General features: G+C 41.7%; 6 protein-coding genes, 1 long non-coding RNA gene and 1 other non-coding gene across 18 annotated transcripts in view; 4 read left to right on the top strand and 4 right to left on the bottom strand.

The window, feature by feature from the left end:
• cwc25 (CWC25 spliceosome associated protein homolog) overlaps positions 1 to 20,941 on the top strand; it is a 68,945-nt gene extending 48,004 nt beyond the window's left edge. Inside the window, exons 2-10 of one of the 2 annotated variants that reach the window (XM_072561354.1) lie at positions 1,577 to 1,749; positions 4,116 to 4,352; positions 6,264 to 6,333; positions 8,170 to 8,273; positions 8,868 to 8,937; positions 11,308 to 11,522; positions 12,518 to 12,607; positions 15,392 to 15,553; positions 19,160 to 20,941. In XM_072561354.1, coding sequence (XP_072417455.1) covers positions 1,577 to 1,749; positions 4,116 to 4,352; positions 6,264 to 6,333; positions 8,170 to 8,273; positions 8,868 to 8,937; positions 11,308 to 11,522; positions 12,518 to 12,607; positions 15,392 to 15,553; positions 19,160 to 19,274 — 1,236 coding nt within the window. In that variant the 3' untranslated portion in view covers positions 19,275 to 20,941. The remainder of the gene's footprint in view (positions 1 to 1,576; positions 1,750 to 4,115; positions 4,353 to 6,263; positions 6,334 to 8,169; positions 8,274 to 8,867; positions 8,938 to 11,307; positions 11,523 to 12,517; positions 12,608 to 15,391; positions 15,554 to 19,159) is intronic. The other variant, XM_072561352.1, reaches the window with a different exon arrangement.
• Positions 20,942 to 44,024: 23,083 nt separating this feature from the next.
• LOC140465701 (phosphatidylinositol 5-phosphate 4-kinase type-2 beta) lies at positions 44,025 to 155,597 on the top strand. Of its 4 annotated transcripts, none has more exons than XM_072561348.1 (11): positions 44,025 to 44,415; positions 66,266 to 66,363; positions 69,686 to 69,782; positions 98,784 to 98,852; positions 118,621 to 118,773; positions 120,881 to 121,027; positions 129,388 to 129,426; positions 138,495 to 138,608; positions 139,690 to 139,945; positions 148,113 to 148,216; positions 154,378 to 155,597. In XM_072561348.1, exons 1-11 carry the CDS (start codon positions 44,284 to 44,286, stop codon positions 154,456 to 154,458), a joined length of 1,290 nt encoding a protein of 429 aa, XP_072417449.1. In that variant the 5' UTR covers positions 44,025 to 44,283; the 3' UTR covers positions 154,459 to 155,597. The 4 variants fall into 4 exon arrangements, with proteins under 4 accessions (XP_072417449.1, XP_072417448.1, XP_072417451.1 ...); XM_072561347.1 differs by having other exon boundaries at positions 148,092 to 148,216; XM_072561350.1 differs by lacking the exon at positions 98,784 to 98,852 and having other exon boundaries at positions 44,026 to 44,415.
• A 2,567-nt stretch (positions 155,598 to 158,164) lies between these two features.
• On the bottom strand, positions 158,165 to 172,879 carry psmb3 (proteasome 20S subunit beta 3). The gene is made up of 6 exons (XM_072561351.1): positions 172,735 to 172,879; positions 170,279 to 170,463; positions 166,334 to 166,441; positions 165,662 to 165,839; positions 163,884 to 163,978; positions 158,165 to 158,416 (listed from the first exon to the last, which is right to left on the bottom strand). The coding sequence occupies exons 1-6, from the start codon at positions 172,735 to 172,737 to the stop codon at positions 158,368 to 158,370; spliced, it is 618 nt and encodes a 205-aa protein (XP_072417452.1). The 5' UTR covers positions 172,738 to 172,879; the 3' UTR covers positions 158,165 to 158,367.
• Positions 172,880 to 173,056: 177 nt separating this feature from the next.
• LOC140465539 (uncharacterized) lies at positions 173,057 to 177,015 on the top strand. The gene is made up of 3 exons (XR_011955120.1): positions 173,057 to 173,102; positions 173,351 to 173,487; positions 175,627 to 177,015. It is a non-coding gene; the product is annotated as an uncharacterized lncRNA (long non-coding RNA).
• Positions 177,016 to 188,431: 11,416 nt separating this feature from the next.
• Positions 188,432 to 188,505, bottom strand: trnan-guu (transfer RNA asparagine (anticodon GUU)). The gene has a single exon. It is a non-coding gene; the product is annotated as a tRNA-Asn (tRNA).
• A 27,292-nt stretch (positions 188,506 to 215,797) lies between these two features.
• LOC140465700 (polycomb complex protein BMI-1-like) lies at positions 215,798 to 241,829 on the top strand. Its single transcript, XM_072561346.1, has 10 exons — positions 215,798 to 215,906; positions 225,847 to 225,975; positions 231,275 to 231,371; positions 231,889 to 231,944; positions 232,052 to 232,102; positions 232,706 to 232,814; positions 234,432 to 234,474; positions 238,112 to 238,210; positions 238,307 to 238,387; positions 241,386 to 241,829. Exons 2-10 carry the CDS (start codon positions 225,864 to 225,866, stop codon positions 241,704 to 241,706), a joined length of 969 nt encoding a protein of 322 aa, XP_072417447.1. The 5' UTR covers positions 215,798 to 215,906; positions 225,847 to 225,863; the 3' UTR covers positions 241,707 to 241,829.
• Positions 241,830 to 249,476: 7,647 nt separating this feature from the next.
• Positions 249,477 to 374,075, bottom strand: LOC140465699 (CDGSH iron-sulfur domain-containing protein 3, mitochondrial-like). 3 transcript variants are annotated; one of them, XM_072561345.1, is made up of 4 exons: positions 373,927 to 374,075; positions 323,039 to 323,080; positions 322,095 to 322,226; positions 249,477 to 251,315 (listed from the first exon to the last, which is right to left on the bottom strand). In XM_072561345.1, exons 1-4 carry the CDS (start codon positions 373,975 to 373,977, stop codon positions 251,307 to 251,309), a joined length of 234 nt encoding a protein of 77 aa, XP_072417446.1. In that variant the 5' UTR covers positions 373,978 to 374,075; the 3' UTR covers positions 249,477 to 251,306. The 3 variants fall into 3 exon arrangements, with proteins under 3 accessions (XP_072417446.1, XP_072417443.1, XP_072417444.1); XM_072561342.1 differs by lacking the exon at positions 249,477 to 251,315 and adding an exon at positions 290,531 to 294,289; XM_072561343.1 differs by lacking the exons at positions 249,477 to 251,315; positions 323,039 to 323,080 and adding an exon at positions 290,531 to 294,289.
• A 10,402-nt stretch (positions 374,076 to 384,477) lies between these two features.
• LOC140465698 (protein AF-10-like) lies at positions 384,478 to 570,934 on the bottom strand. Of its 5 annotated transcripts, none has more exons than XM_072561337.1 (20): positions 570,662 to 570,934; positions 569,126 to 569,205; positions 558,978 to 559,032; positions 555,752 to 555,861; positions 552,330 to 552,433; positions 546,937 to 547,030; positions 539,490 to 539,594; positions 475,702 to 475,797; positions 473,110 to 473,392; positions 456,606 to 457,181; positions 434,663 to 434,841; positions 421,341 to 421,458; positions 414,740 to 414,812; positions 413,171 to 413,301; positions 412,201 to 412,389; positions 409,615 to 409,703; positions 407,242 to 407,630; positions 395,319 to 395,427; positions 392,404 to 392,607; positions 384,478 to 391,615 (listed from the first exon to the last, which is right to left on the bottom strand). In XM_072561337.1, the coding sequence occupies exons 1-20, from the start codon at positions 570,768 to 570,770 to the stop codon at positions 391,580 to 391,582; spliced, it is 3,129 nt and encodes a 1,042-aa protein (XP_072417438.1). In that variant the 5' UTR covers positions 570,771 to 570,934; the 3' UTR covers positions 384,478 to 391,579. The 5 variants fall into 5 exon arrangements, with proteins under 5 accessions (XP_072417438.1, XP_072417439.1, XP_072417441.1 ...); XM_072561338.1 differs by having other exon boundaries at positions 395,319 to 395,424; XM_072561340.1 differs by having other exon boundaries at positions 473,110 to 473,281.
• Between the last annotated feature and the right edge of the window lie 5,782 nt (positions 570,935 to 576,716).

The following is a 576,716-nucleotide window of genomic DNA, read 5'->3' as shown; positions in this document are numbered from 1 at the left end:
GAGGGGGGAGGGGAGTGAGTCGGGGTTGGGAGGGAGCGTGTGTGAGGGGTCAGAGGGGAGTGGGTTGGGGGGAGGGAGTGAATGTAGGGGGGAGGGGAGTGTGTGTTGGGTAGGGGTGTGAGTGGGGGTTAGGGGGTAGTGTGGGTGAGAGTGGGGGAAGGGATTTGAGCGTTGGCGAATGGGTGAGGCAATGGGGAGGAGAGAGGGTGAAAGGGAGAGTGAGAGAGGGGTGGGGGAGTGAGCAGCTGGGGAAGAGAGAGCGGAAGTGGGGTGGGTGAGGGTGAGGGGTTTGGGGGGTCAGACGGGGTGGGGGAATGAGGATATTGGGGACAGCACTGGGGGTGGTGAAGGTGGGGAGTGCGGTGGTGGAGGGAGAGAGATGGTGTTGGGGTAAGGGGAGAGAGGGGGAGGGGGTGGATGAGGGTGAGAGGCAGTACAGATGTGGGGGCGTGGGTGAGAAGGTGAAGAACAGTGAGTTTGGGGAAAGAAAGCGTAGGCTTTGGGAATGAGAGGGGTTTAATTTGATTTTTATTACTGTCACATGTACTGAAGTACAGTGAAATGTATAGTTTTGCACGTCAACCAGGCAAATCATACTTTATATAACTAAGAGAATAGAAAGCAGATTATAGTGTTACAGGTGCAGAGAAAGACCAACTCTAACGTATGAGTTGTCTGTTCATAAGTCTGATAATAGCAGGGGAGAGCTGGTCTTCTATCTACTGGTACATGTTTTCAAACTTTTATGTCTTCACCCTGACAGAAGAGAGTATAACTGGGGTGGGAGGTGACCTTGATTATATTGGCTGCTTTGCCGAGGCAGCAGGAAGGATACATGGAGTCAGTGTGGGAAAGAGGGTGAGGGGGTGGGGAAGAGAGTCGGGGAATGAAGCGGGTGGGGTGGAAAGAGAGAGCAAGTGAGGAAAGTTTGAGATAGGTAGGAAGGAGTGAGAGTGGAGAGGGAGAAAATGAAAGAGTAAACAAGGGGATGTAGCTAATGGGAAGAGGGTAATGATGATGGAAAGTGAGGAGGGGAGAGATATTGTTATGGGTAATCATCTAAGCACATAATCTGCATTTCAGAGCTATACTCAGGGGGTTTTCCATTGCCCACAGAACTGTTTTCCGTCTGAGGTCCCTCAAGCTTGTCTGGATGGACATTAATAGGGTCTACAGAACACAGTAACTGGCGTATGGGATTCAACCCTTCGTGTCTTTTTCATCTTTGGATTACTGGTGGTCACTGATGTTGTTTACTGCTGTGGCACTTTGGCATTTTACTGATAAAGCAAGTTTATTCAATCTCAGAGCAGTTTGGAAGAATAAAATATTCTTGGTATTGATCCCTTTCTTTGGGGAATAATCATTCAATATGAATGAAGAAAGTAATATTGGAGCAATACCTGGGAAGTGTTCAAGTGAGAACAAACCTCATATCTCTGAAAGAATATTTAAAGTTCTGTGAAACAAATTGAGCTCTCTCAGTTTAAACATTGGTCTTTTGCTTTTTGTTTGTATTGCATCTTTGTTGCATGAAAGGAAACAAAGTTAAATTTCTTCTGCTTGCCACTTTCAGAATCTAAAGAAAAGTTGGCACCCGCAGACTTTGAAAAATGTTGAACGTGTGTGGAAAGCAGAACAGAAACATGAAGCAGAAAAGAAAAAGATCGAGGAGCTCCAGAGGGAGCTTCGCGAGGAGCGAGCTCGAGAGGAGATGCAGCGCTATGCGGAGGATAGCGGTGCTCTTAAGTAAGTTGATGACGTGTTTATGAAGTTTGAGAGGTCTGCAAAATAGGAAACAGGAGGAGTTCAAAACAAAAGAGCAATATTGGGCAAGATGTTAAACTCAAGCCCCATCTGCCTCTCTGGATGGATGCAGAGGATCCCTTGGGATTCCTTTGGATTGCAAAGAAGATCAATGAAATGCACTTTATAAATGCAAGTCTGTCTTTCAAATTTGCATAAAACATAGTATCTTAAAATAATTACCTACCTTGCAACTATAACATCTGTTGAATCATAAACTCTTACAGCACAAGATGTCATTCTGCCTGTTGTACATGCACTGGAATTTTGACAGTAACAATGCTTGGTCTCACCTTTTTGTCTGTACTCTATATATTTGTTAGCCTCATCTCTCATACAATTCCTTTTTAAAACTATTTACGGAATTATCTTCCATGACCTATTCATGCAGAGGGTTCCAGATCCTAAGTGAAAGATATTCACCTTGGCTCCCCTCTAGTGCTTGTTGTTAATACCTTTTAAATCCATGACTTCTGATTGTCAATCTAATGGTCAGATAGAATTGTATTTCTCTGTTAAAAACATGTTGACATTTTGAAACCAATTGAGACCAATTCTGGTCTCCTCATTATTGGAAAGATGTTGTAAAATTGAAAAGGTTCAGAAAAGATTTACAAGGACGTTGCCATGGTTGGAGGGTTTGAGCTATAGAGAGAGGCTGAACAGGCTGTGCTGTTTTCCCTGGAGCGCCGGAGACTAAGGGGTGACCTGATAGAGGTTCACAAAGTCATGAGGGGCAAGGATAGGATAAATAGACAAAGTTTCTTCTCTGGTGTGGTGGAGTCCAGAACTAGAGGGCATAGATTTAGGGTGAGAGGGGAAAGATATAAAAGAGACCTAAGGGGCAACCTTTTCACGCAGAGGATGGTACATGTATGGAATGAGCTGCCAGAGGAACTGATGGAGGCTAGTACGATTGCAACATTTAAAAGACATTTGGATGGGTATAAGAATAGGACAGGTTTGGAGGGATATGGGCCGGGTGCTGCCAGGTGGCACTAGGTTAGGTTTGGATATCTAGTCAGCATGGACGAATTGGACCAAAGAGTCTGTTTCCATGCCATACATCTCTATGACCCTGTGATCTGCAGTTAAGTCCAAAAGAGATATGCCAAAGCTTTATAAATCACTACTTAAACATCTGAAGGGTCCCATTAATCTGGAGTATTGTTTGCGATGCTCGACAGTCTTGAGGAGAATATTAGGAGGTGAGGTTGCAGATTAGATTCGTTTTAATTGGACCAAATGCCATTGAAAAGGTAGGGATTCTCCTTTGAGCAGAGAATGTTAAGAGGAGATTTGATCTAGATATCAAATATCACGAAATGTTTTGATAGATTAAGTAAGGCTAAGCTCTTTCCGCTATCATAATGATTGATATCCAGAGTACAGATTTTTAAATTACATTCCAAGAGGAATCGTAGGATGAGGCGAAAGAACTGAGGAGGGGATGATTAATTGGACACCTCTTTCTTACGGGTATGATGGGCGGAATGGGGGGAAAAGTGAAGATGGTGATCTCATGTTCATGTCATTGGACTAATATTTCAGAGGCCCAGGATAATGGTCTAAGGAAGCCAAGAGAACTGCAAATGCTATAATTCAGAAAAGAAAACAAAAATTGCCAGAAAAACTCAATAGATCTGGCAGCATCTATGGAGAAAAATCAGACAGCATTTTGGGTTGAGTGATCCTTCCTCGGAATTGCTGGACCTGAAATGTTAACTCTGATTTCTCTCCAAAGATGCTGCCAGAACTGCTAAGCTTTTCCAGTAATTTATGTTTTTGTTGTTAATGGTCTAGGGAAATGGATTCACATTCCACCATAGCAGCTGGTGTATTTTAAATTCAAATTAATAAATTTGTAGTATAAAGCTAGTCTCAGAAATGACCATGAAACTATCATCAGTTATTGTAAAACCCATCTGGTTCACTGATGTCCTTTAAGGAAGGAAATTTAACATCCTGATGTGGTTTCTGATCAACATCAATATGGTTGGCTCTTAATTACCCCCTGAAATGGCCCAGCAAAACACTCAGTTTAAGGGCATTTAGGGATGGGCTACAGATGCCGGGCTTGTAAGTGATGTCTCTGTCCCATGAAAGCATAATAACCTCCTTTACAAATTCTGTGATCTTACCATTTTCGAACATTTCAAGGTTGAATTTATTTATGTTTTCTGCATGGTACTGTGGAACAGTCCCTTGACATAAAGAAAGCTTCAAAAGCTCCCAGGAAACATACGGCTGTCTTTTCAATTTTCTTTGTGTTGCAAAATTGACATGATGTTGACTTTTGTTATCTGCAGGAAAAAGTCAGACAGGCTTGATTGGATGTATCAAGGGCCTGGCAGTATGGTGAACAAGGAGGAATACTTACTGGGTAGACCCATTGACAAATATGCTACAGACAAGATGGTCGATGAAGAGTCTGGACCTTCTTCTGACACTGGGCTGCTGCCTGGCTCCATCTTTTCAGCAACGGGAGCTAACTCTGCATTGGATATGGCATCTAAAATACGGGAAGATCCACTCTTTATGATCAGGTAGGAGAAGTTGTTCAATACTCAACACGTCAACTCAGAGATAAAAGCTAAGATGTCAAGTGGTGGAATTGAAATATACAGATTGAGATGGTCTTGTCCCAAACTTACTGGGCATGTTCATTCTGTGCTGTATTATCTAATCTCAGCTGACCGTTGCAGAACTGCAGTGGATAATATCAACTTCTGTTTTTGTGGGGTGAGGTTAGAAAATTAAATCCTGAAGTTCACTGTGATGCTAGGAGATTTTTCTCTCTTGACAAGTCCCTATGTATGGTACTGGGAATCAGTTGGAATGGACTTCATAACAACAACTTGCATTTAAAACGTGCTTTAACCTACAAAATATCCAAATGAACTGAGCAGGAGCCTTGCAAACAAAATTTGACATCAAACTACATTGAGATGCAGAGGCAGGTGACCAAAAGTGTAACCAAACAGAAAGAGTTTAAGAAGCATCTTTGAAGAGGAGAGAGTTAGAGAAGTGGAGAGAATTGGGGATGGAATTCTAGAGCTTTGGGTGGCAAGAACAGGAAGTTAGATTACTACCTAAATGGAATCAATTTAGGTAAAGGGGCAGTACAAAGAGATCTGGGTGTTCTTGTACACCAGTCAATGAAGGCAAGCATGCAGGTACAGCAGGTAGTGAAGAAAGCTAATAGCATGCTGGCCTTCATAATAAGAGGGATTGAGTATAGAAGCAAAGAGGGTCTTCTGCGGCTGTACAGGGCCCTGGTGAGACCGCACCTGGAATATTGTGTGCAGTTCTGGTCTCCAAATTTGAGGAAAGACATTCTGGCTATTGAGGGAGTGCAGCGTAGGTTCACAAGGTAAATTCCTGGAATGGCAGGACTATCTTATGTTGAAAGATTGGAGGGACTGGGCTTGTATACCCTTGAGTTTAGAAGACTGAGAGGGGATCTGATTGAGACGTATAAGATTATTAAAGGATTGGATACTCTGGAGGCAGGAAACATGTTTCCGCTGATTGGTGAGTCCCGAACCAGAGGACACAGCTTAAAAATAAGTGGTAGGCCATTTAGGACAGAGATAAGGAGAAACTTCTTCACCTCGAGAGTGGTGGCTGTGTGGAATGCTCTGCCCCAGAAGACAGTGGAGGCCCAGTCTCTGGATTCGTTTTAGAAAGAGTTGGATAGAGCTCTCAAGAATAGTGGAATCAAGGATTATGGAGTTAAGGCAGGAACAGGATACTGATTGAGGATGATCAGCCATGATCATATTGAATGGTGGTGCAGGCTCGAAGGGCAGAATGGCCTACTCCTGCACCTATTGTCTATTGTCTGGGCAGTAGAAAGGCGCAGTCACGAACAATGGATCAGTTCTTATTACGGATACACAGGAATCCAGAATTTGAGAATGTCAGAGATGTTGCTCGGCATTTAGACTGGAGAAGATTCCAAAGGTAGGTGTGTAGTTGAAAACAAAAATGAAATGCTTGAAATTGACAATGAAGTAAACTCCTTATATCTACTGTTCCTGGCTGGTTATTTCAGTCGGTAAGCTGCACATGAATTGAAGTTTCTCTTTTAGAGAGTATTGAGAGAAATGGTGGTAGAAAAGCTATTAGCTTTTAGCATGCTGCAAGATATGAGCAGGACGCATTTTCATGCCTGTTTTGGATTCTCGGTCTCACCTAATGAAGACTTCCTTCATAGAAGGGAAGGGAACATCTGCAGATGTCATGTCATCTACAGCATACATTTGTAGACTCTTGCGCGCGGAAGAGGATATCCTGTTCTTTCATAAGAATGTGTGGAGTTAGAGAGGGACTGGGGAATAGAGGTAAAAACTGGGGAATCCTGTAACTTCCAGATTAATCGCTTTAGTCAGTTTATTTTGACTTAATTAATAGAAACTACTTGTATTGATTTCTTTATAAACTGACTCTTTCAGAAAACGTGAAGAAGAGAAAAAGAGAGAAGTTTTAACTAATCCCATGAAAATGAAAATGATCAGAGAGATAGTAAGTGTAACATATTCAGTCTAAACTTTTTTTCATCCTGTGTCCCTTCAGACTTACAACTGACCATTGCATGTATTTGATTTGATCACTTATGTGATTCTTTACACAGGTAAATCATGAGCAATTATGTAGGATTTATTCATTTTGCCTCAAGCTGATTGTAACAGCAACACAAACATAAATAAATACATACACCCTTAAATGATTAATGTGACTGAGCTGTGACAGTGAATTATATTTTGATCAAAAGGTGGAACTTTATTTACCAATGCATCTTTTCTTCAGGATCCCGGATCCTGGGTTGACTGTCTTCTCCCCTTTTCTGTTACATCCCTGTTCTTCTTGTCACTGTAACTTTAGCTTTCACAACTTTATGGGAATTGCTTTTTTCCAACCTGCAGAAGACTGTTTGACTAAAGCACAGGATCTGCAGCTGCCTCCCATTGAGACCCCATTTATACAATGCTTTAGTTTAGAGTTATCGTATTTCATTCTGTTTTGTCATTCTCAACAATGTATTTTATGTACCGCTGAGGAGAGGCCAACAGGTCTACTGAACAAATCCAAATTTATTGTTCTGCTGGTCTCAACTTCAATTCTTGGTTCCTTCATCTATTCAATTCAAAACAGGTACTGTACAGGAGAACACGGAGTCTCCTCAAGTAAACTGAACTGCTTTTCCATTTTTGAGAGGCAGGAAAAGGAAGGAACAACCAAAAATATTGTAAGTCAGAATTTCTCAAAAAATGTGTTGTTTCTGAATACCTAAAAAGAAGAAAAACTAATCTCTTCAAATCATGTTTTGTCTTTCTGGTGCTAGTGAACCACCTGCATACTTTGAGTTTTAATTTTAATATTGCAGCTGAGTCTTTAGATTGAATGCAAACCTGCAGAAATTGGGCAAACTATTTCCCAAAAAAAAACCAAATTTACATTTGCATTTTATGCCACAAAGAGTGAAAAATTAGTTTTTGTTTGGTGTTGAGAACAGGTCTATAATTTGTTGAAAGTTATGACATTCTTCTGCATCTTTCTTTCACATTTACTAGTTCCTATGCTGATATTTTTACCCTTTGTGCCTTGAAAGTGTTGTAGTGCGATGGGTTTCCACTGCTGCTGCTTCCTTGCATTTTCCACAATGCCATTCTTTGGATGTGGATTTAGATATTGAAAGTGGGCATTCAGAGAGTGTATCTCAGATGGAGCTGAATCTTTGTTTATCTGATTCTCATCCTGTCAACTCAGCCATGTGGTGATCTTGAGGGGGATCGATGCATAGAACTGAGGTTGATTCTGGGATATTTCTGGTCACTGTGCTTGAATCTATGCAAGGTTGTGTTGAATGGCCGAGCAATTGGGAGTTATTGTGTTAAATAAAATCTAGTGCTTTTTATTCTTTTATTTAGTAAATCTGTAGCATGGGAGAAGCCGTTACAGTCTGTATCTACAATCCGGCAAAGACTTGTTTTTAGGCAAACCCTAACCAGGATTTGTTACAAACATCTAATGCTCAAACAAATTCACAAGCCTGAACATGAACTGTTGAGATTATGGAGCACAAAAGATAGCTCTTTGTAAAAGATCTCCAGTTAATCCACCTCCTTTGACACATTTCCGTCAGTCTTACAAATTTTTTTTAAAAAAAGCTTCGTTTCTCATCAACCCGTTCAGAGATGTCATTGCACACTGCTGGAGCAGGTGGGACTTCAACCTGGGTCCCCTGCCACAAAATCTCCGACAAATATTCTGTCTTTTTTAAAAAAGAATTTTAACCATTATCAAAGAAGTTAAAATGTTTATTATAATAAAAATGTTTATGACTGATCTTCTTTAAAGCTGCAAAAGAACTTGGATAAAACAGATAAAAAGAAAAAGGACAAGAAGAAGAAGCACAAAAAGCATCGGCGATCCAGCTCAAGTGACAATGAACATCACAAAAAGTAAGGGATCAATGAATAAGGACTGTCCCAGCCATGCAATAATGGTCTTATTCTAAGCACCATACTTTAGGTAGGCCATGCAAGCTTTGTAGAGGTTATGAAAGTTGCTATAGTTGTTCCAGGGATGATGAATGATAGTTACATGGAGAAGTTTAAGTATATTCTTCTATGAGCAGAGATTATTGAATCGTAAACTACTCCGTTCGAGTGTACATGACAGAAGTAGTTTCTATTGGCTAAAGGGTTGATTAACTAGACTTGAGGTGAATGGCAGAAGAACCAGAGGCAGCAAGAGAGAATCTTTCCCAGAATGAGCAGTGAGGGTTTGAAATGCAGAACTTAACCAGAGTGGTGAATACTGGTCCAAGGTTGTTAATTAGCTGAATTAATGAAGGTGAAAAAATTTGCAGAGTTATAGTTAAGTGCACAATAATCTGAGGTTGAGGCCACATGAAATTAAAGAAGTGCAAGGACCCTGTTTTATTAGAAAATGTGTTCCGAGCAACTTTGCACTGAAGTACAGGTATTGAAAAAAAGCTTTTCCTTCCTATAAGAAAAGTGAATGCTTGCTTTGCTTTGTTAAATGTTTTGCAGAAAGCATGAAAAGCGTATCAATTCTTCATCCACGTCTGTTCCAAAGAAACTGCCTGGATATGGCTTAAAGGTTTGTCTTCGTGGCGATTTCCGACTCTCTAATTTTTTTTGAGTGGATTGAGAGCACAAGTATTTAATGATGGAACGGTTCTCTTAATGTAGCACTTGATTGTATTTTGTATTATAGCTTCTAGCAGAGGTTACTGATCACAACCACTTCAAATTTTAAGAATTTTGATCATCATTCTTTCATGATTGCAGCAAATTAAATTTACTGATTTTTTTTTCCCTCTGAGTCATGGCCAACATTTGTTGCTTGTCTTTAATTTCACTTGAAGTGAAGACCTGCTAGACACTCTGGCACTTAAGTCATTGCAGAGGATCTGAAGTCACACACAGGCTAGTTGAGATAAGAATGGCAGATTTCCTCCCCCAAAGAGCATTCATGAACCAGATAAATTTTACAACAATTGACAATAGTATCATGGTCCCTGTTACTGAGACATGCTGTATAATCCAAATTTATCAATTGAAATTAAATTCCACTAGCTGTCATAGAATGATTTGAATTCGTGTCCTCAGAGTGTCAGACTGGACCTCTTGATGACTAATCTAGTGATGTTGGAACTGTGCAACAATCTTTGCAAACCTCCTATTGAAAACAAGTGTCACAATCATTTCATTCCCTGACTTTTCTAATGAGGTTCCATCCACCACACTTTACTTTCTGCCTGGCTGACGCAACTCTGATTTAGGCTGACTAGGTCCCTAGTGATTCTGAAATTGTAGCTCTGTTTTATCTCTTAGTCATAGAGTCATAGAGATGTACAGCATGGAAACAGACCCTTTGGTCCAACCTGTCCATGCCAATCAGATATCCCAACCCAATCTAGTCCCACCTGCCAGCAGCCGACCCATATCCCTCCAAACCCTTCCGATCCATATACCCATTCAAATGCCTTTTAAATGTTGCAATTGTACTAGCCTCCACCATTTCCTCTGGCAGCTCATTCCATACACGTACCACCCTCTGCGTGAAAAAGTTGCCCCTTAGGTCTGTTTTATATCTTTCCCCTCTCACCCTAAACCTATGCCCTCTAGTTCTGGACTCCCCAACCCCAGGGAAAAGACTTTGCCTATTTCTCCTATCCATGTCCCTCATAATTTTGTAAACCTCTATAAGGTCACCTTTCAGCCTCCGACGCTCCAGGAAAAACAGCCCCAGCCTGTTCAGCCGCTCCCTGTAGCTCAGATCCTCCAACCCTGGCAACATCCTTGTAAATCTTTTCTGAACCCTTTCAAGTTTCACTAACATCTTTCCGATAGGGAGGAGACCAGAATTGCATGCAATATTCCAACAGTGGCCTAACCAATGTCCTGTACAGCCGCAACATGACATCCCAACTCCTGTACTCAATACTCTGACCAATAAAGGAAAGCATAGCAAACGCTGCCTTCACTATCCTATCTACCTGCGACTCCACTTTCAAGGAGCTATGAACCTGTACTCCAAGGTCTCCTTGTTCAGCAACATTCCCTCGGACCTTACCATTAAGTGTATAAGTCCTGCTAAGATTTGCTTTCCCAAAATGCTGCACCTCACATTTATCTGAATTAAACTCCATCTGCCATTTCTCAGCCCATTGGCCCATCTGGTCAAGATCCTGTTGTAATCTGAGGTAACCCTCTTCGCTGTCCACTACACCTCCAATTTTGGTGTCATCTGCAAACTTACTAACTGTACCTCTTATGCTCGCATCCAAATCATTTATGTCAATGACAAAAAGTAGAGGGCCTCTTGCTGAACAATCCCAGATAACTAAACTGCTGTCGGGGTAACGATATATAAAAAAAAGGCTCTGCAAACTTCACTCTTGAATCAAGATCTGGTGCACCACTTGAGGACATGCGATTATTGATTTTATCAACCAATCAAAAGGAAGCCATTCAGCCCATCAAGTCAATGACAGCTCTCTTGAAGAGCTAATAAAAGCAGAAGTCGCTGGGAAAGCTCAGCAGGTCTGGCAGTATCTGTGAAGAGAAATCAAAGTTAACTTTACGGGTTTGGTGATCCAAGGAGCATGGGTGTGCTAAATAGACAAAGTCTTTTCTCTGACATGGGGGAGTCCAAAACTAGAGAACATAGGTTTAAGGTGAGAGAAGAAAGATTTAAAAGGGGCCTAAGGGACAACTGTTTCAAGCAGAGGGTGGTGTGTGTATGGAATTAGCTGCCAGAGGAAGCGATGGCTGGTACAATTATAACATTTTAAAGGGATTTGGATAGGAAATGGGAAGCACTAATCTTTCCCTTACTAGATAGCATCTTCAATCTTGTCGTAACTTAGTGAACACATTCAGGAGTCTGCTATATTTCATATTACTAATTTTTGGTGCTGAGATTATTTTTTCACCCCCTTCAGTCATCCTTTTTGCCATGCAGGTGAAAGATTCTCCCAGCATTATCCAGCAACAACATTCCTCATCTTCTGACCCAGCTAAAAGATCTCACAAGGCCAGACACAGGTCAAGGTCTGGGAGCCACCCCAGGACAGTCATACATCAGTCTCTTAAGGATGTCAGACGTGAAGATTCACGCCATAGAAGATCCAGATCGACATCTCAGTCACCACCTAAACGCTCGAAAATGCATCCACGGTGAGTAGGTTATTTTATCCAATTAATTTTGTTTTCAATTATGTTACTTTTGTCTCTTCCTGTCCAGGATTCATTCTGCAGTTTGTGGCTAGCTTGCCTTGAAGTCTCATTCTGCCAATTTAAAATCCGAGCAGTGAGTGCATGGTAGGCTATTAAATTGTAAAAGACAGAGTGCAGCCTGAAGCTGTCATCTTCTGTTAAGCATCTACGCGTACAGTTTCTAAAACCTCGCTGATAATCAAGATGCAGTTTCCTATCCAGCCAGGCTGTTGATGACTTGTAATACTCTTTGTAATTACCTATACCAAAACAACACAGATCAGAAATTCACACTGGTATTTTCTCCCATTACGAAAGAAAGCAAATATGGTTTCACTTTTACATAGCATCTTGCACAAGCTCAGGATGTCATGAGATACTTTGCAGCAAATCTAGTCATTATTTTAATGTAGGGAAAGCAGCAGCCATTTACATGCAGCGAGATTCCATGGATATAAATGTGAATAATGACCACATAATCATATTTGATGCATGTGATCTCTTGCATTCAGTTAGGTGTAGTGTATATAGGTGAATGTGTAAAAAGATGGCATGGGAAGTAATGCAACATCATATGACTACAAACAGCAACAAGCAGCATCACATGGTTAGTACTTGCCATGTTTAACTAAAATGTAAAATTGCTGACTGTCCTACAATCTTTATCAACCTTACTCTTTGATGCAACCAAATTAGAATTGCAGACCTGGGTTTGGGGGAATTTGATTTAAAATCTTGTCTGATAAAAGGCACCTTTAACTGCATTACTATCTCGGGCTTGCATTGGAGCATTTGTGTTTAAGTCTCTGGAATGTAACAAACCCAAAGTCTTCTGCTTGAGTGGTGAGAGTGCATTACCTGCTCAATCACTGCGAACACTGTACACCATACTCTGCAAGAGGGAGTTATTGGAGGACAAATAGAGGCCACTTCTAATAAGGTTTTGTTTTTTGAAGGTATGATGACAAAGTTGGAAATGTTGAAGCTCAAAAGTCATACCTACCAAGAGGACAATACCACAGAAGGCCTTATTCCAATCAGTCAAGGTATTGAAATGAGAGTTTCATAAAGTTGGGCAGGGAGGTTTAATTTAAAATAACTTCTCATGATTCATAAATTAGAGGATTGTTGATCACTAGTAAACTGAGCATTTGAAATGGTGACAAAGTAGTAAATAGTATAAATTAACATTTAATTGATCTCACAAATGTGTCTCAAAGTAATAGGAAAACTCTGAAGTTGGTTGAGCTAAGCTATTTACTAACAGCAGAAAATACAAGACTATAAGGCAGCAACAGTTATAGTGGATACAGATTAAGACAAGCCCTCAGCGGTGTAAAGGGTACATGGGAGCAGCATTCAGATTCGCCCTGAACTCTTCCCAGAATGTCCTAAAAAATGGATGAAAGAATCGACCAGTGATGCAATGTTATCCCTGGATTGCAAAGAATCTCTGAGGAGCTGCTACTCCAAACATAGGCTAATTTTCTTCTGTGCTTTCATTATGAACTTAGTTAGAGACAAATAAAACTGCAGATGCTGGAATTCAAAGTAGACAATCAGGAGGCTGAAAGAACACAGCAAGCCAGGCAGCATCAGGAGTTACAGAAGTCCACCTGAAGCTGTCTGGCTTGCTGTGTTCTTCCAGCGTCCTGCTTGTTTACCTTTGTATTGAACGTATCAGCATTAAACTCAGGGGAGAAACAACCTGTGATTGGAGAAGCAGCTACTGGGGTAAGAAAGAAAACTAAGTGAGCAAGTAGGTCACTGAGTTGCTGAGGCAGGGACATACTGACTGCTGAAAGCTGGGCTACCTTTGTATGTGAAATGTTTTGCTGGAGAAACCAAGGTGGGAAGCTATCTGTGGGGATCATTGTCTTCTCTGGTAGGGTTGGAGAGAGCAAGAGGCTACAAGGGGACTGAGGGAAAGAAAGAGGCTGTAATGGGGATTGAGAAAGCAAGACTGCAAAGGGCTAGGGAGGAAAGTTGAGGCTTCAATGGGATGAGGGGAGTAGGGGAGCTGCAAGGGTGAGATGGGAGAATGAAGGAAGCCACAAGAGTCGGAGAGATATAGGCTACAAAAGAGAGAGAACAGTTTTAAACCTATCAACAAAGCAATATTCAGCTAACTCGGAACCAGCAACATTTCATATTATTGAGATAATGAATTCCTAGCTTACAGCTGCCTCAGTCAGGAACTACTATATGAGAAAAAAATGTCGTAGGTTCTATTATAATTAATGCTGTATCAGTTGCTAAATTTAAATTTGTAATCGAAATTTTATAATTCAGATTTGAGATTTAGTAAATGGATATTAAAATCTGATTTAAAATCTTCCAGCTTCACATATATGTAATGAAGATGCATTAGTTGTTACTAGTCTGGAAGCTGTGTTTACAGTGATGGCTTTTTGTGTTTAGCAGTGAGAATCAGTTGTTTTGGGAAAAAAGTTTGTGTTGCTAATTATGCTTGGTTTATGCCAATTTGTGCCCTACAAAGTACAAATGAAAGCAAGTTAGTTTTCTATTTGTTTCTATTCTTAGTTCATTTTTCACAATTTTCAAATGTTTTGTACACAAGTGTGTATTTTTCTTCTTAATATCTCTCTTGGGCAGTAACCCTCTGAGAAACCTTTAAAGTAATTTGGAATTTTACTGAAAAATTCATGAGAGGAAAATGGCACACAAAATCTGCAAGCATTTGTTCCTTTGAGAAAGAGAGGTCAATATATTAACATAAGATTGTAACAAGGAATGTTTTAAATGATTAATAATAGGAAGAGATAAAATTATCCTACTTCAAGCTAGTTACTTTTACTAAAATGTTTTCAAGCAGTTGTTGTCAAAATACTTGTATAATAAATAGTGAGGGAGGAATTTGTTACTTTCATTGGACTCTAACTGGTAGCAAGTATCCTATTCTCACTCGTCTAGTTAAATCCCAATGTACCCAACCCCATTTACCTGAAACTGTAAGACTGAAACTCATTTGGTAAGTTAAAACCTGCATCTGCTCCTAAAGCAAGTGCTGCTTGACATCCATAAGCTGCTGTGATCTATTTCGTATCACACCTGAAAACTGGCACTTTTGTTAATGCAGCAGTGTTTCAAATCTGCATCGAGGTGTCAGGCAAGGTCACGTGCCCAACACAAAAACATCTTGAAAGCCTTGAGAAATTGTGCAGAACTGATGTAGGTCAAGTGGAAGAGAAAATACTGGGGATGTGTCAGGTTAACCCCATTTGAAGCCATGTGATCTTCCATTAAAACTTTCAGAAAGTCAATCCATTGTTTCCAACTAGCTGGTGTGCTGAGCATCTGCAGAAATTTAAGTTTTCATTTCAGATTCCCACCTTTGCTTTTTTTGTTTCCACCTACATCTCATCCACTTGTGATGTTAGCCTTGTAGTGGCTGAAAAATGTCATTCTGTAATCTGTTTGCCTTGGTCTGGATCAGTACTCTCTTTGCAATAGGACAGTAACTGAATTTAGTCTCATGGTTTGTTTCTGGCTCAGCACTTTTATTTGTCAAAACATATAAACAGGTGCCTTTCTCTTAAAGCTATCTTTTTCATGTTCACCTAATTATTGTTGCTAGCATTAGAAAAATTAACTCAATATCTGTTGACAAGTCACCATCAGCTGATGGAAATCTGTAGTTCAGTACTAAGACCTGGGATTCTGGCTGATTTGGGCTGGCTTGCTTTAGACCAGAGGGGTAAATACCACTCCTATCCTTTGTGTAGCAACTTGTATTTGTTTATAACACCCCACCCAGTCTGCAGTATGGTACCCCAGTGCTATGATTTGATCATACTTTGATTTTACAGGAAACTTTCAGCGGAGGAACTGGAACGCAGGCGTCAGGAAATGATGGAGGATGCAAAATGGAATGATAAAGCGCGCCAATGTAACATCAAACGGTACAAAGAGGACGATGAAATGGAGCAGGAACTGGAGAGAAAGGATACTAAGGACGGAAAGTTTCTCCAGTAAGTATTAAGAGGATTTGCAATTTGTTGGTTAAGTTGTACTAGTAAGTGACGTTAGCTTTCAAAATGCATGTCCCTTTAAGAGAAGAATTTCAGAGTTGAGTGAGAGTGGAAGACCCACTGCTCCAGACATGTGTAATGACATCATTGAACAAATTGATCAGGAAATAAAGAGCTGCATTCTTGGGGCTTTTGTGGTGCAGTGATAGTATCCAGGAACTCTGAGCCTGAAAGCCTAGTTTAGTCCCTGGAGTGGTTCTAGTCCAGATGTGTGTTATAACATGTCTGAACAGGCTGATACAAAATAAATAAAGAACAGGAGCTAAGTTGTTAAACAGGTGATTTGGTGGTGGATGTGGTTCATACTTCTGAAAAAACAACTGGGTTCTTGGTGTCTTGTGGCACAGTGGTAGTATCCCTGCCTGTAGACCAGAATATCTCTGTTCACTTCTCACCTGCTTCAGATGTGTCATAACATGTCTGAACAGGTTTATTTGACAAAAACAAATGCTGTATTGTACTCCAATGCGTATTTAGCTGTGAATACAATCCAGAAGGAAAAGGTGGATACTTGTACTTGGGAACAGGAGTTGGCCATTCAGCCCATCAAGCCTGCCCCATCATTCTGTGCAGTCATGGCTATTGAACGCATTGATATTTGTTCTAAGGTATACAATAATAAAAATCTTGCTGTCTGAAAATCTTTTGTTGCCTAATTCAACATGTGGATGTTGATTAATAAATGGTTAATGAGTGATTTTTGTCAAATTTTTTTAAATATTAGAATTGATTTGTACTTTTTATTTTCTTTATCCTTTCAAGGGATATAGGCATTGCTGGCAAGCCAGCACTTGTTGCAGTCCCTAACTAAATGATTTGTTATCCTATTTTAGAGGGCAGATAAAAGTCTTTTACACTGCTGTTGGTGTGGAGTCACATGTAGACTAGACTAGCGAAGGATGGCAGATTTCCTTAAAGAGCATTAGAGAACTGGATAGATCTTTTTGACAATCCATGATGCTTGCATGGTACCGCTACTGACACTAGATTTATATTCCAGATTTATTAAATAAATTTAAATTCCAGCAGCTACTGTGGTGGGATTTGAACCCGTGCCTACAGCACATTGGCCTGAGACTCTGAATTACTAGTGCAGTTAGATTACACCACCATCTCCCTTGAGGCTATGAGATGACATTTTTGTGTGTTTTGTTTGGCCACCTATTCTGATGTCATGTTTAGATATGGCTGTGAATGCCAGCTGGCCATCTTCCATGAGACACAGGGAATGTTGGCATCTTCCTTGATGTGAGCTTTATTTCAGCTTTGCCCAGTTCCTGTCTACACACACTCCAGCAGAGGTCAGTAATAAACAATCAGGAAGGCACAGCAGGGAAAAAGGAACATGCTCAAAGCACTCAGCAGATCAGGCAGCATCTGTGGAAAAAGAAACTGAGCTCATGTTTCAGCTTGAAGACATCACATCAAAAATACTAGTTGTAGCAAGATTTAAATTTTTTAAGCAAGTGCAGAGCCAGGGACTGAAGAGCGGTTGAAGGAGGAGTGGAAGGGAAGGTCTTACAGGGTGGGGGTTAAATGATATCAGAATGAGGGCGCTAATCAAAACATAATAAACAGTTGAGAGAAGATGTAAATGGGAACAGCAGAAACATTACCAGTGGTTTGACCTAAAATTAGTGAAGGTAACATCGCTCAGCCTCAAAATGCCTCAGGGAGAGAAGCTTCCTAGATTCTCCAAGTTATCGATTTCCTTTCCTGTCTCTTTCTTCCTTTTAATCTGCTCTTATGTGACTCATTGTCAAATTTAGCCCTAACACACCTGTGATGTTTTTGATTGTTTAAATGTTTTATTATTTTATATTACCAAATGTTATCTGAAAAGCAGTATATAAGTTTAATTGATGTTATCCGTGCCTCAGGCAATGAGGCTACTTGCAGTTCTGCATTCTGAACATAAACTAAAATAAAAATGAAACTCTTGCGTGGATCCATTCCATGTGGGTAGTCATTTATGAGCTGAGACATGAGAACATTTCTTGGGAACAGTGAAATTTCACAGTGATAGGAAATGGCTTGTGTTAAAAGGTAGCCAATGGTTCTCAGACTGAGGATTTCCATACATGCCCATCAGTGGTTTATAGAGATTCAAAGTTGTAAGTATAACTTTGTATAGGATGCATGCTTATCAATTTTTAAATGGGAATTTGACTTCTTTTTCTACGAATTCACAAGCAGTTTCTGTTTAATGTGGAATCTCTCCTTTACTCATTGGTCGAATCCTTTGAATGCAAAGAAACAGATTGTTTTGTGTTTTTTTGCTGTTTGTCTCCAATGCAGTTTCAGTTTTTACTTCTATAACATATTACTCTCTGATGTTTTTATCACTTTTATGTCAACTTTTTCTCATTCTAATTTCTTCTGTGCATATTCATAATAGAACCCATTTGATGTGAATTTGTCATACTGTCATTGCACACATCTGTCTACACTGTTGTCGAATCAGTTTTGCATTTCCCAGCTCCTTGCTGGTCACAGAGTTATATAGTACAGAAACAGGCCCTCGATGCAACTCATCCATGCCGACAGACATCCCAATATCTGACCTAGTCCCATTGCCACCATTTGGCGCATATCCCCCTCAACCCTTCCTATTCATATACCCATCCAGATGCCTTTTAAATGGACCTGCCTTCACCATTTCCTCTGGCAGCCTGTTTCATGCGTACATCACTGTCTGTGTGAAAATGTTATCCCTTGTATCCTTTTTAAATCTTTTCCCTCTCACCTTCAACCTATCCCCTCTAGATTTGGACACACGCACACCAAAAAAAAAGAAAAAGGCCTATCCTATCCAAGCCCCTCATAATTTTATAAACCTCTACACGGTCACCCCTACCGAACAGAATTTCCAATGCTCAAACTATTGCTGGTTTTCTTCCCAAATTTGTCTAAATTTTTCATTCATTAACTATGAAAATGCAACTGTATGAAAAGAAAACCAATCTACATTTTTAAAATGATGATTTACTATATCTACTTATTTAATCTAGCTGTTCGCTTTCCTCAAACCCTGCTTGCTTTACCCCAAAACTACACATGGTCTTTACTTCTAACATTCCACTTCTGGAGAATTGGACTATTGCTTACTACTAATATATTAATAGATAATATGGAGTACACTGCTGCAGAATAGCAATATATTCTACACTGAGGTCTGGGTTTTGTGGATCTGACGGATCAACGTTACAGGTATTTCCAGAGACCAATTAAAGAACCAGAATTACCCTGGGAAAAGGTTTGGTATGGTGTGATTAGAGTAAACTTTTCAACTTAGCAAAGACTGGGATTCTTTGGTCAAATCTTAAAGAATGTCTTCACATAATCTCAGTCCACAAACATGATTTTATTCCAATATGTGCACATTTGTACTATGGTTTATTCCTTTGTAATTATCCTTTCTCAAAATTGTAGTGACTTCATAGATTTGCTTGGACTTCTTTAAAACCATGTTTTAAACATTTCATTCTGCAAAGATAATTGTGGCTTTAGGCTTCCTTTTAAAAAATTTTTTCTCCCCTTCTGCAGCAAAATTAAACTACAAAGCACTGCAACGTCATCATTAGAAGATCGTGTGAAACGCAATATTCATTCCATTCAACGAACACCTGCTGCCCTGGAGAAGAACTTCATGAGGAAGTGAACTGGGCCTTAAAATACAAAAGGAGCTGAGATCCGTTAGAAGAGAACAGTGTTTGAACTATGACAGTGGCCAATTTTGCCTTCCCTTGTACAAATACTTAACAAAACAGAAAAACTTATAAATCATCAATACTCAGGGAAATCGATTTGAATGCACAGAAAACACCTAGTTAAGATTGGTTTGTCCTCTCCCAAATTCCCTATGTGCAGTCAGTCAGAACTAAAAACATTTGGTCCCACTGTTTTAAAAAGAACTGCACAAAGGGCTAAGGTTAGTGGAATCACCCTACTTGTGCCGAAGAAATTGTCAGAGCCAAACTTCCAAGACTGACTGTAAATCTCCTGTAGTTTGAGCAGGACCAGAGACAGTTGTTGATGTTTAGACATTAAGTTCCTTCCATTAAGGTCACCACTCTGTTAAACTGCTGGGAAATCCAAGGGAATTGTGACTGCTTGTAATTTTTTAGTCTGAAATTTACACCCATAAGAAGACGTGACACTTGAGGTATCACAGACACATGCTAAGATAAAAGGAAAATACTGCAGATATTGGAAATCTGCGATTAAAACAGAGCCGTGGCAGCATCTGTGGATAGAAAAAGAGTTAACTTGAACATGACTTTGTTTTTCTGTCTCCACAGAAGCTACCAGACCTGCTGAGTTTTTCCAGCACTTTGCTTTTATGACATTTTTGATCTGAAATGTTTACATAAAGATCAGCGAGTTCCTGTTACGTTACCCATTTTTATATGTATATTAAAAGATGATGGAATTTGGGGAGAGATTCCCAAAATACTCTGGTTCCAGTCAGCTTCTTTGGGTAGAGACATTGTGACAGTCAGCATTTAAAAAAAAAATTATTATATCTGACATCTTGGCAGCAAACTTGATTTAGTAAATGCTGATAAAGTCATGAAAACATGATAACAGGAAGTAATATTTAGGGCTAGGACTTGTGTTCTTTGCAGAATGAATAATAGGTAGGTTTAGATGTACATTATGATTTTTCTTTCAGATATTATTTTCCTTTATTCCTCAATTGTGCACCAATTTTCAGTAGATTAACTTTATGTTGATCTTTCTTTCTTTGTATTTGCTTCTTGGGATTCCTCACCCCCAGTAGGGACAGGTGAGCTTGAGGAGGTGCAAGTCAAACCGCCATCATCCCAATTCCTTTGAGAGTTTACCATCTTAACTTGCTGTGTGCATTCAGATTGGTGAAGATATGAATAGGAGCTGGGGCAGAACTTGCCTAGGATTATAAGTATTGAACTATCATAGAACACACCCAATGCTCTCTGCACATAGGTTCAAGTACATTGACCAGTGACCAGTGCACTGAGTGGTGTACCTATCCACTCAACCAATCGGCCAGTGAAAAAGACTGCATTTTACTTAATATAGACACAGGATTCTGCTGCATCCATGTGTATCTAGTGTAAATAGTTATAATCAGTATTTGATTATCTGGAGCATATATTGTCATTATGACACCTTTCATCTGCACAAAGTAAATCTGTAAATAACCCAACATGGCTGATGATTTTAGATATTTTTTATTAAGGTTTGTGTATAAGAGTAAAAACTGAAATTTTATTGGCAAAGAAGCTTCCAATTTCATGGTTATTTTGTACATTTCAAAATCTAGTAAAGCCATTTTCAAACTTGTTAATGTTTTTAGTATTATTTGATCATTTACAAAATGTAATGTTCATCATGTACAAAAATCCAGAATGACAGTTTGATTATATTATCGTTTAGGTGTCTTCTGTTGGTACTATTCGTCACTTTATGGATTGAAAATGGCTACGGGAGGTTACATTTGTAATTGCCAAGTAGTTGCATATCCCCTTTACCTGTTTTTTCCATCCTGTAAAATCTATCCAACCTACAAAAGGCTCCACAACACCATTTGCCTATGTCAGGGGATAGACTTCTGAGCTCGCTTTGTGACCTGAAGTGATTCAGAATTATACAGTTGAGAAGGACACCATTCAAGCATGGAAGAGTGAACCAGTCAGTCCCACTCCTTTGCTCTCTCCCCATAACCCTCCTAAATATTTTCCCTTCAACTAGCTATCCAACATCTTTTTGAAGTTACTATTAATCTACTTTCACTTTCATAGTCCATTCCAAATAAAATTTGCTGTGTTTTTAAAACGAAATTCTCATCTTGCCCACTTTGTTTTGCTGGATACTTTAAATTTATGATCTCTGGTTACTGCCTATCCTGCCAGTGCAGAGTTCTCATTTACTCTGGTCATCCGGAGGCTCACTGACGTTTCCTAGTATGTGGCGAAATGTCTGAAAAACAAACCTTCCAGCTCAGTGAGCAAACCTACATCTAGAACTCTGTTCAAAATCTCTTAATTTTGAACCTTCATTAAATGTCTCACAACATGCCTTTCCAGCTATTTTTGTGACTCCTGCAAATTTGACTATATTACGCTCACTTCCTTACTCCTAGTCATCAATATATAGTGTAAACAGTTGTGGTCCCAACACTGATCTCTCTGAAACTCCACTAGTCACAAATACTAACCTGAAAAATAACTCCTTATCCCCACTTGCTGTTTCCTGATCATATGCCAGTTCTCTACCAGAGCAATATACACCTCCAATACCATTGGTTCTTATGATTTAACCTTTTGTGAGGTACCTTATCGAACACCTAGAAGTCCAAATGCAATACTATCTTCTGGTTCCCCTTCATCTGTTCTGGTTGACACTTCCTTGAAAATTCTATTAAATTAGTCAAACAAGATTTCCCTTTCATGAAACCACGCTGATGTTTGATTAGGTTATAACTTGCCAAATGTTCTGCTCTTACTATCTTCATAATTGATTCAAATACTTCAATGATAGATATTAAGCTAATTGGCCCATAGTTGCCCACATTTGGCTCCCTCTCTTTGAACACATTATCACATTAGTGGATTTCCAATTCTGTGTCACTTGTCCAGAATCCAACAATTTTTGGAAATTTACAACTAATGTATCCACTTTCTCTGCAGCTATCTCTTTCAGATACCTAGCATGCATGCCATCAGGGCCAGGATAATTATCTGCCGTTAGCCCTATTAGTTTGTCTAATACTACTTAGTTTAATAATGATGATGGTACTTAATTCTTCCCCTTTTCTTTTGTATTAATGGGACATTTGAAGTATCTTCTACCTGTAGAATACAGGTGCAAAATATTTGTTTAATTCCTCTGCCACTTCCTTGCTCTCCAAAGCCACCATCTCAGATTCATTTCCTAAAGGGTGAATGTTCGCTTTAACCTCTTATTCCGTTTTATATATTTAAACGAGCTTTTTCTGTCAGTTTTTATATTCCTTGCTAGTTTGACCCCGTAAATTACTTTCTCTGACGTTCCTATCTTTTTTATTCTCCTTTGCTAGATCCTGAATTTATATTACTCTTTGGAGCTATTACTGACTTTGGCCTCCTTATGTGCTTTTACTTACAACGTAATATTCTCCTTAAGTTCCTTGGTTAGCCATGGTTGGTTTATCCCTCTCTTAGAATCTTTTGTCCTTACTGGGATTTTGCTGAATGTCATGAATGACCTCCTCAAATACCTGCCACTGTCATTTTTAAAATATCTTTCTGATCAACCTTTTTGGAGATTATTACATGACTCTGGAGGAGGTGAGACTTGAACCCAGGCGCCTCTGATCTAGGGACAGGGACACTCGCTGCACCAGAGGTGGGCTCCCTACAGCCACTGCTTGTTAACTGTCATTCCTGCTAATCAATCTGCCCAGTTCACATAAGCTATCTTTATCCTCATTGCATTGTAATTCCCTTTATTTAAATTAAACACAGTTGTTTCTGACCCAAGTTCCTCATTCTCAAATTGAATGTTACATTCTATCATGTTGTGACCACCACTTCCTTGGGTATCTGTTACTTATTAAACCTGCCTCATTACACATTATTAGATCCAAGATAGCCTGCTCCCTAATTGGCTCCTTGACCTATTACTCTTGGAAACTCCCTGATGCACTATATTAATTCATTGTTGTAGCTATCCTTTTCAACTTGATTAACCTTATCAATGTGAAGATATGATTATTGCTTTATTCTTTTTATATGCTCCCATTATTTGCTGATTTATAGTGTTTCCTACAGACTGGCTACTGTTTGGGGCTCCGTACACTCTTACCAATATCTTATTTCCCTGGCTGTAATTTCTTAATCTTTGCCCAAATGGACTCTACATCATCTGAGCTTAGATCATCTCTCACAACTGTCCTCATTTCAACTTATTAACAGTGCTACCCCACAACCTTTTACATCCCTCTTGTCACTCTGAAAGGTAAAATATCCCTGAATATTAAGTTTCCAGTATTTTTCCTTGTAACCATATTTTCTTGATGATTATGAAATCATATTCATTTACCTAGATTTACACCATCATTTCATTTTAACTTATTCTGAATTCTTCATGTATTAAGATAAAGTCTTAATTGTTCTATTATCCATTTTTCTTACACTTTTATGGTTTAGGGTGTAGGTTTGCTCGCTGAGCTGTAGGTTTGATATCCTGATGTTTCATTACCTGGTTAAATAACATCATCAGTGGCAACCTCCAAGTGAAGCGAAGCTGTTGTCTCCTGCTTTCTATTTATATCTTTCTCCTGGATGGGGTTCCTGGGTTTGTGGTGATGTTATTTCCTGTTCGTTTTTTGAGGGGGTTTTATGGTTCCTTGGTACACAATGTTCCTTCGACATTCACATTGTTATCTTCTATTAAATACCCTTCATTTTACTATCATCCATGTGCCTAACCAAGGCTCGCTTAAATGTCCCTAATGTATCTGACTCCATCACTGCTGACAGTGCATTCCAAGCACCGACCACTCTCTGTAAAGAACCTACTTCTGACGTCTCCCCTAACCTTCCTCCACAATCACCTTAAAATTATGGCCCCACATGATAGCCGGTTCCGCCCTGGGAAAAAAGTCTCTGGCTATCCACTCTATCTATGCCTCTATACACCTAGTCACCTCTCACCCTTCTTCGCTCCAATGAGAAAAGCCCTCGCTCCATCAAACTGCTAATGAAAGCCAACACACGATATGCTTGCTTCACAACTCTATCAACTTGGGTGGAAACTTTGAGGGGTCTATGGTCATGGACTCCAAGATCCTGCTGTTCCTCCACTCTGCATTCAAATTAGACTTTCCAAAGTGAATCATTTCACACTTTTCCAAATTGAACTCCATCTGCCACTCCTCAGCTCAGCTCTGCATCCTGTCATTGTCCCATTGTAAGCTACAACAGCATTCCATACTACTCATAACTCCACCAACTTTCATGCCATTGGCAAACTTACTAACCAACCCTTCTGATTCCTCATCCAAGTCATTTCTAAAAGTTGCAAAGAGCAAAGGTCCCAGAAGAGATCCACGCAGAGCATCGCTGATCACTAAACTCCAGGCTGAATACTTTCCATCTACTAACACCCTCTGTCTTCTATGGGCCAGCCAATTGCATATCCAGACAGTCAGATTTCCCTGTATCCCATGCCTCCTTATGTGGGTAACCTTATCAAATGCCTTGCTAGAATCCGTATACACCACATCCACTGCTCTACCTTTATCAATGTATTTTGTTACACCCTCAAAGAATTCAATAAGGTTTGTCAGGCATGACCTGCTTTTCACAAAGCCATGCTGACTATCTCTCATTCAAGCTATGCTTTTCCAAATAATCATCAATCCTGTCTCTCAGAATCCTCTCCAGTAATTTGCCCACCACAGATGTAAGACTGTTTGGTCTCCAATTCCCAGAATTATCCCTATTCCCATTCTTGAACAAAGGAATAACATTTTCCACCTTGGTACTACTCCAGTGGACAGTGAGGCACAGCAATCTTATCCCTCGCTTCCCATAGTAACCTTGGGTATATCCCCTCAGCCCCAGGGGACTTATCTATCATCATGTTTTTTAAAATTTCCAGCACATCCTTCTTCTTAACATCAACGACTTGCAATACCTTGGAAGACCTCGATCAGATTACCCTTTAATTGTCTTAAGTTTTAGAGAAAACTGGCTAATTTTTGTAATCTCTCCTCATACCCCTGAAATCTGGTATCATTCTGATAAATCCATGTTGAACTCCCTCCAAGGCCAATATATCCTTCTGAAGGTGTGTACCCAGATCTGCTGACAGTATTCCTTGTGGGGTTTAACCAGGATTTTGTACAATGGCAGTGTAACTTTGGCATCCTTGTCCTCCAGTTTTCCAAAAATAAAGGCCAGCACTCCATTAGCTTTCTTGTTTATTTTCTGCACTTGTGTGTGACATTTTAAAGATCCATGCATCTGACACTCCAAGTCTCTTTGGTTCATCCACTTTATTTAACTTCATACTATCTGGAAAGTACTCTGATCTATCACTTCTTTGGTCCAAAGTGAATAGCCTCAGACTCACTTACATTGAATTGCATCTGCTACAATTTTGCCCATTCACCTTGTCTATCTAATATCCCTTTGTAATTTTATGCCATCATCTACAATGTACACAATGCCACTCTACTTTGTGTCATTAGCAAATTTGAATTTATGACTTTCTATGCTGTTATCCAAGTCATTAATAAGTAATGTGAATAACTGAAGCCCTAACACACATCCTTGTGGGACACCATTGGTCATATGCTGCCAATTTGAGTACCTTCCTATTATCCTTACATTCTGTCACCTGCCATTCAACCAATTTCCCAGCCTATCAGTAAGTAGCCCTCAATTCTATGGGCTTCTACCTTAGTTAACAGCCTTTTACATGGAGCATTATTAAATGCCTTCCGTCAGTCCATACACACAACGTCCATAGACACGCTATTGTCCACTACTTTAGTCACCTTTTCAAGTGAGGTTTGTAAGGTATGACCTACTGGTTGGGAATTCATGCTGACTCTTTTCTATTATCAGGAAGTTTTCAGGGTGTTCAGTTACTCCATCCTTGATTATAGAATCCAACAATTTCCCCACCACTGATCTGACAGTATCTGTAAGGAGAGAAAAGAGCTGACGTTTCGAGTCGTAAGACTCAAAACGTCAGCTCTTTTCTATCCTTACAGATGCTGCCAGACTTGCTGAGATTTTCCAGCATTTTCTCTTTTGGTTTCAGATTCCAGCATCCGCAGTAATTTGCTTTTATCCCCACCACTGATGTTAAGTTATTGATCTGTAATTCACGAGTTTTTCTCTTTTGTCTTGTCAAAAAATAAAGTGATATGCAATTTTACACTGCTGTGTCTAGGGAACTCTGAAAGTTTATAGTTAGGATGTCTACAATGTGTTCTCTACTTCATTTAACACCGTTGGCTAGAAATCATCATGTTCTGGGGATTTGTCACACTTTCGTTCCATTAATTTCCTCATTGCCAATTACTTTCACTAATTTTATTCAGTTCCTACCCCCAATCCACCATTAATTTCCTCTGGACTTCTGGCAGGCTGTCCTCCTTTCCTACAGCAAATACTGAGGCAAAATAGTTATTCAACATAAATGCCATTTTCCCATACTCATTGGTAATATCCTCACTTTCAGTCTTTGGTAGACCAACTTGGCTCCTAACCACTGTTTTTCCTTTCTATAACTAAAACTACTTCTTATTGAGTCTTATGGCTATAGCAAGTTTCCTTCCATAGTGCCTTTTAATAACTCTCAAGGCTTCCATAATTTAATATATAACATGAGATCAAAACAAATTTCTTAGACCATAACTTAGAATAAACTTAGATTGCCGTTTCTGGTGATTTGACTCTACCTCAAGTACCTTGCACAGTGAATGATTTTTTTAAAATGTGGATAAATGGTTTTCTGACAGATGGAGATCCGGAGAAATGAAATATTTTTTTTTTTCCGAAGCTAAAACAACAAGTCTCCAATCAATTTCCACCATATTAAGAATTGATATAGTGAGAGATGATTTATTAAACACAACACATTTCACATGGCAAAATGCTTTTAAATGAACAAATCATTTATAATTGGGGTGAGGAGGATGAGTTTCAGGACCTTGCATAATTTTGACATTATCAGGTGTGCAAGAAGTAATTATTGACCCCCTCAATGCGTTTAATGAACTGAGATTGTCTCCTGTGTACTTAAGCTGGCCCTGATTATATTTGGCTCTGGAATTCTTGTCACTATTGATTACCTTCTCTTGATCTTTGCCCTCAGCGTCTCCACCTGCGTTTTCTCTGTCCTTGATCTCTGACCTTCAGTCTCTCCCTCTGGTATTTGTTTTCCCTATTTGCACTATCTTCCATTATCTGTCTCTGACCTCATTTGTTCTTTCTGAATACAGGGCCAACTCTCATCGATGTTGCAGCGCCAGACCAGCAACCTGCAGTATCTGCAGTACACAGAATTACCGGTTTAAACATCAAACAGTGTCACTCACCTGAAACTACAAGTCTCAAAAATTGTTTTCTTTAAAATGACCACAGGGTGGTGATGGCTAATTCCTCTTTCTCTGTTCATTCCAAACTTTACCTATGGCACAGAAATTGTAGACAATGGGTCGGTGACTCATCCAATAACATTTTGTACTTTTGTGTTTCGCATGTAAAATAGGTTCATGAACCAGAAGTGGACCATGCACCAATCAAGAAATCCATTGTAGGTTTACAAAAAATGGTAAAGTTATCATAGTCCCAGTATCTTATTAGAGAGAGAAACACACACACCTAGTGGTGGTTTAAATCAAGTAGGAGACAGTGAGGTCTGCAGATGCCAGAGATCATAGTTGAGAGTGTGTTGCTGGAAAAGCACAGCTGGTCAGGCAGCATCTGAGGAACAGGAGAATGAGTCTCATTCCTGATGAAGGGCTCTGGCCGGAAACATCAATTTTCCTGCTCCTCAGATGCTGCCTGACCTGCTGTGCTTTTCCAGCAACACACTCAACTAATGGTGGTTTAACCTGGGGGTCAACAGACCTCAGGCTAGGGATGAGGTTGAGAAGGAGAGTCCTTCATGATAACCTGAGCCATTGTGAGAACTGAATTCACACTGTTGGTATCACTCTGCATCACAAACCAGCCATCCAGCCAACTGAGCTAACTGATCTCAGTTAAGATGCAGTAGCAACAATTCAATTGTTTACTGTGTCCTGCTGTGCAAGCTCCTCCAATTCTGGGGTTTTGAATGTCCCTGGTTTTAGCATCTCCAATATTGGTTGTCATGCCCTCCATTGTCCCAGCTTGAAGCCTCAGAATTCGCTCCATTAGCCTCCTCATGCGTCTCCCTTAAGATACTCCTTATAATGTACCTCACTGTTTCCCAACCCTTTTCCTGGTGTGACCCCATTTTAATGCCTCAGACTTAGTGTTAACCCAGAATGAAAACTGTTGGGGTTGGATATAAGAACTGTTGAATGGGAGTGTCAAGACTTCCTTTGACTGGGGATGCATGGGTAAACTTCAGTTGTGAAGGCTAGGAGACTTCACTTGTTGCAATATGGGTGCAGAGACTTTAATTCTTGACTGGGAGCAGAGAAGCAAGAGATAAGAATGGGAAAAGCGCTGATGAAAATGCTGGGTTTCTCCAAAACAAATTCATACCTTTTCAGAATTTTGTTTTGCAGCAAGCAGTCTTCAGTGATCAGTCAATTAGGTTGTGCCCGCCAATAGATAGAGACCTGAGCATTTAAAGGGAAAACAATGGAAATCAGTCTGAGCAGCCATTACTACCTTGGAGATAATGCCCCCAAAATCTTGTTTTGCAAATCTGTTTGGCATTGCAACGCATACATTGGGCATCCCTGTTCTACCTCTTTGACCAGACTTTGGTTTGCCTGCCCACAATCTCCTAACAGGAACTGAAGCGGTTCAAGAAGGCAGCTCACTACCACCTTCTCGAGGAAAACTAGGCCTAGGCAATAAATGCCAACCCAGCCAGCAACACCCACATCCCACAAACAAATTTTAAAAACACCTGCAAATCAATAATGCAGCTTGCATGTATCATAAATCACAGTATATAAGTAACCTGGCATATAACAAGAGTCCATTTTTAGGCCCCAGATATCATTTTTTTTTATTGCTCGCTGTATAAATTGAACCCACCCCTGGTCAACAATTCAGATATTCTGTACTTGCTTTAGTAGACAGCCTCAGATTTTTACCTCACAAATACATGCTTAACTTAGTTTATATCTGGATTTATTTCTTAGCTGTAAAGGGACTGTGTAAGTTGTTGGACGCAATGGTGTAATGGCCTTATCATCAGACTATTAATCCCGAGGGTCAAGTAATGAGGACCCAGGTTCAAATCCCACTGTAACAGACATTAGAATTTGAATTCAATAGAAATTTTGGATTAAGAGTCTAAGGATGGCCATGAATCCATTATCAATTGATACCAAAACCCTTTGGTTCATTAATGTCCTTAAGGGAAGGAAGCTGCTGTACTTAACTGGTCTGGTCTATATGTGACTCCAGACCCACAACAACGTGGTTCACTCTTAACTTTCCTCTGAGCAATTATGGATGGGTAGTAAGTGTTGGCCTAGTCAGCATGCCTACATTCCTATGAATGAATAAAGAAAAGGGGGCGCGGGCTACGTTGTGAAGCTGCATGGGAGTTCAAGGTGCATTCATCCTTTGCATCACTTGCCAATGATATTTCAAAATGATAATTGCTGATGCCCACACTACGGTTCAGTTTTATACTCAAATGTAAGTTGACTCCGAGTTTTGGAAGAACGTTGCAAAGCTGCAGAGTTTGACTTATACATCAAAATGTATAGTGTACCACAGCTGTAATATTAGTTTTGAAGTCATTCAACTTGGCAGCGACATTAACAAATGTGTGCTTAGATCCTGAATTGACAAAATGGTGTGCAGTGAGATCCCTGGAGTTAATCATCAGGTTGTAGGACTCAGTACAGTTGCTCTTTGGTGACCTATAGCTGATCCCTGATCCTGAACACTATCTAAGAAATAGAAATTATGGATGTCAGACTGAACTTAATCATGTGATCAGACCTTAGCAATTTGCCAAGTGTGTCATGTTTAAGCCTGGGCTGTGTGATGACAAGCTCTTTGACCATGATGGCATCACAGTTTGACCTGATCTTCATTCCCTCCAATATTTAAAACAACTGCTTTTCCATCAGAGTGCAGGGCTAGTAAGGAAGACCAGGAACTTCACAGAACATAGAAACACAGAAGATAGGAACAGCTTTGACAAAGGATCAGTTAGACTTGAAACGTCAGCTCTTTTCTCACCATAAAGATGCTGCCAGACCTGCTGAGATTTTCCAGCATTTTCTCTTTTGGTTTCAGATTTCAGCATCTGCAGGAATTTGCTTTTATTTAGATAGGAACGGGAGTAGGCCATTCAGCTTTGTGAGTCTGCTTTACCATTCAATGGCTGATCATTCAACTCAGTCCCCTGTTCCTGCTTCCTCCCATAACCTTTGATCCCTTTAGCCATAAGAACTATCTCTAATTCCTTTTTGACACTTAGTGTCTTACCATCTACAACAGTGATTTCAAACTGTGGGTTGTGATGCTGATTGAAGTATCAGAAAGAATGGGGTTTAGATAAAAAAATCTCCTGATCCCTCACACCATCCTGGCAGTGAGTAGTAACCAATCAAAAGATTGACTCTCAGCTTTGGATGCTTTGAATGGCTGAGGCAGATTTGATCAGGAGTGCCCTGGCATAAGTATGTATCACAATAGTTACTGCAGCAATTTTCTGGGACAGCAGCAATAGAGGTCGATGTGTACTTAGGGACCAGTAGCAGCCCTGACACCAAGGGACCAGATTTTCATCAAGATCTTCGTATTTATATGTTTTTCCAAAATGGGAACACAGGAGCAAATGTAATCCCTTCAGCCTCTCAAGCTTGCTCTGTCATTCTAGATCACTGATTACTTCAATGTTATTTGCCCGCTCTATCACTGTAACTGTTGATTTCATTAGTGTCGACCAGACTCTATCCTGAACATACTGAATGTCTGAACCTCAACAGCCCCCTCAGCTAGAGAATTCCACAGAGTCACCATCCTTGGAGTAAAGAGATCACAGATATGAACATATCAGTTAGGAGCAGGACAAAGCCACTCAGCTCCTTGAGCTTGCTCTGCCTTCCAATGATATCACGACTGACTTAATTACTACCTACATTCCTGCCTACCCCAATACCTTTCAAGCCTACACTTATCAAGAATTTACCTGAATCGAGTAAATTATCAAGAAAAACCCGGCTTTGAAATCAGTCAAAGACTGCTTCCATCGTGATTTAAAGATGAGCATTCCAAAGGTATACAACTCTCTGAGAGAAGATAAAACCTTCTCATCTCTGATATAAATGGGCAATTCCTTATTTTTAAATAGTAACCCTCAACTCTAGGTTTTAACAAGAGGAAACAGCCTTTCAATATCAACTTGTTAAGATCTGTCAGAATCTTATGTTTTTAGATTTCTAAGCTCCGGCAGGTACAAGTCTAGTCTGTCCAACCTATCCTCATAAGACAATCATTCATTCCAGGTATTATTCAAGTAAATTTTCTCTGAACTGCTTCCAATTTACATCCATTCTTAAATAGGAGACCAACAGTGCATACAATCTCCAGATATGAGCTCAATAATGTTCTGTATTACTGAACCATAACATCCCTACTTATATATTCAGCTCCTTCACAAAAATCCATATAATTAGATTAGTTTTTCTCACTAGAGTCATAGAATCCCTACAATGCAGAAACAAGCCATTCAGCCCATCAGGTCTGCACAGACCTTCCAAACAGCATCCCAGCCCACTACCCTATTCATGTAACCATGCGTTTCCCATTGCTAACCTACATGGCCTACACATGTTGGAACGAACAATTTAGCATGGCCAATCCACTTAACTTACACACTACAGAATCATAAAGTACATTTGTATGGAAGCAAGCCATTTGGCCCATCAAGTCTCCACCAATCCTCTAAAGAGCATCCCACGCAGAACCAGATCCCTACAACCTTGTATTTCCTGTGGCTAATCCACCTAACCTACATAGCCCAGGACATTATGGGGCAACTAAGCATGGCAAATCCACCTAACCTGACATCTTTGGACTGTGAAGGAAAACTGGAGCACCTGGATGACACAAATGCAGACATGTGAAAAATGTGCAAACTCCATAATTATAGATTTTGTTATATAGAATCCCTATAGCATGGAAATATGCCCTTCAAGTCCACACCGACCCTCCAAAGAGTAACCCACCCTTACCCATTTCTCTATATTTACCCCTGATATTTACCTACACAATTTAGCATGTTCAAATCACTTAACCTGCACATCTTTGGATTATGGGAGGAAACCAGAGCACCCAGAAGAAACCCATGCAAACTCAGGGAGAATGTACAAACTCCACACAGACAGTCACCTGAGATTAGAATTGAACCCAGGTTCCTGGCGCTGTGAGGCAACAGTATTAACCACTGAGCCACCATGCTGCCCATGACTCATGTTGGAATTGAAGAAGTTCTAAGTTCTGTTTCTCTCTCTCCACAGATGCTGCCAGACCTGCTGTGATTTTTTCAGCACTTCCTGTTTTTATTTCTAGCATCAGCATCTGAAGTACTTTGCTTTTGTTTGAATGTTTAATAATCATATTGTGAGTGTTACTGTGCTGCTTTTGTTTGTGTTGGCATTTGGAATTACATCAACTTTTAAATCTTAAAATAAGATTGTGTTAGAAAATTGTTTGGGAAGCTCTCATCAAAAGTGTGCACAGAAATATGGCCCAATGTGGTCAGCAAATGCAGAAGCGATGAACAAAGTAATCAGTAATACTGCTAAAGCATGCAATTCTTTCAAATGGGTATTTAATCATCAAAAACCGGTGCAAGTCACACACCTGCTTCACTGTCAGATCATTCCACAGTAATCAACAATGAAAGACTGGAGAACAGTGAATGCACAAGAATTAAATTTAAATTTGAATAAATATTTTGGGCTTCCTTTGTATCTTTTCATCTTAATCTATGCAAAAAAAATGTGTTTGCAAATGTGAATTTTGACTATCTTTGTTTTATAAGTTTTTTGTTTTAAATGGAGGGTAGTTTATAAGATGTAACTATGGATAAAGGCAGTCAATTGTTCACTGGGAAAGCCTTTCTTACAACCAATAAGTAAATAAATCTCAATCTCTGTTTCTTAATCTCAATCAGAGCAACAGCAGGACCTGAGACAGTTGGCCTTAAGAGAACATAAGAACTAAGAACAGGTAGATTAGAGTGATGCTGGAAAAGCACAGCAGGTCAGGCAGCATCCGAGGAGCAGGAAAATTGACATTTCGGCAAAAAGCCCTTCATCAGGAATCAGATTCTGTGCTTTTTCAGCACCACTCTAACCTTGACTCTGATCTCCAGCATCTGCAGTCCTCACAGTCCTCCTAGGCTATTCCCTCAAGCCTGCTCCTCCTTTTAATACAATCATGGCTAATCACAGCTCAACCTCAACACTACTTTCCCACCTACTCTTCATAACTCTTTCAACCTGTTACTAGTTAAAAATCTGTTTATCCCCTCCTTAAATTTACTCAATGTGCCAGCATCCACCACACTCTGGGACAGTGAATTTCACAGAGTCACAACCCCTTGAAAGAATTAATTTCTCCTCAATTCAGTTTTTGGATTTGGATAAGCCAATTTAAAACAACGACCTCTCGTCTGTATTGCCCCGCGTAAGGAAATATCTATTTTGTCAATCCCCTTTAGCATCTTATATACCTAATAGATTTTTATTCTTCTAAACTGGTTGAGAGAGGAGAAGAAAGTGCTTTGAGGTTGCTGACCCTCTTAACTTTCGTGCACACTGATAGAACCTGAATAATTATAGGAGGAAATGTGGTCAGTTTTGATGGTCTTACAGCTTATCAACACACAACACTGGCTTCATCATTACAGTTGCAATTTGGTGACGTCTGATCATAAATCCACATGATTGAGCCCATTTAATCCATTTAACATACTGTTGGACTCATTGCTTTCATTTCAAAATTGTATGGCAGGGTCTCTCCTCATTGCTCCCAGCATGCAGAGTCAACCCACCATCCCCGTACCACACTTTCCCCATAACAATGAGACCATGTCCATGGTATTACTACTTGACATAATAACCCTGTTTCTTATAAAATCTCATAAGGAATAAACATTCTGTATGTTTTCCATTCACAATAATTTCATTTTGTACCAAAAGTTCATTCAATGCATGAGCTTGACTATTTTGACTATGGTGTCAGTAGTGGAAACACACTTCCTCAACCCATGGTGAGGGACCATGCCAAGTTAGCCTTTGACAGACAGCATGTAATTAGCTAGCTCAGACAGTATATAATCAGATGCTCACTATAGAGACCAGGTTTTGAAATAGCTACACAAGTAGAATGATGTGCAATCTATAACTTTAATGGATTTTTGCATTGTATTGTCCTGGTGAACACTTGTTCCTTAGCCAACATCACTAAAATATGTTATCTTGCCATTTATCTCATTGCTGATTGTAAGACCTTGTTGTACACAAATTGATGGTCACATTTCCAACATAGTCTACACTCAAAAAGAATCAATGGTTGCAAAACACTTTGGAAAATCCACATTAAACTCCATTTGTATATGGACATCCATTTGTATAAAAAAATCAATTATTCCAGAATGTCTCTAAATATTAATAAGTGTTGCAGACCAGCCCATGCTTCATGAGAGTTTCCCACTGAGGATTAAAATTCTTTCCTCTTTTTCTCTCTTCACTTCATTTCATACATAACAAATAGCAGACTGAGGAGGCCTAGGACGTGCATATCATCGACGGAGTGGGAGGGGGAGTTGAATTGTTCAACCACAGAGCAGTGAGGTTGGTGGGTGCCGGTATCCCAGAGATCCCCACCATCCCCACCAACCCCACCGCCCCATGGCTGAACACTTCAACTCCCCCTCCCACTCCCACTCCCACTCCATTAAAGACATGCAGGTCCTGAGCCTCATCCATCACCAAATCATTACCCCCTGATGCCGAGAGAAAGAATGCCTCATATTCCGCCTTGGGACCCTGCAACCACACGGGACAAATGTGGATTTCAACTGCTTCCTCATTTCCCCTCCCCCCCCCCACATTATCCCAGTCCCAAGCCTCTAACTCAGCACCGCCCTCCGGACCTGTCAATCACTGCCCCCTCTGACCTATCACCTTCTCCCTCACCTTCATCCACCTATCACTTTCTCAGCTACCATCCCCCTAACACCACCCACCTCCCATTTATCTCTCAACCCAGGCCCACAAGCCTCATTCCTGATGAAGGGCCCATGCCTGAAATGTCGATTCTCCTGCTCCTCAGACGCTGCCTGACCTGCTGTACTTTCCCAGCAACTCACTCTGATCTCTAGCATCTGCAGTCCTCACTTTCTCCTCACAGACAGAGGAGCCCAGTTGGCAATATTTCAAATTGTATTTGTATTCAAATTTGTATTTCAAATTCAAATATTTCAGGTTAGGATATCTGGTTGTCATGGGTGAGTTGGATCGAAGGGTCAATATTCAGGCAAAAGCCCTTCAACTCTTTCCTGATGCAGGACATTTGCCTGAAACATCAACTCTCCTGCTCCTCAGGTGCTGTCTGTGCTTTTCCAGCACCACACTCTCGACTGATCTCCAGCATCTGCAGTCCTCACTTTCAATGAGTTGGACCGAAAGGTCTGTTTCCATGCTGTACATCTCTATGACTCTATGGTCTATGACTCTAAATGTAAGTTGTTGTTGTGCTATACTGAGTGAAGCTGAGTGAGAATACCTTAAAAAATAGGAAAGTAGTAGGCCGTTTGGCCCACCAGTCCATTCCTCCATTCAATCGGATCATGGCTGATTTGATATTCCTTATGTCCACTTTCCTGTGCTTTCCCCTTTAACCTGTGATTCCCGTACTGATTAAGAATCTATCTATCTCAACCTTAAATTTACACAAGAACTCTGCCCCACAGCTTTCTGTGGCAAGGAGTTGGAAAGATTCACAACCCTCTAAGAGAAGGAATTCTTCCTCATCTATCTTAACATAGCACCCCTTTATTCTGAGACTATGTCCTCTGGCCCTAGACTCTCCCCTGAGGGGAAACATGTTCTCAGCCCTTATCCTGTCAATCCCCTTAAGAATCCTATGTTTCAATGTGATCATCTCTCATTCCTCTAAACCCCAGTGAATCGAGTCACAACCTGTTTAGCCTTTGCCTATAAAACAATCCCTCCATACCAAGGATCATCCTCGTGATCATTCTCTAAATTCCCTCCACTAAATAATATCTTTCCTTAAACAAAGGAGACTAAAACTGCTCACAGTACACGAGATGTGGTCTCACCAGCACCTTGTACTTTGCAATAAGGTTTCCTTACTCTTATACTCCTTGAAATAAGGGCCAATATTCCAGAAGGAAAAGGAGACTGCCCAAGATCACAAACCAAACAGAGATGTGGAGGCACCTCATCCATCCAAAAAGAACCTTTAATACCCCTGATAGTCCAATAGCATCCTGAGTGGTGCCCAAGTTTTGCATAAATATTGACAAAGCATTTTGTCTCCATTGCCCTGTCTGGAAACACGTGCAATGTGTTAATAATTCCTTACAGAAACATATCAACTGTGTTAGAATGCATTTCCATTATTATGTTTATTGAGGTTTCATGTTTAAACGATTGTGAAAATTACTTAAATGAAATATCAAGGAGCTACCTGGACATTTTTTTAAGTAACAGGAAAAGACAGAGTGGGACACTTTTTAAAAAGCACTTATTGAAACGCTCATGAATTACCTGTCACATGTCTGAGTTTTTGGCTGCCAGGAATTATGGCTGTTTCCTAGGGACAACTGCATGTGTCTGATGATGTCTGTCTATGTATATAAAGATGCCAGATTGAAAGCCCTCTAGAACATTTCATACTTCATTCCTTTATTCTCTAAGAGTAACCTTTTTTTCCCTAAAGTGTACCTCCTCAGAAAAAAAATCTGCATATTTTTCCTTTAACTAGTGTGCGTACGTTGGGTTATTTAGAAATGTTTACATTATACTGTCATATTGTAAACAGTGTGATAATATGTTTTGCATTATTATAAAATATATCATACAGTATCATGAATCAATTGTTTTGCTTTGATTAAAGAAATCTACTGGATGGATCTTTTATTCTGAACCAAACATAAAAGTATGCGCTTGGGCATATCAGTAATTGCAAGAATCATTTAAAAGATGTTGTGGCCAGTAGAACAGTGGAATTCGAGAGAGACAGTGCACTCCTAAAATGGTCAATAAATATTGTCATTGTACCAGCCCTCCACCACTTCCTCTGGCAGCTCATTCAATATACGCATCACCCTCTGTGTGAAAAAGTTGCAGCTTAGGTCCCTTTTAAATCTTCCCCCTCTCACCTTAAAACTATGCCCTCTCGTTTTAGAATCCCCTACCCTGGGGAAAAGACCCTGTCTATTCACCGCATCCATGCCCCTCATAATTTTATAAATCATGGGGCAACACAGTAGCTCAGTGGTTAGCACGGCTACCTCACAGCACCAGGGACCCAAGTTCAATTCCACCCTCAGGTGACTGTCTGTGAGGGGTTTACATGTTCTTCTTGTGTCTGTGTGGGTTTCCTCCGGATGCTCTGGTTTCCTCCCACAGTCCAAAGATGTGCAGGTTAGGTAGATTGGCCATGCTAAAATTTCCCATAGAGTTCAGGGATGTGTAAGCTTTGTGGATTAACCATGGGATTTTAGGATGGGGTGGCTCTGGTTGTATGGACTTCAGAGGGTTGGTGTGGATTTGATGGGCCAAATGGCTTGTTTCCACACTGTAGGCATGGACGAATTAGACTGAAGTATCTGGTCTGTGCTGTACATCTCCAAGACTCTAAGTGATCTACTTGATCTAAGACTGAGGTTGATTTTTTAAATGTTTTTAAATTTTGTTTATGATTTTCACTAAGAGAATAAAACAATAGAGCAGGAAAGTGGAGTTGACATAAAAGTTCAACCATGATCATATCAAATAGCACAGCTAGCTCAAGGGGCTGAATTGCCTACTGCTAATTTTGAATTCATTCACAGGATGTGGGTATCGCTGGCTAGGTCAGCATTTATTGCCCAGAAGCAGTTAAGAGTCAACCACATTGCTGTGGGTATGGAGTCACCAGATGAGATAAAAATAGAAGTTTCCCCAAAGGACATTAGTGAATCAGATGGGCTTTTCTGACAATTGATTCATGGTCATCATCGGACTCTCAATTCCAGATTTTCTTTTTTTTAATTAAATTCAAACTCTACCATCTGCTGTGGCAGGATTCAACCCCAGGGCCACAGAACATTACCTGGGACTCTGGAGTTTCAGTCCAGCAATAATACCATGAGACCATCACCTCCTGTAATTCTACTCCTAGTTCTGATGTTCTTACAACGTTATTGAATTGTCAAGCAAGCCTGAGGAACAGCTTGGCCTACTTCTGCTTTGGCTTTTCACACTCTTGCCTATCACTGTGGCTCAATTGGTTGCTCTCTTGTTTCTGAGTTACAGTGTAATAGGTTCAAGTTCCACTCTCAGATGTTGAGCAGAGATATCCAAGCTAACACTCCAGTGCAACATTGAAAGAATGCTTCACTGTTGGGGATATGTACATAGTAAATCATGTGGTTTAAAAGTGATTCATCATATATGAAGCCCTCTGTACTGTTTTTCAGAGGCATCACAATGAGCTCAAGAAATTTGAAGCTTTCTGATGAGTCATACATTTTTGCTTTATTCCACAGAATGTTTTGACTAATGATTTCAAACAATTCCAAATGCATATCTCATTGAGAGTTTTATTTTGGATATGGTTCACAAAGCAGACCAGAAGAATGTCATGCGGAAATCATATGGTGATCTGACTGGAATGCATTTTGAGTATACTGTCAAACTTTTGCCACTGAGTCACAGAGGAAAGGCTGTTTCCTCCTGACAGAGGACTGAATTATAAGAAAGAAAATGAGACTTGCATTGCTGTAGAGTAATGGCAAAGTGGTCTCCAACCAATTAAGTATTTTCGAAGTGTATACCTTGGGATAATGGCCACCTTGATTAGATCATTTCATATCAAAAAAGCAGAGCTGCAAATGCTGGAAATCTGAGACAAAAACAGAAATAGCTGGAGAAACTCATTAGGTCTGGCAACATCTGTGTTCAGTGACCCTTCTGTTGACTTGGTTTTTCTCTCCACTGATGTTGCCAGATCTGCTGAGTCTCTCCAGCAATTTTTGTTTTTGTTTTAGATCATTTTTTGCTGTGTATCACACCAACTTATGAAAGGCCCTAATGTAGTCACTCTTGAAAAGTGTCCAGTCTACCTCAGATTACTCCGTGCAAAGATAAAATGTTAAAATGTTTGAGCAATAGGTAAGGCTGGCTCTTTCGTTTGCTGTCATCAAACCAAAATGACATTCCGCCTATTATATAAACAGGAAATTTGGTATTTGATTTCAGTGCCATGATGATGCCAGTATGTAGATGATACACCCATGGCAGATCATATCATACAGGATATCCCTTCAGCTGTTCCCAACAAGTAAGATACTGACCGCACCTAACCAGCACATAATTACACAAGTCACAGCATAGTGTTTAATATTAGGTGAGATTCTACAAGTGGACATAGAGGAATAATCCTTAATATGTCACAAATAATGCTGACAAGCAATTTAGATTTGTCAGTCAGGCTCACTATATGGTGCACTTGCATTGTATTAGCAACTGCACATATGATTTGGACATATTAATCCACAGGCCCTGTTCTTTGCAGATAGGAAATAACATGTACATGTACTGTGCCTGATTCAACTCCACAAAGTAGCTGTTAGCCATTTGCTGCTTCATTTCTCAGGACAAGGCTCTGGCCAGTCAGAGGCAACCTGCTTTGTTTAAAATATAAACAAAGGCTGCTGTTAACTGTCAAACATCATCAGGGTGCATTCCACATGGCAACACTCTACCAGTCTGAGTTCACTTGCCTACCAATCAGCACTCTCCTCTCATGCAGTACAAATGATGGTTTTCACCTTGAATTAGTATTCTTGCAAAATGTCCTGATGAATACATGATGAAAAGCTTTGACAAGATGTGACCTTTTTCAGTTCCACTCAAGAAATATTGAAGAAGACAAGGTGGATATGCCTGCTTTTCTTAGAATAGCACTACAGCATCTTTTACGACCATCTAAGCATGTGGATAGGGACTGCACTTAATCTGAAGCAGACGACAGCACCTCCAGCAGTCCAGCACATTCTCGGGATTGCATTGAAGTACCCTGCAAGATTATGTGCCCAAGTCTGTGTAGCTGGCTGGATGATTGAAGTAGGGGGAGGGTGCCTTGAACACAAAACTTTCTGAATGATTGCAAATCTGTTTAGAAATGTTGAGAAGTCTAGGAAGACAAATGCATCTTGTCTTTGTCATCGACAAACAACATATGTAAAGTGGAAGACTGAGGGGTTACCTTACAGAGATTTATAAAATCATGAGAGGCGTAGATAAGGTAGATAGCCAACAGCTTTTCCCCATGGTAGGGGAGTCTGAAACCAGAGGGAATAGGTTTAAGGTGAGAGGGGAGTGTTACGGCAAAGATCCAGAGGGACAAGATTTTTTTTGCATAGAGTGAGTGTCTGGTATGGGCTGCCAGAGGTAGTGGTGGAGCTAAGCACAATTTTGACATTTAAGAAACATTTGGACAGGTACACGGATGGGATAGGTATGCAGGGATTTGGATCAAACACTAGCAAATGGGATGAGAGTAATTGTGAAAACTGGGCAGCATGGACAAATTGGGCCAAAGGGTCTGTTTGCATGTTGTGGATATATATGACTCTATAGTTATTGTATTGATATTAGTAGTAATTGTTGACAAGAATGATCCCAGGGATGAAATGCTTTTCATTTGAGGAGCAGTTGAGGACTGTACTTGTTGGTGTTTAGAAGGCTGAGGGGTGATTTGGTTGAAACATACATAGTACTGGATAGAGTTGACATGGAGAAGATGTTTCCAGTAGTAGGAGAGACAAGGACAGGGGGACACAGCCTCAGGGTAAAGGGACAACCCTTTAGAACTCAGATAAGGAGGAATTTCTTCAGCCAGAGGGCAGTAACTGAAATAACTCCCAGAGGCTGATATCCCATTACCAAGTCACCCTTTATTTATACATGAACAGTCTTTGACTATCGTATTGCCTTATCCAGAGTCAGGCACAAGTGTTTGTATCCCTGACACTCAACCTTTTTATATCAGCCAGGGCTCCCTGAGTAAGAGCCTCAATCACGCAACTCATATTCTATGAGGTTCAGCTAACCTAGCTCATTGTTATTACAACAGTGACTCTGTGGAACTCATTACCAGATAATGCTCTTATAATAGGTTAAAATCAACTACGAGAAAGTGAGGACTGCAGATGCTGGAGATCAGAGCTGAAAAATGTGTTGCTGGAAAAGCGCAGTAGGTCAGGCAGCATCCAAGGAGAATCAACATTTCGGGCATAAGCCCTTCTTCAGGAATGAAGAGGGCGTGCCAAGCAGGTTAAGATAAAAGGGAGGGAGGAAGGACTTGGGGGAGGGGCATTGGGAATGCGATAGGTGGAAGGAGGTTAAGGTGAGTGTGATAGGCCGGAGAGGGGGTGGGGGGGCGGAGAGGTCGGGAAGAAGATTGCAGGTCAAGAAGGCAGTGCTGAGTCCGAGGGTTGGGACTGAGATAAGATAGGGGGAGGGGAAATGAGGAAGCTGGAGAAATCTGCATTCATCCCTTGTGGTTGGAGGGTTCCTAGGCGGAAGATGAGACGCTCTTCCTCCAAGCGTTGTGTTGCCATGGTCTGGCGATGGAGGAGGCCAAGGACCTGCATGTCCTTGGCGGAGTGGGAGGGAGAGTTAAAGTGTTCAGCCATGGGGCGGTTGGGTTGGTTGTTGCGGAACACTTTCCAACCCAACCTCAAATTTACCTGGACCGTCTCAGACTCCTCCCTCCCCTCCCTAGACCTCTCCATTTCTATCTCGGGCGACCGACTCAACATGGACATTTACTATAAACTGACCAACTCCCACAGCTACCTAGATTACACCTCCTCCCACCCTTCCCCCAGTAAAAACACCATCCCATATTCCCAATTCCTTCACTTCCGCTGCATCTGCTCCCAGGTGGACCAATTCCAATACAGAACAACCCAGATGGCCTCCTTCTTCAAAGCCAACAATTTCCCCTCAGATGTGGTTGATGATGCTCTCTACCACAAGTCCTCCACTTCCTGCTCCTCTGCCCTTGAACCCCGCCCCTCCAATCGCCACCAGGACAGAACCCCACCGGTCCTCACCTGCCACCCCACCAACCTCCAGATACATCGTACCATCCTTCGTCATTTCCGCCAGCTCCAAACAGACCCCACCACCAAGGATATATTTCCCTCCCCTCCTCTATCAGAGTTCCGGAAAGACCACTCCTTCCGCGACTCCCTCGTCAGGTCCACACCCAACTTCCACTCCCGGCACCTTCCCCTGCAACCGCAAGAAATGCAAAATCTGCACCCACACCTCCCCCCTCACTTCCCTCCAAGATCCCAAAGGATCCTTCCATATCCATCACAAATTCACCTGCACCTCCACACACATCATTTACTGCATCCGCTGCATCCAATGTGGTCTCCTCTATATTGGGGAGACAGGCCGCCTACTCGCAGAACGTTTCAGAGAACACCTCTGGGACACCCGCACCAACCAACCCAACTGCACCGTGGCTGAACACTTTAACTCCCCCTCCCACTCCGCCAAGGACATGCAGGTCTTTAGCCTCCTCCATCGCCAGACCATGGCAACACGACGCCTGGAGGAAGAGCGTCTCATCTTCCGCCTAGGAACCCTCCAACCACAAGGGATGAATGCAGATTTCTCCAGCTTCCTCATTTCCCCTCCCCCCACCTTATCTCAGTGTCAATCCTCAGACTCAGCACTGCCTTCTTGACCTGCAAACTCCTTCCCGACCTCTCTGCCCCCACCCCCTCTCCGGCCTACACACTCACCTTAACCTCCTTCCACCTATCGCATTCCCAATGCCCCTCCCCCAAGTCCCTCCTCCCTACCTTTGAATCTTAGCCTGCTTGGCCCACCCTCCTCATTCCTGAAGAAGGGCTTATGCCCGAAACATCAATCCTCCTGCTCCTTGGATGCTGCGCTTTTCCAGCAACACATTTTTCAGCTGTGCTCTTGTAATGATTGGAATGAGGGTGAGGTGGATCTCACTGACCATAAGATCCTTGATTGGGCTTGTTAACCTGGGGCAATCAGGGAGTCCTGACTGACAGATATCAACAGAACATTGAGAAGGTCTCCTCAGTCTAGGTACTGGCTTTAGCTCGCTAGTCAGAGCCCATGTACTTAGTGATGGGATACCAGTCTCTGTGCAGTTATTTCTGCTATGGAGACCAAGTCATTGAATGTATTTAAGCCACAGATAGGTTCTTGACTACAAAGGAGATCAAGGTTTACAGGCAGAAGGCAGAAGAATGGGGTCGAGGAACATATCAGCCATGATTGAATGGCCTAATTCTCCTCCCATACCTTGCTGTCTTCTGGTACTGGTAGGTGGCAGTGTTTTCTACAGTGTGGAAGAGGGTTGTGTTCATTGGGTTGTGGACACATCTTAGCAGCAGGGGGAGCAGCCTTATAGCTTGGAGAAAGAAGGCGAGAGAGAGAGAGAGACACCGAGACAGACAAACAAGAGACATTCATAGGGGTTTTTTTTAGTTCTCATTCGTCCACTCATAAGGAGGTACCATGACATTTTGGTCTCACGTTTGCAATGTGCCGACAAGCCCAGAAATTTAAAGGCTAAGAATTAACAAATACCAGAAGCAAGGGGAGGTTGCAAAAGGAAAATACTAAGATCCTTCTTCATCTTACATTTGGTTTCTCTTTTTTGAGGGGGGGTAATTTTTGTTTTACAAAAATGGCAGCCAACTGTACTGCCAGTGCCAGCAAGACAAAAACCAAGAAGAAACATTTTGTGGCTCAAAAAGTGAAGCTCTTCAGGGCCAGTGAGCCCCTACTCAGTGTCCTGATGTGGGGAGTCAACCACACCGTGAGTAAGATCAGATCCGTCTTAATTATTGGAATTATTATAATTTATTTATTCATGCATCTTAAAGAGGATAATGTACTTTGATATGAGAAGCTGGAACTTGAGAGAGTGATGATTTAAGATGCTCAAAGGTTTTATATTTTTTCTGTTTTAGACCCTCATTTAAGATTGTGCATATTGCAAGAGAAAACATGTTTTTAAGAATGATTTTCAGTTTAATTTTTAAGGATGAACCTAACCTGTTTGGAGCTGGAGGCCTACTACATTTTATGGAGATCTTTTAGGAGGGAAACTCATCTAATAATGAATGACAAGTAAATATGTTGTTGCTGAACAATGTTTTAATGACTTGCATTGTTTTTATTAATAAAAATGGAAAGCAGAAATGCATTATTTTCGTCTTGTTAAAGATCCAGTTTAGGGCGGAGGGAGGAGTTGGGTTTCAATCAAAAAGCAAAATTAATAATTTAATTCCGATTAGTTTTTTAAAGCAGGGTTTATTAATTGGAATATTTAGCGCGACTTTATGTTTAATTATTTCGGGTTCGTGTATTTTTTTTTCTCGTGTCCAAAGAGGGAAGGTTTTATTTTATTTTGTTTTCATTTCAAATTATGAACATTTGAATTCCCTCATATTCTTAGTGGTGGGCTTTGTATTGCTTTCTCTCCGGATTTTTTGGCCCCTTTATGTTTTTCCTGTTAGTGACTTGATTTCTGTCAAAGTTTATTATAAACCAGTTCACGTTTTAGGGAAAGAGAAATCGTAGCCTATTATTAATAAAACTGACCTTATCAGAATCGTGTCATTTTAAAAAAAATTGTCCTCCCCTCTTTTGATGCGATTTCGGGATTCCAGTAACCGTGCCTTCAGGTCGAACTCTCTACTCAGGCAAGTCCGAGGCTTCTGCGGCCTAGCTCTACCCACCTTGAGGTTTTATCTTTCACAAATACTAGTTAAGAATACTCTCAGGCATCAAAATCCCCCTTCCAAACAAACCCACGAGATTAAGGAGGTAGAGCAATGATTTAAGTGAATGTTTAGTTATTTTGGGGCCAGCATGTGTTAGTTTTGCACAATTGTGGGTTATGGTTTATAATTTGTCTTGTGTTTTGGGTCCAGTAATTCCTGTAATTTCATGATTTCACTCTGGGATTACAGGATTTAGTATAATGTTACGTTTCCAAACAAGTTTGTGATTGACTGACTGTGTGTATAGTATCTCATTTTCAGTATCCTGCTGCCAAATTGCTTTACAAAGAGGCAATAAAAGTTCCTGAAGCAACAATGTACATCTTGATGCCTATGTGGTGAACCTTTTTTTTAAAGTAAAACATCAATGGATTTTTACTAGGTAAGGGTGTTGAGGTTATGGAGCCAATACAAGTAGATGGAGACAAGATCAACCATAATCTCAGTAAATAATGTTACTGTTTTGAGGGACAGAATGGCCTTCTCCAATTCCATTGGTGCTGATGCAATGCATCTGAGGATCCTTCATATTAGGGCTGAGGAGCATTGCAGTAATACATTTGGAGTTAGGAAGCAGAATTTATGGTGTCCTTTCAGGTAAGTCAGGAGCTGCATTATAAATACTAGCCATTTTTTAAGTGGATCCACACCAGTGATATGAGGTGGATTTGAGGAATTGACTTTTGTTTAAAACAAAAATCTGACTGGTGCAGTGTTTCAAGTAGTGATTTGACAACTTGGCCATTCCTTTATGAACGTTCCCGGTTCACCTGTTCCCCATGTTGGTTGGGAAATGCAGTGGAACATTACAGTTACATACTCTTGTAATCCTTCCTCCTCCCCAGCTAGGTGTTCTCACACCCAATGCAGTGACATGACTGAGACTGCAATCAACCCCAGCACAAGCAGAGAATTGAACCTTGGTTTTTCTTGATCTGTTTCATTTTGCCCATTGAACACCGGAGGAACCTGTGTTTATTTTGTGACTTTATTTTAATATTGTTTCCAAATCAGTTCTGCATCTGTATCCTTTCATTTTTCTAACCAGATGAAATTTGATAGGGTGGTAGTAATGAAAATGTTTCCACTTCTGAGGGGTTGCAAAACCAGGAGGCATGTTGCTACCAAGTTTCTTCTAAGTTACTAATTACAGTTTTTTAATGCAGAAAATTGTTAGACTGTGAATCTTGCTACCTCCCAGTGAAGATGAGACAAACAGCATTGATTTCATGTTAAGGATAAGTATGTGATGGCAAACAGAATAGAAGAATAGGGTTGGATAAAGTAGAAAGTGTGGATACACGTCATGTGGCAAAATGTCCTATCTCTGTGCTATAAATTCCATATATTTTATAAGAGAAGAAATATGAATGCTTTAATGCTACCTTTGTAAATTAAGTTCATATCCCAAAGTCTGCTTCTTTTAATACGAATTTCTGGGGCGTGAGTACGTTATAAATGCATAGTAATCAAGTTGAAGGATCATTGTCTTTGTGAAGTATCCTCAGCAATGAATTAGACAATACTTGAGCATTTCGGGCAAAGGAGAGAATGGAAATTGCCTGTTATGTTGCTTGCAGAATTTCACTTACTTTTTAAAAATTGTCATTGCTTCAAAACTCTGTGAAATAATTTAATAAGATTTCACCCTGTAGTTGTGGTTGCCTATGCCATGTGGACTGCAGTGGTTCAAGAATGTTGAGGAGATCAAGGGATGGACAATCAATTTTGACCATAGGCATGATGCTCACATCAATCAATGAATAGCAAGAAAACTGGCCTTTTTAAGTGAGTGAAAAAAATGCTTAGTCAACTCAGCTAAATGGGCAGTGCTTTCTGGCTCAGCTGATTCGTGCTGTGGAGTTTGATCTGTTGTTTTTAACTCATCCTGTTTCATAACTTTTTTACAAACAACTCAGCACAATAATTAAAAAATGTAGCTAACTTAGCTGGAGAATAAGCGCAAGACTCATGTTGAAGTTCTTCAGCTTTTTTACTATCATGGGCTATAACTCCAAAAATGTATTTTTGTCTGACACCCCAGCCAAGTGGCCATTTCATGTTTGTGTGTTTTAATTGTGGAGTACCATGATAGCTGAGTTTGATCGTGAACGCACTTTATAGCAGTATAATGATTCAGAATGGGAATGTTGGACATGTCATTCTGAGGCCAGTTGTATTAATGATCCTTCCTCTTTCTCATACTGACCAACTTGCCATATTCTGCAATTAAACATGTGCATGGCTCAGCCAAACATCAGATTGTTCTGTTGCCAAGTGAGTAATTAGGATGAGGGATGCATATTGAATTGGCCTCTTTGCCCTTTTGAATTTAGAAAATGTGCAAGAGTTTTGAAGTTTATCTGGGATCTCCATGTTGAAATAACATAACAACTCCATAGAGTTAATTGTCCTACTAGTGTTTAATCAGATTCTAGTTGGAATTGCTAGATTTTGTGCTATTGTTGTTGGAACAGTTTAAATATTGTCAAAGTTAAATGCCAAAATGTGGGTAGATTACTTTGGAGAATGAGAAGGTGGTGAGTTGTCTTCTTGAACTGCTGCAGTTCATGTGGTTTGGTACACCTGCGATGCTTTTAGGGAAAGTGTTCCAGAATTTTGACCCAGTGACTGTAGAAATATTTGATATAGTTCCAAGTCAGAATGGTGCATGCCTTGGATGGGACTTGCAGATGGCAATATTCCATGTGTCTACTGTCCTTTCTTGCCACGGAGCTTTCATGAGTTATTGTTGTCATCTTCCTCTGTGTTAAGCTCCATGGGCCTGAAGATTTGGGAAAGGTTGCGAGCACTTTTACCCAGGTGGTGGATTAGAACACACAGGTTTTCAATTTGAGAAATGTGATTTATGAGAATATTGCTTTAAACACCATGTGGCATGAGAAATCATATGGGATGCATCAAAGTAACCTAAAGATAAAAATCTTGCTACACTCCTTATCATAAATCTCAAGTGGGAATCATAACTTTTCTGAATCTTGGGGTACTACTTTGAAATTGGTCCTTTGTGGCTATTCTTCTGTTTTTATAAAATGTATTCCTGGAAATATAATTGGAAAGTTCTATCAAGTCTTTTCCCTCTTGTGAATGTGACAGTCCTTGCATTTGGTGCCTGATTACAAGATCAGTAGGCTCTGTAGCCGGAGAAGCTCTTAAGGCTACTTTGATCTCACTGTTACAGATTACTGACTGTAACAATTCCTACAGTATCTAGTTACCTTTTGTATGAACGCACATCCATTTTTTAACCCAGTTGATTGTTGCTATGATGTTTACACATTAGGTTTATTGATTATGACATAACATACAAACCTGACATACCCCAGCGTAACTGATTTGTTGAGTGATAATGTAAAGAGTCGTTTTTTTTACATACTTGTATGTTCAATGAATGTTGCCTCTCAAACTCTGCTTAGAACTCAGATCTTTTATAAAAAAACAAACCTTTTCAGGATTGTGTAGCATTATTTACACCATCCAAGGGACTGCCAAAAAAGAAATAAATGAAAATAAGTGAGCAAAGGAAGCTGAACATCTATTATCAAGCAAACTTAAATAACAGTTGTAATGCACCTGATGCATGAAAATTATGTGCATAATTATCAGGACTCCCAAATATTAATAAGCAGTGAAAATTCAGTAGCTAAAACAGCTATGGCTAGGATTAAAATCAAAGGAAATTGGTCATGAATTGACATGATAGCAGAAGATGCATGCAGCTGGAACAGTATATTGGGGGCTGATTTACTGCCTATAGTAAAATTAAAGAGAGAAAGAAAGATCTTGAATATGCCTCTGTTAATGATCATTCAAAATGCTGTGAAATCAAAGAACTTTTGAAATGGCGTCATTGTGGGCAAATGTGGCAGCCCCTTTATAAATAACAAAGTTGTACAAATATCAGTGATACAATCATTTTTATTTTAATTAATTTAATTTTGTTTTATTTAATGCTGACTGATTGATAAATATTGGAAGAACCTTCCTGCCGTTAAGGTATTGCTGGGATCTTTTGATGACAACAAGATCAAAAGCTTTGGAAACATGTCTATCTTTGCAGCAGTTTTCAGTTTTCATATCTCATGTATAAGACGGCACCGATGTTCTTTCCATCAGTATTACATTGAAGTGTCAGCCTGGATTATGTGCTCAAACTTTGTGTTGAGCCCACAGCCTTCTGACTCCACAGTGAGAGTATCATTGAATCAAAGCTGTGACCTAAAATACAATGCTCTCCAATAGCCATGTAGCAGAATGCAGTTTATCAGATGTGGCAAAGAAGGCAAGTGTGAAATATGAAACTCCTAGGTAGTGAATTTTCAATCACAGCCTTGCTGTAGAATGCTTTTGTGATACTTGTGTTAACTAAAGCTGATTTGGGAAGCAAACAGAATTTCTGTGAACTTCTCTTTTAAGCATTTCTCAAGGCCTAGACCTTAACCAAGGTTCTTCTGAGTGTCAGATTTTATGTACCAGCAGTATTTATTGAACAAATAAGTATGTAAAATATAACTAACTTTTTACATTACTGTTCAACAAACCAGTTATGCTAGGGTATGTCAGGTGGGTATGTTATGTCATAATCAATAAACCTAATGTGGAAGCATTATAGAAATAATCATATTCCTGTAAACAATCTTAAGACATTTTACTCTGTTAAATGCAAGTTGTTGTTGATGAGGTAAAAATAGAGACGATGGCCCCAGTTGTGTGGTAGATTAAAACCTGTGATCATACGTGTACAAATAGTCGCTAATAAATCCAATTGGGAATACAGGAGAAATGTTTTTACCTAGAGTTTGACTATAATGTTGAACTCATTAACACAAGAACTAATTGAGGCCGATAACAAAGAGACATTTAAAAAGGCAATAAATAAATAAATTTCAAACAAGAAAAAGGAATAGAACAATATCTTGTCATAATTATGAAGTAGGATGGAAGACATTTGTGTGTAGCAAAAATGCTGACATAGACCACTTAGGCTGAATTTGATGTAAATTCTATTTAATTCATGTTATACTGCTCTGGTCGCCACCTTACCAAAGGAATGTGGATGCTTTGGAGAAGGTGCAGAGGAGATTCACCAGGGTGTTGCCAGGTATGATGGGTGCTAGCTATGAGGAGGGATTGAGTAGATTAGAATTATTTTCATTAGAATGAAGCAAGTTGAGGGGAGATGTGATTGAGGTCTAAAAAATCATGAGATATATAGACAGGGTGGATAGCAAGAAACTTTTTCCCAGAGTGGGTGACTCAATTACTAGGGGGTCACAACTCAAGATGAGAGGGGAAAAGTTTAAGGGAAATATGCATGGAAAGCTCTTTACTAAGAGGGTGGTGGGTGCCTGGAACATGATGCCAGCGGTGGTGGTAGAGGTTGGCATGATAGCGTCATCTAAGATGTACCTAGACAGATAGATGAATGCTGGATTAGTGGTGTTGGAAGAGCACAGCAGTTCAGGCAGCATCCAACGAGCAGCGAAATCGACGTTTCGGGCAAAAAAACGTTGATTTCGCTGCTCGTTGGATGCTGCCTGAACTGCTGTGCTCTTCCAACACCACTAATCCAGTATTTGCTCTCCAGCATCTGCAGTCATTGTTTTTACCAGATAGATGAATGGGCAGGGAACAGAGGGATACACATTCTTAGAACATAGGTTTAGATAGAGGATCTGGATCGGCGCAGGCTTGGAGGGCTGAAGGGCCTGTTCCTGTGCTGTAATATTCTTGGTTGAATTGGGATTTCTCACTTTCTAAATTTGAATTCAGGTGTGTATCAACTGTGCAAAGTTTTGTTCAATTTTAATTAAAGGCTCAGTGAAAGTGAGAAATTGACTTTACAATGACAATGTATGCCCTGTGCTTCAGCCATGTGAACAGAATGATTCTGGTGTTGCAAGTGAGGACTGAAGTCAATCAAAATTGCCTTAAGAATAAGTGCTAACGTTGCCATATGAAATGACAATTGACTTGACATAACCTACCCTCTCTTGATCTACTTCCCTTGTCTGCAGTATACCTATCATTGTCAGTTTTGTCACAGTAACTGTTTCATTTGTTGCGTTGACTGAATCTGAACGCTGTTTAGAAATGTTGTATATTTGCAAAGTCTTAGATGTGAATAAATGTATACTGTGTCAGGATATCCTGTTTATATTTCCATTTGAGGCTTCAAAGAAGCAAATGTAAATGCTGATCTGCAGCATCCACTAGATGGTCCAAACAGATTTGATTGTTGAACTCCTTTACGATATGCAAATTAATGTAACTTCATTCATATAGCAACTTCAGTGTAATTTAATATCCATGAGAGCATTCTAATATAACATTTTGCATTGCGACACATAAGGAATTGTTAAGGCAGATGACAAAAAGCTTGGGAAAAGTCATAGGAATTTAAAAACGGAGGAAAAAAAAGACTTGGGGCAGATGAAGGCATGATGAAGTAATTGAAATTCGGGATGTTTAAAAGACCAGCATTAGAGTGGTACAGATATCTTGAGAGTTGTAGGTTTTGAACACCTTATAGAGATGAGAGATTGTGGGGCCATAGAATGATTTGAAATTAAGAATTCAAATTATAAATTTGAGGCATTTCCTAACCGGGAGCCAGCATAAGCCAACATTAATCAGGGTGATGGATAAATGGGTATGGCTTTAAGAACCATTCTGCCTATTAAATCTTGATGAGTGTTTCATAAGGATTCAGTCACAACACAGCAGTCCCAATCTGCTTCACTTCAAAATCAAGATATGATTCTGAATCACATTGTATTTATATTATGATTCTGGACAAGACTGCCATATTTATGTTACGAGCTCTCTAGGAAACAGTGATTTTGTTCAAAGTGAACAAAGTATGAAATCCCAGATATTTACAAAGAAGAAGAAAAAGTCATAAGATTCCAGGGTTTTAAATGAACAACTGGAACCCAATTGTGAAGACCTAGTATGGGTATATGATCTACTAAAGGAAACTTTTATATTTTGAAAGTTAAAGTAAAATGAGACAAAAATTCATACAAACTGAGACTGAACACCCCACAACGTATCAATTTGCAAATATGACCAAGTCAGATCTCAGATTTATCAGCAATCCTTCTTCACCCACTCCCAAGATAATAGTGACAAAGTGGGTAATTAAATTGTTAAAACTTCTCAAGGATTGACAATTCACATTTTTGATCTGGTCTCAACTCCCTCAAGACATGTCCCATGATTGAAACATGACTGTTTCATTGACTGCTTATGTTCTGGTTGATGACCCTTCTTTCCAGAGCCTATGCACCCTGGCTTCTCAAAACTACACTTTGACACTTAGATGCCAGCTTTTCACTGACAAGCTAGTACTTTTCTTTTCCCCACTAAGTTCTAATCTTGCTCAGTTGCATGAAGCAGTGCCTCAAACTCTTTACTGAGGTCTCACAGCACAGATCTATCCAACTATTCTCAGAACATCTTCCCGAGCCCTAATTCACAGAACCACTGTAGTTCCATTGCTTTCTGAGCAGTTCAGGCAGCTCTGCTTCCATTCACCTGTGTTTCATGCAATGCCATTCTGGAAACAATGATAGGTATACTTTTGAGTATTTATAAGACAGTGGTGAGTAGATTCTTGATAAGTAAGGGCTAATGCTTATTGGGAATAGGCAAGAATGTGGAATAATCCAGTCAGCTATGATCTTATTGAATAGTGGACCAGGCTCAATGGACTGAGTAGCCTACTCATAATCTGTATGTTCATTTTAATTAATACTTGCTCTGGTCAGACCACATTTTGGAGTACTATGCACAGTTTTGGGCCCCATATCTCAGGAAGGATGTACTGGCCCTGGAGCATGTTCAGAAGAAATTCATGAGACCGTCCCAGGAATGAAAAGCTTATAATATGAGAAACGTTTGAGGACTCTGAGTCTATACTTGATGGCGTTTAGAAGGTTGAGGGGGAATCTCATAGAAACTTACAGAATACTGAATGGCCTGGACAGAATGGTTGATGGGAAGATATTTCCATAAGCAGGAAAGACTAGGGCCTGAGAGTACAGCCTTAGAGTAAAGGGAAGACCTTCTTAGAATGGAGGTAAAGAGAAACTTCTTCAGCCAGAGAATGGTCAGTCTATGGAATTCACTGCCACAGAAGGCTGTAGAGGCCACTTGATCCAGTACATTTAAGATGGAGATAGACAGGTTCTTGATTGCCAAGGGAATCAAGAAACTGTGGAGAGAATGGGATTGTGAAACTTATCAACCACGATTAAAAGACGGAGTAGATTTGATGGGCTGAATGGCCTGATTTCTGCTCTTATGTCTTATGGTCTATACCTTTTGAGTGATGGTGTCAATCAAATCCACTTTATGACAGGATTACCATTGTAAATACATAATCTAAAATTGTCCTCAGACAGATCCATGAATAGATTATGAAAATTTCTTTTAAACTTGATCAGCCCTTGGGAATTAGAGTTCTGTTCATGTCTCAAGCATTTGGCCAGATTTAGATCTTTTTGACCAGGCAAGATTCTCCAGGTGTGTCAATTCTGTCAGTGGCGAGTCTTACATTGGTTTACTGGCAATACCTTGCTCTGAGCGAGAACTTGCATCCATATATTAATAAATAATGCAATCGCATGTTTTTAAAATATCACAATTCAGTCTGAAGATTAACATTTGTTAATGAATTAGGGGTGCCACCTACTGCGCACATGTGAGACTGGTGAGTTCGGTAAACTTGATGCAATTCTGAAATCATTTAACATCAACACCTTGTGTTGTCAATCCATTAATCAATACTATATTTGAGTTAAACAACAAAACAGTTTGGCTCCATATGAAGTTTTGCTTCTTCATGTATTCCGTTTCTGTTTTCCAACTCATTGCCAATTCCAAAAAACTGATTTTTTTTTTCTTTCCTACCCAAGTGTCAGTTCTTTGTCCACCCTTTCTCATGTTTTTGTAGGTAGTGATTCTTGCTAGTGTGCAACTCGATGGGCTCCTGCATCTTTCCAACATTATCTTTAATGTGTTATAAGGGGTGTCATGTTGGGTCTTTATGGCTGAGTGTGACAGGAAACTAGATCAAGTCCTTCAATTCCTGTTCATGCATTAGCAAAGTATCATATTAATAAAAGTGCAAATGATTTTATTAAAAATAACTGCTAATCGTTTACCAAAATCTATTGTTATAGTTTTATATATTAATTTAAATAACCACCACAATTATTGAATCTTCTGAAGTGAGAAAGCCCATTCAGTTTTGCCAGATTAAGTTGCAGCAATGTATATGTTATGTATAGATTTCACTTCAAGTAGTTTTTATTTCATTGAAAATACTAAAACAATTTGTGTTGTTTTCTTTTACCATGATATTACTTACTGGGTGCAGGCAACTAAACATGTAGAATCCTGCACCATGTAACAAAATCAGTGGAATACAAGGAAAAGATGGTGGTAGCATAATGGCTCAATGTTTAGCATTGTTGCTTCACAGCACCAGGGACCTGGGTGCAGTTCTATCCTTAGGCGACTGTCTATGTGGAGTTTGTGCATTCTCCCCATCTCTATGTGAGTTTCCCCCCCACAGTTCAAAGATGTGCAGCTTCGGTGAATTGGCCATGCTAAATTGCCCACTAAATCGTGTTCAGGAATGTGCAGGCTAGGTGGATTAACCATGGGAAATGTGAGGTTATAGGGCTAGAGTAGGGGGAAGTGGGTCTGGGTGGGATGCTCTTCGGAAGGTTGATGTGGACTCAGTGGGCTGAATGGCCAGCTTCCACACTGTGGGACTCTATATGATTGTAGGCATTAACATAGGCCACACTTTGTCAATGCTGTTACCAGTGCACAAAGGGCATATGATAAAATTCTAAGCAAAAAATGATTTGACGTGGAATTTGAGATAATCTTTTTGATGTAGGTTAGTATTTGGTTGGGAAAGGTGCCTGAGCAAAGACTTTGTTCCCTGCTGATATGTGACAACGGATGTTTCATTTATATTGTTTTAGTATGTTACAATGTATGGTATTATTGTACGTGTGTGTATAAAATATATGTTAAGGTATTTATGTAGATGTGTGAATATATAAATGCCATGGTGTGGTATGTATGTACATGGAGTGTCTGTATAAATGATATGGTATGATGTTTCTGTACATGGGTGACTGTATAAATCACTTGGTGTGTTTTTTTTTCTGTGGATGAGTGTCTGCATAAATGATATTTTTTTTTGCTGTATGTGGGTGTCTGTATAAATGATGCAGAATGATTTTTCCAGTACATGGGTGTCTGTGTGTATGTACGTGGTAAGATTTTTCTCTGTACATTGGTGTGTATAAAAATTATATGATATTTTTCTCTGTACATGGGTGTCTCTATAAATGGTATGATATGATTTTACTGAACATGGGTGTTTGTATAAATGAGTTGGTATGATTTTATTCTGTACATGCGTGTCTGTGTAAAGGATATGGTATACTTTTTATCTGTGCGTGAGTGTCTGTGTCAATGATATGATCTGTTTTTTTCTGTACATGTGTCTCTATATGTGGTATGGATTTTAGTGAACATGGGTGTCTGTATAAATGATATGCCAGGATTTTTTGCTACGTGGTGTATGTACATGGTATGATGTTTTCTCTACATGGATGTCTTATTAATGGTATGGTATGTTGTTTTTACTGTACGTGGATGTCTGAATAGATGATATGGTATGATTTTTCTTGAGATGGGTGTATGTACGTGGTCTGAGTTTTCTCTGTACATGGGTGTCAGTATATAATGGGTGTCAGTATATATGATATAGTATGATGTTTCTCTACATGGGTGTCTGCATAAATGATATGGTGTGATTTTGTTTTCCTCTTGTACATGGCTGTCTGTCCAAGTTTGTAGATGAAATTAAATCAACAAGAAAAGCAAATCAATGAATTAAGTTCAGTGTGGGGAAGTGTGAATACCTCAACTTTGAATCTAAAAGATATAAATTAAACTGTAAAGGAGCAAAGAAATTCAGAAGGCCATGTGTTCAGATCAGTAAAGCAAGTGTGACTTCAAGAAGAATCATTAAAGGCTCATGGAATTCAAAAGAAAAGTGATGCTTCAATTATCCAGAGCTTTGACCCAGTTCAGTCTGCAGTAATGTGTTCAGTTTTGGTCAACAAGCTCAGTTAAGATATATTACAGGGAGTATGGAAGAGAATAATCAGAATCATACCAAGGCTTAAAGGCATAAGAAACTCAGTATGTCTGACAGTGTCTATGGAGAGAAAGCAGAGGCAGTGTTTTGGGTTCAGTGGCTCTTCTTCAGAATAAGTAGTAGCTAGGAAATGGTGGTATATATGCTGAAGGAGGTGAGGGGTTGTGAGGAGGACGTTGCATGTGTGTGGGGTGAAAGTGGAGGAGTCAATGAGAATTGGCGACAGCATCTCATTTTTCACTTGGGGACCCTGCAGCCTTCAGACTCCATATTGAATCCAATGATTTTAGGGCCTGAATACCTTCCTCCACGTGCTTGATGCAACCTCACACCCCAGGCTTTGTGATCCCATTGGCTGCTTTCAGCACAGCCAACCCATTTTCACTTATGGTCTCCGTCATCAGCTTTTCTTTCTCCATGGTTTGAGCTTCAAGTTAGGAGGCTGAAATATTTAATCAGTTAAGAAACTGGGATGCTGTGAGTATGAAGAAGAAAGGGAAGGATATAGGCTTACTCTGTAGGGAAAAGCTCAGATGAGCTGAATGACCTTGCACCCTTTAACAAAGTGATCTTATGATCTTGCAAATTATATGTTAAAAGAACAATTTCATTTTTTTGCCATTTGATTGATACAACTGTTATCATGCTACCTTGAAATTTGGTCTGTGTTCCATCAAAGTCCCAATGTGTCATTTTGCGTATACTCCTCCTATTCTCTGCAGCTTCACAGTTTTGGGAAAGAGGATCATTGTACTGCCTCTGAATTTTCCCTCCCTTTTCCTATTATTAGAAAAACAAGTTTAATGTCATGTAATCATGGCTATTTGATTGATCTCTTATCCCACTTTACTGAACTTGGTAGCATTCTGCACTTTTGAACATTTAGTTCTTCAGTTAGGTTCCTCAATAACAATTACAATGGTCTGTGTTTTATGGCTGTTGAAATAGAAATTAAAGTCTGACTCATCTGTCCTTTTGAGATGAAGCATCAATTACTCAGTTTCCAAGACATGGAATCAGCCAAGTGGGAGTAATGTCTGAACAGGTAGGGGGCTGGAACTGAGCACATGCTGCAAGACCTGTTCAGTGCTGAGCCTGATTTTTATAGGTCTTTTTTTACTTCTTCCAATTTATGGCCCTTGCAAGACTGGAAATACTTGGCAATCCAACGTTCTGAGTGTGATACACACCAGTAACATGGGCTCACACCCTGTGCAATCAGAAAATACTGCAACGTTCTTTTAATGAAACACGTGTGGTTGCAGTACAGAATTGGGGCAGAGGCAACAATTTCAAGACCCCTTCTTCAGCTTTCGTTCCCTCCTCTGAGTTATTATTGTAGCCATGTGAACACATGCATAGTAAATTTTACATTACCAGCGTAAAGCTTTTGTTTTGTCATGCCTGTTTCTACATCCTCCATTATTGCCTAGATCTTGAGTGTGGCCAAACTGCATTACTCTCAGCATATATATTTAGGCATCGATCTTATGAGCTCAGTGGCAGCTCTCTCATCTTTAAGCTGGTATCATGGATTCAACCCTACTTTAAAGGGGTGGCATGGTGGCTCAGTGGTTAGCACGGCTGTCTTATAGCACCAGGGACCCGGGTTCGAGTCTTACCTCCGGCGACTGTCTGTGTGGAGTTTGCACATTCTCCCTGTGTCTGCATGGGTTTCCTCTGGGTGCTCCAGTTTCCTCCCACAATCCAAAGATGTGCAGGTCACGTGAATTGGCCATGCTAAATTGTCTATAGTGTTAGGTGCATTAGTCAAGGGTAAATGTAGGGGATTGGGACTGGGTGGGTTACTCTTAAGAGGGTCGGTGTGGACTTGTTGGGCCAAAGGGCCTGTTTCCATACTGTAGGGAATCTAATCTAATCTAAAGACTTGAGTGTATAAATAAAGCTGGCATTTCAGTTGAAATAATGATAAGGTAATGCAGGAAACGTGGCAATCAATTTGCACACAGGAATGTAATCGTGACCAGAGTATCTGTCGTCTTGCCCAGGCAAGAAATGCTCTGCTGTTATTTGAAATAGTGTAATGTGATCTGTTAGGTTCACTTCGAAGGATGGGTAAGACTTCAGGTTAATATTCAACTGAAGACTGTAGCTTTGAAAGTGCCATACTCTCTCAGAACAACCTGTAACCCAGATGTGAGAGTGCACTGAGCCATAGCTGATACTGGGACACTTCTCATTTTACACAGCATAGACTCACCATGGCCCAGTGTATATAAGCAAGGTATAAGTATGGATCCACACACAACAGTTGCTCCTATTTTGTTAAAATACCACTAACGCAGATATACCGACTGTTGCTAGAACAGTACATCGGTTCCAAACTGATGACAGTTGTAGTGATTGTAACGATGTTGGCTAGATGGACCTCATACAATACGACTTCTGATTGGGTCAGATTAACAGCCCCAATCAGGAAGCCCTACCTGACCTATAAAAAGGGTGAGAGTTGGAGATACAGGCACTTTGGTCCTTGACTCTGAATGAGGCAGTACTAAAGTCAATGACTGTTCATATGTGTAAATAAAGGGTGACTTGGTGATGGGATACCAGTCTCTGTTGAGTTATTTCATCAGTTTTGTCAACAGAGGAAAGAAAAAGCCATTCAACCATTTCAGGGAAAAATTGAGATGGAGAGCATTGTCAGCAGTGTACTTATTCTTTAAAGAAAAGAATGGCATATTAGTTCTGAGAACATCAAATGTTTCAACATCAAGCACTTTCATGTCATGACCATAACATATAAGAGCAGAATTAGGCCACTCACCCTTGCAGCTCCAGCTTTCAATCCAAGGTAGACAGACAGGAGGCTGGAAGAACACAGCAAGCCAGGCAGCATCAGGAGGTGGAGTAGACAGCATTTTGGGTTTGGTCTTTCTTCAGGGTTATACCCAAAATGTCGACTTCTCCACCTTCTGATGCTGCCTGGCTTGCTGTATTCTTCCAGCCTCCTGCTTGTCCACCATCCAGCATCTGCAGATTTTTGTCTCTAACCAGCATTCAATCATGGCTGATATGGCTCCCAACCCCATTCTCCTGCCTTCTCCCATAACTTTGATCCCCTTACTAATCAAGAACCTAACTATCTTTGTCTTAAATACACTCGATGTCTTGGCCTCCACTACCTTCTACGGCAGTGAGTTCCCTAGATTCGCCATCTACTGGCTGAAGAATTTTCTCAACTTGGTTCTAAAGAGTTGTCCCTTCACTCTGAGGCTCTGCCCTAAGGTCCTGGACTCTCCTACTAGTGGAAACCTTTTCTACACATCTATTCTAACCAGGCCACTCAGTGTTCTGTAAGTTTCAATAAGATACCCTCATCATCCTTCTAAACTCCATTAAGTTGAGACCCAGAGTCCTCAACTGCTCCTTATATGACAAGCCCTTCATCCCCAGGATTATTCTTATAATCTTCTTCTGGACCCCATCCAACACCAACACATCTGTCCCTAGATACAAGGTCCAAAACTGCTCACTATACTCCAAATGAGGTCTGACCAGAGTCTGATGCAGCCTCAGCAGTACATTTTTGCTCTTCTATTATAGCCCTCTCAAAATGAATGTAAACATTGCATTTGCCTTCCTAACTGCCAACTGAACCTGCATGTTAAGCTTAAGTAAATCCTGAACTCGGACTTCTAAATCCCTTTGTCCTTCAGATTTCTGAAGCCTTTCCCCATTTAGGAACACAGTCAAATCAGAGTCAGGTAAGTATACACTTCAGAAAGCAAGCAACTAGAGTTGAGCTAAAGATTGTCATGAGTTGATATTACGGTAGAACAGGCTCAGGGGTCTGGATGCCCATTTCCTGTTCCTATCAATTGTTGCCTGCAAATGAAAATCCTACTTTTTGCTTTTTATAGTTTTATTTTGTAATTCCCTGTCTACAGGGAGCTGTAGTGAGACCATTTTGTACATGACCTTTCCAAGCAGTGGTCAGTTGACATGTTTGCCTTCAAGGCTGGGCTGAATTTGACACTGTTTCAGAGGTGAAAGCCAGTGCCTAGATCATTGCCCCAACTGTCTGTGGAGAGTATGTTCCATAGATTTTCTTTTAATTGGTAGACAAAAACTAATATGAAAATCCCAAATTGAAAGTAATGGACAAAGTCTGAAAGTCTTCATGGTAGAAGTCTGATTAGCTCTCGATTATCTAACAGAATTTCCATGGGAGTTTGAGGTTGATTTTGTATAAACCAGGTCAAATCAAATTGAGTGTTTTTAATTGATTATTTTCCCCCGACTCAGCTCTTAATCCACTAGTTGTCTAAATATCCATTGCTCAGTTGGATGCATTATCTATACAGCTTCAGTGTTTAGTTTTGTTTCTGGCAGTCCACTGGCAGGCCGGTTTGCTGGCATTTTCACATGCAAAAGCAAATGACTCATCTTAACTGTTTGAAGCTTGATTAGAATAATTGAATTTTAGTTGTAACTCTAAAGCATCTTGCACTTGGAGGTTATTACATCATCCACCTGTCTAATTTCCTGCCTGGTCTTGCTTCTCTCTAATGCTGTAACTTTCTCCAGCCCTACTACACTCTGAGAATTCAATGTTTCTTCTAACTGTGGCATTCTGTGCATCTTCAGCTTGAGTCACTCCACTGCTTGTGACTGTACCTTAAACCCTAAGGTCTGGAAATGCCCCGTCCCAAATCTTCACCTCTGCCTTTCTTTTACGTGCTCTTACAGAACGTTGTGAACACAGCCCACACCATCATGCAAACCAATCACCCATCCATTGACTCCATCTATCTTCTCATTGCTACGGAAATGCAGCCAACATCATCAAACACTCCTTCCACCCTGGTTATAATCTCTTCCAACCTCTTCCCAACAGCTTCTTCCCTGCTCTTGTTAGACGACTGAATGGACATCTCCAATTTCAAACTAATGCTGGGCTTGCTTTTGTATATTTCCTGTGCAACCGTAACTTTGTAAGCATCGCTCTGTTCACACTATGGCCTGTATGTTATGTTATGTGTGTTATGATCTGCCGACTGCATGCAAAACAGAACTTTTCACCGTGCTGAGGTACATGTGACAGCAATAAATCAAATCAAATCCTTAAAACATACCTCTTTAACCAGTCACCTCTCCTAAAGTTGTCTCCTTCGACATTGTATTTTTAAAATCTCGTTACATTGCTGCAAAATCCCTCAGGGCAACAAGTTATTCAAAAGGTGCTGAATAGAACACAAGAACAAATTGTATTTTCATCAATGAGAAAGTGTGACAGTCAACTTTTAATAATTGAATTTCACCACTCCCTTCTCAAGGGTAACTATGGATGGGCAATAAATGTTGACCCAGTAAAAGACACCCATGTCCCACAAGTGAATTTAAAAAGAAATACGTAGTAATGGAAGTTTAAAAAGCTTTCTTTAAAAAGCTTACCAAGACCAATTTGTTACTCTGTTTATCTGTAAAGATATTTAGGTTAACAAAACACTTGTGTATTTATATATATATATATTAAGAGAATTAATATGCAGTATCGAAATAAATTTTAGTTAATTCCTGTTACTAATGTTGTACTGCTTGCTATATGCTAATGATTATTGGTTTCTGCAATTTATGATTTGCTACTGTGCTTGGGTAAGGCATGTGTTGTATTCAGCACTACTTCCATTATCAGATATATTTTTAAAAAATTGCTGGCAACTCTGTTTTTGATTTATTGGTTCAGTAATTTAGATTACTATCTGGGTTGCTAATTGAAGAATATCTTGAAGTGATGGGAGAATATAGGAGCTATTGGTTTGTTTTCTGCAGCATCATAATGTGTTGGGATTTAATAATTGTGTACTTGACATAAGTTGCAGGCTCAGGAGCTCCAACTGAATTTAGGTTTGCAAGTGAAAGTGTCTGTAGTGGATGTACTTGTGGCAAATTTAATGCTTTGCTAACTATAAAAGTTTTTAAGAAATCAAATTATATTGTATTCTGATTCAAGCAATGCTCTTAACTGATTTACTCAAATCATTACCATCCTACAGTGGCCTTTAGATGAATTGTTAAGCGAAGGCCCTATCAACCTTTTAACTAGACATAAAATATGCCAGAACGGGACGTACCCTCTGGTGTCTTGGCCAATACCTATCCCTCAGCCAACATCAATGGAACACGTACACCTTTTTATTATCACATTACAGTACGTAACTTGACCCCTGCATTGCCCATGTTCCAATAATGACCAAAATATTTTAAAATATTTCATAGACTATAAAGTGTTCACAATATCCTGAGGTTATGAAAGAGGCAACAAATTGCTGGAGAAACTCAGCACCTGTGGAGAGAAAGCCAAGTTAACCCTGTTAACTGAGTTTTTAAAGTACTGTGCTCCAAAGTCAGCGCATTTGAAACATGGACTCAGCAAGCAGCATCAGTGGAGAAAAAACAGAGTATCTCCAGCAATTCTTGTTTTTGTTTCAAATTTCCAGCATCCACAGTTCTTTGTTTTATATTGTTGCAGTATTTGCGTGCCTGGTCCAGTTGGGTTTACGGTCAATGGTAGTAACAATGATGTTGATGGCAGGGAATTCAGCCAAGTTAATGCCATTCTACACTGAGGGGATATGGTTAGATCTAAATACAATTGCCATAGTCCTGTTGGAGCATACAGCTAATCTCTCTTGAGAGAGAGAGTGAGAGAGAGACAACTGATGATGATTTAACCCGAGAGTCCCCACACCTTAGGAGATGGCAGAGGTTGAGAAGGAGAATACTCCATAGTAACCTCAGTCACTTGAACCTAAACTGTTGACATCACTCTGCATCACAATCCAGCCAGCTGACGGTTGCAAGAACGTACGCTGAATTCAAATCCAGTTCATGCCATTCACGAACAATACTGTTCACATGGAGCGATGCACTGCACTATTGCAGAATCATGCCCTCCATTTGACTGAACCTAACACAAAAATAACTTGGAATAAATGTTGCATCTGTTACATCAATACTGCAGCTACTAGAGGAGCTGGGAATTCTGTAGCAAGTAGATAATCTTAGATTTCCAAGTGCCTGACCACTATGAACGAGGCACAAATCATGAGGGAATACTGCTCGCTTACCTGGCTGAGGGGAGGTCCAACCACACTTGAGAAGCTGCATCCCACTTGATTTGCACACCATCCTGTAACTACAACATTCATTTCCTCCATCACTAATGCAATGGGAGCAGTGTCGATCATCTGCAAAATGCACTGTACATGAGCTATTCAAAAGCAGCTTCCAAACTTATGATTTCAACAACATGGAGAAGTAAAAGCAGCAAGCATATTGGAACACCACAACTTGAAATTTTCTCTCCAACTTTGTACATATCTTGACTTGGAGCAATATCACTCACTATTCCTTCATGCTGGTTGTATGACCAGAAAATCCCATCCATTCACTATATAGGCTTTACCCGTCAAGAATGTAATTCATGCCCACCTTCGTGCGGCTGTGCAGGACATTGGTTAGGCCACTTTGGAATATTGTGTGCAATTCTGGTCTCCTTCCTATCGGAAAGATGTTGTGAAACTTGAAAGGGTTCAGAAAAGATTTCCAAGGATGTTTTGCCAGGGCTGGAGGATGTGAGCTGTAGGGAGAGGTTGACTAGGCTAGGGCTGTTTCCCCGGAAGCATCAGAGGCTGAGGGGTGACCTTTTAGAGATTTGTAAAATCCTGAGGGGCATGGATAGGATAAATAGACCAAGTCTTTTCACTGAGGTCGGGGAGTCCAGAACTAGAGGGCATAGCTTTAGGGTGATAGGGGAAAGATTATTAAAGAGACCTAAGGGGCAACTTTCTCACGCAGAGGGTGTATGGAATGAGCATGTATGGAATGAGCTGCCAGAGGAAGTGGTGGTGGCTGGTACAATTGCAACATTTAAAAGGCATCTGGATGGGTATACGAATAGGAAGGGTTTGGAGGGATATGGGCCGGCTGCTGGCAGGTGGTACTAGATTGGGTTGGGATATCTGGTCGGCATGGACAGGTTGGACTGAAGGGTCTATTTCCGTACTGTACGTTTCTATGACTCTATGATTTTTGAGGATAATCTGGTCTTGTCAGAGGTGATCACCTTCCACGAATGAATTCTAACATATCGAAGCAAAATTGCATAATATTTATAGGATATTGGCAAACCTGCTGTGGCCTTACTGATGGAAACATAAATGGAGTAATTTCTCATTTTCTACCAAAAGACCTATGTCAGGGAGTAAAAATTGCTATGGCACATCTCTTCAAGGGCAAAGATGTGTAAGACAGTTGAGAAATAATTGAGCAAATTTAGTAGTTCATGAGATTGCAAGCCAGAATTCTGTTACTTTTCTCTCCTTTTGAGTGCAGTTTGAATGAATTTGTGATCTGGGATGTAGTGATTTTGTTTCATTCAAAAATAGAACTCTGATTATAATGGCTGATTTCAGAAATCTCGCTTAATGCTCACTATTTCTTCTCCGAATAGGAATGCAGAGTAAATTGACTAAAGTCGATTTATAATTAATGAAAATTAAAATTTTCACCATTCCAACCAGAAATCTGTTCTGATAATTGAGGCGGTCTTGTGAAATCTTTTTTTTTTTGTTTCGTGAAAACGCTTCTTTTATCCTTTCTGCCAATGTGGAGGCATTCAACATCAATTTATCTTGGTCAATTTACCGGGGATAGAAGGGTTAGATTATGAGAATGAATACGTAGATTCATTTCAGAATGAATTTGTTTGGAACCCACGCAGATACATGTGCTCAAGCAACACCTTTGGCAACATTTGACACCTCCTTTTTCCTCAGTTTTGTTTGCATTAGGAATAGAAGATTAATGGCTGATCTGGTTGTTTGAGATTATTTGCAGGGTTGACAGAGAACCTATTTTCTCTGGTAGTCAAGAGCAAGGGGTCTGAATTAGAAGTAGTCTTTCTTTATAAGAAAGATATTGAGAAGGACTTTTTCGTGCATCATGCTGGAAACTTGGAACTTGCTCCTCCAAGAACTGTTGACTGGGATTCAATAGAATTTAATCAGAGAAAAGTGTTGGAACATGTGTGGTTAGAAAAGCACAGGTCATACATGTATATGCGCAACACACAGTCCAATTCCTATGCACACCAATGCACATGCCCTCACGCATCCATCCAACCACCACCCCTCTTCCCCCAGCTTGCTCTCAAACACACAAATGCAGAAACATACACTCTGTCTGTAGAAGTAATGGATAGCAATCAAGAGCAGACATCGCCTTATTGTTTTTCCATTCTGCAGCTCTGGGGCGCTTAAGTGAATTGCTGTGTTGTTGCATCCACTTTAGTGATACATGCAGAGAGCGGGAATCAAACCAAGTGACCTTTTGATGGTCTGTATGGATCAGTTTCATACGCCCCGTGCATTTGGCAACTAATCTGTCAAATTATATTTGACTCTCAAAAATACTTTGGAGTATTAAAAAAAACAGCAAAAGTGGACATAATGGTAATAAGATGGTGCTGAAATTGACTAGCTTCCACTCATTTCCTTGATTTTGTTTCACATCAGCATGTTTCCTGTGAATCATCTTCAGCCTTCTTTAGATTTACAGTACCTTGCCAGGAAATCCACTGGAACTAATACAGTCTGCCATAAAAGTGAGGTTAACAGTATTAACTGTTTCCTTTTCAGATCAATGAGCTGAGCCACGTTCAGATCCCAGTAATGTTGATGCCAGATGACTTCAAAGCATACAGCAAGATTAAAGTGGACAATCACCTTTTTAACAAGTAGGTGGATGTTGTTTTCTCTGGTTTTATTGTGTGGACAAAAAAGAGAGATGCCTTCAAGTGTAATCATTTGAACTGACCATATTGAGTTGTCCAACATTCATATATAAGATATTGTGCCTCTAATCCTTGTTTTTTTTAGATTAGATTAGATTACTTACAGTGTGGAAACGGGCCCTTCAGCCCAACAAGTCCACACCGCCCTGCTGAAGCGCAACCCACCCATACCCCTACATTTACCCCTTACCTAACACTACGGGCAATTTAGCATGGCCAATTCACCTGACCTGCACATCTTTGGACTGTGGGAGGAAACCGGAGCACCCGGAGGAAACCCACGCAGACACGGGGAGAACATGCAAACTCCACACAGTCAGTCGCCTGAGGTGGGAATTGAACCCGGGTCTCTGGCGCTGTGAGGCAGCAGTGCTAACCACTGTGCCACCGTGCCGAATCTTTGAACATGAAACCATATGCAGTGACTTAAGGTTGTATCAATATAATAGATTAATTTAAATAGAATCCCTGCAATTAATGAGTCATTTTCAGTTCATTGACGTGTTGGCTTTCGGATTCCGATTTAAATTATGAACATTTGAATTTTTTTCCAATATCCTCAGATAATATAGTAATCTAATCCAACTGTGAGGTTAGCCCACATTCCTGATCCCTTGCCTTTTTCCCAGAAAAGGGCTTGGTTGCTAGATGAAAAAGACAGAGCCAAGCACTTCCATAAAGTGTTAGAAAGAATCAGTGAGCTAGACTTGTTTTATTGCCCATATCTGCAGTGGCCTGTGGGAGTAGCATTGACACTGAACATGCTGTGCATTCTTTAGCATGACATTTTTTTTTGATTTGGTTTATGATTGTCACACATACCTAGTTTTGTTTTGCATGCACTACAGGCAAAATCATATCATACAAAGTGCTTTAGGGTAATACAATATTACAGCTGCAGAGAAGATGCACAGAGAATGAGATCAGCATTAATTTAAAATTTGAGAGGTACATTGAGAAGTCTGAAAACAGTGGGGAAGAAGCTGTTCTTGAATCTGTTGGTACATAGCTTTAAGCTTTTGTATCTTCTGCCTGACAAAGATTATAGTGGGGGGGGGGGGGGGGGTGGTCTTTGATATTGGCTGCCTTCCTGAGGTAGCAGGAATTGTGGGTGGAATCCATGGATGGAAGGTTGGCTTGTGTGATGGGCTGTGCTGTGTTCACAACTCTGTAATTCCTTATGCTCCTGGGCAGAGCAGTTGTCATACCAAACCGTGAGGCATCCGGATAGATTGCTTTCTATGGTAGATCTGTGAAAATTGGTAACAGGCTTTGTGGACATGCTGAACTTCCTCAGCCTCCTGGGAAAGTAGAGACATTGTTGTGCTTTTTTGACCATATCATCAACATGGATGAACCAGGAGAGTGATTATTAGTGATTATTGCTCCTAGAAACTTGATGCTCTCGGCCTGCTCCACCTCAGCACCGTTGATGTAGAGGGGGGCATGGCCTCCACCTCGCAATGTTTACGACACGAGGATAAGGAGATATACATTTGGAAAATGATAGAGAAGAAATGTTAATCTGGTGAAGTATTTCATTGTGCACACTGGCCAATCTACTTGAATTTCCCAGTGTAAACAAATTAGAGGTTTGACAATGTCCAGTGATTTGAGGTTGATTAACTCAAGAAATAAATTTCTTTTTTTCTAAAAGGTTAAACTGAGGGCTAATTGTAACAGGGTTTTTATTAAATTGTGAAAGGGTTTAATAGGGTGAATGTAGAGAAGATGTTTCTATTTCCAAGTGAGACCAAAGCTAAGAACCATAAACATACGGTAGTCAACAATGAATCCATCACAAACTCTGAACAAACTCATTTACCCAGAGATTGTTTAGGGAGTGCAACTTACAGACACACATGGAAGGTAAGATGAATTGCACAGATTCAGTTAAAAGCTAGAAAGCAAGAGTGAGGAAGGAACAAGGATATGCTGAAAGTAAGAGCTGGAATAATGAAGGAGAAGGTTTATTTGGAGGGCAGACATGGCAAGGTTGGTCTGATTAGTCAGTTTCTGTACTGCAAGTGCAATGTAATTCTGGATTTTTTTTTAATCAACCTGTTTCAAAATGTTATTGCACACATCTGAAATAGATAGGACATGAACCTGGTCTCCTGGGATACTACCACAAGATCACCATGGTTGAATATTGTCTTGGCGTTCTAGATGTTTACTCTAGTGACATTATCACTATATCATTACAAACACTGGGCAGCAGTATAATTCTATTAATACTGTATCTGATTCACTACTTTGCAAAGTTAAAACGTAATCTTCAATTGATGGTGATTTTGGATCAGCCTCGGTAGGAACTGTTGATCATTATAATCCGTCATTGTCATTGTGCTTCTGATAGAAACGAGGAGCAGATGCACTTATTAAAAGAAATAATGGCTGAATGAAAAATCAAAGTTCTGTCATTGAATCCTTTATGTCCCTGTGATCCCCTGTTGTCGAAAATTATAATTAAATCAAAGGACAGGATCCCGATTTCCGAACCTGATCAGCATTGGTTTTCGCAAGTGACCAAATGGGCCAAGAGTCCTCCAAGCTGAGCAGTGCAGTGTGGTCCAGGTATACAGACAGTTGATAGTGACGTGGATTGGTGCTTAAATCACATCTTTCTTCTGACACTAGCTGCCATAATGCAAGTTTCCTGAAGATACTTTAATACCTCCCAAGAGAAGCTAAGTTGATGGGTAGGATGACAGGTTGGGGATAGGGTAGCAGTTAGTTGAGGGATTGGGGTGCCAGATCAGTGGGGGGAGTGGGGTAGTTGGGGGATTGGGGCTGTTACCCCCCAGGTCAGGGTGGGTGGGGAGCAGATATTACACTTCAGGGCCTGATGTCTGATTGGAGGATACTCTTTGGGATCAGGGAAGAAGATGAGTGACTCAGAACTATTTTGGTGGAAGTGTGGGGATGGTTGAGTTAGAGGTATTGACTCTGAGGGGTCTGATATTTGGAGGAGGGAAGACTTGAGCGTGGGGGCAGGGGGAGTGTTTGTCTGCAGTGATGTTAGGGTCTTCCCATTAGAATATCTGGGGCATAGTCTCTTGGTTGGGAGATGGGAATAAATTTGGGCCATACAGCAAATAGGTTCAACCAAGTCTTTGCAATTGACTGTTTGTACATGACTAGACTCCTACAGGAGGGTGGGAGGGAGGAAGAGACATTGATTCACAGGCATTTACTGCTTTATCAAATAAAAACAGGACTACAATTCCCACTTTGATGAAACTGTTCATTATTAATTTTACAGAGAGAATCTCCCAAGCCGTTTCAAATTTAAGGAATATTGTCCAATGGTTTTCAGAAACCTGCGAGAGAGATTTTCCATTGATGATCAGGATTATCAGGTTGGTTTCTTTGCTCGTTGGTCAGTTGCTGCAGCACCCCTGAACTCTGTCAATGGATCATGTTAATTTTAACAATGTATTTTAATAAGTAGAGTCAGAAAATAAACCATTCCAAGACTGACTGGTACTGCAGAGTTGCAGGGAGGGTTGTACGTTGCATTGCAGTAGGTTTTACCTTCTATTGGGGCATTTTTTGTAATATATGCTAGCTTCTGTTACAGTAAACACAAAGCATTATATTCTGTGGTTTCAATCCACCCTGTTCGGATTTAATATTTGGTCAGCTTTACTCTGACTCATCATTGTTTTCTCTTTAGTGTTGGCCTTGCTGTGTACTAAAATATAATGAGAGGTTGTGAGTATGAAGATAAGGGCTCCCTGCTTTTGTGGAAGTCTGCTTGATTAGCACTGTGTTTATATTCAGCTAAATTTCTTCCCTGTGAAAGGAAATACCCCAAAGAGAGAACAACATTTTGTGGTGTCAGCGAAACCAGCAACCAAATTACTCATCAGGAACTGGTGTTTTTCTGACTAATATAGATCCAAAATGCAGGAACAACATTATGTTCCTTATACGTTGTGTATTAATATCAGCTCAGTTGAAATTTACGCACCTTGCAAGTAATATTTTCGTGGTAAGGAAGTTTTAAGGGTTTTACAAAGTTTTGAGTTTCAGTGGCTTTAAAGAATGGAATAGCTCCAGCACTCTGAAGCTTGCTTGATTAAGTGTTCCGTCTCAGATGGATCTGAGTCATAAGACCGGGCATTCATCTGTTACCTTCTTGCTGATCTCAGCTGCATGGGTGGATAGGCAAGGCAGAATTGGAACAGCTCTCCAGTGACCCCACCTATTTAATAAATGTGAACACTAGCTGCTCATGGACAGGCTCTCACATATGGGAGAGGTGCAGGCATATTGATAGCTTCATACTCCAGTGTGAGACAACATCTTTTGGAATTGAAAGAATTGGGGAGGCAGAGTTCCTGAGTATGCCTGAGAGTAATGACAAAACAAAAGTAGTCTACTCTCTAATACTTCCATGGCAAGAAGTAGAATTGTACACTGGTACATTACAGAAGAAGTTCATTTGGCCCCTGTAGTCTGCACTGGTTCTTCCGAAGAGCAATTTAGTTAACGTCACACCCCATTCTTTCCCCATATCCCTGCAATGTTTTGACCTTGAACTGTTCACCTAATGTTCTCTTGAAATTGTTTCCTCCCCCTACCAGACAGTGTATCTAAATATGCCCAGAAATATAACTATGCTGAATTTTACTAATTTAATGGTGATTTTGGTGTTTTTAAAGCATCATTGTTATGCACAGTGCAAATTAAACCAATTGAATTTGCACCAGAACAGGAGAAAATATGTCAGTTCAAACAGTGAGGTCAGTGGTAACAGAAGATGGAAGTGTGGAAAAGGAAATGAAACCATGAGTTTAGTTCTACTTGAAGTAGCTTCATAGGATAGAAAAGTTTCATTGAATCTGGTAGGAAACTCCTACAAGTCAGTTGTGAGAGACCAATCTTGTTTCTATTATGCAAAAACGTGAGTGACAGCAAGAAGAGCGGACCAGTGACTGGGGACTATTGAGCTGTATGCGTGAAGTCGTAAGAAATGACAGGATCAGGGACCAGTACATCAAAGGGTCAGTGAAGTTTGTGCAAACTTTGAAGAAAACAGCTGAGATGACATTGAAATGGTGTGTTGTGAAGAGGGAGACAACATACGAGGGGAAGAGTGTCTGGGTTGCCAGAAGTGAACTGGGGAGGTCTAACACTAGACAGAAGGAGGTGGTGGTGAGACACTTGGCAGCAGTGGCATTAATGATGGAGTAGCTGATGGGGAGGTGAAGAATAATCGAATGGCATTTCAGGGACTGCAGCAAAAATTAGAAAAGCCAGAAGAAGAATTTGCAGCAGGGTTACATTGAACTGAATTATTTTGGATCCATGCTGAGGCATTGGTGTCACATGATGCGTTGGTGTTTGGCACGAATACAGGAAGAGGATGTGTGCCCTACCTGGATCTTTTGATGATTAACTGAGAGTGCCACCTTATGGTTACAAAACGTATGGATTGAAGAACACTGTATGAAACGTGAAACCTGTATTGGTTACATTGCTTTTTTATTTTTGATGGGTGACTCAGTTGCTTATTTTTCTCCTGCTTTTTGATGACGGCCATGTGTAAACGCTCCTCCTAAATAACTACTGTAAGATCCCTGAACGTTATCTTCTGAAGGGCATTCATTCTCTGCTCCAATGTAATGCGACCATTTCTATCATTCTCATTGACAAATAACGTTCAGTTAGACTGACTTGAAGACCAGGTAATCATGACAAAGAGCAAACTAACAATCTTCTTTTGAGATGCATTTCATCAGCATTTTAACCCCGTGTTGAAATCCTGAAAATACTTATCAGGTCTGGAAGCATCTCTGGAGAGAGAATCAGTATAATTGGGCTAGATTTCCAGTGGTATTTTGGGAACCTGATGTTGGGATCTAATGCAGGTGTCCATGCCCTTAGTTGGCAGCAGTAAGACTGGTTCAGTGATCTTCTGAGAGCTCGCTTCCAAAATGTTACCCTGATCTCAACATCTGTTGAAGGATGGTAGGCAGGTTCTCGATTGGCACAGTAGGAGGCTGTTTGGTCCCATTAGTTTTGTGCAGGCTATCTGAATAAGCTTAATGACTTAGTGCCAGTTTCCTGCCTTTTCTCCACATGCGTGCACACTGTTTCTTGTCAAATAATGATCTAATATCCTCTTGTATCAGGACTGGCAGCTATGGAGTCTTGAAAGCCCCAGCAGGAGAATTGAATGTGGCTTGGACAGGTTAGAAGACCACAAAGGTGCCTCAGCTCAGTGTCATCTGAAGAGTTGAAAATGCCACCAGAAAACTCTGGTCCACAGCTACCAGGCCATCACTGAGGAGGGGTCAGTGAGTTTCAAACCCATGTCCCCAGAACATTAACCTGGGTTCTGTATTAACAGTCCAGCGATATTACCACCATATCATCATCTCTCCCCATTTTAGCTCAAATTAAGGCAAATCTTTTTTCACACAGATGGTCTTGAATCTTTGGAACTTTACTTCCATCGCTTTTTTGAGGAATAAAGTCTTTGAAATTTAAGGCAGAGGTAGGTGGATAATTTTTCAATCAGCAAGGGGGTGAAAGGTTATCGGGGGCATAGGTGGGAATGTGGAGTAATCAGATCAGCTGTGATCTTATTGAATGGCAAAGCAGGTACAAAGGGTAAGTGGCCTATTCCTACTCCTAATGTGGCCAACAAAAGACTTTCATCTGTGGGTTGTGTTGGAGGTGGACATTGGCTTGTTCTTTTGAGCATGGCTTCCTTAATGCAAAAATCTCATGATGCTTGTTATCAAACAATTAAATCAATTTCTCTTCACTTTTATAGTGTTATTTTGGTTTTTTCTTGGAATCTTGGCAGTGCTGGGAAGGCCAGAATTGATTGTCTATCTTGGTTTCTCTGAGAACCACCACCGTGACCTGTTACAGACTGTGTGGTGATCTCTTACAACTGAGTGGTTTTGCTGAACTGTTACAGAGGACAACTCAGAGTCACAGTCTGGTCAGCTCTAAGGTTTTGTTCAAAAAGGATACCCATGAAAGAGTTGAGTTTCATCAGCCATCTGATTTTGTTTTTTGTGTAATTTGATGCAATTTTTTTTTGTAGTCTCCAGTTTTTTTACATCACTGGGAAAGGTATAAAATGTAGACATAGAAGATGTTTCCACTTGCTGGGAACCCCAAAGCTACACGATCATGAAAGTATAATTTTGACCAACAAATTCAGGAGAAATGTTGTTACTCGAAACTTAGAATATGGAACTCTCAACCACACCAGTTCATGCAAATAGCACAGATCAATTTAAAGGGAAGTTTGATGAGCACGAGAGAGAGAAGATATCCTGATAGGTTTGGTGGGACTACAGTGGCAAATAGTACTTGATTAGTTAAATCAAATGGACTGTAAAACTAGGGTAAATTCTAAGCAAGATCTTAATGTTTTTATTTAGGTTGCATCAATCAGTGCACAACTGAAAGCAGTCCTTTTGAACCCTGTCAGCCCAATAAAATTCAAGAGTTGGCAAATTAACAAAAAATCAATTAGAAATCTCTGTGGCCTAATGCCCAAAATTGTGATTTGGACACTTCCCAACTGAGGGATCAAGCTGTTGTATTGTGTTAAATTCAAACTTACAGACCAGAAGTTGTCTGCTTTGATTTTAAACCAGAACCTGGTTTGTTGATCCTGTTCCATTGTTGGCTTGCTGCAGCTTTCCCCTCTCAGAGGACCTGGCGTATGACACATCAGCTTGCATTCTTGTTTCTGGGGGACATCAAATGGTTTATGGTATACAGTGGAGTCTTGCTCTGCAGATGCCAAGTGATGGCAGGATTAGGATTTGTTGGAGTACTCTGTGTGAACCTTCCCTTTCACCACTGACTACTCTGTTGATGCCTGGGTCCACGGTGACTTAGATGAGTTGCCAAGGGTGGCTGCTGTTGCTGCAGGGAGATCTGTATCCCAGCATCAGTAATTGTGGAGGAAAGGATATGTGGTTGAGATGGGAGTGGCAGCCACTTGGATGGAAATTCTGTGGGCTGTTTGATTTTGAATTCTTGACTCAGCACCAAACATGGCAGCTGCTGAATTACAGTGTGAGAACAGAATGGAGGAAAAGAAGATGTGTGAAGTAAATGGACTTGGCGATCAGTCTTTCTGGTCCAAGTCTGGTAGAGCTTGAATCCAGATAAATGGCAATGTCATCCATGTTGGCCAGAGCTTCATGCGAGGAATTCTGTAAAAATTTTCCTGAATCCCTGCGTCCTCAATGTTTAGAATCTCACAGCACGTATAACTTGTTGTGAATGTACTGTTTCAGTGCAGTGTATAACATCTCCCTGCAGTCACCATTCTTGTCCTATTGGTCGCAATCACCCCATCTCCCACATCCTTTGCTCCAGGCTGATATATTTGTATATTTGGGGGAGGTGAAAGAAAGATAGAGAAGCAGACAGACAGACAGTGTCAAGTGTTGGGGGAAGTAGGACAGATTGGCTCCAGTAGATCCAAGTTTTCACCTCCAGGGATCCATCTAATTACCATGTCTCCCAGTAAATTCAAAACTATTGATCTCAATGCACTGATGAACCCTACTTCCCTCTTTAATCTGTCTTTCCTATTGATAGCTGGTGGCTATTCTCAGGTATTGCTACCGGTATTGGCTTTGTAGAGCAATAATATTTAAACTCCAATTGTAAACCAATTTGTATACAAGGCAAAGGCTTTGCTTATGCAATTATGACAGCTTCTTCTGCTTTAGAAGTTCCTAACATTAATAATTGAGATGCAGGTCACCAGAGACTCAGCTCTGGTGGATACTTAGACAACAATGGCAAGTGTTCTTATCTGAGTTCAGTGAATTAGGTTTTGAAATTTATTGCAGCTGTGACTGAAGCTGAGGTGAACCCTGACAACAATGAGCTGAAGGAGGCAGAAAAAATATCCCCCACAAATTGAAGACTTAATATTTAGTGTACGAAATGGTATGGTTACATAAAAGGGAGATCACATTTTTTTCTGATTTTTGTAAGTGTTCATAAAATCTTTCATGCATCTTTTCATTCCACAGTATCACTGTACATTGCAGCTTTCATCTTTATGTCCCAGTTAAAACAAAATTTCACAATGATCTGTGATTATTAACTATTAAAATCTCAGGTGAAGTACACACATATGCGAAACAGAAAAACCATCTGCATCAATGAAAAATATTCTGGTACTTGGGCACATGTGGGTGCAGAAATGGTGAGATTGGATGTAATATTACATGATAAATGTTTTTATTTCCGCCCATCCAAATTTTTGGAGCGCTGTTTTATTTATGCAGATTGCTTTCCGTCCCTCATGATTACACCTTATCTTTTTCCTTCATTCAGTCCTCTGTGAGTCATTCTGCCTGCATTGATTGGACTGAAACACGCAAGCTCCTATGGGTGCTGAAGGGATGTTTCTCCCAAGTGGAAGAGACCTAAACTAGGAGCTACCATTTAAAAAAATAAGCGGTTGTCCCATTTAATGAGGAAGCAGGTTTTCTGTGAGGGGTTGGGAGTTAGTGGAGCGCAGATAGCATTTGTAGCAATGTCATTGATTACTTTTTATTCAGAGTAGATTGATCCTTGACGAACGAAAGGGTCAGAGGTTGATACAACATTCAGATTTATGGCAGAGCAGGCTCAAGGAGCCAAATGGTCTGTTCCTGCTCCTAATTAGTGTGTTCATATTAAAATGAATGTCTGAATCAGCTGCAAAGGAAATGTGGTAAAGGAATTACATCATGACTATCTTGATTTCTTTTTGTATCTCTTGTGTGGGACGTGATTTCCTCATTCGATTCCTTACCTTCAAAAGAAGGAAGTGAGAATTGAAAAGATTGGTTTGCTTTCCTTAGAATAAATAAGGTTAAGAAGTGATTTGATTGAGGTGCTTACAATCATATACAGACAGAAATTATTTCCAAAGCTCAGGGTTTGTTAAGTAGGACAAAGGTTTAAGGTTGAAAAGTGTGGCACTGGAAATACATAGCAGGTCAGGAGAGTCGATGTTTCGGGCATAAGTCTATCATCAGGAAGGGCTGATGAAGGGCTTTTGCCCGAAACATAGATTTTCCTGCTCCTCAGATGCTGGCTGACTTGCTGTGCTTTTCCAGCGCCACACTTTTCGACTCTGATCTCCAGTATTTGCAGTCCTCACTTTTGCAAATATTTAAGGTAACTGGCAAAGAAAATACAAAGATGACCCAAGGGAAAACATTTTTACTGAAGGAGTGTTTAGACTTTTGGATGCCACTGCCTGAAAGAGAGTTGGAGATTGATTTCAGCGGTAGCTTTCCAGAGGAAATTGTAGAGATACCTTTTTGTTGTTCATTCAGGGGGTTTAGGCATCATTGCTCGAAGTAGCATTTATTAGCTATCCCATGTTGTACTTGAGAAAGTGATAGGCAGTTCACTATTTGAACCGCTGCAGTCCATTAGCTGTAAGAGGCCCACAATACTGTTTGGAAGAGAGTTTTGGGATTTTGATTCGAAAAGGGAAAGCTGCAGGGTCATGCAGAAAAATTAGGAAAATGGGATAAATCCGGGCGTTCTACAGAAGGGCTGGGGCAAACTTGATGGGACAAATGGCTTTGTTCTGCAACGTTTTAATCTCTGGTTTTATTCTCTGGAGAATTGTACTTTGCAGCTGCATCTTCATGCTGAATGTATGATGTCATCTTTCCAGAGGGTGAGGCAAACCAGGAAAATTCTCCCCTGTAACACCATCGCTGCAACATCTTGCCTTTATATAGCATCTTTAAACTCGCAAAACATCCCAAGGCACTTCACAGGAGCTTTATCAGACAAAATTTGGCACGAACTTACAGAAAGGAATATTATCCCAGCTGACCAAAAACTTGGTGAAGGAAGAAGGTTTTAATGAATATCTTAAAAGGAAAGACAAGCAGAGAAGATGAAGGAGGGAATTTCCAGATTCCCAGCTGAGACATGGTTGTCAATCCTAGGGTGATTAAAGCAAAGGGTGTCGACCAAGCCAGAGTCGGGGGAGTGTGTTGGAGCAATTGCAGTGATGGAGGGCCATGACCATTGAGGGATTTGAAAAAAGCGATAAACAGTTTAAGTTGAAGTAATTGGAGTGAGAGCTAGTATAGGTCAAGAAGCACAGGCGTAAAGAGTAAACAGAATAGTGTGAGTTTGAGTACAGGGGACAAGACATTTTGCACTAATTCGACTTGATGGATGGTATGAATTGGGAGAGTGCTGTAACACAACCTTACAAATGGAGCTCAGCCTCGATGCTGACATTTATGGTTCTGTTTATAAACAGTTAAAATCACTGCATTTTATAATGAGCTGGATTTTATTTCTGTTTTCTGAAAAATTGACCCCAAGACACTGTTATGTGAAAGTGATTTTGTTTTCAATTCTCTTAAAGTCTAAACTGCAGCATCACTTCATGACTAATGACTGCACAATCTTTGAAGTCACAACTGTAGAATCTATGGAAAGATTATAGGGTGATTTACAGCGTATTGGGGAGGATCTTTGATTTTAGACTCACCTACTCCAATCCAACTTAGACTGCCTGAACCTTTTGGCTTAAACGTGTTTGTGTGTAACTGATTGAGAAGTAACTGTTGAGCTGACCACAGGTCACTTTTACAGAGTGGACTATTAAAAATTAATTTCTTTTTTTCCTCACCCTTTCCTGCTTTAAGTGTTAAACATATTGGTGTGATTATGGAATAGAGTCATGTTAAGCTTCAACTGTTTCAACTTTCACCTGGCTTTGAACTTACTTGAAGTGTGGCATTTTGGAGCTGTGATTAAGCCTGTTGTAACCTTTTTTATTAATATTAAAAAGAGCAGTGAATGTTTGAAATGCTGAACAGGTCAGGCTGCATCTGTGCAAAGAGCAGACAGATTGGCATTTTGACGGTGAAGTGTTGTCAAATGTACTTTTTAAATTGCTAGCTCATCCGGGTTAGGTTATTGGAATCTGAATGAAAATGGGGAAAAGAATCAAACACAGATTAAAGGTTAGCTTATTTAAGATAAATCAGGTACAGAATGGTCTTATAGGTGAGAAATAAAGTAATTAAAGTTTAAAAAATGGAACAATGACGGGCAAACAGGCCTGATAATACTCTGGGTGAATGCTATGAAAAATACTTTGAGCTAACATTGTGATCATGAATCAGCTGCTGCCACTTCAGATTTATTGCTGTAATAAAAACAAATGCTGGAAACACTCAACAGGTGAGGTAGCGTTCGTGCAGAGAGAAACACAATTGCTGTAGTTTTGTAGCGCCTCTGTGATTTACAGCCTCTTAAGTATGTTTGAAGTCTAGTCACTGGTTATGATGTAGGAATCACACCAACCAATATAGTGTTCAGTAAGTTCCCATAAACAGCAATGTAATAGCAAGCAGATAATCTGATATTGTGATGCTGACTGAGAAACAAATATTAGCTGGGATTACCAGAGATAATTCCCCCCACCCCATTCTTTGAAATAGTGTTATTGGATCTTTTACATCAGTCCGAGAGGAATCATCGAATCTCACTTTAATGGTTCACTGGAGATATAGCACGGCAATCCATTTATTTAAACGGCACCTATGAGACCAGGAATGTATTGGTTGATCAAATATTCTGGATAATCAACAGATACGCATAACCACAGTAAACCCTGACCATGTAAAACTTTGAGATATCCACATTCCTCAAAAAATCTATGATTTTAGGAGGTGTTCATTTTTGTTTTGCAATGTAAAAACACAGTAAGTAACAGGAACACAATGCAGGGCTATACATATCACTGTTAAACTTTATTTACAGCGTAAATACTCACATCGCAGTAGATTCCGGTTTTAATACATTTTTTATTCATTCATGGGAGGTAATGCACATTGAAAGGTGGCCGGTGAGGGAGCTCAGAAGTAGAGGGAAGAAACAAGAATTATGGAAATCAGTACACCTTTATAATATTGTCATTTATGATGCACCTCAATGGCAGGTGGCTTGAACCCAGATCTTCTAGCTCAGAGGTAAGGACACTACCACTGCACCACAAAACATCCACTTTGTTGTATTCATATTGATTCTGGGAAGCTTTTAGCTTTAACTATAGTCTGTGGGCAGACTTCTAGTTTGACAAACAGTTGGTATACCTTTTTTATTGTTGGAATATAGCACTCATTAATAATTATAAGGATTGCCCATTTAAGACTGAGATGAGAGAATTCTTTTTCTCATAGAGGGATTTGAGTTTTTGGAATATGCTTCCTCAAAACCTGGTAAAAGTAAAGTGTTTTAAGTAGGAAGGTTTTGACATACTTTATTGAAAACTAGCCAGTGATTGGGGCTTTTAATTATTAACACTTAAACTACGTAATCACACAATGTTAATGAATGGATTTAACAGCAGAGCAGAGACCAAGTCTGATCACTGCTAGCTCAGCTCATCTGGTGCCAGTTTTGGGTACAGTGGTGAAATGGCATCGAGACTACAGAAACAGTAGATTGTACATATATCGAGCTTCTAATGTAACAGGTCCTAAGGCACATTACAAGAAAATTATCAAACAAAATTTTGACATCAAACCACAAGGTATTACAAGTGACCAAAATCGTTGTCAAAGTGGTAGATTGTAAGGACTGTTAAGAGGAGAGGGGAGAAAGAGGTTTAAGGAGACAATTCCAGAGCTTCTCTTAGTCAGTCACATGAAAGCATAGCCACCAAGATCGATGGGATTAAAAGTAGGAATGCGCAGGATGCCAGAGTTGGAGGAGCATAAATATCTCAAAAGGTTAGGCTAGTATTTGCTGGAGTTTAGAAGCGTAAGAGGGAACTTGATTGAAATATGTAAGATTCTGTGGGGTCATGACAGGGCAGAGGTGGAAAGGATACTTGTTGGGGGGGGGATATAGAACTCGTTCATAATTATAAGGATTGCTCATTTAAGACAGAGAATTCTTTTTCTCATAGAGGGATTTGAGTTTTTGGACTATGCTTCCTCAAAACCTGGTAAAAGCAAAGTCTTTTAGTATTTTTAAGGCAGAGGTAGATCGATAGCCAGGGGGAGAAATATTTCCACAGAAGCTGGTATCTCACCACCAAGTCGCCCTTTATTTACACATGCATAGTACTTGACACTGGTCTAGCCCCCTCAGAGCCAGCTCTCAAAGTGAACAGAATCTCTAACACACTTATTTATTTATTTATTTATTCTTTTTTTTTTCTTCTTTTTTTTTCTTTTTAGGGATTAAATCAAATGCCCTGTTTATTTTTAAAAAAATTTAACCCCCACACAACCGTCTAAGTGCGGTAGTGCTTATTTTTTTCCCCAGCACCCATGGTGTGTGTGTGTGTGTATACAGCTGTAAGACACAGTGAAAGACACAAAGTGCACGAATCTTTATTCAATTGCCACCACCAGGAAGATATGAAAAACACCCGAGTGGCCAGTGACAAGCACTGCCCTTCACATCAAAGGGCAATGCTGTGTGATCAAAACAGTGAAGGGGAGAGTAGGGACTAAATCAAAATAGAGTTGGAGGGAGAAATGATGCACTCCACTCCCTGCGGCGCCCACCTCTACCTGAACAACTCTAGGGTGTTGGTGGACACCGCGTGCTCCTTCTCCAAGGACACCCGGGCTCTAACGTAACCCCAGAAGAGGGGCAGGCAGTCGGCCCTAACGACCCCCTCCACGGCCCGCTGCCTGGACCTGTTGATGGCCAGTTTGGCCAGACCCACGAGGAGATCTTCGGACCTGCCCTCCCTCCTCCATACCGGGTGCCCGAAGATCAGGAGCGTGGGACTGAAGTGCAGCCAAAAGCAGAGGAGAAGGTTTTTAAGAAAATCAAAAAGGGAGTGCAAACGCCCACACCCAACATATACATGGTCCACGGACTCCACAGCGCCACAGAACAAGCAGTTAGGCTGGGAGTCCGTGAACCACCGCAATCTGCGGTTGCAGGGAACTGCTGCGTGCAGCACCCTCCACCCCAGATCCCCAAGAGAAAGGGGGAGGACTCCCGCGTAGAGAGCCCTCCACTGGGGATCCCCACCGCCCGGTGGCAAATGGGCACGCCAAGGCGTGTCCGGACGGTGGATGAGGGAGAAGAGGTGGACGGTGTGCAGCAGCAGTCGATACAGGGCCTTCCTTTATTTATCCTTTAAGGGGACAAAACTAAAATTCCGGAGGTGGCTCAGGTTGTGGGGCACAGGCTCCCGCGGGAAGTACGGGACCTTGGGGCCAATGTGAAATTCCGTCCGGGCCGGGGTGAGCGCGGACGGGATCCCACCGCACACCTGAGCGTCCTCCAACTGGTGCACTACGTCGGGTCCGAGCACCGCCGTTTTAAGGCGTCGGATGGCGGTGGCCACGTACCGGACGTCTACCGCTGCCCTGCTCGCTATGTCCTGCGGCAGCGTCCAGCCCAGGCCCCCGGCACGCAGCACGTCCCCGACTCTGGTCGCCCTCACCGCCACGGCCCTCCCCTCCGACAGCCACTCGAACCCGCGAGTACGGAGGTGCGGATTCCTGAGCAACGGCTCCCTGACGACAGCCGCTACTCCAGCCGGAGGGTAGGCGCGACGCGATTCGACCATGTTCCAAACAGTGATCAGGTCCTGGTAAAAGACAGGCAGCACCTTGAGGGCGACCTCCAAACCGTCACTGTCGACGAACAAGAGCTGCGTGTCGTAGTTGAGGTTACGCACCTGGCGGAAAAAATACATCGCCACGGCGCACCACCTAGGAGGAGGCTCGACGTAAAGGTATCGCCGCAAGGTCTGAAGGCGGAACGTTGCGACCTGGGTGCGGACGCACACCAGTGACTGACCGCCCTCCTCAATAGGAACACGCTTATTTATATCTGTCAGCCAGGGCTCCCTGATTGGACCAATGTAACAGCCCCAGTCAGGGAACTCCTATGAGGTTCACCTGGCTGACCTTGCAACAATCGCTACATGCAGTGAAGGGTTTTTGGCAATAGGCTGGATTGTGGATTAATTTGGTTGGCTATGATCTTATTAAATAGGGGAACAGGCTCAAGGAGTCTACTCATCATTTGTATATTGTAAGGCTGGGGAAGATTTAGAGAAAGAGTAGATGAGGCTATGGAAAATGCTGAAAGCAAGTTTTGGTTTTCTAAAAATTATTCACTATTGAGGCTGTTAATCCTTGTTCACTGGGCACTGCCATGCCTTTGTGGGCATTGGTGAGGAGAGGTTAGCCTGCTTTGTGGTATCCACCACTGGAGCTAGCCTGCCAATAACACATGCTGCTGAAGTAGCAACAGATGTTTAAGGTGAAGAATATGGTTTGGTATGCTTTCCTTTTTTGGTCAGAGCATTGTATATAGGAGTTGGGAGGTCATGCTGGGGCTGTACAGGACATTGGTTAAGCCACTTTTGGAATATTGCATGCAATTCTGGTCTCCTTCCTATCGGAAGTGAAACTTTAAAGCATTTAGAAAAGATTTTTAAGCATGTTGCCATGGTGGAGGATTTGAGCTGGGGAGAGGCTGGATAGGTTGGGGCTGTTTTCCCTGGAGCATCAGAGGCTGAGGGATGACATTAGAGAGGTTTGTAAAATCATGAGGGGCATGGATAGGATAAATAGACAAAGTCTTTTACCTGGGGTGGGGGGCATAGGTTTGAGGTGAGAGGGTAAAGTATAAAAGGGACCTCGGGGTCAACCTTTTCACACAGAGGGTGGTGCATGTATGGAATGGGCTGCCAGGAATTGGTGCCGGCTGGTACAATTGCAGCATTTCAAAGGCATCTGGATGGATATATGAATAGGAAGGGTTTGGAGGGATACGGGCCAGGTGCTGGCAAGTGGGACTAGATTAGGTTGGGATATCTGTTCGGCATGGATGAGTTGGACCAAAGGGTCTGTTTCTGTGCTGTATATTTCCATGACTCTTAAGTACAGGAAGAGAAGTATAGCTGGAACTGGTTCATTAATACCTTTTCAATGTGCATTAGCACCATTGGAAAAGGTGTGTGTTCAATTAAATTATACTCTGATTGAAAACTGCACCAGTAACTCTGTCCTAGGTCCTCTTGTCACTGTGAGAATCATAGTTATAAGCTGCTTGTGGTTGTAATGCTTGTGAAACCCTAAATTGAGGCATGTGATAGCCTGGATCATTTAGATAATTGTTTCATCAACCTTTTGTTTAATCAGTTCCCCTGAATTGGAGTTTGTGTTTGTACAAGAGTGGATGTACAAACCATGTTGTTTATTTTAAGATGTTCAACAGTATTATGCTAAATCACCTTTATTGACATTCTGAAGTCCACCTGTTTTATGCATTCGTAGATATTTTGAGTGTCTATATACAGGCATATGTCTTTAGAAAATGTCCCTTTGGGAATGACATACACAGTTGTTAAATCAATACAGTTCGGCTTGCTGACATGCTGCATCAGAGAAATAAAGAAATTATCAATTTAAATTGAATGTTTTATTCTCTTAAATACTACACAGTTCATACTGCTCTATATTACTTGTGCTTTTCTCAATGCTCTTTCCATCTTTTAGACTGCTTCAGAATATAAAAGATTTGAACTTATAAAGTGCCTTTCATGGCATTGACATCTCAAAGCTCTCTGGAATCAATTAAATATTTTCTGAAGTGTAGTCACTGTTAGAATAGAATATTCTTTATTGTCACATGTAGTCCAGTACAGACGAAAGTTTTACAGTGGCTGCCTTTAATGATGCCATCTTAGGTACAAGTACTTAGGTACAAATCTGACAGAGTAAGAGAAATAGTGTTGTTGCAGAATATAAATTGGCAAGAAACAGTGAAAAAGTCCAGAATAATAATGTGACCATTGGTACTTAAGTTCCAGTCCGTCCCTGCTGGCCCCAGAGCATAAGGCCATGTTACCTCCATGTGCTGACCACCATCCAGGGCTTGTTCCACAGCCGCTGCAGGAATTGTCCATTTTGCTTTGCATTGCCGTGGGCTTTGATCCGTGTTCGTTCTGCTCCTCGACTCCATTCTCCAGGTATGGCGAGGGGAAAGGAAAACTATGAAGAGGAGGAAAAAAGAAAGGAAAGGGACTGGCGAGCAGAGGAACTCTAACTGGAGCATCCTACTCTACCGCCATCTTAGAATCTAGAACAGTATAGGCCCTTCTGCCCTCGTTGTGCTGACCTCTTATCCTCGTCTGAGATCAAAGAAGTGAAGACCTTGTTGTAATGTAGCATAAGAGTCATCTCTACTTTGTATGTTCGACATATCTTTCAGACTGATCCTTCAGCCTTGAGAGAGTAATCGTCACCCTTTAAGTTTTTCTTTCCACAAACAACTGGAATCGTAAACCACTTGATACAACATAAACTTATGGTGAGCCAACCAGTGGCTTGGACAGGTCAACGTTGTGAATTTTCACATCAAATCATTGCAGGAATATTGCTTCTTCTTGGTATATACAGCAAATGATTTTTAGGGTTCATGGTAATGCCACTGAATTCATAATCCAGAGATCCAGGATGATGCTCTGAGGACCTAGTTTCAAATTCTGCCATGTACAGATGGAATTTAAGATTCATGACTATATCTGGGAATAGTGATCATGAAACCATCATCAAAAAAACCATCTGATTCATTGTTGTCCTTTAGGTAAGGAAATGTGTCATCCTTACCTTGTCTGACCTATATGTGACTCCAGGACCCATGCCAATGTGGTTGTCACCTAACCATCTTCCAAAATGGTAATACGTGCCACTCTGTTCAAGAACAATTAGGGATGGTCAACAACTTGCCAGCAATGCCTACATCCTGAGAAAGAATAAAGATGAGTTAATTCACCAAAAGCTTCACATGGCACACGTTAATTTTCTCTTGATCAACACTTCATTTTTGGTATTAACAGACATTTTATCCCCCTTCCCCACCTCTGTTGGCCCAAGTTTCTAATAATGCTGTATTCTAAGACAGCTACTTTGTGGATTCTGATGTTCTGTTTTGTAGTCAATATAATTGATGGTTTCAGTATTTACTTAAGAAGGCAAAGGACATTTCTTATTTGACATTTTTCCACACATTACCTCGTTTCTTATTTATGTTCCCTTATTTCAGTTTGTGTGGTGGCTCCTTTATTGTACAACAAATGCATATATCTTAAAGGATTCACACTTCAGCAGTAGGTTAACCTTTGGATCAATTTAAGCTGGATTTCCAGTATTATATCCAGGTCATTCATCTGTTAATGTTCTTTGCAGTAGGGTTGATTTCCATTAGAAAAAGCACACATTGCATTGGGATTTTTAAACAGTATATTCTTATTTGTTATTGTGAACCATAAACTTATCTCAGTGTTGCTTTGCTTATGGGATCATAGAGTTATACAGCACAGAAACAGACCCTTCAGTCCAACTCGTCCATACATACCAATCTGACCTTGTCCCATTTGCCAATACTTGGCCCATATCCCTCTAAACCCTTCCTATTCACATACCCGTCTTAGATGTTTTTTAAATGTTGTAATTGTACCCATCTCCTTCACCACTGCTGGCAGGTAGCTCCATACACATGCCACCCTCTGTGAGAAAAGGTTGCCCTCCAGGTCCTTTTTAAATCTTGCCCCCCTCACCTTAAACCTATGCCCTCTAGTTTTGGACTCTTTCCCCCCCCCCCCCCCCCCCCCCCGCCCCCCCATCCTGGGGAAAAAAAACCTTAGGTCTTCATGCTATCCATTGCCCCTCATGACTTTATAAATCTCTTTAAGGTCACCCTTCAGCTCCTGATGCCCAGGGAAAAAAAGCCGCAACCTATTCAACCTCGCCCTGTAGCTGAAACACTCCAATTCCAGCAACATCGTTGTAAATAGCAAAAAGCTTCATGTAATGTACAGTTTTGAACCTCCAAATAGTTTGTGCTGGTGGTGGTCATTCTGGATGAAGGTGTAAGTATATGAATTAGGAGCAGAAGTCAGCCACTTTGCCCATCGAGCCTGCTTTTCATTCAGTAAGATCGGGGCTGATCTGATTTACTTTCTGCTTCTCTGTAATGCCCTTTTACCTTCTTGCTTATCATAAATCTGTCTAAGTCTAAGCCTTGAAAAGACAATAATTCTCCTTTCACAAATTTTTGAGGAACAGTGTTGCAAAGACAGAGTATCCCTCAGAAAACAAAACATCACTTGCCTCTGTTTTAAATGGCTGCCTCCTTATTTTTAAAAATGTCCCATTAAATCTAGATTCTTCTACAAAAGGAAAGATGCTTTCCACATGTACCCCATCAAGATCCCTGAGGACTTTGTTTCAATCAAGTTAGCTCTTGTACTCAGCAGATATGAACCTCTCCTGTCCAGCCTTTCCTCATAAGACAATTCCTAGTCTGCCTCCGCCCCCCCCCCCCCCCCCCCCCCCCCCCCCCCCCCATGACATGTATTATTGGTCCTGCAAATTTCTGAACTTCCACTGCATTTATATCCTTCCATCAATTAAAGAGTGAAATTTGGTCTGAGATTCTGTTTGCATTCACTCGTGGTTTTACTCATTTAAAATCAAACCAAGTAAACAAGGACATTTTTGTTTGGTGTGGAATGGATTTGTTTTCTTGTTTTTCATCGACTCTTACCAAGTAGCACCTTCGATAAATCAAGGGTTGCCCCATTGTGGCAAATTTATTTATTTTATTCTGAGGCAGGACAAAGCAACAGGCTATATCAGCTGGAATGGTGATCGAACCCTTCACTGTTGTTGCTGTTCTAAACCACATGCTAGCCTTTCAGTGAACAAAGCAGGCTTGTCTCCCATCTCTTATCTCCACCACCACCACTACCTCCTGGACTATGTACTCCCTCGCTATACAGCGGTACAGCTGCATAAAGGTGAATGACAGATTGTTATTTCAAACATTCTAAGTGACACTTGATAATCAAATACTTGGTGCAACTAAAGTGAATGAATGGTTTAGTTAATCCACCAATGTCATCTGTGAGTGGAATATCTGTAAAAGAATGCAATATGAGACATCTGAACAAACAGCCAAGAGCATATTATAGAGATAATTGTTATGAAAGCAATAAAATCAACCTACACACCATAACTTTATGGTTCTTGTGTTTACACAGTTAAAGTTGATTATAGTAAAACGCTTATATTGTTTATTTCTTACCTTGCTATTTTTCTACTCTCTGTTTCTAAAGGCAGGTCACTCCGTTCTGCATTGCAGATCACCGGGTGCTCAGTACCTACTTTCCAAAACAATCATTAATTCTGTTTGGGTCTGAGCAGGAAGGGATAACTGCTCTTGCAAGTGCCACAGTTGATCCCAATCCTGACCTCCCCCTATTGCTCACAGAAGCCCAATATCGATACAGTGGCTGGATTAAAAAGGCTGCAATGATTTTTATATGTGTTACAGAAATTCACCAAGGCTCCTTAAGCAGCACCGGCCAAACCCACAACCATGTGGAAAGTTAAGGAAGCAGAGATGGGAGCACCACTGCCTGCAATTTCCTCGCCGAGTCATTCACCATCCTGACTTGGAAATATATTGCCATTCCTTCAGTGTCAAAATCCATGAACTCCCTTCTTAACAGCTTTGTGGGTCTACCGACAGCACATGGGCTTCAGCAATTGAAGAAACAACTCCCCCCCCCACCTTCTCAAGGGCACCTGGGGATAGGCCATATATGCTGCCTCACACAGCAATGCTTACATTCCATGAAAGAATGGTAATTAAATAAAACTTCTCTATATCTCCCTAAATCACAATCTGATTATATAGTGAACTTGCTAAAACTGATCAAACATTTAGCAGTCAATTCAGCAGTTACCATTGTTCCCGTGGTTTTAGGTAAGACCATAAGAACTAGGAGTAGGAGTCAGCCATCTTGCCCTTCAAGCCCGCTCTGCCATTCAATATGATCACAAGACTGATTTTTTAATGGCCTCTGCTCCATTTACCTGTCCTCTCTCCATAACCCTTAATTTCTTTACTGTTCAAAACATAGCTTTAAAAGCAATAGACAATAGGTGCAGGAGTAGGCCATTCTGCCCTTCGAGCCTGCACCACCATTCAATATGATCATAGCTGATCATCCTTAATCAGTATCCTGTTCCTGCCTTATCTCCATAACCCTTGATTCCACTATCCTTGAGAGCTCTATCCAACTCTTTCTTAAACGAATCCAGAGACTGGGCCTCCACTGCCTTCTGGGGCAGAGCATTCCACACAGCCACCACTCTCTGGGTGAAGAAGTTTCTCCTCATCTCTGTCCTAAATGGTCTACCCCGCATTTTTAAGCTGTGTCCTCTGGTTCAGCACTTACCCATTAACGGAAACATGTTTCCTGCCTCCAGAGTAAAATTTAATAATCTTATGCGTCTCAATCAGATCCCCTCTCAGTCTTCTAAACTCAAGGGTATACAAGCCCAGTCGCTCCAGTCTATTAGCATAAGGTAGTCCCGCCACTCCAGGAATTGACCTCATGAACCTACGCTGCACTCCCTCAATAGCCAGAATGTTTTTCCTCAAATTTGGAGACCAGAATTGCACACAATACTCCAGGTATGGTCTCACCAGGGCCCTGTACAGCTGCAGAAGAACCTCTTTGCTTCTATACTCAATCCCTCTTGTTATGAAGGCTAGCATGCTATTAGCCATCTTCATTACCTGCTGTACCTGCATGCTTACTTTCATTGACTGGTGTACAAGAACACCCAGATCTCTTCTTTGTACTGCCCCTTTACCTAAATTGCTTCCATTTAGGTTGTAATCTGCCTTCCTGTTCTTGCCACCAAAGTGGATAACCATACATTTATCCACGTTAAACTGCATCTGACCACTCACCTAACCTGTCCAGGTCACCCTGTAATCTCCTAACATCCTCCTCACATTTTACCCTGCCACCCAGCTTAGTATCATCAGCAAATTTGCTAATGCTATTACTAATACCATTGATATATATTGTAAAAAGCTGCGGTCCCAGCACTGATCACTGCCTGCCATTCCGAAATAGAGCCGTTTATCACTACTCTTTGTTTCCTGTCAGCCAACTAACTCTCAATCCAAGTTAGTACTTTGTCCCCAATACCATGCGCCCTAATTGTGCTCACTAACCTCCTATGTGGGACTTTATCAAAAGCTTTCTGAAAAACATAAACTGTAGTAGCGTCAACCACTTCACTATGCAGGGAATTCCATAGATTCACAACCCTCTGGGGGAAGAGGTTCCTTCTCAATTCAGTCCTAAATCTGCCGACCCTAATCTTGAGGCAGTGCCTTCTTGTCCTAGTTTCACCCACTAGTGAAAACATCCTCTCTGCTTCTACCTTATCTACTCCCTTCATAGTTTTAAATGTTTCTATAAGATTGCCTCTCATTCTTCTAAGTTCCACTGAATATAATCCCAGCCTATTCGGTCTCTCCTTGTAAGCCAACCCTCTCAACTCCGGAATCAACCTAGTGAACCTCCTCTGCACCCCCTCTACTGCCTATTCATCCTTTCTCAAATAAGTAGGTCAAAACTGCACGCAGTACTCCAGGTGTGACACCTTACAACTGCAACATAACCTCCCTGTGGCAACCCCTTTAACAATGAAGGACAAAATTCCATTTGCCTTTTTAATTCCCTGTTGCATCTCTAGACCAAACCTCTGTGATTCATGCTGAAGGACACCCAGGTGCCTCTGCACAGCAGCACGGTGTAATTTTTTTACCATTCAAATAATAGTCCTTTCTATTGTTATTCTTTCCAAAATGGATGATTTCACATTTATTAATATTGCACTCTATCTGGCAGACCTTTGCCCAATCGCTTTAAGTATCTATGTGCCCTGGCAAAGTTTCACAGTCCTCCGCACACTTTGCCTTACCACTCCTCTTAGCATCATCTGCAAACATTGACACATTACACATGGTGCATCACTTCAAATCATCTATGTAAATTGTGAATAATTGCGGTCCCAATCCTGATCCCTGAGGCACACCACTATTCACCGATCGCCAAGAAAACACTCACTTATTCTCATTCTTTGCTTCCTGTTAGTTAATCAATCCTCTATCTATGCTAATACATTACCCATAAAACCTTGCATCTTTATCTTATGCAGCACTTTGTTATATCTTTTGAAATCTAGATACAACACACTTACTGGGTTCCCATTGTCCACCGTGTTTGTAACATCTTCAAAGAACTTCAGTAGATTAAATAAGCATGATCTGCCTTTTATGAACTCATGTTCCTTCTGCCTAATGGGCCAATTTCTATCTAGATGTCTGGTTATTTCTTCCATGATAGTAGATTCAAGCATTTTCCCACTACAGAAGTTAAGCTGACCGGCCTATAATTCCGCATCTTTTGTCTACCTCCTTTTGATTTTAACAGTGGCATCACATTTGCTGTCATGATTTGGAGGTGCCGGTGTTGGATTGGGGTGTACAAAATTAAAAATCACACAACGCCAGGTTATAGTCCAACAGGTTTAATTGGAAGCACGCTAGCTTTTGGAGCGTCGCTCCTTCATCAGGTGATAGTGGAGGACTCAAACCTAAAACAGAATTTATAGCAAAAACTTACAATGTGATGTAACTGAAATTATACATTCAAAAATACTTTGATTGTCTGTTGAGTCTTTCATCTGTTTGAATACCATGATAGTTTCACTTCTTTCATGTGTAAATCACAAAACCGTTTTTTTAAAAGTTGTGTTCTCAGGTTAGCTGTAACAATGGGTGATAGCTCGACAATATGTTGAAGGTGTTAGCCCTCTGTGTTCTCTGTCTATGCCATAATGTTTAGATTGATTCTAATCTAAAAAGTGAGATAAGAGTTTTACATGAACGCATGCAGTTTTTGAGCAGAGTACAATGTAACTCTGCAAGTACAAATTCACCCCACAAAATATGTGTGCATGTGGGTCTTTGTCTGTGTGTGTGTGTCTGTCTGGGTTTGGGTTTATGAATGTGTGCGTGTAGTGAGTGTAGAGTGTCTTAAGTCTGTGAGGGGGGTGCGTGTGGGAGTGTGCGCGCGTGTCTGGGTTTGGGGGTTGTGACTGTTGAGAAAGAGTGCATGTGTGTAGAGTGGTCTAAGTCTCTGAGAGGATGCCTGTGGGAGTGTGTGTGGGTGTCCGTGTGTCACATTTGCTGATCTGTTGGAACTGCCCCAGAGTCCAGCAAATTTTGGAAAATTTCCACAAGTGCATTTGCTATTTTCCCCCGTCATCTCTTGTGAAACTGTTATCTCCGTGATTGCGTGAGGCTGATCTGCTAGTGCATGATTTTGTTTACAGCCTTTGCAGTAAATATCTTCTTCCAGAGTCTCCAATGTGGTCCAGCTGGGTGGGACAATACTCATGGTTCTATTCTTACATACCTAATTGTGACCAGAGAGTGACTTACAACAGCTGCTTTTGCTGCTCATTTTACTCTTGGTTTTCTAAGGTTTCACCCTGGCCCCTTGCGGTTTCCCAGCTCCATACAGTCTGTGAACACACTGCTTGTTTACGTTGTAGATATTTTCTAATCAACCTGGTCGGAGATGTTACTGCACAGCTCGGGAGTTGGTGGGACTTGAATCCAGGCCACCTGACTCAAAGATAGGGACACTATCACTTAATAAAAGAGCTCCAAAACATACCCTTATTTAAACACAGCCAATCACAGAGATCAGTGATAACACCAAGCTCTGTCTCACCGGAATCTGTCTCGATATTGTTAGACTGTGTCCTACATCCAAAACTGGATGAGCAGAAATTTCTTCAAATGAAATATTGAGAAGACTGAAACCATTCAGTTTGGTTAGCCAAAATTAAACAAGTTATTAACCCTGTTCTCTAGCAACTGATTGTTTGTCTCCTTGACTGAGTCCTATCCCCAGATTATTTGGAACCTTAATTTCATACTTGACACCAGTATGAACTTTTGACCATACTTCACTGCAACTCAGTTGATCTGCTTGCACTGCTATTATATGGCCGGACTCTGCTTCATCTACTCCTGAAACTATCATGCATTCCTTTGTTTTCCCAGACTTGACAAGCCTAACACACTCTGGCTAGCCTGCAGTATTCTTCCTTCAGTAAACTTTGAGGTCACCCAAAATCTTGCTGCCTATCACTTTGCTTGCAACAAATCCTGTTCATTGATCACCCTTTCCTGTTTCTCCAACCTCCTCTATCTCCACCAACTTTTCTCTAATTATGACTGTTGTGCACCCCCAGTTTTAATTATTTTGCTATGTCTTTAGTTGCATAGACCCTAAGCTCTAGAATTGTCACTGTAAATCTCTCTGTCTCACTTTCCTCCTTTAACACACTCCCGAGAACTACCTTCTTTGACAAAGATTGGGCAAATGATCCAAAATTTTCTCCTCCTCAGGCAATCCCTCAAGACTGAGGACATGGTGCTGAAGTGACTAAACAGTCCAGTACTGTCTTTGCACATCCTTCCATGGGTCGAGCAAGTGAAATTTAATGAGGTGGGTGAGAGGGATGCTTGGGGTTTTTTTGCACACTGCTTCTGCTGTTTCCCTTGGCATCCACCAGAGAGGCTTGGAAAGATCGACACCCTTCCGGATACTGCCTCTCCAGTTTTGGATGGTCTTGGGCAAGAGGTTCCCATGAGTTGGTGGGGATATTGCATTTTTCTCAAGGAGGCTTTGAGGATGTCTTGGAAGATGTCTTGGAATTAGTTCCTCTGCCATCCTGTGAACTATTTACCATAACACCTCGGAAATAGTGAGCTTGTTTTAGAAGTCTTGTGTCAGGCAGATGATGAGGACTGAGTCAAATGTGTGGTGCTGGAAAAGCACAGCCGATCAGGCAACATCTGAGGAGCAGAAGATTCGACGTTTCGAGCACAAGCGATTCAGGGGACGATGAGGACTATCACCTGCAACTGATTGAAGAAATAGTCACGCTCAATTTCCTCTGAGAGAGGTTCCTGCTATTAGAACCTGTTATGCCATTGAATTTTCATCGACCCCAATGTCTCATTCTGTATCTCCGTGTCAAATGTTGTTTTGTAACAGCCCCCTGTAAAGTCCTTTGGAATGATTTATGACAAAGGCACTATATAAACACTTGTAGTTATAATAACCCTACACCTTGCAGGGATATTGGGATGAATAGAAAGATCAGTATATGGATCATGTTTTTCCTTTTTGGATTATAAACTGCAATGTTAATTTGTACTGCTCAAATACCAAAGAGTTTTGCAATTTGGAAAAAATCAAGTGGATCAATGTTTAACTATGCAAGACAATGTTATTTTTCAAAGCAGCAAAGGGGATATTTGAAGACTGAAAGGCACAAAGAGTCTTTGAGTTAAGGAAAGATTCCTTGGATTGGTTGGCTGCAGTTTGCTACAAATCTGTAGGTGCAGAGCAGCCAGAGACATCCAGAGCCTGCAAACTGAAAACTCTTTCTTCCTCTCTGTCTTTGAATGGGTGCAAACCAAGAAACCTTTAATAAAAAAATTCTAGCAATGAAAAGTCTTCCAGATCAACTATCAAAGTGAAGAACAACAATTGTTTAACAGGCAACAGTGTGTCATTATTCCTGAAATTTAAAAAAAATTGAAACAAATACTCTTCCAGTGCGATCTAGGCTTTCGATCTTCAAAATTTGATCTTCTTAGTTTGTTTTTTCTCTCACCCATAATATGTATCAAACCCTCTGACTTATTGCTGTCTTAGCCATAAGTGTTTGCATGCGTGTGCACATGCGAACATGTGTTATTTTTAAAGGAATATAGTTTAAAATGCATAATAGTAGATTATTAATTCTTTTTCTCTCTGCCCTTTGTTGAAGTTATGTTACAATAAATATTTTTTGTTAATGATGAACCTGATCTGAATTAGTATGTTTTTTTTCCTGAATAGCAGTCAGTCATACAAATTAGTTATTTTGGTGGCATTTTACACACTTTATGATGGCTTGTGGAACAGTGGGTGTGGTGATAATCATACTCTTCCCAGTTAGGTTGTAACATCAAAACATTGCATCTGATTTCACCTTGTTTCAAAAAAAGCTACAACAGTGGATATGAGTGTCTCACAGTCTGTTATCATTTGTTTTTTATTCAACCTACTCATAGTGAGCATTGTAATCGATGACTTATTACTAATAGATTGGCAATAAAGGACATATAGTACTCCTCGATGCCTCAGTTTAGTAGCTAAACGATGCACATCACATTTGACCCTCTTTCTGTGTTAATTCTACTTGACCATGACTGCTGCACATGTTCTTGCTTAGGAGAGAAGGCAATCAACAAGGATTCCTACTCTTGATCACTGCTGATTGATTTCCACTGCCCAGGCAAATGTAGGTTTAGGCAATGACTGGGCTCTTGCTCTGCTGCTAGTTTGTCCAGCACTTACTGAATGCTTGTGCATGAATAATTCATCACATGTGACGGTTTCAGATAGTACCCGGTATCTGGAAACCATGTCCAAGCAGAGAGTCAAGGATTTCTGGCAGAATTGAGAGAAAAGCAAGACCGAAATGAGGAAATAATCCGCCAGCTTTTTTTTATTCTTGAAAACTGATAGAAGTAGCTAGCTCGGTGGAAAGTTGGAACGGTTTAGAAGGACAGAAATCACATATTCTATGTTATAAAATATGGCAATTCTGCAATGTGCAATCATATAGTGACTCATATTCTCTAACCAATTGATAAGGGTTAGAATAAAAGCAGGAAATGCCAGCAACACACTCCATTCGGATGACCTGAAATACTAGCTGTGCATTGAATGCTTGACCTGCTGATCACTTCTCTTGATTTTTTTTCAAATTATCAGTAGCTGCAATATGTTGCACTTTTATATAGAATTTGAATGTAATTGTCTTATTTTTGGTCCAGTTTTAGGTGACAGGTGCAGTAGCAGTTTTTTGCCACTAGGTATCTCTGCATTTTGTCAAATATTGTCAGCATTTATGGCAAACTCCTATACCTTAAGCGAACAAAAATGTTTACTGTTGCACAGGGTTAGAATCTAAGATGCAACATTATGTAGCAAGCATTCTTTACAGGAACATTTTTATCAGTGGACAAACAAAATTTGAGCTTTTCTTCTTAAAAACAAGAACGCCATTGTGCACCATTACTTCATATTAAACTGGGCAAGAGGATGTGTGTTCAAACTAGTGACAGATACATTCAGAACTGATTTCTGGCAGTTCATTTCCCAAAGTATGGTTGTTATGTGGACTAGAATTCCAGGAGGGATAAGTAAAACAAAATTGCAGAATCATTTCAAAAAGTAATGGTTGCTGAATGAGGGGAGCCATGACCCTCCATTGGATTGATGATTTGAAGTGAGCATGACACTGCTTTATCCTCAATTATCTTGTGATTGTACTGTTCCCCTAATCTTAGAGAGAAATGTCTTTATCGGTTCCTGTTGACAAGCTTGTCCCTAAAGATGACATTAATTTACAATGTACACCTATATTAGTGCAAACCCGCAGGCAGGGGAAATAGAAGATGAATGCATCTCACAAGGGGAAAAAAAAATGCTGTTTTGTTAATTGGGGGAAAGAGATATGATATGATTAGCAAAAGAAATTGTGTATTGAGGTAAAAACTTGCTAAATTTGGTATAGTGGTATAGGTGTACTGTTAATGGAGGTACCGCTATAGTATATAGTCTTTCAAGGATGTGGGCATTGCTGGCTAGGCATCAATCACTGTACTTCCCTAAATTGTCCTTGAAAAGTGCAAGTGAGTCAACCTCTTGAACCACTGGAGTCCCTAGAGGGTAACAGTGCTATATATGGTGATTGAAAATGTGTTGCTGGAAAAGCGCAGCAGGTCAGGCAGCATCCAAGGAGCAGGAGAATCGATGTTTCGGGCATGAGCCCTTCTTTCAGGCTCATGCCCGAAACGTCGATTCTCCTGCTCCTTGGATGCTGCCTGACCTGCTGCGCTTTTCCAGCAACACATTTTCAGCTCTGATCTCCAGCATCTGCAGTCCTCACTTTCTCCTATATATGGAGATTTCCAGGGTTTTCACCATTGAAGGAATGGCAATATATTTCCATGTCTGGATGGTCTGGCTTGGCAGGGAAATTGCTGATGGCGGTGTTTTTGTGTATCTATTGCTCTTGTACTCTCAAATGGTAGAGGTCATAGGCTTAGACGGTGCTGTTTAGGGGATCTTGGTAATTTGTTGCAGTGCATCTTGTAGATGGTACACGCTGATGCCACTTCGACATCGATCATCGAGGGAGTGAATGCTGAAGGTTGTGAATGGAATGTCAATGAAATGGTTGCAGAAAGAAAATGACAAATACTGGAGATGTGAATTCATGGTAGAGATCAGCTACTGCTTGAAGAGAGGAAGGACAAGATAACAATTGGGCATCAATTTGGAACAAAAAGACCTGACCAACTGTTAATCTGTCTTTTTATGTTCCAGATACATGGCTGACTGGAGGGGAGATGAGCTAATATGGGTGCAATTTCATAGTAAAGGGCTGAAGTAGACCAGAGAGATGTAGGGGTTCAGGTCCTTCATACTTTGAAAGTTGCATCACAGGTAGTCAGGGTGGTTAAGAAGATTAGCACACTTATCTTCATTGCACAGACCATTGAGTTTAGTAATTGGGATGTCATATTGAGGTTAACAGGACATTGGTGAGGCCTCTTCTGGAGTACTGTGTGCAGTTCTAGTTGTTATGCCAAAAGAAGAATATTTATTAAATGAGAGGGGGTTCAGAAAAGATGTATCAGTATGTTGTCAAGAATGAAGTGTTTGAGTTATTAAAAATAGTCTAGGACTTTTTCACTAGAGCATAGGAGGTTGAGGGGTGACTTTTTATAAAATCCTGGTCATGGATAAGGTGATTAGCAAAGATCTTTTCCCTAAGGTAGGAGAGTTCAAAACTAGGGGACATATTTTTAAGATTATAGCGATTCTAACGAAGTTAGCCAGGTGGACCTCATTGAATGTGAATTCCCTTGTTAGACTTGTTAAACTTAATGAAGCTAGACATGATCCACCACCAATGCCGGTCACAAGACACCTCTAAGTGAGAGGTACAGTTTACATCAGGGGACAAGGTTTGATGTCAAAACCATGGGAATGGCCCTGCGTGGGTAAGAGGCACAGTCAACGCACGGTCAGGTCCTGTGTCATAGAAAATTCAGGTAGATAAGGTGGTCCTGAATAAGCACACGGACCACATGAAAGCTGCAAACTCTCAAACAAGTCAGGAGGAAAATAATATCCCACTCCTCATAATATCGGCAAGTCTGTTGGAACCCGTGGGTCCTCCTCCTCCATCTAACATTGAAGAAACCTCAGAGTCTGAATTGGACGTGGTGGATGTAGCAGCCTCAATGCCCCTACTGCCTGAGAAAGAGGATGGATTTCTTCCAAGCTGCTCAGGGCGCAAGAGGTGGGCTCTGATCTGATACATGCTGCCCATAACTGAGGCTGAGTCAGAGGAACTGGGTCCAGTGCAAACACATCTCAGAAGAGGCCTCAGAAGAGAAAGAACAGGACTTGGAGGAGGAGGAATGTAGTGATTGTAACAAGGTTAGCCAGGTGGACCTCATTTAATATGAATTCCCTGACTGGGGCCGTTAACCTGGTCCCAGTTGGACTTTTCTAAACAGGAGTTTCAGAGGTTCTGCTCTGTCTGAGAGCTGGCTCTGAGGAAGCTGGACCAGTGTCAAGTACTATACACGTGTAAATAAAGGATGAGTTGGTGATGGGATAATGGCCTCTGTAGAGTTATTTTAAGAGGATAAAGATTTAAAAAGGCAAACATTTTACAAAGAAAGTGATTGGTGTGTGGAATGAACTGCCAGAGGAAGTGGTGGATGCAGGTACAGTTGCTCCACTTAAAATACATTTGGATAAGTGCACGAACAGAAAAGGTTTGCTGAGATATGGGCCAAATGCAGGCAGGAAAGACTAATTTAGTTTGGGAACATGGTCGTATGGACTAGTTGGACCGAAGGGTCTGTTTCCATGCCTTATGACTCAATGAATACTGAAAACATTCAACATTCCACTGAGTAGCAAATGTAGGACACTCCACCCACCATTAGGGCACTGTATTTTGAAGCCTTTTGAATTTATCAGTATGCAAGTCTTTTGTAGAAAAGAGTGAAATAAATGAAATCATTTAATTTTTTTGATCATTTCTAAACATTGAATTGGTTTCTGTCTCAGAAGCCTATTTAACTGCAGCGTATATGACACTTGTAACATTCTTGGTGTGAACAATAAGGCTGTTGAAATGAGTATTGCTTGTGTTGGATCAGGTTGATTGCAATGTGGTTTTGATTTCTCTTATGTTGATGTTTTGTTTGTTGCCTCATAAGTAGGGACTTTGTTAACTGATAACAGTTCATGTTCCCAGGGCATAGGTGTGTGTGTTTATTTTTTTCAACTCTTTTGTTTATAGCAATCTTTGTCAAAGCTTCCGTCGCAGGAGCTGGATAAAGTAACAATGAACGTGGGTTTAGTCTACCAGGTCAGATTATAAAATGGCACCTTGCATTTGTGTGTTTCACCACGATTTCCTGTGTGCTGCACTGCATGTACTGCTGTAGGCACTGTGTGGTTTGCAACTAACACGCTGCAAAAAAAACAGAATCTTCACAATCCGAAATGATCGTTATTTTACATTGAATGGTTTTGTCCAATGTTGAGCACTAGCTACAAATACCTGATTAAGAATCCAGATTTGGCTGATTGAATTTCTGTTAATTAAATGAAGAATGAGTAATAAACACCACCTTTCAGCATGTGATTCTGACACTCAGTTGCACGATGCATGTGTGTCAATATTTCTTTTTTAATTTTTTAACAAAGTTAACACGCTTTTCATTTTACCAGCAAAGAGAAAGTTACAGTATGTGTGTGTGTGCATTTTAATCATTGACTGTGCTTAACTTCCTTGGTTACTATTTGCTGCATAAGGCTGTATCACGGATGGGAAGACTGGACTTCAGCACAGTGGAAAAACCAGGAAGACTGGACCTGTCACTGCGGCAGCTCAACCAACCACTAATCACTCCAGGCCAGCAGCAAAAGCAGATCTAGCCAATAGCTGCTAGCTCTAACAAGTATAGAAAGAAGCATCCAGTTGATGTTCTGCTCAGTGAGGCTGGGGGATGATGAAACAGGTTTGGGGAGAGGCAGGACTGTTCTGGGCAAAGAATGAGGCTGCATTTGGACAGGAAGCAAGTGTGACTCAGGTGCTTCTCATCATTTGAGTTAACAATAACTACAAAAAGTCAAAGTAACCTTCATAGCTGCTAGGCAAACGGTGTGCGTCTATGAAATTCACGCATGAATGCCTAGTTTTGATGAAAAAAAATTGCCAGGTGGTAGAAATTTATTATGTGTGAACTTACATCTATTTGTACTATGCAAAAGAAAATCTACTGCAATTATTGGATGTGGCTAAATTATATCACTTTCTTAACTGTGACTAGTCACTTTCTGTTCACAACATTGTGTTAGGAAAAGATGTCTGGAATACTGTAGTGCTAGTGATAACATTGCTTTACATTAGAGTCAAGTCGTTGCAAGATAGGTGGCTCTAATGGGTTAAATTCATGTTCATCGAGGTGAGGAATAGCGGAGCTGGGAAGTGGAATGATTAATTGTCTGCATCCAAGCATTTTGTTTTAACCAGATGCAAGACTGTAAATGAATGAGAGTACTTTATTTTCCTTTCTTGCCACTAAAGTTCATGAGGCCTCTAATGGAGATTCCCAGTAGCATGGCATTGTTGTATGTGCTAAAAGACTGAGTCAAAGTCTACCATAACTAGTTTATTTCAAGAACATCAGACACTGTGGTGACACCCTCCTCTGACATTGCTGTTCCCAGCGCCCTGGATTGGTGAATTTTTATTTAATCAGAGGCAGATTGCCTCTGCGGTCAGGATATCTCTGAATTGCTTCACTGTGTGGGCAGCAACAATAGCCTGCTTTTATGTAGCCCCTTTTGATGTCAAAAAATGTCCCAAACCACTTCAGATGAGCGTTATCAAACAAAATTTGATACTGTGCCACAGAACGAAATATTATGACCGTTGACCAGCAGCTCAGTCAGAGAGAGAGGTTTTCAGCAGTGAATTGGAGAGAGAAAGAAATAAATTAGGAAGGGGATTCCTGAGCTTAGGGCTGAAAGTAAGGCTGGAACTGTTGGATGATTTTAAAATGAGCATGGCGTTTGAACCACAGTTGGAGGACTGGGCATGTCTTAGAGCAGTGTAGGGCTGGAGAAGTGTAAGTATTTGAAAACAAGTGTTGGGGTTTTAAAATTGAGTCATTACTGAACCAGAAGCTAGAGTAGGTCAGTGAGCACATTGATGGGATGAAAGATAGATATCCAGTCTTTGTAAGTAGGGGTGATATCTGGAGTAGGTCAGTGAGCACATTGATGGGATGAAAGATAGATATCCAGTCTTTGTAAGTAGGGGTGATATCTGGAGTAGGTCAGTGAGCACATTGATGGGATGAAAGATAGATATCCAGTCTTTGTAAGTAGGGGTGATATCTGGAGTAGGTCAGTGAGCACATTGATGGGATGAAAGATAGATATCCAGTCTTTGTAAGTAGGGGTGATATCTGGAGTAGGTCAGTGAGCACATTGATGGGATGAAAGATAGATATCCAGTCTTTGTAAGTAGGGGTGATATCTGGAGTAGGTCAGTGAGCACATTGATGGGATGAAAGATAGATATCCAGTCTTTGTAAGTAGGGGTGATATCTGGAGTAGGTCAGTGAGCACATTGATGGGATGAAAGATAGATATCCAGTCTTTGTAAGTAGGGGTGATATCTGGAGTAGGTCAGTGAGCACATTGATGGGATGAAAGATAGATATCCAGTCTTTGTAAGTAGGGGTGATATCTGGCAAAGTAAACATGTATCACCACGCTGTGTAGTACTTGATTTGTATCAGCTTCCAATCGCTGTGGCATTTTTCTGAACCTTAGGTGAGTTTGGAACTCCTTGCAAGGAAAGAAGATTTTGACCTAATCTATCCTTAGCCAATTATCAGCTTGGTTTGTTTGACAGGGGAGTTAGGCACGAGTCAAGTGGCTTTAAGCCCAACCCTAGACCTTCAGCAAATATTGACCATTCAGTCTGTGACTGAACGATTAAGGTGCATTGTTGGTGTAGTCGTCCTTGAGAAGATATGTTAAACTGATGACAGAGGATTTTTCTTTACAGTTCAGTATCCCAGCCAACATTCCTCCCTGATAAGAACCACCAAGCGTAGATAAGCCTGCTGTTTATCTTGATGCTGTTTATGTGAATTATTGTGCAAAATAAATGCTGCATTTCAGAGAATCACAGAAAGGTTACAGCATCGAAATAGGCCATTTGGCCTGTCATGTCAAGCCTGGCTGTCTGACCGAATAATTCACTTAGTACCTATTCCCCACATCCCTACATTCTTTTTCTTTTCAGATAATGATCCAATATCTCTTGAATGTCTTTATAGATTCAGATTCTATCATGCTGTCAAGCCTCACATACCAGATCCTAACTACTGTCTGTGTCGGAATACATAGAGCATACGACTGTGCAAGCCCTTCAGCCCTCAGTGTTGTGCCTGCCTTTTATCCTACTCTAAGATCAGACTAATAAGACCATAAGACATAGGAGTGGAAGTAAGGCCATTCGGCCCATCGAGTCCACTCCGCCATTCAATCATGGCTGATGCGCATTTCAGTTCCACTTACCAGCATTCTCCCCGTAGCCCTGAATTCCTCTAGACAACAAGAATCTATCAATCTCGGCCTTGAAGACATTTAGCGTCCCGGCTTCCACTGCACTCCATGGCAATGAATTCCACAGGCCCACCACTCTCTGGCTGAAGAAATGTCTCCGCATTTCTGTTCTGAAATGACCCCCTCTAATTCTAAGGCTGTGTCCACGGGTCCTAGTCTCCTCGTCTAACGGAAACAATTTCCTAGCATCCACCTTTTTCAAGCCATGTATTATTTTGTACATCTCTATTAAGACTCCCCTTAATCTTCTAAACTCCAACGAATACAATCCCAGTATCCTCAGCCGTTCCTCATATGCTAGACCTGTCATTCCAGGGATCATCCGTGTGAATCTCCGCTGGACACGTTCCAGTGCCACTATGTCCTTCCTGAGGTGTGGGGACCAAAACTGGACACAGTACTCCAAATGGGGCCTAACCAGAGCTTTATAAAGTCTTAGTAGTACATCTCTGCTTTTATATTCCAACCCTCTTCAGATAATATATATATACCTTTCATTGAACTATCCTCCATATGCTTATCCAAGAGTCACTTAAATGTCCCTAATGTATCTGACTTTACTACCACCGCTGGCAGTGCATTCCATGCACCCACCACTCTCTGGGTAAAGAACCTACCTCTGACTTCTCCCCTAAACCTTCCTCCAATCACCTTAAAATTATAGCTCCTTGTGATAGGCATTTCTACCTGGGAAAAAGTTTCTGGCTATCCACTCTATCTATGTCTCTCAACATCTTATACACCTCTTTCAAGTCACCTCTCATCCTTCTTGGCTCCAATGAGGAAAGGAGGAGAACGTGAGGACTGTAGATGCTGGAGAGCAGAGTTGAGAGTGTGGTGCTGGAAAAGCACAGCAGGTCAGGCAGCACTCAAGGAGTAGAAGAATCAACATTTCAGGCTTAAGCCCTTCGTCAGGATTCCTGTTGAAGGACTTATGCCTGAAATGTTGATTCTCCTCCTCCTCGGATGCTCCCTGACCTGCTGTGCTTTTCCAGCACCGCACTCTCAACCCCAATTAGAAAAGCCCTAGTCCATCAACCTTTCTTCATAAAGACATGCCCTCCATTCCAGGCAGCATCCTGGTAAGTCTCCTTTGCACCATCTCCAAAGCTTCCATATATTTCCTATAATGAGGTGACATGTTTACTGTTATGGTATCACTGCCTTTTCCAATGACCTTGACTCTGTGCCCTCTTATTCTTGATTTGTCCACCAATGGAAACATTTTTACCTATCAACTGAGTCCAGACCTATAATGATTTTGAATACCTGTATCTAATGTTCCCTCAACCTTCTCCAAGGAGAACAATCTTAATTTCTCCAACCTATCTATGGAACTGGTTCCAGGAATGAAAAATTTGATTCTCATAATTCTTTTTTTGCACTCTCTACCTCTTTCACATCCTTTGTGCCCAGAACCAGGCACAGTTCTCCAGTTGAGGCTGCACCAGTCCTCTGTAAAAGGTTAACATAACTTGCTAAGTTGCTTCAAAACATTATCTTGTAATATTATAAGGTGAATCTGCATTCCTTCAAGGACATGAGATATGATTAATAATGAGTAAAATGGTGATCAGTCAGGTCATTCAGAGTGATGGTGAAAGTGGAACTTGAAACAAAGTGTAGATACTGTTCCCTATAGCCACATATTCTAATAATACTTTAGGGACTGAAGGATCCTGTTCATTATTCACAAGCCTTCATTAAAGAGACAGTTCAAGCCATTCTTGGCTACAAGATCTGAACAGAACTAAATGATTTAGAGGGTCTCAGCCTATTTTTTGGACTGATCATCTCCAGAAAAGCAGGACCCTGTCACACGCTCGAGCTTGGAATATTGATAATGCCAAGTCTGCAAAATAATAGCCACTCTTCTTTTACCTCTACTTTTATCGCACTGCTTTTCTCAATCTGCTGTTTCACTTCTGTTGTTTTCCCTCCCTCTTGCCTCCTTCACTTTTTGTTTTTCATTAGTAAGCAATTCCATTCTTTTTGTATCATTCTTCTCTGCTGGTGCTCGCTCACTGTTTCAATTATTCTTACTCTTTGTCTTCTGTTTTAATCGCTAGCCTCCTTCACTTTTTTTCCTCCTTCTCTATTTCTCTCACTCTCTTTTTCTTTATTTCTCTCTCTCCCCCCTCCCCCATCCATCTCCCCCATCAATCCCCATTGACGCCCCCCCCCCTCTCCGGGGCTCCTCTCGTGTAGATGACCCAATGCTGGTTCCTTCAGTTCCTTGGATTTGATATGTTAGAAGGAACATGGGAAAGACTACATTCTCTGAATAGGATGAGAAATCAGATCTTTCGAAACAACAGAGGAAACAGAATTCTTAAATATGACGTATTGGCTGGCTTAGGAAACAACACTTTGTATTTATATAGCATCTTTCATGGAATGAAACATCCTGAGGGATTTTATAGAAGTATGACAAAACACACAATAAGCCACTGTGCCTTCAAAGAAGATATTAAGTCAGGTACCCAAAAACTTGGACAAAGAGCTATGTTTTAAGGAATGTCTCAAGAGGAAAGCAAGGTAGAAAAGCCCAGAGACTTTTTCCAGAGGTTATTCCAGAGTTTGGGGCCTAAGCAACTGAGGGCCAGGCCACCAATAGTAATGGTCGTAAGATATTGGAGCAGAATTAGGCCATTTGGCCTATCTAGTCTGCTCTGCCATTCAATCATGGTCCATATGTAACTAGAAATCTACCAATCTCTGCCGTGATCTTAGCCAATGATTGGACTTACAAAGTTTCTGTGGGAGAGAATTCCAAAGGATCACCAATGAGTGAAGAGGTTTCTCCTCACCCCAGTCCAAAATATTTGCCTTTTATTCAAAGACTGTGTTCCCTGGTTCTCGACCCCACAGCCAAGAGAATCAGGTTCCTTTGGAATTCTCTCCCACGGAAACATTGTAAGTCCAGTTGTTGACTAAGTTCACAGCAGAGATTGGTAAATTTCTAGTTACAAGTGGATCATGATCGAATGGCAGAGCAGACTACATAGGCCAAATGGTCTAATTCTGCTCCAGTATCTTATGACCATTATTATTGGTGGCCAGGTCTTCAGTTGCCTAGGCCCCAAACTCTGGAATAACCTCTGGAAAAAGCCTCTGTGCTTTTCTACCTTGCTTTCCTCCTGAGACATTCCTTAAAACATAGTTCTTTGTCCAAGTTTTTGGGTACCTGATGAAGGGCTTTTGCCTGAAACATCGATTTTCCTGCTCCTCGGATGCTGCCTGACCTGCTGTGCTTTTCCTGCACCACTCTAATCTAGACATATGTTTCTCAACCCCATTTCCCTGCCTACTACTCATAACACGTGATCCCTTACTAATCAGGAACCTATCCATCACTGTTTTCAATGCACACCATGACTAGGTCTCCACAGCCTTCTGCGGCAGCACATTTGCTCCTCTTTGGCTGAAGAAATTTGTCCTCATTTTAGTTCTAAAGCATCTCGTCGCTCTGAGGCTGTGCCCTCTGGTTCTAGTCTCTCCTACTAGTGGAAAGATTTTCTCCACATTCAGTTTATTCAGGCCTTTCAGTATTCTAAACTCCATCGAGTACAGACCAACAGTCCTCAACCACTCCTCATATGACAAACCCCTCATCCCCAGGATCATTCTTGTAAACGTAACTTGTAACTGGGGGAAAGAACATAGGAACAGGGGTAGGCAATTCAGCCCTTCAGCCCTGTTCCACCATTCAATGAGATCGTGGCCTAATATGTGTCCTAACTCCATGTGCATACCAATGGCCCATCTTCCGTAATACCTTCACTTAACAAAAATTTATAAATCACAGATATAAGATTAACAACTAATCTAATATCCACTGCCATTTGTGGAAGAGAGTTCCAAACCTCTACCACCCTTTGTGCGTAGCATTGCTTCCTAACATCTCTCCTGAACGGTCTCGTCTTAGTTCTCAGATTCTGCCCCTAGTTCCAGGATGCCCAACCAGTGGAAATTGTTTATCTTTATCTACCCTGCCTTTTCCTGTTAATGGTATTCAAGAGGCCAGAATTGGAGATGTGCAGAAACCTTGCAGGAAAGGAAGGTAGGGAAGTCACAGAGCTATGGAGAAACAAAGCAGTGGAGGGATTTGAAAACAAGGTTGAGTGAATGAGGAGAGATTGTGAAGATTGGACCCATATGCTCTGGAGTTTAGAAGGATGAAAGGCAAAACTCCAGAAGTTCATAAAGAATGGTCAGATCAGATGCAGAGAGCATGTTTCTCTTGATGGAGTCGAGAACCAGGGAACACAGCCTTTGAATAAAAGGCAAATATAGTGGGCAGGAGTGAGGAGAAACCTCTTCATTCATTGGTGATCTTTTGGAATTCTCTCCCATAGAAACTTTGTAAGTCCAGTCATTGACTAAGTTCATGGCAGAGATTGGTAGACTTCTAGTTACTAGTGGCATCAAGGAATATGGAAATATGGCATTAAGATGAATGATTAACTGTAATCTAGAATGGGGGACCAGACTCAAAGGGCTGAACGGCCTACTCCAGCTCCTTTAGTCCTATTAAAAATTAAGATTCGGTTTAACCAGAAGCCACTGTAGGTTAGTGAACACAAGGGTGATCAGAAAATGGAGACCTTTGTGGAAAGACAAAAGCACAGTCATTACAGTATGGAAAGAGGCCCTTCGTCCCATCAAGAATGTGCTAGTTATCAAGCACCTTTCTACTCTAATCTCATTTCTCTTGGTCCGTCGCCTTGAATGCTATGACATCTCAAGTGTCCATCTGAATACGTCTTAAATGTTGTAATGGTCTCCATTGCCCTTTCAAGTGGAGCGTTCCAGATACTCATCACTCTGTGTGAAAAAATTCTGCTCAAATATTCTGTAAACCACCTGCTGCTTACCTTACCTGAAAGGGTGGTAGAGGTGGGAAGCATGACAACAATTACCGTAAATCTATGCCCTCCAGTATCGCTTTTCTGCAAGTTAGAACACAGGTAACAGGTTTAGCTCATCTCTTGTTTGTAGAGGCTAGAAAGTGGGTAGCCTGCCAGGTGTGTGCTAGAACAGTCATGCGTAGAACTAGTGAAGGGCATAAACAAAGGTTTCAGCAACAGATGAGTTGTCACATGGGCAAAATAAGTGACATTGTGAAGGCGGAAATAGGTGATCTTAGTGATAGTACAGTTATGAGGCTGGGAGTCATGACAGGATTAAATTTGAACTGAATTTACTTTATTGTCACATGTACTCACATGAGTACAGTGAAAGGTTTATAAGTCACCATTTATAGTGTCATCTTTGTAAAAGTGCCTAGGTACAGACACTTGAGAACATATCTTAGGAAAGAAAGATACAAAAATGAAGAAAATAAAAAATCCAGCATTACCAACCTTCAAATGAACTAAATCACAATAATACATGAGAAAAATAAATAAAAAGTTCGGAATCGGAGTAATAAATTAAAAGAGTAAAGATATAAAAAGTTCAGAATAACAGTCCTTACATGATAGTAGAATTTAAAACAAGAAAGGAAACAAAGAACAGAGAAATTAGTCTAGTTCATGACTCTGGACTCGAGGAGCCAACCTCCTCCCTTGGAATCCCAGGCCGGAATCCGACACTGCCAAAGAAAAGTCACATGGAGTCATAGACCGATGCCAAAGTAGCCACAAGGAGACTCAGTCTGATGCTGACAAAAACCACCACCGAAACCGCCAAAGTTGTGACCAAATTGACTTAATTTCACTCAGTTTACATGGGGAGAGTTGGTATCAGTGGTCAAGGATTGGAGTTTAGAGCAGAAACTGAAAACAATGGCTCCAGTCTTCCCAAACAAAGCCTTTCTTTTTAAAAGAAAAGGTGGACCATGGAAATTTTAAAGTATAATAGGTGAGATTCTTAAAGAAACTGGAGGTGAGAATTTCAAAAAAAAGTGCGAGCTATAGGACTGAGGAAATAATGCAGGTCATTCTGCTACAATGCACATTTCATTCAGAGAAATTCGCTACAGCGCGATTGACGAATTGGGGACACTGTTTCTAAAGCGCAAACCTTTAAAGCGGGAATCGATTATAACACAATTCCAGCCCCATTAGTTTTAAATGGTGCTGCTATTACGTAATTTTCTTATAACACCAGAACAGAACTAGCGCATTATTGCAGACTGACTGTATTACTGTCAGAGAGACATGGGGTGAGAGGGAATATTTTAGTGCAGCACTTGAAAAGCACGGCAGGAACAGATTTAAGCAAAACAGCTGTGCCAGCCAGCAGGGCTTGAAAGCAAAAGGGGTTGGACTTCATGAAAACCTCTCTGACTGACAGCAGGAAATGCTGTTCCCAACTCTGAGATGGAGATATGGTCAGAAGCCAGCTGAGGCCAGAAAGAGGGTTTTGATAGCTTTGAAAACTACTGGGAGCCTGACTTTCAATGTCAAAGAAAGCAAGGAATATTAAGTCTGCAGAAAAAACTGCACCAGCATCTGACACAACATTGACAGGTCATTTTGGAGTGGCAAGTTGGGAATGAAGGACCCCAAGTTGGAAATTGTGCCTTTTTGAAAATTCATTTATGGGATGTGGGGATCATTGTCTAGGCCAGCATTTATTGCTCATCCCTAGTTGCTCTTAGGAGGTAATGATGAGCTGCTTTTTTGAACTGCTGCACCTCTTGGTGTGTAAGGGAATTCATAATGCTGTTAGGGAGGGATGTCAGGATTTTGACCCAGCGCTGCTCAGGAAGTGCTGATATATTTCCAGGTCAGGATGGTGAGGAGCTTGGAGGTGATGGTGGTGGTGGTGGTGTTGTCATGCAGCTGCTACCCTTGTCCTTCTATTAACTATTGACCTGTAGAGGAGAAGGGTGACAAGAGTGACAAGAAGGGTGAGAGATGCAAACCCTGAGGCAGCAAGAATCTGAATGGGATGAAAATTGACTGGCATAGGTCTGGAGACCTAGAGCAGAGAATGGTAGAGCTGGGGAAGAGATGAATAGGATGGAGTTGAGTTGGCGGGGAAGAGGTGAAAAAGGAGATGGGGTGTTAGAAGAGCGTGGCTCAAAGGCTAATAAGAATCCTTGAATGCATTTAACAAAATATTGAAGTAGGCCTTTCTGGCTCAAGATTTGGAGATGCTGGTGTTGGACTGGGGTGTACAAAGTTAAAAATCACACAACATCAGGTTATAGTCCAACAGGTTTATTTGGAAGCACTAGCTTTCGGAGCGCCACTCCTTCAGGTGATTGTGGAGGACACAATTGTAAGGTGCAGAATTTACAGCAAATATTTATAGTATGATGTAACTGAAATTATACATTGAAAAATACCTTGATTGTCTGTTGAGTCTGTCATCTGGCTCAAAGCCATGTCTTAAGATTCCAATAGTATTTAATTTTTTGGTTATATAATTTGATTTCCAATCTATAACAGTAATGAACCTAGATCTATTGACTTGGTTATAGTCATTATGCCCAGAATTCGTAAATGATTCACACATTGGGTATTGATAAGGACCTTTAGAACTGAAAGCCAAAGTTTGCAAATGCTACAAAATCAAAATTGAAACTACGGGAAATACACAGTGAGTCCATTGGCATTTAACAATGAAGACAGGTTGGCACTTCAGATAAGAATGTTATATCATTTTCTAAAGGATGGCCTCTAACTATATTTTAACCTATATTCTATGTTTCATTCACTTTTTAGTTTTTTTTGAGTGTCTGTCAAAATGAGGGATGTTAATGGTATTAGGTGTAATATGTGCACATTTCAGACACCCAGAATTGTGACAGCTTACAGGAGGGTATAGATTAATATGATTGCTGGACAGATCTCTTGAGGGTAGGGAAATATGCAATAAAAACACAGCAGTTTGTAAAGCAGCATTGCCATCTACACAGGTTATTCATACTTCTGCCCTACTTCCCCCTGTGATGAGTTTTGGTGTTGAGACTTGAAAGGTTAGCTTGCTTTCTCTCCATGGATGCTGCCTGACCTGCTGTGATCTCCAGCATTTTTTGTTTTCAGTTCAGATTCCAGCATCTGCAGTAATTTGCTCCTATATCGTGTTTTACCAAAGCTCTCCTCTGCATACAGACTTCACTGTGGTTAGAGAGAAAGACTCGTCTGGTTTGCTGTAGTTTTTAATTCTGTCTTCTGCACAGATGTGTTCACACAGCAGCTTTGATCTCCTAGCTGTGTAATGGTTGCCAAGATATTCAGCTGCTACAACAACAACCATACCATAATTCAAATTAGCTTCAGTTACCACAGCGTTTACAATGAGGTAAAAGTTTTCCAGGGCAATCATTGTTCTGATTTAAAACTTTAATGGCAGCTTGTTTTCTTGAATTAATTTCTGTAATGACAAAATACTGCCAAATCTTCAGAATATCTAGTTTTGTGGGTTCTTATTCAGTTGGTTTAAAGCCTTTAAGCCTTGCTGATTTAATGTTGATGCGAATTATTTATTCCCCTCATGCGTCCGTTTTGATTAAGATGATATTGTTGAATTTTACTGAGCTGTTTTGAATTGCCAACAAGCCACTTGACCACTTGCTTCCAAATCTCCTGTGGTTCTGTCTTGACCAAATTGGTGAGTTGCACTGAGCAATACAGAGCAGAAGGTGACTCAGTCTGGGCAGGTAAGTCTCCTGTTGGAGTAAGGGTGTGCTACATTTTGGTCAGAACTTGGGAGGAGGAGGTGGGGGTGAAAGATCAGCTGTGGCTCCCATCTCTGATCATTGTTCTTTAACCTCTTTTGTAAAACTAATATTCAAACACTTTAGTGTCTGTACATGTAAGGGCTCAGGTACCAAGGTTTGTGAGGGGAAATCAGCCTGGAGTAATGTCGGAGGTGAATAACCCCATTTTTTAAAAAAGGAAGAACAATCCGTTGGGAACTAAACCGAGCTATCAACAAACCATACCTGAGCGTGAGGAAGAACCAATCAATGGGCAATAAATTATAGTGGGTTTAATTGAACTTTACAAAGATATTTATTTTTGATAGAACTTTGAAAGGTTTTCTGCATGTTGTGCCATCTGATCTGCATGTACAAATATTGCATCACCATAGAAGTCATAAAAACCTTCCCTGTTACAAACCAATATATACCCTTACCCTTTTTTTGTTGGGAAGATTACTTGGCCCCAGACCTCAAGACAACTTTATAGGCTTCTGCTGACTTTTCAACTAATAACCCCGATCATTTTATGTTCCTATTTTAACTTGAATGATGACAGTTGACATGGGGTAGCCAATGAGGAAACTGTGGCTTCTCTTTATCTTTCTTTCTCACATACTGTAGATTCTCGTTGCCCAGCATGCTTGTCATTTTCTCCCTGAAGTATTAAAGGGGGTGGCACACTTTCAATTTGCTGCCATTAATATTACCTCTATTACAATTTGTGCACATCTCCAAGATGTAAAATTTTAACATAATGGCTGTTTGCTGACAGTTCTATCATTTCACATCTTTCTTTCACAATGAATTTAGTTTGTTATAACCTTTGGCTTCAGTCAGAATAAGTCATTTGAAAGGCAGTAGTTAAAGACTAGAGTGTACCTGCTGTTTAAGTACTAGCTTTTTCTGTGTGGGTATTGTTCATGAAAAATAGCAGGAAATCTCCCGTATGTAACTAACTACTCTTGTCGCCATATCTTCCGACCTCCCTTGCACCTTTTCCACCACAACACCCCCATCATTGTGCACTTTGACAATCATTTTCGTTTTCTATTTTTATATAAGCCTTTATTTGACTGTCTGTCTGTCTCTTTCTCTCCCCACCCTGCCTCCCTTCCTGCTCTCTCTCGCTGTCTGTGCTTCTCTCTGACTCTCGGTTTCTCTTTTTTTGCCCTGTCTGTCACTCGCTAACTGTCACTCTGTGTCTATCTCATTATGTCTCGCTCACTTTCTGTCTGTCTTTCTCCCTTGTGCTCTCAGTTACTTGCTCAGTTTTCCTCACCTTTCATGTGTCCCTCATGCAGAGCCCAGGGATAAAACAGAGGACCCTTGTTGTTATAAAAAACAATCCCCTTTCACTCTTGGTGTAATTTCCAGCTGAAGGTGGGTGGGGGTGAAGGTGGCAGGAATGGGTTTTGAGTGATTTGGGTAAGGTGGAATTGGGAACCCCTTTCCTGTTTTGTCCTCTCAACACAGTAATCATGACCATGGACAGTGCAGTACTGAGGATGTGCTGTACTGTTGGAATATTACCTTTGGAAAGGTATCATATGAAAGGCCCCTTCTGCCTGACTAAGTGAATATGAACAGACCTGTGGCACATACTGAAAAAAAATTGGAAATTCTCTAGGTATCCAGATCAGTGCTCTCCCAGGTACAAAACTACAGGAAAGGAATTCATAGGTCATTTCAGTCATTTATTTTTCTTAAGACTGTTTATGTGCCAATTAGTTGGTACATAACAACAGGCTACATATTGTCTGTAGGATATCCTGAAGATATTAAAGATGCTTTACAAATGCAAATTCTTTCTTTCCATTATACACATCCTTGTCCATATAATATTTACTAATATAAGATGCATTCAAATTGTCATGTTTGAAATGCACACAGATGCGTGGTAGTGAGTGTCTAGATTTCTGTCTCAGTTTGATTCTGGGATATAGTAAACCCAAGAAACATATAAATTCCTGCCCGCTATGCTGTCTGAGGAGGCCAGTCTGTTTCACTTGAGTTTGACACCAAAAGGACTATAGTGCAGTGTGAAATGGCACTTATAAAACACTCAGGGCTTTCTCTGGGCCTCCCGGCTACTTCATAAACTTATTGCAACAGCCTTGCTTGTCTGCTTGCTTTGAAAGAGAGAATGCTGCCTTAAGCAAAATTAAAACATTCAAAATTTATAGCTGGTTAGTGCAGGCTTTTGAAAATAAACACAATAAAGTGTTTTATGGCTCCATTCTAAACCCCTCTGAGACTGTGGACCACAATAAAAAAAAAGTGGTAATTTTAATATAGTTCAAAATGAGGATGAATTGACAAATATTTTTTGATGCTTAGATTTTGAAATTCTTTTGTGCCACACATCTTCAGATGCTTTCAGAGAAAGGGTTTATTGTTGCAGGTCTGGTGTTGAAAGGAGAGGCTGTCGTTATAAAAGCTGAAAGACCCTACTTTGTACACAAGGGTCCGGTGGAGAATCATTAATGTGTTTTTTTTTTAAATTGTTTTGTATTGTTGGTTCTTAAAGGCCACCTTCCAAAGTGGGTCTCTGCATTTAATGCTTTCATCCATTATGGTCATAAAAGGTGAAATGCATTAGATTGTAATGTTGTTGTTGAGCATGCAGCTTCCTGAGAATAGGCTTTTGGAGCTACAGTTCCTAGATTGTTTGGAAAAAAGGTTTGTGTCATTATTGGATTCATGAATCCATGATGCTTGCACATTTGAAACTGGTTAAATGGTGAGATTAAACATTTTACATTTAAATTGTACGTGATATTTAAACTGGCTTCGTTTTAAAAATTCTTTCAGGGGATATGGGTTTCATTGGCTGGGGCAGTATTTATTGCCCATCCCTCATCACTGTCAACAAGGTGGTGATGAATCACTGCAGTCCATTTGATTGAAAGTAGACCCACAATGCTGTTCAGGAGGGAGTTCCAGAATTTAAGCCCAATGACATTCAAAGAATGGCAATATATTTCCAAGTCAGGATAGAAAGTGGTTTCTTGAGAAACTAGCCTGTGGTGGTTTTTCCTTGTATCTTCTGCCCTTGACCTTCTCGATGGTAGTGGTGTGTGTTTGGAAGGAGTTATCTAAAGAATCTTGGTGATTTCTGCAGCTCCTCAGTCAGTGAGTTCAAATCCCATATCTGAGCTTGAGATCGTCACCTAGGCTGCTGCCCCAAATGCAGTGCCCATGGAGTATTGTGCTGTTGGAGAATGGGTCATTCAACCCCTCAACCTGTTCTTGGTTGATTCTCAAAGCACTGTCTAAGGAAAAGCAGAGCATTCTCTACATCAGTGCTTCTCTTAGCTAGAACCACACAAATTAACCTTAACTATAAGGTTCTGGATTAGTGGTGCTGGAAGAGCACAGCAGTTCAGGCAGCATCCAAGGAGCACCGCTAATCCAGAATCTGGTTTCCAGCATCTGCAGTTTTTACCTTAACTATAAGGTTGTTCATTTTATGGATCTTTGTGAGATCTTGCTGTCTAAAACTGATTTGCTGATTCCTTTACGATTCTGGCCAAGGCTACCAAATTCATGTTACAATCTAGACTTTTTTTCTTTAAACTAGGCAATGGGAGATCCCAGGTGTTTACTAAGGAAACAACACAGAGATTCCATGGTTTTGAACAATCAATAATAAATTATACAACACATAAGGTCTGGCAGCATCTGTCGAGAAAGAAAAACAGAACTAATATTTTTGAATCCGTATGACTCTTGGTCAGAGCTGAAGGACTCAAACTCTTAGCTCTGTTTTTCTGTACTGCTGCTGCCAGACCTGCTGAGTTACTCCAGCATTCTGTGTTTTTTTTCAGACTTCCAGCAACTGCTGTATTTTGCTTTTATACCACAAATAATATCAGAATAGCAATGCAATCTATGATATATTTTTCATATAAAAGTTAGATTCTAACATCCAATTAGCATTAACCTGAGGTAAATATGGGTAACAGACATACTGTGGTCGATCACCCTGTACCACATCTCAAGTAACTCATGCAAGCAAGACAGATTCCACAGATTTCTCAGTAACTCATCTAGATGTTAATTATACGATGGATCATCAAATCTATTGAAAATTTCAGGTGTTCTAGTTCTTCACTGTTAAAGAACTAGGTGCAGAACCCGTTCAAAAGCCTCTCTGTCATTTACTGCCTCAATGATACCCATGTTCAGCAGTACAAATTAGGATTGCACTCTCCTAGATTCTGGAAACTGTGCTGTACCTTGGGGGTGGGTTAGCTCAGTTGGCTGAATGGTTGGTACACAATGCAGAGAAATGCAAACAGCATAGGTTTGACTCCTGCACTGGCTGAGATTGCCATGAAGGACTGTCCTCCTGAACCTCTCTCTATCCTGAGGCATGGTGACCCTCAGGTTAAACAACCACCAGTCGTCTCTCTCTAATGAGAGAGAGCAGCTCTGTGACCTGGTCAGACTGTGGTGACTTTACTCCAGCATCTACATAAAGCACCTACAGTTTCTCATTCTCACCAGAACTTCACCAACATGGTACTACCCCTGCATTTCTCCAAGCTCTAATCTTGCTCAGCTGTACAAAGCACAGACTGCATGTGGGCTACCTCCACCCTTGCTTTCAACTGTGCTGAACTATTAATAGCATACTGTTTCTTCCAAGATTTCACGGCTTTTCCTGAATTCCAACCCAGATACTTAGCTTGACCTCATGTTCCAGATGTCTCCCGAGTCCTAACAGCTTGGCCCCATTACTACAGCAGCTTTCCTCTCCTCTCTGCTACTACATACCTGGCTGACTAGCAATTTAGCGGCTTTCTCTGACTGTTTCCCTCTGACTAAAATTGAATGTTCAATAACCCTTAAACTGTCCTGAATAACCAGTAAACAATTCCTTCCATGTTCTTGGGTAGTACTGAATGTAACGAGTATATTTTGGAGCATCAGGCTCCCTGAATGCTACAATGTTCACAGCGTGCTGACAGTTTCAGTACAAAATAGTTACAAAACAAAAGAATTTCATCACAGCCTGCATAATCATAGTGGCTGAATCTCAAAGGAATTTGTTAATGTGAATCATGTAAGAGTATTTCTGAGAAACATTATAAAATGGCATATAAATGCTAGTCTGCCTTTCTGCCTGTGTTTCAGATTCAGCATGTGCTTATAACTAGGCTTCTCAAAATGCTGAGTAACTTAATTTGATTTCTAAAATTGTAAAAGTGAAATTGCCTTGGGCAAAGCTGCTATTTTGAGAGTGGTTTGTATCGTAGCTCTGGCATTTAAACGTTAATTAATGCCAAAGTGCTTGTGTACTGTAAACTGGTAATTGGACTATGTTATGCATGTCAAATCTGTGGTGTGAATAAGCATACCATTGTTTGCCAGCACAAAGGAGGGCCGAAAATATATATATGTTGGCAGTGTACATAAGACTTTTTGTCCCCTTTTTGGTGTGCTGTTTGGTACTACCCAGAATTTATGAGAATGCATGTTAAACCATGGAGTGTAAAAAAAAACAAAATTTTCAATTTAAAGGTTGCAGCAATCAATTTTAAGGAGGGTGGTGGCTCAGACTGAGGGAGGGGGATCAGAGAGAAATTGGGTCAACCACACCCTTAAAGTCATGCTTGACTAACATGCCATTTTAGTTCTGAACATAGTGAACTCGGCTCCACTGCATATACCTGCATAAAAAGACATTCAATAGGAGGGCCTTTCAGGGTAAATTCTGCAAGGCTGTCTCTCCTGGCTGTAGAGTCTGGAACAATCTCCATCTCAGTTCAGCTGTTCAGGAATGAGGTGAAAAGAAATTTCATTATTTTAAGGATTAGGAACTTTTGGAATTCTACACTCCAGAGGGCGGTGAATATTCCATCGAGTCGATTCAAGGTCGAGATCAGTAGATGTTTTTGATGTCAAGAGAGGGCAAGAAAACCAAGTTAGGTATTGGATTAACTACGATTAGATTGAAAAGTGAAGATGTCTTGAAGGAACATAGGGCCTTTCCTACCAATCCTTGTGTATAAAAATAGCTCTACCTCACATTGCAATACTGGAATATAGGCACTTGCCTTTGTGGATTCAGGTCGGAGCTCAGCCTCCTGCTGTTTAAGATCACAGTGCACCACCTGCATTTTGCTGAGCTGTAACCTCAGATAGACATATCTCCATTTCAGGTGTAGAATGATTCTACTGTTGCTATTGGTCATGGCTACTTTACTTGGTCCAATGGGTTATTTTAAGAAATTGAGGAAAATCACAGCTTAGGTGTAATGTCCATAGGTTTTAATGTTGTCGAGCATTCTTAATTCAGTAATTGTAAATTTCTATCTCTAATCTAAATGCTCTGTACTTACTACCTCAAGTCCATTGCAACCATTTGCAGCAGTGGAATTAATGTGGTGGTAAAATTTTGATTAGAGCATAATTGCAATGTTGTGTATTGGAGACCATACAGGCTCTCACACTTAATGGGAGGAAGAGCCAAACATTAAAAGGGACAATGAATGACGTTAGCAATGTCAATTAAAGCAGGAAAGGTTGTGAAGGAGTGAACTGGAAACCAGAGGGAAGAAAGACCAATTCATTGTAATTGGGAAAACAGCAATATTGATCTGAGGAAAAATTGTTTCACACAGTAAGATTCTGGAAGGGACTTGCTGAGTGTGGTGCTGGAAAAGCACAGCAGGTCAGGCAGCATCCAAGGAGCAGGAGAATCAACGTTTCAGGCATTAACTCTTCAAAGGTCAATTCTCCTGCTCCTTGAATGCTGCCTGACCTGCTGTGCTTTTCTAGCACCACACTCACGACTCTGATCTCCAGCATCTGCAGTCCTCACTTTCTCCCTGTGGTGCAGACAGGTTTGGTTGAGGCATTCAAAGAAAGATGGTAGACTGAGATAGCAAGGATCTTGTGCTCGTCCTGAGTTGTAGATTTCTTATGGTTATATGTATCAAAAGCACAAGATTTTATTTATTTTGGAACTTTTATAGTCCAAAAAAAAACCATGAGTACATGAATCAAAAGGGTTTGGAGGGATGTGGGCCAAACACAGGCAAGTGAAACCAGTTTAGTTTGGGAACATTCTCTGTGTGGACTGGTTGGACCAAGGGGGCCATTTCCCAGCTGTTTTTGAGTCTATAAAAGGGAATGAGATCATTGCCTGAAGAAGAAAGGTTTTGCAGATCTATAGGGGAGAAACAGAGGTATAGCATGAAATGGTTGTTCTTTTGAAGGATATACTGGATTAATGGTGCTGGAAGAGCACAGCAGTTCAGGCAGCATCCAATGATTTCGCTGCTCGTTGGATGCTGCCTGAACTGCTGTGCTCTTCCAGCACCATTAATCCAGTATTTGCTTTCTAGCATCTGCAGTTATTGTTTTTACCTTGTTCTTTTGAAGGGCCAGCACAGCCGCAATGGTCCAAGTGACCTCTTAATGGGCTGTAACTGTTCTGTATTGTAATTCTTAAAAAAAAATCATTCAACGTACACCAGAAGCACCGTTTCTTAATAATGACAGAACTGTTGCATTTATTCACCAAATCTGTGGGACAAGCGACAGAGTTAAGCTTTCAGGTTCTGCACAAGCCTTTCCATGCTTTATCAGGAGGCAGTACTGGCTCAATTGTACTCTCTCTCTCCTCCCTATTTATCCAGTTTCCTAGAAAATTGATCTATACTTTTTGCCCTACCCATTCCTTGAGGAGCGTGCTCCACACTGTTATGACTGTGTCTGGGTAAAAGAAGTCACAATAAGCAATGTTAATCCATGTACCATTTGTTTGAGAAGGTGTTCCTTGAAATTTGCACTCAAAAGCTGTTCTTTCTTTCAGAATTCAGTAACACGGAGTGCTCCCTTAAACAGCGATGCGCAGAATCGAATGGGAGCTCGATTCCTCACCACATACGACAAAAGATTTGTCATTAAAACGATAACCAGCGAAGATGTAGCAGAGATGCACAATATTTTAAAGAAATACCATCAGGTACATTTGGATGCACGTTACATTCGGTTTGATTAATGGCTGTGGCTGTGACAAATGTTGGGCTCTAACATTTGCAAAGTATTAAATGTGCAGCAAGTTGAAATTGGACAGGAAATATGGTGAGCCATCAGAAGTGAAAAAAATCGTAACTTGAGATTTAACACTTGATTTGTTGGTGAACATTTAACTAAAACCTCAAGAAAGTGACAGTTGGGGGAAGAGGAAGGACCTTGTGTCATATTTCCTTTTGGTCAATCGCTTCACACTGATTTGAAGCTAGGTAGGGAGTAACCTCAAACCAAAACACACAGACTTTAGTTACCACGTTGAAATGAATGCTGAAACTTGCAATGAGCACAGTCCAAATCCAAATCAGTGAAGTGGGCAGAATGATGAATCATAGAGATTTAGAAAATAGGAACAGGAGTATTTTTCACCTTTCAATCGCACTCCACCATTCGGTATGATCATGACTGGTCATCCAACTGAGTACCCTATTCCTGCCTTCTGTCTGTACCCTTTAGTCCCTTTAGCCATAAGAACTATATCTAACACTTTCTTGAAAACATTCAGTGTTTTGGCCTCAGCTATTTTCAGTGGCAGAGAATTGCACAGGCTCGCCACTCTGACTGAAGTAATTTCTCCTCATCTCAGTCCTAAGTGGCCCACCTGTATCCTTAGATTGTGAGCCCTGGTTGTGGACTTGTCTGTCATTGGGAACATACTGTGCTGTAATCTGTCCAGTCATAGAATCATAGAGATGTACAGCATTGAAACAGGCCCTTCAGTCCAACTCCTCCATGCCGACTAGATATCCCAACCCAACCTAGTCCCACCTGCCAACACCCAGCCCATATCCCTCCAAATCCTTCCTATTCATATACCCATCCAAATGTCTCTTAAATGTTGCAGTTGTACCAGCCTCCACCACTTCGTCTGGCAGCTCATTCCATCAACGCACCACCCTCTGTGTGAAAAAGTTGTCCCATAGGTCTCTTTTATATCTTTCCCCTCTCACCCTAAACCTATTCCCTCTAGTTCTGGACTCCCTGACTCCAGGGAAAAAGACTTTGCCTATTTACCCTATCTTTGCCCCTCGTAATTTCGTAAACCTCTATAAGGTCACCCCTCAGCCTCCGACACTCCAGGGAAAACATTTCTAGTCTATTCAGCCTCTCCCTATAGCTCAAATCCTCCAACCCTGGCAACATCCTTGTAGATCTTTTCTGAACCCTTTCAAGTTTCACAACATTTTCCAATAGGAAGGAGACCAGAATTGCATGCAGTATTCCAACAGTGGCCTAACCAATGTCCTGTACAGCCGCAACATGACCTCCCAACTCCTGTACTCAATACTCTGACCAATAAAGGAAAGCATACCAAACGCCGCCTTCACTTTCCTATCTACCTGCGATTCCACTTTCAAGGAGCCACGAACCTACACTCCAAGGTCTCCTTGTTCAGCAACACTCCCTAGGACCTTACCATTAAGTGTATAAGTCCTGCTAAGATTTGCTTTCCCAAAATACAGCACCTCACATTTATCTAAATTAAATTCCACCTACCACTTCTCAGCCCATTGGCCCATCTGGTCAAGATCCTGTTGTAATCTTAGGTAACCCTCTTCGCTGTCGCTCATGATTTTGTAAGCCTCTATAATTTTGTGTTTGTTCTTGAGTCTATGCTGCTGTGGATAACAATTGACTTGTACTCCTGGAATGAGGAGGAAATATCAACCAGGTTTCTTGCTGCTAATTTTAGGATGTCTGCTGGAAGTGAGATTAGATTCATCTGTGATTATCTTCATGGCTGAGTAGCCTGCTGACGCTCCTTAACTGTCATCAAAAACGGCCAGCACCCAATGTGTCAAACCCCAGCAAGAGTTTGTGGATTCTGCAGGGTATGGGAAACATAGCAACTATAATTAATAGTAGTTAATACAACAGTGAAAAAGATTGCTTTGCAGTGCAGCTTGAGCTAGAGTCTTGGTGCCCATTGTTCCAGATGGGTCCAGAGGAATGGAGCCTATTTTAAAACGTAACAAAAAGTGTGTATTCGTATTTGACTTTCTTCTGTTTCTGAAAACATTCTTGTTTTATTTTTCTAGTATATTGTGGAATGCCATGGCAACACACTTCTTCCTCAATTCCTGGGCATGTACCGGTTAACAGTAGATGGAGTGGAGACCTATATGACTGTAACAAGAAATGTCTTTAGCCACAGACTCACTGTGCACAGGAAATATGACCTGAAGGTAATTTCCCTGACAGAAACATGTGACCTGCATCAGAATTTCTCTACACAAGAGAAATTTTCTTTCAAAGCCAAGTAGTTCAGTGGAATTTTGTATATTTGGTGTTAGAAGGGGAACCTGCAAGAAATTGATTTTTGCACAGAAAGTATCTTCAGAATTAAATGGTAAGCAAAGTGCAGGGATGAAAACTAGGTAAAGGGGAGAGGGAAGATACAGTCAGCAAGTGAGCATAGGGCAGCTTCTGGAGGAAGAGAGACTGGTAACAAAGTGAAGTGTCTTTTTAAATTTATTAATTTTATGGGCTATGGGCATTGCTGGCTGGGCCCACATTTAGTACCCATCCCTAGTTGCCCTTGGTACAGGGAGAAAACTCCAAAAAGAAGAGAATCTGTCTCAAGGAACATCTCTGATGCTGGGAGAAATGAGGTAACAATCCAGCAACATCCGAACAATGCAAGTAAGGGCATATATTTAGTAAACGTTAGCCACTGCTGTTTCTGTCAGCATCTTGATATTGGCAACATTTTGAAACTTTTATTGTAGGAAGAGAGCTATTAATGATTAAAACATTAAAAATGTATTTTATTCCGCAATGGCTTAGCATATCATGAGTCCTCACATACAAGGAAGATATTTTAATTGATTCCCTCGTGTGTGGTGTTGAGCTGGCTGAACTTAACTCAAGTGGCAAGGGGAGTGCTATGCTCTGGTGCTGTGGAAGGGGAATAAATCAGCTAGGATTCCTGTTTCGAGAGCTGTGGAAGGAGAATAAATCAGCTGGGATTCCTGTCCCTAATCTCTCTCCAGTGACCTGTTTGAAGCGTATATGTATGAATGTCACTTGGAGGCAGCAGTGGCTTGTCCATGATGTTCACCATACAGGAATACCTTGATGATATTCACTGACAAGATTTACTCATTATTAATAGCCATTTGATCAAGATACCATGTCCCAGAAAGGAATGTAAACCGTTTTGAGTGATAATAGAATTAACTTTTACACGAGCAAACCACATGCATTAACTGCTGTATATTCCTATTGAAAACATGGAGCTGATTCACAGGTTAAAACATTCAGAACTCCAGCTGTGAGTAGAAACCTATTTTGGTGAATCAGACGAATTGTTCTTCCACGGTCCCGACATGAAGTCATGGTGGGTGAAGCAATTGTTAAATTGCTTGCTGTTGTTAAATGCATAAGCCTTTGCTCATTATTGGTATCTGCTTGCTCATCTTCCCTTCTAATTAAAACTCAGAGCTACCTTTCACCACAGTGGATCATCAAGTATGTCAACTGAATAGCTGAGCCATAACCTAGCAAGGTCCAGATTTAATCTCTGTTATTTTTGTTCTCTATTATTCATTCATGCGATATGGACATTGTTGGTAAGGCCATTATTTATTGCTCATGCCCAACGGTCCTTCAGAGAAACCAAAAGAACTGCAGATGCTGTAAAACATAAACACAAACAGAAGTTGCTGGAAAAGCTCAGCAGGTCGGGCAGAATCTGTGAAGAGAAATCAAAGTTAGCGTTTCAATTTCAGTAACCTTGCCTCGGAACGGACAGAGTGAGGGGTGATTGGTGGAAGGATGACAGTGGGCTTTATTGGGGCTTGGCTTTAGTACCCCTACTTTCCTTGATGTATATGAATGACTGTGAATTAGATTTGTCAGGGACAATTTAAAATATTCAGATGACTTAAAACTTGGAAGTTTTGTGAACCGAGAAAGGTCATGTGAAAGGGCTCAAATAGGGATGGGCGGAAAATTGACAGATGAAATTTAATGCAGAGTAGCGTGAAGACAGAGCAAGAAGAGGCAATATAAAATAAAGGGTACAATTCTAAAAGGAGTGTAGGTATAGAGGGACCTGAAGATATTTGCCTCAAATTAATGAAGGTTGTAGAACAGGTTAAGAGTGGTTAATGAAACGCATAGTCTCCTGGGCTTTATATATAAAGGCAGATATTCCAAATCTAGAAAGTTGAGAAAAACCTATATATAGCACTGGTTTGATCACAGCTGAACTTTTTATCCATTTCTGGATACAGTGCTTTAGGAAGGAATATGAAGGTATCAGAGAGGTACAGACAAGATTCCTGAAATAAGGAAATTAATTTATGTGGTTTGATTGGAGACAGTGAAACTGTTCTCTTGAGAGAAGAGGATTAGGAGGAGATTTGACAGAGTTTTTAAACTCATAGGGACTTTGGACAGAGTAGATGAAGAGTAATAGTTCCATAGGTGGAAGAATCAAAATAACTCCGATATGTTGGTGACTTGACAAAAAAGCCTCACAGAGCAGGTGGTTAGCTTCCAGATTGCATTGACTGAGAGTGTGGTTAATGATAACTTTCAAATTATCTGAAGAATTACCGTGCTACTGAAAAAAAGATGGGGAAGTGGGACTAGGTACTAGCTCTAAATGAGAACCAGCAGAGGTACAGTGGGCCAAATGACCCCTTTCCTTGTATCTATTCTGTCCCAGAAAATAACGTGTAAAGCCAGCATGGTCACTCCATTGTGCACTGATTTACAGATGGCAACCCGTTTAGCTCATTGCCAGCTTCATTATTTTTGCAAATCCTTGCCCTTGTCCCTGAGCAATTGAGACCACAAAGGCAACGTGCATTGTGAATAAGTTAAATGTGCAGATTCCCAGTCTATCAGGTTGGTAATAGGTGGTGTTCAAAGTGACAGGAATGAATAAAGGCTGTTCACCCACTCTCTCTTGCCCTTTCCCCAGAATTATGCTGATAATAGGGGAAATGAACGTTTAAGTAATCATTCTTTGAGACAAATAGCCCTGCTTCATTCTCAATGCCTGCCTGCCAACCCCCCACTCCGTTTAAAACTCATCACAGCTGTGGGTGGCATATTTGAATGTTGGCCTGTGCTGTGAGTCAGACCCCTGACTGCATCATTGTGAAAGTGCTACATGAACCATAAAACATAGTTCCTGTAATTTTCAACTGTATAATTAATTTCCTTTTAAACTGTGCTAAAAACAGGCTTGGAAAAGGATTAAATACAGCAAAACTGGATACTTTGCCCCTTTTCAAAGTTTCTATTGTCAAAGCAAATTTCAAAGTTAACTTTGATGTGGAGATGGTATTTATCAGCATGACCTAACTAAAGGAAACCCCAGTAAGTGATTTCTTAGCAAAGTACTGCCGATTATTAGTAATGTTAAAGGCACAGAACCCATTCATATTTTAAAGCTGCAGATTTTATGTCCAACTGTCCCTATCTACTTAAAATGTTGGAACTTTGTAAAAATTGAGGGGACGCAGTAACATGGTGGTTATGCCATTGGATTAATAGTTTGGAGGCTGAGTTTAATGCTCTGGGGACACTGGTTCAATTCACACCACAACAGCTGGTGGAACTCAGATTATATCAATTTCAAAACCTAGATTGGAATTCTAAATATGGTAATGGTGACTGTAAAACTTCCGTTGATCACTGTAAAAACCCATCTAGTTCATTCTGGGAGGCAGTGGCATATTGGTTATGTCATTGGGCTAGCAATCCAGAATCCCAGGCCAATGTTGTGGGGGTATAATTCCTGCCATGGCAAATGGTGAAATTTGAATTCAATCAAAACATGAACTAAAGAGCTGGCCTAACATTAACCACTGTTAGTTGTTTCAAAATCCCATCTGGTGCACTAATGTCCTCTAGAGAAGAAAATCTGCCATTCTTAGCTGGTCTGGTTGATATGTGACTCCAGACCCACAGCAATGCGATTGACTCTCAGTAGCTCTCTGGGCAATAAATGCTGCCTAGATAGAGAATTGGTTTTAAAACAGAAGTCCTTTAGGAAGAAAAATCTGCTGTCTTTACCTGATCTGACCTATATGTGACTCTAGACCCACGGATTGACTGACTATAAAGTGCCCTTTAAAATTTCTTAGCAAAGCTAGTCAGTCTGAGGGCAAGATACAATCGCTGAAAAATGCTAGCCTTGACAGCAGTGCCCACATCTCATGGGAAAATAAATATAAAGGAATCACAATATAAGATTTTGACAGGCTGCAAAGAGCAAAGATTCCTGTAGTTGAGGAATCCATGATGAAAGGGTTGGGGTGTTCATTAATTTTTAAATTTTTGCAATCGGCATTTTGAGAATAGTTAGGAGAAATTGCTTGATACTATTGGGATGGAGAGTGGTTGAGGCAGAGGTACTGTGGCAGTATTGCATGGTGTTGTGTGTACAGATATTGTGTGTACAGCAATGGCCTCAAACAAAAACTGCTAGGTGACCTCTTTTAGTGATGTTGTTTGAGGCATAAATATTGATCAAGGTATCAAGGAAATCTCTTCTGGGGCTATCTTACTGTAGTTAAGGCACATTATTGGGATGAGTCTCACTATAATTTGACTCCTCATATTCCTCGTACTAATCTCTGTCTCAAATGCACCTTGTCTCTTGCACTTATACTGTCTCTCATCTCCAGCTTCCCCCTGCTACAAGAACACCACTGAGTGGCATTTTAAGTGTGAATGGACAGATTATGCTGCTAAAATTGCAGTTTAATTGTAGCCCGGTGGCTAAAAGGTCACAGTAAATTGGTTCAGAAAATGTTTGCTAACCTTTAGATCTAGTTGGCTCCTTAATATTAAATGAAAATATAATTACACAAGTTCTGAATTCTAATATGTTCAGCACAGATATACTTTAAATTAAGTTGTACAATTAAGAAAACACTGGCAGTAAGTCAATTAATTACAGAATGGATTCAGTGATTTAATTATTGAAGCAAGTGAATAATTAATTATGAAACACCAAATATTAAATTTAATTTGGATCAATTTAAATATATTCCAATGAAAGTGAATATTTCCATTATATCAATAAAAATTGAAAGTGTACAGTTGCCCCCAAAGCGTTAACTGAATGCATACTGATCTATGCAAACTGATTAGTCCCGATGTGACTCCTAAACAGATTTAAATTATGTGATGTTTGGCAAAAGAATTGGGAACCATAAAATAGCACAGCACATGAGATTGATGTTCAGCCCATCAAGTCCGGCTCGACTGTTTGGAAGAGCAATCCAGTTATTCCAATCCCAGAGGAATATATTTCTCCTTCAAGATTTGCTCTTGGAAGTCACTGCTGCATCTGTCATCACTAACCTATAAGGAAGTCCTTTACAAGTTTTAGCTACTCAATGTATAAGAAGATCATCTTCTTTCATTGGGTTGGTTCTGATTCTTCATATTTGGTCACTGCTGTTGGCTTTGGTGCTGTCAGCTGGAGAGGGAAAAGATCATCCATGGATGTTGCTGCTCCTGGTTGCCAGGCAGCAATCCTTGCTGCAAGGTGCATATGTGAATGGTGTATGCTGGATGGATCGAAAAGTGTGACACTGGAAAAGCCAGCAGGTCAGGCAGCATCCGAGGAGCAGGAGAATCAATAAAGAACGTAAGCCCTTTATCAGGAATGGGATGGATCAAATTTGGGTGTCCAAAAAACAGCCATTATTACAACAGTGGTCAGTGGAACAGCAGCAGCAATAACTTGCATTCATATTGCTTTCTAACATTGTAAAGCATCTCCAGTTGCTTTATAGAATTGCTACCAAGTAGAATTTCATTGAGTCATATAAGGTGATAATAGGAGGGGTGACTAAAAGCTTGGTCAAAGAGATGGGTTTTAAGGAACAAAACTAAAGTGCTGCTAGAGAAATGCAGAGAGTCTGACAGCATCTGTGGAGACTAGGGTTTCAAGGAACATCTGAAAGAAGAGGCAGAGAATTTCAGAGTGCAGCCGAAAGCAAGGGTGCCAGTGAAAGAATTATTAAAACTGTGGATGGACACCTGATGCACAATAGGAACGCTGAGTTTTAAGAGGATGGTAAAGCTGAAAGAAGGAAAGAGGTTTGGAGGGTTGAGGTCATGGAAGGATTTGAAAACCAAGATGAAAGATTTTAGTGCAAATTGCAGTTATGGAAATTGATTCTTCAGGATTGCAGTTATCATAAATGAAGACCTCATGATGCCATTGTATAACAATGCTGGAACTCCAATGAAATTTTCAAAACTGAACTTGATAGATTTGTAAGTTCAAATGTTGAAATGTAAGTAAGAAAGGCAGCTAACTGGAGTTAAGACATAGATCATTCATGATGTAATTGACCAAACTCAAAGGGTTGACAGTCCTAATCATGTTTCTATGTAAAATAGGCATATTAAGCACCAGCATGTCGTTCCATTTCAGTTACTTCAACAAGATGCTGAACTACACACAAGTTGCATGCATTAACCAGAACAAGCTCCTAACTTCGATAGACTTATGTTGGAGCTGGATACTTTTAAAAAATTGCACCACAGAGAATTTTGTTTTTTGACAAGCAGGTAAAATTTGTGAGCGCTTAAACTGCTTGTTAGTTGAATTGTTCCCCATTGGCTGTCCTAACTTAGTGCTTACTCAAATTTGCTACAACGTTACAAGGCAGATTATGGATTTGCACCTGATTGTAGTTCTCTACATGGGCAAATTCAGGTCTTGCATGTGCCCTGGCAGAGGCAGCATGCAAATGCCCAGTATTACTTCAGGGAAGGAAAGGAAATTGGATGGTGAACTCTTCCATTTCATATTTCTGCATCGCAGTCTCTCTTTGTTTCCGTTGGGAAAGTGAATGAAAATTTGCCATATAAATGAGTTTGAACTCAGGGATGCCCTTATAAGAACAGGGTACGATGCTCAACTCATTGACCGCCAGTTCCGATGTGCCACAGCAAGGAACCGTAATGACCTCCTCAGGAGACAGACATGTGCTGCAACCAACAGGGTACCTTTTGTTGTCCAGTACTTCCCAGGAGCTGAAAAACTACACCATGTTCTTTGTGACCTGCAACACAATATCATTGAGGATGTGCACCTCGCCAAGACCTTCCCCACACCTCCACAAGCTCACCTTTAAACAACCACTAAACCTCAAACAGATCATTGTTCGTAGCAAGCTGCCTGGCTTTCAGGAGAATTCCATACAACCCTGTCATGGTAGGCGCTGCAAGACGTGTCAGAGTGTGGTCATGGATAACACCATGACACATGGGAACACCTCCCACCATGTACGTGGCAGGTACTCGTGTGACTCAGCCAACATTGTCTATCTTATACGTTGTAGGCAAGGATGCCCTGAGGCATGGTACATTGGGGAAACCGAGCAAAGGCTACGACAACGGATGAATGGGCACCGCACAACAATCAACAAACAGGAGAGTTCCCTCCCAGTTGGGGAACACTTCAGCAGTCCAGGACATTCGACCTTGGACCTTTGGGTGACCATCCACCAAGGCAGACTTTGGGACAGGCAGCAGCGAAAAGTGGCCGAACAGAGGCTGATAGCTAAGTTCCATACCCATAGGGAGGGCCTCAACCGGGACCTTGGGTTCATGTCACACTATAGGTGACCACCATTGCACAATATACACACACACAGACAGGCACTTCTATATACACACATACACATGGACACACGTGTACACAGACACACACACAGACACTCGCACACCCCAACAGACATTCCCACTGACACAAGCATCTTCTCACAGACCACTCTACACTCACGCACACACATACACTCTCTCACACTCTCAACCCCCCCCACCCCAGAGACACACACACTCCCACACTCGCACATGCACCCCCTCACAGACTTAGACACTCTACACTCACATACAAACACATACATTCTCTCACACTCACAACCCCTCACCCCAGACAGAGGCACACACACACAAAACCCCACATGCAGACATATACGTTTGTGGGGTGAATTTGTACTTGCAGAGTTATTTTGTACTTTGCTCAAAAACTGCATGAATTCATGTAAGATTCTGTTAACTCACTTTATAGATTAGAATCAGTCTAAACATTATGGCACAGACAGGGAAGACAAGGGGCTAACACCTGCAACGTATTATTTGGCTAACACCAATTGTTACAGTTAACCTGAGAATGTAACATTTAAAAAAAAGTTTTGTGATTTTCATATGAAAGAAGTGAAACTATCATGGTATTGGAACACATGAAAGACTCAACAAACAATCAAGGTATTTTTCAATGTATAATTTCAGTTACATCATACTGTAGACTTTTGCTATAAATTCTGTGACATAGAATTGTGTTCTCCACACCCACCTGATGAAGGAGCGGCGCTCTGAAAGGTAGTGCTTCCAATTAAATCTGTTGTACTATAACTGAATGTTGTGTGATATTTAACTTTGTACAATCCTTCTTGGTTTGTGTAGTGTACAGTGGAGTTAATCCTAATAAGAGTAGCATTTTATAATGTGCTTGCTATTGGAAGGACAATGGTAATTTTTTTTTTGTTTTCTTCCTTAGGGCTCAACAGTGTCACGAGAAGCCAGTGGAAAAGAAAAGGTATGAATATCTACATTTATGCACTGCACGATCTTTCCCTCAGCTTCCAGCAGTACTCTTGCTTCTGTATGCATTGGTTTTCACTTAAAAATACAACGACTACGTATTTGAGGAGAAAGTGAGGACTGCAGATGCTGGAGATCAGAGCTGAAAATGTGTTGCTGGAAAAGCGCAGCAGGTCAGGCAGCATCCAAGGAGCAGGAGAATCAACATTTCGGGCATGAGCCCTTATTCAGGAATGACTCTGGATCATGCCCGAAACGTCGATTCTCCTGCTCCTTCGATGCTGCCTGACCTGCTGCGCATTTTCAGCAACGAATACATATTCACAAGCAAAGTCAATTTGAAAATCCTGATTCATCAACCAGAGTCAGGATTTAATAATGCACTTTCATGTTTGTTTTGTACATACCTGTTATTTTAAAAACATATATTTCATTTTGTAATTGAAGATACAGCCTATTTATTAAACCGAGTTATCAATCTATTTTGTATTCATGTAGCTGACAAGACTCCTATTGTAAGATTTAAGGATGGTTATTGACATAGGTTTTTTTGTAATAGGACAGAGAGCTGTTTTGATCTATGTCTGACATTGTTGCTTCCGAGTCTATAAAGTGTTACTAAAGCCAGCTGTGAAAATACAAGAATTGGATGCAATATTTTGTGGTGTAGTGAAGCTCCATTCCACCGAGCCTCAAGGCAATTGGATTAGAGTTGTACCAGTTGCTTTTTTGTTGAATTTATCAATATCATCCATACTGTCTTGTCAATGTGCCCACTCAGAGAAAGAAACACTACTCCTGCTTCTGTGCATCTCCCAGCAGCTAAGCTAGGCAGTTGGCCAGGAATAAGAGAGAATGTGGTTAAAGAAAAATATTTTATCCCTTTAATTCCTAGATGCAGCATTGGTAGTGACCATTGTGTTGCAGCTATTCTAAGTCTGTAAAGCATGACAAATGGTAAAGAGATGAATGGCAGTCATTCTGAGTTTTGCTGCTGTGCCTTTTCCATACATCAATCATTTGCTTTATATGATAGGCAGGTTCACTGCAGTGAAAGGGTAATAGTGATTGGGATAATGCATGTGGTATAGTATTTCATTGTAGGAGTTATTAGAGAACAAGTCACTCAATCCATCAAAAGATACTAACATGCAATTAGAGCTTAATTCTTACAGTTTAGGTTTGTTTCCAAGTCTCCATGCTGGAAGTCTTAAATTGTGGGATTCACAACTACATAAAATAGTTGATGTGAATAGCACAGATAAATTTGAGGGAAAGCTGAAAAAGCATAAGGTGTTTTTTTTTGAAAAGGAAGAATTTGCTGACTGATTGATGAAGGGAGGTTAGAGAAAGCTTGAATAGAGTACTAATATTGGTGTCAACCAGTGGGGCTGAATGACCTGTTTCTGTGTTGTAAACTCTTAAGTAACTGACATGTTATCAACAACTCTCTAAAGTTGTTATGTAGGCAATTGAATCAGATTCAAAAAGTTAAAAATTAAATTGCAATGAACATTAGACATAGTCCACTGCAGCACTAAGCCATATAAATTAGGAGTTTTTGTGTGTTTGTCAGTAAAATGATGAAAACTAGAGAGTGCAAGCTGTGTTGAATCATTTTCGAGTGCTTTACGCCTGTGGTTACTGATTAGTGAAAGATGTTTCAGCAATCATGTGTAAGATTGTTTATATCTGTGTAAGTTTATCTATATTGTGTACGTGTGTTTCCTACTGAGATATATGCATGTCTCAAAATTATAAGACCAAAAGACATAGGAGCAGAAATTAGGCCATTCAGCCCATCAAGTCTGTTCCCCCATTCACTCATGGCTGATAAGTTTCTCAAGCCCATTCTCTCACTTTCTCCCCATAACCCTTGATCCCCTAGATACTCAAGAACCTATTTATTCCAGTCTTAAATATACTGAATGACCTGGCCTCCACAGCCTTTGTGGCAATAAATTCCATAAATTCACTACTGTCTGGCTGAAGAAGTTTCTCCTTATCTCTGTTCTAAAAGGTCTTCCCTTCACTCTCAGGCTGTGCCCTTGGGTCCAAGTCTCTCCTGCAATTTATATTGCCCTCGTCACACTTCTGTCGCTTCTAATGGACAACAGTGCCCTAATTGATGCATACCCTACCAACTGTTGCTTACAGATTAAAAGTCGACTTTTATGCAGGACACAACATAGCTGTTGGTGCATATGACATTATATACAATGAGTGGTCAACTTTGAGAAAAACAATACGTAAACCGATAGACAAGTGCAGAGTCAATGAAACTTGTTCCCTCTATGATTTAGGTTCAGGCAGTGTCTAAATTGCAAACAGTTGAATAAGTTTACTATTGGAAAATATCTTTAGAATGCGATGCAGAGCTCTTATTTTGAAGTTTTGTAAAACAATGCAATGGATCGTTTATTATGGAATGTGTGTTGATGTTTCCATAGTATCAAAATGAAGAAAATGACAGCCAAGGTCATCACACTCCATGACCAAATATGTAAGAAAAATTATGACCTGTTGACCATGTTTTACTTCTCGAAAATTACAATTTCTGGATCAAGTGCGAGGGACAGAATCTCTTTATGCAAAGGCTTTAACTGTCTATTTCCAAATCAGAATTCCCTTAAACTGTCTGAGAGAAATGCTTTACTCATTCTTTATCATTCAAGTACCAATTGCAACATGATGTTGAAGTTATAAATAAAAAATACTGTTGCAAATATTTATTTTTCTGTTTCCTCCTTGGGAAATTTATTAATATGTAACGTTTTTTGAAGGCTATTTATTTGTAGATGCTATTTAAAAATATATACTTTTTATCACATTGCTAAAAATAGATATACTTTTAATCCTATAAGCAAAAGAATGGTTTGAAGGAAGAATATTAAAATTGTGTTTTCCACACTTAAATGAAGTGACTGTGAAAACTCTTTGGAAGGAATAATTCTTCAATCACATGTCCCCAAAAGGAAGCTGTGATCACGGAGAGTGGGTCAGAGTGATTGGGGCTCTGTCATCACAGGGGACTGTGAAGGTAGCTTCCCTGCTGGAGTCACAGAACCACCAACATCGTCAAAATCGCAAAACACTACATAACTAGTAAAAGCACAGCACTGGCCAGTGTCATCCAAGAGGAGTATTGGATCAAAATTGGCACATCTGGAACTCATGTCAATTTTTCATGGCAAAAGTTATCATTAATAATATGGATTTGTAAATACTGGAAACAGTTGCAGGAATGTGAAGTTCCTTGGGCATCTAAATCCATGAAGCACTAATATCTTTTAGGAATGGAACTCTGCTGTTCTTATCTGGTCTGACCTACATGTGACTGTGGACTCACAGCAACAGTGAAGGAATCCACATATCACATGAATGAATAATGTAAAAATAAATGAGAGAAGGTGATGAAATTCTATCAGTGATGCTCTTGCCATATTTTGTCACTTTCAGACAAAACCAACCACTATGGACTGGACATTGTCCAGATGGCCGCAAACTGTCACCCTCCAACAAGTCATGTTTCCTCACCTCTCAGATCTCCAGCTTCCTAGGGAAAGACAAAGAAGATGCTTTAAAGATGTTCTAAAACCATTGTTGAAGTTCAGCAGCAGTGTCATTTAATATGTGGATGATGCTCACCCGCTATTGTTCAGAACAGCATTCAATTTACCAAGAAGCTGCATCACATTTTGAGTCATAACAACTTAACAGTGAGTCAACGCAGCAGCCGAGGTGGGAAGAAAAGGAAGCATATCCAAGACTCCAGATCACACCACCTCCTGGAATACCCTACACCACGTGCTCAGAGGGCTGGCAGTCGAGAATTGCCTTGTCAGTCACATTTAGAGTGGTGCTGGAAAAGCACAGCAGGTCAGGCAGCATCTGAGGAGCAGGAAAATCGACTTTTCGGGCAGGAGCCCTTCATCAGGGCATCAGATTCCTGATGAAGGGCTCTTGCCCGAAACATCGATTTTCCCGCTCCTTGGATGCTGACTGACCTGTTGTGCTTTTCCAGCATCACTATAATCTTGACTCTAATCTCCAGCATCTGCAGTCCTCACTTTCGCCTGGTCAGTCATATGAAGACCCACTGTTGAAACACACAACCCTGAGAAGACATCATCTACAAATTAAAGGTCAGTCAACTGAGCATTGGAGGTAGAAGCACTGAAATTAAAGAAAAATAAACTGACAAATCTTCTGAAGATACTTTATGGATGAGCTGGGAAATCATAAATGGTCTTCTTTCCTGACACCCATCTGAAGAACTGGAATAAAATTAAATATATAGGTTCAGATGGGCAAGCAGCTGCAGATATTTGAAGTGGTACATTTTCAGTCAGTCAAGAATATATTGTTTCAGAAATTTGGACATTCAATGCCGTTTAATTATGGAAGAAAAGTGGTGTTGATCATGTTGTAAGCACAAAAGTGAAATTTCCGTCCTTCCAAACAGAGAGATCTTATAACATTTCACTGAGGGTTCATGTACACGAAAGGATGATGTCAAATTTGGTGGGAAGGCGAATAATGAGAATGATGCAAAGAGTCTGCAGAGGGTGATATAGACAGGTTAAGCAAGTGGGCAATAAATTAACAAATGGAATGTAATGTGGGGAAATATGAGGTTACGCACTTTCTCAGGAAGAATTGAGGAGCTGAATATTTTTTAACTAGAGAAAGAATGCCAAAAGCTACATAACAGATCCTCATACATGAATTGTAAAAAGCTACCATCCAAGTTCAGCAGGTAATGGGGAAGGTAAATGGAATGTTATTTCAAAGGGAAAAGAGTATAAGAGTAGGTAAAGTTTACTAAAATTATACAAGGCACTAGTTAGACCACAACTGGAATACTGTCAACAGTTTTGGACCCCTTGTCTAAGGTAGGCTATACTGGCTTTGAAGATGGCCCAGAGGAGGTCCACCAGGCTGATCCTGGGTAAGGAGGAGCTGTCTTATGAGGACAGGTTGAGTGGGTTGGGCCTGTTGCCCATTTAAGACAGAGATGAGGAAGTTCTTCTTTCAGGGTAGTGAATCTCTGGAATTCTTCCCCACAAAGGGGTTGAGGCTGAGTCGTTTAGCCTATTCAGGGCTGAGATAAGCAGATTTTTAATTGGTAAGGGAATCAAAGATTATGGAAAAAAGGCAGGAAAATGGAGTTGAGGAATATCAGTTCAACCGTGATCTCATTGAATGGCGGAGCAGAGTCAATGGTCTAAATTGCCTACTTCTGATCCTACATCGTCTGGTCTCACTGTGGCTCTTGACCTGTCTGAATAAGGAAGATCTGTCCCTAAATGATTTGTAAATATTTACTAGGTAATACATTGGCAGAAAAATTGAAGTTAGAATTAAAGGTAGAAGCTAAAGTAGATGGATTCACTTGAGGTCATAGCACAGCATCTGGGATCGGAAGATGAGCATAAGCCAAATGGTTCGCAGCTTGAGTTAGCTAGAATTCTGTCGCAGCTGAAGCAGCTTGAGAGAGAAAAAGCGATGCAAATGTTTGAACTTAAACTTCAATGAGAGAAAGATATCAGGAAGCATGATCTACATAATTAAAAGCTTAGATTTTGGACATTAGGAGAGTATAGTAGTTTGGACAAGGAAGGAGTTCCCATTCTTAAGTTAGATTTAACCAAATAGTTTTCTATTGTCATAAGGAGAGGCAAGTACAGAGATATTTTCTCTCATTTGTGAATTTGCTAAAGGATTGAAGTCCTCAAAGATCTCATTGATATGCTACAAAGTGTGCTGGCTAATAAATTGATGGATGTGTATCCTAGCTTTTTTTTAGAACACCTGTCCTCAAATTGTGAGAAAGTTAGAATGGTGGCACTTATTTCCTATTAGTTTGTTCCTGAAGCTTGCCAGTTAAGATTTAGACTTTAAGGCAAACCCAGTCAGATATTTAATGAATTTTCTGGGAAAAAGTAAACATGGGATCTCTGGTGTCGTTTGTTGGAACAAATGAATTTAATAATTTGAGCAAACCTTTGATAATTCGAGGGACTTTGTTATTATGGAAGAATTCAGGAATAGTATTCCATTAACAAGTAAAGTTCTTATTTGGATGAATGGCAGGTAGCTAAGGTCAAAGAGGAAGCTCCTGTGGGAGATGCACATGATCTTTCTCACCAGCATCCAAATATTCAAACTTTGCCATATGGAAACCAGTAAGGAGACTGGAGAAATAATCTGGTTTTAGGGAGAAGGCAGAAACTGACCCAGTTAATTGAATATGGAATACAGAGAATAAGAGTAATGTAGAGAAACCAACACTTCTCATTACCATGACATGCGTCACACAAAAGCAAATTGGAGGAAGCAGAATGGTAAACTGGTGGAGTTTATTAGCATACTGAAGAAGTCCTCAGAAAACACAGTATCAGTAAAGGAAATGGACTAAATAAATAGCCTTGGTGCATACAAGAGGAATTTCCACATGGAAAGAAGCATCAGAAAGTAAAGCTTTCTGCAAACCACTTAGGGATAGATCTTCCTTCTCCAAATAAGTTGCCATAACCGGCAAAGCCATTTTGATTTTCAATATGTACAGTAGAATGCTCTATGAATCTAATTGCATCTAATATTTTTAGTGGGAATAAATGCCACAGATTTGAAGGGAAAGTCCCAGAATTTTTGAGACGGAACCTAACAGGATTGTTAGCCTGAAACATACTGGTTAAGCTCGGAGTTTAACATTAATAAAGGATTTGGACTTCTCTTCATAACATTTGCTGAATCAAAATGTAATAATGCAGGGTGCTGATGGGAAGTGTTTGCCTTTTCCATTGAATGAGGTGAAGTCAGATTGTGCTCTGGTTAAAGGTGACTTCTTTGGTTGGAAATATTATGAAACTGCTTATTAAAAAGTATAGATTTAAATTTGGAACATAAATATGATGGTTGTGCTGACTCAGCCAAGTTTATCAGATGGATGACGGCCATATACTCAAAGACCTCCTGTCTGGTGAACTGGCCACTGGGTCATGACGGCCTGGGCATCTATCCCTCTGCAACAGGGGCATGTGAGCGAGATATGAAAGTGGGTGAGCATGTTGCTGTCCACTGGAAAATTGTTGCTGATGGCCGTGATCTTTGGAGCTGACTGCTAGGGTATTGGAAGCAGCGAGCAGAAGTGCAGTGATCAGCTGGCTGAGAGGAGTCTGGTGAAAACCAAGGCCAGCAAATCATGTACCAACTTGTCTCACTATCCTCCTCTGTGGCAAAGCAGCTGTGACAGTGTTTAACGCCAGAAAGTGTGATGCTGGAAAAGCACAGCCGGTCAGGCAGCATCCAAGGAGCAGGAGAGTCACGTTTCGAGCATAAGCTCTTCATCCTACCTGTCAGTGTTTAATACTGAGTTTACCACCATAATGCAAACCATTGGCTTGCAAGACTGAAAAATGATCAAGAGAAATTCTGTTGCAACAAAATAACTATCTTTTTCAGCAAGTGAATTATAAAGAAAACTCAATTAAAATCCCTACATTGTATGTTTGTAACTTTTGACTGTAAATGTTGGTGGATCTGGTTGTATTAAAATTAAAAAGTCAGAGGGTTCAGTTTGAGTTACCAATGATCATGAGAAAGGAACATCATTTTAAGCTCAATCTCTGCCTTGTGTGGATTTAGCAGGTCCACATTAAGGTGGCTACAAGCATGTCAAAGTTGGCCTTGATACCCCTGAACTAGGAAGTGAAAGAACCTTTCTGAATTTTGCAAATGCAGACTGAATTGAACTCGGTGGATAAGTATCCAACTAATGGTCACAATCTAAATTTATGCATAAAGCATAATGATTTAGTCAATCTACTTCAAGTGACATCTGTGTCACTATATCTGGGCATGTGACTCAGATTTCTACTGTAATTTCCTATGCGATTGACGTGGTACAAAATGTTGATTGTATGCATTACTGTTACTAAGTAGGTGCCCATACAACTGATGTCTATAGTGGTCACTTGCATTGGTCAACCTCATTTTAAGCAATTGTGTTGATATTGAATTTTTGGGATTCAAACTATAAGATGTGCTCATGGCTACATGGAGAACACTTGGAACTAAACAAACATAAGACTATAGGGCCTAGTGCAGGAAAGTGGAACTCATGTAGGTAATGGTGTATTTTTGGCAGTACAGACTTGATGATATGAAGAGCCTTTTCAGCTCAGTTATGATTCTACCATTCTAAACATGATTCATTGTTTTGATAAAATAAGTGCTCGAATGATGGGTCCATCATGAAACTGGAGGTTTGCAAATAGTTTTAATGATTCCTGGTCCACACTATAGCAAATATGTTTCTTCAGATGTAAATACCTTATAAACCACACATCATTTGCAAATCCTCAATATTAATCACTTCACCATCGATAGCCGTGCTTTAAATTGCCTGCGCTCTAAATAATAAAATTCCCTCTCTAAATTTCTTAAAATCTGTACCCACCTCTCCATTAAGACACTTGTTAAAACCTACCAACTTCGGTAACGTGCACTAATATCTTTTGTATGAGCTGGTGTTACATTTTGTTTGGTAGTTCTTGGGAACGTTTTAATTATTTATTGGTGCTGCATAAAAATGCAAGTGTAATCATCTTGTGTCTAGCAATGTCTGTCACACTTCAGATGCCACAGGCTTTACAGTATGTGCATAAAGATCTTAAAGTAGCAGATTGTACTTTGCAAAATTTGACAAAGCAGCAACTTATTCTGCAGTGCACCCCCCCCCCCGACAACAAAATGTTGCTACCCCTACAGATGAATAGGATAGAAAATTCCCTTTATTTATGTGTATTAGAGAATCAGTTATGTTTGGATTAAACTAAACCAACTAGATTGCTGTCTCTTACTGAAGTAGTGCAACAAGCCTTGCACTTGGGGGAAGAAAATTCATCAGAACATCTATCAACATTCAAGGCAATTGGCAAGAGTAACCATGACATGTCACAAACAAGTTTTTTTTTCAAAAATAGAATTAATTCCAATGTGCAGTCCATCATGTACAGTGTTTTATAATTGAGTGTGATCTGTCTTATTCTGCTGCAGGCCAAGGAATTACCAACACTGAAAGACAATGATTTCCTAAATGAAGGGCAGAGAATTCAAATTGGAGACGAAAACAAAAAGATGTTTTTGGACAAACTCAAGCGTGATGTTGAGGTCAGTATTTGTTGTTGCAATTTACCTCTAGAAAATCTGAGACCACTGAGAAAGTACAGTGCATCCAAAATGATTCCTATTTGAATACATGTTTGGTCATTTAGAGTCTTGATATTGAACAATGTTTGCCTCCTGTGCCAGTTGATTACTTGTATCCTGACTGGATTTTTGAGACTCAGAAATTGTGGGAGGTTCAGCAATGGTAATGCCATTGAATGCCAAGGGAGCATTCAGATCAAGTTTCAGTGGCTTTGCAATGAGAAAATATGAAATAGTACTGGACAATACATTTTTCAATATCAGAGCTTATGGTTAGAAACAAAGGGATGTATAAACAAGAAGATGCCAAGCATTCTTTAAATTCTGTTTTACCAACCACTTAGCCTTTACTGCATGCTTCAATGTCACCATCCCTCCAAGGTGAGTTGGAGTTAACATACAGATCAGCTGGGATTTAATTGATCGGCAAAACAGAATTTTAAGAATGGTTGGCATCCTCTTGGTTATTGAGCAATTAGGGATGGGCAATAAAAGCTGACCTCGTCAAAAAAAACCTACATCCCATGAATGAGTTTTTTTAAAAACATTCTCTACCATGTTCTTGCCTCTGCAATCAGTAATGAAACTGTTACTTAATGTGCACCAATAATGCTTTCAAGTTGCCTGTGATGCCAGCTTGTTCTGTGTGGCTGTCTCACAGATGGTGACCACCCAATGAAAGGCCTGTCAGTATTCACCAATTTAAGGACACTCTTTATGTTTTCTAGACATGAATCTTGGTGGGTCCCAGGAAATTCGCTTTCAATTTGAAGCAAGCTGGACCAACCCACTATTGGGTCTTAGTGTGGTGGTGGAATTTCATGCTACATAAAGACTGTATTTGCAAGGTCTGGTGTACTACAGTGTGTCTGCTTTGCAATGGGGTGTTGTTCTTCAGCATATAGATTGGTTCTTCACTTTAAATTGATAAATAGGTTCAGATACCTTTAGGACTTTATGAGCAGTCATATTGTGTTGCCCGAGTGATAACTTTGACCAGATACACAACAATCTAACTTTGCTTAATTTGTTTCTTTAACAGTTTTTAGCACAGCTGAAGATCATGGATTACAGTCTGTTAGTTGGCATCCATGATGTGGATCGTGCCGAGCAAGAAGAGATGGAAGTGGAGGAGAAAGGCGACGAAGAAGATTGTGAAAATGATGGAATGGGTCATCCAGTTGGTTCATATGGAACTCCACCAGACAGTCCTGGAAACATGCTGAACTTTCCACGAATCTTTGGACCAGGAGAGTTTGATCCGACAGTTGATGTGTATGCTATAAAGAGCCATGACAGTAAGCAGATTGTTAACATTTCTTTTTAAAAAGGTACTTTAGTTTAAAGCTTTTGATACTTAACGCTGTACAGAAAGAAGCAGTTAGTATTTCAAGTCCGATCCAGCTGTTATTCAGAACTGAAGAAGAGTCCTGTCTGAAACATTCACTGTGTTTCTCTCTCTACAAATGCTGCCAGATCAACTGAGTTTCTCCAGCATTCTGTCTTTTTATTTCAGGTTTCCAACATCTGCAGTATTTTACTTTCATGCCATTGTGGAAGCACTTTTTTTGGCTTAGACAGTCCCTTGACCTCTTCAGGGATACTTTGGGAGCACATCACCAAATGTTTTGCAGTGTTGGTAGGAAAAGCCTTAATGTCACAATTTCAAGGCTTTTAATGAGACTTTGCCAATGTCTGTCAATGCTTAAAGAAAATTCCCCTACTCTTCTAACAGAGTCATTGAGTTGTACAGCACAGAAACAGACCCTTCAGTCTAACTCATCTATGCTGACCAAACGCCCTAAATTATTACAGTCCCATTTGCCAGCATTTGGCCCGTATCCCTCTAAACCCTTCCCATTCATGAACCCATCCCGATACCTTTTAAATATTGTAATTGTACCAGCTTCCACTGCGTCCTGCCACAGCTCATTCCATACAGGCCTCACCCACTGTGTGAACAAGTTGCCCCTTAGGTCTGTTTTGTATCTTCCCTCTCACCTTAAACCTATGCCATCTAGCTTTGGACTTCTCTACTCTGGGGAAAAAATCCTTATCCATACCCCACATGATTTTATAAACCTCAATGAAGTCACCTTTCAGCCTCTAATGCTCCATGGAACATAACCCCAGACTATTCAGCCTTTCCCTACAGCTCAAACCTTCCGATCCTGGAAACATCCTTGTAAATCTTTTCTGAATCTGTTCAAGTCTAACAACATCTTTCCGATAGCAGGAAGACCGGAATTTAATGCAGTATTTCAGAAGTGGCCTCACCAATGTCCTGTTTAGCCACAACATGCCATCCCAACTCCTGTACTTAATGCACTGATCAATAAAGGCAAGCAAACCAAACACCACCTTCACTACTCTGTCTACCTCTGACTCCACCTTCAAGGAACTATGAACCTGCACCTCACAGTCTCTTTACTCAGCAACACTCCCCAGAACTCTATCATTAGGTGTACAAGCCTGCCCTTGTTTGTCTTACTAAATTAAACTCCATCTGCCACTCCTGAGCCCATCTACTCAAGGTCCTGAGATAACCTTCTTCACTGTTCACTACATGAATTCACTACACTAATTTTGGTGACATCCTCAAACTTACTAACCATACCTCCTATTTTCAGATCCGAATCATTTCTGTAAATGACAAAAAGCAACGGACCCAGCACCAATCCTTGCAGCACACCGCTGGTCACAGGTCTTCAGTCCAAAAAATAACCCTCCACCACCACCTTCTGAATCCTATCTTCAAGCCAATTTTGTATCCAAATGGCTAGTTCTCCCTGTATTCCATGTGGATCCAACCTTGCTGACCAGTTTACCATTCGGAACCTTATCGAACACCCTGCTAAAGTTCGTATAGATCTTGTCCACCACTCTGCCTCTATCAATCTTCTTTGTCACTTCAAGCTACTCAGTCAAGTTGATTTCTCATGTACAAAGCCATGTTGACAATCCCCAATCAGTCCTTGCCTTTCCAAATACATGTAAATTTAGGGCGGCACAGTGGCTCAGTGGTTAGCGGCAGGGACCTGGGTTCAATTCCTGCCCCTGGGCAACTGTGTGTGTGGAGCTTTCACATTCTCCCCGTGTCTGCGTGGGTTTCCTCCGGGTGCTCCGGTTTCCTCCCACAATCCAAAGATGTGCAGGTTAGGTGAATTGGCCATGCTAAATTGCCCATAGTGTTAGCTGCATTAGTCTGGGGTAAATATAGGGTAAGGGAATGGGTCTGGGTGGGTTACTCTTCAGAGGGTCGGTGTGGACTTGTTGGGCTGAAGGGCCTGTTTCCGTACTGTAGGGAATCGAATCTAATCTAAATTCTGTCCCTCAGAATTGCCTCCAACAACTTAGCCACCACTGACACCAAGCTTACCGCTCTATAGTTCTCTGGCTTTTGCTTACCACCTTTCTTAAATAATAGCATCACATTAGCCACCTTCCAGTCTTGCAGCATTTCCCCCTTGGCTATTAATGATCCACACGTCTCAGCAAGGCACCCAACAATCATTTCCCCAGATTTCTACAAAATTCTGAAAAAAGCCTGGTTCGGGTCACAGGGATGTATCCACCTTTGTGCGTTTGAAGACGTCCAGCACCTTCTCCACCATAATGTGGATGCTTCTCAAGATATCATTATTTATTTCTCCACGTTATTTAGTATTCATTATTCTTCTCCACAGTTAATACTGATGCAAAATACTTGTTTAATATCTCACCCATCTCCTGCGGTTCCACACATAGATGATCTTGTTGATTTTTAAGGAACCCTATGATCTCCCTATTACTCTTTTGTCCTTAATGTATTTGTAGAATCTCTTTGGATTCTCCTTAACCAAAGCTATATCATGTTCCTTTTTTGCCCTCCTGATTTCCCTCTTGAGTCAAGTTTTACTCCTTCTCTAGTAGGTATATCCATGTACTGAATAAGAAAATTTTCTTGTACACACTTAAATTCCTCCCCATCCAAGCCTTTAATACTATGGCAGCCAATGTTTGGAAAGTCAAAATCTCCTCCCATTACACCCCTATTTTTTTCCTACAGATATCTGAGATCTCCTTACAGATTAGCTTCTAATTTCCCACTGACTTTCGGGGTCCCTATGGTGTTGTAGGGAAAGAAGCTGATCAATGTGGCATTGATTTACAGACAGTGGGTGTTCCTTATATCTTGCATCTGGATGAGAGAGATTTTGTAAATTTGCTCTCTTTTAAAATGTTTTTTCCGCCGACGCAGATCTTATCTTAAAAACATGCGAAGCTAGCATTGCCGGGGTTACACACAACCCCAAACTAAAATTACTAAATTCACTTTGTCCAGCAAGCGAAAAGTCCTGTTTTTTTTTTCCAAACTGAGCCTTCTCAGCAGCCAGCACTAACGAGGGTGGCAAATTCATTTCTTGACTGTGTTGGGGGATGTGGAAACTAGCCCTGGTTACATTCAATATAGAAGTAACTGAGTTACTTTTTTTTTGCCTAATTCTGTGTTCACTTCAAAGTAAATTGTACGAAAGCATTGTATTGTTTTGTTTCTACTTCAGAATTTACATTAGTCTGAAGTGAACTACCTGATTTTCAATATTATCTTGTAGATCTACAATCCTTTCTGTATTCCTCTTGATGCTGCTGCCCCTTCTCCCTTTAAGGCATTCATTAAAACCAAACCCTCTCACCAAGACCAAGGTTTTAGTCACCTGTTCTAATATCATCTTAAATCGCTCAATGTTGCATTTTGTTTGATAACATCCTGTAAAGTGCCTTGGGAAGCTCACCATATTAAAGTTGGTATCTAAATGTAATCTGTTTTTAATTTATATGAGGTGAGATCTGATTAAGAATGAGGTGAGTCTATACAGCACATCATCATAGCTTTGATTATTTAGTATTTTACACATTTCTGGAACCACAGCTCAGCAGTGCATGGTCGAAGTGTTAATTGAACCTTATTGCTTCCAGCTGTACATTTGTTTTCATTGACTTTTATATGAGTTTGTTAGTCTTAGCAAGCAAGATGATGTGCACTGTCAGAACTAGTGGAAAATATTGTTCATCTTGGTCTTTTTCCCATACTGTAACTGTGCTATGTCAGGTCAAAGACTATGGTAAGATTTGTTTGATGCTTGTTGCTGGAGGTTTGAGAATTGATGATGGCTGATGCTGTACATCTCCTGTTTTAGAGTCTGTTGCTGCATGTAATGGAGACTGGGTTTGTATGTGTTGGGGGTGGGTGGGGGGGGGGGGGGAGGGGGGAGTGCAAGGTAGGGTCAGGGTTGTAGGAAAGGAAGCTGATTAAGATGGCACTTGATCTACACTTGATGTCCCTTATATCTTGCACTGTGACGACAGAGATTCTGTGAATTTGTTCTGACCATTGTTCACATTTTGCAAAGATTTGCAGTTTAAATTCTAGTCAGAATGGAGATGTATAGCAACTGAGGAGTACAAGAAAGCTGGAGGGAAACGTGGATTAAAGTTTTAACAAAGCTGATTTGGTGGAGTAAGGGCAACCATTACATTATGATTTGTTCTCAGATCCCCAGTGGTCAATTTTAGTGTTTACTTCATTTATTTCAAATTTCAGTTTCAGCATATTTTCTTGTATCAGTTTTTAAACACTATAGCCATTGTTAATGGTTTTGATCTGAGTTTTGTTTTAAATCATTCTATCTGGTCACTGTTTCAGTCTGGTATTACCCACTTGCTGTGTCCCACCTGCCTATTTTCAGTTGTTGTGCAAGGCTCCACGTGGCAAAGGTCAAATAAGGACAGACCGTTCTCTCAGTGTTCACATTCCTCCTCAACCCACATCACCCAAAAAAAGTTCAATTTGATCATTCGTCACAGTGCTGTTTACGGGATCTTTGTTTGCAGAAAATGTGTAAGAGTCACTTCTAACTCTCCAAATCAAACAGCGATTGTGGCTTGCTGACAATTGCAGAACACTGTCCCTTCTCAACATGATCAATGTGAACTGCCAACACTTGGCTTAAACTAAAGAACAAGGATGTACAGTGATCATTGCAGCTGAGTACTCCATTGTTGCACCCTGCTATTGCATGTATATACTTGGAAATGGTTTAAAGAGGAACAATTGGACAAATTATATATTTAGAGATAATGATAAGAAGTGAAATTTGCAGGAGGTGATTGTCTTATTAATTAGAGTTTATTGTGGAATGAACACCAACCCAATACTTATTTAGCAACTTTAACATAATAAACTATTCCAAGATGCTTCAGGGGGTTAATAAAGCAAAATTGTACACTGAGCCACATCAAACAATATTAGTGAAAATGGTTTTTGGAAGGATCTTAAGGAAGAAAGTGAGTGGAGAGCTTTAGGGAGGGCAAAAAATCAGATTTTTGAATGATCTCCACTTTGCAGAAGTTAGAATGTGGGAGGCAAACCCAGATTTGCATTGCAATGGCCTGGAGATAACAAATGCATAGATGAAGGTTTCAGCAGCTGAGACAACAGCAGTCAGACGATATTATATCAGGTGAAAATAAGCTGATTAAATGCTACAGTCAGAGGAACTTCAAGATGTTACTGAAGGAACTGGAGTGGGTCGAGTGGGCATTGGTTACTGACATTTCATTAAGTATGGAAGAGGATAATGACAGTGCAGTGATTATTGGATTGTCAATTTGAAATTCAAAAACAACAAATCATTAATGTAAAGGAAGAGTTTAGAGGGATATGGGCCAAGTGCTGGCAAATGAAATGAGATTAGGTTAGGATACCTGGGTAGCATGGACGAGTCAGACTGAAGGTCTGTTTCTGCGCTGTACATCTCTATGACTCTAAATCTCTATATATTCTGGTAAAATGTCAGCAACAGCTATTGGATTACGAACTGTTTCACTAAAGTGCTTCCAGTTAGAGCCGCCCTCCAAATCTGTCTTAAAATATGAGTCTAGTTGCTGATTCTGAATGCCTGCTTAATGAGCCATTTAGATTTAAAATCAGTTGCTTGAAAAAAACAAAAAGGCCCACATCTCCAGAACAAAATGCTTTTATAAATATATGAGGACCAGAAACATGCCGTGAAAAATGCAAGTGCACTGCACGGCCTGGTAATTAAAAAACCATTAGGGGTAGCAGGTGGACTTGACGATTCTGCAGTCACTAATGAAGATGCCAAGCCTGTTGAAAATTAGTTCATTTGGGAGTCATTAACAACTGGACAAATAACATGATTGGTTAAAATTAAGTAAAATTAGTAATTTTACTTTGAACATCTGTAAGCCAGATGCCCAGTATATTGTTCCTGTTTGAAGAGATTGGGGCGAAATTAAATAAAGCTATTTGGAAACTGAGGGAAGTTCAGCGAAGCACATGGAGCAAGCTGCCCGTAAGGCTTATTGGGGGAGGGAGTGTGACCTTTGGGCAATGTTGTAGTTGTAAAAATATATAGCTCTGCAATATGTGTTTTATGTCTGAAATATTTATCTGCTGTTTGGTTATTACTGCAATTTGGTGGCCATGCATTGTATTTTATAGTTGTAAAAGGATTGGATAGAGGTAAATGTGTGTTTTGTAAAAAAAATCTATTTGCAAATTAAGTACCTCCCTTGAGTGTTAAAGCTCTTTTGTTGTCCTGATATAAAATGAGTAGACGGTTTAAAAAATGCAGGCATTGTTTGATAGTCCTGATTTACTGTGCTTAAATCTTGACTCAGATGGCAGCATATTAATTTCCTGATCATAGTGAGAATTGCACAGTAGCAAGCCATTCAGCCCATTAAGTCTGTACCAACTCTCAATAGAGAAAGCAAACCAATCCCACTCTGTCCCTTAAACCCTGCAAGTTTATTTTCCTCAAAGTGTCCGTCCAATTTCCTTTTGAAACCATTGATCATTGCAGAGTTCCAGACTATACAACTATAGTGCATATAGGGGTCATTTGGCCCATCAATTCTGCACTGACCCAGAGCATCCCACCCAGACTGTGACCCCCTCACACTATCCCCATGTTTCCCATGGCTAATCCACCCAGTCTGCACATCCTTGTACCCTATGGAGCAATTTAGCATATCCAAATCCACCTAAAGTCTGCATAATTTTGGACTCCGGGAGGAAACTGAAGCACCCGGAGGAAATCCACACAGACACAGGGAGAACATGCAAACACACACACAGTTGTCCAAAGCTGAAATTGAACCCGCTGGCCTGGCACTGTGAGGCAACAGTGCTAATGACTGAGCCACCATTTACCAGTCATGACATTTACTGCATTAAAAAAAGTTTTAAAATCTTCCTCGTGTCCCATCTCGATTCTTCCCCCCGCAGTGCTTCTCAAAATCTTGAATTTAAACCCCAGTAATCCTTGTACTATCAACTAATGGGAAGAGCTTTCCTTTATCTATTTTACCCAAACCTGTCATAATCTTGAATACCTCGATCATATCTCCCCTCCATCTCCTTTGTTCCAAGATGAATATATGATGCTACAAGTTAGATGGAGGGTGTTAAGGGTTTGTGATTAGTAACCTATTTGAAAAGAGCACCTGAAAGCAAGAAAGTTAAAGAATCATTTGTCTAGTTATTCAGAAAATGTATAGATTGTATAATGCACATAGCTCTTAACCATACACCAAGATTGTGAGGGGGCTGGGCATGATATATGTTTAGAAGATGTTTCCACTAGTGAGGGAAACTTGAACTTGGGAGATTAGTTACAAAATAAAGGGATGCTAATTTAAAATTGAGAGGCAAAATAATTTATTCACTAAGAATGTCTGAAATTCTGTACTTCAGAAGGTTGTGGAGGCTAGATCACTGAAGATGTTTAGTAGTCAGTATCAAGGGATTTAGGGCTAGGAGCACCTGGTACAAAAGTGGAGGCGAGGCCTGGGGTTGAATAGCCTGATCTCAGAGAATGGCACTGCAGGCTTGAGGGGCTGGGTGACCCACTCCTGCGTCCCATTCCTTATGTTTTAACATTTGGATCAGATGACCAGGTGGAGTTGGGCTTCCTTCAGTTTACTTTGACGTTACTGAGAGGTAAGTGATGAGGATGATATTACAATTGAACTTCTTGACATGAAGTACAATTTGCGGGTTGCTTTTATTTCAGATTTTACAAGCCACGGGCTTATTGGCTTGGTTGTGTCATTGTCAGCATTTCACTACTTTACCAGTGTAATTACTGATGAGGTATGCACAATTGTCAAGGCAATGACGGAAACTCTAATTGACCATTGCTGCACAAATTGTGGTTAACCAATGACTCATGCCTGAAATACTCTGCAGCACACTAGCTGGTCAGTTCCATTTCTCACTGCTCCCCCCCAGGATCTTGGAGAATTGCATGGGTTCTGAAAGTCTGTGTGTATAACTGGGCAAGGTTACTGTGTACAAAATAGTTAGAAGAAACATTTTGTATTCTAGAGCTGGTGTCATAACTGCATTGTAATAGTCTTGTTCTCTAATGTCAGTAATACTGGCTGATTTTCCAGATGCGCCAAGGAAAGAAGTTTTTTTTATGGCTATAATCGACATTTTAACTCACTATGATGCAAAGAAGAAAGCTGCCCATGCTGCCAAAACAGTCAAACATGGAGTAAGTATATGACCTATGTCAGTGACATCTGGAAGCTTTGGGGAGAGAATACACTTAAAGGAGATGGGAGCTTTTTAAAACACCAGAATATGTTTTTTTGTGTTCATTCATAGATGTTAAAGTTATGTTTACAAAATGAAGAAAGCTACTCATCATCTGGCTATTGTTTGTGAGCATGGCTTTGGCTCAGTGGGTATCACCCTGATTCAGCAACTTGTGGGTTCAAGTCCCACCCCAAATACATGAGCATGTTGTTTACGTGAAAACTTCAGTGCCAATCTCATGGAGTTCTCCTCTATCTGAGGTGTGCGGTCTTTCAGCTGAGGTGTCAATGTCACGCTGATGACAAATGAAGAATATCTATGCAATTGTTGTTGTAGGAGCAGAGTTCAAACCCAGACCTTGATATTAAGGAAGAATTATCAAGTGCTTGCAAATGTATTCAATCTCTCAGTTTTTTTTTCTCTGAACTCTTCTTTCACACAATTTTTCATTCACAATCTTTCTTTTGCATTCCCAGCTGCACTTTTGCACACTCATCCTCTCAGTCACTCACTCACTAATTCACTCTCTGACATTCAATCACTCTCATTCATTCTCATACTTATTCACTCACTCACTCTCATGCTCACTCACTCATGCTCATTCACTCAATCTCATACTCTTACTTCCTCTCATGCTCACTCACTCACATGCTCACTCATTCCCATACTTAATCATACTCTCACTCAATCTCACACTCACATTCATGCTTACTCCCTCTCATGTACTCACTCTCACTCACTCTTTTTCTCTCAATGTCACTCTCTTTCTCTTTCTTACTTGCATACTCACACTTACTCTCATTCTCACACTCGGTCTCACACTCTCACTCATACTCACACTCATACTCACACAAGCTGTCACTCCCTTGCTCTCCCTATTTCTTTTTATCTCATGTTATTTCTCTCACTATATCATTGATATTTAGAAGACAGTCTCCAATATAAATATATGACTGACTCGATGACTAAGGTTCTAGAGCCCTCTAGAGCAGAGAATTCCAAAGATTTGCAATTGTCTAAGTAAAATTTAAAAAATTTCCGTATCTGTGCTAAATGCGTCCCCCTTATTTTGACATTTCCCCTGGTTCTAGCCTCCCCAGCTAAGCAAACATCTGAGAAATGTAGAAAGCATAGAAAATAAATACAGGAGTTAGCCATTCTGCCCTCTGAGTCTGTGCCATTATTTAATATTATCATGGCTGATCATGCAATTTCAATATCCCACTCCCGCTTTCTCTCCATATCCCTTGATCCCTTTAGCCACAAGAGCTATGTCCTGCTCCCTCTTGAATATATCTAACGAACTGGCCCCAGCAGCTTTCTGTGGGAGAGAATTCCACAGGTTCACAACTCTGAGTGAAGAAAGCTTTCCTTATCTTAGTCCTGAATGGCTTACCCCTTATTCTTAGACTGTGACACCTAGTTCTTACCTACATCTGCCCTGTCTATCATTTTAAGTATTTTGTAAGCTTCAGTGTGATCACCCCTCATTTTTTCAAGCTCAAGATAATTTGTATCCAGTTCCCCAATCTCTCTTCAAGGATCTCTCCCAGAGATCTGACAAACCTCAATGACAATAATATGATTCCTATTACAACTAACAAAATAGGTGACAGCTATTCATTGGTTCATTTATCAGGATAACATTATGATCAGAGTCAATCTGACTGGTTTAAAATTTAAACAATGCCTGGCAGTTAACTGTCAATCACCATTAATTGGTGCATACTCATGACAATACTTCTACCACTCGGAGTCCATTTGCCAACTCATGCAATATAAATGTTGGATGTCTCCTTGTGTATTTTTGCGAATTGTCCTGATGAGTACAAGACAAGACCTTTGACAAGATATACCTTTTTTTGTAGCAATAGTCAAGTTCTAAACTACCAAGTATCTATTTTCTGTCATTTTGCCAGTCAACCTTCTGTGAGGTTTGTAACCAAAAGCCTTCTGAAAATCTAAGTTTGCCAGTTAGGCTGGGGCTATTTTCCCTGGAACATCAGTGGCTAATGGCTGACCTTTAGAAATTTATAAATCTTGAATAGCCAAGGTCTTTTCCCCAGGCTAGGGGAGTCCAAAACTAGAGGGCATATGTTTAGGATGAGAGGGGAAAGATTTAAAAGGCACCCAAGGGGCCACTTTTCCACACAGAGGGTAGTGCGTGTGTGGAATGAGCTGCCAGATGAAGTGGTGGAAGCTTGTGTGACTACAACATTCAAAAGGATCTGGATGGGTAGATGACTAGGAAGGGTTTAGAGGGATATGGGCCAAGTGCTGGTAAATGGGACTAGATTAATTTAGGATATCTGATCAACGTGAATGAGTTGGACTGAGGGATCTGTTTCCGTGCTGTACATCTGTATGACCCCAAGGCTAAAAGGGTGGTAGACACAGGAACCCTATTTAAATGTGCACTGGAAATACCTCGGCATAGAAAGCTACAAGAAAATGGGATTGGAATAGATGGACATTTGATAACTGGTATTGAAATAATGGATCGATAGGCCTCTATCCATACTCTTAAGACCAGTCACAATCCCCTCCCCACATTGCAATTACATTGGTTGAAAGTAAATACAGACAAGGAGAAAAGCATTAGCTTTCAGCTGAAAGTAACAAATTTTTAATGTTCTCAGCCACCACTTCATCAGTGTTCAAGGCAGTGAGCTCCTGATTTTAGATTGTTTCTCTCACTGTTGGGCAACACTGCACTCAGTATGAAACAATTCTTTTTTTTAAAAAAGCAGAAAATGCAGGAAACATACAATAGATCTGACAACCAGGTGAAGGTCTTTATTTTAAGAAACTGATAAATGCTAAGCACTTCCAAAATTTCCTGCATTATTTTAGGTTGACCTGTAGCTTTCTCTGCTGAGGCATTTCCACTGCACATTTAAATAGGGTTCCCGTATCTACCACCCTTTTAACCTTGGAGTTGTAGAGATGTCCAGCATAGAAACAGACCTTTTGGTCCAACTCATCTATGTCAACCAGATATCCTAAATTAATCTAATGCCGTTTGCCAGCATTTGGCCCCTAACCCTCTAAACCCTTCCTATTCATATACCCATCCAGATATCCTTTAAGTGTTGTAATTCCCAGTGAGTTCAAGATCACCACAACCCTATAGGTATATAAACAAAATTCTCCTGAAGTCCCCTCTAAACCTCCTGCTCCTTGCCTGTTCCTCAGTGATTGGGAAAGTCATAGCTAAATTTCTCCCACTGATGCGATTGCCTACATTTCAATTGGACAATAATTGAATAAATGTGGCTGATGAATATTATTCATATCCAGAAAACCCCCATTTTCTAAAACTGTTTAGTTCTCCTTCAACAGTGCAAAGATGTGCAAGTTCAGTGGATTGGCCATGCTAAATTGTCCATTGTATTAACAGATTTGCAGGCTGGGTGGATTAGCCATGCGAAATGCAGGGTTACATGGAGAGAATAGGGGGTGAGTCTGGATGGGATGCTCTTCAGAGGATCAGTGTGGAGATCATAGAATCCCTACAGTGTGTAAGCAGGCCCTCCAGCCCAACATGTCCACACCAACCCTCCGAAGACTAACCCACCCTGATCCATTCTCCTGACCTATTATACTACATTTACCCCTGACTAATGCATCTAATGTAGAGATCCCTGAATACCATGGGTAATTTGACATGGCCAATTCACCTAACCTACACAGGTTTGGATTGTGGGAGGAAACCAGAACACCCAGAGGAAACCCACGGGGAGTTGATGGGCTGAATGGCCTGCTACCACACTGTAGGGATGCCAGGAATCTCTGAAGGAAAATTCTTAATGTACTTCTTCCTTCTCACCAAATGTGGGTCAGAACAGATCAGCCACAACTACATAAAATTGCATACATTTGCAAAGCAGAAACAGGCCATCCAGTCTATCTGATTTGTCCTGGCATTGTGCTCCACACGGGCCTCCTCCAAAGTACTTAATCCCATCCTGTCAGCGTGTTCTTCTTTCCATTCTCCCACAGAGTTATCTAGCTTCCATTTAAATGCATCTATATTATCTCCCTCAACCAACAGCTCGCTCTCATTCCAAGCAATGACATTCCTCCTGAAGTCTTTGTTGGATTTATTGGTGACATTTGTCCAAGCTGATCATATAACATGATAGACTTCACTACATTTTATTCATTCTGTGAATGTAGGTTTTGGTAGTAAGGCAGTGTTTATTGCCCCTCCCTAACAGCATTTTAGAAAGTGGTGGTTAGCCACTTAATAGAAATGTTGCAGTCTACAGGGTGACATTAATTCACAAACTGTTGTTTGGACATGATATAGGCATAACTTTGGTGGGGAGTTCCAAGATCTTGACCCAATAATATGTTTTCCCTTGTGGATCGTAGAAGTGATGGTTTCCCATTAACCTACTGCCCTTGTTCTTGTAGGTGTTTGGGGTTTTGGAAATATTGTCTAATAGCACTTAGTAACTTGCTGCAGTGCGTCATATGGATGGTGAAGTGCAGCCAAAGATGGTGGAGAGAGTAGATTTGATTAGATTAAATTCCCTACAGCGTGGAAACAGGCCCTTTGGCCCAACAAATCCACATCAACCCTCTGAAGAGTAATCCACCCAGACCTATCACTATGGGCAATTTAGCATGGCCAATTCACCTGACCTGCACATCTTTGGATTGTGGGAGGGAAACTGGAGCACCCGGAGGAAACCCACACAGACACAGGGAGAATGTGCAAACAGACAGTCACGCAACACGGGAATCGAACCCAGGTCCCTAGATTGTACACTCAGCTTGTGTATCAAGAATGACCATGTTTGGGGAAGCTTAGTATCAGTGCTATCAGGAGAGGAAACAATGATAAGACAATTTATTTTAATGTGTATAATTGCCCATTATAGCAGGCCAACTTTGTATTTTTTTTCATTATGACTTTATAATACATATGTTAAGTTCCACAGAATAACAAGCATTTCAAATTCCTGTAGTTGGAACCCACTGGCCACATTATTTGATTTGACAAGAGGATTGATAAATCTACTGTTATTTTACACAAAAGGAGCAGAAGTATACAATTGCTAATTTTAACAGTAGATATGAGGTCAGATCAGCAACTTGGTCTTAATTTAGTGCATTACATTATGAAGTGACTGTTGAGGGAGTTTAATCTATTCTTGCAACTGTTTCTATTGCAATTATTTCCTTTCTCAAGTAAGGAGACCAAAACTGAACACAGTGATTCGGATATAGCCTCTCTCGAAGAATACTAAATGATATTGGATTCTGAGAAACAGTACACAGCATGAGTCAATGGATCTGTACGGTTGCAGTAAAAGTTTTGTAATTTTATATTTCATTCCCTTTCCAAGAAACACCAGCATTCCATTTGCTGCCTTAACAATTTAATCTCTAACATGCATCTCAAATTAACAACCTGGGCTTTAGATAAAATGCTTTAAAGTGGGATTAAGCTGGACATCTCACTTTTCAGTGAACACAGACATGATGGGCCAAATGGCATCTTTCTGTGATGAAATCTTCTTATGATTCTATGTTATTATTATTATAAACATTCAAGATAAACAGTATCTGGATAGACAGAATGAACTAGTGTTAATGACACAACTGAGTTAGCCACAAATTTTATGTTTTTATCTCCCTGTTTTTGGATGAGAAACTCTTGAGAAAACCTTTCTCCTTTTAAGTAATTTTGAGATGAGGGAAGATTGCATGAACTTGTGCATCGATGTCAGGTGTGAATCACAGCAGACTAATTGTGTTATTCTTTACACGTTTGATTAGCATGCTTGGTACACACTGTCTAGCCTCTCTTGCAGAATACTAAAGGATATTGGATTCAGAGAAACTGAGTTAATTTCCTTTCAGGGTGAAGCTTGGATGGTAGGTGATGTGGTTTGAGTTTGATGACTCAAGTTGTAGACCAATATCTTTGGGGACATGGTGAATAAATGATCAATCTGCGTAATGTTTCTATTTTTGCTAGTTATGGTGAAAATGAAGTTGTAACCATTTTGCTTTTCAATGTCTTAACTTTGCTAGTTAAGGATTCATAGTTTCTTGAGCACAGTTATCATTTAGATTAATGCCTTGTTTCCTTGTGTGTTCCAGGCTGGTGCCGAGATCTCCACAGTTAACCCCGAACAGTACTCAAAGCGTTTCTTGGAATTTATGTCTAACATCATAACATAGTGCCCCTGCAGACAACACATGACACGCACAACAAGACTACCATTGTGTAGCAAATGCAGGAACGTGGAAACTGAGGACACTGTAGTGGTGCGTGCAGTATTCAATGTGCAGAGACTAATCTCCAAAATTGCATCCTTTGGAAATAAAACAAAAACACAACAAAAAATGATACTTGCTGGCAAACCTGCATTGCCTAAAATGTTGCATTGCTCTTGAAGTTTTCCCTGCCATGTATTATGAGTGTGTCTTTACTGGCGGCAGCTTCAGTGGCACTCCGTTAGCCATGATGAGACATACTGTGTGATCCTAAAACCAGAAGGTGGGCACTTGAACGCAGTGAAGGACGATGGGCACTTTAACAATGGCAAGAATCACTTTTTTTAACAGTTCATATATTGTCCTAATGGAACAAAGGCACGGTATTATTTGCGTGTATCTTTGTGACACTGCACTCGTCCCAACCCTGGTTTTGCCATTGCCAGGCCTTTGCCACGCTGTTTCTCAAATATTTTAAGTTGCCATATTGTCTAATCGCAAAAAAAAAGGACTTCAGCAACTTTATCAATAAACCAACGCAACTATATATAAGCTATTGTTCGTTAAGGGTGGGTGGGTAAGGGATGGGGCAATGTTTACTCAAGTGAATATTTACAATAGGATGCCACATATCCAGATTTCTCGAGTCTGCATCTGGTTATGCAGTCTGTGGAACGGCCATCAGTCCATCAGATGTGATTTGGGTGAATCATTTGGTTTTGTGGCATTCCTAATGTATTCTAAACGTTTACTTTTATTTGTTACTCAGCAGGAGGGCTCGCGTTTACTTTGATGTGAGCTACTTAGCTTTATAAAACAGTACAGTCTGTAATTGTGCTTTAAGCTAATTTTTTTGGACAATGTGGCATTTTGTCTGCTAGGTCAATAGACATGAGTAAAAAAAGTGATTTTTTTTTAAAGAGCTAACTCCTTTGTAAGGGACTTTTTAAAAGACTCAACTTCTCTTGAGAAAGTATTGCTATTTGCTGTTGAATCTTGTTACAAAGAAGTAGCTGTGACAATAATGTTACTCGGTAGTGCTTTTGTAAAACTACCTGATTGTTGATTTTTGGATCCTTAACAAGCCTGAAATATTATGAAAATGATGTGGCAATATTGTGCTGTTTTAACAGAACATTCTGGGTATATGAAAACGTATGACTAAAGCAGGCGAGCATCAAATTTGAACCATTTACTTCTTGTTTGCAGGAACCATAGAAGGAATTGATTGGCACTTTAACCCTTTAAATAACAAATTTCATGTATTGCTGTTAATTATGTATAGCTTAAACAAATTAAAGGAGGGATAATGCAGGTGAGCTTAGTCTGCACTTGGCAAAGACTAAGTAATCACTAATAGATATAATAATAACAGCAGACTAAACTTAATGTTTGAATCCTCGCTAATTATTTTCTATGGATTGTTTTTAAATACATAAACGTTCTGTACTAAAAGGCCATTTTACTAAGTGATCAGTCAAGTTTATAATTGAGAACAGCAGACGTAGGGTGGTAGAGGTGTAAACATTGCAGTAGATGAATAGACACCTTCTGACATCCTGTGTTGCTGGAACAAAATGTACAACTTATTGCACTGTATGTTACAAAAGATTCTAGTGCAGCTGTAGGCTAATTCAAAACTGTAAAGGATGAAGAAAAGGAGCATTAAAATTACTGTCCAAATTCAGTTGCATCAGGGTAAGTGCACATCTGATCCAAGCTTTGATATTCAGAGTACCAAGTGATTTCTCACATATGGATGGTTCCTGATGCAGGCATAACTCATGTATATAATCTGGTCCTTTCATAAAATACTTAAGTTGAACAACAGCTCAGTTTAGTCCATTGCTGTCTGTTAATTTCCATGAGGTTATATTTACAAGATTTGGAGGATGTTCTCTGGTATTTTCAATTGATCATACATTACGTCACTGATAATGTGAACTTATGCCAATTTTCAAAAGTTAACAGCAGAAAGAAAATAATTTTTAAAACTGATTTTAAACCTTAAAACTGTTGCTGTGGTACCCACTGGAGAGCATGCCCATAAATAGTAGCTCTTCTCCCAAACTTCACCCAAATAGACCATTTTCCAAATGCAAGACCAGATGATGATTAAGAGCAGGTAATTTGGCCATGAACACCATAGGTACTATCTTGCAGTGGCCACCTATTAAGGATTTTTAATCTCTCCCAGTGGTATGGAGACCAATTTTACTTTTGTATCCATTTCCATTTTGTTGAAGCCAGCTAATTCAGCACTGTCCAGGGATTGGACTGAAGGGCTTTTGCCCGAAACATCGATTTCGAAGCTCCTCGGATGCTGCCTGAACTGCTGTGCTCTTCCAGCACCACTAATCCAGAATCTGGTTTCCAGCATCTGCAGTTATTGTTTTTACCTCTGTCCAGTTCCATATGTCACCTTACCACATGAAGCAAAATATCCGCCCATGATCAAATATTGCTATTCTTATAGGCCCAGAACTTTGTATTTGACAAGTCAGGACCCCCAACATTAATTTTTCACATCTTTCCTGTTGATTTTAATAGATCTGACACACTATCACCCCACTGGAGAGCTCATTTTATTCTTGCACCAGATTTCTTATTTTGTTCCTTGTTTCAGATGTCAAAGCAACAAAAAAAAATTTAACATATCTTCATCAAGGAAACCAAGATCATGTGACTTATGATTGAAAGCACTAGGGATTAACCAACTTCTGCAGGTGGTACATCTCAGTAAGTGTCAGCATATTAGCCCAAACCCAGTTTATCTTTGGGTTCAGATGCAACACACACACAAACTTGTAGATATCTGCCTGTTCCATAGTGGAAATTATCAGCAAAGTGCAAAGATTTTGGTTTGACCAGTTATGCATTTATCAGGAGTTTGACTGTAATAATTTGTAACGCTGTGTTTGGAGTCATAGTGACACAGTGTTTAAACTCACTACAGTAATACCAAAGCTTACAAATAAAAAACTTGTTTTTGTAAAATTGTACTGGTCCAAGCGGATGGTGGTTAACTCTCCCTCTAGTTATCACTCAGTTGAGTACAACCGGATCAGATCCAAATACAGTGAGATTTTGAAGTACTTTTAGTAGATTCCATTTCTCTGTAAATTTCCCTGGATTTTTCTTTCACACTCACTTCTTTTCTCTTTAGCCTGTGTTCCACAGGTTGTGGACTTTTAGGGTAATGTCTCCATTCAAAAGCATATGGAAGTGTGTGAAGCATTGGGCTAAGTTTATCCCTTGTGGATGTACAAGGTCTTGTGGCATTTCTTGTTTGAACCGGAGCAGAGAAATTCTCTGTAACATCTTGGTCCTTGTTTATTCCTCAAGACAGATCAGCTTATCGCTTGTTTGATGTGCACAAATTGCTTGTCATATTCCCTACATTAAAACAGAGGACTACAACTTTTAAAAGGTACTTCAATGGCCGTAAAGTACTTTGGAAGGCTTGAAGATTATAAGTTATATTTTCATATATCTAAACAGCATCAATGGGTTATCGTGCATCCATTAAAATTGTGGCTGGGTGTTTGCTTTGAATTTTTTTTCCATGACTCCAAAGAAAGATTGCTTTGTAAATAAAAATCAACATACTTTTATGGCATACCACACTCAGTAGGTAAGAGGAATATTAAATGATTCTGTACTTAAGATGTTCTGTTATATAACTAGTTTATTTTTGAATTACACACATCATATAAACAGAATACTCAATGACTGCTGAACAGAATATGAAAAGTTATTCCATTAAAATTCTTAGGTTGACTGACAATCTCCTGCTATCTTAGGTGTGTCAGAAGAGAAACTACAATTAAACAAAAACATTGTATTGCAAAGTTGGTTACAGAAGTTTTGCTTTTAATCCATACGAGCTTTTAATGTTCTGGTGGTGATCTTGTCTTTTTCGCTGTAAAGAAGAAAACACAGGTAAGATAATAGAATGTAACAAGGAGGATGACTGCCTCTTCCATTATAAACAAAGCCTGGCAGTCAGAGGATAATCCAGCTGGGAAAGGATCCAGAGGGTTTATGTTCGAGCCAGTTAGTTGTCATGATCTGGCATACAAAAGGAGTGGTGTAAGCAGATTTTCAACATTCAAAAGGGAACTGGGTATATTTGGAAAGAGGTGTGGAGATACAGTAATTAAACTTAGTATTCAGTACCACTCAGGCCAAACCTGGCACTTGTAGAGCTGTTCAGAGTGGGGACAGGCACAATGGGCCAGATAGCCTACTTCTATATCATGCTGATCTAAACAAAACAATGCTCCCCCTACACCTATGCTTGTTCGTCTTAATTAAGTGCTTTGCCATTAATACATCTGCAGGAAGTTGTCAGGTTATTGTTGAAGCAGTTTGCCAGATTACAGCAAATTCATTCAGACTGGGGACAGGTCAAAGAAAATGATTCCATAGGAAAGATGTTTTTTTAACTTGAAAGGGTTCAGAAATGCCAGGATTGGAGAGTTTGAGCTATAGGGAAAGGCTCAATAGGCTGGGGCTTACAGAGGGCATATATTTAAGGAGAGAGGGAAAAGATTTGAGACACACTGAAGGGCAATCTTCTCTGAGGGCAGTGCATGTATGGAATGAGCTGCCAGAGGAGGTGGGTACAATCACAACACTTAAAAGGCATCTACTTGGGTACATGAATAGGAAGAGTTTAGAGGGATATGAGCCAAATGTTGGCAAATGGGTCTAGATTAGTTTAGAACATTTGGTCAGTGCAGACAAGTCGGACCGAAATGTCCGATGCTGTGTTGTTTAACTCTATGACTCTATACTCACTGTCTTTCTTGATTGAATGAAATGTTCCGGAGCTGAACAACAACGAACTGAACAGGAACCAGACAATAAGGCCATTCAGCCCATTGAGTCTGCTCTATCATTCAATCATGGCCGATCTTTTCTCAACTGCATTCTCCTGTCTTAAATACCATCACTGGCTTGGCTTCCACAGCTCTCTGCAGGAATGAGTTCGACAGATTCACCCCCCTCTGGCTAAAGAAATTCTTCCTCATCTCCGTTCTAAAGGATCGTCCCTTCACTCTTAAGCTTTGCCCTCTGGTCCTAGTCTCTCCTGCAAATGAAAACATTTTCTCCACACCCACATTACTGTGTAATTTTCAATCGGGTCCTACCTCACCCTTCTAAATTTCAAGTGTAGACCAACAGTCCTCAACCACTCAAAGTATGACAAGCCATTCATCCCCAGGATCATTCTTATTAACCTCCTGCACTAGCATATCCTTCTTTAGACATATGACCCAAAACTGCTCCCAATATTCCAAACAGCCAGAGCCTCAGCAATGCATCTCTGCTCCTGAAGTAATGCCCTTTTGAATGCCAACATTGTATCTGCCTTCCTTACTACCAAAATAACCTTAAGAGAATCTTGAACCAGGATTCCCAACTCCTTGTGCTTCAGACTTCTGAAGCCTTTCCCCATTTAGAAAAAGTCTATACCATGTCTTCCAACCAAAGTGCCTAACCTCTCACTTTCCCACATTGTATTCCATTTGCCATTTCTTTGCCCATTCTCCTAGCCTGTCCAAGTCCTGCAGCCTCCTCGCTTCCTCAACACTACCTGTCCCTCCACCTGCCTTTGTGTCATCTGCAAACTTAGCAACACCACCCTCAGTTCCTTCATTCTGATCTTTAATGTAAAATGTGAATAGTTGTGGTTCCACAATTGACACCTGCAGAACCTCTAGTTACCTGCTGCCATCTTGAAAAAGACCCCATTCTCTGCCTGTCGGCCAATCCCCTATCCCTGACAGCACCTTGCACCTAACAGCATGAGCTCTTGTCTTATTTAGCAGCCTACTATGTGGCACTTCATCAATGGCCTTCTGGAAATCCAAATCGATTACATCCACTGGCTCTCCTTTGACTAACTTGTTCATTATCTCAAAGAATTAACAGATTTGTCAGACATGACCTCCCCTTAACGAAGCTGTGCTGGCTCAGCCCTATTTTACCATGCAATTCCACATCCTCCACAATCTCATCTTTAATAATGGATTCTAAACACTTACCAACAACCTAGGATTTCCTGTCTTTCCTCCCTCACTTCTTAAAGAGGTTGGCAGCTCCCTGAACTATTTACTTTGGAATTGTTGAAGAAAGATATTTTATCAAAACTTTTCATCTTGTAGTCCGCAGGACAATAAATAAGAATATCAGTTTATGAGGAAAACCATATTGTTGTGTCAAAAAAGAATGCTGACTAGCAAGTGGCCTCTAAGTGGTAGAGGCTTTGCCATGGAGAATGCACCCATTAATGCTCTTGGGTCCATGATATGGCTGCCAGAACATAGCCATGCCTTCAGAGGTATGGATCAGGTCCAATTCAAAGTTTCTAAGGGATGGAGTAAAAGGTGGAGCAATCATTCAGGTTGTGCATGTAGCTTTTCCTGGAACCTAGCTCTGACTATCCTACAGCCTGCTCCATTGAGCTAACTACCACAGACATAGCCCTTGCTGGGTCTGGGATATTTCCCTGGCATTTGTTGAAAACTGCCCCAGTTGGGGCCTTGACTGTTGTACAAGTCAGAGATCCTTTATCTGAAAATGTCAGACCCAACTGGTTTTCAGATACATTTCTGCAATAAACATTTGGGCCCGCTGCAAAAGACTTTATGTGCACATCTGAAACTGAAAAGATTTTAAAAACTAAAGGGCTCCTAACCTGTAAATGACTGCCCACACTTAAAGCTTTCCTAGTAGCTGAGTTGGGTCAGGAGTCGTCATGACGTGGCTCCCTATCTCCAATTGTTCTGGACTACCTCACCATCTCCATGCCTGCCACTGCAAGCCCAGGAAAACTTCACTCTCTACATGAAGAAATTCTATCTCATTGCAGTTCTTAAAAATCTTATTCTGAGACTTTGCTCCTTAAAGTTAAGGCTCCCCATGCAGGAGAAACCGTCTCATAGCACTGTCAAGAACATTACGTTTCGATAAGATTACTTATTTTCTAATCTCTAGAGAAAACACGTCTAATCTACTCAATCTTCCCTCTTTGGCTAGTCATCTTATCCTCTGAGTCAGTTTAGTGAATAACGTGCAATAATTAAGTACTGTACATGTAAAAAGCTTCTGTTACTGTTTGTATCTACTCTTGTTAAGAGATCTGTTGTTATAGTGCATGCTCCTCTGTCTTGTGCAATCCTCACATAACTACTGTGACTCTTCTGCAACCACTCCAATCTGTCCATCAGTCAACAATGCCCAGCCTGCCTGACCTTTCTAATATGCTGTCCTCCACTTCACCCTTTAGAAGAGATTACTGTAGCCTTTCACCTCTGATCAAAACAAGAAAATACCAGTTATTTTCCTGGTTTTATTTTTAAAAAGTCTTCCTTTTGATCTGGCAATTTCAACAAGACCATAAATAGGAACAGGGCTAAGCCATTCAACCTCCCAAAACTGGAAGGTTCAATAGGATCATGGCTGATTTAAAAGCATCCTGTTCATTTGTTGTTATGATTTGTACATGGAAATTTTAGCATCCTCATTACAAAGACCTCTATTTTCTTCCACAAACCTTCATTAGTGGCCAAGTTACTGAGTCTACTGGAAAGTTGATTGTATGAAGCATCTTAGGAGCTTCCTTGTTAACACATCCCTTCATTGTCACAAAATTACTTCAGACCACCCCTTATCCTTCTATCTCCTATAGAAGGAGCTATTACACACACATCTATCTCACTAGGGCTCTAACTCAAACTTACACTTGGTTAAGTCACATACATGGATATATATCACAAATTCTCTTCCCTATGAACTATTATCAGCCAGCAAGTCAAATGGATTGATTTTGTTCATGCACTGCCTTCTTGCAACCCAGCAGTGTAAATACTTTTGATAGCACAGTTTTAATACATATGAAACTAACTTTCTGCCATTATACAGTCATAGAGATGTACAGCACGGAAACAGACCCTTCGGTCCAATTCGTCCATACCAACCAGATATCCCAACCCAAACTAGTCCCACCTACCAGTACCTGGCCCATATCCCTCCAAATGCCTTTTAAATGTTGCAATCATAACAGCCTCCACCACTTCCTCTGGCAGCTCATTCCACATAAGTACCTGTTACCCCATAGAGTTAGGGTGAGGGGGAAAATATAAAAGAGATCTACGTCCTGGACACCCCCAACCCAGGGAAAAGACTTTGTCTATTTACCCTATCCATGTCGCTCATGATTTTATAAACCTCTAAGGTCACCCCTCAGCCTCCGACTCTCCAGGGAAAACAGCCCCAGCCTATTCAACCTCTCCCTGTAGCTCAAATCCTCCAACCCTGGTAACATTCTTGTGAATCTTTTCTGAACCCTTTCAAGTTTCATAATATCCTTCCAATAGGAAGGAGACCAGAATTGCATGCAATATTCCAAAAGTGGCCTAACCAATGTCTTGTACAGCCGCAACATGACTTCCCAACTCCTGTACTCAATACTCTGACCAATAAAGGAAAGTATACCAAAAGCTGCCTTCACTAACATAGCTCCTTGAAAGTGGAGTTGCAGGTAGATATGAACCTGCACTCCAAGGTCTCTTTGTTCAGCAACATTTCCCAGGCCCTTACCTTTAAATGAATGAGTCCTGCTAAGATTTGCTTTCCCAAAATACACCACTTCTCATTTATCTAGATTAAACTCCATCTGCCACTTCTCAGGCCATTGGCCCATTTGATCAAGATCCTGTTGTAATCTGAAGTAACCTTCTTCGCTGTCTACTACACCTCCAATTTTGGTGTTATCTGCTAACTATACCGCTTATGCTCACATCCAAATAAAATGAAAAGTACTGGACCTAACACCAATCCTTGTGGCACTCCACTGGTCACAGGCCTCCAGTCTGAAAAACATCCCTCCACCACCACCCTCTGTCTTCTACCTTTGAGCCAGTTCTGTATCCAAATGACTAATTCTCCCCTGTATTCCATGAGATCTAACCTTGCTAAATCAGTCTCCCATGGGGAACCTTGTCGAACGACTTACTGAAGTCCATACAGATCACGTCCACTGCTCTGCTCTCATCAATCCTCTTGTTACTTCTTCAAAAAATTCAATCAAGTTTGTGAGACATGATTTTCCACGGACAAAGCCATGTTGACTATCCCTAATCAGACCTTGCCTTTCCAAATACATGTACATCCTGGCCCTCAGGATTCCCTCCCAACAATTTACCCACCACCGAGATCAGGCTCACTGGTCTATAGTTCCCTGGCTTGTCCTTACCAGTCTTGTTAAACAGTCATTAACCTGCTTATGTTAAACAAACACATATGGAAAGCATTTGCAAAAACTGAAACTTAACTTTCAGTCAAGTTGTAACTAACTGCACAGAATGTTCCAAACTTACATAATGTGAACGATGACACCCATACCAGATACAGCATCTCTATCCACAGCATTCAGCATAGCCTGAGATATGGTTTCAAATAGATCATCTGGTTTCTAAAATGGAAACATTCATTTGGTATGTTAGCATAGAACACAAATGCTGTTATTTCTTTCCCAAATGGGTGCATTTGATTTGCTTCAAAGGGACAGAGGAAGCACTCAGTTGTGCAGTAGAGTACCCCTAGGAAGGCCACCTCATGCCCTTCAAAAGTTTGTTACCTAGAATAGAGGTCCAGTGTCTGGCTATTCATGCACTGAAATAGCATTTGGAACCTGTTGAACCTTTGCATATTTTATGAAAACAGACAGCCTAAGCCATCCAAGATTTCATACCTGTAGCACAGCAGTCCCCTTTTAACAAAATATTGAATGTCATTCTTGTGATAGATATAACAACTCCATACCTGTCTACTGGTTTAGTTGGTAATAGATACCATCTGATGGATCACTGAGCCATACAATTCACAAAAGTCTCAAGCTCGATCCCAAGTCTGTTTGGATTTAGCTGATGTATAAGTGATTAGAAACAGTGCTATTGCCTCAATGCTCCTGTCTTGGTGGGATGGGAACTGGTTCAAGATCAGGGCAAGTGAATGTTTTCTCAACACAGACTGTCCAAGTTCATAAGAAAATGACAAGTTTGTTTTCCCAGGAGTGTCGGAGGCTGAGGGGTGACCTTATAGAGGTTTACAAAATTATGAGGGGCATGGATAGGGTAAATTGGCAAAGTCTTTTCCCTGGGGTCAGGGAGTCCAGATCTGGAGGGCATATGTTTAGGGTGAGAGGGGAAAGATATAAAAGAAACCTAAGGGGCAACCTTTTCACGCAGAGGGTGGTACGTGTATGGAATAAGCTGCCAGAGGATGTGGTGGAGGCTGGTACAATTGCAACATTTAATAGGCATTTGGATGGGTACATGAATAGGAAGGGTTCGGAGGGATATGGGCCGGGTGCTGGTAGGTGGGACTAGATTAGGTTGGAATATCTAGTTGGCATGGACAGGTTGGACCGAAGGGTCTGTTTCCATGCTGTACATTTCTATGACTCTTAAGTACTGGAAAAGTAACAGTCTCAGTGAAAGTTTCTCAGCATAAATCATTGCCTTCAGCAACAGAGAGCATCAGGCTAGGGGATAGGGAACAGCACTTAGAGAAGTATCATAGCACATACAGGGTCAGCTGTAAAAGAATCCTAATGCAGGTGAAGTTCAGTACCAGCTCAGCCGTTTGACAATCATTCTGGTGCTAAATTAAACACATCTTTTGTTGGAAGGCGTGCCATTTAATCCTGAAGGCTTGTTTTCAATTAATCCTTCCCACAAGGTCAGAATAATAGCAATGCACAGAGATGACCACACGGCTGAGACTGAAGATTGGATAATGCTACTATTTTAGAATTGGATCCATGCTGTCCTCAAAGAAGACAGAAAGTGTATTCACAGAAAAAATACAACTAGCATTGGCGAGTTTTGAAAGATTTGTAGCTCAGTTTGAGGTCTGGATGGAAGTTTGCTCGCTGAGCTGGAAGACTAATTTTCAGACGTTTTGTCACAATACTAGGTAACATTATTACTGGAGGCTCACTGATGATGATACCAAGTACGGTAACGAAACATCTGAAAATGAACTTTCCAGATCAGCAAATTTACATCCAAAACTAGCATTCTTTGCATTCACCTCAGGCAATCAACAGGTCAAAGTGCGAAAGCCTTAGTGCAAAGAGACAAGTAGTACTCACCATGTCTGGTTCCCAAAGGGATTCACACATCCCATACATTTGTTCTGCGCACGTTCCACTAACCACAAAGTCTTCAGTCTCCATTGGGCAGCCAATTAAGTCAAGCGAACAAATAAATGGTTGGTAGGTTTTTGGATCAAGACCTGCAATCACTGGTTCAACATAGTATGGGCCAAATCTGTGAAGGTTGAAAGTAATAATGAGAAAACAAGTCCACACATGAAAGTGCATTGTTATAAGAGACAGGGACCCAGGCTTCACCAAGTTGAATAAGGCAATTGAGGGACAGTGTACAACATAGGGCCCTATTATACAGTTTGAATGTCCCGGTTCAGACAGACAACTGCAGCACCCAATGGCAGATCCATAGCAGTATAGCTCAACCCCACCCTCAGCAGGACCACACTGGTAAATCACATCAGTTACAGGACACAATAGTTCCTTATCTGTTATTAGGAGTTAGGTTTTGGAGATCTCAAAAACCAATAAGGACTCTGTATATTTTACATAAGCTGCTTATAGTATACAATACCAATTATAGAGTGATAAATGTTTATTGTACATTATGTTTGTGTGTGGCAGTTAGTAATGCAACCTCACACCGGAGAATCAGACAATACCACGGTGTACAACATCAACCATTGCATCATGAGTTTGGAATATTTAACCTACCGTCGCTCATAGAGGAGATTTGAGACCATGCTCATAAATGTTTTTGGTTTGATCTGTCTGCCTTCTTTCAATTCATACAGGTTCAATCTGAACTTGAGTCGCTGTGAGCTAGAAAATAAAATGAGACTAAGCATTAACAGTAGTGAATAACTTTAACCCATAAAGGGAGACAATATTCAACTTGCACTGAGGAAGTCAGAAAAAGTATTGACTAACTGTTGTGGTATCTGACGGGTTATCCTGAAATGCAGAAATCTATACATTTGGAAATGGAGCAAACCAGATCTTATGTAAACTCTTTTCAAAAGAAAAATAGTCTGTTAGCTGGTAGACTGTTGGCAAATTTCTGATCAGCTCCCATGTCGACTCCAAAATTTAAGTTCTCATTAAAATAAAATAATCTACTTGGGATTATATTGGTTCCATCACCAGCACTGCCAGAGCTTTCCTGCTTTCAAAGAGACCAAAAATAACATAACGCAGTTTAGACATTTCACAGAGTTGTAATCAGAAGGATAATTATTGTGATTCTCCAACTCTTGACCTGTTGAACATTTCCCAGTCCCTTCATCCTATCACTAGATGCTGAGCCTTTCCTTTGTCTGGGGACTAAGCTCTTTAATTCTCTTTTAAAACACCTCCTGTCTCTCATCCTTTCTTGTTTTCAGATCCTCCATAACATCTATCCCTTTGTCCAACCATTCAGAAATCCCTGTTAATATTGCTCCTTAGTTAAAATATTAACTTTTGTTTGACAAGTCTTCTGTAAGTACCTTGTTTTCCTACATTCAACACCTTGTAAACAAATTGTTGCACTTAACAGAGTCACATAAAGAGGACTGGCACAGGATTCAGTGCCATGATCTTCAAGAACAATAAATTTTGGAAAACGGAAACTCCCATTGAGTGATTTCTTTTTCATATGCAAAACATTTTGGTGCAGTAACAAAGTATGAAATATAAGCAAACAAGAAGCTACTAGTTGGGTGGAATGGAGTTAGGTTACAGATCAGTCACGTTCTCACTGAATGGTGTCAGATAAGGCTCATGGGTTGAATAGCTAACCCTGGTTTCTACCTTCCTCATTTCCCAACAAGGCCGACTTTCAACTATCTGTTGAAGTAGAGTCGAAAAATGTGGCACTGGAAAAGCACAGCAGGTTAGGTAGCATCTGAGGAGCAGGAGAGTTGACGTTTTGGGCATAAGCTCTTTCATCAGAAATGTGGAGGGGGAAGGGGACTGAGAGATAAATAGGGGGATGGGGCTGGGGCTGGGGGGGCAAAAGGTAGCTGGGAAGACAATAGGTGGATGTAGGCAGGGGGTAATAATGATAAGTCGGTAGGGAGGGTAGAGTAGACAGGTTGGAAGGAAGATGGACAGGTAAGACGGGTCAAGAGGGCAGTGCCAAGTTAGAGGGTTGGATCTGGGATAAAGTGGAGGAGGAGAGGGGTGAGATTTGGAAACTAATGAAGTACTCCAACAAGCTCCACAGTTGTACAAGTACTGCTCAGATGGTCAATACTGCTGCTCGTAAGCAATGTAGAAATGAAAAAAACAGGAGGCATGGTTATACAGGTGCCACTCTCACTCTGCTGCCTCACCGAGTAATCACAAACACCAAAAGCGAGGGCCTACTCCAATACAACTGGGCAGAGACAGTCAAACTCGTCTCAGCTAAAGTTCAATTTAAATAGCAACTCGAGAAAATGGGATGCCAGATTGCAACTAGGGGCAGGAACACGAGTTGATTTTACTCTTCTTAATTATGGCCTAACAGATCAACTGCACATGTTCCAGCCCCACCTCAGGGTAACACTTTGATTGCAACATTTCAGAGACAGCAGGTAAGTTCTTGTGCCCTCATTTCACACATCTCCAAAGTCTTTATTCACTTGATGGTGGTAGCATTCCTACCCCTGGGCCAGAAGGTCCAGGTTCAAGTCCCATCCGCCCTGAACATGTGTGTATCCAAACAGGTCAATTAAAATGATTATGTACTCCTATTCAGTTGTCATCTCCTAACAGAGGTAAAACCTGTGCTCACACCTCCTCCCTCACCCCCATCCAAGGCCCTAAGGGAACCTTCCACATCCATCAAAGTTTTACCTGCACATCCATCAATATCATTTATTGTATCCATTGCTCTCGATGCGGTCTCCTCTACATTGGGGAGACTGGACGCCTCCTAGCAGAGCGCTTTAGGGAACATCTCCGGGACACCCGCACCAATCAACCACACCGCCCTGGCCCAACATTTCAACTCCCCCTCCCACTCTGCCGAGGACATGGAGGTCCTGGGCCTCCTTCACCGCCGCTCCCTCACCACCAGACACCTGGAGGAAGAACACCTCATCTTCCACCTCGGAACACTTCAACCCCAGGGCATCAATGTGGACTTCAACAGTTTCCTCATTTCCCCTTCCCCCACCTCACCCTAGTTCCAAACTTCCAGCTCAGTATTGTCCCCATGACTTGTCCTACCTGCCTATCTTCTTTTCCACCTATCCACTCCACCCTCCCCCTGCCCCCGACCTATCACCTTCATCCCCTCTCCCACTCACCTATTGTACTCTATGCTACTTTCTCCCCACTCCCTCCCTCCTCTAGCTTATGTCTCCACCCTTCAGGCTCTCTGCCTTTATTCCTGATGAAGGGCTTTTGTGCGAAACATCGATTTTACTGCTCCTCGGATGCTGCCTGAACTGCTATGCTCTTCCAGCACCACTAATCCAGAATCGCCTAACACAGCTCAAACTGAAAATCAAATTTGCAAATTCATAGCTTATGTAACTCTAATCACTGGAGGAACTAAATGACGTCTTAGGGAGCTGCATTTAAATTGATTTTAAAATGATTACTTCAGCATACTTATTGTCACATAACCAGAAGTACAACTGTTGTAGCAAAGAAACAGTTTCCTCCTTAAGTAGACAATAGTGTGTACTCAAGGAATGAGTGCTCGGGAGTGCTGCCTTTCAAACCTACTCTGTCATCCAATTTGAATTCCATTTTCCAGACCTATCCCACCCCTTACCATCACTGCCCAAGAAACTATCAGTCCCACTCTTGAATATACTGACCAAAGATTGAGCATCCACAACTGTCAAAGAAAGAATTTCAAAGATTCAGAATATTTTGAAATGTTTTCTCTTCCCTTGTTGTCTTCAATCTTTAATACCTGACCCTGGCATGAGGCCTGGTTCTCGTCTTCCCAGCCAGGAGAAACGGCCCCTCAGATTCAATCGGATCAAGGCCTCTAGGTTACATATTTGTAATGAGATCACCTCTTATTCTAAACTCCAGAGAATACAGACCCTTTCTACTCACTGTCTCCTCATAAGACAACTCTGTTGTGAACTGTTAGAACTGTTCAGTGCAGAATATGGGTCAAGTATCAACAATGTGAGTTGGTATCTTTAATACTTGCGTTTTTCAGAAAATCTAGGGGAAATCAAATCAGAAAGGACGAGGTAATAGAAACAGTGCAGATACGATGGGCTGAATGATCTCATTCTATACTGTAACGATTCTGTGAAATTCTGTCACCTGAACTACAGACCTCTCCAAGTTCTCTCTACTCTCCTTCGCTCGAAAGTCTCTTTTGCTGGAGGGCCAGTACCTTGCCAAAGAGGCTATTCTTCACACTTAATACCAGTGCTGCGAACAACCATATACTGTACTTCGCTTATACAAAGCATCACTTCACCTAACATGAATTTTATAGCATGATTCAACTGGGGAAGATTATCCCTTCAAATAAGCACAGGTAACAAAATCTGGTACTCCCGAATCCCTAACTGGTTTACCTGCTCCCTTTATTGAAATGGATAACCCAAGACAGACCTGAACTGGCCAATCTACTGTCTAACTGAGGACATAGAGTCACAGAGATGTACCATCTTAACCCTTAAAGATCAAACAGCTAATCTCTGTCAGCATACTTACACCGTCTGTACATCTGTGCCGAGACCAGCCAGTCCAATAAATAACCTTTCACCCATTGGGAAGATTTTCTGGAAGTCAGTCATCACCAACTGTGCCTGAATTCCAAACCGTCTGTCAGCTGCTATTGCCACACAATCTTTACCCCGCATGGCCATAACAGCCCCACCATTATATGACATGTGCGACTGTTGGAAGAGAAGGTAAAACAAGTTAGGAACTCCTACAATGCTTGATTTTTTTTTTGTATTTCGTCACGTATACTTTAGGCAATAGCGGGCAGATGGGAAAGATTGTGTCACAATTGAATTGTGTCAGGAATACTTGTTCCGTGGTCAATAATTCCTGGAATGTGTCTTGAATTCAGTGTCTCTGGCCCAGATGCTGCGAATGGAGCCACAAGACCTCTGCAGCATTTGATGGGTGAATCCATCTCACCACAATTCTGAATCATGATTAAGTAAAAAGTTAAAGTCAATGTATTAATTATTTAAAAAGCATTTTACAGAACACTATAATTTTTGCGGCATCGTAGAAAAATGTTTATAAAATCCAGTGGGTAACAGTTATGGCATTGCACTTCCTGGCAAGATTCTTTCATCAAAATATCTTGAGAAAATATAAGTAATAGAGCAGGTTGAGAAAGCTTTAGGATATGGGATCCTGGGCTTTGTAACTAGAGACAGAAATTAAATAAACAAGGAGGTTTCGGTAAAACTTTATAAAACAAGTTGGGCTTAATAGGAAATTGAATCCCTTTGTGAGCACAGTGCATAAGGAAGAAGGGAAATGCTTTATAGAGACAATGCAGATAAGATGTCAAAAAAGAATGGTTCCAGAAACAAGACAGCAGATAAACTAAAGAGCCTGGGAGGTATTTAATTCTGCTACAGAAATACACCAGTACACCATGCTAAAGCTATCAAGAAGTTATGCAAATCTACACAAATCTGAATTTGTTTTTAATTCAGTAGGTTGGTCAGAAAAAGAGAGAAATTTATCAAACTGTAAAATGGAGCAAAAAGTCAAGTCAAATAACTGCAAACATAGGTAAAAACAATGACTGCAGATGCTGGAAACCAGATTCTGAATTAGTGGTGCTGGAAGAGCACAGCAGTTCAGGCAGCATCCAAGGAGCAGTAAAATTGACGTTTCGCACAAAAGCCCTTCATCAGGAATAAAGGCAGAGAGCCTGAAGCGTGGAGAGATAAGCTAGAGGAGGGTGGGAGTGGGGAGAAAGTAGTATAGAGTACGATAGGTGAGTGGGGGAGAGGATGAAGGTGCTAGGTCGGGGGCAATGGGAGGGTGGAGTGGATAGGTGGAAAAGAAGATAGGCAGGTAGGACAAGTCCGGACAAGTCACGGGGACAGTGCTGAGCTGGAAGTTTAGAACTAGGGTGAGGTGGGGGGGGGGAAGGGGAAAATGAGGAAACTGTTGAAGTCCACATTGATGCCCTGGGATTGAAGTGTTCCGAGGCGGAAGATGAGGCGTTCTTCCTCCAGGCGTCTGGTGGTGAGGGAGCGGCGGTGAAGGAGGCCCAGGACCTCCATGTCCTCGGCAGAGTGGGAGGGGGAATTGAAATGTTGGGCCACGGGCCGGTGTGGTTGATTGGTGCGGGTGTCCCAGAGGTGTTCCCTAAAGCGCTCGACTAGGAGGCGCCCAGTCTCCCCAATGTAGAGGAGACCGCAACGGGAGCAACGGATACAATAAATGATATTAGTGGATGTGCAGGTAAACCTTTGATGGATGTGGAAGGCTCCTTTAGGGCCTTGGATGGAGGTGAGGGAGGAGGTGTGGGCACAGGTTTTGCGGTGGCAGGGGAAAGTGCCAGGATGGGAGGGTGGGTTGTTTGGGGGCGTGGACCTGACCAGGTAGTCACGGAGGGAAAGGTCTTTGCGGAAGGCGGAAAGGGGTGGGGAGGGAAATATATCCCTGGTGGTGGGGTCTGTTTGGAGGTAGCGGAAATGTCGGCGGATGATTTTATGCGAAGGTTGGTAGGGTGGAAGGTGAGTACCAGGGGCATTATGTCCTTGTAACTGCAGACATGAAGGCCTTAAAATCCTAAAGGAACGCTTCTTCAGGTAAAATAGATCATAGCAAGTAAATTAAAGGAAACTTTAGCCTTATGCAGAAAAGAAAAATAAATTATTATCGAGAAAAGATCCTAATACTATTGTGGAACAGCCTCTAATGAATTAGTACCTTTAAAAAAAGGGATCTAAAATTCCTGTGGCACCCCTTTAGGTGAAGAAAGACGATTAATGATTGTAATAAAATTACCCGAATCTTCTTAAGGTTTAAAATGAAACTTAAATAATATCAAATCTTGGTTTAAAAGTGAAAGTAAAGGCCACATTAATCAGGTCAGGCCTGGCTCGTTCCAATGTGCAAATTAAACAAGCTGTAAATCGGTGCAAAAAGAACTATATTTTTGACTACTTTCCCTTTTTATCACTCACCATTCTGCCTAGTTGTCAGTCGAATCAAATACAGTAATTTTTACGATATTTTCCTAACTTCCAGACCAAAAAAAATTAAAATTAATCTCCACTTCCAGCTGCTGGCTGCCGCTCACCCAAACTTGATGCACAACCTAATCCCGCCTCCTAACCTGTGTGATTGGCCCACCCGTGCTAATAGGCTCTATGATTGGTCTACTGTTCCGTCTGTCAGCGCCGCCACGGAAGTATGTTTGGTTTCACGGTGCCGGGTGATTGGGGAAGGAAAATGACCAGTCACGGCGTGCGGGCGGGCCCTGGGGTGGGGGGCATGCCGGGATAGTGGAGGTCCAGAGCTGGAAGAGAAGGGAGGACAAAGGGAGCAAAGAGTGTGTGGAAAACATTATTGATGTTGTGACTGGGGAGGGAAGAAAAAAAACACAATTTAGCAGAGTGTTTCATTTAATAATGCGCAGCGGGTATTTTATTCCCAAAAATAAATGACATTTATATCAAATCATATTCAATAAAATATGCATTTGCGTTTATTTTAAATGATCCTTAATTCCAACAAAGAAATGCTGACAACTATGAACCTTAGATGCACCAACTCACTAACTAAAACTTATATCAATAGGAAACATCTGATGTAGAAGACAAAGAGGAACCTAGATGCATTCCTACGAAAACCAACCTCCCACGTCCCCATACAGTTTCGGGAAGAACGCCTGACGGATGTGTGGAAGCAATGAGACAAAAAAAAGAGCAGATCAGGTGAATGGAGTCAGACATGTAACATTTCCATATCTATCATTCGAAAGGAGCATGTTCGTTGTTGCAGTCCTTCAAAGGTGGTGCACAAACTAAAACTATCTTTAGAACTGGTCACTGCAGAGCTCTTTAAACGACAAAGAAAGGTTCATTGTCCATTAAAGAGGCATCCCTCCGGCTGGCTGTAACAATCCTAGTCATTTTTAAAAATAGTGTTTCCGTTTCATTATGACTGGGCGATATAAATCTTGTTTAACATAAGAAAATCAAATGTTAGCAGTAGGCCGATAAATCATAACCTAACATTTAATATTGGTACATCAGGAGACAACAGACAATTGTGCCACTGCACTCTCCCAGTGTTTATGTTGATTCAAATTAGCAAATTCTGCTAAACAGTTATAAGAGTTAAATATATTGGAACAATATGAGTGAAGCTGGGTACAAAATGTAACAACGTAGAAGTTATTTGTTCCAGCAGTACTAGGGAAAAATGGTAACAATGACGGTGTTAAGTGTAAACTACAATTCTTGCCCTGTTTATATTCAGGGCTATTTAATAGTCATTATGCAGCAGTGTGTTTTTTTTAGAAAATAATCAAACCATCTCGTTGACAATATACAGTTGCTATAATATTATAATTAGTTACAAAATTATCATAAATCACGCCTGATGCCAATTAGTCAATCATTGAAATAAATTCAAGCTCACGCTTAATAAGTAGTTTTTCAGTTTGACTGAGAATTAATGCCTCTAAATGATGCACGCAGGTCCAGTTGCATGCTGGAATCTGCCCTTGGCCCAGAAACGTGGTTACCTCCACTGCCTTGGTACAATTTAAACATGCACACTCACGTAGAATTAATAGGTATAATTCAAAGAACATATGGGCGGAAGTAATCCATTAAGAATGCTTCCCGCTTTCATTTGACTAGTTTATGTTAAAATTAAGTAACCTCTTGTTAACTTAGACACAGGTTTGTCGAAAGGACCACTATCCTGTGAATATCAACTAAAACTTCGGGCTTTGAGGAAGAACGATTTTCATTCCAGAAGAGGAGTGAAATTGAAGAGATTTAGTGACACTTCACTCTGCAGACTAGGAATTGACCATAAATGGCTGTAAAATTATGACTTCAATCCTGGGTGATAGTTTTGGGCCTACTTAGGCTATTTTCCTGACTTCGATTTTGAAGTCAGTTCTTTATATTAAGTTTAGTAGAGAGTGTAATTTCTCTGAAGGGACAGAGCTAGTTTAACCCAGAGCCTTATTTGAGGGATTAATATTTGTGGAAGCAGATAGCTTGTATTGGGAGCAGTTAAGGTTAAGTTAGGTAGTACTCTAACTGGGATTTTATCCGTTGCCACATTCTGTGATTGTGTTGTTTCATTGGCTCATGCTGCACTGAAAATATTATCTAATGGAAAATGGACCAAACTAGAATTCAAGCATGTTTCTGAGATCCATGACGTTTTAATAGCATGTTATAATTTGTGGTTTTACCACTGTAGTATGGAGCATTGATTAAAAGGTTAGCGAGATAATTATCCGTTTAATCTTGACAAAATGGTATTGAGATTGTTAAAGTCTGTGATGTAAATATTTACTGTAATGTTCCAACATATAGCAAATACAGTTTGCAGAATTCATGTCCTTTTTTTTAAAAAAAGTGCAGTTACACATTTTTTTTAAAAAAAGTAATGGTTTTACAACTTGTTTTCTATTTTAACGGAACTTGGAACGTGTTAAATAGAAAATGTGCCGAAATACCTGATGAAACGAACATCCAGTATCACTCTGAAATGTTACGTGTTTATTGCCGCTGCACCAATTGGAATTCTTCTCGGACTGTAGCTATACAAAAGTAATCAGGGGATGGTGGTATGTCATGCGTCGACGAAAAGCCACTATATTTCCAAAGGACAACCGTAAAAGCTCTGATAATTAAGATCCTTCCTGATAATCTGCGGCGCAGGGAGGGTAGAAATACACAAGGTTTTAAACTGATTTTTAGGGTTTGTCGTTGCATCATCAGAACTGAGCATTTCTGGTTCCTTTTGAGTGCCAGACTAGTGAAAGCTGATGCACGTGTGTAATGTGTGTTGATACAATACGGATCTTGTTTTTAATTTGTACCAAGGAATCGATGCATCGGTTTACAAGGTGGGTGAATGCAACAATCCGGAAAACTTCTTGGCTGAAAGCTGCAAACAACAGACGCAGAATCTGCCCATAAAATATCCGGGATTTCTTGACCACGTATTTGGATTCCATATGTTGCTTGTGAATAGATTTCCTGTGCAGTTAACTCTTTCTTTCCCTTGCTATACCCAACAAGCGACATGTGTCCCCAGTGTGCATGATTCAGACGACATGCAAAGTTATGTGTGCAGCACAGTGGGAAGGGGTTTACTTTTACTCAAACTCCACGTTGCAAAAATGGAAGTCGAGAGTCATCGTCATGTCGCCCTTTCCTTCACCAGCGGGGCAGAAAGGCTGTAAAATGGCTTGGGCATTATTCATCGATAATAGTCGAAAAATGTTGTCAATAGCAGCCGTTTTCAGTCCTATATGTTGCGAAATAACTATTTTTTTTCCCCCAATCGACTATAACCCCAAAATAGGACCCTTTTCATGTTTTAGTCAAGCCCAATAGAAAATTGGCCTGACGGCTGGCTATATTCGCCGGACTGTTAAATTCCCCTGCCTGGTATACCAGGTTCTGACTTCAACTGTTATTTTTGCTCTTCTGCAACCCCTATCACGATACCTGCTGCTGAAACCAACCTTAATGGCAGTGTTACCATTGAAAATTACCATTTGCACCGTGGAGGAGGGATGTAAACAGACAAGTGAAGGAGGTGTTACGGGGTTTGGTGTTCCATTCCATCTCGCAAAGGACGCTCGAAATTATGTAGCCTGCAGTGTTTATGTATAAACACACAATAAAAATAAAGCTGCAACACAGATCGTCGCCAAAATGACGCCCGAACGATTAGATTACAGCTCCCTGGGAAACATTTGGAATAATGCCAACTGATTCATAATTATGTAAAGCAGCTCCAAACCAGACACCAGGCTGGTCGGCGTTTTATTTAAACGTGGTGAAAAAGTCTGGGGTCACCTTGATCCTTTAATTGGATGTTATTGCATTAGGTCGTCATAACAATCGACACTAAACCAGTCACTGGCCACTTTCCATCGATCTGGAAGAAATCAAGGAAGACGTTACTGACCATTCTCGGAAAAAAAACAGAGAGTGTCAGCGGTAAATTCCAACACATGTCAGACTTAAAGGGCTGTGCAATGGAGTCTATTTGTGTCACGCATGAGGGGTTTCAACCAAATTATTAAAGGAGTATTCGCTGCCCTTGGGGCTTCCAATCTATCAACAATTAGGATTCCCTGAATAACTTGGGAAGCCTTGCAGATTATTTTGATTAGAAAAAAACAAACTTGTCTCTCTTTTCTCGATGCTATTCTACTCGGAATTATGAAATCTTTTTTACTCCTTGAAACAAAATTAAATATCGACAGTTGTTTGCGATTCCATGAGATGATTGGACATTTTACTCTTGTATATATTTATAGACGAATGTATTTTCAGTTCATTTTCAATGCAGATTCCAAACGCAAGTTCGAACAGGAATAACTAGCATTCTTAAGTCGGTACAAACGCAGCGCCAATTTCAAGCATGGAAACTCCAGGCTAAGACCCTTGCTGTAAGTCATTGCTTTAACCGGTACTGTGTGTGAAATACATTTCATCGTTATGTACAAAGCTGGGTTTGTGATCCAGTAACAGGCACATTTAAAGCATTGAGACGTTTCCAGAGTCTCGGATTGGAGTTTTCACCGTTCAAATTGGTGTAGTTTTATTGAGTCCGCTTGCTGTGTCCTCGGGCTCTCCAGAAGGCTGGAATTTTCTGGCTTTCATTATAGTTGATCTGGAAAGTATCCGGGTGAACCCTGTACAATAGCAAGTGTTCATGTATCACCCCACACCAAATAAGTCCTCTGAAATAGAGGATGAGGCAATACGTGACGTATCAGAGCCAAACCAGGCGTGGGGACGAGATAACCGAGAACTCATCCCCCAACCCCCCAGCGCAAGTATTGACGATGTACGCTTACGAACAAGTGATAGAGTCACAGAGGTCCACAGCACCATCCGCGCCGGTCAAAAACACCCACCTAACTATGCTAATCTGATTTTCTGCAACTTGGCCGTAGTCCTGGATGCCTTGGCATCGCAAATGCACAGCTAAGTACTTCTTAAAATGTCTGAGCGGTTTCTCCCTCTACCGCCCTTACAGGCAGTTAGCTCCAGGTTCCCACCACTATCTGGGTGAAAAAGTCTTTTCCTCACAACTCCTCTAAACTTTCTGCCCCTTGCCTGTGAGATGGTATGGAGAGAGAGAGGGAGGGCGAGAGAGAGAGAGACAGGGGAAGGGCTCTCGGAAATGGATATGTTCATCCATTGATACATCACCACCATTCTAGTCCCCCACTGACATCATAATGCATCGCATTTCCTCAATGTCGCAAGTTTCCAATTTGGAATGTTGTACCTCGTGACCATTCATCTCCAAATCATGTGTCCAGCAAATCCCCAGCCCCCCTACAGTAATGGCTTGGTTGATATACTTGTGGGACATCTCTGCATTCACGCAAACTCCACAACAACTTGTCATGACATGGCGCCTCTAATTTAACGAAACGTCCCAAGGCACTTAGTAGAAGCATTATAAAACGAGACTGACCCAGGTACTGCTCCTCGGATGCTGCCTGAACTGCTGTGCTCTTCCAGCACTACTAGTCCAGAATCAGGTAACCAAATAAGGAAAGATTAGGTCAAAGATTAGGCTAAAGAGGTGGGTTGCAAAGATCATTTGGAAGGAAGAAAGCGAGGCAAAGAGGCAGGGAGGTGTAGGAAGTGAATTGCAGATCTTGAGACTTAGGCAACCAGGGTCGTACCGTTAGCGTGCCTTCCATTAACATAATTACAAATCTGTTTCTTTATTCTTCAAAAATACCAGCACGAGGAAATTTAAAAGCGATGACGCCACGCTTGAAATCCTGACATTTCTTCAAAACTCTGCCCATTCTCTGTCTTACCCGAGGCCTCAAATAATGATTTACATCGACAACAAAGGAAGTAGGTTTTCAGTTCCGTTTACACCTTCATATGTCAACCCGTGTCGATGTTACACTTTCAATACATTCACAACAAAGGCCGGCACAGAATGCTTTACTCACAACATGTTACGTATTTTAAGAGCTTATTCTCGATAACCTTTATATACAAGCATTGACCAAGGTCAAAGAACTATTTTCTGTTCGGCGATGAATATTCAGTTTTCTTGGTGTTTGACACATCTCCTAATTTTGTGAAATTGCATGTATTTGGTCTAGGATGGTTAGGAAGAATGGGCTGTATATGACGGTTTTGAGCTCTGTCCAGTGTAAATCACGGCAAAATGATACTACTTCATTGGTTGTGTTCTACAGAGTCTGAGAGGTATGGCAGTTCGTTCATTTTATTGCTAAGCCCTCTCCCTTTCCGGATTTTTATCCTCACTTTCATGCTTTTTTAAAAATATTGTTTCCTCTGTTCGATTCCTCCAAAACTTGCAACCCTCAAGCCACGACTTTGTGCTCATCATATAATCGTATAATTGTTAGGACACCACCCTCTTCCTCGCCTTCTCTCTGTAGCCCCGAAAATGTGGTGTGTTCTGATAATCGGCTGTTCAATTTTGAATCTGGCTTCATTACACTGTCAGGCAGTGCCTGTCGGATCCTAACCACTTTGAGCATAACTGTCAACGCTCCTCTTAATCGTCCCTTCCCTGAGAAGAACAGGCCTAGGCTAAGGCCTTGCGAACATGAGTTTAAATTCCACTAGAGCAGCTACTGGGATGAATGATTCCGGACTACAACTCTCGGCTCAGACATGTTGACTGAAGCTATCATTGATTGTCGTGCAAACCCATCTGATTCATTAATGTCCTTGAGGGAATCCGCCATTCTTACCCAACCTGGTCAACATTCGAACAAGGAACAAGGGCAGGCCACTTGGCCCTTCTAGCCCATTCCGCCATTCAGTAAAGTCATGGCTGATTTGATATTAACCTCAACTCTATATTCCTGGATCGTTCACCGCCTCCCCCTCCACCCCCCCCCCCCCCCCCCACCCCCACCTTGGCAATCAAGAACCTATCTACCTATTTCACTTTAAATCATTTATATAAATGACGAAAGGTAGTAGACCCAGCACTGATCCTTGTGGCTCTCCACTGGTCACAGGTCTCGTCATTTATATAAATGATTTGGATATGAACATAGGAGGTATAGTTAGTAGTTTTGCAGATGACACCAAAATTGAAGGTGTGTTGGACAGCGAAGAAGGTTACCTCAGATTAAAACACAACCTTGATCAGATGGATCAATGGGCTGAGGATTGACAGATGAAGCTTAATTTAGATAAATGCGAGATGCTGCTTTTCGGAAAGGAAAATCAGAGCAGGACCTTTGCAGGTCCTAGGGAGTGCTGCTGAAGAAAGAGACCTTGGAGCGCAGGGTCGTAGCTCCTTGAAAATGGAGTCGCAGGTAGATCGGATAATGAAGAAGGTGTTTGGTATGCTTTCCTTTATTGGCCAGAGTATTGAGTACAGGAGTTGGGAGGTCATGTTGCGGCTGTACAGGACATTGGTTAGGCCACTGCTGGAATACTGCGGGCAATTCTATTCTCCTTACTATCGGAAGATGTTGCAAAACTTGAAAGAGTTCAGAAAATATGTACAAGGATGTTGCCAGGGTTTGAACTATAAGGAGAGGCTGAATAGGTTGGGGCTGTTTTCCTTGGAGCGTCTGAGGCTGAAGGGTGACCTTATAGAGGTTTATGAAATCATGAGGGGTATGGATAGGGTAAATAGACAAAGTATTTTCCTTGGGGGGAACAGTCCAGAACCAGAGGGCATGGGTTTAGGGTGAGAGGGGAAAGATATAAAAGAGACCTACGGGGCACATTTTTCACGCAGAGGGTGGTACGTGTATAGAATGAACTGCCAGATGAAGTGGTGGATGCTGGTACAATTGCAACATTTAAGAGGCATTTGGATGGGTATATGAATAGGAAGGGTTTGGAGGGATATGGGCCGAGTGTTGGCAAGTGGGACTAGATTGTGTTGGGATATCTGGTCGACATGAATGGATTGGACCGAAGGGTCTGTTTCCGCGCTGTACATCTCTATGACTCTGCCCCAGGGAAATTGCATGTGACTCCATGTCACCAGCAATGTAGTTAGTTGACCATGAAGCGCAGTGAAGGTTGACAACAATTGCAGCTTTGCCAGTGACACCCACATCCTAATAGAATTTTAAAAAGCAACACTGGAGATATGAAACCTCAAACAGGTGTAGCAGCATCTGTGGAGAGAGAACCAGAGTTAACGTTTTGAATCCGATATGACGGAGAGAGCGGGTAAGTGGAATTGAAACTCATCAGCCATGATTAAATGGCGGAGTGGACTCGATGGGCCGAATGGCCTTGCTTCCACTCCTATGTCTTATGGTCTTATGACCCTTCTTCAAAACTTCACAATACTCCATTTGAGGCTGGGCAAGCGCTTAAAGTAGGGTCATCATACTCTCCCCGCTTTTATATTCGACGCTCCTATTGACAACACTCAACATCGTCTTTACTAAATTCATTAGCTGTATCAAGCCTACTCTGGCCCTTGCTGTGATTTGGACACATGCTTCCATCTGATTCTGCGCCCCTTTACAATTTTCCACTGTGTAATATTGCCTCTACTCGTTCTTCAAAACAAAATCAGTCACTTCACATTCCCCCTCATTGAAACGCACCTCGCACGTGTCCGTCTATTACATCCATGTCCTTCTAAATTCACACAATTCTTCTCCCTGTTTGCAATACTCCCAGGTATTGTGGCCGCCTGTCAAATATCGTTCAGAGCCAAAGGGGTAAGATACAGTGAATTAATCCATTTGAATCCTTCAACAACAACAAAAACCGGGGAAACGCAGATTGAGTAAGAGCAGGGAACAAATGAAGCAAGTTCAATCAAATCCACTCCTTTGGGTGTCCAGAACATGGTCACACCACAGCGAGGTGCATGTGAAGGAAATGTGAACTTAAGGTTACCGATTTAATCGGAAAACAAAGAGTTGAAGGTTGACAATTAAATTCCACAGAGACCTACATTGTTGGCATTGCTCGTTCATCAGCAAAGCTAAGGTTCCCTGTGCCGGTATGTTCGTTTTGGAGCCCATTAGGATGGAGTAAGGAGATATCATGGGACATGGCAGGAAGCCCAAGGAACAGACAATAGGAACAACGAGGTCCCGGCTTACAAAGGGAGTTGAAATGAAGCGACCGCAATGAAGTGACATTCAGGTCGTTCTATGTATCAGCATGTCGAATACAATGAGAAGGCACCACAGAAACCTCCAAATGAACCACAAAACAATAGTGGCATGGAGCCTATTCCCCCCAACTCAATCGCCACTGGATTTGAGGAACATGATGCCTCCTGTGAAGATGCAGTCTTTAACACTTCGCTGCCCAATCCACGGGACTGTTAGTGTCCCAAACTCCGACCTGTGACCCTGGTGATTTGTCAGATTACCCGTGAACCGCCGGCATTGCGGTTTAAGGAAACGTGTGATGTCACCGGGACAGAAATTGCTGGAAAAGCTCAGCTGGTCTGGCAGCATTTGTGGAGATAAATCAGAGTTAATGCTTCGGGCCCAGTAACCTTTCCTCAGAAATGATTTCGCTCCACAGATGCTGCCAGACCTGCTGAGCTTTTCCGGCAATTTATGTTTTGTGTTTCTGTTTTCCAGCATCCGCAGGTCTTTCAGCTTTTTACAGCATCCTTGTCATCTGATGAATGGGTGAGAAAGAGACACAGTGAGACTGATGGCCACAGCAAACAAGATGGAGACATAATTATTTAAATAACACTGTTACCAACTTGAAAATCATTCCAATGTGAAAACTACACCCTCTCTGATCCATTTCCTTCCCTTAAGATGTTATTTTTCAATTGGAGTTTCATGCCCTTTTAAGGAGTCGGGCAGTGTACTGTCACTGAGCTATTAATCCATCGCCCCAGGTCTATGCTCTGGGAGCATTAGTTCGAATCCTGACATGGCAAATGGTAACATTTGAATCAATAAAAACATCTGATATTAGAAACTAGCTTAATATAATCATTGTCAATTGTTGTAAAACCCCCTCTGGTTCCCTAATGTCCTTTAGGGAAGGAAATCTGCCATAGTTACCAAGTCTGGTCTACATGCGACTCCAGACTCATATTAATGTGGTTGATTCTCCACTGCCCTCTGAAATAGCCCCCCTCAGTTCATGGGGTTGTGCAGTAAATCCCAACCAGCAACGCTAACAGTCCAGGAATGATTTTTTTTAAAGAAAGGCAATATGAAATCTCTGTCCACTCCCTCCCTCAGCAGCAATTCAGCTCCAGGGTTTCCTCGCTGCCATTGGCCTGATGTGAGATTAAATCGCCGCCCTGCTTTGATTGTATTGATTCTGTTCCCAACCAGCAGAGAGCACTCCAGCTTTGGGGAAAACTGGGCGACTGGCTGTTGCCAGGTAACCGCGTCTTTCCTGCCTGGAATAGTGTTCTTTTGTTCACGGACTGCCAGTGTTTCCCACGGTGACATATGCTCCCTTCTGTCGCCTCTCTAATAGCAGAGGATATATCGATCGGCGCTGCCCTTACTGTTCAGCTGTACTAGCAATGGAGATAATATGGATCCAGACAGAGTCAAAATAGCCAGCACGTGTCATTAGACATTCAGTTTATTCCATAGAAAGTTCTATGTGCATTACAGGCACTTATTATCCCGATACTGCATCATACAATCTGCATCATTTAAATTGCTTATTATAATATGTGATTGGTAATAATCTAAAATAAATGAATATGCTTGTAGCAAAGCCGGATTTCCTGACCGAATCATTAAATGTGTGCACCAACGTGTATTTTACTGCATTGTACGCTCTATCCGTTCCTGCGTTTATTCAGAAGAAACCAGCAACGAGAAAGCTAGTCATTGCTAATCAATAGATCGATTCCCCAGAATGGGCGCTGCGCCGTCCTGGAAAAAAAGGAATTTCGTTTTTTATTGTCAGATTGTCCTTGAGGTTTTCCTCACCTCCCCCTCCCCCGCATAAATGAGAAATCCCCAACCCCCCCCCCCCCCCCAATCGCAAGCCCCCAACACCCTCCTCCCCAGTCTCACCCACCATGAGGGGGTGGGGAGGGGAGATGGAGAGAGTGGAAAGCATGCCAGACAGAGATAGATGGCGTGGAGATAATAGCTACGTGAAACAAAGAAACGGGAGAGAGGAAGGACAAGAGGCTGTGTCACATTAGTGAAAGCGATGTGTTAACCCTCACGACCAGCGCGCACACACTCTCTCACACACACTCACAAGCACTTCAATGTTCAATGGTTATACATAAATCTGTGTTTATTGTGTGTATAATATTGGCATTGCAAGTATTTCTGGTCAAAAAACAATGCTTGTTTAAAATATAATAAAGGAACCATAAATCGTTAGGGAAATGTGCCTGTAATTTATGTTCAGTGGGATTTGAACGCTTGTCCAATATTTGAGAATATATTTATGGTAATATGGCCGCACTGCTTCTTCGAATCTGCCACCATTTATTGCAAAATTGCCTTTCACGCATTGGTCGAAAGAGATTTTTTTTAAAAGCGGGGGGACAGAAAGAACATGACAAGCAGAAGGAAGGCAGAAAATGTCAAATAGGGTTAAATCTCATTATCTCTAATCAGAGAAACAGATCGATAGACATGATAGTTCTGTGTGGAACGAAATCACCGGTCCGCTGTAAAAGTTAAACTGTGGCTCACGTCCGAATGATGCAGAAGGAGCGAGCAGAAAACCAGTCTTTGTCAGTCCCTGCCCTGTCTCTCATTTCTCTCCATTTCCCGGACTATCTGTAGGTCCCCCCCCCCCCCCCCCCCCACTCTATCTGACTGTATTTGACTGTCTCCATCTGTCTTTGTTTCCCTGTACTGTATTTGGCTTTTTCTCTCTCGCTGTGAATCAATTCTGTCCGTCTGTATTTTTCCCTTTTTCTTTACCGTTGCCTGTCTGTTTGTCTACAGTTGGTTTTCTTTTACTACCCCTTTCTCTCTTGTAAATCTATTATTCTATCTCTGACTATCTCTTTTCTGATTGTCTTTTTCGACGCATCAATCAATCAATCAATCTATCTATCTATCTATCTATCTATCTATCTATCTATCTATCTATCTATCCAACTATCTATCTATCCATCTATTTTCTTCGCTTTCTTTCACACATTAGGACAACAGATCTTGCACAAACTACCAATTCCCGTCCATTTAGGTTTTAAGGCTGCTCACCTGCACTAATCTATTTAACTGCGCCTCTTTGAGCGGAGGATGATGTTACTACGTTCCTTGTGTTTGTAATGTGTCAGTAGTTCGCTGAAAATATTAAATACTCATGTTTAGTTACAAATATCACATTCAAGGCTGGAAGATTTGATCTATGTATCGGAACTTTGCACAATCTCCAGTTTGCAACCCTTGCAAACTGCATGCGTACAAACTACATAGTGAGAAAACATTCAACACACCTGTCGTCTTTTTAAGGAAATGGCTGTCAATAATCATTATGTACAATCGGATAAAGTAATAATTCAACAGTTCATCAAGCAGTGTTCGAAATTCAAATAATTGCTAAACGAGAAAGAATAAGAAAATAAAGACGTTATAAGGCACTCCTTGAATTAAAGTCACTTGTATAACTGGCATCAAGTCAAATGTTCCAGAAAATTATATAACTACTTCTTGTTCTATCATCCATTGTATGGAACACACCTAGAATCATAAACCACGTTTAAGCTGGGTCTGCCATTTTCCTAACCTAGAAACTGACACAATTCAATCGGGTTTAAAGACATACAGAGATCATTTCCCCCTAATACTTTGTTCTAACGATTGGAAACTAAACTGGTAAATTGGCGTGAGAATGGGTGTTTTCTATATCTTTATTTCTCTATCATCCTGTCTTCATTTCCTTTATTTAACCTTATTCTCTTAAATGTATGAATTAGCCAATGGTCTGATGCAGTTGGGAAAACGAGAAAATTTCGCGTTCTCAATCTTTTTGAATTGATTTGAATCTAATTATGTTATCATTGGAAAACGGAACATGTTTAATACGTGTGCAAACTCATGGAGATTTTACCGCGAAAGAAATCAGACTCAGGGAGCAGTTAAATACATGTTTTAACTTCTTGCGACTCCTATAATTAAAATTGTGGACCGTTTCCTTGCATCAACAATATGTAGAGAAATTGGATCCTTATCAATTTTTAAATATGGTTTTCCTCATAATTAAAAATGAGTCAGACTTTGTTTTTAACGTACAACTTGCTGGATTCTATTTGTTCTGAGTCGTAATATTGCCTCACTGCTCAAAAAGCAATTGGGAGGCGAATAATGTTCTGAATATTTGGGACATTAGAGAAGTTGTATCCTAGCTCTCTAAGACCCGAGCCCTGGCAAAACAAAAAGCTTGTTAGCTTGCGTACTCGGTGACGATAAACTTTCTCCTGTTAAATCTTTTTAATTTTTAAAATCTTTAGAAATCATATTTACTTAACGTATTCGCTTGACTGACAATCTGTGTAAATAAATGGGATTTAACGTTTGACAAAGAGGCCGCTTGAATGCCAGTTCAATCAGGTTGAAGAAAAGAAGGCAATCCTAGCAGACAAATGAATTTATTCACATAGGTTAAGAACATGCACTAAAAAAAAGACATATTGTTTAATACGATATACATTTACAATTAAAATATAGTAATTACAAATACTTGATCGTCTGTACCACAATTTTCCTAACACATCTTCGTCTACCACAAAATGCACGGTTGGATATTCAGTCGTGATTTAAGTTGATGCAGTATATATAAACAGGTTCTTTAGCATAACACATTGTTATAGACGGTGCTTAAAACAAATACAGGAAAGAAAATATTTCAGAGGTTTATCACCGAGAGCAAGCTCACTAGTATCGTGCCATTTAAACAAAATTCTGAAATAGGTTTGACATTAAAATAAGGGATGTTCACTACACTTTATGACTGATAGGGCACTAAATCAGAGAGCGCTTAAATATTGACAGATCCTAAAACGTAGTTGCTGTGTACATACTGTGTTCGGTATAGTGATAAAACACTGTATACAATGTGGCAATTTGTGTCAGCTTCAAACAATAATAATGATTATATTAATGATATGAGTTTGTAGCACTTGGAACTATCCCTGCATTGATAGGCAACGTAATCAGTCATATTGCATTGAAATATCATAATAAACAGCAGATAGAAAATGAAGCAATTTGTAGTATTAGCAGATACATTGATGTACGGTATTAAATGTATGTAGAAGCGGGCCGTATGGTTGAAGCAGCGAGCATTGATATCATAGTATCTCCATGTCTGAGAAATGACAGGTTTCTGCTCATCTTTTCAATGAACCCTGTGCTCATTTAGAGCACATTTAGCCGGTTAAAAGAGCTGTAATAACCTGATTTGTCTTTTGAAATGCATTCGGTCTGTAGAAGCAGGCCCTTCTTTAAATCCGGAAACACACACTCTATCGAGCAAACTAATAGCAACTGTTTGATAGAGGCCCCCCGTATGACGCTCCAGTTAAATAAACGCAGCAGCGAAAGAAATACCTATTGCATTGAGGTACAGTGATAAATGCGCTGAGCAAAGCACTGTAACCCAATAAGTGCGTGAAGATCGAGCTACAATCAACTAATTGAAGAAACCAGTGACAGGCAAACCATCAAATTTGATCAGAATAACTGCATTACACTAACAGCTAATCGGGTGCATTGGATGCTCAGATTGGACACAAATAGAGATAATGTTGTAAAGACAAGTAATAGGCATTTCATTCATGGTATACATAGATATTTTGGATACCCAAACAAGGCTGCAATCCAATCAAAATGAAGATAGTTTTTTTTGTGACAACCTCCAATGTCTGAAACGCTGCACGTGAAACAAAGGAAAAGTCAGAGGCATGGTATAAATTTTGGTGCGAGGCAGCCTTTGTGAGCATATTTTCTCAAGGCAGTTTCAAAATGGCTGTGCTTGGATGTAGGGTTACATTAATCAACATTTAATTTTTTTTTGAAATGCAAAGTCTCGCCACCAAGAGATTAACAATGCATACCCAGACTGAATCGGTGGTAGGGGCGCGAGGGGCTGAGAAATAAAAGAAAGTGCACCTTAGCATGTGATACCTTTACAAGAGTAAAACCTTGGCCTCTTAAAATGGTCACATTTGAGGAATTTCGCAATTGTGGGATTAGAATTTTGGGGGCCGGGGGTAGTGGTGGGGGGTGGGGGGGCGATGGAATACTGCAGTCGTCGTGAGGTGCAACGTCGCTTAAGGCCAGACTCTTCCCATTGAATAAATCCAACGGTAGTTTGAAATATGCCTTGACACTATATTATTGATACAAGAGAGTAAGCAGGAAATAAAAATACTGAGGCTTCGAATGTTTGCAATGCATTAGATAATTAAATAATCTCTGAGAAAATAATGTATATTTTAACATATCATAATTAACATGTATGTAAAGATGCATCCTGTAATTATAAATATTGACTAAAATATTAATGTGTAAATACACTTCTGTTAAGTTGCCTCGTCTCACAGCAACAAAGGCAACAGAATTCATTGCGAGAGATAATAGTGTTATCTTCGCTATAAATTTTCTAATTTTTTTAAATTGTAAAAAAAATTGTGAAATAAAGAGGAAAGATCAGAAATATGCCCGTAGAGCGAGTGACGAGATAAAAAACGTAGCGTCCCTGGGTGGGCTCGAACCACCAACCTTTCGGTTAACAGCCGAACGCGCTAACCGATTGCGCCACAGAGACTGGCTGGCCGATGCACTTTAGTTCTGTTGCTGAAATAGATCACATTCATGTTTGGTTTTCATTAGTGACTGTTTAATTTGGTATTGAATGCGTCGGCAGAAAGACAAATGTCTACAAATAATAAGAAAGGAGATTACATTTAATGGTTTCACATTTACATGCTGCATGTCTGCATTAACTCTTCCGGCACTCATGTGAAGGTCCCAGCTTTTCTGCCGTGAGGTGCAATCACGTTTGACATGTATTGTGTGCACGAATGCTTCATATCTGTTGATTTGGAAGGAATCAGCAAGCATAAAAGAGCCTTTGCAAGGGCTACATGCAACTTGCAGCAAGAATGATTGTATCATGATGCAATTTTGCGGCTCTTGTATCGCTGTTCTGTTTCAATATTGCCTGAAATCTGCGAAGGTAATGCAGCAGAAAAAAATCCGCATGAAATATTATCTTACTTCAGCAAGCTTTTAAATATGAACTGGGTTGTCATACACATTCTAACAGTAAATCACTTAATTCAACAACAGAGAAAATAATTTCTGTTCATAAGTGATTTACAATTTTTTCCTGTAATTTTATGATCTTAAATGGTAAATCCAAGCACCATCCACTGTGCTTTGTCCAGAATTAAGTTAATACATTGTAGACCTTTGCCCTTGAACACGTGTTTGTGTTGCTAAATTTGTATTTTGGAAACGCAACATAAAATATCTCAGCGAACACGATGTGCCTGCGATTCGAGGTTTGGGGGAGGGGGTATTTGCAGCGGGGTTGTTTTTGTATGATTTTTCGTGGGGCATCAAATGGTTAACAGGAAACCAGCAAAGCCCGGTTGCAGCTGTCAATCAGCCGGCGGCTGCAGACGGATCAGGTTGCTCAGCTGATGTAAATGAATCTGCCTGTTGGGGGAGGGGAGATAATTGGCTGAATGGTAAAGGTAATAGATTCCACGGGCTACAGCCTAAAAAAGCATCTGCAATCAGTTTCTCATTGTAATTACTCATTCCGGATTGTGACTGAAAGCATTGTATCTTCTGATTCCATTTCTTTTAATTTAATAATCTTGCAAGTTGATCACTGACAGTGGCTGGAGAATAAAGCTACAAAATAATGTCCTGAATAATTATTGCAACGACATTCCAGATTCGTGCTCTTCAAGCGGTGAAAAAATATAAACACGGATTCATTGTGTTTGCCCCCTCCCCCACCAGAATTGTACGCTTTAATAGTCGGCATGGTCTCTAGCTGCTTTCATCGGAATCTCAATTGGAATATCGGTGCATCGTTTCCATTATTGGCCAAATTTAATTCCCCTCCACATTAGTGCAAATTGACTTTCACGTATTTTTGTATTTACTACTTGGTTAGTATTCTGATATGAGTTCTTTAAATGAACATAATGCATATATTTTGGATTAAATGTGTTGCCCTTTTGCTGTGTGAAACATGCGCTTTGAACATTTCTCAATCTTGAATTTCTGTTCAGGCATTGAGCATTTTGCCAGATGCGTGTTAAATCATGAATCGTCACCATGGCTGCTCCGGTGAGTCTTCCTGGACCTCGCATTAAACCTCCAAGTACCTGTAGTTAGCAACATTGGGACCAACGTCCATTACAAAGCACACAAACTCACATTAGCTGTAGTCATGTTTTCTAGCTACCTGCGATTAGAATACCACAAGCACCCGCCCGCAAAACAAACCATTCGCACCCGCATTAAAATGTAATTTTTAAAATTAAGACTGAAAGTAGAATGTAGTTGGGCTGAGATTATTTTACGCTTCCTTCCATTGAACTCAACTTTATGAATGAGCGATTAGCTGTTGATGAAGTACGCTTACTCCATCTTGTGTGATTTTTGGCATCCACCTCGTTTTTTTTCTGTGAATGCTCTTTTCTGCCTTCTCGACTTACTTTCATTCTTTTTTAAAAAACTGCTCGGAAATGTTAACAGCTCAGCCTTGTATCTCGCTCTTTCGCGCCTCCTCTCTGCTACTAAAACCCAGTTTCGCCTCCAGCCGCTTACTCTATTGCCGAAAGGGCTGGGTAGCTTTTCAACCGACCGCGAAAAAAAAACAACAAACCCTGCAATTCGTCGTCAGATAGGTTTTTTTTTAGCTACATGGAAACGGATTTTGCATTTCAGTTCTAGTTGGCCTCCGAAAAGGAAACAATCTCGCGCTGAAGGCCCCATGAGGTGAATGACATTGTGGAAACCATCGGTGGGCCCCATCAAGTGTTATGCGTACGTGATCTGGGTTGATGTAGTTACCAGGGTCTCTCAACGCAAGCACGGTGGGCTCGTCATCTGCCAGTTTATGTGGATTTTCAGGGGCGTTGTTGACAGTTTGTCGAAGGTTAATATCAACCAGATTGATATTGATACCAGGTTAATATCAGTTTGCCACCGATGAGGAGGGAAAAGTGAGCCGCTCGGGTGAATGCATTTCAACGTTTAAACCCTACATTAGGGGCAATTGTCTGTATTCTTTTCTGTGAAGCAGGGCATTAGAACATAATACTAACGAGTGAATCTTGATGCATTTTACGTCCGTAGACTTCAGAACTCAATGGTTTTATGATTGCAGAAGGAAGCTGTCCAGCCCATAAATCCCGTGCCTCGTCTTTCAGAGAGCTATTCAATTTGCCCCTCACCAAGATTCCAACTTTCCCCCACCACGAGTCCTGCAATTTCGAGTTGTATTTATCCATATTATATTTGGAAGTTAATTATTCCACCGCAGTTTCCATCATTGGCCAAATTTAATTCCCTCCACTTTAATGCAAATTGTCTTGCAGCTATTTTTGCATGTACTTTTTCACTCGTATTCTGAGATGAGTTCTGTAAGTGGACATCACGTATATATTTTAGTTTAAATATGTTGCCCCCTTGCAATACATTCCAGAATATCATAACGAGGCGAGAGTTTTTAAAATAAAATCACCTAATCTTTCCTCGACCTTTTTTGTTGTCGGTTGTAGTAAATCTCTCTCATCTGCTTACCAACCTTGCACTGTTCTGTCACAAAATGCAATAATCTCGCAATGAAAATCGACGTCTCGAGGTTACGAGTAGTTGATGCCGTTTGTCAAATCCTAATCGCTTCCTCGCTTCTAGAATGTGGATTGAACTGAAAACCACTGGAATTAATCGCTTCCGGAAGCGAGCAGAGATTACCTGACTCCTGCATTGAAGACTTAAAACATTTCTTCGGAATGCTTGAACTCTCCTTGCTTGCTAAGACTCGAGAGAAGATGCTTTGAAGGAGAGAAACTCTCCTTCGAGAGAAGACAACGTCTGGAAATATCTGCATTGCGGGGTTAGGAATACGTTTGCAGTACAATTCCAGTCTGTTCATGAAGTATTTTTTGATCACACAAAAAAAATCTGAGAACCCTGGCGTTCACCCTGCAGAATGTGTGCTCCATCCCGCAACCAAACTCCACATTCCCCGGCAAATTCTCCCGAACGCCGCGCGCGCGTTTGAGAGGGAACATTTAGGACAGTTGCAGTCGGCGTCCTTCGTTATTCACGGTTCATGTTGTTGTTGTTGTTATTGTGTTCACATTTTTTTCAGCAGAAACCCAAAAGCGGGTTGTCACGTGTGGGACGTAAACCGGGATCGCTGCGAAGTTTGGATCAGGAAGAAAGGCATTGCATTTGCATGGCACCTTTCACGTCCTCATGAGGCGACACGGAAACGGTGTGTGTTAGCGGAAATAAAGCAGATAAGTTGTGCACGGGATGATCCCGCAAACATGAGAGAGCCAACACCGCTAGTTTATTTGTGAACCCGCCGTGAATCTATCCTACATGGTCCGAGGTGGCAGCAAGGCGGTGAGGTTCCGAGATCCAGCCGACCAGCCAGGTAGTTATCCCGGAGTCAACTGCAGACACCGACCTGGTCAGGTTGAATTTCTTCGCGACGCTACGAGCTCCATTTCAGATGGTGCTTGAGATTTCGGGAGAGTTTAATCGTGTTATGTTCCGACAGCAGGGGACATGACCTGATCGTCTTTGAAAGAGAGAAATTGAAGAGTCATCCAAATTCGAAAGGTTAGTTTCATGGATATTGCCTGGCCCGCTGTGATTTCCAGAACTTTTAGTTTTCAGGCGGAAATTCTCGGCAGCGTCAGTGAAGAGTGTCAGATTCCCCACAGACTATTTCTCCAGTTTTTCAGGAATTTCCTTTATTTTTCTCTCTCTCAGAAGTGCAGAATTGCAGTTTTAAGCTTTTCAATTGACCGATTGGGACTTTGAAAAGTCTATTCACAGGGTGAGGATGTCACTAAGTCAGCATTATCGCCCATCCCTGATTGCCCACAGGGAGTTGTTGCCATAACCGTGGGACGGGTACAGGGCTAATAGTCCTAATCAAAACCGGAGTGTTTCAATCGGCTTGGCTTGGCATGGCTTGGTTGAACTTCCATTAGTCAGCAAAGGCAATCCATCAGTGCTCTGCTCTATTCCTATGTTGTGCTCCGTTAGCTCCCTTGGCTGGTCCGCGACGCTGGAAGCGTGGGTTCAGTTCCCCCCAGCAGCTGGAGTATCATGAAGGCCCAGTTGTTCATTTTATCTCAGGCTAAACCGGCTCTAGCCAAGGGCAACTTTATTCTTACTGCATTGTACACAAATTATTCAGCTTCTGCTCTTCTCGAATCTTCATCTTAACGACATGTTCTTCTGTTCGTCTCTCACCTATCTTCCCTGTTCCCCTATATAACTTCCACTCTATTGAGTGAAAGGATTCCCCTGACTTTTTTTTTCACTTTTTTTCTGGGTCTTCATCCATATATTAGTGAACAGCCGCTTAACTTCTCAATTGAAAATTATACATTGAAATGCTCACTGTTGAAGGCGGAAGACTAAACCACGATTATTTAATAGCGAATTTAAGACCAAACCATGTTTGTTAAAAGAATATTAGCGCTATTTCTAAACGAAATATCTCAGTCATGCGAGATTATATAAACTAAGCTTTTGCCTTGTAGCCGTTCTTGGGGATTAAGTGAGAAATAAGAATGCGGTGATAATACTCGCCGGTCCAATTATCTACCTTGGCTTCTCACCTTACTCCCTTAAAAAGCCCCAAAGCGAGAGCTCAGGACTTTTACCCTTTGCTATTCCGTACGTTTTCTTTCGAGCTGAATCCTTTGAACTGTTCAACTTTGGAGATAAACTGTCCGCCTAGGGCGGCTTTTATTAATTTTTGAAAGGATCCCAGGCAAGCTTGGTGGAATTAACAGCTCTACTTAGACAAAATCGGATGAAATGGCCCTACAAACTCCCAATAATGTTTGACAACAATTATTAAATAATTGCACTGGATCATTGCTTCCAATCTAACACCAACTGTCAACTCTGAACAAAATCTTGATTAAAAGGTATGGGATATTTGAGAGCTACAAAGCTTAAATACTGTAGTCTGGCTTTGAGAGACGTTCTTTGCTGGCAAAGTATCAATGAATTCGAGTGGTTGGATTGAACTAGCAACTTTCATAGAGGCAATATCTAGAAATGCTGGAAATCTGAAAGACACATGGAAAATCCTGGAGAAACTCAATAGGCACCATGCCTGGAGGTAGAACCAGAGATAACGTTTCGAATCCGGTTCTTCAGAACAATAAGTCTGAAGTTCTGAGTTTCTCCAGCATTTTCTGTGTTGGGTTCATAATCCTCAACTCCCTAGCAAAGAACCAGCTGGGGAAATAGTCTTTGTTTATTGAAATACTTGGTGACGGAACTCATTGGAAAAGGCGCGTCGCTCATTCGATAGTTGTTTCTATTGCGCGCTCAGTAACTCCTGTAGGATAGAGGACATCCTACAACGCAAAAGTTGTAGTGCAGTGATAATGACACCACCTCAGATCGAGGAGGCCTTTAAGTCCCATCTACTCCAGAGATGTCTAATAATATGTAGGCCGGGAGTGGCTGACCACGCCTCCTAACGGCATAGAAATGACGAAAATCAAGAGGTAGATACATTTTTCACACTGACGAGTGTGCAATTGAAATGGGTAATTATTTTCTATAAAGCAAAAGAAGTCAGTGCTCATGCACTCATCATCAATAATTTAGCTTTTGGTCCGAAGTGAATTTGGAATTTAAACTCCAGCTCTAAGTCATGCCGCTAATTGGTAAAACATCCCAATATCCAATATTGTGCAGTCAATATCCTTCTGTATCCCGATCAAATCTCTGTAACAAAATATGGTGAAGGTTTCCTCGTCTGTATTGAATGTTTGAGGATATACGTTTTATGAAAAAAATACATGTAGGACTGAGTGCAAGTCAGGCCCATGATACATTTTAAACTTAAACACGACCCTCCCCCACTCACCCATTGTACTCTATGCTACTTTCTCCCCACCCCCACCCTCCTCTAGCTTATCTCTCCACGCTTCAGGCTCACTGCCTTTATTCCTGATGAAGGGCTTTTGCCCGAAACGTCGATTTCGAAGCTCCTTGGATGCTGCCTGAACTGCTGTGCTCTTCCAGCACCACTAATCCAGAATCTGGTTTCCAGCATCTGCAGTCATTGTTTTTACCCAAAGATTAGTGCCTGGTGATATTATATAACTATAGTTGGCTGGACTGAACTTTCACAATCTGTGGAAGATTTTTTACTATATAGAAATTGGGATGCATTGGATAATATTGGAAGGATTTTCTATCTAATCGCGTCGAGGGAAACGAAGGGGCAATTTTCCGTTAACTTGTCATTTTGTCTGCTTTTCATTGGCTGATGGCCAGTGGTGGAAACTGTTATTGGATGAGCTTATTGAGTGGGTGGAATTCAGTTCTCTGGTCAGTATCTGAAGTTAGGCTGTATAAGAGCTTGTTTTATATAATTATACATGTCTATTTAAAACTTGCAAATTTAAAAAAAATGCAACATAATTGGTGAGCACATCAGGGAAGGCTACCCCTGGGCTACCACCTTGTTTTATAGCTTGTGATCTGTTCGCCTGTGAGACAGCAACTCTTGCTTGTTAGATACAGCACAGGCTCTTGACTTCAGCTGGGGTTTAGACTGCTCACTTTGCACCAGAAGAAAGATCTGCTCTACGAGAAGTACAACTTGACTTGCACTTGGGTCTGGGCCGCTTGAACTTATGCAAAAAAAAGTGTTTTTTAAAATAAAATTCATTTCCCGGGACAGAGTTAAAGATGAGATCTCACCGAAACAATGAGAACGTATTTGCCAGTGGAATGAATTCCTGTCAGTCTAAATAGTCTGACTGACCTGTTCAGTGTGTAACACTGCGCAACCCAACTCTTGATATTCCAATGGACGTGGATAAGGAATTCATTTGATGGCAAAAACAACCTTGAGATAGGAACTCGGATATCAAGAATCCGTAAAACCGAACCAGGAAGCTTCGAATACGGGATTGTTATCGCTTAATAAAGCTGGGTATGTATCCTGAGTTGGTTTATCTCTGAAGGAGAAAAGTTTGGAATATCCCATTCTAATTGCTACATCTTGTTTGCTGAGAAAGTAGGGTTAGTGAAGCTTTGTGATTGTTTAACAAGGAAACATGTTCAGGCACGAGTGCGTGTATGATGTTGCAATGACAGAGGTGGGAATCCAGGTGGGTGAACTTCCAAAAGCCGAACGTCCGTATACTTGATGGTGTTCTTCACATGTGGCCTGAGGGGATTTGACCTACCAACTCGCATTAGGTCACATTTTATTGGCGTTTCAATCTGAGGCATTGTTTGGAATATTTTGTTTGTTGCAAGTGAGTTCGGAGAGTAACCTACACTTGAATCTCTAACGAATCCTTTCCAGATGGATATTAGAACAGCTAAATTAATCAAACGTTTGCCCAGCCTTGTATAGAATACTGACCTCCTGTACATTTTTTTTCTGAAGAACAGTTTTGAAAATGGGTTACTGGAGCCGAAGCGTCTGCAAACGTGCTGAGTTTTGGCAGCAATTTCTATCTTTGTCTCTGGTTTCCAGCATCTGTAGATCTTTTGGTTTCTTCTTCCACTGGAGTTTTTCTTCGTAAAGGGATGATCATGCCACAGGTCGCCTGTTCACGAAGAGCCACCTGACCACACTTGTACCAAAGTAGGTTGTTTGTGTAACCATTATTTAAGCAGCAGATTGGTTCTGTCTGCGAGGCGCCTATTTTGACTCACTTGAATAAATCTGTCAAAGTTAATTTTGGGTGTGTGTTTCCAACTTGCTGCAACAGATCCAACAACTTACTTTACACAACGCTGTGGGTAACCACAGAATGTTGGACGTATTATTCCCATCAAATGCAACGTGAACATAGGAACATTGATACAAACATTGAGAAGTATTTCAGTGATGCATTAGATTATGGAAGCTAGTACTTATTAATAAAATGAAAGCGCCGCTACTGTCAGGCTTCATGTCATTGACCATGTTACCATGTTTATGTGAACCTTTTGATTTTTACAACAGTTTAAACGAAACTCTAGATAGCTTATGAAAATAGGCAGAAGTGGGTATTGCAAATGCTGGAGATGAGAGTCAAGATTAGAGTGGTGCTGGAAAAACACAGCAGGTCAGGCAGCATTCCAGGAGCGGGAAAAACGATGTTTAGGGCAAAAGACCTTCATGTCAACTTCAAAGTTTAATGACTAGAAATTTCAAAGTTAGTTATGTTGATTCCCATCAAACCCATGGCTTTAGACATGCTTTGAATGCTCCAGCTTATATGTCAAGACTCCAAACATTAGACACTTAGCTCCCTTTCGAAAGATTGATTGACAATCCAACATTAAGCTTCATTGCTCAGTTCATCAAACAGCTATCATAAGTTGCTTTTCCATGAGGTGACTGCCTTCTCAGGGACTCGGGGGGAAGCAGGGAAGTTCTGCCCTCGGCTCCAGATTTGGAAGGCACTGGTTTAATTGTGAACTAATAGCAATCCTGTCCAAATTGCGACTTATTGAATATTTCATATTCAATTATTACATTGTTTGAAAGACGTATTCTTGAACGCAGCAAGAATTAACAGTGGCAGCTCCTGGGGGATCAAGCAAACTTTTTACCAAATAAATAATTTTATACCTGGTCACGAATCAATGCGCCAGAGTTTGAAGATAATATTTCATATCTGTCGTGGTGTAAGCACTGAAAATAAAATCCTTGGCAGTCTATCGTGATAATGTGCACCTGAAGAAATTGAATGTGATATCCTTTAGTCAGTTATCACGAGGTAGAGCCTTGCACAAAGAAAAGGTTTTTGGAGTGAATATTTTAGTTTTAAAATTTGGCTAGTTTAAATGGAATTGTTGCTTTGAGTACCAATGAGTGCACGACTTGAGTTGGATAATGAAGAAACGAAATGTAAGGGGCACCAATGGCGCAGTTGTAGTGCCTCTACCTTTGAGCCAGGAGGCCTACATTCATGTCCCTTCTCAAGAGTTGTGCCACATCTCTGAGTAGGTTGATTAACATAAATAAAGTCTGTTCCGTTAATGGTGCAACATTTTAACAATCAGTGTTAAGATACTAGTCCTATACAGACCTCACGCCGTGCAATCTTCCATCCTATCCCTAGATGCTTCCAATGAACTGTGTGTACAAATTTTATAGAGAACAAAAGCATAACCTGCTGCAAATTTTGCACGGAATTTAACGACGTTGTTCATACATGGCGAGCATATTTTCCATATAGCGTTCGTATCTATGCTGACCACATATTTTCTCTTTCCATATGGATTATGTGACTGACAAGCTTTGTGTTCACTTTGTGGTTACTGCTGTTAATGTTTTATGATTGTGGTGAAGAAGATTGCCCCGTTTCCAATAGAATTACTGTACACATATTCCCATTAAAGATCCAGTGTTCCTCAACAAATTCCAAGAACATGTGAACAAGAAAACAAGAAGCAAACAAAAAACAATGCACATAAGGTGGTCAGGACTTGGGATTATCTGTTATTGATCATTAAAATATTTAAGGAAAAGCCCTTTGAAGCAGGAGAAAAATGAAGAGAATAGGAGGGTGGTCGTAGACTAGGGGATTCTTGTATAAAAAAATAGTGGCGCTGATCTGATGCACCGAATACTCTTTGACTAAAGTGAAGAAATTTGTTTTAGGAGTAAAGTGTCATTTTCATTTTTAAGTTTAGAGTGTACTTTTCCTGCTTGAATTAGCTGATAAAAGCATAAATGTGTGAAAGAGAATAGATCATGTTAACCACCCTGTTCAGGGATATTATTGTTTGTTGTGTCGCCATTGTCTTACCAGACCATAGGGATTGCTCTTCCTCTAGATTTGGGATTTGAACCCCTGTCTCAGAGACAGTGACGCTACCATTCTGTAACCAGAACCCTCTGTAAAAGAAGGTAGAGTATGAAAACCGGTTTAGTCTTAAATCCAGCTCAATGCTTTTGAATGCTTGAATCCATTGCCTTAAAACATTTTAACAATCTTTGGTGCCGTGGATGTGTCATTAAAGCACGGAATTTCTGGGGAAAAGACTGGCAGACGACAATTGTATTAGAAATTGTACGATGTGATGCTTAATGTTTCACACTTTTCTGAGGGCGACCCTTCAACCGTATTTCTTATTTATTACATGAACGTTAAACTTGGATTTAAAGGGTTCAAAACGAAATTGTGGCCCTCCCGAGCCTTAAAACTATGATAATATGTTCGGAAGACAATATATTTATCCTAGTGCTGATAACCGAGAAACACGATAGGTACATTACGTGTACTGTACAAATGATGGTGGACAAATATCCACTCGATGGCCATATTAAACATGCAATTCCCTAACTGGCACGTTGATTCCCATAATAGCAATGTGAGCTCACTACTTGTTTCGCGAACCGTTCTAATTTATTATAATCTTGTATTTCATTCTCTGTGTTTGGACATCTATGGAATAGGTCATGATAACTTGCCCATTCACATACCTGTCGTTGTTTGTGGCAAGTTTCGGTTGACATTTAGATTTGCCAACCTTTGGCATAACCTACACCGCGCGCCACCTCCCCCAGATAAAGAAAGTAATCTGTTCCTCCACTGATAATTCAAGTGTTTCAAATGGTGGGGAATAGTTCAACTGATCCGAGCTGCAAGACTCAAAACGGAAATTTGCGTCGTGTTTATGATCCTGGAAGACATGCGATCTAACATCAGCGGGTTCTGACGTTAACCGCGTTATTATTATAAAGAACGGGACATAACCGGCATAACGTCTTCGTTCTGGTACCAACATCCAAATAGAAGCCTCACCCTGATGTGAAAATATGAAATTGTTTGGGATGTTACCTTACGCCATTAAGATCCTATACGGCAGAAATAACCGTTATCTCGGGAGACCTGGCCCCTCCATCACATGTAATTGGACTCTCTTGTGAATCTGATGCAATTTAAAACCCTTTGGCCTGAGTCATTTTATAGTACAATGATTTTGTTTTTGGCGCCTGCTGTTACATTCTTGCCGGCGCCCAGGTTTTGAAGAAACGTGTTCAAAAGGTCTCTGTCAACCGTACCCCGGCTGGCGAAAGCTGGGCGTGAAGAAGCAACAGAGTTACATCAAATGGCAATACATCTTACTTTTTTGGTACCTGGTGCTAGAAATGGTTCCGTGTGAGCACACCACTAATAAAACTAATTCCGTACATGTCAAAAAATAGACTCATGCCATTGGTCCACAGGCAGCGCCTGGTCTCTGCGGTAGATGTACTCTTTTCCCAACAAACTAGAAACTCATCAATTGGGTGTTTCCGATTATGGTGTGAACGAAGATGTGCAGATGAGCCAGTGAAAGTGCCAATCATCGAAGTTACCTGTTTAAGCCTTTCTATCAAGGTCCTCTCTATTAGAAAGTTCATTCAACCCACACAATCACACTCTGGAATACAAGAGTAGACGAAATAGATACCACTGCTAGGAAAGAGTAAGGCACCTAACAGTTCACTCTTCTGGTGAAAGTGTGTCTAACATTGGAACCTTCAGAGTTCTCGGTGTGGGAGGGTTTAAACAGAGGCAGTAGCAAACCCCAGGAACTTTGATAAGACACAGAACTACAGGTCTAGAGATCCGAAACCCCCAAGAGCAGTAAGTGTTGAAGAAACTCGGCAGCTTTGGCAGCATCCATGGACAGTGAAACGGAATTAATGTGTCGAGTTCAGTGACCTTGTGCCAGAACTGAAAACGCGAGGGATCAGGTAGTACTTTGGGTGATGCCGGGGTAGGCGGTGGGTGAATAGAATACACGGAGAACAAAGAGAGAGAGAGAAACAAAGAGAGGCAAAGAAAATGATTGCCTACGCTAAGCCGATCGGGAGATAAATGCTGGACACGGTGCTCACCAGAAGTACGAATGTTTGAAAGTGGGTTGCCTGTACTGGGACCAATCTATACAAGACTTTACTCTTTCCCCTACTCACTCTCTCACCAGTATAAATACCATCTGTCCCAGCTGCTGTTAACCGAAGGGACAACTTTGTTTTTCTCTCTCTACAGATGCTGCAAAACCTGCTGCGTTTCTTCAGCACATTCTGTTTCTTATTGCTCAATAACTTTGATGCCGATGATGATTAGACGCTACGAAGAATGTCGATGAATAAGTTGAGGAAGTATTGAGGTAACGCTGAAAAATCATCCTCCTTAAGAAGGTAATATTGCCTAAAGAAATTATAGTTCCGCATTAACAGTGTTCTATTGCATTGGTGCCCATTGTTCAGACGAAAGGAACACGCAACCCAACACGTTATTAAGTAGCAAGTATTTCGAGAGTGGGTCTATCCACAGATAAGCCTGGTGTCTTTCCTCACTCACAAAATGACGTTGGCAGCTCTTGTTTATTTAAAGGGAAAATATTTTCTACGTGAATGAACATATGTTTCCCCTTCCCTACTCCCTCCTGTGTTCGCTTCGTGCAAGGACTCTTATCTCCAGAACGGCCAGACAAGGATGGCACTCAGCCAAGTCAAATTCTTTGGCACAACTGCCGTAAAACTTTGGCAGCACTCTGTCAGTTGGCCGCGAGTTCATGATTGAACTGTACCCAAAAGTAGGCCAGTCCTCCAGTACAACACCGAGGGAGTGCTACGCCGTCTAAGGTGCCATCTTTTGGGATAGATATTTAAAACGAGACCCTGTCTGCCTTCTGGACGTAGAAACTCCCATGGTATTAATTGGAAGTGAAGCAGAGTGTTATCCTGACCAACATTCACCTCTCTCAACATCACAAAACAAAACTACGTGGCCATTCTTGTCTTGCGGGTTGCTGTGTAAAAGTTGCCTTCGGCATATCGCAAGTCACAAAGAAGTGTTTCATTCAGTGTGAAGGGCTTTAGGGTGTTTGGTGGCCGTCAGGCGTTATACAAATGCAAGCCAATTCAACCCACAAAGCGGACAATGGTCTTCTGTGGCAAAAGTGAGGTCTGCAGATGCTGGAAATCAGAGTTTAGATCAGAGTGGTGCTGGAAAAGCACAGCAGGTCAGGCAGCATCAGAGGAGCAGGAAAATCGACGATTCGGGCAAAAGCCATTCATCATGGCCTTCTGTGGCGAACTGCCCCATTCTCAAATCACTTTGCAGAAGCCCATGATTTTAGTAAAAGTAAACTGTCTCTCACTTGCATGACTCACGTTCTAAAATCATCCCAGCTGGCTATTTATTTTGAGACAAAAAAAACTGCAGTTGCTGGAATCCAAATTAGACAAGCAGGAGGCTGGAAGAACACAGCAAGCCAGGCAGCTTCAGGAGGTGGAGAAGTCGGCGTCTTGGGTGTAACCAAAACGTTATACCCTGTCTACTATGTGTCTACTATTTATTTAATGATGCATGTAAAGATCAATCCGTTCGTATTGTAAGTCTCTGTGCAAGCATTGTTTGTCATTTTTCCTTTTAAATTTCGACGCAGTCCCTTGTGAGATATAAATTTGCTCAGAACGAGACTGCCATGTTCAACACCAGCTCTCTGATTCTCCAGCTGTTTCCCTAAAAGCAATTTGTGTTTGGTTAGTGCTGGGTATATCCAGCCTATTTTACTGGACACTGAGCAGACGGTCATAATCGAATCCGTTTGTACACTGGATGGTTGTAACTTCAATTATGAAGGAAACCATTTAAGAAGTCAACATTATAGATATATTATTTGAGCAGTCTGACGTGGAAACAGGCCATTTGGCCCAACAAGTCCACACTGAACTTCCGAAGAGTAACCCACCCAGACCCATTCCCCGACATTTACCCCTGATTAATGCACCTAACACTATTGGCAATGACTGTACATCTTTGAGTTGTAGGGGAAAACTGCAGCAACCGGAGAGAATCCGCGCAGGCACGGGTAGAATGTGCAAACTCCGCACAGGCAATTGCCTGAGGTTGGGATCGAACCCGGGTCGCTGGCGCGGTGAGGAATCACTGAGCCACCGTGCCACCCATCGCTCTTCGACTTTGAAAACGATTCTTTTATGGCCTAATAGCAGTGAATTCTTCCGCTTTTGCATTTTGAGCTTCCTCCTACATCGATAAGATCTTAATATCCAAGACTGGTGTCGTTTAGCATTTTAAAAACATTTGTTTTTCATTCTTCCTTACAGTCTCAGTGTAGGCTTTCTCTGTTGACTTTAACCTTTTTTTCCTATTTAAATTCTCAAATTACACAGTGCTTCCTAAGCAGTGTGATGTTTGTATCTGGATTGGAAGGCCCACACCACAGTGCTGACGGTAGGCTAACACCTCCCAATGTGGCTCTGTAAGAGTTTCACACTGTTGGAGAGAGACACTGTCTGTTGGCCGAGGGGCTAATTCTCAGTCTTCCTCTACACTTTTGGGGGGTATAGTCAAGATCCAACTGCATCTGAAAGAAAAGCAAAGGAATTCACCCGAATTCAGGCGAGCATTTATCCCAAAATTAAGACTTTTAAAAATAAAAAGGTGGTCACTTTGCCATTGTTGTCTATGGGAGTTGCCGCGCGCAATATGACAGTTCAGTAATGACAACACTTTGAAAGTTTCCAATTCGGTGCAAAGTCACTAGGGGTTTTCTTGCGTTCTGACAAACATAAATTATTTCCTTTATACTAACACTGTGGAATATATTAATAGTCGATGTTATATTACATTCATCACCTTTTTCTCTTCTGTATAAAGTTTTATTTTGCCTCGATTGGATGCTGGTTATTTCAGACTCCAGGTTGTTTATTCTGAGGCTGGTAATAATTATGTACAAACAGTAACCCTTGTTTCTACTCCAAAGCATTGACTTTTAATCGTCTTTATCAGCGTTACCAAAATGTGAGCTTGTTTGGTGTATTTCTCAAATGGATGGACCAACATTTACAACAGCCGTGCTGTCTGTAATATACTGCCTGTATTCTGAGTTTGAGGTGGTGGGGGATGGTGCGGGATGGTGGTGGTGGATTGGACGGGGTTGGGGATGGGAGGGACTAAACAACTGTATTTGTTTTTAAGAATGCCCTTGTCCCAGTATTTGCGCCAGTTATTATCAAGCTTGAGAAATCACCCAAATCAATCAAACTGATTGAAGATCAATGGAAACCAAACATTGAAACCAAATTGGCAAGATACTTTTGAAATCACGAAAAGATTTTTATTGTAACCTTTCTGACTTTTGCGACAACCAATGCACATGTATTATGTGCATGCATGAATGTGTATATAGGGACACAATTTGGCATAGTTTGGACATCACTCATTGGCCATTTACAGCTAGATTTACATGGCTGTAGGGAAGGGCCAAATACTACAATTGCCCCATTACGTAGGTTGGCTGTTAAAGTGTGGCAAAAAGAACAATTGGCAACAATTAATCTATTTTCATTTGTTTAACACCATTATTGTTGCTGTCGAAGACCGAAGATGTTCTGAATGTAATACTAATGGGAAACAGTTTGAAGGTTGTGCACTGGAAAAGTTAACGTTCTTTGGCAGTCTGAAGTTTCGAATTAACACGCCACCACCCACTGAGAACAACATACAGAAGGTCCAACTATCATCTCACCCAATTAGAACATGTGCGTGAAATCATAATGAAGTGTAATAGCACTAGATTAAAAGGGATATCTGCTTCTTCTGAATACTTGGAGACGTGGGGAATGGACTGGACAATATTCAGCAATACAACTGGACATTGCAGACTTTGGGACTCCCATGAACCACTATTGAGTTTAAAATGCAGTAGTTCATTTTATTTCCCTTCAGGCAACTAGCAATCAAATCCAGATCTAGTTAGTTTTTTTAAAAAAAAATTATGCATTCTCGGTTTGTTCTCTGTGGCTTCCTTGCTGGGGGTTTTGGGTCTAAATTTGTTGATTCAGTCAATTTGTCTGCCAGGAACATAAGACACGAAAAAGGAACATATCTTAGCAATGTGTTCAAAGTACAACCATTGCAATGAAAAACATGGCAGGACGACAATATGTGAAGAATTTAGATTTTAGAAAACAATCAAATACGTATTTTAAAAATATTACTATCCACCATTCCATGTCTCAACAGCTAATGCGATGCATAGAGAGGTCATTAATTTAAAAAAAAAGACTGAGTACAAAGACTTAAATCGAGTTGGAGTTCTTTTTGGAAAATGTATTTACGGTATATGGGCGTCGCTGGCTGGACTATTTTTTGTTGTCCACCCTTAATTGCCCAGAGGACAGCTAAGAGTCAACCACATCGTTGTGGGTCTGTAGTCAGTGTAGGTAAGGACGAACGTTTCTTTCCCTAAAAGACGTTAATGAACCAGATGTGTTCCACATTCCAGCGACAATCGACAACAGTTTCATGGTCATCATTAAACCTCTAGTTCCAGACTTTAAAATATTGAAGTTCAGGATTCAAGCCAGTGCCTACAGAACACTGCCCGAGTTGCGGGCTTAACAGTCGAGCGATAATGCCCATAAACACCACCTCCTTACATCCTCAGATCGTTGAGTACTAAGAGATCTCACAATTAGGGTACAGTAGACTGCGCTGACTGCTACTTAAGAGAATGGCGATAATGCTGTGAGGTGATAGTACATCAGTTTAGTAATATATGACACACATAGGTTAATTCTCAGGGACATGTGATCTAATCGGTTGGGGGCGTTCTAGGGTGTTTTTACTTTTGGGACCAGCAGGTCGGATTTAATTCCCACCTACCTTGTCATAGTACGCCCAAGCAAGTTGACAAATAGCTATAGAGGGAGTACTTCATTACTCAAAGCAGAAGATGACTAGTAAACCTGAACAGATGCTTCATTGTTAAATATTTGTTACACTTTATGGTGTAACTAACTGATTCATTAGATGATGAGCTCCACTGAGTATCGACCTTGTCGGGCGATAGATTCTTTGTGTCATTTACAATTTTTAGCAGAAATTTATCAAACAGTTCATCATTACAATAACAACAAGGTGCTATAGTTTGGACGTTATCTAGAAGCGATGCTATTATAATCAATGTTTATGGATGATGAAGTGAACCATTTAAAGCGCGGTTGGTTTTTGTTCAAATATGTCGCGTTGTTGTACTCGCTCATGAGAGAGCCCGAAATGCCAGGGATACGGGGCAGTGCAGGTAGGAAGGGACCGTGGGCAGGAGGCGAGATCGGAGGATGGGGTGACAATAAGCTTAAAGTTTACATTCAGTCATGTTGTTAGCAATATTGGTTGGGACTGATTTAATAGAGCAGTTGGTCCTCTCCCGGATTTCACATGCTTACAGGAACGTCCTTAAATATTTCATAGAAATAACCTATAGAAACATGGAAAATATTGTCAAACCTTATTCCAGAATGCCTGAAAGGTTATCATATATCCGTGGTGTAATAATAGTGTGCAGTCTTGTTTAGTCGGTTATAGGTAGATGAGTATATGATATGCCTTGAGTAATAGCTAAATTAAGAACCACCAAAGGCATATTTTAGGAGCTTAGAGTCAAGATTAGAGTGATGCTGGAAAAGCACAGCAGGTCAGTCAGCATACAAGGAGCAGGAAAATCGACGTTTCGAGCAGGAGCACTTCATCAGGATTCCTGTTGAAGGACTCTTGCCTGAAATGTCGATTTTCCTGCTCCTCGAATGCTGCCTGACCTGCTGTGCTTTTCCAGCACCACTCTAATCTCCAGCATCTGCAGTCCTCACTTTCGCCTATATTTTAGGAGCTCTTGATTGCTCCGGATTTATCTATAGCCTCAGGTAGACCAGTATCAAGGAGTTTCTGTATGGAAAGTTATACATGTATACATGTATTTCCAGCCGTTTCGCCGCAAATAGTGAGGACACAATAGGAATTGGAGAACCAAGGGAGTGTGGTCTGTGCTATACACGCATAGAGTTTTGAACTACACCTTATAGGTGTATGCGCCTCTGAACATAATAAGACACCCCTCGAGATGTCACAGGAACACTCAGCTCGATCAGACGATATGAAGGCAGATGTCCAAAACCTGGTCAGAGTTGGTTTTAAGCAGCATCTTCAGGCAGGAAAGGGATGGTGAGGGGTTGGTGAAGGTGGAGGAGGAATATCCAGAACTTGGCACACACGCAGCTAGAGGCACGACCATTAACGGTGGAACAATTAAAATCGGCAATGCTGAAAATGTGAAAATTAGCCCAACACGAGCGTTTCAGATTGGACACAGCACAGAGGCTCCTGAAGGGTTAATGTGGTGTGTTTTCACATATAAAGGTTTTATGAACTGCCTTCACATAAGGTTCTATTTACAATACTGACATCATAGGGATTCTCGATAAATTATATTTGTTTTTAAAAAATGCTTCTGATCCATAGGTTCCTCCCTCCTTCCTTAGTGATGTAATGCCTAGGTCTTGCCCAAGGATTGTTCTACTCTGAGTCTGCCCGGGGCAGATAATCCGAAAATAGAAGCCGAGCATTAAAGGACCATTAGAAAGTAAACGAGGGAGTATTCCTCTAACGCCCGATCTGAGATTGGGTTGTGAGACGACATTGTATCTCATGTTTCAGAGAAAGCTAGGTTTGCATTTCTATAGCGCCCTTCAGGGACTTCCTCACAACCAATGAAATGCTTAGGAAATATGGACCTAAGTAGGTTTGGTGTGAAGAAGAATCTTAGTCGGAATGCTACATGTTAACTTGCATGTATGCTCGGAGAGGCGAATAGAATTTGTTAAAAAAGTATAGGGCTGTTGCCATTCTTCGCCTCCCTCTCAAAAATGAGATTTGTTACCTCGCGGGTTGCTTTGTTCGCCAGTTGGAACAGTTTTCCTGGTTAAACTGTTGGAGCAGCACTTGTGTACAGTCACAGCACGGATTTGCAGTATCTTATTAATCCCGAATTCACACTCCACGCTTTTACAAGTTTTGGTTGCCTTGTTATTAAATATAGAAATGTTTTCCTGTTTCAGAGTTCGGGAGCAGCCATGGGCTTTTAATAGTTGTTGATGAACACTTTGTGATTGTAATGATGAATTCATGTTCAAAATAATGAACATATTATCGATCGCGGATTCCTGCAGTAAATTAGGATTGTATGTCTGTAATTGAGGCAGACGAGATAATTGAGTTATTAAAGCAGTTTATTAATAATCAATAATACTGCTATTCTGGTTGGTAGATGCACGGAGCTCGGAGACGGTTCATTGAAGACAGGAGGCCTCGGAAAGGGAAGCGAGCGATCTTGGGAATGGCTTCCGGGAAAGAAGCAGCTTTCCCGGGGAGTGAAGCAACCTCCAAACAGCAATATAAAGAAAAAGGCTTGAGCATGGGCCGGGGAAGAGACGGACAGAGAAACAGTGGTTGCGGGACCAAGTGGAATTGGGGTGGAGGTGGGGGATGCGCGTGGAAAGAGCCACATGAAACTGGGGCAAGGGAAGGGAGGGGTCAGAGGCAAGGGAGGGGCCGCTGTCCTGGCGGATTGAGAGAGGGCACATGCTGATCTAGATTTGTGCAGTGCGGCTGTAAGTATTGCAACAATGTTTGAAGTGTCATTTAGTATGTTTCCCAAAACAGACAAATAGTCCCTACAGTACAAGGTTACTTAATACTAGCTAATAGTTAATACTCCCTATAGATCACTGCGTGAAACCCAACTCAGGATTTCATTTCCAACGTGGAATTGCAGAATGAAACATTTTTAAGACCATTATTCCAATTTTTGTTGTTAACAGTGGACGAGTGTAAACTCGACTTTATGTTTCCATTTCCCTGTGACTCGACAAAGTTCGAAAGAATTCGAACCTCGCCTTATATAAGCGGCGAGCCATTCTAATGCATTTTTTGTTGTTGTTAGAACGCCGGAGTATTCCGGAGAGACGGGAAACGGTGAGGCTGACTCTGTGCTTAGCCAAACAGAGTTATGGCACTTCTGAAATACGGACAAATCAGACTGAGAGAGGCGGAACCTGCCTCTGAACCAGCCTCAATCGCCGCTGAAAGAGCGAGCGAGCGAAAGAAAGCCATTGTACAACACTGGGGGCAAAGTAGCAGTGACAGCAAAACAACTGGAGATAATGCCCGAGAAATGTAAATACTTTGGACGGAATGAAGACGAGAAGAAAATGGAGTGAATGAAGCTTTAAATGCCCGCTGTCAACAATGGAGGAATTTGCCTGCTTGTGGGGCCACTTGGGGTCATGAAAACAGCCCGCCCCCTGTGAGAAAGATGCGCCAGTAGTGACACCCTGGCCTCTTCCTTTTCTAAAAAAAACTTTTTCATTCCAACTCCAACAACAGTCTATTTATTTGCATCGAGATCTAGCAGTTCGTTTTTACAGCGAGGAACGGCCCTTTGCAAAACTAGCAGCAAATAAAACAATCCTTTTTGATCCTGATCATCAAATACTGGAGAACAGATCAGGGGCAAGTGGTTTCTGTCTGGAGGGGGAAATGTTCATTTGAGCTAATGCTCCTGATACCAGAGAGCCAATTAAAATTGGAGGGGGGTGGTGGGGGAGGTCGTGTGTTGGACGAGCTACCATATAAAGCAGATATTCTTGTGGGAAGAGCATTATAGAAGGTCAGAATAAAAGTCAAGAGTTATTGAGATATTAATTAAAACCAATAAAACGCATTTGGTACATATTTCATATGAGGTGGTAATCTTAGAAGGAGCCCGACCTATCGACCGTTTGAAATCCAGCGCCCATGAAACAGAAGAGCAGTGTTTTGCATTCCTTGTTGGCATTTGGGAAGGATGACCATTGGAATGCGGCGTCTATGCGGCTTTGCCATTCATTTGAAAGTCACAGAAGTTTATAATGCAAACAATATTTTAATGTGCGCTTGTTAGCAGGGTGGAGTTATGCTTAGAAGATAACTGAAATAGATGTCGAATATTTAAAATGAATGACAATAAAGCTCGGATTTCTTCGGGAAGAAAGTCTTTTAAGTCCCCCTCTTCAGTGTGGCACTGACAGAAGCGAGCCAAGCTGATGCAGAAACCCAAAAGCTGTGCACGGACCATGGCAACACTCCCTATTTCCTCTATATTGTGACTTTGAACGACATTGGAAATCAAGAGAAAATGGCGGCAGCACTGTTGAAATATACCGGCATTCCTCCATTTTCCCCTCCCAGGGTGAAACATGTTGTCATATTCAATTGAACCGTCCACACCGCGTGAGAGGGACGAAGATTGACAAAATCTTCCCCGCCCACTGCTCTTAAGCCTTTTCCAACGTTCTCAATGATCACTCCTTCGTCTTCCAGGAAGATTAAAAAAAAATATTATTCTGTGATATCTATCATGACAGCAATTCTCCAGCCACGGAGGTTTATTATTTTCCTCCTGTTGATACACGACTTGAAGGAAACAACACCCGCCATGATTATAATCTGTAATTATAAAATGGAGCAGCCCCTAGTATGGTGTAAACTGCAGGCCGTGTTTTTCAAACGTGCACGCTGCACGCTGTCGTTTTTTTAAAATATATTTACTGCCTAAATGCCGCTTCTTTCCAAAAGAGATGGGCGACTGCGGCACATAGGGGCACCTGCAATCCTCATTGATGTACAGGTTGAGGGATAACAGGTTGCAAATCTCAAGGTTACCCGGGTAATATTGTACAGAAACATATGGGAAAATGTCAAACACAGCGTCGTGGAAGGAGAGAAGCAGTTCCCACACTTTTAGATTTCTGACTGAACAAGCAGAACTATTAATTTTAAAATATTTATAATCAGCGCATTTCAATCCATTGACTTGTTCTGTCTCTAAATATTGGGTCATTAAAATTCAGGACAAGGTTGTCACAGCCGATGGATGTCGCGTTGCCGAGAATTTGCTTTCTGGTTTGAACCATTAGATTCTCTACAGTATGAAAACAGGCCCTTCGGCCCAACAAGTCCACACCGAACCTCCGATGAGTAACCCATTCCCTTACCCTACAGTTACCCCGACTAATGCACCTAACACTATGGGCAATTGAGCACGTAATCCACCTAACTTGCACATCTTTGGATTATAAAAGGAAACCCACACAGACACAGGAAGAATGTGCAACACTCCACACAGAGAATGGCCGAGGGTGGAATGGAACCCAGGCCTCTAGCGCCGTGAGGCAGCAGTGCTAACCACTGAGCCACCATTTTTTTTAAATTAGAGGTTAACAGGTCAATTAAGGTGGAGAAGCCTACTGAAAAGCCTAGTAGTACATATCTGTTGGCATTCACAAGCTTTCGAAATCGAAGGACTGGGAAGGTCTTGCTGACCCATCAATCTTACTCCCATACTGTGGTGGCTCCAGCTTCATAGTTAAACACTTCCTCCCTCCCTCTGTCATTTTGTGTCATCAACACCGAATCACCGCCCCATCTCAACCCCAAACACACAAACACATTGCAGTTAGGTCATGACCCGAGAGAAACAAAAATATGTTTTAAAGTCTGTACCAATAAAGGAGAAATGCTTGATAAAATTCAAGCAGAACTGAATAATTACTGTTCATATGCAACTGTAAGGTTTTGTTTTACAAGCTTGGTGGTTTCAGGAAGAATGGTAATACAGTGATGGTCATATTGAAATTATAAGGTGGAGCCGTCTCTTTAATAACGATTTCAGATCCCACCTGGTCAGCTGTGAAGCTTGAAATCAATTAGTAAATGCATCTGAATAAAATTTTACCATTAGCGACCATGTAAGGATTGGATTACAATAATAATACAGAGTTGGTCCACTCATGTCCGACAGGGGAAGAAATCTGCCGTCCCTACCCTGTCTGGCTTACATGTGACTCCAGGCTCACAGCAATGTGTTTGACTGTTTTAGCCCCCTCCTCAAATCGTCCACCAATCCATACACTCATGCACCGCTGATAGGAACGGGTTGTCCTTTCCAGTGACGCTCACATCCCACGAAGGAATAATATGTACATATAAATAAATAAACACAGAAAGAACTCTGAAACTCTGGAAAGATTGAGTTAATAGGAAACAATCAGTGATTTGTTTGACCCCAACGTTCGTAAGAAGATGAAGGTAATTTAGAGGGCTTTCGGGAGGAAAGCAGTTAAGTGTTGGAAGATCGTGACGATACTGCACGATTCTTATAGTGTTATGTTTTGATTTCTAAACCATTGGAGGCTTCAGGAATGTCCCCGAATCAAATGAATATTCCCCGAGAATTGCCAGGGCCATGGTAAGTTCTGCTAGAGCCAGGAATGGGGCAATAGAACTCCATAATTTGCCGTTCGCCCACCACTCGATGTAGGTGGCGCTTATGGTGACTCCTAGTACCAATTAACCATGTTCAGTCATCACAAAAGGCAAACAGACATTTTTCAATCCTTGACTTTTTTTCTCTCTTTACTAATTTGAGTTTCTACAGAGCCCCTCGCTGCCACAGCCTAAAACATCTTACAGGCAATGAAACATATTTTAAGCTGTAGTCACTGTTGTAATGTAGGAAGTCCAACAGCAGCAAAGCATGTGTGCAACAGTGAGATGGTGACCAGGCCATCTGTTTTTGTTTTGGTGAGGCTAGGTAAGCGATAAATATGAAGCTGAGGGCTATGTGTTCACACGTTGCTAAACGTCCAATGGACTTGATGGTGATGGTTGAGTTGATGGTTTAATAATAGCTGGAGGATGTTTGGTTTTTGATTGTTCTTGAATTTTTCACTTTGTGAGGTGTTTGCTCGCATGACCTCACCGAAGATTGCATCACAGCTCGCTTTACCAGTAAGGATGCAGATGCGGGAAAAGCCAACGCAGAAGCATAAACATTTCGCGTGGGAGACAAAGGAAGGAAGGAGCAGTGAACTTAAAAGCCCCATTCCGTTTTTACTTCACGTCACTGTGTGGCGCGGGTGTGAGCACTTTAACCGGCCCACCCTTCATTGAATCCCTCGCATTTCAGCCCCGCCAGGCAGCACTCAGAATAAAGGGACTGCAGTCTCCTGTACATTAGGAATGACTCGCAGATGGGGCCATTAAGCAACAGAATTCTGCAATTAAAGTGTGAAATTATATTTCAATCAAACTGCTTGCTAATGAGGAACAACGTGAAGAAACGGTGGTCCTGGTTGAAACACAAAGGGATCCATTGCCCATTGTAATATTTTGAAGTTATTAAGCTGAGTGACTACATGAATAAAAGTTAACGTCATAAATGACCTTCTTTAGTCCCCCACCCACCATGTTGGTTGAGAGAAAGGGACCCTCTTGTCATTTATCAACAAATCGTTTTGCATAATCCGGTAGATTCGCCCAGGAGTGGCGAGGGTTCATCTTCCGCGGTGAGGAGTGAAGGATCTTCTCAAACATTGGCTTTCAGAGGCGTCTAATCCGCGGTCTACCTCCAGATCTTTGTGATCCGAAATTCAGATGGAACTTTACAGTACAGTACAAAGAGAATCAAAATTTGACACCTGAACAACCCAATAACAAACGCGAGGCGGAAGCGATAAAGATTATCCAGCAGTTCTGAGGAAGGGTCACTGGACCCGAAACGTTAACTCTGGTTCTCTCTCCACAAGTGCTGTCATACCTGCTGAGTTTCTCTCTCTATTTCTGTTTGTTTTATTATTTAAGATTTCCAGCGTCTGCAGTATTTTGCTTTCACGGTTATATTAAGTGTTTCAGAACAGCCTTTGCCTTGTTGGATGGTGATCAATTGAAATGGAGGATTTTTAATCCTCTTCTGACGTCTGAGAATCTGACCTCTCCAATTCTAAAGCATATCAAAAGGTGCTTCACCAAGCATAACGTTTTATCTTTTTTAAATATATTAAAAACATGTTGTTAGAAGCCGCCCTGACCTCAGTCAGTTCAAACAGGTCTGATGAACCCACTTAAAATGTTAAACAAAAAACAGAAATTGCTAGAAAAGCTCAGCAAGTCTGGAAGCACCTGTGGACTGAAATGAGCGCTAACGTTTGGGATCCAGTGACTCTTCCTCAGAACATTAAAATATTCTCCAGCCCATTGTCGAGGATTTTGGAATGGGATCAATGTCCCAGTGATTTCTTCAAATACTTACACTTTCCATAGTTTTGAACCAAATCTGTGAAAACTAGAAAATTCCTTCACCCCCCCAGCCCCAGAAGTAGAAATCGTCCACTTTCTGCAAGGTGCGCCAACCCAATTTTAATGCTAAATCCGTATAATTCTGTAATCCGGGTCTACTGACTGATACCAACCAATTCTTGCAGGTGAACCTGCCCCTCGCTCGCTCATTTGAGGATTTGAATTCCTGGTACAAATTTAAAATCATGTTTCACCCCTCTCCCCCTCTTCCTCTATCGCCACCCTCCATACTGTCCACCCTTCATCTCTCCCCACCCCTCACCCCTCAATCCCCACAAAAACCCGAGATTATTTTCACTGTTGCCTGGGCTGGGAGATTGCGTGGGGTTAAGTGGAAGCCGGCTGTGGGCTGGGGGGATGGGAGCTGAACGCGTGACATTGAGTTGGCGGAAGGACAGGAGGCGGAATTCTACCATTTTCGAGGAGATTAATGCAGAATATAAAGAGTATATGAGCTGAAGATAGATAATTTTGAGGCACATTTCATATGTTTATTTTGACCTTTGTTTCTGATCTCGGGCTAGCGAAAACATTTTCTCTAAAAATATATATTTGGTTGGCCTCAGTTCCTTTTGATGTCAAGTATGAAAATTACACGGAAGCGACTGAGTCAGTTTCTTTCTCTCTCACTCGCTGTATCTCTCTCTCCTTCTTCACATTATGTATGTGTGATATTTCAGTATAGTGCATGGCAGCGGTAGAAGTTGACTGGTGGCGCCCTTAAACTCCGAACTGCGGCGTGATAAAACCATCAACCCGATCAGCAATACCTCCGCGTCGAAATTGGCGGGGATCGGATCTTGACTTTTGCCTTGGGAGCAAAACACCAATACAAATCAGACAGAATTGACAATTTATCGGCACGCCTTGTGTCGGTTGGGTGGCGACCTTTAAAGGTAGCCTTTTATACAATGCTAAGAAACCGCTTGGTGCTGTTTGTTTTTAAAAGCTATAAAAAGGAAAAAATATTAAGACAAATATTTACCACAAGCTTTACGGCAAAAGACCTCAATGGTTGCAGTATGGCTACAATAAAGAAAGGCAGGGTTATAGAATGGTTAATAATTCTTGATATTGTCGATTCTGTCATACGCACTTTCTTTAAGAGCGAGCGAAGAAGATGGAATCTTGAGCTGCACATCTCTACTAGGGTTAAGGGCAACTTATAGTTCACCCTAAAAAGGCCAAATAAAGTATCACCACAAAAGCGCCAGGATTCAAACATCTGATTAATAAACCCACACGTCCCAAGTCACTTGAGATCTTGGAGTGAATAATACTCATAAAGTACAGGGGCCACACTCTGGCGTTTTATTATTTTATAACTAATGGTGTGTTCTATATCTATTTTTATTTTAAAAATCACATTTTATTCTTTGACCCTTGTAACACACTACCCACCGCAACCGTCCTACCCTTTCGCTATGTCTGTCTCTGTCTCTCTGTCTCAGTCTTTCCCTCCTTTGTGGTTGTCTGAGTTTACATCTCGCCATCTCGCTCAACCAGAATGTCTCTCCCTCTCTGTGTGTGTGTGTGTGTGTGTGTGTGTGAGGTGTGTTCTGTCTCTCTCTCTCTCTCTCCCCTCTCTCTCTGTCTATGTTTGTGTGTGTGTCTCTCTCTGTCTGTGCGCCCTCCCAGCCTTTCTCTTCCCGGTCTCTGTGTCTCCCTCTGTGTGGGGTGTGTGCGCGCGTCCCTCTGTTTCTGTGTGTGTGTGTGTTTGTGTGTCTGTCTGTCTGACTCTGTCTTTCTTTCAGTCAGTATTTCTGCCTCTGGACACCCTGAAGGAATGAACCCACGTGACCAAACGGGGCGGTCGATCAGGAGCTGAAAAAAAAAGCCATTTTGTGTGAGGAGCCTGTAGTAACAGCTCCAACCAAACACTGTTTCTTCGCTCGATTACTCGCACCCGAGACGGCGGGGGCCCGAAGACCAGGTAGGGACCGCTTTAAAAAATATTCTACTTTGCGACCGGCCTGGGGGACTGGGCTGGGGCTCCGGCAGCTGTCGACAGTTGAACGAAATTAGTACTGCGAGCTCGGTTGACATCCTTATTGCTGTTTCTATTTCAAGATGGCGGCTTGCCTTGAATTCATTTCTACTGAACTGCTACTTTTCATTGTTGCTGCTAGACTGTCTCCCTTGATCCGGTGCACATTGGGGCACGGGGTTCTGGTCCTGAGCTCGGGTGTTCCCTTTGCCTGCTGCCCGGGTTCCTGAGAGAGTACTCGGAGCTCTCAATTGTTGCAGAATTGGAGTTGGGTCTCTCTGTCTCTCTCTCTCTCTCTCACACACACACACACACACAGAGTGCATGTCTGCTGCCTCTCTCTCTCTCTCTCTCTGCCTTTTTCATACTGACGCTGGGCCACTTTCCCCACTCTTTCAACGCCGAATTAAGTTCGAAATCGTTGCTTGCATCGAGGCGAGCCTCACTCTCCCGGTACCGCTGGAAAACTCAGAGTTCCAGCTTCTAGTCCTTGCTGCCTCTGAACTCTGGTTCGCTCTCGAAACGCCGGGGAGAGCTTTCGAAAAGACGGTGCGCCCGTCTCCGCCAACCTCGTGCGGTCAGAAGGCAGTCACCACCCCAACGTTGGCCCCGATTTCAGTCTCCTCCCCGGGTGTCAGCGGGATGATTTTATAGAATCGGAAAGTGCACAGTGTGCGGATGGTCTCCGTCAGGATCCCGTGTCGATCTGACCGAGCCCGGGCGTTTTACGAACTTATTTCGCCCAGCTTCTCTTTTCTGGAATACTCATGAGTCGAGAGGGCTCTGGCCCCCGCTGTACAAATTGGTGCCGCCACCGCAGCTGCAGTGAAGTCAGTCTCTCGCAGCTTTCATAGAGATAGCCGGGTCAAGGGGGAAAGGGAGTGTGGGGAGACACTAGTCTCATTTATCCCTTATTTTTATTTGTGATGTGAAGGACTCAGGAGGGCTCCTGTTTAGCACAAATCAAAGCAGAACAAGGAACCTTGTGTCGGGGTTTCAAGGACGTTAGAACGAAACTAAATTGAATCGCGCTTTTTTTTTGAAAAAAATATAATGCGTGTTGTGTGTTTTGGACTGATGGCTTTTATTTTTTTCCCCACGATCTAAATGTTTTAAACACTCGAAACCTTTCCGAGGTTTGCACCCTGTTCAAAGGGTTTGGACCTTTAAAGCTTAATGCTGGAGTTAGTGTGAAAATGTGTAGAAAGAATTGAATTATTATAATTGTACAAGACGGTAATTAATCTGGGAGACGGTGTGAAATTGAATTTTAATCTGCTTGTAGTTTACAGTTTGTGAAGTTAATGCCACTCTTTGTAATGGTCACCGGTGGTAGTACAGGTCATTTTGGAGTTTCCTCGGCGTTTGTATTTTTTAAAAAATATTTTGAACAAGATACCTAGTTTCGGCAGTGACAGTTCTTCAGTCTGTGTGCAACAACAGCGGATAATTATAATTAAAGGCTGGGAGTTGGGAGTGAAGTGACGATCAGAAACGGTGAATATTGTCTCGGAGGGGGAGGTGGGGCTGGGTTGGGGATTTGGTGTGTCTGAGCAGACGTTTTATTTTTTTAAAATGTATTTTTCCAGAAAGAGCGAGAGAGAGAGAGAGAGAGAGCTGCACGGGTTAGAGATGGAGTCAATGGGTTGAAGTGTTGATACCTTGTTACTAAAAACATGCGCCTTTTTCAGTACTTCCAAAGGTGGTCACCCAGTCCCCTCGCAACCCTCACCCCCCTGCCCCAGGGCACCCAATACAGGAATCGCTCCTTGACGATTTAAGGTGAGCCGAGATTTAAGGTCGACTCGCTCCAAGTTAGGATAATTGTTTATTAACCCAAGGCAGAGGGGAGGAACATAACTCAGACCGAACTCGTCCATAATGTGTTTAGAAACCCCTGACGGCATTCCTCTGTCGATCAGTGTAAGGCAAAAGTTGCTGGTATTTTCCACACGCGCCTACCCATGATGATGTGAACTGATATTAAGCGTGAGGAACGAGTTAATGAGGTGTACGCGTTTTGGAGGAAGTTACCGACTGGTCAACATTTTCACGATCTAGCTCGTCCCGGTGTCTCCCATTACTGAAAGTCATGTGGTCTTAGGTCTTTTTAAAAAAAAAGCAAAAAAAACTTGACAAAAATCACGTGTGTGTGGTGTCTACTATATCCGGGTTCCCGTCGCTGCTGCTCTGATCGCCAGACTGCTGTTAATTGACCGATAGATTCCGTGGGTCAATTCGACCGGGGACCTGCTTCCTTGTAGTCACATCAAACATTGGGATTATCGGGTTATTGAAACGGCCGATGGCGCGTGTGGGATCGATACCGTTGACTGAAATCTTGCCTTACTCAGGGGGCTGACCGAAAGTAACCCGTTTTATTTACGGTGAATGAAAATACGGGAATGGTAGCCGATTTGAGATGCAGCCATCCTGCATCTCGGAGAGTTATTGGTTAAAAGTGTCATGTGTAGGTAACGGATTCCGGATCAATAGAATTCCCTATTCCCCAACCGTCACCGGGATGACACTTCATAATTTGTGTCTCTTGGTCTCTGTAACTGTAAGCAACACGCACATTGCTAGTGTGTTGTCAAATTAACAAAAACCGAAATTGCTGGAGAAACTCAGCAGGTCTGGCAGCATCAGTGGAGAGAGGAAATAGAGTTGTGTCCAGTGGTCCCTCTTCAAAAGTTCGCTTTATGACATTGTGGACCTGTTCTGTGAACTTCGACCTGGCTACTTACAAAATTTGCTTTTTAAAGAGTCTCTCTCTGGCTTTCCCCTCGCCAGTGTCCTTCCAACAGAACCTGCCTCCCGTGAGTCCATGGGCGGTGACAAGAGCTGCTGATTTTGTGAAATGGAATGAGAGCTAGATTACATTTTGCTGTCGAAATGAAATCGCACGTCGACCAGTCCAAAGCAACTTTCTGACACATTCGGCAGCCCGTACATTTGGCAACACAAATTATTCTGCAAGTTGGTCGTTGGATTAGATAGGACTTTGTATCGTTCGGGCCTTAAAACATCCCCTTTCAAAATTCCAAGAGTTATAATCAGTTGTCGTCCCTTGTCGTCCTGTATTACACATAGTGATAGAGTCGGTTTTATTCCCATGATTTCTGCTTTCTTCAAAGATATAATGAACTTGTTTATGGACAGATACAATCACAATAAGATATGAACAAACATTTAGCTGGGAGTTTTGGAAGTGACAACCGGACTGAGGAACCGCAGCTTTAATTTATTGCGGCTCCCACCATCCCACCAAGCCTGCTGCAATTCAAAACGATGGCCTGCCCTTGCTCTGAAAAGCAAGTTCACGGGTCATAGGGGACGAGGAATGAAACGTAGGGGGATCCCCCAACTGCACTGGAAACATTGGAGATAGCCCGAACAGCTTTAGATCCTGAGGGCCTGATTTTAGAACCCCATAGTTAATACTTTCAACTGGCGTTTCTAATATTGACCCGAGTTGAATTTATTTAAGACGGGTTATGTAATAAATCATTTGTAACAAGACAGATTGTTTAAAAGTCCCAATCTATTTCACGACCAGGATCGCCTTCATCATAAGGCCTACACGGTTTACTTGGGGAAGTTTAGATGCTGGGTTTCAGGAGCTGACAGGCTTTGTGTCTGTGTGGCCTTATCGATAAGGGATGCACACATTGCACACTCCCACAACAGCTCGTTGCTACAACAACCACCAGTGCCATCTACATTTAAAAATTAGAGACTCAGACAATCAAACATTAATTTAGGGAACAAAACCTTTACATAGGAAGCGTCAGATAGAGGCCGGCATTGTTGCTTCTGCGCTTGTAATAACCTTGACATATTGTTGCATTTTTAATGTGCAGATTTAAGTGGAGTTACCGTGGAGAGAAAGGCCAACTCGTTTATGCTCTGAGACGGGCTGGATTTAAACCAGTTTACCGAGAACTGAACGGACGCCTTAGAGAGAGATTCTCAAAGTTTGGCTTTTAATAAAGTTGTAGTTGCTGTGAGCACACCTTGAGGCAAAGAATCTCAGGTAGTTTTAAAGATACAACCGTATTCAGTTTACCTGTACAATTTGTTTTCAAGCTATTTAGTAGACGTGAGTTTTTTTTCGCTGTGATAATCTAAGCCCTAATGATCAGGAAAGGCAAGCTGGCTCCTTGTTGTTTGTAGTTGCGGGATAGCATAGGCAATAAATCTAATCCACCGCGAGAGTTAAGTAATGTTTTGACTCCGACAGGAACACTCCGGTGAAGCGCTGTGACCTCCAACCTTTGAGTGTCCCACTGCTGGCCAAAGACCGAGTAGCGAATAATTAGTGAGGTCCTTTTTTTTGAAAGGTGGAGACAGAGTGTGACGGTGGGGAGAACCATGATTAAGGGAGGGTCACGTGTAATGTAATTTGCATCCGCTAAAACCCTGTGTCTGTAATCCCAGGAGAGTTTTTCTGTTTAGTAACTTCATCAGATAAACGAGTGCCTTTAAAATAAACGTGCAATGCTTGTCAATTACTTCCATTCGGCGGGATTTATCAACAAATAAGATTGGATTTGTTTATTTCTGGTCTCCGTCACCAGCTGTTTGTTCCAACTTCTGGGGCATACTTTATTGCAACTACCATTTTGTGGGGGGGGGGGTGCGGTTTGGGAGATGACTTCCAGGTCGACATGTCATCCTCGCTTTCCCCATCCCCAATCAGAAATGCAATGCTGGTTGTTACAATAATTTCCCAGAGAAATGGAGTGTTAATGGGACTTGATACAAGCACGGTTTCCTTCACCCAGTCACAAAATTGATTTAACCAGTGCCCAGAATACAGGTAAAAAGCAGGATGCACCTCGCCCGACTCTCCTGTCGTGGTACCGATCAATGCAGCGGCCCAGTCAGTTGGTGGGTGTGTTGAACTGTCTGTCAGCCTTCAGTTGCAATAAAAGATATTTCAACGTAATCCTGTCACGTGGTCGACCAAGAGCGTCATCTGCAGATCATATACATACAAGCACACTCACTCACTCAAGTAAACACTCAAATTCACACACACACACACACACCGATACACCCATATACACGGCTGACTCAAGTGCACATATTCACTGATGTACACACTCTCAAGTACATGCGCAAACCCATACATTCACTGAAGTAAACACACGCAAATTCACACATACTCAACTCCCCACATTCAAAATACACGCACAAATTTAAACACAGTCTGATATATACATGCACATACACGTACCCATGCACATACACGTACCCATACACACAGTCAAATACATACTCAAATATATATATTCACACGCACTCACGAAAATGTACACGTTCAAACACACACGTTCAACAGGCACATACTGTCATACCCAAATACGTATGTATTCAAATTCTCTTTAACGCACTCAGTCAAACGCTCACTAAAAACACATACAAACACAGATAAACAATTCACACAGGCACATGCAGCTAAACACAGACACCCAAGTACACTTAAACAAATATAGACAAGACACAGACACATGCAGTGGTGCTGGAAAAAACATATCAGGTCAGGCAGCATCCAGGAGCAGGAGAATCGATGTTTCGGGCATAAGTCCTTCATCAAGAAGGGATGAAGGGCTTGTGCCCGAAACGTCAACTCTCCTGCTTCTCTGATGCTGCCTGACCTGCAGTGCTTTTCCAGCACCACACTTTCGACTCTGATCTCCAGCATCTGCAGTCCTCACTTTCTTCTAGCTAAACAGACACTCACAAACACTCAAACACATGCAGATAACACCCGGGCACAGACACATGCACCTAAACACAGCCACTCACACATACTCAAACACAAATAGACAATACACACAGACACATGCACCTAAGCACAGCCACTCACACAAACTCAAACACAAATAGACAATACACACAGACACATGCACCTAAACACAACCACTCACACAAACTCAGACACAAATAGACAATACACACAGACACATGCACCTAAACACAGCCTCTCACGCATACTCAAACACATATAGACAATACTCACAGACATATGCAGCTAAACACAGACACTCACATACTCAAACACATATAGACAATATTGTACACACAGACATATACAGCTAAACGCAGACACACACATACCCAAACACATATAGACAATCCACACAGACACATACTCTAACACATACAGATAACCACGGGTATTAGGAAGCTGGTGATCCTTTCAACTAATTTGCATTGTGAGTCCACTTTGTTTCGATTTCCGAAAGAACTAATTTGAATATCAGGTACAGCTGGGTGGGTTTCTTCACTTCTCGTAAGATGGGTTTATTTTCATCTTTTTTTTGCGGAGGGGGAGGGGAGGGATCTTACGAAGTGTAAAGACGGTCGCTATAGTAACCAGAAGTGGATACTATAGCCGCCAACCACGTCATAACACGTACAAGCCGATGCAATGTGTCTGTGGTTGTTTTTAAATTGGAAAGTCTACTGGCTGAGCGCTTGTTTATCTTCATTTTTTCTCATATACTTTTTGTTTCGCGAGGCAGTGTCACTCGCCGGCCGCGGGGGTGTGATGCTGCATTTTCAAAGGGATATTAACTTTCTCCAGCATCGATTTAAGCGACCGCGTATGTGCCCCAATGCAGGCAATACTCTGCAGAATGAATTGCGTATTAACTGTTCATCGGAACATTTATCTGATTTTGTACGGATCAATGCCTATGAAAACGTGTGTGTGCCTGTGTGTTTGTCTGTGTTGGTGGATGGGGGGAGATGGAGAGGGGGAGAAGGACGAGAGAGCGAGAGAATGGTTTCCCAGTAAAAACAGTGAGTGAAAGCTGAGAGGGGTCGAGAGATTGTAGGTTAAACATTCGGTGTCAGCAGTCTGCTGATAGGACGCGTGCCTGCTTTGCAGAAGCGGCAACAAACCAGGCGTACAAAGGGATTGGGAATATTCCCGAGAATACGCCAGAGAGTATGGCGTTGACAGTGTACCGTTTGTTTAGCGAGGGGCCGTACGCTTCGGTGCCTTGCGATTTACGGACAGGTAACCAGAAAATGGGGGTGCAGTGGGATTGAATGTAGCAACCCGTGTCTATTTACACCACAGTTGAGCCTTCCCTTCTTATCGAAATGTCCACTCTCGCCGTCGGAATTGGGTTTTTTTTCCACCTCAAAAGGACGTGCGTACCCTGCAAATCTAGACTTGTCTTGAGTGTGATGTGGGTAATAACCTCTGGCACAGTGTCGCTCCCGGTAAAGGCGGCTGGGTTCTGCAAACCCGGAAAGTTAACCTTGCTCGATTGAAAACCTACCGGGATAGAATGGATTGGCAGGGATGTCGTCTTACACCGTCTCCAGTTGTGTTTTTTTTTAAGATGCGTTTGTGTGCTTCGTCGATATGCTCCACGCAGCAGGTACCAGATTTCTCTCAGAAATGATTCACTGGCACAGATCCCTGTAATGGTTCATTACAAATTAAGTGAGCACAGAATGTGGTACATCCCTCACTTGCTTTCAAAAAGCTATAACTCTCAGGGCCTCACTCTTTCCATTCTCTAAATGGCTTCGCACTCATATACTGTCTGCGTGTGATATATGACGAACACTCTAATTCAACTATAAACTAGATTAATGAATATTTATAACCTGTTATGGACCGACTGTGAATTTCAGGCTATTTTTTCCTCTCCATTTTCCCTCCCCCTAAAGCTTCAGAATTGCCCATTTAAAATATGCTTAGTTGAATAAGGGAAACTATTTTTGAATAAGGGAAAAAGTTTAGATTCCAAAAAAATGTAACATCGCTTCTTCCTTTCACGTCTCAGTAATTCAATGGCGAGTTTGTATCAGGACCTCAGTTGCAGTGAGCGCTCGATATTTCTGATGGCGATCGATCTTTGCGATAATCGATGTCAATCGTTGAGCAGGAGTCTCCAAAAAGGGGAGCTGATGGTGTCCTCTTAGCTGTATGTTCCATCTGTGGCTTTCACCCGGGTCTGAAAACAGGACCACGGGGAAGATGTAGTAGACGCGAGTGGAGCCCCTGTTTCCCCGTTGATGATTGCATCAGACTAGGTTTTACCACGGTGACCAACGCTGACGCTATGTATATTGAAGTAATTTGGATTAACAGCCATCGGTGATAGGTGTGCGTTTGGACTGGACGCGCAAGTCACATGCTAAATATTTGAATGAGTGCCCAAGTCAAGTCCAGAGTTGTTTTCTTAATTTATATTGAAAATCACCCAACCTCCAACTTCACTCCCATCCCCAAAACATACCGTCAGTTCATGTATTAAGGATAGGCGTCACATGTGAGGATCCCTACTGCATATTCATCTGTCATATAATCATTGTTTTCCTTTTTTTGAGGGATGGTTAGAAGGTACACTATTAGGCCATGTGCACAGTTGATTATAAGGCTTCGGACTAATATTGTTTTATTTTCTCCCAGCACGCTCAACTTTTCAAAGTTAGCCAGTGCTCCTATTTGTGCGATGAAGTATTTGAGAAACGTGCGTTAAGTATAGGATTGGCTACACACATAGCTGTTTATTTCCACCCTTTAAGACAGTTGCTTAGTAACCGCGTCTACATATAAAGAGGCATTTAAGGTAAAGCTGGCGTATACAATACTATGTGGTAAGCGAATAACGCAGAAAAATGTATCTCTCATTTGATGCATGATTTAAGATTAAGACCTCATGTATCCAATGTGAAGTCATATTTCCGAAGCACACGTGCTTCTGCTCCCAGATGCTCAATTAGGGAGTCGCAAACATTGAAGAAACCAATTTTCTCTCTCAAGTCTTTAAGAAAATCAACCAACAAATGTCAATACATGTTTGCGAAATGCTAGTTACTCAACACGATCCTTCATAACCACGACATTTTCCAAAATCGAAATGTTTGCCCAGTGATCAGCTCCACTTTAAATCGTATTGGGGAAGGACTAATACTGTTCATTAGACGTAGGAATTGTGTCAGTAGGTTCTGAATGGATTTGCTTGCACTTCCACTGAACAGAATGACAAGAGTAATTCTTCCGCCCCGTCCCAGGTTTCTAGACAATTGAATAGATTCGAACATTTTATGTTGGAAAATAACAAGCTGAACTTCAATGTTAGTGTATCAAGATAGCCTCCCCATGTCACTGCTGTAATACTGAAAGCTTTAACTTTTCACAAATAACTTTGCCAATCTCCTGCCAAGCCCAATGGTTAAAAATGAGTAGGTTAGCACAGTAACGCCCTTCTTCCACCATAGCTTCTTCTCGCGATTTTTTTTGTCATTTCTACTTACTGTTACGTTTTCTGATTAGATTAGCAGTGGGGTGCCTCATCACATTATCTAAGCTTCTAGCTATTAGCATTTGTAATAATGTAGGGGTCCCAGCTCATTACTAAATGATTCAAATAGTCTTTGTATAAAAGTTGCAGTACCAGTGTTGACTTTATTGTCTCTTCTGGCAGTTTTAAGGTCCAGTATGTTTAATTAATTAGAGATGAGTTACTGTGACAATGCATAAAACACGGGTTATGTATTTCTAGCGTTGACACTCCCACTGTTTTGGGACTTCCACTTATTCTTGGGCCTTCCCTGGGGTTTCTCCTCCTCAGTGCAATCCCGGGTTCTTTATGTAATTCATGGCATATAATTTAAAATCCTTCTTAACTATGTTTCCTAAATACGCTTTGGTACTCTATTCAAAAACGTTGGAAATTCGGACACAGTGATAATGGAAAAATGACTAATAAAGTTAAATTGTTGCTATAAGGTGCCTTATAGCAAGTGCCTTACTTCTTTTTATTAAATGATGCTGTTTGGAACACCTCAGCAAGCTTGTACAGGATCTGCAACACCCTTAACCATGAATAATCTTCTGTTAACATTGCAGAGTCTATTGCAGCTAAAATGCACAGAACCACTCGGATCAAAATCACAGAACTCAACCCTCACCTGATGTGTGCGCTGTGCGGGGGATATTTCATAGACGCCACAACCATCATTGAATGTCTACACTCATGTGAGTCTATTTTAATCATGCTTAATGTAAGCTCTTAATGCTTAATCCTAACGCTTGCCCATCACTTGCCTTTCAGCAGCCTACAGGTGAGATGAATTATGAACATTAGGGGAGGAGTATCTGCTACTTGGTTGCAACAGTTTTGCTGCTATATATTTCATCAGCTATGTGAATTCTATTGGTAATGATCGGGTTTGGTTTCATTGTAAATATGTAAACAATGTCCGTTTTTACTTCTCTTTTTGGTTTTCACTTGTTAAAGGTACCCAACCCTGAATAGCCCAGTTTCACTAAAGGCCATTTCCTGTCACACGAGGCGCTTTCACTTCACCTGCCTCCCCCGTGATGATCAATATGTGTCTTTGTTTGTGGCGAAGCTTAACCCTCATCAATGCTAACCCCAGATGGAACCCAGAGAGTATTGTGTTAGCGCAATTCACCTCATCACGAGGTAAAGCTAACTCTACCAGAGTCGCAAGTGAAATCAGGTGTTAAACTACCACGATACCCGTTTAGCACGCTTTTAACTTTAACTTTTGGTCCTCTCAAACTCGCTCCAGCGTTCATGAATCGCACGAGTACCTTTGATTGTAATATAACACGCACCTCGGCGGGACGAAGGCTGTAACCCAATCTGACGGTTCATGTGACGTCTCTGAACAGCTGGAGCTTTTGTTCAGCTTGTTGCTGAGGTCATAGTAATCTCTTCATTATGTTAAAGCCCCTACCCAAAAAGGTAGCTCGGAGCTTTTCACTATCTGCCTGTTCCCACGTAGCTAATGTATGAGTTAGGCAAGACACAAAATAATTAGTAAAATGTTGTTTTCAATCATGGGTAATTTACTGCAATTTCATTATAGCTTTTTAATCAAACAAATTTATTAAAAATGATTTCAGCATGACGGTTACAATACTACTGGGATTATAATTTATTTTAGCTGCTTGTATAAATATACTCCAGACAATTACTATTTTTGAAACACAAATTATTCTATTAATTATTATAGGAAAATTACATATAACTTACATGTTACATGTAATAATTACGATAATCCTTTCTGATTGTAAGGTTTCACCCTTATAATTTCAGTTCATTCTGTTGCAAAAAAAATTGAACACATTGCTTATTTGCTAAATTATTTTATTTCATTTCAACCCTATTTGTAATGAATCAGGAGCAGACTAATTATTATAAATAAATATTTGAGCAATCAATTGGAATTAGTTATTGACACATTTAACTAACAATGTTAAGACATACAACATCGATTAGAAAGGGAACATAAAACAATATTATTGTTGCTAAAGTCCTTGTACAATGCAGTTCAGAAAAGAATTAAGATTAAAAATGATTACATCAAATTACTTAATTGAAAGCATTGACCATTTTGAAAGTGCAGGATTTTGAATGTTTGTTATTTTGTATCCATCCTTGTGATGTTATTCACAAAAAATGATAAAGTCTTTTGGATAGGTACATAAATAGGAAGGGTTTAGAGGGATATAGACAAAAAGCTGGCAAGTGGGACTAGATTAATTTGGGTTATCTGATTGGTATGGATGAGTTGGACTGAAGGGTTTGTTTCCGTGCTGTATGGCACAATGACTCTCTGAGATGTAAGCATCTGTGATTGCATTAATGCTTCAAAACCGTTCTAGACAATACATGTATGTTGCAATCATCTATTATTCTCAACACAATTAATTTGATTACAATTACCAGGGAGTAAGAAACTCCAGCTATTCATTAATAAACCACTCAGTCCCTTTCTTGAATCATAGCTTTATAAACAATGGTACAAATGCAATATTTTCTACATAAAACAATTACAAATACTGATTTTGAATCTCTTCCAATTGCCTTTGTCATTCAGATTAACTTTTCTCAAAAAGAGTGCAGACATCTATAGCCTTAATTCTGTGTAAAAAAAAATCTTGACCCTAAAGTAAATTGCAAGTTTGTAATAACTCAAAGAAGTTATCCATTAAATACATTAAAAAAATGAAAGCATGATGAGGTTATATCCCTGATAACACCTCCACTTGTATTCTGTCCAGTACATAGATCACCTGAACCCTTTAATCAAATAAATGTCTCACAATATCATCTGTGCATTTTTCTGTTTGCAATCAATCAGCATTTATTTATTTTTATTTGCATCCATCACTAAAACTGTATATGAAGCTCTTCAGGACATCAAAAAGATTTTACACGGGGCCACATATGTGAAAATTAATATCTTTCTTCCTTTTCCTCTTATAATACTCTATAAATGCACATTTACAATTAACTATCATTCATTAAAATTTATATCTATCCAAACAAAGCACATTATTATCCTGAAATTGTTTCAAAACAAAAAAAATCATGTAACACTGATTGAAAATTATATCTAACCAGGAAGAAAACATAGAGATGTATTCTTTGTCTCAACTATCTTGACTTTTCAATTTGCTCATTAAGTTGGAGGAGTTTTTGTTTGAAAATAAAACTTAATTTTTTTCCATGGATTATAAAGATTGCAAATTATTTTGTATATATGTCAGCATCAGACTAGATGTGTGAAAAGAACTGTACAATGAGGCTGTGTACTGTAACCAATCTTATTCAGTCTGTACACAAAACAAATATTTAATGAATTAGATGCTCTTCAGGGGAAAAATTGAAGGCCAGCTCATAACAAACACTGCAAGAACATTACTTGCTGAATCAGAAAAGTCCTTTGTTTTTATTCATTTGTGGAATGTGGTGTTGCTGGCTGGCCAGCATGTCTTGCCCATCCCTAATTGCCCTTGTGGAGATGGCGGTGAGCTGCCTTCTTGAGTCATCGCAGTCTATTTGATGTCGGTAGCCCAAAATGGTATTAAGAAAGGAGTTCCAATATTTGGACTCCACAAAATATCTTTGATCAAGCAAAATTTGTAAGTTTGCTATTTGGCTTGAATGTGACCATGAAAAAAAAGAAAATGGCAGTCAGAAGAAATATGTAAGGGAAGTAAATTATGGGGAAAATGTAAGGCGAGGCTGTTGCATTGAAACTAGCAGACAAGTTTATTTATTCAGGACAATTGGTGGCAGACTGGATGCCGAAGTCAGATAGGGCTAGAAGAAATAAATTTGTCAAAATGAAGGATGTGTTAACAAAAAGAAAATTCAAAACTTATTACAAGAGGAAAAAACTTCAGGATGCTGCATTTTATCAATTGTTCTGTATGGCACAGAAACATAGGCAATAAATAAAGGTCAGTAGAAGAAAATAGGGACCTTTGAAACATGGATGTTAAAATGTATGCTAAGAATTCCACTTGAAATTGCAAAAGCAAGATATACTCCAAACAGTGATGTCCGGAGAAAAGAATGTCAGTATTTCATCCATTTGATCAGAGCTGAAAAGCTACAGGAAACCCTCTGGGAGAACAATGAGGATAGCAGCAGAAAGAGGGGTTGACTGAGACAAAGTTGGATGATTGATGTCACAGAACTGTTCCAGAGGAGCTAGAATGAGTATGGCACAAACTATGACAAACTATGCAGCAGATCCTCTGGCAAGAGTATATCAAAATTCCCTTAACCAATTTGTTAATCATTTGTATTCTGATACCTGCAATGTCTATTTCTGAATCACAGATGGTTCTTGTTGATATGCTTCTAAGTTTGGCCAAGCAAGACCTTTATAATGACTGTGAAGAACGTTCTTAAAAACAATTGACTTCATGAACAAATTAATCTGGGATTAACTTGTGAAAAGTTGGCATTTTGTACCATCGTTACATGGAAGGTTAACAGAAACTGTAGTATGTTGTGAAGCAATAACTGGTTGAATGATTGAGGTGATGCTTAAACTGTGACAGCAAAATTGGAAGAGTTTATCCATGAATGTGAAAGCTAGAATGTACTAGTGCCTCTGTGAACCATGCAGAGTTGCAGCACTTCCCGTGGAGTTATCGTGAATGCAGTCATTCACTACGCAATCATTTAGTTTTGTAGAAATGTTACAGAGATTGATTTTACTGATGGTTTGGGGGAGTATTGCTGTTTCATTGTAATATTCTAATGTAAACAGGCCTATCAAACTTTATACCTGCAGTTAGACACCAGCCTCAGCAACAGCTGTCTGTGTTTGTCTGAAGAGTAGGCCTAGAAAAACTGAAACTTAATGGCATCCATAAATCCCTGGAAATAGGTTACTCGGTGTAAGCCAATAAAAGGAAAGCTAAGGGCCACTTGATACAGTGACCTTCCCATTTGAAAGCGCTTATATTTTGAGTATTAAAAGACTTGATAGGAATTGGAGTTCGGAGTTGTCTCCACAAAAAGCTATGGATCAGTTGGAAACTTCAATGCTGGAATTGACAAGAGTTTTGTCCAGTAAAGGTGGCAACAGTTAGAGTGGGATAAGTAGACTGGATAAGTTGTTGAGCTGGTGGGATACTAATCTCACTGTCTGGGTGTGAGGTGGAGGATTCAACAGCCGCTACTTGTTGCTATATGCTTAAAGACTTTTTAAAGAAACCAGAAATGGTCCCAATGTGAACTCAACATATCTGTCACTGTAAGTGGTCGCATGCACCAAGGTGCTGTGAAATATCACTCCAAATGCCACCTGTTGAAGGAGCAGCACTCTGAAAGCTAGTGCTTCCAATTAAACCTGTTGGACTATAACCTGATGTTGTGTGATTTTTAACTTTGTACACCCCAGTCTAACATTGGCATCTCCAAATCACTCCAATTGACACATTGTTTGAGTTAGACCAGCCTGTCTCTGCAGAGGTTTGTTTCTACTGTCTTCAAACTGTTCATGGGAACTCTGTAAGATCCTCCAGTGCTTGAGGGCAAACCAGAGAAGATGAGGCATCCAGAAATAAAATGCAAGGAACAGCTTAAGTTGTGACTGTAACTGTCCCAGTTAATCCATCACCCACATTCTGAAGTACCATCCTGAGAGAGATCTATCCCTGGTGCTATCACAACCATTCATATTAAGTCAGCCAAGCAGTTGAATAGACTGTCAATCTGGACGTTGAGGTAGACCCGCTTTCCAAGCCAAGCCAAACCAAAACAAACAGCATTAATGCATCTCAAATGTATTTCTATTGCCCAGATATTTGTAAACTTAATATCAGGGCTTTAGATGGCAATTATTCAGAAATGATATTTAACACCGAGATGTTGTAAACCCGGTTCTTTGACATTTGTGCAAACTGATTGGAAACGTTTGAAGTTATGTTCGTCTACTTGCTATTGTCAAAGTGTATATCTAATAATTAACTTTCTTCCCCCTTTTTTAAACCCTGGCAGTTTGTAAAACTTGTATCGTTCGCTACTTGGAGACCAACAAATATTGTCCGATATGTGACGTACAGGTTCACAAAACTAGACCCCTCCTTAGCATCAGGTGAGTTTTGTTGTCACCTCTTCTGTAATTTATGGTTGTGAATATCAGTCTTATGAGGCTTTTTACTTTCCAAAGAATTAGATGTGTATTAGCCAAACTTCACCAGCACCACTTCTCCACTTAGCTCCAGGAAAACGTCTAACATTTGAACCCTGCCGAGTTATGTCCCTCTCTCTGTGCCCATTAGTAGAGCTGGACTTTTCCCCTTTAAGAACTGGCAACAAAGTGAGGAAAGTCATAGCTTGACTTGGAATAATAACATAAACGGCACTAAAGGGAACCGGACTCACATAGTGAATGTATGAGCTGTTGTTTGCACGTTCATCCTCATAAGGTAGTACTCATTTCTTGTTTGGTAACAATGTAATCTCTCTCAAACCACGTACGCGATTAACTGGATTATCGGGACCTTTTCTGACATGCGCATCTTCATATTTGTTAGAGACGATTAAATGTTTGGCGCAACTTGAGTCTGCCGTCTGTGTACTTTCAACCATTGTCCTCCCCTCTGTTCCAGGGCCGATAAAACGTTACAAGACATAGTTTATAAATTAGTTCCGGGGCTTTTTAAAGGTAGGCAACTATTCTTCACATTTTGCCTTATTTTCTAAACATAAAAATAGAGCATTTACACACATTTTGGATCAGAACGCGTTATGCTGCTTTTATTTCTCTTGCAGATGAGATGAAGAGGCGGAGAGACTTCTATGCAGCCCATCCCTCCGCAGATGGTAAGTGTTAATGTGAAAATAGGAGATTAAGGTCGCTTGTAAATTTGAGACTATCTTGGGAACAAAGTCTTCCTATTTCACCAACAAACTCTGCCTCCCTTAACTCAATGCTACATGATCAACTTTATCCGAATGTCAGAATCACACATCAGAAATCATCTACTTACAATTCAGAAACACTAGAGGCTTACCCTACATTTATACGGTTCTCTGAGACTCCGATATTAATTAATGCGCTTATATGAAGTCATTTTCTATTCAATCTGCCTCCAAACAGTACATTTATTTTGTCCCAAGGGCTGTGCAGTAAACATAATAGATTTTTAAAAAAGTCTAGGTTACTTTCCAGAAACCGAATGGACCAGCGTGGCTACAAAGGGTTCAATAAACAGGCGAATTCTAAATGGCTATTGTGTAGAGCAGGAATTACAATCACGGGGAAACCGAGAACGTATTGTCTGGTCATTCGATCTCCAGTATCTATAGGCTAGACATTCCTTAAACTCGGGATCAACTAATTGAAGGGTTCTGGGTTCTCCATCTTCAAACTATCAATTCAAGGATATAATTGAATGCATCTACTTTTCCTCTCTCCCTAAACAGTCACAAATGGTTCAAACGAAGATCGCGGGGAAGTCACAGAAGAGGAGAAGAGAATTATTACAGATGACGAAATCATTAGTTTGTCTTTAGAGTTTTACGAGGGCAACAAGTAAGTTGAATCGTCTTTGGCGACACAACGATTAATTTGAACCGCTCTCAAGTACTATCTTCGAGATTGCCAGCAGTATTGATATCAATTGCATTTCACTGTAATTTACAGAAATAAAAGCGCATTTATCTATTTGAATTAACGTGTCACTGACACCTTTTAACAAGTAAGTAAGGACTGCTAGAGCATTGGACATAGTGCACACTTCTATATACGATCGAGTACAAATACAAATTCTGGAATGAAAACAAAGCATGCTAATGTTGTGAGACATAAAATGAAAGATACCCATTCCGCTTATATATATATATATATATATTTATATATATAAATCTGCCTAGGTCATCAGATACCCTGAAATCCATTAGTATCAACCAGCCTGGCGATTTTCCTTGTCTAAAATAGAAAGGCAGGCGTCTGTGAGCAGCTGTCTTCCATTATGTTGCATTGGCGGGAACTACAAGTCTCTTTCAGATAATAATTGGTCTACCGTGCAATTATGACATTTTGCTAATGCAATATAATTGAAACTGCATCACCTCGCATTAGGTGTACCGTTTGTATAAGAACTTCTGTCACTATAAGGGGGTAATCACTGTTAGTTACCATGTCCAGAACGGCATGAATTTGCATTCAACAAGACCCTGCAATCAGCAACGAGACAATGACCAGTCGTTCTTGTCGTGTCCGTAACATTTGGTGAGGGATTAATATTGGACAGTTTATCGGGGAGAACTCCTCTATCCTTGTTCCATCTGTAGCCCTTTTACCTTGACACCAGTCGATGCATGTTCAAAAACCCAACTGTTACTAGCTGATCCTACATTTGATGTAGATTAATGGTAAAATATTTAGTAACCATACGACCATCTTAACATCAATGCAAAGCCACTTTACATGTACATTATTTCACTAATTTTAAGTGTAGGGAATTACTGAGTTTGGTAAAACTTGTCGGACTTGCATGTTCATCCATGTTGGTCAGTACAAACATCCTGTACAAATTGTATTTTAATGACACCATGTTCTATTTATTTGTTCACCGCTAAACTGCCCAAGGACACAGTTTCCTCTTGAGTGTTTTCCATTTTATGACTTTCAACTTAATTTATCAGAAAGCTTATTGAAAGCAGGGTATTAGAGATTAAATAGTACGAGCAAGAGTAATTCGGTTTCTATCCAAATTCCGTCTATTCTGCATTGTGTTTATGACGAGCCGAAATTCTACAGAGTTGTAAGAACATACCAGTTACTATTTTAGGAGACAGTCATTGTAATTGAACAATATGTGAAATTACACAACACCAGCACCTGTTGGACTATAACCTGGTGTTGTGTGATTTTTAACTTTATCTACCCTAGTCCAACACCGGCACCTCCACATCTGTAAATGATGAGGAAGTTGTCGAGCTCTCCCGTTCAGTCAATAAAGAATTAAACATCGGAATGAAAGTTAATGCCTATTCGACCTTGCAATTAATTAAATAAAAATTGTGTTTATTGTGTGCTTTTCAACAGCTCAAAGGGTTTTACAGACAATGGAGTATTTCTGGAAATCTAGTAATTGTTTTGTTAAAAACACGTTTAATCGAACCTTTTCAATTTATATTGTTCCAGATCAGAAAAGAAAGAGGTCCCGCAGACTGAAGATACAGATAAGGTAATTTATTGTTTAAGTTGTAAAGTTAAGTTGTGAAAACAAAACGTACTGGAAATCAGGCAGTATCTGTGGAGACGTAGAGCTACGACTCTAGATGAATTAAATTGTTTTCAGCAAATTCTCCGGTAGTCTACAGGGTTGATCACTGATATTAGCAGAGAGTCAACGTTTATATTTTTATTTATTCAGATTTATTCGTCTGAACTGAATGTAGCAAATCTTCACCGTTCAGTTTTCTTCAGAGTACCAGTCAATTCAATAAACAGAATACTTCCGGAGAGTCTAAAATATTCGGTAAACTCAATTCCCGTTGGCAGGGTGTTACAGTAGAAAACTACTACAGTGGCGGAGGTTTCAAGTATTAGGTCAGAAAGCCAGGATCAACATTATAGTATCTTACAGCTTGGACAGAACCGTTCGGCCCATCGAAGCCGTGTCGCCGCTTTGAAAGCGCTAGCCAATTAGTCACCATTGTTCGTTATAGCTTCGGTATTTCCCCACCCCATTCATTTAAATGTTTCATATCATTGATTTGTAGTTGCTTTTAAGATATTTAGGGAAATTAGGGACGGCCAGTAAATGCTGGCCAGCCAGCAACATCCCACGAGAGGCCATATCTGCCAGAGGAAGTGATGGAGGCTGGTATTGCTACAACATTTAAAAGGCGCCTAAATGGGTATATGAATAGGAAGGGTTTAGAGGGATGTGAGCCAAATACTGGCAAATGGAGCTATATTAGTTTAGGATATCTGGTCGGCATGGTCGAGTTTGACAAAAGGGTCTGTTTCTGTGCTGTATATCTCTATGACTCCATGACTGTAGGGCAAACAAGATGCTTATAAAGAATCTTTCCTAATACAGTTGATCTGTAAATGCTGACACAGTATACAGCATTAGAAGTTTTGGGTTAGATCCATTTAGGAGTTTGATTGTCCACCTCCCACTATTTAGTGTATGATTTAAACAGATATGATGAACACTCGGAGAGACATGAAACAAAAGAGGCTGCTTCAGGACGGAGCACAGCTTCATTAATGAAAGTATTGGCTACTTGTAGATTAAGAGGCTGCTAATATGCTAACGACGTTTTGCAAAAAAACACCAGAGTCTTTTTGGGGGTCATTTTATGGGTTGGAGTCGCAAAATGCTTGTAGTCGTCGGTGTAGCTGTAGTTAAATCGATTATTAGCCTCCAAGGTAGGAACAATGACTGCAGATGCTGGAAACCAGATTCTGGATGAGTGGTGCTGGAAGAGCACAGCAGGACAGGCAGCATCCGAGGAGCAGTAAAATCGACGTTTCGGGCAAAAGCCCTTCATCAGGAATTTATTAGCCTCCAATCCAATATTTACTCGCTCTGTTCAACTAAAGGTCCTGTCGCATTTGAAGTTGATGCATCTTACATCCTCTTCCAATCTTTGGAGTTTCCTGACCATAACTGGGCAGCGAAGTTCTGGATATCCTCTACGTGTACAAGTAGGAGTAAGAGTGGGCCATCTGGCTCCTTGAACCCGCTCCGATATTCAATAAGATCAAGGCTGATCTTTTCATGGGCCCAGCTCCACTTACCCGCCCGTTCACCATAACCCCCAATTCCTTTACTGTTCAAAATTCTATCTATCTTTGTCGTAAAAACATTCAACGAGCCAGCCTGAACTGCTCTACTGGACAGGGAATTCCACACATTCACAACCCTTTGGGTGAAGAACTTGCTCCTAATCTCAGTGCTAAATCTGCTCCCCTTATAGTGAGACTGTGACACCTCATTCTAGTTTCACCCGTTAGTGGAAACAATCTCCCGTTAGTGGAAACAATCTCTCTGTTTCTATCTTATCTATTCCTTCCCCCTATACGGAAGTACAATTGTCTGTACAAATTTACCGATTGGATCGATCCATATAGTTCTAAATATTAACATTACGTGGCCGTGCCTATGCAAGGCAGTGGTCATATCCCAAAGCTAAACGCACTATGTTCTTTTGTGAAAACAAAATTCGAGTGGTTACAGTACAGAAGGGGGCCTTTTGGCCCACTGAGTTTGTGCAGGCTTTTATAAGTGCAGTTAAATTGTACTGTAAGAAAGTTACAATCTTAAATTACTGTTGCTATCTGAATCGAAGCGAGGTGCAGGTTTGCTATTTACAGTCTTTGACCGTGCGTAGTGGTTTCAGCAACAGTGAAGACGGGGCTTGGAGAGACTTTAAAAGTGTGCTCTTGCTTATTTGTTGACCATGCAATCATGCAAATTGGGTTTAATTTGTTCTGGGATCTTTCCTTTCAAACATAACGGGTTCGATTCCCGCCTCAAGCGACTGTCTGTGTGGAGTTTGCGCGTTCTCCCCGTGTCTGCGTGGGTTTAAGTGCGGGTTGGTCATGCTGGTCATGTTTGGTGCATTAGCCAGGGGAATGGGTCTGGGTGGGTTACTCCTCGGAGGGCTGGTGTGGACTTGTTGGCCCGAAGGGCCTGTTTCCATACTGTAGGGAATCTAATCTTGTATATACAGTTGCCCTCAGGCTGAATTCTCCCATCATGGGAAGAACTTGCTTTAATTCGCGTTCAGTAGTTCACAGTGCATAACTACGGGTGGGCTAAGTGACGCTTTGATATCATTGACCTTTGACAGCTGTTGCAATGAGCTCGTTTGGTTGAGCAAGTTGCTGCAGAATGATGAATATCTCTGTTCGTAATATTAAAAATCACACAACACCAGGTTATAGTCCAACAGTTGTGATCACCTGATGAAGAAGCGGCGCTTCGAAAGCTAGTGCTTCCAACTAAACCTGTTGGACTATAACCTGGTGTGTGATTTTTAATTTCGTCCATCCCAGTCCAACACAGACACTTCCAAGTCTATTCATAATGATAGCCCGTTATACCCCTTTTACAGGTTTATCAAAGCTGACCAAAGTTGTTCAACAATAATAACAATAGAAAGTGCTGGAAAAATTCAACAGGCCTGTGGAGAAAGAGAAACAGAGTTAACGTTTCGAGTCCAATATTTCATATCTCCAGCATTTGCGTTTATTGGTTTTGTTTTAGTGGTTAGAGTCATAGGGTCATATAGATGTACAACACGGAAACAGACCATTCGATCCAACTTATCCATGCCGACCAGTTATCCTAAATTAATCTAGTCCCATTTACCAGCATTTGACCCACATCCCTCTAAGCCCTTCTATTCATATACCCATCCAGATGTCTTTCAAATGTTGTAGTTATACCAGCCTCCACCACTTCCTGTGGAAGCTCATTCCGTACACGCACCACCCTCTGCGTGAAAAAAAAATCCCCCTTAGGCACCTTCTAAATCTTTCCCCTCTCACCTTAAACCTATGCCTTCTAGTTTTTGGACTTCCTTACCCTGGGGAAAAGACCTTGATTGTTCACCCTATCCATGCCCACCGTGATTTTATGATTTGAATAATGTGTTCTCTCGCTCGACCCGTACCGGGGGTGTCGAAATTCTGAGATCCACAAATATCGTGTCCCTTATAAACTGGAAAACGACGTGTCAAGACAATGATGACAGATGTTGGTTTCAGTGGACAACTATTAGGTTAAAAACCGCACCTCAATATCTGATTGCATTCTCTTATCCAGACAGTCACCATCACCTGTGTCTGCTTCCTCTCTGTAGACTAACAGTGTACGGTATCTGCGGTGTCCCGCTGCAATGACGGTGATGCATTTGGGAAAATTTCTAAGGAATAAAATGGATATTCCCAGCAATTTCCGAGTAAGTGTGTAGCTTTCTGAAAAAAATTTTAAATCAAACTAAAGCCTATTTCCTTGTCTGAAAACCTTGTCTGAGATCTGTCTGTTTTGATTCTAGATTGACGTTATGTATGAAGATGAACCCCTCAAAGACTACTACACACTTATGGATATAGCGTATATTTATACATGGAGACGGGTAATTGAGCTTTTCGTTATGGGGCCAGGCAATGCTAAATTCAGATAATTTTTTAAACAAACAGCTTGGTTTGTACGTACGTGTGTACTGTATATGGCAGTGGTATCCATGCTGAAGCCAGGCAGTAAGGAGAACAGACCGTAAGACAATAAGAAATGGGAACAGGAATAGGTCGTTCGGCCCTTCGAGCCTTCTTTGCCCTTCAATAAGATCATGGCTGATCCACATTCCCTACATCCATTTTCCCGCAACTTTTGACTCGCAACTGATCAACAATCTGGGTCAGCCTTAAATTCCAAGCACCACCCCCCCCCCCCCCCCCCCCACACACACACACACCCCAACAGATCACTGTGGCAAGGAGTTCCGAAAATCTTCAACTCACTGAGAGAAAAAAAATCCTCCTCATCTTAGTCTTAAACTGCGCCCCTTTATTCTGAGACTATGCCTCTGGTGCTGGACTCCCATGAGGGGGAACATCCCCATAGCATTAACCTGTTAAGCCCCTTAAGAATCAAAGCGAACAAAGAAAATTTACAGCCCAGGAATAGGCCCTTCGGCCCTCCAACCCTAAGCCGATCCAAATGTACTGTCTAAACCTGTCGCCCAATTCCTAAGAATTTGTATCCCTCTGCTCCCCACTTACTCATTCATCAGTCCAAACGCATCTTAGCTGAATCTACCGTGCCTGCCTCTACCACTTCTGCTGGCAACGCGTTCCAAACACCCACCACCCTCTATGTGAAGTACTTGCCGCGTGTATCCCCCTTAAAGTTTCCACCTCTCACCTTGAAAGCATGACCTCTCATTATTGAATCCTTCACCCTGGGAAAGAGCGTGTCTCTATCCACCCTGTCTATACCCTTGATGGTTTTGTAAACCTCAATCAAGTCCCCCTCAATCTCCTTTTTTTCTAGCGAAAATAAATCTAATCTACTCAACCTCTCTTCATAGCTAGCACCTTCCATACCAGGCAACATCCTTGTAAACCTTCTCTGCACCATCTCCAAAGCAACATCCTTTCGGTAATGTGGCGACCAGAACTGTACACAGTATTCTAAATGCGGCTAAACCAATGTCTTGTACAATTTTAACATGACTTGCCAGCTCTTATACTCAATACCCCTTCTGATGAAGGCAAGCATACCATATGCCTCCTTGACCACTCTATCCACCTGTGCAGCAACCTTCAGGGTACAATGTACCTGCACTCCCAGATCTCGCTGCCCATCAACTTTTCCCAAGGCTCTTCTATTCATTGTATAATTCACTCTAGAATTAGACTTGCCTAAATGCATCACCTCACATTTGTCTGGATTGAATCCTGTCTGTTTCAATTATATCACCTCTCATTCTTCTAAACAGTTGACAAAATAGAATCTAACTCCGGTGTGTGCCAAAAAGAAAATTATTGCCAATGCACATATTGGCAAAACTTGAATATGGCTGTTCACTCCTAAACAGATAAATCCCTTTAAGCTCTTAGCAATGAATGCCAGGTTCTGTGCGCTCTCAGTGGCGCGTGTTCCAGGTAACCCTCAGGTGATCAGAGAAACAACCAACCGGGTTTCAGTTGTTCAGTCAGGCATGAACAAGAGGATATGGCAAGTCCTTAGAGTATAGCGCTTATTGATAGGATATGAGTTGTTTTTGTCAGCAGTAGGTTTGGGCCCGTGGCCACGTTTAGAATCCAGATACAGGATATTCTAACCCAGACGATCATAGCTGGAGTTGCAAGACGTGCTTTTAACAGTTAACCTGCTTTCATTTGCTTAGTCCAAATAAAACGGGTAGATTAATCGTGATTAATGTGATAATCCACGTCAGTCTGTTCATTTCATTGGCTGCACTATGAGGAGCCAGGTATCTCGTGCTGAGCTAATTCAAAAGGTGCAGGTGCATATGTTACCTGACCTTGCCCTTTACACTTGAAAAAAATATCCCGAACAGACGCTGTCCAATTTTATAGACTGTCTCTACAAGAGGGCAACATACGGATGTTAAATGCTAATCTTGCAGATTTTGGAAAGATTCATAGATGCTTAAATTCGCGATATATTGTCCTCAGCTGTTCTGTCCTTTAATGCAAACGTTTAACAAGATATTAACATGATAATTAATCATCTAGCTGAATCCTGTGCAATCTTTTCCCACTTTGCTCATTACATTGAAATAGATAAATTCAAATGTTTCACATTCCCTTTCTTTGCAGCCTTCAGTTACTATCAGATCTGTTGCTTTGCTGAGTTTAACCAGAGCAGAAAATAATAAAGTATCCAAATAATTTCAAACACAACCCCCAATGCTGGAAAGTCAAACATACACAGGTATATATGTGCCATACAGATAAATGTGCACAGATGTGATGACCCTTTGCACTTCCTTGTCCCTTCATTAAGATTTCTCAAGAAGCTTGCCTAATCTATTCATAACTCGTCAATTTACTCAGTGGCACAGTATTTGAAAACTGATGTATTTTATTACACACATTTTATGCTCCGACTGCACTTGGCTTCATGCTTTGCTATTTGGGTACAGAAGGTTGTGGAAATTAAGAAGTAATGAGAGACTGGTGCGAGAATTGGTCTTCTTCAGATGATATGAACGTTAACTTTTTAGGAAAACTCTGCCAAATCCCAAGGTCCGTAGAGAAGGCACAAGCACGTTGAAAAGAATAGGAGAGAAGTTGAAAAACTGGAAGAAGTTGGCACGCTGTTTTTTAAGTATCGAGGGTTTTTCTATTTGAGAGAAACAAGTGCAAAATAATGAGGCATCCAAACAATTGTAACTAAGTCCTCTTTAATATTTGTAAATCACTTTTGAATTAGTGGGGAACATAAGTGATAGAGATGAAAGTTCCAAAAGCTTGCCATCTCGAGAAACTCTAGTTCAGAGGACGACAGTCAAACCTGTACATTGTATTTCATGCCATTTCTAATGTGTGATTGACTACAAAATGCCTGGGCTTTAGCATCTCTGTTTTGCGATTCATTTACAGAATGGTCCTTTGCCTCTAAAATACAAGGTCCAGCCTGCCTGCAAACGGTTAAAACTCAGTCACCCGAACGAGGACTTCGCTAACACCAGCATACACTCGGAGAGTGACTCAGTGAGTGACAAAGGCAGCCCAGCCGCCGTGGCCTCCACATCATCGTCGCTGCCGAGCCCCGGCACACCGGCAGTATCTCCCAACCCGCAGTATCCAGCCGCAGCTGCCTCGGTCGTGAACGGCAACACAAACTGTCACCAGATGCCTCCATCTGTCGGTAGAGGCCGCAAAGTGACTGTTAACGGCTCGGCGGCCCCGGCTTCCTGCTGAAAACCGGACCCAAACTGAATGTTCAACCAACAAAGGAGAAGGGACTCGCCTGTATATTAAACACGGCGCAGCCACCATCACACTGGCTCTTGCGCCGTTTATTAAATGTAATATATATATATATATTCTGTTTAGCAATATGGTTATTGTCAGAAACATTTGTATTCCCAAACAGATTTGTAAATGTAAACGGATATAACGCACACACACACACACCTCCAGTCCCAGACGTCGCTGTTCATTTCCTCCAATTGCAAATGTCGAGTATAGTCAATCTATTTTTAATGAAGGATTATTGGGCCGTAGGATACTGTTGGGTCGCCACTGTGTTTACTGAGAAATCAGGCCTGGGTTTTGTTTAAAAAAAAAATTGCCTTAACACCAGCCTCATTCATGGCAGTTGTTAACAGGGGAAACATAATATTTATGGTATTGTGGCAGGTATTCTCTAATCAGCCTGTACACACCTCTGGAACAGGCGGGTCTTAAGAACCCAAGTCTCCTGACTCAGAAGTAAGGACACTAGCACTACGCCACAAGTAACCCTCTCCCCTCCACTTCCCCAATGGTTTTGTGAGGAAGTGATCTCAGTTCAAATTGGATAGTGGTGTCGTCAATTAAAGTTGACCAGGTCCAGGAGAGACACGTTTTGGAAGATCCCCTGAATATTAGGAGGAAGTTTTTTTCTCTCTAATCGCGCATGTGTCTTTGTGTATCAGACAAAACAACAGGAGGTCCGAGATCTGTGGTTTATCATTATGTAGGGAATACTTTCTTTAAAAAAAAAGGTCCTTGATAGGACTTGACGTGGCCTAAGGAACAGTTTGTAATTTTAGGGAAACATATTCAGTTCACACTACAAACTAGTGTTGTAGTTCACTCATTTTGTGTTCCAACATCATTGTGGGGAAATAAAACGACGTCTACGGTCAAGATTTGCGAGGTCATCAGTTTCTGATCTCAATTAACACGAGGAAAAGCTGGATCCCTTATTCAGGCCAGAGAAATTGATCATCTTACCTCTTCATCACTGCACCCAATGGGAATCAGTATCCCTGAGGATAAGGGTTAGGCGAAACCTTTCAAATCTCGGGGACACTTTTAACCATCATCCAACTACCTTCGGAAAAGCTATTCATAGTGGCGTTCCTAGGTATTGCTACATTCCCAAGTCGACCTTCTAGAATATCTTCAACAGCTATGGTTAGATTGACAAGGGGTCGGTTCAGAGACGGATAAGCTATTTTATGTGAATGGTTTGACTTTGTGTGAAAAACATACGAAATGCAATTGAGAGTAACTGGATTGGAAACTATTGCTGCAAGTTCTCAGCTACAATGGTTAGAATGACGCCAAGGCTGTATATAGTCAGTTGTTTTAATTATTTTGTTCCTGATTCTACGCGCTCCGCCATTTTCTTCATTAAAGATGTGGTTTTTTTTAAAAACACTGACAACGATAATCAAATAATCACTGCTAAAGAATTAAGGTAACAAACAAACTGGGTTTGCTGCTTAATACAAATTGTGATTTTCCCTCTTTATTTAATCAATTAACTGGAGTCTACTGTACGATCTAGCATTTTCTTAACGTGGCATGTGTGATATTGAGAAAGAGAGAAAAAATGTTAAAACTGAATGAAGCACGGACCTTAGCAATTAAATATATCTCTGTCCTGGTAACGACTTGCTATGACACAGCAAAAGGAAATGAGTTGAGAATTAATAATGTTTCATAAATTTTATTTTATGTTTTGATAAACCTATTAAACCATTCTAGAAGCCTATTTACTTTAATTATAAACATCTTCCAGTGTTTAAAAATAATCTTTCGATTGTAGACTGGAGAATGGTATGCAGCTATTCCGTTAAAATATTGACAATATCCATTTATTTTCTAAAGCAAAAAAAAACATATTGAATAAAGTTTTGAAAGGAATGGACATGGGTAACACGATATTGCCTTATTAAGATAAAAATCACACAACACCAGGTTATAGTCCAACAGGTTTATTTGGAAGCACTAGCTTTCGGAGCGCCGCTCCTTCATCAGGTGGTTGCCTTATTTAGTGATTTACACAAGTGTGCGCCGATTGGTCCTAGACGTTTTTTTTTCGAAGGGGGAGACCATAACTTTTTTTGCAAGAAAGGATGTGGAGAATGCACAGTGCCCCAGTCAGCAACTGAAAGAGAAAGATAGGTTTCTGATTCGAAAGGGCCTAAATAACCCCATTTTTTTTTCGTGGCTTTCTTTCGTGTTTGGGTTTCTAGCATTTATATGTTCCGCCTTTTCAGCTGAACCCCCAATAAGTCCATCGAAGTGTCTATATTTACAATAAATATCTTATTGGCGACGTAACGCTTCGGGAGATCCCAAGATTGTGAAGGCGCTACAGGAATGCACCTGCTTTCATTTCTTTCTGTTGGTTAGAATTTAATATAGATCCAGTCACGTTCTTCGTCTTCGCTCAATGTGTTTCTAGAGAGGTTTATCTGTGAAACTTTTAAGTATATGCTATGTCTGTATAGTTAAAAGTCTATGCAGTTACTGAACCCAGTGCTGCCGAAATCTCTCCACATCATCCAAAGCACTCCAGCCTCTTCAGTGCACAACTCAACGGAACCTCAGTTCTGAACACTGGTCGATCACGCCGTTGATCTGAAAGGGTTTGCAGGGGTTAGAGCAGTCAGCCGTGGTTTGTCCTTGGTAGGGAGTTACCTGGAGAAACGTGTAGAGAAGGGCACTACACAAAAAAAAACTGCGGATGCTGGAAATCTGAAACAAAAGCTGAAATTGTTCGAAAACCTCAACAGGTCTGACAACATCTCTGGAGAAAGAAATCGGAGTTAACCTTTCGGGTCCATTGACCCTGTCCAGGTCTGAGGAAGGGTCACTGGATCTGAAATGTTAACTCTGATTTCTTTCTCCACAGATGCTGCCAGACCTGTTGACGTTTTCCAGCAATTTCAGCTTTTGTTTTTTGTTGGTAGAGACGGGCACCACAGGAAATGTCCAGGGCTGAACTGGAAGTGTCTCAAAGAGGCAAACGCTGGAGGGAGAGAGGGACACGATATTGATCCTAGACTCTTGTGTGAAAATGAAGCCACCAAATGTATTGGAGTCACTAGCCTTTTTTGGAGTTGATTTTGGAACGATAGGCGCGAATAACAATTGTTTAATATTGTCTTTTGTTTTAAAACGAAAGGGACAATTGTCACTTACTGACCAGAATGCTCGGGAGTGTGGTGGAGTAGACAGGCAGGAGGATGGAAGAACACAGCAAGCCAGGCAGAACAGGAGGTGGAGAAACCGAGGTATTCAGGAGGGAATTGGATTATAATCTTTAAAGGAAAGGGTTAGAGGGGAGAGACGGTGACACCAGGTGAACTGCTTATTCGGAGAGTCGGCGGGGGCATGAACGGTGCCTTGATTCTTGGTTGTTGAAAATCCTCACAGCTTTGATGGACCAGTCTCAGGTCCTTTCTGCTCACCGTCTTGAAACTTTACCGATTTGAGTCAGTGCCCACGGGCTGTCGCCACGGACTCCCGAGCCGCCGCCTCTCGCTCTCTCTCTCTCTCTCTCGCTCTCACTGACTCTCTCTCGCTCCCTCTCTGTCTCCCAGGGAATCAGGGGTTTTGTGTTGTGCTGAAGACTGGCAGCGCCGGTATTGTATTGTGCTCAGAGTCAGGATATGGCGAAGGGAGCGGCGGGGAAGGTGGTGGGGAGCGGGGTGGTGGGGGGGCGGTTGGGCGGGGGGAAGGTTGGCGAGGGGTAGGGAGGCGGCTGGGCTGAGATTTTAAACATGTTCCGACCGAAATGCAACAAAATCAATGAAGGACAACAGTCAATAGATTTACCCATAAAGCTCCGCGCATTATACACCTTTCAGTAGGGTCGCTATGGTAACCCTCGATGCTGGGTTATCTCCTCTCCTCCTACCTCAAAGTGTTAATTTAAAATCATTAATTTTAAAAAAATTAAAAAGGTCTCAATCCCGGGAATCTCCCTGCATTCAAACCTACACACGCTCTGGCGGATGTTCCCCTACAGAGACAGGACTGTACACAGGTTCAATATCCCCCAACTGGTTTCATTATTTTGGGTATTCCAGGCGCTGCTGACGACAGAAAATATTCCACATTTCTCATGAAAAATGCCGCCGGCATCCCAAATATCTTTTTCTCTCTCCCTCAGGATATAGACTGAAACCGCAAGAATTGGATACGAATCTTGGCAAGAGATGTTACCAATTACACACAAGGCTCAGAAGACGAAGAAAAAAACTGGCAAAATTGGAAGCTGGAAATTTTGAATAGGATGAGATTTAAACACACGCGTTGGATAGACAGGATTATGACGGGGGCAACACCTCAGCCCCTTTCCGCTGCAGAGTTATACCAAATAGACCAGTCTCTGAAACTGCAGGATTCAAGTCCCCAAGATACCTGTCGGTATATGGGTGGAAGGGGATCATTTGGATAAATTAGTCAGTTACTGGTAGGGATGAGGTGGTATCTTTCAGGATGGTCAGCCATGGAAGGGACGGTATTAAAGACTCTGTCCCTGTCTGGCAGCTTCATTGCTCTTAGCCTGACCCAATATTTAAACCATGAATCTGTATGCGGTTTTCTACCGCTAAATCCAAAGTAAAACTTACGGTTTTATTTGCCCAGTTCTTATCAAAGTATTTATAGTTGAATTATCAATAGTAAGAAAATGGTGGAAGCGGAGTTTTTGATCCGCGCAATTACAACGGACTACAGACCATTTTTGAATTAGAATTTGAATTGGGTTGGTCCACGGGGGTGGCATTAAAATGGTCAATTTTTTGACAACAAAATGAGAGAGTATAAGGAATGAAACTTGGGAACTTCTTTCGATTTCTTCCCTCCTTCAGACAATTCGTTCTTCTGAGTAAAGATTGAGGAATTTATTGGCACTGTGAAGAGAATTATCATCTTAAACCACAATCGTAGTTCTAATTAATTACTGTATAGATTATTTTTATTTATTCGTTCATAGTATGCGGGCGTAGCTCTCCGGGTCAGCCCTTCCCTAATTGCCCCTTGAAGGGAGTGGCTTGTTAAGGCCATTTAGGAGGGCAGTTAAGAATAATTAGTGAGGAGTCACATGTAGGTCAGACCAAATAATGGTGGCAGACTTCCGTCAAAATATTCAAGATAATGTTTGTTTTAAACAGCGGTTCTGAGACAGATTTATCAACAAAGGGGAAGGGTCTGAAATTTATGGTCAAATAGATTGAGGGGTGTCGTAGGCTCCTATCTGAATTTACCGAGATTTTCCCCAGTTGGTTAAAAGCCACACAACACCAGGTTATCGGCCAACAGGTTTAATTGGAAGCACTAGCTTTCGAAACGCTGCCCCTTCAGGTGGTGATGAAGGAGCAGCGCTCCGAAAGCTAGTGCTTCCAATTAAACCTGTTGGACTATAACCTGGTGTTGTGTGGCTTTTAATTTTGTACACCCCAGTCCAACATCTCCAATTCTGAATGGTGACATTTTAAACAATTATGTGCGAGTTTCAATTCAAGCAAGGCAGGGCTAATGTGGACATGCAGGAGTTGAACCTGATGTAAATATCTCTCCCTCATGCAGAGGTTCTGTTGCTTTTACTTGGCCCAGTTGAACGGGAAGTTCATCCAGGTCGTTCTAGAGTCCCTTGGTTTGGGATTGTCCTAGAACCGGGGTACAAAGCAATCGACGTAAATTGTGCACAAAACCCAACAAGATTACCAATTCTACAAAATGCACTATATTCTAGGAACCGCGTTTCTGCACTTCAGTTTGCGGGGTCATCCGTTTACAAGATAGAGAATAAGTAACTCTTACACACCACCATTTAAAACAAAAATGACCCCTTTACCAAACGAATGCGGCGTGGTCGGTGGTTTTATTCTGGTTGGCATACAGACACAAACAACCAACTGAGCACGTTATATCTCCAGCCACCATGAATTTGCATACATCAGATGAGATGCAATTTTCCCGATCATTTGAGAAAAGTGCATTTTTTTTTGTGTTGAACTTTTCCCGGATCACCACAGATTTCCAACGTCCTCAAAAACAAATTGCAAAGCTTGTTGTTTTAAGCAATTACTCATGTTTCTGGTAAATAAGCACTCGAAGCTCAGGAAGCATCCGAGGCCGAGGAGTGTGATGAGTAACAACAGCACCGCATCATCAGCTGGAACTATTACCCAGTGGGCGGTGGATTACATCGGCTGTGCTCAACAGTTCTATTGAGAGGTGCGGAGATCGCATGTTATCCCGTCAGCAGCTAGTAATTGTCACTGTGGGTACAGCAAGTCAGGCTAGATTACTTGCCCAAACATTTATGCCAGAAGCATTGATACATCAGCTCTGCAAACCTCCTAGAATCACAGACACGCAGCACAAAATGAGGCCATTCGGCCCACCGGACTTCATGCTGTTCTATTTTGAAAGAGGACTCCGTCCTTACTTCCACACCCGTGCTTCCATTTTTGTCCGAAACAATGCACGCATCTGGTTCATCAGTACCCTGTTCAATTCCCTCCTTCATAGATTCCCATCACCTTTCCCGATTTTTAAAACGGTCATAACATCATTCTGATAATGTGAGAAACAAATCTAGAAAACTTGCTGGATTTCGGCAAGTGCGCGAATCTGTGATTGGTAAAAGATGTATGGCAACACCGTTTCATAGAGGCTTTTAATTGTGAATAGTTTCACAAAGTATGTTCCTGGCCTAAAATATATGGCCCTTTGCCAAGGAGTCTGTTTGATACTTGCAGCCTCAGTGAATATGTTTATTGGCCACGACGATTAAGATAAAGCAGAGATCGAATTTGTACCTAGTTACCTGATATAATTTTTAATAGTTAATGAGCAGGTAACAAAATCACCTCTCCCCCCCCTTACATCAGAGGCCTTCCCTTTTAAGCTACCCTTCCCCCCCCCCCCCCCCCACCTCCACTGCCTCCATAGATGAAGCATTTTTAAGTTCTTACTTCTAGTTGGAAGTTTGAAATCCTAACTCCCTCTTCCTCCGTATGCTGCCTGACCTGCTGAGCTTTTTCTGATTTTCTTTCAGACTTCCAACCTTTTATTTTAACAAAAGATTTGCATTACCTTTTAAACCTTCACCCGGGAATCTGCTGATGTGTGTGTATACATAGGTCAAGAACATGTGCATTCATTCATTTTAACCAGCAATGACTGGCAGAGTCAATTGCTTTTGCACCAAGAACAGATCTTTGGATCTACTGCAGACATTTGTGAAGAGACAGGACAAATTACATAAATACCATCCATAAATTATTTCTCCACATAACATGATTGATCATTGATAGAATTTTCCATGGATCTCTCGTTCTATGAACACCTTGCACAATCTTAGGCTCTGTGAAACAATTTAAAAGAATTTCATAGCAGAAAAGAAGACCATTTGGTCCATCATGCACATGCTGAGCTATGCAATTAGGGCTAATCCCCAACTTTTCCCCCATTGTCTGAAAAATGTTACCTTTTCCAGATATGTTCAATTTTCTTTTGAAAATTACCTATAAATGTTTTCAGCATTCCACCCTAGATCACAGCAAGATGTGTAAAAATATGTCTCTGCACTATCCCCCCGCAATTTTAACAATTATCTTAAACTTGTGTCCCCGGTTCACAATATGTCTGTCAGCCTCTATGTGCCAAAAGTAATTTATTACATGAAATACTCTGAAACATTTTGATGACATGACCAGATGCAAATAATGGCAGCAGGCTGACAGTGATAACACAGCAGAATTAGATTCTCTTCCATATATCTACAATTGGAATGTCATGGATCATAATCCAAAGAAGCACATAAATCTCTTTCTGAATTTAAATGTAAAATAACCTTTTGTTGCAAGTCATTGGTAGAGGGAGAATAATTTCAAAGTGTAAAATAACTTGCTCTTCTTCAAATAATGCTGTAGAATCTTATCATTTGTTTCCTCAAGTAGAGATAAGTAGGCATTTGAAATATTTAAACAGTTTGGATAAATATAAGTAAACTACCTGCTCTGGTGGGAGATTTAGATCAAGTTGACACAATAATAAATTTCAAACTGGACAATTCAGAAACAAAATCAAAAACCGTTTTTTTCAAACAAACAGTACAGATAATTGGCACTGTCTCATTCCGAAAGGCTGAGGATGTAACTGAAATGACTCAATTGTTTTGTCAGGAAAGGACATTAAGAGAGATGGAGTGAAGGTAGGCAAATAGATTCAAGGGACAGTTCAGCTGCAGTCTCATTGAATGTTGGAAGAAGACTGTGGAGCTGAATGTACTGCTTCTGTTCCTAATTTTCTGCAATTTCTACATCAACTACCAGACCAATAAAGCAGGCCTTGGCTGAATGCCTCACACTAGGAATGGTATTGCCAGCAATGCAGTACTGAACTGTTCTATTAGACTTGACTGTGGTGGATGAAATTCTGTATAAGGTTTTTTTTTCCCCAATTATTTGTCGCAAACTTGTAGGTAAAGCCAAATAAAGCCTTTCAGAAAGGTTATTATCTGAAGCATTCCAATGCCACTTTCACCAGTTATGTTGGATGATTGATAGAAGCTCCTGAGGAAGTTCACCTACTGTGTTTTTTCAAGTTTCAAACCTCCAAGACACTTCATTGGGAAACAGAGGTCAACTCATTGAAATATGTATATTCAAATTCCTTCTTCACAGGGTAGAAAAACATTTTGTTCAATAGAAAGAGAACAGTCTGTAGATTATTTTTGGCAAACACAAGTTGATTAGGTAATCGCTGTTATCAACATAATTTCTACTTTTGATATTTATAAGTTAAGAAAGGTTTATCAGTTTTGATGATCACTTCAACATTTGGAACTTGCACTAACTGTTTAAAAAATTACATTAAAAACTGTATAAATCAACACTTTGAGCATGCAAATATTTCTGAAGGTAAACAGAAAAATGATTTGGAATATTTAACATGTCAAGATAGCTGCACACATGTGAACACACTGCACAAGTGCACATTGATCTCATCATCGAATGCACACCCTTCTCTCTGTGAGAGTAAAACAGTTTTTAATCATGTAAATTAATTTATGAGGTAGCTGCTGCTTTCTCCTGTTATCTCTGAAGACAATGATTCATGCTATGACACAATACATTCCCCTTTGCTAGCTTAGTCAATGAAAATTCTTTGTTCATGAGTTGAGTCAGCAAGCAAGTGCATCAGCATCCTATTGGACTTTGCAGGATATCATATGCTGAGACTTGATTGAATCCAGAGTTCCAGCGTATAAATATCAGACTTGTGCGTGACTTGTGCAAGTGATGATATTCCAATGCATCTGCTGCTTTTGTTCTTCTAGGGTATAGAGGTTGTAGACTTGCAAGTTGTTGTCAAAGGAACCATGGTGAGTTACTGCAGTGCATCTTGTAGATGGTATATTCTGTTGTCACTGTGCACCAGTGATGGATGGAGTTAATGTAGAAAGTGATGGATAGGGTGCCAATCTAGCAGGCTGTTTTGTCCTGGATAGTTTGAGTGTTATTAGAGCTGCTCCCACCTAGGTACATGCAGAGTATTTCATCATTTGTCCTGCCAGAGATCATGAAAATGCAATTAGCAGTTGAAACCTTTGCATGCATATATAATGTTGCACCTTTCTAACATATGTTATTTGCAGTACTCTGGCACAAACTTTATTCATTCGTAGGATGTTGACAATGGTAAAACCAGCATTTATGGCTCATTCACAATTATCCTTGAAATTGGGTTAGAGAACCACCTTCTAAACGTAAATGAATGGCATGAGGTGGTGGCTTAGACAGCAGTTAAAAGCCAAATAATATGGAGTCATGTATTGGCCAGACAAGGAAAAGCCTTTCTCCCCTAATAGTCATTGACAAACCAGAACGTGTTTGTTAAAACTGTAAGACTTGGGAGCAGAAGTAGGCCATTCAGCCTATCAATTCTGCTCTTTCATTCAATGAGGTCATGGCTGACCCGAGAATCCACGCTCCACCTTCCTGATTTTTCCTTATAATTCTCAGTTCTCTTATAAATTAAAAATCTGTCTAACTCAGCCTTGATGACCCAACCTTGAGAGTCTCCTGCAGTAAAGAATATCACAGATTCATTACCTTCCGCAAGAGGAAACTCTTCCTCATCTCTGTCTTAAATGTGTGACCCTTATTCTGCCCTTTTGTCCAAGACGTTCTCAAAGGGGAAAACAACCCTTCCGCACCTACCCTGTCAAGCTCCCTAAGAATCTTGTATTTTTCAATAAGATTGCCTCTAATTTGTTTAATTCCAATGAAAACAGTCTCAACTTACTTAACCTGTGTTCCATATCTGGTATCAGCCCAGTGAACCTTCTCTGGATCGCCTCCAATGCATATTTTTCCTTAGCCATTGGGCCCAAAACTGTTCACAGTACTCCAACTGATTAGTGCATTGTATCATTTTAGCAAACCCTTTCTATTTTTATACTCCATTCCCTTTGAAATTAAGGCCAACATTGAATTTGCCTTCCCTATTACCTGTTGTACTTGGATGCTAGCTTTGTGTGGTTCATGCATGAGGACTCCCTAACCTCTCTGTGCTGTATCACAATCCAGTTAATTTTTTGATTACCAAAAAATGCTAGTTTTTTGTCCTATACTTTGTTAATTACTGAAAATAAATTCCCTGGCTGATGTGGTTGGATTTTAACTAATTTATTTCAGTTGTAAGTCCACGTCTCTATATTGCGAGTCTAGTAAAGTAACCATCTTACCAGCAAACCATATGATATTACTTAATTGATACTGACTAACTCAACACAGATCTGTGTCCTTACTGAATTGTATGAATCAGTACACTACACATAATCTATTTGCCCAGGCAGCGAAATGTTGTGCTACTCTGCATTTTGCCTGATTTGCTGGAAGGTTTCTCTCACTAATCCCTTCAAAAATCTAATGCTGACAATGTATTATGATTAACATTTTTATTATATGAGAATTTTTTTGCTTAAAGAGCAGGTGTCACCATCAATATTCTTTCACAAGTCATTTACAAGGAATTGCCATTAATTATTAAGCATTCTTCTGCTCTTTGCCGTCTATCTATTTAATGTTTTGCTTAAACAGGAAATGCCGATAATATTATCAAGGGAACTGTTCTGGCCTTATTACCAAGTCTGACATTGCAGGGAAGCTGAACTGACATCAGTAGGGAAGAGATTAACCTCAGAAGTGTCTGCTTCATCTGTGAATGTTAATTAGGCTCTTTTGCTCTGTTGGGCTTGTGACTCCTTCACACTAGTCTCCACAATGAACTGTTTACTGTGTACACAAATAAGATAAAATAATTATGCAGAAAAGATAATTGTGTCTTTTGAAAAATGATTCTAATCACTTCTAACTCAGTGAATTAATGCAATTGAGAGTAAGCTTACAATTAATGATTTCAACAAAGTATGGTTTTATGAGGGTATTATACAGAAAATGTGAAGGAGAAAGATGGTCTGGATTGATAGGAACATGAATTTATATGGCATTCTTCATGACCTCAGGACGTTCCAAAGTGTTTTACAGCCGAGTAAATACTTCTGAAGTGTAGTCATTGTTGTAATTAACAGCCACCAATTTGCACACAGCAAACTCCCACTTGTGGCAATAAAGTAATGACCAAATAATCAGTTCCAGTGAAGTTGGTGAAAAAGTAAATATTGGCCAGTGCATCAAAGTGAACCTCCCACCTCTTGTTTGAAATAAAGCCTTTATATCCACCTCAGAGGCTGGCAAAGCCTTGCTATAATGCCTCTCTCAAAAGGCAGCATCTCCAACAGTGCATTACCCTTTTAGGATTGCCTAACAGTGCCAGCCTAGATTATGCGCTCAAGTCTTTGGAGATGGATTAAAGTAGATAATCTGACTGTGGGGTGAGGGGTTTTACCAGTGAGCAAAGGTAGAAATTATACCAGACCTTTGAAAAATGCTTGTATGCAGATCGCCCACTATGAATACACTGGCTGACACATTGCCCCTATTACAAAAGACACTGTACTTCAGAAGCAGCCATTTATCTGTCACACTCAGAGCGAAGAAAAGCAAAGCAATGATTTCTGGCATATTTCACGCCCCGGGCAAAAGTCAAGAATTCTTCAAGAAAATTGAGAATTTGTGTAAATACCACCTTGAGATGCCCTTGTTACACTGAATAAGAATTCCATCCATACAGAGCATGAGATTAATGAGAAAAGTAGTAAGCAGCAAAAAAGAATTATTTGAATATAAGGGGAGGGTGCTTGGAAGGGAAGGAGAGCAAATTATGATCCAAACAAAATTCACTGAATGGATGAATATATGCTCATGAAATATAAGAAACAATTCCGAGCAAACAGAGTATGTTGTATATCCAACATACATGTGAATGTTGAAAACAGCAGAATCGGAAAGCTCAGACACTGGTAACATATATAATGTATAAAAAGTGAGCGCTCAGGAAATTCAGTGTACCGGGACTGGAAGAAACTATAGATGTGATGTAGCCCTGAATCCTAGGGAGGTTGAAGAGGTTATTCCAACAGAGGTAGAAAGGTATATAAGGGGACAAGTTAAACATAAAAGGATGCTATGGGCCAACAGATCTGAATTGAAAAGACTACAATTATTGTATGGGATAGTAACATTTGAAAATGGCATGGTTAGATCAGCAATGATCAAATGCTTGCAACAGCATGTTCAGGCAGTGGCTCAGAAGCTAGCACCATTAACCCCAAAATAGGAGGTTGTGGGTTCACAAACCCAATTCCAGTTGCTTAAGCATAAAGTATACTTAAATGTGACGTATTCTTATCCTGCATTTTTAGGTAAATGGGAGGTTTTGAGTAACCTAATATAATTTGGGAAGATAAAATTAGCTAACAGTTTCCTTGAGGGATTCATGACTAAAAGTATCAAAGATACCATGAGAAGCACATCTTGACTTGGTTTGCTGATACTGGAAACAGAAATTATAGGTCCCTGGATGATGCCAAACAGAGAACAATCACATTCAACATAACCTGTGATTCAATGATATTGTGCCAAAAATGCATTTTTTAAAAAGGACTGACCTCAGGGAAATAAACTACAAATGTATAATAACCTATTTTGGGAGAATATCTTGTAACACTTAAGTTAAAGTCAAGTAGCATATTCTAAAAGGCATACAACTGAGCATTTAAGGTCAAATTATTCTAGGATTAACAAGCACAGACTGTATAAACCTAAACAGATCAACAAGAAGCAAAATAAGACAAAACAATTTCTGCAAAGGGAGAAAGGTGAAAAATGCACTCAGACAAATGTAAGAATATTCATAAATGGTTGAAAGAACAGTCTGGACATGCAAAGGAAGATTGGTAAATGCTGGAGATATTAAGGGCATGCATAAGAAACGATTCTAAAAATAACATTGAAAAAGAATGTGGCAATCTAAAAGATGCCAATGGGTTTGAAACTGAATTGCAATGAAATAGTTGCAACATTAAGAGAGAACAGAACAAAACAATAACGCAGGAAGACGTGAGTAAAATGTCTTCCATTACTGGTATTCATCAGATTAATGAGTTACAGATCATTAGAGAGGTTTAAAGATTGAAAACAAATGTATTCTCATATATCTTGTGTGAGAGAACGGATGGGCTTCCTGAAGCAAAAACAGAAACTGCTGGAAAATCTCAGTAGATCTGGCAGCATCTGTGAAGAGAAACCAGAGTTAAATTGAGTGATCCTTCTTCAGAATGTGGGGATTTCTGAGATGCTGATGGTCATTACAGACATATGGGAGAACACTGATAAAGTGTTGAAAATGTGACAGAGTGCATTTCAACAAATACACAAGATTTTCTTGCTTCGATACTGGATACATGATGGAACAAAATAACTTATGGATTAGTGCTCATGAACATGGATATTGTAAACACTAATTTGAAAGAATTTTGTTGATTAGCATCATTCAAACTTTGTGGAAGTGAATCTAAGGGTATTGTACATTTATACCTCTAAAAGGGTTTTTTTTTATAAATGAAGTTCCATGCTGTTTAGATTAATTTTGATGTGGAGGTGCTGGTGTTGGAATGGGAAGGACAAAGTTAGAATCACACAACACCAAGCTATAGTCCAACAGGTTTATTTTAAATCATAAGCTTTCAAATACTTTATCTGATAAAGGACTTCTCTGGAAGGCTGTTGCCCTAGGCTTGACATGTATACTCAAGCCGTCAGGAGATGCGTCAATGCCAAATTCATCAGTCATGCTCACAAGATAGTGCAGCACATCATCCAAGCACATCCATGCATCAAGACCAACTGTAACATCACCATCAAATCAGCAGACAAAGGAGGAGCCATCGTCATTCAGAATAGAACGGACTATGCAAAGAAGTGTACTAACAACTGAACAACCAGGAACACTACAGATCCAACCAAAGACCACGCCCGTCAACTCAACAGACAGTTCAAGACTTTTGATCCAGACCTTCAGAGTATCCTATACATACTCATTCCACGTACTTCTTGCGTAGGAGGTGTCTGCAGAGTCAAAACTGTATGTCCCATTGTTTCAGGCAAAGGGACGCTGTGCGAGAACTGCTCCCTCTATGTAGAGGGCATTTTGAAACCCATTGTACAAGGAACAAACTTCTGTTGAGACAGTACAAATTTCTTACAGAAACTCAGCACCCGCACGAGGAACATTCCTCATCATAATGGATATCTTGACACTCTGAGTTGAAAAATGTGGTGCTGGAAAAACACAGCAGGCCAGGCAGCATCCGAAGAGCAGGAGAATCGACGTTTCGGGCATAAGCCCTTCTTCAGGAATCCCTCCATCTTGACACTCTGCTCCAGCATCCCCCCACGATGACGGCATTGCTTCAACAGCCGCAGTACTCAACACCAACAACTGCCAATTTCCAGATGTCATCCTAAAACTCATCCATTTCATCCTCGACCACAATGTCTTCACCTTTGACAACCAACTCTTCATCCAGAAAAGAAAAGACTTCCCTTGACAAAGGAGCAGTGCTCCGAAAGCTTGTGATTTCAAATAAACCTGTTGGTCTATAACCTGGTGTCGTGTGATTTCTGACTTTAGATTAATTGTGGTTGGGAATTGATGTAAAACCTTGGCTGACAACTTTTTAAAAACCCAATGGTTAAAAGAATGATACTGTATGAGTTGGTGAAATGCTGAGTTTTAATCAGGGATTATTTTTTGGCGTCTGTACAGTTTACAACTTACAAAGCTTTTATTCAAAATCTCACTGTAAACACAACAGATTTGTAGTTAACATTGAACTGAAAAGGGAGAAATTGGAAATATGATCCAGCAGATGAGTCAAATGGAGTTAGTAAGTAGCTGGACAAATCGCAATTTAACTTAGGTAAATGTAAAATATTAAATAAAATTGTCATGAATAGTGTAGGAATATCTGGCGGCACAGTGGCTCAGTGGTTAGCACTGCTGCCTCACAGCACCACTGTCCTGGGTTCAAATCCTGCCTGTCTGTGTGGAGTTTACGCATTCTCTCTGTGTGGAGTTTGCACATTCTTCCTGTGTCTGCGTGGGTTTCCTCCCACAATCCAAAGATGTGCAGGTCAGGTGAATTGGCCGTGCTAAATTGCCCACAGTGTTAGGTGCGGGGTATATATAAGGTAGGGGAATGGGTTTCTTTTCAAAGGGGTGCTGTGGACTTGTTGGGCTGAAGGGCCTGTTTCCACACTGTAGAGAAACTAATCTGGATGCTAAATTGAAAGGGGTATTAATTCAATCTTTTGGATTTAATAACCTATCAAACTTAACATTGTTTTTAACAACTTCAGATTATGGTCAGCTTTCCTTTCCTCCCAACAGTTCCACTGTTGTTATTTAAATTCATCTAAAATTAACATTAGGTAATTTATTTGTACCGTTACCATTTCCTTTGTCAATTTGTCCTTTAAGTAGTCACAGATATTAATTCCTCCCCTTTCCTTCCATCGTTTCCCTGCCTTTGTACCTGTTTAAAAATTTCTGTTAAAAGATCTTGACCTGAAACACTAACTGCCTCTCTCTTTCCACAGATACTGCCAGATCTGATGGGTATTTCCAGCATTTTCTATTTTTATTTCAAGTTTTGTACAGATTTTTCTTTTATTTTAGTCAACTTGCACTTCACTTGTTCAAATGTTGTGGAGCATTGTTCAATAACACAAAGAAAATGCTGATTTATCTGACCAGAACAATAAGTCAATGGAACCTGTGCACAAAATGTACCATGTTCTGGTCCACTGATAACTTGAATACATTTCAATTTCTTGGCACAGATGTAAAGCACACATTCAAATTTTGAATTCGAGGATAAAGAAAAGCTGCTGGAACTGGAGTCCAAAAAAAGTCTAGAAAACCTAAAAGTTTCAGCCTGAAACTGATAGGGAACATCACGGAGGTTTAAGAGAAAAGAGATGTGTAGACCATTTAGCTCCCTAAACCTATGGCATTCATGGTTGATCTGTTGTCTCAACTCTGCCTAACTAAATTTAAAGCAAGTCCCTTAATTCTCTCTTCTCCAAAAGTCTACACTGCAGTTGCATATAGGGAACATGAATGTGAGCTAGAAACATTTAAATCTTTAGTCAAATAATCTTCCATTTAGCTATAACCCCAGGTATCTAAACAAAACACTGTAAAGAGAACGCTATATTCTGGAAAACTCTTTCAAGTGAAGGGTAGTACTTTGCTCAAACTAGCAAAAAGGCAGTTTCAGGATTGATAGCAAAAATTTAATCCACTTTACAAATGATCCAAGATCTCCAGGCAGACACTGTGGGCCAAAACATTGGAGTTTTAACAACTACATGCATGATTTGGTGGGGCGGGGGGGGGGGGGGGAAGATTGAGGAACGAGAGTGAACCAAGTTGTCTCCCTTTCCCCTCAAGGTTAGATAAGGATCTGTCTTGAATTGAACTAAATAATTATGGTAGTGATGCAATATCTCCTAAAAAAGGAAGAAAATTACCAGGATAGATAGGCTTTACTTGAGCATTGTCTGTAGCAATTTTATGCTTGGGAAAGTACACTGTGTGCAGTAAACATAGTAATAGGCTGCGGGTTTTCCATTAATTCTTTGCACCATGCTGTTCTCGTACTCATGAGTTTACCTACACTGTTAGAGAGAATCTAACAAGTCAGCATACATTGAAGGAGAAACCTTCAGGTGAGACAACAGTACATCATAAATGCAGCACATGAATTACTGAACATATTTGTAACAGACATCTGGAGTGGGCTTTCTAGTCAAGTGATAAGGGACAATACCACTCAGACAGAAGGGCCCATTAAAGGAATTACTCAATTGTTAGGAGATTTCTCCCTTGGAGATGACATGTAGATTGCAATGAATTTCCATTAAGGCTGCAGTTGCTGGCGTCACCTTGATATAATGGGGGATCTGTATTTACTATCAGGGTACCTGGAAGAAGACAAGGAGAGAAAATTCTGCCAGCTTTCCTCCTCCAGAATGTTGCTCTTAAATACTGACTGGAAAATGATTGTCCAGGAGGAAGGGAATGCGATAGATAGATGAAGGTAGGGCGTGATGTGATAGGTCAGAGTGGAGGGTGGAGGGTGGGAAGGAAGATGGACAGGTAGGACATGATCACGACCTCACCTCCCATCACCAAATTATCATCTCCCAGACCATCCACAACCTCATTACCTCAGGGCATCTCCCACCAACTGCCTCCAACATCATAATCCAGGAACCCTGCACTGCCCAGTTTTACCTCCTACCTGACTGCCCCAGTAGACCTATTGTCTCCACCTGCGCTTGCCTCACCAAACTTATCTCCACGTACCTTGACACTATTCTGTCCCCCTTGTTCCAGGATCACCCGACATACATTCAAGACACCACCCATGCCATCTACCTCCTCCATGATGTTCGGTTCCTTGGCCCCCAATGCCTCATCTTCACCATGGACATCCAGTCCCTATACACATCTATCCACCATGACGAAGGCCTCCAAGCCCTGCGTTTCTTCCTCCCTCGCTAACCCAACCAATATCCTTCCACCGACATACCCATTTGATTGGCTGAACTGGTCCTCACCCTCAACAATTTCTCCTTCCAATCCTCCCACTTTCTCCAGACCAAGGGGTGGCCATGGGCACCCACATGGGCCCCAGCTATGCTTGGGTACGTGGAACAGTCCATCTTTCATAGCTACACTAGCACCATTCCCCTCCTTTTCCTCCATTACATCGATGACTGTATTCGGTGGCATCTCGTGCTCCCATGAGGTGGTTGAACAGTTTATCAACTTTACGAACACCTTCCACCCTAACCTCAAGTTCACCTGGATCATCTTAGACACCGCCCTCCCCTTCCTGGACCTCTCCATCTCCATTTCCGGTGACTAATTCAACACGGACATCTACTTCAAACCCACCGACTATCACAGCTACCTGGACTACATCTCCTCCTAACTGCCTCCTGTAAAAACATGATTGCTTATTCCCAAATCCTCTGCCTCCACCGCATTTGATCCCAGGAGAACCAATTCCACCATAGAACATCCCAGATGGTCTCCTTCTTCAAGGACTGCAATTTGTCCTCCCACACGGGCAACGATGCCCTCCAGCGCATCTCCTCCACTTCCTGCACCTCCGCATTTGAACCCTATCCTAGTCACAACAAGAACAGAACCCCACCCGTCTTCAACTTGCACCCCACCAATGTCCTGATGCAACACATTATCCTTCTCCATTTCTGCCACCTACAAACAGACCCGACCATCAGAGATATATTTTCCTCCCAATGCCTATCTGCGTTCTGCAGAGACCATTCCCTCCGTGACTCTCTTGTTAGGTCCATGCCCTCCACAAACCCACCCTCCACTCCTGGCACCTTTCCTCGCCACTGCATGAGGTGTAAAACCTGCGCCCATACCTCCACCCCTCACCTCCATCCAAGGCCCAAACAATTCTTCCACATCTGACAGAGATTATCTTGCACCTTCACACACATCATCTACTATGTCCATTGCTCTCGACATGGTCTCCTCTATATTGGGGAGACAGGATACCAACTTGTGGAACACACACACTAAACAACCCCACTGCCCTATGGCCGAACACTTCAACTCCCCCTCTCACTCTGCCAAGGACATGCAAGTACTGGGTCTCCTCCACCGCCAAATTCTAGCCACCCAATGCCTGGTGGAAGAATACCTCATCTTCTGCCTTGGGAACATCCAACCACACAGAATCAATGTGGATTTCACCAGTTTCCTCATTTCCCCTCCCCCCAGCTTATCCCAGATCCAACCCTCCAACTCAGCACTGCCCTCTTGAATTGTCCTACCTGTCCATCTTCCTTCCCACCTATCCACTCCACCCTCCGCTCCGACCTATCACTATCACCCCCCACTTTCATCTACCTATTGCATTCCTAGCTACCTTCCCCCCAGCCCCACCCCTTCCCATTTATCTCTCAGCCCACTTGGGCCCACCCACATTCCTGATGCTTACACTTGAAACGTCAGCTCTCCTGCTGTTCCGACTCTGCCTGACCTGCTGTGCTTTTCCAGCGCCACTCTTTTCGATTCTGACCTCCCGCATCTGCAGTCCTCACTTTCTCCTGCCAGAGGGATACCACTGAGCTACGAGTGGGGACCTAAAAAGGCTCTTAAAGTTGCAGACTGTGTTTACTGTACATCTGCTGCCGAATAGAGCAGCTGTTAACTTCCTCTGAAGCAGCTGGAAGAATCAGCATAGCAGCAGGAGCTGAATGGGTTAGGGACAGTGCTGGAATGCTATCAAATAACCATAGGGTATGGTAAACATAATTTTATGAAAATATCCTGTAATTTCTTTGCTGGTGTTTCACATGGACTGGCAAATAGTTAATTCTGAAAGCAATCTTCTGCCACTACTGTGCTGCAGTTTCTGAGTTGCACATTAGTCTAGGATTCCTGCCAACTCGGAGTTGAGGGTCACGGGAGAGCTCATGGTGACCTCAGCCTCTTGATATTTTAATAAGGCCAAAAGAAATCTCCAAGAACTTAATCCTTTGATGCAGATTGACACAAATCCATTTCAGATGTTGCAGTCTACTACTGGCTGTGCAGGCTCTTAAAAGATTTTACAAGTCTTGAAAGATTTTGGTGGGACTCCTGAGACTTCAGATGACGAGCTTACATTCTTGTGTAGTTTTACTGTGTTTTGCAATTCTTCACCTTGATTTTCTTGAACGTAAATAAAACTCTGTTGATGGGTTTTCAATATAGTGCATTTGTCACTGATGCATTTTGCAGTTTGTGAAACATGTCTCACATTAAGATGAGGAAAATAGGTAATTACCACGAGCATTTTGTGTCTAATACTGTTTTTGGAAGATGTGTAATGTTAGTAGTAAGTGATTTCTTCTTGGTGAATACTGCAGACCAGTTGTGGAGTCTCTCAGATTAGCCTTTTATGTCAAACCTAATGTTCATTTCTCCCTTCACACTGTTTCCTCTCCTCAAACTCAAAAGGTAGAGATGGGTTTAGGAACCTATCTTAGTGTGTTCCTCTCAGGAAATACTAAATTCTTCAATAAATGGTGATTTACATCTACAACAACACATTGACGTAATGGTTTGTTCCTGGTGATGAACTCTGTGTTCATTGTCATCTTTTGTAGCTCACAATCCTTACTCTGGCATGGCACACTCATAGACTCATAGAGTCATAGAGATGTATAGCATGGAAACAGACCTTTCAGTCTAACCTGTCCATGCCGACCTGATATCCCAACCCAATCTAGTCCCACCAGCCAGCAGCTGGCCCATATCCCTCCAAACCCTTCCTATTCATATACCCATCTAAATGCCTCTGAAATGTTGCAATTGTACCAGCCTCCACCACTTCCTCTGGCAGCTCATTTCATACACGTACCACCCTCTCTGTGAAAACGTTGCCCCATGGGTCTCTTTTATATCTTTCCCCTCTCACCCTAAACCTATGCCCTCTAGTTCTGAACTCCCTGACTCCAGGGAAAAAGACTTTGCCTATTTACCCTATCTATGCCCCTCATAATTTTGTTAACCTCTATAACGTCACCCCTCAGCCTCCGACGCTCCAGGGAAAACAGCCATAGCCTGTTCAGCCTCTCCTTATAGCTCAAATCCTTTAACCCTGGCAACATCCTTGTAAATCTTTTCTGAACCCTTTCAAGTTTCACAACATCTTTCCGATAGGAAGGAGACCAGAATTGCACACAATGTTCCAACAGTAGCCTAACCAATGTCCTGTACAGCTGCAACATGACCTCCTAACTCCTGTACTCAATACTCTGACCAATAAAGGAAAGCATACCAAACGCCTTCTTCACTATCCTATCTACCTGTGACTCCACTTTCAAGGAGCTATGAACCTGCACTCCAAGGTCTCTTTGTTCAGCAACACTCTCTGGGACTTTACCATTAAGTGTTTAAGTCCTGCTAAGATTTGCTTTCCCAAAATGTAGCACCTCGCATTTATCTGAATTAAACTCCATTTGCCACTTCTCAGCCCCTTGGCCCATCTGGTCCAGATCCTGTTGTAATCTGAGGTAACCCTCTTCGCTGTCCACTACACCTCAAATTTTGGTGTCATAGAACATAGAACATAAAAGAATACAGCGCAGAACAGGCCTATCGGCCCTCGATGATGCGCCGACCTGTGAACTATTCTCAGCTCGTCCTCCTACACTATCCCAAAATCATCCATGTGCTTATCTAAAGATTGTTTAAATCTCCCTAATGTGGCTGAGTTGACTACATTAGCAGGTAGGGCAATCCATGCCCCAACCACTCTCTGCGTAAAGAACCTGACTCTGACATCTGTCTTAAATCTATCACCCCTCAATTTGTAGTTATGCCCTCTCGTACAAGATGACACCATCATCCTAGGAAAATTTCACTGTCTACCCTATCTAATCCTCTGATCATCTTGTATGGCTCTATCAAATCCCCTCTTAGCCTTCTTCTTTCCAATGAAAACAGATCCAAGTCTCAGCCTTTCCTCATAAGACCTTCCCTCCAGACCAGGCAACATTCTGGTAAATCTCCTCTGCACCTTTTCCAATGCATCCACGTCCTTCCCAAAATATCGGGACCAGAACTGGACACAATATTCCAAGTGTGGCCGCACCAGCGTTTTGTATAGTTGCAGCATGATATTGCTGCTCTGGAACTCAATCCTGCTATGAGTGAAACCTAACACACCATATGCCTTCTTAACAGCACTATCCACCTGGGTGGCAACTTTCAGGGATCTATGTACATGGACTCCAAGATCCCTCTGCACATCCACACTACCAAGAATTTTTCCATTGACTCAGTACTCTGCCTTCCTGTTATTCTTCCCAAAGTGCATCACCTCACATTTAGCTGCATTGAACTCAGCCCAATTCTGCAGTTTATCCAAGTCCCCCTGCAGTCTGTAACACTCTTCCAAACTGTCCACTACTCCACCGACTTTAGTGTCGTCTGCATCCATCCACCTATGCCGGCATCTAAGTCATTTATAAAAATGACAAACAGCAGTGGTCCCAAAACAGATCCTTGTGGCACACCACTGGTAACCATACTCCAGGCTGAATATTTTCCATCAACCACCACTCACTGCCTTCTTTCAGAAAGCCAGTTTCTAATCCAAACTGCTAAATCACCCTCAATTCCATGCCTCTGCAGTTTCTCCAACAGCCTACCATGTGGAACCTTATCAAAGACTTTACTGAAGTCCATGTATACCACGTCAACTGCCCTACCCTCATCTACATGCCTGGTCACCTTCTCAAAAAACTCACTGAGGTTTGGGAGACATGACCTGCCCTTAATGAAACCATATTAACTATCTGAAATCAAATTGTTGCTTGCTAGTCATCTGCAAACTTACTAACTGTACCTCTTATGCTCACATCCAAACCATTTATGTAAATGACAAAAAGTAGAGGACCCAGCACCGATCCTTGTGGCACTCCACAGGTCACAGGCCTCCAGTCTGAAAAACAACCCTCCACCACCACCCGCTGTCTTCTACCTTTGAGCCAGTTCTGTATCCAAATGGCTAGTTCTCCCTTTATTCTGTGAGATCTAACCTTGCTAACCAGTCTCCCATGGGGAACCTTGTTGAATGCCTTACTGAAGTCCATGTGGATCACATCTACTGCTTTACTGCTCTGCCCTCATCAATCCTCTTTATTACTTCCTCTGCCATACTTACTGTGGAGGAGCACCGTGGGCTAAGAATGTGAGAAAATCACTGGCCTCTGGCTTCTCTGGGCTCACTTTGCAACCAGTTGAGCTTCTCAATTCTTCCAGCCTCTTCCAAAGTCCTTCCAGAGTCATAGCCATTAGCTGTCCTTGTAGTAGATGTATAGAAGCTCAGGAGGTGGTGAGCAAGTGCCCATTTCTCTGTACTGAAGATTGTTGGGGATATGACCTTGATCCATACGATGAAAATGGCTAAGCCAGCTCAGGAGCACTGCTTTAAGGAATGAGTGTATGTGGTTGGAATTAGCTTGCTCAATGTGCTCAAAGATGATGATCTTGTGCAATGAGTTCCTTAACAAGGGATGCCAACGACACATCTAAGGTAGCAAATTTGTTAGTCAGAGTTACGTGAAGTATTTTGGGAGAAAAATATGGAGAGACAATATAAAACAAAGAGGGAGTGCATGAGCAGAGGGACTTGGATGTAAATGTGTATAAGTCATTAAAGGTAACAAAATTGACAGAGCAGTTCACATAACATACTGTATCCTAAGCTTTACTCATTGAGGCATAGATTATACTAGTGAGAAATTTGTCTTAAACTTATTTGAAACACTAACTTGGCCCTAACTAGAGTCTTGTGCACAGTTCTGGGCACCACACTTTTGATAAAGTGTGGAGGCACTGGATAGAGTTCACAAGAGGTTTACAGAAATGACTGAAGGGATGAGAAACTTCAGTTATGAAGTATATTGGAGAACTGAGACAGTTTCTAGAAGAAAAGAATGTTCGGAGGAGGTCTGATTGAAGTATTTAAAACCATGAGCAGTCTGAACAGCACAAATATGGAAAACATATAGAGCATTATAAACTGAAGTATGACAACAGGCAGATAATTAAAGGCTTGGTCAGAGGTGTAGTTTTAAGAGGTGTCCTAAGGGAGAAAACTGAGGTGAAGAGATGGACAGGAAGAGAATTCAAGCATTTGGGGACTGGCAACTGGTTGTACAGCCATTAACAGTGGTGCAGTTAAGATTGGGAATGAGGCAAGAATTAGAGGAACACAGAGGGTTGTGGAAAAGGCGTGGAAAGATTCGAGAACATGGATGAGAATTTGAAGATCAATTCAAAGTTTATGAGAAGATTTGTAGCTCGGGTGCTCATTGTTGTGGTTCTGTTTGCCGAGCTGGGAATTTGTGTTGCAGACATTTCGTCCCCTGTCTAGGTGACATCCTCAGTGCTTGGGACCCTCCTGTGAAGTGCTTCTGTGATGTTTCCTCTGGCATTTCTGGTTGTCAGTTCCAGCTGTCCGCTGCAGTGGCCGGTATATTGGGTCCAGGTCGATGTGTTTGTTGATAGAATCTGTGGATGAGTGCCATGCCTCTAGGAATTCCCTGGCTGTTCTCTGTTTGGCTTGTCTTATAATAGTAGTGTTGTCCCAGTCAATCTCATGTTGCTTGTCATCTGCGTGTGTGGCTACTAAGGATAGCTGGTCGTGTCGTTTCGTGGCTAGTTGGTGTTCATGAATACGGATTGTTAGCTGTCTTCCTGTTTGTCCTATGTAGTGTTTTGTGCAGTCCTTGCATGGGATTTTGTACACTACGTTGGTTTTGCTCATGCTGGGTATCGGGTCCTATGTCCTGGTGAGTTGTTGTCTGAGAGTGGCTGTTGGTTTGTTTGCTGTTATGAGTCCTAGTGGTCGTAGTAGTCTGGCTGTCGGTTCCGAAATGTTCTTGATGTATGGTGATGTGGCTAGTTGTTTGGGTTGTGGCATGTCCTCATTCTGTTGTCTTTCCCTTAGGCATCTGTTGATGAAATTGCGGGGGTATCCGTTTACATCTGAATTTATGTATTCGCCAAAAACGGATATCCCCGCAATTTCATCAACAGATGCCTAAGGGAAAGACAACGGAAATGAGGACATGCCACAACCCAAACAACTAGCCAGAGGAAACATCACAGAAGCGCTTCACAGGAGGCTCCCAAACACTGAGGATATCACCTAGACAGGGGACGAAACGTCTGCAACACAAATTCCCAGCTTGAATATCAATATATTATTTGACCACGTGCCAAAGTAGGTCATCGAGCACAGGAATGACAGGGAATAGGACTTGCTGTACATTAAGACAGCAGAATTTTAAATGAACCAAGTTTAGGAAAGGTAGAAAGTGGAAGACAAGCTAGGAATTTATTGAAATAATCAAGTCTTGAGGTAACAAAGTTTGTTAAGTCCAGAGTAGTTTTCAATTTTGTATGCAAGTTCATTCCAGAAGTTGAATACACATTTTGTAAACAAACAAATTGTTACCAGTTTTAATTAACACTTTGTTTGTTTGAATGAGTGTTCCCTAGTTAAATACACATTATCTGAGTTATATGTAACCAAAATTAATCCAGATACAGATGGTAGCATTCCCAATTAATTAATATTAAGAATAATAGAAATGTGTCCTCAATTCTTGTACTTGTACGGCATATGCATGTCAACTTTACTCTTGTATGCATCTGTGATAAAATGGCAAGACATAAAGCAGAATGTATTATCATTTTTGTTGGCTATTGTAAGTGCTTAAAAATGTGTTGCTGGAAAAGCGCAGCAGGTCAGGCAGCATCCAAGGAGCAGGAGAATCGACGTTTTGGGCATAAGCCCTTCTTCATGGCTTATGCCCGAAATGTTGATTCTCATGCTCCTTGGATGCTGCCTGATCTGCTGCACTTTTCCAGCAACACATTTTTCAGCTCTGATCTCCAGCATCTGCAGTCCTCACTTTCTCCTATTGTAAGTGCTTAACATGTTTGGTTAACATGTTTCATGGTACTAGATGTTGATTAAATAAATATACACATGTGAACATTTTACCTGGCTTATGTGTGCATGCAAAGAGTATTCTACTCACATGTGTACATGTGGAAAACAGTGTTGCTGCAGCTATTCCTATGATAAATCAGCATTTTCTATTGATTAGTCATAGCTAATTCAAATTCAGCGCAGTGATTAAATGTAACGTTCCTGTAATGTAACGTTTTAAGAAGAAGGTGTTTGGACATTTTCTTTAGGGCCTTTCAAACTGCTTTACAGTCAATAAAATATTCATGACGTGTTGAAGGAAAAGCACCATCCAACTTGCACATCCTGGTTATAGCTTGCTGTGACAATAATAAATTTGTTGATCATTGTTACTTATCAATTCCTATTGATTACTACACAGCCCAGAAAGATCCAGGTATAGAATTCTTTCCATTTAAGAATCAAGCTCTCCCAAAGTAGGAGTAGGATAGCCTGATGTACGTAAAGCCTCCTCCACTTCAACTTCAATGATACATCTTTAATGTGACACACATGCACACAGCAGTTCCCAAATTAAATAACCCACTTTAATGATATTGATTAAGAGAAAAGTTGGTCAGGGCAGCAGAAAAAGCTCCTCTACTCTCTTTTGAAGCATGCAAGGAGTGAAAGGAGTTTTAGATATGTGCAGCAGAAACATGTAGTTGGTAAGGGACCACATACTTTCTGTTTTGGAACCACAAACTGAAATGGAAGTTGAAATGCTATAGCTGAAATACCAGGAATGTTTTGCAACTTAAACTCAAGCATTATCTATTTTTGGCTGTGTAGAAACTGAGGACTGCAGATGCTGGAGATCAGAGTCGAGAGTGTGGTGCTGGAAAAGCACAGCAGGTCAGACAGCACCCAAGAAGCAGGACAATCGACATTTTGGGCATAAGCCCTTCATCAGGACACTCCTGCTCCTCAGCTGCTACCTGACCTGCTGTGTTTTTCCAGCACCACACTCTCGACTATTTTTGGCTGTGCCAGGCAATGTTGCTTTTTGAAACAGTGAGAGATAGGATTTGGCAGTCAGCAGCATCGAGGATTCTTTGAGTTAAAGATTTTTTGCAGTTGACAGCCTTCTGAAAGGTTGAATTGTAGAATGTTAACAACTGCACATGGCAAAGGACAGAAAATTATCCTGAGCTTGCATACAGAAAGCATTCATCTCTTCTTCTCTCTATATATATCTGCGTAAAAAACAGAAAAGCCAAGAAAGAGTAAAAGAAAGAATTTTAAAACATGAAAAGACCTATGTCCAGAAATCAAAGGAGGACCATCACCCAGATACAACAGTGTGTTATCATTGCTAAAATCAAAAGATTGTAAGAAAATAACCTTGTACTTTGTGATCTGGGTTTTTGATCTTTGGAATTTTATTTACCTTGAGTATATGCTTCTTCCATCCATAGCATGTGCTAATTTGTTTGACTTTGTCTGTCTTGATCATGACTGAGTGTAGGCATATTTGGGTACTTTGAAATGGTATAATCTATGTGATATAAATGTGACATAAAAGATTTTAAATCCTTAGTTTTTTCTGACCTTTTGCTAACATTGTGTATTATAATAATTAGAGTTTTTTTTGTTAATGATGAAAACAGCTGTGAATTACTTTTGCCCTGAATAGAAGTCAGTTAAGCAATTTGGCCATTTTGGTCATCTTCTTATGATTTTAGATATTGGCACGACTGTGGAACTGCCTCTAGGCTATGATTATTAGTGTACTCTTTCTGATTAATCCATAGCAAGTTCCATTGTTTTCTAGACTTTCAGCCAAGGTTCAAATGGTAGCAATCTTGCCTTTGATTTTGACTTTAGGCTGACTATACTGCACTTTCAGAGACACCATCTTTCAATAGGCTTTAATGTAAGACCCCCTCTGCCTTCTTAATTGGACATGAAAAATATCTAATGTCACTCTTTGAACTAGAACTATTAATTTCATAGGGCAGCAAGCCAGTTATCTCTTACATCCTGGCCTGTATTTATCCCCCAATTGACACCATTAAAACACAAATCCAAAATGCCTTATCTGGCGATTACCAATTTGCAGTTTGTTGGAACTTGCTGTGGACAAACTGGCTGCTACATTTCCAGCATTAGAACAGTCCAGGACCACAAAAAGGCTACTTTGGTTTTAGTGCACAGGGAATGTCCTATGGTTGTAAAGAGTGATTTATGAATGTGTATACATTTTTAATGTGTTCAGGACAGCTAATTCTTCTACTCACTGCAAATGCGAAAATTTGGAAACTCTGTGGTGCCAAGATGCTTAGTCACTCATTTTTGAAAAGTTGTTGGACAGTTTGAGAGGAAATGACAAATAATTTATGGGGATAATGCACGTAATTTCATATTTTTGCATGCTCATTAAGATGTGAGATTTTTGGTAGATTGGAATGCAGGACAGAAAAAAAATCATTAAGGTTTATCTAGTTTCTATGAGACTAGTGGCCCCAATGATAGAACAATAATAGATTATTTGTATCAATCAATCCCTATCAACTTAAAAATATTATTCATGGGATATGTGCACTCATCCCTAACTACCCTTGAGAAAGTAGTTTTGAGTTGCTTTCTTGAATTGCTGCAGTCTTTATTGTGTAGATACATAGAGCTATTGAAGTATTACAGACTCTAAAAGACCAAGGATGGGAATGCTTCCCATTTAAAAATCCATCTGCCCCAAATTAGGAGTACAACAGTCTGATATTGGATAAATCCACTCGACTCAGCCCAATTTCAATGATTTATCCAGAATTTAACATTGTTGTGATTTGTCAAATCAGTTTCACTGAGTAAAATTTACAGCTACCTGTTTTGAGCACAATACCCCTCAATAAGATTGCCCAAAGTCAAATCATAGTTTATCTTTAAAACAAGCAAAGAAGACTCTCCACCATTTAATTTAAGGTTTAATTTCCAGAAGTAAAAACAATTAGTGAATTAATCAAATTATGTTATCAGTTTTTTTGGTAGAAACAGTGAGTCAGGATTAATGAGTTCTTCTCAAGGTTGGAAAGATGTGTCTAGTGGAACGCCAAAGGATCAGACTCAGGGCTTCAATTATTTACCATCTATAAAATTGATTTGAAAGAGGTAGCAGATTGTAATCTATCCAAACTTGTGGATGGTAAAAATACAGGAGGGCATGTTGTGATGAGGACACAAGGAATCTGTAAGGGGATATGGACAGGTTGAGTGAAATGCGCAAAATCGTGATAGTTTAATGTAGGAAAATGAGAGATTATGTACCTTAGCAGGAAGAATCAAAAGCATACCATTAATTAAATTGAGTCAGACTCCAAAAATGTGTCATGTGAGTGTTCTTGTGCATGAAATTTAAAATGTTAACAAAAAAATGTAGCAAGTAATTAAGAAGGCAAATGAAATTTTAACCTTTATTGCTAGGAGGTTGGAGTTTAAAAATAGGGAAGTCTTGTTATAACTGTACAGTTATTGATAAGACCACACCCAGAGTATTGTGCACAGTTTTGTTCCCAGAATTTCAGAAGGATATATTGACATTGGAGGCAGTTCAAAAGAGATTCACCAGGTTGGTTCCTTGGTTAAAGGAGCTGACTTATCAAGAACAGATAACCAGGTTAAATCTTTTTCATTAGACTTTCGAAAAATGAGGGATGATCTTATTGAAACATGCAAGTTTCAGAGGCTCTTGACAGAGCAATGTTGAGAAGCTGTTTCTGGTAGTAGTGGAATCTTGAACTAGGGGCAGATTATGTCACAGAATAAGGAGTCTCTCATTTAAAACTGAAATGCACAGAAACGTTAGTTGAGTGAAGCTCTTTGAACAGCCATTAGATCCATTCTTAGCTATGATACCAAAACTGGACACCATGCTGCAGATGCAACCTCACCCACACCATATGGAGCTGTAACAAGGCATCCTTTGTTTTAAATTCCAAGACCCAAGCAATAAAGACCAAGATTCCATTTGCCTTTTTGATCATAAACTACCATGAGCTTCTAGCTTGTGCAATAATATTTATATGGTAGCTTATCAAATGCCTTCTGGAAATTCAAATACATTACACTTACTGATTACCCTTTATCAACTCTGTTATATCTTGAAAGAATGCTAGCAAACTTGTAAAACATGACATTACTTTGCCAAAACCGTATTAACATTGTTTGATTGTTTTAAACTTTTCTAAATGTCCCTGTTATTTTTTCCTTAATAATGAACTCTAGCACTTTCCCAGCTACAGTTTGTTTTGCTATAACGCATTTCGTCAACGTGAATTCACTATAATGCAACTGACAAATTGGGGATGTTGTTTCTAAAGTGCCAACATTTAAAACATGTGTTGGCTGTAATGCAACAACATTGCCAACACCATAAACGCTGTTGCTAAAGTGTAATTTTTCTATAATGCAGGGTCACACAAGAAATCAAGCATTGCGTTATAGAAGAACCAACTGTATAGAGATGAGATGAACTGGCCTATAGTCTCCTGCTTTCTATCTCCCTCCCTTCTTGAACAGGTATGCCCCAATAGAGACTTTCCAATCCATTGGAACCCTCCAGAATCAAGAGAGTTCTGGAATATTTCAACCATGGAGTTTAATTCAGATAAATGCAAGGTACTGCATTTTGGGAAAGCTAGTCTTAGCAGGAATTATACACTTAATAGTAAGGTCCCAGAGAGTGTTGCTGAACAAAGAGACCTTGGAGTGCAGGTTCATAGCTCCTTGAAAGTGGAGTCGCAGGTAGACAGGATAGTGAAGAAGGTGTTTAGTATGTTTTCCTTTTTCAGTTAGAGTATTGAGTACAGGTGTTGGGAGGTCATGTTGTGGCTGTACAACATTGGTTAAGTCACTGTTGGAATATTGCGTGCAATTCTGGTTTCCTTCCTATCAGAAAGATGTTGTGAAACTTGAAAGGATTCAGAAAAGATTTACAAGGATGTTGCCAGGGTTGGAGGATTTGAGCTATAGGGAGAGACTGAACAGGCTGGGACTATTTTCCCTGGAGTGTCAGAGGCTGAGGGGTGACCTTATAGAGGTTTACAAAATTATGAGGCGCATGGATAGGATAAATAGACAAAGTCTTTTCTCTGGGGTGGGGGAGTCCAGAATTAGAGGGCATAGGTTTAGGGTGAGAGGGGAAAGATATAAAAGAGACCTAAGGGGCAATGTTTTCACACAGAAGGTGGTACATGTATGGAATGAGCTGCCAGAGGAAGTGGTGGAGGCTGGTTCAATTGCAACATTTAAAAGGCATCTGGATGGGTATATGAATAGGAAGAGTTTGGAGGGATATTGGCCAAGTGCTGGCAGGTGGGATTAGATTGGGTTGGGATATCTGGTCGGCATGGATGGGTTAGACTGAAGGGTCTGTTTCCATGCTGTACATCTCTATGACTCAATGACAATGTGTCCATTATGTCTGTAGCCACTTCATTTAAAACCATTGGGTGCAGGCCTTCAGGTCCTGGTGACTTATTTACCTTCAGTCTCAAGAGTTTGTCAAAAACTTTGTCCTTTGTGATAGAGATGGGTTATGAGACTTTTCATCCCATTAGCATTTTGGTAATCTGTTACCTTTAGGATATTTATTGTGGTCTCCCCTGTGATAACCAATGTAAAATATTAGTTTAAATTATCTTTCAATTCCCTGGTTGTCATTTATTAATTCCTCAGTTGCATTCTTCATGGTTCTTTACTTGTTTTAGCTATTCTCTTTGTTTATACACCTGTGGAAGCTTTGATGTTTGCTTTTGTATCGCTTGCCAATTTATTATTTAATCAATTTTCTCCCTCTTTATTTGCTTTCTAAGTCATCCACTGCTGGGTCCCAAAAACCGTCAGTCCTCTTGCTGAAAATAGTTTTCACCATTTTGCATGCTTTTGTTTTTAATTGATTCATCTCTCTGGACTGCCTTTGTTAACCATGGGTGGTTCATCTTTCACATTGTGTCTTTCCTTTTACAGGAATAAGCTTTGGTTGAACATTATGAAATATCTGCTTAAATGCCTGCCACTCATCCCCTCACTTTCCCCTTAGTCTATTCCTGCACTCCACTTCAGACAGCAGTAACTGCTCCTATTCAAGTTTGGTACATAAGTTGTACTCCCTCAAATTAAATTTGACATGCTACCATGTTGTGATCATGATTTGGAGATGCCAGTGTTGGACTAGGTGCACAAAGTTAAAAATCATACAACACCAGGTTATTGTCCAACAGGTTTCATTGGAAGCACTAGCTTTCAAACCACCTGATGAAGGAGCAGTACTCTGAAAACTAGTGGTCCCAATTAAACCTGTTGGACTATAACCTGATGTCGTGTGATTTTTAATGTTATGATCATTATTTCCTAAAGGAACCTTAACTGCAAGATTTTTTAAAATGAATCCTACCTTACTTTACTTAATTGGATCTAAAATAACTTGTTCCATGGTGGATTCTGATAGTGCTCTAAGAAACAATTCTTTCTGCACTCTATAAATTTGTCTTCTATGTTACTTTGGTCTATCTGATTTGTGAAATAAATATGTGGATTAAAATCACCCATGACAATGTAATGCCCTTCTTATAAACTTTCATTATGTCCCTACTTATACTTTGTCCTCCAGTGTGGCAACACTTTGGGGACCTACAGGTGACTCCCATCTATGACTTCTTTCACTTGCTATCTTTTATTTCCATCTATCCAATTCTATATCACTCCTCGCCATCGCACCGATACCTTCCTTGATCAACAAAGCTACCTCACCCTGTAACCATGCCTCATCATTGCTATAAGTCATAATAAATTATTTCTACTTGATCCATTAATACATCTATCTCATGCAAATTTGTGTGCACTCATGTTAGGAGACTTTTAAGCATCGTTACTTACTTTGGTTCGAATTTTGCTGCACTCTTTTGTGTACATGTCCCCAACTGTCTATCATTTCCCTCTTCATTATCCTGCATCTCTGCTCTTTTGATTCTTTTTGTTTTTTGAAACTTCTCTTCAATTGAACCTTACCTCCTACAATTAGTTTAATACCATATCTACAACCTTAATAAAACAATTCTCCAGGACATTGGTCCCAATGTGTTTCAAAGGAAGCTCATCCCACTCAAACAGCTCTATCTTTCCTCATAACTGGTATCAGTGCTTCATGAATTGGAACTGATTTTTCCTCCATCAATCTTTAAGTCATGCATTGACGTCTCCAATCTTACTTGCCCTACTCCAATTTGCACATGGCCCATGTACTAATGCAGAGATAATTACACTTATGGTTTGTCATTTTAATGTAGCCCTGAACTGCTTAAAATTCCTCAGCAGAATCTCTTTCCTAGTTCCACATATGTCATTGGTACCTATGTGGATCATGAAACTGGATCCTCCACCTCCCTTTCCAAATTCCTTTCCAACCCAGAAGACGTGTACTCAACTTTGGCACCATGTAGACAACACAGCCTTCGAGACTCTCTGACTATCTTGCAGAGAACAGTCTATATTCCTCTAGCTATGTATGCCAGTTATTACTAAATTTTTGTTTCTCCCCCACCTTAATGGCACTCTGCAACATGATACTATGATCAGTTCGTATGTATGTAGTTGTGCCCTCATACACACTATCAGTAAGAATCTCATACCTATTGGACTGGCTGAGACTCCTTTAAAGCTAAATTCTATATCCTCACATCTGTGTCACTTGCAGTCACACTGTCCAGTCCCTGACCATGGACAAGTTTGACATAATTAATCTAAGGGGTGTGACTGCCTCTGAAGCAGAGTATCCAGCACATCACCCCTTCCCTAATTTGTTGCAGTATCTGTAGGTTGATTTTTTTTTGTAATTTGCACAAGGCAATGACAGACATCAGAGATTCATTCCTTAAGGCCATCTAGTGGTCACAGCCTGCAACTAATTTGCTGTTGTTAAATTGATGGAGAACTGTTGACATAGAAATATACAATAATAAATGTTAACTCTAAAATTTGACCAATAATCATGACAACAGTGTATAAAGATACATATGTTGGTGGAATTATATTTCACAATATGTTGATTGGAAATGCATTGATTAAGAACAGGACTTGTAGCCTGTCTGCAAATATTTCTCCTGAAGATGAGTACAATTACAAACTGTGGATTATACCAAATCGTCTTGCTTCCTGTAAATCATATTTTAATATCTGTCAGTCACTGAATTGTAGCTTAGTGTAACTGAACTTTATAATTATAATTGGCCTCATTCTGTGCTGTGAGACTCACTCAGCCCAACTGTGAATGTGCTGGCTCTTTGAAAGAGTTTTGAAGTAGTGTATTATTGGACTTCAAATGGTTACTCTGTTTCTTTTTCCCCTGATACTGTCAGACATGCTGAACATCTCCAGCACTTCCTGGTTTTCTTTCTTTGATCAAGCAACTTGATTCATCCCACTCTCCCTGGTCTTTCCCCATAACAATGTAATTATTTTCCTCCTTTTTACAACTGCGTTATGAAAGTTGCATCTGCTTTCACCACAGTTTGTGGAAGTGCATTTCAGATCATCATAACTTGTTGTGTAAAAAAATTCCTGTTCATCTTGTTTCTGGTTCTTTCATTATTCTTTAGCATTACATGATTATGCAAAACTCTCCAGCATTGGGTGTTTACTGCATAAACTGCTCCAGTCTGTGTTGTATGTGAAATGTCACATTATACAGTATCGTTGTATCCTAAATGTCTTGTCCATGTTCCTGTGTATCGTGTTCACCAGTTTGTTAACTTGCATGAAACATTCTGCTATTTAACAACTGCAGCTTTGACATTTTTCAGTTTTGAATGCATTTCTATTCCTTCATGAGATGTAGGTGTCACTGGCTAATCCAGAGATTATTCTCAGTCCCTGGTTGCCCTAGAGTGGGTGCTTGTGAGTGCTTTCTTGAACTGCTGCAGTCCAGGTGTAGGTAGACACCCAATGCAGTTAGGGATTTCAACATTTCGACCCAGTGACACTGAAGGAATGATGTATTTCCAAGACAGAATGGGGAATGGGCGCTGCACTTGTCCCTCTACTTGATTGTGGTTGTGAGTTTGCTGTCTAAGGAGCTTTGTTAAATTTCTGTAGTGCAGCTGCACATTGATGGTGGAGAGTTTTTGATTTGGTGCCAATCAAATGAGTTATTTGTCTTGGATGGTATCAAGCTTTTTGACTGTTGTTAGAGCTGTACTCAGCCAAGTAAGTGGAGAGTTTTCTGCCACACTCCTGACCAACATTCCCTCTAAATTTTCTTTGGGGCAGGGACCTCTGAGGTCTGTACATGGCATTGACTGCCACAACCAGAAGTCAATGCATTGGCACACTAGTTGGCATGTATGGAACCATGGAAGAACCTCAGAGTGGTTACGCAGCTACAAGGCTTAATGGGAATGTTGCTTGTGCCTTGTAGATGGTGGGCAGGTTTTTGGCTATTCAGGAAGTGAGTTACTCACTGCAGGATTGCCAGCCTCTGAGTATCTATTATAGCCACAGTATGTACATGACTTGTCCAGTTCAGTTGCTGGTTAATAGTAACCCTTGCGATATTGATAATGGGGGATTCAGCTGTGGTAACGTCATTGAATGTCAAGATCAATTGTTAGGTTGTCCTGGAGATTGTCATTGCCTCACATTTGTATGGCATGAATGTTACTTACTGCTTGGCGAAAGTGAGGACTGCAGATACTGGAGATTAGAGTCGAGAGTGTGGTGCTGGAAAAGCACAGCAGGTCAGGCACCATCTGAGGACCAGGAGAGTCAATGTTTTGGGCAAAAGCCCTTCATCAGGAATGAGGATTCCTGATGAAAGGCTTTTGCCGGAAACGTCGACTCTCCTGCTCCTCGGATGTTACTTACTACTTACCAGATCAAGACTGGATAGTGTCCAGATCTTGGTGCATTTGGACATGGACTCCTCCAGTATCTGAAGAGTCATGAATGGTGCTGAACATTGTGGAATTATTAATGAACATCCCCACTTCTGATGTTATGATGAAGAGAAGGTAATTGATAAAGCAGCTAAAGATAGCTGAGCCTAGGACACCACCCTGAGGAACTCTTGCAGAGAAGTCCTGGAGCTGAGATGATTGACCTCCTGCAACCACAATCATCTTCCTTGTGCTCGGTGTGATTCTAGCCAGTGGTGAGTTTTCCTGATTACCATTTATTCTAGTTTTGCCAGGACTCCTTAATGCCAGGCTCAATCAAATGAAGCCTTGATGTCAAGGGCAGTCACTCTCACCTCACCTCTGGAATTCAGCTCTTTTGTCCATGTTTGAACCATGGGCTGCTATGATGTCAGGAGCTGAGCAGCCCTAGCAGTGCCCAAACTGAATGTCAGTAAGCAGGTCATTGCTAAGCAAATGCTTGTTAGTAGCACTGTTGATGATGCTTTTCATACCTTTACTAATGATTGCAAGTAGATTGTTGGCGTGATAATAGACCATATTGGATTTGTCTTTTTTTGCATACAAGGGACACCTGGGCAATTTTCTACTGTTAGGACAGATGCTAGTGTTGTGGTTGTACCTGAACAGCTTGTTTAAGCATGTCTAAACATGGCAAGTTCTGGGGCTGAGCTTCACTGCTTTTAATAGATTGTTATCAGGACCCCTAGACTTTGCAGAATCCAGTGCCTCCAGACATTTCTTAATATCAGGTGAAGTGAACTGAATTGGCTGAAGACTGGTATCTGTAACGCGGAGGACCTCTGGAAGAGGCCAAGATGGATCAATCCCTCAGCATTTCTGGCTGAAACTTGATATGGGTGTTTCAGTCTTATCTTTTGCACTGTGTGGTCAGCCACACCATCATTGAGGATGAGGATTTTTGTGGTGTCCCCTCCTCCAGTGAATTGTTCAACTGTCTACCTTCATTTGCGATTGCATGAGGCAAAACCTAGATCTGATTTGTTGGTTGTGGAATCAAAGATGTGTAGGTTAAGTGGATTGGCCATGTTAAGTTGCCCCATAGTGTCCAGAGATGTGCAGTCTTGGTGGGTAAATGTGGAGTTGCAGGGATAGGTTTGGGTGGGAGGCTCTTCAGAGGGTTGATGCAGACTCAATGGGCTGAAAGGCCTTGTTCTGCATCATAGAGTTTCTATAATTCTAAATCACTTAGCCAGTCTATCATTTGCTGCTTATGCTGTTTAATATGCAAGTAATCCTGTTTGGTAGCTTCACCAGGTTGACACCTCATTTTTATATATGCCTGGTGCAGCTCCTACCATGTCCTCTTGTACTCATCATTGAAACAGGGTTGATCTGCTGTCTTGATGGTCTTGGTAGAGTGGGGTACATGCCAGGCCATGAGGTTGCAGATTGTGCTGTCGTACAATTCTGCTGCTGTTGGTCCACTGTATCTTGTGGACCCCCAGTCTTGAGCTGTTAAATATTTTTGAAATTTATCCCACTTAAACTAAATAAAGATTAGTTGGGGCAGCACAGTGGCTCAGTGGTTAGCACTGCTGCCTCACAGCGCCAGGGACCCAGGTTTAATTCCTGCCTCGGGTGACTGTCTGTGTGGAGTTTGCACATTCTTCCTGTGTCTGTGTGGGTTTCCTCTGGGTCCTCTGGTTTCCTTCCACAATCCAAAGATGTGCAGGTCAGGTGAATTGGCCATGCTAAATTGCCCGTAGTTTTAGGTGCATTAGTCAGGGGTAAATATAGGGGAGTGGAATATGTCTGGGCAGGTTACTCTTTGGATGGTTGGTGTGGACTTGTTGGGCCGAAGGGCCTATTTCCATACTGTAGGGAATCTAATCTAGAAAAATGAAAGGTCATCCCTGGTTTTGTCCTTCACCAAATAGTCATCAGAGTGTAACAAGGCTTATCGTTTTCCTTTTAATAGACTCCTGTCGAAGATACTTTCCAAACTTATTTTCAAAGTGACATTTTTCGGCTAATATATTTATCTGTGTGGACTACATGTGCCATTGATTTGAGTAACAGACACAAAAACACTTTTCTTGATCAAAGTGTGTATTTCGTTTTTTAAAATATTGATATGTAAACCATAATTAAGATAAAAGAAAATGCCCAATGCTACTTTTACAAGAAGAAAAAGTAAAATTTCGAATTCTCTTTACTATGACCATTGTATTCAGGATATGATAATATTCAACATAAATTATTCCAGACTTGCCACACAATGCTTTATACTTTGGAGATTATTGCTGTATTGAGACTTCTGTACAAGAGGAATAAGCAGCAGCAGCAATGCATTTGAATTGTGTCGCAATCCAATCTGGATTTATCTGGACATGACCGAGTTTGTTGAATGATTGATTGGAGGTGTAAGGATGTCAAAACACAGATTATGAGACTTAGATGAAGGCAGCTCCAGAGATGTCCCTGAAATGGATTTTTTATTTAGCAACTTTAATACATCACACCTGAGGTTTGAATTTGTAAATTGAAAAGAACATGGATTTATTAAAATTAAATATTATTTATTTATTGTGTTTGAAGTAGCATAAATGCAGAATGTTTGGATGATTTTACAACAATAATATTTGACATGATGAGCCCCTTATTCAGTTGGGCCTTTGATGCATATCTGTTTGTGTATATAATTCTTTGGGAAAGTGTGAGATTGTGCACTTTGGTGGGAAGAATAGGGCATAGATTATTTTCTAAAGGGAAAGGATTCACAAATCTGAAGCACAAAGGAACTTACGAGTTCTTGTTCAGGATTCTCTTAAGGTTAACTTGCAGGTTCATTTGGCATGAAGGGAAATGAAATGATAGCATTCATTTCAAGGTGTCGAGAATACAAGAGTAGAGATGCAATTCTGAGGCTGTATAAGGCTCTGGTTAGACTGCATTTATAATACAGTACTGTGAAGAGATTTGGTCCTCTGTATCTAAGGAAGGATGTGCTGGCATTAGAGGAGGTCCAGAGGAGGTTTACAAGAACAATCTCGGGGGTTAAGGGTTTGTCATATGAGGAGTCTTTGAGGACTCTGGCTGTGTACTCAACGGCATTTAGAAGGATGTCATGGGAATCTCATTGAAACTTACAGAATACTGATAGACCTAGACAGAGTGGATGTGGAGAAGATGTTTCAGTCAATAGGAGAGACTAGAACTGGAGGATACAGCCTCAGAGTGAAAGGACAAGTCTTTAGAACAGAAATGAGGAGGAATTTCTTCAGACAAAGGGTGGGAGGCCTTTCCCCATTTTGAAAACAGTCTATGCTTTGAAAACAGTCTTTCTACCACTGTCCACGTTTCCACAGAAGGCTGCAGAGGTCATGTCATTGACCGTATAAAAAGACAGAGTTAGACTGGTTCTTAATTATTAAAGGGATCAAGGGTTACAAAGAAAAGGCAGGAGAATGGGGATGAGGAACATATTAATCATGATTGAATGGTGGTGCAGATTCAGTGGGCCGAATGGCCTAATTATGCTCCTGTATCTTATGGTCTTAAAATAGGGGTCATCTGAAAACTGGCATGTCATTATATGTATATTTGATTAGAGTTGTACACATGTGGAATGGTGTTTGTTTTATTTTCGTTCATGGGATGTGGGCATCACTGGCTAGACACCATGTAGTGGCCATCCCTAATTATCCAGAGGGCAGTTAAGACTCAATCACATTTGCTGTACGTCTGGAGTCACATGTAGACCATACCAGGTAAGGACATCAGCTGTGATGAACACTCATTTAGACTCAAGATGTTAGCTTGCTTTCTCTCCACAGAGGCTGCCTGACCCGCTGTGAATTCCAGCATTTTTTGATTTTAGTCAGGTAAGGACATATGTTGTCTTCCCAGAAGGATATCAGTGAAACAGATGGAACTTTCCCCCTCAATTGACAACAGTTTCACGGTCATCATTATACTCTTAATTCCAGATTTGTATCCATCTGGCATGGCAAAATTCCAATCTTGGTCCCCAGAAGATTACCTGGGTTTTTGGATGACTAGTCTAGTGATAATACTGAGTGATTAGTAAATTTATTAAAAAAACACACATTTGCCTAAGCTGTTCATTTTATCTGACCATTCAAAGGACTTAATAATGGAAATGTATTGCATATTAGTCAGGTCTTGAATAACATTTACTGATGGCAGGCTTTTGATGAAAAATCCCACCCACAATAATAACTTGTCTTCTGTAGTAGTTTAATAACTTTTAGGACCATTTTTTGTTTTGGAAAACAACAGAAATAGAAAATCAAACTTAACATCAAAGAAAAGTCTTGCTGGTATTCTAACAGTACATGGATGATTAACCGAGGCTGGTAAGAAAACATCAGCTTAGCTTTTGTCACTGTTTTGGCAAACACTTGTGAAAGCTACAACACTGACAGCTTTTATTTGTGCTTCCCATAGACAGACCTGGTGAGCAAAGCAGAGTACATATGAAGCTGACTGCTTCAATAATTGTATTTTAAGCCCATAATGTTCTTAAATGAGTGATGTGAGACACACTAAACTTAGACTGGACTTGGAATTCATTCGTTCCTTTTCACTTAGTTACTGCTGGTGAAACCCAGCACTACAATGTCATAGACAAGATTTAATAGGTCTGTACTGTACAGAGGGGTGACCTGTTAGAATTAAAACAGGCACACTGGATGACAAGGACATCATTCAACACCTCTCTAACCAACATCCCACATCTAAAGTCTGTTCTATCATTCAATGAAATCTTAGCTGATTTGGAAGGGCATGCGGGTGGAAAATGCAAGCATCAATTTTGCTTCCCTCTATTTATGCCATTAACTTAGAAAACATGGGCAATCATTTTTGAACCAATGTATTTTTGGTAATTTAGAAATTGAATATATTTAATTGACAGCAATCCATATGTGTATGGATTGAGTTGCCAAAGAAAGTGGTGGAGACTGGTACAATTATAACATTTAAAAGGCATCTGGATGGGTACATGAATAGGAAGGGTTTAGAGGGATATGGGCCAAATGCTGGTAAATTTGGATTAGATTAATTTAGGATATCTGGTTGGTATGGATGAGGTGGAATGTCCAGTGTTCTGTTTCCGTGTTTTCAGCTCTATGATTCTATAACAGGAAAGTAAGGAAAACTACTCTTTATATGGGATACAGTGTATGTAAATGGGTATAAAAGTTGGGATTAAAAGCCATTTGAGGTGAAAGAACTTTGTCAGGATAATATTCCTTCCTCATTCATTATATTTTTATAATTCATGATTGATTAAACTATATCCAAAAACCAATGATCTCTTTTCTCCTTTTTCTCCCCCTCCATCCCCATTCCAACCATTCCAATCTTCTTACAACATCCAATGCAACCTCTTAGAAAGTCGACTCAGAAAAAGATTCTCTTTTCAATCATTGTTTACAAAAGTTAAGAATAAAGGAACGAGTGAAAACCATTCAATTCATCAGTACAGTCGACCTTTTAATTAGCTGGGACCATAGGACATAGGAATATGTTCATCCCTCAAGCCTCCTCTGACATTCAATAGTGTTATGGCTGAGACAACATACCTCATGTCCATTTTCCTGCCTTTCCCCCATAACCCACAACTAATCAAGAATCTATCTATCTAAATATATACAAGGACTCTGCCCTCAGAGCTCTCTGTTAGGAGCAGAAAAACTGCAGATGCTGAAATTCAAGGTAGACAAGCAGGAGGCTGGAAGAACACAGCAAGCCAGGCAGCATCAGGAGGTGAAGAAGTCAACGTTTCAGGTGTAACCCTTCTTCAGAACGGGGGGGTGGGTGTAGGGGGAGTTGCAGATAAAGGGGGTGGTGGGGGCAGGGTGGTGAAGTGGGAATAGATGAAGCTTTGTGTAGTCAAAAAGCTGGGGGACTGAGGAGGTCATTCCAGCATTTGCAAAGTTTTTGTCTCTAACCAGCTTTGTACCACTGCAAAGTCTCTTCAAAGAATGCCCATTTTGAAGAAAAGTTCTCTGCTTCCCTCAGATGTGCACTCAGTGAGTCCCTTTCTCACTGCCACAATGCCATAACCTCCTCAGCCCTCCAGCTCTTTGACCACACAATGATTCACCTATCCCCACTTCACCACCCTGCCCCCATCACCCCCTTTTTCTGTAGATCCTGAAGAAGGGTTACACATGAAATGCCGACTTCTCCACTTCCTGATGCTGCCTGGCTTGCTGTGTTCTTCCAGCCTCCTACTTGTCTACCCACAGCTCTCCGTGGCAAGGAGCTCCAAAGACTCATAACCCTCTGAGAGAAGAAATTCTTCCTCTTCTCAGTCCTAAATTGGCACCATTGTCCATCTTCTTTCATAGCCTTTCTTCCATAGCCCTTAATATCCTTGCTTACCAATAGTCTAGCAGTCTTCGTTCTGAAATGTTCAGTTGAGTCTGGAGTCAATAGCTATACAGAGTGAGAAGGTTCCAGATTTTCACTTACCTCGTGAGGAAGTGGGTTTTATTTCTGAAAGAACTGGCTTTCATTTAAGAGTATACTTTATGTTCTGGATTCAAGCTTTTGAATCTCAAATGCATTATCCCTCAATCTCCTAAACTGCAAAGAACACCAGTCAAATTTATGCAACAAATAGAGGTAAAAGCTGCAATATTTGTCCCTCATCATATCTTTTTGAGTACAAGATGAAATGACAGCACAGCGAAGCAGGGTACAATTATGACAACAATTTAGATTATTTTTTCTTAAGAGATAATGGATGCCTGAAATCAGCTCTCAACAGAAACCATTTGTTCCCTCCGTGCTTTTCAGCAGACTTAATTGCCAGCAATTACAGAGAAACAAAGACATTGTATTCTCAACAATTTGTTCTTATCTGTATGGGGAACTACGGTTTTATTTATATATTCTTGAGATACAGTCGTCCCTAATTAGCATTGAGAAGGTGAAATGCTGCATATGGTACACCTGCAGTACCCTTATCATGGTCAGTGCCTGTGTTATCATTGTTTGGTGCATCTCAGAATCACACAAGTGTTACTGGGCAGCAGGAGTCCATTCAGTCCATTGTGTCTGCACTAATCTTGAGACGAGCATCATATTCCTTTTCCCCCATACTCGTGCACATTATTTCTATCCAAGTGATCATTGAGTAACTTCTTGAATGTCTCAGTTGAACCTGCCTCCACCAAACTTCCAGTGCTTCTCATGCCATAGCTACTCAATGTGCTGAAAAGATTCTTCTCACCTCATATTTGCTTCATTTACAAATCGAGAGTCAAGAGTAGCTTGGTTTGTCATTTCTACCAAATACATCTGATACAGTAAAGAGGACAGCGTTCCTCCAGGACCAAGGTAATACATGGACAGCACAAAACTACACAATCATATGCAGGGCAGCACAAAGTGCATAAGAAGTGCAAAACATGCAAGACAGCACAGTAATTCCTGACATGTCAACACAATAGGCACAGTGGTGTACAAATTACAGTGCAATAAAAGAACGATAGTTAATTAAACATTGTTCTAGCAGCAATTCGAAGTTGTGCAAAGAGTTTCAGATCGAATAGAGTCTGATCATACAGTGTGAAGGAGCCTGATAGACTGGGGGAAGAAACTGTGGCACAGTCTGACTGTGAAGACCGAATGCTCCAGTATCCTCTGCCAGATCTCAGGAGGGAGAAGAGTTTGAGTGAGAGATGTGTGAGGTCTTCCACAACGCCCTTAGCCTTTTGGATGCAGTGAGCAGTGTAAATGTCTGTAATGGAGGGGAAGAGAGACCCCGATGATCTTCTCAGCTGTCCTCACTATCCCGTTGTAGGCTCTTACAATCTGAAATGGTGCAATTCCCGAACCAGGCAGTGATGCAGCAGCTCAGGGTACTCTGAATGACCCCTCAGTAGATTGTGGTGAGAATGGGGAGTGGGAGGTTTGCTTTCCTCAACCTGTGTAGAAAGTCGAGATGCTGCTGTGCTTGCTTGGCTATGGAGCTGGTGTTGAGGGACTAGTTTAAAGCAGTGATTCTTTTACAAGTGGGAACAGTTTCTCCTTATCTACCCAGTCCAGCTCTCTCATGACTTTGGAAACTGTTACTGGATTTCCATTTAGCTTTTTTCTCTCCAGTTTATCTGGCTCCATTCTAATTAGACATTACCCCTCGTGATTTGATATAACTGAACTGTGGGTCTGCGGTCAATATAGGCCAGACCAGGTAAGGGATACCATTAGTGAACAAAATAGAATTTTATGACAATCGGGTCATCTCGTGGTCATCATTACTAATGCCACCTTTTCATTCAACAAATTTAATTTAAAATTCCCTATTGCTACAATGGGATTTGAATTCACAACTTGAGATCATTGGCCCAACAGCACAGTACTGGTCAATTAGAATAACCATCATGCTTTCTAATCAATTCTTAAGCTTGCTATTTTAACATTTTAAAAATAAGGTTGCTTTTTACATCATGCATCACCAGAGCAAAGTTCAATTGGGTATTGTGCATTCTGAAATTTTGAATTCAACCAACAAATTGAATTGCATTGGTCCTTCTCTGGATTGGTATTGGATAAGATTATCCAATAACAAATACATGAGATTCAAATGACAAGGAATCATTTGTCTCTGGAGTGAGGAATGGACAGGCTGTGGTAATTTTATGTTCCTAAATTTAGACCATCTTTGAAGATCAAATAGAATTTATACTGAATTGTCAATCTGTAAATTAAAACAAAGGGTGGATGGTGGAGTTATTAGTGGACTACATTGTCCCTCTGAAATTTTTGGACTACAAATCAATTCATTATTGCTTTTCAAAAGAAAGTGAGTTCTCAATTAGTTTGCTCGTGATGTCCCTAACTGGACATCATGTGGAACGGTACCATGGGGCATGGGCTTGCCAGTGTAGTTTATGGAGCTTATGATCTGTGCTGTACAGATATGTGGAAGACAGCATCTCGGAAGACAGCATCTCCTTACTCTTGCCACTGAAATGGAACTGGGAAGACATCAGTACCAGTTACAACATTGACCTGTTAGAGTTGGAGATTGAGGCTGCAAAGTTGTCTTCTCAAAACCCATGGACTGATGAGACCAGAAAGGGGAGTACAATGAACAATTCTTCATTACCATGTTGTAGTTCAATCCAATTCCCAAATAAATTCAAAAATAACAATTTGAATTTACATATCACTTTGGACAGAGTGAACGATCACAGAGTGCTTCCCTGGAGTGACTTCCAAGCAAAATTTATAGCTTTGTGCGAGGAAAATCATGACTCACAAACTTGATTGAGTTTTTTGAGGAAGTTACCAAAAATGTTAATGAGGGCAGAGCAGTAGACTTGGTTATTTAGATTTTAGTAAAGCCTTTAATAAGGCTCGACATGGTAGACTAATTAGTAAAGTTAGGTCACATGGCATTCAACGTGAGCTTGCCAGTGGATACATTATTGGCTGAACGCAGAAGACAGAGAGTAATGGTGGAGGGTTGCTTTTTGGATTGGAGGCCTGTGACCAGCCGAGTTCCACAAGGATTAGTTTTGGTCCTCTTTCGTTTGACATTTATGTAAATGATTTGGATGAGAATATAGAAAGCATTGTCAGTAAGTTTGTGGATGACACCAAAATTGGTTGTATAATAGACAGTGAAGAGGATTTTCTAACATCATAAAGGGACCTTGACCAAATGGGACAAAGGGCTGATAAATGACAGATGGAGTTCAATCTGGATAAATGCAAGATATTACATTTTGGTATAACAAACAAGGATACTGCTTATACAATTAATGGTGAGACCTTGGGCAGTGTTGTATAACACAGGGACTTAGGGGTGCAGGTACATAATTCTTTAAAGTTTGCATTACAGATAGACAGCATGGTTAAAAAGGCATTTGACATGCTTCCTTCATTGCTCGGCCATTTGAGTAGAGGAGTTGGGACGTTATTTTGAGGTTGTACAGAACATTGTTGAGGCCTCTTCTGGAATACTGTGTCCACTTCTGGTCGCCTAGTTATGGGAAGGGTATTATCAAGTTAGAGAAGGTTCAGAAAAGATCTACCAGAATATTGCCAGGTATGGAAAGTTTGAGTTATAAAGAAAGGCTGGATAGGCTGGGACGTTTTCACTGGAGCAAAAGAGGTTGAGAGGCGACCTGATAGAAGTTCATAAAATCATGAGAGGTATATATAGAATTGATTGTCTTTTCCCTAAAATGGGGAATTTCAAGACTAGGGGCACATTTTTAAGGTGAGAGAAGCGAGATCTAAAAAAAGACACAAGAGTTCAATTTTTTTACACAGAGGGTGGCTCGTGTGTGGAATCAACTTCCTGAGGGAGTGGTGGATGTGGGTACAATTACAATATTTAAAAGATATTAGCCTAGATCCATGAATAGGAAAGATTTGAGGGGATATGGGCCAGAAGCAGGCAGGTGGGATGAGTTTAGTTTGGTATTATGGGCGGCATGGACTGTTTGGACCAAAGGGTCCATTTCTGTGCTGAATGATTCTATGACTCTGTGCCACATATGGAGGTATTAGAGTCATAGAGTCATAGAGATGTACAGCATGGAAACAGACCCTTCAGTCCAAACCGTCCATGCCGACCAGATATCCCAACCCAATCTAGTCCCACCTGTCAGCACCCGGCCCATATCCCTCCAAACCCTTCCTATTCGTATACACATCCAAATGCCTCTTAAATGTTGCAATTGTACCAGTCTCCACCACATCCTCTGGCAGCTCATTCCATACACGTATCACCCTCTGCGTGAAAAAGTTGCCCCTTAGGTCTCTTTTATATCTTTCCCCTCTCACCCTAAACCTATGCCCTCTAGTTCTGGACTCCCCCACCCCAGAGAAAAGACTTTGTCTATTTACCCTATCTATGCCCCTCATAATTTTGTAAACCTCTATAAGGTCACCCCTCAGCCTCCGACCCTCCAGGGAAAACAGCCCCAGCCTGTTCAACCTCTCACTGTAGCTCAGATCCTCCAACCCTGGCAACATCCTTGTAAATCTTCTCTGAACCCTTTCAAGTTTCACAACATCTTTCCAATAGGAAGGAGACCAGAATTGCATGCAATATTCCAACAGTGGCCTAACCAATGTCCTGTGAAGCTGCAACATGACCTCCCAACTCCTGTACTCAATACTCTGACCAATAAAGGAAAGCATACCAAACACCTTCTTCACTATCCTATCTACCTGCGACTCCACTTTCAAGGAGCTGTGAACCTGCACTCCAAGGTCTCTTTGTTCAGCAACACTCCCTAGGACCTTACCATTAAGTGTATAAGTCCTGCTAAGATTTGCTTTCCCAAAATGCAGCACCTCGCATTTATCTGAATTAAACTCCATTTGCCACTTCTCAGCCCATTGGTCCATCTGGTCAAGATCCTGTTGTAATCTGAGGTAACCCTCTTCGCTGTCCACTACACCTCCAGTTTTGGTGTCACCTGCGAACTTACTAACCGTACCTGTTATGCCCGCATCCAAATCATTTATGTAAATGACAAAAGGTAGAGGGCCCAGCACCGATTCTTGTGACACTCCACTAGTCACAGGCCTCCAGTCTGAAAAACAATCCTCCACCACCCCCCTCTGTCTTCTACCTTTGAGCCAGTTCTGTATCCAAATGGCTAGTTCTCCCTGTATTCCATGAGATCTAACCTTGCTAGTCAGTCTCCCATGGGGAACCTTGTCGAACGCCTTACTGAAGTCCATATAGATGACATCTACTGCTCTGCCCTCATCAATCTTCTTTGTAACTTCTTCAAAAAACTCAATCCAGTTTGTGAGACATGATTTCCCATGCACAAAGCCATGTTGACTATCCTGAATCAGTCCTTGCCTTTCCAAATACATGTACATCCTGTCCCTCAGGATTCCCTCCAACAACTTGCCCTCCACCGAGGTGACTGTGCTCAGCAATGGAGTATATTACCTTCATTAGCTCTGTAATGTCAGTCAATGTATTGCAATTTCTAACTCCAGATCACTTGTAAAGATATTGAAAACATCCAAACATAGATCCTATGTTTAATATGATTAATGGCGATCTCTGCTTCACCACTACCACTGCTCCTCTGGGCACTATTGGTCAATTGACTGTTAAATTCTAAAAAGTTCTCCACTGATAAGGGTGGCTCAGTGGTTAGCATTGCTGCCTCACAGCGCCAGGGACCTGGGTTTGATTCTACCTTCGGAATATTGCATATTCTCCTCGTGCCTGCGTGGGTTTCTTCCAGGTGCTCCAGTTTCCTCCCACAGTCCACAGATGTACAGGTTAGGTGGATTGGCCATGAGAAATGCTGGATTGTAGGGATGGGATGGATATAGGTGGGACGCTCTTTGGAGGGTTGCTGTGGACTCAATGGGCTGAATGGCCTGTTTCTATACTATAGGGATTCTATGATCTGCTTGACTTTAAGACCAACCTTTCCAAAGTCAAAGGCCTCACTGAAATCCAACTGTACTCCAACCCACTGTTTTATCCACACGAAGGTCCTTTGTCATATCCTTAAAAAAACAGTTAATTAGATTGATAAGATCTCTCCTTCAAGAGGCCATATTGACTTTCTTGATGTTCTAGCTGCTTCATTATCATCTTAAGAAGAGTCTCATCCAACTTGAAACATTAACTCTGTTTCTCTCTCCACATATGCTGTTAGATTTGTTGAGCGGTTCCAGTACTTTCTTTTGCTCCATTATCTCGGCTTTCACTAGGGGTTCAATAAACTTGATCTGATTGGCATTCAACCTTGAGGAGCAGTATTATTTCTAAACAATCAAGCACCAAAAAATTATTTTCATCAACCAACATGGATTGTATTATACCTTTAATTATTTCCAAGTAAACACATTCTTAACATCAACAAAATCATCTTGTGATTTGTGGACATTGGTTTAGGCTGGACAGATTCAGTTCACATCAGACAAATGCTTATCATGTCACAAAACCTCTTACGGAAAAATAAGGTAAATTGTATGAAACTAAGACAGAGTACCCTGCTTTCTTGAGAGTGTCTGGCTGATGAGCTTGCACGAAATGTCAGTGGCAGTAAAAGTCAGTAGCCTGTGACTGAGCAAGTTCACCTATTATGCATACAGACGGAGAAAAAGTTCCCAAGTATTCACCTCCAGTTGTAGCAACCATTGATTGCAAGAGTGACTACCCTGATGAGGCCTAAGTTCTAATGTATAGAGGGGAGATTGAACCACACTTCTTGTTCATGACCACTAACAGGTGACACACATTGCTGAATCTGTAGATCACATTTCCTGCAGCTGAGTATCACTCATCAAGAAGACAAAGTACAAGAAAAAAAAACTTGCATTTGTATAGTGCCTTATGCTCTTTACAACAATGTATTTTGGAGTGTAGTCACTGTTGTAATGCAGGAGGCATGGCAGCCAACGTTCACACACCATGTTTCCAAATGAGCAACGTGTTAACAATCAGATAAAAATTTCTATTGGTGCTTGTTGAGGCATTACATATTGATCAGAACATTTCTTGCTTTTCTTCAAAGTAGTCCCAAGGGATTCTTTACACCTACTTGAGAAAGTTGGAGGGGCCTTGATTTAACATCTTGTCTGAAAGATGGTACCTCTGACTGTATTGCACTCTCTAAGTGATACACTGGGCGTATCAGTTTTCTGGCGTGGGGCTTGAATTCATAACCTTTTGACTCAGAAGTAAGTGTGCTTACCTAGTGAGTGGAGACTGACATTTTACGACATAACATGCAAAGGCAGGTTTGTTTTCAAATCTTGTTTTAAAGTCAGCTGTTTTCAAGAAAAAATGATAAGAGAAAGGCCATTCAGGTCATTAAGTCATCAATCCTGAAAGGACCCTTATTCAATCCTTTCATAGTACCCATTTGCTTCCTAAACAGTTTCATGTCTTTTGGTTTCACTGCCCAATGATAAGTTTAATTGGTAAGCTGGACTTCACACGAGCATTAATAAATGTAATCAGCTCCACTTGGCCAAGGAATATCATTTCATGAATCAGCTCCTCAGAGTGCAACATCTTGGAAAAATGTGGGCATCATAGTGACTCATGATTCTATTTATCATGACGCAGTAAAAAGCATTTGTACAATTTAAAACAATTTGAGCGATATTTTATAATGTAGTAAATCATCTCCACACTAAAAGTAACACAATACCAACAAATATTTGTACTACAGTTCAAAGACACTTCATTGACCATTTAGCAAGAGTTGTTCATGCGAGTAAAGTGCTTTTGAAGTGTCTCTCAATGTTTTGCTACATTATAACAGCAAAGCCATTTCAAAAATACTTGATTGCCAGTAAAGTGTTTTTAGATTTACTAATATTTGTAAAGTCACTACATAAATGCAAGTTGTCTTTCCTCATATCCATTGTTTAAGGGAAAATAAGTAGAAAATCAGTGCACTCAAAGTTCCCTTCAATTTTTTGTGTACACTAACCATACATCATTAATCAGAAGTAAGGTTAGCAAATGTGATGCATCCTGCAGACAGGAACATAAAGTGAACACCTTAAACACTGCACGAAAAATCACATGAAAAGTTAATTAATGCCCTTACTGTTCTTTATGACGCACTGGAATACTATATTAGCAATTTAGTAAATATTCCATTTGAAAAGGTTAGTGTTTTAGGTAGGATTTGAAAATGGGTTGGGTACAGGCAGAGATCTCTAAAATATTAAAACTGTTTCTTGCAAGGATTAAGCTGTCAACGGTGGTAGCTTGGCCACCCACCATCTGCATACATTACTGAATAGATGGAACGGTGTGCTTCTTGCTGAGGGAAATCCCTTGGGAAATAAATAATGATTTGTTTCATTACTCGCATTTTTTAAATAGTGGTCTTAAATAAGGCATTGTATCATCTTGCTGGAAGATAATCCGAACCACAATTTGCTAGTTTGAGGGTATGTAACGCAATGATGGAAAGAAAGACCATCTCTAAACGGATTGTAAAACTGCATTTTAAAAAATCGTGCCCGATCCTGAGCTGATCTGGCAGGTCAGGTTAAAACTGGAGCTCAAAATGTTGTAAATTTCACATTATGGTCTGGTGGTTGCAGCTGTACAAGACATTGGTGAGGCCACTTTTTAACAACTGTACAATTATGGTTGCCCTGCTAGAAGAAGGATTGTGTTAAGCTTGAAAGGGTGTGGAAAAGATTTACAAGGATGTTGCCAGGGTTAGAAGGCTTGAGCTATAGGGAGAGGCTGAATAGGTTGGGGCTATTTTCCTTCGCGTGTCAGAGGCTGAGGGGTAACCTCATAGATGTTTATGAAATCATGAAGGGCATGCTTAGGGTAAATAGCCAAAGTCTTTTTCCAAAAGTAGGGGAGTCCAAATCCTAGAGGGCATAGGTTTACGGAGAGAGGGAAAAAAATTAAAAGAGACCTGAGGGGAACATTTTCACATAAGGATGATGTGTTTATGGAGTGAGCTGCCAGAGAAGTGGTAGAGGTGGTTACAAATATAATATTTAAAAGTCATTTGGACAGGTATACGAATAGGAAATATTTAGATGGGTATGGTCCAAATACAGGCAAATGGAATTAGTTCTGTTTAGAATACCTCATAGGCATTGATGGGTTGGACTGAATGGTCTGCTTCCATGCTGTATGACTCTAAGGTTATGTGATTGGTAAATCAGGTTGGCCTTTTTCCCCCAACTTACTTATTTAGACAAAGCAGTTACTTGGAAAGTGGGTGGGTCAGTTGAAATGAATATACTGGGGGAAGAGGGAATACAATTTCCCTCCAGAAAATTAATCGTTTTGACCCTTTCCAGTGTGTGATCTCTGAAGATTTGCAAGATTGGAAGGTTTTCTTCATCTCCTGCAGTCACAACCATGAGGAGATCACTGGAGATCCCACAGATATGGTTATGAGGAAAGTTGTAAACTATTGAAAGTGAAGATACAGCACAGGGTTCTGTCAAAGACCCAGTATCCAGTGTTTCACATGAACTGCAAGCATTCCTGAATGAATTTTAATGTGCTCCATTATGCGTTTGTGAACTAGACTACTGCACTTTCAATGCAAGATAGAACTAATACCTGCAGGAGACAGTGTTCTGTACTTTTTAAATATGCTTAGAAGCTGGTTACCAAGCTAGAAAGAAGATTTGAAGCATAATAGCAAAATTCTTATGGAGTGATTGACTTTGTTATTTTCTTCACTGAAAATTTTTCATCTTTTTTATTTGGACATTTCTCCCTGATCACCTGAATAATTGCTAAATTTAACTTGGATTTTCCACAAATTAACATCAGTTAGAAATTCCTGACCTTAACTGCTTTCCAAGACAAGATAAATTACAGCAAATGAATATATCTTTTTGTTGCAGTTTAGGTAAATTGCTTGCATGACCCCATTGTGATGCAGGGCGATCAGGTATTTCTACAGGGGGCTTGTCAGGATATCAGCCTGTTGAATCCAACTCTCTTTGTGAGTGCCATCGCAGTATGGAGGACTCTTGGAGTGTTTGCAGCCACACAACCATACCTTCTTCGCCTCTTGCAGTTTGAATGTCAGTGGAGTGGGAGCTGAGGGGATAGACCTGTGGCTCCCATCGCAGAAAGGCTAAAGACAAGAGAGAAAAGCTATTTGGTTAAAAAAAAAATGTAAAGTTACAATATTCTCTGGCAGTAATACATATGGCTGATAAGGCAGACAGGTTACTGAAGCTTGTTCCCCTGCACTTACCAGTGCAAGAATGCAAAATAATGAACAATCACAACAATTTGTAGTACAGGTGAAAAGGAGTAGGCTGGGGGGAGGGATGTAATATTGTTACGTTTGACTGAAACTTGGAAATTTTTGTGTTTATCCTATTGAGTACAAGAAGAAAAGCTTTTGGTGATATATCTCTCTTTTCTTTGGTTTACATTGGCTTGAAGTGTGTTTTAAATCTGAACACAACACAAGAAATAGAAGCTTGAATGACATGCAAATTTGTGCACCATCCCATGTTACGTTAGCAAATATAATAACATTGTGTTTTCTGCATTGGTCCTGTCATCCCGAGATTGGAGCTCAATGATTTTATTCACTTGTAGGCTTTGCTATGGGCCAGCATTTATTGCTCATCATCCATTGCCTGAGAAGGTGGTGGTGAGCTGCCTTCTTAAGTGGCAATGGTACATTTAATGTCAGTAGACCCACAATGTCATTAGGGAGGGAGTTCCACGATTCGATGCAGCAACACTGAATGAGAAAATGATATAGTTCTAAGTCAGGACAGTACATGACTTGGAAAGGTGTTTACAGATGTTCCCATTTACCTGCAGACGATGTCCTTCTTGATGGTAGTAGTTGTGGGTTTGGAAAGTGCTATCTTAGAAGACTTGGTGAATTTCTGCAATGCATCTTAGAATGTACAATACTGCTATTGAGGCAGAGGATATTTGTAGATGCAGTGCTAATTAAGCAGGCTGCTTTGTCCTGGATGGAGTCCCAAACTCTACTGTTGTAGCAGGGAATTGTGATTAAATGAATCTGGAATCAAATAAAAAGGCTGCATTTGAGGCCAACACCACTTGCTTGTAGGAGCACAGTGCACTTATACACAATGTCAATGTGTTTCTTTTGTCTTTTAACCTTTCTAGTTGGGATAGTTAGCCCTTTGATTGGCTTTGGTCCAATGTCCCCCTCTTTGGTTGTGCAGAGGTAAAACACTTGGCCATTTACTGGGTCACAAAGTTAGTCTTTTTTTTCTAAAAGCTGTTCCTTGGCTCATGGATACTCTGTCCTTGTCTTTTTCTCAGAGGGGTAATAAACCACGCCGGGCTCCGATCAGACTGGTTTGGTACAGAGATGAAAAGGATTTTGAGAGGTTTTTTGTTTACATATAAACAGATCAGACTTCAGGCCAAAGTGGTCATGTTTTAGCAGTGATCTGTATAATGAAAAGGGAATGGTCAGCTCTCTAGCTGAGCTGAACAGTTTCGTTCAGTCCAGAACTGGTTGGGAGTTCAACAGTGAGCTGTGTGGAAACTCTCTCTTCTGCCCTTCTAACTTCAACCTGTAAGCATCTGACCCTTTTTTGTACTGTGATTTAAAAGGGCTTTGCTTATTGGGACTGTTGTGTATGTTCGGAACAGCATACTTAAGTCTAGTTTGGATGGACTGAGTTCTGTAGGGGACAGTGTGGTCTGCAGATGCTGGAGATCAGAGTTGAGAGTGTGCTGCTGGAAAAGCACAGCAGGTCAGGTAGCATCTGAGGAGCAGGAAAATCAATGTTTCGGGCCAGAGCCCTTCATCATTAGTCCTATTCCTGATGAAAGGCTCCAGCCCGCAACGTCGATTTTCCTGCTCCTCGGATGTTACCTGACCTGCTGTGCTTTTCTGGCAACATACTCTCAACTGAGTTCTGTCAGGGTTCTTTATTCTGTTCTCGTGTTTCATTGTGTAATTTTATGAATAAATTTTTTGTCTGTTTTAAACCTGGCAGTCAACCTTGCTAACTTTAATCTGGGTAATGTTCACTGTACATTTACTGAAACAAATTGCAAAGTTATGGTCTGGGCTGCCTGCTTAAGAATGTTTTGAGAGGTCTGGCCTAGTCCATAACAACTGAGACGCATTTGGACAGGATTACTCCCTTAGCTGTGAGAGCAACATGTGAAACATACATCAAGGGCTAATTTTCATTAACTGTGCATGGTGATGAACAGTGCAAGTGTGCATGAGCAGATTTAGCATGGCAGCTACTGTTAAACACAGTACTCTATCACCTGCATTTGGACAAACACCTCTTAATAAAAATGACAGCAATAATAATTGTGACCATGAAGCTACTGGATTATTGTGAAAACACGACTGGTTCACTAATGCCCTTTAGGGAGGGAATCTGTTCCATAGCTCTACAAGCCTACTCTGCTACTGAATAATCACAGCTGATCTTCTGCTCAATTCCACATTCCTGTACTACCCTTTAACTCTTGATTCCCCTTAGTGTCTAAAAACATAGCAGCCTCAGTCTTGAATACATTCAACAAATGTTAATTGTATATTAATTGTTTCATTTTATGTAGGTGGCAGGTAATAAATGGGGACTCATCTGAAACCTTTTGAAAATGGACCGAGACAATGACGGTTGTTGTGAGGATTGCAGGTGTGTGCTTCTAACGGATAACTCTGCAAATAAATATAAGAACGTGTAAGGATTAGTTCTAGTTCTCTTAATAATGCCTTCCTTGAACAGAAAATGACTTAACATCAACAGTTCTCTGGGGTAGACAATTCAAAAGGTTCACAATCCTTTGAGTGAAGAAATTTCTCACCTCTGATACATGGGTGACCTCTTATCTGGTAAGTATAACTGCTGGTGCACCCGGATATGACTGAACTGTGAGCATATACCAATCACACAGACACTCAATGGGCAGGTGAAATTTCATGCAGAAATGTGACGACATTGCATCCGAGTAATTAACGCCAATCCATCAAATCATTCTTCTAAACGAATCTCTGCCTCTGGCCATGATCTGGCCATGCTCCTGTCCCTCAAATGTGAATATCCTCGAGTTATACTTTTTTTACTCATTCATTGGATGCTGACTAGGCCAGTACTTATTGCACAGCCCTATTTGCCCATTGCTGTCGGTCTGGAGTCACATGTAGGCCACACCAGGTAAGGATGACCTAAAGGACATTAGTAAACCAGACTGCTTCCGCAGAAAACTATCTGGATCTCTGGATTAACACTCCATTATCACCTTCCTTCCTGCATAAGAGTTTGAGTGGGCTGTGTCACAACAGTACAAACAGATCTTCATGTGCAGCAAAAAACAGAATTATTTTTCTGACAGTCTAATTTCAATTTCCTGAGCATGTTTTTAAAGCTACTCTCACTAAAAAGTGGTATGTGCATTTGAGTGGATTTAAGTGGCGTAAGTGTATAAGTCACATTAAACATTAATCCTTTGCAAGTTCCTAAACCTCCAGGTGATGAATTCTGTGTTGAAAGGGGCCAAAATCAGGCAAACAATGGAACCAAACTTCCGTGCAAACTTAGTGGGACATGGTAGAAATTTGCTGGAGATGTCACAGGGTATTGTAAGAGGACATCTCTTGCTCTATCCATTACCTAATCACAACCTAAGGATGGCCTTCAAATGTTTCACAGGAGTATCTAAATGTAGCTTGTTTTGATTTTTGGATTTAAAAAAAAGAGTATCCACAACTGACAACTTACTCACTTTTATAGAGAAGTGTGTTTTAGTTATTAATATCTGAACTACTGGACAATTTACATTTTTTGGCAATCATTTTCATCAGTAATCATTCTAGTTCATATTTTTTAACAATGAAAATTTGAGCAGATTGAGCTCCTTATAAATCTAATGAACATGAAATAATGGAGTAATGATTGCGCAAAATATTCCAACACACATTTTTGAATTTGGCTGATTGGATTAAACCTGGTTACTTTTCCCACAGAAGAAAAATTGTGTTTCTCTTGCAAAGATCTATGATTCTATAACAGTTTTATCTGTTACCATGATAACCTTTAAAACTCCCTCATTTGTTCAGTTGGTGAGAGGTTACTGAAGACCAGGAAAGGCTACTCTTCAGTTCATGTTCTGATGGATTTGTCCACGTTAGAATTAGAATCCCTACAGTGTGGAAACAAGATCTTCGGCCCAACAAATCCACACCGACCCTCCGAAGAGTAACCCACCCAGAAACATTCCCCTGCATTTACCCCAGACTAATGCATCTAACCTACACATCCCTGAACAATGTGGGCAATTTAGCATGGCCAATTCACCTAACCTGCACATCTTTGGACTGTGGGAGGAAACCAGAGCATTCGGAGGAAACCCACACAGACACGGGGAGCGTGTGCAAACTCCACACAGAAATTGCTTGAGGCTGGAATCGAACCTGGGTCCCTGCTAACCACTGAGCCACTGTGCTGCCCATTGTGGTAGTGTCACTATCAACTGATCTCATTCTCAGTTCAAGAAGGGTAAACTGGTTGTCACTGGTGGCTACTGTCCAGCAACTGTTTCTGAAAGGAAGTATGCAAGAAAAGAGAAATGGACAAAAAGAGAAAGCAAGGTAAAAACAATGACTGCAGATGCTGAAAATCAAATACTGGATTAGTGGTGCTGGAAGAGCACAGCAGTTCAAGCAGCATCCCACGAGCAGCGAAATCAACGTTTCGGGCAAAAGCCCTTCATCAGGAATAAAGAGAAAGCAACCAAGCACATACTCAATTGGATGGGTCTGGGCTGAGATTATACTATAACTCTACAATAAAGCTTTCCACACATTGCCAGCCTCCCCAAATTAACAAAAAATAAGTTTTTGGGTGCAGGGTTAGGCACTCTTTAGTGTGTGGAACTATTGTGCAGAAGGACTCAAGGATTCCGGGTAAAGGGAAAGAAACAGGTGAAAATAAAGGGGAGGGAAAAAAAGACAAGCATACGACTTTGCAAGATACTCAGTATGTCATTTGTTATAGATTAAAGGTAAAACCTGTCTGAACATGGTTTCTGTTTTACTTTAAAGATACTAGTCTGAGGACATTAATCAAGTTGCAACTGATAGTTCTCCCATCAGTATTAAATTTTCATCAGAAATTGACAGATTGACTGAAGCAGGTGAGGGGGAGGGGCAGTAGCCCTTTTCCAACTCAGGAATATTTCCCAACTTTGCTGTCAAAACCTGTCTTACTGCAAGACGATCAGTCTTGCTAAAAAAAAAACAAAGAAAGCTGAATCATTGCTTTTCTTCTCTACATATTGCAATCATTCTTATGCAAGGATGTGTTGAAGCTCAAATGGATAATACAAAATGGCCCTTAAGGCTACAGCATGTTATTTTTTATGTCTGCAAAAAATTCTCTACTTGTCCAGGTTGAGGAGGTCAATGTTATAAATTTAAAGTTGATCCCATCTGCTTCACATTCCTACTCAAAAGTGGACCTGTCAAAAAATAGATTAAAAAGTGTGAAAAGAAAAATGACCTTGACTGCATCTGGTTGCTCAAGAGCTTCTACATGTGGCTCTTAGCTTCAAAGTTCAATAACACGGGTTAGTCGACAATGAAGACACATTTGTGGCAAATTGCTCGAAGTTTACTTGATTTTGTTTGGGATGGTGAAGCACAGCTTTTGCCCAGAGTAAGGCATTGTCTAGTTTACTCATCTCAAACGTCACTGTCCAAATCGCTTACCACATCAATCAAATGAAACCGTCACTTATATATCACTGAAAGGAGGGGTTGTGGTGGGGGGGGGGGGGAATGTCCTCTGAGGAATGGTTAAGTAGACACTCAAGCATGTGACGCTTCATTGGTGCTTGAAGGCAGAAGGTGGGATGAAGTGAGGAATGGGTGTGGTATTTCCTGTAGCTGGGAGTTCTGGAAGTTGGGAGGGTCATGGCTTTGTGGTGGGGGTTCTTCACACGGGAAGCTGTGGAAATCTCTGGAGCTATGGATAGGTGTTGGTAGATTTTCAGGGACAGGGGGTTGGACAGAATGGGATTTTAATCAGTGGTTCAGAAAAATGGAGCTGGAATAGGAGTTTAGATGAAGACCAGTTTGAACTGAATGGTAGAATAGTCTCGATAGACTGCATAGTTTACACTGCTCCAATGTTTTGTGTTCATCAGGTCTCTGAATTGTCCTCAAGTGTTTCATATGCAAGGAGTGACCATTACATTACAGAATGCCTGTTACATTTTGAGCATGATAAGAACCCAGAACATTGTCTAAATTCACAATCAATTCATCAGTTTTTCAGGGGATTATTTGAGATAGGAATGGTGCCAGGACACTGGAAGAATTCTCAATTATTCTCCACTCAGTGATAATGCACATAAAAACAGCTAGGAACCAGGACAACAAGCGGATGGGAACAAACAAAAACATAAATTGCTGGAGAAACTCAGCCAGTCTGGCAGCATCTGTGGAGAAAAAAAGAGTTAATGTTTCGAGTCCAGTGACCTTTCTTCATATGGGATCTTGGATTAAGAGCTCATCAAAAACATGAGTTTAGAGTGTGGTTACAAGCTCTGATGTGGGGCTGGAATTTGTTAACCCTCAGGGGTTATTAACAACAACATGCTGTTATATTGCCCTTCAAGGTCTTAAAATGTCCTACAGGGAGTATTATAAAACAAAACTTGACCCTGAGCCAAATAAATGGAAACTGGCGTTCACAGCCTCAAAGAGTTAGACTTTAAGGAGTGGCATAAAGTAAAATGGAGTTCTGAAGAGGTTCAGAGAGGGTCTTTGCTTTCTTTATTCATGTGATGTGGGTGTGGTTGGTTAGGACAGCACTTAATGTCTGCCCCTAATTCCCTTGAGAAGCTGGTGGTGAGATATATTTTTGAAATGGGTTGAGTGTTTAAAGGTCTAAGTAGCTGAAAACATAGTGCAGTGATTAAAATAAGGTAGCCAAAAGAGGCCAGAATTGAAGAAGTTCAGATACGATGGAGGATGGCAAGAATGGAGAGGGTTAGAAACAAAATGGCAAGGCTAAGATTTGAATAGCCACCCTGGTGTGCATCTCTGGGGAAAGGCAGATTTACACACCAAGGCAAGTTTGATACTGCCCATGAAGCTAAAGCAAGTCAAATTGTTTTAGAATGGGAGAAAATGTAAAATGTAACATGTAGTTTATTGATGAAAAAGAGGAGGTATGAGGAACTGTGGTGAGGATTATCCTGCTTGATATTAATGAGACAAATACAGAGGAACCTTGATTATCCAAATGTCAATTATTCGAATTTCAGATTATACAAAGAAAATCTCAAGGTCCCGCAAAAACGTTACACCAAAGAGGTAAGTGTATTTGATTTACCCGTACTGAAGAACAGGTGAAAGCGCTGGCAAAAACAAAGAAGCACAAGCACCTCAAGCATCAGTGACTGGATATTTTCATAGGTAAGGGTTAGTTGCACAACCCTTTGCAAAAGTAAGTGTTTTACAGAGTATTCCTGTCACTTTGTTGGGCCGTTCGTGAAAAAAAAGGCCGAGAAAGTAAATCATGTGTGAGGCAGTGCTTCTGTCTTTCTATCATGACATTGAGTTCCTGGAAACTGACAAATGCTCTTGTGATCGTAGAAGCTGTTCGAGACCTTGTTTAATGCTGGGATTACATATTCAGTATTCATGTGATGGGAAGTCCTTCTCAGTTTAACCTGTAATTTGCAAAGATTAGTTTGTTTAAATAGCAAACTCATTAAAATTATAGATTTAAACAAATTCTCTGGTAGAGCACAGCGTTAGATCAGTATGGCTTCCCTTGTTTAGGTAAAATCAATTGTCCAAATAATCAATTATCTGAACAAAATAGTGCCCGCTCATCTCGTTTGGATCATTGAGGTTCCTCTGCATTGAGAAACTAATGGAGTAGAATAAAAAGGTTTAAGTCAATGTTAAATGCTTGATTTCTTATGGAAAACATTCATAAAATTTGAGACTTTATCGAGGCATAGAAACAAAAATTGATTATAAATCTTTTCAAGTTATTGCTCATGGAATATAGGGGTCGCTGGCTAAGCAAACATTTATTATCCAGAGGGTAGCTAAAGAGTCAACCACATGGCTGTGAATCTAGAGTCCCATGTAGGCCTTAATGGGTAAGGATGGCAGATTTCTTTCCCTCAAAAGGACATTAGTGAACCAGATGGCTTTTATGACAATTGTCAGAGATTACACTGGCCACCACTGGCTAGCTTTTTATTCCAGATTCTTATTGAATTCAAATGTCACTATCTGCCATGGCAGGATTCAAACCCATGGCCTCAGAAGACGAGCCTGGAATTTCTGGATTAGTAGTACCACTGATATGCCACAGGCCTCTCCCCACCTCCACAAACTTCATTATAAAGGAGGATATTGGAGTCATAAGCAAAACTGCAAAGTACACTTAGTCGTAGTCACAGTGAAAAATATTGAGCTAGATTTTAAAACCATCCTGGGACAGGGTGGGAGGTGGAGCATGTGAACCTATAAAACAGTGAAGGAAAACGAGAGTGGAATACCTGTCATTGCCCTATACATGCATTTCTGGGGAAGATGGCAATTGATCCCTACCTCAAAGGATGCTTAAATGGCTAATTAAGGTTCTCCGCCCACCGCCACTGGTTTTTTTACCATGTTTTTGGTTTTAGAATTTGAAGTGATTAAAAACTTTACAACAATCTGGGTTTATTCAATACATTGCATCAGTTGTAAGATACTTTGATTTTTTACCAAAATCCCTGTGTCCTATGATCCTGCCCCTGCCCCACTAGCTACCTGACAAAGCAGCAGCACTCCAAAGGTTAGTGCTTTCAAATAAATCTGTTGGACTATAACCTGGTGTTGTGTGATTTTTAACTTTGTCCACCCCAGTCCAACACCAGTACCTCCACATCATGACTGATATAACACAGTAGTTCTGTTCCAATGTGATCCCGCGTTATAAGAAAATCACATAACAGCAGTACCGTATAAACCAGTGACACTGGAATTGCGTTATGGCCAATACAGGTAAGGAAAGTTCAGGTTCTGCAAATAACGGTCTAAATTCTTCAATCTCGTTATAGCCAATTAAAGACTGTGAAGGAAGAGGAGGGAACTTTGATTAGAGTAGATAGTTTTACTGGAATGACATCAGGCACATGTAGACAACCTCAAGTGCTGAAATTTTTCACAATGTATGCCAATAGCCATCTTTTAATATCCGCACATTACTAACTGTGCAGATTAAAATGGCCCCTTAATGCTTTTCTTTCTCCTTAGTCACACAGCATTGAAAGTGGCCCTTTGGCCCACCATGTCTATGCTGACCAACAAACACCAATCTGTGCTAATCCCATTTACTTGCACTTGGTCCACAGCTTTCTATGACCTGGCATTTTAAGTGTTCATCCAGATGCTTCTTAAATGTTGTGTGAGTACCTGTATCCACCATCTTCCCAGGCAGCACGTTCCATATTTCTACCCCACGCTGGGTGAAAAAAATGTTGTTCTCTCAGATCTCCATTTAACCACTTGTTCCTCACCTTAAACTTATGCCGCTCTGGTTTTAGTTATGTCTTCCATGGGGAACAGATTATCACAATCCACTCTTTGCCTCATAGTTTTGTAAAGTCAATCCGATCCCCCCCTCAGCCTCCTCTATTCCAAGGATAAACAATCCCAGCATATCCAGTCTTTCCTAGTCACTGAGACTTTTCATCTCAGGCAACGTTTTGGGGTGAATCTACTTTGCACCCTCTCAAGTGAAATCACATCCTTCTGATAGTGTGGCAACCAGAACTGCACATAACCGCCTAACCAATGTTGTATAAAATTGTAACAAGACCCCCTTGCTCTTATATTCTACCCGCCCAGCCTAATGAAGGCAAACATCCCAGCTTTCTTCACCACCCTGTCTAGTACCTTCAGGGATCTATGGACTTGTACACTAGAGTTCCTTTATTCCTCAGTACTCTCTAGGGACTTACCATTCATGGTGTATATCCTTCCTTATTGGACCTCCCAAAAGCATCATTTCGTACTTATCTGGATTAAATCCTACCTGCCATTACTCTGCCAAATTTAGCAGCCGATCAATATCAGACTGTAGTCTGAGACTACCCTCCTCACTTTCAACAATAACCTCAATTTTCATGTCATTTGCAGACTTACTAATTAGATTACCTAATTACCTTCTACATTGATATCCACATTATTAATGTACACAATAAAGCAGCACTGATCTGTGTAGTACACCGCTGGTCTCAGGTTTCTAATAACAAAAACAACGCCCACTATTATCTTTTATCTCTTATTTGTCAGCCACTTTTGGATCCAATTTGCCAACTTTCCTTGAATTCCACAGGCTCTTACCCTGTGGACCAGCCTTCCATGTCTTGTCTTGTCAAAGGTCTTACTGAAGTCTATGTAAAGCACATCAACTACACTACCCTCAATGTATTTAGTCACCTTTTCAAAAAAATTAATTACTCTGACAGGATGTCCCTCTTACAAATATGTGCTCACTATCCCTGCTTTTCCAAGTATTGATTAATCCTGTCCATCAGAAAGTTTTCCAATAATTTTCTGACCACTGATGTCAGACTAACTGGTCTGTAATTACCTGGCTTATCCCTGCTGCCCATCTTGAATAAAGGAACCCCATTAGCTATCTCCAGTCATTTGGCATTTCACCGGTTACCAATGAAGTATTAAATATCTCCACCAGGGCCTCAATATCCTCCCTTGCCTTCCATAGCAGCCTAGGATTCATCTCATCAGGCTCTGGGGATAAATGCATCTGTACAGCCATTAAAACATCTCATTATTCTTAAACATGTTCTAAATCCTCAACATCCCCACTGAAATCACTGGCTAAATGTCCTTATCTCTGTGAATACAAATGAGAAGTATTCATTTAAGATCTCATCCGCATCCACTGGCTCCGCATACAGGTTGCCACTTTGATCTCTAATAGTGTAGTGATTGTAACGAGGTCAGCCTGATGAATGTCATAGACTATGAGTTCCCTGATTGGACCAGATTAGCAGCCCCAGGGACCCCTGGCTGGCATAAAAAAAGTAGAGTCTCACTCTGGTGCCTGACTTGCTATGAATCAGTACCAGAGTCAGGACTGTTCATGTGTAACAGGTGACAGGATACTGGTCTCTGTTCAGCTATTTCAAAAACGACGCACTCTTTCCCATATAATCCTCTTACTCTTCATGTACTTACAAGAAGCCTGGGGTTTTTGCTGACTTCATCTGCCAAAAATATTTCACGGCTTCTCTTTGTTCTCCACATTTCCTCCTTAAGCAACCTCCTACATTTTCTATACTTTTGAAGGCCTCCCATTTTGTACATGTTGTACCTGACATATACTTAGAAAATGAAACTCTTGATATCTCTTCCTGCAGCTGATAGAGAACAGGTTAATAAATGACCACAAAAAGGTTCCAGTTTAGCAGGATATTAAAACCTAAAATCCCTCCAAGCTACAGGGTGGAATAGTTCATTAGAATCCCTACATTGTGGAAACAGGCCCTTTGGCCCAACAAGTTCCACACCAACCCTCTGAAGAGTAACCCACCCAGACCTGCATTTACCCCAGACTAATGCACCTAACTTACATATCCCCTTAACACTACGGGCAACTTAGCATGGCCAATTCACCTAACCTGCACATCTTTGGATTGTGGGAGGAAACCAGAGCACCTGGAGGAAACCCACGCAGACACAGGGAGAATGTGCAAACTCCATACAGAAATCGCTTTAGCCTGGAATTGAACCTGGGTCTCTGGTGCTGTGAGGCAACAGTGCTAACCACTGTACCACCATGCCGCCCCCAAACACTTTCATTGGTTTCTTGAACCACGGTTCCAGTCCAGAACTGAATAGATGAGAATGTCACTGTCAGTGAGGCTCCCATGCAGAATGTGTTTCTTAAAGGGCCCACATTGCCATTAAAGAAGTAATTTCATTCAAGCCATACATGCATGATGTAGGAAACATCATAGCTATACAGGAGGTGAGTGAAAGTCTTGCATTTCTCTAGTGCCATTCACAACCTCAGGATGTCCCAATGCACTTTAGAGCCAATTAAGTAGCTTGGAAGAGTAGTCAATGTTGCAAAGTGTGAAACAGCACAGGCATGGTCCTACAAACAGCAAGAGGTAACCTATTTTAATAAGGACGTCAGACATAGGAGCAGGTATAGGCCCTTCATCCAGTCTGCTCTGCCATTCAATGACAGAATGAATAATCAGATAATCCTCAACTCCATTTTCCTGTCTTTTCTCCATAACCCTGATTCCATGACCAATTAAAAATCTGTCTGTCTCAGCCTTGAATATACTAAATGAGTCAGCTTCAACAGCCCTCCATTGTAAAGAATTCACCAGATTCACTGCCCTCAGAAGAAATTCCTCTTCAACTCCATCTTAAATGGGTATCCTCTTACTCTTGGATTACGTCCTCTGGTCCTAGACTCTCCTACATGGAGAAACAACTTTCCTGCATCTACCTTGTCAAGTCCTATAGGAATCTTGTATGTTTCAATAAAGTTACCTCTTATTCTTCTCTCTTCCAATGAATACCGGCCCAACCTACTCAACTTCTCCTCATATAATAGTCCTGCCATACCTGGAATCAGCCTAGGTGAATGATTATGTTGATTGACGTATAAACTTTGGCCAAGACATTGCTCGCCTTCAAAACAGTATTATGAGATCTTTTCCATCCATCTGGAGGGTCTGCCTTAATGCCTTCTCCTGAGGTAGGGTTACATCCGAAACGTTGACTTCTCCACCTCCTGATGCTGCCTGGCTTGCTGTGTTCTTCCAGCCTCCTGCTTGACCATCTTGGATTGCAGCATCTGCTGGTTTTTTTTGTCTTTAATGACTTCTCTGAGAGTGCAAAACTCCCTCAATGATGCACTGGAGCTTCAGCTCAGACTTTGGTGGTCAACCCACTGGTGCAGGGCCTGAAATCAAAGTCCTGTGACTCATAATGAGACCACAGTGCTACTGAGTAAGTCAGGTTGAGAAATGCTTTTTTCTGAGGTTAAGATCTTTACATCTTTACTGGAAGCATGGTTAGAATGTGACAACTGTCATCACATAATGTAGTTGAGAAGAACAGCAGAGATGTGTTTCCAGAGGAGCTAGATATGTACATGAGAAACAATTAAAAGAATGAAAAAATGTTGCAGTGAGATGAAGCGAACGTAGAAGGAGACTCATGTAGAAAATAAACAGAAATGTTTGGCTGAATGATCTGATTTTTTGGGGGTTGGAAATACAATATTGTCCAACTACAATATATCAATGAATACTCAACCAAATGCCCAAAATGGAAAGTGCTCGATTCCCTATAACTAACACTCCAGCATTGATGAGCAGAAAATTAGATCTGAAAGTGCTCCAAAGGATAGTTGGTAATTGTGGTAAGTGCATATTTCTTGCATCATTTCGTATTTCTCCCCTAGCTGGTCCTTTAGAAGTATGGCCCCTAAACCACTATTATAACATAATTGTGGTCAAGCAAGTGACCTTGGCTCAGAAAGACGTTTGCAAATAACTCACAGCAAAAAATGCTGGAAGGGATAATGACTTTGCTTGCATGCCTCAAGGAACAGAAGAGGTGAATCCAGTAGCACTCAAGTGTGCATGGATTGGAACTACACAGCTGTTCACATGTGCAATAGGTTAAATTCTCAAGGTGCACTTCAAAGTTACTTTTAATTTACTCATTGAATGTGGGTGTCACTTGCTGGCCAGCATTTATTGCCCATCTCTTGAGAAGGTGGTGGTGAGCTGTCTTCTTGAACCGCTGCAGTTCATATGCTGTGGGTAGACTCACAATTGCTTTAGGGAGGGAATTCCAGGATTTTGACCCAGCGGCAGTGAAGGAATGGCAATATGTTTCTAAGTCAGGATAGTGAGTGGCTTGGAGTGGAATCGAGGGTGTTCCCATGTATCTGCTGGCCTTGTCCTTCAAAGTTGATGTGGTCCTGGATTTGGCTGGTGCTGTCCAAGGATCTTTAGTGATTTTCTGACATGCATTTTGTAGCGAGTAAACACTGCTGCTACTGAATATTGGTGGTGGAAGGAGTAAATGTGGTGCTAATCAAGTGGGCTGGATGGTGTCGGGCTTCTTGAGTATTGTTGGAGCTGCACCCGTCCAGGCAAATGGGGAACATTCCATCACACTTGTGCCTTGTAGATTATGGACAGGCCTTGGGGAGTCAGGAGGTGAGCTACTCATCATAATAGTTTTCATCTCTGACAGCCACTGTATTTATGTAGCAAGTCTAGTTGAGTTTCTGGTCAATGATAACCCCCAGGATGTTGAATGTGGGGGATTCAGTGATGGTAACACCATTGAATGTCAAAGGTGGTGGTTCGATTGACTTTATTGCCTGGCATTTGTGTGGCACGAATGTTACTTGCCTCTTGTCAGCTCAAGCCTAGATATTGTCCAGATCTTGTTGCATTTGTGGGTGGCACGGTGGCACAGTGGTTAGCACTGCTGCCTCACAGCGCCAGAGACCCGGGTTCAATTCCCGCCTCAGGCGACTGACTGTGTGGAGTTTGCAAGTTCTCCCCGTGTCTGCGTGGGTTTCCTCCGGGTGCTCTGGTTTCCTCCCACAGTCCAAAAGATGTGCAGGTTAGGTGAATTGGCCATTCTAAATTGCCCGTAGTATTAAGTAAGGGGTAGATGTAGATGTAAGGGTATGGGTGGGTTACGCTTCGGCGGGGCGGTGTGGACTTGTTGGGCCGAAGGGCCTGCTTCCACACTGTAAAGTAATCTAATCTAATCTAATCTAATCTAATTTGAACATGGACTGCTTCAGTGTCTGAGGAGTCACGAATGGTGCTGAACATTGTGCTGTATATGGTTAGTGAGTCATTACAGTAAATGACAAGCGGAGTCAAAAGCAAAAAGTGTTTCTAGTGGTAATCCCCTGAATTTATCAATAGTTCGGGTTTTAAAAACCTTGTTTTACAAGAATTTAACATTGTGTTAAGATATATTTAACATCATTGTGCAAAATCATTTGGTAGCACAAACTTGTGTTTCGCCTAACAAATGGTATCTTTTTTGAGTCTTTTCATTTTGCAATTCACAAGAATACCAAAGTAAAGGGAAACAATAGTTATACTGTATAAGAGGAGATTGCAGATTGGTTGGCAAATGGGTTCTGACTGGTAGAGGCCACCAAGCCAAACAGACACTCTGCCGAACACACAACCGAGTAATGTTGTATGTGAATTTTGGTGCTGGTGTGTTGCTTTGCATATGTAGATTGCTCATCCCAAAGGTTGGCAGATCATATTAAACAGAATATCCCTTTGGTTGATCTCAATACACAAGGATACTGACTTTATCCAACAAGCCCGTCTTTACAAAACTTAAAACATACTGTCCGATGTTAGAGGTGATTCTGTGATAGAACATAGAGCATAGAACATTACAGCGCCGTATACACCCTTCGGCCCTCTATGTTGCATTGACCTGTGAAACCAATCTGAAGCCCCATTTAACCTACACTATTCCATTGTCATTTGTACGTTTATCCAATGACCATTTAAATTCCCTTAAAGTTGACAAGTCTCCTACTGTTGCAGGCAGAGTGTTCTCCGCCCTTACTACTCTGAGTAAAGAAACTACCTCTGACATCTGTCCTATATCTATCACCCCTCAATTTAAAGCTATGTTCCCTTGTGCAAGTCATTACCATCCGAAGAAAAAGGCTTTCACTGTCCACCCTATTTAATCCTCTGATCATTTTGTATGTCTCTATTATGTCACCTGACAACTTTTTTCTTGTAATGAAAACAGCCTCAAGTTCCTCAGCCTTTCCTCATACGACCTTCCCTCCACACCAGGCAATATCCTGGTAACTCTTCTCTGAACCCTTTCCAATGCTTCCACATTCTTCCTATAATGTGGCGACCAGACTGTAAGCAATACCCCAAGTGTGGCCGCAGCAGAGTTTTGTACAGCTGCAACATGACCTCATGGCTCAGAAACTCAATCCCCTACCAATAAAAGTAACACATTGTATGCCCTCTTAAAAGTCCTATCAACCTGGGTGGCAACATTCAAGAATCTATGTACCTGGACACCAAGATCTCGCTGCTCATCCACACTACCAAGAATTTTACCATTATCCCTGTACTCTGTATTCCTGTTACTCCTTCCAAAGTGAATCACCTTCCATTTTTCCACACTAAACTCTGTTTGCCACCTCTCAGCCCAGCTCTGCAGCTTATCCTTGTCCCTCTGTAACCGACAACATCCTTCCACACTGTCCACAGCTCCACCGACCTTAGTGTCATGAGCAAATTTACTAACCCATCCTTCTACACCCTCATCCAGGTCATTTCTGAAAATGGCCCCAAAACAGACCCTTGCAGTACATCAATAGTAACTGAATTCCATTATGAACATTTTCTATCAACCACCATCCTCTGTCTCCTTTCAGCTCGTCAATTTCTGATCTAAACCGCTAAATCACCCTCGATCCCATGTCTCCGTATTATCTACAGTAGTCTACTATGGCTTATCAAATGCTTTACTGAAATCCATACACATCACATTAACCGCTTTACCCTCATCCAGCTGTTTGGTCACCTTCTCAAAGAACTCAATAAGGTTTGTGAGGCATGACCTACCCTTCATAAAACCATATTGTCTATCCCTAATCAAATTATTCCTTTTCAGATTATTATAAATCCTATCTCTTATAATCCTTTCCAACACTTTACCCATAACAAAGTAAGGCTCACTGGTCTATAATTACCAGGGTGGTCTCTACTCCCCTTCTTGAACAAGAGGACAACATTTGCTATCCTCCAGTCTTCTGGCACTATTCCTGTCGACAATGACAACATGAAGATCAAAGCCAAAGGCTCTGCAATCTCCTCCCTAGCTTCCCAGAGAATCGTAGGATAAATCCCACCCAGCCCAGGGAATTTATCTATTTTCACACTTTCCAGAATTACTAACACCTCCTCCTTAGGAACCTCAATCCTGTCTCATCTTATAGCCTGTATCTCAGTATTTTCCTCAACAACATTGTCTTTTTCCTGTGTGAACATTGATGAAAAATATTCATTTCACGCCTCTCCTATCTCTTTAGACTCCACGCACAACTTCCCAGTACTGTCCTTGACTAGTGCTAATCTTACTCTCGTCATTCCTTTATTCCTAATATACCTATAGAAAGCTTTAATCCTTGATCTTTTAAAACTTGATCCTACCTCTCAAGACTTCTCATGTCCCCTCCTGGCTCCTCTTAACTCTCTCTTTAGTTCCCCCCTGGCTAAGTGGTAACTCTCAAGTGCCCTAACTGAGCCATCAAGTCTCATCTTTACATAAGCTTCCTTCTTCCTCTTGGCAAGAGATTCAACTTCTTTAGTAAACCACGGTTCCCTCACTCGACCACGTCCTCCCTGCCTGACAGGTACATACTTATCAAGGACACGCAGAAGATGTTCCTTGAACAAGTTCCACATTTCAATGGTGCCCATCCCCTGCAGTTTCCTTCCCCATTTTATGCATCCTAAATCTTGCCTAATTGCATCATAATTGCCTTTCCCCCAGCTATAACTCCTGCCCTGCGGTACCTATCCACTTCCATAGCTAAAGTAAATGTAATCGAATTGTGGACACTATCAACAAAGTGTTTACTTACCTCCAAATCCAACACCTGGCTTGGTTCATTATCCAGTACCAAATCCTGATGACAGGATTTGCTAAGTAATCTTGAATGTGCTAAAAATTACACTGTCAACCAATTTAAGATTGGCAATGGGGCTCAAAAGGGGATACACAATTGTACATACTGGAAGCTACATATTAATACATTGCGCTCTGTTCATTACTAATGTAAAGAACATGTGCACACACTGAGCTTGTTTCAACTCAACAAATTTAGCGACGGCCATTCGCCAGCTCATTTTCCAGGGTAATGCCCTGACCAAAGTCAATCTGCCTAGCTTTGTTTATAAAAAACAAGAATCAGTCTATTCAGATAGGCGATCATACTCCTCTGAAGCAGATGGGACTTGAACCTGGACTTCCTAGCTCAGACATAGGGACACGAGCAACATATCACAAGAACTTTTGATGTTTATTCTAATCAATCTGCTGTGATATACATCGGAGGCAGGTGGGATATGAACCCACTATCATTTCCCCACAAATGCCCAATCTGCTTGGTTGAAAAAACTTAAACAGTCAATCATTATCTAACTGGTGCAGTGTTAGAAGTGTTCTTGTTTAGTATAGATCACAAATATTAAATATAATATTCTGTTGCATTGTACTGAGCTATGTAGGTTACAGAACATTGAGATTAGCAGAGATTACTTTAGTCTTTTTTTACACAAAATGACCTGTCTACTTCAAGAGGAAAAGATTTTCTTAAACCACACAACATACTAATTTGTTTTACTTTTCATCCCCTGACTACATTCTTTCCAGCATAAGCCATTCACGGGTGTCTTGAGCAATCTTGTCACCTTGACCAAGTGACCAATCAGCATGCAGCAGGTGGGATGACCAGGCTATTTGACCTTTACCAGGCAACTGCAGTCAAGTCCAATTAACATTAAACATAGAACATTACAGCGCAGTACAGGCCCTTCGGCCCTCGATGTTGCGCCGACCTGTCAAACCAATCTGAAGCCCATCTAACCTACACTATTTCATGTATGTCCATATGCTTGTCCAATGATAACTTAAATGTACTTAAAGTTGGCAAATCTACTACTGTTGCAGGCAAAGCATTCTATACCCTTACTACTCTCTGAGTAAAGAAATTACCTCTGACATCTGTCCTTTATCTATCACCCCTCAATTTAAAGCTATGCCCCCTTGTGCTCACCATCACCATGCTTGGAAAAAGGCTCTCTCTCTGTCGTCTGCAAATTTACTAACCCACCCTTCTATGCCCTCATCCAGGTCGTTTATAAAAATGATGAACAGCAGTGGACCCAACACTGACCCTTGCGGTACACCACTGGTAACTGGACTCCAGGATGAACATTTCCCATCAACCACCACCCTCTGTCTTCTTTCAGCAAGCCAATTACTGATCCAAACTGCGATATCTCCCACAATCCCATTCTTCCGCATTTTGTACAATAGCCTTCTGTGGGGAACCTTATCGAACGCCTTGCTGAAATCCATATACACCACATCAATCAGTTTACTCTCATCTCCTTGTTTGGTCACCTTCTCAAAGAACTCAATAAGGTTTGTGAGGCACGACCTACCCTTCACAAAACCGTGCTAACTATCCCTAATCAAGATACTTGTGAAATGCTTTCAGTTAATGTACACCTCACCATCATGCAACTACATAAGTTCAAACTCGTCATGAACAATTATTTTTATTAATGAAAAGAACTGTCTCCTTCCCAGAGGACGCCTGTCCTACTCAATCCCAAATTTGGCTTTCTCCCACCTCTTCAACCTTTGCTCCATTCTGTCTATATGTTCCCTCTTTGTGTTGAAACCCTAATCCATGTCTCAATCACATCTTGATAGCACTTTTTAACACTAGTCGAACTGCTGTCCTTGCTCCAATCGTCCAGTTCGTTCAAAATTTCATAGCTCACCATTAAAGAGAATTAGAAATATCTGACATGGAAGGTTCACTCACACAGGGTGTCGATGCTTGAATCTGATGCCACAAAACAGTTTGGGGGCTTGTTACTGAAATCAATCGTGGAATCCTCAAAATCTGAGTTTGCTGTTCTTTCATCAACTAAACTACAGGATTCTGCTCTGTTACAGGAGAAAAAGTACAACAACAATAAAATAAAATCATAAGCTGGTGAGTATGATATCTATAGATAAAGTGTTATTAAAATAAATCTAAGTATTGCATAGCTATGTTATGGCTGGACTATCTATCCCTTTTAGAGAAAGGAATGAGCTATCAGAATTGTATAAGGGTACATCTGGTGAGTAATTTTTAGATATTGTTCCCAAAGATGTTTTCAAGTAAGCCTGCAAGCTCTCCATAAGAATCAGGGAGAAAAGTTTCGGAAGTACAAAGGCAGTAAATTAAACTGTGTGCACCAAATAAAGGAGAACTTGCTTTGGACTTCAAGGATTGAATCAACTCTGCATTGAATTCTAGTTTCCCTGCTATCGGAACATCTCACTCATCACCCACAACAATACAATTTCAGTACTGGTCATCAATTAACAATGAAGACAGAGATTATTATTTTTTTCAAACCATCTTTCTCTGATGCAGAAACAATGAGACAAATTGCAGTCCTCCTACTGCTCTCCCTCATCCTGGTTAGGATTTCGCAAGTCGTGTGCCACTTGTGTCTCAGTGAATAGCATTCTTCCCTCCACTCAAAGCACTGTTAGCTTCAATCCCACTGCAGGAGTTTAAGCATTTTACCATCAAGCTGATGCTCCCAGCAAAGTGGTGAGAGATTGCTGCGTTGTTGGCAGTGACAACTTTCAGAGTTGATAGAGCATAGTGTTGCAAAAGGTACAGCAAACGAGGGGCAAGAAAGAGTTGACACTTTGTCCATAACCCTTGTCCTGAAGGAGGGCTATGCCCGAAATGCCGACTCTCGTGATCCTCAGATGCTGCCTGACCTGCTGTGCTTTTCCAGCGCCTGCTTTATCAACTTTGACTCTCCAGCATCTGCAGTCTTCCCTTTCTCCTAGCGACAAGTTTCATCCAAAACAATAAACAAAGGCCCCATCTCTCCCTTCAGTTGAATGCAAAGAATCATGTGGCATGATTTTTAAAAGCAAACATGTTCCCCCTGCTGTCCTGTCTAACAGTTGCCTGTCAATCAACCAAACTAACTAACACAAGTTGTCACTGTGGGAGCTTGCTGCGTGCAAATTGGCTGCCATATTTCATACATTACAACATTAACCACACTCAAATTATTTAAATGGCTGAGAATTGCTATGGGACATCATGAAAGGAGGTATAAAAATGCATTTTTTTTTCTTATACACAAACAGTCTCTCTAGTCAACTTGAATCAGGACTACACAATATGAGGAACCTACCTCTTAATAGGAAACTCAAGAGAAAAGTGGGAATGCCAAAATTCTTGCACACAGAACCTAGAGGTTTACAAGTTTCAAATCTTTGCATGTGATTTATATGAGCTCCACAAACCTAGTGACACCCTCAATCACAGTTTACACCCACCAGAAGAGGCAGAGGTTGCCAGGAGGCTGGATGAACTGATTTCACTGGTTCCCAGTGTCCTCGGTCATGGGGAGATGCAGGAGGATTAATCAACATTTCCACAGTTTCCAGAGGCACTTGCCAAAAGCACATACTTTAAAGCCAATATGATTCAGCAACTTTAAGATACAATTTCTAATTGCTATGTGTAGCACTATTCTATACATTGAAGTATGATTTCCAATCCTTGTTATTTCTTGAAAAAACATATTCAGTCTTCTTTACCATGAATATTTCCTACACTAATTTCCTATGCACAACTATTTATGGGAGCACGTACAGCACAGAAAGAGGCTACTTGACCTTTCAGATCCATGTTGCTCTCTATATTCCATATGTGCTTCTTCTCTTTATCTCACCCAGTCAGGATAACCTTCTGTTCTTTCCTCTCTTCTGATGAAAAGATTTGCCTTAAATGTATCTTTTACTTTAACTGTTTGTGATAGTGAGTCCTACATTCAAACTATTCCGTGGGTAAAAATATGGATGTGCAGCAGAAACAGTTAAGTGTTAATCTTTATACTCAGGCTAGACAGGTAGACTCTGCCATGGGAATACAGCAGAGATTCAGAGATACTATTGCCCCTTTTTTGGATGAGAAAAGGTGCAATACATGCACGTGCTGTATAGATTTGTGGGTTTTTTTCTAAGTATGTTTTTTTTGCATCCTAGCCCTGATTGCGTTCAATTCTGGTTGCCACATTACAGGAAGGATGTGGAAACTTTGGCAAAGGTGCTGGCTGGATTAGAGAGTGTTTGAACTATAGGAAGAGGCTAGGAAAACTCTGATAGCTCTCTCTGCAGCGTTGGAGGCTGAGGGGAGACTTGATAGAAGTCTATAAAATTATGAGATGCGTAGACAGGGTTGACAGTCAGGATCTTTTTCCCCAGAGTTTAAATATCTAATACTAGGGAACATGCATTTAAGGTCAGAGGGGGAGAGTTCAAATGTGTTTCAAGGGCAAGTTTTTTTTTACACAAAAAAGTGAGGTAGGAGACTGCAACGCACGTAGGTAAAAACAATGACTGCAGATGCTGGAAACCAGATTCTGGATTAGTGGTGCTGGAAGAGCACAGCAGTTCGGGCAGCATCCAAGTAGCTTCGAAATCGACGTTTCGGGCAAAAGCCCTTCATCAGGAATAAAAGCTGATGAAGGGCTTTTGCCCGAAACGTTGATTTCGAAGCTACTTGGATGCTGCCTGAACTGCTGTGCTCTTCCAGCACCACCAATCCAGAAACTGCAACGCACTGTCAGGGATGATGGTAGAGGCAGATACAATAGGGGCATTTCAATGAATTTTAGATGAGCATATGAATATGCAAGGAACAGAGGGATATGGACCAAGGGCAGGCAGAAGTGCTTACTTCAACTTGGCGTCCTGTTAAGCACGACATCGTGGGCCAAGGGGCCTGTTCCTTGCTGCACAGTTCTACATTTTATGAGTACAAGGCAAAACGCTTTTCTCTGTATTTCCTTTTAGCGATGTTTAAAGTTCCATACTACCAAGCAATTATTTACAGTGCGACCTTTGCCCATCTCATTCAATCAGTTAGCGACCCAGAATAAAGGAGCAAAACTAAAATAACGATCAATCTCTGCTGCTGGTATTCAGCATCTGGCACAAATGCTCCAGTTTGAACTCCTAATCTCACTGTCACAAAAGCACAAAAATCACAGGTGATGCTTCAGAATACCAGAGGAGTTGCTTTCAATTGCACTAGCTAGTCCTGGTGCACCTCAATAAGCTGAGGGTTGGCAGAACTGGTGAACAAAAAAATCGTTCCCAGTTCCCCAACGATCAGATGCAGAATAAAAGGCCTTGTGTTGTCAACCTAGTTTCGGTGATCAGCATTGGTGCTTTGAATCCAAAATCTTTTCAAGCTGAGAACTCTACCCACCAATTTACTATAGGCACAATAATGTAGCCAGACAACATAGTACTTCTACAGCATGGACAGCAAGCTGTTCGGCCTACTGAGTCCATACCATCCAAACTCAACCCACCCTATCATATAAGCCTTAATTTCCAATGACTAATCTACCTAGCCTGCATATCCCTAGACACTATGGGCAATTCAGCGTGGCCAGTCCAGCTAGCCTGCACATCTGTGGGAGGATACCAGAATAATGGGAGGGAACTCACATGGGAGGGAAGACATGGGAGAATGTGCAAATTCAACACAGTCACTTGAGGCTGGAATCAAACCTGGGGCCCTGGTGCTGTGAGGCAGCAATGCTAACTACTGAGCCACCGTGCCACCTCACGCCTAGAAGAGGAAGAAATACAACTCAATCCATGGCCTCTGAGCAAGATGTCTGAAAGATAGCGGTAGGTTTGCTGAAGATATGGTGCCCTCTTGCTAACCCATAGCTGCTGATGCCATTAGTCAGGGTTTATTCTTAATGAATGACCGTTTCAGAGGAAAATCACACAGATGTTTACCCATTTCCCAACGAAAACACAGTAGGTGGGTTTGCAGCTTCACCACGTGAGAAGACAATATAAACATGAGTTGGATTTGGTTGTATGATGTCTCAAGTCTACTCCCACAATCAAAGTTGAATTTGTACATCATTTCCTATCTCATTATTTGCATGTTGCCAAAAAATGCAATGTTATTCTTGAAAGTATTCATCAACCAAACATCCACAATTCCAAATATTCACAACCATCTGAATTAAGGATTTTCCCTTTCATCTCTGTACCCTGACACTATAATATTTACAGTTCAAGATTGTTCAACCAGGGGGAACCACCTCTCAGCATTTATTCAGTGACTGTAAGAACTTTATACATCTCAAGGAGACTAACTCTCAGTTTTCCAAAACTCAGAGAATACAGACAGGTTCTATTCAATCTCATTCAACAGTTTGCTGATTGAGAGAAAACATTGTGAGCATCTGTTGGAGCAGCTCAGTGTTTTTTGCAAAAAAACTCTTGAATGCTCTTTCTCTTGATTTCACCAGATGTGTTGTCTAAAGGACAGGTAAACTGCTTTACCACATTACCATCATGTAGGAGGACATAAATCTCTTTAAATATCTCTTTGTCCGGGAACTCCCCACATACGTTCAAGGCACCACCCACGTCCTCCACCTCCTCCAAGACTTGCGTTTCCCCGGCCCCCAACGCCTAATCTTCACCATGGATATCCAATCTACACCTCCATCCGCCATGACCAGGGCCTCCAAGCCCTCCATTTTTTCCTCTCCAGACGTCCCCCACAGTACCCTTCCACCGACACTCTCATTCGTTTGGCTGAACTGGTCCTCACCCTTAACAATTTCTCCTTTGAATCCTCCCACTTCCTCCAGACCAAAGGGGTAGCCATGGGCACACGTATGGGCCCCAGCTATGCTTGTCTCTTTGTTGACTACGTAGAGCAGTTGATCTTCCGTAATTACACCGGCACCACTCCCCACCTCTTCCTCTGCTACATTGATGACTGCATTGGTGCCACCTCGTGCTCCCGTGAGGAGGTTGAGCAACTCATCAACTTCACCAACACTTTCCACCCTGACCTTAAATTTACCTGGACCATCTCTGACACCTCCCTCCCCTTCCTGGACCTCTCCATCTCCATTAATGACGACCGACTTGACACTGACATTTTTTACAAACCCACTGACTCCCACAGCGACCTGGATTACACCTCTTCCCACCCTACCTCTTGCAAAAATGCCATCCCGTATTCCCAATTCCTCCACCTCCGCTGTATCTGCTCCCAGGAGGACCAGTTCCACCACAGAACACACCAGATGGCCTCCTTCTTTAGAGACCTCAATTTCCCTTCCCACGTGGTTAAAGATGCCCTCCAACATATCTCGTCTACATCCCGCACCTCCGCCCTCAGACCCCACCCCTCCAACCATAACAAGGACAGAATGCCCCTGGTGCTCACCTTCCACCCTACCAACCTTCGCATAAACCAAATCATCCGCCGACATTTCTGCCACCTCCAAAAAGATCCCACCACCAGGAATATATTTCCCTCCCGACCCCTTTCCGCCTTCCGCAAAGACCGTTCCCTCCGTGACTACCTGGTCAGGTCCACGCCCCGCTACGACCCACCCTCCCATTCTGGCACTTTCCCCTGCCACTGCAGGAACTGTAAAACCTGCGCCCACACCTCCTCCCTCACCTCTATCTAAGGCCCTAAAGGAGCCTTCCACATCCAACAAAGTTTTACTGGTTTTCTGAGGTCCTGGGCCTCCTTCACAACCGCTCCCTCACCACCAGACGCCTGGAGGAAGGACGCCTCATCTTCCACCTCGGAACACTTCAACCCCAGGGCATTAATGTGGACTTCAACAGTTTCCTCATTTCCCCTTCCCCCACCTCACCCTAGTTCCAAACTTCCAGCTCAGCACTGTCCCCATGACTTGTCCGGACTTGTCCTACCTGCCTATCTCCTTTTCCACCTATCCACTCCACCCTCTCCTCCCTGACCTATCCCCTTCATACCCTCCCCCACTCACCCACAGTGCTCTATGCTACTTTCTCCACACCCCCATCCTCCTCTAGCTTATCTCTCCACGCTTCAGGCTCACTACTTTTATTCCTGATGGAGGGCTTTTGCCCGAAACGTCGATTTCGCTGCTCCTTGGATGCTGCCTGAACTGCTGTGCTCTTCCAGCACCACTAATCCAGAAAGTAGAGTCATAGAGTCATAGAGATGTACAGCATGGAAACAGACCTTTTGAACCAACCCGTCCATGCCGACCAGACATCCCAACCCAATCTAGTCCTACCTGCCAGCACCCGGCCCATATCCCTCCAAACCCTTCCTATTCATATACCCATGCAAATGCCTCTTAAATGTTGTAATTGTATCAGCCTCCACCACTTCCCCTGGCAGCTCATTCCATATCAGTACCACCCTGTGTGTGAAAAATGTTGCCCCTTAGGTCACTTTTATAACTTTCCCCTCTCACCCTAAACCTATGCCCTCTAGTTCTGGACTCCCCAACCCCAGGGAAAAGACTTTGCCTATTTATCCTATCCATGCCCCTCATAATTTTGTAAATCTCTATAAGGTCACCCCTCAGCCTCCGACGCTCCAGGGAAAACAGCCCCAGCCTGTTCAGCCTCTCCCTGTAGCTCAGATCCTCCAACCCTAGCAACATCCTTGTAAATCTTTTCTGAATCCTTTCAGGTTTCACAACATCTTTCCGATAGGAAGGAGACCAGAATTGCACGCAATATTCCAACAGTGGCCTAACCAATGTCCTGTGAAGCCGCAACATGACCTCCCAACTCCTGTACTCAATACTCTGACCAATAAAGGAAAGCATACCAAACACCTTCTTCACTATCCTATCTACCTGCAACTCCAGTTTCAAGGAGCTATGAACCTGAACTCCAAGGTCTCTTTGTTCAGCAACACTCCCTCGGACCTTACCATTAAGTGTATAAGTCCTGCTAAGATTCGCTTTCCTAAAATGCTGCACGTCGCATTTATCTGAATTAAACTCCATCTGCCAGTTCTCAGCCCATTGGTCCATCTGGTCAAGATCCTGTTGTAATCGGAGGTAATCCTCTTTGCTGTCCACTACAACTCCAATTTTCGTGTCATCTGCAAACTTACTAACCGTAACTCTAAGTAGAACAATGTGAATGTGATTTTTTTCTTGACAAAGAAAATAACTCGCTAAAATGTTGTACAATCATAATACTGAGTGAAAACCATCTGTGGCATAAAAAGACCGTTAGGAGATTGAGGGGTACCATATATATTGAGAATACAGCTGTACAGAGAGAGCGTACGAGAGACGTACACACATACAGACACATACAGAGGGAGAGTAAGCAAGCGTGACAGTGAGAATAAACCAACATTATAAAATGAAAATCAACTTGTTCACTTCCCTGTAGTTTAAGGAATGGAACCTCTCACCTTGATTTGGTTGGGTTCCACATATGACTCCCACTTCAACAACGACAACTTGTATTTATGTAGCACCTTTAATGTAGTAAAATGTCCCAAAGCAATATGGATGTCTCCAAATGGTTTCTGAAGAGGCCAAGTAAACAGTTGCCACAAGGCCCAAAGCCATAGACGTTCCCACATCCGGAAAACAAACGTACAAAAAATAGTGTTTGGTACAAGTTCAATAAAACCAGTCATATCCTGGGCCCTGGTCAAGAGTTTTCTGTGTCCTGGAGTGTCAAAAAAATAAACAGTTATTTTGTCAGAAAAAGTGACCTGTCATTTCAGTGGAAATTCTTTGAAGGAAGCACTGATGGCTGACTATGATGAAGTTTGAGTGTTCACACCAGCCTAACTGAGGGTTGAGGTTAATTTTTGAGCTTGTTAAACAGTGAAGTAGGTTAGTAGTAGAGGAAGTTAAATTTTCCACCTTTTTCTAGTTAAGGGTCAATTCTAAGAGCCTTGTGCTAATGTTTGGACCACATTCAGCTGGGAAAATATCCATACATTTTGAGTGGATGGAAAATTGTGGATGGAAAAACCTAGGAATTCCTGAATTGCACAGCCAGTGAGTAAGGCAGCACCAACTTAGAAAGCTGCCCAGTCAGCTTGTACCCATATTATGTTTAATATGCTCATGTGTGGAGTAATGTCTGACCTGCTCTGAACTCACAAAGCATCCTGTGTCCATAACCGATGCCACAAGTAACTAAATAGTTTCAAATAAGAACAGTGAATAAATACCTGTTTTTTGCTATGTCCACAAGCACACCAAGAGTAGACCTTCGCTGCTTGGAGCTCTGCCTCAAAAGGATGTTTGGCTGCAATGACAGCTTTCTTTGATGTATTCGCGGTGTAGTACCTGTGACTTCTCATCTGTACATAGATGAAGAAAAAAGGAAGTGAAATGCTGGTTGATGCTGAAAGAATTCTAATTACTTTTGTTTGGCACGTTTACCAATTGACAGCCAATGTACCCATGATGCAGAGCTTTCCCTTGTCGCAATAATTGCCCGCAGAGCAAGATTTTAATCGAGCAGTTCGGATCCTGCCTCTGTTCTTACTAAATTATTTATTGATATGGCTATATATTAGAAATGTGTAAAAACCTCCTCAGAGCAAAGCCTTAAAAGAAAACGGATTATTTACAACCAGTTGTTTATTTTGCAGGTTTACTCAAAGATTGGCCTCAGTTAGGTTGTGAAATATTGCGTTGACAGAATTCTAAATTTTAAACAGCAAATTCTGAAGAAGCACAGGTTCTGCCAACGTCTGTTGTTCCTGTTTTACAGGGTGCACTATTGTGGAGATGCCGGTGTTGGACTGGGGTGGACAAAGTTAAAAATCACACAACACCAGTTTATGGTCCAAGAGGTTTATTTCGAAGCACTAGTTTTCGGACTGCTGCTCCTTCATCAGGTGGTTGTCAGGTAAACTTGTGGGACTATAACCTGGTGTTGTGTGATTTTTAACTTTATAGGATGCAGACACATGTATAAGTGGTGACGGGGTGATGAAAGTGGAGGATACTCAGTAAACAAGAACAGGAGGAACACACAGAGATCTAGGGGGCTGTGGGGTTGGTGGAAATTACAAGGATAGGGAGGAGCAAAGCTAGGAAGGAATTTCAAAGAAAGATGAGAATTTAGGTTTGAGGAATAGCCAGACTAGAGTCAGCTAAGGTTTACCTTCCAAAACTGTATCCAGTGATCCCTCAGGGTAAGACAGACCTGTACAAAAGTCAGGAAAAAGTTGGAGTACCCTGATGAAATTGTAGAAACATAGAATATAGCACCAGGAGCATGCCATTCAGCCCTTCGAGCCTGCTCCCTCACTCATGGCCGATCATCTAACTCTCTACCTTGTTCCTGCTTTCTCCACAAACCCTTAGAACGTTTTAATCCTAAGAATTATAAGACTATAAATCATTACCTTTTGGAGTGATCCTTTTCTTTCCTAAAAGAAACAACTAATGTATTTCCATGTTCACACTATTGGACTACTGCCAGTCTCCATAAATGAAATAATTAATCTACACCGAATGATTAGTGACTCTTAACTTGTGGATACTCGCTTACATTTTTGTTTCTGTCGTTTTGTATGACTTTTACTGCAGATCCTGCCATTTTATCTAAATCTGTGTTCTGACCTAATTGGTGCCCAAAACATTTTCTGCGTTGATAATGTCTGTAACTTGTTTGCTTTATTGATGTTGGCAATGGTTAGGCATTACCACACTTTGGTCTTCTAAATCCCTCTATATCTTGGTATTTATAGTTTGCCTTGTTTCTGAACTCTGGAATTACCTCTCTTATCCCTATCCCATCAGGATCTGTTTTAAAAAGTCTTCTCAGCAACTAATTTTCCAATCTTTCATTCAATCACCTTTTTCAATTTTCTACTTAGATATACATTTCCCCAACTCCTTTTCCTCCTCTCTGAATCATCTCAGGATATTCTACATTAAAAGGAGGAAGCAGTGCAGAAAGAGACGGATTCAGGCAGCCATGATCTTCATTTGCCAAATGCAATTTTAAAATTCTGCTCACATTATATTGGAAATAATCCAAATTCTACTTCTTGCTTTTCTTTACAGTGTTGTTTAGTTCTACATGTCTCATGAAAACCACTTTTCCAATCCCACTGCATTTCCTTGATTTACAACACTGTCCAGTAGTGATAACCAACTTCACCCACTTTATAAATTATTATAAAGTTAAAAATCATTCAAAGATTGTGGAATTCTCAAAATGTCAGTGGTCTGCCCATTCACCAGTAGCTGCTGAAATTTCTCTTAAGTTTGGAGTATAAATCCTTACGAGGCATAGCAAAGGTCAATATTGCTATAGCCAATGATTAGCAATAGTATCATGCATCAGGTAAAGGGAATTTAACAACAAAAACAAAAATCCTTTTTTTCTAAATGCTGTTAATGTAACTTATTTTGTTATAATACTGTGTTTATTTATAGGTTTCTATTTGCACTACTTTTGTTGGATTAATTTCCTAAAATGTTATGACTTTTAATTGTTCTAGATAGTCACAGAACAATGCCATGCCACATCCATGTGCTTTGGGGTGAATTGGGCAAACTCAGATTTCAGTCTTTTCAAATTGGAAATAACCTCTTGACCACGCAGGTAGGTGCATGGTGGGGGAGCAATTTTAGAGATTTAATCAAGGTTCAACATCATGAATGGCTTTGCAAAGTAAATAATGAGAAATTGTTTCCAGTAGCAGAATGGGTGATTCCCAGGGGATATAAATTTAACTGGATCAAAATCCTGCACAGCCGCCCGCACAAGATTGTGGGTCTATCTGTAGCATGTGGACTACAGCAGTTCGAGAAGGCAACTCACCCCCACCTTCTCAAAGACAATGAGGGATTCACAATAAAAGCTGGCCCAGCCAGGAAAGCCCACGGCCCTTGAATGAATAAAATCATGGTGATTGGTTCAATAATCAGAGATGAGATGAGGAATCTTTTATATGGTGAATTGTTGTGGCCTGAAATGAGTAGCTTGAAAGGGCTGTGGAAACTGATTGATTAGTAATATCCAAATAGGATTTGGAATAAATACTTGAAGGAAAAGAATATTGAGATATGGCAAGAGTATAGAGGAGTGGACTAATTTGATAGCTCTTTTGAAATTTGTTATAAAAAAGATACTAAAATACTGAATCAAAATAGAAAAAAGCAGAAATACTTAATAAGCCATGACATCTATACATCTCGATGACAGCAGTCAAGTTGCGCCATTACAATATCAAACAATTGCAATAATCATAAGTGTGGGGATTTGGATGAACTCAATAGTCAGAAAGTGATTCAGTGGAGGCTAATTCATCAGAACAATCTGTGAAATCAATAAGTTCAGATCACACTGGAGCTTGGGAAAATAACATGTTACAGCTTGCCCCCAAACTGCAGTAGGGCACAATGGAGTTGTTTGGTAAAGTGGTTACCTACTCTGCATTTAGCTTTCAAAGGATATGCTCCTCTGTTCCCAACTGCACAGACTGGCCACCTACATTGCTGTCTCATGTGGAAAGTGTATTTGGAATCCAATAACACTGTGGGAAGAGGTGATGGAGGCATAGGTGCTCTAACTCTTAGTAGGAGAGTAGCATGAATCAGTCTGTTGCACAATTTATTTGAAAAGTGAGCTTGAAGAAAGAAGTGGGGGGTGGGGTGATGTCAGGGTAGGCGGGGAGTGGGGGGGTGGGGTGGGGTGGGGGGGACCTAATGTTGGAAGTTGCAGAAAATGCTTAAGATATGGTAAATATGGAACATGAAAAGGTAGTTGGTCTGGACTAGAATTTTAAAGTTGTAAGGAGAGTGAGTGACAGAAATTGGAAAAAAGTGGATGGATTTAGCCAAGGGTCTTTTTGATCATTTTTCTGGAAAGCTACTTTGACTTATTAGAGAAAATGAGACAGATAGCAAAACTAGATGCACAGAAGCGGGAGAGTCTTCGGAGGTTGCAGGATGGAAAGAGTCTTGAGGAGACGCTTCTTGAAGTAAGTTAGTGATTTATATATCTAAAGAAATATATACAATTAAAATTAAGTTAGCATTAACTAGCTCCATCAAACATGTAAATGCAAAAGCTTAAAATAAATCTAACAGAATCTGTGGTAGGAATAATAATTCATGTCTTGAATTCGATAAGACATCTTTGGAACTGATGAGAGGTGGAAAAGTGATGCATCTTATGTTTTTCAATGATTGACAGCCACTTTTGTATTTGTCCAAACATAATGTTACAGCAATGAATGTTTCACTAAATGTCATTATGACCCTTTTCCAAACCTATATAACCATGTACATTATCAAATTGATACTGAGTCTGTGTTTTGGTAATTAATCAATGAACTATAATTGGCTTTGAACTGCTCTTTTAGCAAAAGATTATGTAGCTTTAGTGTGCTGGAGGGGTATTGGTAAAACAAGTTCCTGTTTTATACTTCTTATAACTCTTGAATTGATTCTAAACCTACAAATCACTATTGAAGCAAGTATTTTCTATTTTGACTGATATTTATTTAGCATAATATATTGACTTGAAAATGATAATTCACTAAGAAGTAAATTATCCAACAAAGTGGTAGTTATCAATAGGTTGGAAATAATATTCCTTGGGGGACTGTGGGTCAGATACGGGATTGAACTTAGCCTGGACTGATGAGATAAAACACTTCCCGTTGAAATCCATGAAGACACTAAAATGGCTGAGTCACAACCTAGTGCTTAGCGATTGACAATCTTTGGCACTATGTTACCTATGTATGATTCTGCAAACATAGTCAGGGCTGGAAATGAACATGCTCATTCTAATCTTGGAGTGTAGGATTTTTAGGGGTTGGGGTGAATTAAACAGATTTCAATACTGAAGGTCAAATAACCTGTAATTAGAGTCATAGAAATGTACAGCACGGAAACAGCCACTTTGGTCCACTTGTCCATGCCGACCAGATATCCTAACCTAATCTAGTCTCATTTACCAGCACTTGGCCTATATCCTTCTAAACCCTTCATATTCATATACCCATCCAGTGATGAATAAAGGTTTTGGGGGCTGTCATTTTTAACTTCAGGAGAGAAGTAAAGGGAAAAAAATAGAATGGTTAATTAAAGGGAAATAATTGCATTGTGATTCTTGCCTATAATGTATCAGCACAATGTGGCTTACTTAAGCACAATGCTTATTTATTCAGCCTTGTTCAATGGAATTACTTTTAAATTATCCATTTGCTTTCCACTAAGAAAATAATAGATAGTTGAGAAAAATGCCTTTGGCCTTCGAATGTTTGACTCTCTAAATTTCTTATTCCAATATTAGCTTATTATTATCTTTTCACCCAGTGATCCTAATATCTGATGATTTATAAAGAAGTGAAATTTTTGCTACAGATTGTGTACATTCCAAAATATGAGTGAAAGGGAGGCAGGAAAACTCAATTTATTGAATGACTACAGAATGAGAAGAGGGTATAGAGTCATAGAGTCATAGAGATGTACAGCATGGAAACAGACCCTTCGGTCCAACCCATCCATGCCGACCAGATATCCTAACCCAATCTAGTCCCACCTGCCAGCACCCGGCCCATATCCCTCCAAACCCTTCCTATTCATATACACATCCAAATGCCTCTTAAATGTTGTAATTGTACCAGCCTCCACCACATCCTCTGTCAGCTCATTCCAAACACGTGCTACCCTCTGCGTGTAAACGTTGCCCCTTAGGTCTCTTTTATATCTTTCCCCTCTCATCCTAAACCTATGCCCTCTAGTTCTGGACTCCCCGACCCCAGGGAAAAGACTTTGCCTATTTATCCTAACCATGCCCCTCATAATTTTGTAAATCTCTATAAGGTCACCCCTCAGCCTCCGATGCTCCAGGGAAAACAGCCCCAGCCTGTTCAGCCTCTCCCTGTAGCTCAGATTCTCCAACCCTGGCAACATCCTTGTAAATCTTTTCTGAACCCTTTCAAGTTTCACAACATCTTTCCAATAGGAAGGAGACCAGAATTGCACACAATATTCCAACAATGGCCTAACCAATGTCCTGTACAGCCGCAACATGACCTCCCAACTCCTGTACTCAATACTCTGACCAATAAAGGAAAGCATACCAAACGCCGCCTTCACTATCCTATCTACCTGCGACTTCACTTTCAAGAAGCTATGAACCTGCACTACAAGGTCTCTTTGTTCAGCAACACTCCCTAGGACCTTACCATTAATGCATGTTGGATGAATTCTTTGTTAGTGCCAGGCCAAATTCAAAATGTCGAGAGTGGACTGAAAGAGAAACTGTGACTGGCAAAGGGAGAATATGAAAATAGAATGGTGGGTACCACCAAAAGAACACAAGAACTTCTGTATATAGTATAGTATTCAGGGTAATAGGAGGTGGGTTGGGCTAATTAAGAGAAAAGGTCATGTGAATTGCTAGGGGGCACAAGGCAAAGCTAGAATAATTAATGAGCACTTTGCATTGGTGTTTACTAACGAGAAAAAAAGGTGCTGACAAAATATCAGTAGAAGTAATAAAAATTGATCAGAAGGTGATACTGAAAAGGCTGACTATGGTAAGAGTGTGAATTTGCATCCCATGTTGCTTAAAGGACGTGGCATTGGAGTTTGTAGAATGTCTTACTGTAGTCTTCTAATCTTTGCTGTATTGGGTAGGTTCCAGATGATTGAGGATTGGGAAATGTGACACCATAGGGCTTTCCTAGCCACTAAAGGTTGGCCAGTTTTAAAACCACTGAGTAAAGATTTAGAAATAATCGTGGGGAAAAAAAAATCAACAGGCACTTCTAAAGGTATCAGTTAAATAACAAACACCAGCATGAAGTCCTGAATGGCATGTCATGTTTGACTAACCTGATTGAATGATGTGGAGGTGCCTATGTTGGACTGGGGTATACAAAGTCAGAAGTCGCATGACACCAGGTTACAATCCAACAAGTTTTTGTGAAATCACAAGCTTTCGGAGTACTGCTCCTTTGTCAGGTGAAGTCACCTGATGAAGAAGCAGCACTCTGAAAGCTTTTCATTTCAAATAAACCTGATGGACTATAACCTGGTAACCTGATTGAATATTATGAAGTAAGAGTAAATTGAAGGGAAAACAATGGATATTGACAATGTAGATTTTAAGAAAACAATTAACAAAGTACTTTATAAAGGACTGGTTAAAAAATATATATGAGAAATAGGAGAGTCATTGTTAATTTGGATTAAAAATGGGCCTAAGGACAAAACAGTGAATGGTGCTATGTGGTTGTTTCTCAGACTGAAGAATGTTAAACAGTGGTGATCTGACATCACTGCTAGGTCAACTGCTCTTTTTGATGCATTGAATGATTTGAATATTGGAGGATAAAGCAAAATTTCACAATTTGCTTATTCTGAACTTGGAGAAGTAGCTGACAATGAGGATCACAGCGATTAGTTCCAAATGGGCATTAATAGGCTCACCAAATGGACAGACAATGAGGTCTGCAGATGCTGGAGATCAGAGTTGAGAGTGTGTTGCTGGAAAAGCAGGTAGGTGTGATCTGAGGAGCAGGAAAATCAAAGTATCAGGCCAGAGCCAATCATCAGGAAGGGAGCCCTGATGAATGGCTCTGGCCCGAAACTTTGATTTTCCTGCTCCTTGGATCACGCCTGACCTGCTGTGCTTTTCCAGCAACACACTCTCAACTCACCAAATGGGCAGATGTGTCACATAGAATACAGTACAGAGAATGTACAATAATGGAACGTTTCCAGGGATTAGCACTGTTCTCCTTAGAAAAGAGGACATTAATGGGAAAATTTATTGAGGTTTTCAAGATTATGACATGTTTAGATTAAGCAGACATAAGCAAAGCTGTTTCTATTACCTGGTGGTACAATGACTGTGTGTCAGAATGTTGTGTTTTGGGCAAGATTTGCAGGGAATATGTGAGTAAGAAGCTTTTTATGCGGTAAGCAGTAATGGTATTGAACTCACTGCCTACAAAGGTGATGGAAATTGAGACAGGGTGATTTCAGAAGAAAGTTGAAAGAAATAAAAATGTAAGTGTACAGGATAGAGTGGAGGAAATGGAACTATGCCTGCAATTAGATTTTTATACAAAGAATTAGCATGGCGCTTCTGTTGTGCCTTGTTACTGTGAAGTTTTGCTCTCCACTAATTAATCTATTGAGGTACTGTAATTCAAATGGTTTAATCTTACATATGCATACACAATCTGTCTCATATCTTAATTCTTACTGTCACAATGTTTCAATAAAGCTTTTAATGTTTGCATTTGTATGTGAATATTTTCTTACTGCACTTGGTAAACCAAACACATTCCTCAAAATGTTTTTGGACTCAAGTTCACAATTTATTTCCAAAATAAACTGACATTTCTATTGCCCAAAATCATTTCAATAATATTTAAAAATGCAATAGTTGTAAACTTTGCAAAAATCTGATGCAATTTATCCACTGATTTGTCTTTTATACTTTTTGACATCTCAGATCAAAATTTTATTTGCAGGTCTGGCAGGATCTGCACTCTGAACGTGTATAAAGTACACTTATCATCTGGATCTATCAAACCCAAATACTATTGAAATTCCAGCAGTTAGGTTTTTTAAAATAAAAGCTTAATGGATAGAACTTTGAAGGTAAGGGACTAATTGTTTTGTTGATGGTTAGAAAACGTAAACATATTAATTACTATCAGATATGAAACAGATCCACATGCAAGAAGCAAATGTCTTCTGCTAACCTGTTAGAAAGTTACAAACACATGCTGTCAGAACCAGGAATTTCTTGCAATTTCCAGTGAAGATATAAAGATGTAAAGGGATATGTTGATACTGTGGGGAAATGACATTGAGATAGAAGTTCAGTAATGATCCAATTGAATGGCAGAGTAAACTTGATGGACTGAACAGGCTATGTTACCTATGTCCTGTTTCTCTCAATATTGATGGACATTAAAGATTTACCAGTGAACTAAACTCTTTTATTCCATCCATAGGTTTCAGCAAGCATTAGGTCAATCCGAACAGTTCTGACAATCTCAATGGAGATGCCGGACAAGGGACACACTACTGAGTTTTTATATCCAAGAGCACTGCTTTTTTGCTAAAGCCTAGCCTACTGTCTAATGCTAATGAAAGCTCACTGTTATACTCTAATGCTGCTAAATCTCACTCTGCTAACCAGTAATGCTCACTATTTGATGTTTACTTTCACCTGGTAAACTTGCATTCCATCTCAGAACTCATCTTTAGCTTAAAAAAAAGGGATAAACATTAATTACTTAAAGCAATATCCATGCCACACATTATGAATCTTGCATCCACTTTCATTTCCCAACCTCCTGGTACTGAAAAATGCTATGCTCACATTCATAGTGAGCATGTCCCATTTGTACAAGTTCTCACAAGTACGTTGGTAGGGCCTAAACTTCACACATCCAATGCCCCTTCCCCCCCCGCCCCGCTCCCTCCCCCCATCACCAATGCTGCCACCACCAACCAAACTCTTTTCCTTTACCTTAGGAACTGCTCTGCCTTCCACTTCATCCAATGTGTGCTTATACTTTCTGAAATGTGGTTTCACATCCTAACATTTAAATATGCTTTTATTAGTTCTTCTGCATTTTCTTGATAATGAATTTGTTATTCCCATGCTTCCTCAATTACCCTGTCATGACTGTCTTCTATTTTTCTCATTTTTTTCATTTGCTTGCACAACATTTCATTTGTTGATTGTTTATCCAGTTAGGTGTTGTCTGCAAGTTGCTGACCTCACTCTCTGCTTCTAAGATTCCAGTGTTTAGACTCTTGTATTATTGAACATGCTTGTAGTTGGTTTCTTCATCCTAATTATTTGATATATGTATGTATGATTTATTTATGTTACAACTTTATTGTCACAACCAAGTGCTCTCTGGCTTGCATCAAAAAATTATAAAGTCTAACTTTGTGTAGACATTAAAATGTCTTAAATGCCGCCTTTGCTTGAATCAGGGTGAATGAAATGGTTAATTATTGTGATTCATGTTAATTTCTAAAGAAGTATTTAAATAAATCTTGCATGAGAAGTTCCTTTGGCTCCTTATTGATTCACTGACTAGTGGAAAAGGTAATTCATATGCAGTTTGGTTCAGTGATATTACTGTCATGTCTAATTCAGATGGGGAGCTGTGGGTTCAAATCTAGTTCCGCGGATAGGGGAAATAGGCAAAGTCTTTTCACTGGGGTCAGGGAGTCTAGAACTAGAGGTTTAGGGTGAAAGGGGAAAGATATAAAAGAGACCTACAGGGCAACACAGAGGGTGGTATGGGTATGGAATGAGCTGCCAGAGGAAGTGGTGGAGGCTAGTACAATTGCAACATTTAAGAGGCATTTGGATGGGTATATGAATAGGAAGGGTTTGGAGGAATATGGGTCGGGTGCTGGCAGGTGGGACTAGATTGGGTTGGGATATCTGGTTGGCATGGACAGGTTGGACCGAAGGGTCTGTTTCCACGCTGTTCGCCTCTAAAGACTCTATGACATAATACTTGGCTGACACTTTAAACACTAGATAAAGGTACTATCTTTGCATGAGGTCAGAAAGCTATTTTTCCCCCAGACAACATTATTTCAAGTGCATCCATAGAGGACTCTGGTGTCTTGGTATCCCTCAACCAACATCACTAAAGTATGTTACCTGGCCATTATCTCATTGCTATTTTTGTGTCCTTACTATGTTCAAATTGGTTGCTGACTTTTCCTCCATGACAATAATAACTACAGATCAAAAGTAATTAATTGTTAATGAAACACTTTGGGACCTCCTGAACGTGCAAGAGAGGTTCTTTAAATATGGGGAGTTGATGGCCTGCAAACATTATTGTGAAACAATTAATGCAGACACCCAGGTAATGTTCTGCGAGTCCAGGTTCAAATTCTGCCATGGCAGATGGTGGAATTTGAATTCAATTTTTAAAAACTCTGGAATTAAAAGTCTAATGATGACTATGAAGCCGCAGTTGATTATCAGGTAATCTCATCTGATGACCTTCTTGGAAGCTTTCTTAGACTCTTCATGTGGACGCATTGGTTACAAAGGCCCAGTAACGTCTCTTCTTCCCCAAGCAGCTGAGGAAATTTGGCATGATGGCAATTACCCTTGCCAACTTTTATAGGTATGTCATTGAGAGCATTCTGTCTAGATGTATCACTACGTGGTATGGCAACTGTACCATTCAAGATCGGAGACAGTTACAAAGAGTGGTGAACTCAGCTCGGACAATCACAAAGGCCAACCTCCCATCTACAGAATACATCTACCAGGCCCAGTGTCAAGGAAAGGCCGCCAACATTCTCAAAGATCCATCCCACCTTGGCAAATGTTTTTCAACAACCTCTACCATCGGGGAGAAGGTGTAGAAGCCTGAACACACACACCAGCCGGTTTCCTAACAGTTTCTACCCTACTGTTCTTAGAATACTGAATAGACTCACAAACTCTTAACATTCGCCTGTACCTGTGTTTTTGTTTTTGCCGCTGTTTACCTATTATTTAGTTATCAATGCGACTTAACTCTGTGTTCTGCCTGTACTGCTTGCAAAACAAAGCTTTTCACTTGGTACATGTGACAATAAATTAAATTCAATTCAAACCTGCCATCTTTAACTTCGTCTGGTCTACATGTGACTCCAGGCCCACAGCAATGGGTCTACCCTCTATGCAATTGGGTACGGGCAATAAATACTGGTCTAGCTGGTGTCGCCTACATCTCATTAAAAAATAAGTTTGCTCTTTTGTTTATACTTCTCTATATTTTTAAAATTTGATCAACCATCCAGTTAAACTTGTTCTGTTATGGTAAAATATATTCTTTAGTTTTGAAGTTGCTCACCATAACTGATTTCCTTATCCTTATGCTTTTCCATAGTCCAAACGTGTACTCAATTCTCCAATGACTGTATGTCCAATATTTTGTACACAGTCAACTGCTTTTTTTTTGCAGCAAATACAGAACTGTAATTTCAGAAAAGATCAGGTAATTTGTTTCATCTATGCCTGGACTAATATACACTGGGTAAAAATGTATGAAGGGCTTTTGCCCGAAACGTCGATTTTGCTGCTCCTTGGATGCTACCTGAACTGCTGTGCTCTTCCAATATTTCCTACATTTTGTATTCAATGAACTTCCAAATCTTTTGACAACTTCACCATTTTAGGTATATTTCCAGCATTTCATTTTTCCCAAAATGCATTTACATTATTGTGTATTTATTTATCCTCTCTCCTCGCCTGTTGCTAACTTAAATATTTATACATAATTTACTGTTGTTCCTAACTTGCTATGATTCAATTTTGATACTGCTTCTGTGCTCTGGAGTAATTATTTGTTGCACTTAATTCTTATTGTACAACAATAACATGTCAAAATAAAATTTTCTACCTGTATTGAGTATTTGTTTAAAATTAAGGATTTTCTACAAATTCACTGATTTCATTTTTTATAATTCCAATATTTTCCTTGTCTACACATTATTAAAAAGAATTCTCAAACAAAATGCATAAATTTTAAATTAACATGAAATGTACTCAGAGCCTGATGGCAAATTCTCAATAACTTTGTGTCCCATAACCTTTAAAGTATATTGATGCAATATTGGCTAGATATCTTGATAACAACTTCAGTTTGGTGTTTCCGTTTGTAATTTCAACCCTAACATACAAAAATGCACTATTCTAGGCTAGAATGATGTTGCGAGAGAACCTATTGATTTCAGTCAATGTAGATCAATTAGGTAAAAGGATTCTGGATTAGTGGTGCTGGAAGAGCACAGCAGTTCAGGCAGCATCCAAGGAGCAGCGAAATCGACGTTTCGGGCAAAAGCCCTTCATACATTTTTACCCAATTGTATATTAGTCCAGGCATAAATGAAACAAATTACCTGATCTTTTCTGAAATTACGGTTCTGTGTTTGCTGCAAAAAAAAAGCTTCCATCAAGATCATTTCATTCAGTGTGGTTAAGTTACTGACTGTGCCTAATCTAGTAACCTAATTTTATTTTTTTTGTAGATTCAAGATGCTTGTCTTTAAGGAATTAGTTGATCTCATTGTTAAAAGCTTTTTTCACTTATTTTGTACATAATTTGCATGATGGGAATTATGCCAATTAAAACAAGAACATAAAGAGCTGGAGTTGGCCTCTCAGCCAGAGCCTCCTGCACCAATAAGACCACGGCTGATTTTTGACCTCAAATCCATTTCCTACCCAATCCACATATTTCTGGATTCCTTAGTGACTAAATAATAATCATAATTAAACAAAACCAGACCACATTGGATTGACGATTAATTAAAGGGTGCAGAACAGTATGAATAAATGGCTTATTCTCAGTTGGCAGACTGTGACCAGTGGGGTACCACAAGGATCAGTGCTTGGACCCCAGCTGTTCACAATCTGTACCAGTGATTTGGTTGAGTACTAAATGCAGTGATGTAGTATTTCCAAGTTTGTGGAGACAAAATAAGGCGGGGTGATGGAAGGCAACTTCAAGTGAATTTGGGGAGTGAATGGGTAAGAACATGGAAGATTAAGCACAATATAATGTTATCCAGTTTAGTAGAAGGGGTAGAGATGGAGCTTATTTCTTTAATGGTGAGACATTGGGAAATGTGGATGTCTGAAAGAACCTCGGAAAAGACAATTACCATTAATTCTACCTCTCCCTCCATTATTTAATAAACTTCCTTCAGGTTGCCTCTCAACCTCCTACGCTCCAGTGAAAAATGTCCCAGTCTATCTTTATAACTCAAACCTTCCATACCCATCAACATCCTGGTAAATCTCTTCTGAACCCTCTAAAGCTTAATAATATCCTTCCTATAACTTGGTGATCAGAACTGGACACAGACCTTCACAAGAGGCCTCATCAATGCCCAGCATAATCTCAGCATGACTTTCCAACTCCTATACTCAAAAGAATTGAGCAATGACGGCAAGCGTGCCAAATGCCTTTTCAATCACCCTGTCTACATGTGACACAACTCAAAAACTTATGTACCTGCACCTCCAGGTCCACTTGGCATTCTCAAATAAATTCCAGCACATCTGTCAAGCATGACACCCCCTCCATAAATCCATGCTAATTCTGTCCAATCTTGTTTTCTATTGCATACTTTATAATGGACTCCGGCATTCACCCCCACTACCGATGTCAAGTTAGCCAGTCTATAATTTGCATTTTGTCCTCTGCCTCCCTCCTTAAATAGTGGGGCTGTAATAGCTACCCTCCAATCCACAGAAACTGTTCCAATATCTACGGAATTTTGGAAGATGACCCGCCAGTGCATCTGTTATTTCTATGACCACTTTGTTAAGTACTCTGGGATAAAGCTTATCAAGCCTTTAATCCCATTCATAGCAAAGTGGTGTTGGAGTGGTGTGGAATTTATTTCTATTCCACATTCCTATTAGGTCCCATATTTTCGATATGTTATTTGTGGCTTCCTTTGTGAAGACAGATCAAATGGATGTGTTTAATTATACTGCGATCTCTTTGTTCCCCATTATAAATCCTTTCTTTTCTAACTGTAGCAGACCCATATTCATGGTCATTACTAATTTTTTCTCTTCATCTACCTATAGCAGCTTTTACTATTGATCTGTATATTCTCTGAAAGCTGAATATCATACTGTTTTCTCCCTATTAATCTTGCTGTGGTGGAATCTTAACTGTTCCTAATCCTCAGGTCTGTTGCTTTCTTCAGCTAATTTGTATCTGACGTCTTTGGACTTAATACTATTCCGAAGTCCCCTCATTGGCCATGGTCTGATTACATTTCCCATTTTATTTTTATGCCAGGCTGGGATGAATAACTTTTGCAGCTTGCCCATCTGGTTTTTAAGATACTTGCCATTGCCTTCATTATTGTAAATAACGATTCTCAATTTATCACATATACTAAACCACCATTAGTCTTTTTTTAAAAAATGAGAGAGCAAGACTATGGTGACTTTACCTTTATATTAAAAAAATTCTCAGCCGTGACACGGGTTATGACATTATTTTCAAAAACCAAGGAATTACTTAAATATTCTGTTGGTTGTGTGATTGTTAGGAGTGTGGAACTAACTCAGACGAAATTGGCTCCCACCATCGAAGATCATGTCAACATTTCAGTAAAAGTTATGTTGTTAGCTGGGGAACAAGGTAAAGGAAATGGAATCAGGATTTACATTTGGATCAGAACTAACAATGGTGTGCAGGTCAAATATCAACAATGGATGCATCAAGCAATATAATATAAATAAAGATTTGCCTGAACAATAGCGCATGTCCATAACTCAGGATGCCCCTTACAATTTTGTAGTATTCAAAGTATTTGTAGAATTGTGTTCTCATGTAGAAATATCAGATGTTTTTACGTGAGTCTGTGGGAGAGGTCTTAATGTTCTGTAATTACCTGTTAATAGCTGTACTTAAGATAATTTGTCAGAAAAATGGAAGTGTATGCCATAGTATCATTCAAAAGGGAATTGGAGAAAAGGTTGAAAAGGCAAAAAATGCCTAAGGTGCAAGGAAATTGGAAGAATTGGAGAGTTCTTTCAAAGCATACATCAGGCCAAGGACGGGCCAAATGGCCTCCCTTCTTCTCTGTGATTCTACGATCACGGAGAACAAAGGGTTGGTAAAGTTTTTTTTGCTGCAATTCATGGGTGAGGCACACACTTTAAACCTTGTGCCAAGTCTATCTCTCCTTCCTGCCAAGTTACACCCTGAGCAATGTCACGGCTCGATCTATTGGACTACGAGTAAAGGTTACGGAGTCAATGGAGGCTTCTGTTTATCTTATTAATTTAAAAGGAAATTACATTGTGCAAGTCGAGAAGAACAATAAAATATGCCTGAACTGATGAGACCCATGCTGTCATTCACACTATTTCCATTCTATGTGAGGTGGCCATTTACTGACAAGCCGGAATGTACAGTACACACAGATTCAAAGTATAATGTTCGGAAACTCCTATTCAGTGGATGCTCAGTGCATTCGGCATTTTTACAAAAAATTGACACTAAGCCTTCTATGATTCCCCCCACCCCATCCACTCCTTTTATCGTCAGATTCTGAAGCGTTGTTCCAAGCCCTTGAACGCGTTGAAACTTAATTCACTGAATGCAACAAAACCGACAACTGAATAGGCGCCGGAGCAATTCAACATAGTTCATAGACTGCCGTGGAGAAAGGGATTTCCTTTCGATGATGAACTGAATGTTTTATTGTTGGATGATCTGCAGAAACTACTTTTCTCGTTCATATCACAAACATGGGAAACGACTGGATTTCCTACTTTGAACTAGAACGCATAGCTAGAGATATGCATTGTAATAGGGGTAGCAATGTACATTAGAGAGAGGTATTTAAATCAAAAAGGAATCCAATCTAGGAACATAAAGAACTGGAAAGAGTTTCAGGGAGTGTGCTATTTGTGACCTCTTCGACCTAATCTGCTTGACAACATCTGAAACCCCTTTTCTCAATTTGTGTGTGTCGGTGAGTCTTAAAGAGAGGGGGCTGGGGGTCCCAGACAGCAATGTTTATATTTATTGTGCCAAGTAGACACGGTCTGCTTTTCATTATCTCTGGCCTGCGTTTCAAACGTTGTGAGCGAGTTCATTTCTTGTGCACTAGCCTTCACCCCTGGACGCCGGGGTGTGAGGGAACCTGACAATCTGGTGCTCAGGACACTGTGCTGCTGGGGGGGGGGTCGTTTAGAGCGCAACGAAATCTCTGCCGCTCTGTGGGTTAGGGGCTGTGTGGTTGAGGAATGTTTAGCTCTAGTCATTCCAGATCCAGTCATCTAACCATCCAAATCTCAAGTAATATTGACCCCACTCTCTGTGCACTTTCTGTATTCCTCGCTCTGTTCTGTCACCCTAACGTACTTTGTATGTTAATCTACCTGTACTGCACACAAAACTTTTCACTGTATCTAGGCACAAGTGACAATAATAAATCACGTTTCTAACGTGGGTGTGCTGACCCGTTGATGGCGGTGCCTAGATAAGTGATCAGGATAACTGATCAGCCAGGTTAGTTTAAAGTTGTAATTATGTAGCATAAGATGGAAAATAATATGGGTTAAGAAGGTAAGGTGGAGGCTGTTCGGCCCCTCAAGCCTGGTCTGCCATTCAATCGGATCAAATATTGATCAAACTGATCCAACATTTCTCAATGCATATTCCTGCCCTTACGAGAGCACGGGGAGGGGTGTTACCTCGAGTCTAGGCTTTGAGCAAAGTGGGATTCTATTTTATCCGAACTTCTCAGTCAGAATAAAACACCGCGATTCAAACGTCCCCATTCCATAACGAGAGGGAAGGCTGTTGATCCGAATTAATTGATAAACCCGATCCGATAAACCACTGTTCAGTTTGTAAGCAAGTGGGAATTTCTTCAAAAACTCTGAATAAAAACGCATGAAAAACAGACCCCCAAAGCAGGTCAGCGCTAGTTACGATTGGACAGAAAGTGGGAAAAGTTCAGTCGATCAGACAGTGTTGTTGGAGAATGAGGACGTTAAAATTTCAGATCAATGGGTGCTCTTTTCTGTCAGAACTGGGGAGACGTTTCAGGACCTTGTGTCCTCCGCCTGCTGTAGTTTGTATTGTTAGAAAAACGCGAACCACATGCGTTGGGGGAAAGCAATCCTGATTTGTGAAGAAAGATAAAGCAATCAATTCTCTTCCCCCCCCACAAAGGTCAAGATTTCAACTGCTTTTCAAAAACAAAAATTGCTGGAGAAACTCAGCAGCTGGGGAGAGAGAAAAACAGAGGTAATGTTTCGGGTCCAGTGACCCTTCTCCAAAAGTTGAAAGTGCTTTCCCTCTTCATGCCAGACCTGCTGAGTTCCTTTTGCTTTTCAGATTCCCAGCATCCGCTGTTCTATGTATTATTTCAATTTCCTTAAGGGGGTGAGTCTCCACTAATTGGAGCACAGAGCAGGACAGCACGAGAACAGGCCATTCAGCCCACCACATATGACTATCTATGCCTCAACTTTATAAACTTCTATCAGGTTTCCTGGAAATCTGTTTTCTAGGCAGGAAAAGTGATGACAGTGCAGGATAGGCTGGAAAAAGTTCTGGGGGTCACTAGACTTGTAACGTTAACTCCACTTTCTTATGCTGCCAGATATGCTGAGTTTCTCCAGCAATTTCTGTCTTTGTTTCAGATTTCCAGCATCCTCTGTAGTTTTTTTTGTGTGAGCTGGGGGCATAGTGGTTAACTGACTAAAACAGCCACACGAGTTCATGAGCTGGGAACCTGGGTTCAAATATTTGAAAAAAAATCCTAGCCATCATTAATGTCCTTTCTGGAAGGGAATCCGCCATTCTTAACCTAGTGTGGTTACAGCAGCAAGTCACTCGGTTCAGTGGCAGTACATTCACCTAATATTCCATGGTCATTTAAAAATAAATGATTGAGGGAAGGAGACGTATTATTTTATAGTGCCTTGTAAATCAAGGAAAATAACTAGCACTTCCTTCTCTCGTGCAAAGCATAGATTTAAAATATAGTTGACAAAGGGCCAAATAAAAGAAACAAATTATGAAGATTTGGAACCCGCTGCGTACCAGGATGTTGGAAGGGGGTTCGATTTGTACCTTTCAAAGGGAAATTAGATCAAAACTTGCAGGAGGCTGAGCGGGTTAATAGTGGGGGCTACTGGATAGCTTCAGGGAACTAAATGGGCAGATGCAGTTCACAAGTTACAATTTTTATTGTATCACTTTGTTCAAGGACGGCATTATTGTACAATCGACTCATTTATCAGGTTATGGCTTTGTGCTTGCTTGCAGGCTAGGCTTTTAGAGACTCCAATACTGCTCAAAACAGAAGTAGTTGATCAGTTATCAAAACGGTGGAAGTGATCGAGATCAGGATAAATGATCAGCCAGGTTATTTTTTTCTAAAAAAAAGGTTGCAATTATGTAGTTTAAGGCGAAAATAATCACACGGACATCAAGTGGATAGACAGCACTGGGAAAGTCTTGGGACTGGGATTCTGAGATTAGATTAGATTCCCTACGGTGTGGAAACAGGCCCTTCAGCCCAACAAGTCCACACCGACCCCCCCGAAGAGTAACCCACCCAGATGGTGGCACAGCACTGCTGCCTCACAATGCCAGGGACCCAGATTCGATCCCTGCCTCGGACAACTGCACATTCTCCCTGCGTCTGCGTGGGTTTCCTCTGGGTGCTCCGGTTTCTTCCCACAGTCCAAAGATGTGCAGGTGAATTGGCCATGCTAAATTGCCCTTAGTGTTATGGTGCATTAGTCAGAGGGTTACTCATCGGAGGGTTCGCTGTGGACTTGTTGGGCCGAAGGGCCTGTTTCCACACTGTAGGGAATCTAGTCAGATCCACTCCGGGACAAATTTAGCATCTGCACATCTTTGGACTGTGGGAGGAAACCCACGCAGACACGGGGAGAATGTGCAAACTTCTCACAGACAGTCGCCTGAAGCTGGGATCCTGGTGCTGTGAGGCAGCAGTGCTAACCACTGAGCCTCTGCCCATTCTGTTAGTTTTTGTTTGAGGGATCAATACTGTTCCTGGAGCCGGGAAGGATGTATTCCAGCAAGAATTTGGGACAATAATTGCAACTTCAGAAATGATAAATGCAGCGTTCATTGGAAATAAATCTCATCCACAAGATTCAGGGAGATGTGATAAAACGTACTCCTTCATGAGAAGCAACAGAGAAAACATCATCTAATCCCATTTTACAACCAAACTAATCCAATCCTAAAGGATTGCAGTCACCACCTCCCCCCCCCCCCCCCCCCCCCGTTAATCCATGCCGCTTTATATTTAAAAAAGACGAGTGGTGTATTTCATTTAAGGGATTTTTTTTGTCAAAATAAATTATACAGCCATGGAGAAATGTTACTCGAAATCTGTGATCCCTGTATGAAAAAAAAACTAAAACATGCAATTAAAAGAAACCTCTGAAAATATGAATGAGTTAATAGAGAGCTAGGAAAATATTGCAAATATTTCCTAAAGAGAAGGAATGCGATGCCTCCAAATCTTTTTGTTTAACCTTTGGATATAATCTTCGTCAATTATCTAAAGGCAACGTCAGTTTCATGAAATGTGCGTCTGGCAATATCCTCCTAAATTCTTGTAAGAGGCACAAGCAAAGAAGGATTGATCATAAATGAGGAGTGCGTACACCCTACAGCATGGAAACACGCCAGTTCGCTGAATCAGGGCATTGGTGTGTGTTTCTGATCCACATGAGCCTTCCTCCCTCACTTCATCTCATCTATTCTTTTATCTCAAGTGCGGATCTAACTTCCCTTTAACTGTGCCTTGCCTATTCATTTCAACCGCAGTTAAATATGTGCGTCTGTCTTTCGCAAATTTGCTTATCTGTGTAAAACGCACTGTCCACCTTTGTACTTCCCTGCGGTGCTGAAGACATTTCTGAATAGAATATGTGCACGGCCAGCCCCGTTTCCCCATTTGTCACAAATCTGTGTCTGCGTTTTTCAAGGAACTGTGATTGTACTCTATGGTAGCGAATTTCACATTTTTATCGCTCAGGACTCATTAGCATCAGTGTAGAACTCGTTAACCCAATGAATTCATTCAACAGACGAATGCTCTATTGGAAATTTAAATGTATAACGCCGATGAACTTCAAGAGAGGCCCAATGATGGGTCAGGTAAAGGAGCCGCGGTGAGAAATATGTCCCTGGAGACCACTATGTCACTAAACATGGAAACACACAGGTATGTGGGAACACAGGAACAAGAGTTGCATGTCAAACCTGCTCTACCCTTCAATGTAATCATGGCTGATCCATCCCAATGCCTCTTTCCCCAAACTATTCCAATCTCCCTTTATATCTCTTAATTTTGAAATTCTGGACTTCCCTAAATTTTGTAAGCTTCAATAAGATCACTTCTTATTCTTTGACAGTCTCCAGAATACAGTCTCATTATCCCGAATCTATCTTTAGGAGTGAGTCTTACTATTAAATAGGGTGATCATTTGTTAAACTACTTCCATGGCAATAATATCCTTCCTAAGCTAAGGATACCAGAATTGCACCATCATATTCAAAGTGCAATTTAACCAAGGTTCTATCCGATTGAAGCAAATTTCTGCTGCTCCTATACTCAAACCCTGTTGCAAAGAAAAATGCTAACATGCCAGTAGCCTTCCTAATTGCTTCTCCCACCTGCATGTTAGCCTTCAGTGTCTTATTGACAAGGACACCTAAATAATTCAGCAAGTTTGCTTGCTGAGCTGGAAGGTTTGTTTTCAGACGTTTCGTCACCCTACTAGGTAACATCATTAGTGAGAGTCTCCGGTGAAGTGCTGGTGGTATGTCCCACCTCTCTATTTATAGGTCTTGGTTTCTTAAGGTGGGTGATGTCATTTCCGGATCTTTTGTTTCCAAGGGAAGGTGGATAGGATCTAAACCAATGTGTTTATTAATGGAGTTCTGGTTAGAATGCCAAGCCTCTAAGAGTAGAAAGTAGTGATAGTGGGTTGTCTCTTTTGGTGGCTAGTTGGTGTTCATGTATCCTGGTAGCAAGTTTCCTGCTAGTTTGTCTGATGTAGTGTTTTTTTGTAGTTCTTGCTTGGTATCTTTTAAATTACATTAGTTTTGCTGGTGGTACCTAATGGATCCTTTAGGTTCATTAGTCACTGTTTAAGTGTGTTGGCAGGCTTGTGGGCTACCATGATGCCAAGGGGTCTGAGTAGTCTGGAAGTCATTTCTGATATGTCTTTGATGTAAGGTAATGTGGCTATAGATTTTGATTGATTTGTGTCTGCTTGTTTGGGTTTGTTTCTGAGGAATCAGCAGATTGTGTTTATTGGGTATCCAGTTTTCTTGAAAATGCTGTATACATATTTTTCTTCTGCTTTTTGTAGTTCTTGGGTGCTGTAGTGTGATGTAGCTCGTTGAAATAATGTCTTGACGCAGCTCCATTTTTTGTTGGGATGATTGCTTCTGAAGTTAATTATTTGGTCCGTGTGCGTTTTTTTTCTGTAGAGGCTGGTTTGAAGCTTTCCGCTAACTGTACGTTCAACTCTCATGTCTGTGAAATAAAGACATGCACGAGAATTCTTATAGGTACGACATTCTAACCAGAACTCCATCAATAAACACATTGATTTAGACCCCATCTACCTTGCCTTGAAAAAAAGAACCGGAAATGACATCACCCACCTTAAGAAACCAAAAGCTATAAATAGAGAGGTGGGACATACCACCAGTGCTTCACTGGAGACTTGCACTGATGATGTTACCTAGTATGGTGACGAAACGTCTGAAAACAAACCTTCAAACTCAGTGAGCAAACTTACAGACTTATCATCAATAGGGGCGGCACGGTGGCACAGTGGTTAGCACGACTGCCTCACAGCACCAGAGACCCGGGTTCAATTCCTGCCTCGGGCAACTGTCTGTGTGCAGTTTGCACGTTCTCCCTGTGTCTGCATGGGTTTCCTCCGGGTGCTCCGGTTTCCTCCCACAGTCCAAAGATGTGCAGGTTAGGTGAATTGGCTGTGCTAAATTGCCCTTAGTATTAGGTGAAGGGGTAAATGTAGGGGAATGTGTCTGGGTGGGTTGCTCTTCGGAGGGTCGGTGTGGACTTGTTGGGCCGAAGGGCCTGTTTCCACACTGTAAATAAAGTAATCTAATCTGAGTTACAAACCTTCTTAAAAGACAACTACACAAGCTTTATATATCTAAGTTTCTTACCAGTTAAGAAATACCCAGCACTAATACTTTCCTTAAATTGCTGAAAAGCTCCATCAGCATGTCAATGAATGGCTTCCGCTTCTATAAGCTGCAACCTTCCATGAACCATGGAGGTCCCCGCAATTGCAAGAAAATTTCAGGGAATGTGATGGGCAATGTATTCCTCTGACCAAAAGGGACAACCTCATATTGTCCATACTACATTTCATTTACCCTGTTCTTCCATGCTCACAAAGGCAGTGTCAATCCTCTTGAAGCCACTTTGTATCTTCATTATAGCACACATTCTCACATAGTTTTACATCAAATGTGAATTTGGAAACTTTACATTTGGTTCCTACTTTCAAATCATTGTTACATAATATGCACAGCTGGAACCTCGAGCACTGGTCCATATGGAACATCACTAATCACACCCTGCCAAGGTGTGAATGATTACAGAGAGTGGTGAACTTGGCCTGGACAATCACAAAGGCCAACTTCCCAACTATAGAATCCGCCTATCAGGCCCACTGTCAAGGAAAGGCCGCCAGCATTCTTAAAAGATCCATCTCATCCTGGCAATGTTTTTCTACAAACTCTACCACTGGAGAGAAGGTACAGAAGCCTGAACACAAGTACCAGCCAATCTCGTAACAGTTTCTACTCTGCTGTTGTTAGAACACTGAATGGACTCTCCATCTCTTAACATTCACCTGTACCTCTGTTTTTTGTTTTTGCTGCTGTTTACCTATTATTTACTAACTCTGCTACTTAATTTTGTGATCTGCCTGTATTGCTCACAAGACAAAGCTTTTCACTGTGCCTTAGTACATGTGACAATTAATTCAATTCAATTCAATTCAAATTCAATGCAATTCAATGATCTGTTACTTCCTCCCTCTTGCTTTCTGCATGTTAGCCAATTCTTAATCCATCAAAGCCTTCTGAAAATCCAAGTATGCCATGTTCACTAATTTCCCTTTATCAATTCTGTTAGTAACATCCTCAAAAATTCCAACAAGTTATTCAAACACGATTTACCATTCACAAATTCAATTTGACTGTGTCCAAGAATCTATTTCTCACATCCTTTACAATAGATTTGAGTATTTTCCCTACAATTGATGCAAAACTAACAGGACTGTAGTTCCCCAATTTCTCCCTGCCTCCCTCCTTAAAATAATAGGGTGACATTTGTTATTTTCCAATCTATGGAAACCAGCCACAATCTACAGAATTTTGAAAGATGGCTACCAACACATCCACTGTCTCCATTTTAAACATTCTCGGATATGGACTATTTGGTCATAGAATATTAGGTCCCGAGGACTTTTTCACCTCAGTTCTATTAATTTCTCCAGTCCATTTTGCCACAACTTTCTTAATAATACTAATTTCCTTCAATTCCTCATCCTCCCTAGTCGCTTGGATTTCTAATTCTGGGATTTTTCTTGTATCTTCATCAGTATAGACAGACACAAAGTAAATATTTTGCTTCTTTACTATTTAGAGTCAGAGAGATGTACAGCACGGAAATAGACCCTTCAGTCTTACTAGTCCATGCTGACCAGCTATCCTAAATTAATTTAGTCCCATTTGCCAGCACCTGGCCCATATCCCTCCAAACCCTTCCTATTCATATACCCATCCAGATGCCTTTTAAATGTTGTAATTGTACCAGCCTCCACCACTTCCTCTGGCAGCTCATTCCATACATGCACCACCCTCTACATGAAAAAGTTGCCCCTTAGGTCACTTTTTAATTTTTCCCCGCTCACCCTAAACCTAGTTCTGGACTCCCCAATCCCAGGGAAAAGACCTTGTCTCTTTACCCTATCTATGCCCCTCATGATGTTATAAGCCTCTATAAAGGTCATCACTCAGCCTCCGACACTCCAGTGAAAACAGCCACAGCCTATTCAGCCTCTTCCTATAGCTCAAACCCTCCAATCCTGCCAACATCCTTGTAAATCTTTTCTGAACCCTTTCAAGTTTCACAACATCCTTCCGATAGAAGGGAGACCAGAATTGCACACAATATTCCAAACTTGGCCTAACCAATGTCCAGTAACATGACCTTCCAACTCCTATACTCGGTGCTCTGACCAATGAAGGCATACCAAATGCCTTCTTCACTATTCTATCTACCTGCAATTCCACTTTCAAGGAACTATGAACCGAGGTCTCTTTGTTCAGCAACACTCCCCAGGGCGCTATCATTAAATGTATAAGTCCTGCCCCAATTTGCCTTTCCAAAATGCAGCACCTCAAATTTATGTAAATTAAACTCCACCTGCCACTCCTCAACCCATTGGCCTGTCTGATCAAGATCCCTTTGTCGTCTGAGGTAATCTTCTTCACTCTCCACTACACTTCCAATTTTGGTGTCATCGGCAAACCTACTAAGTGTACCTCCTATGTTCACATCCAAATCATTTATATAATTGACGAAAAGCAGTGGACTCAGCACTGATCCTTGTGGCACACCACTGGTCACAAGCCTCCAGTCTGAAAAGCAACCCTCCACCACTACCCTTTGTCTTCTGCTTTCGAGCCAGTTTTGTATCCAAATGGTTTGTTCTCCCTGTATTCCATGTGATCTAACCTTGCTAACCAGTCTACCAAGAGGAGCTTTGTCAAATGCCTTCCCAAAGTCCATATAGATCAAATTCACCACTCTGCCCTCATCATTCCTCTTCATTACATCTTCAAAACACTATCAAGCTAGTGAGATATAATTTCCAATGGACAAAGCCATGTTGACTATCCCTAACCAGTCCTTGCCTTTCCAAATACATGTAAACCGCGTCCCTCAGGAATCCTTCCAACAACTTGCCCACCACTGATGTCAGGCTCACCGGTCTACAGTTCCCTGCCTTCTCCTTATGACCTTTCTTAAATACTGGCACCACATTAGCCTACCTTTAGTCTTCCAGCATCTCACCTCCCTAATCTTTATTATAAATTCTCCTGACTTTGCCTGTAATGGACCCACATTTCTCGTAGACAAATATTTCCTTATTACATATCCATAAAGTCAATTTTTAAAGTAAACAAATCCAGTCCTTATGCTTTTCTTTGCAGGTTTACATTCATATTCTGTTCTACCTTTGTCAGCTTCTTGGTGTATTATGGTCACTTATTCCTTTTGGCTCTGAGGAAGAAGTGGGGCTCCAAAGGCTTGCGGTTTCAAATAAACCTGTTGGACTATAACCCTTTGTTGTGTCATTTTTGAACAAGATTATTAATTAGACCTTTTTTTTGTAACATAATACTACATCTAAAATATTCTCGGTTTTCTGTTCAGTTCTGTTTATCAACTTCTTTGGTGTATTCCAAACCCCTCCCAATTCACAGGTTTACCAATATTTTAGGCCTTTTCTTTTAATCTTATATAATCCTTAATTTCCTTTGATGTTTGTACCTTTGTTCAAATTCACCTCAGCCAATTTTCCCTTCACACTATTATAATTTTCTTTGTTCGAATTCAACACCCTGGCATCAAATTGAACTACCTCAGTCAAATGGAATATAATGTGGTAAAATACTAAGTTATGCACTTTGGTAGGAAGAATAGAGGAGTGAATATTATTTAAATGGAGAATGACTGTGGAAAGCTGCAGCATAAAGGGAATTTGGGGATCCTATTGCATGAATCATAAAAAGCTAGCACCCAAGTTCAACGTACAATAGGGAAGGCAAATGGACTGTTGGCCTTTATTGCAAAGGGAATGGTGTATAAAGATGCTAAAAATATACAGGCACACCTCAGGCCACAACTGGAATATCGTGAACAGTTCTAGTCCCCTTATCCAAGGAAAAGACTAGGTTGACCCCAGGTATGGAGAGATTTTCTTATGAGAGGTCAAATAGGTTTGGTTTATACTGATTGGAAGTTAGGATAGTGGAAGGAAATCTTATTGAAATGCATAAAATATTCTGAGGGGACTTGACAAAGTTGAAACAGAGAGGATGTTTTCCCTTGTGGGAAAGTCTGGGAACAGATTAAAGAGTCAGACATTTCAGACAGATGAAGAAGATTCTTTTCTCTGAGGGTGGTGAATCTGTGAAATTCTTTAATATAGAGGGCTGTTAAGACTGGGTCAATAAGTATATTCAATGCTGAGACAGTTTTATTTGGTGAGGGAATCAAGGGTCATGGGGAAAAGGCAGGAAAATGGAGTTGAGAATTGTCAGATAAGCAGTGATCACATTGAATGATGAAACAGACGCAATGAGTTGAATTGCCTAATTCTGCTAGGTTTAAACATAATGTACAATTCTATAATATTATGGCCATTTATTCCTATAGGCTCTGTTACAACTCTGTTATTAAATAACTCATTGTTCTCACAATACTGAAAAAATAGCCTATTCTTGATTCAATTCCTTAACATATTGCTCTGGAAACCCATACCCAATACACTCCAGAAACTCATCCCCTGCAGCATGATTACTGCACTATCTTTGCTGTATACTTCTTTTATCTCCTGATTTATATCATGCCCCACGCCATCTGTTCTGTTTGGTGACTTATAAAAAACTCTCACCAAAGTTTGCAGCCTCCTGCTGATTCTTAGCTCCACCAAAATTCAGAGATCAGCCTCTGCAGCAAGTGAGACTTGAACCTGAGTCTTCAGGCCCAGGGATAGGGACACTACCTCAACAGAACCCTCCCATTAAGATGTAATGTGTCTAGCTTGTCCGGGTCCCTCCTGCAGAAATCTGATACCTTCCCTCCTGTACTAATGCTTCAGCTATTTGATCAACCAACTAATCTCGCAATTCCCAACATCACCAGCACTTGGCACTGACAGATTACTGCCCTTGAACTTCTGCTTTCTGATTTCCTTCCCAATTCTCTGAAATCTGCTTTCAAGGACCTCATTCCTAATGTAGACAACAATCTCTGGCTGTACAGCCTTGCCCAGAAGGCTAGCCTAAAGCTTCTCTATGATATCCCTGACCTTGGCACCAGGGAGGCAGCATTTGTCCTGGAGTTATGTTTATTGTGGAGAAGTGCTGTCTAAAGTCTTGGCTATGGTTTCCCCTATCATTACTGTGCTCCCTTTCTTCTCCTGTAAAGCTGAGTTGTCTGTGGTGCCTGGGTACACTCCCCCAAGGAACCACCACTTCCAATAACATTCAAAAGGAAAACCAGCTAGCCAGCACAATAGACTCAAGGGGCTCCTGCCCTGCTTGCCTGGATCTCTTGGATTGCCTCATGATCACCTTAACCAGCAGTGAGAACAATTCTCGAAAACGGCTATCCATGTATTTTTCTGCTTCCAGATACGCAACAGTGACTCCATCTGCAATTGAGTTCTAAAACCCAAGCTTGTGTAGCTAGTGATACTTCATGTTGATACGTTTGTCTTGGAGACATGGTGCTTTTATGGCTTCCCACACATTGCAGGATATATATTCCACTTGGTTGAGCTGCCCTCCTATACTGTGACTTTTAAAATTATTTATCACAATTAGAGTAAGTACAATAACCTCAGTTACTAATCAGCTTCTCTTTCTGTATCAAAATAACAGCCAATTACTAGAAACAGAAAACAGATGCAGATGCAGGCTATTCAGCCCTTCAAACCTGCAGTACCATTCAATATGATCATGGCTAATCATGCAATCTTAGTACCCCATTCCCGATTTCTCTCCGTACCTCTGGATCCCTTTAGCTGCAAGCGCCATGTCCAGCTCCCTCTTGTATGTATCTAACAAACTGGTCCCAACAGCTTAATGTGGGAGAGAATTCCACAGGCTCCCTACTCTCCGAGTGAAGAAATTCTTTCTCATCTCAGTCCTGAATGACATACCCCTATTCTTAGACGAATTCTGGACTTGCCCCAAATCGGGAACATTCTTCCCGCATCTAGTCTATCCAGTCCCATCAGGATTTTATAAGTTTCTATGAGATCCCCCCCTCGTTCTTCAAAATTCCAGTGAGTTCAAGCCCAGTCGATCCAGTCTTTCCTTAAATATCAGTCCTGCCATCCCAGGAATCAGTCTGGTGAACTTTCATTAGGCTCTCTCAATAGCAAGGCTGACTAGAAGCTGACAAAGCTAGTAAAACAAGGGAGCATATCTTTTTTCTCATCGAATTCCTTCACTCACCAAACTCCAACTTTACATTCTGTGCATCTAAAGCAATACTCAGTGAAAACCAAAACATCACTGAGCGATGCCTTTTTTATGTTCGCTGAAAAACAACTGAAGTCAAGGTTCTGAAAACTAGTATTAACCAGCCACCCCATTAATCTGCAGCAGCTGTTCTTAGAGCTTGTTTACCTCTGTTTTAAGATTCAAACAACATTTAATTTCTCTTAACATAAAGATTAATTTTGGAATTAACTAAGAAAAACAAACCTTTAGAGATGTATTAACCATTAAAGCTCTCCCACTCAGTAGTTCCCAAGATTAAGTCTAAAGGCTCCTTGTGTTGGTGTCCTGAAAATCTCTATTTACTGGGAAGACAAGAGTAAGCACTTTGGGATACTCAAATAAACTTCAGAAGGAGTATTGAAAAACAGAAAACTCAACAGTCCTGAATGCAAGCTTCCTAGACACTTCCAATTGCAGGTGTCAGTGGGGGAGCACTTTGGGGCCAGCGACCATAATTCTATTTGATTTAAAATAATGATGGAAAGGGATAGACCAGATCTAAAAGTTGAAGTTCTAAATTGGAGAAAAGCCAATTTTGATGGAATTAGGCAAGAACTTTTGAAAGCTAATCAGGGGAAGATGTTCACAGGTAAAGGGACGGCTGGAAAATGGGAAGCCTTCAGAAATGAGATAATGAGATTCCAGAGACAGTATACTCCTGTCAGGGTGAAAGGAAAGGCTGGTAGGTATAGGGAATGCAGGATGACTAAAGAAATTGAGGGTTTGGTTGAGAAAAAGAAGAAAGCATACGTAAGATATTGACAGGATAGATCGAGTGAATCCTTAGAAGAGTATAAAGGAAGTAGGAGTATACTTAAGAGGGAAATCAGGAGGGCAAAAAGGGGACATGAGATAGCATTGGCAAATAGAATTAAGGAGAATCCAAAGGGTTTTTTTTCAAATACATTAAGGACTAAAGGGTAACTAGGGAGAGAATAGGGCCCTTCAAAGATCAGCAAGGCGGCTTTGTGCGGAGCCGCAGAAAATGGGGAAGATACTAAAAGAGTATTTTGCATCAGTATTTACTGTGAAAAAGGATATGGAAGATACAAACTGTATGCAAAAAGATGGCAACATCTTGCAAAATGTCCATATTACAGAGGAGGAAGTGCTGGATGTCTTGAAACAGGTAAAGATGGATAAATCCCCAGGACCTGATCAGGTGTACCCGAGAACTCTGTGGGAAGCTAGAGAAGTGATTGCTGGGCCTCTTGCTGAGATATTTGTATCATCATTAGACACAGATGAGGTGCTGGAAGATTAGAAGTTGGCTAACGTGGTGCCACTATTTAAGAAGGATAGTAAGGTCAAGCCAGAGAACTATAGACCAGTGAGTCTGACCTCGGTGGCGGGCAAGTTGTTGGAGGGAATCCTGAGGGACAAGATGTACATGTATTTAGAAAGACAAGGACTGATTAGGGGTAGTCAACATGGCTTTGTGCGTGGGAAATCATGATTGAGTTTTTTGAAGAAGTAACAAAGAGGATTGATTAGGGCAGAGCGGTAGATGTGATCTACATGGACTTCAATAAGGTGTTCAACAAGGTTCCCCATGGGATACTGACTAACAAGGTTAGATCTCATGGAATAGAGGGAGAACTAGCCATTTGGATACAGAACTGGCTCAAAGGTGATGGTGGAGGGTTGTTTTTCAGACTGGAGGCCTGTGATTAGTGGAGTGCCACAAGGATCAGTACTGGGCCCTCTACTTTTTGCCATTTACATAAATGATTTGGATGCAAGCTTAAGAGGTACAGTTAGTAAGTTTGCAGATGACACCAAAATTGGAGGTGTAGCGGACAGTGAAGAGAGTTACCTCAGATTACAACAGGATCTTGACCAGATGGGCTGAGAACTGGCAGATGGAGTTTAATTCGGATAAATGCAAGGTACTGCATTTTGGGAAAACAAATCTTAGCAGGACTTATACATTTAATGGTAAGGTCCTAGGGAGTGTTGCTGAACAAAGAGACCTTGGAGTTCAGGTTCATACCTCCTTGAAAGTGGAATCGCAGGTAGATAAGATAGTGAAGAAGGCATTTGGTATGTTTTCTTTTATTGGTCAGAGTATTGAGTACAGGAGTTGGGAGGTCATGTTGCGGTTGTACAGAACATTGGTTAGGCCACTGTTGGAATATTGCATGCAATTCTGGTCTCCTTCCTATTGGAAAGATGTTGTGAAACTCCATATCTTTGCACGTTATTTCTATCAAAATAATCATCCAAGTGTCCTCTTGAATTCCTCAATTGAACTTAGCAAAGATGTTGTGAAACTTGAAAGGGTTCAGAAAAGATTTACAAGGATTTTGCCAGGATTAGAGGATTTGAGCTAGAGGGAGAGGCTGAACAGGCTGGGGCTGTTTTCTCTGGAGCGTCAGAGGCTGAGGGGTGACCTTATAGAGGTTTACAAAATTATGAGGGGCATGGATAGGATAAATAGGCAAAGTCTTTTCCCTGGGGTCAGGGAGTCCAGAACTAGAGGGCATAGGGTGAGAGGGGAAAAATATAAAATAGACCTAAGGAGCAACTTTTTCATGCAGAGGGTGGTACGTGTATGGAATGAGCTGCCAGAGGAAGTGGTGGAGGCTGGTATGATTGTAAAATTTAAGAGGCATTTGGATGGGTATGTGAATAGGAAGGGTTTGGAGGGATATGGGCCGGGTGCTGGCAGGTGGGACTAGATTGGGTTGGAATATCTGGTCGGCATGGACGGGGTGGATCAAAGGATCTGTTTCCATGCTGTACATCTCTATGACTCTATGACTATGATATCACAAACAGTAAATGATCAGACAATCCCAGGTGATGATAATGTGATGATGGCTGTTCCTGTTTGGAACCAGGTCAGACTGATGTGTTGCACTACTGTTAGTAACTTATGTAAAGCAAAGGTTCGCTCATTATCCATCTTGTGCATGATATATTTCAGAAAGTTTAGAAGAATCAAGAATGATTGTAGAAATTAAATGCCTTCATACTGTAACTTGCCAAAATTACACGCCCACAACAAAAATACTCATCAAAAAAAAAGAAAGAATGCATTGAAATCCATAACCACGTCTGCATCAGCAATGTTTGACAACAAAACAGCTGTCCTTAGGCGACAGAGCTATGTTTGTGAAACGTTTTCTGGGGCTAAGCATGCTATATGAATGTAAACTGTAACTTCCAGGTGCACAGTTCTAAAGGATACTACCATTAATGGGTATACATCTTAAACTGGTGGCAAACCAACATTAGGAGTTATTTTTCAATGGAGGTATCAGGACAAATAGCATTTTATAGATTTAAGCAACCACAAAATTAAAAAAAATATATAAACAAGTGACTAAGAATACAGTATACAAACTTGTATAGGATGGGCATGTAGGTTTTTGCACTGATTTGGTAACGTTTGGGGAGGGATACGTCGCACTGTGAGTTATATGAATAGCTCTATTTTCAGACACAATTTACAAAGTGGCAGGCATCACAATCCTATTCTGAACATATGTTGGAAGATTCCAAATAGAAGTATTTGTCTTTCCAGCAATTGTTTTTCAAAACAAAATGCAGAATTCCTGCTTGAAAAAACTATGGTGATAAGTATTAGAAGTAGTGTAAAGGGTTACTAGATTTATATTTTTATGCTGTGCTCAATTCTGTATTAAAAACAATGAGTTTGATCGGAAATAAATTTTTCATAATCTTGGTTGGGTGGGATAGGAGAGAAGTTTTTTCTACTCATAAAAACAATAAGAAAAAGAGGGCACAGATTTAAAGTGATTTTTGAAAGGAGCAAATGTGATATCATAGTCATAGAGTCATAGAGATGTACAGCATGGAAACAGATCCTTCGGTCCAACCCGTCCATGCCGACCAGATATCCCAACCCAATCTAGTCCCACCTGCCAGCGTCCGGCCCATATCCCTCCAAACCCTTCCTATTCATGCACCCACCCAAATGCCTCTTAAATGTTGCAATTGTACCATCCTCCACCACTTCCTCTGGCAGGTCATTCCATCAACGTACCACCCTCTGTGTGAAAAAGTTGCCCCTTAGATCTCTTTTATATCTTTCCCCTCTCATCCTAAACCTATGCCCTCTAGTTCTAGACTCCCTGACCACAGTGTAATGACTTTGCCTATTTACCCTATGCATGCCTCTCATAACTTTTTCAACGTCTATAAGGTCACCCCTCAGCCTCTGACACTCCAGAGAAAACAGCCCCAGCCTGTTCAGCCTCTCCCTATACCTCAAATCCTCTAACCCTGGCAACATCCTTGTAAATCTTTTCTGAACCCTTTCAAGTTTCACAACATCTTTGCTAAGTTCAATTGAGGAATGCAAGAGGACATTGGATGATTATTTGGACAGAAATAACGTGCAAAGATATGGAGAAAAAGCAGGAAATTGGCACAAGGTAAAGACGGTCATATGAAGAGTTGGTACAGGCGCAATGGGCTGAATAGCCTTCCCCTGTGCACAACACTACTGTGAGCTTTAAGTGGCTTAGATAGTACATTACTAAACAGTTATGTTATGTACAATTGTAATCTCATTCTTTTCAAGACAAAACTGTTAGTTTTGGGTTATTTGAAGTATGTCAGAACTATTTTTTTACTACTGATTCAAGGCTGATATTTGTATACACAGATTATTTTTTTAAATTGTGACTGATAGAAAACATAATATCTTACAGATGGGGTACATTGGTGCACGAAGGAGAGAACAGATGGCTCGGAGTGAGTTTCACGTCTAACACACCAGAGGGTTTTGGATGACCTCCATAAACTACAAGAAGAAAGATCACGCAGTTTATAAACTTGAGCCAAATCACTACAGCATTGTAATATGGAGTAGACTCTTAACCAAATACTTTCACACTTAAGCTTCTATCTGAAACAGTTGCCAATTCTCCTCTATTACCAATGCACTTTGTCATTACGGCTACTGCGTGGAGTTGTGTAATTCCCTATGCTGCTATTTTCCTTTCTGTAATTCTGCTAGAAGGAAAAAAAGTGTATTGTAATTTTCAAGAAAATATTGTTTGTGGGAGATGGAATATCACTCATGGAGAGAACATGTGTAATCACAAAGATATATTTGCCATCGTCAGGAACTAGAAATTGTATCACTGTTTTCTAAAAACTCTCAAACTTCAGGATTTCAACATTTGCACAGAGATCCAGACTTTGCTGTCAAAATAAGAGTTTATTAGTGTGCAGATGGTACAGCAACTTCAGGCAAGGGCAGATGCACTGTTAAATATAGATATCCATAATACAGATTCTGAAACCCCCAGTTCAGTAATAGCTCCTGAGAAAACAGTAACATGCCCTCTGCCTCACCACTGAATGGTGTGAAATTGCTGCAATTGTACAGTTGATATAAATACAAACAGAAATGAGGGAGTTTCAATCCCAAGCATCATTTTAACAATGTGAAAAGCAATCGCTTGGTAGTACAGACGTATATTGCCGATGATACGAAGATAGGTGGACAGGCAGGTAGTACTGAGGAAGTGGGGAGGCTGCAGAAGGATCTAGACAGTTTGGGAGAGTGGTCCAGGAAATGGCTGATGGAATTCAACGTGAACAAATGCGAGGTCTTGCACTTTGGCAAAAAGAATAAAACACAGACTACTTTCTAAACGGTGAAAAAATTCGTAAAGCCACAGTACAAAGGGATCTGGGAGTGCTAGGCGAGGATTCTCTAAAGGTCAACATGCAGGTTGAGTCTGTGATTAAGAAAGCGAATGCGATGTTGTCACTTATCTCAAGAGGATTGGAATATAAAAACACCATTGTGCTACTGAGACTTTATAAAGCTCTGGTTAGGCCCCATTTGGAGTACTGTGTCCAGTTTTGGTCCCCACACCTCAGGAAGGACATACTGGCACTGGAACGTGTCCAGCGGAGATTCACATGGATGATCCCTGGAATGGTAGGCCTAACATATGAGGAATGGCTGAGGATCTTGGGATTGTATTCATTGGAGTTTCGAAGATTAAGGGGAGACTTAATAGAGACGTACAAGATAATACATGGCTTGGAAAGGATGGATGCTAGGAAATTGTTTCCGTTAGGTGAGGAGACTAGGGCCTGTGGACACAGCCTTAGAATTAGAGGGGGTAAATTCAGAACAGAAATGCGGAAACATTTCTTCAGCCAGAGAGTGGTGGGCCTGTGGAATTCATTGCCGCAGAGTGCAGTGGAGGCCGGGATGCTAAATGTCTTCAAGGCAGAGATTGATAAATTCTTGTTGTCTCGGGGAATTCAGGGCTACGGGGAGAATGCGGGTAAGTGGAGTTGAAGTGCCCAGCAGCCATGATTGAATGGCGGAGTGGACTCGATGGGCCGAATGGCCTTACTTCCACTCCTATGTCTTATGGTCTTATGGTCTTAAAGAAGACATGCTGTAAAAGCTTTTAATCAGGACCATTGCAAGAATTTCAAGGGGAGCAACAATTTGCACTGTATGAGACAAGGCTTCTAATTCTCAGGCAATTGATACTCATGGTTAAATTGTTGCCACAGAAAATGCACCAGGAAACTGTTTCTCCCCCATTCTTTTATCTAATTCAACTTTGGCTGCAAAGGATACAGCCCTGCATGTGAATATATACAGTTTTGAGTAAGCACAGTTGAGCCTGACCAGTTCTGATTAAGTTACTATTAAAATTGTTTTTTAGTTTAATTCTTAGCACATTTACAATTGTTTGTCACATACGGTCCAACTGCAGAATCACATGTAAAATTAGACCTTATGTTCTGAGCTTTGCAAGAACAATCTGGTTGAGCATGGTTAGTACTCTGCCTGTTGCAAACGGTAAAAGGGCATGCTGTTTGATGCAAGATGCCAATCCTCTACATGATGTCACACCAGCACAGAAATTCCTATATCTCATTTTATCTTATCTGTGATAAATATTATCATTGTTGCTATGGCAATGTGAAACTTCAACTATTGTGAACTTTTAACTTATTCCTTTATTTTCCTAGTTTAAACTATGAAAGACTTCAGTGTAAATTATTATCTATTTCTAATATTCTATGAAGTAAAGCTGAACATTTTAACTCTAATTTCTCTTGTTACTTTCCTACTACTACCTAAGCTTTCTTTGTACCTAGGTACCTCAGATGGTGTTCTGAGTGACACCATGATACACTTTTCATTGTATTCTTGCTTGAGTACAAGTGATAATAAAATCTAAAATCTAAATCATTTCTGAGTTGTCTTACCTTTTCAGGGTATTTTATTTATTAGAAATTTTAAAAATGTGAAATGGCCATTTTTTCGAATTTTACTTTGTGTGTTTTTCTGTCTCCTCATCCAATCTCTCTCTTCCTCTCCATTTCTCTTTTGAGGCCTAATTCGAAAATGAATTAACCAAGATTTCCTTCCTTCTCAAACCTGGTGCTGCCATTTCCAAACTCCTTCCATCCAATTGTTTCAGGAGAAACACATCACTCAAGTCCCAGATGTCCATTTACTAGCCTGTGACTTTATCAGCTCACATTTTCACCAACTCAGTCACAAAAAAATCTAAAACCCAAATATGAAAAGGCAAGTCCAACTATTGTTAGATGCCATCCAATGTTATTATTTATTGTAGAAGAGCAATTTGTTTTAAGAGCTTTACTCCTTTATTCTGTTTATATTTCTTATTCTCCTATTTATGGCTACTACTCTGATAGATTATACAAAAGCTAAATGACTGTCCTTGACATTCAAATAATACCTGGTGTAAACCTACTCCATATGAAAGGCAATATGCACTTATTTTGATTGAAACTTAATGGTAAATCATGCATGATGCAGTAATCTACTAAAAAATAGTGCACTCAGTTTGTACAATAAAATGATTAATTTTTGACTAGAAATGCTGCAGCAGAAGGGCAGATTTTAAAGCCTGGCTTAGTGTCTTATTTCATAGATAATACCTTTGACAGTGCTGCACTCCTTCAATACTGCACTAAACTGTCCCTCCTGTATGACGCCACGACTCTATGTGGTCATGTTACTGAATTGGCATCAGAAGTACCTGAGTCAGAACTGAGAATACTCCAACTGAATTGAGGCTGATCCAAACCTCAATTGCTACAAATTCTAGATAATGCTACGTTATGATTAAGGTCTGCTAAGTAAATGTTAACGCCAGTTTGTGGATTATTTGAAGAGATTCAGAGATACATTTGTATGGTTTACGAAATTTGTAACACCCACCTATTTTGACTCAGTTGTCAAAAGCCTCCTCCAACACTGTGATTGTTAGCCACATTAAGTCCTTCTTAAGTGAATCGTGCAGTACAGAAGACAGCCTTCAGATCTTTACTGCTAAAGGTACACTTTGTATACTAGCTCCTCTTTTCAACACAAGGCCCTTACCTTTGAATGTTAAGGCACTTGTTTATCCAAGTAAATTTTAAAGGTTGTAAGGTTACCTGCCTCAACTACCCTCCTAGTCAGTGCATTCCAAGTCCCCAGCACCCAACGGGTGAAAAATGCTTTCCTCAAATGCCCTCTAAACCTTCTGCCTTTCACCTTAAAATTATGTCCCCCTTAAAATTACTGACTGGTTGACTAAGGGTAATAACTGTTTTCTATCTGCCCTGTGCATGCCCTTCATATTCTTATATACCTCTCTCGGGTCCTCCTCAACATTCTCTGCTCCAGAGAAAACAACACAAGTTTATCCAGCCTCTCTTCGTCGCTGAAATGTTCCATCCAGGCAACATCCTGGTGAATTTTCCCTCTCAGTGCAACGATATCCTTCTATAGTGCGGTGAACAGAACTGCACACAGTACTCCAGCTGTGGCCTAACCAAAGTCCTATACAGCTCCAACATAACCTCCCTGCTCTTTATAATCTGTGCCTCGAATGAGAATGACAAGTGTCGCTAATGCATTCTTAACTACCCTGTTAGCCTGCCCTGCCACCTTCAGGGATTTGTGGACAAACATTTCACAATGACTATTTCTCCAAGCCTCCTCGTGTCCTGCCATTCATTAAGTATTCCCTTATTTATTTCCTGGCTTTTTTTCTTATTTTTGAATGCAATTTCCACAACTCCCCTCCCTTATGGACCGGAAATAACATTACAGGATAACCCACAAAATAACAGGTTACAAACGAAGAGCTTTTCTTATGTTGAATAACATTTGACATGTGGAACAGAACAAGTTTATTCATCTACCTTGCAAAATTCTGGTCTCCTATCATAAAAATAAATAAGGATGCACAGGAGGACGAAATAAAAAGATTTGGAAGGCTGATTCCAGAGAAGATCATATACAGTAAAGGTAAAGTTACCATAGTCATTAGAGAGACACACAACTGGTGGTGGCTTAACTCAAGGGTCACTGCATCTCAAATAAAGGGAGAGGTTGAGAAGTACATTCCTTCATGGTAACCTCATGGGAATTAAACCCATGCTGTTGGTGTCAGTCTGCATTGAAAACTGGCTAGTTACGCTAACCAATTCCCAGCCAGTAAAACATATTGAACAGGCTTCAAAAAGAGAGGCTTGAGAGGTAACCTGATGGAGGTTACCTGGTTCTTTCAAAAATTCCTTTTAGTGGCCCCTCAATAATTAGTGAGAAATTCAGGAGCAAGTAAGTAGGGAGATCTCAGATATCTGTGAGAAAAGTAGGCTTATAACAGTGGGGGATTTTAACTTTCCAAACGTAGACTGGGATTGCCATAGTCCAAGAGACTTGCATGAGGAGGAACTTGTTATGCGTTCAAGAAACATTTCTTATTCAATATGTAAATGTATCTACTGGAAAAGGAGCAATACTTGACCTTCTCTTGGGAAATAAGTCCCAGCAAGTGCCTGAGGTGTTAGTAGGGAGCATTTTGGAGCCAGTGATCATAATTCTATTAGTTTTAAAATAGTTATGGAAAAAGTATAGGCCTGTTCTGAAAGTTAAAGCTCTAATTTGGAGTAAGGCCAACTTAGATGGTATTAGACAGTAACTGTCAAAAGTAGACAGGGGGAGGCTGTTCACAGCTAAAGTGATGTCATGCATGTGGGATGCTTTTAAAAAGGAGATGACAAGAGTTCAGTGACAATATGTTCCTGTTAGCATGAAGGGCAACGCTGTAAGTATGAGGAACATTGGATGACTAGAGATATTAAGGTTTTGTTCAAGAGAAAGAATGAACAATATGTCAGGTATAGGCAGTTGAGATTAAGTGAATCCCTGCAAGATTACACATAAGAGTGAAATCGGGAGGGCAAAAAGACATGAGATAGCTTTGGCAAATAAGTTTAAGGAGAATCCTAAGAGATTCTGTCAGTACATTAAGGGCAAAAGAGTAACTAGGGAGAGAATAGGCTCTTTAAAGATCCACAAGGCTGTCTATGTGTGGAGGGAGAAGCTGGCGTTGGACTGGGGTGGACAAAGTTAAAAATCACACAACGCCAGGTTATAGTCCAACAGGTTTATTTGGAAGCACTGCTTCTTCATCAGGTTGTTGTGAAGCAGGACCATAAAACACAGAATTTAACACAGAAGATTCCAGTGTCATGCAGCTAAAATGATTTATTGGCCAAACCTAGATTGCTGAACGACAGGAGATGGGTGAGATACTAAACAAATATTTCACCTCAGTATTTAGTATGGAGAAAGTCATGGAAACTACAGAAATTGGGAAAATAAATTGTGATGTCTTGAAAAGAGTCCACATCACAGAAGAGGAGGTACTGAAGGTCTTGAAAAACAAAGACCTGATCGGGTGTATTGCAGGACACTGTGGGAAGCTAAGAAGGAGATTGCGGGGCCCCTTGCAGAGATACTTGTGTCATTGACAGTCATGGGATGGGTGCTGGAAGACTGGAGAGTGGCTAATGTTGTGCCATTGTTTAAGAATGGCAGCAAGGAAAAACCAGGGAATATAGACTGATGAGTCTGACATCCAGTCAGTGGTAGGTGTTGGAGGAGATTCTGAGAGCTAGGATTTACATGCATTTGAAAAGGCAAGGATTGATTAGGGATAGACAGCGTGGCTTTGTGCAGGGAAAATTGTGTCTCAAGTTTGATTGAGTTTTTTAAAAAGACAAGCTACCTGACGAAGGAGCAGCGCTCCGAAAGCTAGTGCTTCCAAATAAACCTGTTGGACTATAACCTGGTGTTGTATGATTTTTAACTTTTTTTAAACGAGGTTACCAAGAAGGCAGATAAAGGCAAAGGGGTAGACATTGTCTACATGGACTTTAGAAAGGCCTTCAATAAGGTCTTGCATGGTAGCCTTAATATGGTTAGATCACAAGGGATCCAGGGAGAATTAGGATACTGGATACAAAATTGCCTTGATAGTAGAAGACAGAGGGTGGTGGTAGAGTGTTGTTATTCAGATTGGAGGCCTGTGACCAGCGGCGTGCTGCAAGGATTGGTTCTGGTTCTATTGTTGTTCGTTACTTATATCAACGATTTGGATGAGAATATTGGTGGCATGGTTGATAAGTTTGCAGATGACGACAGCAAAAATGGTGGTATAGTGGACAGTGAAGAAGGTTATCTAAAATTATAATGGGACCTTCATCAACTGGGCCAATGAGCTGAGAAGTAGCCAGTGAAGTTTAATTTGGATAAACTTCAAATGGAGGTGTTGCACTTTGGTAAGGATAACCTGTGGGGGAACATAAACAGGGCCCTGGGATATGAGTTGAACAGAGTGACCTTGGTGTGCAGGTATATTGTTCCTTGAAAGTGGCAGCGCAGTAGACAGGGTAGTGAAGAAGGCATTGGCACACTTGCCTTTATTGGTCAGACCATAGAGTACAGGAGTTGGGAAGTCATGTTATGGCTGTAAGAGACATTGGTGGGGCCACCTTTAGAACACTGTGTGCAATTCTGGTCATCCTGCTATATGAAGGATGTTGTTAAATTAGAAAGTTTAGAAAAAAATTACAAGCATGTTATAAGGAAAGGCTGGAACTTTATTTCCCTGGAGCATTGGAGGCAGAGGGGTGATCTTATAGAGGTTTGTAAAATCATGAGGGGCATGGATAGGGTGACTAGCCAAGGTCTTTTGCAAGAGTAGGTAAGTCTAAAACTACAGGACATAGGTTTAAGGTGAGATGGGAAAGATTTAAAAAGGTACCCGAGGGGCAAATTCTTCACACAGAGGAGGTGGTAGAGGCAGCTACAATTAGAACGTTTAAAAGACATCTGAACTGGTACATTAATAGGAAAGATTTAGAAGGAAGTGGGCCAAACACAAGCAATGGGACTAATTCAGATCAGGGCACCTGGTCAGCACGGACAAGTTGGACTGAATGATCTGTTTCCATGCTGTATGACTCAATGACTCTATGGTGTTTGATAAGGTAGACATAAAGAGGATGTTTCTACTTGTGGAAAAAACAAGGCTGGGGTTATCAGTACAAATCTATCACTCAACAACCTTTTTTCTAAGTTGTGCAGTTGTTTCAAGTACCCATGCATATCCGATTGGTGTGACCAGTGCACCGATGCATTGACTTCTGATTTTGGAAATTGCTATCCCACACAGATCTTAGAGGCTTGCTTACCAAAAACAAATGGAGGGAATGTCAGTCACTAATATATCCAAACAAGAATCAGGATAAATGCCTGATTGACTAAATATCTTGGAAAGCCCGGTATGGCAACTGCTCCGTCCAAGACCATAAGAAACTGCAGAAAGTTGTGTGCACAACCCAGACCATCACAGAAGCCAACCTCCCATCCATGGACTCCATCTGCACTTCAAATTGCTACGGATAGACTGCCACATCAAAGACCTCTCCCACTTTGGTAATGCTCTCTTCCAACTTCCTCTGTTACTTTACACACCTCCTGTGCAGCGGTAATCTTGTACGCCTCACTCTGTCTAAGCAGCCTACGACTTCTATGTCCTTGTTTGCTATGATTGGCTTGTACTGCTCACAATACAAAACCTTTCACTGTAATTAGGTATATCATAGAATCCCTACAGTGGGGAAACAGGCCATTTGGCCCCACAAGTCCACACTGACTCTCTGAAGAACATCCCACCCAGACTCACCCCCATACCCTATCCCTGTAACCCTGCATTTCCCATGGCTAATCCACCTAACCTGCACATCTTTGGACTGTGAGAGGAAACCTGCGCAGACATGGGGAGAATGTGCAAACTTCACACAGTCACCTGAGCTTGGAGTGGAACCCAGGTCCCTGGTGCTGTGAGGCAGCAGTTCTAACCATCAAGCCACCGTACTACCCTGCATGTGACTATAGTAAATCAAATCAAATCAAGGCAAGGTGAATGCTCCCATGTCATATACTGGTTGGGTCAAATGGTTGCTATTAATTATATGTAAACAGTATCTCAAGAATCCAGTCCCTGAAACTGAAGAAACTAAATACAACAATTGCCATTTGGCTTACAAGAACTGTACAAAATGGTCATCATAAACAAAGGCGAATGTTAGACTTTCAGTATGTGACAGGTTTGGAACATCCCAATGTGTATGCGTCACTGGGTAATTATCATCCGTCTCTATTAAACACCCATCCAGGAAACCTGAGTGTTATGATTTATGGCATCAATCAATTTTACTTCTGCTAGGTGGTAGGAAAATGGAATTCTGAAGTAAGTACTGGTATGTCCATTGCAGCAGCGGGAGTGTGGAGATCAGAGATCAGGGCTGCCCGGAAGGTAAATTTCCCATTTAAATACTTTCCCCATGAATAAATGGAACGAAGGCTCAGCAGGAGTGGACGTGGACAATGGGATTGCTGGGCATGTGAACTGATAGAACACATGAACTATGGCTAAACCTGAGACACTACACGTGTAGTGTCTCCCACCTGTCTTCCTCCACTAACCAAAAAAAAGACCATATGTGAGGGTTGGTAAGGTAAGGCTTTTTTTTCCTAGTTGATTCAATCTTGCTTGGCAATTTAGAGCAGAATGGATGGAGGCTAGGGCAGTTGCATGCTCCACTTACAGGATGTGGGAGGGAAGGGTCATCACTGGCGTCTCTGCTGACTTCACCTGTGAGAAGTGCACCCAACTCCAGCTCTTCACAAACCACATGAGGGAACTGCAGCTGGAGCTGGATAATTCGGATAATTCAGGAGGCTGAGGGGGTGAGACAGAGGAATTATAGAGAGGTAGTCACACCTAAGTTACAGGATTGGTGACTGTTAGGAGAAAATAAGGGAATAGGCAGACAGTGCAGAGACCCGCTGGGGCTGTTCTTCTCAATAATAAGAATACCGTATTGGATACTGCTGGGGGGAGGGGGGGGGGGGGGGGGTACTTATCAGGGGAAAGCCACAGTGGCCAGGTTTCTGGCACTGAATCTGGTTCAGTAGCTCAGAACATAAGGGGGTAGAATAGGAGAGCGATAGTGACAAGAGATTCAATGGCGAGAGGAACAGGCAGGAGATTCTGTGGTCATGAATGAGACTCCCAGGTGTCAAGGTATGTTGCCTCCCAAGTGCCAGGGCCAGGGATGTCTCAGATCGAGTCCATAGGATTCTTAAGAGGGAGGGAGAGCAGCCAGAAGTTGTGGTACACATAGATACCAATAACATAGTTAGGGAAAGGGATAAGCAGCTGAAAAATGAATATCGGGAGTTGGGTTGGAAGCTAAAAGACAGGACAAGCAGAGTAGGAATATCAAGATTGCTACCGGTGCCATGGCGAGTGAGGCTATGAAAAGAGAGCGAGTGCAGATGAACACGTGGCTGCAGGGCTGGTATAGGAGAGAGGGCTTCAGATATATGGATCATTGGGATACCTTCTGGAGAAGATGGGACCAGGACAGGTTGCACCTGAACTGGAGGGCACCAATATCCTGGTTGGAAGGTTTGCTAGAACTCTTTAGGAAGGTTTTAACTAGATTGGCAGGGGGTGGGGACCAGAGCCAGAGCCATGGATCAGATGATGGAGTAGGTAGTAAACAGCCAGATACAGTGTGCAGAGAATCTGCTTCATAGGGCAAAGGTGCAGTCAGTGCGATGGGTTTAAATGTGTCTACTTTAATGCAAGAGGTATCAGGAATAAGGGTGACAAAGTCAGAGCATGGATCAGTACTTTGAATGATGATGTTGTGGCCATTATGGAGATTTGGATATCTCAAGGGCAGGAGTGGTTGTTGGATATTCCAGGGTTTAGATATTTCAAAAGGAATAGGGAGAGAGGTAAAAGAGGTGGGGAAGTGGCATTGCTAATCAGGGATAGTATCACAGCTGCAGAAAGGGAAGTCATCGAGGAGAGTTTGTCAACAGAGTCAGTATGGGTGGAAGTCAGAAACAGGAAAGGAGCAGTCACTTTATTGCGAGTTTTGTACAGACCCACCCCAATAACAACAGAGACATTGAGGAGCAGATTGGGAGGCAGAGATTGGAAAGATGCAGAAGTAATAGGGTTGTTGTCATGAGTGGCTTCAACTTCCCTAATATTGATTGGAATTTCCTTAGTTCAAATAGTTTGGATGGAACAGTTTTTGTCAAGTGCGTAATGGAGGGATTGCTAACTCAGTATGTAGATAGGCTGACTAGAGGGGAGGCCATATTTGATTTGGTGCTTGGCAATGAACCAGGCCAGGTGTCGGATCTCTCGGTTGGAGAGCATTTCGCTGATAGTAATCACAACTTCCTGGCCTTTTCTATACTTATGGGGAGGGATAGGAGCAGATGGTATGGCAAAGTATTTAATTGGGGGAAGAGGGAACTACAATGCTATTAGGCAGGAACTGGGGCACCTAAATTGGGAAGAAGTTCAAGGAAACGCACAACAGAAATCTGAAGGTTCTTTCGGGAGCACATGCTGATAATTGCTGGACAGGTTTGTTCCACTGAGGCAAGGAAGGGATGGTAGGTTTAAAGAACCTTGAGTGACAAGGGATGTGGAACATCTAGTCAAGAGGAAGAAGGAAGCTTACTTAAGATTGAGGAGGCAAGGATCAGACAGGGCTTTAGAGAATTACAAGGTAGCCAGGAAGGAACTCCATTTAAGAATGGACTTAGGAGAGCTAGAGGGAGGCATGAAAAAGCTTTAGCGGGTAGGATTAAAGAAAAACCTAAGGTGTTCTACACTTATGTGAGGCACAAGAGGATGGCTAGAGTGAGGGTAGGACCAATCAGGGATAGTGCAGGGAACTTGCGCCTGGTGTCGGAGGGTGTAGGGAAGGTCCTTAATGAATACTTTGCCTCAGTATTTGCTAGTGAGTGGGATCTTGTCGTTTCTGAGGACAGCATGAAACAGACTGATATGCTCGAACAGGTTGATGTTAGGAAGGAGGATATGCTGAAAAATTTGAAAAACATAAGGATAGATAAGTGCCCTGGGCCAGTCGGGATATACCCAAAGTTACTACAGGAAGCGAGAGAAGAGATTGCTGCGCCTTTGGCGATGGTCTTTGCATCCTTGCTGTCCACAGGAGTAGTGCCAGATAATTGGAGGGTGGTAAATGTTATTTCCTTCTGGGAATTAGAGACCAGTCAGTCTTACATCTGTGGTGGGTAAAATATTGGAGAGGATTCTGAGAGACAGGATTTATGATTACTTGGAAACACATAGTTTGATTCAAAAAAGTCAGCATGGCTCTGTGACGGGCAGGTCATGCCTCACAAACCTTGTTGAATTCTTTGAGGATGTAATAAAACACATTGATGAAGGTAGAGCAGTGGATGTGGTGTATATGGACTTTAGCAAGGCAATTAATAAGATTCCCCATGGTAGGCTAATTCAGAAAGTAAGGAGGCATGGGATACAGGGCAATCTGGCTGTCTGGATACAGAATTGGCTGGCCCATAGAAGACAGAAGGTGGTAGCAGATGGAAACTATACACCCTGCAGCTTGGTGACCACTGGTGTTTCACAGGGATCAGTTCTGGAACCGCTGCTCTGTGTGATTTTCATAAATGAGTTGGATGAGGAAGTGGAAGGATGGGTTACTAAGTTTGTTAATGACACAAAGTTTAGTGGAGTTGTAGGTAATGTGGAGGGCTGTTGTAAGTTGCAACGCGATATTGACAGATGCAGAACTGGACTGATTAGTGGCAGATGGAGTTCAACCTGGAAAAGATTGAAGTGACTCACTTTGGAAGGTCGAATTTGAATGGGGAGGGGGGGGGCACTTTAAACCGAGGCCTCCTGGTCCAGAATTAAAGATACTACCATTGTGCCAGAAGAGCCTTTTACAAGTTTTCTAGGTAATTAATTAGACAATGCCCTTTTCCTGTGGTTTGGGAATCTAAGTTAGTTATGCGGGAATCCTTTGATTTAATCTGCTCCTGAGTGGGACAAGAGTTGTCATCAGGCATTCAGAATCAGTCCAATGGGTTGGGGTGGTTAGACTGCTTGCTCCTCTTACAAGAATTTCTGTGTGTACATGTTATCTTGGAGTGGAATCACCTCATCCACCATTCAGTCTCTTAAAATTATGCAAAATACATGAGTTTTTCACTTTTTTTTGAGCCAGTTATTTTAATTAACACCACCTTGTAAAAGAGCAAACTTGCCAGGAACTGGCAGTTGTTACAGGGCACTGAAGGAACTTGATGCTATTCTTAATTCCAGTGAAATACAGCTTAGGGTCAGAGCATGTCATGCCATAACTCAGGAGGAGACCAGGGAATGGGTAATTTATTTGAGCTGGGGTGTATACAGTGAATTCTGTGATAGAGCACTGCTCCAGCCTGTCGTTTGTCTCCCTGGTCCAACCAGCCTCTCTCTTGTCTATTACTGTTGTCAGTGGAGTCTTCTGAGGAGATGTGATCCAAACATTAATTCTCAAAATGTTTGTGAATCCATACCTTAAACTTTTAATCAGAGGATACTTTGCTCAGGAAAAGGCAGAAGTTGCAATAGTATTGCACCTGACAGAACAGGGAGCTCAGGAGCCTAGAAAACTTTGAGGGTGAAGTCACAATGGTCCAGTTGTGGTGGAATAAGACTGTATAATTTTTAACTCAGAGAGAATTTAACCAGCCTGAAAGCAGTGGTCTATTGCACTCTCTTTCTGTGTAACTGTGTGAGCTGACGACCCATGGGAGTCTTCTTTACCACTTGTGGAGAATTCCTTGGAATCTATCTCACCATGACTGTTTCAGGAAGTTGCCCCAATGCCAGTAACTTGACTGTATGAGCAAAATACCTTGGAATCAGAACACAACTTGGGGACAAACCATAGTTATCCTTTTCTCCGCACCTCCCCCCCCGGCTAGAGTTTAGCTATTACTTGGCCAAAATACTTTGAAGTTGACACTTTGCAGAGTTTTCAATATTGTTGTTTCTCTTCAGGACGATATGGCTGTGTGTGTATTTGGGTAATCTAAATGGCTAGTCATAACATTTACATTTTGTTTCAGTACATTTGTGTTTTTTTATGAACCTATAAATTATCAATCACTAAAGAAAAACTGCTGACATATTCCTAACACTGCACCTTGCACAGAATGAAACCGATATAACTGCTAGATCACCAGCCTAATAACAGTTAAAACTTGTCGTGACCAGCAGAGAACTGGGACTAGAAAAGGGAGTAATGACTCCTTCAAACTCTGTCATAACGTGACCATAAGTAATTTTCTGAGGAAGGGTCACCGGACCCGGAACATTAACTTTGACTTCTCTACACAAATGCTGCCAGACCTGCTGAGCTTTTCCAGCAACTTCTGTTTTTGTTTCTGATTGACAACATCCACAGTTCTTTCAGTTTCCAAAAGTAATTTTGTTTTTTTGGACAGTTCTGTTGCAATGCACAAATGGCCGTAATCTTTGGACTCGTTTTTGATCTGATAAACATTCCTGTAAAGAGGGAAGGGATAGCAACTTGTTTGTCATTGTTACGACACAGGGTAAACCCTCCTGTTTAATTTAACCCAACAACACAGGAAAGATTTATCCCCCGTGCAATAATCTGTGAAAATTTTATAGGCCAAGAACTAGTTAAAGTAACAACTTTATTTCTTCAAGTACAACAGAGAATAATTAACTAACAACTATTCACAACTTCTTTATCTCACCTAACTTTTACTTTCCTTTCTATGATACTAGCCCGATAAAACCCCCTGATTAAGATTTACCAAAATTCAACTTTTCAAAAACCAGTCAGATGTTTGAATCTTCTTTTCTTCTTCTTCTTCGGGATTTCTGCTTCACAGATTACTGATTAATAAAGGTATCTTTGAGAGAACTATTTTTTGGACAGTCTTTTTACATGCTGATGGCTTGGCAGTTCTCCTCCCAACTTTCAGTTTTCCCTGGTCTTCTTCCCTCAAAGCATTGGATTGTGTCATTGGCTTTTAAGATTGTCAATATACTAAATTCAAACTGGATTGGAGTTTCGTATTTTTCAGGGTATAATTTAAACTGATTGATCTAATTCAAATCTGTTTTGTTGTTTCCAGGCAACCAGCTATTCTAGCTACCCCAGCAGCTGGAGTACATGTTACACTTATCTTTTTTCAGAACACTTGGTGCTGTCAGGTAGTTTTTGTTAGCTTTCAACTCTCTTAAAAAGGTACAGCACACCCACATCTTCATAACAGTCATAGAAGAGGTTTATTGACATAGAATATAGAACAGAGAACATAGAAAAGTACAGCACAGTACAGGCCCTTCAGCCCTCAATGTTGTACCGGCCTTTTACCTTACTCTTAAAATCAGACTAACCTTGATAACCTTCACTGTACAATCTCTCCATGTGCCTACCCAAGAGTTGCTTAAATGTCCCTGATGTCCCTGACCCTACTACCACTGCTGGCAGTACATTCCACATACCCACCATTCTCTGTATAATGAACCTACCTCTGACATCACCCCTAAACCATCCACTAATCACCTTAAAATTATGCCTCCTCATGACAGACATTTCTGCCATGGGAAAAAGTCTCTGTCTATCCATTCTATCTATGCCTCTGAACATTTTACACACCTCTATCAAGTCACCTCTCATTCTTCTTCATTCCAATGAGAAAAGCCCTAGTTCCCGCAACCTTTCTTCATAAGACATACCCTCCAGTCCAGGCAGCATCCTGGTAAATCTCATCTGCACCTTCTCTAAAGCTTCCACATCTTTCCTACAATGAGGTGACCAGAACTGAACAGAATATTCCAGAGTGTGGTCTAACCAGCGCTCTGTAGAGCTGCAGCATAACCTCATGGCTCTAAAGAACAATCCCCCTGCTAATGAAAGCCCAACACACCATACGCCTTCTTAATGACCCTATCAACTTGGGTGGCAACTTGGAGGAATCTATGGACATGAACCCCAAAATCCCTCTGTTCCTCCACACTGCCAAGAATCTTGCCTTTAACCCTGTATTCTGCATTAAATAATATATCTGAACAGGTTGATTAGAGAAATACCTGGAACACTTGTAGATTTTTTTTCTAGCCAACCTGTTCAGAATGGAGCAACTCCAGCGCAGCTGGGACTTGAACCCTTGGCTCCTAGTCCACAGGGATGGAAACTACCACTGCAACACAAGTAGAGAGGAGATGATGGCAAAATGGTAATATCATTGGACTAATAATGCCGAGGCCCAGGTTTAAACTCTGGAGGAACACAAGTTAAAATACCACTACAAAAGTTAGTATTTGAGAAACATCAGTCATTGAGAATAGACTGAAGAGTTTGGGACTGCTCCCCTTGGAGAGATGAAGGCTAAGAGGAAATCTGATAGATGTTCTCCGATGAGAGGTCTGGATAGAGTAGAGAAGGAGAACTGTTCCCGCTTGTCAAAGGATCAGGTATGAGAAAGCACAGATGAGGTGATTTGCCAGTGTAGAAAAGGGGGCACAAGTGGGTCTAGTTTGCAATTTATTGCCTGTAAGTATGGTGACAGTAGAGTCAATTGAGGCACTCAAGAGAGCTTTACTTCTATTCAAATAATCATCCAATGTGCAAGGCAGAACAATAACTAAATGATATGCATTTGGAGAGTCAGCGCAGGCACAGCTGGCTGAATGGCCTCCTTTCCTGATGAAGGGCTAATGCTCGAAGTATCGATTTTCCTTCTCCTTGGATGCTGCCTGACCTGCTGTGCTTTTCCAGCACCACACTCTTGACTCCTTCTGTACCAACACATGTTTAAGTGAGTCAATGAATAATGAACACAAGTGTTCAGAGAAAATAAAAAGAAACATTCAATATTTTTCATGCCCTGTCATTTTTTTCTCCAGGCATTTCTCAACAATGTGCTGGAGATTAATCTTTGGTTCCTGGATGCTGCAGGCCAGTTATGGAGGTTTGGCAATTAATATTACTTCTATGTTGAGTAGATATTGCTGTACACTAGCTCATGTAACATGTAGGCAACAAACAGGCTGCTTGTAACCAAGGATTCTTTAGATTCAAGCAGATGGAGCAAACAGAAATTAAATGGAACATTGTAGGAGCAAGTTACTGCAGATGCTGGAATTTGTACTGAAAATAAAATAAAATGCTGGGGATCACATGGGTCAGGCATCCATGGAGAGACAGCAAGCTAATGTTTCATGTCTAGATGACTCTTCATCAGAGCTAGAACATTATTGGCAATAAGACAGCATGGTAGCTCAGTGATTAGCACTGCTGCCTCACAGTGCTAGGGATTTAGGTTCGATTCCAGCCTTGGGCAACTGTCTGTGTAGAGTTTGCATGGGTTTCCTCCGGGTGCTTCAGTATCCTCCCACAATCCAAAGATGTGCAGGTTAGGTGAATTAGCCATGCTAAATTGCCCATAGTGTTCAGGGATGCATCAGTAAAGTGCATTAGTCAGGGGTAAATAAAGGAGAATGAGTTTGGGTAGGTTACCCTTCAGCGGGTTGGTGTGGACTTGATGGGTTGAATGGCCTACTTTGACTCCTACAACTTATGGTCTTAGACCATAGAGTCCCTACAGTGTGGAAACAGGCCATTCGGCCCAATTTTCTCTGCCATTCAGTCAGATATTTTCAGACCAGACTTCTAAGCAGAAAAGACTTGCAATTCAAAATCTCAAAAAAATGGTGAGGTGTATTATCAAAATATACATAATTGGACGGTATCTTATTAACTTAAATCATTTACAAAAGAGGACATTAAAACTGTCAGTGTATAAGTATCGTGTGTGCCCAATCTTCACTGGACTCCAGATGGAGTTGAATAAAGCTTTGCATCAAGTTGCATTTACACAGCAACTGTTATTTTTGTTTTACAGGAGGATGAAGCACAGCTGGTCAGCCAGCATCCAACAGCAGGAGGAGACATTAGAGCAGCTGAAGAGAAGTGCCTCAAAGAGAGAGGGGGGTGAGGTCTAGGATGGGAATTTCAGAGCTTTGCCAGTGAAAGCTCAGCTCCCAGTGATGGAGTGGTTATTATTATGAAGGATATGTAAGAGCCCAGAATGGGAGCAGCACAGGGATCTTGCAGCGTTCTTCTGGATTTTAAAGAGATAGGAATTTGAAATTAAAGATTAATTGGTTTAACCATGAGACATCATAGCTCAGGCAGGGATGAGGATGGGGGGGAAGCAAGAATAGAAACAAGACAGTGGTGAGGATGGTAGGAATGTCGAGGAAAAGAATGTGAAGATGAGATGATGTACAGGAGACAAGGAGAGAAGGAAACAAGAGGAGGAGGAGGAGGAGGCACACAGGAGGGAGTTTAGCTGTAGAAAGGGGAGACAAAGTCAGAGATGAAAGAGATGGAGGAGATTAAGTGTTTAGTCACTGGTCATTGTAGGAAAGTCCTAATGAAGGGCCTTTGTCCGAAATGTGGATTTTCCTGCTCCTTGCATGCTGCCTGACCTGCTGTGCTTTTCCAGCAACACTCTCATCTTGATTATAGGAAAGCAGCAGTTGACTTGAACACAATCAGCTGCTAAAAACTGCAGCACTAGGGATGTCTTGTTCTCTTAGAAACAGAGTGAAGGAATCTTCTACAACCACCTGAGAGAGCCTCTGTTTAATGTTTTATTTGAAATTCAGGTCATTGCTGCTTCAGACAGTGGCTTTAATTGGTGTCAGCCAGAATGAAGAAATGTAAAGACCAAAACTGCTGAGTCTCGTCATAAATAAGTAAAGGGACATGAATGTGGAACAACTCTCAAGGTGGAAGAGGGCGGGGGAAAAATAAACAGGACGAAGTTAACAACGTCAAGCTGTTGACCAGGTAAGTAAGGCAACAGCAGGGAAGGTGCAGAGTCACTAACCTGCAATGACAGTGTCTGCAGACACACACTCCGCGCTCCGAGCCCATACATTGGACAGGCGCCGTGGAAACTCACACTGCACCCGCTTTATTCACGAAAGATTCTTTTTCACGTGTGCTCCTGAGGTCGGCCAGTGAGATCTAAAAAGATTAAACTGCAGCCGGAAGAAAAAGCTGCAATGTCCGCCCCTTTTTAATTTTGGTTCCCGGGTCACCAAAACGGAGTCAAAGGCAGAAAGTTTCTCGATATATTTCACCAAAAAAAAACTTTTTGCCGTCCTTAGCATTTCTTAAATGTGTAATTTTCCCAGACTTTCAGTTAAAATATTCTTCTTCCAACACCTGGTCTAGCTGAAATGTATGTCATAAATGGGATTAGTTTACTCCATTATTGGCTATACTTGTGAAAGAATTGTTTTTCCGTCTAATTTCAGTTCAATGCCTGTCTTACAAACTATAAAAACCGAAAGAACTGCGGATGCTGTAAATCAGAGACAAAAATAGAAACTGCTGGAAAAGCTCAACAGGTCTGTGGAGAGAAATCGAGTGACTTCTCCTCAGAACAAATAACAAATTATAATCTGCTTTCAAGCAAATTTGCTTCCTCATTTTTATTTTGCACGCATCCTCCTTGAAAATGCTAGGGTTCAGAAAAGATTTACAAGGATGTTGCCAGGATAGGAGGATTTGAGCTATAGGGAGAGGCTGAACAGGCTGGGGCTGTTTTCCCTGGAGCGTCAGAGGCTGAGGGGTGACCTTATAGAGGTTTATAAAATCATGAGGGGCATGGATAGGGTAAACAGGCAAAATCTTTTCCCTGGGGTCAGGGAATCCAAAACCAGAGGGCATAGGTTTAAGGTGAGAGGGGAAAGATTTAAAAGGGACCTAAGGGACAACATTTTCATGCAGAGGATGGTACATGTATGGAATGAGCTGGCAAAGGAAGTGGTGAAGGCTGGTACAATTATAACATTTAAAAGGTGTGTGGATGAGTATATGAATAGGTTAGAGGGATGTGGGACAAATGCTGGCAAATGGGACTAGAATTATTTTGGATATCTGGTCAGCATAAGCAAGTTGGACCGAAAGATCTGTTTCTGTGCAGTACAACGCTATGATTCTATTTCCACCACAGAGCAAATACATGCTCCTCGGGCAGTTTACACCAGAAATGATTCAGATCTGAGACTCCCACTGGATTGATAGCTGTGTCTGGGAGGCACAGTAACTCTTGTCTCTAAGCCATGAGGTCATGATGAATTCCAGAGACTTTAACAGAAGTCATCTCTGGGTGCTTGCTGCAGGAGTCCTGCACTGTCAGAGATGCCCTCTTTTAGATGAACATTAAACAGAATACCCCACCCGTCTGCATTCTCAGGCAGTTGTAAAAGATCATCTGCATCAGGCTCCCAATAAAGTTTAATTAGACAGATTTGAAATGTCATTATCATATTGTTGTTTGTGAGAGCTTGCTGTGTGCAAATTAAGTAAAGCATTCCATATTGTCTAGGGGGACAGCTGGTTTGCAATGCAGAGTGATGGCAACAGCATTGGTTCAATTCCCACACCAAATGAGGTTATTATGAAGAACTCTCCTTCTCAACCTCTCCCATCACCTGAGGTCTGGTGACTCCTCATGTTATACCACTACCAGTTGGCTTTCTGTAATGGGACAGCAGCCTTGTGGTCTGTTAAGACCATGTGCCTTTACCAGACACAATGCACCAGTCTACACTGAATTGTTGGCATTCACGTCATTGAAATTGTTGAAGGCATTATATTAATGCAAATCTTCTATTTAAGGGATTTCAGTCAGGGCGAGCGGTGTTAGGTGGTGGGTTTCTACAATTACCCCTAGCTAACTGCAAAAAGATATGAGCCAAGGTTCTTGCTATTAACCTCTGCTGAATGGGGACATGAATGAACATATATGAAAGGGTAATCAGATATCACCTGACTGTGATGCCCAATGTTGCTGAATAACCTCCTGACCAATCACAGTTGAAGCTTCCACATGATGGATCACCATTTGGCTGAGTACCAGAGCACATTAAAAATAGCTGGAACCACTCCTCAGAACAAATCAGAAGGGAGGAGTGTGGAAATTGACGGAAAACGAAACACCCTCAAGCCATAGGAGCAGGAGTAGGCCATTCATCTCTTTGAACCTGTCATAGAGTCATAGAGATGTACAGCATGGAAAGAGACCCTTCGGTCCAACCTGTCCATGCCGACCAGATATCCGAACCCGATCTAGACCCACCTGCCAGCACCCAGCCCATGTCCCTACAAATCTAACTCCATATTCCATGAGCAAATGTAAAATAAAGATGTTTTCTCAAGGTGGGTCTCATCTTTCCCAAAGGTATTATTTCCTTCACCTTTCTGCTGCTTCCTGCTGTTGCGGTATGGTAGTCTGCAAGTTTCAACACCTTTCATTTTCACCAACAATGCTTTCCCTTAGAGTAACCAACAGGAGGTCACTACACTGTACAGGTCAGAGACTCCAGCCTCCTCCTTCCTCCCACTGTTATCCTGGAACTTCCCAACAGCCATGACCCTGAGAGGAAACTCAACCAGCAGCAGAGTGACTGATGAATAATACCTTGTTGAAACTATTTGAAGGGTAGCGAGGTCAGGAAATCAATGACTTAAAAACCGAGGAATGAGGTTCTCCCCTGATATTCCTGTATTAAAGTTTCACCTGGGACTGAGGTGAGGAGAATTTTCTTCATCTAGAGAACAGTGAGCCTGTGGAATTTGCTGCCACAGAAAGCAGTCAAGGCTAAAATGGTGTACGATTTCAAGGAAGTGGGTGTACACTTGGGACTAAAGGGATCAAAGGTTGGGGGAAGAAATGGGAATAAACTATTGAGTTGGATGATCAGACACGACCATAAAGAATAGCAGAGCAGGCTTCAAGGGCCAAATGGCCTATTCCTGTTCCTATTCTCTATGCTTCTATGGGTTGAAAGTGCAGATTTGTAATATTATCAATGAAATTCAGTGAAAACAGAAGAGAAATGAATAAGGGAATTGGATAAAAGCACGAAAAGGAAACTTTTTACAGGCTGTGGGGAACGAACAGGGCATGTGGGATTAATTTGTAGCAGGGAGCTAGTGCACACAGGAAGGGTTGAATAGCCTCCTGCACACTATCATTCTAGGAATTGTTTTTTAAATTCTGCATAATGGCAGAACTCAGTTCAGGTCACACAGTTAGTGTTGTGTTTGGTCATTAGAGAAAGTTGCTAATTTATATTTTGCTTTTCATGACACTAGGATCTCCCAAAGTGCTTTACAGAAAATGAAGTCATTTTGAAATGTAATCACTGTTTTAATGTCGGAAACACACCATCCACTTTGCACACAGTAAGCTCCCACAGAGATGTAATAATGGCCAAATAATCTGTTTTTGTGATGTTGCTTGGTGCATAAGTATTGTCTAGGTCACAGGGGATACATTCCCTACTTTTCTTTGAAAATGTTCAATGCAATCTCTTAATTCCACTTAAGAAAGTGGAAGGACCTTGGTTTAACATTTCAATTGGAAAGTGGCATCTCTAACTGTGTAGCACTCAGTACTGCACTGGAGCATTAGCTAAGATTATATACCTCTAGAGTGGGACTTGGAGCAAGACCATTTTTTTGTAACAATAAAGAAAAAAAAATCACATTAATTTAATTCTAACTCCTCAAATGGATCAATTAGTTAATCAGTCACATCATATGGTATTAAGTCAGCAAGCTCAGACATTTCCAGCCTGAGTTGTGCTGGTTGCTTTAACTCAATGCACTGCTAACATTATCAAAACTGGTCTTAGTCTCAAAAAATCAGTCTGAGTTCTTACCATGATTCTTCTCCACTCAGTTTGATAACTACAAATACAAGTATGTTGAATAGTCACTGGACTTAAAACGTTAACTTGGCTTTCTTCCCACACTGCTGCCAGACCTGCTGAGTTTCTCCAGCAATTTCTGTTTTTATTCTTAATGTTACTTTATATAGCTTGGTTTAAAATGTCCTGTAAAGTGCCTTGGAACATCTTATTATTTTACAGGTGCTATATAAATAAACATTGTTGCTATTATTAATATTGGGTCAGTATAGTATCTGACTTGACCATGATTCACATGGTAGCCAAATAATCTGCACAAAACATTGCATTCAGAGAGAAAAATATTGACCAATAAACATCTTCAGGCAAACACAGAATTGCAGGGTAAAACAGACAATATATATAAATACATTTTTAAAACCACAGTGTAAATGTCAATTTTTGTTAAGTTTGTGAAGTAGATTTTTAAAGTTAAATAATGTCATTGTTACAGCCAGAGTTCATGGAAACAGCAAATTTTGTCCAAATGCAGACAACTGAGAGGGCAGTGACTAACTCCTATTTTCATTCATGCCTCATTTGTCAAGATAAGGAAGGCCAGTATCAAAGGGCATTACCTCATCTTTATTGGCTGCCTTGTGCAGGGCAGGAGGTTTCGTGAGTAACTGCTGGCAGTTTCAAGCCACACCTATTTTTTCTCCATTTATACATTCAGAAGCAAGACCTTGAAATGAAAGATTGTCGCCAGTGCAGAGAGATTCTGAAACAATCGCTTAGTTCAGAGCCAGGAATGAGCAGTGAGAAGGTCCTCAACCAGGAAATCCATGTGGAAGGCATCTTTCAACCTTTACAAATTTTCTCCAACCAAAAGTAACCCTTTGGACGTTTGTAACCTTTACATTTCCCTCCCCTCACTCTGGTAGTTAATGTTAGTTATTAACTGGTGTCTTTCTCTGAGCAGAAATACTCTGCAGATGCTCATGTCAGTTATTTCCCTTTAGGATGAAAATAGAAGAATTAGAAAATAGAAGAATAGTGAGCTCAGAACTCATGGGAGGCGTGTCACATAATCAGTGTATCAGGTCATTTGACATGACAAGCAAGGAAGTTGAAGCAACTGCACAGAGGCTGGTATCCTGTCAAGTCTCCCTTTATTTACTTGTGCACAGTACCCTGGCTGTAGCCAGCCAGCTTGGAGCCAGTTCTTTGAACTGAGGGGATTCTAAATCCCGTTTATGTATCCTTTTTAAAACCCCCCATGATACTGCCAAACAGCAGTAGTACTTATTCCTCCCCTGCACCCATGTCATGTGCTTGTAGGTGTAGGACACAGTGAAGAAACGAGTAGAGAAAACTTTATTCAAATTCCACCACCACAAAGATAAAAACATCTGAGTGGCCAGTTACAAGCAGTGTCCATGGTGCTCACCTCTTCCTGAAAATCCCATTTATATTTTTCTTCCCAATTTACAAATGTCTGACTTACAAACGCTCATATTTATGATTGTGAGTGTAATTTTAAAGACTCAACTTATCAACATTTCCCGTACTTTTGATCAGCTGTTGTATATTGTCCTGAATGGTGTTCTGACTTACAAACAAATCAGCTTGCTAACAGCCTCCAAATCAGAACCTGTTTACCACCTGGAGACTACCTGTTACCTAACCTGGCAATAGGTCAGTCTCTTCAGGAAAGAAGGCGGAGAGTAAGTGAAAGGAAACAAAATGAGGAAAGAGCTAGAGAAACAGTTTGCCGTTGAGTGATGAAATAACTCCACAGAGGCTGGTATCCTGTCACCAAGTCACCCTGTGTTTACACCTGAACAGTACTTGAAACTGGTCCAGCTTCCTTAGAGCCAGCTCTGCGTGAACGGAACCTGTGATTCTCCTTTTTTTTTTGCACCCATGTTGTGTGTGTGCAGCTCTGAGTCACAGTGAAAAACAACAAGTGCATAAGTCTGTAATCACCTGTTTATGTCAGTCATATCTGGCTTCCTGATTGGCCCAGATTACCAGCCCCAATCAAGGATCTAGCAGTCAATGAGATCTACCTCGTTTCAATCACTGGAGAGGTGTAGAATTAAGGGCACATGAATAGAAGATATCAAACTTAATGAGAAGACATAGCCAATGAGTTCCTTGCATTGGTTGTTGATATTCATTGGGATGGCAGGGAAAAGGAATTTATAGAGATGGATGGCACATATAGTAGAAACCACAGCACACAAAAACAAGCTTTCCAGCCTCGATGTATCCTCGCAGTAGATTCTAGATTCCTCCAACATCATCTTCATCATCATCTTAACCTCATTCCACTCCTTTCTTCCTCATGTGCATATGTAGCTTCCCTTTATACCAGTGCTTACTGAGCCTGTACCCATGGTAACCCCAACCCAAGGCTTGAAGACCAACCTAACCTCTTAGTGAATTGTGCTAGTGGGAAAACAGCTACTTCATCTTGTGGGGAGGGGGTGTAGTTTGGCCAGTGCTGCCTTGGAGCTCTTAACTCTACTCGGAATCTCAAACCCACTCTGGGAAGACCCGTATTAAATGTATCGAGGCTAATTGTCTGTACTATAGCTATGGTTGGGGGTTCATATTCTCACTGCTCTGTGGGTTAAGAATATTGTCCTGAATTCCCTTTTGGATTTATCAATAACTATCTCAAGAGCTCCTCAAGCTGAAATCCTTCTCAAAATCTATATAAGGTTGAAGAACCTCTAATAGATAAAACTGTAGCCTTGCCTTTTGTGGCAACTTTTCCTGTATGTTCTAACCTCTATGTTCTGGTGAAGCCTTTATGAAACTTCTCTAGCATATCTACATCTCATCTTGTCTATGGTGCTACTATCTCTTCTCAAATACTCTTTTCTTGATTATTTTAAATCTAGTAGGTAATGGCTTATGATTGGTTTCTCTGGCATGTCAAGTTAGTGACAAATCCCAAGGGTATCCTTGCTTGCAAGGTTCCAACTCTTTAAATTCTAGGAAAAAAAACAGGCCTAATTTGTATTATCTCTGCTCATAACCCCATAAATCTAAGTATCATTCTGATAAACCTATGCTGTATTCTCCCTATGACCAATATATTCTTCCTAAGGTATGATACCCAGATTTGCTCACAGTACTCCAAGTGCAGTCATAGATGTACAGCATGGAAACAGACCCTTCCGTCCAAACCGTCCAGATATCCCAACCCAATCTAGTCCCACCTGCCAGCACCCGGCCCATATCCCTCCAAACCCTACCTATTCATATACCCATCCAAATGTCTCTTAAATGTTGCAATTGTACCAGCCTCTGCCACTTCCTCTGACAGCTCATTTCATACACGTACCACCCTCTGCGTGAAAAAGTTGCCCCGTAGATCTCTTTTATATCTTTCTCCTCTCACCCTAAACCTATGTACCCTAGTTTTGGACTCCCCCGCCCCAGGGAAAAGACTTTGTCTATTTATCCTATCCGTGGCCCTCATAATTTTGTAAGGTCACCCCTCAGCCTCCGACACTCCAGGGAAAACAGCTCCAGCCTATTCAACCTTTCCCTATAGCTTAAATCCTCCAACCCTGGCAAGATCCTTGTAAACTTTTTCTGAACCCTTTCAAGTATCACAACATCTTTCCAACAGTGGCGTAACCAATGTCCTGTACAGCCACAACATGACCTCCCAACTCCTGTACTCAATACTGACCAATAAAGCATACCGAACACCTTCTTCACTAACCTATCTACCTGCAACTCCACTTTCAAAGAGCTGTTAACCTGCACTCCAAGGTCACTTTATTCAGCAACACTGCCTAGACCTCACCATTAAGTGTATAAGTCCTGCTAAGATATGCTTTCCCAAAATGCAGCACCTCGCATTTATCTGAATTAAACTCCACCTGCCACTTCTCAGCCCATTGGCCCATCTGTCAAGATCCTACTGTAATCTGAGGTAACCTTCTTCGCTGTCACTACACCTCCAATTTTGGTGTCATCTGCAAACTTGCTAACTGTATCTCTTATTCTCACATCCAAATCATTTATGTAAATGACAAAAAGTAGAAGGCCCAGCACCAGTCCTTGTGGCACTCCACCTGAACTAAGGTTTTGCAGCATGACATCTACCTCCTTTTACTCCTGTCCTCTAGATGTGAAAACCAGCATTATTCTATCTGTGGCAGTGGAGGCAGATGAAGAGATCAGATGTGGTGGGACTCAAACCCATGCCCCAGAATGTTAGCCTGGGGCTCTGGATTAATAGTTCAGTGACATTACCACAATGCCAGGACCTCACCGCTTATCAGCTAACAGTAAAGCAAAGCCAATATGTCAATTCAGTCATCCAGGGCCCTTAGTTTGGGAATTAACAATATATTATAGTGAATCATAGTCAATGGTGCTCATGAGCAGGAACAGCAAGGTGAAGATGATGGGGAAACCTGGAGTTTCTGCTCTGAGGGAAGCAGAGATGGACACCTCAAAGACCAGAGTTATATTCTTAGTCAAAGGATATTCAATCTTAATCTTGGCTGGAGAGAGCAAGAAGGCAAAGCAGGAGTGACTTATTGGAGATGGAAGCAGCTTGATTTCAGGAAGGGGAGAATTTGTAAAAGGATAGTGAGAAAAAGGGGTGAAATTTACACACTCAGGTCTGAAACATGTAATAGACATAAAGAGGGTGATAGAGTCTAAAGGATGTTCTGGTCATCAACAGGGGTGATGTTCTTTTATTCCAGGCCCCAGCTATATGAAAGATTGTTGCATTTTACACACAACACACTCAGTACCTTACTGTATCAATAAGTATTACATTGTCAAATTTTAATATTTGTCAACCGACAGGCACCAATATTTATTGCATCAAACTAGTGGAACAGACACTGAAGCATTAGCTCATTCTTTCAATGAAATAAATCGCACATTAACTGTCTCTGACATTTCTGGCTCTGCTCAGACTAAAGAATTTAGTTAGAAATTAGTCAGAACTTATTGTGTTTCAAGCCAAACTGCATGTCAGCAGCATGGTGGCTCAGTGGTTAGCACTGCTGCTTCACAGCACTAGGGACCCAGCTTTGATTGCAGTCTCAGGCAACTGTCAGTGTGGAGTTTGCATATTCTCCGTGTGTCTGTGTGGGTTTCCTCCCACAATCCAAAAATGCGCAGGGTAGGTGGTTTGGCTATGCTAAATTGCCGATAGCGTTAGGTGCATTAGTCAGAGGAAATAGGAGAATGGGTCTGGGTGGGTTACTCTTTGGAGGGTCGGTGTGGACTTGCTGGGCCGAAGAGCCTGTTTCCACATATAGGGATGCTAAGAGAAGCTGACTCTGTGACATGGTGTAACACAGCGTCTTCATTATTTTTGTGACATCACAACAAGGACAACTGATCAAACTAGCTGAGACCAATCCTAATTGTTGCTGTATGTGCTCAGGCATAACAATTTGAAGAACTAATATGAAGTAAATGTCAATAAAAACCTAGATAAACTGGATGATGGGATGAGACCCATAAGGTTCAACCAAATAACCTGTGTGAGAGATATACTGGATGTCATTTGAAGGTAAGTGCATCAGGCCTCAAGTTCTCCTTGTCACCATCATAAAGATAGCAGTGGCTTGTGTGGAGTTACAGATGAAAGATGAGTTTAGATCACAAAGGGATCACATTAGTAGAGCCCTGGTTAATATTCGGGCTTCAGGCACAATCCTGAATATGAGGAAATTTAGCAAGTGAGTTAAGGGATATCCCATTTAAATTAATCCAAGCCTGGATAATGACTACTTGTGGAATCTCTACAGTGTGCAAGGAAGCCATTTGGCCCATCGAGTCCACACCAAACCTTTGAAGAGCATCCCACTCCCCAACCCATCCACATATTTCCCACGGCCAATCCACCTAACCTGCACATGTTTGGGCAGTGGGAGTAAACCAGAACACCCAGTGGTCAAGGCTGGAATTGAACCTAGGTCCCTGGCACCATGAGGCAGTAGTGCTAACCACTAAGCTACCATACTACCCTAATAGGAGAGGAGAAAAGAAATTGTATTTACATTGAGCTGTCCAGTGGTGAAAAGTAGAAATGCTTCAAAGCTAATGAAATACTTTTCGAATGTAGTCACTGTTGTAAAGTAAGAGACATGGAAATTAATGTTCATGCACCAGTGTGGTGTTCTGTAATTATCTGGTTAGTTAAGTCTGACTGTGTGACGTACTGACGACACACATCAAACATCATTGCAAGTAGTTAATGCAATTTTATGCAAGCTTGCTCGCTTTCGCAGTCTGGTGGCATGATGGAACCACAGGAAGAGGTCTCTTAAACAGAGTTGAAATTTTCATTACCTCAGCAGATGCTGCAATTATTCTTTATCAGCACAAAATCAAGAATATTTGAACAATCACCTTTTGTTGTGATGTGGGTTTAGGGATGAATATTGGTCAAAGTAATCAGGATAACTCCTCTGGTGATAAGTGACAGATGATCAATGCTATGTATCAAGCAAGGAGGGCCTTAGTTTAATGTCTCATTTGAAAGACTTCATTTCTGACAGTGCAGCACTTCTCCAATACTGAAGTACCAATCTAGATTAAGTGCTCAAATTTCACGCAGAGGGAATCAAATCCCTAAGTTTTCATATAGAGGTGAGCCCACTAGTATCTTGAGGTGTAGCTGACACCAAAATAGACAAAATGGAGACGACACCAAAACAAATAAACAAGATAAAATATTTTCATTTTTTGAACAATTTACTTTTTAGTAAAAACGTAATCCTTCATAGTAAAATATCTCTCTTACATTTACTCAATTCACATGTTGCACACAGGCAACATGACCATCAGCAACAGTTCTGTGTATAATTGTAAAGTTATTTAAAAAAAAACAAATAAATAAACCCAGACAGATAAATCTCTTTCTAAGGCAAAATGTTCCCATAGAAATATTACAAATGAGAATATTTAGATTTTTTTGTTTTTTTTCTACTTTTGACAAATAATATTTGAAATGAGTTTATTTACAAATTGAATGAAGCACCTGTACAACTTCTACTCAGAGAGTTACGAACATCAGACTATTTAAGAAAAACACATGAGCAAACAGGGTGCAGCCAGAGAGCAATCCTTTTATTCCTTGTCTTGATCGGGCTGTGGATTTCTCCCTTAAATGTGGTTTGCACCTCTGCAGACGCTTGATGGGCTACCCACTCATGCAAAATAGTGTGTGATCCGTGAGGGAGGGGGTCAGACAGCAATTCAACTGTGGAAAGCTTTGTCATTGAGCAATCCCATCCTCCTCCCAATGGTCACTCATGAATGTTTCTACTGATGGGAGGTCATTGGGTCTGAGGCAAGAACCCTCTGGATTGTGCACGAGAGAAATTGCAGCATCCCGCCATCTGCATGCCAACTCCAACCAGCTGACTGGACAGATGGGTCACCCACAATTGGGATCTTCCAGATGTGCGTGTGACTCAAGTTACACACTGGGCATTGTACCAAGTCATGGTGGGTGTTACATTATCCTAAGATAAGCCTCTACACAAGTTTAACAAGTTGAACGTTAAAAACATTTTTTTAAAAAATGCATGGTACATTTTATAAATGCTCTGTAATCTAAAAGGAGACATTTTTACAATGATGCTTTGTCTTCAATTATTTACATTACTTGCACAGAATCCTGATGCTACACCATGTGTCGAAGTGTCTGTAGCTACGGTTTAACACCGGTTTATATGAAATGCTACAAACTCTACCAAAAACAGCGAAACCAGCTTACAGTGTGCCACATGACGGTAAATCACAAGATGCCCACCGCTCCCACATTTAAAAAGTGCATAGGAAAACAAATAACAAATTATAATGGAGACCAAAACTAGGTCATCCAAATCAATCCTCACTCCGATACTTTCATTATTAAGTCATCTATTTCTAAAATAAACCCAAACAATCAGAATCATTGTGAACCAAACAGACATGTTGTATTGTCCAAATTGATGGTTATCTCATCATGTTCCTGATAACATATGCTGCCTGCAAACATGTCTCATCATTTATAGCCTGACCACGCATGGTACCGCTCTGCCTGGTACATGTGAGCCGGCCAAATCTGATTAGACATATTCCTGGAGGTTACATTTCATGACCTCCAAACTCAAACTGCCCCTCCACTTTCCCACCACAAGTTTTTGGATAAGTCCAACCCCCTGTGATGCTCCCCGTCCCCAGCTAATTGGAGAAAGAAACAGACTCTTTACTATTCAATTGGTTGATTCTTGACTCTGGGTGACGTAGTTTCACCTTACTCAGTTTCCAAGCCTTTTGCAACTACATAAAGCAAAAAAAATCAAAGAAAATGGGATAAATAAATTCAAAAAGTTTTACTTTAATGCTCGTATAATTTTTCTCAGGAGTTAATCCATAGAACACTGCTACGAGTGTAACTACAATTCCTGCACCCATCCAAGATCCAAGTTACACTGAATCATAATGAAACTCCGTATCACTAGGTCAAAATGCTGAAACTCCCTTCCAAATAGCATTCTGAATGATTTCTCCCAAGGACTGCAGTAGTTCCAGCAGACAGCTCAACACCACCTTCTCTTGGGAAATTAGGGGTGATCAATAAATGCTGGACTAACTAGCAACATCCACATGCCATGAACAAATTTTCAAAGACCCTTTTTCATTAGAACAGCTTAATGATTTGGATGCACTACGCATATGGAAGACAGCTTCCCTCAATTATCGCTCAAGTTTCATTCCTTGCGGTATAAACATTAAACACCTCCACACAAAATCGCACTAGCATTAGTTCGTCATTGGGATAATGAAGTATAGGTTACATTACTTCCACACACAAAAGGTTATTATCATTACATGATTGACTTGCATTTTTTTGTTTACTTTCTAAGTAAAACAAAGTAAGGGTGTGGAAAGCCCTGCCTGCCAATGCAGTTAACGCAGCCACATTAGGGGCATTTAAACAGTCCTTGGATAACCATATGGATGATGAGAAGATGGTGTGGGGGATGGGCTTAGATTAGTTCACATGTCGGCGCTACATAGAGAGCTGAAGGACCTGTTCTGCTCTGTATTGTTCTAAAGGGGTGCAGTTGGCAATTTATCCATTTTCTTTGTCAGAAATTGAAACAATAAGAGTTTTGATTTGTCAGCAAAGTACTTCAGGGATCCAAATCCAAATTGTTAAACTGGGTTCGTAAACACATGACACTCTGAGCACTATGAAATGTTCAAATAGCTAACGAGAAAGATAGCACTCATTTAATTATGAAATGATCCACCGGACTTGATTCAAAACTAATGCTGTTGACGGCAAGATGGTAGAAGCAGTGACAGCATACAATTTTCTTACAGCTTATTTCCACTTGAAGGGGTTAAGGTCTCTTGTACAGATACATATGTGTCCTTCATAGTAGCAGCTGCTAGATGATGATCAAGTGTAAGATCCCCATTTTACTTTGATCCTGCCCGCACCCCACCACAACTTCAACAATTAGAGTCTTCCAGAACAATTCAATGCCCAACCGTTGCCTAGCTGTTGATAAGATTGAGACCAAGGGTTGACTCTCAGTCTTGGGAAGGGGCAAACAAAAATTGATAATTTTTACACAAGTGAGTGTGTGACACTGAAAGCGATAAACTGTGCACTTTCCAGCTCTCTTTTAATTTAATAGTGTCTTGTCAGCTTATAGAATTCAACCACTGACACTCACCTCCATATACCACATCTCCTAGTCACAACATCCCAATATCCAGCAACTCCCCTAGCCCCCAGTCCCCAACAAGACAACCCCAATATTCTCGCCAGTAATTCTGAAGGAATAACACAGAACTCATCCAATCAATCGAAGTTAAACAGAAGTCCAGTGTCTCAGATATAACCCTTTAATCAGAGTGTAATTTAAAGTGGACAGGCTATTACAGAATGGGCTGGCTGGTGTTACCAACACCACATGGCTGGGTTAATGTGTGAGAGAAATTCAACTGTTTGAACCCCAATTATTTAGGCAATTGCAAAGAATAGAAGATAGTTAAGGATCCTAAGAAAACATAGCTTTCTTGAATACAAGTTAAACTTTTTTTTTTAAAACTGGAAGTTTTCTATCAATATAAAACCAAGATTTAATTGACTGCATTCCTCATTTACAGGATGAACCACATAAACTGCTTCTTCATTATTGCAGCGTCCCTCAATAGCACCCACACGTTTGTACAGTTCCTGCGTATTTTATTTACAAAGGTTTCTGAATAAAGCTGTTTTTTTAAATATATCTATCAAAATTGCTTTCCTTGAGAAACACTGGAAGTTCCTTTGGCAGAAATTGCCACACTCCAAATGACCCTTTTAGCATGTTGAGCAGAAATTGGGATGCATTTCACTGGAGTTGCCAACTCCACTCGGACTTTTTCCTGGAGGCTTCATTCTTGGATCTCCAGCCTCCAAACTGCCTGCCTCCAAGCTCCCACCATTGGCTGCTTGACAGGTCCATCATGGTGACTGCCCACCTTCCCATAGCCAATAGGAAAGCTAATATCCTGTGTGTTACCCAATCGAGTGATTCTTGACCTTTAGATCAACAGTCCTTTATTCCCATGTCCGAGATTGCTTTGATAGTTAGTATGCAAGTAAAATTAATTTGGGGGAAAAAAATTTGTTGCTTCCTATGAATTTTCTGTCCCCCTCTCCCACCAAATTTGCACGCAACCTTGAATAATCCTGGAGACTTCAAGGCAATCCTGGAGGGTTGGCAATTGTGCTAGGTCCCTCATTAACCTGAAGAATGATGGCAAGGGAAGAGGAAGTATACTGTCAGCTATACTTAGCATCATTCTAAACATCTACAGGGCAGAGTTTATTCATGCTTCCAACTGCAACAGCATGAGATCAAAACCGACTGGGAATTTTCCACTGGGTTGGGGCAGCACAGCGAAAAGTTCAGGAAGAAATTATTCTCAATCAATGATGCATAGCAGTCTGATTTCTATATAAAGTGCAAGGTATTGCAAGACACATCACAAATCAACCTCCCAACCTAGTCCCCAGAATGTATTGGTTCAAATAATCCAAAACCTAATCATTGCTAGATGGTCCCACTGGACGGAAATTCTTTCCTGTAGAAACACAAGCCTTTCTTTTCCGTGCTGTAGTTGCTTCTGTTAGTGGACTGCAGCTGTGTTTCTAGTGAAGAAAGCCCACATTGTGTCCTGGGTCTCAGACAGTGACTATCACTGGGGAAAGCAAACTCAACAGGTCGACTCAAGGCGTTTTGACGGCAAAACTCAGAAATTAATCAAAAGTCACAAAAATAAGAATGCATTTGTCCCTTCATAGGCGGAGTCCACCCCAAGTCTGTTGGCACTCATCAACCAGAGGTGGATTCTGTTTGCTCTGGCTTGACTGCAAGATGGCCACAGACCCATGTGGTGAGGTGGCTGGAGTCAGTTGACGTGTTGGACACCCAAAGGTCGTCTGCAAGGATGTCTGTGAGGGTGGCATGAAGATTCCAGATGTTGACTGTCAGCACAAGATTTACCAGTGATGGAAGAGGAAAATGGCAAGTCTGCCAGTCTGACATTTACTGGCCACAGCAGCTCGGTAACAGGACACAAGCACCAAAAGCAATAACCCACCACAACATGAGGAAGCTCAGCCATCAGCAAGGTCACACCACGTCAAGTTAAACCGTCTGGAACAGTTCAGTCTATTAGCCACCATTGTTCACAGATGGGGCAATAAAATAGCAGGATTTCCTGGTCAGCCAACCAAGTAGCTACTGGTTTAGGGGCGGGCAGTGGGATTGGAACTGGTGTGGCTCAGCCAGTTAGAAATGCAATGTCACATCAGGGAATTATTGAGATAGTAGAATGTCATGTATTAATTGTAGCTTTGTTCGGATTCAAAGGTCAGCGGGCTCCACCTCCTGAAAGCACCACGGACCTTTGCCAACATGAATGAGTGCTCCAGACACCTGATCGCTGGCAGGGCCCCTGAGACGCCCACTCCCTTGGGGTTTCCTCACAAAGATTCAAGTCTCTGATGGGCCTCCCACACTCCAGGTCCCTACAGGCAGCATCCACACAACATTCAGAAAACGTTCCATTTCTGACTGGCTGAAACATCACACTGAACTGACCCACTGTGCGAAACATTCCAGCAACACAGCACAGTCCTAATAGAGACAGTGTGGCCAACCAAATGTAGGGAGGCGTCAGGCTGAATTAGCCCTTTCAATGACATTTGAGGATAAGGCGATACAGCTCAGTTTTACTGGTCTAAGCCTGTTGAGGAAAGAGAGAAGTAATGCAAAGGGAAACCATGGCTTCACAGAGGTTAGCATGAAATCTTCACAGTGAGATGAGTGGACAGTCACAGGACAAATCTGCAACATCAACCATGATCCCATCAAGCCACAGTCTACTCTTCGCACTCTCTTGTAATAAAGAGCAAATCATGGTGGGAAAACTCACCCAGTCTGAGCTTAGATTGCACAGCAATAAAACAATTTACAGGTTGCTCAGTGTCTGAAAGAGAAAGCGCAGGTCAGCTTTTGATCGAGATCCTAGGTTAAAACGGACTTTCTCCTTCCGACAGTGCATTTCCTAGCTTTATTTCAAGTTTCCATCATAGTCAGTGTGAGGAAACCTGTTTTTTCTTATTTTTCACATCTTCGTTATTTTATTCTAGGCCTCTTGTTCTCACCTCTCAAGGGCTGCTTCATTTCCTGAATCAGAAGGATCAGGTTATGTAACACTGGGCTTCTACTAATGCTGGTCTGAATTATAAACCACCCAGTGGTGTAAGGGATTGGAGCATCAGTGGGTCAAAATCCTGGAACACAATACTTACCGCACTGGGCAAGCCTGGATTACTACACCTCAAGAAGGCAGCTCACCAACATCTTCTCAAGGAGTAAGGCTACAAATCCCGAATGAACAACATTATATATTAAAAAAAATCATCCCCCCCCCGCACAAAAATATTGCTCATCAAACATCCTCGTTATATCAGGCAATATCTCTGGAGCTCATGGTGCACATACGAACAGAAGTCTAAACCTGGCACACTTTGGCCTGATGGTTCAAGCTCTCTGAACTCCAGATATTTCCCACTCAGCCGGTTTGGGGAGGAGGAGGAGGGTTACATAGTCCACGTGCAGGGTGCCTTCAGCAGCAACTTACTGTCTTCAGCAAGCCCGAACCATCCTCTGCCTCCCAGCTTTGTCTGTTTAAAGATAATCATTCTTCAGACAGTTGTCTGTGTCACATATTGAATGAACACAAATACACACACACATACACACAAAACAAAAGGAAAAATAAGATTGCGATAGCTGACACAGAAGACAATGCCAGGGAAGATACCAAAGATATTGCTAACCACAAGTTTCGACAGATGGATTGTACGCTAAAAGTTTCTCCCATCCTCTGACTCTGTGCCTAGAGGTGGTTCTTTGAAGTCTATACAGCAGCAACATCCATTTTCCTAATTTCCACCACAGTGGCAAACTCAAATTTCCACTGCTTGTGATTCCAATGACTCGCTAGGGAACTGCTGTTCGATTAAAGATACCAAAACATTCCAGTAGCTCCCACACCCCCACTCTGCAAAGAAGCATCATTTGTCGTTTCCCGAGAGGATGCAACGAGTCCTCTTCCTTCCAGCTTATTTCCTTCTGCCTTCACGTGCCAGAGCCCGTCAGTCAGCAGCAGATATCCAAGGCTTTTCATGGCCTTTGACTTCAAGAGAAGTTGTGAAGGAGAAGGGTCCAGGATCATTGCCCTCAACGCACCATCACACTGTGGTGCAGGACGTCAGCTCTTCTCTTGATTGACTTTGTCATTCAATCTCTTAAAGTACAAAAAGATGATTATTAAATATCTGCAAGATTCATATTGACACTGTGATTGACTGACAGAACACTCATAGTAAAGCTAGACATGCCAATGTCACTCATTGTCTTTTGGACTGATAGATCTGCATTTTTTATGAAATGCAACCTACATTATGTCACCGTTAAAAATAAACATTCGTATTAAAAGTGTATGTGATGCACACTTCCTGTCCACAAGCCTCACTTCCTGGTGACAGAGAAGTATGACAGTAAGCCATGACAACAGTTCCTGCTTAATTTTATAACGTCAACTATCCCAATATAGTTGCAAGTGCTAGTCATTAAGGTGTGAGTTTTGAAATGTCTCTCCAAACTCATGTCACAATTTTGTATGTTATAAAAAGCATGCTTATCTGCAGTCAGTCTGTACAATATTGTAGGATTGAGAGTTCGGCAGAGATACACAGCAAACGAGAGGGAAATTGTGCTGCGAGAGGAAAGAGAGGAAAGGGAAAAAAAAACAGAGAAAAAGACAAAGAAACTGAGCCAGCATGGAGAGAGGTAAATTGAGTGAGGATGGGAAAATGAGGAATGAGGGGAAAAGCATGGTGAGAAGGGAAGAGTGAGAGGAGATGGGAAAAAGAGAGAAAAAAAGAGAAAACAAGATGACGGGGGGGAGACAAGGAGAGAAAGAAAAAGATGTGCAGGAGAAAGAGAACATACGAGAGAAAGAGGGTGTGTGAGAGGGGCTTGGAGGCTGCGGGTGGATTCTGTGCACACAAAGTATGAAAGCTGTCTGCATACCTGTGCTTTCTGTACACTGTTGTCGGTGTGAACAGAAAGGAAAGAGTTATTTGGACCTGAGTGGACAGGCAGGGACGGAGATCCTTGTAAGAGATTCGTGATGGGGTGTTGTGATGTTCCAGACATCTGTAGCCGCTGGAGCTCACGCTGTCTGTGCTGCTGCTGTTGCTGTTGCATCATCTGATAAATCAATGCTTGCTGGTCCTGGGTCAGGATACAAGAGACACCACATATATAAAACCTCTCGAGATACCATTCAAACGCTGACCAATTTGGTCAAGACTAGAGTTTAAGCTGTCCTGGCAGATTTGCCAGTACAGGATTCCATAACAAAGATCATAGGGTTGTCAAGTTCAAGCTCCAGCCTATTCTGAGCTCAGTGAAGCCATAATACCTTCAATACCACAAGCAACCACTCCTACTGCCACTGATGCTCAGTAGCAGCAGTGTGTACTGTAGGCAAGATGCACTGCAGAAATTTAGCAAACAATCTTGAACAGCACTTGCCAAATCCATGATCATTACCACCTTCAAGGACAAGAGCAGCATTTACGTAGGAACACTGCCTCCTGCAAGTTCCCCTCCGAGCCACTCACCATTCTAAATTGGAAATATCACCGTGCCTTCACTATCACTGGATTAAAATCCTGGATCTACCTCCCTAACGGCATTGTGGGTTAACATACAGCACGTGGACTGCAGCGGTTCAAGAAAGCAGCTCACTACCATATTCTCAAGGGCAACTAGGGATGGGCAATAAATGCAGACCAGCTCGCGAAGTCCACACCCCTCAGTGAAGAAAGCAATTACCTTCATGGTTACAAACCATCCGTGTCTGAGTGGTATAATTATTTAGGAATTTACAACACAGGAATTGGCTACTTGACTCAACTGCACTGTGTCAGTGTTGAATAATTCATAACAGCCCCTCCCACTCCTCCTTATCTAACTTGGTCTATAGATTTTCTCTGATTCCTGCCTGGTAATTCAGCTCTGTCCACACAGTCTTGCTGCTTTTTACTTTAATCACTCCACCTGAAAAATGAAAGTTCCATGCCTTAACCTCCCCGTTCTTAAAGGTGATTCCCTTGATTTCCTTATTAGATTTAATAAAGACTGTATCAATGTGTCGGCACTAAATGTTCCCTCCGCAAAACTGGAAATAGCCCTATGCCATTGATCTCAAATCTCTTCATAATGAACTATATTTGGTCACCCCTCAAATGGTCAATTATCTCAGGAGAACAGCTCCAGCCTGTTCAGTTCTTCTTGACAGCTACAACATCTCTAACAACCGTGTAAATCTTCTCTGCCTCTTCTTCAATGCCTGTTTGTACAATGGCTGCTGGATCTCCAACTTTATCTCACCCCATCTATGGTAGAGTTCCTCATTCATTTGTTTGTTAACTTCAGACTATTCCCCTGTCCCCTCAGCTGGTCTCCCATCCTTTGTAAACTTTACTCTATCCAGAGTGCTGCTGTCTACATCCTAGTTTTCACTAAGTCACATCACTCCCATTTTCACTGACCTACGTTACTTCCACAACGCAATTTCAAAATTCTCAGTTGAGTGACTACACCCTGTCATGGCTTCACAGCTGCTCCTCCACTTTGTAGTAGATTACAAACTAGTTCGCCCAGATCTCCTCTCTTCCAGGGTCATGTGTAGCACACCTTTCCAATCCCATTTCCCATCTTGAATGTCACTGGTTTCCGAATTTGTCAAAAAACATTATTTATGGGATGTTAGCCTCACTGGCTCATTTCGAATTACCCAGAGGGCAGTCCAGAGCCAATCATGTTGCAGTGAGTCCACAGTCATACGTAGGTCTTAAGACCAAGAGAAACGAACAGGAGCAGGCCATTCAGCCCCTCAACAGATACGGACAACAGCTTTCCTTCCTGCAATGATATTAGTGAACCAGAAGGGTTTTTAACGACAACAGCTGCATCATCATCATTAGGCCAGATTTTTATTAAATTCATATTTTGCCATAAAAATACGCTGGCTAGGCTGGGACTTTCTTCACTGGAGTGTAGGAGATTGAGGGATGATTTTATAGATGTTCATAAAATCATGGGACACATAGATAAGGTGAATAGCAAGGGCCCATTCCCTAGGGTAGGGATGTTCAGAACTAGGTGGCATATTTTTAGGTTGAGAGAAGAAAGTTTTAAGGAGGAAATGAGGGGCAATTCTTTCACACCGAGGGTGGCTCATACATGTATTTAACTGCCAGAAGTGGTGGTGGATACAGATACAGTTACAACATTTAAAAGGTATTTGGATAGGAACATGAATACGAAAGGTTTGGAGGGTCATGGCCAAACGCAGAGGAAATGGGACTAGTTTAGTTTGGGAACATGGTCGGCATGGACTAATTGGGCCAAAAGGTCTGTTTCCGTGCTGTAAGATTCTATAAACGCATGACTCCAGAAAAATAGCCCAGATTATTTCACCAGTGCCATAACCACTATGCTACCAGCTTTTCCTTAGCACCCTACTCTGCATTTCTACACCCTTCTACCTCTCCAACTCTCTCTCCTCCCGCTGAAACAGCACCTTAAAGGTCAGTATTTTGGCCAATCTTTATTTCACCCATCTTACCCTCCCCCCTAATACCATCACACCCAGCTCAATGTCTCGTTTTCCCACAAAGCCTTGGTGAAAGTTGTCTTGTTTTAGCAAGCCACAGAGATGAAGGTGGGAATGGTTTATTGACCTACAAATGTTATCAACAAGGAGCTCACTCGGGGTGTGACAGGGTCAGATCTAGAATAAAGCACCCGTGACTCTGTTTCAGTCACCCGACTGCGTTTTGGCAACATTTTCCCAAAGAGCATGACTAACCAATCCCATGACCTTGAGTCAGATTTCCGACGAGTTCCAAACTAAGAAATGCACTGAATCTTACCGGAGTGAGCTGCTGAGAGGTCAGTAGCTGTTGTAACTGCTGCTGCTGTTGCTGTTGGTACAGGAACTGTCTTTGCTGGTCAGGTATTTGGCCCATTCTGGAGACGCTGCTGCATGGACACAGAGAAAATCCTCAGCATTTCAGTGAGAAAGACAAAATGATAATATTAACAGTCTCAGCCTGGGTGCATGACATATCTGACTGCAAGAACACAAGTGCGGAGTTTGGAGCGAGTTTAACGGTTTGTAATGACATTGAACAATGGTTCTGGCATTGCAGAGATGTGCAGCATTTACATCAGGTGCCCGAGCCAGACTTTCTTCAGCAAAGGACTCAGAAGACAAATAAAAAAAAATATGGAAGTGATTGAGAGGGTGGGAAGTGAAAGGGTATGATAGGATTGATGAAGGGAAAATGGAGGGAAAGGGGATGAGGGGTGATGAGCAAGTGCAGACTGCAGGAACAGTAAGGTTGAATGGAGGAGTGCAATGGAAAGTGAGGGAGATTGAGGACATGAAAAAGAAGATGACAGCAAAAGAGAGCGAGAGAGAGGGGAGGGGAAGAGCGCACATGTGCTTTATTATGGAACTCAATATCCTTTGCCATTAGCTGTTAGTATTTCAGCCAAATATCCTGTTGGTCCTTGACTATTTACTGACCCTATTAAAATGTATAAATGATCCAAATGACAAAATAAGAGCTTTGTCACAGTTCAAAAAATGATTGGAGAACATTAAATTCCCACCAAGCACTTGAAATCACCAGCTGCATGCCCTTCCTACAATACTCCTGCAAAGCCATCAACAGAACAATTTTCATCACCATTCTCTGCTCTGCCCCTCATCCAGACACACAAACAAAACAATGCAGCAAGAAACAAAATTAGCTGTGCACCAATATGATAAGGACTAAAAGGAATTCTTCTTTTTTCCCTGCAAGTGTTGGAGTGCAAAGTGTTATGGGGTGTCCATCAAGTGCAGCACATCAGCACAACCACCCTAATTCTCACCTCTCAGACAGAATGTTGCAGGATTCAAAATCCACTGCAAACCCTTGAATGGTGATGCTGTCAGTTGTATAATAATTCAGATGAGGTATCAAATAGAGATCCTGTCTGTTATTGTTAGTATAAGACATATGAATGATCTCTCATACTATTCTAAGTTCAGGGAGTTCTCCCTAGTGCATGGTCAAGATTTATTCCTGAATCAACATCAATCTGCTCAATTATTGTGAGGTGAGAGCTTGCTGTACACAAAGTAACTGCATAATATTTCAACATTTCAACTGTAACTACACTTCAAAGCTACTTCAACGACTTTGTGATGTCTGGAGTTTGTTAAACGCACTAAACAGAAGTAGGTCTTTAAATGGGAAAACTTCTGATAAAAAGCAATGAAACTGACTTTGAAGTAACAACTTTTAAAGAACTGAACTATTTTGGAATTATCGAGTATGTTGAATGTATGTTTGAATTTAAAGTAGACTATGATTCGACAAGTTGAGAAGAGACCAGCTTCCCCTGGCTCTCACCCCTTTCAAAGGCAGAGCAACTCCAACAACCTGCATCTATATAGCACCTTTCAACACAACGTGCTTCCTGGCAGTATTTTCAGATACAATTTGACATCAATTCACAAAGGAGATCATAGAGTCATAGAGCCATACAGCACTGAAACAGACTCTTTGGTCCAACTTGTCCATGCTGGCCAGATATCCCAACCTAATCTAGTCCCATTTGCCAGCACTTGGCCCATATCCCTCTAAACCCTTCCTATTCATATAGCCATCCAGACGCCTTTTGAATATTGTAATTGTACCAGCCTCCAACACTTCCTCTGGCAGCTCATTCCATACCCGTACCACCCTCTGCATAAAAAAGTTGCCCCTTAGGTCCCTTTTATATCTTTCCCCTCTCACCCTAAACCTATTCCTTCTAGTTCTGGACTCCCCACCCCAGGGAAAAGACTTCGTCTATTTATCCTATCCATGCCTCTCATGATTTTATAAACCTCTATAAGGTCACCCTTCAGCCTCTGATGCTCCAGGGAAAACAGCCCCAGCCTATTCAACCTCTCCCTATAGCTCAAATCCTCCAACCCTGGCAACATGCTTGTAAATCTTTTCTGAACCCTTTCAAGTTTCACAACATCCTTCGAATAGGAAGACCAGAATTGCACGCAATATTCCAAAAGTGGCCGAACTAATACCCTAGACAAAAGTGAGGACTGCAGATGCTGGAAACCAGAGTTTAGATTAGAGTGGTGCTGGAAAAGCACAGCAGGTCAGGCAGCATCCGAAGAGCAGGAAAATCGACATTTCGGGCAAAAGCCCTTCATCAGGAATAACTAATGCCCTGTACAGCCGCAACATGACCTACCAACTCCTATACTCAATGTCCTGACCAATAAAGGAAAGCATACCAAACACTTTCTTCACTATCCTATCTACCTGCGACTCTACCTTCAAGGAGCTATAAACCCACACTCCAAGGTCGCTTTATTCAGCAACACATCCTAGGACCTTACCATTAAGTGTATAAGTCCTGCTTAGATATGCTTTCCCAAAATGCAGCACATCGCATTTCTCCGAATTAAGCTCTATTTGCCACTCCTCAGCCCATCTGCTCAAGATCCCATTGTAATCTGAGGTAACCTTCTTCGCTGTCTGCTACATCTCTAATTTTGGTGTCATCTGCAAACTTACTAACTATACCTCTTATGCTCACATCTAAATCATTTACATTAATGACAAAAAGTAGAGGACCCAGCACCGATCCTTGTGACTCTTCACTGGTCACAGGCCACCAGTCTGAAAAACCACCTTCCACCACCACTGTCTGTCTTCTACCTTCGAGCCAGTTCTGTATCCAAATGGCTAGTTCTCCCTGTATTCAATGAGATCTAACCTTACTAACCAGTCTCCCATGGAGAACCTTGTCAAATGCCTTACTGAAGTCCATATGGTCCACGTCCATCACTCTGCCCTCATCAAGGCAAGGTTACTTTTTAAAAAAAAAACTCAATCAAGCTTGTGAGACATGATTTCCCACGCACAAAGCCATGCTGACTATCCCTAATCAGTCCTAGTCTTTCCAAATACATGTACATCCTGTCCCTCAGGATTCCCTCCAACAACTTACCCATCAACATCAGGCTCACTGGTCTATAGCTCCATGGCTGGTCCTTACCACCTTTCTTAAATAATGGTACCATGTTTGCCAACCTCCAGTCTTCTGGCACCTCACCTGTGACTACTGATGATACAAATATCTCAGCAAGGTGCCCAGCAATCACTTCCCTAGCTTCACACAGGGTACTAAGCTACACCTGATCAGGTCCTGGGGATTTATCCACCTTAATGCTTTTCAAGACATCCAGCACTTCCTCCTCTGTAATATCGACATTTTTCAATAGTCACCATCTATTTCCCCACATTCCATATCTTCCTTGTCCTTCTCCACAGTAAACACTGATGCAAAGTACTCATTTAGTATCTCCCCATCTCTTGTGGCTCCACACAAAGGCCGCCTTGCTGATCTTTGAGGGTCCTATTAGCTCCCTAGTTACCATTTAGTCCTTACAGTATTTGTAAAAACCATTTGGATTCTCCTTAACCCTATTTGCCAAAGCTATCTCATGTCCCCTTTTTGCCCTCCTGATTTCCCTCCTAAGTACACTCAAACTGCCTTTATAGTGTAATGATTCACTTGATCTCTCCTGTCTATACCTGACATATGCTTTCTTATTTTTCTTAACCACACCCTCAATTTCTCTCGTCATCCAGCATTCCCTACACCTACCAGCCTTTCCTTTCACACTAACTGGAATATAATTTCTCTGGGCTCTGATTACCTAATTTCGAAAGGCTTCCCATTTTCCAGCCATCCCTTTACCTGCAAACATCTGCACTCAATCAGCTTCTGGAAGTTCTTGCCTAATACCGTAAAAATTAGCCTTTCTCCAATGTAGAACTTCAACTTTCAGATCTGGTCTATCCTTTTCCATCACTATTTTAAAACTAATAGAATTATGGTTGCTGGCCCCAAAGTGCTCCCCCACTGACACCTCAGTCACCTGCCCTGCCTTATTTCCCAAGAGTAGGTCAAGTTTTGCACCTTCTTGAATACTGAATCAGAAAATGTTCTTGTACACTCTTAACAATTCCTCTCCATCTAAATGCTTAACACTATGGCAGTCCCAATCTAAGTTTGGAAAGTTAAAATCCCCTACCATAACCACCCTATTATTCTTACAGAATCTTAGGACAGATGATCAAAAGTTTGCTCAAAGAAACAGGCTGAAGGTGTACCCTTAAAAGAAGGAAGAGTGGTCAAAGTGGGAAGATTTAGAGAGGGAATTCCAGAGTTCAGGATATAGGCAATTGAAGGTACAACAACCAACTGTGAAGCAATTATATTTGAGAATGCTCACGGGGTCAGAATTCAAGGAGCACAGATATTTTGGTGAGTAGCACCACCGTAGTGGATGACAGATCTCTCGTTTTACACAAGCACACAATTTAGTGAATGTGTAGATCGCCCTCTGTAGGTTGCTTGAAGAGAAAAAAAATTAGCAATCAAGCAGCACAAGCTGGTTTGAAATTATTCATTGCAGAACTTTGATGTCACAGGATGACAACATCATTGACAAAGCCAGCAATTACTGCCAACTTGAGAAGGTGCCACTAGCTAGGCTATTGCAGCTGTATTTCAGGGTTAACCACATTGATATGTGTCTGCAGTCACATGGAGGCCAGACTTGGTAAGGTTAGCAGATTTTCTTCTACAAAGGGCTTTAAAGAACCAGATGGGTTTTTATGACAATTCGGTTGTTACCATTGATGAAGGTCAGCCTTTTACTTCATATTTATTCAACTAATGGAACTTAATTCCCTCGGCTGCCCTGATAAAACGTGAACCTTTCTCTTGGGGTCATCAATGCAAAAACCCTTGGATTGTTAATCTAGTTAACATAACCATAACCCACCCATCACAGCCATATCTGACATTAAGTGGAGCAGAAAAGAAACTAAAGCATTACATTGGACTGTCAATTGAAATTGCAGATTGAAGGGTTTAAAGATGAAAAGTAGGATCTCCGCAGAGTTGAGATGGAGTTTGACACGTGAAGAACAGTTTTTTGAGAAGTTAACACATGTTGCCATGTCTATTTACTTCCATTAGAGGGAGGTCTGCTCGCCAGATAGCTCATTATGAACCTCTGGTGGCTGCGGCAGGTACTGCAGAATTGCAACACCTCATCAAAATCAAAGTCTTCTGGTTCTCCTGAATGAGGTGATAAGCTGCCTTCTTAAATCACGGCAACTCCTGTTGATTCTCATTTTTGACACTAATCAATAGCTTGTCTGATGATTTCATAGGGAATTAAAAAGTCAACCATGGTCTGCAGTCACATACAGGTCAGACTTGTCAAGAATGGAAGATTCCTTTCTTGAGGGGGAGTTCACAACTCCTTGAAACTTGGTCACTGGAAGTGTTCCTAGCTTTTTATTCCATATGTACTTAATGAACTGAATTTATGATCCACTTTCATTTACCATGATGGGATTTGTATTTATATCGACTCATCGGAGGGTCGGTGTGGACTTGTTGGGCCAAAGGGCCTGTTTCCACACTGTAAGTAACCTAATCTAATTTAATCTAATCATTCGCCTAGGTTTCCGGATTGCTCACTTTCTAATATAACCACCCTCTGTGCAGCATAAAGACTTCCAAATTTCAGGCAAATTTTTAAGACAAGATTTTGGATTCTTAAGCCAAGTTCTTAAGGTTCTGTGATGTTGATTAAACATCTCAGTGCTCTCATTAAGAGTTGGGCATCTGCCTGCTGTTATTTCCAACAGCTCATTCCAACTCTTCTGGATTAATTGCTCATTTGTGGTAATGTTACCAGATTTTGTTGTAACAGGTTTGGCCACAGTGATTTTAAAGTAAATCATTGTATGAAGCTCCTTGAGAAGCTCTTGAAATGAAGGGCAGATACAGATTAATATTCCAGTTCTGAGGAAGGGTCACTTGACCCAAAACGCTAACTCTGATTTCTCTGCACAGATGCTGCCAGACCTGCTGAGCTTTTCCAGCAATTTCTGTTTCGTTACAGGTTTTTAAGCATTTGGCAAAAAAGCTAGGGGAGGCATGAGGTAAACATTTTTGACACAGCAAGCTGTTGTGGTCAGCAACGCACTTCCTGAGTGGGCAATGGAAGTAGATGCAGGAATAATGTACAAAAGAAAATTGGATACAACGACTCGGAGAAAAAAATAATCACAGTTCTGTGGGGAAGGAGCAGGAGAATGGGACTAATCAGATAGATCTTTAAAGGGCAGGCACAGACAGTGGATTGAATGATCTCCTTTAATGCTGCATCATTCTATGTAGTGACATTCTCTTCATTACAGATCAAGACTAGGCAGGCTGTCTCACATGACGGGAGAGGCCATTTCTGAATCTTTTATATAGTTCATTCAGATACTTACCCATGCTGACAGTGAAGAGCGAGGGGTTCAGCTGTTCTGACTCCTGCTCTCCCAAGCCATCATTTATTTCAAATCACAGAGTCTTATTTGCACAATATGACATCACCCGACTTGCCAAAGGGCAGCAATTACTCACTCCTGATAAAAATTCAAATTAAAGCACCCTCAGCTAGCAGCAGGACCGAGATAGACAGATCATAGTCCTATATTAAACACTGAATCATCAGGTTAGTTTGCTGATTATAAATACTGGACTATCTTTGGGAACTATGCTCAAATATTCAAACCTCCTAACAAATCTATCGATTAATTCAGACAAAAAATATACTTGCATGCTCTCAACATGAATAATCTAAAATTATCCCAGATCCCATACTATGTCTTGCTGGCATATTCCGTTCACTTAACAGCAGAGTCCTCATGGATCTGCATAGACACCCCCATCCAGCCTCAATGTTAAAGTTCTGCACCTACGCTTTTAAATTCCTCCATCGTCTCATCCTTCCTATTGATGTAACCTTCTCCAGTCCAACAACCACCCCATTCTTGCCTTTCACACATTCATGTCTTCCCTCTCCCAATCTCGGGTGGCCCATGCCTTTAGCTGCTGAATGAGAGTCTCAACTCCCTCACTAATGCTCTCTGCCTTCCTTTAACACCTTGATGAAAGATTAACCCTTTCCTAAGCATTTGCTCCCCCATTCTAATCTCCCTTTTGCTGGTTCAAGATCAATTTCTTTTGTCAGGTTATGCTCACATGAAGCACGATGGGATGTTTTATAGGTACTGTGCTGCAAAACCATTTATCCAAAAACTGGCGTGTCTAAAATGTGTAATTTCTTTGTAATCTTCCATGCAATTTTACCTGAATAGAATCTAAATAAAAAATAAACTTCCAGGGCAATTTTGTCAGGATCTTCATTGGCACGGTGTTGCTCCTGACTAGTTATGGGATTTTCTGCGTTGGATATGGCTCCAACGAACTAAGCTTAACACTCCCCACCTCTCCTGTCCTGTTTGACCCCAAGTACCCAAAGCCTTAACCATTCACTTCAAAGCCAAAAGGTTTTCCAACATGGATTCAAACCTGTGGGTGCCTGATTTCAGGTAGTGTACCTGTGCTAGCTCAAAGGCAAGATTATTAAGATGCTAGAAAAGCACAGCAGGTCAGGCAGCATCCGAGGAGCAGGAAAATTGACATTTCGGGCAAAAGTCCTTCATCAGGAATGAGGCTGGGATCCTCCAGGTTGCAGAGATAAATGAGAGGGGGTTGGGGCTAGGGAGAAGGTAGCAAAGAGTGCAATAGGTGGATGGAAGTGATAGGTCGGAGAGGTGGGAAGGAAGATTGGCAGGTAGGACAGGTCATGAGGATGATGCTGAGCTGGCAGGTTGGAACTGGGATAAGTTGGGGGGAGGGGAAATGAAGAAACTGGTGAAGTCCACATTGATGCCCTGGGGTTGAAGTGTTCCGAGGCGGAAATTGAGGCGTTCTTCCTCCAGGCATTGGGTGGTGAGGGAGTGGCGGTGGAGGCCCAGGACATGCATGTCCTTGGCAGAGTGGGAGGGGGAGTTGAAATGTTCAGCCACAGGGCAGTGAGGTGCAAGCTGTTGTTGCCACGTCCAGGAAAAACGCAATGTATGGCAGTCAGAACATTCTGACCTTCCTACCCATCTGCACAGTCATTTTTTTAACATTAGCTGAGGCACAGAAAGATGACATGATCAGAGGTCACGCAGAGCAGTCAAGTGCTGATGAATGTTGATTTCCATGCGGAGGAAGTGGGAAGACATGAAGTGAAACCCAAGGCCAGTTGAGCCCAGACTGGTGTGTCTGTGCATACTGAGACCTGGACATTTGCTACACTCCCAGCCAGTTAGGTTTGTCAAACTTCCAGGATTGTTCTACAAGCTCCACAGGTGTCAGCTGTGCCTCAGTGCATTGCATATTCACCTCAGAGTCGAAAGGTTGTGGACTTGAGTCAAACTCTAGAGAAGTGAGAACAAAAGTCTCATCAGACACTTGAGTAAGACAATGCCACAATGTAAGTGCAAATCTTTCTCTTTTATTGTTTATTAATCTCTGGACAGAGCTCCAGGTTTTAGACCAGGGCTCATGTAATAAATATTCAGGGATTGTCCACCAAGGATTGGCAACTGATGTGGCTGCATCTTTAATGATTCTTACCAAGGTGGACCTCTATTGTTCTAGATCTGAAGAGAAAACCCAAATGTTTCAATATTCCCAAACTCTCAACCCTCAAACATTGTGTTGATCTTCCACCAAATTGTGTGAATCACCCAACTATCTGAGCTTCAAGTAGGCATTTAGACAGTGGATTGATAGATTAGAAATCTGCTTTCATAGTACACTGGGGCAAATACACCTCCAAAATCCCCAAATGCCATGGAAAATTCAATCACAGTGGTGAACATTCAGAGAAAAGTCACACTCGTAAGCAGAATGGACAGAATCTCTGAGGAATTGCAGCTCCATTGCAGGCTGGTTCTCTCTTACATTTGCTCCTGATCCATCTCTAGTGAGTTTAGTGGGGAAGAAGCAGCCTGTGATTGGATAAGCAGTGAGTAGGTTAAAGAAATAGGATAGTGAGCAAGCTGCTGGCAATGCACAAAGGCCAGAGAGCCACCTTTCAGAACTGCAGGGAGTAGGGTAGGGTTGGGAGGATAGTGATGTGGAGGCTGGAAGGGGGCTGGTGGAAACAAAGAGTCAAGATATAGTGCTAGGGGAAAGGGGTTGGTTACAAGGGCTTTGTGGGATGTGAATATGGTCAATTCTGAAATCTAAATCTAAGATTCAGTAAAATAGGCAAATGACTGTGTGATGAAAGTATTCCAACTGTGTGCATTAACGGGCGGCATGGTGGCTCAGTGATTAGCACTGCTGCCTCACAACACCAGACACCCGGGTTCGACTCCCCACCTTGGTTGACTGTCTGTGTGGAGTTTGCACATTTTCCCTGTGACTGTGTGCGTTTCCTCCAGGTGCTCTGGCTTCCTCAAGTGGGTTGGCCATGCTAAATTGCCCATAGTGTTAGGTGGATTAGTAAAGGGTTAAATATAGGGGAGGGAAATGGGTCAGGGTGGGTTACTCTTCGGAGGGCCAGTGTGGACCTGTTGGGCCAAAGGGCCTGTTTCCATTCTGTAGGGAATCTAATCTAATCTAAACTGTGACAATTGTGGAAGATATGTTTAGGATGATGGCTTTTTTGCATGCAGAAGCATGTCTGATATTTTGAAACATTTTGCTACCTTGTGCTGTCGTCTTGTACCAATTTAAATATTGTCCTGTCTAAGAAATTAGCACTTTCTTCATGTGCTATGGCATTAAATTTAATGTGGGATTGGCAATTATTGAGGATGTTAATGAATTCTTCTAATTCTGCTTCTGAAAGAATCACTGCATAAATCAGCCATCAGTACTCAATGTATTGTAACAGACTATCTTAATAAAGGAGTTAGTGACAATGAAAAATGAGCGTCCCAAAACCAAAATGCGACCCTCATGAAAAGCTCAAGATGAGCCCTTAGGTATAACAAAAATGTGCCATTATTGCTAGAGAGTGTAGATGGTTATCAAGCCTGATACTACCCCCATTCAGACTCCATGTAGCCATATTCTTCTGTAGGAGTCATTGCACAGTGCACAGAATTCAGTTACCACGATCAACACTCTGGCCCAGGAGTATGGAGATTCATTACAGCATTCTTACTAGTGCTCAAGTTGAATACTGGCCAGGAATTCAAGGTCCAAACAGGCCGTTACCCTATCCCACATTGCTGTGAAAGTAGAGATTTCTGTGGTCAGGCCTCTGATGTGTGACTTGAACCAACAACCTTTCGACTCACGACTGCCTCTGCCACCCATTGAGGCACGGCGAACAGGTGTGCTAAGAGTTGCCCAAAACCGGGTAGTCCTGCACGTTCTCCGCAGAGCCCTTGGTCAATTGGTAACCCTCAGTAACACTAAAAATAGCATATCCTCTTGACCATTACCTCATTGCTATTTGTGGGAACTTGCTGTGCAGAAATTGATTGGTCACTTCCCTACTTTGTAGGGAAACCTTGAGAAATGGTTTGAGGAAAAGTTGATGGTTTGGCCCGTGACCATTAGAGTTTAGGGAATGAGCAGCGATCTTATTGAAACATAAAATTCTAATGAGACTTCACAAGGAAAATGTTGGGAGGAAGTTGTCCCTGGTGGGAGGAGCTTAGCCTCTAGGGAGTAAAGTTTCAAAACAAAGAATCTTAGATTAATGATGAGATGAGGAGAATTATTTTCTCTCAAAGGGTCACCAGATTTTGGAATTCTCTTCCTCAGATAGCAATGGAGGTTTGTCAGTGATTTTTTCTTTGTAGAATTCCCACAGTGTGGAAACAGGCCATTCAGCCCAACATGTCCACACTGACTCTCTGAAGAGCATCCCCCTACCCTATCCCTGTAACCCTGCATTTCCCACAGCTATCATACCTAACATACACGCGGGTAATTTAGCATGGCCAATCCACCCAACTTGTACACCTTTGGACTGTGGGGGGAAACCAGGGCACCTGGCAGAAATCCACACAGAAACGGGGAAAACGTGTAAACTCCACACAGACAGTCGCCAGAGGCTGAAATCGAACCTGGGACCCTGGCGCTGTCAGCAGCAGCGCTAACCACTGAGCAACTGTGCTGTCTAGCTAATCAAGGATTAGCTAGAGTCATTTTTGATTGAAATGGAAGTCAATGATTACGGGTGAAAGGTAGGTAAATGGAGGCGTGGCCAAATGAAAATCAGATGTGATCTTTCGTTTGTTTGTTCATGGGATGTTGGTGTCACGGTCTAGACCAGCATTTATTGCCTAAACACAATTGCCCAGCGGGCAGCTGTGTCAATCACATTGTTGTGGATCTGGAATTATATATAGGCCAGACCAGGTAAGGTTAGCAGATTTCCCTCCATAAAGATCATTAGTGAACTAGATGTGTCTCCATGACCTTTGCCAGTGGTTGTCAGCCAATATATTGCAGATTTTATTGAATTCAAATTCCACCATTTGCCACGGTGGGATCTGAACCCACAACACCAGATTATTGATCCGGGGTTCTGGAATAGTAGTGCAGTGACAATATCAGTACGTCACAGCCTCCCCAGAGTAGGCTGGAGGACCTGCACAGTCTACTCCTGCTCCTATTCTGATTTTAAGATTATAACCAGTGACTACATTTTGGGTTGCACATGGATGCCTTTACAAGATGCGCCTTCCACACTGCACAATGACACAGCTTGTCATGAAGGTCCTGTCCCATTGTCCATTTTATCCTGTCTACAGAACGAATACATGGTTATCTGATTAGACACCGACACGTCAGGCAGCAGCCTGTGAGTGAGGCCTATCTGTCCAGAGAAAATTGAGGTAATCTGACCTGTTAGAGAGGCTGGTTAGCGGTGGAACATTAAGGGATGCAGATGTATGTGGGAGGGAGTTATGGATCGATGCCACAGATGCAGGCGATTGGTTGACACCATTCAATGGACCGACAATACCGTTGCTGGTCAACTGGTTTCCTGGAGGGCATCCCATCATCCCGACCATTGTTGGCGTGGTGGAGAAGGCGGTAGTTGCCATGGAAACTCCGGTGCTCAGGCTTCCCACGCATGTCCTGGTTAGGCCATTGACCTGCTGCTGAATTCCAGTCATACCTGGGATTTGGAGTGAGACCGGACTTTGTTGAAGTGGAGGGAGAGGAAGAGGTGGGGTACTCTGTAAAGAGGAAGATGAACTGCTTCTACTGTGGCAACCAGAGCGGAGATCCTACAGAAAGGGAGAGAAAGATCCAATTAAACTCCATGGTGGGAATGAGTCAATTATCTGACTGAACCCTCAAACATCAAATGTTCAGAATTAACGTGTTTCCAGAACACCTTATTAAATTTCTCCACTAAGAAAAGTGCTCTTCACCCCATAACAAAGAACATTGAGAAGAGACCTGATCAAGGTCTATAAAATGATCAAAGCATTCGAACGGTTGATGTGAAAATCTCTGGGTTTGTTGGCAGTCTGCAACTCTGGGCCATCAACACAAAACAGTTCTGACTAAATCCAACAAGGAATTCAAAAGAAGCTTCCTTATGCTGTGAGTGGCAAGAATGTGGAATGTGCTACCATGGGACACAGCCTGGAGGCACTCAGCGGGAAGCTTAATAAATGCAGGAGAAAGGAACAGAAGGGTATGCAGCTGGTGTGAGACAATGCTTGTGAAGAATATGAATGCTAGTACAGGATTGCTGGGCTGAATAGCCAATTACTGTGCTGAACAACAAGGCTAGATGATGTATGGGAACAAATATCCCCACCAAGGTCACACATCAGACACACTGGGAAATACATTGCTGTTCCCTCCCTATCGCTGGGTTAAAATTTTGGAACTCCCTAATATCTCTGTGGGTGTCTCTACATCCCAACAACCCCAGTGATTCAAGAAGACAGCTCACCACCACCTTCTCAAGGAGCAACTAGGATGGGTAATAGATCCTGGTCCAGCCAGCAACACCCTAATCCCAATATTAAAAGACGTCATATATTAAAATAACCTTTGTCAGAAGTCCAATCACCATAACGTAGGCAAATTTTATGCACAGCAAGATTCCACTCAGCAAGGATGGATGACCCAATAAGTTGGTATTGGTTTGCAGAGGAAATGATAAGACTTGACACACAAAAACTACCAAAGTGCCAGAGAGTGAGGTTTCTGCACACATTCACCTCTCTCCTCCTGTACTCCCACAAGTTTCTTTCTCTATCACTGATGGACATGCTTGGCCCTGAGCTAAGGAAGCCCTCTACAAAGCTCTCAGCCCCACCAACTATCTCTTCTCCTTTAAGGGGCACATCAAACCTCCCTCTTTAACCAAGCTTTTGGTTGTCTCGCCAAATAGCCCGTTAGATGATTCAGTGTCATGTTCTGCTTGATAAAACTCCTTAAAGCGCCTTCCATATTTTACCATGTTAAACACACTACACAAGTGCAGGCTGTTGTTGCTGTCAGACTAGTCACCTTCCCACAAATGTTTCCACTACACACACTTCTCCAAGGGAGCAGATTGAAAATATTACATCTCTCAAAAACAGCAGATGGGAGCAGAGTTTAATACTTCATCTTTGTACCTTGGACACTGCAAATCTCATTCACCATTACACCAATGTTTTGGCATCAAACAAAGGCAATGTCATATTTAATTCAGGTTGAGAATTCTGCTACAGGCTCCTTAAATGTCATGTATCAAAAAGTATCAATTTTCTGATGATTCTTCACGGAGATTGAAATTGGACTATGCCATTCAGTCCTTTGAACCTCTGCTATCATCATTTAGTTGGATCACTGATGTGTATCTTTAATATGACACCCTGCCTTGGTTCCTGTTAAGTTGCTTAACAAAAGCCCATCAATCTCAGTCTTGGTTTCTTCAGTTGAGTTTCCTGCTCCCATTCTGCCTCAGATTTTGGCGATGGGATGCGTGGGGTGGTTTGGTGGGTGTTCTCCATTTCCAATACCCTTTTTGTGTGATGTAGACGTTCCTGATATCGTGACCACCCTACCAAACAGCCTCTCTGTTCAAGGTTATGTCCCCATGTTCGGGGCTCCCTAGCCGAAACTCACTGCAAAATGTGTTGAATTATATACAAAACGGTCTGCTGCAGATGGAGCAAAAATGCATCTAATTGAACAGGATATTGCAAGCTATTAGACCCCAAGGTGCAGGAAATATCGGACACCCTTAGCCTGTATATTAAATACCTCTGATGATGCGGAGAGCGAGTTCTCGGTTATGAAACTGCCTTTTGAGGGGGGACTCTTACTGCTGTTCAGTAACTCAGAGCTGCAAGCTGCATCCAGGGGAAAAAAAAGAGGAGAAAGATACTGATTAATGATCAACCAAAACCACTTATTGATCAGAATGTGTCTCTCTGCATACAACAATGTAGTAGGATCCACCAAGTGAAGTAAAATCTCAATCCAATTGCAAAGAAACCAAAGACAAAAAATCTTTCTTTCAGACAAACCTCACATCACATCTGGCGGGATGTTCCAAAGTGCTGCATATCTGAGAAACATATCTCTGAAGTACAGTCGCTGTTACTCCATTGTAATATGGACCTTATGTGTGCATAGCAAGATCCCACAAGCAATCAATAAAGACAGGAAAATTTGCTTGTTGAAGTGTGGTGTGTGGCATGAATGAAATGTGGATCTAGAAAACACCCTTGATTTAAATCAAACCATGGGATCTTCAATGATGGAGGAAGTCAACAGGCCCCTGCATTTAATATCTCCTTTAAAAGTCACACCATCAATTCTGGTGAGATCAATTAACCAGCCTTTCTGATCTGTGGATTCCCAAATAAAATCCTCACTTTTGGTTCTTTTGCCAATGGAACTTAATCTGTGTCCTCTGGTTATAGACCCTTCTGCTAATCAGGGTTTTGAGTATCACTCTGAAACCACACCATTCACCTGTTTGTGAAAATTACAGGTTGACAGACTTGCTTATTAAATTAGATTAGATTCCCTACACTGTGAAAACATGCCCTTCAGCCCAACAAGTCCACACCAACCCTCCGAAGAGTAACCCACCCAGACCCATTTCCCTCTGACGAATGCAGCTAACACAATGGGTAATTTAGCCTGACCAATTCACCTGACCTGCACATCTTTGGACTGTGGGAGGAAACCGGAGCACCTGGAGGAAACCCACGCAGACACGGGGAGAATGTGCAATCTCTGCCTGAGGCAGGAATTGAACCTGGGTCCCTGCTGCTGTGAGGCAACAGTGCTAACCACTGAGCCACCGTGCCGCCCCCTGATAAAGAACCATTGTTACTTTCTGTGACCTCTGTAAGTGGACAGTCCTCAATAAGGTCAACGGCATTTCTATGACATGGCATTTTTGCGAGTGTTTTACTTGGCCACATTCTTCTATTCTATGCACTGCCACATGAAAACCCCGGACCCAGTGCTGTTAGTGTAACTTTCATTATCTCTTTTCGATTCGTATACAATGTGGAGGTGTCAGTATTAGACTGGTGCCAACAAGGTCAGAGGTCACACGACTGCGCTGCTCCGAAAGCTTGTGATTTTACATAAACCTGTTGGACCATAACCTGGTGTTGTGTGATTGCTGACCTAGGTTTGTACAGTCAGTCGGTGAAGGAGGCGATTCAGCCCACTTTGCTAATGCTGCCTCAATGAAGAGTTTTTCAATTAGTCTCACTCCCTTATTCTTTCTCTGTAGATCAGCAATTTTTTTTTGTTTTTGACTATTTATCTCCTTTGGAACATTACAAAGGAATCTTTCTCATCATTCTTTAATGCAGCACATTGTAAATCATCATAACTCAGTACTTAGAGAAAGAAACCCTGACATCTTTTCTCTGATTCTTTTTCTAATTATTTTAAATCTTTGCCCTATGATCCCTAATCCTCCCCACCAACAAAATCAGTTCACCCTGATTTACTAAGTAATAAGTCAAAGCTCTTCACAATTTGGACTGTTTCCATTAAACCTATTCTTAACTGATCTGTTTAAATGAAGCCAATGCCAGCTTCTCTCTTCTGTCCTCATAACGGAGGGTCCTCATAACGGAGGTTCCTCACCCTGGCTGCCATTCTGGTCAATCTCTCCTGCACCTTCTCGCAACTACTATGTCCCTCAAAAAGCCATCCAGAATTGAAAGTGATTCACTACCCTGTGACTAAAGAAATTTCTCCTCATCACAGTCTTAAATGGTCTGTGCCTTATTCTAAGGTCACGTCCCCTCATTTCAGAGTCACCAGTCTGGGGCCACATCCCACCTGTACCCACCATGTCACAGCCTGTAACATCAGTGAGATCACCTCTCATTCTTTGAAACACAAGGTCCAATTTCCTCAATCTCTCCTGTTAAAACAATCCTAGAATCCAGGGATTAAACTGATGAACCTCTGCTGAACTCCATCCATGGCAAGTACATCTTGCGCAGAGAAGTGGACAATACTCAATGTGAAGTCTCACCAAACTCTATAATAACGAGATATAGTATACATAAAACCCTTTATAGCAATAACCACTATACGACTGCTTCTGACTGAGATGAACAGTGTACATACGCATATCTGTGTGGGTCAGGTTGGTTGAATTATAGAGTAATTTGCCTTCCATTATTGGTTGCAAGTTTGGCTGTTTCTCCTTGGCCAAAGCTGCAGTAAAGGATTACTCTGGCACCACAAGTGAAATCTCAGTTGACATCGGCTAAGAGCACCTAATGATAATCCTGACTGGGCCATTCATTAAGTGCGTCATCCAGTTATGCTCTCATGTTACTCAGCAGAAAAAAGCATTCTTACCATTCTGGGAGGTCATTAAATGTGCCTGGGAGGACGGACCATTGCTGGATGTCACACTAGCAAAAGGGATGGAGAGCTGGACATTCAGCAGCTGAAGACGCTCTTTCTTTGCAGAGAGATTCATGATCTGTTCCTGTAAACGTCGGTTATCTAACTGAAGCAGGTGCAATGATTTTAACATGTCCACAACTAGAGGATGAAAAACAAAAATCAGCATCTTGCTTCTCTCTCCAAAAAGGGAACAAATTCTACCCAAAGCAATAAAAGCCACCACATTATACATCTTCGCTATGTTTTCTCCCACGTTCCTGAAGATGTAAATCCTAGCTATCTCAAAGTGCATCACAATACAAAAATGAGGTGGGATTGTAAGCTAGAGGGTACAAAGAGACTGCCCCCAGATACAGAAAGATTAAAGGAGTGGGTGACAAGCTGTGGGATGGTGAGTAACAGGGAAGTGAGAGGTCATTCACTCGGACAGCAAGAATTCAGAAGCAGAATGTAAATAATAAGGCTCAAAATCTTTATACGTTGATGTTCAGAGAAATTAGTGTGTACTTATACACAAGAAAAGCTATTCAATTCGTCATTCCTCTAACTCTTTCCCAATAGCCCTTTGATAGGTATACCTTTCCAATATCAGTTCTGGATCTGCCTCGAGCATTTCAGCCAATGCATTCTAGATCACAGCAAGTTGCTGCACTGAAAAACTGAGTCCCATGGTTCTTTTGCCAAAAGCCATCAACTCGCGCCTTCTGCTCATCAACCCTTCTACTAAGTGAAACAGATTCTCCTCAACTTTGCTATCAAAATCAATCATGACTTTCAATGGACCTAATATGTCTTTTCTTACTCTTCCAGAGAGTAAGATTACAAGAAGCACCACACACATGTCCTCACCAGACCATCACGCACAGGCAGAGTATACAGGAGGACGTTGCTACCCCCAATACAGTGGGTCAGTACTTACTGTCAATGCCTCCCTCTCCACTCCAATGCTTGTCCAGGAGCTCCTCTATGTTAGACGTTGTTTGTGGTACATTCTCCAGCTGACTCGGTATGGTCTGATCGTACAACATGGACAAGCCGCCAATGGGTGAGCTGCAATATTGAGGAAAGAAAAGAGACGAGAGCTGGAACTCCAAAGAAACAAAGTAAGGAATGGGCAGATGAGTTTTGGACAAAATCAAGTTTGGGGGATGGGGTGGCTCGTGAATAATGGGAGGCTGGCCTCAGTTACACTGGAATTGTCAAGTCTCAAATAACTAAAGTCATGGATAACAAATTAGCTGAGGCAGAAGCTTGGTTACCAATATTACAGGGGTGGAAATAAGGGCCAATGACGTGAATATGTATTTTGAATCCAGTCTCTTGGTCAAAAGATTGAAAACAGTCTGCTCTAATTTTTCTTTTATTCATTTGTGGGACACGGGGCACTGTTGGTGAACCAGCATTTATTATCCATCCCTTGTTGCCCTTGAGAATCATAAGATCTTACAGGAAAGAAGGAAGCCATTCAACCCACTATGTCTGTATTAGCTCCAGAAAGAGGTACCCAGCTAGTCCCATTCTCTGGCCTTTTCTCCAGAAACCTCCAAAGGAGGTGGTGAGCTGCTTCTTGAACTGCTGCAGTCTATAGGCTGGAGGTTGACCCACAATGCTTTAAGGGAGGGAATTCCGGAGTTTTCACCAAGCAACAGTGAAGGAATGTAATAAATTTCCAAGTCAGGATGGTGAGTGACTTGAAGGGGATCTTGCAGATGGTCCTGATTCTATGAATCCACTGCCCTTGTCATCTAGATAGTAGTAGTCGTGGGTTTGGAAGGTGCTGTCTAAGGAGCCTTGATGAATTTCTATCATGCATTTTGGAGACAGTACACACTGAGCGTCAGTGGAGGAGAGGGCGTATGTATGTGGATGTGGGCTACCAATCAAGCAGGCAATTTCAGACAGTCGCTGGGGTGGAAGATGAGTCAGTAGATAGGGCATGAACCTTGTGATTCGGAGCTAAAAATCAAAGGCCTAGATGTTCCCAACATTTAGTTGGAGGAGGTTTTTGCAAACCCTCGTTTCGTAACAGTTTCTATCCTACTGTTGTTAGGATACTGAATGGACTCACAAACTCTTAACATTTGCCTGTAACTGTGTTTTTGTTTTTACCATTTACTTATTTATGCTACATATCTCTGTGATCTGCCTGTATTGCTCGTAAGACAAAGCTTTTCACTGTGCCTCGGTACATGTGACAATAAATTCAATTCAATTCAATAAATTCAATTCAATCCCACCCCACCCAGATACAAATGCTGAGTGAGCAATGTAATGAATCTGAGATGGTGGTGAATTATGTTCCCTCTAACTTTTCCTGCAGGTGCTCAACTCTCCAAGGTCCATGCGCAGCGGTGTCTTCTGGGACTGGGGGTCAATTCTTAAAGATCCTAGTGTTGCCAAATTGCCCCAGAAAGCTTTTAATGTGACTAGGTTCAATGTGCATCTTCATGTATTAAGACAAAGGAATGCAAAGTAAAGAAAGATTTACGTTGGAGATAGGCTCCCCCTGGAAGAACTGCCTCTGCAGACAAAACTGCAATCGTTGTCGTCCAGATCCGGTTCTGCAAAACAAACAAGATTGTGGAGTACAGTCAGGTTCTTAGAACAAAGGTTTGTACACATGGCCAGCCTTTGGTCTTATGCTTTGCCCTAGTAATGCCGCTCCAGCCTGACAAACATTTGAGAACTCTGCTCCTCAAAGTCTAGATCCTCATGTATCTCCCACTTCTTTCACCCCATCACCGCTTCCTGTGCCTTCTGCCACCTGGACACCAAGTTCAGAAATCCCTTCCCTAAACCACTCTATCCTGCTCTCTTCCTGAAACCAATATTTTTAACCAACATTTTGGGTACCTACCCAAATGTTCCATTGGCCAGGAATTATTTTTATTTGCCTGATTACTCTCGAAGATGTGGCATTGGAACAATTTATTCCATCAAAAGTATTATAAAGAGCTTATGTGGAAGCTTAAAGTGACTTGAATAATGGCAAAATAACACAAATGCTGGAAACCTGAAAATGTTGATGAAACTCAGGGGCTGTGCTGCAGACAGAAACAGAGTTAACGTTTCAAGTCAGACATGACCCTTCTTCAGAACTGTCCGGAGGTCTGCACAAGGCAGAAACAAACATGGCTATTCATGTGTCTAGGCTGAATCAGTTAAGGGACTACCAATGTACAAACATTGTTAATAACCATGAGTGTATCAATAATAATAAGCCTGGGAATTATAGACCTGGGAGCCTGACAGTAGGGGTGGGTACGTTGTTGGAGGGGATTCTGAAAGATAGGATTTATATGCATTTGGAGAGGCATGGACTGATTAGGGATAGTCAGTGTGGCTTTGTGCTCTGCCCTCATCAATTTTTGTGTTCTCCAAAACTCAGTCAAATTATCGTATCTCACTAAATTGATTGAGTTTTGGAGAACACAAATAAAAAGATCGATGAGGGCAGAGCAGTAGACGTTGCTTACATGGACTTTAGTAAAGCCTTTGACAAGGTTCCACATAGTAGATAGGTTAGTAAAGATAGATCATATGCGAGTTAGGAAGAGCTTGTCAATTGGATTCAAAATTGTTTTGATGGTAGGAGACAGACGGTGATGGTGGAGACCAGTGGTATTCCACTAGCTTTGGTGCTGGGGCCAAAGCTGCTGTTTGTCATGTACATAAATGATTTGGATGAGAATTTAAGAGGCATGGCCAGTAAGTTTGCAGATGACACCTAAATTGGTGGTATAGTTGATGGCGAAGAAGGTTATCTAAGATACAAAGGGATTTTGATCAATTGGGCCAATGGGCTGAGGAGTGGCAGATAGAGTTTAATTTGGATAAATGCAAGATATTGTATTTTGGTAAAACAAATGAGGGCAGGACTCATACAGTTAACGGTAGGACCCTGGGTAACGTTGTCGAACAGAAAGACCCAGGGGTTCAGATACATAGTTAATTGAAATTTGTATCACAGATAGACTGGTTAAGAAGGCATTCAAGATGCTTTCCTTCAATGCTCAGAATATAGGAGCTGGGGCATCATTGAGGTTGTAAAGGATATTAGTGAAAGAACTTTTGGAATACAGTGTTCAGTTCTGGTAGGAAGGATATTATTAAATTGGAGAGGGTTCTGAAAAGGTTTACCAGGATGTTGCAGGGATTGGAGGGTTTAAGATATAAGGATAGTCTGGGATTTTTTTCCACTGCAGCATAGAAGGTTGAGGGTGACCTTACAGAGGTTTATAACATCATGAGGGGCATAGATAAGGTGAATAGTAAGTCTTTTCCCTCGGATGGGTGAATTCAAAACGGATGCGCACTGATCATTTAATAGACTGTATACAGTTGAACAAAAGAAAGGGGGGAGAAAACAGCCAACGTGCTTCCCCTCGAGCATAATTATTAGGTAATTAATTCCTGAGGTGTTTGAGGTGAGAGGAGAAAGATTCAAAAGGGACCTGAGGGACAACTTTTTCACACCGAAGGTGGTTTGTGTGCAGAACTGTCAGAGGAAGTGATTGACGTGGGTACAATTACAACACTTAAAAGACATTTGAATAAGTTCATGAAAAGGAAAGGTTTAGAGAGATATGGGTCAAACTAAGGCAACTGGACTAGTTTATTGAGGGAAACATGGTCAGTATGGACGAGTTGGATCCAAGGGTCTGTTTCCTTACTATATGACTCTATTTCCCTGGTGTCAGAGAGGGAAATAACCAGGAATTAATTTCCTAATAATTATGCTCGAGGGGAAGCACGTTGGCTGTTTTTTCCCCCCTTTCTTTTGTTCAACTGTATATAGTCTATTAAATGATCAGTGTGCATCTGTATAGCACCCTTCACTACCTCAGGATGTCTTCAGAGTGCTTTCCAGAAAACTAGACAATTCTGCAACCACTGTTATAATATAGGAAATATAACTGCCAATAGATGTGTGCTTTCACCTGCAACAATGACAGACCAACAGGATAACGTGCTTTTGTGATACTGACTGAGGGATAAGCATTACCTAGGACACCAGCGAGAAATCCTTTGTTCTCTTCCATAAAGTATCACTGACTTTGTTCTAAACACCTGAGAAGGTACACAGGACCTTGGTTATGTATCTCATCTGAAGAATGGCCTAATCGATATGGGAATGCTCCTGCAGTAATGCACCAGTGTGTCAGTGGGGATCTTTTCAAGTTGTCAGTGTGAGTGAGTTAACTCAGTAGCAGTTTCTGGAAGCTCCCAGTATGTCCACATTAACTCTCACCATAGGCAACACCATTGTTAACATGGACAAAGACAGAGAGAATACAAAGGGGTTATAAAAAGGGAGACTGAGCAACAACTTTCAGAAAATAACAACATGCATCTTAGTTTCTCTTTAATGTGGTAAGTATCCCAAAATACTCCAAAGAAGCATGATTCATCAAATTTGACGCCAAGCCATGGGGGGACATGTGGTCAAAAGTTTTATCAAACGTTCAAGTTTCAAGGAGAGGTGGGATGGCAGTTTTGCTGAGGGAAGGAATCTGAAAACATTTTTTTAAAAAAGATATTCATTCACGGGACGTGGGCATTGCTGGCTGGGCCAGTATTTATTGCCCGTTCCTAGTTGCCCTTGAGAAGGTGGTGATGAGCTGAATTCTTGAACTGTTACAGTCCATATGCTATATGTAGACTCACAAGTGCCTTAGGGAGGGAATTCCAGAATTTTGACACAATTACAGTGAAAGAACAGCACAATATGCTTTCAAGCAAGGATGGCAAATAACTCGGGGGGGAACTTGCAGGTGGTGGCGTGGCCCTGGTATTTGCTGCCCTTGTCCTTCTGGATAAAAGTGGTTGTGGGTTTGGAAGGTACTGGCTCAGGATTGTTGGTGAATTTCTAAAATCTATCTTGCAGATAATACACATTGCTGCTACTGAACATCAGCGGTGGAGGGTGTGGATGCTTTTGGATATGGTGCCAATCAAGTGGGCTGCTTTATCCTGCATAGTGTCAAGGTTCTTGAGTGTTGCTGGAGCAGCACCCATCCAGGTAAGTGGGGATTATTCCATCCCACGACTGACTTGTGCCTTGTAGATGAAGAACAAGCTTTGGGGAGTCAGGGGGTGAGTTATTCGCCACAATATTCCTCACCTTTGACCTGCTGTACTAGCCACTGTGTCTATGTGGTGAGTCCAGCTGGGTGTCTGGTCAACGGTAATCACTAGGACATTGTGGGGATTCTGGGGTTTCAGTGATGGTAACACCATTGAATGTCAAGGGCAATGGTGGTTAAATAGTCTCTTATTGGAGATGGTCACTGCCCGGCATGTGTGTGGCACAAATGTTACTTGCCAGTTGTCTGCCCAAGCCAGAATTTGTCCAGCTCTTGGTGCATTTGAACCAAGAAGATGGTTGGGACTAGGACACTACTCTGAAGAATGCCTGCAGAGAGATCCTGGATCCGAGACGATTGACATCCAACAACCATAACCATCTTGCTATGTGCCAGATCTGATTCTAAGCAGTGGAGAGTTTGCCCCTGATTTCCATTGATTCTGGTTTTGCTAGGGCAAACCAATGAACCAATAAAATATACAAGAGGTTCGAGTTGGCGGAACCAAAAGTGGTAGAGGAGGTAACAGAGCTTCTGTGGCCCTCCACTGCAAGGAGCTGTCCTTCATCGAGTATTGTAGACTGGCAAAAGGTCCAAAGTCCAGGACTGTGTGCTGAGGGACACACTAAAGCTGGGGGCAGCCACTGTCATTGTCTGAGTTCTTTCAGCCATAGCAATACCAAATGCCTGGAAACTGCATATCTTCTCAGACTCTGTGCCTAATGAAGAATGTTATGATGCAAATTAAGAGCACTGAAAGGCACCTCAGAATGAAACACGTTGTATAGAGAAGTTTATATCTATTGTATTTACTGCAATTTGTAATGTGAAATGTTTTGCCCTCTAGGTAATTGATGTGGAATGTATTTGCTAAATATGAAGGCAATTGCAATTGTACTAGTTGAAATTATTTTGCAAATCTTGTAATATTCAAAATATTTTATGTACAAATTTTATGAATTAATACTTTTGGAGGAAAAAATAGCTTTACCCCTTCTGATCATTGCCATTATTTCAGATCCTGTTGTAAATTACAGGGGAGACTGTGCAAACTCCACACAGACAGTTGCCTAAGGCTAGAATCGAACTCAGGTCCCTGGTGCTGTGAGGCAGCAGTGCTAACCACTGAACCACCCATGCTGCCCCTTGATTTTGTACAAATGCATATACTGATGTGGTTTTCATGATATTTTACCAACTGATCTCTGTCGTGTTGTCACATGGTCAAGGAGGGAATGCTTGGGGCTGCTCAATTTGCTAGAAATAAGAACTGCAAATCAAACCCTATTTTCATGTCACACAGTTGATCCATTTTGCATTTCCAGGTTCAAACTTATAATGAAATTTCCCTATGTAAACTTGTTACACTATAATTGTACCTTATCCTGCACAGCTACTGATGGGAAGCAGAAATTTAGAGCGATACTGCTGTAAAAGTAGTTTTCATGGATAGAGGAATTTATAATGTAATTGTTTCAGGTGGATAGCTAAATCTTAGTAAGCAATGGTATCTTCAGGAGGGGAGGACAGAGAAAATGACAGAAAAGGGACTGGAGGTGAAAGGAGAAGTGGACAGGAAACCAGAAGGTGAGGAGAGTGGGGAGTGAAGGAAGGCTGGTAGGAAGAAGGGGGCTGGAGAAGGGAGAGGGAGGGGGAGGTGGCGCCAATTAAGAATTGCATCGTGGGTTTAAATTCATGTTACTGCATGCGAGCAGACATCTTTCATCCCTGATAATAACAAACGTTCTCTTTTAGGAATTATTTACAAACCTCCTGCTTATAAAATTCAAACAGGACAAAAATAAATTATGAATAATAACTATGAACAGGACTGAGTTGACTGTTCACTTTGAATCATAGACTGTAGTGAAGAGAAGAGAGCTAAGGGGCAACCTTTTCACTCAGAGGGTGGTGCGTGCATGGAATGAGCTGCCAGAGGAAGTGGAAGAGACTGGTACAATTACAACATTTAAAAGTCATCTGGATGGGTATATGAATAGGAAGGGTTTAGAGGGATATGGGCCAAATGCTGGCAAATGGCACTAGACAAATTTAGGGTATCTGGTCAGCAAGGGCGAATTGGACAAAGGGTCTGTTTCTGTGCTGTACATCTCTAAGACACTGTTGCTCCAAAGGGCTGCATTCAATGGAGCTCTCTCAGCGAGGACACTATCTGCAATGCCCATAACTCCTCCATAGCAATTCAATACTGACAGCAGACAAGACTTCCACCCAGCAATTTCACTGGATGGCCAGTCACTCTGTAGCTCTAGCAGCACCAATGTAAGCAATGGTCACTGTTGGGACTGCAGGCTGTTCACAAGCCAAAGACTGACAGTAGTCCACGGTCTCACCAGGGACAAGTTGGCAGGCCCTGCTAAATACGGTGGAGGTCCAGGTTCAAAAAACCAGGTTGTGTTGGCGGGGGCGGGGGGTGATGCAAAGGAAGAGTTGGGAACTAAAATGAACCTGTAAAGGATGGGGAGCCATTGATGGGCTGGGTGTCCTGAAGTGTTGTTTTCAAAGTGAAACATTAGCTGATGCTTCTTACCCACCTCCACAAATGCTGAGTTTTTTCAGTACTTGTGGTTTTTACAGGAGGACCTCTCTACAAACCTCCTCCTCCAAAACTAGACCATGAAGTTGAAGTTGCTGGGTCTCTCTGATGGTGTAACCCGACTTCTACACGCACGCATGCACCCCCTATTGCAGGTTAGATACTGGAGGAAGTGGATCAAGATCATTAAATGGTCAGTGATTGCCTACATAATGACCTTAATAAGCTCTGAGTGAGACACCAGAGAGCTCACATGTCCCCATTTAATTGGAAAGGGGGCAAGAGTAAGCAGGTATGTAGTGGGCACAGTTCCTGCTGTGTGTTATGTACTGTCCTGACTTTAAACCCCTTGACAGAGGAGTGTATGGTTCAGCACAACAGTCTCTCTTTCGAGACCTACCATCACAGTAATCTGGAGAAATGAGCACCTAATGATTGCCACCTACCTGTTTGACTGGTTTCCACCGGGTTTAACAGTGAAGTAATGGATGAACCAGGTGTGATTGGTCCTCCAAAGACATTGGAAGGAGTGAGATTATACGATGAACCAGGTAAGGAGAGCACCTGTACAGAGAAAGCAGCACAGTGTTGAAAGTGTAACAATGCCATGTGATGAAGATCTCATTTTACTTGATCTTTAAAGTGGAGCTGTTGACAGTCTGCAATTTCGATTTAGCTCTTAAACAAATCTTTATTCTGCTTTAATGGAGAGAATACTTTCATTAAGTACAGCTCTTTTGTAAGCACTTAAAAACCTAGACATTATTTAAAACCTTGTATGCATTGTGTCTCTCGTTCATAAAAATAATTTCCTGCTAAGGACTTGTTACTATATTTCCGTCAACACTTTCTATCACCAAATTGGTGTGTCAGAACCTCAGTCAATTTTGCTTTGCCAATCAAAGTGTAATTGTAATCTTTTGCCACTAAATGGCTCTGTGGAGCAAGTTCATGAGACCGTTTCAAATATTGCCACCATTTTATATATTAAAGAAAAACCTGAAAGACATGACCTGAACACAGACAATAAAACTAACAATATAATAGTTGCACTGACGATCTCCTGAGCTGCTAGGAAATAGCATCCTTTATTTCATTATTGATACTCACAAAACCTCAAATGTCCATCCTTTGCAGATGTAAAATCTTTAACAACATGACAAAAACAAACTTGAAAATAAATTTATAATATTAATTATAATATGTGACTCATTTCTTTTACTTCTCTTTACTGATGGGATTATGCACCTGAATGGCTTTAGTTTGAAGGTTAGTACCATAAGATGTAGGAGCAGAAATAGCCAGAGTAGCCTATCTGGCTTCCTCCATCATTCAATGAGATCACAGCTGATAGGATTATCCACAACTCCACTTTCCTGACAATTTCTTATCATCTTTTATTCCCTTCCTGTTTAAAATTCTATCTATCTCAACCTTGAATATACTTCATGACTAGTCACGACAATCCTCTGTAGATTCACATTTCTTCTGAGAGAAGAAATAATATTTCTGACATTATTCCTTCTGGTTGAGAGCTCATCCATAACGGAGAATGACCAACAGTAGGCTATTTGATTAAGCATCGCATCACCTCCACACTTGTTCCTTCCTCTGCTGGTCACGGATTACTGATCACTGGTTAGTAGTCATTGGTTAATGATCAGGAGCCTGCTGCACCACCTCCACACACCCATTCCCAAGTAGTGCTGAATCCAATTATCCTGCTTGTGAACCCAGCTAATGCAGCACAGACCTGTTCAGTACAAGCCACTAGATAAGTATCAGAAGCAACTGTTACTTCATATCATGGTTCAAAGCTGGGAAATGGTTTTCTCTTGTGGGAAAGTTTAGGACCAGACAGCATAACCTCAGAATAAGGGGGTTGGCTGGTGATGCACTTGGCGTTGATGAGCTCATTTAAAATGCATTTCTGTTAGATCGACTTTGAAGTGGAATCCTGATGGTGAGACCTCCCCTTTAAAAGCCTGGTTTGGAATGAACTCCCCTGCAAAGGGTGGATTGTTCCCAATCAAAGGTTTCCCCCATGGCTGCAGTCTCTCAGCTGTAGGTTCAGTAGCGCCAATAAAAACAGAACATGCTTGCACAAGCTACATAAAGAGGTTATAAATCTCATCCGATACAAACATTTAAATATACTGTGTACTGGCTACATGTTTAAAAAAAATGGACAAGGTCACCAATTGAAGTTCTGAATTATTTCCCAACAGAATCACAAATTATCTGTGTGCAAAGAAACAGAGCTGGAACTGCTTGTGTCAAAATTACTAAGTGCTAATAGCACAGTGACACAAGGCAGAACTCATAACTGACTAATGTTCCAGCCAATTTCATTAGGGAAAGAAAGAAAGAGTAGAGTGAGAGGAGGCCATTCAGCCCATCAAATGGGGGCCATTCGGATTCTGGTTTAATGTGTCAATGTACGCCTTTAAATCCATTCCTTTTTGTGACTCTCACTCAGGGATAGCAACCTCAGCTCAGAGTTCGACAGCTGTCGATTCAAATCTCACTCGAGAGGTTAGAATACAAAATCCAGCAACAAAGTGACTATGTCACTACAGAGGAGGCAGTGGCATGGTGGTTATGTCACTGGGCTAGTAATCCAGAACTCCAGGCCAATGTTCTGGGGTTATGGGTTTGAAGCTATGGCAGTGAAATTTTAATGTAGTAAAATAAAGGCTGAGATTTAAAAACTTGCCAAAGGATGACCATTTAACCACCAATGGTTGTTGTAAAAACTCATCTGTTTCACTCATGCCCTTTAGAGAAGAAAATCTACTGTCCTTACCTATGTCTGCCCTACATGCAACTCCAGACACACACAGCAATATGGTTGTCACTTAACTGTCCTCAGGACAATTTAGAAAAAATAGAATCCCTACAGTATTGACACAGGCCATTCGACCCATCAAGTCCACACAGACCCTCCGAAAAGACCTACCCCTACCTGATCCTTGTAACCCTTCATTCCCCATAACTAATCCATCTAACCTGCACGTCTTTGGACTGTAAGAGGAAACTGGAGCACCTGGCGGAAACCCATGCAGCCACAGGGAGAACGTGCAAGCTTCACACAGTTGTCCAAGTGTGGAATCAAACCTGGGTCCCTGGCACTGTGAGGCAGCAGTGCTAACCACTGAGCCACTGTGCTAGCCCAAATTAAAGATGGGCAATAAATGTTGAGCTAGCCAGTAATGTCAACATCCCATCAATGAATAATTTATTTTTTTTTAAAAAGTCCAGCTTTTGTTTCTCTAGTTTGGCTCCTACCGATTCCTCCATTACTAAAACTATTGTCTTGGTTTTCTATATTGATTCATCTAAGCTCATTATTTTTAAGCAAGATCAAATTGAATTCCATTCATTTTAACCAAGAAGAAATTGCTGGAAAAGTTCAGCAAGTCTGGCAGCATCTGCGGACAGAAAACAGAGTTCAAATTTCAGGTTTACTGGCCTTTCTTCAGAACTCAAAATGTTAACTCTGTTTTCTTTTTACAGATGTTGCCAGACCTGCTGGGTTTTCCCAGCAGTTTTTCTTTCTCATTTCCAGCATCCAGCATCTTTGTTTTCTATTCATTTTAATTCATTCTTCCCCAGACACAGCCCAAAGTTACTTTGTTTTAAAATTGAGTCCATCGAGTTGCTATTTCAAAGAAAAATAAAAGAAATGTGATCCTCAAATTTAGCAGAGAAACTCTTAGATACTCCATAAATCCCAAGCCAAAAATTAAATTCACCCACCGAGAGCCAACTAATTAAAATGGAAGCATTCATGGATCTTAGTCTTATAATACCCAGAAACTGTTGGAATCCCATGCAATGTAGGAATTCTATGATATATTTCTATTTTGCATTTTACCTACCTCAGTTTTATTTTTAACATGTTAGAAATTTGACCAGTAACTCCAGGAAGCTGTGCACATATCTCAACTGCTCAACCCTAAGCTCTATTCCATATTCAAGTCAAAAGTAATACTGCCAGCAATGAGTTTCAGTACAAGTCTCTGTATCAGACCCACTCCACCTCATAAGTGAGACAGTGGGAAGGATATTGCATGCTGCCAGAGTGTTTTTAGCATGAGGGCAGTAAAATAGGTCAGCCCACCATCTTCCCATCCACTCCCAAGCTCACCTCTGTAAAAGAGGGTGGGGGGGCATCAAAATCAGGAGCCTGCCCACCCTGTGTAAGTAAATAATTAAGGGCTAATTCAGCTCATCTGATTAGCAGTGTGCCACCCTGTTATCTACCCAGTGTATAGCATCCTCCTCCATTTCTGGCAAAAAAAAATTCATGGGTATATTAAGAATCAAACTGAATATTATTCACAACAAATTAAATACATGCGAGCGAATACATGGAACATGATAACTGTAAATGCACAGGGGTACAATTGTGTGTACGTGCCTGCAGAATACATGCCTGTTCGCATGATGCTTTACAAATTCAGAAATTGGCAGTTTGGTTGGAAGGGAAAGGACCTGCATGGTTTTGTTACATTTGGGATGTTCCAAAGCTTTTACAAACAATTAATTATTTTTGAAAGACAGTCACTGTCATTATCGAGGCAGCCAACTTGTATGCAGCAAATTCTGCAAAGATCATTGTAGTAAATGTCTAAATAACTCTGATGATGAAATTGGTCGATGGGCAAACATGATCATGATAGTGGAAGTTCTACCTTTACATTTCCTTCTCATTCCTACTGGCTGATGTCAGTCATGGCTCAATTGATGGGACTCCTGTCTGAGTCAAAAAGTGATGGATTTTAGTTTTGTAGCAAAGATTGGAGCCAAAAACACAAGACTGACACTCCAGTGCAGTACTTGGAGAGTGCTGCACTGCCAGAAGTACTGTCTTTCCGATGTGAAGCTTAAAGCCCAAATTGACCCATTAGGTCAAGGCAGAGGCATTTGAAGAAGGGTAAGTGCGTTCTCACGGTGTCTTGGCCAATCTTTAGTCTTTGATCAACATCACAAAAACAGATTATGTCACCATCACACTGGTGTTTATATTGCTTGCTGTGTGCAATTGGACTCTGCGCCTTCTACACTGATAGTGACAACATTGCAGAAGTTACCAAGTCAGAGAACTCTACAGCACAGAAGCAGACCCTTTGGTCCAACTTATTTGTGCTGACCAGATATCTTAAATTAATCTAGTCCCATTTGCCAGAATTTGGCCCATATCCCTCTAAAACCCTTCCTATTCATATGCCCATCCAGATGCCTTTTAAATGTTGTAATTATATCAGCCTCCAGCACTTCCTCTGGAAGGTCATATATACACCACTGTTATTTCCGTAACAAAGTCCTTCTTTGGCCATGAAGTACTTTGAGGTGTCCTAAGATAGTGAAAATCTCTCTGTATAGATGTTTTTAATCTATCTGCTCAGCACTGGAGCAGGTGGGACTTGAATCCAGGCTTGCTGACCCAGCGATTGGGATACCCTTACTGTGCATTAAGTGCCCTTTTAAATCTCTCTCTATAAATATGCTCGTTAGTTTTGTTTGACCCAGTTGCACGAGGCCCAGGTGATGTTACGGACTAGTAATCTCGGTGTCAGTGATACTCATTCAAGCTAAAAACAAATTGTCAATTTCTACAAGAGTCCACAACCTCGCCTCAACTTGCAAATGACTTCCAGATGTTTGAGAAAGCTTTTCCTTTAAAATTGTGCTTTACAAACTTCTCTGTACAGTCAGCATAAGGCCACTTTACAAACCGCAATCACAGCTCATCATTTCCTGTCTAAGATCTCTTTAAATCAACTAAAGAACGCTGCACACTTATTGCTGTACGCGGAGATGTGGACTCTTTCTCTATCTCGCTATAGTTCTGCTGCAACTCAGCAGGGTTATCCCACATAGGCTGTGTTTTTATTTACCTACACAAGTAAATGACACTGCACACTTCAGTCAAGACTGACCCCGTTATTCCGAAGGTATCAGGTTAGGATAAATTCTTGTCTTCTTTTCAAGCAAACAGCTTTTTTATTTTTCACTCCTTCTGCTCTGACATATGTTACTGCCACCCCAACAGCCTACACCATTCCCCTATCTCTGCATTTGCTTGAAAACTATTAAATCTCAATCTTTTTCCAGTTCCGATTGTAAATAACTCTTTGTCATTCTGTCCCTTCACCATTGCTGCCTGACCATTGTAGTTTCCATAACTTTGGCCATGAAGTGCTTTGAAATGTCCTAAGATAGTGAAAATCTCTAAGAATGTTTTTTCTTTCCATTTCAGATTGCCATCATTTGTGGAAATTCCTGTTAGAAATTCCCTTTTTGTAAACCTGGGGTAGCTGGATGGCATCTTTGCTCTCTTGAATTCAGTATTAATCATGATTTGGAATGTATTATTGGGAGACATTTCCACATATCACAGCCCCATAATTTGATCCTATGTGGACAAACAATGTTTTTAAGAATTCTTATAACTATGCTGACAATAAATTTAAGATGGTCAGTTGGACTCACATTATGGTGCACTTCTGCATACTGGAAGCTGCATATATTAATGCTCAGAATCCTGTTATTTGTAGTTTGAAAGAACATGTACATACATTGCACCTGTTTAATTCATCAAAATTCATGACAGCCATTCTCTGGTTCATTTCACAGGACAATGCCCAGCCAGTCAGTCAACCATCTTCATTTAAACTTAAGCGAAGCTTGGCGGTCAACTGGTGGTTGTTAATAATTGTTGCATTTGCATGGAGATGCCTTCACTAATCTGTGTACACTTCTGATCAATCAACCCTTTCTTCCCGTAGAGCGTAATGTGCTGTCCCATTTACATCGGCACTTCTCGCCAATTGTTCTGATGAGTCAAAGATAAAAACTCTGGCAAAATGTGAATTTTTTTTTCCCCAGCAATACACTTTTGTTCTAGAAAGGACATTGTGAGCACAATTGTCAGCTGGCAGCACTTCTGCCGCTGGGTCGGTACAAGTCTCCCATCCAGACAGCTGACTGCATCATCCAAGCTGACATTCCTAATGCAGTCTTGAGGGAGTGCTGCACTGTTGGAGATGACCTCATCTGGATCAGATTTTAAACTTGCAGGTAGATATAAAAAGTCCTATGGCACGATCTTGCAGGGTTGTTGAATGGGGTGGGGGGCTGAATTCTCCCCAGAATCCTATTCAGTATTAGCTCTCAATAAAACACAACAGTTGTTAGGTGAACAGATCATGGGCATCGCTGAAAAGAAAACGCGTACTTTGCTGAAGCATTTCATGTTGTGCTGAGCAGGACAATTGATAAGAAACACCAATGAAAAGAGAAAACAACATATATGCCACATGAGGGGAGGATGCCGATTAGTTGACTTGTGGACTCTGATTGCGAGAGGCGTTGCCATGGATAATGCACCAGTTAATGATGACTGACAGTTAGCAACCAAAGTCTGTATAAATTTTAAACCAGGCAGGTTTAGTCAGATTGGCCAAGAAAATATGCTGAAAACTGAAGTGGAGAATGGCTGCCAATGAGTTTGTTACATTGAAATGGACTCAATAGTTGTACATGTTTTCTCCTACCTGCAATGGGCACGGAGCTTCACCCTTGAGCAGTGTGGATTTTGCAGCTGCTGCTGAGATTGCAGGCTTACTTACAGTTTTATTATAATTTTACTTGAGCTATTATATTTCACTATTATAAGATTTTTATTCATTTCGTTTCCTTAACATTAAAAAAAATTGCAAACTCTTTTTCAAACCGACTTATTTTTTAATGAACTTTGTGAGGAAGTGGTGGGTGTGGGAACAGTTACAATGTTTAAAAGACACTTGGATAAGTACATGAATAAGGAAGGCTTGGAGGGATATGGACCTGGAACTGGCAGGTGGGACTGGTTTAGTTTGGGATTATCATCGGCAGGGACTGGTTGGATCAAAGAGTCTGTTTCTGTGCTGTGAGACTCCATAACTGGGCTCTGTGTTTTAGTTTGTGTAACTTCCAGTACACACAAGGACACCACACCGTGAGCCCAACAGACAATTCTAAATTGGATAGCAGAGTGATTCATGACACAGACAGGATTATCCATTGAATGTTGTCCAATAGCATGAGTCACGTTTAATTTTGAACATCATTGTTGTGAATTTGCAAGTGCGGGCTGGTTAGGTATGTTGGTACTTTGCTTGTGCAAACAAATGAAGGAATATGCTTAATACATGGTCATTATTCCATAGCTCTATATGAGAGTTTGCTGTGCACAAAGCAGCTGCTGCATTTTCCTACAGTTGAACAGTGGCGATTAATTCAGTAAAATACTTAATTTGCTGTAAAGTGCTTTGGGACAGATTCTCTCTCCTGAATCAAAAACAAAAATTGCTGGAAAAGCTTAGTAAGTCTGGCAGCATCTGTGGAGAGAAATCAGAGTTAGTGATTTAGGTCGAGTGACTCTTCCTCAGAACTCCACTCCATGCCCACCCCATAACCCCTCATACCCTCCATGTCATCCTACTTCCTGTACCTACCCTCTGACCCTTTATTACTTAATGACAACTTTTTTATCAAGTCACCACCTTATACCTACCACATCAACTCATCCTGTTTCTATAATGGCCACACCTTATAACCCATTTAGAGACAAATTGGAAACTATTAATCAAACTTTATTCTAGTCCATAGCAGACTTCACAATATTGAAAAAAAACTCATTTATTAAAAAACATTACTACATTTATATTCTTTCAACTACCTTATAACAATAAAGATTTCATTCAAGTCTACATTCCCTCACAAGAACCATGGAATTTAATTATAGAGTCTAGAACCCCTTGGAGATGTGAAACAAGCTATGAAGTGGCAGGCATCCTGCTGTGATAATGGATGGTTGTGAAATGAGTCCTGCTACATTAATCCATTAATGGAAACCTTCAGGCTTATGTCAACAGAGTGAAATCAATGTAACAATTTACTTTAACACCAGATACTTTTTGAACATTTAAACTGCAACAATTTTAAGTGGTGTGAACATGTGAGCACTCTCTTTGACAGGTTATCTTGATGCTTTTGACAGGAATGCTAGAAGCTTTTGACAGTATGACAAATAGTTATTTGGTCGTACAGAACTTGAGTATTGCTGAAAAAGATGCTACATTTTGTCAAAGTTTTACTTCTTGCACTCATTACAACAATTTACAAGAACAGAAATTCAAGAGAAAAACCAGCATCGACAGTTGACGAGAGGGGATAGCTGACTGATGGGCAAGAGCACTCTGACTGGTAGAAGTGTTGCCAGGGCAAGTGCACCAATTCTAATGATGTTTCACGTTGATCTGCCAGGCTTTGTTTCAATCTTAAACCAGGCAGCTCGACTGTAATTGATTGGAGGGTTGCCCTGAGAAATGGCTCAGCAGATGGCTATCACCTATTTTGTTGAGTTGAAACAGATAGTGCTTGTTTCGTCTGCACAGAAAAAAGCCCTGTGTATTAAATATATGTAGCTTCCAGTACACACATGGGTGCCACATCAGCAGGCTGTGATTCTGACGTGGCTACCGGCAGTTCTAGTGAGCTTGATCATTAATGAGATTATGCACTTTTCCCCATTTATCCTGTTTTTAACAACTTCAAAGGTCACCCTACCTCTCCCAACCTCTTCCAAAGGGGACTAGATCCAAAGAGAATGTCACCTCTACAAAACAGAGCCATTCTTTGGATAGTGTACGGTGTTCAGTCCTGCAGTTACCCCATATACTCTCCACAGTTCAGGTTTCACATGTCCCAATTCTCAAACTGCAACGTGAGTAGAGGCAGTTGCTGACTTAAATAGCCAGCTGCCTTTGTGAAGAGCAATTGGCCCCAGTCCTGCCCTGTGACAAGAGGAAATGTTGTATTTGGTGATCGGACTGAGCCTCTCTGTCATTGTGAAATTTCGGGCCTCTCTTTCCCTTGACGTTGGCTGAGGGATGAAGATTGGCCAGGATACCAGGAGGAATCACTGTAGTTTTAATCCAGCTGAGAGACCAGAAAGATGACTCAGATCAATTTCTCACCCCAGAAAACAGCGATTCTGACCGTGCAGCACTCCCTCATCACTATAGTGGAATGTTAGATTATGTCATCGTTTGCGAGAGATGTGGACCCCTAACATTTTGATCTGAGGTATGAGTGTTACCAAGTCGGCAATGCAACAGTCAGCTCAAATAGTCACACCTTTGAAAAATGCTATAGAATGTTATTGTTGTGACTAATTAACTATTTTTGCACTAATTAACCTTTGAAGCTGTAATTGATAATTCCAATAAAAAGCCCTGTGGGGAGCTGGGGAGAAAAACAAACAATAGATTTGTATGGTAAGGGTGTTCTGAGTTTGCAACCAACCTGTACTTTTCCTAACTTAACTGTGGCCATTAGATAAAAGTATTTTTTTTAACCACACTTAATTTTATGAACATCTGAATTATAATAATCAAATACCATAAAGAACTTTAAAGAAATTGGAGCAGGTATAGACTATACAACCTATTGAGCCTGTATTGCCATTTAATTTGATCTTATCCAATCCTCAACTCCAACTTCCCACATGCTCTCCATATCCCTGAGACCCCAAAAATTCATCTCATCCTTAAAAATATTCAATAATGGAGCATCCACAGCTTTATATAAAAGCAAGAATTCCCAAAGATCCATAATGCTTTGACTGAAGAGAGTTCTCCTCATCTCAGTCCTAAAATGCATCCAGGAATCCCTAAGAATAGGAACAGAAAGCCGTTCGGCCCCTTGTGCCTGCTCTGCCATTCAATAAGATCATGGCTGATCTGACATTGTTAACATCCACTTTCCTGCCCTTTCTCTGAGATCTCTGACTCCCCTACTGATCAGGATCATTCGGAGACCAGTAGCTTAGGCTCTAGATTTCCCAGCATTTCCCTTTACAAGGTCCCTGTCAAATTTTGTATGCTTCAGTGAGGTACCCTCTTCCTCTACACGCCACAGAATCTGGTAACTCGTTGCCCAAATTGTCCAGGCTGCCTTCTGGGTTGTGTGTGTGGCGTAGCTTTCCAGCATAGTAAGGGTTAAAAGTGATTGATGCAGGTCAGGTGTAGGGTCACGGCAGTGCAATTGCAGCTCTGCGCAGTTCCTGAATTGAAGATGAACACTTAACCAGTAGGTGGCATCCATACTCTGACCCAGCTCATCACAACCTCACAAGACCCTCACCGCACTGACAGCTGCCTGTAGCACAACAACACATAACACATCATGTAACAACTTGATACTTTTCGGCTTCTTGAGAAGTTCAACGTCCAGTCGTGGGCTGGCTGAAAACAGCAGAAAGATTGGCTGGCATTATTCCTCACAGAACCAAAGATCATGGGAGGAGGTAATCTTAAACAGCATCCTTCACCATCCGAAGACAATACTCCTCTAACCCTGCCCCCAATGTGCTTCACAGCCATTCTTGTATTTTTGAAGGTCGGTCACTGTCATAATGCAGCCATTGTGTCACGCACAGCAAGATCCCACAAGAAAGGCAATAACGGAAGTGAGCTGACAACCTGTTTATTTAGTGATGCCTGTTGAGGGGTGAACGTTGACCAGATCACAAGAGATGAGTTCTTAAGTAAGTGAAGAAGTAAATCAATTGTCATTTTCTGGGGGTGGGCGAGTGAAAATCCAGTGTTTTCTTATTAAATTGTGTTGGCCATTTACTCCACCACTGCATGAAACTGGAAAAGCAGAGAGTTCACTCACCAGTGTCTTACACATGCAACAGCCTGGATTGCTGACGGGTTGTTTAACCAGTAGGGGCTATCACAAAGCATAGTCCTATTCTCAACCAGCATCTTTAGTTCCTGGCTGAGCTGTGCTCACTGGAGCATCAACATCAGAGGCAAGGGGATCTTTGTTCTGGGATGTGAAAGCTCCACTGCTAGTATTTGAAGAGCAGAATGACCCCCTAGTGTCCAAAACCCTTTCCTCTGCCAACATCCAGACTGAACTGTGCAACCGATTGTTCACCTCTTCCTTGTCTGGAAAGCACTGGTGATCAAATGCCTGTTTTTCTCTTTGCTCTGTGACAAATTTCAAAAAAGGACTCAACAAAAGAAAAGATGTCATTGCATTAGGGAGGATGCAGGAGAGATTTACAATGATGCTTCTTGGCTGGAGAATTTTACTTATGAAGAAAGATTGGACAGGGTTGTTTTCTTTGGCAAGAGACAGCTGAGAGGAGACTTACTTTAATGGTACAAAATTACAAGAGGTCGCTAAACAGTGGATACAAATGGCTCTATTTCCCTTGCTTGAATGGTTCATAGCCAGGGGGGGGGGGGCAAAGACCAAGGATAAGAGGCAAGAGGTTCAGAGGGAGGTCCATGGGGACATTTTCAACCCAAAGGTTTGGCGGGGAGTACCTAAAACTCACTACCTTTAAGGCATTGAGTGATGGGTGGATAGTTAGAGACAAAATCCTTCAGTACATTCAAGTAGTACTCAGATTCAAAGCATGGCAACCTATTAGACAACAGAACAGGAGTCAGAAAGTGGGTTAGGCTGGATGGCTATTCGTCAGACACAGTGGGCCAAATGGTCTGCACCCATGCTGCAAATTTCAATGATGCTCTGATTTTTTTCCCAGTGCTTTACAAATAAAAGGACTTTCATAAATCCATTATCTTCTGAAGTGCTTCACAGGTAATTAAATACTTTCGAAGAGCAGTGACACTTGCACTGTAGGAAGTGGGGCAACCAAAATATGTGCACAGGAAGCTCCCACAAACAGCAATGCTACAATGAACAAGTTATCTAGTTCAGATGCTGGTTGAGGGACATCATTAACAATACCTTCCAGACACTCGTCCTCAGCAACCTGGAGGGACAAAGGCAGCTGACATATGGGAACACAACCATCCGGGGCAGCACAGTAGCTCAGGGGTTAGCATTGCTGCTTCACAGCGCCAGGGACTTATGTTTGATTCCGGCCTCGGGCAACTATCTGTATGGAGTTTGCACATTCTCCCCATGTCTGCGTGTGTTTCCTCCGGGTGCTCCAGTTTCCTCCCACAATCCAAAAGATGTGCAGGTCAGGTGAATTGGTCATGCTAAATTGCTCATAGTGTTAAGATGCATTAGTCAGGAGTAAATATAGGGTAGGGGAATGTGTCTGGGTGGGTTACTCTTCGGTGGGTTGGTGTGGACTTGTTGGACCGAAGGGCCTGTTTCCATCCTGTAAGGAATCTAAACTAATCCTGACTTGGAATTATATTGCCGCTCCTTTAGAGTCAAAATCCTGGAACTCTTTTCCCAGCAGACTGTGTGTGTAACTGTACCAAATGCACTGCAGTGAATCAGCAAGGCAGCACATCAAGCACTTCCTCTGGGGCAGTTAGGGATGGGCAACCAGTTCACAACTTTTATTTTAAAAATAACTCTGGCACCATACAGAAATTCCTGTTACTATTCAAAACAGTGCCATGGGATGAATGCTTTACGCCTACTAACAGTTGAAAAACCGTACCTCTGACAGGGCAGCACTCCATCAAAGCTGCACCGGAAGTGTCAGCCTGGGTTTGTTTTGTGCTGAAGTCTTCCGGATCTGATGGCCTTCGTTCAGAGAGCCATTGCAAGCAGGATAGGCTGCAGGTCCCCCATTGCGTCATAACGATTCTCTAATTCTGTGACCCCCCCTCCCCAAAGGCCTGACGATGATCCACTGAACCATTCCTCAGGAAACAGCCAAGAGCAGCGAGCAGAAACTGGGAGGCAGTGCTGCTGGAGTGAAAGGTCTTACCTGCGAGGAGCTGATGGAGGCCGTAGCAGTCATGGTCCCAGGTAGTGATGGTCGGCTGAGGTGCATCAGGTGGCCAGTCCGATGATGGGGCAGGATATTGGATGAAAGGGGTGTGCTGCATCCAGTTCCTAACATTCCACCGCTGAGAGTCAAGGGAATTTCCTTATTCGCATAGACACCTATCAGGCCACACAGAAACCAACACATACTGTTAGTGACATAGTAAAACTGCTTTGTGATTTTAACCTCAACTCTACATTTCATGCCCTTGGTCATCAAGAATTTATCCATATCTGCCCGAAAATTATTTCAAGATTCTGCATCCATTGCCTTTTGAGGAAGGGAATTCCAAAAAGACTCATTAACTCTCTGGGGAGAAAAGCGCTTCCTCGTTTCTGTTTTAGATCGGTGTCCCCTTACGTTCAGACTGTGACCCCCCCCCCCCCACACCCCACCTAGTTCTAGATTCTCCCACAAGAGGAAGCATCCTGGATCAAACCCAGAGGTGAAACCACTATGACCAATGCACAAAGCTAAAGCTAAAGCTACAGCGCTTCTCAAAGCCAGCTTTATTACACCTAAGGTAGTCACTTATCACCATTTGCATATTGAACGACTGTTTGATTTCAGAGGATGGCTTGATTTGCTTTTGAGGAACAGACTGGGTATTGGAGCAGGAAGGCGGAAGATTAACATAATGTTGCACATGGTGATCTGGATTTTACTTTGAAGAGACTAGAATTTCCGGGAGAATTCTAACACCAAATGTTGCTTTTTCAGGAAATGGGACAAGGGAGTGGGACTCTCCTGAGTCCCTATTTATGACATGACCTGTTAGGCACAGTTTAAAAATAAGAGGAATGGGAACCAACCATGAGCTTTGGGTCAAATTCAGCAACTTGTGCAGATCGAACAATGATTCCAGTTTAAAGTCTCATTTGACACGAGTACAGTTTGATGGAGAGAATGATAAATCACCCTTGCCAATCAGGGCACACATCCCCTTCTGGACCCTCGCCAGAAGACACTAGTCCCATACTTGTGTATTGAAACCCCTCTCCTATCAAATGACACCAAAACATCATACCTGAAATAATTCACCTCACCTTGATGGCGAACAGCTCCTGAACATTCTTTTAAACTCAACCGTGCATGGAGCACTCTTTATTGTTGTGCGTGATCAAGAAAGGCTTTGTATAAGAATACTTTTACCTATTATAGGATCTTCTCCATATTTGTCGGCTCCTCTTTGTACTCTACACTCTAGAATCCTACAAATCTCCACCAATAACCTAATCACAAGGTGCTTCAATGCACAAGGGACCAATGAGGTCAGGTTGATGGTACAACTGTGTTAGCACCTCCTGTCTACACAGAGTATACTGTGACTCACCAAGGCTCTATTGACACCTTTCAAATCTGTGGGATTTGCCACATAGGGCAAGGGCAGCAGATACATGGGAACACCACCACCAACTATTTCCCTCCAAGCCACACACCATCCCAATTTGGAACTATAATCGCCATTCCTTCATTGTCACTGGGTCAAATTCCAAGAACTCCCGCCCTAACACCACAATAGGGTCTCTAAACCCCAAGGACTGCAGCAACTCAAGACATCACCTCTCCACTTCCTTCTCCAGAGCAATTAGGAATGAGTAATAAATGCCAGCCTAGATGGTGAAACCCTTACCTGACAAATGAATTTAAAAATAATATAATCTTTGCAAACATCATACCCTATCTGCTGGGAGACTCCTTCGATTCAGTAAGTAACTCAGCATTTAAGATGGGCCAGTTTGTAATTTTAAAAAAAAGATTTACTTATCATCTGTCTACAATTGCATAACCAAGTGACTTGAGAAGCCACTTCAGAGGATAATAAAGTGTCATTCACAATGATGCGAACCTGAAACATAAAGAGCCCTGAGGGGATAGAGATGGCAGATTTCCTTCCCATAGGACATAAGTGAACCAGATGGGCTTTTTTATGATAATCAGTTGTTTCATGGTCACCATTACAGAGACCAGTTTTTGATTCCACATTTATTTAATTAACAATGTAAAATCCCCAGCTGTTGTTGTGAAATTTGAAATTGTCTCCGTGGACATTAGTTCCAGCCTCTCGATTACCAGCTTGGTAATGTGATCACTGTGCTACTGTCCTCCTCCACTGCAGTGCCTAGGTTGAGTAAAATGTATTTTCCCAGGCATTTCTTGTTTTTAAAAAAGTGATTGCTTTCGGTTAAGTTGATCAGAGCTGGGAATTTGGTCGGGAAAAAATAGCTTTGCATTTATGTAGCAGTTTGCACAACCACCAGAGAACTCGAAATGCTTTATAGCCTATGGAAACTTTTGAAGTGCATCAAGTGCTTTAATGTAGGAAATATGGCAGACAATTTACGCACCGCAAACAACAATGTGACAATGATTGAATAATTTGTTCTGAAGCAAGAACAAAAATTGCTGGAGAAACTCAGTGGAGCGTCTGGGGAGAGAGGAAACAAAGAGTTAATGTTTCACATCAAATATGACTCTCAAGGACCGAGACAGGATTTAGACCTATTTTATCCCTATCACTCTTAACACTATTAGCACTCCCTTTGTCTTTGTGTGTTCCACTTGCTCTTTCTCCCCCTCCGTCATTTTCCAGCTCCCTTCAGTTCTCAGACATACTGAGTTTCTCCATTGTGTTCTGTTTTTATTTTTGATAGCTGACTCTGCTGGCAAGACGTCTAAAAGACTTGAGCCTGGAACCCTGTGTCTCTGAAGGTGAGAGTGACGACAGTGGATATTTTATGGGGTCCCTACTCTGTTTGGCCAAGGGGGCTGGACTGAAGGGTGGTTTAGTTGGGGGGAGGTGTAGAAGTTGCAAGATTTAGGTTAAAATCAAGGCCATTAAGCACAAGAGTTTCTGATCAATGACCATTGCTAGAACCTAGATGTCTGGAGAGTAACTGGATTAATCTCATATTCAAACTGATTGGATCAAGAATCCTAAAATTTTGAGGCAGACAGTAACTGCTACAAATGCAACATAAAAGCTCAGTGAGATGATAGGCTCCACAAGGGACTATCAGTATCAGAAGGCAAAGGAGAACATAAGGTTCAGATGAATTCTTCAAAGCACTGAAAACAGCACAACACTGGTAAAACAGAATACCGAAAGAACTCAAATACTTTTATTTCAAACGATTTGGGCAGAAGCACATTTTATTTAAAAGGATGCCCAAGGAACTCAACTTTAAAGGTAAGCAGGCAGAGTTGAAAAGGAGTTAGAAATAACCAAAGGGAGGAAAACAAAATAAAAAACAGACACATGCAAATTACATTGATAAAGGTACTCCCAATTTTTTTTTGGGGGGGAGGGGGGGAGAAAGGAGTGTTGGAAATTGGATTTGGATATTGTTGGATTTTGTTATGACAACAGGTTAGGTGAATTGTAATGGGTTCATACTTAAGGGTCATGAAAATAAAGTGGGCAGAAGTGTGTACTGCAGATGCTGGAGATCACAGTCAAGATTAGAGTGATGCTGGAAAAGCACAGCAGGTCAGGCAGCATCCGAGGGGGAGGAAAATCGATGTTTCAGGCAAAAGCCCTTCATCAGGAATGAAATGGATTCCTGATGAAGGGCTTTTGCCCAAAATGTCGATTTTCCTGCTCCTCGGACGAAAATAAAGCGGTCAACAGCAAGTTGAACACAGAATACTGGAGAAATGCCTTTTGATGCAGAGATGATGTGTGCACTTGTGAGAAAGGGGAGAGGAAAGTACAAACTCTAGAACAGCTGAGCAGTCTATTTTTTGCTTGGCATTCCATGCAATTATTAGAGCAGATCTGAGGAGGTATGTTTGCTGGGTGAATAAATAAAGATTAGCTTTTGCCATGGTGTATCTTTTTGTTCCACTTCCTGCCTCCTCCTCTCTTTTGTTGCTATTCCTTGTTTCTGAAAATGGAACCATTTAACTAGCCGTCCTTCCTTAGGGTCCTAATGTTTCATCAACCAATATCCATATTTCAGATGTTTAAAAGGGTTTTATTGAATTCTAGAGCTTATCACATACATTGGTTTTCATCTTTCCCTGTCCAGAGCCAAGAACTCAGCTCTAACTTTCTTTTAAGAACAGCAGCAGATTGTAATGCAGAGGAACCTTGATTATCCGAAGGACATGGGCAGGGAGTATTTCAGTTGGTTAATCGAATTCTGGATAACATAGTTTAGTCAAGCATCAGGACCTCGTGATCTTGTCAGATAATCTGACATTTGGATAGTTGAATGCCGGATAATCGAGGTTCCTCTGTACACAGTGCCTGACTTGGATATGGCTGAATTCTAGCAGCTTGACTTCCTTATGTCATCCTACAAACTGTCTTGGAGGCTTAGCCTAGCAGGCAACTGTAGTTACTTCACAGACTTTAAACTGGTCAAGTGTCCTCTTCTAGTGGATCATTCTCTGCGACCGAGCACTTAGCTTTAAGAGGGGCATGCATTCAGCTGTGGGGCAAAGCGAAACACCCACCCGCCAGCCACATTAGCTAAATCAACCCGAACAATGAAAGGATGACAGAAATCCCAGCCAGATCACCCCCCGCATTCAGAACTCTACTATTCTTGTTAAAATGAACCTATACTAAAGGCACTATACAAATTGCTGCTGTTTAACATGTTTAAGTTAAAGCATATTAAGGACTATCTAATTGTTCAAATGGTGGGGGAAGTCCAGTTACAGACGAGCTAGAGCGAGACATGTACATGAAATTGAGTTTCAGCGGACGAGTAGCTGATTGGTCTGTGGAATGGTAGCCAGCTGTTGATAATAAAGGCCTCTGGCTTGCCAACAACATGATTGTCTCCCAGGCAGCTTAGCAGCTTGTGGATGTGAAGGTTTGAAGGAGAAGCTTCAGGATCTCCATGAGGAGAGGAGCTGTCCCTTCTTGCTCCAGCAAAGACCACCTCAAGGCTGAAAAAAGGCCATTTATTTCCCCCCCGGCTCCTGTGGAGCTGAACCACAAGTTAGTGACAAGTGTAAATCAGCCACCCTATACCTCACACAGGCAATTGAAAGTCCCTGGAGAAGGAAGATCGAGGAGCAGTCCAAGGCTTGTTGCACTTCGGGAATTTGTTGTGCCAACGTGCTGATCACACTGAGATATGCTAAGGCAAAGTGATCACCTCAGTCAACCCAGAAGACAGACCATTGAACGGACTTTTCAATCTTTCCCACCACATACGACATCCAGGGCATTTTACCAAAGTGTGTGTGTGCGCGCGTGTCTGTGTATGGGGAGTTTATAAGGGCTTTACAGTTTTGATCAGGAGAGTAATATGTTGACAGTTCATAATTTTTTTTTGGGTAAAGCCTATTTATTTATTATAGATACTAATTCTCGTTCTGTCCAGAAATCTAATCCAATCTTTCCAGCAACTTGGGCTGAAAAGGCAGGTAAATTGGAGAATTTTGCATACATGTATAAATTGTTTAACTTTTGTGATGGCTCTGAGAACAACTGAGCTTCAATTCCAGTGAGTCACACCCCAGTGAAACAGAACACTAGCCAACTGGATGATTTTTCACAAGCCAATTGTTTTTTTTCTTTCCAGCTCTCATGTTTTTATTAGGAGTAGCCAACTGTTCCATATACTTATTATATACACATCGCCTGACTGTTTCTGAAGATGGGATTCCTCTCGACACTGGAAAGATTGGTAAACCTTGGGACGGGCAGGGCGAGGGAACCGTCCCTTGGTTCTGTGTTGTGTCCATGAGACGAAGCAATTACAAACCGCTGTGTGTCTCATGAAAGGTTTGTGAATAATGAGTGTTTGTGAACCAGATCAGGCTGCAACGTGGACCTGCTGTTCCTCTTCCTGATTCTACCCTCAGCACCACCCTCCCCTCCCCCCCCCACCCCACCACCACCACTAACCACCCCTCCAACCCTGCCGACCCTGTTTAAATGACACCGCACACTTACCATTCTCCAAGTGCCCTCCACCACGCGATTAGCATATTTACACAAGCTTGTCAACTTGGTTGCCCACAGCAACCACCCAGCACTTGTTTTGACCCAAGTGTCCTATCGCTAACTTTGGAGTGACGGACCCTTTCTACGGCCAACCCCCTCCCACCCACCCCCATCCCCAGCTACAGAGATTGGCTCCTTTTGTTGAAATCTAAAGGGGCTGGCTGAGAGCCAAGCACAATGACCCCCTCCCGGCACCATACACAAGGTAATTATCCAACACAGAGAGAAATCACATTGTTTATCGCTCTGTCACAAACATAGAGAAAGCACATCAAACTCCCGCTCAGTAACACACTCCCCTCTGCTGTAAAGTTCTCCCAGTGCACATACACAAGTATTTACAGCTCCCTCGCTAATGGAGAAAGCACTTAAGCAGCTTCGGTATCAAACAGCCCATTCTGTCACTCTCTCCGATGGGGACATGGCCACGTTAAAGCTCTCTGCTCAACCGCAAGCTCCAAATTTCTTGCAAATTGCTCACAACACATTAACACCAAAACAAATGTCGGGCCCATAAAGCAGCCCTCGGGTATACTTTGGTTACACAGAATGCCTCTGCCAGTGTTTGTATTTCACAAAATCACTTTCCTCCTTACTCCGGCTAATCCTTTCAATCTTTTCTCCCTTCTGCAATTACTAACGTCCACCTCAATGACTGATGATATCGACCTCAACTGCCCTTCTTGTGGCAACAAGATCCACATCCTCACCACTCTCCGGGTCAACAAGTTTTGCCCACATTTTTCACTGGATTCATATCAATATTCATATCATTATTTCATCTTATTCATGGAAGGGAACAGGTAGAAAAAAAAGGGGGGGGGGGGGGGAGAGAAAGGAGAGCGAAGGGAGAAGAGAATGGAGGGAAGAAGAACAAGCAGGCAATGACTGATTGGGGCCTACTCATCAGGCACAATGGAGCTGTATTTGTGATGGACTGCTCTATAATTTAAAGTCAGACATGGGGCCGTTTTGTGCCATGGTGCTGAGCCAAGAAAGAGCAGGATTCAGAATTATCAAATCAGTTTATTGTGGTTACTCCAGCAGAGAGAGAGGAGACCTTTCAGGGATGAACCTCGGTTGCATTGGAAACACTGCTCCTAATTTGAAAGGAATGTGATTTAAAAACTCTGCCGTCATGTTTAATGTAGAACTTCAGAATCTAGCACAGGAACTTACTTTGCTGCTGAAAGAAATGACTGATTGAGACCTTGTTTTGCCCCGTGTCAGGACTGTAAACAATTAAACACAGGGTGTCATTTTATGAATGACAGCTCCTGTCAATTTGAATTCATTAGACGTTTTCCAAATATGCAAACGAAGCCAGCAAGGGCTTTAAACGTTGTATTCACAGGGATAAAGAGATCAATTAACCCCCCACACTTCCCACCCCCCACCTGCCTCACAGTAGCACAGTTTTATGTGACATAATTTTCTATTCAGCTTTAATTGAAAGAATACTAAACTGTAATCTATAAAATAACAGGTATTGTGGAACACACTCATTTTCTCCATCCCATCCACATTTACTGAGGCACATTTACTATGGTAACGTAAATAAATATAAGTTGGTCATCAATAATTCCAACAAGGAATTTTGGGAGAAGTTTCTTTGCTCAAAGAGTAGTTAAAATATTAACTAAAAGCATAATGCTGTGCAGACTCAGCAGGTCTGACATCTGTGGAGTCAGACACGGTTGATGTTTCGAGTCCAATATGACTCCTCTTCGGAACCTGAACTGACTCAGAATGAAAGTGCCATCACGGACTCGTTAACTCAAAACATTAACTCTGTTCCTCTGTACATACAGGCTGCCAGACTTGCTGCGTCTCTTCAGCACTTTCTGTTTCGATTTCAGATTTCCAGTGTCCGCACTTTCTTTTATAAGACAACAGGAAATACGAGCAGGAATAGGCCCTTCAGCCTGCTCCGCCATTCAACAGGATCATGGCTGATCCAACATTCCTCACATCCCCTTTCCTACCCATTCCCCGTAACCCTTGATACCCCGACAGATCAAGAATCTATCTCAGCCTTCAATATTCACAAGGACTCTGCCTCTATACCTCTCTGTGGCAAAAAGATCCGAGGACGCTTAACCCTCAGAAGAAATTCCTCCTCATGTCAGTCTTAAATTGGTGCCCCTTTATTCTGAGACTATGCCTTCTGGTTCCACGAGGGAAACATCCTCTCAGTATTTATCCTGTTAAGCCGGTTAAGAATTCGACATGTTTCAATGAGATCACTTCTCATTCTTCTAAACTCCACTGAGTAGAGTCCAAACCTGTTTAGCCTTTGCTCATAAGACAATCAGTCCTTTCCAGGGATCATCCAAGAGAACTTTTAGTTTTAGTTCAGAATGTGAAACACGCTAACAAATTTAATCGAGGTGTACAGCACAGATACAGATTTCAGGGGGAGTGAGCTACGCATGTGGGGGAAAAGAGGAATAAAAGGTGAAGTTATTTCCTACGATTCTGCACCCATTAGGAACCATGAGATCATTCTTACTCAGCATCTCACACTCATCGCACAGCATGGTAACACAGAATTCTGGTGCAGTCCCCATGCAATAAAAGCACTAACATCCAGTTAAACTCAAGTGTTGGAAGTCGGAGTCTCCTGGATGAGACAAAGGAAGATAAGAAATCAGCTAAGATTCCTGGTCCTAATCACTTTCCAGTAGAACAAAAGAACTGTGGATGCTCGAAATCAGAAACAAAAGCATATATTGCTGGAGGAACTCAGCAGGTCTGGCAGCATCTGTGGAGAGAAAACAGAGTTAACATTCTGACGAAGGGTCACTAGACTTGAAACTTCAACTCTATTTTCTCTCTGCTAATAGACAAGGTCCTTTTCCCAGTGTAGGGGAGTCCAAAACTAGATGACATAGGTTAAAGGTGAGAGGGGAAAGATATAAAAAGGGACCTAAAGGGCAACTTTTTCTCAGAGGGTGGTGAGTGTATGGAATGAGCTCACAGAATCTATAAAATAACAGGTATTGTGGAACATATTTATTTTCTCCTTCCCTTTCACATTTACTGAGGCACACTTACTGAGGCCAGAGGAAGTGGTGGAGGTTGGTGTAACTACATTTAAAAAGAGTCTGAATGGGTATATGAATAGGAAAGGGTTAGTGGGATATGGGCCAAGTGCTGTCAAACGGGACTAGATTAGGTTAGAATATCTGGTCGGTGTGGACGAGTTGGACTGAAGGGTCTGTTTCCGTGCTGTACATCTGTAGGACTCCATAATGCTGCCAGGCCTGCTGAGTTTCTACATATCCTTGGGGGATATTTGCCAAGGACAGGATGGTGATAGAGTGCAACGCCCTCATAGCTGACTATTTAATGGTGACTTGCCTTCCAGGTTTGCGTTTCAACACTGGTTGCTTCTAGCTGGGTGACTGAGGATATTCAACATCCAAGGAGCCAAAAATGAAAGCCAAAACAAATCCCTCAGTCGGGAAAGACAGAAGGACGAGAAATAAGCCAAAATGCAGTCATTTCAATAGACAAGGAAAATCCCAGGCAGGAATCGGAATGACAAGAATCAAGTCTTGCTCACGTGTGCTCACCATCCAACTGATCAAACTCTCAAACACAGACTGGCTTTTTGCAGATCGGAAAATGTGGATGCAGATCAGATGCGTCAAAACTGAAGGGAAATTCTATGCCAACACACTTGTTAAAGAAAATCTTGTTTATTTGGAAGCACAAGCTTTGTTTGGAAGTACAAACCTATTGGATTATAACCTGGTAGGAGAAAGTGAGGACTGCAGATGCTGGAGATCAGAGTCAAAAAGTGTGGTGCTCGAAAAGCATGGCTAGTCAGGCAGTATCAGAGGAGCAGGAGAGACTACGTTTCAGGCATAAGCCCTTCATCAGTGTTGTGCGATTTTTAGCTTTGTCCGCCCCAGTCCAACACCAGCACTTCCACATCAACACACTTGCTGCAGCTGATGAAGGCCTTTTGTTTTAAGGCAACAGTAAAGGCATTTGTGTACAAATTACAGAACTGGTCATTCAGCCCAGTTGATCCTGTTTGCTATTTTTTCATCTGAGCTGCCTCAACTCCTCCACATCTAACTTCATCAATATATCTCTTTATCCATTTAGCCTTCGCAATGTATTTAGCTTCAATAGAATCACGGCTGATCCGTACTTCCTTATGTCCAGTTTCCTGCAATCTCCCCGTAACCCTTGATTCCCTGACTTGATCAAGAATCTCTCAGCCTTACCTATACACAAGACTGAGGCCCACAGCTCTTCAGGAAATTATGCTACTTCCTTTAACCGCTTCACACAGTAGAAAATGGAAGCCAGAATTGCATTTATATAGCAGTTTTCACTACCACGGACGTTCCAAAGCACTTTGCAGTCAATAAACCGCTTCTGAAGTATAGTGACTGTTGTAGTGCAGGAGTGAAAGGGCAGTCAATTTGCGCACAGACAACTCCCACAAACAGCACTTTGAGAATAACCAGTTCATCTGTCTAAGATTCTGTTCGCAGGTAAACATGGCCCAGACATTTTCAAAATAAGACCATGAGAGTTTTTAAAGTCCATCTCAGAGCCATTGCTTAAAGTCTCATCCAAAAACATGCCACTTAGAATCTCACAGTCATACAGATGTACAGCATGGAAATAGACTCTTCAGTCCAACTTATCCTTGCCAGCCAGACATCCTAATCTAGTCTCATTTGCCAGCTTTTGGCCCATATCCCTTTAAACTCTTCCTATTCATATATCCATCCAGATGCCTTTTAAATGTTGTAATTGTACCAGCCTACACCACTTCCTCTGGCACATGATTCCATACAGGCACCACCCTCTGCATGAAAAAGTTGCCCCTCAGGTCCCTTTTAAATCTTTCTCCTCTCACCTTAAGTCTACGCCATCTAGTTTTGGACTCCCCTACTCTGGGGAAAAGACCTTGACTCACCCAATCTATGCCTCTCATGATTTTACGAACTTCTAGAAGGTCACCCCTCGGCCTCCAGGGAAAACAATGCCAGTTGATTGAGCCTCTCCCTACAACGCAAATCCTCCAACCCCGGCAACATCTGTGTAAATCTTTTCTGAACCCTACCAAGTATCACAACATCCTTCCTATAGCAGGGAGACCAGGACTGAATGTAGTATTCCAAAAGTGGCCTCACCAATGTCCTGTACAGCCACATGACCTCCCAACTCCTATACTCATTGCTTAGAACAAACTCCTATGTCCAGACATACTTGAGACTAAACAGCAGAGGCAGTCAGCTGTGCAGGTTCATTGCTGATCATACAGCTGAGCAGGTTGTGTGTTCAATTTTTCCCCTCCCACGTAGTATCTGCTTTCTCTTCCTCCTTTCTTTTTTTAAGTAGTGCTACTATTTTGATCTCTTTTTTCCAAAGTTCCAAAACAATGCAACAGCGTATAATACAGTAATTACTACTCCAAAAATTTGAGGAAATCACCTCCAACACTAAAAACACCTAAAAAAAAGCGCTCTTAAAACAGTCACAATTTTTTCCAGTCCTCCATCTTGGATTAATTACCCAGAACCCTTTCTAACAGTGCAATGCTCTCTTTGCACTACAGTGGAGGATTGGACTGAATTTTTGTTCTCCAGTCCTGGGGAGGGACATGAGCCACATAATAAAGCTTTGTTGCACCTTCTCTGGTTCCAAGAGAGAAAGAAAGACAGGATTAACAATTGCTCTCAGATTAGAGCAAGAAGGTAGAATTTATTCATTTGGGGGTGGAAATATTACATTTTAAATCATTTCGGTCATGTCCATTGGTGAGACTGATCAATAGGAAGAATACAGAAACAGAAATGGGCTGTGAAATCCTTACAGCCAGTACCTACATCCAATTAACTCATGGCTCTTCAGTTATCTTTAAATCCTTTTACCTGCCTTGGGTCCTTAAGCTTCATGACTCTCACTTAATGAAAATGTATTCATTTTAGTTTTCAACTTTTCGCAGGGAGGCCAGTCCCCTTTTCTGTCCAACATTATTCCATGATTTAAAGATTTGATGACCTAACCTTAGCATGTTGGTGTGGGTGGGGTTAGGGGAGGGGGTTTGGGTATAGTGGTGAGCATTTACAGAGTTCCAGACATGTTCCATTCTTGATGTCAGACAAGGAGTGCTTCCTGATGTTGACCCTGACAGCCATAGCCTTAACTTCAAGGTTAAGCCTCTTTGTTCAGGACTTCCCCCATCAGAGGAAATAGCTTCTCTCTATCCACCCTATCATCCTCTTTAATCATCTCTGACTCATTTCCAGTTCATCTGCTGCAGTTTATTTCAGAACGTCACCCCCCCCCCCCAACCTCCGTCAGTCAATAGGAAGATGGTCACACTGCTCCCAAGAAATACCATGGGCCCAATCAACCTGAACCTCCTGTGGCAGGTGCAAGTTCTGAATAGTCAAAGTAGATCAAAGATTCGCACAGATGGGAGCTTTAACCAACCATCTGTGGGAGGAACAAAGACCCGAAACAGCACACCTATCCTCCAGGATCAGGATTATAGAGAAGAAAGTAAAAATAACTGTCCCCTTTCCTGTTTCACGACTGCCAGACTCGAGCTCTGGAAAACCCATATAAACATGAAATACAGAACAGAAAGAGACCGGAAGTTTTGACACATGTTCCTAATTGTCATCAACCCAAGGACTAGCCACCATCCTTGCTTACCCATTGCCCTAACTCTTGTCAGACTGTACTTCACTGACCTCTTTAAATACGGTGCTCAAAGATGTTGCAGAAAGGTTGCTGAAAGTGATAACAAAGTGATTTGGATTCCTTGAACATAAATCACAAAAAGCTAGCGTCCAAGCTCTACAGGTAATAGGGAAGGCAAAAAGATGCTGGATCAGTTTGTACAGACTGGTCGGTGGCTCAGTGGTTAGCACTGCCACCTCACAGCGCAGGGACCCAGGTTCGATTCCAGCCTCGGGCGACTGTCTGTGTGGAGTTTGTACATTCTCCCCGTGTCTGCGTGGGTTTCCTCCGGGTGCTCCGGTTTCCTCCCACAGTCCAAAGGTGTGCAGGTTAGGTGAATTGGCCGTTCTAAATTGCCCATAGTGTTAGGTGCATTAGTCAGAGGGAAATGGGTCAGGGTGGATTACTCTTCCACCCTGAATTGTTGGGCTGAAGGGCCTGTTTCCACTCTGTAGGAATTCTAATCTAAAAAAAAGTTTAGAACTTCAAAGATAATAAAGTTGCCATAGTCCTACAGGCTGCTTCCTCTCAGCTTTAATGGAGGGTCACGATGCCTCAGGTGAGGATAGGGGTTAAGAAAGAGTGGTAACCTTAGCTGATGTGGAAATTGAACCCATGCTGTGAGACCAGCTGTCCAGCCAACTGAGCTATCTGACCCCCTTAAGGATAATATAATTGAGCTGTTTAAGATGATTAAAGCAGTCAATGGAGGTAAATTATTTCCTCCAATGGTGAAGTCCTGGACAAGGAGGAAGAACCTTCAAGTTAGATTACTCAGGGCTGACGTCATGAAGCACTTCTTCAAACACCAGGTGGAGAAAATCCGAGATTCTTTCCCTCCCAAAACAACTTCAGAGGCCAGATGTTAATTGAGAACTTTAAAACAGAGGTGGACAAAGATTTGTAAAGTAAGGATATTAAAGAATACTGAAGCAAGTCGGATAAAACAGAATCAAGGTGCAGACCAGCCATGATTTAACTGAATGAAGACTGAAAGGCCTTTTACGGTCTTGTTTTTTTTCCAACTTTAACAGAAATAACAAATATTGTCCTGATGATATTAAGCTTTGGTAACTTTTGTCTCTCTTTTCAAGTTGCGGATTATGAAGTGACTGTTTTATTTTGAAACTGGCCTTTCAGTTTATCATTGTTAAAACTGCACTGATCTTCCACTGGATTGACTTGTGGCTATGGTAACAGGGAAGGCCATTTTAAGCCCTCTCTGTAACTACATATTCTTCCCCAACTCGCTCTGGGATGACACAGGTTTTTTTACACTCAGCAGGGGAAGGGGGGGCTGGAGTTGCGTAGGGGTAGGGGGTTGTGCAATATACAAGTTTTGCCTGGTGGTTCCAAACAAGCTTCTTAAACACCACGCCACCACAATTAAAGGTCAAGTTACAAAAGAGGCTTCCGCCTCCTCTCGATCAAACTGCGTTCAATGAACTGCCCCTCACGTCTGCCAGAAATACAAAGCAATCAATCGTCACTCAGAGCCTTGAAACTCAGTCATCATACTAGTCTGTAAAATAAAAAAATGCACTCTGATTTCTGGCTGTCTCCAAGTGCTGATGAAACAGTGAGTGAAATGAAAAGTAACTGTAGATAGATTCACGGTGCCCAACAGCACTAAGGTTGGAAAGAGGAACAAAGGAGATACATCAAAAGACAGACACTGGGTGACGGGTAAGGTTGGATTTTGAAAGGCTGCAGACAGTCAAAGAGATTAGGTCCAAATTCCAGGTATGCCTCCCCACACCCCTCTAACTTAGTTCACTTTAAAAGCACCTGCTTGACTGAACTCTTGGTCACTGTGTTTAGCATATTTTTCACATCCGGTATCCTTCTTAGATGACATTCACTGGAGTTTAAAAGAATGAGGGAAGGCTCTCATAGAAACCTATAAAATTCGAACAGGACCAGATGACTACGGAGCTTAGAATCAGGGGTCACAGTCCAAGAATATAGGGTCGGCTGTTTAAGATGAAATGACAGAAAATTTCTTCACCCAGAAAGTGGTGAGCCTGTGGAACTCTCTGCCACAAGCAGCCGATGAGGCCAAGACATTGAACATTCACAAAGAGGAGTTATCATTCTTTAGGGCTACAGGGGTCGAAGGGAATGGGGAGAATGCAGGACCAGCCATGATCTTAATGAATGGTGGTGCAGGTTCAAAGGGCTGATGGCCTCCTCCTGGTTTTTTAAAAATGTTTCAGGTGCTATACATGTTGTCAGTGATGGCTCAGTTGGAAGCTGTCATTTCTAATCTGGAAGGGGGTTCAGAAAAGATTTACAAAGATGTTGCCAGGTTGGAGTTGCCAGGCAACTATAGGAAGAGGCTGAATAGGCTGGGGCTGTTTTCCCTGGAGCGTCAAAGGCTGAGGGGTGACCTTATAGAGGTTTATAAGATCCTGAGGGGCATGGATAGAATAAATAAACATGGTCTATTCCCTGGGGTGGGGGTGTCCAGAACTAGAGGGCATAGGTTTAGGGCGAGAGGGGAACAACATAAAAAGGGACCTAAGGGGCAACTTTTTCACACAGAGGGTTGTGCGTGTATGGAATGATCTGCCAGAGGATGTGATGGAGGCTGGTACAATTATAGCATTTAAAAGGCATCTGAATGGGTATATGAATAGGAAGGAATTAGACAGATATGGGCCAAGTGCTGGCAAATGGGACTAGATTAGGTTAGGATATCTGGTTGACATGGACGAGTTGGACCGAAGGGTCTGTTTCCGTGCTGTACATCTCTATGACTCCATGACATGGGTTCACGTCCCACTCCAGAAGTGAAACAATGCCATGGGGTTACATTGGATAAAACGTTAAATCAAAACCTCAACTGCCTTGTCCCAGTGTAAAAGATCCTTTGGCCCGATTTTAAAGAAAAGGGAGACCATTCATCCCAATATTTTTTCCTCAAACTACACCAGAAAGATAGATCATGTGGTCATTACTTTTTTCTCAGTTTGTGGAAGATTACTGTATACAAACTGACTGCTGCCTTTCCTTGGTTTCCATAGTGACTACACTTCAAATAGGACAATGGGCCAAACGGCCTCTTTCTCACTCAATGGCAAGGAGGCAGCAGGAGGGGAAGTGTTTGAGCTCTGTGCCTGTACTCTGCTGCTCCCACTTTGGGCAACTTTTGTTCTTTTTTTTAAGTTTTGTTTCTTCATTTCTCTTCTGTAACAAAGTTCACTTTTTTCTTATTTTCTGTGGCTGCGGTGGAGGACGGTGGTTGCGAGGGCAGTGTGGTGGATCCAGATATCTGCTGCTCATGGCCATACTTTATCGATGGGTGGGTCTGGTCCATTCCTCCTGGTTGCGGGGCGGTGGTTTCAGCGGGGGCTGGAGTGGCGGCAGCACGCTGGTTCCGGTCCATTTCCTTGTGGCTATGGCAGCAATATGGCAGTTATGGGCTGCGACTGAAGCGACGACAGCTTCAGCACGGGCAACGTTTTGGTCTGCTCTGTCCCTCCTTGCTACGGAGGCGATGGAGTGGCTTTGCTGTCAGTATTGGCAGTTTGGTGGGTCTGATCCGGATCAGAAATCCTTTCTTTGCTGACCTCAGGGATGGCTTCAGTGACAGCAGCTCATAGCCACTCCAGAAACCCAGGAGTCACGCAGGGAACACAAGATGACCTTTGCCCTTTGTCTCCTTTTTTCTTCTTACAGTTCTCTAATAAAATGGCACTAAATCGTGGCAACGTAGACACATCTCACCACATTTTCATAAATATAAGTGATGATAGATTACTATTCTATTTTATTATAAAGGAATTCTATGACAATCTGTTTGGTGGGCATTGTCCTGTCCAATATTTAATCCCTTAGCCAATGAAGAAATCCTTTGACCCGCTTCAAAATAATGCCAGAGGGTCAACCTGAAGGGGAGACAGGACCTTGGGTTAACAGGTTACTTGAAAGATGGCACCTCCGACCGTGAAGCACACCCTCAGTACGGCTGTCAATTGTCTTGCCTTAACTGTCCTGATTTTTGTGCTCAAGTTCTGAAATCACAACCTCCACTTCATAGGGGGGGAAAAGAGTGCTTCCCATTATGGCACAACCTATTTTAACAGATCTTTGCAAACGCAGGTTATTAACTTACTGCTTTCATTTGTTTCTGAGATTTTCCACTTTCACACGTTATAACCTTCGCGCTCCTTGAGCTGCTCAAGCCCCAACATCTGGAATTCCCTAAACTTTTCCACTTCTTTCACTTTCAAAATGCCCATCTCTTCATCACATCTCCTAATAAGGCTTGGTGGCAACTTTCATTTGATAACATTCTGGAGAGGTTCCTTCAGACATTTTATCCCATTAAATACATTATATAAATAAAAGTTCTCGCTATATCTATCTGAATAACATTATGGCATGTTATTATGTTAACAGCATTCTATAGGTTCAACATACAATGTATTTCTCCCCGAATTCTGTGCCATGCCAAATACATTTTATAATGCTGTGCATTCCTTGGTATATTGTATTATCTTTCTAGCTTCACATTCTGCCCACATAACACAATGAGAAGCTATAGATTTACTTGCCTGTAACTCAGCTGGTCAGTTGAATGAATTAACACAACCCTGTTCTTAGACACTAGCACTCAGTACCTAACTAGTTATATAAACTGAAACAGGGCTGCAGCTGTCCGAGTGCTCGGAAGGTAACCCTTTGTTGACTGGATTGCATTTTGCCACAACATCCCATGGGTTACAATGGGGGAGGGGGATGGGGTTTGATGGTGCTGGCAAATGAGCCACATTAGAATTCAGGCATTTGGGCTCCATTTCAGAGTCTCAGGTCTGGTTCATATCAAAGAGTTCATGTCGAACAGCAAATCAGAGTGCAAGCTGTGGAAACACTGATCATAATCTTTCAGTCTCCCTTAGAATCCGGAGTGCTGTCAGAGGACTGGAGGAGTTGCAAACACTACATCCTTGTTCACAAAAGGGTGCAAGAACAATTGCAGATCAGTCAGCTTAACGTTAGTCATGGAAAAACATCTAGAAACAATAATTCAGGACAGAGTTAATAACCACAGGGACACACGTGGGTTAGCTAAAGAGAGCTAGTGTGAAGTTCTTAATGGAAAAACAACAATCAACCAACTTGTTAGAGTTTTCTGAAGAGTGAACAGAGGGGTTTGATGAGGGCAATTCTGCTGATGTGTTGCAAGTGGATTTCCAAAAAGGTGTTTTTGTGCCACGCAACACACTGGAGAAATTTTATCGCACATGGATTAAAAAAAAGAGACAAAGCAATGCATATTTATAACTTACTGAGCAACAGGAAATACAGAACTCCTCATGGACAATAGTTTGGGGCTTGAGGCAGTTTTGGAACCTTTTCCTAACATATCAGTCACATAGGAGGCACACAGCATGGAAACAGATCCTTCAGTCCAACTCGTCCATGCAGATCAAGTTTCCCAAATAAACTTGTCCCAGTTGCTTGCAGTTGGCCTACAGTCCTCTAAAACTTGCCTATTTATGAAGCTGTCCAAATGTCTTTTAAAAGTTGTAACTGTACCTACATTCACAACTTCCTTGGGCAATTCATTCCACACACGCACCACCCTCTGTGTGAAAAGTTGCCTCGCAGATTCCTGAAGATCTTTGTCTTCTCACTTTAAAAATATGTCCCCTAGTTTTGAATTCCTCCACGCTTGGGAAATGATCTTTACTCTTCACCTTATCTATGCCCCTCATTATTTTATAAACCTCCAGAAGGTCAGCCCTCGGTCTCCTATGCTCCAGTGAAAAAAGGTCCCAGCCTATCCAGCCTTTCCCTATAACCTTGAGCTTCGTGACGATTTCAGAGTTTATAGATGATATAATACTTGGAAGCATTATAAATGGTGAGGGAGATGGTGGAAGTGTAAAACTTCAAAAGGACGTTGACAAGTTGGTGGCAAGGGCAGACAGGGGACTAGATTATAAAGTTCAAGGTGGAGAAGTGTAAGGTGGTACATTTTGACAGAAAGAACCTGGAGATAACAAAGTTTCTTCCTTGAAAATATATGCAAGGACAGAGAGATGTGGGTGCATTTGTACATAAAACATTAAAAGGTGGGTCAAGGTTAGGACAAGTCAAGAAATGAGTTAATAATGCATAGAGTATCTGGGGCTTTATTAATAGGAGCAGAGAGTAAAACAGGAAGGAATCATAGAATCTCTACATGGTGGAAACAGGTCATTTGGCCACCATTTCCACAGAGTTTTACAAGAATGATTCCAAGGATGGGAAATTTCAGTGGCAGAATGGTGGCTCAGTGGTTAGCACTGCTGCCTCACAGTCCCAGGGACCCGGGTTTAATTCCAGCCTCAGGAATTCTTCCCAGTTTCCTCTGGGTGCTCTGGTTTCCTCCCACAATCCAAAGGTGTGCAGGTTAGGTGAATTGGCTATGCTAAATTGCCCATAGTGTTCATGGATATGTAGGTTAGGTACATTCATCGTGGGAACTATGCAGCAATAGGATGGGGGGTAGGGCTGGGTGGGATACCGTTCGGAGGGTCAGTGTGGACTTGTTGGGCCAAATGGCCTGTATCCACATTCTACAGATTCTTGGTCATTCTAAGATGAATTTAAGAAGTTGACTGTTTTCCTTGGAGAGGAGAAGGCAAAGAGGAAATTTGATAGACAGTTTGAAAACCATGAGGCATCTGGCTAGAGCAGATAGAGAAAAAAAAATTGCCACTTGTAAAGGGATTGAAAATAGGAAGGCAGAGAAATAAACAAATTTGCAAAAGAAGCAAATGTGATGAAAGATCCCTTTCACACAATGAATGGTTCAGTTGTAAGAGTGAAGCTGATAGGTGGGAAGGAGATGGACAGGTAGGACAGGTCAAGAGGGTGGTGCACCCTCCCCACCCACCTATCACTATTACACCTCCACTTGCATCGACCTATTGTCTTCCCAGGTACCTTCCTCCCCGCCCCACCCACCTATTTATTTCTCAGCCCCCTTTCCCCTCCACATTCCCGATGAAGGGCTGATCTCCGAAACATCGACTCTCCTGCTCCTTGGATGCTGCCTGACTTGCTATGTTTTTCCAGCCCCTATTGGTTGATATCTGTGCTGTAAATTCTATGCAACATGGATAAATGTCAGAGTTTCTGGTCCCAGTACCCCCAACCCCCAACCTCCCTGCGATCTTACAGCCTATACGTATCACTCAGTCAACTTCACACACAAAAAAAATCTGATTATGACCACATTGGTGTCTGAGTGAGCTATTCTGTCCACACCAACTGCCAGGTTTCCTATATTACAACAGTGGCTACACTTCAACACAACTTAATTGGCTCTAACACACTTCAGAACATCCTATAGTGATGAAAATGCAACTATTTCTTTCTGCTGTGCTTTGGATCTGCTAGCACTAAGATTGTAACACAGGACTGTGAATGCCCTCATCAGTTAATGTAGAACCACTGAAGACAGGAAGGACTTCTGAAGGAAAGAGGATTGATGAGGGCAGAGCGGTAGATGTGATCTATATGGACTTCAGTAAGGCATTCAACAAGGCTCCCCATGGGAGACTGGTTAGCAAGGTTAGATCTCAAGGAATACAGGGAGAACTAGCCATTTGGATACAGAACTGGCTCAAAAGGTAGAAGACAGAGGGTGGTGGCGGAGCGTTGTTTTTCAGACTGGAGGCCTGTGACCAATGGAATACCATAAGGATTGGTGCTGGGTCTTCTACTTTTCGTTATTTATATAAATGATTTGGATGCAAGCATAAGAGGTATGGTTAATAAGTTGGCAGATGACACCAAAATTAGAGACGTAGTGGACAGCAAAGAAGGTTACCTCAGCTTACAACGGGATCTTGATCAGATGGGCCAATGGGCTGGGAAATGGCAAATGGAGGAGTTTAATTTAAATAAATGTGAGGTGCTGCATTTTGGGAAAGCAAATCTTAGCAGGACTTATACACTTAATGGTAAGGTTCTAGGGAGTGTTGCTAAACAAAGAGACCGTGGAGTGCAGGCTCATTGCTCCTAGAAAGTAGAGTTGCAGGTAGATAGGATAGTGAAGGCGGCGTTTGGTATGCTTTCCTTTATTGGTCAGAGTGTTGAGTACAAGAGTTGGGAAGTCATGTTGCGGCTGTACAGGACATTGGTTAGGCCACTGTTGCAATTCTGGTCTCCTTCCTATTGGAAAGATGTTGTGAAACTTGAAAGAGTTCAGAGAAGATTTACAAGGAAGTTGCCAGGGTTGGAAGATTTGAGCTGTAGGGAGAAGCTGAATAGGCTGGGGCTGTTTTCCCTGGAGCTTCAGAAGTTGAGGGGTGACCTTATAGAGGTTTACAAAATTATGAGGGGCATGGATAGGATAAATAGACAAAGTCTTTTCCCTGGGGTGGGGGAGTCCAGAACTTTAGGGCACAGGTTTAGGGCGAGAGGGGAAAGATATAAAAGAGACCTAAGGGGCAACTTTTTCACACAGAGGGTAGTACGTGTATGGAATGAGCTGCCAGAGGATGTGGTGGAGGCTGGTGCAATTGCAACATTTAAAAGGCATTTGGATGGATATATGAATAGGAAGGGTTTGGAGGGATATGGCCTGGGTGCTGGCAGGTGGGAGTAGATTAGGTTGGGATATCTGGTCAGCATGGACGTGTTGGACCGAAGGGTCTGTTTCCATGCTGTACATCTCTATGACTGTATGACTTTCACTGCCATCAATCTGAGCTGGACATAATCCCCAAAATGCAACACTTGGCAGTACCCTGCCTCACCGAGCCCACTTGATCAGATGTTAGCATTTCATGACTAGCTTTTAAACTAATTCTGAAGGTAATGATTCACAATATGTGGGCCATGACTATTCACTGGTAAGCTCACTCAAACACTCACCCTTTATATAAGAGCCCGAATAATGTCTAGGCTTTGACTCAGGGAGCATCATCCTCCAATTGATCATTGTATTGAAGTGAATCAAAGCAATGACAAGGGGGCTTTTAGCTGGATTTCTCTCCTCTCTAACCCATGGGGATATTTTGTCATAAAGCTGCTAGATTGTGTTTTAATCAGTATAGACCAGGCAAGATCATACTGTCATGCTTTATTTACCCATTGAACCAACTGGGGGAGCTGTAGTAACATTCATCTGAAAGAAAATAAAACTGAATGGGCTTCACCACAGAAAGTAATAAAAGATTAGCATTTTGGTACCTGAACCCAGAAGTGAAGGTTCTATAGACAGACTCGGGATGGCTCCACTGTAACTTGTTGACGATGTTAACTTTGGGAGTGCGGGGCTAGTGATGCATCCACTCAAGTCAGTTGCTGATGACGTGATGAGGGAGATAGGGATGGCGAGACTTGGGCTGCTCTCGTTCTTGCTCCCTTTGGGCCTCCCCCTTCCATGTTTGCTCTTCTTGCTAGCCTTGTGCCTCTTCTCCTTCACCGTCTCTTCCTCTTCCATCCCAACTACCGGCTGCGGCCTCTTGTAACCGGTTCCCCCGCTCGAAGGGCCACCCATCCCACCGGAAGTCCTGAAGTCCGTGGGGGAGCTTTCGGGCGGCTTCTTCAGGGCCGGAGGGGCAGAGCTGAAGCGGATCAAAGAGTTGAAGCTCGACAGAGTCCCCTCAGCTGCAAAAACGTCCCCTTTTGCTGTGTCGTAGGAGGCCGGACTCTGCGAGGAATTGCGACCCACTGAGTAGGTGTCCCCTCGCAGGTCAGGCTTGCTGAATATTCCACCCTCCTGGGAGGGCTGCAGTGAACTGCTGGAGGTGCTCAGGAGACTGCCTGCAAGAGAATCACGAACACGGAATTGTTAAGGAGAGTACTTCCAGCATTCCTTTTACATCTTCATTTCAGATTTTTCACCATTTTGCGCTTGCACAGTTTTTGTTTTATGACTGACGCACAAGGTTAGCATACAGCAAACAACCTATAAGCTTCCTGTGATCTAATCTCAGCCCTCCTCTTCCTGCATTCTATCAGCAAAAATCCATCACCTTCCATTTATAAACGAGGGCCATTTTTCTTCCAAGCGTACAGTTTGTGTTTCACTCACACTGTGGTCATTAAAGCAGTTTATTAATGTCCCATTCTCACCTTAAAACACATGCTAATCTCTAACTGTTTGTCTAAGTGGATCACTTTAGCACCTCATTACTGGCAATTATCAGCGCCCAGCTATTCGAAGTGTCACCTCATGCTTTTAAGAGCTTTCAATCATTTTAAATGGAGCTATTAATGTAAATATAATTTCTCTCAATAAAATGTGTGTTAAAACCGACAGAACACCCCTTTGTATGCCTATTCCAGGCTTTTCTGATATGTTAAAACTGCTAGATGATTGACGGGAGACACTGCGCAGAATTTTTCACTCAGTTAGAGCAGCTACTGTATTTTCATGCATTCCCAGTTTTATAGAAGATAAGGTGCTAGAAATATTTTGAAATATTTCCGCTGAGGCAACAGGAGTGTCACTAAACAAAGCTGCAGTGATACGTACAAATGTTCAAAACTACTGAACAGCCACAGGAGTACTTGCTGAAATGAAGTTACTTCTGAAAGGAAGGGACTGAGCAAGAGTCTTCATTCTTGAGGTCTGCAGTAATTTAAATTTTAAAGCACCCACATCTGCAGTAACTGAAAGGGGCTCACTTGTGCTTGGTTTTCACTGACATTTATGGGCTGTTGTAGGGCAACAAATAGAGGGAAAGAAGTGAAGAAAAACTTGCAATTAAATTGTGTCTTACATAGCCACCAGACTCTCAAAGTACTTTCCTGCCAATTAAGTATCTTTGGCATGTTGCCACTTTTCCAATGTAGAAACTATGGCAGCCAATTTCACACAGCAAGCTCCCACAAACAGCAATGTGATAGAAAACAAGATATTATCTGCTTGTGCCATGTTAATTAAGGGACAAATAATGACCAGCTCGCTAAGGTAGCAAAAATAGAAATTGCTGGAAAAGCTCAGCAGATCTGGCAACATCTGTGGAGAGAAATTAGAATTAACATTTTGGATTGGATCTCAGAACTACTCTGAGGAAGGTTCATTGGACTCGAAACGTTAACGCTGATTTCCCTCCACAGATGCTGCCAGAACTGCCGAGCTTTTCCAACAGTTTTTGTTTTACTTTCTGATTTACAGCATTCGCAGTTCTTTCGGTTTTTGTTCCTCATAACACATCTTAGTAAAAGCCATGAGGTTTGTACTTACTGGCTGGAGGATTTGAAACTAAAACCTTGTGAACAAGAGCTGAACTGTAGCTGACCAAACATTGGAATTTTATCCAGGAGATTGCGGGGGGGGCAGTTTAAGGATTTAATTGGGTAAATATAGAGAACCCAACTCCTCTGGTGGGGGACATCCAAAACCAATCCATGAGCAGTAAGCTTTGCACAGTCAGGAAGAAGATATCACATCCAGCGTTAGACACAGTCCCAGCAAGTATATCGTTCAGGGAATTTGGAAGTAACATGGGAATTCAGTGCAGAGGGGAAGAGATGAATTTTGCTTGCTTTTTTTTTGGCTCATAGTTTGTAAAGTTTTTTTTTAAAAACAGAATAACTTGAAGCCCAGGATCAGGGGCCTAACACAGAAGTGTGACATCACAGGTAAACCAAGTTCATTGGTTTGTGGTAGCTATTAATTGCCTGTTAAAGGTTACTTTCAGATTGAAAGTAAATAGGGGAAATAATAACAGGAAACAAACCAAAAGACCAGCACAAAATTTTTAAAAATCAAATGAAGAACTAAGAAATGAGGATAGAGACGCCTGAGCAGGCCATGTGTTGTAACTGCATGATATAGGAGTGAATGGGCTCCATTGTGGTTTATAGCGACCACATCTGTAGCAAGTGTTGGAATTCCTTGAGGAACTCCAGCTCAAAATTGAGAGCTGGAGTCGGAGCTTTGAACATTGCGACATATCAGGGAGGGGGAGAGTTACACGGACGCTGTGTTTCAGGAGGTGGTCGTCACCCCTTACATTAACTATCTCTAATTTGGTCAGTAGTCAGGGACAGGAGGGTGTGACTATCAGCGAGGCAGACACAGGGATCTAAGAGGTACTCCTGAAGGAGCCTCAACTCTTGAGCTTGTCAAACAGGTTTGAGATTCTTACTTGCTGTGTGGATGAGAGTGGCTGTTGGAAGGAGGATGAGCAAACTGATCATAGCGTGGCGGTACAGGGAGACATTCAAGACAGGGCACAAAAGAAAAATGTACTTTTAATCACAGATAGTATAGTCAGGGGAATAGGTACTTTTCTCTGTGGCCAGGATCAACAGTCCCGAAGGACGTGCTATCTACCTGGTGCCCGGGTTCAGGATATTTGGGTTGCAGAGGAATTTGGAATGGGAGGGGAAAGTTGCAGTTTCTGTCTGAATCATTGAATCTGTACAGTATGGAAATAGGCCCTTCAGCCCAACAACTCCACACCAGCCCTCTGTAGAGTAACCCACCCAGATCCATTCCCTGAACCTACTACTCTACATTTACCCCTGACGAATGCACCTAACCTACACATCCCTGAACATTATGGGCAATTTAGCTGGCCAATTCGCTTAAACTGTGCATCTTTGGATGGTGGGAGGGAACCGGAGGAAATCCACACACACTGGGAGAATGTACAAACTCCACACAGACAGTCACCAGCGGGTGGAAATGAACCTGGGTCCCTGGCGCTGTGACGCAGCAATGCTGACCACTAATCCACCGTGTCACTCTTGTGGTCCACATAGGTTACAATGATACAAGTAGAAAGAACAAAGAGGTTCTGCTGAGGGAATATTAACAACTAAGGGCTAAAGTATAGAGCAGAACCAAAAGTGGCAAACCCTTGATTACTACACGAACCACAAGCTCAGCAGTACTGGGTCAACAAGAATAAAGAGATAAACGTGCGGTTTCACCTGACGAAGGAGCAGCACTCTGAAAGCTTGTGATTTTAAATAAATCTGTTGGACTATAACCTGGTGTTGTGGGACTTCTGATTTTGTCCACCCCCCAGTCCAACACCAGCATCTCCACATCATGGCTTCCATGGATGCAGCCTGACCTGCTGTGATTTCCAGCACTTCTTGTTTTCAGTAGAGAGCAGCATCTGCAGTAATTTGCTCCTCCAATGCGGAGGTTCAGACCAGTCGTGAACTGATCAAATGAATGGCAAAGCAGACCTTTGGGTCGGGGGGGGGGTGTTGTTAATGTCATTCCTCGTGTTTCTGTCTCAATGCAGTTTATGGAAGCTTGTGTGTGTCCACAATAAAGCCCACCACATTGGTCTAGTAGTTACTTAACTGAAAGGCAATATAAAAGCATTACGCAATGCACATCCGGTACCTTTAAAAGTTTCTTGCACAAACTTTGTCAGACTTTTTCCTATTGTTGATAAAATGGCATGCTTTCAATATTTCAAAAGCAGTACATACATTGCCAAGCATTTAAGTTGGCCTGAGAGCATGAAATGAGTTAACTGCCTTCAAATTGAACTTACCACCGATGCCTACAGGTGCAATAAGTGTCAGTGGAGGGCAGAGAGAGAACATCAAATACGAATGAATTGGATGTTTACACAACAGTGGAGAAACAGAACACTTCCATTTGGTGCAAGGGTTGAGAACCAGAGGACAGCGATTTAAGACGACTGCTACAAGGACCATGCAACATCAACACAAGGAAAATAAAAAAAGCACAGCAAGTGCTTAGGAATCGGAATGCACTTCCTAAGAGAGAATGGAGACAGATTCAAATGTGGATCTCAAATTTGATTTTGAGGTGCACCTGAACAGCAAAAAGGAATTGCAGAGGCTATAAAGACAGAACATTTGGACTGGGCGAGTTGCTTTTGTGGAGAGGTTGCACGGAGACGAGAGTGTGGAGCTGGTAAAGAACAGCAGGTCAGACAGCATCCGAGGAGCAGGAGAATCAACATTTCGGGCATATGCCCTTCATCAGGAACAACGGGCCTCATTCCTGATGAAGGGCTTATGCCCAAACCGTCGATTCTCCTGCTCCTCAGATGCTGCCTGACCTGCTGTGCTTTACCAGCTCAATACTCTCGTCTCTGATCTCCAGCATCTGCAGTCCTCACTTTCTGCAAGTGATGGGACCTTTGTTGACACATTTTTCTGGTTCCAACCTAAGGCTCAGCAAATGGACAACTCACAAATAGACAACCTAGATTCCAATATTGAGGATTTTCAATTAAGCTTTTAATACATAGAGTCCCTACTGTGTGGAAAGAGGCCATTCAGCCAACTGAGTCCACATGGACCCTCTGAAGAGCATCCCATCCAGATCCAGTCCCCTTACCCTGTCGTTGTAACCCTGCATTTATCATTGCTAATACACCTAACCTGCACATCCCTGGACATGAGAGACAATTTAGCATGGCCAATCCACCAAACCTGCACACCTTTGGATTGTGGGAGGAGACCAGAGCACCCGAAGGAGTCCCACACAGACACTGGAAGAATGTGCAAACTCCACACAGACCTCCACACAGGGTGGAATCGAACCTGGGTCCCTGGCGCTGTGAGGCAGCAGTACTAACCACTGAGACACCGTGCCACCCATTATGGGGAAGTGAAATTAGAAGGTTTCCAAGGAAAAGTAATATCAAACTCAAAGACAGGTGTCTTTCTTGACAATCTAAGTTTCATAAACAAGCAGGCCATTCAGCCAGTCTAGTCTGTGTTGGTGCCTATGCACCTCATAAGACTCTTCCCAACCATCTTCATCTACTGTAGCTCAATCAAAATGTGCTTCCATTCCCTTCTCCCTCGTGTTTACTTCGCTTCTTTTGTTCGGAAGAAACTGACTCGGGAAAGCTTTCATTTGAAAGGACACCAATTCTTTAAGAATACCCGTCGGCAAGAGGAAATATGGAAAAGAACCAGAGAGAGGAATCAGAGAAAGGAATGGTAGCAATCTCAAGGCCAAGGACCACACCTGCCAAGTTTGTGGTGGGAGATGTGGCTCCAGGACACAATGACCTACAGAACCCTGGACGGGCAAACATACTTATTAGTGACCACCTACAGCAGCAGCTATTTAGCTCCCCTGAAATTAATTTCTGCTATCTGGCTCCCGCTATGAGTAGCTAAGGGAGTTCTACAATCACACTAGTCTACTCGATGTTTCTCCTGAATTTCCCAGTGGATCTCTTTGTGATTATTTTACATTTAAAGCCCTTAGTTCCAGTCCTGCTTGGTCAGCAGGCACATCTTCATTATAGCTATTATCTATCCTCTCAAACCCAATGGAAAGATGAGCGACCAAAGATATCTACTCCCCGCACCATGCCTGCCCAACACTTGCTTCTCCTCTAGACAGATGAGACCCAGTTTTTCTTTTAGATTAGAGTAGATTAGATTACTTACAGTGTGGAAACAGGCCCTTCGGCCCAACAAATCCACACCGACCCGCCGAAGCGCAACCCACCCAGACCCATTCCCCTACATCTACCCCTTCACCTAACACTACAGGCAATTTAGCATGGCCAATTCACCTAACCTGCACATTTTTGGATTGTGGGAGGAAACCGGAGCACCCGGAAGAAACCTACGCAGACACGGGGAGAATGTGCAAATTCTACAGAGTCGCCTGAGGCGGGAATTGAACCCGGTCTCTGGCGCGGTGAACAGCAGTGCTAACCACTATGCCAACATGCTGCCCAGTTTATTTAATCTTTCTTTATAGATGGAACTCCATCATCATTCTAACAAATCTCTCTTTTTGTGTTTCTCCAGTGCCTCAATGTCTTTTTATAGAACAGTAGAAAAACAATCAAATAACTGTTTCCCTCAGCTAATACTTTGGCTCTCAAAAGGGCAAGCTGTAAGAGGCATAGGGCAGACTGCTCTGTCCATTGTGGAATGGCCTGCATACCCCTGGGCTGGACAGGAATACTGATCGGACTTCAATATTGGAGTAGTTTTCAGTCAGACTTGTCAGATAGTAATCAGTAGCAGGATCTCTACTTAATCTCCTCCTTGTCATTCCCCCACCTCACACCCAACCCCAGCCTCTCTATGTGTCCCCGTGGTGCTCTAATTAAATATAAGCCTTCCACAACCAGCTCAGATGAGATCAGCTAACTCAGCTCAGGTTGCAGAGGCAGCTTGGGCTCTCCCTGATCTGTCCGGCTCCCAGTTCATGTCAACTGAGCCGCGCAATGCTGCCCGAATGCTTACTGCAAGGAGGACTCAGGGTGACTGACAGTAGATTACAAGAGCCTAATCCAATCAAAGGGCTCAGATGGCATCATCGGAGTCCCAAGGGAGGAAGCCTTCAGTCTGTTGGTTCATCTACCGAGTCTCAGACGGGATTACTGCCTGCAGTCCTGACAGACATCTCCAAATGCCTCAGATTATATTGCATTTAAAAGATAACAAGCCTTTCGTCAGTACTGAACCCGAAATACCGTGGCTCTGTTGTGGGGTTGAGCGGACAGGGTGGATGTGCAAATCATAGTGAAATTTGCATGCTCTCACCCGCTTCAGAATAGTTTTACACCATCGTGCGCAGCAAGGTAGGGGGTATAAACAAAAGCAAAGTGCTGCAGAATCTGAATATCTGATACTGCAATAAAGGTTGCTCAAAAGGTCGTCATCAACCCAAAACATTTGCAAGGTTTCTAGCATAAGTCTTGCCAGCCCTACTCAGTATTTCTGAAATAAAACAGAATTGCGGAGTCCTGAAGAAGGGATATGCAAGTAATTCTGTTTCACTCTCAACAGATGCTGTCAGACCTGTTGAATTTTTCCTCAGCAATTCCAGTTTTCATTTAGTTTTCTTTCCTTTGTGCTAGTAGCAAATGTTGGCCATTCATCCTCTCCAATCTGTCCTGGCATTCGATCAGATTGTGAGAGATCTGAATCTTAATTGAAACATATTTCGGTGAAGCTTATAAAATTCTTTGGAGGGCTCTTGTGGTGCAGTTGTTGGGCCAGAGATCTTGGTTCAAATTCCATCTACTCCAGAGATACATCATAACATAAAAACGTTCACAAAATTCTTAGAAAGGGGGCATTTGGCACAGCATCAGTGTCCCTAATTTTAGGCTGAAAGAGCTCGGTCTGACCTGAATGTGTGTCATGACATATCTAAGTGGTAAATAATTATAACATTTTTCGAGGGGTGTCAAGAATAAACGGTGGGAGACAGTTTCCAATGGCCTTCTATCTCTGAAGGTTGTGAATCTAAGGAATTCTGAATGAGAGACAATTGTGAAGGCTGAGCCAGTGAATATAGTGAAGCTAAAAGATATTGGTATCAAAGGTTTATGGCAACAGTGGTGTGTAGGCCAAGATCCTGCTGTATAACAGCACAGGTTTGTGAGGCTGAGAGGCCTACTCCTATCCTATATAGTGTCAGGATTAGAAATCCTGGAAAAATGAGAAGAGAAGCATTTTCTTCCCTCAGAAAATTGTAAATGATTGCACTTCTCTACTCGATGGAGTTCAGTGGATGCTCAGTCATCGAGTTTATATGAGACTGAGATCAATACATTTGTGGACACTAAAAGCACCAAGGGATATCAGAATAGGGAGAATGGTGGTGTTGAGGTCCAAGAGTAGCCATAACTTTGTTGAATGCTGCATCAGGCTGGAGGGGATGAATGGTCTAATCCAGTACCTACCTCAGAATCCTAGCATTAGTGCGAGCGTGCACAGTGGCTCAATGGTTAGCACCGCTGCCTCAGAGTGCCAGGGACCTAGGTGTACTTCCACCCTCTGGTGACCACCTGTACAGAGTTTGCACATTCTCCCAGTGTCTATGTGGGTTCCTTTCCAACAACTTGCTCACCACTGATGTCAGGCTCACCTGTCTATAGTTCTCTGGCTTTTCCTTATCACTTTTCTTAAATAGTGGTACCATGTTAGCCAACCTCCAGTCTTCCAGCACCTCCCCTGTGACTATCGATGAGACAAATATCTCAACAAGGGGCCCAGCAATTATTCCCCCAGCTTCCCACAGAGTTTTAGGGTACATCTGATCAGGCTCTGACCCACTTTTATGCATTTCAAGACATCCAGCACCACCTCTGCTATAATGTGTCATTTTTCAAGTTGTCACCATCTATTTATCCACATTCTATATCTTCCATATCCTTCTCCACAGAATCACTAATGCAAAATACTCGTTTAGTATCTCCACCATCTCCTGCGGCTCCACACATAGGCTACCTTGCTGATCATTGAGGGGCCCTATTTTCTCCCTAGTTATCCTTTTGTCCTTAATGTATTTATAAAAACCCTTTGGATTCGCCTTAACCCTATTTGCCAAAGCTATCTCATGTCCCCTTTTTGCCCTCCTGATTTCCCTCTTAGAACATAGAGCATTACAGCAAAGTACAGGCCCTTCAGCCCTTGATGTTGTGCCGACCTGCGAAACCAACATGAAGCCATTTAATCTACACAATTCCATTCTCGTCTATATGCCTATCCAATGACCATTTAAATGCCCTTAAAGTTGGCGAGTCTACTGCTGTTGCAGGCAGTGCGTTCCACACCCCTACTACTCTCAGAATAAAGAAACCACCTCTGACATCTGTCCTATATCTATCACCCCTCAATTTAAAGCTGTGTCCCCTTGTGCTAGCCATCGCCATCTGAGGAAAAATGTTCTCACCTGTTCTCTCTATCTAACCTTCTTGTATGTCTCAATTCAGTCACCTCTCAACCTTCTTCTTCTCTCACAAAAACAGCCTCAAGTCCCTCAGCCTTTCCTCGTAGGATCTTCCCTCCATACCAGGCAACATCCAAGTAAATCTCCTCTCAACCCTTTCCAATGCCTCCACATCCTTCCTATAATGTGATGACCAGAACTGTACGCACCAGTTTTGTACAGCTGCAGCATGATCTCATTGTTCTGAAACTCAATTCTTCTACCAATAAAAGCTAACACAGTGTATGCCTTCTTAACAACCTCATTAACCTGGGTGGCAACTTTCAAGGATCTATGTACCTGGACACCGAGATCTCTCTGCTCATCTACACTACCAAAAATCTTACCATTAGCCCAGTACTCTGCATTCCTGTTACTCCTTCCAAAGTGAATCACCTTACATTTTTCTGCATTAAACTCCATTTGCCACCTCTCAGCCCAGCTCTGCAGTGTATCCATGTCTCTCTGTAACCAATAACACCCTTCGTCACTATCCACAATTCTACTGACCTTAGTGTCATCCGCAAATTTACTAACACATCCTTCAATGCCCTCATCTGACTCATTTATAAAAATGACAAACAGCAGTAGCCCCAAAACAGACCTTTGTGGTACCCCATTAGTAACTGAAATTCAGGATAAATATTTCCCATCAACCACAACCCTCTGTCTTCTTTCAGCTAGCCAATTTCTGATGCAATATACTTAAGATCCCTATAAGGTGATTATCCCTTTCTTATTTCTCAGTTCAACCCAAATAACTTCCCTGGATGTATTCCCAAGAATATCCAAAGTACAGCTGTAATGTTATCCCTTATCAAAAATGCCACTCTCCCTCCTCTCTTGCGTCCTTTCTATCCTTCCTGTCACATTTGTATCCTGGAACATTAAGCTGCCAGTCCTGTCCATCCCTGAGCCATGTTTCTGCAATTGCTATGATACCCCAGTCCCATATTCTTAACCATGCCCCGAGTTCATCTGCCTTCCCTGTTAGGCCTCGTCCACTGAAGTAAATGCAGTTTAATTTATCAATCCTACCTTGTTCTCTGCTTTGTCCCTGCCTGCACTGACTATTTGACTCACTCCCTTTCCAACTGTTCTAGTGTCAGACTTTCCTCGCCACCTCCCTGGGTCCCACCCCACCAGCTTACTAGTTTAAATCCCCCACAGCAGCTCTAGCAAATCTCTCTGCCAGTGTATTAGCCCACTTCAGGATATAAACCGAGAAGGTATAGTTAGTAAGTTTGCAGATGACACCAAAATTGGAGGTGTAGTGGGCAGTGAAGAAGGTTACCTCAGATTACAATGGAATATTGATCAGATGGGCCAATGGGCTGAGGAGTGGCAGATGGAGTTTAATTCAGATAAATGCGAGGTGCTGCATTTTGGTAAAGCAAATCAGAGCAGAACTTATCCACCTAATGATAAGATCCTCAGGAGTGCTGCTGAACAAAGAGACCTTGGAGTCCAGATTCATAGCTCCTTGAAAGTACAGTAGCAGGTAGGTAGGATAATGAAGGCGGCTTTTGGTATGCTGCACTTCATTGGTCACAGTATTGAGTACAGGAGTTGGGAGGTCACATTGGTTAGGCCACTTTTGGAATATTGTGTGCAACTCCGGTCTCCTACCTTCTGGAAGGATGTTGTGGAACTTGAAAGCATTCAGAAAAGATTTACAAGGATGTTGCCAGGGTTGGAGGATTTGAGCTATAGGGAGAGGTTAAATAGACTGGGGCTGTTTTCCCTGGAGCATCAAGAGGCTTTATTGAGGCTTATAAAATCATGAGGGGCTTGGATAGGATAAATTGAAGAAGTCTTTTCCCTTGCATGGGGGAGTCCATAACTAGAGGGCATACTTTTAGGGTGAGAGGGGCAAGATATAAAAGGGACCTAAGGGGCAACATTTTCCATGCAGAGAGTGGTGTGTGCATGGAATGAGCAGTGGTGGAGGCTGGTACAACTGCAACATTTAAAAGGCATTTTGATGGGTATATGAATAGGAAGGGTTTAGAGGGATATGGGCTAAGTGTTGGCAAATGGGACTAGATTAGATTAGATTAGATTCCCTACAGTATGGAAACAGGCCCTTCGCCCCAACAAGTCCACACCGACCCTCCGAAGAATAACCCACCCAGACCCATTTCCCTCTGACTAATGCACCTAACACTACAGGCAATTTAGCACAGCCGATTCACCTGACCTGCACATCTTTGGACTGTGGGAGGAAACCGGAGCACCCAGAGCAAACCCATGCAGACGCGGAGAATCTGCAAACTCCACACAGACAGTATCCCAAGGCTGGAATTGAACCTGGGTCATTGGCACTGTGAGGCAGCAGGGCTAACCACTGAGCCACCATTCTGCCAACATCCTTCGTCACTATCCACAATTCTACTGACCTTTGTGTCATCTGCAAATTTAATAATTCATCCTTCTATGCCCTCATCCAGGTCATTTATAAAAATGACAAACCACTGTGGACCTAAAACAGATCCCTGTGGTACTCCACTAGTAACTGAACTCCAGGATGAATATTTCCCTTCAACCACCACCCTGTTTAGGATATCTGGTCAGCATGGACGAATTGGATCGAAGAGTCTGTTTCCGTGCTGTATATCTCTATGACTCTATGAACTGTGCGAAGAAATGGGAACAAAGGTGTACAGGTTATGTGGAATGGCCATGCTAAATTGTCCATAGTATGCAGAGATGTGCATGCTAGGTGTATTAGCCATGGGAAATGTAGGGTTACAGGGATAGGATATGGGGGTTGGGTCTGGGTGAGATGCTCTGCAGAGGTTCAATGTGGACTTGATGAACTAAATGGCGTGGTCACACACTGTTTGGAATCTATGATGTGTGCGTTTTCTGTGACTGATATTGCAATTGGAAACTCTTGGGAAATTGAGAGGCTGCTGCTATAATGGATTGGTTGCTACCTGTACCATGTGCTATCTGGTACCAAAGCAGATAGACTGGATCACTGTGGGTTCCATCTGCAGAATGTACTGAGTTAGCTGATCTCAAACAAGGCAGCACATGAGGTGATCCAATCAACTACATGCCTTTGTGAAATGTTCATGTCCTAACATTGGCAAGGGATAGGATTTCATTGTGATGCTTACTACGGTCAAAGTTCCATTCACCGCTGAAGAGGACAAACGAGGAATGGCTATTTGGGCTTGGTTCAGGACAACTGTTACCATGTATGGACTCTGTGTTCTTCAGGTTAGGAGAGATGAACATTGACATTAGCTCAGACTTGCAAATTTTCCAGGGCTAGTGTTTGGTGGTATGTCCTGTACTGTGTCCAGAGCAAGTAAAAAAACTTGCATTCATATTGTGCCTTTCATGAATTCAGGACATTTCAAAATATCTTACTTCCACTGGAGTATGCCTGAATTGTTGTAACTTTGGAATCTCTGCAGCCGACGTGCACTCAGTAAACTCCCACAAACAGCAACATGTTAATGACAAAATGCTACTAAACATGGTGAGGATAAACAGGTAATTCCTTTGCTTTTCTTCAAATAGCAGCAGGGATCTTTTCCATCCACCTCAGACGGGAGACAGAGTCTCAGCTTTAATGAAACTGAAACTGAAACTGCTGGAGAAACTCAGCAGGTCTGGCATCATCTGTGGCAAGAGAAACAGAGTTAACGTTTGGAGTCCATTGACCCTTCTTCAGAACTGTTGAATTTTTCCAGCTGCCTGTGTTTCTGATTTCCAGCAACCGCGGATGGCACCTTGGAACAGTGAAGGATTCTCTCAGTACTGCATTACATTGCCTGGATTTTTATATTCAAGTTTCCGGGCTGGGGTTTGAACTTGAGACCTGCTGACACAGAGGTACTCTGCTCATTTCCTAGACTTCGCACAAGGTCAGAAGATATTTCTGTATGTGCTGCTCAGAGCTTCCTGTCAAGAGACTGTGGCTTCTCTCAGCTGGGTGGGGAGCGATGTGACCTTCCATTGCAGTGCATGTGGTTGAGTGACTGCATGCATGCGACTACATAGTACGGGGGTGTGTGTGTGTGGCTGGCGGAAGGAAGTAAAGAGAATGGTGATATGCATTACTTGTTTCTGGCATTAAATAAGAATGTTAAGCTGCAGTTATATTGGGCAGTGGTCAGACTGCATCATGAATACTGGCGTCTAATTCTGATCTTCTTACTTCAGCAAGGATGTAAATGCATTGGAGACGATTCAGAGGAAGGTTACATGACTAGAATTTGTGGGTTGTCTTATGAAAATACTTTGGCCATCTTAAGGTTGTTAGAAACAAGGAGAAATTTTGTTTTCTCAAGAGGGCTGTGCAATTTTGGAAGATTCTGCCTCAGAAGTCGATGGAGATCACTGAATATCTTTAAGGCAGACTCAGGTTAGTATCATGCAGGGGATTCAAAGGTAGATGGGAACATGAAATACCGAACACAAATAGATCAGTACAATCTTATTCAATGGCAGAGCAATATTGAGGGGCCAAATGGCATGCTTCTGTTCCCAATTCAAATGTTAGTTCAGGAGTGAAGAAGCCCAGATGATTGGCTCCAGCTGTACATGATCCTGTGTTTTATTTTAATTGGTGATTTGGAATTGGAACTGGAGAGCCTGATGTCCATTCACCACCTTCTGAGGACTATGTTATTAAATCAGTTTTCTATAGACGGTCTTGACTGGTTATTGTACCATCATCAAAACAGAATCTGAGAGTCATCTGCTAACCAAGTCCTGGAACATCCTGGTCAGTAATGGACAGTGTGAGGGACATTATAACAGACATGTAACTTGAGATTGCCACCAATAGATGTAAGGGTTTTGTCTGAACTATAAATTATATTACTGCCTAATAACATATAGTCTACCAACACTATAGGCTGAAATATTAACCCTTTCAACTACCAACCAAATAAACCGTAAGAATCATTTCCCCACCTTCTCCAAATGATCACTCACGAATCCTATAGAAAAGCAGAACAGGTTCAAACAGCTGACTCCTGTTCCTATTTCTTCTGACTCTAGCCACTGGCAATGAAAACAAAACAAGCAGTAGCGTTTGAGACCCTACCAGTGACACCCTGCTGCAGAGTGTCCAGCCACATTCACATCTCAATCAGCAGTGACCACTCCCACCTCCATGATGTCCCCCAGCTGCCCATGCCTCAGCTCATGTGCATCTGCTGCCCTCATCCTTGTTACTTCTCGACTTGACTACACCAGCAATCTCTTGGCCAACCTTCTACCCTCCACCAATGTGCTACCTCAGACTCAAGCCTGGCTCATGTATTCACCCTTGTGTTTGTTGATCTGACTCAATTTTAAAATTCTCACACGTTTTTAGATGCCTGCATGACTTTGCCTTCCACATCAGTGTAATCTCATCCAGCCCCACAACCCCTGCAGATAATCTGATTCCAATTCTCTGCTTGCGAATTCTTGATTTTACTATACCATTAGTAGCTCTATCTTTAACCATTGGGGTGCCAAGCTCCAGAATTCCCTCCAAAACCTCTCCAAATCTGAACCTCTCTCTCCTCCTTTAAAACATTCCATAAAACCTACTCCTTTGACCAAGTTTTTGATCATTCGCCCTAACTTCTCAATGTGTGGTTTGATGTCAGGTTGTGTTTGATCATGTTCGTATGAAGCATCATGGGACCTTGCACGATGGAGAACGAGCTTGGCAAATGCGAACTGTGGCTACTGATATTTACAATTCTCCATCTCTTTATAGGCTGCTGCTGATCACACTCAACCCTTCCACATCGTCAATCTCAATGCCGGCAATTTCCCCTTTCTTCCTCTGGGTCTCTCTAAGGCTGTTGGACATCAACTATACCTCCCTGAATCCAAACCAAATGGTGAAACCTCTATGCAATAGTGTGTGGTAACATCTTATTCCAGTTTGAGACTCATTATTGTCAGGGCCCAATCCTGACCTCTACTGGCACCCTGGTAGCTGGACAATGATAAGGTGGTAGCACACAGGCTGATGTTCTCTCCCTTGCTCCCTATCCCTAGTGAACCCTGGGGCACTGTACCCAATACTACAAGTGTACTCTCACAGAAATCAGTCAGTCAATCAATCAATGTGGTGGTTATGTTACTGGTTTGAAAAGTGTGGCACTGGAAAAACACAGCAGGTCAGGCAACATCCGAGGAGCAGGAGAGTTAACATTTTGGGCATAAACCCTTCATCATTCCTGATGAAGAGCTTATGCCCGAAATGTTGCCTCTTCTGCTCCTTGGATGCTGCCTGACCCGCTGTGCTTTTCCAGCACCACACTCTTGACTCTGATCTTCAGCATCTGCAGTCCTCACTTTCGCCCAGTTATGTTACTCGAACAAACCAGGGGTCTGGTGCAATAATCTGAAGAACTTGAGTTGTGACGGCTTGAGAATTTTAGTTTAGTTAAGCAAGGATGCTGGAAATAAAAGCATTTGGAGATAAAATAACCTCGACACTGTCAGATTCTTGTCAAAACTCAACTTGGTTCACAAACCTGCTGTCTTTAACAGAACTGGACTTACATGCAATTCCAAGAAACACACCAACTCTGAGGTTTGAGACATCAAAGATTAGATTTTGTGTTAATTGTCCTCAAAAGTGGTCCAGTATATCAGACTGGTTGCATCCTGCCTATGACTGCAATCAGAACAATTCTGATGGGTAATAAATGCTGACCATGTACCGAGAATGAGCTTCTCAATAAAAGGGCCCACACTGGAAATAAGAACCTGGGAGACTGCAGATTTTATTTGACCAAATCAGTGAAATTGAGCCAATGTGAAGGCTTGCCTTCTTAAACTCAAATTAGCATTCCCACCCCATCCCTCTTCCCCTCTTTCCCCACACTTGCCTCAGCAGACTGGGTCAAAAATTCAGGAAGTCTCCCTTGAGCAACACTGTGGGTGCACCGATACCTCGTGGACTGCAACGGTCTGACCAAGCAGCCCCGTGCCACCTTCTCAAGATCACTAAATGTCAGTTTTGCCAGTGACACTCACATCCGACAAATTCATGAAAACAGAACCTCAATGTACCTTGCTGAAATGGACTTGCTGATGACACAGTGGAAACACTGGCCAAGCTCTTCCCGCTGCCTGGTTTTCGTCCCCTTTGGCTGGAGCCATGACTAGGAGCCTTCTTCCCTTTGACCTCTGACTTGGTGACCTCTGTCGTCTCCTTCCCACTCACGTGCGGCGCAGATGCTCCCTGGAAATGTTTATTGGTAAAGGGAGCTGTGGGTTGATCCAAACCTCTCAAGGTCCCTGACATGTAGATGCTGCTGCTGCTGCTGCTGCTGCTGCCAGCAGTTGTGAAAGTCTGATAGTTATTAAGTTAGATAAAACAAAAGGGGAAGAAACAACAGCGCAGTAACTTCTCATTAGCTTTTTTTTCAAAAAATAGAAAAGAAAGAATTTAAATCAGAGAATTGGCCTGTAGGGCAGAGAAACAGCTGGAATCATGAAACAGAACAGATGTGCAAGGAACCAGGGCACTTTTAAATTCCAGGGAAAAAACTCAACAAAATGCTTAAATAAGGAAGTTTTGATTTACGCCAGCAAGATTAAAGCATTACATGTCAAACAGGTAAGTACCTGATGAGAGAAAGCTGTTGCAGGAGAGTGCTGTAAATGAACTATTTCGCAAAGGGCCACTTTAAAACTAAACTCTCTATGATTGTTTTTTTTGTGGAGAACTGTGTGCGTTACTTCTGGATCAATTTTACACAGTCAACCAACACACAAAGAGGCCATTTGGCCCATTGTGCCTGTGGTAGTTCTTTATAAGTGTTCCCAGCTTCCCTGCTCTTTTCTGTATACAAGTCATCAAACATTTCTCCTTCAGATAGGTGTCCAATTGCAACCATTAACCTGTTCCCATCTTTCAGACACAGCAACAGAATTGGGGTAAGGACGTGTTGCCCAATTGTTTACCAAGCAAGTCAGAGAGTTGGCACAACAGAGTTGTGCCCTCAGTTCTCTGCTGCAGGGGCAAATTCTAAGGCATTTATCCCATTGATTTCTAAACTGAAATCAACACTTCTACCTACTTTGTCTAACTGTAATTGCTTACGTCAGCATGAACAGCTCAAGAACAAGCCATTCAGTGCAAATCCTCCATGTCCCCTTACAGTCCACATGAGCCCCCTCCAAGCTACGTTTATCTAACCCCAATCAGCAAAACCTTCTTTTCCTTACTCCTCCGTGTACTTGTCTAAGTTCCATTTAAATATTTTAAAATGTTCCAAATTCTATCTGTGTAATGGGCTTAGGAGTGTCTTCGGAATTCCCAATTGGAAATGGAATCACTGGTATCTATCAACCTCTCAGTAAAGGCGAGGCTGTGTGGCACAGTGGGTGGACTCCCTATCTCTGAACTACAGACTCTTGGTGGTTCACCGAGTCCCAGCCCAGCATGGATGGCCAAGGATGAGGAATTTGTAACATTAGCTCATCATCCTTTCAACATAAGCCAATGGAAGGCAGTAAGAGCAGGAGAGACTCCTGGTCAGCGAGGTGATAGGAGTCTCTACCATCACTATGCACAGCTCCAGACTAGAACATTCAGGTAGAAAATGGTATTGCCTTAATGACTGAGGCTCCCAGAGAGAGCTCCAACAACCAAAACCTCGATCAAATCAGCCTGCGGATGTTTTAGCAAAGCTCCCACTAACCCTCAGGTAACCCAGAACAAAGGTTTCAAGTTAATGCTACTTGGTCTGTGTGACTCAGTCATATCTCAGCTGGTGCAAATCCTCCAGTGTCAATGTTCATATGGAGTTGCATTCTGTGGACATATTTCAGTAGGTAATGTTTGCAGAAAGCACTGTCTAAGCATCATTACGACACTCTCCAATACAACATACAGCAGTTAACATACTCTATTGGACAAACAGCATAAAGACGTTCTCACTGCAAAAGATTTCAATATAACCCCGAAGGACAGTTTTATGCAGTGGGTGCTTGTCTCAGTAAAGCTCGAAGACTTCACCTATTTCACTCTGTATACTGGATGGGCCAAAGTGTATGGAATTACAAACTGGCTGCCGATTCTACGTATTTAGAGTCCTAAAAAAAATCTCCTCAGCAGTTCTGAAACAAAATCAGGGACAGCTTAAGGGGTTGTACGTTTTCACATGTGAAAAGCAAAATTAACCATGAAGGGGAAACGCACTGGGACACAAAGGCACTAGCAGATACCAGTGAACTTTGATGATAAAATTAGAAGGAATGCTTTAATATACGGAATTTGTTATTGCAAGAGGAAAAGGCAGTCACAATATTTGCCCTGAATTTGATAAACACAGAGGAGAATGCTAATGTATACAGGCCAAAGGTAAAGAGGAAAATTTGATTGGGGAGCCAGAGCCAACATAGGCAGTGTAGGCCAAATGGCCTCTGTTTATACTGACATTTCAGTCATTCATTCTACAGTGCAACACTGGAACTGCTGTTTGACATTCCTCAATTGTCAACAGATCAGTTGCACAATGAAAAAAAATGGAAAGGAAGGTAAAGTTGAGAACGACTGTGCTGATGATCACCAAACCTGCGTAATTCTCCTCTGGGAGTACGTAAACCTGGAAGGGCTAAGGGGCTGCTTCCTTTGTTACCTCTATCCTCACTCACCTTTTCTGCTGTAACCGTAACCGTGCTAACAACAGTGTTCAACGATTCTGTAGGTTTCTTGAGTTTCTGCTTGGGCCTCTCCCTGTCCTTTCGACTCTGCAAAGTAAGAAATAAAGAAAGTACGTGATTCATTTCGGAAAGCTTACATTGATGCGTGGCCTTTAACACAGCAGAGCTCCCCAGGGACCCCACAGATCGTTGTACCTCTGAGGAAATGAATGGCTTTTATTCCATCCCTTTCTAAATGATTCAGGGAGTACACAGAGATCATCATTCCCTCATCTCTGCTCGATTATTTGATTTTGTTTTGATTCAGTCACAGGATGTGGGTAATCACTCATCTAGGTCAGTATTTATTGCTCATCCGTAATTGCCAAGAGGGCTGTTAACAGTCAACTACACGGCCATGGAGGTATGTGGAAGCCAAACCAGGCCAAAAACATTAGTGAACCAGATGGGTTTTTCCAGTCAACATTAGACTCATAACTCCAGGTTTTTATTTACTACAAATTCCACTATGTTGGGCTTCAAACCTAGATCCCCAGAATATTACCTGGATCTTTGGATTAATAGTCTATCAATAATAACATTAGGCCATCACCTCCCTGCACATCTATGTTGATACGCATCAGTGTAGTAGTCAGCGGATTACAGAAGGCCTCCACAGTTGGTAAGAGAAAAGAGAGAGAGAGAAAAAAAAATTGGTAAACAGACCAAGTTCCCATGACTGTTACTGAGCCATTGATCTTTTGGAAAATGTCTGAACAATGACATTGGGGGTAGAACTGGATCACATTCGGCTAGTGTCCTCAATACTAAACCCCATATAAAGATGCAAGACAAATAACCAACAAAAGCTTGGTCAAAGACGTAGGGCATAAGGATCATCTTAAAAACAGTCCTATCTTAAAGACACTTTTTTGGAACTGATGTGCTCCCAGTCCTGTCGTCATTTGTATTTAAAATGGCCATCCTCAGTTCTGAAGAGGAGTCATGGAACTTGAAGGCTTCACGCTGATTTTCTCCCCACAGATGCTGTCAAACCTGCTGAGCTTCTCCAGCATTCTCGCTGTTTATCGTAGATTCCGAGCATATGCAGTATTTTCCTTTTGAATTGTTGAGAAGGTGGAAACCTTGTTATGGGAGACAGCAAGTCAGTGGGACTAATGGTCCCCTTTAGTGCTGCAAATTTAGGCTCCAATTCTATTCATTTCAGATTTGGCCAAATCCTGTCAAAACCACTTTTGGGTCCAAATAGTGTCAAAATACAGGGGAAAAATAACCATGGCAGTTACTGGGAGTCAAAATTCAAATGATTCAATAAAAACCTTGAATCTAAAAGCTAGTTTAATGACACCCATGTAACTATTGTTGATTTCTAGAAATGTCCATCCGGTTCACCGATGAACGTTAAGGCCACATTTGACAGAAAATAGCATCAAGGAACCTGAGCAAAACTGGAGCCAACAGGAATCTCCAGTGGATGGGGTAAAACACAGCTCAAAGAGTGATAACTTTGGTTTTTGGAGATCAGTCATCTCAGCTCCAGAGCATCTCCTGCAGGAGTTCCTCAGATGTTCAACTGCTTTCTCAGTGACCTTTCTTCCATCATAAGATCAGAAGGAAGATGTCATTAAAGATTGCCCAGTTCATCAGTATTCATCAAAGACTCAGAGACTGACACAGTCCATGGCAAAGTGCAGCACAACCTGGACAATATTGAGTCTTAGGGTGACAAGTGGAAGTGACATTCATGTTACACAAATGCCAGGCGATGAACATCTCCAAAAATTGAATCTAACTATTGTCCCTTGACATCCAATAGCATTACTATCACTGAATCCCCACTATCAACTGCCTGGTGATTACTATTGACCAGAAACTGAATCAGATTAGTCATTTAAATACAGAGGCGCCAAGAGCAGGTCAGAGTCTAGGCATCTTGCATAAGTAACTCACCTCCTGACTACCTAAAGTCTGTCCACCATCTATAAGTCACAAGGCAGGAGTGTGATGGAAACCATTCCTCTTACTTAGATGTGTGTAGCTCCAACAACAATCAATAAGCTTGACACCATCCAAGATGAATCAACCAGCTTCACTAACATCATATCCACAGATATCCACACCCTCCACCACGAATACTAGTAACAGCAACATGTACTACCTACGACCTCATGAGATGAGACTTTCCAAACCCATGACGAAGACAGCAGATACATGGAACGCTATCACCCGTAAGTTCCTCTCCAAGCCATCACCATCCTGGCTTGGAAATATATCCGCCATCCCTTCACTTTCGCTGGGTCAAAATCCTGGAATTCTCTCCCTAAGGGCATTGTGGGTCTATCTACAGCAGGTAGACTTCAGCGGTTCAAGGCAGCAGCTCATCCCCACCATCTCAAGGACAATTATCTTCATGGAAGGCAATCTGCCATCCTTACCTAGTCTGGCCTGTGTGACTCCAGATTCTCAAATGTGGTTGACTCTGAAATGGCCCGGTTCAAGGGCAATTATGGATGGGCAATAAGTGCTAGCCCAGCCAGTGATACCCACATCCTATAAACTAATAAAATACTTTAGCCGGGCAGGGAAAGAAAGTGGAAATGTCTCATGGCTTCAGACTTTTCAGGAAAAGTTAAGGCAAGCCAGGGATCATTCACTGAGTGAGCTTCAGTTCAAGAGCAAGGGGGAGGTGAAAAATCAACCCAATTTTCTACTCCTGCTCACTGTTCTGATGAGCCCTATCTGTCTGCATTAGGACCATAGCTGGTCCAGCTGTGAAGCCATCCTCAGTCAAATTGCCTTCTGTCTGTGGGCTCCTCTTTGAAGAAAGGCTGCTTGTTGGTGGCAGTGCTAATAGAATCCAAACTATCCACAGGAGTAAATGTCAGCCACAATTGGAGGGGAGCATGGAAATTCAGGGCAATAAACAGAGTCAAAACCATCTGGAGATAAACCCCTTGGAAGCTCACTTAGATAATAATTATTGATTTTTTTTCTCACATTAATGGCTATATCTTGTGAGCACTTCTACATTAAGATTTCAGAGGATCATGTGAATTGTGCAAAGATAATGGCTCTCCTTCTACCACAGAGCAAAATAATGGATTCGTTGACTCCTCACTGCAATCAATATCTATCAATGAAACTACAGCCAACCAAGACAAGAGATGAGGAAACCCCCAGTGGTGGAATGCTTTAGGAAATTCTTTACTCAGAGAGAGGTTAGAATAGAGAACTTGCTGTAAAATGGGATTTTATGAGGCTTTAGTGTTATAGATGAACTTATAGGGAGGCAAGCTAAATGTAGGAGGGAGAAAAAGACAAACTGAAAAGGCTGACAGGTTAAGGTGATGAGGGGTGGGAACAGGCTGAGTATGCAGCATAGACAACAATGTAGATCAGTTGGGCTGAACAATCTGTTTCTGTGTTGTTAACCTGTGACTCAGCGTGAAATATTTTCACCTGTGAGTCAGAAGATTGCAGGTTCAAGTCCCACTCCACAACGTGAGCTCAAAAATCAAGGTTGATCCTCCAATGCAGCACCGAGGGAATGCTGCACTGCCATAGGTGCTGTCATCCAATGAGACATTAAACAGAGGGTCCTTTCTTAGATAGTGGTGAAAATTCACATGCTGCTGTTTTGAAGAACAACAGGGGAATGGTCCCTGTTGTCCAACCTCACTAAAAGCTTATATAATCCAACAGTGACTACATTTCCAGATGTATTTCATTGGCTGTAAAATGCCTTGAGTTGTCCGGAGGTGCTCAATAAAGGCAATTTTTTTTTTCTTTTAATTCTACTTATTCCTATGAGTTCATTAGTCTGAAGTTAGTTGATTTCATCAAGCTTTCTTAACAACTCATTCCTCAAATTACCCACATTGTGGCCAAAAAAGTACACGGATCATTTGATTGGAATTTGTTGCTTGTGACTCCCTGGTATTCTTGGGGAATGAAACCTCAAACAAAGTCCAGTTGTTTAATTGCTGCATAGTTGGCCAAAAGATGGTAGTATTTTATGAACATGGTACAACAATTTCTGCAAATTAGCTGCTGATTAGTCATTAACTTGCATCTTTTTAGCTTAATTAATGTTATGAAGGCAGACGAGAAGTGCCTCTCCTGTAGCCTGCAGCCCCAAGCTTCCTTCCAGTTGTTCAGTGAATGGTGATGACAACAGCACTGCACAAAGTCCCAAATGGCTGCAGTGATAGATCTGTCTGTTAGAAAAACATCCCAAACTATAATCTGCCTGCATCCCTGCAGGAAGACACTAATCACAGAACCTCCCACCAGACAGCCCAAACCCATCCTCCCTGCCCTCCCAGACCACCAACCCCCAACCAACAAGCCAAACACCGAACTTCAACTCTTCCTCATAATGTGGTGGAGATTGGAAAAAGTAAGACTTGCATTTCAATGGCACCTTTCATGTATAGGATGGAACACAGCTGCCAATTTGCCCACAGCAAACTCCCACAAGCTACAATGCGATACATGACCACAGAATCTATATTAGCATTGCGAGATGGGGAAGCAATATTGGCAGGTGACCAGGAAAACCCACCAGGGATTGCCTACTGTTTGAAACAGTATTATGGGACTGCTTACTTCCACCCAACAGGGAAGAGAATGGGTAGTTAGAGTATCATATCTCACTGCCAGTGCAGTGCAGTCAATAGGTACACTGAAAGTGCCACACAGGACTCCAGTGTGGGACTTGAATGCAAGATTTTCTGACAGAGGAAAGAAAGAATGTGCTAGCGACACCTGACACCAAATTCTCACCATATTGTTTGGTGAAAGCTAGGTGATGGACTTAAATTCAAATTTTACACTAGCTCTGTGACACAGTGTAGCAATCCTGTCAGGACCGCACAAAAAAGAGCCTGTGCTGATAGTTTTGGACTCCACTTTCCTGAAATGTGCTTCCCAGCAACCAAGAAGGGCTGACCCATTTCATTACCTGTGTTGCATACTCTGCACATGTCGAAGAGACTGAAAAATGTGAAACACCAAGTATCTAATTATACACAGCGCGCAGTGAAAATGTTTGACTTTTTGTAAACAGGGTGGAGAGAGCATGTGATTGTTGAGTGAGGCTTGCAACTTGATCATGCAGTAGCAGATAGCAATCTCAAACAAAGCTTCCACCAAAGTCAACTGATGACACACGATTCTTTGGGCTTATTGGGACGACTCACTTACGGAATTGCTGATGTCACCAATGGGTACAAACAAACCCCAACAGAAGCCAATGATCCCATAAAGTAAGCTAAATATCTAATTCAGGTGACTGGCTGAGAGCTCACTTGTTATCCTCTACTATCTACTCTTCACCCATAGGGGAGAGAGTGTTAATGGGTTTAGACTAGCTTGTGCTTAGACAGAGCTACAGGCTGATGCTCTGTCACAGACAATTGAACAAAGAACAATACAGCACAGGAACAGGCCCTTCGGCCCTCCGAGCCTGTGCCCACACATTTTGCCCTTCCATACTAAAACTGTTTTCGCTTACAGAATCCATATCCCTCTATTGCCTTCCTACTCATGTATTTGTCCAGGTGCTTCTTGAAGTTGCTATTGCGTCTGCTTCCACCACCACCTCGGGCAGCACTTATCAGGCACTCACTACCCTCTGCGTGAAATATTTGCCTCACACATCTCTTTTAAACTAACCCCTGTAACTGTGTCCCCTTTTAATTGACCCCTCCACCTTATGGAAAAGCCTCATACTTTCCACTCTATCCATGCCATTCACAATCTTACAAACTTCTATCATGTCGCCCATCAACAAACCAGTAAAACAAACCCAGTCTATCTGACCTTTCTTCGTAGCTAAAATGCCCCACACCAGGCAACATCCAGGTAGACCTTTTCTATACTGACTCCAAAGCAGCTACATCCTGCTGGTAGAGTGGAGAAAGTGAGGACTGCAGATGCTGGAGACCAAAGTTGAAAAATGTGATGCTGGAAAAACACAGCAGGCCAGGCAACATCCGTGGAGCAGGAGAATCGACGTTTCGGGCATAAGCCCTTCTTCGATGCCCGAAATGTCGATTCTCCTGCTCCTCGGATGCTGCCTTGCCTGTGTTTTTCCAGCATCACATCTTTCAACTCTGGTAGAGTGGAGACTCAGTCTTTGAGTATGGTTAAAGGTGCAGCTCGACAGATTTCTGATTACCAACGGCATAAACAGTTACAGGGATAGTTTAAGTAAAAAGGACTGAAGCTTTCAAACAGAGAAACCATATTGAATGGAAGGGCAGACTTGATGGGCTGAAAGGCCAGCTCCTGTTCCTAAGTTCCAAACTTCCCAAGTTAGTTTTGGTGATGAATTGGTGCGTCCAATTCTTTCAACACAATCTTCCAATCCTGAAATAGAATGTGTGTGATTTGTTGCCATGTTGATTTTGTGATAATCAATACAGAACCTTTGCAACCTCTTTCGTTTCAGCAATATCACCATCAGTGAGTTACATCTACTATAGCTCTATTCAACATTGTCTATCATGAACTTTAACTGGGCCCTCTGGATGGAGACTGTAAGGTTGTTCTTTAATAGTTAAAACATACCCCACAACACCCAAAGACATTTTTCCTGGTCTAATCACACAAATTAATGTATGAGTCAGTGATAAATTTTGTAAGGGACTTTGATATTTTCGGAAGATAAATTGTCATGCTACCTAATGCATTAAGCACTGCCACATTATGCCATCTGATTGCTGGAGGATCAGCTTTTCGATTTCTATACATTCTCCAATCACTTTGAAATTTTTATCCAAACCCTTATTTCTGTCACTATCACAAATATATTTTTCTCCCACTATATTTGCTGCCATTAGATCTTTTTAAAATTAACATGACATGCTTGCTGATTATCCCTCCTGTCGGGAGTACTTTGAATTTCACTTTGATTTGATAAGGTCAAGTGAACATTACTTTGAATGATCTTCCCGAGACAGGGTAAAAACACGAGCAACTTGTCTCCGACAACAAAACTTTGAACTTTGGCCTTTTCAAGGCACTCTTTTGTCCTTACCTGGTCTGACCTACACTAACTCCAGGCCTACAGCAATCTGGTTGGAATTTAAATGCCTACCAAGGTGGCCCAGCAAGAGTAACCAAGGATAGAGAGAAAGCTCTGGCCTTGACAGCGAAGCCCACATCCCATACAGGAACAAAACAAAACCTGGGCTCACAGTCTACCTTGGCAACCATAGTTCAACAGGCAGCACATGGAGTTAGAGCATTGAACACAACAGGACTCTGTTGGGTGGTTTCTATTTTTGGGGGGTTGTGGGGTTTCTCTGTAATACACATCAGGTGGCTGGCCTCAGTCACCCACCCAGATACAAGTTCACCTGCATAACAGGGTACTCACCCAACTTACATCAAAAAGGCAGAAAGGAGAGGGGCATCATCTTTGGAGAGAAGGGCGAATATATTGTCAATTAGGGAGGCTCCAATAAAACCCCAAACAGAATGACCTTCTTTTCTACCCATTTATATTACAAAACCCTTCTCTGCCACACCTTCCCTGAGAATCACAAAACACTTGCCCAAAGAGCAAGGACAAGCAAAAAAAAAAGCAAGAAAACCTTTTGTAACCACAAAATTCAAAAGAAGACACACATCTACGAAACTGGGGGTTTAACAGTGTGCTGAGTTATTGAGAAGCTTTAGGGAAGTGGTAATAATGACGTTTGTAATTACCAGTAATATCCAGATGGTTGAAGGTGATAATACCATGAAGCAAGACATTAGGAAACATGTGAAGACGACGCAAGTCCAAGCACAACAGGCAAGAAGAACAAAAACTGAAAGAAGCTAATGATTCAGTGGGCGTACTGAAATTGCAACATTGAAAATAGGCCCAAAAACCAAAGTTGTTGGAAAAACTCAGCAGGTCTGGAAGCATCTGTGAAGAGAAATCAGAGTTAACATTTCAGGTCCAGTGACCCTTCCTTGTGTCTGATTTATAACATCGCAGTTCTTTCAGTTTTTATAGAAAATATGCCATTTAGCCCCAAAATTTAGGTTGTACTCCACTGGGGCCTTCTCCCAACCCTCCATCTCACTTCATCAACTCAACCATTTATAGCTTTCAGATGGAAGTGGGTACTGCAGATGCTGGAGATTAGAGTCAAGATTAGAGTGGTGCTGGAAAAGCACAGCAGGTCAGGCTGCTTCCAAGCAGCAGGAAAATCGACATTTCAGGCTAAAGCCCTTCATCAGGAATCATCTATATCTTTCACCCTCATGCTCCCATAATGACAACCTGCTGTAGAAAGTGCCACGTTTCAACCACTTTCTGTTTGACACATAGCCTCATGTGAACTCTCATTCCCAGGTTCTCCAAAATTTCTGCTGCAGTTCCAGTTTGATTCCTGACAAAGGCGTTGAAAACTTAAAGACGACAGGCCAATAACTGATCTGATTGTGTGGACAGCTATTTCAGGAAGTGACTGAACATCTGTAATAGGTTATTATCTTTATCTGCAATACTGCATTAAAAACTTGTACTTAAATTATCCAATCTTCAACCATTAGAATCAAAGCAGTACTCCCATGTTGAGTTTCAAACATATTTGAATGCTCATTTACCATTTACTAATTTCCCTGACAGTGAGTACTGACTGTACTCTGGCTCAGTAGGTAACACACGTATGCCAAAGTTTGACTGCTGCACGTTCAATTCCCATTTGAGACTGGAATGCAAAATCCAAATCAACACATTTACTGTCACCTGACGTGAACCTAAAAGCAGTACAGTCCCTGGAATCTCTCAACTGTTGGGAGTTGCCATCTACCAATCGGAAATGGGGTGGTACTGTAACTCAGTGGTTAGCACTGCTGCCTCACAGTACAAGGGACCCAGGTCTGATTCCACCATTACGTGGGCAACTGCCTGTGTGGAGTTTCCACGTTCTTCCTATGTCATGTGGTTTTCCACTGGGTGCGACGGTTTCCTCTCTCAGTCTAAAGATGGGCAGGTTAGGGGGAATTGGTCAGGCTAAATTGCTCCATACTGTCCAGGAATGGCTAGCCATGGGAAGTGTAAGGTTACAGGGATAGGGTGCGGGATTGGATCTGGAGGGAATGCAGTTTGGAGGGTTGGTGCAGACCTGATGGGCTGAATGGCCATTATCTGTGATTCTATGAAAACATGGCAGGTCTTCCTCTACTAAGGAACTTAGATGTACTGAGGTCAACTGACATGTCGCTTACCACCGAATTCCCCCCAGCACCAACTTGGATCGGTTGGCTCAATCACAACTCAGTGTTAGATCTATGGACTTCCTGTCCACTGTCTCAGAGGGAACTTCAGAGAGAACAGCTTTCCCTCAGTACCATAGCCGTTCATAATCTCACAGCCACACTGAAAACACAATCATTTCACTCCAAGGTGACAGCCAATTATGTTAATGCACCAAGGTGCCCCATAAGAGGGGAACCAGCCAAAAATTGGTGTGAGACCAAAAAGGAGATATAAAGGGAGCTGAGATCATAAACAATGTTGCTATCCACCTGGTCAGGTGGACAGCATTGTGGGACACTTTCTTCTGGTATGCAGCTTTGCAAAGAGGTTCTGGACAAAGATGCGATGGTTTTCGTCAAAGTTAATCTTGAGTAACTCACAGGAGTCTGATCCATGGCTGGTTCCAGGGGGACACCATGAGAGAAATGTCAACTGCACCTGAAGGACCATCAATCCAATCCAAGATGCTCTTTGCTTTACCTGAAACTCGCTGATATTCCAACCCGAAGAGTGACCCAGTGTTGAGGACTGGTGCATTCCAAAGTCCAGGAGTGCAAGCTGAGGGATGCATTAATGGAAGGAAGATGTGTTGGACATTTTGAACAACTTGAGGATAGACAAGTCCCCCGGGCCTGACGGGATATATCCTAGGATTATGTGGGAAGCAAGAGAGGAAATTGCAGTACCGTTGGCAATGATCTTCTCGTCTTCACTGGCAACTGGGGTGGTACCAGGGGACTGGAGATTAGCGAATGTTGTGCCCCTGTTCAAAAAAGGGAATAGGGATAACCCCGGGAATTACAGGCCAGTTAGTCTTACTTCTGTGGTAGGCAAAGTAATGGAAAGGGTACTGAGGGATAGGATTTACGAGTATCTGGAAAGACACTGCTTGATTAGGGACAGCCAGCACGGAGTTGTGAAGGGTAGGTCTTGCCTTACAAGTCTTATTGAATTCTTCGAGGAGGTGACCAAGCATGTGGATGAGGGTAGAGCAGTGGATGTAGTGTACATGGATTTTAGTAAGGCATTTGATAAGGTTCCCCATGGTAGGCTTATGCGGAAAGTCAGGAGGCATGGGATAGAGGGAAATTTGGCCAATTGGATAGAAAACTGGCTAACCGGTCGAAGTCAGAGAGTTGTGGTAGATGGTAAATATTCAGCATGGAGTCCAGTTACAAGTGGAGTTCCGCAGGGATCAGTTCTGGGTCCTCTGCTGTTTGTAATTTTTATTAATGACTTAGAGGAGGGAGTCGAAGGGTGGGTCAGTAAATTTGTAGATGATACAAAGATAGGTGGAGTTGTGGACAGTGAGGAGGGCTGTTGTCGGCTGCAGAGGGACTTAGATATGATGCAGAGCTGGGCTGAGGAGTGGCAGATGGAGTTCAACCCTGCCAAGTGTGAGGTTGTCCATTTTGGAAGAACAAATAAGAATGCGGAATACAGGGTTAATGGTAGGGTTCTTGGTCAGGTGGAGGAACAGAGGGATCTTGGGGTCTATGTACATAGATCTTTGAAGGTTGCCACTCAGGTGGATAGAGTTTGTAAGAAGGCCTATGGAGTATTATCGTTCATTAGCAGAGGGATTGAATTCAAGAGTCGTGAGGTGATGTTGCAGCTGTACAGGACTTTGGTTAGGCCACATTTGGAGTACTGTGTGCAGTTCTGGTCGCCTCACTTTAGGAAAGATGTGGAAGCTTTGGAGAGGGTGCAGAGAAGATTTACCAGGATGTTGCCTGGAATGGAGAGTAGGTCGTACGAGGATAGGTTGAGAGTTCTCGGCCTTTTCTCGTTGGAACGGCGAAGGATGAGGGGTGACTTGATCGAGGTTTATAAGATGATCAGAGGAATAGATAGAGTCGACAGTCAGAAACTTTTTCCCCGGGTACAACAGTGTGTTACAAGGGGACATAAATTTAAGGTGAAGGGTAGAAGGTATAGGGGAGATGTCAGGGGTGGGTTCTTTACCCAGAGAGTGGTGGGGGCATGGAATGCGCTGCCCGAGGGAGTGGTAGAGTCAGATTCATTGGCGACCTTTAAGCGGCATTTGGATAGGTACATGGATGGGTGCTTAATCTAGGATAGAAGTTCGGCACAACATCGTGGGCCGAAGGGCCTGTTCTGTGCTGTATTGTTCTATGTTCTATGTTCAAAAGTTAGAGGTAACCACTGGAAAGGCATCATGGGGAAAAGGTCAGTGTCAAAGGCTGCACCAACCTAGTACAACATTTCAGGCATGACCGGTGGGACTTTAGGGAGCCCCCTTATTGTTCCTTCCAAAAACAGCAATAGATTGCTTCATCTCCACCCACAAATCAGTAGAATGAGTGGGGGGGCTAATGTAACATGAACATTAACGCTTTCAGAACCACAGTCTTACACAACAGATTCTGCCTCTCAACGTTAATTCAGGATTCAGCTAGGTGAAGGAGCAAGGCTCCAGCTGATGGATCAGCACCAAATGATAGTTAGATTGCACAGAAAAATGATCCTACAGCCCAGGGTTCTAGAATTTCATTCGTAAACTTCACTAACTCTTCTCCTTAAAATGTACCTTTGAACAACATTTAAATTTTGCCTAACAACGCCCCTTGAAGGGCCTTCTAGTCCATTCAAGGTGCTATATAAATACGGGTTATTGCTGAATGTGACTTACTGTAGAATGGGGGAGGGTAGCAGGGCTCATAAGAGTGTGTCTACTTGGCCAAAAGCAGTTGAACTTCTTGTGTTAGTTTTATATCACAATGAATTTAAAACCATTGAATTTAAAAAAGTTTAGACAGCTGCTGTACATTACCCTGTGTGACAAATTCTATTAACTCTTTGAGTTCTGCCAGACAGTCTCAATTTTTGCAAGCTTCAAAGTGTTCTCCCATATCTTGGAAGTTTTCAGCTCATCCTTTCAATGGTCATTCTTTAAGAGTTTAGAATGAAATGGCAATCTGTGAAACCAAAAAAAACACCTTGATGTCTCCAGTTGGGGGCCTCATTTCAGATTTCACTTCCAACACTGGAACACCTCCTTAGGACAGCGAGGAGGAGCATCAGTCGAGATTCTATGCTCATGTCTCTGGAGTTGGTTTAGAATCCAAATGCCATGGGACCCCCTGAGCTACAAATGAGAGCTAAAAGCATTAACCAATTATGCCAAGTCCCAATACAGGGGTGCTCAGTCAGTACTGCTGAAAGAAAACAAGTTTCTCAGGTGGTATCAAATATGCACGTGGAACGTTAACTGCGGGTATTTACTATCCTAATGCATACAACTCAACACCTGCCCCCATTCTCCTTTAGAGAATTTTAATTAACCTGTTTCAATATGCTGTAACACACCTCCCTGCTGTCCGAGTAAATTGGCTTTATGCCAAGATTTCTTGAATTTTGCACACGTCAGCAAAAATGAGCATGAGGGAAGCTGCGTCTGAGTGTAATCAGGCACTTTTTTATATCAAACTTCCTTGCAGATGGGTACACAGTGTAAATGCATTAGAACAAATCAGGGTGCTCCAACTTGGGACAATCTGAGAATAACAGGAACAAACTGAAAAAGCACAACAGTCATTAAATTAGCATCTGAATGTTGACCCGGATGCACAAGATCTCTCAATAATGATCAGAGCACATCTACTGTCCACCCATTACAGCATCAAATCCTCAAAACTTCCTGACCTCTCCTCATTTTGGGAACATAGGGAAGGGAGTAGGCCATTTAGCCATCCTTAAAACTCCGATTTTCTACTTTTGGGAACAGAGAACCCCCTTATGAGCCCTGCTACCTTTCCCCTTTCTACAGTTAAGTCACATTCAGCAACAACCCGTACATATATACCACTTTGAGTGGAGTAAGCCATTCAGCCCCTCAATCCTGTCCTGCCATTCAATTAGATCACGGTTTATCTGCATCTTAATTCACTCCATCTGCCTTGGTTCTTAACCGAGAAAAACATAAGCAAATCGATTTCAGATTTGAGATTTTGCAATGAACCCAACCTTTCAGGGTAGAATTTCCAGATTTCCACTATCATTTGCCAAGACAAAATGCTTCCAGGCATGACCAACGATGGGGCCTTACTCCACTTTTAAGACTACGTTTCCTTTTTTTCCCACCTCTGCACACCAATTCACATGTATATTCTCCTCTTTGAAGCAATATTATCGGCCACTTTTTCTAAACTTAATGTGGAAGTGCCGATGTTCACAAATCCCGACAGTACAGAAACAGGCCCTTCAGCCCAACAAGTCCACACCAACCCTCCAAAAAGAGAATCCCACCCAACTCATTTTCCATTACTCTACATTTACCCCTGTCTAATGCACCTAACCTACAGATCCCTGAACACTACGAACAACTTGGCATGGCCTATTTACCTATTGGACTGGGGTGGACAAAGTTAAAAATCTCACAACACCAGGTGATAGTCTAACAGGTTTATTTGAAAGCCAGTGCTTCCAAACAAACCTGGTGTTGTGTGATTTTTAACCTAAACAGAGTGTGGACCCTTTTATTCCATCACCCTGGTTTTCCATTGCACACATCAGCAGGTTAATCTCACAGGGTTAGCTATGCTAATGCATCTCAATATCATTCCACCAAGGGGTCTCCTCCCTAGGCTGACCAGCATAAATTTAACAGACAATTTTCCATTTTCCTCCTCAGATACAATTTATTCATAAAATTGGTAAAAACGTTACTGAACATTTCAACTTGAATATTATAGTATTGCAATAAAATTCAATATACCTCATACAGCAAGTCTACTCAGTATGATTATATTCGCCTTAACATTTACAACATATATTCCATGTCGAGTAAACAACCCAAGGCCAATTACTGAAACTGCAAGTAGGCCAACTTGGAGACACATCGTGTTGTGGTATTTAGACTACACACATTTATACCAGTATTTATGCTTTCAAACCCATTTTAAGATTTTTTAAAAAAAAGTTATTATATTGTCCTAAGAGCCGAACGTTCTCTCATGACCTGTCACTGGGTGAGCTCCTGTATCCCTGTGGTGTGTGGGAACTGCTGCACTGTCACAGGGCTGAGGGAGCTGTCTAGTTCCTCACTGGGAACACTGTCCCAATCCGGTGTCACCAAGGCATCTCATCACATAACTGAACAGATCCCCAGTTAACTTGGGCGGGAAGACCTCAGATAGTGATCTTCAATCCAACAATAGCAGTTCAGCTCCACCGATGACCCTCCAACATCCAATCACAACCCAGGGATGATATTAAATCCTGTGATGACTGGCAACTTGGAAGTGACACTCTACCTTAGCCAAAAAGCTGCGAAGCGATGTTGAAAGGCTCTCTTTGCTATTTTGCTTAAGGGTGGAGGAACTGTCCCTGCTACCTTGGTCTGCACAGCCTCCACCTCGTTTAAGTTGCAGAGACTGGGCTCATCCACCGAACGGCACTATGTATGATAATAGAAGCAAGAGACTTGCTGATCACACACGCTGTGAGAGGCCACCTAAACACTACAGTGGACCAAGAGCAGCCTCTTACTGCTAAAAGCTGGAAGTTTTAATAAGCTTTTGGACTATGGCCCTCACACATGATTGGCATTGCTCAAAGCACCGCCTTCACTCACCCTTCCCCTATTTTACATGTGCTCAGTTTCATTTTTCATTTTTGCAGCTTATTGAAGAGCAGGCAGAGACAACGATAGCAAACACTGATGCCTCGCGACTTTCACCCTCGAGATTTCTGGCAACTCAAAATACACAAATGGACACCTTACACTACAACTTGAGAATCATACAATCCGTACAGTGTGGAAGAGGTCATTCGCCCATTCGGGCTACATTGAAACTCCAGAGAGCACCCCACCCAAATACAGCCCCCTACCCCATCAGTTCACATTTCCTATGGCTAACCCACCTAACTTGCACATCCTTGGACTGTGGGAGGAATATGCAAACTCCACACAGACAGTCACCTAAGACTGGAATTGAACCTGGGACCTTGGTACTGAGAGGCAGTAGTGCTAACCACTGAGCAACCCTATGTCTATAATGATGCAAGAAGCAGGGAGAGGGACTTCAAGGTTCAACCAACTACTGGAAGTTTTTATTTTTATTTTGCTGGTGGAGCTGATTATATGAAATTCAACCAGGGCAATCAGGTTTCCAAATGTCTGTTAGGCTAATGAACAGGCTCAGTTCTAGTAACAGACTTGCAACACTCTTAAAATACCAAGGCATAGTTAGCTATGGACAAAGTGCAAGCAAATAAGATTGTTGTAGATCAGGTTAGATACAGTGGGTTGCAGATCCTGTTTCTATGCCATATTACAATGACGAAATTAACAAAGTACACTTTCCAGGAACTTTTTTGAAACAGAATGTGACACCAAGCAAAATAGGAAGACATCAGCACAACTGTCAGAGGCAGAGCATAAGGAACATCTTAAACTGGGGCAGAGAGGTGGGAAGGAAATTCCAGAGCTTAGGACTGAAGCAGCTTGCCACTGAAATCAGGGACGCAAAAGAGGGTGGTGCAGGAATCGCAGACTGATTTAAGGTTGAAACAAGTTAGAGAGTCAAGGTTAGAAAATGGCTACAGTTAAAATAGAACAGTCTATACAAGGTCTACTGCTCTAGACTTGAATTTGATCCTAATTCAGCACAAAGTGAGAAAATGAGCTGGGAAAGAGAGAGGTATTTTGTAAACACAGCTTGGAGTGGGGGGGCCATTGGCACGATTCCAGCAGCTGGCCAAATCCATCAGCTCGGCACAGGTAAGCAGCCCAGGATACGATGTGTGCACGACACACAGACACAGACGTACGCTCACTGGACATTGAAGTGACCTTGATCAGAGAAGCCTGGCCTTGTGCAACCAAAGCCACATTTAACTCTTCTTCATCAATTAGATTCAGGCAAAGAAAGCCCCTTTCTTCCAACTAGAGTGCCAACCTCTCTCCCCCTAACTTTGTTCCTCAAAAGAGTCCCACAACCTGCCTTCAACCAACCTTCCTGATAACCCAGTCCAATGGTGAGCAGCACATAAAGAAACACTGCATGACACCTGTCCTACAATTTGGCCTTCACAATCCTGAGCCTCCCATTCAGCTGTGCTGATCCCCCTCAGATGATTATCATATTCTAACTTTCTCCAATCCAACAAGTTTCTTTTGAACTGTCTCCTTGGCAGGAGACAGCTCATTACTCTCAGTCAGTCCTTTTTAGGATTAGCCCTACTCCATCACTTGGCCACAAGAACTGGGGGTCAGATTCTCTCAGGAATCGAGTAAACTGTCAAGGAGACAGCTCTCAGTATATAAGCACCAATCTGAAGAACAGTAGGGATTTCAGATTTAAGGTTTCATCTCCATTGTTGGCTACAGCACAGAGGAAATTCAAACCTCATATTGACCAACTCTTGGAGGACATCATGAAAACTAGAATGGATAGTGATCAGAGACCCTGGTTGGCATTTCTTCCCTCTCCCTCCAAGGTATCATTCTTGCCTTGCAACCAAAATGTTGGCTGCCATTTCAAATTCAGTGGACTATATCACAAGATGCAAACAGCCTCAATCAATAATGTTGTAAATCAGCCACAAAGTCTACCCACACTGCCAGCAAGAGATCAACGTAGAAGCTTCTACATTCACTTTACAATGTAACAGAATCAGGAAAGTGCCAGACACCCCAAGGTGATTTTCCATGTGGATTCTCATTTCAGCCAGTCACCTTCTCAAAACTTTATCTCACAGAGTTCGAGGAATAAGCCATCAGGCCCTGCTTCACCATTCAATAAGAACACAGCTGAAGTTACCGTGACCTCAACTCCACTTCCCTGCCAACCATTAACCAGCGACTCCCTTGTTAGTCAAGGATTTATCCACCTCAGCCTTAAAGATATTCAGACTCTGATTCTTTTGAGGAAAAAAGTGTTCCAAAGACTTGAGCCTCAGAGAAAAGATTTTGCCTCAGCTCGGTTTTAATGGGTGACCGCTTTTTCCTAAAGGGTGACCATCACTCATGACCCATTATGAAACCCAAATGCCTAAAGTATTATTTAGCTAAATCTATCAATTATTCTCTGTGTTACAAAGACATTTAGTATTGATTGGAGACTTGAGTTTTAAAGAATTATAGAGAAAAGAATTTATTTCTGATTTTGGGGCAAACCGAAAATGGCTTATTTGAAAGAGTCGTTGAAAGTCCACTGTGGACTTTGGCAGAAAGCACATGACCAGTGATTACATTTTGCTTTGCTGTTGGCCCTGCTGCAGCTGTTTTAAACACAGTGACTGCCTTGGAGAGGTTCTTGGTTTACAGAGGAACCTCAATTATCCAAATGACATGGGCGGGCATTATTTCGTTCGGATATTTGATTATTCAGTTAATCGATTCAATGCCTTTCCTCTGGTGCTCAGAGTTTTCTATTACATCGTCATCGTCACCCCCCCACCCCTCCCTGTTTAGGAGAGGAGATAGGAGATAGCAGCACAGCGCACGCGAGCCCCTGCCCTCCCCCAAACTCGGCCCACGCCCCAACCCATTCAAACACCATCCACCCCTGCACCCTCTCTGGAGAAGCTGGACTGGACACCAACAACAAAACTGCTGTTGCTACTGCCTTTTTTGGGGTGGGGGTGGGGGAGTCTCCAAATAGCGTGCGCACGTGCACACACACATTTTACTGCAACTTTTTGGCAGGTTCCACCTCTGCTCTGTACGGGACAATGTTGGCGAGATTATCTGGGAAAGGAGGGTTTAGGGTCCATGCCTGTGTAGAACTCCAGGGAAAGTGTGGGGAGAGAGAGGGAGGGAGTGGGAGGTCAGTCATTTCAAGACAGTGTGTGGGCTCCCATCAGCCCAGGACTGTTCTTGGCAGTACTTTTAATCACTGTAAACAAAAGACAGATTCAGTGTTGGACACACGTCTTTGATGTAATGTTTCTATTGGGACCTTGAGATCTCCTTCAGATAATCCGACTTTCAGATAATACTTTCAGGTATTCGGATAATCGAAGTCCCTCTGTATATAGTTTAGTTGGAGGGAAGTCTCCTAAAGACAAGCTAAGTTGGAGGAAAGCTCCCTGTGAACAAGCTCCCCAACTGAGATTTCCCACTTCTGAAAAGAAAACCCTCCATATCGGTTCAGGGTGAGCCCAATTTGTTCGTTAGAAAGAGTGATTGTAATTCTCAAGCAAGGGGTGTCTACTGGACTTCAGAGGCAACCGTGGGTGATTAGTGAGGTGATCCAGACTTCTGCCAGAACATCAAAGCCACATGACTTAGAAACATCCTACACTTTAGCCTTTAGCTTCAAGAATAACCCACTGACAAAGATTGTTATTTCCCAACAAGCCAACTGGTAAAGTGGGGGAAGCGAGAGAGGGACAGTCTTGTAGAGGTAAGTAGTTATATTTCTACATTATGACAGTGTATGTCAACCAATTATTACATCTTTATTACACAATTTTTGTTTTGATGATAACTCTATAATTATGTTTATTAAGAAGTCTGATTGATGAGGCTGTTTTGATTAAAACTGGAAATAGATAAGGTATTTTGGTCACTGGAAAAGGTATTTTGATTTTATGTTGCGACCTGTGGAATACCTGTAATTGGGACTGGAGCAACATTGCCCTCCGGTATATGCGAGAGGTATTGTTGATCTTATTTAATTCACAACAGCCAACTTGAATATCAAGTAAATAGACCAGGCCAATAGCTGTAATCGGTGCATTAACCTCCTCAGAGTCAGCACCAGCTTTGGCTCAGTGGATAGCAGTCTTGCCTCGGATTCACAAAGTTGTAGGTTCAAGCCTAACTTCAAGATTTGACGGCACATAAAGGGCTGACACTTCAGCACAGTACTAATGGAGTGCCGCACTACCTGAAGTGAGAAGTTAAACCAAAGCCTTCTTTACCCTCACAGCTGGACACAGAGCTAATCCCACGGCTCCACTTTGAAGAGACGCAGTGGCATTCTCCCTCATGAATCCCCCCAAACGAAAGCAGATTACCTGGTCATCACATTGCTGTTTGTGGGAACTTGTGGTACAAGGATTGGCTGCTATGCTCCCTAAATTACAACGTTTTTTTAGATTAGATTAGATTACAGTGTGGAAACAGGCCCTTCGGCCCAACAAGTCCACACCGACTCGCTGAAGCGCAACCCACCCATACCCCTACATTTACCCCTTACCTAACACTACGGGCAATTTAGTATGGCCAATTCACCTGACCCAGCGCATCTTTGGACTGTGGGAGGAAACCGGAGCACCCGGAGGAAACCCACGCAGACACGGGGAGAACGTGCAAACTCCACACAGAGAGTCGCCTGAGGCGGGAATTGAACCCGGGTCTCTGGCGCTGTGAGGCAGCAGTGCTAACCACTGTGCCGCCCACTAACGGTGACTCAATATTGGCCCAATAAAGCACTTTCAGATGTCCCATGGTCATGAAAAGGTTCTATATAAATGTAATATGAATGTCCATGACACTGGACTCTTTTGGCTATAAATTCTGTGAGCATGATCTTAACTCCACAGTCACCTGATGAAGGAGCAGTGCTCTGACAGCTAGTGCTTCCAAATAAACCTGTTGGGACTATAACCTGGCGTTGTGTGATTTTTAACTGTATAACAGTAAATATTTCTTTATTTTAAAATCTGTTTATATAAGCATTATATAGAATTTACAGCACAATTCATCCAATTAAGCGAATCTCCTTCCATCCTATCAGCATAAGCCTCAGTCCTTTTTTGCCCAATTTCCTCTTAAATGCATTCACTTTAACTGCTCCAAGTGGTAGAATTCAAGAATCTGATAATTCCTGGGTAAAGAAAGTTTCTCCATAATTCTCTCTTGGATTTGTGGATGACTACCTTATACATGTGACTGTCTTTTAAATTTGAGCCAACATTTACAACACTGAGTATCCATCAGGATTCCAGTATCCACTAACCAATCAAAATCACCACTGACAGTTCTCAAAGTGGGCCTTCAGGTTTGAAAAAAGGTCAGAGTTGGTGTGACAGCCTCTGTGGGCAAATTGTCATAGAGATGTGCAGCACAGAAACAGACCCTTTGGTCCAACACGTCTATGCCAACCAGATATACTGGAGGGAGAGAATGCATCCATTGGACCAGCATGGAATAGAAAGAAAGGAAACCAAGATGAACTGAATACAGGGTTGTCAAACCAAAACATTAACCCTATTTCATAGTCGCTGACTGACCAGCTGAGTTTGCCCAACATTTTCTATTTCAACGAATAAATACAGCTTTTGCTTTCACTGCTATGCAGTGTTTCAAGAAACAGACACCAGTTTTATGGTGAAAATATCATCATCATTATTGTTTAAATGCACTTGTTAATTCCACCATCTACAGCAAGATAACTAACCGGTAACTAGTGTTGTCTCATTAGCTTCCAGGCCAATGCAAACCTGCATCCTACAGTGTCAGTGTCAGATATATATCTTTCATGCTCATTCCCATGAATAGTTTACAGGCTGCAGCAGGGCTTTTAGATCACTTGTTTATTAAAAAGTATACACAAGCCAAAACCTCCTCCCCAAAACCAAACTCTGGAACCACAAGAAAAAGCCACAAAACCCTATAGCAGGTTAACACATAAGAGACATGTCAAGAAAATTATTTACCTTAACAACCAACCATCATAGCTTCACAGAAGCATGCTGAAAGAAAGAGTGATAAGAGATGAGTGGGATAGGTTGCAGGGGTGTTGCAAGACTTCACCTGTGGCTTTGGAATCTCTCTGTCCTGCTGTTCTGATGCACTCCCTTATTTAAAGAGAGGGAAGGTAGCGCCATGTTTTGCAATCAGGGAGTGAATCATCTCCTTAAACAGCTGTGAAGAAATAAATGCTTAGAAACGGTTGGAGATCTGGCAAAACCTGAACACCAGACGTAGGGGCGTGACCAGCAGTGCATTAAAGACCTCCCTGTGAAAACCCCAGCTACGGCTCAGTAAATGGATATACTGTGATATCCATTCCATGTGCTCCTTCTCTCCCCTTCTTCCAAAGCACAGAGATATCTCCCTGTGACTCGAAGGCTAAACGAACCTGGCTCTGCGTTGATCTTTGCATTCCAGCTTAAACTGTGGCACTTAAACTACAACAGAACCAGATCCTCCATACCCTTCCCCCCTCCAGCACAGAGAGGTAACAGTAAACGTCAACATTTTTTTTGTAAAACTACCTTTCTATAATTACAAACAAGACAAACCAGACTGGCCAATAAAGAGAGCAGCAGTCTGCACCTAGTATTGAAAGACAAGGACTTGTTTCACATTGCAACAAGTGGCCTTCTTCCACAAAAGCAGCTTTCATTCAGTTTGCTAAATCTTGTACCAAGGACTGATCCCTCTCTTCCTGCCACCCGGAAACAAACTCCATTCTACAGGCAGACCAACACTTCCAGCCAGCCACCCACACACAAACAGACAGACAGAGACTCGGAGACAGATACACACACAGATAACTTACAGAGAATGACACAATCAGACAGCAACACATAACTGCAGACAAACATTCACATACAGAGACGCATATAAATACAAAGCAAAGGACACAAACACAATCATTTAGCCGAGAAAGACACAGCAACACAAATGCATTCCAACTAATACCTATAATCACCACATCTACAGAGCTGTGCCTTCTGCAGAGGGGAAGAGGAGTTATCAGTGACTTGTTGCTGGGGGTAATATACACACACACACACACACACACACACAAGGACAGGACATCACTTACACACCGCTTACCTCTCACAGCATCATATGACTGAGCAGCTCTAATCTCCCCCGCACAGGAGTCCCGTGTCGTTTCTCCATGACATTGGATGCCTTACTCTGTTCTCTTTAACGCTGGCTCAGCAAGTTTGCAATCAGCTAGACTGGTCTGCTCTCCGTCAGCAGCAGGAGTACAGTATTAGAGGCAGAATGCATCGCACCTAATTACACTGATGGATTACTGCGTTCAGTGATCGCCAGAGAATGCAAAAACACAGTAATTTATGCTCGTGCTGCGTTTACAGGGCAGAACCTGTTAACCCTATAGTGCCTGTTCAATACAGTTTCAAACATTACAAAGCAAACCTACTATAAAACTATTAGCAACTTTAAATCACACGAGAAATTCTCCAACGACAATTTGGAGGAAAAGGTCGGATATAAATACATTACAGCAGCAATTACACTTGCGAAAATACGATAAACACTTAATTAGCTGTAAAACGCCGCGATACCCCAGTGATTATGGAAAACATTCTTATCAATTGTAAGATTGATTCAATTCCAGTCTTTCCTTGTGGAAAATAAAGCGTTCTAAGTCACTGGTCTGGATATTTAGCTGACAAAACTTGACACAAACTTAATGAATAAGCAGCAGGCCATTCGGCCCCACAAGTCTGCCCAATTATTCTGTGACTTGGAGGTGCCGGTGTTGGACTGGGGTGGACAAAGTTAAAAAATCACAACACCAGGTTATAGTCAATAGGTTTATCTGGAAGCACTAGCTTTCTGAGCGCTGCTCTTTCAGTGGTTGTGTAGTATCCTCCACAACCACCTGATGAAGGAGCAGCGCTCCGAAAACTAGTGCTTCCAGATAAACCTATTGGACTATAACCTGGTGTTGTGTGATTTTCAACAACTAGTCTGTAAAATCTTAGATCATCTGCGCATGGTCTGAACTCCACATTGAGACAGAGGCAAAAGGTGACATCAAGTCAAGAGATCAAAAGTATGATCAAGAGGACAGAATCCAAGGTACATCCAAGGTGGTTGGGTTGCGGTGAGATGGGGGATTGGAAACATTTAGAGAGGAGAGGTCCATTATTTTTGGACCACGCTGTTGAAACTGATGTCAGGCACTCAACAGGTGTGCAAACAGGTATCTTTTTTTTAAACTTCACTTGTGGGATGTGGGCATTGTTGCCTTGCCAGCATTCGTCACCCATCCCTAGTTACCCCTTGAGAAGTTGGCAGTGAACTGCCTTCTTGAACTGCTGCAGTACTTGTGTAGGTAGACCCACAATGCCAATGGGGAGGGTATTTCAGGATTTTGACCCAGTGACACTGAAGGAATGGTGATATAATTGGAGGATAACATAGATCTTGGATGGTTGCATGGCCAGAGGAAGACCATCCCCTTGCGGTGGGCATGAGGGAGGGAGGCTTGAGGGGTCGTGCAAGGGTATGAAAGGAGGAATGGGAACTTTAATTTCAGGTAAAATTTGAACCAACAGTTAACGTAAATCAGCAAGCACTGGGATGCTGGGCAAAGGTGCCTTTCACAGGTGGGCTACAGATGTTAGAATCCTTGGCTGTCTCCCAAGATGACACTAAGTGACGGTCTTGGCAGGGAATGGTGACATGTAATTTGATTGTGGGGAGTCACAGACAAGCCCAATCATATCATGAAACAATGCCTGCACATGTGGTTTTCAAGCAAAGGAAACTCACTCAGGGGAGCAAACCTGCCAAGTAGTCTTCAAGATAAAGAGCGGTGCTGGAAAAGCACAGGAGGTCAGGCAGCATCCAAGGAGCAGGAGAATCAATGTTTCGAGCATAATCCCTTCATCAGGAATGAGGCTAGCCCATTGCACTACAACCATGCCCATCGTACCCATAACACTCTCTACCAGGTAGCCTTGATAAACATCAACAATGAGCTGCATGGAAAAGCCTCAGCTGCTGCTTGGCTCAGAGGTGTTGGAAGAATGATGACATCTCTGCCTCTATTGCAGTGCACGAGGAGTAGGGTATGAGATAAACCCTTTCATCAACAACATACTCGTTAAATGATGCAGCTGCAAATTATAAATAACACACACTCTACAGAATGGAAAATGCCTGGCCAGGTAAAACTCATTAATCTCAGCCTTGTTAGTCCAATCGTTTCAAACTCCGGAGCCACATGACACAGAACAGAGCTCCCATTGCACAACAGAGTTTGGAATTGTTGCTGAGCTTTTCTGGGCTGCCCCAGCTCGATGACAAGCCAGCTGGGCCTGATGAATGAGGCTGCTTCATCTCATACTTCAAGGGTTTCATGTGAAACTACCACAGCTTGCATTAAGCTGCTGTTTGCAAACCTGGGACTGAGGGTCTTCCTGTAGTCTGCAGGCCAAGTATTACAGATTTATAAACTCCCCCTCCCCCATCGCCAACCCCCAGGAAAAAAAATCCTGGCTTTGGGAGGCTGGGGAATTAGGGAGCGAGGGGGCCAGGGAAGGATGAAAGGAGAAAGGAAGTGCTTTTATATAGCACTGTTCGCAACCCCAAATGTATTCCAAAGCATTTTACAAATAAATTAAGCACTTTTCAACTGTGGTCATTGTTGTGATACGGACAATGGAGCACCAATGTGTGCACAGCAAGCTCCCACAAAAATAGATCATGGCCAGAGCTTCTGCTTTAATGATGCTGGTTGGGAAATGAATGGAGGAGAAAGTGAGGACTGCAGATGCTGGAGATCAGAGCTGAAAATGTGTTGCTGGAAAAGCGCAGCAGGTCAGGCAGCATCCAAGGAACAGGAGAATCGACGTTTCGGGCATAATGAATTGACCAGGGAATGGGGAGGGGAGGTTTGGGTGGGTGGAGAGTGATTGGTAAGAAGGGGGCAATTGGGAGAGGGGTGATTGGAAATGAGTGCTTGGGTTGACTTTGAAGGGGAAGTGGTGGTGGGAGATTGGGGGGGGGGCGGAATTCAAAGGTTTGAGGTTTGGAAGGACACAACAGGGGATTATGAGGCGTGATGGGGGTTAGGGATTGGGAGGGGCTTGTGGTTGGGAGGGTCATGGAGGTACAATGAGAGGTGATGGGGGGTTGTTATTGAGAGTGGGGGTTTCAGGTTGGGAAGGGAGCTGGAAGAGGGATGGGGCTGCAGGTTCCTCTGTCCATTCTGACCCCAGCCCAGAAGGATAGCTGACCAGTGGTCTGCATGCTGGAATACAACCCTCTCCATGGCCATTCCACACTACAGGCAAGTGAAAGTAGGGTAAGGATAGGACGAGTGCCTCCCCACCCCAGTGTAAGGGAGTCACGGCCAACTGAACTGGGGGTGCTCTCTCACCATCTGGGCTGATCTGCACATTGAGCTGGATAGGGACCGCAGCAAGCAGACAGGTGGTTGCTGCAGTAAAGTACATCCCAATCTTCCAGGGTGAGCAGTGATTGCAAGGCCGGGCAGGGTGAGACTCTGGGTTTTAAGGGGCGGGGCTGTGGGCCAGGAGTCGGAGTCGGATGAGGGGGTGAAACTTTGGATGGGTGATGGGGGCAAAACCAAAGAGGGTGCCTGCAATTCACACAGGGCACCCGCTAAATGAAGTGACCCTTTCCATCCCCTTGTCTCATCTCAGCCACAGGGGGAAGTGATGGCTGACTGGTACTGTTGCTAGACTATTATCCCATTTATCTCTCCACCCCCGAGGCTCCCAGCCTCATTCCTGACGAAGGGCTTTTGCCAGAAATGTCGATTTCCCTGCTCCTCAGATGCTGCCCGACCTGCTGTGCTTTTCCAGCACCACACACTCGACTCTAATCTCCAGCATTTGCTGTCCTCACTTTTGCCTTATTATTCCAGCTAACCAGGTAATGTCTTGGGGGCCTGGGTTCAAATTCTGTCATGGCAGCTGGCTGAGTTTGAGTCCAAAAGATAAAATTTTGGAGTTCAGAGTTTAATGATGACCATGAAACTGGTGCCAATTGTTGACAAAAACCTAGCTGACTCACTAATGTCCTTTATGGAAGCAAATGTCAACTTTACCTGGTCTGACCAACATATAATTCAAGACCCATAGCGATGTGGTTTACTCTTAACTACCCTCTGGGCAATAAATGCTGGCCAAGGCAGTTTCACTCACATCCTGGGAATTAATATTTTAAAAAAGGAGATTGCCCACATTAGCCCTATCATGCTCTGGCCAGCATTGATACTGTCTATCTCAGATTACAACAGGATCTGGACCAGATGGGCCAATGGGCTGAGAAGTGGCAGATGGAGTTTGATTCAGATAAATGCGAGGTGCTGCATTTTGGGAAAGCAAATCTTAGCAGGACTTATACAATTAATGGTAAGTTCCTAGGGAGTGTTGCTGAACAAGAAGACCTTGGAGTGCAGGTTCATAGCTCCTTGAAAGTGGAATCGCAGGTAGATAGGATAGTGAAGAAGGTGTTTGGTATGCTTTCCTTTATTGGTCAGAGTATGGAGTACAGGAGTTGGGAGGTCATGTTGCAGCTGTACAGGACATCGGTTAGGCCACTGTTGGAATATTGCGTGAAATTCTGGTCTCCTTCCAATTGGAAAGATATTGTAAAACTTGAAAGGATTCAGAAAAGATTTATGACAATAGACAATGGGTGCAGGAGTAGGCCATTCTGCCCTTCGAGCCTGCACCACCATTCAATATGATCATGGCTGATCACCCTTAATCAGTATCCTGTTCCTGCCTTATCTGGGGCAGAGCATTCCACACAGCCACCACTCTCTGGGTGAAGAAGTTTCTCCTCATCTCTGTCCTAAATGGTCTACCCAGTATTTTTAAGCTGTCCTCTGGTTCGGCACTCGCCCATCAGCGGAAACATGTTTCCTGCCCCAGAATGTCCAATCCTTTAATAGTCTTATATGTCGCAATCAGATCCCCTCTCAGTCTTCTAAACTCAAGGGTATACAAGCCCAGTCGCTCCAGTCTTTTAGTGTAAGCTAATCCCGCCATTCCAGGAATTGACCTCGTGAACCTATGCTGCACTCCCTCAATAGCCAGAATGTCTTTCCTCAAATTTGGAGACCAGAACTGTACACAGTACTCCAGGTGTGGTCTCACCAGGGCCCTGTATAGCTGCAGAAGAACCTCTTTGCTTCTATACTCAATCCCTCTTGTTATGAAGGCCAGCATGCTATTAGCCTTCTTCACTACCTGCTGTACCTGCATGCTTACCTTCATTGACTGGTGTACAAGAACACCCAGATCTCTCTGTACTGCCCCTTTTACCTAAATTGATTCCATTGACGTAGTAATCTGCCTTCCTGTTCTTGCCACCAAAGTAGATAACCATACATTTAACCACATTAAACTGCATCTGACCACTCACCTAACTTGTCCAGGTCACCCTGTAATCTCCTAACATCATCACATTTCGCCCTGCCACCCAGCTTAGTACCATCAGCAAATTTGCTAATGTTATTACTAATACCATCTTCTATATCATTAACAGATATTGTAAAAAGCTGCGGTCCCAGTACTGATCCCTGCGGTACCCCACTGGTCACTGCCTGCCATTCTGAAATGGAGCCGTTTATCACTACTCTGTTTCCTATCAGCCAACCAACTTTCAATCCAAGTTAGTACTTTGCCCCCAATACCATGCGCCCTAATTGTGCTCACTAACCTCCTTTGTGGGACTTTATCAAAAGCTTTCTGAAAGTCCATCTACTGGATCTCCCTCATCCATCTTCAGAGTTACATCCTCAAATAATTCCAGAAGATTAGTCAAGCATGATTTCCCCTTCATAAATCCATGCTGACTCTGACCTATCCTGTTACTACTATCCAGATGTGTCATAATTTCATCCTTTATAATAGACTCCAGCATCTTTCCCACCACTGAGGACAGACTAACTGGTCTATAACTTCCTGCTTTCTCTCTCCCACCTTTTTTAAAAAGTGGTACAACATTAGCCACCCTCCAATCCGCAGGAACTGATCCCGAATCTATCGAACGCTGGAAAATAATCACCAACGCATCCACGATTTCTCGAGCCACCTCCTTCAGTACCCTGGGATATAGACCATCAGGCCCCGGGGACTTATCAACCTTCAGACCTAATAGTCTCTCCAACACCAATTCCTGGCAAATATAAATTCCCTTAAGTTCAGGTCCTTTAGCCACTGTTACTTCAGGGAGATTGCTTGTGTCTTCCCCAGTGAACACAGATCTGAAGTATCAATTCAATCCTTCTGTCATTTCTTTGTTCCCCGTAATATATTCCCCTGTTTCTGTCTTCAAGGGCCCAATTTTAGTCTTAACCATTTTTTTGCCTTTCACATACCTAAAAAAAACCATTTACTATCCTCCTTTATATTATTGGCCAGTTTACCCTCATACCTCATTTTTTTCTCTGCGTATTTCCTTCTTAGTAATCCTCTGTTGTTCTTTAAAAGCTTTGCTATGTTATACTTTTTCTCTTTTAACTTTATATGTTTCTTAACTTCCCTCGTCAGCCACGGCCACCCATGCCTCCTCCTTGGATCTTTCTTCCTTTTTGGAATGAACTGATCCTGCAACTTCTGCATTATACACAGAAATATCCACCATTGTTCCTCCACTGTCATCCCTGCTAAGGTATTGCACCATTGAACTTTGGCCAGCTCCTGCCTCACAGCTCCATAGTTCCCTTTATTTAACAGAAATACTGTCACTACCGATTGTACCCTCTCCCTCAAATTGCCGATTGAAGCTTATTGTATTATGGTCACTACTTCCCAATGGCTCCTTCACTTCGAGGTCCCTGACCAATTCTGGTTCGTTGCACAATACCAGATCCAGAATTGCCTTCTCCCTGGTCGGCTCCGGCACCAGCTATTCTAAGAATCCATCTCTGAGGCACTTAACAAAGTCTTGAGGTCCAATACTATCCTGATTCTCCCAGTCTACCTGCATGTTGAAATCCCCCATAACAACATCCAGTGGGTTGGAGGATCTGAGCTACAGGGAGAGGCTGAAGAGGGTGGGGCTGTTTTCCCTGGAGCGTCGGAGGCTGAGGGGTGACCTTATAGAGGTTTACAAAATTATGAGGGGCATGGATAGGATAAATAGGCAAAGTCTTTTTCCTGGGGTCGGGGAGTCCAGAACTAGAGGGCATAGGTTTAGGGTGAGAGGGCAAAGGTATAAAAGAGACCCAAGGGGCAACTTTTTCACATAGACAGTGGTACGTGTATGGAATGAGCTGCCAGAGGATGTGGTGGAGACTGGTACAATTGCAACATTTAAGAGGCATTTGGATGTGTATATGAATAGGAAGGGTTTGGAGGGATATGGGCCGGGCACTGGCTGGTGGGACTAGATTGGGTTGGGATATCTGGTCGGCATGGACAAGTTGGACCGAAGGGTCTGTTTCCATGCTGTACATCTCCATTAAAATAAAACTATGAACTGTGGGTGCTGGAAATCTGAAACAAAAACAAACTGCTGGAGGAAATCAACAGGTCTAGCAGCATCTGTGGAGAGAGAAACAGAGTTCATGTTCTAGGTCCATTGACTCTGCTTCACTATCTGCTTCAGAACAGGTGAGGAAAGGAGGAGATTGTTTTGAGGTTAGTGGTCAGGCCTTCAAAAGGAATTTTCGTAGGCTATCCCACACTCTGTGCAGAAACCTGTGAGCTCACTCAGAAAACCTCTTAGCTGCAGATTCGGAGTTGCCCACCGAGTATCTGCTGAATTTACAGTAGCAGAATCAGAGAAACGCACAGATACTCTACCAACTTGATGAATGCAGGCTACATGAGAACATTACTGTGTTAGCTGGGCCTGAGTGAAACGGTTTATGTTAGCCATGCTACTAAATAACTAAGTTCATACAGATCTGCACATACATGTTTAAGTATTTTCTAAACTTTAAGTGTTGGTTGTTCAGCTATCAAAATGCACAGTATTAATAAGTGCCCAAGTTTCCTCTTAAAAATAAAATTGTGAAGCAGCAACAAATAAGTCAACTTTGCCGTTGTTACCTTTGTAATTGAATTTGGTGGGTGAGTTTCCACATTCATGGCTCTGGGCTAAACATTTCCAGTAAATATTCTGGGTGAGCTTCCAAATAAACTATGCAAAACAGGTTCCAGGGTTTTTGTATTTTTGAACATGTTGCAATTCTTTACAATTTTTTCTCTCTCTCTCTGTCAGAAAGTACAATTGGTTTGACTTTCATAAAGTTGTTTTTTGTGAGTGGGAATAAAAAGTAAGAAAATTCACATCTTGTCACTCCACTGTTTGGCTGATTCCTCATGTTGTGCCCACCACCACATCCCCAAACCCCGCCACCCCCTGAAATTTTCAATCCTCCTTTTGTTAGAGAGCAGGGAGAATGAGAGAGACAGAAAAAAAGACAGAGAAGCAAAGAGAGAGCGAGAGAGACAGACAGACAGACAGACAAAGAGAGAGGGAGAGAGAGAGAGAAGGGGGAAGAGTGAGAGGGAATGGGGAAGGGGGGGGAAGAGAGAGAGAGAGGGAGAGAGAGGGGGAGAGAGGGGGAGAGAGGGGGAGAGAGGGGGAGAGAGGGGGAGAGAGGGGGAGAGAGGGGGAGAGAGGGGGAGAGAGGGGGAGAGAGGGGGAGAGAGGGGGAGAGAGGGGGAGAGAGGGGGAGAGAGGGGGAGAGAGGGGGAGAGAGGGGGAGAGAGGGGGAGAGAGGGGGAGAGAGGGGGAGAGAGGGGGAGAGAGGGGGAGAGAGGGGGAGAGAGGGGGAGAGAGGGGGAGAGAGGGGGAGAGAGGGGGAGAGAGGGGGAGAGATACAAGGACAATGCTCACTGGCAGAGTTTCTGCATGCTACGTTATTGCCCTCGATTTAGTGCCAGTATGAGCACAGACAAAGAATGACTCTTTCTTGGACAATTCTGAGACATTAGATCCACTGCAAAGTAACAACGCTTCGTAATTTAAAGGCTGTTTTTATTTCAATTCCCCTCTTCTATGTGATAGCTGTGTAATTAGGAGTTGTGGGGGTCTCAATCATACAAGATGCTGACTCTCAGTATGAAAACTGTCCTCTACCCGGCAACAACAGGGGATCATCCATCAGCTTCACTCCAGAGGAACACGTGGAGAATGAAACCAGCTGTCAGGGGAGAGCTCATTTCCCTGAAACCAGACTTAAACACACTGTTCATCGTTTATTTGAATGTAATTGCTGCTCACTAATTGACTCCACATGCCAGGCAGCTCAAAGAGATGGGTTTCTGAATTAAGTCGACTTTTGACCCTTTAATCCCCTCCTTCCAGAGTAATCTGCCCAACAAGTCTTCTCTGTTCAACATCTAGATCTGCCTCAAATAAATCCATGTGTTTGAATGCAGGTACCTGATCATCTCCCTAGTTCTAAAGTACAGACCCCTGTGCATGACCAACATTATAAACATTCAAGCCCCACACCCAACACTGACAACCTGTAACCCTAAACTAGCAAAGTCCTCATCACTCATTTCATACCTTTAGATTACTACACAGAAACTCAAAGGACTGACCACACCTCCAATTCCACAGACAGCTGCCACGCATGTATTTCACCGATTCCCCATTGAGCAGTGCCACAGTTTACAATTCCTTGGATCTTTAAATCCCACCATGATGTCACCTGCCTCCCTGATCTCCTTGCCTTCCCTCATATATCACTATCTTCAATCAATGTTAGTGTTATCCAGTCACACAGGTTCAGATGACAGAAAAAAGCCCTCTAGCTATCAAGTCTGGTCAAAAACTGCTGGTGCTATCAATTCTGTGTCTTACAATTCTGTACTCCACAACCACCTGATGAAGGAGCAGCACTCCAAAAGCTAGTGCTTCCAATTAAACCTGGTGTTGTATGATTATTAACCTTGGTCAAAAACAACCAGCTAACAGTGCTAATCCCATTTTCCAGCACATGACCTATAGCCACTTCCCTGACTGCTGGAATCATGACAGGTTTCCTAGAATATCCTGTCTTGCTGGCCTTAAACTGGTCTTCTTCTGTAAACTCAGCTGTTCATCAACCGTCCCCTCCCAGCCACCACCACCATAAGATCCTCCACTAGTATCTGCTCAGCTCCTCCAGTTTTGTATCCCCTTCCCTGTCATCGATTATTTGACTCTGACACAAAGCCTTCAGCTTTCTCTCTACTGTTTTACCTGAAACCCTTCTACCTTGCTCCTCTACCTTACTAATCCCCAACATTTCGATCAAATTTCCAGTTCTCTCTCCTTCCATGGTTTTTACATCAATTGAAAAGTAGTAACTCAGATCTATATAACTGCGTTAACATGATAAATTTTTCCATGGTGTTTCATAGCAGTGTAGCAACACAAAATTGGATAGTTCACCACAAAATAAAATCTCACAGCAGATGGCCAAAGTTTGGTCAGAGAGATGGGTTAAAAGGACCATTTAATAGTGCGAGAGAGGGAAAGAAAGTAACAGAGTATGCAAGAGAGAAAGCAATGAAAAATGGAGAAAGAGAAAGAAATAGAAAAACAGAGAGAGAGGAGCAGACAGAGTGATATGGAAATATTTGGGGAAGGAAATAGCAGAGCTCAGGGCCTAAGGCAATTCAACACGAGGATACCAACAGTACAAACAAGGTCCGGGATTTTCACAAGGCCAGAACAAAGGAGACACGAGTGTCTCTGAGGGTTATGGTGGAGATTATAGAGGGGATGTCATGGTGGGATTTAAAGATGAGGACTGTGACACACTGAACCTGTAACTTTTTGTTTTAGTCACTTTGCATCATTTGAAAGGACTGTTCTGTATGATAAGAGCTCTTAAAAAAATTAATTCATGGTACGTAGGCATCACTGGCTGGGCTGACATTTATTGCCTACTCCTAGTTGCTCCGTGAGAAGGTGGTGTCAAGTTGCTTTCTTGAACCGCTGGAGTCAATTTGGTGTTGGGACAACCATATGTTGTCAGGGAGTCAGTTCCAAGGTTTTGACACAGCTACACTGAAGGAAAGACAAGTGATTCGGAAGGGAACCTGCAGGTGATGTGTTCTCATGTATCTGTTACCTATCCTTCTAGGTAATAGTATTCATTGATATGGAAAGTGCTGTCTGGAGAAACTTAGTTCTTTAGTGAGTTGTTGCAGTGCATCTTGTAGATGGTATATACTGCTGCTACTGAGAGGCACAGGGAGTGGTGGTGGAGGGAATGATTGTTTGTGGATGTGGTGCAAAACAAGGGGTTTCTTTGCTCTGGATGGTTTCAATGTCGAGTGTTGTAGGATCCGCAGCCATCTAGGCAAGTACAGGTTTCCCCTGCTATCCGAAAGTAGAGTGTTCCCGTGAAACCTTTTGTAAGCCAAAATGGCGGAAAGCGAAGAAACATTAATTTATGTGGGAAAAATTTCACCTTTTCTTGTAAACGCAAAAATTCTCTTCGGATTTCTCTCAGTTAGCAAAAACAGGTACTAATATAGGCTTTCGTAAAAGTGAACTGGCGTAAAATGAACTTTCAAAAAGCAGGGGATACTTGTATTCCAACACACTCTTGGCTTGTGCCTGGTGGTTGGTGGTCAGGCTTCAAGAGTCAGGAAGTGAGTTACTCATTGCAGAATGCTTAGCCTGTGGCCTGCTCTTATAACCATGGTATTTATATGGCTGGTCTGGTTCAGCTTCTGGTTGATGCAGGAAGGCACCAGACGAACTTGACTGAGCCAGCTCCCTCTGGAATTATAGTCCTTACTTATCATGCTGTTGCTCACCGTACCTTCATTGAAACATGGAAGTTTAAAGTCCTCAATACCGTCCTCCACATCTTGGTCTGGATAATACCATACAGCTCTCAAGATTTAGCCTGACACAGTCACTGTAGTTTCATCGTGATTTGTAAAGATTTAAGCCAGGGTCCAAATACCAACAGGTTTTGAGAATTGTTTTGTATACATCTGGAGACAAAAAGTTAGCATCAATAGCTTGCCTTGGAGAGATGGCTGGGAGGAGATCTTATTGAAATGGAGGGATTCCTGACTTACAAACACCCATGATCCCAAACAAGGGTGTAAGTATAAAAAAGACTGACATACAAACATTTCTTATACTTAAGAATAGTTATTTTATATTGTCCTGCTTTGTATTCAACTAGAGTACAAATCAGCTTGTAAATGGAAATCAGAATATAACGCATTGACAACCTGGGGACTACATGTATAAAAGTCAGGAGGGGTCTGGACAGAGCAAATAAGAAGAAAATGTTCCCATTCACTAAAATATTGAGACAGCAGAATTTTTTTAACTAATTAGTAAAAGCAGCAAACAATTATATTGGTTAAAACTTTTCCATATGGTGACAGTTAGGATTTGAGCATTAGATAATTGTGGAGGCAGGTTCAATCAAGGTCTTCAAAGGGAATGGAATAGTTATTTGCAAAGAAACAATGTTTGGGTTTACAGGGAGAAGGCAGGATAATGGCAATAGATAATTTGCTCATTTGCGGAGCACATGCAGACATGACAAACCTCTTTCTGCACTGTAGTAATTATGATTCAGTACAAGGGAGGACCACAACATTTGCCTAAGTAATTCAACTGATTTACCAAAGCACGACTTAGTGAAGGACATCAGCTTTCCTTATCCAGTCTGACTTGTACATGATTCCAAAGTGGTTAACTGCTCTGTGACGTCACCGACTCAACTCATACACAAAGTAAATACTTAAATTAGATGCACTTCCTCGGAGAATCATTAAAAGAACGAACTTGTGATTTGCTAACAACATTGGTGTCACAGAATCAGAATTAGATCAGACCCCATAAAATAACAGATCCATGGGAAATGAAGGTAAGCATGTAGGTACAGCAGGTAGTGAAGAAGGCTAATAGCATGCTGGCCTTCATAACAAGAGGGATTGAGTATAGAAGCAAAGAGGTTCTTCTGCAGCTATACAGGGCCCTGGTGAGACCACACCTGGAGTACTGTGTGCAGTTCTGGTCTCCAAATTTGAGGAAAAACATTCTGGCTATTGAGGGAGTGCAGCGTAGGTTCACGAGGTCAATTCCTGGAATGGCGGGATTACCTTACACTGAAAGACTGGAGCGACTGGGCTTGTATACCCTTGAGTTTAGAAGACTGAGAGGGGATCTGATTGAGACATATAAGACTATTAAAGGATTGGACACTCTGGAGGCAGGAAACATGTTTCCGCTGATGGGCGAGTGCCGAACCAGAGGACAGCTTAAAAATACGGGGTAGACCATTTAGGACAGAGGTGAGGAGAAACTTCTTCACCCAGAGAGTGGTGGCTGTGTGGAATGCTCTGCCCCAGAGGGCAGTGGAGGCTCAGTCTCTGGATTCATTTAAGAAAGAGTTGGATAGAGCTCTCAAGGATTGTGGAATCAAGAGTTATGGAGATAAGGCAGGAACAGGATACTGATTAAGGATGATCAGCCGTGATCATATTGAATGGTGGTGCAGGCTCAAAGGGCAGAATGGCCTACTCCTGCACCTATTGTCTATTGAAATCTAGAAATAGATATTTGGTAGTACGTACTCAAGTTGAATTTGGACGTATACTGACTGTCCCTAATTCAACTCAACAAAACAATAAATGACAGCCATTCTCTGGTTCGGTTTTCATGACAAAGCTTTAACCAATCAGATTCAACCTGCCTGGTTTTAAAGTAGAAACAAAGCTCAACGGTTATCTGTCAGTCATTAATAACTAGTGCATTATCCAAGGCATGACCTCTATCAATCAACACTGTCCTCTCATGCAGAATTAATGCTGTTTTCCCTTTACTCTGGCTATTCTATGAATTGTCCTGATGAAAGTAAAGAGAAAAGCATTGACAAAATGTGTTATTTTCAGTGTACTCTAATCTAGAGGTTGAGATATGGATTCAAAATGAACACTAAAAATACAAAAAACACGGTTGCTAAAAGGAATACATGAGCCGCAAATAGATGGGTTTATGTATAGGCCGTATAGATAGTAACTAGATCGAGTAGATAGACCTATTTCGGACAAATGATAACAGAAGACAGATGTAATGCAGAAATTAGATTAAGGATAGAAATAGACAAAAGTAATTTTGTGAAGATGAAGGATGTGCTTAAAATACAAAACTGAAGTTTATAATTTAGGAAAATAAAAACTCACAATGCTGCAGTGTCCATTTTCCTTAACACACAAGAAATCTAGGCAAAAGGTAAAATTCTATGATAGGGAACAGATGCTTTTGAAATATGGAATGCTTAAAATTCTATACATAGCCCATATGACAGATGGCATCTGGACAAACAAATGTCAGTATTTTGACCAATTGATCAGAGATGAAAAACTACAGAGATCGGTTCTGAAGGACAACACAGAACTCCAGAAAGAGGAGCTGGTCTTGGCATAGTTGGAGGCAGGATGTCACGACTGACTGCAGATAAGCGACAGAGGATGTGGCAAGGATGGCACCTCACAGCATGGCATATCTCCTGGTCAAATTGCTACATGCAGGATAGGAGGAGGATGTCTCTTAAGTCAATTAACAGCAACATTCTCTCAGGGCAACTGGGGAAGGAACTATAAATGTCAGCCTTATTAGTCACACCTGCATCCTCAGAAAACATCTTTGAAACACTGCCTTGACTATTGTAAACTCCTGTACAACCACCTCGACAAGTTGTATCGCTCTTGAGGCGTCTGTGTATAATGATTTGCTTGACTATATTGAACTTTGTTTGACACTGACCTGCCCAAGTGTGATTCTTGTCTCTGCAAGATCTTCTCCATCCAGTCGCATTTAGAGAATAAACTACCCAATGAGTCTTCAAATCCAAATCATATATGTATAATCAAAGGGGCCCCTGCATTGACTCAGACACTCCCCCATACCATAGTCCCAGAGGACCAAAGGGCTGCTCTCTCATTAGAGAGAGGATCACTATGCCTCAGGCAAGGGGAGAGGTTGTGAGGGAGAGTCCTTCATGGTAACCTCAGCTGATGTGGGAATCGAACCACTCTGCATTGCAAACCAACTGTCCAGCCAACTCAGTTAGCCAATTCCCATGAAACCCCGACACCTCCTTTAAACCATCTTTCAGCCAGCAAGCAAAGCAAAACAGGGCTATGGATGAATTTTCCTGATCCTGAGAAACTGGTGACTGGCCCAGACTGCCACATGTGAAACCCATCTATGTTTATGCAAGTATACATCGCTAACACACACCAACCAGCACTGTGGTGATTGAACTACAAAGTTCAGCATTGCCTGAATGACAGAGCATAGCCAATCAAATTAGTCAGTATCTAGTCCTCATCCTTCAGAAAAACAATACCGAATGTAGGGGAAGAAGCAGGCTTGTTCTTACACTTGGCTGTGATGACTCTGTGGTCGAATAGATGGGGCTAAAAGGACTGTTTTGATTATGTTGTATAAGATTTTTGTTGCATTTACAAAACAAACGGCCCTATCCATGATATCTCAGATCACAGTGATTTAGCTGCTACTTTGCCAATGAACCAGGGAAGTGCCACAGAGAGAGAGATATAAATCAACTGCAAAGATGGGACTTCTCTGCAGTGTGAGACAAATTGGCAAGAATTGTTCTGATATAGCCTTAGTATGATATGCCTAGAAAGATTCCACTGATAACAACCTAACCAGAAATCATTGATGTTTTCCACCCAAAGAGTAACAGTTAAGATCAAAGAAAGACTTACATTTATATAGTCAAGAGTGTGGTGCTGGAAAAGGATAGGCTGTCAGGCAGCATCCAAGGAGCAGGAGAATCAACGTTTTGGGCATAAGCCCATCATCATTGTGCGTGAAACATCAATTCTTCTGCTCTTTGGATGCTGCTTGACTGACTGTCCTTTTCCAGCACCACACTCTCGACTCTGATGTCCAGCATCTGCAGTCCTCGCTTTCTCCTAGTTGCATTTATATACTGCCTTTCATGGTCACAAGAGCTACTTACTGCCAAAGTAGTACTTCTGGAACATGGCCTCTGCTAAAATGTATGAAGTACAGCAGCCCATTTGCACACTGCAAGCTCCCACTAACAGCGACATGAAATAACCAGATAACCTGTTTTTTACCATGCTATCATAGGAGGTATAGTTAGTAAGTTTGCAGAGGACACCAAAATTGGTAGTGTAGTGGACAGCGAAGAAGGTTACCTTAGATTACAACAGGATCTTGATCAGATGGGCCAATGGGCTGAGGAGTGGCAGATGGAGTTTAATTTAAATAAATGTGAGGTGCTGCATTTTGGGAAAGCAAATCTTAGCAGGACTTATATACTTAATGGTAAGGTCCTAGGGAGTGTTGCTGAACAAAGAGACCTTGGAGTTCAGGTTCATAGCTCCTTGAAAGTGGAGTCGCAGGCAGATAGGATAGTGAAGAAGGCATTTAGTATGCTTTCCTTTAGTGGTCAGAGTACAGAGTATAGGGGTTGAGAGGTCATGTTGCAATTGACAGGGCGTTGGTTCAGTCACTTTTGGAATATTGCATGCAATTCTGGTCTCCTTCCTATTGGAAGGATATAGTAAACTTGAAAGGGTTCAGGAAAGATTTACAAGGATGTTGCCAGGGTTGGAGGATTTGAGCTATAGGGAGAGGCTGAATGGACTAGGGCTGTTTTCCCTTGAATGATGGAGGCTGAGGGATGACCTTACAGAGGTTTATAAAATCATGAGGGGCATGGATAGGGTAAATAGACAAACTTGTTTCCCCCGAGGTGGGGGAGTCCAGAACTACAGGGCATAGGTTTAGGGTGAGAGGGGTTAGATATAAAAGGGACCGAAGGGGCAACTTTTTCACGCAGAGGGTGGTGCGTGCATGGAAATAGTTGCCAGAGGATGTGGTGGAGGCTGGTACAATTGCAACATTTAAAAGCATCTGGATGGGTATATGAATAGGAAGGGTTTAGAGGGATATGGGCCAAGTGCTGGCAAATGTGACTTGATTAGGTTGGGATATCTGGTCAGCATGGACGAGTTGGACCGAAGGGTCCATTTCCATGCTATACATCTCTATGACTCTAATAAAGGGCATTATGGATAACTCTCCTCCTTTTTTAATAAACAGTGCCATGTGATTTTTCTATGGCCTCCTGACAGTGCAGACTAACACTCGGTTTAATGGCTCAGGTTAACACCACTGACCGTCCAGCCTTTATCATGTACTATACTGCAGTCTCAACTTTGATTGCTTTGTGTTCAAGTCCCAGAACGAGACTTGAATGCACAACCTTCAGGGTCAGATTCTGCAGACCAACAACAGACTCTACTTGTCACAAATCAGAGAACCCAGACATGTTATCCATGTTGTGTCTGGACAGGTTGCTGGGTAAAACCTTCTACACCTGACTTAGCAAACAAACTTACATCATAGGGTGGCACAGTGGCTCAGTGGTTAGCACTGCTGCCTCACGGCACCAGGGGCCCGGGTAAATGTAGAGTAGTAGGGTAGGAAAATGGGTCTGGGTGGATTATTATTCGGAAACAGGGGCCTGTTTCCACACTGTAGGGATTCAATGGATCAGCAAAGAACCGAGTCTTTCCTGAAAGGAAAGGGCAAAGCGTGACCGAAGAGAACTTTTAAAAGTATTTCAGGAATTTGATGAGCTAGAGATGAAATTCCAACTTGCTGGAGGGGTTGGGCTTCATTTTTCTTGTCAGGGAGAGACCACCGCAAGAGTCCTCGCTGTAAGATAGTTACTAATAAATCCAACTGGAGAAGCAGGAGAAACATTTACTGCAGAGTAGTGACAGTGTGGAACTTGCCATTGCAAAGACTGGATTAGGTGAGTAACAAAAGATCCATTTAAGGGAAAGCTGGCTGAACAGGATGGAGAAAGAAACAAAGTTATACTGAAAGGGTGAGGAGGATGGCAATAAAAGCTGGCATGGAGAATAAATTCTGGCACAGACCAGCTGGGCTGAATGGCCTATTCCAGCACTGTAAATCCAGTTTAATTTTATGTAATTAGCCTGATAAAGCTAGAACTTCCTTTAAGACTGTTAAGACTTGAATGTAGGCCAGTAGGATGGCAATGAGCCATACAGACCAAAACATTCCCTTGTTAATCTCCTCGATGCTGAATGATCTAATTTTAACGGAGATGGTGATACAGATTTGAGCAACTCAGAGACAGGGTGGCTAGGGTGAAGGGCAGGAACATACAGGGAAGAGAGAGGCTAAGAATTCTACACGGAGTAGCTCAGCTTCCAATTCCCTGAAGCCTGTCTATCATCTACAAGGCACACGTCAGGAGTGTGATGGAATACTCCCCACTTGCCTGGATGGGGGCAGCTCCAACAACACTCAAGATGCTAGACACCATCCAGGACAAACCAGCCAACTGATTGGCACCACATCCAGCATCTTCAACATTTGTCAATTACACTGTAGCTGCACACTGAGGCTCCCTATCTTTCAAACTGGTGACCCAAACTCGCAGGTTTCTCTCCAAGCCACACATCATCCGGACTTGAAAATATAATGGCCATTATTTCACTGCTGCTGGGTCAAAATCCTGGAACTCCCTCCCTCAGAGCTTTGTGGATATTTCTGCATCCCAAGGACTGTAGAAGTTCAAGAATCATAGAACCCCTACATGTGGAAACAGGCCCTTCGGCCCAACAAATCCACACCGACCCTCCAAAGAGTAACCCATCCAGACCCATTCCCCTACCCTACGATCCTATATTTACTCCTGACTAATGCACCTAACCTGAACACTATGGGCAATCTAACATGGCCAATTCACCCAAGCTGCACATCTTTGGACTGTGGGAGGAAAACAGAGCACCCGGAAGAAACCCACGCAGACACGTGGAGGATGTGCAAACTCGCCTGAGGCTGGAATCGAACCCGGGTCCCTGGCGCTGTGAGGCAGCAGTGCTAATCACTGAGTCACCGTGCCACCTCTGATAAGAAGATGGCAGCTGGCTATCATCTTCACCAGGGCATTAATTATGGGCAATACAGGCTGACACAGCCATCGATGTTCATCCAGTGAAAAAAAACAAAACAAAATCAAAATTACCTCTCTCAATTACCCCTGCCATAAACAGCTCAGACACAACTGGGTTGACGTGAGCTACCTCTCTGCAGCTGAATACGCTGCCAACATCCACCATCCCCTGGAAGAATGAAGAAGGCACCTGTATGATGGAGCTTCACTTTTGTAAATGTTACAGATTCAGGAAAACAGGAGAACAAAATAAATTGTAACAGAGTTTTATACACCAGTATTCTTGGACATTTACACACTTTCCCAGTATTTTGGAAGAATGCATTTACAAATGATCTGGAGTGTCTGCTCATTTATCTTTGCACACTGCCCAAGTGAGTGCCAATTACAGAATCTCAGAATTGCTGAGAGCCTGGAGTCATGTGTAAGCCATACCGGGTAAGGCACTGGAATGTAGAAGACTTAGACATTCAAGATTCTTAGGGGACTTGACAGGGTAGATACAGAAAGGTTGCATTCCCTTGTAGGAGAGTCTAGAACCAGTTAGCATAATCTCAGAGTAAGGAGTTGCACATTTAGAGAGAGGAGGAAGAATTTCTTCTCTCAGGAGGATAGTGAAACTGTGGAATTCTTCAGCACGGAGGGCTGTCGAAGCAGAATTATTAAGTATATTCAAGGCTGAGACAGACAGATTTTTCATCAGTATGGGATTTCATGGGTGATGGGGAAAAGGCAGCAAGGTGGAGTTGGGGATTATTAGATCAGCCATGACCTCATTGAATGGTGGAATAGACTTGATGGACTGAATGGCTTGCTTCTGCTTCTGTGTCCTATGATCTTAATTGTTATAGTGCAGATGGAGGCCTTTCAGTCCATCATATCGCGACCTGCTCTCCAGCTGAACATAATGACTTTGTACCATTCTCCTGACTTTTCCCAAAAACTCTGCAAACTGAATCTATTCAAATAACCATTTCCTACCCTCTGGAATGCCTTGATCAACCCAGGCTCCACCATCCTCTCAGGCAGTGTATTCCAGACATGAATTATCCACTGTTTCTTCACACATCACATTTTTTCCCCTTGTTAATCATGTTAAACCTGTGCCCTCCAGTTCATGTTCATTTTCTGGTCATGAACAATTTCTCCTGCCTACTCTGTCCAAAGCCCTCATGATTTTGAAACCTTCAATCAACTGTCTTTTTAACCTTCTCTTCTCCAGGGAGAACTTTTCCAATGTATCTTCATGACTCAAGTTTCTCATCCCTGGAACCATTCTCCATATTCTCTTCTGCATTTGCTTCAATATGCTGGTATCCTTTCTGAAGTGTGGCACCTAGAACCATACACAACACTCCAGTGGAGGTCAAATTAGTCTCTTATGTAAATTAAGTTTTTGTCTAAGTTGAGGGACTGGACTGTTCCCCTAACATTTAGAATTCCCCTAAATTAAGAATCTAATGATGACCATGAAATCATTGTCAATTGTTGAAAAAATCCATCTAGTTCACTAATGTTCTTTAGGGAGCCATCCTTATCTGGTCTGGCCTACATGTGACTCCAGACCCACAGCAATGCGATTGACTCTTAGTTGCCCTCTGGGCAAATTAGGGATGGGCAATAAATGCTGGCCTAGGCAGCAGCACCCTCATTCTGTGAATGTACAAGAACAAAACTAATCTTCTTTCTCTTGTAACCCCATGCCAATATCAATTCATCCTAAGATACTGTATACTTTATTCACTACACTCCTTATCCATCCTTCAACCTTTAATATCCACTTATACAGACAGGTCTCTCTGTCCTATATTTTATACTGTGTCTCAAAGCTCTTCCTACCAAAATGGATCAGCTCATACATCTTCATGTTGAACCTCATCTGCCATCTAACCGTCCACTCCATCAATTTGTCAACTTTTGAAGTTGCACACTGCTTAGAGTTCTGTATCATGCATAAATTTTGAAACTGTCTCCTGTGCTTCAAGTTCTAGATCACTTAGGGATCTCAGGGAAAGCAAAAGGTACCAGTTCGAGGGAAACTCCCCTACAATCCTTCCTTCATCACAGAAAGTATTTGTTAGCCATTACTCTGCATCTTAACATACTCAGCCAATTTTGTACCTATACTACTGCTCACCCATTTATGACATAAGCCTCATCTTTGCTCACAGGTCTGTTGGGTGTTAACTATAAAGAAAAGGCTGGTAGGTATAGGGAATGCTGGATGACTAAAAAAATTACGGGTTTGATTGAGAAAAAGAAGGAAGCATATGTAAGGTGCAGACAGGATAGATTAAGTGAATCCTTAGAAGAGTATAAAGACAGTAGGAGTATACTTAAGAGAGAAGTCAGAAGGGCAAAAAGGGGACATGAGATCGCTTTGGCAAATAGAATTAAGAAGAATCCAAAGGGTTTTTACAAATACATTAAGGACAGAAGGATAACTATGGAGAGAATAGGGCCCCTCAAAGATCAGCAAGGCAGACTTTGTGTGGAGCCACAGAAAATGGGGCGGGGGGGGCAACTAAATGAGTATTTTGCATCAGTATTTCCTGTGGAAAAGGATATGGAAGATATAGAGAGTAGCGAAATAGATGGTGACACCTTGCTAAAATGTCCATATTACAGAGGAGGAAGTGCTGGATGTTTTGAAACAGGTAAAGGTGGATAAATCTCCAGGACCTGATCAGGTGCACCCTAGGACTCTGTGGGAAGCTATGGAAGTGATTGCTGGGCCTCTTGCTGAGATGTTTATATCATCGATAGTCACAGGTGAGGTGCCGGAAGACTGGAGGTTGGCTAACGTGGTGCCACTCTTTAAGAAGGGTAGTAAGGACAAGCCATAGACTCTAGACCAGTGAGCTTGACATTGGTGGTGGGCAAATTGTTGGAAGGAATCCTGAAGGTCAGGATGTGCATGTATTGGGAAAGGCAAGGACTTATTAGGGATAGTCAACATGGCTTTGTGTGTGGGAAATCATGTCTCACAAACTTGATTGAGTTTTTTGAAGTAACAAAGAGGATTGATGAGGGCAGAGCAGTAGATGTGATCTATATGGACTTCAGTAAAGCTGTCGACTAGGTTCCCCATGGGAGACTGTTTAGCAAGGTTAGATCTCATGGAATACAGGGAGAACTAGCCATTTGGATACAGAACTGGCTCAAAGGTAGAAGACAGAGGGTGGTGGTGGAGAGTTGTTTTTCAGACTGGAAGCCTGTGACCAGTGGAGTGCCACAAGGATCGGTGCTGGGTCCTCTACATTTTATCATTTACGTAAATGATTTGGGTGCGAACGTAAGAGGTATAGTTAGGAAGTTTGCAGATGACACCAAAATTGGAGGTGTAGTAGACAGTGAAGGAGGTTACCTCAGATTAAAACAGAATCTTGATCAGATGGGCCAATGGGCTGAGAATAGCAGATGGAGTTTAATTTAGATAAATGAGAGGTGCTGCATTTTGGGAAAGCAAATCTTAGCAGGACGTATACACTTAATGGTAAAGTCCTAGGGAGTGTTGCTGAACAAAGAGACCTTGGAGTGCAGGTTCATTGCTCCTTGAAAGTGGAGTCACAGGTAGATAGGATAGTGAAGGCAGCATTTGATATGCTTTCCATTATTAGTCAGAGTATTGAGTACAGGAGTTGGGAGGTCATGTTGTGGCTGTACAGGGTTTTGGTTCGGTCGCTTTTGGAATATTGCATGCAATTCTGGTCTCCTTCCTATTGGAAGGATGTTGTGAAACTTGAAAGTGGTCAGAAAAGATTAACAAGGATGTTGCCAGGGTTGGAGGATTTGAGCTATGGGGAGAGTCTGAACAGGCTGGGGCTGTTTTCCCTGGAGCATCAGAGGCTGAGGGGTGACCTTAGAGATTTACAAAATTATGAGGGGCATGGATAGGGTAAATAGGCGAAGTCTTTTCCCCGGGGTCTGGGAGTCCAGAACTAGAGGGCATAGGTTTAGGGTGAGAGGGGAAAGATATAAAAGGGACCTAAGCGGCAACGTTTTTCACACAGAGGGTGGTACGGGTATGGAATGAGCTGCCAGAGGAAGTGGTGGAGGCTGGTACAATTGCAACATTTAAAAGGCATTTGGATGGGTACATGAATAGGAAGGGTTTGGAGGGATATGGGCTGGGTACTGGCAGATGGGACTAGATTGGGTTGGGATATCTGGTCGGCATGGACTAAAGGGTCGAAGGGTCTGTTTCCATGCTGTACATCTCTATGACTCAATAATACCTTTTGGAAAGCCACATAGGTCACATCATCAGCATTATCCTAGTCAACTGTAACCATCTCCTCAAAATAAAAATGAGCAAACTGAATATACATGAGATACCCTATAGAAACCCATGTTGGCTCACCATAATTAGCTCACATTTATCCAAGTAACAATTAATTCTATACCAAATTAGAACCTTTCTCAGTCCGCTTGACACACCAGCCTCATTCCTGAAGAAGGGTTTATGCCCGAACCGTCAATTCTCCTGCTCCTCGGATGCTGCCTGGCCTGCTGTGCTTTTCCAGCACCACATTTTTCAACTCTAGAACCTTTCTAAGCAAGGGTCACTCGACCCATAACGTTAGGTCTGCTTTCTCTCCACAGATGCTACGAGACTTGCTGAGCTTTTCCAGCAATTTCTGTTTTTGTCCTTACATGCCATTTAGCAAGTTTCCACAATCCAATCAAACTCCACTGTTCTAAACATTCTAAGACTAAAGAGTTAGCTGAGCCCCAGTTATGGAAAGCAAACATTCAAACCGGACTTCTTCAGCGATGAATAACAGTGGTTCCACAGTAGATCATTTATACAACCCTGCTTCGGTCTCTGGTCCGTCAACAGCAACTTTGAGTCAAATCTTAACATTTAGACTTTAAATACAAACACACTTCAAACATCTAGCTCACCAACACTCCCGGAACTCTGTTCAAGCCACACTATGTTGCATTGGGATACATTTGTAATTAGGTAAAGCTTATGCTGAGCTTTCTATATATTAATTAGCCTTGTCCAACAAGTCTACTGGAGGGCACAGTGACAAGCAGGACATGGCTAAAGTTCTGTTAAAAAAAATTACAGTGCTGAATACTAATCATTAGAAAATCAGCAGATAATCAAGGTAAAACCACTGACCCAGGTGAGCGACACAGTATTTACAGGATGACCCGGTGGCTCAGTGGTTAGCCCTGCTGCCTCACAGCACTAGGATCCCATGTTCGATTCCAGCCGCGGCCGACTGTCTGTGTGGAGATTGCACATTCTCTCAGTGTCTGCGTGGGTTTCCTCTGGGTGCTCCGGTTTCCTCCCACAGTCCAAAGATAAGCAGGTGAATTGGCCATGCTAAATTGCCCATAGTATTGGCTGCATTAGTCAGAGGGAAATGGGTCTGGGTGGGTTACTCTTCGGAGAGTCGGCGTGGACTGGTTGGGCCGAAGGGCCTGTTTCCACATTGTAAGGAATCTAATCTAATCTAAGACAAGTTGGGAGTTTAGTGCTGTCGGCCCACTCAAATCCTATGAAAATTGTGTAATTGGATTGCGTGGTTTGGATTTAGAGATTTTATTTGTGCCATTTTGAGAGTGTGTGGACCCATGAGACAAAACCATTCCTTCCCAATGCTACCCAAACCCAGTCAATACCACCATAGCACAAAATCTTTCAGTGATTTTTTGATGTAATGCTTTTCCCATTAAAGCCTATTTGTCACCTGACAAGGCAGTTTAACTTTAACTAAAGGCAGGCACATTGAACCTAAGACACATAGAAAATGATGGCGATCTCTGACAGAACTTCCCCCTCTCCACCCCTCTCTGTCTCTCACTTCAGCAAAGCAATTGGAACATACGGCTGTTTCTGGCAGCTTGCCCTGGGCCAGTATCAGCCAATGATTATGACTGGGTTATAATGAATGGAGTGTAGAGCTTTAAGCACTGATTAATGAATCTTCAGGTTGAGTCGCTCAGCAGCTGGCCCAACAAGGAATACTTGACGGCTAAGAAGCAAAAACTTTGATTAATTTTTAAACTCAATGGAGGAGGCCGTTCTTTATAAATCACTATTTGCTTCTCCAAGAGTTAGTAGCACTGTTGTCCAGTGCCAGAATGCAATATGCACTCCACTGGCTGTGGGATGTAGAAAACAAAAACGTTTCATTTCTGAAGCACTTTTCACAATCAGCGGTTGTTGAAACACATTGTATAACCTGAGGGGTTATTTTGAAGTGCAGTCACTGTTGTAATGTAGGAAACATGGCAGTAAATTTGCACATGGCAAGCTCCCACAGTTAGCAACGTGATAACAACCAGAAAATCAGTTTTTGATTGAGGAATAAATATCAGCCAGTTCCCCCGGCATCTGTCCCCTACTTTTCTTGGGATTTGTGCCGTGAGGATATTCAACATTCTCCTAAAGCTTGTTTTACTGCCTCATCTGAAAGATGTTACCTCCAGCAGAGCAGCACTCCCTCAGTACTGCACTGGGCTGTCAGCCTTCAAGTTTGTGTTTAAACCGAGCCTTGGGGTTTAAACCGAGCCTTGTAACTCAGAGCTGATTCAAGGTTGACACCCAGGCACTATATAAATGCAAGTTATGTTGGTGGTCCAGCTCAACCAATTAGCTGATCAGAGCCAGGGTCATGGTGGAACAGTTATAATTGAGTTCACTGAAGAAACAGGAATATCATTGAGATTCCACATCCTGGGTCAACAGTGGACAAGGACAATGTGAGGTTAGAATAATCCCCTTGGCAAAGTAGTTAATTTGGCAGTGAGCCAACTTTCTGATTGCAATTCAGTGACCATGTTTAAGTTCCAGACTGAACCAAGCACCATATGCGATGCACACGGTAGTCAAATAGTTCATTCTTCACTCAAGCGTCTGGACTTGTGGATGGAAGTGGAAACTTAGGAGGGGCACAAGTGTTTCCAGCCCTAGCAGAACACAATTCGGGTCTTTTAAGCAACATCCCTTAAGCAGGTCAGCATTACATAGCTCTTGTTGGAGCAGACTGTGCACAAATTTGCTGTTACAAGTATTAAAACACAATGGTAACGAGACTGATGTCTGCACTAAGGGTAAGGTGCACAGGCTAGACTTGTTTTCATTGAGGCGTAGAGGAGTGGGTGGGGTGAAATGACTGAAATTTAGAAGATCCTGAATGAGTTAGGGTTAGGAAGACTTGGGGCTGCACAGTGGCTCAATGGTTAGCACTACTGCCTCACAGCACTAGCGACCCAGTTCGATTCTAGCCTCAGGAGACTGTGTGGAGTTTGCGCATTCTCCCGGTGTCTGCGTGGGTTTCCTCTGGGTGCTCCGGTTTCCTCCCATAATCCAAGGATGTGCAGTTTAGGTGAATTGTGCTAAATTGCCCGTAGTGTTAGGTAAGGGGTATGGGTGGGTTGCGCTTCGGCGCGTCGGTGTGGACTTGTTGGGCCGAAGGGCCTGTTTCCACACTGTAATGTAATCTAATCAAATCTAAATTGCCCATAGCATTCAGGGATGTGTAGGTTAGGTGCATTAGTCAGGGATAATGTAGAGTAATAGGGGAATGGGTCTGGGTGCAATACTCTTCGGAGAGTCAATCTGGACTTGCTGGGCTGAAGGGCCTGTTTCTACACTGTAGGATTTCTGCAATTATATTCTACGTTTCTTCTTGTGGATGAGTCCAGAACTGGGGACACTTTCAAAATTAAGGGCCAAACTTTTAGGACAGAGATGAGATGAACTTAGAGTCAGAGTTAAACAGCACAGATACAGACCCTTCCGTCCAACCAGTCTACGCCGACCATAATCCTAAACTAAACTAGTCCCACCTGCCTGCTTCTGGCCCATAATCCTCTAAACCTTTCCAATTCATGGATCTATCCAAATGTCCTTTAAACATTGTAATTATATCCACCACTTCCTCAGGAAGATCATTTCACATGTGAACCACCTTCTATGTAAAATACTTGTCTCTCACATCTTTTTTAAATCTCTCTTCTCTCACCTTAAAATGTGCCCGCTGGTCTTGAAATTTCCCCATCCTGGGGAAGACAACCACCGTCAACTCTACCTATACCCCTCATTATTTCATAAACTTCTATCAGGTCGCCTCTCAACCTCCTAAGCTCCAGTAAAAAATGTCCCAGCCTATCCAACCTTTCTTCATAACTCAAACCTTCCATACCCAGAACATCCTGGTAAATCTCTTCTTAACTCCCTCCAGCTTGATAATATCTTTCTATAACCAGACAATCAAAACTGGATACAGTATTCCAGAAGGGGCCTCACTAATGTTCTGTACAATCTCAATATAACTTCCCAATTCCTATACTCAAAGGGCTAAGCAATGAAGGCAAGCCTTTTTAACGATCCTGTCTATATATGACAGAAACTTCGAAGAATTATGTACCTGCACCCCTAGGTCCCTCTGTTCTACAACACTACCCAAGGCCCTACCATTAATTGTATAAGCCCTAACTTTGTTTGTTATACTAAAATGCAATACCTTGCATTTATGCAGACTGAACTCCATCTGCCATTTTTCAGCCCAATGATCCAATTGACCTAGATCCCTGAGAAAACCTTGTTCACTGTCTACTGTGCCACCAATTTTGCAATTTTGGTGTCATCTGCAAACTTACTAACCATGCCTCCTACATTCTCATCTGGATCATTTACATAAATGTCAAACAAAAAAGGACCCAGAACTCATCCCTCTAGAACACTGCTAGTCACAGGCCTCCAGTTTGAAAAGCACCCTTCACCCTCTCTGTCTCCTACCATTTTCCTCTGAGGGTTGTGAGACTCTGGAATTTCCGTCAGTAGAGGCAGGGTCATTGACCAGTTTAAAAAAGGTGGAGTCAGATTGATCGCCTGCTTCTCAAGAATCTAAGGCTGGTGGGGGCAGATGGGAATGTGGAATTTGAAACATAAACAAATCAGCCATAACCTTACTGAATGGTGCAGCAGGCTGGGGTTGGGGGGGGGGGGAGGGGGAATGGCCTGTATTTGCCCCTATGTTGCATGTTTAAAGTCCTTCAGTAGTTATAAAAGTTCTTCCTGGTGTCATGGAAGGTGTTACATAGAATGAAAGTAAGGACATTCATTTTTCTGGAGAAAAAGCAAGAAAATTAAATCTTATTGACCTGAAAAGTACCAATGATGCATGTTCAGCAAACAGACAACCCTATCACAATGACAGACCTACGATAAAACTGGGGTGCAAACTATCACAGGCTATGTACCTAGCAGGTTGGTTGATATCAGCTGAACTTTTACAATCAATCAATCTACCTCAATTCCACTAGGGTAAGAAAAGGTGTTGGGGTAGGGCAGGAAAATGAGCAAGACCCTATCAATCCTATTCATCAGTGCCCTGGCTGGGAAGAATTGATGTCAGTTATGAATGTCTTGGCTATGCTGCCTGCTACAGTTAAATAGCCTGCCAGGAATCACAGTGCTCGTATTCAGCTGAGGAATGGCAGTTGTAAGCATCCTACAAGGATGCTTACATTTTACCTCGATTTAAAAAAAAAAGAAAATTGCCAGAAAAGAAAAATATTCAGTAATGAAAGGGGTTAAACAGTCTACAGGAACTATGTTAATGTTAATCAATCAGGAGTCACTTCTCTGCAAGGCTGCTATGAATCAAGGGCCTATCCCATAATCCCAGCCAATTACTGTAGATCAGGTTTCCAGGCTCTGTTACCAGCCATGGAGAAGGGGAGGGGGGGGGGGGGGAGGGTAGTTTGGGGGCATTGGGAAGATGGTGGTGGTAATAACATTGGGAGGGGGCGACAGTGGGAAGACAGGGTAGGAGTTGCGGTCGGGGATGTGACCGGGAAATGGTGGAGCGGTTTTTTTTGAAACCTAGAAACAGCTTCCTGGACAGTTGCCAAGCACAGAGACTGACGAGTTGCTGCAGCATCGGCAGCACTAAGGCATCAACACACTGAATCTGTACAGAGCGGCTTTTAAATCAGAGCAGCTGCTCACTAAAAATAAATCGCTTGGCACTACACTGTGGTTGCCTGGGAAATTTCCTGAAGTGTTTAAATGTTTGGATACCATCCAGGATTTGTATATAACCTGTGACTACAATGATTTCATTCAAAAATGAAGAATGAGAGGTGTCAGGGAAAAAAAAACCCATAAAAATACACACTTTTAAATATTACAGACTTGTTTATCTTACTGGAGAAATAATAGATACCCAGAGAGGCTGACAAAGCAATATGACATTAAAGTCATATGGCACAGAAGGAGGCCATTCATTCTCTCATCCCTCTTTGAAAGAGCTAATTAGTCCCACTTCCCTTGCTCAGTCCACACAACCCTGAAAATTTCTCCTTTACAAGTATATCTAATTCCTTTCAGAACGTTATATTTGCATCTACTTTGCTCTCCAGCATGAACACTGAAACTCTGCAACAGGAAGGGAGACAACTCTACCCATTGTCTATATTCTGTTTTCCAGGTCTTGGCTTGTACTGTGGGTTTACAGTACTCTAAGTGGCAGATCTAAAGTATTTTTAAAGTAGAATGCCTCTATCATCCATCCCAGCAGTGAACACTAGACCCTCACTATTCTCTGGATGAAAACATTGCCTTAACATCCCTCTAATCCCCTGCCAATTAGTTAAATCTCTGTCCCCTGGTTATTAACCTCTCTGCTAAGGGAGCTTTATCCTTCTTAACCACTCTTTCCAGGCCCCTCAATTTTATCAACCTCAATTAAATCTCTCCTCAGCTTCTTCTGTTCCAAAGAAAATAAAGTCAGCCTATCCATCTACCCTCATTGCAAAAAAATTCTCCCTTCCCAGCAATATCGAGGAGACTTTACACAGAAGAACTAAAAATCTAACACAAATAGAATTTATTTCTTTTAATATCTATTCCTCCATGGGAGCTGAGCATCAGAAATTGCTGCTTGTCCCTAATTGTTCCAGAGAAGGTGGTGGGAAGTGAACCTCAGGTGTGTGCACACGCGCGCGCTGTAGGGCCACCATAATATTGTTGGGGAGGGATTTCCAGGATTTTAACACAGCCACACTGAAGGGACAGAGTTATATTTCCAAGCCAAGATAGTGTAAGACTTGGAGGGGAACCCATACATCTGCGCTCGTCCTTCCATGTATCTCAGGTTTGGATGGAAGCAGTTTTGGCAAGTTGGTGCAATGCACTTTATAGATGTTGCACACTACAACTATTGTGCATCAGGAGAGGAGGGAATGCATGTTTACGTTGGTGAATGGGATACCAATCAAGTGCAGAACTGAACTATATCAAACATTCTCTTGTTAGAGCTGCACTCAACCAGGCAAGTGCATGACATTCCAACACACTCTCAAGTTGTATGTCATAGATGGTGAGCAAGTTTCGAGGGGTCAGGAGGCAAGTCCCCAAACACTACATCCACAGTATTTCAGTTGCTAGTCCAGTTAAGGTGTTGATCAATTATGACCTCCTGGGATATGGTGGTGGGCAGGTTTCAGCAATGGTGATGCTGTTGAATGTCAAAGAGAGATAGTTCTCTTTTAAGATTGGGTCATGACCTGACGCTTACATAGTGTGAACGTTAGTTGCCAATCATCAACTTAGACATGAATGCTATCTGGGTGCTGCTCCAGATGCCATACCTAGGATATGCTATGATTTGGAGATGTCGGTGTTGGACTGGGGTGTACAAAGTTAAAAATCACACAACACCAGGTTATAGTCCAACAGATTTAATTGGAAGCACACTAGGTTCCAAAACTAGTGTGCTTCCAATTAAACCTGTTGGACTATAACCTGGTATTGTGTGATTTTTAACTATGATATGCTTGTGACGGTTTTTCCCAAGGAGCTCTCTCAGTTTATAGGGAGTATTGTTTGAACCATATTGTAATCTAGCCTTTACTCACTTACAGAGAATTAATTTTAAAAATGGGCTTGTAACAAGCACTATACTCCTCCTCTGCAAATATGTCTGCTCTTTGCTGTTCTCAAAGTATCACAGACTCACTTTTTATTCCAAGTTGATTTCCAATTTCATAGACTTGTGGACATCTCGACAATATTCTGGACTACTCCAGGAGATGAAGCTACAATCCTTCCTGCTCTTTGATTAAATAATTCTCGATTATCAGTCTTTCCTCATCCACCAATATTTCACAAGAATTAAAATCAAAAATCTTTGAAGGTATAGAATGGTCTCCACCATTTTCCTCCTGGGCTGCACACAGCAGAGTCTTGGTGATTAGACTTTAAATCCTGGAGACTTCAGAGCAATCCTCAGGGGCTGCCAACCCCACCTGCACATCACTGACAACGCCATCCTCCTTCAGTACAATGTGTCAAATAGGATCATGCCTTTTGGTCCTGGATCTGATCCAAAAACATTCAATTCATAAGGACTGCTGACTGAGTAACGCTGTGGGCAAAACTCTGCATTCCAGACACCTCTTTTAACAAAATAATTGTAATTTGATGAAAATAGTGGCTCATCATTGTTGACAAGGCGATATGTTTGGACAGAAACTGGGTAGGTGAACATGTGTCTGAGGGGTTTGTGGGGAGAAAGGAAAGAATTGACTAAGAGGGTGACATTTTTTTTTTAAAAAGATACTATGTCAGCAGTCCCCACTTTGTTTCACTGGTTTACTACACCTGACATTTAACAAGTGCAAAAACTCATGGGATTTTAAGCAGAAGTCACATCTCACACAATTAGACTTTCCACCATCTCGAAAACTACATTTTAAAAATATTGCCCCGGAATCTTGTCTCACTTACGACTCCCCCCGCCGCCATATAAAAAGGATGACAAAATTCTGCTATTTGGAACGGAGGTCTTCAAATTTGGCAGTCAAGTTGCAAAACATTTCAAGCATCAAAAATATATAACTTACTAAGTAACCTTACAGGTACACCAATGGAAGTGGTAGCTTTGTTTTAAAACAGTGGATGAACTGGACACTTTTTAAAAGTGTTCCTTTTTTGATATAAACTTATATTCAGCTGTTTCATTAAAGTAACATACGGTTACATTGTTAATTATGTCAAAGAATATTTTCATGAAAGATTAAAAAATAAACAATTATGTTCAATCATGCTGTTGGATTGTATGGAATAAGATTTTGCAAGTTCTGTTTGGATAGAAAGTTGAATCACAGTTTCACTCAGGCAAAAATACAGCATTTCAAGCACAATTTGTCTGTTTTCCTAGATTGTCTAAAGATGAAACTCTATCCTGGTAAGTTTCCCTCCCAGTACAATTTCAACAAAGCCAAAACCCTTCACCGAGATACCAGTTACATTTTAAAATCAGCTCGAGTACGAATTCCATTTGAAAAGAAAACTGTTTTCATCTGTCACATGCTTCATTTTCATTTACCGTGACAAATATCCCTTCAATGTGGTCACGCTGCTCATGGCTGTTTGAAGTTGCCTTTATGATGTGGCACATGACATGAAATAAACAAGGCAAGAGACACAGAGATGAAAGCTTTGGGCTGCAAAGTCAGCACACATCAAGAGGGTCTCCTTTCAGAAGAAAAATACTCGCCGCACGTTGCCAGGAGCTGTACTAGGTTTGATACACTCTGCCTGGATCAATGGACTCAGGACCAATCTAAAGCATGCGTCTATAACCTACATAATTTCCCACTGTTCCCCCACCCCTCCAACACCCCCAACCATCCACAACCTGACCCCCAACTTCATCCAAACACAACCTGACCCCCCCCCCCCCCCCGGCCCCCCGCCATCCACACACACACAACCTCCTCCCCCTCAACCACAAACAACCACCCACAACCTGCACCACCCCCAACCCAAGCTAATTTTGTCCCCACCTCTTAAGGCTCCAAAACTTCGGAAAGCACAGTTGTACCCAAAGGCTGCTGGAAATGCGAAGCTCATTCATTCACCAGCTTAATGATGCTGGATCAGCTGACAATTTCAGGACCAAAATCAATAGATTTTTACATTTAGTGGATTATGGATCAAAGGAGGCCTAATCAATACGTGTAATAATATTTATCTAATTAAAAGGGCAAACCATACTCAAATGTGCTGAGCCACCTCCTCCTGTTGTTTTCCTATAAAAGGAACACAGCTATCAGAACTTTGTTATACCTTGCCCAAGTGGCTCTGAGTACGTGTGCTGAAAACAACAGTGTTAGGAACTACAACAAGAGCAAGTATTGACATTTATTTGATGCAATATGTTACAACTACTGTTTGCAACTTCATCCAGGTTCTGTATATTCAAAAAAAGAACAACTTTCTCCGCCAAACAAATCAGTTCCACATAAATGAAATGTTCAACCAATGAGCCAGTGTAAAAACACTTAGTAAAAAAGGAAAATTAATTACTTCTCTCCCTAACATTGGTGTGCCAGACTATACCATTTACAACAGCTTGTTTTAACTACAAAGCAACGTACCAAGGATCTTCAATGGTGTGTTATAGAATAAATTGACACTGAGCCACATTGAATTATTAATTCAAACAGTCAAAAGTTTGGTTAAAGAGTTAGGCTTTAATGGGCACCTTAAAAGGAAGACGGAGCAATGAAGAGGACAGAGAGATTTAAAAATATACCCCCAGAGTATTGGACCTCCAGCAGCCAAAGACACTGTAGGAACAGAAAAAAATTGAGAACACTCAAGCAGCTGGAAGCTTTGGATTGCAGTAACTTGTAAGGTTGCAGAAGAATAGAGAGAGGGGAACAGGGCTGTGGGCAAGATTTTGAAAAAAGGTTGAAATTCAAGTGTGGTGGATATCAAGCTGAATTAAATCAATAATGTCGACAAGATGAGTAGGACTTAGTGCTAATCAGGTAGATTTTTCCAAGGCCTACAGCACGGAAAAAGACCCTTCTGCCCATCAAATCTGTGCCAATCAAGAAGAATGATCTAACTATTCTAATCCCATTTTCTATCATTTGGCCCATAGTCTTGTATACTTGGCATGCCAAGTGCACATCTTACATACTTCTTAAATGTTATGAGGATTTCTGCTTCTAATACCTTTAGAAGTTGTCAGTTCCAGATTCCCACCACTCTCTGGGTGAAACATTCCTCACATTCCCCTAAAACTTTCTGCCCTTTACCTTAAATCTGTGCCCCCACCCCCAAACACTGATCTCTCCACCACCTGTCTATGCAGTCTAGGCCCCTCAATTTTATACATCTGAACAAATCCAAAGAAATGTGGTTGACACTTAATTGCCCTGTGGGCAATTAGGGATGGGCAACAAATAGTGGGCTGACCAGGGACATTCACATCCTGTGAATGAATTTTGAAAAAAGTCCACCGCCCCCATTCCCCCAAAGTCAGCTTCCTCCATGGAAATCGACCCCAGTCTTTCCGATCTCAGTTCATAAATAAACTCTCCAGCCCAGGCAACATTCTGGTAAATCTCTTCGACATTCACCCAGTGCAGTCGCTCCCCCATTGTAATCTCTTCCAACCTCTTCCATCAGGCAGAAGATACAAAAGCTTAAATGTGTGTGCCAACAGGTTCAAGAACAACTTCTTCCCTGCTGTCATTAGACTTCTAAATGCATCTCTCAGATTTCAAATCTAATATTGATCTTGCTTTTTGAGCACCTTCTTTGCAGCCGTAACCTTGGAATCCTCACTCAGCTCAATCACCCTGTGACCTGTGTCTTTGTATGTTATGGTCTGCTGTACTGCACGCAAAACAAAACTTTTCACTGTACTTAGGTACAATAATAAATCAAATCACATCCCTCCTAATATTGCCATTTGGATATAGAACTGGCTCAAAGGTGATGGTGGCGGGATTGTTTTTCAGATTGGAGCCTGTGACCTGTGGAGTGCCACATGATCAGTGATGGGTCCACTACTTTTCGTCATTTATATAAATAATTTGGATATGAACATAGGAGGTATAATTTGTAAACTTGCAGATGATACTAAAAGTGGAAGTGTAGTGGACAGCGAAGAAGGTTACCTCAGATTACAATGGGATCTTGATCAGATGTGCCAATGGGCTGAGAAGTGGCAGATGGAGTTTAATTTAGGTAAATGTGAGGTTCTGCATTTTGGGAAAGCAAATCTTAGCAGGACTTATACGCTTAATGGTAAGGTGCTAGTGAGTGTTGCTGAACAAAGAGATGTTGGGGCGCAGGTTCATAGCTCCTTGAAAGTAGAGGCGGATGTGGATAGGATAGTGAAGGTGTTTGGTATGCTTTCCTTTTTTGGTCAAGTGTTGAGTATAGGAGTTGAGAGGCCATGTTTCAGCTGTACAGGACATTGGTTAGACTACTGTTGGAATACTGTGTGCAATTCTGGTCTCTTTCCTATCAGAAGGATGTTGTGAAACTTGAAAGGGTTCAGAAAAGATTTACAAGGATGTTGCGAGGTTTGGAGGATTTGAGCTATAGAGAGAGGTTGAATAGGCTGGGGCTGCTTTCCTTGTACTGTCGAAGGCGGAGGGGTGACCTTATAGAGGTTTATAAAATCACGAGGGGCATGGATAGAGTAAATAGACAAAGGCTTTTCCCTGGGTTGGGGGAGTCCAGAACTTTAGGGCATAGGTTTAGGGTGAGAGGGGAAAGATACAAAAGAGACCTAAAGGGCAACTTTTTCACACAAAGGGTGGTGAGTGTGTGGAATGAGTTCCAAAGGAAGTGGTGGCAGCTGGTACAATTGCAACATTTAAGAGGCATTTAGATGGGTATATGAATAGGAAGGGTTTAGAGCAATATGGGCCAGTTGCTGGCAAATGGGGCTAGATTAGGTTAGGATATCTGATTGGCATGGATGAGTTGGACCGAAGGGTCTGTTTCCATGCTGTACATCTCTATGACTCTATGTGGATTCCAGAACAGACCGCAGTTACAGTACTGTGTGCAAACCATCATTCTATACAGTTTCAGGTACAATTAATAGAAGTCTGATCAAGCCAAAAATAGGGGAGTTTGAGAGGTTTTGTACCCCCAAAAATGCTTGAATTCGGATTTCAGCAGCAGATAGGACAGGACTGATAATGTGACAGTACTGGATTTCCGAGATGTAAACTACAGTGAATTAATTTATACATACTGATGATAAAATGCATCGGTTGTGAGGTAGAGCTTTTAAAAGTTGAACAACGGAGAAATCTGTACATTTATGTTGAGAGCATGTAGATGAGCATCACAACTACTGACTTCAGATTTAACTTTGGCTTAAACCACAGATTGCTTTACCACTCCAGTGAACTTTGCATTATTCTTGTGTTCATTTCTAGGAGCTATGGATGTATATTAGGATTTGGTCCTCTAACATCTCTAAACTAAGAAGTTACCTTTCATTGGTACTATTAAATCTGCTGAGTTATGCCTGAGAGCTTCATAACATGAGTGTTTGAGCTTGCATCAAGTTCAAAACAGGCACAGTCATGCTGTCAGCTGAAGTGGAGAGAGTCTTAGGCTGGTGTGTGGGAAGCTATGTATGGAATTAAAAGGTTTGACAGTTTGGAACAGTGATTGCACAAGCCTAAATGACTAAGGGAACTGCTGAGCAGATGCCAGAGACAACATCAATGGAGGTTTCACAACATATCTTAGAAGTATGGTGCTGGAAAAGCACAGTAAGTCAGGCAGCAGGAGCAGGAGAATCAACTTTTCAGGCATAAGCCCTTCATCAGGAATGAGAGCTTAGTCCTGATGAAGGATTTATTCCCAAAACATCGATTTTCCTGCTCCTCTGATGCTGCCTGACCTGCTGTGCTTTTCCAGCACCACACTTTCAACTCTGATCTCCAGCATCTGCAGTCCTCACTTTTTCCTAGTTTCACTACATATTTTTAGGCACACTCTATGCAAGTATGAATTTTATTTTCTTTCCCTCGTCTCTGGATGCATTGATGCAAAGTGAAGCTCTATGGGCACCAGTCATCCACTTTCTGCTCACACCATGCAAGAGCCTGGTCCTGTATTCACTGTCATCATTGCTGTGCCTAATATTGTCCTCAACGTGCGCGCACACACATCCGCTGGGTGTCAATCCAATTCCCTTCACAAAGCCCGAATCTGCCTCCACCACAGATACTGCCTTCTGGATCCTAACTATGCACTGGGTATAAAGAGTGTTTTCCTCAAATTACTGTTACTTCTTTTGCTAATTATTTTAAATCCCTTCCTCTGGTTTTCAATCCTTCTATTAAAAGTAGATATTCCTTCTCATTTACGCTGACCATTTTCAAAGATTTTCAGTACTTCTGTTGAGTCTCCTTTCAATCTTGCCTTCTCCAAGGAGAACAATTCCAACTTCTCCATCCAATCTTCCAAACACATTCTTGGGACCATTTTGGTGCATCTTTTCTGCTCCCTATAAGATACCTCCACATGCTTCCTAAGCCCTTCACATCATTATGGTAGGACAAAGGCGGCGGCATTTGATATGCTTGCCTTTACGGGTCAGTGCATTGAGTATAGAATTTGGGAAGGCATGTTACAGCTGTACAGGACACTGGTTAGGCTACTTTTGGAATACGACGTTCGGTTCTGCTCTCCCTCCTATAGGAAGGATGCTGTGAAACACGAAAGGGTTCAGAAAAGGTTTAAGGATGCTGCCAGGGTTGGAGAGTTTGAGCTCTCAGGAGATGCTGAATAGGCTGGGACTGTTTTCCCTGGAGCGGAGGAGGCTGAGGAGTGACCTTATAGAGGTTTATAAAAATCAGGAAGGGCATGGATAGAGTGAATGGACAAGGTCTTTTTCCTGGGGTGGGGGGAGTACAAACCTAGAGAACATAGGTTTAAAGGTGAGAGGGGAAAGAATTAGAAGGGACCTAACGGGCAACTCTTTCATGCAGAGGGTGGTGCGTGCATGGAATGAGCTGCCAGAGGTTTTGGTGGAGGCTGGCACAATTACAACGTTAAAAAGGCATCTGAATGGATATATGAATAGGAAGGATTTAGAGGGATATGGGCGAAATGCTGCCAAGTGGGACAAGATTAATTTGGGATATCTGGTTGGCATGAACAAGTTGGACCAAAGAGTCTGTTTCTGTGCTGGACCATGTGGTGGATAGAACAGGTCTACTCCAATTAAGGCTGAAGCAGCATTTGTATAGGTTTATCATAACTTCATTGCGTTTACATCATCTATCCCTATTTATAAATCCCACAATCCTCTATCAGGGTCAGATGGCCTCAGAGCATGTTCAAAGGGCTAAATGTCCTGTGCTTGCCCCTAGTTTTCTACGTATTATTATCCACTCTCTTTGCAGGCAATATGAACGGAATCTTCTTAACCTTAGATGCCAATGTCACGTTCCTTCCAGCGTCTCCTTATTCCCTACCATCTCAGGCCCACTAACTCAGACAAGAACCAAATTTAAGATCTTTCTGGTTCGTAATGGATGAGTTACACACACTCTACAGCCTAAATAACAACTAAGCCGAGTGCACTCTCACGACACCATTGATGTCGTGCCATGAAGAGTAGACCATTTCTCAACAGCTGAATGCAAGCTACAGGGGAAGGATGGGCACCAACTGCACTACTTCACAGAGGCGCAACTAATGAAAGCAGGTTCATTCTGAAGAGCTCAACCTACTTGCAAAAGTACAATCACAAAGAAAATAAGTTGTGTCACCTCTCTCTACATCCTCCCTAAAAATCTGTCAAGACTATAAATAATGACAGGCATAAAACTGAAAAATATTGAAACTGAGGCACACCCTCCTTAATTCACAGCTGCCTTTGTAAAAACAAACTAGGTTATTTGTGTGCACACCAGACCAATGCCTGAAGTTTAGAGAACCATAAAGTTTGCAGAGTTGCCTTGTGAATAATTATTGTCAAATAGACCCTTAAATAAAATTTTAAAAATTAATTTTGCTCTTTTAAATGCTGCGAGATCTAAACGTTTTAACTCCTGACTGGTCATAAGCCATATTCATCAAGATGAGAAAGGCTTCCATACCAGTGGTAGTTTCAAGGAACATAGCCAATGCTTTCAGTGTGCGTTTGGACTGAAGTGAAAAAGAAGCATACACGTTGTTGCTGGAGGGCGCACCTCCACTGGAGCAGATACAAGAATTAAAGGGCGCACCTTTAATGGAGTAAAAACATTTTGGTGTATGCTTTGGAATGCTGTTATCAGACAAAACCTGACTCTGAGACATCAGGAAATATCAGGGCATGCGGCCAAGAATATAGTCAAACAAGAAGGTTTTAAGAAGTGTCTTGAAAAGGCATGGTGGGGGTAGAAGCTGAGAGGTTTATGAAGGAAGTTTGAGCTGAGGGCAGAGTAGCAGGCTCAGACAACTGAAGGGTGGAGTGTGAATCACAGAGAGAAAAAAAAATCAGGGATTGAATGAAAATAGGGATGCTTCAGAAGCCAGAACGAGAAGAGTCCCAAGATCTTTGTGGGCGGCATGGTGGCACAGTGGTTAGCACTGCTGCCTCACAGCGCCAGAGACCCGGGTTCAAGTCCCGCCTCGGGCGACTGACTGTGTGGAGTTTGCACGTTCTCCCCGTGTCTGCGTGGGTTTCCTCCAGGTGCTCCGGTTTCCTCCCACAGTCACAAAGATGTGCAGGTCAGGTAAATTGGCCATGCTAAATTGCCCGTAGTGTTAGGTAAGGGGTAAATGCAGGGGTATGGGTGGGTTGCGCTTCGGCGGGGCAGTGTGGACTTGTTGGGTTGAAGGGCCTGTTTCCACACGGTAAGTAATCTAATCTAATCTTAGAGGGTTGTCAGGCTTGCTGCGGTTACAGGAATAGGATGAGATCAATCGATTGAGGAATCTGAAAACAAGGATGAACTTCTCAAAAATAAAGAAAAAAAAATGACCTTGTTCTCTTTCAGGATTCAGCCATTCTGACACCTCATGCATTTAACAGAATAACTGAGTCAATAATTCAGCATTAATCCATCTTCAGAGCTCTGTATTTGAGTAAATTATTGGAAACTAACACTGTCCACCAATAGCAAACAAAACCAAAAACACATTCTCAGCAAATCCAAGACCACCACATAGACAAGGGCACTCAGTGACAGGTAAATAGGCCATTTCAATCAACCCACTACAAAGCATCATAAATCAGACAATATCAATGCAAAATAAGGAAGATTATATACATCAGTTGATCAAAATTGCAATGAAGGTCATCAATACAATAATCACAATCTATAAAATGGCAACAACATATCATAAACCCATCAATTGCAGATATAAAACCAGTGATGACCACCAATATCATCACCATATCAAAATCACCAGCTTTTATTTCAGCAATTCATTACTTCCAATTCATCTCTGAGCCTGCGCCCCGACCCAAGCACAGAGTGGTTTCTAGAGCCCCAGGTCCTGCTTAATGTGTCCAGATATACCCCACCCTTGGCCCATCCCAGGTCCTGTTATCACTCATACAACCTGTATTAAACTGTAGTCCCCAACAATTGCAGCACCAACACATTGCGCTCATTCAAGTCTGAATAAACAATGTCAAAAACAGAAAGAATTCTCCGCTTGGACGGGTACTAACAACACCAGACTATCCAAATATAATCATACAGAGTAAGAAGCAAAGCTGGAAGTTATCCATAAACAGCTGGAGCTGATGATAGAAAGGTTTAAGACCAAGGCTAAATAGTTAAAACCCAAGAACATTGATTAATCTGAAGATATATTTTCTGAAGACTAGATTATATTCACTCTGCACTTAACAAATTGGTTTCATTTCATATTGATAATTATTATAAGATATTGTCAGATTTATGCCAATTATAAAATGAGGCATGCTCTTCACGTAATTGAGGATATTCCCAGTGAAACAATTAACAGTTGGTCGTGACACTCAGCATGCATTATCCAATCTAGCAGGTCTCTGTGGAATTGTTCACAGGTGAGCTAGGTTCTAGAACATGGCATGGTTTAATTGCCAGCTTCAGCTGATCTTTGAAGGACACAGCTAAGGTAACTCCACTGAAGTCAGGTAAATACCAACATCTGTATCTCTTTTCCAATTCCTAAGGTCAGTGAGCTTCTGGAACTAAATATATAGTTCCTGGTTATCACAAAATGACTCCAATCTTTGTTTTCCCAAATCTCTTTTTGGCTTGCATTGGAAACATTTTATGACAGAAATGTATTACAAGCAAAAGACCACAGGAATAGACAAACAGATTGGGAAGTCTGCACCCAATGTGATTCTGTTGGTACAATAATGCAAAATTTCAAAGTGTTACTTCTAAAACATACTAACTCTGGAGTGGGCCAAAACCCATATTCAAAAAAGAAGCAAATCACAACTGGATATGAAATGTGAATGAACCAAGTGGCGTTTTGAAAATATTTTCTTAAAAGATCAGCAGCAGCAACAAGCCTTGAGTTGTCCAGAGGCCACGTCAATTGATAGCGATATGACTGTGTCCATGAATGAACAGGTTGATTAAACATTGACAGATTCACACAGTGTGTATCACTTCTGCCTTGTTTGGGATCGGGGGGGGGGGGGATCCCCTAACAATGTAAATCAACAAAATCAAAGTGAGACATTAACACTTTTCCCCAGGACACAAATAGAAACCCAAATAGGAAATCATGATGCTGAAATATTCAATCTGCCATTATTTTTCTTTTCAATGTTCTCTCCTGAAGACATGAGCCCTAACAATGGGTATAGGATGGGGAGGAGTAAGGTGATTCTAGTTGGTTCTAATCTTACTCTCACCCAAAGTTCCCTCAACACATAATTTCCAAATACAGTTGCTTGGTAAGTTACTGCAAGCATTTTCAGTTCACAATGTCCATACCTCAAGTTGCTCTCAATTTTACAACGGAGATAACACTGCTGACCACAAAAACTGCCCTCCAACCTTCACTGGATCTGATCTAACATAGAGGTTAATACAAGATTTACACAAACCTTCCTCTGTTTGTCATACAGGGAGCTCAGTTTATCTTGAGAATGGGATGACGAATCACTGAGGCCTTGGTCATAGGCAGTGCTAGCCGAATGCCGACATTTCTTCTGCAGAAGTCAAAAAGTTCAAAGTTAAAGAGAAACCAAGTCCTTCTGTTTTTAAGAAAAAAAAATCAAAAAAACAAAATGAGAAATGGCAAACTGCTTTACTGAAGTTATTTTTGGAAGAAAACAACTCCCTTGTTCTCATTTGGATACTGATTTCTGCTGAGGTTCAGTTCCATGGACACCAGCCACACTGGAAGATTTGACAGGTTGGGTTTTCATCATGTCACCATGCTTAAAGTCAGCTGTTGAAGTTTCATCTGGTCCTCACTTCAGGCTCACATCTGCGCTTGGCCACAAATGGAGGAGGGGGGCGGGGGGGTTGGTACAAATTCTGACTGCTCTCAAAAACCAATTGTAGCACCCAAAGCCCCAACCCTGGCTCCCAGCAATGAACTATAACATAGGCCAGACCTTCAACCAGTCACCCTTTCACTCCAAATGCCTTTGTTACACTGTCCAAAATGGAGCTCTTCCTTTCGGTCGTAATGGGTTGCCTGCCAGGTAGTGACCAAGTGCAGGTACACTTAATGATGCTGAGAGAATAAAAAAGAAAGAGGTATGGCAATAGTGTAGTATCGCTTCAGCTTGGAGCTGCAACTGAGTCTTTCACAGTAGGAACAGACATGACTAAAGGCTGAAGCCAGGGGTACCTCAATCTTCAGTAACAATGCTAAATGTCAGTAACAGAGTCCATGGAACACCTGTGATCACTGAAACAAAAGTAGTCTCAGATGGGCCAAGTGGGTCCTTTTCTGCAAGTTCCCCCAAATCCTCTACACCTCAAAGTTCCCAAAGATCAACCAATGCTAAGCCTCACAGACAGGCTACAGGAGCAGGCAAAACCATCAGTTTTAAAACATCATGTGTAGAGTTATCAAATCACGCATCACAGAAGGGAATCCTTTCAGACCATCATATCTGCGCCTGCTCATTGGGAGGATCATCCAATCAGTCCCTCACCAAGAAACAGAATGACTTCTACAGCAACATGAACAATGTTCAGCTGATCAAAAGCAAGGTCAGCTGTCTCTCAAGTGAATATGAAAGATATGATACAGTCAAAATTATGATCCCAGTAATCCCCCTGGAGTTCCTGACTGATATTTGCTCCTCAGCCAACATCTAAAAAGTATTGCTCAGGACAAAAAAAAACACTTGCCCTTGTAACCATCAGGATAATTTGCAAGAATACCCATGTAAAGCAAAATCAACCTTCTTATTGTATGAATAAAGTGTGTTGATTGATTGGCAAGTGGACTCTGATTGGTGGAGACATTGCCATGAAGAATGCAACAATTTAGATGACGATTGATGATTAATTGCCAAACTTTCTTTAAATTTATGCCAAGCAGGTTGACAATGATGACTCTATGATACGAACCAAAAAATGCTGCCAACAGGTTTATTGAAATAAATGAAATGGAAGTATGTGTTCTCTCTGTCTGCCCCAAAGGTAGCCCTAGGTATTAATTATTGAGTTTCCAGTAAATGCACCAATACACCACACTGCAAACCTTCCTGACAATCTTAAATTGCTTGTCAATGTAATTCTAGCACACTCGAGCCTATTTACCAAATGCTGAAATTGCAGTATCTCATCTAACATTGGAGAGAGTGTCATTTAAGTTTTACAAGTATGGGTTGGTTGGCTAAGGTCAGTTTACTGAAAACAGCTAAAGTAATGTGCTGTTCGAGACACCCCGCCAGGCTTTCAGACATACAGCCTATATAGCTAGCCTCACTCCAGAATGAAATTCAGAGTACATTAAGTTTTTGTGTGAGTGTCTTTTTGATTTCATAGAAACATCTTGTTAGTAGCAAATACCCCTCATGTCTCTATTGTATAGAAATATATACAGTTGGCTTCACCTGGTGTTCAAACATTTGAGATGCCTTATTCTTCCAGGGTAATCAGAGGTGAACTGGGAATTTTCGGGTCTTCAAGTAATGGCTAGAGGTACAGTCACAAGTTTACATGACAAATAGCGAGAAATAACCTTAATCAGGTTAGACATTATCTGCAAGACTTTGATGCTCCAATTTCAGCATCAAGCTTGCACTGTGAACACATGGCGTGGGCCCTATTTACAAGGCTCCTGTTAAGGCCAATCATACAGCACAGGGAATTGTGCGAATCCCAACGCATATACTGGTCAGGTTTGCAATACACCATTCTAAAAACAATCATTGATTGATTGCTGAACTAGAACATCGAGAAAAATGAGCCTATTCGATTGTTCCATTTCAAAATGAATGTGAGCACAGGATGGAACTCATGAAGGTAAACAAGGAAAGTCTAAACATAATAAATGTATCAACTACATATCAGAAATATGCAATGGGTAGCACGTAAGGTATCAACCCACTGAAAGCACACTCCTCATGAATCCAATAAGGAAGTTTGCAAGAGCTGAGCTGATTGGGGATTCCATTTATTTGGACAGACACAATGTCATTAAATCTGAGCTCAAGTGCGCGAGTTACTGAGCTCATATGTTTAATGAATCCTAATTCTCTTAATGGTGGGGGTCTGGATTGCCACGATACGGTGCTATAGTGTTTATGGCAATGGCTTCTTTGAGTGGTATATTGATGAACAGACTAATAATGTTACATGAGTACACAGACACTGCATTGTTATTGATGTGCAAATCCTATGTGGCCTTAAGAATGCGACGCAATGATTTAGCATGTATGTAGCTAGCTTTCTCAAAACGGATTCATAAAGTCAGGAAGTATGGGATACAGGGAGATTTGGCTATCTGGATTCAGAACTGGTTGGCTGACAGAAAGCAGAGAGTGGTTGTGGATGGAAAGTATTCTGCCTGGAGGTCAGTGATGATTGGGGTCCCACAGGGCTCTGTTCTTGGGCCTCTACTCTTTGTAGTTTTTATAAATGACTTGGATGAGGAGGTTGAGGGGTGGATTGGTACATTTTCAGATGACACAAAGGTTGAAGGTGCCGTTGATAGTATCGAGGGCCATTGCAGGCTGCAGCGCGACAAAGACAAGATGCAGAGCTGGGCTGAGAAATGGCAGATGGAGTTCAACCTGGATAAATGAGAAGTGATGCATTTTGGAAGGTCGAACTCGAATGCTGAATATAGGATTAAAGACAGGATTCTTGGCAGTGTAGAGGAACAGAGAGATCTGGGTGTGCAAGTACATAGATCCTTCAAAGTTGCCACCCAAGTGGATAGGGTTGTTAAGAAAGCATATGGTGTTTTGGCTTTCATTAACAGGGGGATCGAGTTTAAGAGCCGTGAGGTTTTGCTACAGCTCTACAAGTCCCTGGTGAGACCACACTTGGAATATTGTGTCCAGTTCTAGTCGCCCCACTATAGGAAAGATACAGAGGCTTTGGAAAGGGTGCAAAGAAGGTTTACCAGGATGCTGCCTGGACTGGAGGGCTTGCCTTATGAAGAAAGGGTGAATAACCTCAAACTTTTCTCTCTGAGAGAGAAGGAGGAAGAGAGGAGACCTGATTGAGGTATACAAGATAATGAGTGAAATAGATAGAGTCAATAGCCAGAGACTTTTCCCCAGAGCAGGATTAACTGGTACGAGGGGTCATGGTTTGAAGATATTAGGAGAAAGGTATAGAGGAGACGTCAGAGGTAGGTTCTGTACACAGAGAGTTGTGAATGAATGGAATGCATTGCCAGCTGTGGTGGTGGAAGCAGAGTCATTAGGGACATTAAAGCAACTGCTGGACATGCACATGGATGGCAGTGAGTTGAGGGATGCGTAGGTTAAGTTATTATATTTTACATTATGATTAAAATTTGGCACAACATCGTGGGCCTAGGGGCCTGTTCTGTGCTGTACTTTTCTACGTTCTATGATTTGTGGTAATTCAGGAATTCATTTGGCCAGTTTACGAATGCAGATACAATCATAGCATAAGACAGCGCAAAGGATATCGCCTGTATGACGTCGCACCCATAATTAGTCATAAACAGTGAGCTATGAAGACAAATCCGGTCATACGTATCATCCAACAGCTTACAAAAGTCCAGCAAACAAGTAAAATGAATCACATTATTGCATTAGGGAGCTTGCTGTTCACAAACTGGTTGCTACATTTCTTAAATAACAGCAGAGACTGCACTTTGAAAAGTGCTTCAATGGCTAGAAAGCACTTTACAACATCTGGGTTCAACCTTGAACTGCAGCAAAAGATTATTCCCAGTAATTCTGTCCCAGATAAGCAGAAAAGTCCTATTTTTTTTTCCCAATCACCTTGTATGATCCTATTCCAATTTCAAGAACAGCAGGGCTAAGATTTGTCTGATAAAGCAACTGAGCACTTACAGCAAGATTGACAAGGGCACCATTAAATAAACAAAACAGCCACCAAGACCAAGAGGATCTCAGGACTGATCACTACCAAGGCCTGAAGTCTTGGTGTTTCCAATATAAAATGATGAGGCGTGAAAATGTACAGATCAGCCAAAGTCCCAGCCTCTTGACACCATACAGCAATCACTGTTGAATATATCCCTGGAAATTTGGAGAGTATTAGGTTGTCAGGGACTAACCTGTTCGTACCCTGACAGGCTCAGACAGGAACATAAAAAAGGCTATAGAGGCATTGGGGAAAATTTTCTAGGAACGATACAGTACAGAGAGATTATAACCATTAGCAAAGGCTGAACAGGCACAAGCACCTTCCTGCTCAAAAGGAAAGGTAGCCTAATCAATGTTATTAGAATGTTGAAAGGGTAGCTTTGGTAAGTCAGAGATAGAGATGATTCCACTGTTGGTAAAGACCAGAATCAAAGAGATCATAAATATATGATAATTTCCAATAAATCCAAATCAGGAGAAACATTTATTTGCCCAAAAGAAATCAGAATGTGGAACACACTACCACAAAGGAGGTTGAGGCAAGGAGCATAGAACATTTAAAGGGAAGCTTAGGGGAAGGAACAAGTTGAAGGAACACACTGATAGAATATCATAAAAGCAGGCAGGAGGAGCATAAACACAGCTATCAGGCAACAAGGACTCTTACTGTCCTCCTCATTTAACATCATTCTGTTTAACAATTGCCAAGTGTACCAAACATCAAGTCAAATTAGCAGAGAGCGCAAAAATAAGTGAATGAAAACAAATAATAAAAATAATGATGCATTTTAAACATAAAATGTTTTGGTTCGTATGTTGTTAATTGACCTGAAAAGCTTTGTTGCTGCAGTTATGTTGAACTTTCTGCATCTGTGCTACAGGCCTCTTAACACTCCAGCCATCTGGTACTCAGTACGAAGTGAATAGGAAATGGTTTGGCATTTTGGAATTCAAAGATAGCAAATGGACTCAAATACAAGCTTCAAGAGAATAAACAGGTTCCACTGCAGATGGTGGAATATGGCAGTCATTAGTCTCAAGGCAGCCACATCTTCCAGCTGATACTTTGAAAAACACTTCCACATACATGCTCAAGTCACTTTCCTTTTCTGATTTCAAAACTACTCCGTTCAAGTCATACATTCATCAGTCTGCCCTGCAGCAAGCAACTGGCTCACTCATTGCATAGTCATGATTCAGCTCAGGTACCAGTTACATTGCCCAAGAAGGTTCACTCCCTGATCGGGACTGTGCAAGCTTGATAGAGATATGACTGCCCCCACGAGAGGAAGAAGTCAAGATTCTCAGTCTGCATTGCCATTCTGTGATCAATGCTGCAGAGTGTCAGGGAGTGCAGAAGGGGAACAGAAGAAAATACCATCAACTTGTTATATCTCCCCATAGAGCTTAATACACATCCGACACTCAATCTCTCATCTTCTACCTTCCCTTATATGTAAGGACCAACATCATTGGGAGCTTCACAGAACCTCCATCCCACACAGGAATCAACCTTTCCATGACCCAAAAAGTGTGATCTGTTGACAGACTACAGACTGCCAGAGGCCAGGGAACCACCCTCTGTCTCCTATCACTAGGCTGATTTATAGTCCAATCTGTCAAACTGCCCTGGGCCTTTTCTTAAAACTCCTCTCCATCTCTCCCTCATCTTATAAAAATACACCTTAAACCTTGCCTCTTTGGCCAAGCTAAGACAACACCTTCTCTAATATCTCCTTCTTTGACTTTGTGTCATTCTATCATTCGGCTCCTGAGAAAGGTCTCGGGGCATTTTATTACAGAAAATATTCTATAAAGCAGCAACTTGTATTTATGTAGCACTTTTAACATGTAACATGCATCACTGTGTTTCACATGACTGTTACCAAAAAATAAATTGATGTCAAGCCAAATCAGGAGATATTAGGGCAGAGGTCCAACAGCATGGTCAAAGTTGTAGGCTTTCACCACTGGCTTGAAGACGGGTAAAGTAGGAACAGTTGAGGGGAGACATTGCAGATCTTAGAATTGAGACAACAGAGGGCATATTCACTAATAAAATCATGGATGCTCAAGTGTTCAGACAAGATGGACAGATCTTGGGGCGAGAGGAGATCACAGCTTTAGGAAGCAAGAGGCCATGAAGTAATTTAAAATCAAAGGATGAGAGTTTTAAAATAGTCAATTCTTAACTAAAGTTGACAGCGTTGTGCTGGAACAGCACAACAGGTCAGGCAGCATCTGACGAGCAAGAGGGGTGGAGGGCTTATGCCTGAAACGTCAATTCTCCTGCTCCTCAGATGCTGCCTGACCTGCTGTGCTTTTCCAGCGTCACACTCTTGACTCTGATCTCCAGCATCTGCAGTGGTCACTTTTGCCTATTTCTTAACTAAAGCCAACAGATCAGTGAGCACATGAGTGCCAGGGAAACAGGAGTGTAAGTTAGCTCATGGGTAGCAGAGCTCTGGATGACGTCAATTTTAGTTAAGTGATTTTCAGTTAAGTTTTCTACAGGACTCAGTGCCACTGCAATAAGGACAGATGCACACACAGAACAGTAAATCTCTGTAAGGTCAGTGTAGGAGGATAACCAAACAATGTCAATCTGTTCCAAAATGTTCTTCCAATGGTTTACACAGTGAAGAACCAATCTAAATAGGTCAAGCCGATATCTCAACAAAGGGCTCGTGCAAAGCAGGGCGAGCTTAATAGATAACAATATCCCTGTCTGGGATAAGGGAAATAACTGGGGTAGTATTCTCATTCTCAATTGTTATCCAGTGAACTCTGACAGTAGTGTGCTTGTTGGCAGAGGAGTCAGGATCAGGTTTGGCTGCAAAGGGCTCAAATCCCTTGGTAACACTTGTGGCCAATTTTGGAAGATGCTTGGGGAACCTACAGCAGCTAACAGCCAAATCTTCAAGGGATGAAGGGGTCAGGGAGACAGCTGGGGGAAAAAAAAACTTCCAGTTGAATTATTAAACTGACTTACCACTTTGTTGAAATGGTACTTGCAGTAACCACAGTATTTCACGTTATCGATTTCTGAGCCCTGTTCTTCACACAAGAGGCCAGCCATCTGAGCGCTGAGGAAAACACAATAGACATCAGTTATAGGACCAGTATCCAGAACCACCAAACCAATGAACATCCCAGGGCCAGCTGGCTTCATTGCAGCTCCCTGGCCAACATTAGGGCAGTACTGGTTGCTGAGGAACACTCCTCAAAAATGAATTTGTCATGTGGCCTCGCAAGTGAGTGACCCCATTTTTAAGTCACCCTTTTCTGCCTATATGTCCCAAGGATGTCTTAAGATGGTGAAAAGAAATGGAGGAGAATCAGGGCAGGTGCCGGGAGGCAAAGTGAAAGGTGGAGGTTTGGACAATGAAGTAGAAATGGGAAGGAATTCAAATAACAGGATGAATTCTTCGGAGATGGAGGGAAAGAAGCGGCTGATGTGGAGAGAAATCCTAACTCAGAAGAGCAGCGAGCCAAACCAAATCACCAGCTGTAGTAAGACATCTGAAAGCCCAAGGGGACAGTACATTAGGTCACAGAGCAGTAAATGGATCAATCAGTAAATCTAGACAGTAAGATATTGCTTTGCCAATAATGTTCAGTTACCTGTCAGGCTTTGCTCCAAACACAAGTACCTTGGGGATATATTTCTACCATGAAGACACTATATAAATGCATGTTGTTGTTGAATCTGGTATCATCGTCAAGTAGGTGACGACAAGTTTATGAACTCTTACTGAAATGTACACATTAACACTTTGAATGCTAACACCTTAAAAGGAAAGAGATTCTTCCTGAGGTTCCAATTCAAGGTCCAACAGAAATTCACAGCAATGATGCTCAAGAGAAATTGATCAGGCAATCTGATTATGAACCAAAACTTCCCACAACAGGGTGATACTGCACTCACTTACTCACTCTTCATGGAGTGGATCAAGGTTCAATGGTTCAATGTGAGCACCTGGGATCTTGGTGCGGTAAGACGAGTGAATTTAGTGTTGGAGAACACAACATGTTCCAGCGTGCCCATGTCAGATAAGGAGTTAAATTCCCCAATACTGTACCTCAGCACTGAACTCAGTGCAGCATTCCCAAATGTTATAATTTCCTGCACTGGTCAAGCGACTGACATCATTAATTCATTGCTGAATCAAGCACAGTTCTGTGCTGTGAGCCAAGGAAGGAAGAGAGTCAAAACTATTCCAAATTCATTTCATTTTTAAAATTCTGGCATGGGATTTGGGTGCTGCTGACAACCCCAACATCTGCTGTCAATCACTAATCGCCCCTGAACGGAATGGCTTACTAGGCTATTTAAAGCATAGTTAAGAGTCAATCACACTTCTGGAGGGTCTGGAGTCACACACAGGCAAGAGCAGCCAAAGTCAGCAGATTTCGTTCCCCTAAGAACCAGACTTCTCATAATAATCAAAAGTCACATGCTCACCATTAGACTTAAAATTCTATTATTGAATTCAAATTTCAGAGTCATAGAGTCACACAGCACAGAAACCGATGATTTGGTCCAACCTGTCCATGCTGAACATAATCCCAAACTAAACTAGTCCCACCTGCCTGCCTCTGGCCCAAATCCCTTCAAACCTTTCCTATTCATGTATTTATTAAAATGTCTTTTAAAACATTGTAATTGTACCCATCTGCCACGTCTCTAGAATATTAGCCGGCGCCTCTCAATGACTAGTCAAGAGTGTGATGCTGGAAAAGCACAGCAGGTCAGGCAGCATCCGAGAAGCAGGAGAATTGACATTTCGGGCAAAAGACTCACTTTTGCCTCTCAATGACTAGCCCAGTGACATGTCCAATATGCCAACCCCTCTCCTAGATCCCTAAAGATCCCATTTATCTTGTATGTTGCTCAATTCAAATCTAGAGCACGGATATTAATTGCGGGAGCTGTGATAAGTTCCTTTTGTGTGAGGGAGCATGGGCGAGTTACAAGCCTGTATGGTAAGGCCTGGTTAGATTATAACTTTAGAGCCACAATTCACAGTCAGGCCTTGCTACCTCTCATAACAGACTCCAACGTTGTGCTTTCCTGAGCAGTGAGAGATGGAATTTGGAAGAACGAAATAGAGAGGTAGACAGGACTAGGCAAGGACTTCAGGACCTTGGGGCAAGTTCACTGAAGGCATAGCTCCAATGGTGGAGCAATTAACGACATGAATGTGCAAGAGGTCAGAATTAGAGAAGCAGAGAGATTTGGGTCTACAACCTAAATGGACAAGGACAAAAGATACATGGGACAATCATCACCAATACATTGCCCTCCAAGTCAGACAGCATTCTAACTTAGTACTGTATTAATGTTTCTTCATGTTGCTGGGCCAAATTCCTGGATCTTACTTCCCCCTACCTCTGTCAGCTCAATGGGTGTCACCACACCATATGGACTGCAGTGATTCAAGAAGGCAGCTCATCACCAGCCTCTCTACAGTGTTTAGGGATGGACGATATAAGTTAGCCCAGTCAGCAATGCCCACATCCATGATTGATTAACAAAGAAATGTTCGCTTTTACGCTTCATGTGAACCTTCTCCAAGTTGTTTTTTTTATTTCACCGTATCAGTATAAGCTTCTCTTTCTCTCTGCCTCATTATGTTCCACTGACCCATGGGAATCTGGGTTTAATTTACATATTATAGAAAAGGTTGCTTGGGTTACATTGTCCAAAATCAGAGCTGTACAGAGATTCTGGAGGGTTTACCAGCTGAAGATTACAAAGATTTGAAATGGTGAAGGAGGAAGGATTTAGCCCTGGACAAATTTGAAAACAATGAAAGATTTCTAAAATTAAGTAGATGATAACCCAATGGTTTGTGAGCCCAGGCCAGGGATGAGGAAGTAAGGGAAAGTCTAATCAGGTCACAAATGGTTTTAAAAATATTTAATCAAGTCCTTCAACAGCCATAGCTTCCACATTCTCCCCTCACCCATTGTCACTGATAAAACCAGCAGTTCAAATTGCATAGCCTGGCCCAGATTATTTTATCAGAGCACAACCTGAACACATAAAAGGGACCCTATTTCCCAGACCTGATGGGCCGAAGGGCCTTTTACGGTGCTGTCGATCTCTATGACATGTCTTTGCCCCAGCTGCTGTCAGACCATGAATGGTGCGGGCACAGTGACCACCCTACTCCAGCTCTGATCCCCACCACCCAGTTTGTGACAGACAAGGTGCAGTGGTTAAATCAGAGACCCACTTGCCCAAGAGAAAACAACAATGCCTACCTCTCTGTGCCACTGAGCTGCCGAGAATTCAGCAATTTCAAATATTATTGAGCTAAGAATCAGACCATTCAGCCCAACAAGTCTTTACTAGTGTTTATACTCCACGTGAGTCTCCTCTCATTCTATACACCTCTTTTCACTGGCCTAGCTACTGATGCCCACAAACCTAAAATGATTTTGAAAAAAAAGGCTCTTTTTCACATTTCATTTTACTCAAACGGCTATCTCATTTCTTTCTCTCTCTCTCATCTAAATAATCTAAACACTTTGCTTCAACCACTTCCTGTGGTGGCACAATCTGACCATTGTGATTAAAGACATTTCTCTTTCAACATCTATTTAATTGATTATTCAGTATCTTGTACTTATGGATCCTTTTTAGGTCTTGATTCCCCAAGAAGGTGGATCCATTCCCTACACATGATTAGATGAGAGGATCAAAGGCATGGTAAATACATTCCCAAATAAAACTGAGCTGGATAGGAAGGTGTATTATGCAAACAGTATAAGGACCTTGCAGCTGGTTGTGGATAGGTTGAATAAGTGGGCAGATAATCTGGATAAAGTGTGAAGTTGTTTGGCAGGAAGAATAAAAAGCAGAATATCACTTAAAAGGAGAAGGAGGACAGAATTCTGAGATGCAGTGGGACTTTGGTGTTCAACTGCATGAGTCACTAAAGGTTACTATGCAGCTACAGGATGTAATGCAATGCCATCCTTTATTACAAGAGAATTAAACATCAAAAAAAAGGGCTTTTTTGCTTCAGTTATACTGGCAAGACCACATCTCAAATACAGTGTGCAGTTTTGGTCTCCTTATTCAAAGAAAGATGTAAATACATTGGAGGGGGATTCAGATGAGATTTTCTGGATTGCTGTCTGGGTGGAGTCTCTTGAGGAATGGTTGAACTGGCTGAGCCTGTTTCTACTGGCGTTTTCAACAGCAAGGAGGTGACATGATTAAAGCATACAAGATCCTGAACAAGTCTTGACAAGGTGCATGTGGTTAGGGTCAGGGTCAACATTCACCAGAGTCCAGAGCTAGGGGTCACGGTTTTAAAATTACGGGTTGCCTTTTTAGGACCTTGATGAGAATTATTCTCAGAGTTATGTGACTTTGGAGCACTCTGCCTCAGGAGGCAGCCAAGGTGGTATAATTGAATATTTTAAAGATGTAAGTGGACAGATTCTTGCTAGACCACGGAATCGAATATTATTGGTGGACAGAGAGCCTTTTAATCAAGAATGGATCCAAGGGTTAGGGACAAAAGGCAGAAGAATGGAATTGAGGGTTATCAGATCAGCTACGACCTCACTGAATGCTAGAGCAGACTTGATGGGCTGAATAGCCTCTTATGGTCCTGTGGTTAGATGGGAATGTGGAATTCAAACCTTCCACAATCTTATGGAAGGGGTCTCGAGGGGCCGATCAGTCTACCATTGCTTCTAATTTGTAATGTGTGCGTGTGAGAGAGAGCGGGAGAGAGAGTGAGAAAGACAGAAAGAGCGACAGAAAGAGTGCGAGAACGAGAGAAAGAAAGAAAGAACGCATGAGAGAGAAAGGGAGGGACAGCACGCATGAGAGAGAGCACACCTGCTAAAGAGAAAGAGTGAGAGAGCCCGCAGAAGAGATAAGCAGCGTGCAGAAGACAGCGTGAGAGAGTGTGACAACGCGCGAAAGAGTGAGAGAGCGCGCGAGAGTATGCATACAAAAGAGAGGGAACGCATGTAAGGGAGAGAGAGCATGGGAGCGTGCCAAAGAAAGAGAGCACAACAGCACACCAAAGGGAGGGAACATACGTAAGGATGAGCGCGTGAGAGCATGTGTTAAAGCGCGCCAAAGAGAGGGAGCGGAGAGTGTGCCAAAGAGAGGGAGCGGAGAGTGTGCCAAAGAGAAGGAGCACACGATAGCATGTGAAAGGGAGAGCGCGCATGAAATCACGCATAAAGGAGAAAGGGCATGAGAGCGTGCGTAAGAAAGAGCGCGCAGGAGAGCGCGCGCCAAAGTGAGAGAGTGCGCAAGAGGGAGGATACGTGCGAGAGTGAGGGAGAGAAACTGCAGGTGTTTGCAATGAAGATAGACAGATCCCGGTGAAGTTTCAAAAACATCCTCACCAAGTGACGTGAAAGGCCTGTCGACAGCCATGCCGGTTACAGGTCATACAGGCTCCAGTGGCTGCCTTGCTCTCCCGACCTTGTTCTTCACAGAGGTAACAGGTCTAGAAGAGAATTAAATGGGTCAATAAACAAGCAATCCTCTATCTTATCATCAAACATGAGTTGCATTTCCACTCATGCTATTGGTCTGCGACGAGTAGGTTCAGTCACATCAGACATTCTTGTTCAAAACAATTGGCAAAACTGCCCCCTGACAACAGCTACTACGTAAAACTGTCCTTAATTACCTCATTCCATCAGCATGTGATGGTGTGGTAATATCACTGTAGTAGTAATCCAGAACCCCACATCATAATTCAAAAACCACCACTGCACAATTTGAATTCAATAAAATGCCTGGAACTAAAAACTAATTGTCTGGTAGCGACCTTGCAACCATTGTCGATTGACATCAAAACCCTGCTGATTCAGTGATGTACTTTCGAGAAGACAATCTGCTGTCCTTACCCAGGTCTGGCCTATATGTGCCTCCGGACATGCGGGTGACTCTTAACTGCCCTCTGGGCAAGTTAGGGTTGGGCAATAAACGTTGGCCTCACTAGCAACACTCACATCACATGCATTCATACTTTTAAAAAAATCAATGTGAGGGTTAGGAGTGTGAGAAAGAGTTGCAATTGCGCACTTCAAAAAACATTGAGTTGAAACATTTTGAGATGCTTGGAGGGTGTGAGAGGTGCTAAGGAAATGTAAAGTTTCTTTGTCTTGTTAGTTTGGTGGGGAGTGCTGTTCTGATGTTGGGCCTGAGTGACAGTACTGCCAACCCTCCATGAACTTTAACCCTGCAAAGTTAATGCAAACTGCTTCCTGTGTGACCCGATTCAGTACTTACACACTCCATGACCACCAAGTTGAAGCTTCTCCCTCACTGAACTGCCTCAGAATTCTGACTTTTTCTCCTCCCCAACCCATTCTCTCATTGCTTCGCTCCCAAGGGCTTGCGTTCCAGTTCAATCCATGCAAGTCCCAATGGTTCTGAACTATCAGAGCTTGTACAATCCACATGCTATTTTATTAAATGACCTTCAAAGTTGCTCCTGCCTTGCTACTATTCTTCCAGGACCACATTCAGAGTGAGGGCTCAGGAGAGCGAAGCAGTGAAAGGGTGCAACTCTGAAGTTGGGAACTGGGCAAGATGCCACAATTTGGAGAGCTGAGGAACAGGGAGCATCTGCAGTGACCAGGAAGATCAATAAGCAAGAGGTTAATGAAGTAGGATTACCTTGTCAGGAGATACCTGTAAGGTAGGTAGCAGGTTAAATCATTTTTCATTATTTTTGAAGTGATTTCATGGAGGCTGAGTGGTGACCTTATAGAGGTTTACAAAAGTAGGAGGGGCATGGATAGGGTAAATGGGCAAAGTCTTTTCCCTGGGGTCGGGGAGTCTAGAACTAGAGGGCATAGGTTTAGGGTGAGAGGGGAAAGATATAAAAGAGACCTAAGGGGCAATTTTTTCACACAGAGGGTGGTACGTGTATAGAATGAGCTGCCAGAGGAAGTGGTGGAGGCTAGTACAATTGCAACATTTAAGAGGCATTTGGATGGATATATGAATAGGAAGGGTTTGGAGGGATATGGGTCGAGTGCTGGCAGGTGGGACTAGATTGAGGTGGGATATCTGGTCGGCATGGACGTGTTGGACCGAAGGGTCTGTTTCCATGCTGTACATCTCTATGACTCTATCAATGTGGAAATTTAACAATGCAAAATATTTCAAATTGGAAGGTTTAAAATTTAAATTTCTTTTGTTTTCGATTAATGAGTATCCTACAGAACTGACTACAATTTGAACTTTGGTTCTTCTCAGAATTGGTCTTTCATTTAAAACTGTGGAGCTTGGGAGTGCAGCTCCATTTTCAAGTAAGGACATACCGTACTGAGGAGTTAACGTCACAGTTGATTCAACTCTTGCCCTGGGAAGCCTTCAAAGCATTTCTTTCCCCAGCTCTCAAACCACTGCCCTCATCTTCAACTCATCAAAATTCATCCTTGCACCAAAATAAAACTGAAGTGATCAGTAAAAGATGTTCTAAAATGTACACAAGCTAATTCCCAGTGACACAACTGATTGCTAACAAATATCTTTGGAAGGCGTGCACCCATTAACTTAAATATTGAAAATGGCGAAGTCTGAGTACAGTCTCCACGAGGTCTCTTTGACTGTATGAACAGTGCTACCAGTGGCTAGCTCATAATTAACAGTGGCTTACAAGACATTTGGGTGGGTGGGTGGGTGGGGGTGACATTCCTATGTAGCTGGCCATACAGTTGCATACAGAACACTAGGAACACACATACAATAACTGAACATTGAACCAGTCAAGCATACTCTGTCTTTCAAGTTAGATCTTGGCTAATCATCTACTTGGGTGTGGGTAAAGTGGCATTATCTCATTAGATTTATGCAGGCTAATTATGCCAATTTCTGTCGCAAATGTGCTCAATGACCTGAGCTTTCAGCCATTTGGAGAATAGAATTCAAAGCATTTCAGGACTGACTGAACAGCAGCTTGCATTTATATAGCATCTTCAACACAGTGTAACATCCCCAGACTCATCACAGAGCACTAACACAATATGACATCAAGCCAGGTAAGGTGGCATTAGAACTGGTGCCCAAAAAGCTCAAAGAGGTAGGTTTTAAAGAAGGAAAGGTTTATGGAGGGAATTTCAGAGTTGCTCATCACCATCCAATGCCTTGCACCAAAAATGTACATCAGGAAGGATAGGATCAGATCTGGTGACACAGAGCAGATTCCACTGAAAGGGAGGAGCAGAGATTTAAAGTGTTTGGAAATAGAAGTGTAGTCAAGGTGAAGAGACACTTTTTTTAAAAAACACAAAGTTATTTTGACCTGAAATGCAGTGCATGGAAGAGAGTATACTCAGCGTTAATTTTCAAAAGGCAATCAAATAAATATTTGAAAAGGAAACACTTGCAGGATAATGCAGCAATAGCAAGGATTAATTTGATAGCTCTCTCAAAGACGATGATGGGCTGAATAGCCTACTACTGATCACTACCAAGACTTACACAAACAGTGACTACACAAACAAAATTACAGAAGTTAAACTGATATTAAACAAACCATATTCTGAGAGTGAATATACTCAAGTTGAGAGGAAAGAAAATCTGACTAGTATCTAGAGGGTTTACGCCAGGGAAACAAAACGGATCAAAAAGGGTTAAATGTGATTAAAATTTTAAACCCCACTGTTTGTTATCAATAGGTCAGGACTGTTATTTGCAGATATACAGCAGATGGAAATAATTTAAGGGTTACGGAAATAGCATCTCCCTCACACAACACTGCACAGCCCCTTTGGCTTTGTGTAACAGGAGAGTGTGGAGCTATTACCTTGTTGAAGCGTTCGTGGGGAACATACTGCAGCACAATAGGTTCCATACTGATAACGTTAGCAAACTGCACCTCTGGGACGTAAAGAGCACAGACTACGTGGGCCCAACCTACAGACAGGAGACAGATAAAACAAAACAGCATAAAGACACTTATTACACTTCTTTTACATTGAAGGAGAAATTTGCATTTCACATGTGCCTGTTACAGCCTCAGGACTTCCCAAAGCTCTTCACAACCACATTTTATTTTCCACATGTGGTCACTGTTGTAATGTCAGGAATGCAGCAGCAAGATTGTGCACAGCAAGCTGCCACAAAGCAGCAATGCAACAAATGACGAGAGAATCTCATGATTGTAGTTGATTTGGTGTGGGGCAAGGTGGTGGGGGGGGGGAAAAGAGATTTGGAATCTTGGGGAGAACTCCCCAGCTCTTCTTCAAAATATTGCAACAGGTTTATCCCTGTTCACCTGAAAAGCAGGTAAGATCCACATTTCAGCCAAAAGCACCTCAGACACTGCAGTCTTGACATTCAGTGCCAACTTAGTTTATGAGCAGAACTTCAAGCAGATAATGGAGGGAACTGGGGATAGTATCTCGCCTGCCAAGGGTGGCTTGCAGGTGATGCTATTCCCTTGCATTGGCTGCCCCTTGTCATACAAAATCAAACTGGTTGTGGGTTTGCCAGGTGCTATGCAAGGATCTTTTGTGAATTCCTCCTGGCATCTTGTAGATAGTCGCACCACTGTGTTCTGAGCATCCATGGTTGAGTGACTGAATGAATGTCTGGAATGTGGTGCCTACCTGCTTTGTCCTGGATGGTGTCAGCTTTCTTGAGTATTGCTGAAGCTGCAACCATCCAGGCAAATGGAGAGTACATGATTACCCTCCTGACTTCTATCTTGTAGATGGTGGACCGACTTTGGTTACCTGCTGCAGGATTCTTAGCCTCTGATCTGCTTTTGTAGCCACAATATTAATACGACTGGTCCAGCTAAATTTCAAGTCAACAATAATCCCCAGGATGTTGACAGTGGGAGATTCAATGATATAACACTATTGAATGTCAGGTGGTGGTGGTTAGATTGACTCTTACTGGAGATGGTCAGTGCCTGGCCCTTGAGTGGTGCAATTTTTTAAAAGAGATGTGAGGGGCGATCTCTTTTACACAATGAGTGGTTCATGTGTGGAATGAACTTGTGGAGGAATCGGTGACTGCGGGTACAGTTACAACGCTTAAAAAATGTTTGGATAAGTACATGAATAAGAAACATTAGAGGGATAAGGGCCAAGTGCTGGCAGGTGGGACTAGATTAGTTTGGGATTATGGTTGGCATGGACTGGTTGGACCAAAGGGTCAGTTTTCATGCTGTATGACTACGGGTCCATCCAGTGCCTCCTTTCAAAAAAGCCTTGTGAATTAAGTGCCTCAAACAGCCTAGCTCTAATTTTAAGATTATGCCTGGGTCTGAGGAACATCTGACTCAATTATCTGTCGAATCATCCGAAATAACTCAATTACATCATCTCTCAATCTTCTATCGTTGAGGGAAGACAAGTCTGATACATCTCTATGTCTACAAAATGTCAAAAACGTTGGCAAGGTTTTATTATCGCTCTCAGTAGAACCTAGTGGCCATTTCAAAGGACACACAAGAATCATTGAGATGTACAGCACGGAAACACACTCTTCGGTCCAACTCATCCATGCAGACCAGTCATTCCAACCCAATCTAGTCCCGCCTGCCACACCTAACCCATATCCCTCCAAACCCTTCCTATTCATATACCCATCCAGATGCTTTTTAAATGTTGAAATTGTACTGGCCTTTACCACTTCCTCTGGCAGCTCATTCCACACACACACACCACTCTCTGTATGAAAAAGCTGCCCCTTAGGTCTCTTTTATATCTTTCCCCTCTCACCCTAAACCTATGCCTTCTAGTTCTGGTCTCCCCCACCTCAGGTAAAAGACCTTATCTATTTATCCTATCCATGCTCCGCATGATTTTATAAACCTCTATAAAGGTCACCCCTCAGCCTCTGATGCTCCAGGAAAAACAGCCCTGGCCTATTCAACAACCAGCAATGCTGTGGATCTAGAATCACACAGAGAATAGATGCTCATTAGTCACTGGTTAGCAACTGTGTGCTGCTTGGCTGCACTTGCACGTATGAGGTGGCTTATAATTACCTCAAAAGGCCCAGAACATCTGAGGGCCCAGGCCACAGGTAAGTGAGACCGCAAGGGCAGAGAGGTGTCTCTTAGTGGGCCATGCCATTTCCCATGCTTGGTCCCTCAATAACGCACCAAGTTACAAGGCCTTTCACAGTATTACGTTCATCATTTTGCTCATCCTCTTATTTCCCCCTCTTTCTCTTGCCTTTTCTCCCTCCCTTCTCCTAGCCTTGGATCAACAGGCCTCCTGTCAGTGGAGAAAGTGGCCCAAGCATTTTGGTAGAGAGTGTTGGTGAGGCAACCTGGCTTATAGGAAGGATGTCTTCCTGCCCAGTCCTCACACAACCAGCTCCCAAATCCAACCATATCTCAATGAGGAGCTGCCGACCGAGGCCAGACACTTTTTCAGGGAAAAGGATATGTAGTGGTTGAGCTAATCTTTCTACTTGAAAATTGGAACCTGGTCAGGCACACCTCCTAATAACATTCTGACAGTAGGAAAAAGGCAGGAGTTAGCACTGTATCTCAGCTCAATCAAATCCCACAGCCATGAAAACAAAATACAGTTACAAATGCATTATAGGGAAAAAAGAGTTAACTAGACAATTCGCCCATCCCCAGCTCCAATTGTACTGCAGGAGAGAGGGGAATGATGGATACAAGTTACAATGTGATTGGGGTTAATCATTCTCTTAACATGGTGTGGAAGAGAAGAGTGCAAGGTAAGAGAGACTATGAGCAAGGGAGTGGGAGTGGAGGAAACATAGAAAGAAAGGGATGCAAGAGTGAGAGAGAGAGAGACAGAGGTGAGAGTAAGGGTGAGAGAAAGAGTGCGAAAGAGAGCGCGAGAGAAAGAGACAAGTGCGGGAGAGAGACGAGACAGTGAGATCGAGAGCACAATCACAATAATCAAAAATGCAATTAATTCATGAAAGGTTTTACTCTGCATCTCAGCAACTTCTGATATCATTTTACCAACATGTATATTCTACATTTTCATTCTGAAATTGCAATTAAATGTGCAATTGTCACAAATGCCACTTACCTCCATTATCAGTCCTCTTGAGGGCACCATCTTTATGGGGACAGAGTTCACAGCGCTGGAAACAAAGAACATGGTTCAATTCAGTGTCACTTCCACCTGCTTTGGTGCAGCCAGAAATCTAGGGAAGGTGACTACATTTTTTGCTCAGTTTAAACCTACTGGCCAGGACAGGGGCCAATTAAAAATATCACTGACTGTACCACAGCAAACGCAAAATTGGATACTTGCGGAAATAATCAATTCTTAACAAGTGATGGGAAGAGAAAAACTGATTGAGTTTTCTTTTTCAAAAGTTGTTAAGATTTCCAACTCCAAAACTGCAGCTTCAGGTTCAAGTGGTTAACTTCATTGGTATTTCTAAGATTTTGTCTTAATGGAAATCTCCTGCTCTCAGTAACAACAGCTTATAGTTAGCATAGTTAAAACATTTCAAGGAGGGTGGGCAGACACAGAGCAAAACAAAGAAACACTAGGACAGGTGAACTCTTAAACAGAGTTCCTTTCCACCTATTTAAGGTAATGTAAAAGGTACCCACAGCCCTATTCCAAACCTAGCCAATAATTATTCTTCAAACAACAGCACAGAAACACTAAACAGAAAACCGAAAGAACTGCGGATGTTGGAAATCTGAAACAAAAACAAATTGCTGGAAAACCTCAGTAGGTCTGGCATCTGTGAATAAAAATCAGAGTTAGTGCTCCGGATCCAATGCTGAAGAAGTTTTCCAGAAATTTCTGTTTTTATTTTTGTTACTGAAACATTAACTAGTCATTTATTAAATTGCAGCTTATGGAATCTCAATCTGTGTATTGTTTAGAAAATATCTCGGCACAATCTGTTCAAAGCTGTCATTACACACATCTGGAACAGGCGAGATGTGAACTCAGGTCTCCTGGTCTACAGGTAGGGACACTATGACTGTGCCATGAGACAGCTCTACGATGTCTACATTACCGAAGTGAAGACATTTCATATGCAGTTGATTTGATGAAAATGCTGGCAAACTGAAAGCTATTGAACTGGTTCTGACCTCTGCCAGAACAGGCTGCAGTGGGGCCAATGGACAAAGTCAGAGTGAAGCTCACCTGTGATGCCACCAATGGCCAAATAGCTCAATAGTACCAACTGTCACTTCCTATGTGCGAACAATCATACTTGGCCAGTTGGGCTGCTGAACCAGAGTTCGCAAGAGATAGTGCTGCGAGAGAATGCAGGGTTGCAAAAAAACAAAACCCTGAGAAATCAAAATCATAAATAAAATAACAAATATACATGCCCAAAAATGGTCATCTCCCAATGTCAGCAGATATCCCTTTTGCACAGTCGACAACCTCTACTGAGAGTGTGACTGGTTTTGTCAGTCATGATTATTGGCAAAAATCCTTCCAGTTCAGAAATACACACCTTACTGTAAAAACACTTTGGGAAGTTGTGAATGGTTAATGTTTAGCACTGCATTTGAGACTTCAGAGTCAACTGTGAATGCTACACTACTAAACAAAGTGAGCTTAAGCAGCTAGATATCTCTCAGCTCATAGATGACCCTTGGTCTATGTGCATATGGGGATATTGGAACTTAGTTCTGATGTACCTATTGCAGGCAAGTTCCCGTTACTTGTGCCTCAACTTGCTCCAAACCCCACTCGTCCAACAGCTTCACCAACTCCCATCACTTTCTGGGTTCTCCAACATCTCACATTTCAAGCTCTCAACCTCTGAGACAGTACCCTTCATGGCATCGCTGTATCCTGTCTCTACAAAGTTCTTTCAGCCACATTATGCTCCTACTTTGCACCTTATTCATTATTAACTAATTGGAGTTCCTCAGCTTGGTGTTCTAGGCCAAACCATCTTCAGCTGCTTCACATGTGACCTTCCTTCCATCACAAGATCAGAAGTAGAATGCTTGTGAATGATTGTACAAATATGGTTAAATGGAATTGAGATTCATGTCAACCACATTCGAACAGAATTGCACAGCAGCTTCAAGAGGGTGAATGGCCTTCCACCATTCTATGTTTGATTTTGGTTAATTTCACTTCACAAGATTTGCTGGGTAGGGTAGGACACAGGTTGTTTCACCTGTGGGAGCACCTAGGACCAGAGGGCATAACCTCAGAATAAAAACATTTAAGATGGAATTGAAGAGGAATTTCTTCTCTCAGAGGGTTCTGAATCTATGGAAGTCTTTACCAGAGAGGACTGTTGGGGTTGGGTCAGGAAGTATATTCAAGGTTGAGATAGACAGATTTTTGATCAGTAAGGAATCAAGGGTTACAGGGAAAAGGCAGGAAAGTGGAGTTGAGGACTATTAGATCAGCTGTGACTTCATTGAATGATGGAACAGACTCGATGGGCTGAATGGTCTACTTCTCCTCTATGTCTTATACAGTCTGCTTTACATTTTACTATGATGCATAATTAAAAATAACAGTTAAAACTCCATAGTGGTTCAATGGAAAATACTATCATAGTGTGGTACCTAGGAAGCCAGACCTAGGCTGATCTAAATGGTTTGATTTCAGGCAGGACCCAAGAGGGAGCATTATTTTCCATTTGGAAAAGGAGAGTGGAGGGACTGCTAGCGGTATCCCAATGAGGAAGCCCCCAGGTACGTTCGTCTCTCAAACAGGCGAAGGTAGGATTTGTGTAAAAGTGGCATGGTCTAAAAGTCAAATGGCTTCTTAATGTAGGGAGGGTGACTTGGATGAAGTGATAGATAGACATCTGTATCCGACAAGTCACTGCCATTAAACCAGGACGGGAAATGTTGACACTAATCTCTGTTTATAATATTCTGAAAATTGTGACAGTCCCAGCTAATGGAATCCCTCTGACATTTCAATTCATGCAAATATTACATATATTATTAATCAACATTAAAATGTTGGACCGATTTGAATTTTCAGTCAGCCCTCTCCAATAGAAAATCCCTTGGATGAAATTATTTTTGACTTCAGAGACTCTTGAGATCTCCAGAGGGTGAAAAAATAAAGTGCATGTTTCAGGGTCTTACAAAGATTCTCAGGATCAATGAAGTTGTGCTAAAAAGGACATCTCCAACTGCCTGATCAAAGTGCCAACTAGCAGAACATTTAAGCAATGATTATATCAAATGACCTGCTGCTTCAGTGTCTCAGTAAGATTACCCTGTCATTAGGGAGTGTAACAATGCAAAAAAAAGCAAGTACTTTTTTGTTTGGAAGATGGAATTGTTCACTACCACGTAGCACCAACTCAAAACATGTGCTCCAGATGGTGCTCTCAAACCGAGGCACAAGATGCACATTAAGACCAGATCCCTGTTCTTTCCATTTAATTGAGAGTCTGCATCCAATCAGATAAGCCGACTGCTACAAAAATTGGCAGCCGTCAATGAGTGTTTTCAAATCAAGGTTCAACATCATGTGTCTGCCAGAGGATTTGGAAGTTTCAAATTACAAAACATAACCTTTGCTTCTAAAATCTACCCATCAGATTTTCCACTCCTGATTTGTCAAAGCACAGCTGTGAAGTCACTAACTGAGTTCGGTCTCTGGAATGAATTACTGCTGCTGTGTTGGGATCTTAACACTTTTGAAAAAGATATAATGCTTCAGTTAGACAACGTTACAGACTGCAATTTTGTAACCTCCTGCTAACCTACAACTCTCCAAGTGTGTTCCTCTAATCCTGGTCTCCTATGCAATGCTGACTCTATTCCAATACCATTGGCACGCAGGCAAGCATTCTACTTCCTGGAGCCCGGGGTCTGAAATTCCTTTTGGTCACCAAAAGCTTGGTCGACGAAGTTCCTTTTAAACAGTAATTTAAGCCTACCCTGTGATTCTGGAACACAAGTTTCAGAGAGGGCAAGTAGAAAATCAGAAAGTAAGGCTACGCACACACTTCAGAAAGTGGTAAAACAATTTCTAGATACCATATAACTTTATAATCTAGGTACAGTGTGTTCAGTTCCAATTTTCAGTACCAGTGTATAGAGTCTCCCCTCACCACCATTGAGGTCATTTTACTTCTATACTGTTTGTGCTTTCTGCTGTTGTATTCTCTGCCAGCACCTAGATTTCTTTCACTCCAATATTAGCAGCTATAACTTCAACGGGCTGAATCTTGAACTCCTTCTTTAACTGCTGAACTTCTCTCCCTCTTTCTTTTCCTTTAACAGATTCCTTTAAGTCGGACTGTTTCACCAACTTTTTGATCATCTGTCTGTATCACTGTCTTCACTGAGGATTCAGGTGCCATAACACATGAGGACCTCCAACATACATTGTTTCCTGCAGTGGGGGATGGGGTGGGGGGGGGGGAAAAGAGGGAAAGAGGGAGTTTCATAAATGACTGGAAAAAAATCCAGGGCAAAAGTGAGGACTGCAGATGCTGGAGATCAGAGTTGGGAGTGTAGCGCTGGAAAAGCACAGGAGAACCGACATTTCGGGCATAAGCCATTCATCAAGAATGAGTCTTGTGAGTCGGGGCTGAGAGATAAATGGGAGGGGAGTGGGATTGGTGGGGAGGGGAGTGGGATTGGTGGGGAGGGGAGTGGGATTGGTGGGGAGGGGAGTGGGATTGGTGGGGAGGGGAGTGGGATTGGTGGGGAGGGGAGTGGGATTGGTGGGGGGGGGGGTGGGATTGGTGGGGGGGGGGTGGATGGAAGGAGGTAGTTGGGAAAGCGATAGCTGGATGAAGGGGAGGGAGAAGGTGATAGGTCAGAGGGGGCAGTGATAGACAGGTCCGGAGGGAAGTGCCGAGTTGGAGGCTTCCTCATTTCCCCTCCCCAACATTATCCCAGTCCCAAACCTCCAACTCAGCACCGCCCTCCGGAAAATCCAGAATTTCTTTGTCTGTTTGACTCCATTTCATACTGAGAAAGATATCAACACGAGTCACACAGGCAGCATCCTTTAATTCGGATGGCATCCCCTTACCAACAAATTCACAGCATAGCATTATAATCATGCCAGGCAACTGTATTAGACAATATAATCCCAGATTTTCAGTTCAATTCTTGCTTTCTGATTTACAGTTGCAGGAGCTACAATCTGCCCAGTTCAGGAAAGAATCATTGTGTAGCCCAGACAACAGCTGATCAATATTTCCACTGACAGGGTGTCAGGAGTTCATGGAACCCATAGTGGAACAAGCTGATGATCTTAACTTATGATCAATTGCCAATTTGGCTGCCACACACACCTACAATCTTCAGTTTTCAGGATAAGGAAAATAACAAAGTTCAGCATCAAGACATATGGAATTTACAGCACAGAACCAGGCCATTCCAACCCCAACCAAGTAAAAAAAAACTGATTCAGAAGATGTGGATGTAGCTGGTCATGGAAATCAGCATTTTATTACCAACTACTAAATGCCCTTGGGGGTAACGGTGAACCACCTTCTTGAATTCTTGCAGTCCATGTCATGATGGTGGTCCTATAGTACTGGTAGTTAAGGTGTTTAAGAACTCTGGTCCAGTGCCAATGGTGCAATATATGTCTAACTCAACATGATGAACAACATGAGGGGGGAACTTGGAGGTACTGATGTTCCCATACACTCTTTACAAACCTCCTCCCACTTTACGCTCATCCATCCCATCTCCTTCAATTCTTTTCTCCATCACAAACTTATTGAATCTCCCCTTAAGGACCTCTATACTACTATTTGCCTCAAGTTTTGTGACTGCATACACTATGTTCTAATCACTCTTTGTTTAAAAAAAACTTCCCCTTAATTCTTTATGGAATTGTTGGTGATTATCTTTTATTGATAATCCCTAGTTTTGGACTCAACCAGAAGTGTAAACATTTTCTCTTAAAGCTGCTCAAAATGTTGAAAAACTTTAAATGGTTACTCATCAGCTTGTCTTTTCCACAGAATAATAGCAAAGTTATGCCTTCTCCCTGAAAGTTCAAACTACTCCATTCTGTAAGCATCCTTGTCAACCTTCTTTGCAGCTTCTCCAGTCCCTCTATATCTTTATTTGAGTGAGGTCTAACCAAGAGTTGATAGACATTTAATATAGCTTCTCTGCTTTTGCCAACAATCTTGTTCAGGTACAGAACCTTTCAATGAGTTAGGGCATTCTGACCTTCCTGTGAAGCAGTTGGCCCCACTTGGGAAATAGCTGGTCAGTGATGCAGTTGATAAGCAAATTCCACACAAAGATGCAAACAATTATTGCACACAGACCTATATTGCAAACACATATACATACACACACACACACACACATTAGACACGCGCATAGACTCACTTTTCAAACATACACATGTGCAGGCCCACATTACATGCACTCAGACCCACAGAACATACAGGTGTGCACATTCAGAACCATATTACCTGTGCACACAATTCCAAATTACACAAACTCCCAGGTGTGCGCACAGGCCCACATTACACACGTGCAGACCCGGTGTACAAAGCTCTGGCAAGTCTATTCCTGACAAGTGCACCTAATTCCTGGGTCACACTAAGTTAGCTAAACTATTCCCATTGCCTCAATTGAGAAGTGCAGCTCCCAACTGAACTTGCACTGCACTACAAAAACAAACAAGAATACCTCAGGTTGGCCAATTGTTAGCCAGCATTTGGCACCAGATTGCGAGCAACACCATAAACACTGCAGGTTATCCTAACTTGAAGAGGTGGAGAAAAATCAAAGAGGGTTTCAACTCCTGCCCATTGTTCAGAAATGGCCCCTCAGTAAAGTGCATTCTTGCCAGGGGAAGGAGACAGGAATAGTACAGAGAAGAGATTTTATCCTGTTTGCTATGAATAGCTAAACTTAAATGTTTTCCAGACTTGTTCCCAGGATGTGGGACTGAGCTAAGAAGAGATATTTGGCAAACTGGACCTGCATTCTCTAGAGTTTCTAAGAACAAGGGGTGATCTCATTGAAACTTGTAAAAAGCTTAAAGGGATAGAAATGGTAAATGCAGATAAGATGTTTCCCCTGGTTAGGAAAGCTAAAACTAGGAGACACAATTTAAAAATAAGGGACGTTCCATTTAGGACCAAAATGAGGAGAAGTTGTTTTAGTCGGAGGTTGGTGAATCATTGACAATTTCTCTACCCAGAAGACTGTGGTAGCTCAGTCTTTGAGCATGATTGAAGTAGTTGTTGTTAGATTTTTGATTATTCATGGAGATAGTGTGGGTAACAGGCATTGAAGCGTTCAATTAACTATGATTGTATTAAAAGGTAGAGGAGGCTCGATGGGCAGAATGGCCTTGTCCTGTTTCTATGTAGTGGAATAGTTTCCAGCAATATTCTAACACATACATTTGGGTAGTTTTACAATATTCTTGAACGAACAAAATGAAACCTTGAGACATTTAAGACATCACGAATGCAAAGTCAGCACAGAAACTGTTCTTTCTTTCGATGACAGGATCAGGAGCAGGCACAATAGTGCCCTGTCCATTCACCTATTGCAGGGATTTCTGCCAACATCCACTGGTGAGAATAATGCAATGCTAAAAGCATGACCACTCGAACACAATAGCAAAAGACTGTCATCAACTGTGGGAACTACACCTTGTGAGAGTTCAAGGTTTTATCTGGCAACACCACCCTCTATAGAAAGGCTAATGATTCATCTGGCAGATAGCAAGAGACTTGAAATACTCCAAACAGATATACAATCAGAACTCAATTTCAATTTGAAGGACAAGGGGTGAAAACTTTAAATGCAGCTATTGTGACTGGGAGCCAATGTTGGTTCATGACAACATGGAGACTGGTAAAAAGAACTTGGTGTCAGTTAGGAAATGGCCAGAAGAGTATTGGTTAAATTAATGGAAGGTCTCTCTTTATCTTTTTCACACTCTTGCAAAAGAGAAGCTCTACTGTACGGGATGGAGCATCAATTTGGCTCCGTAATTGCCCTTCTGCTGAAATTAGCCTAAGGCAATGTTACTGGGCAGGTGGAAAACGTTACATTTTCCTCGGGTCTGATATCCCTCACTTTGATGAATGAAAAAAATACAACTTCCTTTAAACTACAAAGCACAAAGCCACAGGATCTAAGACAATGTTGATCAGTTCCTCATGGGCACAGCTTCCTGTGTAACAATAGTATTTGTATTGTGTCTCTTACTGTTCTGCCATCAGGAAATAAACTGTAATGGACTGAGCCACACAGGTTGCTCCCAGACTGTAAGATAATGGTCCCAGTAAGTGATGACTAGGAAGTGCCTTAGGAACGGTGTCAGAGAGTAAGCAGAGGATTAGGATCATAGCTGTATCCATCCCTGTTTTGTGTCAATGGTGTCACCAATTACTATATCATTCTCTATTTCAAAATGCCAGGCAAAATTCCAGTGGGATGTGAACCATCCTGGCTTTGAGAACTGGTAAAATTACAACGTATCCTTTTGATTTCCCTGACAGTTTTTAAACCCCTAAACCTCTGGACTATAAAAGCTGCCAACCCTCTTGAAACCAACTGGCAGTTTGCTTTGACTGGTGAGATTCCACCTAATTCTGAACTTCGAACTGAAATTCTGTCTTTATACCATGTCCAAGAAAGATGTAGGGAAGGTTATGCAACAGTGCATGCATGCATGCACAACTATAGTCACCACAGGAATAAGTAATACCTGCAGATAGCACAGCAAAATGTATAGAAAAGGATATAAAATACTCATGTACTCCCAGTTTTCTCAGTGACTCACTAACCAAGTACTGGCAACTCTCCAGCACTGCACACCGAGTGCTCTAAAGGTGAAGTCTACACAGTGAGAGTCAGCAAGCTTCATCAATCAGAAATGGTGATTCGAAAAGAGATGAATCATAGAGTGTTTACAGCATAGAAAGAGGCCACACAACCTGTCACATCTATGTCAATTCTTGCCAAGTACTTTAGCTATCCCCACTCTCCCGACCTTTTCCTGTAGCCCTGCACCAGTGGATCCCATAGCTGAACCAAATCTATCACAGAAAAGTGACAAATTTGGATTACTGCCTTAGAGCAGAGAGGTTAAGCAAAGCATTAATGGAGGTGTTCAAAATCATGGTGGGCTTTCGAAGAAACTGCTTCCATGTGGCAAAAGCATTGTAACCAGAGAGAGACAGATTTAATTGGCAAATGAGCAAGAGGAGAATGAAAATAATTCATTTTAAAACAGGGAATTATAATCATATGGAATGCACTGCCTAAAAGGGTGGTGGAAACAGATTCAATAATAACATTCAAAAGCAAGTTAGATAACTACTTGAAGGGGGACTTTTTCTTCAGGGAAGGAATGGGGAAACAAGATGAATTGGATATCTTTCAAAGAATTGACACAGACATGAGCAGCCAGCTGGCCTCCTTCTGTAGTGTATTATTCAATTATTCTACATATGAACTTCTAGCATGGCCAATAGTCATTCAGCAGGAATGATGACCCCTGGATTTTCTTATGAGCAAAAGCTGGAACTCTACTAGCTGGAGTTTAGAAGAATGAGAGGTGATCTCATTGAAACACATGAGATTCTGAAGGGGTTGACAGGGTAAATACTGACAGGATGTTTCCCTCATGGAAGAGTCTAGGACCAGAGGGCATAGTCTCTGAATAAAGGGAAGCCAATTTAGGTTTGAGATGAGGGCTTTCTCAGAGTGTTGAGAATCTTTGGAAATCCTTGCCGCAGAGAGCTGTGGGGGCAGAGTTCTTGTGTATATTTAAAGCTGAAATAGATAGGTTCCTTGGGGTATCAAGGGTCATGGGGAAAGGACAGAAAAGTAGATGTGAGGAACTTTGGATCAGCCATGACCTTATTGAATGATAAAGCAGGCTTGTGGGGTCAAATGTCTTACTCCTGTTCCATTTCTTATAGTCTTATGGTTTTATCATCTAATTTATCTTTTCCTCAACCCAAGACTCCCTGAGACCAACTCTCCCCTAAGCAGAAAAACCATAGATCAAACCTAGGATGTTCCTGGCTCTTTTCACTTAGTGTTGAACCATGACAATACTCTTATCAACAGTGTTGTCAGTGAGGGTAAGCTGTATCTGCGACAAAGTTCCAACCTCATAAGTTATATACAGCAAAGGTTATATGTTCAAACCATTACAGGTTTTACAATATGAAGACATACCCTCTGCTTTCAAGGGTCAATGTAAAGTTACAGCTAGCAGAATTCTGAGGCAATCTGATAAATACTCACCACTCTAGCAGCTCGCTCCTGAGATTCACACTTCCTGCAGAACCAGGGACCAGTTGGGACCTGAACGATTCCATAACAAGCTGTAAATAGAAACGGGGGATAAACAGTTATAAATACACAAACAGCATTCATGGATCACAACAGCACCATCCTACACTTTTATCTGCTTCACTCTTTTCCTTCTCCTGCAGATAATGGGGTAGATTTATTTATAGCACCCCTCCCTAGCTCTGGTAACTTTGGTCATGACCACTTTAACCTTCCCTGTGTGTATACATAAATGTTAAATGTAAACAGCACGATAACATAAAATTTTTTATCCAAAGCCAAAACCACCTGCACTTTTGTTTTAATAATCCAAAACTGAATATGCTTTATTGTCACAGATTAAAAACCCGATAGAGTTCCAGATTGACAGATTGTTTTTACATTTTAAGTAAAGTAGAATATTCGGTGTCTTCAGTGAGCACCAGCTGATTCTTGTCTGCATAGTTGAGAAATTTCAGAATTGACATTCCCAGTGTGTGCACGATAACATCCCAACAAGAGTTGGGGAGAATCCACCTGTACCAGTAATAGTGTTACCAAATGGTCACAATTCTGCGTAGACACTGCCTAGACAGTGAATTGGCCTATAATCCGACTCTTTGACCTAGTTTTTGGTTACCTATTCCAATATCATCTGCTTTGGCTCGCTGCCAACTGTTTGTCTCATTACTTTCTGGTAACTAAAAGGTCACTTACACAGACGTGAGTTGCTGGTTTTAACAGTTGATATCGCCTTTGTTAACCCCAGGAGCACTGGACACCTCAGTGCCACCTTGGCTCACCCAATCTAGGGGATTGAGGCTGGACTTTTCCAGCACATGCAGTTTAATACCATATTAAGTGGTGCATTTAACTGGCAGGCCACCAGGAGATCAGCTGGAGTTAAGGCTTTTGGCTGATTGTATAAACAGAAACACCAGTAGTTGCTAACGTTACCAACAACTAACTACACAAGACATACATGATTGACAGGTGAAATTAACATGTGTAGGTGATCAAGGCATCCACACACCCCCAAAAATCCGAATTTCTCTTCCCCACCCTGCTTGATGGTCCTTGCTAACGGATTAATAATCACACACAGGTCAATGTAGCGTGCTGAAAAGTACACCAAACGCCGGAGAGAGAGGAAACAAAGTTAGATTTACACATTGACAAAAAAAAGATATGACACAACTTAAAACACCCGAAAAGATACATTCACAAATGTGCTGCCAAAACATTTTTTAAAATAAATACTAAAGTCTACGTGACTGACAGCTGGACTCTTATGACCACAAGGAAAAAGACGGATTAATGTTTCAACTTCTCGATTTAAAAAGAAATGTTAAACGTTATGATTGGCAATTTGCAAGGTGGGTGAGAAAAGATCACGTTACATTTCAAGGTGTGAAATGAAAGGCTTGAAATGCACCACATCCTCTTGCAAAGGCTTAAGCTCTTTCTAAAAAAAAATGCCTTCCTCCCCTCTCTCTCTCTCCCCTTTACCTTGATGAACAGCAACATTGCAACCATGCCCGTCACAGTAGACCAAAGGATTCTCAGCCCATCCCCTCTCGTCAGAACACACGCAGCAACCTCCAACCATCTCCTTCATACTTCCCAGCCCGTCCCGATGTGCTCTTGAAAACTAGTTACAACAAAGTAACCCGGAGCATCTCTTCTCCGATACATTGTTTCCCCATATTTTAGGGGAGGGAGTCCCGTCCCTCTCAATGCAATGCAACCATTACCAAGGCGCAAGCGCTGCTCATTCCGAGAACTATGGCCGCAGAGAATAAATTCTACGGTTCGCCGACACAATGCCGATTGAAGTCGCTAGGAAGGGTGCTTTTCATTTTTGATAACCTGGGAGGGGGGAGGGAAATATACCACCGCGGCTTTTTTCTTTTAATTCCCGCTGGCTAACGACTTATGTTTATCGGGCGCCTTTAGCGTGAAGAAGCGGTCCCAAGGCTTTTTTTTGTACACGAGTGTGTTGTGAAACAAGATTAGACCCAGAAGCCGGGAGGGCAGGTGGCCAAAACAGAAAGGCTGGTATTAAGGGGCTGTTTGGTGAAGTAGTTATGGTGGTCACTAGTGACTGATACCAGGTTTAGATATTTTGTAGTCAGCCTCAGTCAGGGATGTTGTAACACACCTCTACCTTGAGTGGGTGGGAGCTAGTTCTCCTAGCTCAAAGGTAGGGACACTACCACTACCCTACAAGAGCCCTCTCAGGCTAGTTTTGTACACTTAATTTGAAGCTTCACACTGGTACTGAGCAAGACTTGGAGGTATCTTTGACAAGCGCATGTACATGTCATGGTCTGCTTCACCCTGCTTCAGTCATTGGCTTTCAACACTGTCACCAGAAGCTAGATTTTTAGCAACAAATACTTTTATTGTTCTAAAATAAAATACTTTACGCTTCACAAAAACCAGTGCAGTTTCAATTGGAGCATGCACAGATCTCAATACTCAGATATCTATGTCTCCAAAATAACAGACTTAAATATTTTCTAATCTTTAGAGCTTTTATTATAAACTGCTGGAGCAGGTGGACACAAAGGTAGGCCTCCTAGCCAAGCGGTATGGGCACTATCACTGTACCACAAAATCCCTCAGATATTAGCTTTATGCTGTAAGCTGGTAGGTCCATCGGCTGTCATGGCAGAATTTGAATCCTGACTATAGGGAGGTTCATGGTAAAAACAATGACTGCAGATGCTGAAAACCAAATACTGGATTAGTGGTGCTGGAAGAGCACAGCAGTTCAGGCAGCATCCAACGAGCTGCTGCCTGAAGTGCTGTGCTCTTCCAGCACCACTAATCCAGTAGTAGGGAGGTTCATGACAAGTCATACTGAACTCTGTTTATTTCTGACATTCGTCCTTCTAGCAGATTGTCCTGGATGAATTGAATTGAATTTATTGTCACGTGTACCGAGACACAGTGAAAAGCTTTATCTTGCGAGCAATACTGGCAGATCACAGAGTTAAGTAGCATAGATAGTAAATAATAGGTAAACAGTGGCAAAAACAAAAACACAGGTACAGGCGAATGTTAAGAGTTTGTAAATCCATTCAGTATTCTAACAACAGTAGGGTAGAAACTGTTACGGAACTGGCTGGTGCATGTGTTCAGGCTTCTGTACCTTCTCCCCGATGGTAGAGTTTGTAGAAAAACATTGCCAGGATGGGATGGATCCTTGAGAATTCTGGTGGTCTTTCCTTGTCAGCGGGCCTGGTAGATTGCTTCTGTAGATGGGTGGTTGGCCTTTGTGATTGCCCAGGCCAAGCACACCACTGTCTGTAACTATCTCCGATCTTGAATGGTACAGTTGCCATACCAGGTAGTGATACATCCAGACAGAACGCTCTCGATGGCGCACCTATAAAGGTTGGCAAGGGTATTCACCGTCATGCCAAATTTCCTCAGCTGCCTGAAGAAGAAGAGACGTTGTTGGGCCTTTGTAACCAGTGTGTCCACCTGAAGAATCCAAGAAACTTGTTGTGGATGACCATTACCAGGAGCTTGATAGTCTCCACTGTTAATGTGTAGGGGGGGGCATGAGTAACATCCCACTGATAGTCAATAACGAGTTCCTTGGTTTTGCCAGCTTGAGAGCTAGGTTGTTCTCAGTGCACCAGGTCTTCCACCTCCCGTCTGTAGTCTGTCTTGTCACCATCTGAGATTCAACTGACTATGGTGGTGTCATCAGCAAAATTGTAAATGGCATTAGTTTGGTATTTGCTGACGCAGTCATGGGTATACAGTGAGTACAGTAGGGGGCTGAATACACATCCCTGGGGGGCTCTAGTGTTGAGTGTCAGTTCGGATGAAATATTGTCCCCAATCTTCACTGATTGCGGCCTGTGGGTCAGGAAACTGAGGATCCAGTTGTAGAGAGTGGGGCTTAGTCTGTGATCACTAAGTTTAGTAATTAGTCTTGAGGGGATAATTATTAACCTAGAATCAGGAGTTTAGCAGATTTTTACTTGAGTACTTCACGGCTGCTACTGTCAATGACAGGTTCTCTGCCACTGCATCAAGTGAGTTAAATCTAGATCTTTTATGGTTTTCCTAGTTCTGTACGATATCAAAATAATTAGTAGTGCATACACTCTTGGCTTTGTTTCAAATATGAATGTGTTTTAACATGACTTGGGAGAAGTTTGCAATACTCATGTTGGATTTCTTAAAGAAATAAGCTTAAATTTCCTATGAAATGAAGAAATTGCTGCATCATTGCAGGTTAGAGAGATATTTTGAAGAATATTGTTACCTTTTAGACTAGTTGTATCGTTTAGTGAGACTTCAGGAGTGAGGTTCATATCCCAGCATGCAGCACACACAAGTGTCAGGTTAAGGCTGGGAACTCTAGTCCTTAATCCGAAAGTGGAACCTTTGCCCATTAATTGACAGGATATGGTGGGCCAAATGGCCTCCTTCTGTCCAGTAGCCATTTTATAATTCTCTTGACAAGGATCAAGGAGGAGGGACCTTGGTCAATTGTTGAGACTAGAGAAGCTTGAATTGTTCTTCTTAGAATAGAGAAAGTAATGAGAAGCGTTCAGAGTCTGAAACATTAGGCTATATAAAGCAGTCACCAGCAGGACAATTAAAATGTAAAGTGTACAGATTCGAGATTATTGCCAAAAGAATTATGGTCAATGAATTTTCAAAATGAGTGGTTAAGGTATAGAGTGTGCTGTCTAAAAGGGTTGTGGAAGCAAATTATACAATCATAAAGTCATAGAGGTGTACAGCATGGAAACAGACCCTTCGGTCCAACCCGTCCATGCCGACCAGATATCCCAACCCAATCTAGTCCCACCTGCCAGCACCCGGCCCATATCCCTCCAAACCCTTCCTATTCATATACCCATCCAACTGCTTCTTAAATGTTGCAATTGTACCAGCCTCCACCACTTCCTTTGGCAGCTCATTCCATACCCGTACCACCCTCTGTGTGAAAAATGTTGCCCCTTAGGTCCCTTTTATATCTTTCCCCTCTCACCCTAAACCTATGCCCTCTAGTTCTGGACTCCCTCACCTCAGGAAAAAGACTTTGCCTATTTACCCTATCCATGCCCCTCATAATTTTGTAAACCTTTATAAGGTCACCCCTCAATCTCCGACGCTCCAGGGAAAACAGCCCCAGCCTGTTCAGCCTCTCCCCTTAGCTCAAATCCTCCAACCCTGGCAACATCCTTGTAAATCTTTTCTGACCACTTTCGAGTTTCACAACATCTTTCCGATAGGAAGGAGACCAAAATTGCACACAATATTCCAACAGTGGCCTAACCAATGTCCTGTACAGCCGCAACATGACCTCCCAACTCCTGTACTCAATACTCTGACCAATAAAAGAAAGTATACCAAACGCCTTCTTCACTATCCTATCCACCTGCGACTCCACTTTCAAGGAGTTATGAACCTGAACTCCAAGGTCTCTTTGTTCAGCAACACTCCTCAGGACCTTACCATTAAGTGTATAAGTCCTGCTAAGATTTGCATTTCCAAAATGCAGCACCTTGCATTTATCTGAATTAAAGTCTATCTGTCACTTCTCAGCCCATTGGCCCATCTGGTCAAGATCCTGTTGTAATCTGAGGTAACCCTCTTCGCTACACCTCCAATTTTGGTGTCATCTGCAAACTTACTAACTGTACCTCTTATGCTCGCATCCAAATCATTTACGTAAATAACAAAAAGTGGAGGACCCAGCACCGATCCTTGTGGCACTCCACTGGTCACAGGCCTCCAGTCTGAAAAACAACCCTCCACCACCACCCTCTGTCTTCTACCTTTGAGCCAGTTCTGTATCCAAATGGCTAGTTCTCCCTGTATTCCATGAGATCTAACCTTGCTAATCAGTCTCCCATGGGGAATCTTGTCGAACGCCTTACTGAAGTCCATATAGATCACATCTACTGCTCTGTCCTCATCAATCCTCTTTGTTACTTCTTCAAAAAACTCAATCAAGTTTGTAAGACATCATTTCCCACACACAAAGCCATGTTGACTATCCCTAATCAGTCCTTGCCCTTCCAAATACATGTACATCCTGTCCCTCAGGATTCCCTCCAACAACTTGCCCAAAACCGAGGTCAGGCTCACCAGTCTATAGTTCCGTGGCTTGTCCTTACTACCCTTCTTAAACACGTTAGCCAACCTCCAGTCTTCCGGCACCTCACCTGTGACTATCGATGATACAAATATCTCAGCAAGGCCCAGCAATCACTTCTTTAGCTTCCCACAGAGTTCTTGGGTACCCCTGATCAGGTCCTGGGGATTTATCCACCTTTGCCCGTTTCAAGATATCTAGCACTTCTTCCCCTGTAATATGGACATTTCGCAAAATGTCACCATCTATTTCGCTACAGTCTATATCTTCCATATCCTTTTCCACAGTAAAAACTGATGCAAAATATTCATTTAGTATCTCCCCCATTTTCTGCGGCTCCACACAAAGGCTGCCTTGCTGATCTTTGAGGGGCCCTATTCTCTCCCTAGTTAATCTTCTGTCCTTAATGCATTTGTAAAAACACTTTGGATTCTCCTTAATTCTATTTGCCAAAGCTATCTCATGTCCCCTTTTTGCCCTCCTGATTTCCCTCTTAAGTATACTCCTACTTCCTTTATATTCTTCTCAGGAGTCACTCGATCTATCCTGTCTATACCTTACATATGCTTCCTTCTTTTTCTTAACCAAACCCTCAATTTCTTTAGTCATCCAGTATTTCCTATACCTACCAGCTTTTCCTTTCACCCTGACAGGAATATACCTTCTCTGGATTCTTGTTATCTCATTTTTGAAGGCTTCCCATTTTCCAGCCGTCCGTTTACCTGCGAACATCTGTCCCCAATCAGCTTTCGAAAGTTCTTGCCTAATCCTGTCAAAGTTGGCCTTTCTCCAATGTAGAACTTCAACTTTTGGATCTGGTCTATCCTTTTCCATCACTATTTTAAATTTAATAGAATTATGGTCCCTGGCCCAAAAGTGCTCCCCCACTGACGCCTCAGTCACCTATCCTGACACCAAAATTGGAAGTGTAGTGGACAGCGAAGAAGGTTACCTCAGATCACAATGGGATCTTGATCAGATGGGTCAATGGGCCAAGGAGTGGCAAATGGAGTTTAATTTAGATAAATGTGAGGTGCTGCATTTTGGAAAAGCAAATCAGAGCAGGACTTATAGACCTAATGGTAAGGTCCTAGGGAGTGTTGCTGAACAAAGACACCTTGGAGTGTAGGTTTAGTTCCTTGAAAGTGGAGTCCCAGGTCGACAGGATAGCGAAGAAGGTATTTGGTATGCTTGCCTTTATTGGTCAGTGCATCAAGTGTAGGAGTTGGGAGGTCATGTTGCGGCTGTGTAGGACATTGGTTAGGCCACTTTTGGAATACTGCATGCAATTCTGGTCTCCCTGCTCTAGGAAGGGTGTTGTGAAACTTGAAAGGCTTCAGAAAAGATTTACAAGGATGTTGCCAGGGTTGGAGGGTTTAAACTGTTAGCCGGAGGCTGAACAGGCTGGGGTTATTTTCCCTAGAGTGTGGG

Source organism: Chiloscyllium punctatum, chromosome 42, assembly GCF_047496795.1.
Source record: "Chiloscyllium punctatum isolate Juve2018m chromosome 42, sChiPun1.3, whole genome shotgun sequence".
Taxonomy (NCBI): Eukaryota; Metazoa; Chordata; class Chondrichthyes; order Orectolobiformes; family Hemiscylliidae; genus Chiloscyllium; species Chiloscyllium punctatum.
Note: the sequence above shows the minus strand (reverse complement) of the source record. Positions and strands in the feature narration are given on the sequence as shown.

Bases quoted from the DNA above. Each gene is read 5' to 3' on its own strand.
- LOC140465698 (XM_072561337.1), bottom strand. From the start codon at position 570,770: ATGAAGGAGATGGTTGGAGGTTGCTGCGTGTGTTCTGACGAGAGGGGA. The intron at 539,595-546,936 runs GTAAGTCAGTTT...TGACTTCTGCAG, and splicing joins AGTACCATTTCAACAAAGTG to AAGAAATGTCGGCATTCGGC. The intron at 434,842-456,605 runs GTACCAAAATGC...GTGGCCTGATAG, and splicing joins ACCTTCACTTCTGGGTTCAG to GTGTCTATGCGAATAAGGAA.
- LOC140465699 (XM_072561342.1), bottom strand. From the start codon at position 373,977: ATGTATGGGCTCGGAGCGCGGAGTGTGTGTCTGCAGACACTGTCATTG. The intron at 323,081-373,926 runs GTTAGTGACTCT...ACTTTTGTACAG, and splicing joins TGCAGACACTGTCATTGCAG to GTCTGTCTTACCCTGAGGGA. The intron at 322,227-323,038 runs GTAAACCTTAGC...ATCTATGTACAG, and splicing joins ACTGGATACAGTTTTGGAAG to ATGAGAAGTCACAGGTACTA.
- psmb3 (XM_072561351.1), bottom strand. The intron at 166,442-170,278 runs GTAAGTATGCTG...TTTATTTTCTAG, and splicing joins GGCACAGATGTACAGACGGT to CTCACAGCGACTCAAGTTCA. The intron at 158,417-163,883 runs GTAAGTTTGGAA...TCTTCTTTACAG, and splicing joins GGTGTCATCGTTCACATTAT to CGAAAAAGACAAGATCACCA.
- LOC140465700 (XM_072561346.1), top strand. From the start codon at position 225,864: ATGCACAGAACCACTCGGATCAAAATCACAGAACTCAACCCTCACCTG. The intron at 231,945-232,051 runs GTAGGCAACTAT...TTTCTCTTGCAG, and splicing joins AGTTCCGGGGCTTTTTAAAG to ATGAGATGAAGAGGCGGAGA. The intron at 238,388-241,385 runs GTAATTGAGCTT...ATTCATTTACAG, and splicing joins ATATTTATACATGGAGACGG to AATGGTCCTTTGCCTCTAAA.
- LOC140465701 (XM_072561347.1), top strand. From the start codon at position 44,284: ATGGCAGCCAACTGTACTGCCAGTGCCAGCAAGACAAAAACCAAGAAG. The intron at 69,783-98,783 runs GTTGGTTTCTTT...TTTTGTTTATAG, and splicing joins TTGATGATCAGGATTATCAG to CAATCTTTGTCAAAGCTTCC. The intron at 121,028-129,387 runs GTAATTTCCCTG...TTTCTTCCTTAG, and splicing joins ACAGGAAATATGACCTGAAG to GGCTCAACAGTGTCACGAGA.